Source organism: Mastigoproctus giganteus, chromosome 6 (assembly GCF_048544385.1).
Source record: "Mastigoproctus giganteus isolate SK-2022 chromosome 6, ASM4854438v1, whole genome shotgun sequence".
Lineage (NCBI taxonomy): Eukaryota > Metazoa > Arthropoda > Arachnida > Uropygi > Thelyphonidae > Mastigoproctus > Mastigoproctus giganteus.
In genome coordinates, this window is record NC_143580.1 from 136,018,578 (window position 1) to 136,461,606 (window position 443,029).

The 443,029-nt window shown below is 38.1% G+C and overlaps 2 protein-coding genes across 4 annotated transcripts; both read right to left on the minus strand.

Annotated features, from left to right (window-relative positions):
- Positions 1-178,237: 178,237 nt before the first annotated feature.
- LOC150084598 (neurexin 1-like) lies at positions 178,238-442,702 on the minus strand. 3 transcript variants are annotated; one of them, XM_090376505.1, is made up of 18 exons: positions 442,358-442,702; positions 360,566-361,515; positions 268,062-268,372; positions 263,625-263,651; positions 245,005-245,163; positions 242,929-243,081; positions 232,835-233,132; positions 232,418-232,753; positions 229,763-229,980; positions 221,510-221,618; positions 215,826-216,022; positions 203,855-204,428; positions 201,060-201,179; positions 187,555-187,733; positions 186,263-186,434; positions 182,703-182,947; positions 180,703-180,793; positions 178,238-178,614 (listed from the first exon to the last, which is right to left on the minus strand). In XM_090376505.1, the coding sequence occupies exons 2-18, from the start codon at positions 361,296-361,298 to the stop codon at positions 178,361-178,363; spliced, it is 4,176 nt and encodes a 1,391-aa protein (XP_090232631.1). In that variant the 5' UTR covers positions 361,299-361,515; positions 442,358-442,702; the 3' UTR covers positions 178,238-178,360. The 3 variants fall into 3 exon arrangements, with proteins under 3 accessions (XP_090232631.1, XP_090232633.1, XP_090232632.1); XM_090376506.1 differs by lacking the exons at positions 178,238-178,614; positions 180,703-180,793 and having other exon boundaries at positions 182,798-182,987; XM_090376507.1 differs by lacking the exons at positions 263,625-263,651; positions 268,062-268,372; positions 360,566-361,515; positions 442,358-442,702 and having other exon boundaries at positions 242,929-243,077; positions 245,005-245,136.
- On the minus strand, positions 205,100-205,487 carry LOC150084599 (histone H2A-like). Its single transcript, XM_090376508.1, has one exon. It carries the CDS (start codon positions 205,472-205,474, stop codon positions 205,100-205,102), a length of 375 nt encoding a protein of 124 aa, XP_090232634.1. The 5' UTR covers positions 205,475-205,487.
- Positions 442,703-443,029: the final 327 nt, after the last annotated feature.

Consider the following 443,029-nt stretch of genomic DNA (forward strand, 5'->3'; position numbering starts at 1 on the left):
TCGTCTTTCCCCCCATTACCTATAATTTTCGTCATTTCTACGGATATTTGCTGCTTCAGAGTAAGACAAATTTTTTTTCTTAAGAATTTCTTTTCGATAAATATGGAGATTCCTTTCTTTCACATCTTCCTGTGATGCTGCCTAACTAGGTAGAACTCCGTTGTCAGTTCGAGGATGGATACAATATCCGAAGACGTTGTTAGCCACGATAACTACCGTCGATTCCAGTTGCGCCCTCTAGGATCTAGTGAGGCAAATCTTTCATTTTCTTTTGCTCTGAATAAAACCGGCTGACAGCGAGCCAACTTCGCAACTACCAAAAAGGAAGGGATTTTTATTGGAAAGTGTTTTCCGAGGGTGAAATAGAATCCTTTTTATTCGTTTCTGGATTTTGTTCTTTTTTTCTTCAAATTAGGAACAAGACAAGAGCTTTCAACAAATACTGCCACTTTACTGCCGGGTGAGCCAACACACCTGAGTCACCACTGTTTGGCCAGTTCAACTTAACAAATGTGTAAAGATTTAATAGATTTTTACTGCTTTATTACTTTCTCTCTGCTCTTTCCCTCATGTCAATTTATTCTTTCCATTTTTTGATATTTTCTAATGAAAGGCCGGCCAGACGAAAATCCCCTGCCATACTTCCAAGTTTGCACTTTTGAAAGTTTTAATCCGCGCGTGACTTCAAGATGCAACCTAGTTTTTGTCTGTTTTTCACAAGCGTGTTCCTTCACGTTTACATATGTCTCGAGGGTTATCGCGACCCCCTTCAAATGGCGGGTAAGTTCCACCGGTTGTTAAAACAGAGAAGCAGCACGAGAAACACCAGAAAAGGGAGAAGAAGAAACTCTCTATCAAGACCTAGATGGCAGTACTCGTGCAGAATGTGTACCCCAATATTGTACAGCGACTTTATAGTTTCGTACATACTTCTTAGTAGCCAATGTCTAACATTTTCTGTTCTTCGATCTCCCTCTAAATGCACGTGTCTTTGTTAAATAGAAAGATGGACGATAAAGATTTAAAATTGTCACAAATACTACGAAATGATTGAAACTAACTCTGTCTATGTTTCTTTCAAGCGCTTCAACTTGTTGGGAACGATTCTCGTAGTCTTCAATCATAGTTTTTTGATCAACTTTCAGTTACTATTCAGTAAAGAAACGTATATTTTCTGCATCAAGCAAAAAATTATAAAAAGCAGAATATTCACAACTATTCCAATTTGATATTATCCACACTAACTGCCTCTGCCACATTAGGGAAAAACTTATTGGAGCGTTCGATAATCCACTGTCTGCTTTTATGGAGATCCACTCGTCTATTATTCCCTGGGATTTTATACTAATCTTGTCATTTGTGGTTCGGTAGTTCAGCTAAACCATCATCATAGCAAGCGATTAGAAGAATGACCTCGAAAAGATTTTTCGAAATGGTAAAACGTTTATAGCGAGTTGAGTTATTATTACATCACGATAAACCAACAATTTACTTCATTTTCAACTTTGTGTAGGTTGAGTTCATCATCAGGAGAAATCAGGTCTTCCGACCATAATAAACTCACAGGAAATTGCACGGCCAGAATCCTTATGTCGCTCAATATTACGGCTTAAGTGAGCCTAGGCCGAATAATGACCTTTGGCTGATCAAACAGCTGGCAATGACAAACATTTCTATTGTTGAATGATACAGCCACTGCCTGATAGTCTTAATTTTTCCTATTTTTTCTTCTTTATTACAGAACTTTGAAACTTGACGTTTGACATTAGCGATCACTGTTTTATTTTCTGTTCTGAATGCGTGATTATTTTAAAATACAGGGAGAGTATAAAATAACTTCCTCTGATTAATTTAAATTTGTAGACTGATAACAGCTGATCATCGTACAATAATCCGAAATGAAAAAATTCTACGTAGGAGTGGGTGAGGGGGTTTATAAATCAAGAAATAAATAGAATGAACATTGCGTTCTTTCCCTAATTGAGCTGAAATGTCCAACAATTGAAGGAAGATAAAGAATTCTGGTTTTTGCTGCACTCATTTCCCTCATGAAAAATAAATAAAATAAAATTCTGCGCACAAATTCTAAACTCAAAGAAAAACATTGAAATTATAGATTTTTTTCTGTCTTTCCGTGATATTTTTGCATTCACGGAGGATTAATTTCACTTGTTTGTCTTTCTTTTTTCGGAGATACCTCGTGAACAGTTCTTTCAGAGTTCTAAGAATGTAATTATTATCAAACAACACCTCCAGAAAAAGCCGCAGTTGTTGAAGTGGTGGTTCGTATTTAGTTCGATACAGCAGAGCATCAGGATATTTTTGTATGACGCTTCCCCGCGATACAATTAAGTCAATTGTACTTTTAGACCACCAAGATCGATTATCTCTGTGGATGTGTTGTGAAACGCTCACGCTGACACTTCTCTCTTTGGAACTTTTCTAAACGGAATATCTGATCTCTTTCTTTAAGGTACAGAAAGAAAATTGTCCGTTAAATCTTTGTTAAACCACTTTTCAAGAAGTGATATTGACTGGAATTGTGCTTCCCGATTTCGGCGAGCGTACCAAGTCACGGTGTAAAGCTGTCAGCTGCGCATTTATCCTGCGGTCTACAAATCCCGCAGAAAAATAAATTAGACAACTTTGAAAAGGGTTCCGATTGTGTGCATTTATCGAAGCAGCCCGTTACTGGAGTGTAAAATACACTTCAGACGTGATTGTTGCGTAGCTGTTCAAACAGTCATCTAAAGAAATTCCAGGTATTTGAATAATCATCACGACAATTTCCCTAAACACAACACAGTATATATATTAAAACGTTTATGAGATTTATGTAATAAATTTCAAAGAACACACATTTGCGCTTGTAAAGATTATAAAGTCATATTTATATAGGGTCGTATTGAACTGAATCGATCTATCACAGTTTAAGACATTACCGTTTTAATACACTACTTCTATTCTTTTCCAGTGCAAACATTTGTTTGTTAGAGCTTACTACTATATAATATCTACGTAAAAACCATATATGTTAAATTAACCAGTTTTAAGTTACATTTTGTTCATCAAAATGTGTATTTTTGAAAGTGGGCACTATTTTAATTCTTTGATTTCACATTTACCACATCTGCATTGATGAGCCGAAAGATTATGACCAGCTGGACAGAAGGATTGCCGAAGTTCGGCAACAGAGCGAGGCACTAGCATGGACTGGCAAATGCTGCGTTCCACCGCATCCCACAAATGTTCAATAGAGTTGATGTCGGGGGAAATTTCGCAGCCAGGAAAGAACACGAAGTGCTTGAACGGGATCCCGATCCATTCTTACACAATGCTGACCTTGTGCCATCTGGGCTATTGTTGAAAGCGTCTAGTTCCGTCTCGATACATGGTCACCATATAGGGGAAAAACTTGGTCCGAAAAAAATGCCTAGGTAGGATCTGGCGACACTAGTGGAGACAGGGTTGGCTATAATGTTTTGGCTCATGAGTGTATATACATAAAGTTTCTTAGTATTATATAAGCTATTACTAATTTTGTCTCTAATTAGCAAGTAGTTAAACTATAAACTGACGCGTTATTAACACAGTTTATGAATAAAATCCTGCTTACAGAAAGTTGTCTTCCTAATAAATGGACACACACTGGTTATTAAAATTAAAATCATAATACCGATAACCGTCGTATGCATAAATAATTCAATATCAAGACGTAGGCTTGGAAACCCAGCAAAGCTCTAAATGTATTTCGCTTCTTTAAGCGAACATTCTGTTATTTCAGTGCTGTCCTAAAGGCAGATGAGATAAGTAATTGCAACATTATTATAGTAACTACCACCATTTTGATTAAATAAATATATTATGACAGACTAGCAATGTTTATAATAAATAAAACGTATGTAAGTGCGTAATCCAGGAGTTCTAAAACATTTCAATAAGCAAATGCCCAATGATAAAATAATTTGTGTGATCCCCTCATGAATAAAACTAATGGTTTCATTTGGGAAATAAATAACACCACTAAATTTTAATGTATATATAAAATAAAACAGTTTCATTGGGGGGGAAAAATGCATTCTTTCTTAAGTTGATCGATATCCACAGTTTAAGAACCACTAGCTTAGGCCGTATAATTTATAGTTAAGATGATTCTAATGTATTAGTGAAATATGCCTTTAATTTATTACGATAAGGTAAGGTTACATTACCTTATCCATAATGAAATATCTGTACAGCGTATCACGGTATTATTAGGATAATAATATGATAAGGCAAGAAATTATACGCTAATGAAGTCAGAGCTTGAATACAGAAAGAATAGAGTCTCCATTCACCGCAGTTAAAATCAAACATTTCTAGATGATTACATCCGAGTATCGTTTCATTCACTCAGTTCCTTTGATATTTATTTTCCTTCGGGCTCTGCTAAATCAGTGTACCATAAAAAGAATTTTAGTTCCACAAAAGTTTTGCCGATTCTCTCTATAGGCAGGTGTATATAAATAACGAAGAAGATATACGGTAAAACAGTTAGAGGTAGAATCTTCACCAAGATTTCTTTTATTCAGTTGTGTAGCTTCGTGTTAGATAACTACCAAGTATTCAAAAAGTTGGCGTGTCTTTGAAATGCTTTATTACGGTATACACCGCTACTGTTCTTTTAAGTTTTCTTTTGGCTCTCCTCTCTTGTTAAGGGGACAGAGACTTGTAATAGTGAGTATCTGTTTTCGCTCCATACCTACCACACAATGCAATCAATCATTCCCGTCGGCTGCCGTCCGAGTGTTTCTTGCTGCATTAGATTTGATTCCGTGCGAATCGATAAAATCTTTAGATATTAGATGAAGTGGAGAGTTTGCCCTCAGATGTTGCTATCAGAATGGAGTTTTCGCTTTACGTGCGGTCATCTATCTTTATTCTCTAGAATCATCAGTATTGCTAATCACTAACCTTCCATTGATTCCTTGAAATTAAACCTTTTTCGGAATATTCTTTAGATATGAGGGAGCGTTCCGCTTTCATTTGAAATTCAGATCTTGTCCTTTGTATCCTGGGATTAGTGAGTCGAATAGTAATGAACTCCATCGCTACTGCGAGACGAATGAAAAAGTCCACATCACAATTTTAAACTGATGTAATATATTTTCCAATAAGTACGTCACGTTTATAATGAAACTTACGTGCTGCTAATGTGTAAGCTGTATTTTCACACGATAAGTAGTTTAACAGAAATTGCATACTAAATTAACCCCTTTATTTTATAAAAGATTTCCCACTGTTTTTATGTTTAGCAATTATCACGTATGCATATATAAAGAAAAGGTTTCTGGATTGACGTTCGCTGCTTGATATTTTAAGAATGAAAATCAAAGAGAGTTCGCTGCTTGATCAGCCTCGCACACAACAATTGTTATTATTGGATAATGGTGGAAAAGATTCATTGGCAATAAACCAGAAAAAGATCCAACGTCATTTTTAATAACGCAAACATGAAATTCTTTCCTCTTACTAAAATTAACTGGTTGCAATAATTCTTAAAAGTTCCATTAAGGTACATAAACGAAGTGGACACTTCTTTATGAGTGAATAAAATATCAAAAAGTACGACTATTATCTAAGACATTATTCGTAAGTCTCAGTAGAGTTTCCGGGCAACTGTCTAATAGACTTATGTTAGGAATTTACTTTTACTTAAAAAGGAAACATTTTTCTTGAGTGTCTCAAAAATTAAGGTACATTGGCGTCACGTTATAGAACGCGTTGATGAACGTTCTGGTAGAGGACGGAATTAATGATCAGACCACAAAGGTTTTTACGAGTGAAGAATTAAAATCCAAACAAAAAACATTAAATACACCGCCAAGTTTAACGAACTAGGGTTGTGGAAGATAAAAAGAACAAAGGAAGCCGATATCTGTTGGGTTCTGCCGGCAGAAACTCTTCATTTTACAGTGGGAAACTTTCATCTCCATATGGTTTTAAATTAAAGCAAGGTATGGGAAATCGAAAGAGGGAGCCATGGTCAATTTCAGTTTCTACATTTAGTGGAAGGACAGGGAGACCATTAAAAGCTTCGTGTCTGTCAGCTTCCCGTCGGTTGGCCATCATTAATATTCTCTCTCTCTAAATCGCTAGGAAACTTTCGATAGGAGCCTTCTCTAGGACTGTCAGCCAAAGCTGTTTTTACAAGTGAAGAATTAACATGATAATTCTCGAGCCTTTGTATTAAAGAAAATATATTTTTAAATTTTAGGCCGTCTCGAAGTTGAAACCTTGTGGTATACGTTATTTTTGTAATTGATGAACAACATCTTCCTTATTTCAGAGCCTTTTTCTCAAGAAATGTTGAAGGAAGCCTATTGAAATAACATTTCTTCTGAAAACTTCAGCTTTCTTAAATAGAGAGTCTGTGATCTTTCAGATATGGAAAATAAGTTTACGATTCAGTAAAATAAACATTTTACTGGTGTGTAAAGCCAGCCAGTCCATATCGTGAAGCACTTGCAAAAGCTATCGCTTATGCAAGTACTTTATTTCTGTCTGAAATGAAAGATGAGAACATTGATTGATGCTCTGCGTTAACCGGAACAATCGCCTCCATCAAATCATTTTAATCACCATCTCTGTGGAAACAAATTTCTCTGAGTGCTTTGCAGTTGAGGATTTAAAACTGACATCGTAAGAATAGGTGAATGTTTCGGAAGTATGAAATACCGTCATCTTGTTCATAAGGTGCTTTGCCAATCTCAAAATTAATACCCAACTCTCCTAAGAAGCGCCAACCGAATATTTATCGTCTACTAGATAGATGTTTGTGATGAACATGCTTTTATCAGCTACAATCTTGAATGGATTATCAAATCTAAAATGTTTTTGTTAAGGATAGTTAAAATGGTCAATAATAAAGATCCCAAAGATAGATCAGCATTTATTTTCCTGCGAAGGGTAAATAAAACTGATACGAACACTAATTAATGATGCCGCATCGGTCGCTGGAAGATATATCTCTTAATTAAAACATATCTATTCGTTGTCTAAGTAAGGTGCGCATTGATTCTTTCATTTTCAATTTGCAGAGGAAAGCTTATAATTCCTATTGTAACGTGGTAGAACCCAATTTCTGACAGAGGTAACGGCAAAAGTAAGAAATATGTCTTCTTCTTCTTAAGGCAGAAACTGTCGAAGTGATTTGAATGCAGACACTTAATTTTTCCAGATCTCTACCTTCAACTCACGGTATCACATCACATGAGATTTCTCTCTCATACACAGAACAATAAATAACCCTCGAGTCTGTGTATCTTCAAGCGTGTAATGAGGACCAACATCGTTTAGCCAAAGCAGAAGGTTAAGAGACCAGTACGCCGCATGCAAGGAATCCTAAATTAATTCTATTATTTGGGAAGCTGGAACCTTTGACAAGACACACTGGATATTAAAATTCTTTCCGGATAAGTTTTGCTTGCTACTAAACAGACCGAAAGAGATCATTACATACTTGACAGCCTCCAGTCGTATTGCGCTTACTGTAAAAAGGATTTTGGCGAACATTAAATTTGTTTCAGGCGAGGGTGTATTTCCCATCGTTTCTCTGACACGACGTATAATCTACCTGAACATTTCGGTTATAACAATACCTACGAACCTGGCCTAAATATGATGGTGGGGGATCTGAAAAGAAGAGCCACGCTTTCTCCTTCACTGTTGAGGAGAGTTAAACCAATTAATGATAATTCCTTAACCCTCTAGAGAATTGGCTGCTATTAGACCATACCAAAAGTTCAATATTCACGAATAGTAGGTAGCGCGCATGACCGTTCCCGCTAACAATAATTAGAAGGGACACAGACAATGCAAATAATCACTTTTTATTTTTTGAGTAACGGTTTCCCAGATAGCATAAAATCTTTGCCAACAGCAAAGCAAACATTCCTAAAATAAAAGAAATCAGAGACGCGAAATGTAATCCACTGTCAAGTATTTTTGTAGCCACAGATGTTCAAAATACAAATTTAAATCATTGATTTTTAATTATTCAGTAGGATGGAGGTTGGTTATGCCTCTTGAACGTGACGCAAGTTCCAAGGTTATCGATTATTCCAAGAGACACTTCTCTTGAAAGTTTTATGGTAGTTTTTATTTCTCTCTTGTTTCCAAATGAGAACTTTATATGAATAATTGAGTTCTTCTTCTGTAAGACCGATATTTTGAAAATAATATTTTATGAACGTCAACCAAGAGGATCGTACAGTATTCCTTGAGCTGTGCTTAGAATGCTTGTTTATTAAGTAAGGATGGAGATTGCGGGGAAGAAAGTCTCGCCATGGCATTGAATCTAAAATTTATTTCATTATTACTGTAAACGTCACTTACGAGAGGGAGAGAATATATGTTTGTAGGAAATGCCTCGAGAAAAACCATACACAAAAGCAGTGGGTTAGACAGAAAGAGAGTAGAGTTGCACATTATTTTGACCAGTAATGATCCAATTACGATAATGTACGGTAGTCAAGTCTCAGAAACTAATCTAGATGATTCCTGTAATGCGTTTGATAACAAATTATGCTTGTACGTTGGAAGAATCCTAATCAAAGAAATCCAAAATTATATGCGCAAACCCGTTTAAAAGTCGAGTTAATGAATTATAAATTATTAACGTATTTTGCTAAAAATCATGAAAAATGCCTACTAAAATAGACATTTTACTTGTTAATATTATGCATTACAATATGAATATGATAATCTGTGAAATCTAATAATATCAAACCATTTTTGAATTTTATTAAAAAAACAATAAATTTCAAACCAAACACTTTTTCTGTACTGTAAAACAATTATCATGACAATAACCAGTTATTTGTTCAAATATTACTAAAATAGCAAACTCTGACACTGATGATAAGCCATCAATCCTTCATGTGTGTCAGGATAGCACCTGTGTTTGACAGAGAAGCCAGAATTACAGGGAAACTCCTGCTGGAGGCTTGGGTATTGGAAATGTAATTAGACACCAGAAGGGGAGAGAAATGTTAAGTGCAACTATTCGCTGAAACATGCTAAAATACAGTAATTTAGGATAATGTAAAAGGAACTTAACGGATGATCCGAAAGCATTCATGTATTGATATTTTAGTAACCTCCAGGGATGTAGAAGTTCACTGTACAGAAAGCTTGCTACCCCCACTATTGATATCATAATTTGACTACGAAATTCTTATTTTAACCCTATTAAGTTAATTAAGGGAAACACGACTTCTTATTTTCCCTAGTAGTTGTTATGTACTTTAAATTCTACGTGAAATCACTTATAGGAAATACATCGGTAAAATTATTATAAAATTTCATGCAACACACAGAATAATCCAAAGCATGAAATCCGCATTTAAATAAGATCTTTATGCAAATAGTGTCCTCGATCTACAGTGGAGCCATTTTAGAAGAGGGTAAAACCCGCATTATATATAAACAATTTCTAGTGGCATGATTCAAATTTTGGAAGCCGATTGGAATATTTAACTCGGTTATTTGACCACGAATCCTGTTCAAAGGATGATACATATGAGCATGTTTCCATTTTGCTATTCGGCTTGCCTGCGAAGAAATTCTAGGTCCATTCCGAGGAAATTGGAACATCTATTGACAGTCAGGAATATGATACATGTATTTTGGACGAGTGCCAGACTTTTTCTTGAAAAGATCTTAAAGTTCAGCCATATCGTATGGCGACGAGTCAAAGAATAGCTTTATTATACTGTACAAACACATGTTCCATCTTTTCAACTTACCATCTTCATGTCTATCTTGACATTATTTTCTTCCAAGAGAAGTCGTATATGACTTGCACAGAAAATCCTTGAGCGGAATGTTTCATATAATATCACATGCCACACACAATACGATACGTTGTTAACGAAGTTTGGTTTTTCGAAAGAATTCTTATATACTGTGTTGTCAAATTCCGCAAGACTCATCTTTTATAGTACATTTAGCGAAGCAAAAAATACCGTGGAATGGGCTTTCGGCATAGCTTTATTGTATAAAACCATTCTCATAATTTGATGGCATCCTGTTGTAGAGAAAATGGATTAAATCTTTTTTTTTTAAAAGTAAATTGCTCGTATCTGAACTTAGTGATAACGACACGACAGAGTACAGAAATTTGCCAAGAAGCCATGGATGCCGTCTATCAATAATGCATGTTTTAAGAGTACTGTTTAATAAATACGTTACATTGAATGATAGGGAAAAATATTGCAACAAACGTCTTTATTGTAGCATTCAGATTTCACGTATTTTTTTGTTTTGGTTGCAAAATGGATAAATTATAAGAAAATTAGCTCTATGCCTCTTATTGTAACTTAGACATAAAAATTATACTTCATAATAACGAACACAAAATAGATTAAAAACTAGATAGCATTTATTTAACATTCACATCTTCGAAAACACCAGAATATGTTCATACTGGCATGAAAATGCAGTTAAAGGACCTGGACATCAAACAGTTTCGCAAGGGATGATGTACTATTTAATAGCAGTGGCACGTTTTGGTGGATAATAATTACCAAGACGCCGCAATCAGTTAATACATTTCTCTGGAACAAAGCTTATGGTAACCATCCGTAGATAGATGCAAAAAGAATTAAAAAAACCTTTGAATTGATGGGAATTGAAATGGAGTGCAAATTAAAACAAAAACCTCCTTATCATATGATGACTAATTAATGGAAAATTATCTCCATTTCCACAACACAAATTTATTGTAGTAGAATAATCTCTCAGTATATTATTAGTAAATTCTATCAAAGATTTTGTAATAGATAAATTCATTGCTTCAAACAGCCATGCAGTATTCGAATAGATAGAACAGTAAGTTTTCCATTGAGTCATTAGTCTTCGGTAAATGGTACAGTAGGATTATCTCTAGTCTGGAAAGAATTTAAATACTGTAGAAGATCGAAGAGATTTCTTAAGAGCTTTTCACTCGAAATCCAGCCATAGACGCAGTGTTCTTATTCTGAAAACTGGACTAGAATAATCACATTTACAGACACCATGTGCATCTCATATGTGTTATCCGCCCTGTACTGGCGCAAGATTACTCTACTTGGCAGACAAAGAATTATTTAATAGCATTAGACTCATTTTTATTGACCAACTTAAAAATAACGTAAGTAACTAGACCTTATTCCTCGACTACCTTAAGATATTTTGCTTTTTACTGTGCAACTCTCAAACTTTAGGCTGATTAATCGCTCAATTTGCTTTTTTGCAACGTCGGTGACAACAGTCTTTTGCAATTCCTTGACCCAACTCGTCAGGAAGCTTCATTTGTTTCATAAAGTTCCGCTAAAGTCTCAGAACTTTTTCATGCCATAGGAGAGGAATTAATTTTCTGACGTTTTGTGTTATGGTGTTCATTTCCTCTAATAGACAAAATAAACGAATTAATAATCATAACTATAATGCAAGAAAGAAACAAGCACCATTTCTTCACAGTGGTTGAATTATTTTTAAGACGTTTTTTCAATAAATATCATATGGAGTCTTTAGTATTTAATGACATTTCTGCAATCGCTGTTACTTTAATAATCTAATCAAAAATGAGTTGTTTTCCCAACAGTCAAATAAGTGGTCTGTTTTGTAAGTGTGGAAAATAAATTTGATGCATTGAATCTGATGTCCTTCAACAAACAAATGTGGTTAGAAAGTAGAGTAGAACGTCGGTTATCCGGAATAATTTGAATGGCTGATCTTTCTTCTTTTTTTTATTAACTGGTAGTACAGTGGTGACGGTTACAGTGATCACGTTTACAAATTGAATTTTGATTATGATAAGCGAAAGATCGAGTTTACTACATGTTTATAACTGATTGTACAAACAAAAAACCCAATAAACCGAAAACTGCAAATTGTTTTATGTTTATAACCTCTAGAAATGTGCTTTAGAAAAAAAACACGGAGACTGCTGGTGTTTCTAGGAAACTATGAGTGAATTTCAGATTAGTTTAGCTCCAGATTTGGTAAGAATAATATTGGCCCGAAACTGTGCGATTTATTTATTTTTTCAATTTTTTACAGTAAAATGTGAACGAAAAGAAAATGCTTAGTTTTAACATTGCAACAAAAAACGGAAATTATTAATAGAATTAGAAAGAGGTGAAAATAAAATTTAGCAAATCTCTCCAAGGAGTTCAATGTGGACTTCAACAATTTACCACATCAAGAAAAATTCCAATGATATAACAGAATTTGTGTCAATTATGGGTAGTGAAAGAGGATCTAGCAGGAAAAAGACTATGTCGAAACCTGAAAATGCCGCTTTAGAGGGTGCATTTTATTTGTGGTTTCTTCAGAAGCGAAGTTTAGGTCTTGACCAATAATGTGGGAACAAGAGTAGCCTTGGGCAGGCGAAGTTTTTACTGCTCCTGGAAATAGAAGTTTTTTCTGTTTTATTAGCTTAAATTGGCATATTAACTTATTTTCTAGAGTAGCTCTATATTCCTAGTTACGATACTTAGTTTAACTTAGATAGAGATTTTGTAGGTTATTACTTAGTATCGGTAAGAGTACCCAATCCGCGTGTTTTACAAGTTTTGCAGCTCCGCTGAACGAGAAGTTTTTTAGCCGCTTTATTGACCAATTGTTATATTCACTTATTTTCTATAAGTAGCTTATAGACCTAGTCAAGATCCTTGGTTTATTCTGGATTGAGACAGCGAGATTTTGGAAGTTAATTAATACTTCAAGTGTCCGTAGATTTACCGTTCGTAATGCCGCCATTGTTATACAATACAACGTTATATCCCGAACTAGATAGCGTTAGCTTAGTATAGTATAGTGCAGTGATGGCGAACCTTTTTGAAGAGTGGGTCAATTATTTTTATTTCTTTTTTTAAATACTAGCCCGTGAGTCATAAGTTTGTGGCCTCAATTAGAAAGGGGGGGGGGGGAGTAAAAAGGGTGCCAATTATTTGGAAACATCAAACATTTTGTTAAGAGATAAAGTTGACAGTCGAATCTTTTTGGTTCTCACTTTTGAAATAATCCAAAAAGGGTTTTAGTTTCCTTTTTGATTTATAACTTTAACTTTTGCAAGTGAAGAGCTAAAAAAAAAAAGTAAATATCGAAGCTTGATTTGATACCTTGTACCGCACCAGGTGACATCATGACCAGTATTGCCTCTGCACGAAGTATTTGAATGGGCAAGGCATAAAAGAAAACGCTTTTATTTTGAAATATTCTTCATTAATAATTACTTGTTTGTTTGTTTCGGGATTTATTGGGCGCATCGGCAACTATGGCCATAGTGCGCCAAACATAATTACAGATACAGTATGTGTAATAAAGTTGATAAAAGTATATTTAATGCGAAATTTGTTGTTCCTTACTTTCAGACAGTTTCTTAATATTAGGTACATACTTCGTGTTCATTACTTTAATACATTTTGCAGTCAATTCATTTCCAAGTTTATTCCTGTTGGAAGATGTAACAAAATTCATTGAGGAAAACAATTTTTCACATGAATATGTGGACCCGAACATTGTGAGAAGAGCGTTAGCCAGTTTCCTCATACATGTAAAATTGTCCGGTAAAGAATACCATGCGTTTAATATAATATTTTCAACTTTTAGTGTGGAATCTTCGTTAGGCCTATCTGCATTACTTTCTGAAATTTTTCCTTCTACTTCGAAAATCAAGTTTTCAAATGTATTTTTCCACACTATGCTGCTTTGGAATTCAATTAATTCCATTTCTAAGTTAGTGATACCTAGCCACATTGTATCGTACTCTGCTTTATGTGGGCATAAAATAAAGCGAAATGTATTTTCCAAACTTTTAAATTGATTATATCTCTCATGGAAAGCTTGTTTTATTTCTTGCAAAATGGTTAAATATTTTTTAATTGCATTTTCTTGAATGTCAAGAATATTTTCAAAATCTTTAGTGTTTTGAATATGTTTTTGTAATTGAGGAAAATATTTCATGGTGCTCATTTCCAAATCTTTAGTAAAGATGTCAAGTTTTTTCATAAATATTTTGATATTTTCAAACATCATTAATGCAATTTGTCCATGTCCCTGAAGTTTTTTTATTCAGTTCATTGAAATGCTGAGTGATATCACATAAGAACATTACATCATTTAGCCAATCTATACTTGAAAATTCGTCATAACTATTGTTTTTTTTTTTTCATTCAAAAAGAGCTTCATTTCGTCTAATAAAATGACAAACCGATTAAGAACTTAGCCACAACTGAGCCATAGAACATTGTTGTATGTCAAAATCCCAGAATATCGGCACTCAATTTCCTCTAATAATTGTGCAAATTCTCGCTTATTAAGTTTATAAAGTTGATAACTTTAATTACAACTGGCATTACATTAGACGCGTACGTCAAGTCTGCCTCTTAGTCCAATACTGCGAGAGTACGAGCTGGTAACTTTGTACTAGCCCGATACATCTCCGTTCCTCAATGCAACGACAAATCGCGCGCCAAGTTTATGTCAAAATGTAATGAGTCACCCACACGCGTAGTTTAATACAATAGAGAATTATCTTTTCTCTCTGTTATAATTAAAAAAATTAGGCCAATATTACAATAAACGCGTGCGCGTTGGGTTACTTACAAAGCCTTCGTGGGTCAGTATCTGACCCACGTGTCATAGGTTCGCCACCACGGGTATAGTGTATAATATAATATTATCAATTAATCAGTAAAATTTATTAATCTTGTTAAATGTTGTCAATTAAATTGTACTTTTTAACTAAATACATATAACGACTTAGATTAAAAACGTAATATAATTAATTAATACATAACTTGATATGGAAGTTATATAAAGGGAACTTGTAGATAATACTCGATACTGAAAAATATATATAGCGTTATAACTGTGTTGGATACAAGTTTAGGGTTATAATTTTATTGAAATTAAATCATGACTCAAACCAGAGCAGGAAAGCAAAAGGCTCAAGCTAATGGGAGTGCTATGGCTCAGGGAGGAGAACTGAGGAGGGCAGTTGCCCTCTGAATCACAGCCTTTTAAAATGCACTGCTTGCATGATGTTTGTGGAGCAATCGGGTACGGGACATGATATTGCCATGGGGGATGGTCTTTGTGTTTGCGCGATGTAAGAAGTGTAAGGAAATCAGACTACTCAGCGTTGTTATGGGTCTATATGAGGGCTTGAAGGACAGGATGGATGCCCTCGAAGGATCTAAATTGAGGGTCCCATCAAGCTCTCAGCTGCCCACATCAACGCCAGAGCTTGCACTTGGTCATCGCGCAACACAGCGGCAACCCCCAAGGCACAATGCGCTGGTCCCACAGCAACTAGTAGTTGTTGGTGACTATTGTCAGGGAAACGGGGAACATGGTATGTAAAAAGGATAGGTGGAACAGGACCAGAGTATGTCTGCCAGGGGCAAAGGTTGATGACGTTGTAGAGCGACCGGATATCATCTTTTAAGGGCACAAAAAAAAGGTAATATTGTTGTACACGTTGGCACTAATGATATTAAAAGTAGGAGACCGGCGGAATTACTTAGCAAGTACAGGTCACTGTTGAAAAAAAGCCGTGAATTAGGGTTGAATTTGAAAGTTTGTTTGTTTGTTATTTGGATTTTAGGAGCATAAGCAACTAAGGCCATATTGCTCCGGGGATATGCGGTGGTCATTCCCTGACCTTTCCGCATCCTCCGTATTTGGTGGTCACGGGCTCGAACCCCGGTCTAATCAAGAAGCGTGTGCTACGCACTGCTGCTCCTTCCCACCTGGCTACGGAGGCGCCGAATTTGAAAGTGTCTGCAATTCTGCCCAGACACGATAGAAGGGGGTATATGATGGCAGCATTGTCATCAATTCGGCACTGGAAAGATTGTGCAAGGCTCAAGCGGTAGATTTTTTTTTCAGCCTGGTCTGTACTTGTTAGCAGAAGAGACTGCTTCCACAGGGATAGGATACACTTAAATAGAAAGGATGCAAGAATATTTGCTGATGCTATCGAGGCAGTGTTAGTTGGGTCGGAAAACTGCTAGCTTGGGGGGATATAATGGATTAACAGTAGCCACTGGCAGAGGTGAAAGTGATTCTTGCACTGCTTCTATTGGAATGAGCAGCAGCCTGGAAAACGAGATGCAGGGTATTTCAGAGACTGCTGGGAGTCATTGCGGTACAAGTAAACACATGGGTTGTGTTAGGGTAGCTAAGAATAGGAACAGGTGCATGTATACTTGCGTGTACACCAATGCTAGGAGTTTGATAAATAAATTTGAGGTATTGCTCAAAACATTAAAGGCAGATATTGTTGGGATATCAGAAATGTAGAACTGGAATTTGGGGAGTACAATGTGTACAGAAAGGATAGACAGGACAGGAAGGGGGGAGGGGGTTATGCTATTAGATAAGAAACACAGAAGCCAGTCGACATCGCTGGACAGTGCAGTGTCGAGTCAGTTTGGTGTGACATAAGAATTGGGAGATCAAAATTGAGAGTAGGAATGTGCTATAGGCCTAATGACTCTGATCAGTATAATAAGAAACTGTACAGGGAAATAGAGTGGGCCAGTAAATCAGAGAGTCTTATAATGGGGGATTTTAATTTCCCAGATATTGACTGGAATTTGGGGGCTGGTCACTCACACACTAGCAAGGTTTTTGTGGATTTATTAGATGATTGTTTTCTACATCAGAATGTTTGAGAGACAACTAGAGGGAGTAATACTCTTGATCTGATTACCACTAGTGATTCTTCTTTTTAAGAATCTGCAGATAAAGGAACCACTAGGTGGCAGTGATCACAGTGTGCTGAAGTGGGATTTACTCAAAGAGGTAACGACCATCAGGAGTAAAGGGAAGGGTTTTTGCTTTCGTAAAGGCGACTACGATGGTCTGAGACAGCATTTAAATTCTATACAGTGGGACCAACTGATGATGTTACCAACAGCAAATTCAAATTGGGAAGCATTTAAAGAATTTATCTTGGAAGCTACTACGCTTTACATACCAACTAAGAAATATTTTTCAAGGTTTAGGCCTAAAGGGATGTCAGATCAACTAATGAGACATATGGCAGAGAAGAAAAATGCACGGGATACATATAAATTAATGGGTGACATGGAAGCCTATGATAGATATAAGCTGGTCTGTAACCAAGTCACAAAGGAGATTAGGTCCACTAATCTCCTTTGTGAATCAGATTGGTCCACTGGATATTGATGGTTTAACTGTTGATGATCCTGCTGAGGTGGCTAACAAACTAAACGAGTATTTTGCATCTACATTCACACATTAGGAGTTATTCAGGAAGGGTAACGTTAGAGGTGAAGTAAACTCTGGCAGTGAGCTAGATGATTTTGTAATAACTGAGAGGAAAGTGGAGGAGAAATTGTTGAGGATAAACATAAAAAAAGGTACCAGGGGTGGATGGGATCTATCCAGTTATATTAAATGAGGCAGCAAAGGAAGTAAGCAAACCCTTAGCCATAATTACGAGAGCTTCTTTGGACTCAGGGGAGGTACTGGAGATGTTCAAATGTGATCCCAATTCACAATGGAGGATCAAAGGCTGACACAAGTAATTATAGACCTGTGAGTTTAACTTCTGTTCCAGGAAAATTAATGGGGGCACTGGTTAAAGAAGCACTGCAGGATCATCTAGACAAGAACTCAGTTATAGCTCGGACACAGCATGGTTTTGTTAAGGGAAAGTCTTGCCTGACCAATTGATTGGATACTATGATACAGGGAATAACTTCGATATTATATATTTGGATCTTAGAAAAGCTTTTGATACTGTTGCACATGGAAGACTGCTGCACAAATTGGAGCAGTGTGGCATTGGAGGCAAATTGCTGCTATGGATAAAGGGATGGTTGAGGGGGAGAAGACAGAGTGGTAATCAATGGACATTGCTCATCGTGGACTAATGTTATTAGTGGAGTCCCCAGGGTTCAGTCCATTGTTGTTTTATGTATTTATAAATGATATTGATGATGGTATATCAAGCTTAATGTCCAAGTTTGCAGACGATACAAAGGTTGACAGGGTTGTTAAGGACACTACTGACAGTATGCTGCTGCAACAGGATCTGGAAAGGTTGAGCAGATGGGCTGAGCGGTGGCAAATGTAAAGTACTACATATGGGAAACAGCAACCCCAGAGCAACGTATCAACTCTGTAGTACTACACTGACAGTGGTAGCGAATGAAAAGGACCTGGGGGTAATTGTGCAGGCAGATATGAAGTTTTCTGAGCAGTGCAGACGGGCTGCAAGAGTAGCTCATGGTGTCTTGTCAATTATATACAGGAATTTTTCTAGCATGGATAAGGAGGTGATTATTCCCTTGTATAAGGCAATGGTCAGGCCACACCTTGAGTACTGTATACAGGTCTGGAGGCCTCATTTCAAGAAGAATGTAGAGCTGCTGGAACGAGTACAGAGAAGGCCAACAAGATTAATGAATGGAACAAAGGGTTGCTCTTACGAAGAAAGGCTTAAGTTTTGCAAATTACAGTGTCTGGAGACGAGGTGATTTGATAGAGGTGTTTAAAGCCTTAAATGGTTTGAGCATGCTCAATGCTGATGGGATTCTTCCGCTTGCTCAGAATAATCACCTGAGAGGGCATAAATTCAAATTGAGGAAAGACAGATGTAGGATAGATGTGCGGAAATTTGCCTTTAGCCAGCGGGTAGTTGGTGGGTGGAACCGACTTCCATCCTTTGTTGTGGAAGTTGATAACCTAAATAAATTTAAGGCTCAGCTGGACAGGTATTTGGAATGAACGTAGGGGTGAAATGGGAGTGGTTTTTTTTTTATTTGTCTGATGCTGCATAAGCTTGCTTTCTTGCATCATATGCCTCTACTAATGCTAATAGCATTTGATTTTAATCGAAAATTTAGATTTTAAGGCAAGCACAGGTTCGCTAAAAATTTTTAAACTTAGACACGGTATACGTGAACAAGATATTCAAGACGAGAAACTTTCTGGAGACGAATCGTCAGCGGTGTCCTTTGAAAAGTTAGTTTTCTTCAGTTATAACAAATTATGAGAAATAAAGCGTTTATAATTTTGATGAGACGAACTTATTATGGAAAGCATTGCGGCGAAAAACCCTAGCCACTAAAAGAAAAATGCCTGCACAAAGTTTTAAGATGAGAAAAGAGCGAGTTACAATTGCTATGTGTGCAAATGTCATTGGGACGTAGAGATTGTCCGTGCTCGTTATCGGTAAGTCAAAAACACCGACAGCATTTAAAAATCTTTCTAATTTTCCTGTTTTGTATAAAAATGCCTGGATGGTTGTTTCTGTTTCCGAGATTAGTTTATAATTTTTTTTATTTAATTTATTTTCCGGTAAGATTAAATTTATTTAATCTTACCGGAAAAGGTCTGACATCAATTATTCCAGATAACTGACGATCTACTAATTTTATGCTATGTAACGTTATTGTAAATATGAGTTTTTTTCACATGATTAAGATAATTTAATAATTATTATTTTAAATATACTGTAACAATGATGGCTATACGAAAAGCTTGTACGATGACTGCCTACTTTATTAAGATTCCTTTGATGACAGTTAGGCAAACAACCGCAGTCGTGTTCTGTGCGACATATACACATACAATATTTCGACATCGATAAAGATGAATAAGAACACCACTGCGACGTTCTGTTCGCTTGCAATGAGGAAAGGACTGTCGGTGCACGTCTAGTATGTGCTGCTCTACTAAATACAGTTAGTTTTGCCCGATGTTCCAAGATGGCTGTTATTCAAGTATTCTAAGCTAAGAATGGAGAAATGCAAAGACACTAACAGGCGTGTCCACGTGTTAGAAAGTAAGGACAAAGTGCCCGGCCTTTTAAATGGATTATTTATTGAAACGGAACAATTGCTTAATATCTTTAATACAGCGGTCCATCACCACTTATACCATGAAACAGACTGGCAGTCCAAATCAAATCCACACGCAATTGATGTAGGAAGTGAACCTGTTAAACATGGTAGATTGCGTTTACGTAAACATGACCTGATTTAACAAACTTGCAAAGGAATTTATTTTCGGGTAAAACCGTTTCCATCATCTAGTATTTTTATAGATAAAATATGAATCATATTCTAGGAAATTTCCCGTTTTAATTTCTCATTTTTAGTGCCGTTCTTATATTTTGAATTTTCTCTTTCCGGTTCTTATCATACCTCGGTATAGCCCTTTAAAGCAACCATGGGTTACAGATACCTACTAGTTTCTTCAATTCAACACGCCGTTCTGAATTTTAAAAGAACTTCTACGAAAATAATCTCATTAGACAGAGGGCAGTACCATGTTCCCCTGCATTTATTTAACCATCGAATATATAAATATACCATAAGTCGATTATTTTAGGCCATAAAAGGTCAGGCCTGCTCAATCTAAATAGTGCTAAGCAATGGCAAACTAACGTTTTCACTAGAAAATAATTCTTGGACATTTAGCAGTGTCCGATAATTTAAATTAAATTGTACGAAAGATTTCACTGTGTAGAATTGGTACATGTATAATCGTTGCCAGAGAATAAAATGAAATTTGGAAGAATAAAAAAAACTCCCTTTACCACCACGGCCATTTCACTGAACTTCCACGAAATAGTTGGATTATGTAATAATTTATTTCACGTTATGTTTTGGAGCACTCGGTGCTAAGGAGTTGCTAATACTCAGTGTAACAGAGTATTCGTTTATAGATAATTAACATCACTACTTTGACAAAAGAGGGAGACTTTTGAGAATATGAAGAATCAGTTTTATCCCTCTGTGACAATCCTAAATCCTATCATTATAGTGGGACCGTGCGGTCACTTTTAGTATAACTTAATGGATTTTGACATATGAGTTATGGGACTTACACCCGTTGCCAGAGATGAACATTCTCGTCTTGGTAAGACAGATAAGGCGCCTCCGTAGCCAGGTGGGAAGGAGCAGCAGTGCGTAACACACGCTTCTTGATTAGACCGGGGTTCGATCCCGTCACCACCAAATACGGAGGATGCGGAAAGGTCAGGGAATGACCACCGCATATTCCCGGAGCAATATGGCCTTAGTTGCTAATGCTCCTAAAAACCGAATAACAAACAAGACAGATAACATCAGTAACCTGCTGGACACCATGTTAAATAGACTACAGCCATGCTCCATCTCTCTCTCTCTCTTATCAATGACCAACCTACAAGAGGTGAAAATAGACTTGACCTAATTCTGTCTTCTGGTAAATGTATAATTGATGTACCCTCCGATCATAGCCCAATTGTAATGCTCATAATGCTACCGTATATGGACTTCAGTGCCAAGAAAAAAATTAAGAGCCAGCTTGTCACTTCGCCAGCCTTTCTAGACCCAAATAAATGCTTATTTGCTGCCAGCTGTATCCCGTGGGAATGTCTACTCAAATGTGATGCCTTATTTGCAACAATTCTTAACCAGTTGGATCAACTCTATAACAAAATTTGCGGCTTCCAAAGTAGTAAGGATATCATTAAGATCGAAAACCTGGTGGAATTCCAGCCTAACTGCATTGTTTAAACTAAAGCAAACTCTGCACAGAAAATGGAGACTGTCTAATGATACACAAAATAGAATTAACTACTCGAGGACCAGAGCAATATTTAATAGGGAAAAATCTAGAGAAATCAACCGCTGCATGACAGGGGAAAGCTACCTCGTTGGACACAAAAGTGACACAAATCAGGGACTTGACAAAGAAGCGTGGATGGACCACATCAGCAGATTATTCAGCATATATCATGAGTCTCAAGTCAGGGAGGTTGAGTAGGATCAATTAGTTGACAATGAGATGGAGTCTGTTCTTATCACTAAAGAAGCACTAATACAGAGTATTAACTCCCTCAGGGCAACAAAGACAGCTGGAGTTGATGGAGTCCCCCACTTCATGGTAAAGTGTCTCATTTATAACTCTATCCTTGCTTGCCGAGTTTTCCCTGAGAACTGGAATAAGTACGCTGTAATTCCAATGCCGAAAATTACAAAGCCTAACCTTGTGGTGGACAACTATAGGCCTATATCTACCCTGTTAAAAGCTCTACTGACAAAGTTGTCGAATCAGATACTGGCCGGGCAGCCTCAACAAATTCATTATTCAATAAATATAAGATCAACAATTACTAACCTCACAGTTCAAGCCGCGATACTAAATGCTTTCCAAGCCAGAAAGGAAATTGCAATAATTTATGCTGATATAAAAGTAGCCTTCTATAGTCTGGATGAACACGCCTTCCAAATAAAAGAAAATTTGCTGAAGTTCCACAGGCCCTACTTACTTGTCGGTCAATTTATTACCATATAGACAGTCAGATCCGCCAACTCCACGCAGGAGTTCCACAGGGTGGAGTCCTCTGGACTCCTCTTTACCGCCATGATGATCCTGTTCTGCAAGGGTAGGGATGATGTATGCACTTACGTAGACGATATTAAGATCCTAACACCCATCCATGACTAATAGTGCATTGTGTGACCAGATTAATTATAAGCTTCTGAACTTATTCGTGTACTTAGACAAATTTGGCTTGGTCCTAAATCCGCAGAAGACTATAATCATGGTGTACTCGCTCAAAAAATCGTCTACGCTCGTACACCCGAAACTTAATGGCAAACCTATCCCAGTTGTTGAGACGCATAGAGATTTGCTTGTAACATTCGATACTAAACTTACGTTCAAGTCGCATATTGACCTGATTGTAAAGAAAAATGAACTACTTACGTTGGGCTACAAAACAGCACCTCTTACACGTGAAACAGACTACAACACCACACGATATTTAAGAACCACAGTGTATTTGGCCATTTTGTATGGCGCCGAATTGTGGGCGTAAGCCACCCCTACCCACATTAGGAGAATATATGAGTGAATTCTGGCTGCTGAAGTGGGAAAACCATAAGCACCATCACCCTCAACAGTTAAGGACCACGCAGCTTTCTGAACAGCTTAAACTGCAGCGTTTACCAGACATCATTGCCTGGAAACGATTAATAACCACAATCAAAATGGTGACTGGCACGATATTATCACCATGCTTCTGGCAGGTTTGTAAGTGGCACACCCCGCCATCTGCATTAAGAGGCACAAAATCCTTGAGAATGAAGACCAACAGACTGAAGATGGCCGACAGGTTTATACCCGCCAGTGCATTCGAATCAATTCAGTGCCTAACGCATATCGGAATTGACCTACCAAGGCTCGTAGAAGATCAGAAATATAGGAAACAAACCGCAGTGTGGTTCGCTGAGGCTTCTGTTGCCTAGTAGTTGTGTGAATTTCTGTAAAGAACTGCGTGTACGCAGTTGAATAGTGTATATCTCGTACAAGTTGATTCAGTGGATGTGATGTTAAGATAAACTTTTGTATTACAATTGCCAGGACTCTAGACAGAAATATAGCGATGAGTAATGCAGTTTATATTTCATCTTTTCGTGTATATTTTAGCCATTCTTTTATTTTTCATTTTATGGTAATCCCATGGCATTTGTCACTTACCAATGTATACCTATATTTTATATTTGGTAGGACAAATAAAGATTTATTTAATGTACAAGTTAAATATATTGGAGGGATAACAAGACAAGGAAATAACTCCACCAGCATCAGGTAGTTACCATAGATTTTTCTTGAAAAATCCAGAACGCAAAGAAAACAAAAAAAAAAACAAAACAGCGTACTGAAAATAGTGTGTTCAATGGTCGGTTTGTCTGTATATGAGGGAAACCGGAGTACTCTGCGAAAAATGTTGCTTCCACGGCCTCAGCACTGAGTGGCAAGGAAACACTTCCTAAATGCTTCTGCGTGGAATCGAACGACAGTCCTCCCACTCAGAGAACAACAAGCACATTGCTATTATGGATAGTACCATAATTATCACATTTTGTCCAATCGTTACAAATATTTTTTTGCTTCGATAGCCCTTCATTATAACACTTTATTCTTTTTATTGAAATATTTACTAATATTTTTTGCTACTTACAAGGTTTCTCCGCAAGACTGCTAGTACGGTATTTATTTTTTCCAAGATACATAATTCATTGGCATATCACAACGATTTAACTTAAAAGCTTCTTGAATACATCTAGAAGTCAATATTGTACAGTGTGGTGGAGTAACACGGCAAGCACTGCAATCCGATGAACAATGAAAAATGGTACCAAGGCTACAGCGCACTTTAGAAAATGAAATTACTTTAAAGATAAACATTCCTTAAAACACTCTCCCTCATATTCTATGACTTGATAGTGCTGCTCCACCCAAGAGTAGCGCAAATTATCTTGAACAACTTGAAATAATGATACAGAGGGTGAAATTAAAATTTAAAAAATCCTTAAATCAAATTTCGACTGATATGATAAAAATTTCACGATTTTTGAGGGGTATTAAAGCATGTTAGCTAATTTATAGAAACTGATGTGGTTATTTAGAGAGAAAAATTGCCATTCAAAAAAAAGCCTACATCCTTGCATAATTTGGCCACTCTTTTTGAATTAGATGTGATCGGCAGAAAACCTAGGGATATCCACACTTCAACTAAAATATATTCTATTAGCACGAGTTTTCAATATATTAAAGATTTATTAATCAACAGATCGAAATGTTAAGGTCTACTAGATGTTAATTAATAGCTTTAAGCTCAGTTTACTATATTTAAAAAAAAAAACATGTACATCGTTTAAGAAATCGATATTCACAGTGAAATAATTTATTAAATTCCAAGCATTCACGCCAAAGAGCTCATATATTATCTACGCAAAACGAGAAATATTGGAAAAAAATATTTGTTGGTCTGTTCTGAAAATAATTGTACCATTGGCTTAGGAAAAATGGGAACTTCTTTCTTTTCCAAGTTTATGTTTATTTATTTTGTTGGTGAGGGGAATGAACGTGGTACTACAAGTTGTCAGAAAATTAAATTCTCATTCTGAGAATATCTGAATGTATTCGTCTGAAGCCACATCTTCATGATCCTTAAAATATTTCAAGATATTTATTACTGGATAACTTGGGATGTTTCGCTTTCTTTGTGCCCGCCCTTACACTTAACCTACATTTTTCCTTGAGTCAATCTCTACAAATAAGATAAAAATTGTAGATGGCCTACAGCACCGTTGATTAACAAAATAAGGGAAAAAAAACACAACTATCGAATGTTGCTATTAAAACGGAAAGATGAGAGAAATCTGAAAGTTTAGTGCATGTAAATGGAGCAGTAGCAGTGGAAACCACCTCTAAATACAGTGAGACAAGCCGAACCCATTTCCTGCAGGGAAAGGCACAGTGCTTTCCAATAGTTAATTATAACAGCAGACAATAATTGAACAAAAGGTGTGCTGGTTTGGCAAATCAAGTTTCCTACTGCTCGGTCACTGCGAAAATTTCGTTTAGAGAATATTTAAAGGACTTCCAACTTCGGCTATTTCAATCCCACGGAATATCTGTAGGATGAGGTCGAACAGGTTCTGCGATGTGTGCAAACGCCACGAGCCTGTAATACAGTTGAGATGTTTTTTCAGACAGCAGCATGGATTGCCCATGATTCGTAGTATCGTGACGTCAATTATGTACGCGCTCGGGTTTAGATAACGTAAATATTATCTCAACACGGATCTATTGCCTTTCTTGAGCCTCTAATCCTACTGGACTCCTCAGAAACTTCGTGACCTTCAGCTAACCAAATAGTTCAATTTGCTAATTATATTAATGAAACATCCATGCATTTGACAGATGTTCTGCAAACGAAATAGTCATACATCAAAAACTATTTAAAAGGTGAGAATTTTTAATTTAATTTTTGTTAAGACATGGATCTAGAAGCACGAAAATCCACTGAAAACCAACCACCTTGGCTGACTACCACTGCGTGAAAGAAACTGAAGTATCCCTCAACTTTGGAAAGCAATGAGAATCGAATTCATTGCATTTTACTCGTTGCGGGAGAGCAGCAACATTATCCACTTCGGACTACAATATTTTTATCACAGAGTGGTGGTCACTTGCCCAATTACTCCCAGCGCTATCATTGTATGAAGAACTAATGCGGCCATCAAAACTCAGAGCACTAACGCGCATGCCCACTGCTAATAAAGTCTGTTACTGTGTTTGGATTTGATTAGTGTTAATTGAGCGTAGCAATTTCAATTTACATTGCTTTTTTGTTATTAAATTATTTGTGTAGTTGTCTACTGACATCATGGGCAGAAAGAAGTGTTTATTAACAAATCTGGAGTGCAATTCCACCGATTTCCGAATGAACATTTAAGGTAATTTATCATAATTGATAGAACTGGGAAATATTTAATGAAATGTTAAAAAACACTACTGAATAGCTAATTAATACTAATCGAAGATGACAGCTCCCACTTGTTTCAGTCTAATGAGTCGTCGTCAAGAAAGTTATAAGCATGTTTCAGAGTCTTTATCTGTATCTTTCTTACAACTCCAGTATCAAAATTATCTGAATTTTAATGCTAGAGTTGTAAGAAAGATACTGGTATTTGTATTAGCAAAGCTTATCTCTCAGTAACAGCATGTAATATATGTCATAGTATCTTTACACTTTATGAAATCAAGGATTGTATTAAAGACTGTGATACAGCGCTTTATTATTACTAATTCATTTAGTTTTGTTGCTTGTACTGGGCATATAAGTCTTTAGTCTTGCTTTTAATTTTATGACTTAAATCAACATGCTTTTTTATATATATTACAGGACAGTTCATGTGATGATATTACTATTTCAATTTGCAAATAGACAACCTATAATTCAAATACCTTTCATAAATTAAAAGAATGATGTTTGTGTTTTAATGCAAACTCAAATAAATAGTAATTTAAATGAAAGAATGCTAAATTACTTTTGTTAAAGGAAATAACTAACTCAGAAATAAAGCAGTCAAAATTTAGTCACAGATAATTCCAGATTATTTGTATTATATAAAAAAAAGGTATATTAGTGGCTATGGTTAGCAGCTAAATGATGCGAAGCCTAAAATAATAAATAAACAAAAATTAAAACCGAAGTCAAAAGGAGTTCAATTTATTAAATCGAAACCAAAATGTCAGATTAGTCAAAATGACCAGATATAGATTTATGGAATTAAGGTCAAATAAGTAATATTTTAAAATATAATCGCCAGACATTGGCTAAAATGCAGCCTAGAAGGAGATTAAGATGACAGTCATGTGTACCAGTTTCAATAAATAAAAAATAAACTACTGGGTTCAGGTTGGTAATTATAGCAGGTTTCAGTACAGTGAGACTGGTGATCTGTACTGAAACCTGCTATAATTACCCACCTGAACCCAGTAGTGTGTATTCTTTGTTTATCGAAACTGGCATACATGACTGCCATCTTAATCTCCTTCTAGGCTGCATTTTAGTCATTATATTATGAATTACATTCAAAATATCACTTATTAAATATATGTGGAAAAATGAATTTAAAGTATGAGGGGGAAAGGGGGATTTAAATTGAGGAGGGAGAAAACGACTGCTGGAAACGTTATTATATTCCTCTCGGATTCTCTACTTATGTTTATATTTCGCTATTCTTCCGTCTTTCTTTGTATTGGAATAATACTTTATTGTGAATATCTCATACTAATAATCAGTGAATCAATATATTGTCCATCGAAATTACAAAACTACAGAAAATTCTTCTTTTCTATGCGTTTTAACATGAAAAAGGAATTAACATTATCGCCTATGAGAGGAGTCTACCTTGTGATTTTTACTGTACCGCATGTCGTCTAAGCACTTTGCCAGAGGTTGCCGCAGAAAGTTTCCAAGATTTTTATTGCGGGCCTTAACTCAGCATCATTCCTGCTTTCGTGAAAATACCAAGCCACTTTTTCTAAGCATCGTAGAATTTTTACTTCGGTTCCAACAAGCAATATGGGTCTTATTACTTCGAAATATAAATCCTGTTCATTGTCACTTTAAGGACTTACAATGCTGTAGATGCATTAAGTACCAATTATATATATATCAGAGCTAGGATGGACGTAAAAGAACACATGTTATAATCTTATTATGGCATGTGATTTCTTTGTTTGAGTTGTGCCAAACCCATCATAAGTGTTACTAGGAAACTCAATATCGAGCCCGTGCCCACCAAATACGGATGATGTGGAAAGGTCAAGGAATGACCACCGCATATCCCCGGAGCAATATGGCCTTAGTTGCTAATGCTGCTAAAAACCAAATAACAACAACTCAATATCTGATTACCCACAAACAATTGGTGTATCACAAATATTAACTTAGTAATGGCGTTTTAAAGGCCTCTAAATATTAGTTTTTGTTAAAATAAATTAACTGATTTAAAGAGAGATTATCTAAGGCTCGCATTCATGTGAATATATCTGGTAGTTTATTTGCTAGTGTAGTTATTGATATATAAAGCCACACTGACAATAATCACAGTACCTAAGATTTTTTCCTGGATATTTTATATATTTACTGAACTTTATGCATGAACAAAGGCCCCAGTGGTCAAGTGGTGAGAAATATAGCTCAATTTACTTTGGTGACAGGCGAAAATGATTAAGCTGGTGATCAAATCGATCATGCGTAAAGAATACAACTGGAACAGTAATGCTCATGGGAATTACCTTTAAAGCAGTTTGTGAACAAGTTGACCCCAGTAAAGCCACAAGGATTGTAAGAAACCTGATGAAAATATTTAAATAAAACAAACGAAATACAATACTGACACTTTACTATGTGAAAATGAACTATAATGTTATGGTAAGAAATGACAATTTTTTTTGAAAAATAACTCTTGCAGAAGCTCGTTATTAATTAATGTCTTAACTTGAGGACATCGTCATAAACGTATTATACTCTTATGCCTTTCTGACAATATCTCAATGGTATATTTGCAATAAGATGATTCAAGTTTGTGATTTATGTACAAGAAGTTAATAGTTAGGTTACTGATACGTTAAATGGTGTAATCGTGCAGGCAGCAATGCTATTTGAATTTACACGACATATAATTTTTATTTGAATTAAATTAGATAAACATTTTCATCAAACTTCGTTATGACTTTACTGGAGTCCACTTGCCTTAAATGGTTGCAGGTTCGGAGGTTGGAACAAACTTCCATTTGTTGTTGTGAAAGCGGATAGTTTGAATAAATTCAAGTAAAAATTAGAAAAAACTATTGGAGGGAATGGATAGGTGATGTGAGGTTTTTCTTTGCTGATGCTGTATAAGCTTGCTTTCTAGAATCATTTGCCACTAGTAATACTAAAATGCTATTCTGTTTTCTGACTATTTTTCCATAAATAGTAATTTTATTATTTATAGTTTCTAATTGATTCTTTTATATGACGTGATAATTAGGTGGAATTACCTTGATGACGCAAAGAAAAATGTGGGTGCAAAATGTTTCAAACTGGCCTTAGAACACACCGTTTGCAACTCACTGCTTAAGTTGCTTTGGTGTATTTCTTTACTCTAATTCTGTCGATGGAGGTAACAAAATGCCCAGACTTATAACAAAAAATCAATATTGCAAATTTCGTCGCCTGCACTAACAACGTTTCCTCAATATATGTTGTATACAGATGAAATATAACTTCTCTAATGAATATCTAATTTATTCTAAGGAATAAATCTAACACCAGATTTATTCCTTATTTTTCGTCAGAGGAGACATCCGAGATTAAATCTTAATTGTTCTCATAAGACCCTACGGGTAAACTCCTGAAAATGAACAGGTCCTCTGATTTCTCGTGAGCACTGTCACTACCTTATCTACTAATTTTCCGAAAAGCAGTAAGATTTCGGTTTGATATCTCAATCGCTACTTCAATATGTTAATACTTTTCCCCTTTCATTAATTCTTTCTGTGACTTACCGACCGCCCGAGGAGCAAACACTTAGAAATTGTCTTTGTCATCGTACATTACGACTGAAGTAATGTAGATGATTTAACTTAAAATTTCTGTATGCATTAAGGTTATCCGCGAGGTACGTAATTTTTCTTAACCGACCTGTATTTCTTAAATGAACAAACTTGTTTCTGCTATTTTTGAAGTAATCGTTCTTATGTTAACACGCACTTAACATAAGAAGGAATTCCATAACGTTCAAATTAATCATGCATGCAGGGAGTCAGAAGAAATACCTCTAATTTCCAAATACTAGCGCATGCATTTAGCTGTAGTAGCCATCACATTACTAGAGTGAAAAGTCCTGCAGCCTAAAGATATAACCTGCAACTTTACGAATGGTTGTGCGGCCATGGTGGTACACTTTTAGTGTGCTTGTTCGCCGAGTGGAAGACCTCAATTAGTGTCCGGAAAAATGCATTCGGACGTGAGGTCTCTGCCTCACGTCCGAATACACTACAGTAAACCAAGAATAGTTTCATCTGCCTTGCAAGTATGGTAGAAGCACACGTACAATGATTTTTTTTAAAAAAAGCAAATAAAACACAAATTGGTTTCACTTTTAACGCTTATTAACAATTACTGAGAGCATTTATTTTATGTAACTGCACGTATTTCATCCAGAAATACGCTCAGTAACATATTAAGCCCGGCTAACACCTCACCGGACCAGGCAGAGGAATTATCGAATTCTATCATCCTGAACAAATATCTGTCCTCTTTTCTTTCTGTGAATACGCTACTTATTTTGGGCTTAAAATAAACCTTGAAAAGTCCAAATATATCATCTTCTCTCACCTAGAGCACAAGCAGACCTCAATCCACAGCCTCTCTGCTGCCCTCCATTGCGGGACATATTCTCGTCTCAACTCATTCCGTAAAATTCATAGGAGTTGTAATGGACGAAAACCTAACGTATAAGGAACAAATCTAGCAACTGCGTTCAAGAGCATTACGGGCTTTCTGAGGTATGAAACTTGATCTCTGTAGAGCGCACAACAAGGAAACAGAAAATTTCTCCTCTACTACTTTAGTTCTATCATCAGTTATGGTATTGAAGTTTGGTCGACTGCTCCTATGTCCAGTCTGAAAATACTCTGGGGTCTGGAATTCTGGGTGCTAAAGTGGGCCAACAATTTGGCTCACCTACTCTCCTATACAACATCAAAATCACAGCTCTGCATAAATCTGAGATACACCCCAACCCAGCACCTGGCATATACGAGGAAGCTCACAATGGCGCTTAGTCTGTGCTCCGCCGCTCTCGACTTCGTTAATATCTGGGAAATCGTAGGCTGTAAAATCCCTGGTAGAGCCCTCAGAAACCGTTCAGTGCTCTGTTCTAACCTGCAGAAGCTCTCGACCTTCAAGCGGCACTTTCCGAACAGCATCATCGGCGCGCTGAACTCCGGAAACATTGATTTGGATGTGTGGTCCAGAGAAGAAAAGCATAAATCCATAGTAAAGTGAATTCAGCATTCTTGCAATTGTCAGCGCAACTAGTCAACTCCCAGTGAAAGTTTCCGGACTGTCTCAATGTGTTGCAGCTTGGATATAATAACTATAAAATCCATTGATTGCAATATTAGCTGTGTACCCACGTAGTTTTTTTTTATGTACTGAATGTAATGTGTACAGTTAATTGTAAGATTCCTCTGATTGCCTGTAGCGGGAATCGTGTCCTACATTTCTATGAATAAAGAATTTTATTATTATTATATTAACCAATAATTTTAGACTAGTATGGCTTCAGAAATAACCCTTTTAAGTGTTGGCTGAACAGTCGAAATTTTTCAAAATTATGATTTATTTCCAGTTTTTTGCTATTTTAAGACTACTAATGGTTATATTTGCATCAGATGAGCTATCGATATCAAAGATATAATCAGGAAACTATATCAGACTTCATCATCCAAATGCCATTTGGATTATGAAGTTTACAATACAATTTATTCAATGCTACGCTAATACTAGTATTAGTAATGGCCACATGGTGCAAGGAAGCCTATGGCTTATGCTGCATCAGCCAAAAAATACATAGAAGAAAATTTAAAAAAATAATAAGAGAAAAGGAAATGGATAACCTATGCATTTCCCTCCTCCCTTAGGTAATTATCCAGCTGACCTTTGAATTTCCCCAGACTGTGAGCCTCTACCACCCATGTAGGAAACTTACTCCAGTAATTTATAACCGTGAAATTTCCTCCTTATTCGTTTTGCTTATGCCTTAAACACCTCAATCAAGTCTCCTCTAAGGTGCCTAGTTTCCAAGCTCTGCAACCCACATATTCGAAGTCTTTCCTCATATGGACGCCCTTTTGCCGATCTCACCAGGAGAGTTACCCGTCTTTGGACCCTTTCAAGAACAATGTCTTTCTTTAGGTGCGGTCTCCATACTTGAACACTATTCCAAGTGTGGTCTAACAATAGCCTTATATAATGGTATTATGACGTCCTTATCTCTACTAGCGATTGTTCGATAAATCATCAATAGATTTATGATATTACAAACTGGGGGTATGAGGCTTCTGCTTTCCCCCCTCTACAGTTCCCAGGTTGAATTCAGAACGAAGTTAGAAGTACTTTTGTACTTTAGTACTTTTTCAAGGGAAAAAGTACTAAAGTTGTGAATACAGTGTCAAATTTGGATGGTTTGCAAGGAACAAGTGATGTTGCCCAGCAAAATACTGTTCAGCTAGAAGTAGTTGAAATTACAAGTGTGACAATTGAACAGGGAGTGCAAATAAGTGATGAACTAGATGTTGATATTCAAGGTTTGGCAGAGGTTGGGTTTGATGATTTTACAGATCTTAATGTAGATGGTGATTTTGATAGCTTATATGGAGATATTGCAAGAAGAAGTACAGGAACCAATGTTCGTGAAAGTGACATCATTGTGTCAAATATTCAAGAACAGAGGTTATACTATGACGGGTCAACTGTGTATGAGTTAATCACTAGGTTAAAGAAGCAAGTAGTAAACTACACTACAAGTGAGTCGAGAAAAATAACAAAGACGGCATCAAACTTTATATTAGATAAGTGGGTTGACATTGAAGTTATTGCAACAGCTGTGCTGGTTGATAATGAAAGACTAAAAGCAAAATTAGAAGAGATGGAAGTTAGAGTTGCTCTTTTTGATGAAATTATGAGGGCCAACCATTTCCTCCTGCTCAGGAAGAACAGCAAATTTGCGTTGATAAGGTTAAAACATACAGTAGTGTAGTTAAGGGAAATATAAGTGATGGTAATGAAGACAGTAAAATTGGTAATAGATGTGGGGGGGAAGTAATAAGCAGAAACAGGTGAACACTTTAATATTAAGGGCAGATGTTAATGCACAGCTTAAGAGTAGTCAGGAGGTCAAAGAAGTGGTATTAAATGCCTTAAAGGATGATTTTAAGGAAATTAAAGTGAGAAATCTGCAAACAATACGAAATAAAGGTGTTTTGATAGAAACAGACAATAAAGACGATTTGAACAAAATAATAGGTTCAGAGACTTTAGTAAGGGTATTAATTATGATAAGTTGAAAACAAATAATCCTTCCATACTGGTGTATGATATACCCAAGGATATTACGAGGGATGAAATAGTTGAGGACTTATATCTAAAGAATTTGAAGGACTATGGTTACGATCTCGAAGAGGTAAAGAATGGAGTTGTATTTAGATTTAATAGTGGAAACAAGTTAAATTTGACTAGCTGGGTTATTGGGGTGGCCCTAGAGTTGTTAAAAATGTTTGTTTCTGAGAGACAGAATATTTTTGGGGTTTTCCTCCTATAAGTTTAGAAAATTCACAGTTGTGACCAAATGTTTTAAATGTTTGGGATATGGCCACTCTGCTCAGTACTGTAGTTGTTGTTGTTATTTGGTTTTTAGGAGCATTAGCAACTAAGGCCATATTGCTCCGGGAATATGCGGTGGTCATTCCCTGACCTTTCCGCATCCTCCGTATTTGGTGGTGACGGGCTCGAATCCCGGTCTAATCAAGAAGCGTGTACTATGCACTGCTGCTCCTTCCCACCTGGCTACGGAGGCGCCTCCATTACTGTAGTCATAAAACAATGCCATGTGGTCATTGTGCTGAGGGGGGCCATGTTTATGCTGACTGTCAGCGCAGGGACCAACATCCAAATTGTGTTAACTGTAAGCGTAGAGGTCGTGACTATGAACACTCTGTAAAAGATGTAAGATGTCCAGAATATGTTAAAGCCCTTGAATTAGCAAGTACCCGCATAAATTATGGATAATGATAATAACGATTGTATTAAACAGTTTTGGTTAGTACATAATAGTGATAATAATCAGATATTAAACATAGTTCAATTGAATGGACAAAGGTCTCGCAGGGTAATGAATGAAATTAGAATATATGCAATGGAAAACCGGTGTGACATATTTTGTTTGCAGGAGCCATATGCATTACAGCATGAGCAAAGTTATAGATTGGTAGGTTTCCCTGTAACTGCTAAGTCAGTTTATGTTACTAGAGTGAGGCCAAGAGTAGCAATAGTTATTTTTAATAGGAATTTAAATATAACTGTGGTATCAGGGTTGTGCAATCAAGACATTGTTTGCATTCATGTTGTTATGCCTGACATTTCATTTTATTTATTGTCATTGTATTGTTCTCCAACAGATAATATTGAATATTTCATTTCGTGCATTGGCACAAATAGGTTATGGCAATGTATTTTGGCTTTTGACATAAATGCTAAATGCAGTATGTAGTTCAGTGGTATGATTGATAACAGGGAAATGTGTATGGAGGATTTTATAATATCAAATAATTTAGTTGTACTTAATGAATCACAACAACCGTACACCAGATTTTGTACATGGACAATCGGACACTGGCTTCACCAGATTTTGTAAAGAGGGTGTGTCACTGGGTTCTTGATGAGAATGCAACAAACAGTGACAATCGGGCTATATTATTTCATGTAAATGTGGGGATATATAGTAAGACTTATTATATTAAAATCAATGAGCAGATGAGGTTTGCATATAAAAAGATAAATTGGGAAAAATTTAATGATTCCTTGCAATTGGGTTTTGGTAATGATAAATATCTGGCTCTAAACACTATGAATGCCACAGAATATGCATTTTATATTCAAAGTGTACTTTTTGAAGCTTTGAAGTATGCAGCTAGACGTAGGAAAGCCACAGATAAGCAAGTACCATGGTGGTCTGAACAACTGAAAATGTTAAGGCGAGATGTTTTTTCGGCCAGGAAGCAATTTCAAAGATATAGAAGAGGCTAACTATTATAAGGAAATATGTAGGTGTAAAAGGAGGGAATATCATAGGGCTATTTATCAGCATGGCAGAATTTGGTAAGAACTGCAGGAAACAGTAACCCTTGGGGACTACTGTATAAGTTGACCGTTACTAAAAAGATAGAGCAGGATGTATTTCACACAGTAATAGTAGGGAAACGGTTAGTTGGGAGACAACTATTAAAGTTGTCATAGACAAACTGTTTCCCGAGGATTGTGTAAGTAATGATACTCTTGAACAGTGTGAGATAAGAGCAGATAATAGAGATTATGTCAACGATGAGAATATATCTCTTTTTACAGCAGAGGAGTTACTTGTAGTCAGTAAACAAATGTTGATAAAATTCCGGGGATTGATTTAATTGAGAACAACAGTATCAGTAAGTTATTAGAGATATACCCTCCAGTTCTGCTTAATACAAATGTATGTTTATTGGAAGGCACATTTCCTATTTTCTGGAAATGTGCCCTTCTGAAATTGTTGCAAAAACCAGGCAAAGCCCCAGGCGCTTTCGACCAATATCGCTGTTACCTAACCTAGGCAAGTTGTTTGAAAGATGGATTTTCCAGCGAATAAGTGATTTCATGAATTTACACCACATTGAGTTGCCATTTCAGTATGGTTTTAGAAAATCCAAATCTACTGAGGACGCGATTAATGATTTAGTGCTTTATGTTAAAAATGCAGATAGCAAATATGTTCTTGCTCTGTTCATTGACTTTGCAGGAGCTTTTGATTCAGTTTGGCACGAGAGTATTTTTTACTCGTTAAGACAGCTCCATTGTCCAGGGAAAATATATACCGGGTTGTAATAAGCTATTTAACTTCAAGGCAGATAATTGTAAGGGCACAGCATTTAATTTATAGGAAATTAGTGTCTAAGGGATCTGTGTTGGGTCCCCTATTTTGGAATTTGGTTCTGAACCAATGGCTTAAATTTAGACAAACAGTTTGCCACAAAATAGCATTTGCGGATGATCTGTGTGCCTGGTAACTCAAGAAGGGATATTGAAGAGAAGGCTGCAATGGTTCTTCAGAGTCTAACATCATGGGCTACTGTAAATAAATTAACAGTTTCAGAAGAAAGAACAGTCATGGTGTTAGTTAAAGGTCACCTTGATATCAATCGACCACCTAAAATTTTGTTAAATTGTAAGCAAATTAAATTTGTTACCCAAACTAATTATCTAGGTGTTTTATTAGATGCTAGGTTAACTTTTATTCCACATCTGAATTATTTGATGAATAAAATTAAGCGTTTTAGTGCAGCAGTAATACGGATTTCTAGATCAGAGTGGAGTACGTAGATCAGTTTTAAATCTTTATTATACGGCAGTTTTTCTGCCAACAGTGACTTATTTTTTAGTGCTGGTAACTTGTGTGAATAAGATTAAGCTTAAAGCCAAGTTAAATTCTGTTCAAAGAACAATGATGTTGGCAATTCAGAGGGCTTGCAGAACAGTGTCAACAAATGCCCTGCAGGTATTAGCGGGCCACATGCCGTTAGATCTTTTTATAATAGACAGAGCTTTCTGTTACCATATTAGGAAGCGTAAAAATTTCACGTGACCTTAACATTCACCCTAAGGTTGAAAAGAAAATAATATATGCAAAGTTAATGGAAATCTAGATGGACGGATAGTATTACTGGTGCGGTCACCAGACATTTTATTAAAACATGAAAAAAAAAGTTTATTTTTTGTTAACAGGGCATGGTTCTTTGAATAGTAAATTATATTATTTTGGATTAAAGTCAAACCCTTACTGTGTATGTAGTGTTGAAGAAACTCGGTGCCACGTATTGTATGATTGTTTGTTGTATGAGAATTACAGAGCTCAATTAAAGAATGTAATTAGTGATTTGAGATATGGAAATGAGAATAACTACTTCTCAGATTATAATAAGTTTGTTGCTTTTCAAAGGTTTTCTACTTCTGTATTTCTAAAAAGAAGACAGTTATCAGCCTGGATATTTGTAAACTACAGTAATAGCTGTTTACTGTATAGATTTTTTTTTCTCCCCCCATCCTATTCTTATCTTGTTTTTTTATTTATTTAGTTTATTATTACTTTTTTTTTTGCTGGAACTATGGAAATTAACATAGTGCGGGATAAATTGCTAGGGTGAGATTTGGGTGGGGGGGGTAGAGGTTTTTTTTTTCCTACCACCCTGGTCTTCGTTTTTTTTTTTTTTGTGTTTGCTGGTACTATGTAAGTAACTAAGTGCGGGATTGTGAACCAGGATGGTGTCTTTTTTCCTCTCTGCCCATAGCAGTAGGAAGCTTTGATTCCTGAATATCTGTGCGGGGAGGAGAGATTTATTAGTTTATTTATATTAATATATAAATTTTATTTTATTTATTTATTTTATTTTTTTGCGGGCTCCCAGGCTTGGGGGTGGGATTGTGGCGCCCTCTGGTCTGGCACTTCTACCAGAGGGTGCGAGGGTTCGGGAATTTTGTGCGGTCACCACAGACAGTACAGTAGACCTAGGCCCAGCTCCACGTTCATAAGGACCAGCATCAGGTAGCAGTTATCCTAGGTGATGACTGCTCTCTGGTGGCTGGGTATCCTGTATAAGGCTAATAAAATCAGGGATATTAGGTAGATTTCGACAAATGTCTAGGGGTCACCAAAGATAACAATAATAATGGTCTAATACTGAACCTTGGGGAACCCTACTTCTTACATCAACTCAATCTGACGAATAACCATTTATCACAACCCTCTGTCCATATAAGGATTTTTCCTGTGATTCCAACCTGTTCCAGCTTATGTGGGATTGAGTCAAATGCTTTGCTGAAATCCAAATAAACAACGTCGAAATTATTCCCTAAGTCCAGCCCTTGAGTGTCCGTGTCAAAATAGCTAACCAGATTAGTTAAACATGATTTTCCCTTTACATAACCATGCAAGTATCCTTCAGAATTCCATTTCTATCTAAGTGATCTTGAATTATACCCTTGATCATAGTCTCCATGATTTTCGCTACTGCTGAAGTTAGACTAACCGGCTGGTAATTTCCCACTTCACTCTTAAAACCACCCTTATGTATTGGAGATGCATTGGCACTTTTCCAATCCAACAAAATCGCTCCCGAATCCAGTGATGCTCTCATAATTAGCCTCAATGGTTCAATGCACTCACATGCCGCCTCCTTTAAGATTATAAGGTAAATGCTATTAACCCCAGGATCTTACTGTCCAGTAAGCTCAAAAGTTTTTTCATTAAATAAATGTGTGAAATTTCAACATCATTAATTATATTTTTTAAAACTTCACTCCCAGATGTGAAGATTTTTTTCTTCTGTAAATATCGATGCAAAGTAACTGTTGAGTTCACCTGAAACTTCAGCTGGGGTATCTAATATTATCCCACATCCATTACATAAGGATCCGATCTAGTTTGTCCTTATCTTCTTTGCATTTATATATGTGAAGGATTCCTTAATCCCCCATCTTTTCTTTCTTTGCCAGCCTTTTTCAGTGGCATTATTACAGATCAATCGGTAGCTGTTATAGGCTTCAGTACTTTTTATTGTTCTGTAACTTTTCCATGCCGTATTTTTCTGTTCAAGTAATTTGGCAACTTCGTTATTTATCCAACTTGGACTCCTCCTCGTTGAGTGTTTTTTAATGGCATATAAGCAGTCAAGGCTTCTGTGATTAATGTTTTAAAGGTATATCATAATTCAATTGTATTCGCTCTCTATGAGATATCTACCCAATTAATAGAGGCCATGTATCACCTTACGGCATCGTAATTTCCTTTCCTGAAATTATAACCCATTCCTTTGCCTTGAACTACCGCTACCTCTCTCTTTTCATCGTCTACTGTTGAACTCCCTGATCACTTCCTGCGCTGGTTCATGGGTGATGATGAGGTCTAGAGTATAATTTTCCCTAGTACTTTCCCTGACATGTTGATATAAATAACAATCATCTAGTTGATTTAAAAATTGTCCCCCATTTGCTCCAATCAATTAGAGGCAAATTGAAATCACCCATAATAAGACATTCACGCTTACTTGCCCATTCCATTTGCATGTAGAAGCGCTCATCATAATCTTCACAATCACCTGGCCTGTAGATTACTTCCACTCTCATTATACCTTTGCTTCCAACTATCTCACACCATACAGATTCTATATTAGCATGCGAAACGTCTGAATCCGCGAAAGCTTTCGTCGCGCTCAGGCTATTTTTGATAAGAAGCATGACCCCATCGTACCTTCTATCTTCCCTGTCCTTCCTAAATACATTATACATACCGTGCTGAAATTCATCATCCCCTATCTCCGGGTGGCACCACGTTTCCGTAAGCCCTATTATGTCAGCGTTACTTGTCCTAAACTGTAGTTCGAATTCACTCATTTTCTTGACGACACTTCTGACATTACTGTATAAACAATTAAGACTTAATGTTCTTGTATAGTTAACTACCCTGACACACCCCTTTTGCTTCCCTGGCATTTGCTACGCTTTTGCTCTCAGAACATCTTGTTACTATGTTTTGTTGCGGTAACAAACAAATACTTTTGAGGTATGTGCAAGTGTTAATTTGACCAATACTATCAGATAAACGCGTATTTATATTACCATTGTTCCCCCCTCCCCCAAACTAGCAGTTTCCCTGAACCTTTAAGGTATCCTCAATAATACTGGCAAAAACTTTTGCACTACCTTTGTTTAAATGTATCCCGTCTCTATAAAACCTTCTACCTACAAGTGCGGGTCAAGCTAATAGAAATTTCCCCCCAAAAGCCTTGCAGAGTCCTTCCATTAAGAAGTTCATATAATCCTCCTATCGTGCCTGGGCAGAATTGCAGACACATGGACATTGTGACCTAACTCGCGACATTTCTTCAGCATGGCCCTATATTTGTCTAACAAATCGTCAGATCGTGTATGCTTAATGTTATTAGCCCCCACATGAATAATAATATTTTCTTCCCCCCCTTAAAATCTGCTGATGACATCTTAAAGTCTGTTGGTGACATCATTAATAGTTGCTCCCGGCAGACATACACTGGTTCTAGTCCACCTATTCTTATTACAAAAAATATTTCCCGTTTCCCTGACAATGGAGTCTCCTAATAGAACCAAGTCCCTTTGAACCAGAGTAGTTTGCACCTGGCTATTATTCTCTTCTGGGGCCTGAATCGGGGAGTGCATCACTTGGTATGTTGCTAGATTCTTGAGTCCCTGACGAGCTCGCAGTTACATTATTCTCGAGGGCAGGCACCCGTTTTTTCAGTGACTCAAATTGTAATTTAAGATCGGTCATTACAACGGTGACAAAGAAAAGAATCTCCAATCCTCGCCACATATTCTGCAAAGTATAAAATCATGACTCACCCGGAAATCGCCGTCGTCTATTTCTGTACGAATCATGGCACCCTCTGACGAACTGTTAAATGTGAACTGTTTAGTATGGCTTGTCACGTGAAAAAACTAGCAATTATTAGCCTTCATTACAAACAATATTTCTGCGTATATATTGAAAATAATGACATACTTAACGTGCAACTTACTTTCCTTACCAGAGGTTGTTCAAAGACCCCCGAAAATTTGCAATATTTTCATGAAAGTCATAAGTAAATAAAATTCTTGCCTGCGTTAAAACGGCAAGGCCTCTTTTCCACTAGCATTATGGATCGTATGATTTATCTCTTAAGTCAACAAAATTCTGCTAGCGTTGACCTCTCCAAAAGCTGTGTTTTTCCCTGGCCTCACTTTAAATGCGATCCCACTCCGCATTTTAAGTTGTGGATACGAACTGAGACCGGTTCCTATACTCAACGAGGAATTTTTTATCCCGTTGTGTGCATAGCGAGAGAAAAGGAACGAGACTTCTCTTTATCCTCAAAAAAAAGTACCCTTGGAATTAATATATGAACATTCACAGAGACAAACCGAGGAAAAGCTTTCATATTTTGCTGCCATGATGTTGTCTCAACTTGCCTAACGTGTGAACATTCGATGAGTATCCGGGGACATAATTTCTCTAGGTTGCCATAGCAACAACTACAGTGTGACGAAATTATTCATTCTTTAGAATGACGTTACGCATTTTGGTTCTAGGTATCCTTAATGATGTACCACAACCTGTATTGCATTAAATCCCTCTTTCATAAATATACTTACGGAACCAGATTGCGATAAAGTCATCCAGCACTCTTACGCACAGACTTGAAGAACTGGAACTGTTTCCATAGCAACGAAATTTAATCATAGCGCGGAGTAAAATCTTACATCCACCATTGGCAAGGTCATCCCATCGTGGACACGGTAGTTTGGTGAAAGGGAATATCTCTTCGGATTTCTTAAAAAAAAAAAAAAAAAAATTCTTTACGAGTAGTTTCTAAAATAATTTGGTCTTTCATTTCTCAGATGTTTGTTATCGTGATTATTTTTATAATAATGATAACAAACAACTTGTCTTCATTTATAACATCAGATTTCCATTTCGAAACGCAGCGAATTCCATTCTTCACAATATTAGGTAACATGAGAACAGCACGAGGAGTTTCTTCCTTTCATTTTGTCAAGCATCTCTTATTACCCGGTAAACCATCCTCCTCCCTCTCCGCTCCCCAGGTGCGAGTGCACCACAACATCCATAACCTTTGAAATCTGTTTCCCCAACTCATCAGTGGTTAAGTTTGGAAACTGCTGAGTTCGAGGCTAACTTTGCGAGAGAAAGGTGCCCGATGTATCACAAGAGTCACGAGGTGTGAAATGATTTCTGTGTTGACGTATGCCGACGACAGGTGAGAGATGTAGTATAAGTCACCTGCTAGCGAGCGTTGCGGCAAAGGTCACCGGAACGAGGGCTGTGTATACGAGACACGTACATACTTTTCACCAGATTTCACCGAGAGAAGTGTTCCTTGTTGGATATCAAACTAATAGCGAGCTGCCATCACTGAGTGCGTGCTAAATATATTGTTAATACGCTCGTTGCAAATTAGACTGCTAACTGGGAGTGAAATTTAGCGTCAAAACCGACAATACAATTGCAGAAGGAAAAGTTGCAATGTCCGTCATATACTGTGGAAGTTAATTTTTCTTTCGTGTTTCTTAAAAAATCAACTTGACCTTCGGCCAATGTAAATTTATTTCCCATAGATAGTTCGTGTATCATCTCCATTTTCTGAAGGGGTGGGAGCTGATTCTCAGCTCCCTCCCCTTCAGAAAATATCGATGAAAATACTGATTTCATTCATAATAGCAGTAATTTTAACCGAAGGAAGAGTCACCTACACGATTTAAAGATACAGATTACGCATCAAATATTCTTAATTTTAATGGCTTGAATGTTTGTACTCCTGAAGTGTACCAAGGCTTATGGTTGGCGAAACATAATAGCAAATGACGTTATCTGTTTGCAATGACCTTGAAGAAATTGGATATAATTTTGGATCACATGTACGAACTTTTATCTTTGTTTTAACCAAAAACTAGTTGGTATATCGATGATCCTATAGTTAAACATTATTCAGAACATCTTAAGACTCTTTAGCAGTCTCTTAGAAACATCAAGTCAGTATGGAGGGGATGAAAATACAGGGTCCATTACGAGTGGGTAGTCAGTATGACAAGTCCATGGTTGTATTCTAGGTTATTTGGGACACTGATGATTATGTGCGTGCGTGTTCCCTCATAGTCCTGACTATCTTCCCATGCCTTTGGACTGTTCCTACTTGATGCTGCTGTGGCAGCACTACTGGCACCCACCGTCCGAGTTCTGACTATGAATTACACGTTCAAATTAATTCGCTTTCCAATATTATTAGCGGATATATACTGTAAACGGCTTCATCCTTACAAACATGAGCAATCATTCAATTTGCCTTCTGGGAGTGGTTATGTATATACCTATACAGGGAAAATAAATGTATACATCCCTTTGCCGATACTGAACATCAGTAAACGAGATTTCATAGATGATTATTGAAAATATCTTGACATTAGTTTCTTGATTCACAAAAGGTAGGTGCATTTTAGCGGTACAACTGTATAGAAACCATCAATACATCGATATTATTCTTTTTTTAAGGTACAACTCTCTGTTCGGCTACCGGTATCCGTACAGTGGACTCGAATCAACACTCATGCATAAATAAAGTAGTCTTTTAGCTGCTGCTGAAGGGAAATTAATATTTCCTAAAATAGGAGGCGCACAGAGAGATGGATTCATAATAGATAAAGGTTAATAGATAACGACTCTTTGTTCTCATTCCATTTTGGAGAAACTTCAGCTAAATAGAGGTATCGGCACATTCTGTTTTTCATCAATATTGAAGTAACGATACGTAATGAGTAGGCTATATCAGTGATGCCTGCAGCCTGCTCATTATCTGTACAAAACAGATAATGATACAAACATACAGAAACCGTCTTGCAGAGAAAGGAAATAGTCTCAAGTCACTAATAATAGACAAAAACTTGAATATCAGCCATTATGGAAAGTTTGTCATAATGTTGACTTTTTTTTTTTTTGCTGAATTACAATAAAATCACTTGTAAGCAAGAAACTACAGCACATTATAAAGGTATTTTACCAAAAACATTGAATTCACCAAAGTTTATTGGGTACATAATAACTGACGAAGTAGCGACAGATAATTTTTAAAATTATATTTTGCAAGGCAGCCGATATAAAATCTATTGTTGTTTCACACTTTCTATCGGCTGCTTTGCAAAAATAATTAGAACAATTTTTAAACAATGCCCAATAATATGGATTTCTTTAACCATTGTTGTGCAAAGGACTTGGCACTTTTTTCATTCCCATACGATAATTTTTGCACGTAAAACATTAAAGTGTCTTGAGAAAGAGATAAATCTAACACTGTTAGGATCAGTAAACCAAATAACGATTCACATCGACTAGGGTTTTTACCCACAGTGCCATTGCGTCATTTATTTTCTAATAAACACCCAACTCGCACTGAAGTTTTATGAATTCTCCAACAATTATTTCCCTGTTGCGAACACGCAGTTTAGCGAAAGTTTTTACGAAGCTGGACGTGAAACAAAAGAGAAAACTATGAAGTGTTACTTGGCAGCGATCCATATTAAGCAAAACAAAAACCGCTCTAAGTGATGTCGCATAAATCATTAAAAAGTTATTAACGATTCTCAAAGCGCACCAACTGTAAATATCGTTAGATCTAACCTTCTTTAAAGAAAGTACGCAAAAGAAAAAGATGCAAAATCTAGGGGGAAGTCTCTGACCCCTTTTCTTTAATGCGTTTCGCCGATGAAATTTTTAGAACATATTTGCGTTACTTTTATCACAATCTACGTTTTTTTTTTTCTCTTTTGGGTAGGGCCATTAAAGGTTTTTCAGAAAATGGTAAATTTCGTAATCTATTTAGGAGATGTTGTAAAATATATATTAGGATGGGCAACTGCCTTCAGAATTGAGGATATTTAATCAAGGGAACATCATACAGACGATAAATATCGAATGAGCGAAAACGCGACTCGTTGCATATAGTAGTGCACTGTAGGGGTCGCTCTGAAAACGATAAGAACCGAGGGAGAAAAACAGCAACAACGCGAACTCGAAGAATTTTCATAATGCATTGTTAATGGGCAAATTTGCAATAATAAATTACTCTTTTTTTGGTTAAAAGAAACATACGATGAACACAGATTATCTTTACGACTTCATTGCTAAACTTAAAAATAGTAAATGAGAGAAACTTTGCCACATAGTTTAGAAGAATTCAAAGTTTTATTGACAAGGCTGTAGATGATACTTTTGAAGCTTATTTTAAGACGTAGTCCTTTACAAGAAAAATTGACGCCATTAATGTCTCTCCGAAGATTTATTTACCTCATTGCGTTATTTCAGATTTCGTGGTTTATCTATAGGCAACAAGCGCTGCCATTAAAATGTGTATAAAAGATTAGCTAACAAAGGAAGGATAGGATATCCTATCATTATGAACAGCAGTATTTAGAGGTAGTATCGGTATCTTACAAGATGTAGTCTTCTTGGGGAATAGGTCACTCCCACTTGACTCTAAATATGACAGTTTTTCTTATTTCGATATCTGATTCAAGTTTAAACAGTTTCTCTGGGGGAGGGAGCGATAATAGCTATGTATGGCAAGCGACTGTCACTGTGGGCCCAAACGATGACTTTAATCCTAGCAGCCTTTATGTAAACATTGTTAACTGGGTATTTACTGGGATCATGTCGTGGCCTATTACGGAAAGCTAGTTTGCTGAATGTTATATTTATAAAAAAAATCTGTGTACCCGAGGATTTTATTCTTATGATTTAGAAAATGATCCTATTAAACAATGCAGGATCTAATGTTACAGAAGCGATCTCGGCTAATTAACCACTTGCTTTAGGTGCACTGCGACAAACGTGGGTAGGTTTGCATTCCCACTATGATAATTCCAAGTAAATACATAAATCCAATCAATCATAGGCACCAAAATTTCAGCTCTCTTCACCTAAATACATCACACTAATCATAATTTGAAACTAATCGTTCGTAGATCTCCAATTTAAGAAATTCTCCCTTGATTTTTTAAAAAAATTTATTCGTGGAAGTGTGTTAGCCTTCATGTTCGAAGTTACGCATGGTGCCACTAAAATAAGGACTCCCTTGTTAACCAAGCGTATGGCTGTTCTGGAATATAAATACACTCTTTTTAAGATGCGCAGTGATACGTCATTTCCACACTTGCGAAATATCCGAAAATCTTGTCAGTGGAAACATACAACAGGTCATCAGGGAATGAATTGGACTGATCGGGAAAAAAGGAATTTATTTCGCAGCTGAAGAGAGCTAATGAAATTAGTTGTCAGAATCTATTAAAAAACCAAAATCTCCCCAAAATTTAGATGCTTGCTTAGCGGTGACTCGGACTACATCCAGTGACGATTATGGTTACTGGACGCATTCGTATCGATTCTGTAAGGCGATGGTAATTGTCCAGAGAGATATCTGATCGCCTGACCAGATAACCGTTATGAAACTACATGAAGTGAGTTAGAGTAATGCTAACCTGATGTGTTGCTTTAGGACACATCGTACAAGAACCCATGGGCGCATCAACATATGATAGTGATGGGTAACTGAATCCAGTTCAGTTTCCTGCTCCGTTTATGAGCTTTTTGTTTCAGTGGCTGGCCGGTGGAACGCAGTTACTGCCCGACTAATAATTCCCAGTGCAACTGGCCTACCTACTACGACGTTTATTTCTTAAAAGGGTGCTAACTGAAACTAAATCGGTAAAAGACCAGAAATCTCAAATAAGCTTTTAAGTATTGTAAATTTATATTAGATGGATTTTTAGATAACTTCATACTTGCCATCAATTCTTCTCAGCAAGTAATGAGTGTTAAATTTAAGCTTCTCTGTTCTACCTATACATTAAATTGATGCCTCAAGTAGTTTATTCCAACGTATGCCCCCCCCCCCCATATTTGTCCCTGAAACTCTCTAGGTATCTTTACTAAGCGCCACTACTACTTTTCGGTTAGGCATTCTTGCACCTCCTGAACCAAAGGTTTCTGGTTCTACAGTAGTCAACAAACGAAAACTTTAATCAAAACCGTTCTTGAATGTATTTGTTCACAATATTTTCTTTGAGTTCTGCATCCACAAAGATGTAGTTTATCATTCGAAAAAACCAACCATAAATCGAATTCTGATTAATGAGTTAATTGTTAAATACGAAATTGAGTTAACTGCGTACGCGCATCAATAACTAACATTATAAACTAGGAACATGATTTATAATGTTAGTTAGTTAATATATACTATTTATATGTACGTCAATATTCATGTACATCAGTAGTGCACGGGATAAGAGTTTCATGCGTGCTTTTTTACTTCCGATATACGCGATCAAATCCAGATGTAGATTCCTTCTCCCAGCTATTTCTTGATTATTTTGTCAGAAAAATTAAGGAAAGAATTTACTCATTAAATTAAATAACACATGAACAGTAAAGTGGAACCTTATTTTTGATATTTATGTTACCCCTGTCTTTAATTTGGTTATAAAATAATTTTATCGAAGTATATTTGAGAGTGTGCACTGATAAATGTTAGACTGTAATACTACTGTTCTTGTAATACTAAGTTCAGTATGTTTTAAAAAAAATTAAAGGCAGCACTTAATCTTGCCCATCAGAACGCTAGGTCAAGTCAACGTGTTCTAATACACGTCTGAATGTCAGAAAAATATATTTAATATAATAGATATAATCACTGTAATTTGATTTAACCTAAATTATCTGAGTTGACAGTCCCTAACCATCTTATAGTTATACTATAGAGAATTATACAAGGAGCAGGGGAATGATGCCAGCAGTGGGGAAGATGGATTGCAAAGTAGCAACACATACGACATACCCAATATTCTTCCTGATGAGGTAGAACATGCATTGAAGAAAATGAAGAATCAGAAAGCCCCGGGGGAAGATGAAGTTACTGTAGAGTTGTTAAAATTGGGAGGAAGAGACATAACACAAAAACTGGCAAGGCTCTTCACAAAGTGCATTAGAAAAGGTGTGACGCCTAAGCAGTGGAATAATGCAATCATAGTTTTGCTGCATAAGAAAGGAGATAAATCAGAAATTGGAAATTATAGACCAATTAGCTTGTTATCCCACATCTACAAGTTGTTCACAAGGGTCATTACTAACAGATTAGAAAGAATACTTGATGAGAATCAACCGAAAGAGCAAGCTGGCTTTAGGACAGGATTCTCGACTATGGATCACCTTCATGTAATATCACAGCTAATGGAGAAAACAAATGAATATAAAACACCATTATGCCTGGCATTTGTGGATTATGAAAAGGCATTTGACCCCATACAGCATAAGGCAATGTTTCGGGCACTGGAAAGACAAGGCATTGATACCCCATATATTATGATTTTGAAGAAAATATACGAGAGTGCTACCTCCTTTATTAGACTAGACAAAGATAGTAGGAAATTTAAAATAGAGAAAGAAGTTCGGCAAGGAGACACAATATCTCCGAAGCTGTTTACTGCTGCCCTTGAGGAAGCTTTCAGAAGATTAGACTGGTCGCAGAAAGAAGTCAATGTGAACGGAGAGTACCTAAACCATTTACGATTTGCAGATGACATTGTGGTCATAAGCCATGATCCCAAAGAATTAGAGGAAAATCTTAATCAGTTATGCACAGCTAGTAAGGATTTTGGACTAAAGATGAATATGGCTAAAACAAAAGTAATGATGAACAAGTATGCCACTGAAAGGGAAATAATGATTGAAGGAGCAGTAATTGAAAAGGTGGAGTCATATACTTATCTGGGACAAGTTATTAACTGTAATAATGATAAATGGCTGGAAGTCAAGAGAAGAATAAATTTTGGATGGATAGCATTCAGGAAATATAGTCACATACTGAAGAGCAATATCCCAGTTTGTCTGAAACGTAAAATAATGAACCAATGTATACTCCCCACCATGACTTATGGAAGTGAAACTTGGGCACTCACCAAAAGAATGGAAGAGAAGCTGAGAACTACACAGCGAAGAATGGAACGAATCATACTGGGAATCAGACTGTTAGATAAGAAGAGAAACACATGGATTAGGCAACAAACTCAAGTAAAGGACATTCTTATCAAAACTAAAGAACTAAAATGGTCTTGGGCAGGACACATAGCTCGAAGACATGATGACAGATGGACTAAGAAAATAACAGAATGGTATCCAAGAGGAGCTAGAAGAAAACCTGGAAGACAAAGGCGGAGATGGATAGATGAAATTCATGAGTTTGTGGGGAGTAAATGGATGTCCAGTGCTCAAAACAGAAGGAACTGGAAAGTTGCTGGAGAGGCCTTCATCCTGCAGTGGACTGAAAATGGCTGATGATGATGAACCATCTTATGAATAATTAATAAATGGATCAATTAATTGTAATATACACAAATTAAAACGATCTTTAAATCAAATTTCATGAGTTCATTGGCACCAGTGATTGAAATTCGGCCTCGAAAGCTACATATAAGAAACAAGGCATTTATGCTCCAATATCTGTGTCCAAGAATTGCCACGATAGCTCAAGAAGCCATGCGACATTCATTTAAACAATTTTATATACATTCTCATCATAATTATATGACTTCATATGATGTGTATGTATTCTTTTTTGGTCTCAAGACATAAGTCCAACTCCACCTTGAGAATTCTGTGTTGCAACAGTACTACTGCCTACAGGCCTCATAGTTTCAGGCCATTTCGTTAAGAAACGAGCGCCACATGGACAGTCGCTTCTCGGCGCCTGTCCCTAGGTATGTGAGGCTGGGCCTTGCTCTACTGTCTAGTGCACAGCGCATCAATAAGACGTCCATCGGAGAAAATGCTATATATGAAGGCGGAAACGCCAAAACGAAAAGGACCTTCCATTATCCTCTTCGGTCTGGACAAGAGTACTACTCCTCAAGAGCTAAAGGAAGAAATATACTACAAAAACCTTAGCGCGCATACAGCAGAGGCCGACGTTGATGCTGACATTATACCAAAACATATCACGAAGTCTAAGTCAGCTGCTACAGTAAACTGGGTAGTCGAACTTTCCCCCAGAGCGTGGAAGGTTATTAGCCAACACGAGAGAATCTAAAACAGATTCTTGCTCTACTGTCTAGTGCACAGCGCATCAATAAGACGTCCATCGGAGAAAATGCTATATATGAAGGCGGAAACGCCAAAACGAAAAGGACCTTCCATTATCCTCTTCGGTCTGGACAAGAGTACTACTCTCAAGAGCTAAAGGAAGAAATATACTACAAAAACCTTAGCGCGCATACAGCAGAGGCCGACGTTGATGCTGACATTATACCAAAACATATCACGAAGTCTAAGTCAGCTGCTACAGTAAACTGGGTAGTCGAACTTTCCCCCAGAGCGTGGAAGGTTATTAGCCAACACGAGAGAATCTACATCGGATGGGGGAGCCACCGATTCAAGGAGTACGTTCCAGTTCCCAAATGTTTCAGGTGTCTGCAATTTGGGCACACATCGCACACCTGCAACCAACGGGTCCCAACGTGTGGTCACTGTACCCAGCAGGGACACGAGTTCAAAGACTGCCCTAAAAGGGAGGAACCAGCAGCTTGTGCAAACTGCAAACGGTCTAAAATACCCCACCTGCACTCCGTCAGGGATGCAAACTGCCCTGTATATATAAAATTTAAGGGAATATACCAAGACAGAACCAATTATGGATAGACGGTCCACCCAACCACCAACACAGAAGAAGCTGAATTTCTTGCAGATTAATGCACAGCATGCCAGAGCAGTGGTTGAACAAATTAAATTAAAAACAGAGGAAGAAAATATTGACATAATTATGCTCCAGGAGCCTTATGCCTACAAGGGTAAGGTCACAGGTTATCCAGCTTCATACAAAATCATTCAAGGTACTACAGATGCACCACGGGCCGCAATCCTAGTCAGTAACACTGAAATCTCTGTAACTAAAGTAGCTCCACTTTGTACATCCTTTAGTGCCTGTGCTCAAGTCCTTACTGCCATGGGATCCTTACATCTGCTCTCACTCTATAGCAGACCTGGTGAAGACATCTCAATTGCGATCGCCATAATACAAACAGCACTTGACCTTCTACCAGGGGGTAAGCTACTCATAGCCATGGACGCGAATTGTCGCTCCCCCCTGTGGCATAGTCAAACACCTGATCGTACGGTCACTCGAAATGGGGAGGAACTTGAAAACTTCATCCTTGCCTCCAGACTACAAGTACTCAACCAGCCTGGAAATCTCCCCACATACAGTAGCACCCTCTGGGAAAGTACCATCGACATCACCCTGACCACGCCGACTATTTCTGGAAAGTTCAGCAAGTGGAAGGTTAATGAAGCATGGACCACTTCTGACCACAGAGCAATCACCTATTCTCTTGGCCGCTCCGTGGATCGTATTCCCCCAATACCAAGGGATGTAGTGCGATTCTGCACAAAGAAAGCTGACTGGCCACGCTTTCAAGCCGAACTTGTAAGAAGACTTCATGAAGATTCTTCACAACTGAATCACATCACCTCTGAGGACTGTGCAGTTTCCCTCTCCAAGACCATTAAAGAGGCCTGTGCTATGGCAATCCCCAAGAGAAGGCCCTTCAAAAACGCAGTCCCTTGGTGGAATGCTGAACTACAAGATATGAGGAAGAGAGTCCACCAAGCTCGTAAAACTTTTCAGAGAGCCCGTGCTCACCTCCCACCCTTAGAGGTCGAAGCCGCAAAAGACAGTTACCGATTCTTAAGGAACAGTTACACTACCATGATTAGACGCTGCAAAAAAGCCTCATGGCAGAATTTGGTCTCGATCACTGGAAATGATAACCCCTGGGGAGTTGTCTATCGTATCGTTGTGAACAAACTCCCTAGAGGTGAAGTCCTCAGTACAACTGTAAAGCCTGATGGTTCTTCCACCTTCACGTGGGAGGACTCTGTCCATAACATGCTAAATGCCCTCTTTCCAACAGATGATGCACAGCTAACTGAGGAGCAACTACAGATTGTTACCGCTAACGATTCTTATACAACAGAAAATACAGAAGAACCATTTACAAATGATGATCTAAAAGCTGCACTGGACAAAACTAAAGAAAAAAAAACTCCTGGCAATGACCTCCTCGAGGTGGATGTTATCAAGAAATTTGCAACCTACTTCCCAAACACCATGCTCGCCACTTTCAACAGATGCCTAATGGAAGGCCACTTTCTTGCTATCTGGAAGGAGGCATGCCTTAAACTCATCTTGAAGAACCCAGACAAACCACCTGAAGAGCCAAAATCTTACAGGCCAATTGCTCTCTTGCCAGTCCTAGGCAAACTTCTGGAAAGGCTTCTCCTCAGCAGGTTGTCAAAATGCTACTCTAAAGAAAACCTCATTTCTCCACTTCAGTACGGTTTCAAAGCTGGTTGCAGCACTGAAGATGCTCTTCTGAAATTAATATCTACTGTTTCAAGCACTCAAGGCAAGTATGTGCTAGCCATCACAGTTGACTTTGCTGGAGCGTTTGATCGGCTGTGGTGGCCAAGTATTCTCAGAAGACTCCGACAAGCCAAAGCACCGCTCAACCTTTATAGCTGTGTCAAGGAGTACCTGAGACACCGCACTGTCCATGTTAGTACCAGGTACAAGTCTGTCACTAGCCAGGTCTCCCGAGGCTGTCCCCAGGGCTCGGTCCTGGGGCCTTTCTTTTGGTCCATCGTCCTGGACGAGTTCCTTGGGATGGACTTGGGGATGACTCAACCCCTTGCGTTTGCTGACGATTTGGTTTTGGTGGTGCATGGTGACACAAGAGCTGATTTAGAGGAGAGAGCAAATTGTGCACTAACTAAGCTCCAGGATTGGACAGCCATTCACCGACTAAAGATCTCGGGAGAGAAAACCAAATCTATATTGCTCAAGGGAACGCTCCAACTACGAAGACCACCAGTTATCAAAATTGACAACACCTCCATAAAATTATACCCTGAAATCAAGTATTTAGGAATCGTCTTAGATATGAAGCTAAATTTCCATCCTCACTTGAAATATATGTCACAGAAAATAAAAAAAATACTCGGCCATGATCATCCGTATAAGCCGTGCAGACTGGGGCCTAAAGCGCCGGGCTCTGGCCCTCATCTATAATGCCATATTTGTGCCAATAGCTTGCTATGGAGCCTCAGTATGGTGTACTAGGGCCTCCCTCGACCGAAATCGCCGTAAACTAGACTCCATACAGCGTTCTATGCTCCTTGCCGTAACAAGGGCGTGCCGTACAGTAAGCACCCCAGCCCTGCAGGTGCTAGCTGGATGTATACCCCTACACCTAGAGGTAATAAGAAGAGGATTATATCAACGATTGAAGAAGAGTATTCCCACCGAAACAGCAGGCATCACTCTTAACCTTGATAACAACCCCAAACAGGAAAGGAAGAGAATCTCTGAAATTATGTACAGGACCTGGCAAGAGACATGGGACACCACCAACAAAGGATTGATAACCAAAAAGTTCATCCCCTCTGTGAACCTCATCAGTCCAAAGCCTCCTCCCTGGTACTCACCAGGCCTCCATACTACATTTCTATTTACAGGCCACGGACCCTTTAAAGCGAAGCTAACATCCCTAGGCATAGAAGAAGATCCACTGTGTCACTGCGGGGCTGAAGAAACGTGGGATCACGTGATGTATGATTGCCATGAATATGACGAGTTCCGGCTAAGGTTTGCCACTAAAATGCAAGAAAATCCCCGGAATTGTGAACACCTGATTATGATGGACGAGCAGCGCTACGCCGCCTTTACAGAGTTTGCGCAGTCTGTCTTCACTGCTAGACGGGTTAGGCACCCAAACAGCACCCATTGAAGATCAAAGTAAGAAACTTCCTGGATATGACAGTCCTCTCAGGAGAAGGGAAAAAAAAAAAAAAAAAACTCCTTCCTTCCTTCGTCCCAGGAGTGACAGAACCTACACCAGCACAGCTCAGCTGCTGCCTTTAGGCCTCCCTAGCCACGCTCCCTTGCGTGGTCCTTTGCTTCCACTCCCTGGCGGGAGGGGGAGTTCATCCCTGGTGTCCTTCCCCCTCGCCACCCCTCTTTTTCACTCTGGTGGGGCATGGGCCTGCTCCACTGACTTGGGATCATCTTCCCTATGGACCCCGTAACTCTGTCTTTTCCCCCCAGTCTTCAGTCTCCCTCCCCTTCTCTAACTTTCAACTAGTGTTTGAATCAACTCCAAATTGTTTGAGCCCTACATCCAAAAACTTAACAACATCAAATCGCCCGACTAGTACTCCCTTTGTTTTTTGGCTGACCCCTATCTATAGCGTGTTTTTTTTTTTTTTTTTTTTTTTAGGTCCTTGCCACTGAAATCTCAGGAAATTAGGTGGCAGGACCTGCCAGAGTAAATAACTAAGTAGTGTACCTGGTCTGCCTCCACGGGGCGGAGTGGGGCAACGTTGGGTCCCATTAGGGGCCCAGCGGCTAAATGACCAGAGGAACAACGGTACACGACACTACACATGTACAAAATCCATACACTTTTAAACCTCTGGCATTGACAGTGTTCTGTTTCACACCCACAATGTATAGCACGCGGAGATGGGGGAAACCCCTGGTGCCGTTTGACACTAAACACACTCTACACTCTACTCTACATACCGATGGACGAAAAAGATTCCTCAAGCTGCTCAACCAGGAAAAAAAAGGAACCCATGCGACAAGTCATCTCCGCTTGTAATGTCTCTAGTGAGGCTCCAAACCTCCGACAACCCTTGAGATGAATTGGTAAGCTGCACTAAACCAGCCTCACTCTTAACCTCATTGCCTAATGATTCTAAGAGGTGTGATGCAAAGCGGGATCAGATTGTTGCTTTATTCATGTTAATGAAACTTCTTAAATAATGTTGTCTTTTGTAGTCCAGGATTTTTGATCACAAATGATAGTGAATTTTTTTTTTTTTTTTTAATGAAAACCCCAAACACGAGAGGTATTGGAACCTATAGTACTTAGTACCGTGCTTGGGTTGGAGGTTGAGAAGACGAAAGAAGATATTTTGTTGACATTAGACTTGAACTTCTGTAGACCGTAATTTTCAAGAAAGTCGTATGAAGGCACGTGTTTGGACTGTTTTGAAAGAGAGAGTGGCGGGAATTATAGAAGCCAATTCAGAAGAACAGTGTCCATGGAAGTATCCGTAGAAAGGGCATGCAGCAGAAACAGTACGTCTATGAGACAGCGATTGAAGAGACTCTGTTAGAGATGAGCCATTAATTAACCTAACTGCCCTCTTCTGAATGGAATCTAGAAGCCTGAGAGAAGTTTTGGGGACACCGCCCCAGATGTGGGAATAATATTCCATGGTAGGGCGGATTTGCACAGAGTGAACAGCTGTTTAGAAGAAAAGTAACGCCGAGAGCTAAAGAGAAAAATTAAGTTTTTTTTTAGATTCAGAGGAAGGAATATTTGTAATGTGCTTGTGCCAAGAGAGATTAGAAGTCAGGGTAATCCCCAAAAGAGATATATCATTTTGCCTAGAAATCGGAGTGTCACTAAAGATAAGCATAGGAGCAGAAGAATCCTTTTTGCGAGATATAAGACAAGACTGAGTTTTAGAAGGATTGAAATCAACTAAGTTGTCTTTGCACCACTAGAGAATTAAATTACCTGGAGATGGCATTTAAGGAATTGGTAGCGGATATTAGAGAAGTTGAAGCTGATTGAGCAGGGCAAGGTTTCTCAAAATGGAAAGTGAAATGCAGTGTGCTACCATCAGCAAAACTATGGATAGGATTTCCAGTCAATGGAAAAGGTCTTTAATATACAAGAGGAAAAGAGTGGGGGAAAGAACTGAACCTTGGGGACACCAGCATTAGTGGAGAATTTAGAAGACAGAGCCATCTACAATCACCCTCAGTGAGCGATCAGAGAGAAAACTGGATGACCAATTACAAAACCACAAGATGGAAGTTATGCCAAATACGATCGAAAGCCTTTGATATGTCAAGAGCAACTGCTTGTGTTTCACCAAACTTTTCCATAACGGGGTAATATAAGCCAGAATATCACCAGTGGATAGACACTGACGGAATCTATACTGGCGATCAGACGGAAGGTTTCTAGGTAGTTTAAGAGTTGGCGATAGATTGATTTCTCCATAACTTTAGAAAGAGTAGAAGTAATTGCAATGGGACGATACTTGCATGGGAGGGATTTGTCACCCTTTTTAGGAACTGGTTGGATATGAGCAAATTTCCAGGCAAAAGTTGCCTGGAAATTTGGCCGCAAAAGTTGCGGCCAATAGCTTTGGCAAGAGACCAGAATGCTCGGCTACCATTAGGGCAAGAAGCAAGTTTTCTACTCTTAGCCTATTCAAAATCTAGTTTGGACTGATTAATGACTGCTTTACAATTGTTGCGAACTTTGATATAAATGAAACTGAAGAATTGGAAACAAGCCAATTACGGTATGCAACGTTCTTCTCTTGAACAGCCTTAGCACATTTATTGGAAAACCAAGGTTTAGATAAAGGACGAGATTTTAAAGTGGAGTGTGGGATAAAGGATTCCATTCCTGCAAGAATAATTTCACTGACACGATCTGAGCAAATGTTGACATCAGAAGTTTTGAAACAGTAATCCGACCAAGGAAAAGAAGAAAAGAAATCCCCGCAGGTCATCCCATTTTGTATTCTTGTAATGCCGTGAGATAAAGGCTCCATTGGAGAAGAGACAATCACGAAGTTGTGATCTGAAGTGCTTAAAGGACCACTCACTTCGACCATGTACTTAGAAGGGTTGTTTGTGAGAAAAAGATCAAGCGTGTTGGCTGCATGGTTAGGATTGTCCGGTATTCTTGTAGGTAAATGAACAATCTGTGCAAGGTCATTAGTAATTGCAAAAGCCTCAGCATCTCGACCAGCAGGGTCGGTGTGATTAGAAAACGGAAGCCAGCTGGAGTTATGAAAATTAAAATCACCAAGGAATATTACCTCACTGTTAGGAAAGTTGGACTGGAGAAAGTCAAGTTGCAAAGAGAGGAAATCAAAGAGCTCTAAGTGATTAGTGGAGTTGGGAGAACGGTAGAGACAACAGATGAATTTGACAGAATGAGGTAGAGAGGTTTTAAGCCAAAGAAGATCGAAAAGAGGCGAAAGGAATCATACAGCGAATAATTTGGGGAACTGAGATGAGCAGTGGTTGAATCAACTGATAACTGAAATTCTCTCAGAAAAAGTACATGGGGTTTGGCCGACTGCAAGTGGAAATGGACATCGTTGAGATTAGAACTGAGACCACATATATTTGTGAAATGAATTAGGAAGTGTTTGGGAGGTTTAGATCTTTTAGCAGATAAGCTTGCTCTATTAGTTTGACAATTCATAGTGTAGTTAATAGTAATAGAAAGTGGGGGGGCATGCTGTATGAAGTAATGGAATTTTTTTGACATGGCGTACACATGATAAGAATATACCCAGATCCTTGACATAACGTGGCCTTGACAATGCCCCCGCATACACACTACTCGGACTCCCTCCAGTAACTATCTGGCTACTTTTTCAGGACTGCGTTGTAAAGACTACATATTCTCAAGTTCTCAAGGTAGATTTGGGTTTATGCCTGGGAGCTACCCTGATTAAGAACACACTTACAGTCACTATCTGGCAGAGTAGAGGTAGCAAGATTATACACTAGCTGATCCGGAATCCTCCTAGAGAGTTACCAATAGGTTCGGTCCGGTTTAGAAACTAATACGGCGGAATACGACTGAATTAAGAATAAATGTAACCGTTTAGTTAATTGCTGTGAAAAGGAGTGCAATGTAAAAGGAAATTACATGTTAACGTCTTTATGCTTTTGTTGAAGTAGCTCGCGCTTGGTTAGTATCTCTGAAATGAAAGTCCTCCAACAGTCATTTTAATCTCAGAGAAATTCTCCCTTGTGAGATCTCAGAAGTATGGCAGCTGCTCAAGCATGTTATTTCGTGTTCAATGAGGTAATGTTTGACCAAAATGGAGACCTGTGTGATAATTTTATATAAAAACCAGATGGAATCTAACTTTAAACATGAACTGCCAGCCAACAGTTAATTTCATGTCGGAACATATTGTACTTCCAGATGGAAATATAAGATTTGAGCTCTTGCATCGGTAGAAGTTATTTTGGGGATAGCGTTTTGGTCTGGCGGCACCGGGGGTTTTCCCCCACTCCGCTGATTTTGGGGATACGTTAGCCCAACTACTGCTGTCATAGTACGCCAAATTCATATGACCTTACATGTGATCGAGCCAGTTTTCAGGTTGCGAGTGACGAAAAGCCAAGAATATACGGGAGAATGCTCTACTATTTCCTTTGCTTGAGATAAGCCAAGTAAGATCAGAAATTGCAAAAAAAAAATTCGCAATATCTAACAAAATTTTGCTAGGCGTTGCTATTTTTCTTTCCAGTTAGAAGAATTCCATTAAATCGATTGGTAACGATTTATTAGACGCACCTGAATTATCTTAAGTACATCAACTTACAACGCACTCCCTTCTCGCTCCACACAGTCATTTCTCCTTTGACACCAGTTTAAAATTACGAAACTTGTTCGACAGAATCTCTGCATTCAAGTTGAACCCACGGCTTAGACGAGACAACTTACATAAATTACACAACGCTGGACTACCCAGGCATCTGTACTCGCAATATCAGTTACGTGCACACGTTGACACATACCGAAACGTTAGAATCGGCAGTTCTCTCAAATGCTGACCTTTTGAAGATCCTCGCGAGACATCAGCGATGTTCATGACACAAATGCGAACTGAACTTGCTTTATCGATCAGCGAGCCAGGCGTTCCTGGTTTTCAGTTACACACACGTTCGCTACCTGCGTGTTGGTACAATCCTGATGATGTTAGCGTCCCATTAATTAGCAGTCACGTGACTCGAGACCATCGGATTAGAAGGGATGTACGAAACGCTGAAATAAGGAGCCAGTGTTTACTTGAAGACGAATCACTCATTGGAGCCGAGGGATGCAAAGGCAGTTGCTCTAAAACTTAAACGTAATGACTTGCTTGTTTACTGCGGTCAGCATTTCATTGCAGAATGCGCGGATATTGACACTGCATCGAAGACTCAATCCTACGAGTCTGTTATCCGTAGTAAGATTTCGAGTATAAAAATATTCGATAGCATTATTTTGCGAAATCAGTGGCAGATCTAGGAGACAACAGACTAATGAGGGACAGATTGTTAATCGCACATATCATAATCGTTCCCCAAGAAACAGTTTGGATCCCACCCTGTTACCAAGTCATTACTGTTGAATCAGTGACGAATGGTAGAGATAAAAAAAAAAAAATGACGCAGGCTGAAAGGACACTGGAAACTTCAATTTTGAAGAACAGGGGGCACTAGTGGTTGTGCTTTTGTTCGAGATGGTGGTGGTGGTAAAGGTAAACATGGCAACACACCGAATACTTCTTTAACAAATATATACAATCCCTTTTCCATTCAATCATTTCTTAATTTTTATTTTACTTAAAAGTTTTGCTTCTTTTTCAAATGCATGAAGAGTATTTGAAATTAGTGTACATTCATTTTTGTAATCAGATGTGTTTATAGTAGTACTCAAATTAGGCATTTGCCTAATTTGTTTTCTTCTGTTTCGCGACAAACTTTTGGGCAAAAAAATCGGTTATCCGAGGTTATTTCATTCAAGAGTACTTCGGATAATCGGGACTTCCTGCAAAACTTTTTCCTCATAAATCAATGGTTCCTAAGCAGGGAACTCCCCTCCCAAAATCACCTAATTTCATTTTCAAGTTGTTTCTATGCGCAGTATCTGGCTATAAACATCAAGGTCTATTCAATATTGAATTTTCTGACAACATATTTCAAGTCAATCGATTATTATTAATTCCATACAATAACGATATCGGATAATAATACCGTGTCAATTTAAGAACATCAGTATCCAATCCATAGTCTCCCTCCATGTTTGCAATGATTATCGACACCTGATGGATGATGTCTCCATATTATACAATAATCTCGCAATATTATCTGAGATATTTTCACCCTTGTGTGCAAGTGTGTATTCATCGTCTTATTTTCGTGTTTTGAGGGTTAAAATCTCATCTCGAGATAACTCATGGGTAGGGAACGCTGCTTCTTCCACTTGAGGTCGGCTAATTATAGCAACTTGCATAGATACGCGGAAAATGCCCTTGTTATTCAAAAACTAGCAGGCCAGATCTTGAAGAGTGCACTCGGACAACTTGAGCACCTCTAGAGAATTCAAAACGGGTAGAACCTTTAAACCTCGTGCCAAATGACGTCATAGAAATGGAACACAGCCTCACTGTTACATTTATGCACATGTCATACTACCTGGTAGATTAGCATTAGTTGAGGTATAGGATGCAAGTTTATATAGCATTAGCCAATAAAAAAATCCCTTCCCATTTGACCCATCAGTGCACTCCAAATGGTAGTCTAGTTCAGCCTTAAATTTATTTAAACTATCAACTTCCACAACAACAGATGGAACCTTGGTCTGTTCCAGCAATCCACTACCCGCTGGCTAAAGGCAAACTTCCGCACATCTATTCTACAACTTTCTTGCCGTGCCTCAATTTGAATCTATGTCCCCTCAGGTTCTTAATCTGAGCAAGCGGAAGTATCCCGTCAGCATTGAGCCTGCTCAAACCATTCAAGACTTTATACACCTAGATGAGATCACCTAGCAGGTGCCTAGTCTCCAGATGCTGCAACTTGCAAAACTTATGCCTTTCTTCGTAAGCGCACCCCTTTGTTCCTCTCACCAATCTTGTTGCCCTTCTCTGTACTCGTTCTAGAAACTCTACATCCTTCTTAAAGTGAGGCCGCCAGACCTGTATACAGTACTCAAGGTGTGGCTTGACCATTGCCTTATACAAAGGGATAATCACCTTGTCTCTGATAGCAAAATTACTATATATCATTGACAAAACTATGATTTCTTTGGCAGCCCGTCTGCACTGCTCAGAGAACTTCATATCTGACTGCACAATTACCCCCAGGTCTTTTTCATTTTCCACCTCCCTGAGTGTAGTACTACATAGTTGGTACATTTCTATTGGGTTACTCTGCATCTGTCAAAAGTTAAACTTCAGTTGCCACTTCTCAGGCCCATCTGCCTAACTTTTCTAGATCTTGTTGCAGTAGCATACTGTCTTTACTGTCATTAACAGCCCTGCCAACCTTTGTATCATCTGCAAACTTGGACATTAAGCCTGATATACCTTCATCGATATCATTGATAAATACCCCAAAACAACAATGGGCCCAGCACTGAACCCTGGGGGATTCCGCTAATAACATTAGTCCACATACAGCAGTGTCAATTTATTACCACTCTCTGCCGTCTCCCACTCAACTATCCCTTTATCCATTGCAGTAACTTGCCTAGATGGACGAAGTATGTTTATAGTTATTCCGCTAAAAACCAGACTGGAATGACAGAGTAGTTAAACGTTAGTATAAAAGTAAAATAATTTTGTAATTCGAAGTAATTTATTTTTGCCAAATATTTAATACCAATATCTTGTCAAATTCCTTGTTTGATTTTTGTTAGCGTTTCAGAGAAATACTATGAAACGCTAACAAAAAAATTATGATCATTCTTTACTGAAGAGCGATCCCATGTTCAAGTCTTACGTGACAAAACTGCATTAAAGCTTCATACAATCTATGAATTTATTTTTTCCATTGTATGGAAAAAATAAATGATAATTGCTGGATTTCTATTGGACCGATTTTAATAATATTTCGAACTGGTGGACAAATAATTTTAAAAGGCCCAAATATAATATTTCATGAAAAGTCATCCACTGGGAGTTGAATTGTTACAAGTGGACAGATATGGTAAAGACTATGAGCACTTATGCATATACGCCAAAGGGCCTAATATATTCATTATATGTTATTGTCTGTTTCTCCTGCAGCGCATAATTCTAATTATGATGCGGCCAAACTTCATAGAAGCGTATTCAATTTTGATCAGATGAGATTCTGCAGTTTTCCTAACCTGTACGCAACATTTTCACTGGAGCAAAATCTCCACCATGAAAACCTAAACTGCAAATAATCGTGTGTTTTACTTGAGGAAGATTAACAGAAATCCTCGACGTAGTCTTGGAAGTCAATTTGTGAGGGGGGGCGGTGAAACTAAGAGAGTCACTTGAATGATTTTCGCTCCACTAGAGCGAAAACGCTTAGTCCTCTCGTGAAACGAGACATTTCATTCTAAAAGAGAATTTCTGTGGAAAATAACAGCGCCGACGCCTCGCTCCACGTATAAGAAAGAGCTGCAACACACACACAGGGGTCGTCCAATGGTGGATCAATTCTTTGTTGTCGGGTGTGTGTTTTGATTTAGCACATTTTGAATACATTACAAAAAAGTTTCCCATTACACATCGTAAGGCAGAACGAAGGTGTAATACTACTTATTTGTGCTTCACGGGTCCTTAAGGAATCTGCAGTCATCAAAGGCTTTTATCTGAGTCAAGAAGAGAGCGGAAAAAATGGTGAGTGTTTACATGACCAACTTCGCTTGATAGATGCGTTCCCAAACTTCAGTTATAATGTTGATATGGGGAAAATATATGAAGGTCCCGCCGCTATTTATAAATACACTGATAGCTAAAAATATTAGACGTTTCTGGTAAAATAAAACAATATTCTTTACTGAAGACACGAGGATAAAACAATAATTAAGGTAAATTTTTATTCTTCAAGAACATGAGTGCTCATTATATGCTTATTCTTACATCTCTCTCTTTCTCTTAGCATACACTTGTTGGTAGTTCCAGCAATATAATGTTGGCAGTATTAATGCTGATTAGCACCTACTAAAATGAGAGCCGTCTCCTTTCACGCTACATAATTCTTACACATTATGGTGTCATTCAGCTTTTACTCTACCTGAAGTTGTGGTCATTAAATTTCCACTGAAAATTACTGCTCTGCTTGGAAAGTTAGACTGATGTAGGTTGAGAAGTTCCAAATGAGGAAAAGTGGACTTTGAGCCAAAATGGAGATCCTAGATTAAGAAGTTTTCTGACAAAGGAAATTATATCCGATTTTAGTAGGGCAAGTAATCCTGGTATCTAAAATAAAGAAAAACGACAGATGGTATTCGTAAGGAAAGGCTGTACAGTAAGAACCGGTGAGTTTTGCTGTATCAGCGGATAAAAAATAATGAATAAAATAAAAAAAAGATAACAAAAAAGAAAATTACCTATCCAACTGACCTCTGAATTTCTCCAAGCTGTCAGCCTCACTGTGGTAATATTCCAGTAATTAATAAGTCGCTGGCTAAAAGAAAACTTCCTAAATATAATCTCTTTACCTGTAATTTGAATTTATGGACCCTAATTGTGGAATAATTTATAACAGTGAAAATTTGACTGTCATTCATTTTGGTATCCTCTCTCAGAGCCTTACGACCTCAATGGGACCCCTCTCTAAAGTGCCTGGATGCCAAGCTCTGTAGCCCACATATTCGAACTTACAGGAGCACTTTTGAAGATCTCACCAAGCGGGATACCTATCCTTAAACCATTCCCACAAGCGAAGTTTAGAGTTGCTACTGCCCCACTGTAAGGCTTTGTACTTACACTGCATTAAAAGATAGCTGCCACACTTCTGACCATCGTTGAAGCCTATCCGTTTCTTAAATCAGAAACGAAGGGACAGATGGCGTGATGTCAATTTGCTGATCTTTAGGGAATCGCACTACTTATGTTAGATAAATCTGAGGCAACCACTATTCACAACCCTGTAGCCACCCTGCGATCTCAATACGCACCAGCTTATACAGTTACGATCACGAAGAACTGCTAAAATCCAGTAATCCAAACATGATCTTTTATTTAGATTATTCTTGCGTATAAACATGCATATAATTACATTACTATAACTTAATATATACTATTAAGGTCGTTCACCGGCTATGCCGCCACGCATTTTCACCTTTCTCATAAACTTACAGAAGTAGTCGGTGGCACAAATTATGTGGGTATGACCTTCAATCACTCCTAGAATTTCTCTTCACTATAATTAGTCCTACTTATATTATTTAAAAATTGCGTTTCTCTCTTTTCCAAATCGCCCGCAATATAAGGGCTCCCTTACATTTCCCTGGTCCCCTCGTAACTACTAATCCGCCCTCGAACTTGTTCATTCGTTTTTATTGAAGTAATTAAATTACAGGATTTACATTAATTTATAATTAGCGCTTTGTAAGGACACCGATCTTTCTCAGGCTGTGATATTGTCACCAAGAGTTGCCTTGATTTAGCACTATAAATAAGTAGAACTTTAACAAAAGAGAAGTGTAATTTATTTGTTTGTAATGAGATTCCACAGTTATTAATGGGTAGAACCACCTCCTCCCTTCAAATATATTTAGAGAAAGAGCTAAAAAAGCATTTGGTAAATGAAAAGTACATTCAAATTGTCATACTTTTTCTCTGTCCTATTGTATCCACGATAATCCCCCCAATAGTCCCGTTTTTTAATGACTATTGGGGGGGGGGAGAGGTTATCGCGGGAATCCAGGCATCCCATCACTGAACACCTGGTTTTTACGTATACGCAAGCTGTATAGATAAAGTAACACTTCCGGTTACTGAGTCATTCGAACAAAGAATGAAAATCCTAGAATTTCTGATACCACAAACAATATTAGGGAGGGATAATTTTCTCGAGCTTTTTCTCTCCTTTTTGGTACGTGATCTTTATCACTAATTACCGGCATTTTTTCGCTTAAAGAAATAAATTTTTATTTCCGGCAACTACATATTTTAATATGCTTCATCGATTTTCCATTCGCCACGCTTCTGTGAGCACTGGAACATCCACCGATGAAACAATGAAAGGAAGCCTATAATCCGTTATTATTTTCCGGAAAAGTGTCGTAAGTGAAAGGGTAACAACTTGCGGCAGCCATTTCGTTCGCAATAACACCCCACCCGATACTGTTACAACACAGAATGCACGCAGCTAAAGCTGGTGTTATCTAACTAGTCATGACTTACTTCATTTGATTACCCCACTCCACGGAGAGGACCCACCCCTCCAGTGTAGGGGGAGCGGCATCACCTCTATTAATGATGTCTACTTCCATCCGGAAACATAAATCCCAATAAAGTTTTATTGCACTGACAGAGTAACTGGGAAGGCTAACTACCTTCCCATTTTAGCAACCACATTCGCGCCATAAAAATTCAGCTCTACCCTCGCGTGCCGTATCTCGCATTAATGTGTCTCGGGAGGGGAAAGCGACTTCGGTGCGAACGTATATTTTATATCCAACACTACGCGGGAAGACAAAAGGAGTCGGTTTTATTGGTTTAATTACATCGAACTGTATAAGTTCGGAGTGGTGTGTAATGTCTTGTTCGGTGTACAAGTTCTGATATAAATGCTTTGTGGTTAAGTCGCCTTGTTTTGTTTACAAGGAAGCTATCGTCAGATGGAGTACCTAATTCAGACTTAACAACGAAACCCTTTTTCTTTGAGATGCAACAACGGACGGAAGAATTAATATTGCATCCGCTATAATTGAGATAATATCAGTTTTCATATTTAAGCTATTGAAAAATTCACAATATTGGCACACACACACAGATTACTTATATTTATTTGTGAATGATTTAATTGGAAATTGAGTTGAGTTTCTTTGCTGGTTTACTGGGTACATACACCGGACTTTGATGGCATGAACCAGAGCTGTAATGCTCTTTAACTCAATGTGATATGTAGACACTTCCGTATGATACTCTCCAGCAATTAAAAGAAATTTAACGAAAAAATTTGCAAAATGTTTTCCTTCCAGAAGCTGCCAACGATTTTCGATCGTATGTCGTGATCACAGGAACGAAAATTACCGAATAAGGGCGAGCATGAGACTTAAATAGGGATTATTTGTCTTCGAATTTATGGACCCTAATTGTGGAATAATTTATAACAGTGAAAAATTTGACTGTCATTCATTTTGGTATCCTCTCTCAGAGCCTTACGACCTCAATGGGACCACTCTCTAAAGTGCCTGGATGCCAAAGCCCACGAATCGGAGATTAGAAATGGCAGGCGAACATTAACAGAATTCTGATGTAATTTAATTTTGACCGTTTCTGCTAATATTAATAATGATAATTTATTCTCACTAGATGTTACCTCGTTATATATGAATGTAACGTTGAATACACGTTAGATATTATTTGGGATATGTTAAATAATAATTCTATACCGATTAATTATAAGAAGCTTCCTATTAACGAAATTCACTTAATTAAACTCTTAGTTAAAGCCAACTATATCACCTTTCGAGACAAAGTGTGCAAACAAATTTTTGGTTTGCCGATGGGATTGAGCGGCTTAATATCGGAGATCTATCTCTCACCGATTGAGCAGATACATTTGACGCCTTTTCGACCCCGTATCACATACTATGGGAGTATTTAGTTATAGTTATAGTTATTACTGATAGTAGTACTATCCAAGACATTCTACATTCGTTTAATAATATTCACTCTAGACTCAAATTTACATTGAAAAGGGAGGATACGGATATAAAGTCATTAAATTTTCTAAATTTCACGCTACTCGGGACGCGAATAAAATCCAATTTAACATTATCGTAAAACTACAAACACCGGTATGATTCTACATTATACCAGCCATCACGTGTTCTCCTAAAAAAAGATCTATTGTCTTTAATCAATTTCTAAATGCCTATAAATATTCAACGACGGAATCTGCTTTGGGCTCAGAAATAGAAATATTAACCAGCAGATTCTTAAACAGGGATTATCCCCTTGCTACAATAAACCGAATTAGTGTGCAAGCTAGGGATAGGATACAAAATACTACATCAACCAACAATCGTAATATTAAAAAATACTTTATTTCTGTCGCATACGTTGAACAGTGGTACAAACAGCTTAACAGATTCTTTAAAGATACCGAATTTAAAATTGTGGCCAGGCCACAATTTTAAATTCGCTCAGTCCTTTCCTCGTTTGCAACACAAATAAATGACCCGGTATACATTTCTTGCGGTGATCACAACTCGTCGTATCAAGGTTCTACGCATATCCGCTGAATTTTCGTGTTAATCAACGCGCGGCTTCAGTTCGTGCTTCTTGTTCAGCAGCGTCAGAATTAGCCTTTTCTGCCGTTAAATAGCCTTTCCTGCCGTTAACGAAAAACACTTTTTTATTTAATGAGTCCAAAATAGTTAGTATCAACGTAATTATACCACACTATTAATTGCAGAAACAGTCGAAATTAAATTACATGAGAATTCTGTTAATGTTCGCCAGTTTTTACACGCATGCGCGAAGACAATCCCTATTTAAGTTTCATGCTGACCCCTATTCGGCAATTTTAGTTCCTGTGATCACGACATACGGTCGAAAAGTGTTGTCAGCTTCAGGAAGGAATACCGTTTTGCAAAAGTTTTTTCGTTAAATTTCTTTTAATTGCGTTAGATTGATTTTTAATTATTTTTTTCTGTAATGTAAAATTTTCAATTATTAATTGCTGGAGAGTATCATACGGAGGTGTTCTGCGTATTATATTGAGATAAACTACTCTTATTATTTTACAAATAACACAGGACTTGAACCAAAGCTCTGTGTAGACGGGAGGAATTCAATACAGGCTAACTGTAGTGCAGTTAGCCTGTATGTATTTTCTCCGAGAAACAATTGGGGAAGAGTTATCTCGGTGGAACATGCAAGCTGAGCATAGAATACTTAGAATTTATGGACACGACGTAATGACGCCTTGTGGCCTTACCTTAGTGCCAATCTATAACAACTGGCAAGACTCCACTAAACGACCCTTTTAAAACAGCGAAAAACTTTTCGTCGCTTCTGTATGATTGGTCGATTAAACCCAGTCAGGCACATCTGCATAAACATGATGACGTGTTCCTTAAATTACCCTTACATCAACTTGTGAATCAGGTCTTACTTTCTTCACTAAGAAACCGGTCTTTTGACGTACCCATGGATATGAACCATAAATGAATGTCTTGTTGAGGTACATCCAGTCCGATGTGCCATGGGAAATTTAGCCAATCCAAAGTGGTTTTATCATTGAATTGAACGTAGCTTCACTGCATGGACTCTGTGCTTTACAGTGATGGTCATAAGTGGGAATATCTTCTCTGTATTCAGCAACTGATTCAAAATTTTTCCTGATATCTAGTCGAAAAGAAAAAAAGTTAAATCATGAAAAATAATTTTTTTTGTCCAAACAGAAACTCGAAATGTTAGGGAAGATTTGCACTTTTCAGAAATCCCCATGGATCTGTCAAAATTAAATGATCAACATCTTCGAAATATCAAATAGCGTGCCGTGATGAGAAATCCTACCACACTCTTCTCGCGGAGAATCAACTTCGTTAATATCACATACGTTTTTAACATCTGTAGGATTCCTGCACAAGGTTGGTTGAACACTCCTTCCAAAACCTAGAATTTCAAAGGGATAAAGTGGTAGTTGTAAGATAAAGAATCCAAAGTTCTATTCCATCTCAGTTAGAAGCTAACTGAGACGGTGTTCCATTCGTGAGCTTCCATTTCGCTCTTAGGTCGTCCCCATATTATGTAGTAGTTATTTAACAAGGTCGGGTTACTTAAAATAGCACGACTAGTCGTCCGTTAATAACTAAGCATTAAGCAATGTATTAAATAAGGTTAGGTTAAAAGAAAAACTAGAAAGTTTGATTTGCAATGTCTATCAGTAATGACAACTTCAGTAACATCAGTTGACTGTTATGGTCAGTGGTAACAAATAAAAGACATTATCCTACATTGAGATTGTGAAATTTTGAACAATAACAAAGTATAGAATACTTTGACAAAGTAGTTGACTCTTGTAGTCAAGGATAGTATCATCCCTTCTCTCCTGTGATTACAGACCTGCTTCTAATAATGAGAAGAGCATTGCGGTTTAGTACAGTTAACTTTGAATTAAATATATTTTTTTCTTTTTTGTTCCATTTCCGCTTCCTTGTGGAAATGGAAAACCTTGGATATCGAGAGTAGGCTGTAATTATTCTTAGTTATTGCGTTAATTATCTGTGTCAGATTAAGATTTCGTCGCTCTCTTTCGTCACTGGGGGATTGAGTTCCCTAACTTCCTCTCTACAATTGCATCTTAGAAAACAGACCCTTAAAACGTGCTTAGCAGTGTAATAACGTTGAGTGTTGCTAAGAGGGTGCTGTCCAACCAAAGAGAAGAATACGCATTTTAAGTGATTGTTCAGACCAAAGTTTGTATGCCGAGTGGTTCCCAAATCTCTTATATAAAAGTCGTTAGGCAGGCAGAATTTTAAGGAATGAAAGGGTACAGGTAGTTCAATTTAATCATGTATTAGCTAGCGGTATCACGTGTTTCGGCACTGAAACTTTCGTTAACACAACAAAACGCTAACTGCATGAACTCATTAAACCTATGCAGGTAGGGCAGAACACACACGCGCCCGCTTTCACGATTCAAGAATTCTGCGTATAAAAGGTAGGAGGAGACAATGCATTTAAAAGTAGGAGCACTTTCTTCCCGAGCAGGCGCAATATGTGCCTACTTCTGATTTATTTATGAACAACTTATTTTTAATGAGACGTTAACATTTCATTAAAATTTAAGAGTTTTTTAAAATAGTTATTAAGGAGTTCATTCGGAAATGCTCATAAATAATTATTGTATTTGATTCTATTCCAGATGCGACTGCTACCATGTCTGATCATGCTGTTGCCATGGGGACGAGATGAATAACACAGACCTCACTCTGCGATTGTTGGTCGTTAAACTCCAACACCATAGTTTGCAACGGTGCCAAACGAAGAGGTTGAAGTAACAATAGATTTAAATTAACTTCTACGTCTGCATTCTGGAATGACCGAAACTATCTTTTGGGCACCTCGGTGGAAAGAAGGCGCATTCGCTACTATTTAAATGTCGAATACAGCTAGAGAAGTAAATTTGACGAATACAAGATAACGTTCTGCGATTGTCTGTCCATTTACTATAACCATTTGTTTACGTTTTTAACTATTGAAAACGTATTTTAAGCAGATGTTTTTGAGATTCAATAATGCAGTCCATGTGTAACTATTTCGTGCAGTTCGATATCGTTTGGGAAATGTCAAAGTGAGCTGTACAAAGCAAATGAAGAAACACTACGCTGTAAAATTTGCATGGAAAGTGATGGAGACCGCTGCGAGTCTAATCAAGAGAATTCTAAAGAGCATTTGGCTGAATTTACCGCCGAAGCGGGCTTAATGCTGCTGAAAGAATTCGTTGCTATTGTAGGGAAAGATGAATGTTCATATTTTCATTTCAAGGAACAGCATTAAATACGGCTCATTTAATAATATGTGGATTCCCTGCATACATCTTAAAAGAGTAGATTCTCACAAGAGTAATCGATTTATTAAATTGGAATAATCAAATGGAAAATGCCCGATCTTAAATTATTGAGAAGAAAAAATAACTGAAAAGAAATCTGACATGAAATAGCGCGATCTACTCAAATACACTGATAGAATCTTCCCAAGCCAGTACAGCAGCAATTGTCAATAGGAAACAAACTTATCATATATGGAATGTGATGCATCTCTCGTTGACACAACCTCAACGTCTGTGTGCTGGACCATTTAGAATTCAATAAAATACACACTCTGTAAGATGCAATTTTACAAATTTAGAGATTTAGAGGTTATGGGAAATATTTGTAATTTGGGATTAATCTTTGATATGGAAAGGAAATTTTGACATTTAAGAGAAGCATATAGGAATGAATACTAGATTTAGAAAATAAGCGATTATAGATGAGAAAATTGAATAGCAGTCAAATGGAAGAGAAAGTAATATATAAATGTGGATCCGTGGGAAAAGGGGTGAACGGTGAATAAACAAGAACAGCCGCCCCATACTAGGGAAGGAGTGGTCATTAGTGAACGAGCAGAAAAGAGTTACTGGAAACAGAACAATGGGTCGGTGAAATGCAGGTGATTAAGAAACGTTTGATCTATGCGGCATCTGGACATAAATCACGATGGGCTAGCGTTTGGGTCGAAAAACACCAGGTCACTGTGTCGATTTTTTGGTAAGTCGTCCACATTTTCGCAAATGGGAAAAGACGCAAATGGCTATCCTGGGAGACAATGGCAGACATGAAAGGATTGTGCTACCCTGAGAACTAGACAAGAAAATTACGGAACAAGGCTTGGTTTGCACATGGCGCAAATAGTTATGGTAATTTTTTTAATGAATAGAAAATAGGGGACGTTTAGGTGAATTCCTGGGATTGGTAGAGAGTCCTGGGGAAGGAGGTTCAAACGATGGAGATAAAGTTGGGGTCGTGAGTGTGAGATGAAGGGTGGCAAGAAGAGAGAAGTGGTCAGTGTAAGAGGGAGTGTGGCTAAAGGGGTGATCGTGGAGACGGAGTGAGAAAAGAGTGCAGAAATGTAGGAAGTGCAAAAGGGGACCTACACAGTAAGGGGGAAAATAGTTAAAGAGTAGAAAAATAACGGGAAGGCTAAGGATGATAAGAAAAAAGGTTATGACAGACAGTTAAGTGAACCAGGAAAGGTAACGACCTCTTGAAGAAAGATACACCTGAATGATCCGTAGTAAAGGAGGAGTTGTGTATTCAAGGCAGGAGAAAGGACGCCAAACCCATGCAGCCAAGAGTTCCGGAAAATTATCTGAAGCAGATGAAGGAAAGCCTTATAAGATAGCCTGGAGAGCCTAAGATGAAAGCTTGAAACCTCCCTGGAGAAGAGAAAAGGATTGAAGTAGGTGAGCGATATATTAAGTACACTAAGTTAACAAGAAGGACTGTTAGTGAAATAGTAGGGTAATTAATGAAAAGGGGGGTAGCACTAGAAAGTAAAGTGAAAGCTAAATTAACTCTGAGGTAGATATACAAACTGGATTTATTATGTTAAAAGGGGTTAGTGTATAATGCAAGGGAAACGAAAGAATGAGTAATAGATGAAATTGATATAAACAGGTATAAAGAAGGAGTCTGAATATGTTTTAAAATTATAGATAATTAAGTTATATGAGCAACTCTGAATATAGTGCTTTAATTGATGACGTTTTGTTGGTTTATCTGAATGACTAATAACAAGTATTTAGGTGTGGTGAGAACACAGCTGAACGATGAATGTAGCATATTTGATTATTAATATATGAAACAGAATTGTATCCAGGAGTAAATGAAATAGGTATAGTGAATGTACAAGTGTTAGGAGTTAGTTAGGGCAAGAAGAATGAATCAGGTGTTTTCATATAATGGTCAACTCAGATTAGCTAGTGAAGGGAAACAGAAATAAGAATAATATATGCAAGGTATCTCTGATTTAACTTGGTATGTCATATTACATGCTATCTAGTTCAGTTGTATATATGTATGTAATAAATTTCATGTTTTATTTTCACTTTGAGTCCTGTTATTCTAAATAACACACGCCTTGCTTGTCCAGTTAAGAATTTGCTCTCCCACAATTTGGCGAGAGAATCCTGGAAACTGATTAAGGGGAAACAAAAGAAATTACCCTCAAGATCTTGAGAATCTTCTGCGATATATACTATAGCAGTCAGGTGGCAAAAGGTGATGCCTTGATAGGTGTGAGGGCATCTAAGGAAAATCTAAAGGTAGAAATCTTCTGTGCGATTTAACATAATTAATAAAAATAGAATATAAATAACATTAAAATAACCACACCCCCACAACTCCTTCTTGGGCACTGTTTTTATTTAGATTTATTTATTCTGGCTAATCGGCATTATCAGTGTTTCTTTGCTTCGCTGGTTGACACTCAATTCATTGTATAAGCTCTGCTATTTGTAAGTATATTGTATACCCTCTATCTCTACAATCAATTGTTTCTGTTTTACCTGTGCATTCTCCTAGTCAACTGTACTGTCATATTTTAATAAAAACAAGCAGCACACGCCTTCGAGTTGACCGTAATGCGAGGTCACATGACTACTAAATACTGTAATGGTTGTGTTCTTATAGAAGTGATTACTTGTAAACTCCTGTAACTGTACGTGGTCCTTCTGGAGTATAAACAAAACATATTTTAAACGATATGTTTCCCATACTGCACGATCTGTGGACTAATATGTATGATGGAATATAAGTAAATAAATCCTTACTGTAAAAAAATAAAAAGTACAACAATCCTTCAACCGTGAGACTCTAGTGGTTTTACATGATTTCAAGGAACAGCATTAAATACGACTCATTTAATAATATGCAGATTTCCTGCATACATCCGAGTGAAGAAGGCCAAACCACTATGCTATCACGGATAGTGTCGTACAAGTTTGCAGCTGTTGACAAAGGAGCTGATTTTTGGAGCCACCCACCAGTTAATTTTGTGTTGGAGGGAAATCATTTTCTGGATGGACAGAACTACAATACGAATAATGTGAAACAGTGCAGCTTTCCAAGATCAAATCACTGAAGTGTTGCATTGTACCTTTTTATATATATACACTTCCAGCTGCTTTAGATCTCTGAAGTACAAAAATTGGACCTATAAGGTGTTCAACACCATTTAAATGTAATGCTGTTTCTTGTCATGTTACTCCAAAAATATTTCAGCCTGTGTTCACAGGCCGATTTGCATTTTTGTGCGGGATGAAAAACCCGGAATAGCTGACGAGGGGAAACCATTCTCCTCCGAGTGAATAAGGCCACACCACTATGCTATCACGAAGGATATCTCCATAAAAGAATTTCACTGAAAATCTATACGTCGCATTACAGCTTGGTGTAAGGAAGTTCAAACCATGTCTTCGTCACTGAATGAACTAGAAGAAACATTACTGCTAGTAATGGTTTAAAATTACAGTATATGCCTTTTGGCCACTGGTTGAATTCATACCACGTGAATCAATCTGTAATTCAAGCATGAGGAAATCCCTACAAAGGTTTTTAATATTTTGGCTGTAAGTGTATAAATAGACTTTTCCTTTAACGATTGAAACTTGAGTTTTGTGTCGTCCTGGTCTGCCACGCTCTTTAATAACTTGCTCTACCCAAATAAAATATATATATAGCATTCTCGGTCTTCTCCAACACGCATACATATGAGGATCACTGAACTTAACAAATCAATCTTTTGTGGTGACGAGACACCGCCCTGTCCTGTCCTCTTTAGTTTGTCCAAATTACAATATTTGCACATGACGTCAACTTCCTTACCAGAATCAAAGGTGATATTGATTAATCTCCAAGTGGTCCTGAAACTAAGAGATCGCAATCAATATTATCGAAGCAAATTATATGCCATACCATTTTTCTCACAAGAATCTAGGTCTACCATAATTAGTTATGTCCAAAAGTGTTAACTATATAAGAGACCACGAAGACCACGAGACTTTTACCCCATGAAACCATATTTACAGATAATTGTAGATTCGACAGCTATATCACCGACTCCGTAGGTGATATAGCTGTCGATCTACTGTTTTTATGAAATGAATACTTTCTTTTTGTCTGATTTTAATGAAATTTGAAATGTCCCCACAAATATTTTTGAAAGGTCCAGATATAAAATTTAATGAAAGCCCGTCCACTGAGAGTACCTCTGTTACATGCAGGCAGACAAGAAACTGCACTTCATCAATCCGAAGAAGCAAACATGACAATCGGGAAGCTAGAAGAATATCTACACTACATTGGCCTGAAACATAATGAAAAGGAAACTGCCCAAATGACCTCCACCAACAAAAAGAAGGAAAACGAAATTACGATCTTTGTGAACAATACCAGAGTCCAAAAATCTCCCGCACATGTCTACCTTGGCCTTAAGTGGGATGAAGGATTAAACTTCATCTCACCGGTCTCCGAAGCCCTCATCTTATGATTCAATACATCCTTAAATGCGTTACACCGATTCCGTTGTACGCATCGACTATCTGGTCATCGTACTTCGTGAACAACATCAAGGCCTTCTTAGGAGTAGAATACTGGCTCCTGAGATGGCTAAATGGGATCTCCGGAAAACCGTTTACCATTTCAAGAGCGGTCTTGTATACCAATCTTAACATCACACCCCGGAAATATATCATCATAACTAGAAACATCGCAACTTTGGCAAAGCTACTAACGGAGAGAATAGATGCGCCGAAAGTTGAAATGTGATCACTCGCCCTCGGATGATACGAACAAGAATAAATAGGGACGAATCGAGTCTCAATTGCGAATTGACTCAGTTGGACTCTCTGGGGAGATTCTTCCCAGCAAGTGTGAAGTATTTTAATAATTTAAACATAGATCCAGAGAGACAGACATCTTTGTTAATGTGTACCGGCAGGTACAAATATAATAAGAACACTAATTTAATAATTTATATAATAATATTTAGCTTTTATCAATTATTTAGTAATTAATTTATTAACCACATGCTCTGTTTTGTCATCTCCAAATTTTGTAAATAAGTTCATGTAAATATGCTTGTAAATACTGAAATAATGTAACCACACCCTCTAGCCACGTGCTGTTAATGGGTGTCTCGATAGAGAAATAAACAGATAATAGGTGCATATTCATATACATGGGAACGCGCCTAACAAGTCCCATCAAGGTACTCCGTGAATCTTAAAACTCTATTGGCAAGCTAATAACCTAGGCATGCACGAGCGTCATATCGCGTGGATATAAAGCCATTGCAGTAGCGATGAAAAAGACAAATACTCGCGTAGAAGAGTTCCACCAAAAATCTTATACAAGTTTAATAGACAGCGCTTTGGATGCAGATTTCTGATACTTCTACGAACTCAATCTCGACCACGCTTTTCCTGTAGGACAAGCGCATTTTCGTTTCCATATTTTATCGCTGCGCGCCACACGATAAGGAAAGTGAGTCCGTAGTGAGCCACTTAGGTTGTTCATCAGAGATGACAACGTATCCCTTACGGTTACGTTGTAACCAGAAATTTTTCTTTTGATCTTTGCCACCAGAAGTCACAATGCGTATTGCAAATTTTCGAGAAACTTAGAATAATAAATTCTACCGAGTCTCTCTATATTCTGCAGTAAATAACCCAAAGATAACATCCAGCAAAAAATAACGGGAAGGATGTTAGCATTTTTGAATATACGTTCTACTTTCACGTGTGGTTCCGCATCCTCTCTGCTGCCGCTGTACACTGGGGAAATTGGATAAACGACAAAACAGGATAGGATGGGATAGCGGGTCCTGCGAAACACGGAATATAGATCTTGCCACGCATTACCGCTTCTCGGCATGGTGAGACTTTTACAAGCACGCACTATCCTATTCCACAGCGCGGGCCTGATAGAAGAATTGATTACCTTCCGACGACACAAACACATATAAGGGGGAAACAGCTTCAAAAACATAATAATACGCGCGTTACCGAAATAAATAGACCGATAAGAATGTATTAGATGTTTCAGAATTACAACGGGGAGCGGTTTAGATTTAATAAAGTTCCTATATGCAAATATCGACGACCGCGATATAAATATGTTTTGAAAGTATAAAGAATTAGCATTTATGGCAGGAATTCCGAAGGGAAAGAGTCGAAAATGCACAGAACATCCATGAACTCGATACAGTGATTCAGAAGGTGGAGATTCTAATGCAAAACATTCTAGTTCGCATTCATAACATCTGTTAAACTTAGATACTGCGTAGACTTAACTTTTTATAGTTATATGGTCTCAGTATAGAATAAAATTGTAGTTCCACCATCCTCCATAACTCGAAATTCTTTTATAGTGTAACGCAAAATGGCCTAGAATAAACGCAGTTATAAATGGCTACCTTGGACAACATCGCATTAACTGATGGGGGAAAATTTTTCCAAAACGAGGATTCAGAACTAGCATACTGGAAAAGAGAAAATTAGGGAAACGAAGTTACGGTCACATTTCATAATTAAGATCTCATTTTTGGGCCCTCACGCTTAGAATAGTGGCTATGTTTTTTTTATTACACCATGTGTCGAGCCTGTGTTAGACTTTCCATCAACACGGAACGAATTTTATGGACATTTTAAACATGTTACTGCCAGATATTGTCCTCTTCATATTATTCATTGTTACTTCGGATTAAACAGGATTAATGGCTTCTCGTTAATACTGCAGATATATGAATGGTAGATATAACTATCCTGTAATTTTCATGAAGATGGTCTTTGTGGTTGCTGAGATTTCAGTCTTCAAATGTAAAGCATTTTGAAGTAATATAAATGTCATTATGGGCATTAGTATATATATGGTACTGTACTTTAAGTGCTAAACACTTGAAAATTAACACTTAATACATATAAAAAGCATACCTTCTAGTAGTCCAGGTTTCATTCTATCTGTAATTGGATTTATTTAAACTTTTGTGTGCAGTATTTTCAGCCAAAATTAACGCGATTTAATTTCTTTATTGCTTGACACTATGTTTAATGTTTTTGTACTTGTCTATTATCCTCCCACCAGTAGTTACGACGTCACCACTCTAGCTGGGCAACCTTCGTTGCCATTTAGCATACAATACACATAAATATACACTGGCTGGATGACAACGTACCAATTTTTCCTATTCCGGTGATCTATTCACATCACGAAGGAAGTAAATTCACATATTTCATAAAGGATAGATTGTAATCGCTGTTTAAACCTGTGTACCTCAAACTTCCAACAGTAAGAATGCTCAATCCGTTAAATACTCTGATTCTGATTCTGACACCGTTGTCTTGTCTATTTAAATATTCTGAAACAGTTCCTTTTGTTTAAGAATGAGGCGGTGTTTAAACTTTTAATTTCAAAGTGGTTGGAGGGAGGAAGAATACTGGCTACCGCTTGGTACAAGGCACCGTCCCCCACCATTTAAGCAACTCTCAATTTTCATCCTGGAATTCTCATAAGCGGCACTAATCGCCTCTTTGATTACTGCGATTCTGCTCATCAACAGGGCGGGGCAGCCAGTAATGAAGAGCATTTGGAATTGTTCTCACAATCACCTGATCAGGTCCCGTTACTGATTATGAAAGGCGTTTTCGTGTCGACCACCCGCCCTCGACGGTACGCTATCAGTAGGAGTTCGCTGGCAGTAGAGTGGATCAATATTCCCACAGTCCATTGCACGGAGAAACTTTGTCGCACGTGGACAATCCCGTGACATTTGCAAGAGGCGGATAGAGGTGTTTCATGGCAAAAATCTTTATTTCAGTGCTACATGCTTTAAGTATCGTAGGTCACTTAGTACAGCAAGGAGAAATGCCACACAACCCCCTTTAACAAGTCACTACATTTTCAACATGATTGTCGATTAAACTTATTCCGTTATTTTAAATTTAATAACTTCGAAGCAACTTTTGAAGGAGTTCCAGAACTACCCTCTTAGTTATCCGACTGTTACAGTCGCGTATATGTTCAATCAACTCAAGTACAAAGAACTCCTACGAGATGCATTACATAATATAATCCTAATATAAAACTAGATGTAACCATAATTATTTGTTTATTTAAAAATCAGAGTAGACGGAGAAATACCACTGTTTCTTTAGAGAGCCCTCGCACGTGGCGAATGGACCGCCTCGCTGCGTGCTCACAACTGCATGGAAAAGCCAAAACTTCGGTTCGATTCCCCATGGTTTTTCATCCAGAAAAACAAGCAAAAGGACCATAACATACACGCAACTTATATATATAGTACATAGCAACACCCATGGCGTTCATTCCCTTGGCAAATCTTGGACTCAGCTTTGTTCTATATTATTACATATCCAATTCGATTACCCACTTATGACCGCGGATTCCTGGAGATCCGCGGACATAAGGGAACCTATAACTGAAGATAAAAATTCATTATTAGTATCACGTGGTCGTTTTCCGAGCAGATAACTGACCTGCAGTGCGTGACCATGCAGCTGATGACAGTTTCTGAGCTGTTCAGACGGTATTTGAAGCCGGAACAATAGTGTGCATGTGAACATTGCCAAACAACCACCGGGAGTCACGTTTTTATGCCTCCGCAGTTATTACAATGGAGCACCATTTCTAGTTTTTCTTTGGGCACCTGACGGTCTCACCCAAATAAAAGAAAATTCACCGAACGAGCAGTTAAACGCCCTCAAGTAGATGAAAGGCCTAAAATATTTGTCTTTCCGCTGTTCAAATCGATACTGGCTACACGGGTGACTTTGCGTGCTCTGTGTTTACGTGGGTCGTTAGATTAGTCTAGCAGGTCTTCCTGCACGGGTCGACACACATCACTTATAACTTCCTGACATGTGCGTGTTCAACTCACTTTTTTTTATCTGCTTTAGAACCGTTCCGGACTTATTTGGCATAACGATTTAAATGGTTTCCAAACACACGCAGTGGGGAGTTCGAATTTAATGAATTCCAAGCACCTTCGCGGCTTTCGATACCCCGCGAAATTAGTTTGGATCTAATAAGGAAACTTTGGATTCCCAAGCTGTTTAATATCGGAAAAATCACGTTGGAATGCATGGAATTGTCACCAGGCAATCAGGAAGATGGTAAATGCTGCAGGTTAGTTTATAAACTACCTGCCTAAAGTCTAATTAGATGAAAGATTCGCAAGACATACTTCACTGCTTTCATATGGCTGTTCTGTATGCATCGCACAGGATTTCTTCCTTAGCAACATGCTAAGAAAATCGGGACAAATCCTTCTTAAAATTTCCACTCACGTGATTCTATTCGCAGATGTGGGAGGAACCCGCTTTGCTAAAGCGCAGTATTTCGTGATTGCGCGTGTGGTGCAAGACTGCGCCACTTGCCTTTCTATTGTCGTAAGGTGATTTGCTGAGGAATTGCAGTTATTTAGTTTCCGTGTAATGTTTCTGCCCCGTGTAAAGTGCGGCGGCATACCGACACGCATCGTTTACCGACACTCCGGCTTCAATTACTTGTAATCGCAATCCCAGCAAAGATTTTCCTTAAGGAGATGCGTGCAATTTCAAATCTTGTGTCGTCATTTCAAGGTGCACTCGTACATTGACCCAACCAGTGAACCAACTCCGATTATGGTCTCTTCCACGGTTCCCTCCCGGTTCCGAAGCTCAGCTTATTTTATCCAGCAACGAAGGCAAACCGATCATACATAATTTCACTGACACCTCACCGTCTTAGTTCTCATTATTCTGTTAAGCCTTTCTACATCAGTGCTGCTCTTCCATTAATGGAAACTTCCAAAGATTTCCTTACATACCTACCACACAGGCATGTAAGGAAAGAAGGTTACTAATCTTACAAGATACTTAAGAAAAAAGATGAAATGCCACAGCACGTTTCCTTTTTTTTTTTTTGTGGTAAATGAAATAGTTTTCAGACAAAAGAAAACATGATCTAAAGCACTGTTGAATCACCGGAGGACCTTGACTCAGTTCAATGTAGGCTTACAATAGTCCGATAAATAATTTTATCCCAAATAATTCCCAATCTAATCTCACCATCACAATGAAGTATTTTTATTGCCAGTTACCGAATTAAGTAGAAACGCAAGTTCTGTTTACCGACTTTTCTTTTTCGTTTAGTTCCTCCTGGACACACTCGAAGGTTGTTTTATCTCCTTTACTTTCAATTTAGTAACGCTACTGTCTTAAAAGTCCAGAAATCGATTTAGGAAACGACTATCATTGGACAAACTATGTAAAAGGGAGCCTGCAGTGTTAGCCACTCCGACAGTCTGTCGAGCAGAAAATAACATCAAAGCAAAGAAAAGTAATTGGAATCCCAAAATAGTGTTATGTTCGGCTTTTGATGCATTACATGTTTGGGTTTTTTCCCGTGGTCATTTATCTTGAAAATGAAAGGTCGAAGGAATGACAGAAGAAAAAAGAGAAATCGGAGAGGATTATTTTCCGTGAAAATTCTATCGATGCATTGAAATCCTCTGACTACGCACACTAATCGTATATATCCTAAATCGCGAAACAAAATCGCGCAAATTTTATAAGCTCGTGCGGGACTGTCAGCCGTATTACAATAACGATCGGAACTGCGAGGCCCTAGTGCGTAAAAGCGTTGCATCCCACTCTTACTATCGCTCCCTCTGCGGGACTAAGACGACGCTAAAGGTAAGTTCAATTGTACCTTTAAATTCCGTAGACTTTTGCTCGAGTGAACATCCCTGCTACGTTTCACAAACCGTAAACGTTTTAAGGAAGTTCAACCGTACGAAAATCCAATACAAACTGCTTTAAATCTCGGTACCCGGATCTGTTAGTCAAGCGGATTTCTGACTATTCCTTTGCCTTGGGTTTTTTCTTCGATTCTTAAAATGATTTTGTATTCATTTTAAGCCAACATTACTTTTCTCGAAGAATATGCAACTCATCACCAATGAGAGGATATATTTTGTTTATTAATCACAAGCGAATCGAATTAGGGATACAGTTTTAGTCACTGTGCCCAACTCGCAATAAATCTTCAGCGAAAATTAAGTTAATCATACGTTATTTGTAAGGTGGCTGTTTATATAGTTCTGATTGTTACATGATTTCATGCTGCACGCCATTAATTTAAGTACTAGCTAGTCTCGTGCTAATTGTTCAGGCACACGTTGTTCCAAATGCAACCACAATTATAGCCTTAACAGGATTTACTGGAATATTATCGAATAACTACAGTAGCGATCAAGTTGCACTATAGTTACATTTCAGCAGGGCCAATTGAATTCAACGTGCGACTTCAAATATTTTAACTTCAGCGGTATTTTAACAAAAAAAAAGAAGTTAAATGGATATTTCCACAAGGATATGTTGTAGAGTTTGTAAGTGTTGCCAAGTGTCCGTAAAAATGGCCTAGAAGGGGATATATTCTTAAAACTAGGGATAATCCTTAAATTCAATATGGCTGTAGGGCAGAAGATAGAGGTTGGTGATTCACGGTTATTCTTCAGATTGGACTACCATAAAAAGTGGGGTTTCCCAAGGATCTATACTGGAACCACTCTTGTTTACGACTTTCTGAAATGATATCAACAAAGGGAAAGAGGGCGCGATACCAAAATTTGCGAATGACAAAATTCGGTAGAGCAGTTAATGATCATCTCCAAGCGCAGCTTCTTCAGGATGATTTAGACTTCAGAGATCGTCAGAAAAGTGGCAACTACCTTTTAATACAGTAAGCTGAAAGGTCTTAACGCTTGGGGAACAGTAACTCCAAAAGAACTTACATACTTGGTGGAACTGAACTAAAAATATTAGAGGAAGCAAGATTTGGGAATTATGATACGGTCAGACAGGTGGCAAGAAGGGTCCATGGTGTTATATCGATTATTTATCGTGTTTTTGCTTGTAGAGAATAGGGAGGTTATAACGCAATTGTGAGACCACACTTGGAATACACTGTCCAAGTATGGAGACCGCACCTAAAAAAGACATCGAGCTTCTTTAAAGAGTAAAGGCGGGCAACGCCCCATGTGAGATCGGAAAAAGGGTCTATATGAGGAAAGACTTCAAATGCGTGGGCTGAAGAGCTTGGAACGTAGATACAGTAGAGGAGATTTGATTGAGGTGTACAAGGCAATGTTATGATTCCAGAACTAGGAGACTAGGATTTTTCTTTTCAGTCAGCGAACTTTTAAATTATTGGAATAATTTTCCTCCAGGAGTGGTTGGGATTGATAGATTGGGAAATTCAAAGCTCAGCTGGACAGGCACCCTTCTTGAGGAGGTAGTCAAATAAGGGATTTATTTTTGTTCATTATTTATATATCCCCATATAACTAAATGGAACTTTTATATCAAAGAATAAATTAAACGAAAAAACTCACTGTGGTAAATGTGTATTTTTAAATATTTAAACCTTATTTTCCAAAGTGATACGGCTGTTTGTTTACATCATATAAAAGGAGAAGAATATTAAATGAGAAGGGTCTCTCACGAGTACATGCTAAAATAGTAAACAAAGTCCTCTTTTCATATGAAAATACGAAAAAAGGCTTGCATAAAAACATACTTAAAATCGGTAGCTTTTTATTTATACCAATGAACGTTGAAATATCGTTCGGCACAGAAAAATATCCATTCTTAAAGAATGTTTCCGACAGCTTGTGTAGTTCAAAAAATTCCTGGAAAACCACCCGCTGAAAATGAATTGGTTTGAGGATTTTATTCTTTCGTGACGACCTATAAAGTCTAAGAAAGAATTTCTAAGACATCTAGAGGCGGTAAGATGTTTACCGCAGCGGCGAAATTTAAGGAGGTATGGAGCAGAATCTAAAATATTTTAAATGTTGAAGTCTCGGAGGAGCGATTCTTAGCAACAGCGACAGAAATGCTCGAAGCTGCTTTGCTTTTTTTTTTGATTCAGGATTCCGATTACAATATTGAACGATAATAGTCATTATTTGTTACTTTATAACTTTCATCTCCTCTGAGAATTCTGTCGTGCAATGGCCAATTTGTTTTTCCATTATGAAATTCACTTACGTTTCTGTTCTTACATTTACTTTTGAGATATTGCACCGCGTTCAACTTGAAGTCGCATTACAGGCTTAACCTTAGAAGCCCACTTGAGGGAATTTTGCGGTAAGATGGCTGGGATTTCTGATATTATAACTAAAACGTTTGCAGACATTTTCACTAAGGATTACAAAGCTTGGAATTGAATAGAATCCGTTTAAAACAGGTACTCACAAAGATTTGTGTGTTTAGTGTAAGCACCGAGAGAACTAAGACCGTGAGGCGTCAATAGATAGTATTTATGAATTGCGTGTATTCCAATATCTGTTTTCTGTTTGCTGGATGAATACCTCACCTGGAACTCTGCTACAGTGAAAAAATAGGAGCTCAAAGCCTCCTACTGAGAGTTCCTGTTATTTATGTGGAGTTGAGCTTTTGTTCTCTACTCTCCACGACTTTTTTTGCTCCCCCCCATTTTTAACAAAAATGGGGGGGGAGCAAAAAAAGGGGGCGGGGATGGAATTTACTGGTGTTCAGTGAACCCGTCTCCCTGAATACGGGATTGTTACACCCTATGGGTTAGATTAATCAACCTATGGGTGTAAATTCACTGTCTTCATTTGAAGACAGTGTTTGTTTGCAGAGGCCTCTCCTCCGCTTCTCGGCCCGCCTCCTCGTGGCATTGTCGGGTGCCAGCTTGTGATCCTTGGGATTTCCGCCCCCTTAGCAAAATAGCCAAATGACAACACTACATCCGGCCTTTATAGTGACCTGTATTTATACAGAATGAGTTGGCAGAATTGAACTAATGTTCCAGGATCCACCTATTCCTAGAAAACATACATTCGAAATTTGGGGAAATTTCATAACGGCATTTTCACTTAAGGCCGTGTTAGCTGATTTCAAAAGGAGGGGCTTCATTCCGAAAACACACACTTCTGTAAAAAAAAAAATGTATATACCGAGGGATTTCCATTTAATCCTGTCCTGTAGTTCATACTGTTCTCTTTAGTGATAAAAATAAATGTTTGAATATTTCTTGCTATCGTTGGAGCTGTGATCTGTAAGCTACTGACTTTAAGGCTACCTGCACTCAGAGGACTTTTTGTCATCTCTTTAATGTTGCAAACATCGACTGCAGCGTGACACTTTTGTTGCTGCACCTCCGTACATCGACGATTAATATGTTTTCTAGTTACCCAGGTTCGAGGTGGATTTCGATGGCAATAATACGAATGAGGAAGAAAAAGAAAATGCTGGGTTCATCCACTTTACAGCGAAGAGGCTCATCGAAGGAAAATTCGAAGAGTTAAGATTATCCTCCCAAATTCTATTCCAACTAAAGAATGAGTACGACCAACTTTGATGAATTATTACATATTCTTACACCTACAATTATATACTTTAAAATGGGTAAAAACTTTTTAAAATTAATATATAATAAATGCCGTTGCAAAAAAGAATTAAAGATCAATTATAACTGATTGCGGGGGAACTGAGGGAAAAGATTTTTCCATCAGGTTTGAACCTCCTTGCAGAAACAAAGACAAAAAAAACCAAAAAAAAAAGAAAAAAAAAACATTATTATAAAATTGCTTATATTATTTCAAATGTTGGTCTCATTGTTTATGTATTTATAGCTATTCGGCCACGGGATCCAGCTTTAATTCCATATCTTTTAAATTCTTGATTGGAGCTTTACCAACCCGGCAAATTACATGAGTAACACGTAATGAGATATAGATGGTTCTGCAACTACTCTACATGCTAGAAAAAAATGAAGAACATTGGATTACCATTGCCAATCAAATCTTTGGACTCATGGATTTCTCTAACGTTATCAGCGCAGTCTGCGTGAAACACATAAGGACAATAAAAGCTCATGAAAGCGGTTTTTCCATTGTTTTAATCATAAAAAAATATTTTTCGACAGGCTTGATGGTGGGTGGATGCCGGATATTATGGAGGTTCCAACGATTCAAGTATGGCCCAAATATATGAGCACAATTTAACATTCCCAAATGACAGACAGCTACCTAACGATGACAAATGTATGCCATTTGTTGTAGGTGATGAAGCATTTGGTCTCTCAAAGTACGTTTTACGGCCATTTGCTAAGAAAAATTTGATCTCTCCAAAAAAGAATGTTCTATTCAACAACAGGCACACAAAGAGCTCGCCTGATGGTGGAATGTACATTTGGGATTTTGGCCAGCAAAATGAGAATTTTTCATGAGTTTCTTAACGTAAATGTTGAGTTCTGTGATAGCATTGTTAAGGATGGAATTCGTTTTAGGGATACACTGTAAGAATGCCCACTAAAAGATGTAAAAGATCCGGTATACGAGAAGTGGTTCCGGGATTGATATTAGAAATTATTTCACTTCTTTACTTAACCTCAAGGATGTGTTCCTTGGCAGTATGATAAATTGTGAAAATATGAATATACATTTGTAATGAAATAAATAAATAAATAAATATATATACCTGTTTTAGTTTTTTTTATCCCTCGGGTGTTATTTCGAACCAATTTTTCAATCCCAGTTTCTCAGACTTCTTCCACAACTTCTTTTTAACATTATTGTCCGAATATTCTTGTAACTTTTTTAAAATGCCAGATTCTTCTCCACTTCATCGATTAATGTTTCAATATTTTTCTTAGCACCCATTTAGATTAAAAAAAAAAAAAGTTTTAAACGTAATGCAGACACTGTCTTCAAAGATAACTTTAAATTTTGAGTATTCTTGGAGAGCGAGAGAGCTTCAAGGACATCTTATAATACAGTAGATTTATTTCCCAAAATATCGAAAGCATCTGGACGTTTATAGAAGTTAAAATATTACAACACCCTGATAGAAAATCTCCTTGCACAAGCGGAATATTCCCTTTTTAAAATCTTCGGTGTTACAGCTGAATTTATAACAACCGCGCTATTTCGAACAAAAATAAACTGGCCCATATAAAAACACTTACGAAGAGAACCAGTTTACAGAAAGCAAACCAATTAAAAAAATTCTGGGATCGATAGTTCTAAAATTACGACACACACAAAAAAACATTAGAGAAAAACATTAAGAAATACTGAGAGAAGGCGGATTGCATGTAGAAGTGTACTTCGAGAGGTGTATTGATTTCCGCACAGCCATCATGTGTAGCTCTTAGAAGATTACAAGCTCATTTCAACTGGCCATATCATAAATTACAAAACCCCAGAGGATAAAATGATGAAATTGTTAATAAAACCACCTACAAATTGAAACGGAGAGCTCAAACACAGCAATAATACGATCAAGGACAAGAAAATAAATGATGCTCTACAAATTGGGGAAAAAAAAGCTAATTGATTCGTTCAAATTACTTCCACAGTGATAACTTAAACTGTGGTTTGAAATTACACACCACGTGAAAAAAAGTAAAGGCGGCTAATCCAGTTTGAGAAGCCAAAAAAGGAATTGAGAAAAACTGGTATTACAAAGGGTAATTAAGCTCCACTTTAAAATGCATCTTAAAAATTAGGATTCCGATTGATCTTAGAAGATGTGATACGCAGCTCTACCAACCGAAAGTAACCCCCGATCTCCAAATCCAGGCTTTCGTTGTCTGCTTCCACTAAGGACAATGGCACATTGCCAGAGCTAATTAGAATGTTAAACTGTATGCAATTAGTTCGCGGAGATGCTTTAACTGCGCTTCTACAAAGAGGAGGGTTCATTTCTCGACACGATGTACCTGTGTCACTATGAATACCCTGTACAAGCATCGTAGTGCTATTGTCCGTTACCTGCTGGCTTACGGGATTTAAAGGCCTGTTTGGTTTACGGCGCGACGTTATTGTGGTGGACCTATTGAGTCGGTATGACTCTTTACAAAAGGTATAGTAATTTCGAGTGCACTGACAGCCTTGTTACGCACAACGTGCACTGTCCTGTCAAAATATTAGCGTACCTAAGAGCATGAAGATCCGTCCTTAGCAGCGATAGCAGTGTCAATACTGCGTATCACGAAATTGAATAGGTTTCTACGTGTCGCTGATGACGTTATTCTATTTCGATCTGAAGATTTAACGTATCTTAGGCCTATTCTAGTGATTGTCGAACTTATTCTAGAAATGGGATTCATGTCTAGCGGCTGTGAGGGCCGTGGCAGATTCTCAATACCTCTGTAATTTGCTGCACATAATTTCTATACAGTTAATGCGCTGTGGCATTGTATTTTTGGAAACGTCCGTCTACAAAGTCCACAATTTTGGAAGCATATTCAGACCCATGGAACAGGTGGCAAGACCCTCGAATAACGCCTTATAACTCGCTCCAGAGCCCTCTACATATGGATACTTTAATTTTAACAACCCTCTGTGTGTGTGTGTCTCCTGGATACCCAAATGCAAGCCTGCATTTGGGTATCCAGGAGCGGAAGATCAACTCTCACTATAATCCAGAAATACTCTATGAAGATGACAGTACAGCAAACATTCTGTCTTCAAATGTGCAACACTTCCGTTAATTGGTATCCTGCAATAGAGTTGTTAACTCCTGTCTTCTTTTAAAAACTTTGGTCGAGAATTCCTGAAGCAAAGCAAAGATGTCCCAGCTCTGAACCAAGAGAGGTAAATTATTCTCCGTGAGGTTTGGTAACCTATTTAGTAATTCCTACCTGTCTGAAGCATACAGCCCGCATTCATGTGTCCAAGATTCAACCTCGCCGCACGAACAGTAGGGGTTAGATTCTAATCCTCTTCCAAATAGTTTGGACCTTAAGCCATGTCTAGTGATTAAGTAACTCGTGATCATAGTGGGAGCAAACCAAGAAGACACCCTCTTGTTCATTGCAAAGCTTATACCTGGAATGAAACCCTTTGTAATGATTCCAAACTCACTCTCACATCCCAATGTTGCTGCTAGCAATTCACAAGCTCACCCCAAATTCTACGTTCTTTCTCCTTTATGTTGTTATTTGGATTAGAGGTTATATTCAGTATTTGTAACGCCCTACCCTTCTTTAAGTTATATACAATACCTCGGAATATACAATATCTCAGTCATATAATATCTTTTTCCCATTCCTGGTTAATCCCTCGGTAGCTACTGACCGAATATCCTAGACATTGTATGCGCCGATACATGGGTGAACTCCGATACTATCCGTAGCGATGCACGAGCACCTATGCCTCACGTGAGACCGCTCTCGCCTACTTTTCTCTTTAATAACTCCACAGAGTCTCTGTAGTTCTTATAGAGATGTCGCACCATGTAATCCAGCACGTCTATGGTTTTGTATTTGGCTATAACGGGGGTGGGGGGAGAGAAGGGACGTGTGGATGTCAGAACCCTAGATTCTCTAAGAAAATTTAGAAACGACAGCAATTTAAGTTATATGAATTAATAAAGTATTATTAAAAATCGTTAGATACCCTGAACTTTAAAAATCACGGTTTAATAAAAAAAAAAAAATGAAAAATTAAAGGTCGAATTCATCAAATCTCATTAAACTAGATATGTAACGAATGAATTTAAGATTTTAATAAGAATAATCTTTCCACGTGTTAAATTTAGTTTTTAATGAAGACTTCGTGTAATTTAATTTTAATTAAAATAATACGAAACAAACCAAGGTTTTGCATTTAATTTCGTTACATTTGGTTAGAGCTTTGAGCTTAGCAGGGACGCACAAATAAGGCAAGAGGTATTAGAAAAGAAAGTTAATGTACAATTTAATCAAATAAGATTTACGTAGACTTCACTTGCGATAAGTCATTTAATACGCAATTTATAATTAAAATCTGAATATGAAAACCTAACTATATAATTCATTTTCCTGTCGCTCTAATTAAAATTTTCCGTCAGGAAGTCCAGGATGAAACGAGCTTAAATCCACGCATTTCTCAGAAATACTGACGAAACTTAAATATACCTCACGTTACAAAAAAGCACTCGTGCTAATAATGCCGCTGATACAGGTACACTTTCATGCACGAGACACTTCAAAACGAAAGAGAAGAACAAACTGCATCAACTGGAGTAGAATTGCCGGGCTGGGGGGAAAAACTTATTTTGGCGCGAGCTCGCTGTACACGTGCCAGCAGGCCACGGAACTCGAAAAGCCACGGCAGCTTCCGTTCACTGTGTTGCCATGGTTCACAGAGGAGGAGGGGGGTTTCTTGAGTGTTCTGTACCGAAACAAAACGCCACTATACCGTAGCATATATCAATTTATCAGCTCATAAGGCGGCCCTCGGTACACAAAACCCGGGGCTTCGACTCTTCTGCGGGGAACAGGAAGGGAGTCTTTCTTGCAGATCCTCTGAGGACGGAAATAGCGCGCAGCGGCCATCTTCCACTTACAGGAAGTGACCCACATGTCAGCGTCTTTCATGTCTACTTTCGTACATTAGTGGCGTTTCCAGAAAATAAAGTCACCGTAGATTCTTGTCATCGGATTCGTGCAGTTCTTATAGAGAAAGAGGATACTGGTGTCGAAGAGGAGATAAAGAAAGACAGTATCGAACTTGGGCTTCGTCAGTGCCACATTTTCCATTTAAGAGTATCCACCGTCGCAGCTCGGTTAATTAGAGCGTCATATTCTCGACTGTTTTATTTTTCCGGGGGTGTCCTAACTGCTAATTCGCTTCGGTGAGTCTCAAGTCCGCGTGAAAAATTCCTACTTCCGCATTCATTCGCTGTGCCAAGTTCAGCGACATTCGAGTGACTTCTGCAAATCTCCATTCCGAGCGCGCGTTGACAGCGACACGTTTCCAGCTGCTCTTTACATTTTAGTTACCTCGAGACCCGTGACAGCTGCAAGGGGCTCTTTCTTGTATCTTTCAACCCACGTGATGTAGTCCATAAACGATCCTTTGAACGTGTGCCATCCGAAAGGAATCAAACCACGTGACTGATCTACGTGAATTTTTTTCTTGCGCTTTCAATAAAAAAAAAAAAGAAATGACTGACATTAAATACACGCATTTGAATAAAACTGCACTTTCGTTGTTTTATTAGCGCATTAAATGGCTATAAACTAACCGTACAATAAGAATACTTCAAGTGATAAAAACATTGACGTTTAATGGTTAAAAAGGCCTAGAAGATGTTAAGTCTTCTTTTTTTTTCCGACTACTTATACTCACACTTGCACTCTGCTGAGCTTCTTCTCAGATAAGTCGTCTGATCCCGCTTCCTCTGTTAAAAATCTCTTTCAGATCTAACGAAGACTTCCCAAACATTCTTCTCGGCAAAAGTATTGATTGAAATGCAGTGACAAGTCGATAAATGTTGTTCGCTCACAAGACAGGTACCTGACCCCTTCCCGTTTTCACACACAGCGATATTCGCAGGGATGGACGCACATCCTTCGCAGCGAGCGCTATTGACAATCGCCAACACCAGATATTGTTCATCAAAATGACCCTAAAACGAGAACACAAAAAGGTCTATTTCGACAACTTCCAGTTTTAGAAAAGTGGAAATAATTGTTTCATATCCGTTACTCACTTTACATTGATTCGCCTAATCTGCAGGAATCTTTTAAACCATGGTCTATAGAAAAGCCCTCCGTGGCAGACAATGGCTGCACCACCACCACCACCGCTAATTCTCAGTTTGGTTACAGGAACCAAACTAAGACCTGCTATATGGGATGAAAAATCAAAGTTTTTCATCCTGTATAGCAGAAAAGCCACAAAATAAATGGTACATTGCCACCTCATCAGTTTCTGAACAATTCAACCCATTCAAACCGAAAAATGGAAGTCCTTCATCCGTGCTGTGGGAACTTAAAGAGCAAACTTTCTGGTTTATTATTCGCAACACCAAGACAATCCATGCTCATAGATACTCGAATTTTATTCTGAACACTAACATTGGAGTTTCAGTACGCGCTGCATGAAAATACAAGGCAGCTGCATATATATTCATCGATAATCAGGTTAAGATAATAAGCTATTAATATTAATAAGGAAGCTTACAAGCTTCGGAACACAACCATCGAGCACACCACCCACAGAGATCTTCAACAAGTATTATCGATTTAAATTAACCATAATGGGCCGCTTTTAATTAAATTTTATTTATCTTCCATGAATGAATGACAAAATGATAAAAAGCGTACATAATAAGTAGTTATCGGTATCCAACGTTAATCATATAAACATCCTTATAAATTTTTATCAAAAATGCGGAAAGTTGCGCATATGCCAGAGACGCGTGAAAGAAACAGTTTCTTTTCTTATTAAATAATTTTAAGTAGCAACTTTATTTTCTTCTAGGTACTCGGTTTCTGTTTGCGGAATGACAAACTTTAATTTTTGGGAAACAAAAGCACTTAACGCTTTCGAGGGCAACTAACTCGGCCACGTGTAAAAATGCCCCTCGCGTTCAAATGGAATTGAAATAAACTCTTAGTCTACGATTTTTAGAACGGATTTTACTCGAGGCAGTATTGTAAAAGGGAGGAGTTCGTAATGTGATAAGAAATTCAACCTCCTAACATCGATAAGAGGAGTGTCACTCGCTCAGACAACTAAGCCATAAATCTCAAGATGTTCTATGTGGACAGCTGAAGAAAATAGGCTTCATTCTTGTAACAACGGGAACAAATTATCCACTCTTTCGTCTTATGAAGGAGTTCGTGACATCTAATGAGGAGAACAGGAAGAAATAGGGATATTGAAACGGGGTATGTCACGTCTGAGGAATTTTCATTGAAGACAGGAGAACAAGATCGTAAGGGGATACTCAAAAAGTTACCGCTGAATATATTTAAAGGTGTTCTTTACTGTTTTATATTTATGGGTAGAATTTACAAGTATATTTACTTTTTGTATAATACGCATTAAGTCCTCGCATTCTAATCAACATAACATCCATCGTATATTTAAGTTAAACCTCAGACCAACAATTAATGGTATTATTATCAATAATCTAATTTAAATTTTTAATACAAATATCAGGTATTATAATACACGTGTCACGTTAAAGTTTAAAAATTTCAAGGGTTTCTCTCGCCTTCTCAATCACACTGACATGGCAGATGAATGTGTAGGTTCATTCGAAGATGGTTGCCACTGCAGATGGTGCCATCAAGCAACGCCTAAACTAAGCAACATAAGAGTTATTTATTTAAAGTCAAGATGCAAGGAAAACCCATCTCTTGGGGAGAGTTCTGTGGGCTCTACGATTTATGAAATATTCATCGCTTTGCAAACGTCCAGGTGCCTCCATTTTCCAATCTGTGGCATCTCCTGCTTGCTATGACAGCCTGTTTGCAAATATCCACGCTGGGCCGTAACGCGTCAATCACAAAACCCCTTCCAGTAATTCCTCCTCCTTCGTATTCATTGTCATTCACCGCAGCATTTAAAATTACCAAATATAAGCTTCAAGACGGTGGCTAGTGGTCCAATGAAAACGCTGGCTGTTCGAGTTGAAAGCTTTAAATGCTTCTTTCCAAAGCCAGGCAGTTTTCGGGTGTTCCTCGGCACACCTGAAGACTTCAAGTTTGTTTTCTCAGCGACGGCGAATTATCTTTTCACCTGACTGGGTAATAACCGGTTGTCATCTGCGGTAGTAACATTTCTCCCCTGCTCCGTCATCACCGTTGACACACCCTCCATCACGACGACACATCGGTAGCCCCTCGGCTTCTCATTTCAATCAGCTGAGAAGGGGTTGACGGCTTATCAATTCTTTTCTACTGGCAAATTTCTTTAATATCACAATAACCAGTTTCCTGCCAGCGTTACACAACCCTGTTTGCTGAATACCTTCGCACTTAAAACGAATAAACTTATCGGAAATATCTTAAGTCGTTGTTTGACCCGCTTAGCTGCTTCCTCTGTACGTAAATTGATTCGCTCTTTAACACGTATCAGGCTACCGGTTTTCTTAAAATAACTGAAAAGTGAGTAAAGTAATTTTAATTATCGAAACGTTTAAAATGTGTCCATATTTTGGGGATAAAATTTTATATTCCTAAAATATAATCCGGTAGTGCCATAAATACTGTTACACAAGCGCGGGGTAAAAGAATAAAACGAAACTATTTATAAGCCCTGAGTGTGAGTGCGCGCAGACAGCCAGTTGAGCTTTGTACGTTGAAAATTAAACGCGCAGTTAAACATTAAGAAATCTTTTGATGTTTTATTGATTGCCTGATCACTAACATCAAATTGAGGGTTTTCTGCGTTCCATCATTCATCTAAACCGAATAAAAGTTTCCTTTCCTTGTGGCAAGAACGGGTACAGTTCGGGGATGAAATATGTTGTGGCGATTTCGGTGAATTTTTTTATGCCGCTTAATTCATGCCTTTGTTTGGACAATAAACTTGCTGCGCTAAAGACTAAACGAAACCCAAATAAGAAACCGTATTCATTTGAGCAAGTTATTGCCGCATTCTGCTTTGAATTATCCTGTAAAACCTGATCATTGCATGTGTAAGTCGAGTAGATAATTCTCCTCATCTCCTCAGAGAGACGTTACCGAAATCGAATACCACCGCCATCTACGCGAATGCAGCTTTATTGTTTTTATATGTGATTTGGGAAACATTTCACTTCGGCAACAAAATGGATTAAGCGCTATTAATACGAAAATGCAAGGTTTTGGTAGCGTTTAAGTCTCTACCATTAGACGCGCGATATTTTATCACAGATCGTTGCTGGTGCCACGTGAACGTGGTGACGTCATTTTATTGGAGAGTTGCTCGGATGCGAGTTGGCTTTTATATTTCGGTTTCACGTAGTTTACAGCGCGAGTTTGAAACGAGCTCGCTGGTGTTTTGCTATCAACAACGCTGGCTTGAATTGATCGGATTTATCGCGAGATAAAAGTTGAAGAGTAACCAAATAAAAATGTTACAGATTAAGAAGTTTGTGCCTCTTCTTTTATCCTTTTAAAAATCGTTTAAGAGAGTATTTTTATTCGACTGGAGGTAATTCCTTAGAGAAAGTGATCGATTTCCATCTTTGTTTTTCCTGCTCTTCTTTTTTAGTGGAACTTTTCAAAGTTTTTCGCTGTCGACCTTCGTTATATTAATAGCTACGCATCTACATTAACCCAACTTGCCTAATAATGACCGTGTTTATAAAATTCTCATTTTGCTTCTTTTTTTTTTTAATTTGTTTTTTAAACTTTCTCTTCAACCACGCGCCACTTGTAATGCGCGTTAAACGACTCTTTCTCACCTCCACCTAATGGCTATTAATCTGTTTTCGATGAAACACTTAGGTAAATGACTTGAGAATAAATATCTTTCGGATCATTTCATGGGGGCGTTAAGGGCCATTTTAACTGCACTCCCACTTTTTACAGCCCCCTTTCTTATAGCCATCCCTTTATTACTAAAAACCTCACATTCTGCGAATCGTCTCGAAACACCTTCTATCTTATTTTTTCTATGCTCTCGCTCTCTCTAAACTATTTTCACAAAAAAAGGTGTTTTGAAACTTTGCCTCCACAGAAGTGAACGCTTAAGAAGAATGAACCCCTCTGGGGATGGGGGAGAAGATCGATTCCAGACAAATAGAAATATTAAAATTTGTTAGCGCGGAAAATCGACCTTCTTTATAACTCTCCGAGTTTGTTAAAAACGGCAGTCGGGGTTCACTGTTCCCGCCAGCAGTGTCGCAGATTACTGACGGCCGGAAAGTAAGAAAAACCCATTCCTTCGTTCTTTCCAAGAGGAATATTTTGCTATTGGCAGATTCAAAACAACAAGAAAGAAGTGGGGCTTTTAAGTAATTAATAAACATTTCCGGGTTTTCCTTCGATTTTTCACAACCTCGTAGCTGCAGTATCTTTGGTGGAAATTTCCTCAAGTTTGCCACCAGAGATTCGTCTCGAAGACAGTCGTCATGGTCTGGAAGTCCATCGAATTTACACAAAAATTGCGAATAAAAAAAACCTTGAACGGGTCCTTTGATTTAAAGGATTATATTTAAGCTCAGTTTAAATATAGACTTAAGTTCGTTCTCAACAGAAAACTTCGTCTTCCACACGAGTTTTCTCAGTATTGCACTACTTCAGAACAAATGGCATCATCAAAATGTCCTACAGTTATTTAAATTGGTGCTGAAGGAAGGGGGGAGAAGGGCAGGGTCGTATCTATATTCGACATTTGTCAACCTCTGCAATAGGGGGGGTTAAATCTGTACTACCGTGGCCCATAAATTCAGGGTTGGGACACTAGCATATTTCTGCGCTAATTAGAGCTTTGGATTTAGATTCGCATTGGCGCTTTTAAAAATTTTAAAGTTAGTTACTCTCCTAAAAATAAAAATTGCCCGAAAATTTTTTTCTTCTGTTTCAAACGTGCCGTAGGACAACGACAATGCAGTTAAACGTGAACGCAACTACGGCATTCACGACGCGCAGGAAACTACCGTCCGTTGGATTTCTGGATTAAGCAAACAACTTAACCGTGGAACACGCACTCGCATATGTCAAAGGAGACAATTTCACTGCGACGCAGAATACAAATAAGTGTCCGTTAGATAATGACGGGAGTATTCGGGACCTGCAGGTGATATTAAACAGGCCTCCCGGCCATCCTAGTTAATGAGTTGACAAACTTCGTACAACTTAATTGAGAATCTCCTCGCGGAGGTCGATACTCGGCAAACCTGCCGATTCTGGAGCGTTTTACTATAAGGAACGTACGAAGTATCGCGACTCAGTCCTTCTCCCCCCCCCACACCGATTTTTAACTCCACCTACCAAACCGCAGGGGATTCGCAGTTCAGTAGATTCTCAATGAGTTCACTAAGTCTGTGGATTGTGCATTTTTCAATATGAAAGCTTCTTAAAAAGAAATCGATTGCAAAATACGCATGCGCGTTTGTGTGAGTGTTATCTTACTCGAGAGGAAAATCCACTGTGGTATGGCAGCGCGTTGTTTGGCCACCAGGTGGTGCAGTGTGGGACGTATAACGTACTACGTCCGCATCAGGTAATTTATGAACCTAATATACCGAGATTCGATATGTCAGAGCCTGATAAATTTATTACCTTCTGTTTCTCAGCGGTGTTCTTTATTCACACGTTCTCCTTCTTCGAGTTTCCCATCGCGAAGTTTGGCCTTATTGTACTCGAAGGACTTTAAAAGTCCAACGCTCCAGGGAAGCTTTGCATTCGTTGGGAGTTTACAGTTTCGTCTTTTTACGGACGGGATTGACCGAACTCTTTGGAAAGAGTGATGCATTGGCAGCAAAATCCGAGCACACAATGGAAGAGAGAATTGCGCTCAGCTCCCAGCAGGGTGCTGAGCTCAGCCAATGAACTTCAACTAGCCATTTTGTGCATTAGAGGGTGAGAAGAAGTGTTCTTGCTAGAAACCATATATCATTATACATCCGGGAAATGTGAGGAGAAATATTCTTTCTGTATATATATATATGCTTCTGGGGGTGGGGCCAGTGAAACGAGGCCTTTTATTTCTTAAGAAGGCTTTGAAGTGTAATTCGAGCAGTCCTTTATTAAAATCCATACCTTAATTCGCACTTACTGTTCATAAACGAGACTTAAAAAAAGAAAGAAGCTTATAAAATCGCCTTCATTTAGTACATTGACAAGAATTACAAAACATATAGATTATAAAATGTATAAGAGCTCCAGTGGCTCCCTCTTCCAGTAAGTGAAGGAGGTCGCATTTGGTTTCTCCTTTTCTGGCTATTTGCGCAGGAGGTGGGGGGAATGACCTTAACAGGGGAGAAATGACCTTTCATAAGCCCCTGAGCAGCACGAAAAATACAGGATAGCCCCCCCCCCAAAAAAAAGACTTCTAGAATCTTTAAGAAATAAAAGAATTATGAACTTCGATCTGATAAATTTAAAATTTCCCATCCCGCGGTGGATCAAAGCTCGTTTTGTACTCAGATTTCTGCTTGTTGTGCACGCGCTGAGCGCTTGGAGTAAAACCGTGTGTTCAGATAACGATCCCGTGATTAATTCGAGAAGGTGCCTTTGTGTGCCACCCTGCACCTGACTATAATTAACCGATTGTGACAGTCATCGAAGCAGACCCAATTCATAATTAACTCTCTCGATCCTAATCTCGGAAACACAAAATAACTTCCTATCTTTTCCTTCTTTCCATACAATTAAAGCCCGGCCCTTTTAAAACACGGTCATGAAATCTATTATCGGGGATAATTCCAGACGGGAAAATTAATTAGAACGTGCAGCTTTATCCCACTAGAATTAATACTCTACCGGGTAGTATTATTGCGTGTCTAGCTATGCTTTTGCTATTTATACAGGGCAAATAAGGGTCATCCATTCAGGATCCCCGCATTTGTTATGTTTGTAGGTACACAGTATCGGTGTACTTTGATTTCTATTACAACATTTTTGCAGAATTTCCAAACCTGTCTTTCGTGGCTCTTTTCTGTATGCGCCTACGTGTATGGAACTGTCGCTTGAGTCATACAAAAGCAACTGAATTTCACCGAAGGAACTATTTCGAAGATGGAACTGTTGCGCATTTCTGAGGTTGATAACCTTAATTTCTGCTCGTTGATTCTGGTCCAATCTCACTCTCTTCGAATCGAAAGAAAAAAAAATCTTTCCTTCATTGGCATGCGGTTAAAGCCTATCCACTAACAACGTGGGGTCGTTAAAGCTTACATTTCGGTGGGCTTAATGAGGACAGCACATAATGGTCTGTGACAACTCCTGACAGTGCAGAATAACACAGCAACAAGACTCCAAGCCTTCACTCTGCAAGACCTTTTTTTTTTTCTATTTCTCGGAGGCAGAATCTATTATCGTCTGCCATGGATTCAAGGAGCAAAAGCCACTTAGAGTGGTCCAACGCCTGTTTATGCGTGCCGCCTACCGTAGCCAACTTCTGCCTAACGGGGATATGTCTGACCGCAGAAAACGCGTCATTAGAAAAAAAAAAAATCACGTGATGCTCGCGAAGAACTGAATCACGCCGTTGGGAATGACGAGGCTCATCAAGAAGGTCACTTTCTCCTTAAAGTTAAGACGATACGGGGATGCGCATTTTCTTGGGGAAAGGCGTGAAGACTTGTGAGAATACACTCCGAGTATTTAGAATGCATGATGACAATTCCGCGCACCGCTGAAACCCGCCGTTAGAACAAATGTCAGAGGTCACCATCCGAGTCCAAAGATTAGGCCAAAAGGCGGAGCATACATCAGCATCCCCTACGGCATGCTGAAAAGTTTAAAAGGATACACAAAAAGGGCGAAATTCACGATCACCTCATGAGGTAGTTTGGACTTCATCTGGTACTTTAGAGCCTTGGACCAAAGAACATTTTGGACGCTACTAGCTGGACACATTTCTGTTATTAATCTCTGGAAATATGATTGAGCTATGATAAATTCTGTATTAGTTAAACTCTTAAAGAGAACAAATCTTTAAAATGTTTATTTTCTTTTATATTCATCCTTCAGCGTATGTAACTACGCTTGATTACAGAAGAATGCAGACTGCATTCTTTTGTTACGATTGGGAAACCCTGTAATGGAGGATTTAATAAATACATAGGTATATATTACGTAGAAAAAGCTCACATTAAAACTTCATCCTTTCAGTTCACTTTTAACAGTCGCAGCAAAGAGATCAAATCCTGACCTACTGAAATGTAGGAAACATTACACCCAATTGGCCATGATAGTATCTAGAATGTGTTCAGACATTTTTAAATTATTTAAATTCTTAATTCCTCTTGTCCACTGTTTCAATAAATTTCAGTACTAGTATATCTGTAATGCTCCAACATAGACTAGTCATACCTTTGTGATAGACCCTCGCAAGTAATACAGCGGATAATGTTGCTGCTATTTCAAACCTCCCCACCCCTCCTGTGGCTGTGGTTCTATTTGCTTCACCAGGATCGGCGGACCCCTCCATGACTGATTGGGGACTCCTTGGGTTTACTCCCCACAGAAGCTCGGCTTTTCATTCTCAAAATAATCCATTTCTGTACCAAAGTAACACCTAGGCATTATCCTAGATTCCAACCTGTCCTTTAAACAACACCTCTTATATCTGAAGGAGAAGCTGAGAAAATACGCAGCACTAGTAGTCAGAGTAACACGCAGAGACTGGGGACTAAACAAAAGAACATTATCCCTCTACTATAAAGCAATTTTCGTCCCAGCAATTACTTATGGAGCCCCAATATGGTACGTCAAAGCAAGAACTGCAGTAAATAAAAGAATCCTCGATACAATACAGCGAAAAATACTCCTCACCATCACCAGGGCGTGTAACACGGTGAGTACCTGTGCGCTGCAGGTCCTGGCGGGAACTCTCCCTCTGGACCTGGAGGTGGCGAGATGTGGGTTGATGTACTACCTGGCAAAGGGAACACCGACCACATTTGACACTTTTACACTGGACCCTACAAACAACCACCGAATGGAAAAACAGAAAATCATGGAACAACTGAAAAAAACTTGGCAGAGGAGATGGCAAGAGACGACCAAGGGTGAAGTCACACGGAAATTTATACCCTACGTAGACAAGACCTATCCAAAAGCCCCCAAATGGTTCTACCCAGGACTGAACACCACCTTCCTCCTGACGGGCCATGGGCCCTTTAACGCAAAACTGAATTCATTCGGACTGACCGAGGACCCAACTTGCACCTGTGGCAATATGGAGACGTGGCAACATATCATGCACAAATGTGAATGCTATGAGGAACAAAGATCAGTACTCATCACCAGTATAAAATTTGTACCAAAAGACAATGAGCATCACCTCCTGGATTCGGAAGACGAGTACACCGCGTTCAGCCGCTACGCCCAGGACATCTTTAACAGAAGGAGAACAGAAATCGCTATCCGCAACAATATGGAAACATCTGAATAGAAGAACTCCATTGAAACTAACCAAGGAGGAGACTACAGCATGAACATACCGCATGACTACAACCGATCAGAAGAAATTACCAACAAAGATAACTCTCCATTCATGACCTGGTGCAAATGGCCAGGACTGATGCTCTCAACGAATATGACTACCTGAATTGACATCAAAGCAGTACTACAAACTGACCAGAGTCATCACTCCTCTTCCTGATCCCATAAGATGAACACGAGACAAGTGAGACTGAACCAAGACTGTGACCTACCTGAAGCGACACTGAACTGAATATCCAAAAACCATGACTGTGACTGCAGCTACGCTGTTGCCTCGCCTTTTGGCGATCTGGGTTGGACACCTAGTCTGGCCCACTTTCTCTCCATATCCTAGCGGTGGGAGGGCCCGGGACCGTCCCCTCCCCCGTCTCCCCCGTTTACTTCTCCTGGTGCGGCATGGGCATGCCACACTGATATCTGGGGTCGTCTACCCTATTGGCCTCATACTTCTGTCTTTCCCCTCCAGTCTTCAGTCTTTCCCCCCACTCTCTCTCTCTATACATCACAGTGTACGCCCCACACGACAAAAACTTAAACTTCCAAATTATAACAGCCAAATCGTGCATCAATTCCGAAACTTAACCTCATTAGCGAACCACCCCTTAAAATCGCGTTATTATTATTATTTTTATTTATTTTATTTTATTTATTATTACTATTTTTATTTTATTTTTTTTTTTAGGCCCTAGCCACTGAAATTTCAGGAAATTAGGTGGCAGGGCCTGCCAGAGTAAATAATTATGCTGGGTGTACCTGGTCTGCCTCCACGGGGCTGAGTGTGGGCAACGTTGGGCCCCAGCAGGGGTCTAGCGGCTAAATGGCCAGAGGAACAACGATACACAACACAATACTTCCAAATCCCATACACTTTTAAATCTCTGGCCTTAACAGTGATCTGTTACACCCACAAAGAAAACCACGCGGAGATGGGGGAAACCCCTGGTGCCGTTTGACACGAACACACTTTACACTTTTACCAAAGTAACAGGACTCACTACTTGACCCTGCTCTCCCAGTGGGTACTGTCTACCAGAAGTCTGTTTTCCTAAAGATGGCCCTCGAAAACTTATTCAAGGACCACTCAAATAGAGTATCCACAGGCCTTAGGGCCCAAATAGTTACGATCTTCCATAAAATGGAAACGATACTCCTAGATACTCATGTCGAATGTGAAAGAGCGACCTCGCGACTACAAGCATACATGGAATGTGGGGCAAACCAAATGCCACAGCGTGCCTCCACATACGCTCAAGCGCTGAGGACCAGAACCCAGGAACCACCAGAGACGACACTCCAACCGGCACCCAGACGGAAGACACTACTCCCAAGGCCGAATTTGGTCATCCTCAGACCAACTTCCACAGAGGAGCACACCTCCAGCGAAGCAGTCAAAACCACAGTAATGACAAAACTAGCAGAGGATCTCAAGACCACAAAAATTAAATCAGTACGGAAAACGCGCAACACAGGCATAATAATTGAAACGCATACGCAGGAAGATGCCCAAAAAATAATAGCCAATCCGAGAATACAAACTCTTGGCCTGGAGGCCGCGCCCCCCCAAAAAAGAGGGCCTAGTATAATTATATTCAACACGGACAAAGACCTCATGCCTACAGCTCTTCGAGAAGAACTGTATATGAGAAACCTCCAGCAAGAACACCCGGAGGTAGATCCAGCATCACTTATAAATCCGAGGTATCAAACCAAATCCCGAATAGGTAGCGCCACAAACTGGGTGGTTGAGCTTTCGCCTGCGGCCTGGAATACTATAAACAAACACAACAGAGTGTTCATAAACTGGGGCAGTCATCGCTACAATGAACACGTGGCAGTCCCCAAATGCTTCCGGTGTGGCCGCTTCGGACACACCACCCACACATGCGCCCAAACGCAACCAACATGTGGGCACTGTGCTGAAGTAGGACACGAATTTAAGACATGCCCTAAGAGAGAGGATCCACCAACATGTGCAAACTGCAAGGCGCACAAAATCCAGGCAGACCATTCAATCCGTGACAACAAGTGCCCTGTATACATAAAGGCCAAGGGAGTATACCAAACAAGGCTCGACTATGGAAGCACGCCCTAAACAGTATAACCAACTAAAAGTTCAGTTCACACAGCTCAACGCGCAAAGGTCTAGGGCGGTTGCCGCCCAGTTGGTAAAAAAGGCCAACGAAGAAAATGTCGACATTATGCTCGTGCAAGAGCCGTATACACATAGCAAAAAGGTCAGGGGATACCCCATGCAATACAAGATTGTGCATACTGATGCTGAAACCCCGTGGGCAGCCATCCTAGTTAGAAATCCGGATTACACAGTGACCAAACTATCAAACTGCTGCCTCCCCTGGGCTGCGTGTGCCCACATAGTCACTGCACTAGGGGAATTTTATGCTGTCTCAATATACAGTCGACCGGGGGAAGATATCCTCCCAACAATTAACTACCTACAGACCATGCACACAGAATTTCCGAACGGCAAAATAATTGTAGGCGCAGACGTAAACTGCCGCTCACCGGCATGGTATAGCGAAACCCCAGGACGGAGAGGCGTTTGTGAACGGGCAGCGTCTGGAAGAGTACCTCACAAACAGTTGCTATAATATACTTAACCAGCCAAACAACCTCCCAACATTCTCCAGCACTATGTGGGAGACAACAATTGATGTCACCCTTACAACAAGATCCGTCACTGATCACATCACAGCCTGGACAGTAACGGAAAACTGGACAACATCGGACCATAGAGCAATAACCTTCCAACTAAACCGAACAATAGCCAGAAGCACAACACCCAGACAAATACAGCACAGATACGCCATAGGAAAAGCAGACTGGCCCAAATTCCAACAAACTATACGGGTGGCTGCCCACACATTCAACACAGAAGAGACAACCCCAGACCAACACCAGGCAAAACTGGTGAGACTTATCACAGAAGCGGCGGACAAATCTATCAAAAGAAAGAAACCATCTCCGGGGGCGGTACCCTGGTAGAACCCTGAGCTTCAGCAACTAAGGCAGGTAGCAAACACCTGTCGGAAAAAATTCCAGTGGGCTAGACGTGATTGGCCTATTGCAGAAGTAGAGGCGCTCCGGGAACGATACCGTACTGCAAGGAATCAATACACAGCAAAAATCAGAGAAAGAAAACAGCGTACATGGGAGCACCTAGTTTCCACGACAGGAAATGACAGCCCCTGGGGAGTGGTCTATCGAGTGACTACAAACAGGCTTCCCAGAGGCGAAGTACTCCCAGCAATGAGGAAACCGCAAGCGGGGTTTACAAAGACGTGGCACGAAACGGTCAACAATACTTTGGATGCTATGTTTCTGGAGCACACTAATCCCACTACACCAGAACAAGTACTGCTCTGCCAACAGAACAGCATATACACAACCCAGCAAATTGAGGAACCTTTCACCAAGATTGAGCTGGAGATTGCGGCGGCCAAGCTGAGAAACAAAAAGTCCCCAAGGGAAGATCTCCTAGAGCCAGAGATCATCAAGAAAACAGTGGACACTATCCCGGAGGAAATACTGAAACTATACAATAAATGCCTCAAAGAAGGCTACTTCCCGTGCAGTTGGAGGGTGTCGACGTTCCGGCTAATCTTGAAGAATCCCACGAAGAGGCAGGACCTTCCAGGGTCCTATCGCCCGATAGCGCTCCTGACAGTTCTCAGCAAGCTTCTTGAACATCTCCTGCGAAACAGGATAGAGAAGCACTATAGAAACGCAGGCCTAGAGTCACCCAAACAATTTGGATTTCGAAAAGGATACTCCACCACCGATGCCCTACGCAGCATCATCAACGCTGCAACAGAAACAGACCGCAAATACTTTCTTGCCATCGCGGTTGACTTTGCCGGGGCGTTTGACACCCTCTGGTGGCCAAGCGTCCTTAGCAGGCTCCGTGAGGCCAAACTCCCAAGTAATCTATACAATTGCATCAGCAGTTACCTGTGCGACAGGTCAGTAAAAGTCACTGCTCCTTACTGTACAATAACCAGACGCATCTACAGAAGATGCCCACAGGGCTCCGTCCTGGGCCCACTGCTCTGGAACGTGGTCCTGGACGGATTCCTCAACCTCAATCTCGGAAATGCAACCTCCCAGGCGTATGCGGATGACCTTGTCCTGACACTGGCAGAAAACTCCAGGGCACAGCTGGAAAACACAGCAAACCGGGCGCTCGCCATTCTACAACAATGGGCTGACGAAAATAACCTGAAGATATCATCCACTAAGACAAGCTCCATCCTACTTCGGGGAACCCTGGACACTAGGAGACCCCTCCCAAATAAAAGTACAAGGAACCACCGTCAAGCTGACCACAGAAATGAAATTTCTTGGGGTTGTCCTTGATAGAAACCTATCCTTCACTCCCCACCTTAACTATCTCAGAAATAAAATCAGAAATTACTCGTCACTATTTGCAAGAATCACCCGCAAGGACTGGGGCATAAAGAAGAAAGCCCTTGCTCTTTTTCACAAAACTGTGTTCCTGCCAGTCATCCTCTATGCCTCGGGTGTCTGGTACAAGAAAGCAACCACTGCAACTAATAAAAGAAAACTAGAAACCATACAGAGGTACATCTTGTTGACTATCTCACGAGCTTGCAACACAGTGAGTACACACACGCTTCAGGTGCTCACCGGTGCCCTCCCCTTGGACCTGGAAGTGATACGCAGTGGACTCCTCTACAGCCTTTCCAGAGGCATACCGGATACCTGCCTAAATTTCACATTAAACGTAGCCAGCGAACCGAAAATAGAGAAAAGAAGACTAACTGTACATCTCCAACAAACCTGGCAAACACGGTGGCAAAACTCAACAAAAGGGCAAATAACGCGAAAATTCCTCCCAACTGTCTCGGCCGTATACCCAAAATACCCAAGCTGGCTCTCCCCAGGATTGCTGGCCACGCACCTCCTAACTGGCCACGGCGCTATCAGATTCAAACTAATGACCTTTGCACTGAGCAACACTGCCCTCTGCCATTGTGGCTTAGTGGAAACGTGGGAGCATTTAATGTACCACTGCAAGCTTTATGAAGACCTCCGATGCCGACTAATTACAGAATTACATTATGTACCAGAGAATCAAGAGGAACGCTTATTGGGGGAGGAGCACAGCTACAAAGCACTGGAAAACTTTGCACAAGATCTTTTTGACAGAAGGCGTACTCTTCCGCCCCCACAGCCACAATAGCGATTCTCAGACCCACAATATATGACTTTGCAAACAACAACGATATAAGGTGCATGGACAGTCACCATCAAGACAATCCACAAAGGAATTGCATCCCAGGAAGAAACAGCAAAAAAAAAAAAAAAAAAAAACACCAGGACTCGACAAACTCGGATCCAACAAATGGACGAGGATCCAATAACTAATGACCATGACTCCAGACAGATCAGAGACATAAGTAACCACATAAGGTGCACGGACTAAATACCCACAACTACGGACCTGACTAAGGCACCTGTCCTGCTGCCAAGTGACAACCACAGACAGGAACCTACACACGAATGGGACAACTAGGACCCAACCAAGGACCTGACAAGCAGACATGCAGCCGCCAGGCCATACGGCGACCTGTGCCGGCTCCCTTGCCGGGCACACTTTCCTCCCTTCCCTGGCAGAGGGGGAGGCGACAGCCTTCTTGTTTCCTCCCCCTGCCATCCCACATCTTTCTCTCTGGTGGGGCATGGGCATGCCCCACTGGCACATGCTGGGGTCGTCTACTCTATTGATCCCAGTCTTTCCTAGCTATTCCCCCCCCCTAGCCTTCAGTCTCCTCCCCTCTCTATCTGTATGCCAGCGCAAGACCCACACCAAAATTCTAGCTTCTTTAAATTATTTCGCCCTCTCCTCGGCCATTAAATTTTCAAATGCAACCCCTTCAAACCGGGAAACATGTATGTGATCAACATACAACGTGCAAAATGTTTTTCTTTTTTTTTAAGGTCCTAGCCACTGAAATCTCAGGAAATTAGGTGGCAGGACCTGCCAGAGTAAATTAATCATAATACTGGTGTACCTGGTCTGCCTCCACGGGGCGAAAGTGAGGCAACGTTGGGCCTCAGTAGGGGTCCAGCGGCTAAATGACCAGATGAACAACGGTACACGACACTACATATGAACAATATCCATACACTTTTAAATCTCTGGCATTTCCAGCAAACTGGCACACCCATCACAATGTAAACAACGCGGAGCTGGGGGAAACCCCTGGTGCCGTATGACCCTAAATACACTTTACACTTTTACCAAAGTAACTAAGGAAATGAGGCGTCAGTACAACCAACCAGAGAACATACTCCAAGGCGACGCCTTATGGCTTCAGTTTTCTCGGCACAGATTCTAAACAGCTTAGCCTCTTGGTCAATTCAGATATGAAGTCTGTAATTCGTGGATGGTCTTTATTAAACAGCAAATGGAAGCGCTATAAGATTGATCGACTAACAACTCCTGTTCAGACAACAAAAAAGTCGTCCATTTAATAAGTCTAGGTACAACCAATCTTGTTTTATCGATTAGCAGTTTCAAATTAAGGACGTGAATACCCAAATCTTCAGTCTTCCACTGCCATCTACCGAACTATAAGTACCAGTATATTGCTAAAACTAGATAACCGTCGGCAAATGGAATGCACCATCAGAAATCTTAAGTCTACTTAAAGTCGTCAAACAAGCAGACGTGTTTGAAGTTCTCCGAGAGCCACGCTGAAAGGTGTAAACAGATGTTTAAATTTATTTTCCATTTGAATAGGACTTCTAAACTCTATTTCCTTTCTGTGACACTAAATGGAACTGGCGAACGAAGAATACACATCAGTTCCTAATAGAAGAGCTCGGGAAATATGACCCCGTAGCATTTAAGGATAGCCTTCATTATTTAATTGAACAGCGAATGCGGGAGCACAAGTAGGTATGATTGAAAAGCTCGCGAAGAAGAAGAAAACGCTATAATCCAATTGCGTCAACCGAAGTAAATAATTATAACTATTAGGAACAAGTTTAGAAACCATGCAAAAATATTACGCCGAAGTGTCGAATTCTGTTTGTGTTAAGACATTTCGGCGAACGTACTTTATTGTTTATTCCTAAGGCGGTTGACTACAATCGAAAAGAAGAAAAGGAATCTCCTTGGCTGGTTGCGTACTGAAACCTGAGTAATGAGATACCTTAATTGCTTCGTGGCTCTTCCGAAAATAATGATGTTTGTTAATGTTGTCAACATCGCACGGTCTCAGACAGGAATCTTACAGGAATGGCATTCTTTATTGTAGAGGACTCAAATGGTGTTTTACTAAGATAAAAGAGGACAGATTTGAAATGAGAAAACTGATATTTCTTTCTCCAGGTGTGTATTGGTAATGATGCAAGTCATGTGGGACTGCACGTACGTGGACGTCGCGGTTGTTTGGACTTCTGATTGGAGTCGATGAAAATCCTATTAACAGAAATATACTTTGTGGTCTCTGGGGTGGATCCACTATCCACACTCTTGCTTTGTTATTTTGACGCTATGAAGTTATAAAAATAATAGCCCCAGAGGATTATCGGAACGTAAATGATATAAATCGTGCTATTCCCTCAATGAAACCAGCGCGATCAGTTGTTTGTGGACAATCAGAGACATTCCTATTTTCTATAGAGACTTAACCCACAAAACTCTGCTCTACTGTTAATGCTTGCATCGCTTTGTTTACCTTCACTTTCGGTAACGAATGCAACACCGATTTCTTCAGTGTTATGTTTCTGTCGCCAAGTTCCTTTCCTCGCATGTAATGGATTACTTTGCCTATTTTCAGAATTTTAAAACAGGACGAAACCATTAAAGCGCACGTATTCTGAAAACATGCCAGAAATTTAAAGAGGTTTGTGTTCAGCAATTGTTGAGAAATGCATGATGTTCCTGGAGAACTATAACCAGACTCTTCCCCCCACTGCTGAAGGTATGACGTAATGGTGCCTCTTTATGCTGTTTTCTATGTTTGAATTCGCCATTCCATTTCGAAGAACCACATCTGTGCTTTTACATCCATTTATTTTTAATGCCAACGTTTTCCCACACACCATCTGTCTTTCTGTGGCCTTTTCTCCTCCTGAATATTTCTTTTTTTTTTTTCTTTTAAAAATCTTCAGAAACATACTGGTATCCTCTGAACATTATTTTGGTGGTGCCGTTCCACCAAACAGTTTAACAAAGAGAAGAGTTTAACGAAGCCACCTTTCCCAATAAATATCCAGAGGATTGTGAAGCGGGGCAAGTTCATAACACCGTTAACATCTTCGCTATCCGAAAGCAACAAGTGTCTAATTTATGAGAGGCTCCTTTTTCGGTGACATTGCCAAATTAACAACCTTGTTGGTTGTTAATTTGGTTTCTGAGAAGATACCCCAAAGAGCATCGAGGGCAGTTCTAAGGAATTATGATCTTTCTTATCAACAGCGTCTGTCTTCACACAGGATCCCATATGAGAACTCTATTATTCTTTGCCAAGATGAAATCTTAAGCTCCAAGAGCAACCTTCGCATCACCAAGGAGTAAAAATTTCATATTTAAATCAGAAAATAATTCAAAATTTGATGACCTAAATAGTGGTGGGTGGGGGAGTGCGTAGGCATGCGCTTAATGTGATTAAGAGTAAATGCCCCCCCCTAACTCTCCTGTCTATTCCACCCATCTAAGACGTCCATTTTAATTAGAAAGCAATTTCAAGTAAATCTTCTTCAGCTGCTGATGACGTCACAGTCGCATTTCACGCGTTACTTCAGACGAGACTTTCTAAATAGACAGAAACACTCCTTCCCTTTTTTTCTTGCTTTGTTTACCCCACAAAATGGAAAATTTTCTTCATTCTTTCTTGAGGTGGATCGATTTGTTCTCGTCTTTTTCACAACCGATTCTTATTTTGCCTTTTCTAGTGACTTACTTTATACTAAGGAAGATATCTCTCAGGGTGTAACTGCCCGCAACTTCTCGTCCCCACCCCAGAAATTGAGAAACATTCCACTAGATGTCAGCTCAAGGGCAAAGTTTCATTCCACTGAAACATCAGCATTGCAGAGAAATCGGCCGGAAACAGTTTAAAACAGCTCACGTTTGGGTTTCAAAAATCCTCGCGATGATCCGTAATGTTTTTACTCGTTCACTGACAAGTTTCGTAATACGTATTGCTCCGTATAGCATATTCGCCACTGCACTGCGAACTACCAAGTATGCAGTAACAGAATGAAAACCGTCGATAAATCTTCAGTAGTAACTGCCTTCTATAAATAGACCGCATGCAAGACTCCAGAAGGACCGGATGCTGCTCTTAAATTAGCCAACACCGCATCCAAAAGGCAACGGTGATATGAAAGTTCTGGACCGTAAAAACTGACGAATTATAATAAGACATACAAGTTGAGGCTGTGTGGCTCTAACATTGGGAAATATAAGGACTGATGGAGGTGGGGGAAAGCAAGAGGAATGGGTACAAAAAAGAAAACCAGGAAAGGATCGACGAGGAGGAGAAGAAAAAGTGATACAGAACTTGGCCAACTATATTACCCTCTCAAAATATTAGATTCTAATGTTCGAGTGCGTCCTATTGAATCTAAATTTATTTATTATTAACATAAAGTGTATAACAGAGCAGAAAATACATAGGAAGATACAAAGATTGCACATTAACATATAAATAAATAGGCAGAATAACACACAAAGTACAATAATAGCTCATTTCCAATGGGATAAGTCCAATTCAAGGAAATAAAAATACGGTATACATGACATCCTTGGTTCAGAATCTTGAAGAGAATGACAGAAAGCAGGGAATAGCGGAGACATCATCACACATACACAGAATTGATGAGGACAATTTTCACCTTGAGCTCATCCGTCAACCAGCTCCAGGTAGTTCTATGAAACTCTTTCCTATCCACAGTCAAATCTAGATTATACTTGTTCGTGAGTGCCATAGTTCTTTTAAAGAAGGAGTTCTTGGATGTCTCTAATCTGGAGTTACTGATGTGGAAAGCAGTCTTCTGTCTGGTATCCACAGCGGGAACGCGCAGATCAATGTGGCATAGAAGATCTGGCAGGTAGGTAGAACAAGAGAAGATGTGATACAACTGTTTTAGATCCAGTACAGTTCGCAGAGTTTCCAGAGATTGAAGCCAGAAGTAGGAACAGGGATTCGTGTAGAAAATTCAGTGGTAAAACATGTGATTACGTCTGGAAAGATAGTAGATGAATTTCATTTGTAGCGATTCTATTTGCTATATGAAATGTGCATAATATGGGTTCCATAGGAGCAGAGAACTGCAGTATAGAGGGTGGAATAGCTCGTTTCTTAATGTAAAGAAATCGGTTTATAAGGCAATCAATTCGATCGATTCACCCATCAGTTGCCATTTCTTGCCGCTTATTTAGGGGCGCTACTTTATGGTAATTATTTAGCCTTTGAGGTGCATTACTTGCAAGCACGTAATGTCAAACCTGTTACAAGGTAATGGCCAAGAATATAAAGTCTCAATAAAAACTCTTTCTCTTTTACTTCCATTAGCACCTTTAAACCCTTTCTGGTCACTAATAACTCTGCGATGCGATCTGAATTTCACCACGTGCAGATTGTCTCACAGGTACGGCGGCGATCTCTTCCCAGTCGCCCGCCAGTGGATAAAAGTAAGAAATTTAATTTGATCGGATGCCATTCCCTCCTTTACTATTAGAAGGAGAGTCTGCTTAAGGAGAAGATGGGAGGAAATAAAGGGTCATTTGATAAGAGGAAAGTGATAACGGGGTCGTAAAGGGAACAGAGAGTTGGTGATTAAGTTGGCCATAAAAAACGGAATGATGAGGCCTTGTTTGGCGCAGTTGAGTACAAGAGATTATGAGGTAAGATGCCAAGTTCATAGGGACTGTAATTGGTGGCAAATGACAACACTACAGTGAACGGGGTAGGAGCCTCGGGGATAACTCTTGAAAAACCAGCCTTGTTTTTCTTTCTCTCTCTTTTCCTTACTTATTCCGCTTGTGGAGTCGCAAATAACAAGTCGTTTAAAACGTTACCCAAAAATAATGAAGATAAAACTCCACGGCAGCAGGATGTCGGTAACAAAGAATGAGCTCAATTAAGATTGCCCGGGGCATTAGGACACAAAAACAATTAAGTTCGAAGATGGCGAAAAATCACCTCTGATAACTTTTATACCGCAATGTGTGGTTTTTCTTTGGTTTCATCCGTAAGTTTCAAATATATTTCGTAAGACGCAGAGACAACTTTCTTCATTCGTAATTTCAAGAAATGTAAAGGGGCTGGAGAGAAAAACCACAATCGTTTTTTTCCATTATCCTGTAACAAAACGTTCGAGTAAATTATATGCCATTTCCAGTCTTCCTATGGTAATAATAAACACAGATTGATCCTTTTGTGCTTGTTGATTGTCAGTAAATTTTGCAGAAATAATTTCAGAAACTCTTTAAGAAGAGTAATTTCTTAATTCTTTTACTGAATTTTACGAGTACAGATTGGCTTCCCCACAACGCGCATATTTCTCGAAACTAAGAAATCTTGAACATCGTCAGAGTCACTTTTGGTGAAACGGCTTAGCAAAGTTAAAGATAAAAATACAAGTACTGCAGGGATTTGAGACTAAATTATAACCAGAAACTGCATATGTTTACAATGTTCCCATTGAATTTAATTTTGTCTGTTGGTTTTAGCTTATCAACTCTTTGGCCATAATACAGCAGTATAATGTCAGCTCAAGAGAGTGTTCAGGGACCAAGGAAAAAAACAAGGAATGATGGAGGGATCGTAGGATCCCTCCATCATTCATTCCTCCCACAGCCTGAGATCGTCTAACTACAGCCCTAATTGAGAAGGCTTTTAAAGAATTCCTCTAGGGTCTGGAGGGATTCGAATACAAACCTCTCCATTCATTAAAATTGGAGAAGAGTCCCCAAGTACCAACTGACAGCAAGACAAGATTGCTAAATGATAGCGTTACCAGACTAACACCATTGCGCAGCACCACACCTACAATTTTAATGACAAACTGGGCTACTCATTTCATCAAAAGAGAAGCTTTAATCCAGCCTATATTATCCCATTACCCTCGTTTCTGTATTATTTTGGTCTCATCAGAGAACGGATGTGCAGCAGCTGTCCTCGAATAAATAACTCCAGTAGAGAAGACTATTGTTACTTATTCTCTGTGGACACCACCACCTAGACTATTTGGACTGTATTTCAGGGGTATTTGGCTCCTCGTCGGCATTATCCCGATGGTATAACAGCTGACAACCCATGAATTAATTTCACAATATAAAAGATGCTAAGTGGGGTGTAGTTTAATACATGTCTTTAGGGCTAAAAGCCCTCAGACTGCGGAAAGAGTTTGCTATCATATAAGTTAGTGCATTAGAATCATTTTTACATATTAAACTTTTCTACTGGGGAAGCGTTACTTATTCGAGGGGGGGTAATGACATATGCGACGCGTTGTGAAGGAATTCACAATATGAGATTATTGTAAGAATGCCACTGCATAACTTCTGCTGGTTTACTGCGTATAGAAATGATGCTGTTGCTCTGTGTTTTGCAGAAGGTTCCAAACTGAATGGTCCACTATAACATTCCAATGCGTTGTAACTGTAGTTGATATTTCGAATTATGCAGAACTGATTTCACATTTCGTGACATAGTGCTGCTATAAAATTTCGAGTATACGAGTTCATTCAAGTTCTTAAAACTTCATCTTTTTATACTGAATCTGGCTTATAAAAGGCAATGATTTAGTTTTTTTTTTTGCCCTCGCTGCCACCTACAGCTAATGGGGTAATAGATTTCAAATCTTTCTTTTCAGAGGGATGAAGGAATTCGTTTTTCGCGATTTCATGTTTCTCAACATCAACGTCAGAAGTTCCTCTCATTTAAGACGGGATTCGAACCTGGAATTTTTCAAACTAGTGTTGAGGAACTAAGTCGCTATACTGACATTGGAATCATTCTACTTGATGGGGCCACCATATAGTCAAGACTTGCTCAAGAACTGGTACAACTAATACTGTATACGAAAGTATAAAATGGGAAATACCTTAAAAGTTTTGGAATATATCTTTAAAAGGACAAATGACCAGTAGTCAGAGACGTAGGAACTATTTTCCTGCTACATTGCAGCGCCCTGCACTGCTCTTTAATCATCAACCATACTAAATCATTTACATTTGCTTAGCAATCGGACCAGCCACTCTATTGCCTGTTATCCTTGGGCAAAATGTTATCAATATGCACCATAAATTTTACATTTAAAACAGACGTAATAAAATAACTTCATTAAAATAAATTCTAAAAAAAGTAGGGCCTAACGATGACTCTTGGAAGCCACCGATTTTTAAAAATAAAGGTAATACAAATCACTATCAGTTCATTCAGGTTATGTCAGAATATGTCTAAAATACAAGGGAGTCTTGTAGCCAAGCGCAATTTGTATCAGGAGCTCGTTAATTACCATGTTGAATGCTGACGAGAGAAATCGGTATAAAACGCATTGCTTCTATTACTAAAATTATACGCCATTGAGACAATGTCATAAGGCTATTACATTAAACGTAATCGCCCCTCAAGGACGGCAAGCATATTGTTTTGGTCACAAGATAAAAGAAAAATAAGATCTTAACGTCTGGTTAAGATCTTAGGAATCCACAGAAATAATGGGCCTATTATTATCAATAATCATTCGTCCCCCTTAGCTCTACTATAATGAACGATGACGCAACCCATTTTTAACGATTTGAAAGAGGGCGCCACTTATGCATGCCTTTACCATACTTTCAAAACTCCTTGAAATAGACAAAAGGACGTGCAGAGATGGTGGACCCACTTAAATAAAAACAACAACTGGTTAGAAAAGAAAGTGTACGCTTTGTATATAATCTTGTTTTCGGGAGAGATCAAATGAGTTTAGGGCTCACCTCCCTTCTGGCTACTGCCACATAATTGAGTGCATCAGCCCGCTTATAACACGTCTGCATATGCCATCCGTTTCCATGGTTACATCTAGACACAAGATAGCAAACTCCACGCATTTACCGAACCCAGCTGCTCGCATCGGACTTTTAAGGCAGTGCCCAGTAACAACGAGAATTGCCCTGATGCAAATATTGGCTTTCGCGATATTTCTGAGTAGTCGCGTGTTCTCAGCAACATCAATTCCTTGCGACCATATCTTTGGATAAACAGAGCTACTTGATCCACGCTGATCCACAGCAGCAAGTACAAAACCTCTTGAGGAAGCGATGGCGGTGTCGTAAATTGGGTAGGAACATTTCCTAAGTGATCACGTTCTGAAACCGTGTCGCTGTCTCATTAAGCTAATGGAGCGAGCTAAGAAGTATCCCCGTGTATCGCAACACTAGACAAGAATGAAAGAAAGGAGAAGCTGGGTGAGGGGGGGATATCTGTGAACATCGTTTAGAACTTTGAGGAGCCAAGTGTATTTGCTAAGTAAAAATCTGTATTTCGTCTAGGGAAGTGTTACTGCGAACCCCCCTCGCCACTAATGCTAAATCAAGTTAACAGGTAAGGCGGTCTCGAGAATTAGGAAACTACCCACCTCTTAAGTGGATTTCGTCTAGACGTAACCACTAAGGAAACGCATATTGACAGTTAGAATGACTTCACAGGGATAAGCAGCTTGCGTTATTGGGCCTACGACACGTCTACTCTTGGAATTGAGAGCGAATGTATTCATGACTTACCTTTCTTGGTGCCTTCATTTCCTTATATGTCCTAATACTTCAATCACCTACTGTTAGACTTCCGGTATTTCCTATCACTATTCAGCTATTTCTCAATATACTCTTTGTGCCGATGACAGCGAATCACAATAGTCATTGTGATAATGAAGCATTGAGTTCGTTGACAACAATTGTGTCACTACCTTTATTCTGGAAAAGTTGGTATTCCACTGCGGGCTCAATCTTTGTTTCCCTTGGGACGAAGTAGAGGAGGACTTCAAATCCTTGTTTCGATAAATAAAATTAAGAAATGAATACTTCCAGCATCATTACAACAAGCGGAAAAAAAGTTTCCACTGTTTCGGTGTCATAGCACAAACAACCTACCCTTAGCTTCGGTCTACAAGTCTTACTGTTTCGCATATCGAGACGAGGGCATTAATTTCCTCTCCGCCCATTTCCACTGTCATTAGTCAACTTCGGCAGCAGGCATTTAACACTGCAGAACTCTCAGGGCTCCCTTCTGCTAGCCTTAATATTCAAACTGTGTCGCAGTTACAGCTTAACAATTAATCTGCTTATCGACAAACCTCCCGTGTTTTTTTTTTTTTTTCGTCGCTCGTAGCTAATCTCTGCAACATCTTAAAAGCAAACACGGGAAGAAAAAGAAAGGAAGAAATTAGCGAAATGATCTTCGAGTGAGCAGAGGAACTAATTAAGAACGTAAAAATGGAAAGCAAGTATTGTAAGGTGGCGTTGCTCACAGCGAGAGGATTCAATTACCCTACCCTCCTTAAGTTTATGGCGATGTTCCATTGATTACCTGCGACCTTTAAGTTTTTATTCGCAGTGAAACAACACCGGTCTATCCTTTAGTAACGGAAATTCCTGAATTCAGATGGAAACAACTTTATTGAGCCATGGCAGTGAGGTGAACTGCGTTCCAAAAAATCAACAGAAAGTTGGAGTTTGGCAATGCTGAAGGCATTTTCACTGGGTACTGAACCTGGGCCATCATGAATATATAACTTTTTCCTTTCCCAAAACACAGATCGAATACGATAAACATAGAAACAGATCATGACACATTTAATGTACGCTATAAAAATGTCATTCTTCACTTATATCTATGCATACCCACTTGGGGCAGAACAGGTTGTTTAGAACTTGCACTGAGTGAACTAGGGACTATGAAATGCCAGAAATGGTATCTGTAAATTGCTTAAATGTTATAATTGTCTTTCTTAGTTTTCGGGATAAAAATGTGGAGGTTCTGGAATGGAAAAGCAATGCAACTCTCGGCCGAGACAGAGTAATTCGGTTATGGTATAGTAAAATCACCAAAAAACATTCCTTCCATCTCGATTGGATTCGGACCACTGCTGTCTGCAAAAGCAATGATTTGGAACGCTTTTGTGAAACCGAAGTGATTATTTCATTAAAGAACACCGGAGATTTGCCGTTTTATTATTAAAGCCAATCTTTAAAGTTTGTTGTCTCACGTTTCAGTGGAACCTTTCTGCCATTGCCGTGGTCTTCTTCCCAAATCAATTTCATCGAGAACTGCGCGCCTTTTGAAATTTGATTATTTGCAAACAGCTTTTAACAAAAGAACTCCGCACGCGCAGAGCACAACATTTCAAGCGCGAGAGGCGAGAAAACTTTCTTCGATATTCACGAGTGTTTTTGGCAAATTCTGTTCTATTCAGAGTTCTGACTAGCTCTGAATGCCCGTCGTCAACCCCCCCAAAGAACTACGGAGAGCATAGGTGACATTCGCCGACTCTTCTACGCCGATACAACCGAAGTCCATTTCGTATCGCACCTAAATGTTGCCGTGACGAAAAAAAAGTAGGGTTTTGTTGAAATCAATTTGCATACATTCCACGTTTTCTTATTTCCATTAAGGAGAAAATTGGATTTTTAAATAAAATTTCCTAAAAGTGTGTTGTTTCACCGATAATTATGTTTCGGATGGTTTCTGTTTCCGTGGTTAACGTCAAATATTGGTGTATTCAAATCAGACACCGATTCATTTGAGACTCCAGAACTAGAGCTTCACCGAGTTAATATTTTGGATCTTTTCTGGATGGACTCAATTCTGGATGAACTTAAAACACAATCACCATAACTTTCTGTAAAGTGTAATATTCACATATGGTGACATTTTGTAGTACCAATACTTAGTATTATTGCTGTACAATATTAAGATAACATGGCCAATTACTTGGATCCCAAACTAGAAATAACACAATATCACAGATATAAACGTCTATAACAAAAGAGATGCATTTAATTTCAATGTGGTCAGTCTTATACACTGGGAATCCAATAGCTGACATCGTGATATTTTCTTAAAATATTTATTCAAACACGTTACAGGTATAAAACCCCCGATTACAATGCGCATGGTCCAAGACTTTCCCGGACAATGTTGGATACTGGTCTGTTATAATACGACTGGTGGTAGTTTTAACTGCCAGTGTCATTTTCCTTGGTTGTAATTTGTTTTAATTTATGTATCTCGCTGAACACTGCGCGTGCTAATTTTACGGGGTGTTCAGAGGTGCGCTCGTCAGTATTCGACAGCAGTATTAACCGGAATTTCTAACAGAAATGAAGCCATGTAAGCCCATATTGCATCATTAATTTCAAAGAAGCAAAGTTGCCAGAGACGGATAATTAGCACCCATATGTTACATGAATGGATTATTAATGAAATCTGGTTAAAGGAAGTGTTAGTAAGCCACAGTGGAGATAAGATTAATTAATTTTCATTGCGGAGCAGATCCATCTATTTACAATCAGGATGGTTTGGTTTTATCCTTTGAAAACCCGACATGTGGACTGAAAAATCAATACGTTCAAAGGTCAATCCGCCCGTATATTGCACACTGAACGTTAGGAAAAATGCTGCCTTCCCATGAAAAATTACTTTATTTCCTCGGTGATAATTAACCTAAAAGGGTAATTATTACAACACTTCGGATTGCATTCAATACATGTTGAAAATATTCACAAATATTTTCAGAGTGCCACCTGAAATAACCGAGTAATGTATCGAAACAAACTTCCAAAACAGCAAATCGCAACCGTTGTCATGGAAGCTGATTTTCATTCATTGTCACCTGATTAAATAACAAGTTAGGTGTGTGTGTGTGTTCTCCCCACTTAATCCCCAGTCAGTTCATTGGACGTATCCCGTCAGCATTGAGCCTGCTCAACCCATTTAAGGCCTTATACACCTCAATCAAATCACCTTGCAAGCGCCTAGTCTCCAGACGCTACAATTTGCAGAACTTAAAGCTTTCTTGGCAAGAGGACCCTTTCGTTCCCCTCACCAATCTTGTTGCCAATCTCTGTACTTGCTCAAGCAACTCTACATCCTTCGTAAAATGAGGCCTCCAGACCTTTACGCAGTACTCAAGGCGTGGCTTGACCATTGCCTTATACAGAGGGATAAATACCTTTTCCCTACTAGCAAAATTCCTGTATACCATTGACAATACCCCACGATCTGCTCTGGCAGCCTGTCTGCACTTCACAGAAAACTTCACATCTGACTGCACAATTACTCCCAGGTCTTTTTCATTTTCTATCACCATAAGTGTACCACACAGTCGGTATGTTGGTAAGTATCAGAGGTGCAGCCAGAAATCTTCGATAGCATCGATGCGGCTCGCCCGAAATGAGTGGTCGCAGAGGTTTTCATCCTGGAAAGCCTGATGAGTGGTGCATATCTGTCATGGCAGTTCTTGGCTGTTGATCTCAAAGATTCTTTCAGGTGATGATCATCCTTTCAAGGAACCCGAATATTTATTGGGTTCGGTAGAAGCTTACAGTCAAATTCAGAGTTCAGTATTTTATGGAGGAACATGGAAGCGGAATATTTTCTTCGTGAAGAAAGGGAGAATGAGATCGATGAACTTTCAGAACTCAGTGTAAATGGAAATGTTTTATTATTCCATCTACTCCGATAGAATAGTAAAACTAATGTCTTTTTTTTTACAGGAAAATCAGTTTTGAAGGCGTTGGTATGCCTTTTGGTGAAGCCTATCGCTCTAAATACTGATCTGTTTGTGTTGAACGTGTGACATCTAAAGGAATCAGAAGAGTGAAAAGATGAATGATTGCAAGTAATACTTTAAAATATTGTATTTATGGAGAGGATTATTAGTTTTGTGTCTGTCTGAAGGAAAGGATGAGGAATTTTTGTAGTTATACTTTCCATTTCTTACATCATTCTGCTAAATTTAAGTGATCTCTGAAGGTTAAGAGCAATGTGATCATCATCCACGATGGTAGCGAAGATTTTAAGATCATCTGAGTGGGTTAGGCAATGAATCTTAGAGGTGACAGATTTTTACCCACGTAATTCATGTGGATACTGCACAAGAGTGCTTAATGATGATCTTTCAGGGACGACTGGAACCATGATGCATTGCCTGGACTTTCACCACAACTGTATTCTGCCTTCCAGCAAGGTACTTCTTGATCCAGTTGAGGAGTACGTCTCCAATACCAAAGACAGAGAATTTAACTGACAGAATCAAACGCCTCTCACAAGTCTATATGAGATCCATGGACAGGATTTGCCCAAAGCCATTGTAGCTTCATTTCCGACACACAGAAGATCAACTATAACACACAAATTTGTTATAGTTGATCGTCTGTTGGTGAAGTTTATTAATGATCTTTATGATCTTTATTTGTTAATAGAGGCTTGCAGTGGTCAAAAAGCTTGGAATAGACAGTTTAGAAATTAAGACAATTAAATTTAGATTAAATTTAGAAATTAAGAGTTTTTCATCTTTTTTGTGGCTCACTGGAGTTGTTGTACCAATATTTAAGGTATCAGGAAAGAAGCCCACTGTGAATGGAGGTATTAAAAATAATGTAGCAGCTCAATGAGCTCTTCTTTCAGCTTTGAGAGTACGATAGTGGAACACTATCTCACAGAAAGATGGACGAAAAACATTTTAGAGCATGCACTAAAATACTTTCGTACAAGCTAAAGATAGATGAGATTAGATTTATTTTTTAACTTTATGCACTTTTGTTTGTTATTTTAGAGAAATCCGTTGATTTGTAATCATTTTCCTTCCGGCAGATTGACACACGAAGTGACAAATTATAGGAAAACGCGTTACGACCAATGAACGATCATTACTAGTATAATCAATAGATTGTAAGATACACGAATTCTCGCTCTGGGATGGTGTCGTCCTTTCCAATGCATTCATTTATCGCTTATTACTTTCAAATAGCGGCCCATTTCCATAAAAAAAAAAAAACATTAAGAAAGAATACCCGCTGATAACAGAAAACTTTATTTATTAATTAAATATTATTATTCCTTGACGGTGAAAAGCTGTCAATCCCTTCTAGGTTTCAATTAAATCACGTAACCAATCCTAGCGATTTCCAGTTCTGTCAATATTCACGAGGGATAACCTGACACACTAGATTTAGAGCGAAGTCAAAAACTGACTTCAGTATTAGCCAAGTTAATCAAGTGTCAACAGTCGGACTTATCATTTGGAATTAGCGCTCGAAGTAGCTTCACAACTCGTAAATTTGTGTTCTAACCTATGATAGGAGGCGCGCGAGCAACATTCTCAATAAATATGTCACACGAAGAGGCCGGAATTAATATGGCGTGGCTGTGCCCTCAGTTACTCGGTGATTTGCACTTCTAAGTCTGTGGTGCGCGTTTAATCAGAGCATTTGCGTTAATTTATCTCTTCAGTTATCGTCAAATAGCGCGGTGGAGGTGTCTCGATGATGTCTTATTCCACGCTTAACCGTACGTCAAATAAAGCAAGTTGGGACTGGTTACCTTTCCGTGCACTAACCACCGCAGCTGCACAATAACGGCCTACTTCCTAATCACATGTCTAGACTTCCGAGGAATTTTAAATGTTACACGTGCATTTGGTGCTGTATTTAGCTCGAGCCCGGCGACTGCTGCATCACGTTTGATCAAACTGTTGTTAGCGGTCTCTGATGCTACTCTTCGTATTTAACGTTATCGATGCCAACTTCTTATCTTCAATTTTAAAGATATATTACTTTCGTTACTAACGTTTTCCTGGCAGCATTACCCAACGCTAAACGCTGCTGTTTAAAAGCAAAGTGGATTTATTTGAATGGCTTACTTCTATTGTTTTAAAGACATCCTAATTAATCTATTACTTACCACGGTAACCTTTAAGACATTATTGCTTGACGTGCTATTATGATTTGGTCTATCTAATTGTCTAGTTCCAGTATTGATCCATTACGGCTATTTTCAAGATAAGAACCTGAAGCTGCTGCTGTAGGTATTTTAAAGATATATGGGCCCGGTTTGGCAGTGGCTGTCCAGAATTTTCTAAAGGGATGGGAGGCTAAAGCACTGTTTCGAGGAATAATTTACGTATATAGACATGCAAATGAATCTTTGTAAGTAGTAGCAGTAATGGCAAATGATGCAAGAAAGCAAACTTTTATAGCATGACACAGTTCACCCACCTGTATACTCCAAGATGGTCTAGGTCTCCCTTCAGTTTATTCAACCCATCCATTTCCACCACAACAACAACAGATGAAAGCTTGTTCCAACAATCAACCACCCACTGGCTGAAGGCAAACTTTCGCACATTTGTCTTGCAACCATCCTTCCTCAACTTGAATTTATGCCTCCTAATGACAGTTGGTAGAATTGCCGTCCTCCCCACACCGGGTGGAAAAGTCCCGAGTTCGAGTCCCGTCGATGACGTGACGAATTTTATGGGCCTTTTTTACAGTGTGGCTGAGTTAGTCAGTCTCAGACGAGGGTAGCATGGTTTTTTGTGCAGAAAACAGAAACTCGACCTCAGAACATACGCAATTTACCGCCAACATACACGGAGCAATATGGCCTTCGTCCCTGATGCTCCTAAAAACTCTCTCATGTGTCTACACACATGAGGGAGTTATTAGAAAGTGGAAGAATATCATTAACATTCAGTATATTCAATCCATTCAAATCTTTAAACACCCCCAATCAGATCTCCCCGCAGGTGCCTAGTCTTTAGACGCTGAAATTTACAGAACTGAAGCCTTTCTAGGTAAGAGCACCCTTTTGTTCCATTCGCCAATCTGATTCTCTTTCTCTGCACCCGTTCCATCAGATCTACATCCTTCCTAAAATGAAGCGTCCAGATCTGTATACAGTATTAAAGTTGCGGCCTAACCATGGCTTTATATAAAGGGATAACCATCTCCTTGTTCCTGCTAGAAAAGTTTCTGTATATTATTGACAAAACTCCATGAGCTGTCCTGGCAGCATGTCTGCACTACTCAGAGAATTGTCTGACTGCACACAATTACCCCCGGGTCTTTTTCATTCTCCACTATCCTGAGTAGATTACACACAGTTAATAAGTTACTCTGGGGTTACACTGTTACCCATATGCAGTACCTTGCATTTGTCAATGTTAAACTTCAACTGTCATTTCTCAGCCCACTGACCCAATTTTCCTAGATCTTGTTGCAGTAACTGACCCTGATGACTGTCTTTAAACACCCTTCCAACGCTTGTACCATCTGCAAACTTAGATATTTGCCTGATATATATTCATAAATATCACTGATAAATATTGTAAACAACAATGGACCCTGGGGAACTCCACTAATTCATATGAACAATAACTTTAGTTCACGAAGAGCCCTTAATGCCACATTGCTCCAGTTTGTAAAGGGAAGAAGGGTTCCCGAAAGCCAGTTCAACTCTGCAATAGTACACTGTGATGTGACAGTGTTCTGTACAATGGCCAGAAATGAGTATGTTGTTGTTTCTGGCCACTTTGCTACCAGGAAAGCCTCCCCAGTTGTCGTCTAACGCGACGAGAACAGGGAAAGGGTACAATTAATCACGAATCATCACGGACTTCAATTATTACATAGTGAATGTTCAAAGAGAAGTTGGAAGCATTCGAAGGAGTCAAATTCCTGCACCTGTCGGAGATAGTGCGAAAAGCCAGTGGGCGCCTGCATAATCCCGTGCTGTCGGAGTCCCAAATCGAAGGATTCAGCAAATTTTTCTTGGCCCACCAACACAGTCAGTGGCCCAGCAAAAACTGTCATATTAGAGCTGCACGAGAATTTCTTCATCTATCAATGTGGTTGATGTCTGCAAATTGCGTGCATTGTCTGGTCGGTTTGCCTGTATGCCTGGAAGAAAAGCCCGAGTCTCAGGGTAAGGAGGGGAAGAGAACCTTGCTATTCTCACCTGAGATCGGCTAACAAAACCACGGAATGACAAAAGTCCATAAAAGTTCCTCGCTTCATTGACAGAATTCGAACCCAGACTTTTCTACCCGGTATGGAGAGGACGGTGATTTTAATACCAGTGAAGACTAGGGGGGGGGGAGAAATAAATAGAGAAATTTTTAAAAAAATGGGTAGAGGGATATAGGGCACATAACAGATACAACTGAAGTCCATCCAAAATGAGGTGCACATCCAAAGTCGTCACTGGTCAAATTGCGACCGTTATGCAGAATGCTCACACGGTAATACAAACTATAAAAGGTAAAAGATCAACTGCAGCCATTATCAATCCACTGCAGGATGGAACCTCCTCAACAATTCATGTTGAAGGAAAGGGACCATAATGTACCATGCTGGTCCAGTACGGGTTGGCAGATCGACTGTATTTAGCAGTCAGGGGCTTGAATCCCGGTCTACTCAAAGAGCGTGCGATATTGTACTCCCGCTCCTAACCACGGAAGCCTCTATACAAACTATAACCAATTCAAAATCCAAAGTGAAAGCCCTTGTGAAATAATGCACGAATCATAAGTTCATCAGTTAGATAAACAGTCCAAAATTTGTGTTAGGAACCCCACAAAACCCAAGTTTAAAGAACAACGTCCCACATTAAAACACAGGTCTGATGTAAAGCAAGTGAGATCCAGAAGAAAGGAGGATCCACATTCGTAGTCATCTCAAAACGGCGCTGGTCGGTTTGCCTATTTTCCTGGAAGAAAAACCCTAGTAGTCACCCAGTAATATGGTCGTAGTATATTTAATTTAAGGCCAAGACCCAACTTTAAAGTCCAGGTAAAATTCCTGTGTTACGCAAGAAGTCTTATCTTCTTCAATTAGAAAGAGTCGACAAGCTGGGACACCTCAATTAAATAGTAATGTGAAGCAATAAAGGTGTAATACGTGTGATAACCATAGCCGGCTACAATATTGTTTTGATATAGTAGATATTACACATTTTTCCACTTGTATTTATGCATTACTTAGTTCTGTGTTTTACAGATAACACAGAAAAGTTGGTTGGTTTAAATGGAAGTTTATTGGCACAAGGGCAACTGAGGCCAAACACAGAAAAGTGATACCAAACCAACTATGGTAGAGGCCGATGTACCTTTCATGATTTGGATACTTCATGATGCGGTGCAGACCCCATGAGAATATTGCCGGATTAAAGGCATTCCTAGTATATTACAGATAGTTTTAATGCGTTGTTATGCAGAATGCTCAATTTTTAAGGTAAGAGAATTAATGAATTAAAAACATATAGGGTGTCTATAAATTATTCACTTGATTTTGAAGGTTTATTAAGATTTTATTGCGGTTGGTATCTTAAATTGGTTTCTCAGCAGTTATCAAAGCAACTCAATGATTTTATCATGCAGTTGGCAGCCTTGACCCCAGCAAGCATTGCGCCAGTACAGCATTAAAATGGGGGCGGTGCAGAAGAAAGCAATGTACACGGTGTGGCTGTGAGATACCAAATCTCCAGTGACTGTAATGAGAAGTTTACAACGGTATTTTAGAAAGATCCACCTACGGAACAATCAATGAGGCGATGGTTGAAACCGTTTCAAGAAACCGGTACTGTGTTGCACAAGAAAGGAACAGGTAGGTCTAATGTATCTGTAATAAAGTTTCGGAAAGTCAGGAAGGGTTTATCTGAAGTCTTACAAAATCTAACCGTCGGGCAAGCCTGCGGCTGCAAATACTGCGAGCAACATGGAACAGGGTGGTTCGCAAGAGTCTCACGACAAACCACAACGAGAGGAATTCGCTGTTCACATTCTCAACAGCACAGATATATATGAGCACTTTCTGGAAAATTTCGTTTTCAGTTAAAAATCGGTAAAGTTTACAGACACAATTGTCGCATATGGGGATCTGAAAATCCCACGAGCGTGATAGTCCCAAGGTAAATGTGTGGTGCGTACTGTCCTTCAGCCAGATGACTGGGGCCATTGTTTCTCGAAAACACTGTGAATTACCTAGATATGCTCGAATTGTATACGCTGCACCTCAGTTCGAAGTTATGCAGCCACATGATTTCTATCATCAAGATGAGGGACCACCACGTGCACGATTTCTTCAATAAAAGATTTCCTAACCGATGGATCACAGCCGGGATGGTTCCATTCTATGGCCTCCTCCTTCCCCGGATATCACATCTATGGATTTCTTTTCATAAGAACAACGCGTATGCAATAAAAAGTTTCACACAGTTAAAACAACGGATTGAACAAGTAATGCCTTCCATTTCTCAAGAGGTGTTTCAAAACACTTAGAATGAAATCGGCTACCGTCTTGACATTCTAAGTGCTACCAAAAGTGCCCATGTGGAGGTTTACTCAAGTGCGGTTTTGTGATAAGAAATTCTTTGGGTTTCTCTGTTAAGTGCAGCAAACGATTTTATAATACCCATTATAATAAAAGTTTAATCGAGCTTCATAATCAGGTGAATAATTTATAGACACCGTGTGTAATATGTGCTCTAACTGTTCGATACTTCTTTTGTTTGTTTGAAATTGCAGTTGCCTGGTACACAAAGATTTTCGATTGCTGTTTCTAGAGCAGAACGTACTGATGTTTAACCCAACAGAATTATTCTTCGCACTTTTAAGCGCATTAGTAAAAAAGTAAATTTTCCACTTAATTTAAAAATACCATCGTTTAGAAAGTTCTCGTGATCGAACACGGCGGTGACGTGGCTGCCCATCGAAATCGCTCTCGAGTCTGCCAGAAGCGAGACATCTGTTTTTCCAAATCATACAAATATTTATCTTGCGTGCCACCACTCTTTCGTAACTATGCCAGCTAATCTAAATCGCTGAGATAATATTTCATTTGTGAAGATGTTTTCAAGAATAAAGTGGGTGGGAGAAGTGTCAAGAATAGAAGACCAAAAAAAAAAGGCTAAAAAGGCGTTTGTCTTTAATTACCTGTGTGCTTATAGTTCGCGAGATATTAGGGAAAGCTGATAACGCGAATTAACAAAATTATAACCTTAACTCATTCGCAGTGCGGACTGATTTAATTTCATCAGTTTCTCTTCTGCACGAGCTGTCATGTAGCCCTAGTGAAAGATCCGGCGAGACGAGAACTGTTTAGATACTTAAGTCTAGTTAATTATGAAGCGTTATGAATTTAATTAAAACTCGTATTTCAATTTTCACGCTGTCCTACACGGCCACCTATAATTAACTGGGATTTTATGCAAATTAATTGTGAACGGTCCTTACACTTGTCTCCTCTCGCTGTCACGTGACTGGCAAACTTTCCTCCGAGCTTTTTTCGTGTTTGGACTTGTAAGGGATTTGTAAACTCTCCCTGTACATTCTTTTGCAGGAGTTCAACCACCCTGCCAGTGATCAGTGTGCTTAACTATCCTAGTTGGGCTGGCGAAGTTATTTTCCTTCACTGAGCATCTTAATTAAGTGAATCGCATCGAATATGTTCAACAAATGATGGGTGGATCAAGACAGATGTGTCCGAAGTGGTTCCTAAATGCGCGTGTTCTTCTGCCGACAATTTTATTGTCCTTTCATGAGCAAAATTACAATCGCAGACTTATGTCTAGTTGGATTATTTTGAATTAGTACCAAGCCTTCAGGCGAGCTGCAAGAGGAATTCCGCACCTGGATAGCAATTGAGTAAGCCGGCACCGCAGTTTGACCAAAATTACATTTTGCTAAATACAAGACTAAAACGTATGTTTATAACTATACTAGTACCCTCACGCTCCTAAAATAAAAAGAAATGTTTCAGATATAATATCTCTGCTCCTAGAAGACCACGGAACAAATCCCAACAATTCATGGCTTCATGCCTTGCTGTGTTCTAAGGTTTTAAATATCAATATGGTAGTGGGACGAAAACTTGCGGATTTTCTCCTAGGTTTTACACACTACTTTTCATAATTTCTTATGAATGGTGTTGGGAGGGGAAGGGGCTCATTTCTGCTAATCTTTTCCTTCCAGTAAACAAATTAAACACGTCCATAAAAGAAACTATGGTAACATCGACCATCTGTGGAAACATTTTTCGATATTTCTTGATGACTTTAGATATATTTGGTCAGTCAACCAAACTCGGCGATGTATATCTCTGTTGACCTCTGATACTAACTTGCACAGTACTCTGAAGTTCCACGATTTGTTTTAAAGACAACACCCTTAACCTATATTAGGACCGATCTCGACTCAAAATATTTTACGACAAGCTCAGATTTGATATGAAACTGCTATAGCCTAATTAAAGATGATACAGTGCACAGTACCAAAATTGAAAATTTTGGTGTTTGCCTACAGAAAAAAAAAAGAACAGAACACCATATTTAAATAACATTTCTTAAGCAGCAGCATCAAGGTCTGGTCGCCAATTATAAGCTTCCCGATAAGTTTCTTCAAGGCTTTCTTTCCAAAGAACGCCATGTAAGCTCAAGAGATTCTTCACACTTAAAAAAAAATTCTTACCCACGACACATTCTTTATTTTCTCCTCTAACAACGAAGATTTGATAGATTCCAATTAAAATCGAGGATTTTTTCTAATTAATTAAGCAAATATTATTTTACATCAAGAACAGTCTCTAAGAGATGCTTAAAGTTCCCAAAGGCTTTCTTACTATTTAATTCGAGCCTGGAGGAAAAGGATTTATAAATTTCTTTTAAACGCATTAAGTACAAGGCCAGAATCAGCTTAGGAGGATAACCTTGTAATCCCACGGATTCTCCTGACTCCTTGAGAGTTTCAAACACTGATTAAGAAGCTTTAGACTCTCAAATCAGATGCACTGTTTAAACTAGAATTTCTTTGCAGCTGTTAAATTACTCATAATAAGATCAGCTTTGAAAATCCACTCGGAGTACTCACAGCTGTTCCGAGTAATAGCCCAAAGATGAGCGAGAGTCTGAACAGTTATGTCTACAGAAAAGTTCCACTTCGCTGCCTTAACTGTAATCGCACGCGATATACACTTCAAAGATTCATTTCTGTTCCTTAAAATATCTCAATAAGTACTGCCCTTCGCCAAAGTAAAACTTCTTCACACAAAACGTGACCTTAATAACCGATTTGTCTTTCTCACTAGAGTTGCCGAGAGTTTTTCAATGATAATAATAGACACCAAAAGGTTAACGAACTTAAAATAATCTTAGTAGTGGACGGAGAAATAAGAAAGTCAGATTATTTGTACATTAGTGCCAGAAAAATCCAAACAAAACTAAAAGTAAGCGTGCAGTTGTTGGAAACAAAAAAGATGGCCCTCTGCATCAGTTGAATTATCAGACGGATGCTTAAATTGCCATGATCCGACTAATCTCTATCCACAGTCTCTCTCTCTCAGAGGCTGTATAAGGAAGAATTAATAAAGTAAATGTTAATCATCCCGAAATTATGTAAAATTTATTCATAGTTTTAAAAATTAAATTTGGATTAGTTTTCGAGATTAACTTCATTAGATCAGGACACAGATTGCTGCACGCAATCCACACGTTTTCTAATAACAGCCAATCCGTATTTTTCACTTCTGACAGTAAACAGCAAAATCACTAAAAGCAGAAATAATCTAATGAACAGAGGAGTGAGTTGCAATAAATGTCACGTGCTCACACATCTTGACACACTCCATGCGTTAGTGATTGCAGCGCCGTACACAGTAAAGGACAAATCATTTCTCTATCCACTGAAATAACGTGTTCCCCAGCGAGTTCTCCGTGCTGGTAACGAACCGCTGGGAAGTAGAAAATGTTCCCACTTTACTCTACTACAACCTAAATATATAACTTAATAATGATACATATTTTCGGAAATATGGTGCATGCATCAAATTTAGCTAACCCTGAAGATCACTCTTTCCAATCGTGCTCTTTCTACTATACAGGATGTATTTCGCGATGCCAATTACAAACACTCGTTTGGTACACTTAATTTACAGGAACTGGATGTAACAAACGTTTATTTACAGTTAGAGAATAATTGTGCTAGAATAATCATCTACTCAGAGAGTTCACATCCCAATACGATTGCTCAAATGTCCTTCACTACGAAAAGACTAATGATAGACATTGTGATACCTTAAATGGGTATCCCATTCAGAGTGCGAAATACAAACTAGGTATGGTATGGGATGGGATGACAAACTCACACGCTTTACAGATGAAAAGGGACATTGTGGCATGTTAGATAAGAACCAACTCGGATACGGTGTCCCAAACTCGTAATGCGCTACGTGGCGAGATGTGTGTCCCCAGTTGCCCTTCATGATCCTTTGCTCCTACCGTTAATCTTAAGTTACCGTTAATCTTAAGTCTCCTACTTAAGTTGCCTTCTTCTCTTTGTTAGTAAGTTACTACTTTTCAAAAACTATCTTCGTTCCCAAAAATGAAAGATCTAAGCTGAATAGTACTGTCCCATCGCAATCTTTCCCTTTCCGAAGGGAAAGGGAAAGATTGCGATTTATGACCGTTAAAATTTCTTTTATCACCAGACTAATCCATCAGCACAGATTAACATTAACGATAAAGCCTTAACCTTTAGATATTATTTTGACATGATCAACCGTTAATTTTTATCATTGGTATTTGTTTAGGTGTACTGTTGGTTTTAAACGTATTAGGATTCTATGGAAGATTCAAGTTTGCAACAAACATCGTAACTCTGGCTAAACTCCGCACTACCAGATTAAACTCGCCAGACATTCAGTTGTCGCACCTCCACGCAGCAAAAGAATTGTGGGATCTTCAGCAGGACCCGTAATGCTCATTTTTCATTAGTAAAGTCTGAAGAGAACGCTTCCCATCAACTCCATCGGCTTTTTTAGAGTGTCTTGGAATTGACTGCGAGACTTTCTACAGCGACAAAACTTATAGGATCAAGGTCTTAAAAGAACCTTATCGTATTATCCTATGCTAACCTCAGGAAACTCTCAAAAGGTGTGAATATATTCACCCCGTTGAAGGACTTGTGTTTAGAAATATATGCATACTCCCATTTTGATCTATTGTCTTGAATCTTATTGTTATACAATAAAAACTTTGTAAACCCTGGCACTATGTCGTGACGGGGTAATGCTAGTATCGCGTGGTATTCTTATATTGTAGTAGAGTTTTATAATAATAAAGGAGTCCAGGGCCAAAAAATGTTCGAAAAAAAGCTGTGCCGCATCATTCCCAACCGAGTTGGATCTTTAGTTGGAATATGATGTAACTCAACTCGCTTTAATGCAGTTGAGGTTATTTATTCGTGATAGAAGCAGGCAATTTAGCACATGATCTGGAAAGAGTAAAAAAATAGTTAGGGCGTAACTGATACATTGGTTAAATATAAACGGTTCTGTTCATTTTTACCAAGATTAAAACATTGCCAATTGGTAACCATGGAATCATGGTAACTCAACTGTAAATATCCATTCTTTATACAGTTTATTTTTTTGAAAATTGTCACTATACGCGGTAAACTTCAGGGATGTTTACAAACGGGTAGGCTCCAAGCATGATATAATTCTTCTTACTTTTCCTTCCAGATGAATCATTTATGTGAAGGTTATCGTTCTGCCGCTGATATATAAACACGCGTGACCTAAATCTTTCATATTCCGTACTGGAAACAAGATTATACCAGAAACTGTTTTTTCTTTTGTTTTGTTTTGCAGAATTAAAGGAAAATTTTAAATTTTTATAACTCACTCATTAAAAAAGTACCACAATTAAGCATTATGTTTCATTAACAATTTACCAATGTCTGTTTTTGACGTACATAATCATAGGAAATGTTTTTAAGGCGATTCTACCGCTGAAATATCGGGCTATTTATGCATAATATTAAAAAATACTGGACAATCGCAATACCCATACTGGAAGTAGCATTTGAACACCTTGACCTTTATTTTTCAGCCAAGTACGTTGCCCACTGGACTAATCCAACCGCACGATTAATTCGTGCGGTTGGATTAATGGCTTAATGGAATTTGGAATTAATTGGAATTTGGTTTAATGCTGGTGACAGTCATTCTATGGGGATTACAGGAATTAAGAGACTGTATTATCTAATAAAAATATCGAATTATTCCTGAAGACAGACTAAAGATGATCTTTCAAATATCTGGACGTGCTATGTTCCCGAGGATGCTGGATTTATAATCTTCTGTATTTTATTTATTTATTTTTTCCTACTTATTGGTAGATCGGTCACTTGAATCATATATGCTGAATTGTCCACATAATTATATATTCTTAAATATATAAAAAAACTTTGTGAAAGAGCCCATAAACAATACACAGTATGACAGTCAAAGTATAAAGCCTACAGAGTCGTCATAGATGTTTTCAAAGAATGGACGATCGAATGAGAGAAAGAAACCCCTTTTTCAGATGCAAGGAAAAGAGAACGAAAGGAGGTTTAAATTGTTGTGGCACAAAGAGAATGCTCACAAAGGGCAAAACCATTTTGGAGTCGCACGGAAACTTAGACCAAGTTTGAAGCAATGCGGTTACGCCTTCGGCATCATGCAGATTGTAGGACCGGAGAAGTTTTTTTCTACTCTATCACAAGAAAGCACGTGCATCGATTGGATGGAAGGACAACAAAATGATTTATTAATGGCATAACATCAATAAAAAGGAGTTTAACCCAACAACTTTTCTCGCAAAAAGTCTACGTGTGCCAGGGTCAGATACACAGAAAACAGTAACGTAAAGGAATTTTCCAAGGAGACCTGAAAACAAGAATTGTATTTCGGGTGAGGGTACTTACAAACAAGATGGTCATATCAACCAATCAAATGAATAAAGAAAACACATGGATTTTCTGCATTCATTGGACGGGTCAGAAAAACTTAACTTTTTTTTTTAATTCTCGAAAGTGTACCAGTTCTGGATGCTTCATTATCTGAATACCATCTAACCAATGAATCCAGGTATTTGATAATGCGCATACGTTATGGCCTATCATTTTTTCTCATATTGCTGTCTTGAACTTACCCTTGAACGCAAACCATGATTTTTTGCACGGTGTGTAAATGAATTTTTCGGACTGCGCATGAATCCATGGGAGATTAGGAAAAAATGTACCATTATCTTAAAAAGGATAATTCCTGCTTTAACAGAGCGTGTACTTTTTTTGTTTAATTCAGACGGACTCAGGTGCAATGAACTGTGCAGCTTTTTAACCGATACGGTTCGCAAGAAGCGTAGAATTCCATTACGACACAGTTTAATTATTTACAGACTGCAGTCTCTTCACATTGGATTGTATTACCGGGTTCTAATTGAAAGAACATTGCAGAGCAACAAGGGTATGATTCGGTTTCATTTTAATGACGAACTCCATGGCCGTAATTTAACAAGAAACGCTCTTTTCTAGGCGTTGCTTATGCACGGAGATTTCCTTGAACACCAGCCTTAGTAATTATTCACCAGATGTGAGGCTAATTGCTCTTCCAGCAGTCTCTTGTGCGAAGAACTAAACCTCGGAGGTCACCGGTCCTGAAGTCACAAATAGGGCAAGAAAGAGTTCAATTTAAACGTGGGGAGGGGGTGAATCTGATGTGAACTCTATGTATTAATAATTCATATAAAAATTTCTACGACTTGATCTCTTTCTACAAGAGAGAGTAGCCAGCAAACGCGGACAGCTTTCTTTCCTTCTTTTCTTTAATGATCGCTGCTTGTGAAAGTAATGATAGACAGTCGTAATGGATTCTGTGTTATCTTGTCTGCTCAGGTAATATCGTGCGGTTCCATTGGTTATCGACTAAAAAGATGTTCGGCGTTGAAATACTGTAAATATTTTCAAAAGAAATACGTTTTTAACTTTTATGCATTCTCTCGCTAAGGAACACAGAAGCGAGCAAATGAGACATTGTAAAAGGCAAGTTGTACAAACAAGGAAAAAGAAAACATTTTATTCTAAATATGAGCACGAATGTGGAAACAAGAATAAACCGGAAGAGATGGAAAAATTTAAATGATAACGGAGTTAAGATGAAGACTGAATTTGGAAAGGATAAACTCTTTGAAAGATGTTCCTGTGAGCATAAATAAAGGATGATCAGTTCTTCGGTTCACGAGACGCCCTGACTAGACAACAAGCGAAGAGTAGCGTCAGGAACACTTAGAAAAATCTCTCTCTAAAGGTCATGGCCACGTAAGAGAGTAATGCTGGTCTGATATTCGGTAGATATACATGGCGGAAGCCAAAAACTGGCTAGCAGATGACTTGAGCCTCCTTAAGGATTCTGTTAATACATACGGACTAAAGACCTTTAGTTAGAAAGAATGACTGTTTAAAAGCTAAGTTGATAGCAAATGTTCTAGATGGAGATTATGTGGAGATATCAAATTTAACTTCGCAACCAGAATTTCACTCTGGGCCCTTAAGCACCTCACCATGCGTCCCACCTAAGTTTAAACCCAAGGAACCGCTAGAGGAAGGTGAATGAGAACATGCAGCCGGACTCGAACAATTCGACTTATCTTTGGTAAACAGAAAACAGTCGCTATAGGAATGGTTTCTGTTCATTCGAGGTTGTCGTTCATGTTGGTAAATTTATTTATTACTTACTGGATGTGGTTGGAGGGGTGCGTATTTCCGCTATGTACGGATTGAGACCAAAATGAAAGCTGATTGACACAAAATTCTCGAAAAATAAAACAGTCCTAAGAACGGAAAGAATAGAATTGTTTGATTGTTGATGATAAATTAATATTGGATTAATATTTGTAGAGAGAAACATCTGATTAATCGATGTGGTGTAGACAATGAGTACATTGAATCTCTGATGAAATGAACTGCATATAATCTCATCATTGTGGATATAGATTAAGCTAAGTCTGAGTTTGGAAAGGAAATTCAATTAACTGTAACGTAGTTTCTAAAACTAATTTTCTGATTTGAGACCAAATTAAACATACACTGCTTGATTGTTGTTGGTAAATAACTAAAATTGTAAAGTACAGACTTTCTGTGGTTTAACACGATGTAGTTCGGTTGAGAGCTGAAATGACCGAATATCTGAGACCAGTTAATCGATCCCCTCTTCGTATCAAAATTAAATATAACAGAGTAAATAAAGTATGCGCTTATGATCACAAAATCCGGAGATATGCTTCACTAATTAAAATAATTGAACAGAAAGTTATTTGTCTCATTTCCTTATATTTTGGAATGATTAATTCTGGATTACGAGAAACAGCAACTGAGGTGATGAGAAAGAAGGCGTCTTTGAATAATAGCAGTCTTATTTGTACAGATCAACTGGGAATGTTGTAAATAAGTATTATGTATCTCTCCTATAAATACATTTGCCCAATTATTTCCCCATTATACCCAGAAGCAAAGCTAGCCAATACAGATTTAGTATTTGGATAGTTAAATAATACATGAAAGCGGACTTCTTTCTGCATCCACGAAAACAAAGAGAAAAAAAAAGCATTCACTCATCTTCCCCATCACCAAAATGTGCGCTCCAATTTCGCTTTGAACTTTACTTAACGGTAAGAAATTCATTCCAATGGTCTACAACACGTAACCCGAAAGTAAACTTCATGAGATCCAGCCTTCCTTTTACTTACCAAAAGTTTGTATTTGTACTCCCCTCTCCAGTTCTTTTGTGTTTTTCCGAGTAAAAATATACTTCCCTCTTTTATTTTACTGATGCCCTTCAAGAATTATACAACTCTACCACCCCTCTGTAATTGCAAAAGGCAATTACAGAAAGAACAGAAGTACTCAGAGGGAGGGAGAAAATGATTTTTCCCGATATCACTAATCGGTGCCATTCTACTGACTTCTCTAGCCATCCTCCACCCGAATTAAAAATAAAAGCTTTAAAGCATCCTCAATAACACTGTCTAAAAACCTTTACTTCTCCACTATTCAATTAAATTCTAGTTTTAGAAACAAGTTTCTTCTTTTAACTAGGGCAGTCCACGCTGGGAAAAATTCCCACACCCATAAACCACTCAGAGAGTCCCTCAAGTTTTAGAGTTAATCCAAAATGCTTTCATCATATATTCCCTCCTATCAGGACCGGGCAAAACTGCAGACACAAGAACATTTTTTCCCTAATCGAGACATTTTTCCAGCATGACCTTATATGTCTTGACCAAGTAATCAGTTCATTTATGCTACGAGTCATTAATTGTCATACACCCTTTAGTTCTCTTAAAACGCGGATTGTCATACACCCTTTAGTGCTTTTAAACTGGCAAATGGTAGTCACATTAATTTTCTCTTCTGCCATACATACACTTGTTCTGTAACAGCTGACTTTATTACAGAATACATTTCCTCCGATTTCCCATACAAAAACTAACCCCCCCCCCCCCCCCAATTACGAGTATCTCCTGTGGAATCAGGAGACCCTAAAAACTGATGAATTACATTTTAAAAAAATTTCCTTTAAAAAAATTCAAAAACAAAGCAAAGCAAAGATAAAAAAACAGAATGAAACATCCAATGCATATCCTAAAAGACTAATAACAGAAATACAAAATAAAGTTCTCGTGAAAATTTAGTGATTTTGCCAGTTGGAGAGGTCTGGGTTCCATTCCCGTCGATTGATTCGAGGAATTTAAGTTAGCCCTCGCTTGGGACCGACTAACTCAGCCATGTTATGAAAGAGGCCCATAAAAATTCCTCACATCATCCACGGGATTCGAACTCTGGTCTTTTCCACCCGGTGTGGGGGAAGACGCTAATCTTAGCAACTGTACTACCACGAGGGCTTCTCAGGCGGAGGGAGTAAGTGTCTTCCCGGTGAGTTTATGTGGGTTTTCGGCCAGTGAACACACTTATTCAGACAATACAATATTGTCTAAGCCACTGATGTGCCAAACAAAGTAAAAATCTAAAATCGCTCAATAATGAATGTATGGACTCTATGAGCACAAGTTTAATCCATATATAAAGCACACAGAAATTGAATAAAATCACAGAATCAACTAAATCGAAACTTGTATCACAATATCATAAAAAATTGTAATGAGTTGCAGTGATGGAACTCATTGTGAAAAGCTAGTCCATGATTTCGACATAACACACAAAGAAAAACAACTTGAAAGAGTGAATTAAACCAAATCTGGCTAGATCATAAGCTAAATTGGGTAAAACAAATGTTACTAGCCGGAATACTCGCCAGGGCCTCTACCTGGGTGTCTCCTTTCCTTCTTAGACTAGTATTTCTTTCTTTAATTCAGCCGCACTTCACCTACGTAATTATCTCATGGGGTACCACCAGTCAAGAAAACCTTGCGAGAATCAATTCCATTCTCAATCGATGTATTCGTGCAATTTTGGGCCTTCCCTTCAACTCATCGGTTAGTTTGAGATACAACGAAGTGAGACTCTTCAGCATCTATCTACAGAAAGCCAAGGTAGTCTTTGTTCGCAATGTTTTGAAGACACCAGACTTGCTCTTCTCTTCAGATCCTTTTTCATAACTCCAGAAGAAGAAATATCGTACGATCTAAGAAATGAAGCAAACCTGAAGGTTCCGGTTTTCAGAAAAGCAATAGGTAAAAAAAATATATAAAATACAGAGGCGCTAAAACGTGGAAAAAAACTTCCTGCAAAAATCAAAAATGTCACTTCACTAAACCGATTCAAAAAACTACTAATTGAACACATCACCAGGGATATCTGATTCAAATTACCTTCCACCCAACTCCTGGATTTTAAAAACACAGAGGAATCACTACTAATATAAAAATAATGTAACAAATGTTAAAGGAAGCAGTTGGCAAATAGTTTGAAAATTTCTGTGCATACATCGTCTTTCTTTTCTCTTAACATTTAATTGTAAAAATATTCACAAAATAAGTGGTGATGGTTTACGAAGTCTTCTATAAATAAATGTAAAAAAAAACTCCAATTTATTTGTCTTTTCTGTTGAAAATTACTTGTATAACTTCAGAACTGCATCTTTTTAATGTTATTCACATAGTTTTCTAAAGGAACATCTCCTAAAAAGCCATTGGCTGATGTGTTCTCCCTTCCTTTTTGCTGTCATCTTCCAAAAAAGGTGTAACATAAAACAGGGATAAATAAATTATTATTATATTTATAAAATCCCTGGTTAACACTACAGCTGTACAATAGAAAGACCATTCATTTTGTAGATTACTTCTGTGGCTTGCTTTTATGTATGGCCCAATGTAAATTGGACTCTTTTAGAACCAACCCACAGATTTATCAACTGCGACTAACACAAGAATTCTAATTTATTCGCACTTCCACAAAATATACACAAATTTACTTTTTTCTATCGCCTGCATGTCACAAAAAAGACAGTTGCTCTACGGTATATTCGGGGATGCTGACAACATAAAAGCGTCGTTGGCCAACCAGGAAACTGACCACGGCCAGATGATCCACGATCCTTAAAAGAAGGACTCCGTTTACTTCTATATATTTAACTACTTGCGATACATATAAGGCTAGACATGTCCCACATGAGTACACTTGTCGCTGTGTGGATCATCTCTTTATTCTATTATCGAGGAGTATGCCTCTTACAGATGACCTATTTAAGGAGCCACGGTTCTTTACCAGCGGGTTTATTTTTGTCTAGTTTTATGCCCATTCGAATGATGGGTGTGTCGAAAACTATGCTAGCGCAGCAACCGTAGCGTTTGTTTTTCTTTTCTTACCTCGAAAACAACTGCTGCGAGTTAGCCATCAACCCCACCCTATTTAAAGATTAACCACAAAGACCATAAAATAGGTTTTATAGTTGCCTGCCACCCACGGCATCGGTATTTAATGGATTTTGGCATTCACGTCAGTGCTATTTCCTTGCAAGATTATTACAAATTGGGCATTAGTATCGTCACAGTTAGAGTAATAACAGAAGTATTAAGAGAGGGTGGGGGGGGGGGGGTAGGAAACCACCACCATCTGGTCTGCCAGTAAACACCACAAGAAATACTCTCAAACCCAGTGCGTGTGCTATCAGAAGGAATTAAAGACCAAGAAAACAAGCTGATTGATTCGTAATGTAGTGTAGGCGCAGCCTACCTTAAGAAATTAGTAGAATTTAAATACAGGAGACCGAGATTAAACACGCACGATTAACTTAAGGAATTGGGATATCCTTAATATTGGTAATGAGTTTCATGTTGTTGTAGGGTTTTAGGAGCATCGGCAACTAAGGCCATATTTCTAAATATACTGTATATTGTCTGTAAATTGTGCGTGTTCTGTGATCGATTTTCTGTTTGCTGGACGAAAAACCAGAGTTTCCGGGATAAAAAACCATGCTACCCTCGCCTGAAACAGACTAACTCAGCCACGTTGTGAAAAAGTCCCATAAGAATTCCCCACGCCATCGACGGGACTCGGAACTCAGGTCTTTTCCACCCGGTGTGGGGAGGACGGCGATTCTACCAGCTGTGCTACACACGATGGCAATGAGTTTCATCTGGACAGTGCCGCGCCATCTATTAAATGCCATGTCTTGAGGAAACTTTGAGGGAGACAATGGAAATTAGCTTTCTTAAGCGACCTCACTTGCTAATTAAATGCTGATACCAGCTTAGCCAAGATGTCTAAAGACTTGAAGGAAGCTCGAGAATATTACAGTGGCGTAATATTTTCTAATTTAAAGAACATTTTCCGTCTAGGCGCTTCTTAGTATCAACGGCAACCTCCCCTTCTCTATTAATATTGATTTCATGATGCGCTAGCACGCGCGCACACGTGAAGACTAAGCCTACTTGATAGGCAAACGCTTTCCCCATACTCCCCTCACACTTGAGGGAATATGAGAAGACAACTTATGATTGATGGTTGGAAAAGTGTTATGGGAACGAAGGTAATCTCAAGTATGGATTACGCTAAACGTCAAAAGACTTTGAGGAGAAAACATAAAAGTAGATAGCCGAAATGGGAAAATGAACGCCTCGCCTTCGCAGGAGTGTTCAGATGAATTCTACACCACCCGAATAAGGAGGTGTAAAATCCACAACGGAATTCTATTACCGGCAGTGGCGCACCCAGAAATAAATCGGGGTAGGGAGAAAGAGGTGAAGTGAATAAAACCATTCATAGCTCGGATACATGCATGTCAACATCGAACACATGCACTAATGACACCTACTGGAGCATTAATGCAACGAATTATGCTAATTGATCGATAATCACGCACTACGCAGAATATAATTAAAAAACATCCCTCCAGAATTCTGGTGCCCTTCGCTTTCACTTCTGACACAACCAGTTATAGAAGACTGGTCTCCCGAACTACATCCCCTATACACGATCTGCACATAGCACTGCTCATCTTTAAACCACTCCACAAAAGCAAATAGCTTAACAGGTGTCCATATGCGGATGTTTATAACAAGGCATCTTCCTTAATGTGATACAATTTTTCATAAAAGAGGTAAAACGTAGAATTTTGCAGAACTATTTGTTGAAGCGTATTATTACAGCTCAATCGCGTCTGGATAGCGGTAATCATTAGTCATAGCAATAAACCTTCCACAGATGCCCCTTCAGTTGTGCGAATGGTTTTCCAAAACCCACCTTTAATTTTATTGATTAACTAATTAAAGATCCGCTAAAATCGCTGGACGTTATCAATCACGCTAATGGCAAACCGTTTATCATTAAATGGTCCAGTTATGGTCGTAATTGGATTGTAAACGGTATCCCTATTGTTGTTACTGTCGCCAATCCGACCATCTAAATTACCATTTATACAAATCTATGCCAATTTGATTACACGTGCACTAATTTAGGATTTCAATTTAGATAATAGTGTGCTACGGAAATGTGTAGTTCATTAGTTGGTGTTCGTACCATTAAGGGCATCCAAAGACCTTTCTCTTCGAAGAGAAAGTCTTCATTGATGATTTAATGCAAAAACAATCCTTCTACTGCAGTAATTCTTCAGCAGTTTTTGATATACAATAAACCAATCCTTTTTACCTCAAGATTCATTATTCGGAGAAATTCTCTTCGAGAACTGTCCATTGAAGCACGAATTTCGGGACACTCCAGATAAAAAATCGATTAAACGTTTGGCTACAGATCCATGGTGGTACCCTAGTTCGTCGTGATCAAACAATATCATCGACATAATCATCTAGTTTAGATTTATTCATCTGCCAATCCTATTTATTATTGACGCAGTGTTTCTAGAACACCAAGTACACATCGGTACTAAATAAAGACCCTCCAGAGGTTAATTTAAACTTCCATAATAAAACACGAACATTTGTAAATTTTGTATTCTGCCAGTAATGCAGATATATAATGAGATTGTTGATATAAAGCTGTTTTTCACTGAGAGACTATAGCGTATTGGTTTTTTAATAAAGGTTGACATCAATGTTTTAAGCTCAGAAACGTAAAGTTAAAAGCTTGTGATTTATTCAAAATTCTGGAATAAAATAGTGAACGTGTCTACTGCTATCACATTTACAGGTTAACATAATAAAAAAAGTACTTTTGTTATTTCCAAAATAACTATTTCAATGAAGAGTACATGGTAAATCAAAATTAACTTACAACTTCCATGCACTGCAACATATTCTTGAAATAAAGAACTCGCAGGGTAGACATAATTTAAATTCTTATTCCACGTGAAAGATGTTCGTAGTGTTCAAAATATAATTTCCTGAATAGTTCAACACCTTAAACCAAAGTTCCCACATTAATGGTAAGTACACAAGATTCCCAAGTAACCTCCAAATAAAACAGTTGTGGTTTCATTGAACTAGAAACAACACTGTACACATTCATTCCTCTTGAACTTCGCAATTTGAATTGCGCATACGCGACGTTGCTGCCATCTGTGATAAAAACTTAACGTGTACACTAGAAAGGAATTAAGAATTTCAGATTACTTGTTCTTTATTTTAAAATCATACTTGGCAAGAGAGATGTGGGTCGACCAAGACAACGATGGCGAGATCAAAACCACCTCCAAGAGCTACAACGGAACAGGTCTTAAAGGACCTAAGCCGGACCAAGTTCATGATGAGGACTTGGCAAAGTTCAAAGTGTAGATAGGCTACATGGAAATTGGAAGTTAATTTCGATTTATCTTTCTATTTCCAAATAAGAAAACTACAACAAAATTGCAAGAAAACTGTTTGATGAATACAGCAGCCTTCGACGTGTTAAGATTAAACCCAGTAGTTGGATGCAACTGAATCCGAAAAGTATTCGGGAACAATAAACTGAACGCTCCAGTTTTCATCTCTGGAGATTGCGCAACATAACTATTTTAAGCCACATTATTAACGAATGGTACTAACCTGCAGCAATAAAGGAGTTCGATTCTCTTGTTAACTGCAGTTTGGTGAAGTTGAACTTGCCTTTTCACAAAATGACCTCGCAAATGACCTTACAATGCGCAACTGTCATATTGAGATAATAACTTGCATCGCGTTGTCTCAGCTTCTGCAGAACACGGTTTACGTTTTCATTCTAAACAAAAACTACCAAAAACTCTCTATTAAGGTTACCTAGCAACTGGAGAAGCATCGAGATATAAACAGGATTTTATCTTTAACACGAAACTAATGCCTTTTGTTATGGTGAGACGGAAAGAAGTGAAAAGAGAGAGACATAGTATTAGAAGAAAATACCAGAAAGGTAATGCCGATAATTATTTTTGGCACTCCATTGTCCCTGATGCGAGATGGAGACGACTTCCAGCTTGTTATATTAATTCCTCGTAATCTCTCTACCGTTCGTAGGTTGAGGCCACGATGCTCTGCTTGTTATTAAAGAGATTAAGGGGAACGCGTTATTAGCGAAAACATGGATTAGCCTCGAGAACTTCTGTGCAAGCTAAGATTCTTCTCCCGAAAACATCGATAGTGAATTCAACCCATTTTGTGATCAGCTTTAATTAAGGTAGTTTAGTTAAACACGAGTTATTAGTTGTCCGAATTCGAATTCATCAAAACTATATTCAGTTCTGTTGGACTATACATCCGAGTTTTGAACTCTAGTTATTACAAGCGTCTTTTCGAATAAATCCACGCGAAATAAATCCATTATTTTGTCCCTTGAACCTCCTTCTATATAAAAAAAAAAGAGCTGGTTAAATCGAAGTTTGGATAATTCGAAATAATTTTGATGCCCGTTCAGCTTCGAATTATCCAAGCTCTATTGTATTAGAAACTGCTCTTTTTTTGAGTGAACAAATGAAAATAAGAAATAAATATTCAATTCTATCCACACAGCCCAATTCTCTTAATAAAATTCAAAGTAATTTCATTTAAGTCTTACTGACCCTTTTTCTGAATTCGAAATATTTATGCTTAGAATATAAGAAAACGTACGCAAGACACACGAAGTTTTAAACTCCATCTGGTGATGTTCTGGAAACATAAATAAATCCACCTAACTCAATAAGGCTCTCCATTATGGAGTCACAACAGCCCCTCTCTGTCTTTGTTCTCATACAAACTGCTTGATACCACCATGGTACACTTGAATCAGCATTTATGCGCGCTATTATTTTAAAGTGTCATAAAACAGTTTAGGCCAAGGATTATAAGGATACGAAAGACGAAATAATTTCCCATATGCAAATCGACTTCATCCATTCCTCGTGATAAATGAGATGAAGTAAACGATTTTGCAGAATGGTGTTAGCTGAGGCGTAATTTCCATTTTTCTTCTGTCATTTTAAATTTCCCTTCTCGTTGTTCTACGAAGGAAGCCGTTTTATGAAATATCTTTCCCCGCGTATGCACATTGTCCAGAGGTACTTATTTAGTGCCGGCAGAAGGGCCTTTCAACTTTTCTAATTCTCAAAAGCGAGTTAAGTATTGCGTGTGCGCATGTGCTGTACATAAAATATCAATTTAAGGTGGCGGTCTTCGCTTGAGTAGTAATAACAGGGAGAGAAGAGACCACCTACCTTCTTTTTCTTTTGATTTTTAGCAGATGAATGAAGATGTATGTTGAAGAGCCAACGGAAGACTCCAAATAGGCCAGATAAACACTTGAGAAAAAATAAAAACGTTTGTAGTTGGTATTCGGGTGGTAGCCGAAACTGAAGATGCTCAAAATATAAAATTTGTTTTTATATCTTTAACTCGCAACATAATAAATACAAACATGAAGATATCAATATAGAGAAACTATCTAAAAATTCTTTTTTTCTTTCTTTCAGGAAGCAGATTTATACCGTGTCTGTAAATTGTATCTATTTAGGAGATGAAAACCCTTTTCCTGGAAAGGAGCTTCGCCTCAGAAAGGCTAACGGACCACGATGCGAACCCAGGTCCTCTCCACGTAATGTAAAAGAACAGCAGTTATCACCATCGTCATAACAGCAAGGGGATCCCTTAAATAAAAAACGTTTTGTTGATATTATAGAGATGCTTCAAAAACCTATTCATTAGTAATAAAAAAAATTCATTTTAAAATAAAAGAGCTTGAAGTTTCGGGGGTATAGTATTATTGTGTTGTTAATAGCAAAACTTTTACGCCTTTTTGTCTGAACAAACCCTTTAATTCTACTGCTATTCAGCATCACCATGGGAGATGGCCAAGTTAGCCGGTTTAAGACTTTCCTCTTTGTGGTTAGACTTTTTCATCCCTCGAAACAGCAAACACACAATAGCATCCATGCAATTTATAGACAAGATACACCTCATTACTTTGTCTTGAAGATTTTCCAAAGAGGGTTCATTTTAGGCTGTCCTCTTAGACGATCCCTGGCCGTCTCACATGGAGGCGGCCTAGGATCGTCTGCCAGCATACGGAGGATACCAAAACAGCATCAATCGCCTGCCAGCGAGCTCATAACATAGTATTCAACATCAATATAATACCTCCATTGGAGGGTATGTCACTTCATTAGTTTATATTTCAATGAAACAGCAAACACAGCATCAATATAATACTCCCAATTTGGAGGATAGCTCACTTCATTACTTCATATATCAATGAAACATCTATGTCGCACTAAAGCTGATCATGAGTCTGCTGGTCTCGAGTAGAGGATGTCTTTCTCAGGAGAAAATATCTAAATGCTTCACCTCACCACAGAAAGTCGACTTTGCATTCACTACATAAAATCACAATCGAGATAAGTAAAGAACTTTGTTCCCACAATAGAAAATACAGCTGATGTACCCATCACATAGCAATGGTGAAGCAATAATCGAGAATAGCACTGTTCAGGAATTGGTACCCAATCCATATAGTCCCTGCAGTAATGGAATGAACAGGGGATGCAGCATTCTTTCATTAACTACTAAGGAATAAGCAGCTCAATAACAGACCAGTCCGAACCAACATCTTTAGGAAGCAAAGCAACGATTCGCTATTCAACCGTCACCATCACAAGGTGGCAGGCTCGCGGTGCTGGTGATCTAATCCACCAGAGGAGCCTCTTTTTTTTTTTTTTTTTTTTTTCTGACACGAACCCAGCCACCCGGAGACGAAAGGTGTGCTCCAAGGGTGATGGATCACAAATTGAAACTTAAGTCTGGCCTCCAAATGCTGCTCCTACCACAACATTGAGATTAATTTCATAGTTGGCTCTTCAGTTCATATAGGTCGCATAGAACTGTACAAGATATTCCCCAGTTGCAGACGACTTCCGATCTTCTATGAGAACCACAAGGCAGAGTTTTTGTTATAGGAACATCGGCAACTAAGGTAATATTGCTTTAGTTGCCGTATATACTGTCTGTGAATTGCGTGCTCTGGTCGATTTTCTGTTTGCTGGACGAAAAACCAGAATTTCAGGGAGAAAAAACTATGCTACTCTCGCCTGAGACCGACAAACTCAGCCACGTTGTGAAAAAGGTCCATAAAAATTCCTCACGTCATCGACGGGACTCGAACTCAGATCTTTTTCACCCGGTGTGGGAAGGATAGCAATGCTACCAACTTTGCTACCCAAGAGGGCGTCCACTCGACTGTACTTTGGTTTTACACACACTAACCAAAGAAGGATCACAGCCATTTATGGGTCAGGTAACCCATAGGTGTGTAATCAGGAGCCAGAACTTTTCACTATCATACTAACCGTTGAAACGCCCATGCCAGTCTTCAAAAAGCAATGTTTTTCATTAGGTCAGCCCACAAACATCCGCACAAAGGCATGTAATTCATTTCACAAACTACTCACCGCGGTTTCAACAGGGTAAGCGCCCACCATTCGTAGGAACGGTTACCTGAGATCCTGTGCTTACCCTGTCTCAAGTAATTTCCGTTTCAAAGGCTGCTAAATAGCCAACAGAATCGATCCAACATCAACGAAGCTGTGAAGCTTATCATATCTCTCTATGAGCGCAAAACATCTTAACTGTATCGGAGGGACACATCCTAATGCATCGAAAGAGGCATGGAACAGGGTTTTGTGCAACGAGAAACTATAAATTCTGGACTTCCCCCGTAATCTTTAACAACCATACCAAATCAGCGTCGCTCTCCGACTCCGCAGACGGTATGGTAGTTTCGTTACTTGTAAAAGGGCAGTAGTTGAACAAAATAAAACACGAACAAGAGACTTGCATCCCGAATAGAATGGTAGAATCTTAGTTATATGAAAAAGTTATGCTGATATGGCTCTGCTGCAACATTTGCATAATCGCTTGAAAAAGAAAAAAAGTGGTGGCATATTAATTTTCCAATCGCTGTTGCAATCGACCCTCCAAAGTGTTGTAATTGACCCAAACTTGGGGCTAATTTTAACAATGTGTAAAACGGTTACAAAACACAACTGTAAAACACAACAAAGTATATTCATGATGACCATTGAACGAAGAGTTTTCTTGTTCCTGCATTTCTTCTTATGAGCAGTTTAATTTTAGAAGAAAATGAAAAAAATAAAACTACAGTTTGCCTCAATTTCCGCATTCTGTGACGGTAACAATAAATCCTTATGGAATATTATTAAATTCAATTACAGAAACTCCCATATCCCCACACTGATCAATCATGATATTTCCCTCCCCGGTAATAGATCTCATTTTAAAAGCTAATTTCCCGACTTAACATTTTTTCCTCTGTGTACAACCATTCTTCATCATATACATCCACGGATAATTCAGTGAATAAGTTAGTGTTGTCTGAATACGAGATCTCTCAAGCCTTCCATTAGGGCTAAGGATCGCCTTGGTTTTTCATCCCCATTTTGTTCTTGTACCAGTAGTTTCCGTTTCAGCCAAAGTTTTTTTTTTTAGTTTTTACTACATCCCTTTAGCATAAAGATGAATATTTCGCAACGTTCTCCCGGTCCACGGTTGTGCTCGCAGTGGAAGAAGCTGGGTTCGAATCCCACTAAGAAGCATTTAGGAATTTTTTTCAGCTCTCCTCCATCTGTGTTGAGTTAGTTAGTATCAGGCCATGGGAGTGAGGGGGAAATCACCACACAGACAGACAAACCGACCTAAGAACACACAAGGATATGCACATCAACACTCCTTGAAATTTTAATACACCCTATATTGAATTTCCAAGGAGGAACTTACCCCACCGCAGCGAGTAGTTATTTTCTAAGAAAAATATTCATTTAACTTGCAGGTGATTGAAAATTATTTTATAATTTAAACAAAAGAGATCTATTTTATGAAGCACGCTGAAAATAAAATAAATTTAAGAGCTTACAGCATTTTAAGAAGTGCGATTTAAATTTTAAAGTGAACTTTTGGAAATGCTGTACGCTCTTAAATTTATTTTATTTTCAGTTTGCTTCGTAAAACGAAGTATTAAATATAATTTATACTTTGATTATTTTTAAAACACAATAAAAATCCATTTTAATTGAAAATGAAAGGATAAAACTCAGTTGGCTCAGCAATTCAAATTGCCCATAAAGCCCGTAATTGCACCCAAGGACTGTAGTATAGTCTTTAATATATTGTTGACATTAGACTTGAATTCCTGTATATTGTAATTTTCAGGAAATACGTATGAAGGGAGGTGGTTCCAGAAAACGGAAGTTGAATGAATAAATTAGAAAGATGAAAAATTGGTTCTAAGTTAAGTTGGACAGTGAAAGGATGCTGACTGGCTACATCACGTGTTCGGACTGTTTTGAAAGAGAGCGGGAATTATAGAAGCCAATTCAGAAGAACAGTGCCCATGGAAGTATCTGTAGAAAAGGCATGCAGCAGAAACAGAACGTCTATGAGGCAGAGAGTGAAGAGACTCAGTTAGAGATGAGTCAATTAACCAGATTGCCCTCCTTTGAACACAATCTAGAAGCCTGAGAGAGGTTTTGGGGTCACCACCCCAGATGTGGGAATAATATTCCATGGTAGGGCGGATTTGAGATTTGTACAGAGTGAATAGAAAATTGAAGGTAGATACAAAACCAATTTTTTATGCTAATTAATGCAATGTTAAAATCTACGCAAAAACAAGAATAAAATTTACGCTCTATTCCAGCAATATTCGTTCCTTCGAAACGTGTTTTTTCAAATCTTTGAAAATAATCAGTGAAGGAATAAATCTGTTATCTTTCAAAATCTACTACGTTCTTTTTATGAAGAGCAAGATTTAATTTTGTAATTCTGTATTTTTATGAAAAACAAAGCTAGAAATTTCGCAAAAACTGGAAAACTTTCTCCCATAGTTTAAATCAGTGTGAATCAAGTTAGATAATTTGCATACTGCTAAACATTTCAAGCACATTAGATTATGAAATAACAGAAGATGAGTTTAAAACTTCTGTATTCTACTCAAGAACACGTGACACCATCACGTTGAGCACTTCGAAAGCCTAAAAAACATATTCTGAAAACTAGGTAGCAATCTGACTTTTGCTTATAGAGCAATGCAAGAACATGTGAAAAATACTGAAATTTCTATTTGACCAATTTAATGGAATTTGGGATAAACAAATCTCTCTACAAGACCGAAAAATAAAATTTCATTCAAATCCATCCGTTGGGAGTCCAGTTATTACACGCGGACGGACATACTGAAGACAAATATCAAAAATAGCTTCTGGACGCGAGTTCATCTTCGTTTTTGTGCATCCGGAAATCCACTAAATCCTAGGATTTTCCAGATTCTGAGGCTTCGCATGAATACGTGTACACTTACGATACGGAGTTCACATTTCCGTCAGTATTACCTTTGAGAAACAACCTAACAAAAGAAGACTGGAAATAAAATCGAAAGAAAGAGAGACCCGTTCCAATAATTGGTAATCGTCGCAACTTTCCGAGTGGAGCCCTGCCATCATCCGTGCAGCCCGCCAGTGTAAAAGGTTAATACAAATACCACCATCAAATCGCACGTATAAAATGTCTTTCTAATGCCTTTTTCCGTGCGAATTAATTCTGTCTGGCTTTCTCTTTCATTTTCTTTTCGTTCCGCAATCCCTTCGTACCCGGCGTTTCTCCGAACTCCCCAAACAACCCCACGGTTCGTTTCAGTTCTTTTTCCTCTCATTAAAGCGCCGGTGTTTTGAGAAGTGATTTTTAGGGAAGTCCCCGAGGGAGTGCGCACTAATTAGACGTAAAGAAACAAGATATCAGGGAGTCGTCATATCACACCAGTTCCAGATTACAATCATAGCAGCAGACAGGGAGGAGACGGCTGCGGAACACGAGCCTACACTAACGCCAGTGGCCTGTTTATCTGCGGATGCATATGCAATTCTAATTTACGGAGTCTTTTCTCCTTTTTTTTTTTTTTTTGCTTGTTCAATAGAAAGGATTTTAATTCAGTGCCTGTAACGAGAAATAAGGTGTTTATCTTATTTAACTTTAATGAATTCTTATTTTCTTCCCTTTGAATTTAATCTCATGCGTACTGGGGGCGAATTCTAATTAGCGGGATGAGCTATCCTTCTCCTAAAATATCTTCCATTAAATTCGAAATATGCATTAGCAAGATATCGTTGTAAATACCACAGTTAAATAAATTCTTGTTTCATTGCGCTGTAGGTAAATCTGGTCTCTTTCAGTTGTGTGTTTTTAAAACAAATCTGGGGCATTCCAGCTGTTTGTTATAGCGAAGTACCAGTCCAGGCTCTTTCTTTCGACACTTCTGTTATGACGTTTGGGTGTGTGTGTGTCCCCATGATAATTCGACACTAGCTGATGTTAAGACAACGTTCACTTACGTAGGTTTTAAATTCAAAGTGACAGAAAAAATTAGTCAAATGTGCCCACACGTTATGAATCGCCAGCATCTAAAAGATTGAATAATAAAAAGAACAACCATTTGTCTTTTTAATAGCAGGTGACCAATAAATGTTTGATTAAGTGAGATCCGAAAAGTTGGCTGACCGAAGAAGGGAAGTCATCGAAATGTTTCAGTGGCTAAGCTTGCTCATTCCTGGTGTAACATTACAATTGCAATGACATTAGGAACCAACAAAAGCGTTAACGGACGTCACCAATTTAGCATCTCCTATCCAAAAGTTTCCTATCTAATAGCGTACGTGCCCTGGTGACTATACACTGTTAAATAGCATCTACCACATCCCAAAAGAAAACTTTGTTTTTGATATGGCGTTCAGCTCAGAAAAGATTGGGAATTCTTCCCCACAACCAGGCGCACACAATTACGAGCACAATGGGTTTCTCGCACTTTCATTGAGTACTCTCTGCTTTATAAATCTTGAAATTAAGCTCGCGGGCGTCGGGTTCACTGTGTACTGTGCAGTGTCCAGTTAAACTGACTGTAATTCAATGACCAAAGACTGACCAATTAAATTTTTTGCTGTTGGGGGAAGCCGAGAATCCTGCTCTAGATTATGATACAGTCGCCTTCAGCTTCTCCGCCTCCAGCGTGCCTGAAGGGTCTACCGACTAGCTAGTTTCACAACGCCCTTATCCTATTGTTCTCACTGCGAAGGACAGTGCAATCCATCGGACCAATAAGCCATTTTCTTAATTTCGATGGTTCTTTCCTGATAATATTAGTACGCCAGAGGATTCGATGACCCTTGTGATGTTATGCTGCCTGCTGACTTTGCTTTCTGCCACACCCTTGCTGACTGATGCGTATAAGTCTGTATGATTGCTGATTATAATATCTTGCCATCCGTATTGTCGGGAAGAGTGCAAGCGTGATATGCCCCTATTGAAGTCCATTCAGGGAGTCAAAATCACGACGTTTGTCCATAATTGCGGTACATCTACACCTCGCTGACATATTCATTCCAAATCAGCTTACTCAACACACTCCACAACCCTACTAATTTACAAAATTAAACACTATTATACCGCGCTGTTGGAACCTGCGACAAATAATGACGAAGAGGTGATAACTGCTATCTTCGAGTTAAAATTAAAAATCAAAAACTACCAAATAAAAATACACTAACCCAGGCAACCACAGAGGCGCGATCTTCTGCTTAAAGAATGACGTAACCGCTGCTGAATACAAGGAAAGCCCTCCCCACTTCAACTATGACATCCACTTAAGAAAAACAAAGTTTAATGGTACCAAATGACCACTTCCACAAGGAGACATCGGCTCTGCGGTAATTCCCAGAATACTGGAATTTCTATGAAGGTCTGCTAACAGCAAAAGAACCAGGGATGCCCCTAGGCACACCATCAAGACAGAACAACGGAAAATACTTCTTAAATATGGTTAACTCAATAAATAGAAAGCAAGCATTTAATTCTGTTTGCAACTATTCCATTAACGTGGTAATGTTTATTTTCGTAAATCATTATTTGACTACACCACGTTTAATTTACACATTTTAGCCAGCAGCTTAATGTTGACTTAAGATTTGATAAATACCCACATTATCGGGGAGGCACCCGACCACCTCCACCGAGGCAGAATACAATCAGAAGGAATCATCTCTGATTAAGTCACCCATCGTAACTCCAAAACCCAAGTTCTCAACTCCATAACGAATAACACACCCGTACGATTGGAAATTCGATAAGCGATTCGTGTAAAATTCGTGGGACGTTGCAGGTGGGAAGATCAGAAAGTGGAATGATGGAAGTCTCCGAACACAACTGGGTGCGTTCCTAAATTTCTTAATTTCACGATTATGCTCCTATATATTTGTGTGAGAAAACCTACGGATGTTTTTTTTCTGATCTACAGATTAACGTTTAGGGGCTTGTTTTGATTTAATGATATAAATACACGAATGCAAAATTATATCAAGAAAAACTTTTTCCACTGTTAGTCGATATGGGCATACTGCAACTTTTTATGTACACTGTAATAAACAGAGAGAGATTTAGAATGCTTAGAGAGATATTTAGAACTAAATATCTCTAAATTCAGAGATATTTAGTTCATATTTTCTATATTAAAATGAAAAATCCTTTAAATGTTTCTTAATTTTAATATTATTAGGTCGATTTGTTGCTTCTTAAAAACGCCCCTGTACAGCTTTCATGGAAGAAAGGGAACGTGCAGGAGGGTTACATGATACATTTGACAGTTTTACATAAAGGGATACATTTAACATGTCTTATATCAAGAGAAAGTTAGAATATAATTTTCTTGGGATGATAGGGATACTTCATAGAATGACGTCACAGCTCTCGGTTCCCCTTGTGCTTTTTAGTGATAAGTTGATAAGTATTGGCGGTAATTCTCACAGATTGTCATATACATATCGATTTCATGTTTTTTGGCTTTACTGGAGCATTTTCGCTGAATAAAAACTTTATTAAATAGATTAAAATGTATAATTTCGTGCAGAAAGATGTACACCATAAAAACAACATTCTCAATATGTTGTGGGGGGGGGGGGATTTAGAAAATGTTATTTTATATATTATTTATATTTTATTCCCCTATTAACAACTCCCCTTTATAATAACTCCCCACTTGCGCATCTGACTATTTTACTTCAGAAAATTCCAAGTTCTAGGGAAAATCTCCTTGATGAGTTTAATTCCCTTTGGATAGGTTTTTTCTCAGAATAACAAAGAGACACACAAATGTTGTATAATAAAAATACAGTTTATTGGACACCTTTACATAGATACATCAAACAAAAGAAATTTATTAAACTCATGACCAAATAGATTTAATTTCATCTTCTTATAACAGAATGTAAATGAGCTAAGTAATTTGCCTATTGAGCAAACTCAAGGAGGGCTATTTCCTTTACATAAATCATAAACAACTATCTCTTCTTTTAAACTACAAAATGTTTTTACTTCCTTACTCCTGAGTTCAATTGACTTTCAAAAGAATCTATTAACATTCTCCTTTCATTACAAAACAATTCCTACTCCAAATTGATAAAGCTCCGATACTCTTAATTTCAGTATAAATCATTACTCTGGTTTCTAACAGATTATAGCCTACAACCTTCTCGAATCTAGGTAATCAATACTATCAAATTTCTACAATTAACTACTTGCACATTCGGGGGTGACTGACATCCGTCTATCCCCTTCCAAAATTCATACTTAGTCATTCACTTATTTAACCAAATATTAACAAGTATCAATCACTTCAAAAATTTTATATCTATTCCCTTCCAAAATTTATTTATATATATTGACTTGCCCTGGGTAATGTCCTTCAGTTCATAACATTCACTAACTTATTCATTATAATATAGTACTACTTATACATATGTGTTCAATCAAAAGTTCTGATAAATTGGTTATCAAATGTCTATAATCGATGTGATGTTGAGAGTACTTAAACAAACTAATCACTTACTGACATAACTTGGCAGACTTCACGGTACATCCTTCTCTAAGCGAGTAGGGGATCCTTTCTATCTGGGTCGCATCTCACAATCACTGGGGGCGTTCGACATAAGATGCTGGATTCCTTCCTGGGTACCTTTGTATTTCTTTATGGACGCATTAATTTCATCTGATCAGAATGGCTGTACTCTTTTTGTCCGGCTTCGGATTTCATCAGCTCCAGCGTACTTGCTCTCAGAATATCAGGCAATCTCGTTCCTTCATAATGGAGTTGACTCCTTCTCATCTGCTTTAAGGATCTTGAAAAATTTTCCCTCTTTTCTATGGCACGTGTTCGTCTCTCACTTCGAAACTCAGTCTACTTTGACTGACTGTCTGACCGACTTCGGCGCTCCAACTTCATCTTCCCACTTACTCGACTGCTTCTCTCACTACTTATTAGATCACTGACTTAACTGTTCACATAAAGCTTATCTACCCCTCATACTCACTACACATTAGAACTTAGCCACTTTTCTCCACCGGCTACTCTATCTAAAAAAACTCATTCCTTTCTTTTCTTCTCCAACTCTCATCTTACTGCCCAACTCACTGACACTGACCCACTCTCATCTTCCTGCCCAACTCACTGACACTCACCCACTCTCCTCTTACTGTCCAACTCACTGACACTCACCCACTCTCATCTTGCTGCCCAACTCACTGACACTGACCCACTCTCTTCTTCCTGCCCTCCACACTTCTTCTCCCACTCACCCGACCAAAAACAATCTCTTACTCCTGAATTTTCCACGCCTCCCCACAGTGGGTTTCTTCCAATCACCTCTTTCCTATATTCATTTTTATCCTTTCATTTGTTGGCAGGTCAGCCAGCCTAGTGGCACGTGATTCACAATACCCCTCTCCTTTTTTATTTCCTACCTGTTAACATCCGTTGAGCTCTTTCATGTAGGCCGAATGCATCAAAACACCTCCTCCTGTGTCATCACAGCTTGTCTCTATAGCACTTCAGAAAAACCCCAAATTGTGACACTAGCTACTATAGCATCTATTTTTAGAAACTAGTGTGCGTTTTGCCGTATGCGTTTCCGGTGCGTGACCCCTCATAAAACTTAAGTTGTTTTTGCAGCGCCGGACCCCCTGCTGGGTTTGTCATAGTATTCTCCGTCAGTTTTCTGTTTTGACGGATGCAAAGCTAATTTTCCTGTTTTTCGTTCTTCCTACCTTTTAAGTTTTACAATCCTTACTGGATAATTCTTGTTTATTGAAACTGACGCTATTAACATTTCTCCCAACGGCAAGAATCCAAAAAGGAAAACTAACTTCAGAAGTCAAAAAAAATATTTTATTTTTGTAAGATTTTCAGATCTTACAATGTTGCACATATTACCCGTACAATCCAGCCCACAGGAGTTTCAGCTGTAGGCCATTATAAATACACGAGTCTCAGTTCTGGCCCTCAATGACTCAAAACTATGCTGAAATAAATAATAATGAATCTAAGGCTTGGAGAAACTAAGTCGGATTAATGCTACCTGCAGTAATCTTATCAGACATAAGTCGTCAATCTCAGAACTGTCAATCTTCGTCAACTGTTCTCTCCGTTACAACTGCAATTGACATCTACAACAATTCCTATTGAGACCTGATAAGGAAACATCAATGAAAAGCTCATCTACTTTATTTCGTCTACGAATAGAATTGGAAGTAATCTACCTTCTTTTCTGTTAGATTGCTTCGAAATTATTTAATAGGTACCGTGAAGTTAGTTTACACTTAAAGAACGAATTTTCAAGAAATATAATCTCTTGGAGTAACCTTCTTGGTGCTTTGGTTAAGCACGATGAGATTAAGAAAAACGGGTTAAGAAAATAAAGCAGATCGCTGGTATTCGAGCTACCAAGGAATGTGAAGAATAATATTTGTTTTCCTAATAATGAGATTGACGAAGCAAGGGCCTGATCCCGACAGCATAACCACATGCTGTTGTACGTTTCCTTTGTTTCTCTTTCCTTTCAGCCAAAGAACAATTATCACTTTCGTATGGATGGATGGATGATTTCGTAATGGATGGTATTCTGAACTTAAGATTTTATCGAAACTTGAAAATGGTAGAACCGTTTCACCAAATGTGTGCTTAATGCCGTCAAGGATGTTTCTCTTCTGACGACTAAGTACACACTCTTCGCAATCGAATCCTGCTGATTACTCGGAAATCGCGAAACAGTTTGTTGATTTGAAACTGTGGCTTTTTGGAAATCTTGGTTTTTGTACATGGCATGTAGCTACTTGTTTTTCGTATCAAAGTCTAAAAATTTATTTATTATAATGCAATGTCCGGTTCCAAGGTGTTTCCCCGCTCGTTTCGGTACCCCATCGCACTCAAATGACTGAAAATGAAGATACATCGATGTAAATTCTGCATTGGCCGCTGTAGTGGACCTCCTAAGTGAAACCCCAAATATATGCATATAAGCATGTTCATAAAAGGTATTGCGGCAATTTTTATTAAACTGAACAGGGACTTTATAGAGGGAATTTACCCAAATACCACGCTCATATTTTATCAAGAAAGGATGTGTACTTTATTGCTGGAAGCAAGAACAACAAAAATTAATACGTGAATAATAAAAGTTATGATACAATCCATGAATAAGAACAATGTCTAGTAATACTATGTATCATCATTGAAACCAGAAAATTGCAAACATTCATCACTAACCAAAAGGACAAGATCAAGTCGTGGTAAGGACAAGATGGATTACTCTCTTGTGCAAGACAGGATCAACGAGTTTGATAGAAATTTCCCTGTTCCCTTCTGTATCTCAACAAGATGCTTGTTCTGGGAAGGAAATTTTTGCAAAAATACTGCCGAAAAGGTGAAAGGTACGCATTAATAAATTCACATAAATATGGGATAGAGCGTTGTATTTATATAAATACAATATTTAGTATTAATAGCATTAATACTAAATATTGTGATGAACATACAATATTGCATAGCAATACATTTACATTCGTAATTTTTAATGCACGTAAGCTTTCCGATTCTGAAAGGCTAGGACTTTATCGAGGCGTGTTCCAATCTACTTGGTTTCTGAGAGAGAGATGTAACCTCTTCCCCCACCGAAGAACTAAGTGAGCTAAATCTTTTATTGATAAACATCTCAAACAGATCTCTTTGTAAATGCTTCTTTTTAGACTTTACAATTTGCAGAATTGAGTCTCTTTCTCTCGAAATATCCCTTTCTTTCCCTTCCATAAAGAAAATCTATATCAGTTTTGAAATGTGGTTTACAGACTTGGGTACAGTATTGGAGATGTAGTCTCATCACTGTGCACAACGAGATAATTGCCTTTTCTATCTCTACTAGTAAAATTTTAAATTATATGGACCTGCCAACTTTTAAGAAATAAAACTGATTTCTTATGTGGTGGTTTTCCATGAAATAGATTTCTATAATGACCACTCTTATACCACTTGAATATAAAGATGGTTTGTTTGGCTAATAAGTAAATCGTTACATTAAGGTAACGTTTCGGGAACCTTGCAGGAACCCAGCATCAGAACATACATAGGCTGTTTTCATCCTTCTGCTTTCTGAAAAGCAGCAGTCTATGTATGATCTGAGGATGGGTTCCGGTAAGGTTCCAGAAACGTTACCTTAATGTATAGGAATTTTTTTATTAGCTAAATATCTTAATATTCATGTGATATAAGAGTGGTCATTATAGAAATCTAGATTTCATGACTTTTCTTCTTCTTTTTTTCCCCTTTTCAATATGAATTAATTTTTCAGCAGAAAGAAACCGGAAAAGTTTTTCTAAATTCGCTTTTTCGTGTAGGATTAAACACGTCAGGTTGCATTTTCTATATTTCGTTAATTATCTATTCTTAAATAGATAATTAAATTGCTCCTAACTCGTGGTATTTAAGTTTGACAAAATTAAATCCATGTCAGAAAGCTTACTAATATTATTATGGCTTATCCAAGTAGCAACAGTAGACATAACGTACGAGCGCAGTACCTCTGTTTAATAAAACGAGTTTGAAAAGTGGGACTTAAATGCGAAATTCAGTTTCTGAACTCGAACTTTAAAGAAACTGAAATATACCGAACAAATAACCGATTTCTTCCCGCTAAACATGAACAGAGATATCCAATAGCGGCGCCGATCCACATCTTAAAATAAAACATAACACACAAGAAGCTTAATTGCCATTTTCAGACCATTCATACCATTATTTGTCCAAGTGTTCTTGCAACAACATTCCCAGCTTCCCGTTGTTGTAGAAATAACAAAAGGCCCCGCCAGAGAATCTTGAGGAACTCCACTTAACCCATCTTTCGGAGTATTGCCCATTAATAACCACTCCGTCCTCCAGCATTTAACTGTTCTTTCATTTACCGCAACAACTCCCGACCCAAATTCCACACTTTCCCAACTTGCGAACCAATGTCAAAAGCCATTCTAAAATCTAAGAAATTTACAAAAGATATTCCTTGAATGCTGTTACTGTGGAACTATTCCATAATACTATGCCCAATTGGTAAGGTATTACCAATCTGGTAAGGTATCAATACAGTTAATGCCACGAAGTATAAAGTAACCACTGAATTTTGACCACCCCATCCGTAGTGGACTACGCCGCATAGCTCGCAGCAGGAAAAGCCGAGCAGCTTCGAATGCTAGAGCAGGGATTAATTTGCATCTGGTCATGCAAGTCAAAGTGATAAAGCAGCAATTATGGGAGGTAGTAAAGACATCACGGAGTTTCAAAAAGGCATGATTGTGAGAGCTCGTGCGTCCATATCGAACATGGAACGTCTTGCTGGTTGCTCACGGCTCACTGGTTAAGGTGTACAAAGAATGGTGTCGAACGGATCAAACTATCTCCCGCCGACAGAAATGTAAAGAATTACGCTAGGTCGGTGTTCATGGTAAGCGAAGGGTGCAGCGCATTGAATGGGCTCAACGACAGGTCACTGTGCGACTGGTGACAACGCAATACAATATGGGAAATGCAAGAATAGTATCCTAAATTTCGATGCGCCGCACACTCAGACGTATGGGGGTTCCACAGCAGACGACCCAAGAGACACCCTCTTCTCACCTCTGTTCATCGTCGACGGCGAACGCTGTGGTGTCAAAAACAAGCTGATTGTACACCGGAGCACCGGAATCGAGTGTACTGTTGTAGGATTTTAGGAGCAACGGCGACTAAGGCCGCATTGCTTTGTAAATTGCTTGTATCCTGTGGTCGATTTTTTGTTTTCTGGACGAAAAACCCGAGTTTCTGGAAGGAAAACCATGCTGCCTTCTTCACAGGCTGATTAACTCAACCACATTGTGAAAAAGACCCATAAAACTTTCTCACGTCCTCGACGGGACTCAAATTCAGGTGTTTTCCACCCGATGAGGGGAGGACGGTAATTCTACTAACTGTGCTACTCAGGAGGGCACGAGTGTACTGATCGGAGAGTCCAAGTATCAGGTTCATCACGGCAACAGACGCCTTCTTGTGTGACACAAGCAACACGAATCCAATCCATCGTGCTATCCAGACAGGTGGCAGTGATTGGGTATTCTCGGAATATTGGGCATTCTATACACTCCTTAATGTGTTCATTATTTTGTATTTGTATGCTGCTTTGATGGCACATATTCCTGGCTTATCATGCGATACAGTACATTCACTTATTGCAAATCGTGACTGCTTTAATTCATTACAGCAGCTTTCAGCTACTGTTTTTGCAAGAACTGTTCTTAGAGCCTTTCTTTGAGGGGCCTGGTGACTGGATTGTCTTCATGGAGTTTCTTGTTGGACCCGATTCCTTGTGTCGGTTCTGTGATTTTGGAGAACATTGCTTTCAGCTATTGGATTCTCACTCTGGCTAGTAGCTGAAGTGCTGGACCTGATTCATGGTGTTGGGTCTGGTGCTCTACTGGTTCTATTTTTCCATGGCGGAGTTGGACATTTGCTGGACAGTATCTGTATTGAGTTTTGAGGTTCCAGTACTTGAGGAACAGCAAATGAGGAGATTCAGTTGAACTGTGATTTTTGAAGTTTGTAGTTGTGCCAGCCAGATTACTGATTATTAGTTTTTTTTCCCCTGCTGGCTCTGTGGTATGGGCAACTTGGAAAGCTGGATTCCTGGCACCCACAGGTATTGCACTACCTCCGGTGGGTGCGGGATTTCATGCGCGAATTGCGCTACAGTAAAACCAGACCCAAGTAATTCAACATACTTTTCCAGGCCTGCTTTGTAAAGACTATACATTCACAAGTTCTCAAGGTAGAGTTAGGCTTATGCCTGGGAGCTACCCTGATTAAAGAACACACTTACACACTAGAGTGTTTAATGATATGTACAGAGCATCTAATTATATGTAAATATATCTTGTATATAAATCATGTATATACTTTGATGTACATAATCTTGAGACTGTATATTGCGTGTAATTAATAAATGAAAAAATGCTTTTGTATGCTGAACTTTGTTTTGTATTTGTATGCTATATTTTATAGTCTGTTTGCTCAAGCTACTACATGTGAACCCCTGTTGCTGGTCGCCGTGATGGGATATTGTGTTGTATGTAATTCTGTACTTCACAATAAAGATTTATGTTTTGCTGGCAAGAAACTAGGATCCCTAGTTCGTATGGACCAACGTTTCGCTGATGAGGTTTCCTTACAGGCAGCTGTAAGGAGACCATGTGCACCCTGCCATATTGCATTTTTTCCAAGACAGAAACAGGATCTCCCAACACGATAATGACGCCGAGTTTTCTGGACCGCAGTGCGCACGAGTGGTTCGAGGAACAGAATGGAGCTATCTCCCATCTGAGTGGACTGAAAATTCACTTGACTTCAATTAAATTTTCGGACACTGTGGGCAGCATTGGCTGTAGAGTATAGATCCTTACAAACGTCTTCAGATATCTAGTCAAATCGATGCCTAGGCGAATTAGCGGCTGTTATTCGTGCAAACGCCTTTCGCAAAAAAAAAAAAAAAAAAAAAAAAAAAAAAAAAAAAAAAAACGAAGTTAATTTCTTTTTTCCAGAAGATTTCTGCTGGTTTTTTATCCCTGACATATTAGGGTCATCAGCAGTACTTCCACTGCTCTTCTGTAGAGTACCAGTATGGCTTATCCCCTTTGTTTTAGTGCTTATATATATATATATATATATATATATATATATATATATATATATATATATATATATTTTTTTTTTTTTTTACTATCTTTCTTAAATCCTCCTTTCTATATTCTTCTCATAACCTCATGGGCTCACAGCCGACCGGACTAGCCGGGTAGGTACAGTGCTTGCCTAGCAACCCAAAGGTCGCGGGTTCGATTCCCGCCTCGAGCTGGACATTATGATGGTGCCGAACCAACCGGTTGGTTGGATATCCCGGCCACGATACACGAAGGAAGCAAGAAAAAACTGGTTCCTTCGTGTATTGATCACATCATATGAAATAAATAAATGGGCTCACATTCGATGAGTATGGGCTTGGCACACCTAGGGTCCTGAGCTGGATATCATCATTCTTCTCTCTCAGGGTAACTCGGGAATTTTTTTTTTTTTGGCTAGTGCAGCATAAACCTCAGGCTTCCTTGCACCATATGGCTAATAATACTAATAATAATCCGCCTTAGTTTGTAGTCTAGCTGCTCAAGATACTGATACTAATTTAATTAATTCTCTCGTTATACAATTCAGTTTAAATCGTTAAACTATGTTCACGTGCTTTTATTGTGCTATATACATGGTGATTCAAAACACATAGCATGTTTTTAAATATAATTATAATAGAAATTACAAGAGATGTTGAAATTGTTCTCCACTTCCAAATGTGAACACATTTTTTTCGCCCTGTTTGATGAGACTTGACAGTTTTTATTATCATTACAATTTCCGATTTCATATTCAAGTTTAATTCTTGCCGAAATGTTCCAATTTTAATCTTCCATTTTTAATTCTTCATATTGTGATGTCGAGCGCAATTTGATAATCTGTGCCAGTACCACAGATAATCCGTACAATACGATAATCTGTGCAAGTATTACAGAAGAACACACGCTCTGTAGGACGCTGCCACAGATGGAATACACCAACAGACAACCTCACGGAATTCCACTCTGTTCAGGTCATTGAGAAGAGTGTTTCAGGTTAGAAGCATGACGATGACTTTACTATATCTCGTTGGGCTTCTCAATCACCGCATCGCAATGTCATTGAGTATCTGGGAGATGTATAGACGGACCAACATCCCTATGGAACAATTTCGTCACCACTTGGAATCCATCTCCCGACGACCTCAGGATGTTCTGAGAGCAAAAGGAGGTTTATTCGATATGCCTAATAAAGGGGCGCTCAGTGTCACTTGATAATTGCCATTTGATATTTTATCCCGAAAAAGTAGCTCCTACTACAAAACATGCCCTCGTGGTTAGCACAGTTGGTAGAATCGCGTTCCTCCCCATACCGGGTGGAAAAGACCCGAGTTCGAGTCCAATCAATGACGTGGGGGAACTTTTATGGGCCTTTTTCACAACGTGGCTAAGTTAGTCGGTCTCAGGAGAGGGTAGTATGGTTTTTTTATCTAGAAAAGTTGGGTTTTTCATCCAAAAAACACGTAATTTACAGACTTTATATACAGATCAATATGCTCTTAGTTGCCAATGTTCCTAAAATCCTACTACTACTGCACAACACTTAATAGAAGATGATGTCTAAAGCCAACACAATTTCTCTCTCTCTCACAAAAAAAAAAAAAATTATTAGATTAAATTAACTTCATAATTGTAATTGCTTATCCGACAGCTAAAACTATAATTATTTACATTTGTCAGCATTCTGCCAACAACGAAGTTAGTCTGTCTTTTTAAAGAATAACTAAAGTCTCTAAAAATAAACATGAAAAAGGGATAAATAAATTTTCTCGAGTTTCGTCTAATTAGCTCTGTCTTATTTACACGTTAATGCATTTAAATTAAGAATGCTATCAGGCTAAGGTAAAAATAAAACAATTAAACCGATACACTCTAAACAATATTATATTAAATTAAGAACAGATGCGCATATGGCGTGTGCGTAAAATGTAATGCATCGAAGCATTCTGTAGATATACTATCTGGAGAAAATTGTGTGCAAAGAAAATGGAGGGTGTGACGCCAAAAGTACATGAATATGTTATAAGACCAGTGTGGATATGAGGAAGTTCTGGTGAGTGATATATTTTATCCTGTTGAAATATTTACGAGAAACGTTAAGCCAGACGGCACATGTATTGTGTTACCGTGAAAAACAATAGATGACTTCGTCAGGCACAAAAATGGGAAGGTAAAGAAAGAAGAGGATGTCATCTGGGAACCAATAGAAATTTCAATGATGCGGCATCTATCAGCCCTACAAAGTACTGTCGAATGCAATCTGTGTGTGGACGCAAGAAATATCCCGAATTTAATTTCGAGCTCGCCAATGATCTAAAATATCGCTCGCCATTTGGGGGAGAAGTAGCGACGATACATTACGTTGTCATGGGAACGGAAATGGCCATTCTTTTTAAGAAGAAATCAGCGGAATATTTCTGCGATGAATTTTTCTGGTTATTCCTGTTTCTTTTCATTATTTCCATCGTGCATTTTTATCAGAAATACTTTTAAGAAATTTCCACAAAAAAATGTATCAAAAGGGAACCACAGCCAGCGAACACTGCTAATAGAGAGAACGAGAGAATGTGACAGTTGTGCTCAATAAAATGGGTTCCTTCTGGCAGCTGTAAATCCATCTAACTGCGGTACCGTTATACATATTCGTATCTCATCTGTGAACTAGCGCGGGTATCTTCATTATCTAGCAAATAGAAACTAATTATTCAAGTATAGTTGAGAATTACAACTGTAGTTGAATAATGATGCCTATCAATCATAACGGGCAACTTAATTCCGGGAAAAACTTTTTACCTCGCATCTACCGATAATTTTAATCTTGATGGTGAACTATGGAATCTTATCAATGAAAGAAGTATTTCTAGAGAAAAAGAATTCGGAAAAGGCCCTCCAACATTAACGTCGAATCAAACCCAATTTTGTGGGAAGCAGTGGGGGGTTCTTTTGTGACACTATGGTCCTTTCTAATATAATTAGGAAATTACGTCACGTGGTGATTTTCCATGAATTTTTCTCTAAATAACAGCTCTTATACCACGCAGGCTTTTTTTGAGGTTTAGGTTTGAATCCCGTTGGGGACTTTAGGAATTCATAAAGGCTTCTCAGGCGGGGCTGTAGTTAGCCGCTTTCAGTTGGAGGGAGTAGAGTTCCCCCGTGTGGGGGGCCAAGAAACCCTCTGGGTTTCTTGGCCCCCCCACACTTGCACAACATAAAAAAGTACTACTTTTATTTAATTGAAGCAAACTAACCTGTCTATTTCTTTTAGGGTGAAGCGAATAGATCTTATTCAGCGTTTATTTTGGGAAAAATCGAGTGCCATTGGGAATTTGCGATATTATTATTACTTTATGCGGTAGTGTTTTCCAATTAATTTACAGCGAAAAAGGTATTAAATTCGTTTATTATGTAGTGCCATCTTTAGCGATTTTGAACCACACAACTTCAAAAATCTCAGACACTGTTAAAAATTTCGTCACACATCAACACACCCCCACTTCCACCTCTGAAAACTTCATTAAAAAGAACATAAAAACAAGGTTCGAATTTCACATTGGAAATTCGTTAATGATTTGCTACAATACCTGCATTGGAACTGTAAATTATTCTAATAAATTACATAATCTTACAGGAAAATGCAATTTTATAAGGAAAGAATTATAAAAATTAATTAGCTAAATTTGAAAAAAAAATTTCGGGGTTCAAACCCCTATTAAGAAAATGGAAATTGGGCTTGTAAGATAGATCATATACCAGGCAGACTAAACACTACACAAAAATTTTTTTTTTTTTTTACTAAAAAACAGCATAAACATTTATCACCAACATGAATACTGTGAGCGTTCAGTTCAACAACTAAATCTTCGAAACTATCTCTACTTAGTGTTCTCAAACATGAACAAATAAATTTATACATCAAATTTCAACTGCCCACGACCAGTGGCTCTCTTAAGCAGCTGATTCTACAAACTTTTAGCAGTTAGTCTGTCATTTACTTAATTATCAATACACACAAAATTACATCGAAAGTAATGAAAGTACTATTCGCTTTAGAACAGTACTTTTATTATTTGTAGAGTCAGCACGACCATTCCAAAATGGTCATACTAACTAAACGTCACTCCACTCACGTGGCTTTCTTAGGCACGAATTAAATAATGACACTTTCTCCACGTGATTCAATTTATTGGCAACCATTTGTCCTCTGTGACAGATGTGTGGTTTCGCCGCTTGTCATCCGTTTGCACAGATATTGGTTCGAATCCCGTTGACGACTGAAGGAATTGCTAAAGTCCTCTTTAATCAAAGCTGTAGTGAGCTGATCCCAGACGACGGGAATAATTCACAGTTTCACCTGTGAATTAATTTGGTTCTTTCATCCGCACAATATGCAAATCGGTCAGTGAATAAACAATGGCGTAAGTCCCAGGTGCGCCTAAACCCCAACTGAAAACACACATAAGTTGATGTTTACGTTTATTTGTTTCTACTTTTCATATAGAATTTAAATAACTGCATCAAGTCGTGATCTTTATTTCATTTATGAGTGTTATTTGGTTAACTAGAAGTCTCTAGGCTGTAATTCGATGAGGTGTTGGGAATAAAGCATTTTTCTGGATGAAATTTATTGACTGAGTCTTGAACTGAAGAATTTTGCTGAAAAGGAAATAATTTCTCTGTTTAATGCTTAGGTTGAACTGCAAGTTTGAATTCCGCGAGACCTCACCTAAAAGCAAAAAGACAGACTTTCTTGAAAGGGTCCAAAGAAGAGCAACCTACATGGTGAGATCGGCAAATGGGCAACCGTACGAGGAAAGACTTAAGACTATGTGGACTACAGAGCTTTGCAACCAAACACCTCAGAAGTGACCTGATTGAGGTTATAAAGAATTCCAGAAGTAGGGGCCATAAATTCGAACTACGGGGGAAAGAGGTTTAGATGGATTGCAGGAAGTTATCTTTTTAGCCAACGGGTTGAATATTGGAACAAGTTGCATATCCGTAGGTAGTTGAGGCTGATGTTTTAAAGAAAAAAAATATCGGCCTCAACGTCAAAATATGCATCCCTCCTGAAGTAGGTCAAATGGATAATTACCCAAGTCAGGAGGGAAGCATATAATTAGTTTATTTTCTTATCTACTTTTTATACATCTTTTATTTTTATATCTTCCTTCATTCATTCATATATATCACACTGTTTTAGAGTTTCTTATTATTATTGTATTTTTATGTTGTTATAGTTGATTATTATCATTCTTTTTCATTTTATTATTATTTTTTAGGCAGTGCAGAAAAAGCCTGTGACTTCCTTGCATTATATGGCTACTACTGATCCAGTTTACTTGAATTCAAAACGAACTAGTGTGGGAGCTTAATGTTCAAATATGAGTTAGGCCTACAGAGTCTCGCCAGGTTCAAGTTCGAACATAGCAACATTCACACAACACAAACCTACACTTCCCTACAGCATTTATAAATGTAATCTGTCAATTCTATAATTTCAACAACTGCAACTTCTCTTCTTGTCAGTAATCCTACACTAAAATAGCAGTCAAGATCTATTAATGCTTAGCTCACTGCCTATCAAAAAAGAATTCCTATAGTAAAAGCGATCAACGGATTCTTTTCTTAAACATCTACCAGAGAAGAAACTTTCATTTGTTTTCGAAACAAACTAAGTTTATCCAAGAGTCTTAATATCCGAGAAGAACCCGTGAGTGTGGACAATCACCTCGTTTAGGACCATAGCTTATAAAATATCCGACTGGACCGAAATCTCCAAACTTATAGAAGCATTTCGTAATGTTTTTGAGCGTCTGCAGCCAAAGCATTCAATGTGACCCCTGACCAACCACGTCCCATGTTTATATTTCATACTTTTCCTGCGAATCTAATGAATGTAATAATTACCTTATCAAGAGCCCCGTTTCCCTGATCAGCATACTGCTAGAACTTTCTTTCCAACACATCTATAATTCCAGCTAATCGTTGACTCAACACACACTCATTATTCACTGTCCACCGTCTATAAAATCATAAGTATGTCAAAAATTGCCCTCATCTCCGAACAACGCGATGAAGAATTAATAGCTCATTCATGTCGCTGGATAGTGGGAGTACCCATTATATAAGCGGCTTCAATTATCGATTTCCGCCAAGAAGTACTCCATCATCAGCAGACTTTTCCGCATTTCTGCCTACAAAAATTGCTTTTCCAGGATAAAAATTTGCTTCCATTAAAGTATTTTTTTCCCTTTTGCTGTACCACCCTGTTTTGTAATTTGCATTATATGTATCCAAGCCCTGAACAGGAGCCATCAGAAACAGATATTATGGGCAATTAACTAGGGACCGTAATATTTATAAGGGTAGTAACCATTCTCACATTTCTCAGCAATCATTTAGCAGGCAATGAGATGGAATTAATTTCTTGTTATTAATATTCGAGGGATTTTTGAGGGAGACCTTACGGTCACATTACTAGAAAATTATTAGAAAATTAAATTACAGTAAAGATGGGCTGAAACCAGATTTAAAAACAGATAATCGCACGAATGATTAGCTAAATTTCATGTTTTATTTTTTATCTGGGCGTCAAATTATGGGCGGCAACGCTTCGCTAATATAATCACGACGTATTTAAGAATATGACTAGCAAAGGCAAAATTTATGCCGTACTTAGAATACCAATTAGCGAAGCAATTGTAGTTCAATTAATTAGGGTAATATATATGAATATGCATGTACATATAGGCAATTCGTGTAGTGACATTTGTTTGATTAAGAGTACTTGTAAACCACTCGCAATTAATGCTGCAGAAATATTAATCCCGATTCCCTAGGGAGAATTCTAATATCTACGTGCAACGAGAAGAACGGAACTCTCTCAAAGCACTGCCTCGAAGACATCGGAAACCATTCCAAGATGTGCCTTTGATATTCTTGTCCAAAGATACTTCAGCGCATTCATTAGTGCTCCTAGAGAAGTCTTTCAAACACGGGCCTGGTTTCGAACTATTATCTGATTACCGAAATATGCGTGCTCTTTGACAGTGAAGAGAACAATTTGATTAGTTAAATTTTAGCAGTCGTATTCACTATCGTATCGCAGCTTTCTTTTGTACAAAGCAATACGCAGTCATAACCCCTTTGTGCGCATTCGATCTACTCTCGCAAGTGCATTTCAAAAGGATTGTTGACGTCATCTTAACAAAACTTCCGTGGCCGATTCTTTCCATAAACTTTGTCTGCTCGTTTTTTCCCTCGAGAACTGCTAAACTCCATCGATCCCTTCTTCCTGGATAAGAGACCACGCAACCAAGAGCACTGTAACTTTTCCTTACCTACTGTGCATTTAGGCCTAGTGGGAGACACATTACAGCACACCGAGAGTTATATTGGAACACAGCAGGTGGCATGATTTGTGTATGTCTGCTCTCCTTTCCTTATGTACTAGAAAAACTGCTTTTTTTTGTTAGCTAATTCACGGTGACAAAGTATCCCAGCGTAATTTCATTAACTGAAGAAAAAGCGGATCAACCTGGTATTATGAGAATTTTCTACAGCCTGCAGAATCAATGCGATCCGGATATTGGCTGTGCACATAACACCACCTCGTGTTAACTGCTCGAAACACCGATCTGCGCGAGCAACGGGTTCAAAGCTAATAAACAAGAATATATAAAACTAACTGACTACAATTTACCAACAACTGAATTACACAGACAAATCAATGAATTAATCCCAGAATATGGGCAACTAATTCATACCACGAGATGATGCAATGGGACAAATCTGTGACAAAATTTCAGTTATTGAAATCAGCCAAACCCTCACAGTAGATAGTTCTGAACTATTATGTTGGTTTGGACATTATTGGCGCATTAGCAACTAAGGCTATAATGCGCCTGAACTACTATGTAAGAGTGGATCCATGCAGCGTGTGCGTAACTGTACGTAACGCAAAATCAGATGGCTTTAAAAGAAAAGGCGTAAGGGAATGATGCTGCTCATACAATAGAAAGTTCGTGAGCAGCAGCCTGAAAGAGTTTTAATTGCCGTTCCGAGTTTTCCATATGAAGTACGCCGCTTGTTCCTTGAACTGACGCATTGCCAATTGAACGAATGTCGCATGTATCTCATTCAGCGGCTCGAGAAAACGACTGGTAAGAGCGCCAACTGCACCCTGTATTAGCGCGACTATGATGTTGTTCAAATAGCAGTTGCATAAAAATTAACATAGTACCTACGAAATGAAATTGACTTTATCAATTATTAGATAACTTAATCTAACTGCCTAAGTGGTAGCTCAATGGATAGTGCCATTGCCCTTTCATAGTGTAGTAAGGGCCTAGTTCGATTATATAATTATCATTGCAGAATGACGTTTAGAAATACTTCTTGTCAAGACGGACTTTATATCAGGCCAAATTAGTTGGTCCCCAGCGAGGGTCGTTAATTTTCATCCCACAAAACACACAACCCAATTAGTTGTCTCGGCGCAAATTGTAAACGCCTCAAACTCACCTGGAGTATCGTTTACGCCCAGTTAGGCCGCGTAACCTATTTTGATCATGCTAGTCTCACTCAATGCACGGTTCTCGTCAGGTCTGAAGTAGTGGAGCGGTTAATGCGGAAATACAGTAGTACGGGCGTTTGAGTTCACCTTGGTACGATTCCATGTGACTGCAATATACGGTGTTGTTCTCGTATTTATCTTGTGAATGCCTGTGACCCTATGTGCCCCCCTCCCCCAGAATACGAACAGAAAATTTAAATAATTCCAGGTCGATTATGAGCACTTAATATGCATATACATAAAACTTAATTCGGCGTATGGCCAGAGTAAGATTTAAAGTATTGCCTTCTGGTGATTTGATATGTTTTTGAGAAGTCGACTGTATTCAAAGACATTTACGAATGCGTGTCAAGAGTTATGCTTACACATTTAGTGTAGTTGTACAACACATTCAAAAGGTTATTTTATTTTACCCAAAAGGTATGGTGGATTCGACGATCGACTTGGCTGTGATCCAAGCGGATCGTAGAATGCCCTATAAGTTGGTATTAAAGGTCAGAAGCCAGGTCCCAGTTTAATATTCCATTCAAAGGTTAGTTTATCTAAATTCTCTTCGCGGTGACGTGCTTTATTTCTAACTCTCGTTTGCATCACTTCGTTCATGTTTTTTTTTTTGTCAAAAAATCAAGTAATAGTTAGGAGGGAAAAAATTTATCAAGTCTATCAGAAGTAATAAAAACGCACGCTGTTCCATCACAATAGTGGTTTAACTGTTATCACTCTGTTATAACATCGTGATTTACAATGTCCGTTGGTCATTTGCGCAAACTCAATTATTTAATTTCGTATTTAAAAATTAACTCATTAAATTCTTTTTAATATCACATATTCGTTTCTTGGTTAAGACTTTTCGAATGATATATGATTTATCTTTGTAGATGTAAAGCTCGTGGCCAATAACGTGAATAAGCTATATTCAAGAACGGCTTTGGTAATGTGTAGTGCTTTACTTGTATCAGCCAATATCCTGAGCCAAGCAACGAGATCTATACGGCATTTATTTTCATTCAGAGCATTTCACGCGTGCTGTCAATCGAACGAGTGGCATATTTTTTTACGTGGACGACTTGTTTTCGCCAATTCTTTCATTTGGTTGAGTTATTGTAAAACAAATTTTTTTATAAAGCAAGTGTTACGACTATGGACCAATGATGATGCAGCTGAGACGTTTAGAAGTGTGGCAAAAGGAAGTTGTAAATAAGTGACAAGTTGACTGAATATGAATCACAGTCGTATTGAATCTTCATAGGAGAAGGAGCTAGAGAAAACATCTACTCTCTTCGGAAAATCATTAGACTAGTTGGCCAGCTTAAATATCAACTGCAAAATCTACTTTTAGGCCTACCTGGCCATGCGAAAAGACTGCTGTTGTGGGCGTCCATAGAGCACAAAATATCTCAATGACTGATATTATGTGCAGCACATGATAAATACCACATGATTTAGAGTACTAACTTGACAGCCCACAGAAACATCCCTCTTCTTGCATGGTACGCGGCCTGGGAAATTCTGAGTATTCACTGTGGGCAGGGGTGTACTGGAGGCGGCTTGGGAGGACTCGGCCGAGCCCCTGGGTTTCCAAAAATAAATAAATTAATTAATTAATAACAAAATAAAAAAGTTTGATAAAATATAACAGGTTTTATCTGGAGATAACCTCTAGCTGAAATTCTTCACGAGTAAGTCCCCTTGTTAAAAAATTGGTAGTGTCCCACCTGACTGCCATCCACCTACTTAAAGCTATCCAGAGAAGGCAAGAACACAGTGGGCTCCTCTGGCCGTGTTCCAGTAGCTACAAGCAAGGAGGTTGCTGGTTTAAGTCCGCATATTGCCACAGAAAATGCATAGCGCATTGTGAAATGTAGCGCTGAAAAATCCGACTGCGCCTAATTCAACATGTATGCAGTGACATGAATTACAGCACTATTCATAAATGAAATTTCTGTCTGCAGGCTGAAAATCGATGCACGCTCTTCAGATCACCAGAAATGCACCACCTACTCTAGAACAATGAATCTGCATGTTTTGAAAGGAAGGTGCCGTGTCTCAGGTGCTCCTTTAGGGAACAGTTTATTTTAGTAGGCAACAATCACTGAGCACACTTCACTAGGTGACTTCTTGAAGATAACGGAATCGAGAGAATGGTCTGATCGTAATCGCACCCTACACTAGAACTGCAAGTTGCATTCACGCGCCAGAATAGGTCAACTCCTGAAACAGCACTTCTTATGTTACGGACTACTATAGGCAGAATCAATAAGACACTCTCCCCCAAGTTCTCGAATAAGAGCTGGAAACCTATTCCCTCTGAGTACGCTTGCATCACTCCAGTTACGTTTTACAACATTGTCACATCCGTTTGTGATCTCCATCTGTAATAGCTGTGAGAACGCGTGTTACAGATTTGCATGTTTTAAACCACATCCATAAGATATTACAATGATTTTTTTGACTGTATAAAAAACTATTGGTCTGCATTTTGGACATGACTGTGAATTAATTTCCCACTGTCGTCTTCAACGAAGTAAATTTACATCTGAAATAACTTATTACATAACAGGACATGCATTTGGAATTGAACCATCTAACAAAGCGAAAACAGAAAATACCTTGTGTAAAGTATCTTTAATGCAATGAAATCCTTGCCTACACGATGCAAATCGGGGAGCTTTAAAACCCACAAAGGATGGTCGCTACTCAGACGACTAGAAAAGTCGTGAGGTGTGAGCAGCCTGAATCGCAAATTGTTATTCTCTGACGTCATTTAATTAGGGAAGACTGCACTTATGTCTATCATAGAAGAATAAATTAATTTTGAAGAATCTCTCGCCTTCTACAGCTATTGAGGAGTTTACATTATGCACTAACTACAGAAACGTTACGGAATTTGATGATTTTCATATTAACAATTTTATCGAATATCCATGGGTCGAATAGTATTAAACCTTTTTCTGATAATAAAAGGAAAAAAAATCTTGGTTAAGACCATAAAATTGGGATTTATTTCCTTACATTAATTTATTCATCCGCTAGAATTTCATGTCATATAACAATAGAATAAGGATAACTGTATTCTTATGTTTAGTCCAACTACTTTGTTGTTAGATTCCTTATACGGTCTTATTTGATGTAATCATCAGCATTTCACTAATAAACTTGTAGTATGTATTAGTAAGCAATCGATTATCTTGAACACAAATCCCTAAAGCTTTTAGTGAACTATTTGCATAACATTAGGAGTGTGCCGAATACAGCGAATCAAACCAGAAGTCTAGTACTACATGTGTCTTTCTCACGTGTCTAAAAAAAAAAAAAAAAAAAAAAAGTTACCTCCTGAAAAGGAAAAGCATTTACTATTCCACTGTTTCTTGCGGGCTCGTCAGGCAGGAAGAATCCTCTTCCTTGATATTACCTCTAATTCATTAATAAATAATCCGGCAGCAATGGCGTCGAGAGCAAAACAATCACACTCCAAATGACAAGAGTGTTGTGCTATAGAGGCATGTTTTCAAAATTGATTAAAAAAAAAAAAAAGCCGAAGATTTTCCGTTCGTTTTCAATGGTGTAAATCTTATTATTAGTTCCCGGTGAATGCATCGCTGCACGTGCTGCGAGTCTATTCAGAGATAAAAACGCGCTACTGCGTAACGTCGTGGCTTATCTGTCTTCCCCCTTCTCATGGCTGAATAAAGCCAAAAATTTACTTAGTATGAGTGATTAGTTTTAGTTTATCGAGACACGAATTATTGAACGTTAAAGATGAATGCTAATTATAATATATTACGGATTGAAATTTGTAAATGAAGTCATCTTTAATAAATGTTGGATCAACAGTTGAAATCGCTGATCAAACTATTATTTTGAATTTAGTGTACCCTAAGAACAGAATTCAGCTATGAAAAATAATTTTGGGGTGCCACAAGAGAACAACCGAGATCATAAAGAGTTGTTATGTTGTCAGTAAATTACGTCTTAAGTCGGTTTAGATTTGAGGAATTAAAAAATTGGAAATTAGTAACCGTGTTCCCCCCCCCATTTATCAAATACCCCCTCAAAAATGATCTTCATATAAGAAAAACAATGCTTGTCTTCCTTCATTTGTTTATAAATCCTCTCCACAGATTTACCAATAGTGGTCCTCAATGAGAAACCATTAATTTAATTAACGCTTCACGCAAAGAATATTCCAAACAAACGTTCCATTCTCTCTTTTGTCGATTTCTATATCTTCACAATTTCAACAAACTTATTAGATTCTGCGCAGATGATGGTTAACTCAAGCAGAATTACCAAAAACAGGCAAATCACAATTAAACTATCTTAAATGAACTTCTTTTCGTTTACCTGGATCATTAATACTTATTAGTGTGACAGATGACGTCTGAGAAATTCTATGCTAATCTGGTGATTAATTGTGTTTAATTGACGATGCCATGGTTGCGACCCTACCAAATTAAGCCTAACTGCGAAATAACTTTTGTTCTGAAGGCAGGATCTCATTTGTCATGGCAAATTAAAAGAACAATCAACCTCTAATATCTGGATTAATTTATTCAATATTAAACTATAATCAGATGTTGAAAGTTTGTAAATTACAGGAGAAACTAAATTATGACTAATTAATTTTCGAAAGCTGTCCCACCCTTAAATTAATATATGTGTTATAATTGTTTAGCTGTAATCAATAAGAATGCGTCATTCAAATGACCCCAATAGGAATATTTTTTCCCCTTCTTGCTACAAGCGAAATTCCATTATGGATGGCAGAGCAGAAACAAGATGGCTGCTTTGAACTGTCATTTCAAAATGGATTGTTAAATGGTTAAGTATTGTTTTCGCCTGATATTGTTTTTAAAAGGAAACAAACGTAGGATTTAATTTATTATTAATATTATATAGTAAACACAATAAATATAAACTATATTTTGCTACAAGTACATTATAATTCAAAATGTAACTAAACAAAACGTCTAACATCTAATTTGAGCATGAATCACAGGTCACAGCAAAAATAAGCGGTTTTCGAATGTTAATAGTTAGATTGACGTTTGTGGCAACCACAAATACTGTTATCAGGCTATGTTCATAACAGGGTTGGGCGAGGTTCATAACAGGGTTATTGCGTTTGTAAACTAAACCGTTTGTAGTTTAAGGTTTGTTTGTGGAACGAAATCGTTATACTCATCCGTCTGATACGGGTCAGTTCAGCTGCACCTAAAAGCATCAGTTCCTCGAATAATTGACTAGAGATAATCTTTTTCTGGGTATTTCCGGTTAGAAATTTCGAACTACATTGATAGCATATGAAATTTATAACAGGAAATACCCAAGGAAACAATATCTTATCGAACAAGACGACCATTTCTATTATTGCATGTTTCTTTATAAAACAACAAACTTAAAAAATCATCTGCTACTGCCATGACAGCCATCAGATCCATTCACATATTTAATATTTTCACAATAAAAACAACCTACCATTAAAATACACGGCGCAGTTGGTCCCAATATTTTCTTTCTTCCAAACTGACTTCGTGATTCTTACTCAAGCCGGCTTTCGATACTGTCACAAGGGTTGTTGGATGTTCCGTGGCACCCCCTACTGCATGAAATTGCACAAAATACTGCATACATATCGAATCACATTAATTATCAGTGATTCTTCTAAAACAAGGGCAAACTCAACTGTTTCTTTTGCCTTTACTTCACGGAAGTATGGTATATGAAACTCATCTACCCCCACTAACCACGTTTGCACAAAGAACTTAACTCACGTACTGAGCCGCTATCGATAAGTTCGAAGGTGAAGGTCACGTGAGAGGAGCGCTGCGAAACGTGCGCTATAAAATGCATCCGCAATTTCAATAAATTACGAATACAAGAAATACGATGTTCGTATTTAAGTTGCATTGTACAACACAATAACAAGCAATTACAGTTTTCAACCATGTCTCAATTTTTTGCACAATGGGGATGTTAATAGCTTAACATCCCCATCAACTTAGTTTGGATAAATTAAGATGTTCGATGCATGGTATTCATTTTATTTTTTTCTCTTTTAATTATTTTATTTTCTTGTTTTTGACACGCCACATGTGGCCAAATACGACATATTGGAAAGTGGTGGTTGCAAATAGCGTTTCCTAACCTTTTATGCGGAAATTTCGCCACCTTCCAACTACTGCCATCCCACCATTTCCGTACCCCTTAAATATTGAGACTTTGAAGATGAAGAAGTTTACGAAAATTACTGTTTCATCCCCTTTAAGACATTCTTATTTCAACCATGAAAAGTATACTGCACATTTTTCTACCAGTATTTCTTGATGTTGGCCAACTTATTTTCTTACCCAAAATATGCGCCATTATTCTAATTAGGTTGCTGCAATGAATTTTGTCCCAGCTGGCTGCCTACAACCCCTACAATTTTGTAAAATCGTAGCCTGCTGACTTTTCGTAGTTTCTTAGAAAAAAAAAGGTTGAGGACATTAAAGAAATAATTAAGTTTTATTTATTGTTATGTTTTACTTTGAAAGTAAATCAAATCTTCTGTTGTGTAAAAAAATAACTTCGGGGCAAAAACGTTTTTGTACCGAAGATATTTTGTTTTGTAATCCGCTGAACTCCCCCATCCCTCTTTAAAACCGCTCTTCTAAAGCACATATTTCAAGTGGAGTCAATAAAATAAGATTTTAAGAGTTGGTAAAGAATATGCTTTTGTTTCTCGCACCAAGTGTACTTCACCCTTTGTCAGGACCGTTTGACGCGTCGAAATAGTTTACGTGAACCTGTTTGCAGCGGTGTCGTGTGCTTGTGAGATGGTTAAATAAACAGGACTCCATATTCAGTAAAGATAAAACTTGATTTAATGAGTACATAAAATAATCAATTAACAAAACTTCAAATTCTTGTCGACTGGTTGCACGAAAACTTGGGTTCTTTTTTTTTTTTTTCCCTGAAATCTTAACAAACTAGTAATGACATTAAATTTTGATACAAAATCCACTTTGACGGGTCTTCCTCTAAAATCTCCCTTAACAGGCAATCACCGTAAACACAGAAAAAGTTTATTCTCGTGCTTCTTATTCTCCCTTGTTGGAATAACAACAGCCTCATAGTAACATCTTGTAATAACTCGTAACAAATCCACAACAAAATCCATCCGAATAAACAAAAGCCGAAATAAAATAACCGCTTAATTGTATTACGTTATGATGTTGCTGCTTTGCAACTTTTATCAAGTCGGTGAACTAACTTTTACCTGATCTACATTCATCTTTTTTATGGCGTTAAAAAGGTTATCAAATACAGTTAAACTAACTCAGAAGTGTGCATACAACGTTTCGATCACTGCTTTTTTCCCCCTATTTTCCTTAAGATAATTCAGTGTTTAAACTCGTGCGTAAATCTGTATATTAGTGAAGATCTTGGCTATCACGCAACCTCATGGTTTGTTCTGAAAACAAGATTTCTAGTTTATTCCCGGAAAGGTAGTTCCGACCTCCCAATGCAGTCACTCGTAGTCACTTTAAGGGGTTTACCACCCTCATCGGCTTATTTGTTTACACTTAGGACAGGTCATGTTACGAAGCAACAGTCTTCTTACCTTGATTTATGAAGTCAAAAGTAGTTTAACTCCATCTTAAACTTAAAAGAACAGATGCCAGGAACTTGGATTTTGGGGATAAACTAAAAACTTCAATTTTTAATTACAAAGTTTGCGTAACAGCTAAATTCTTTTAGGTTAAACTACACTGACAACTTAAGATGCTAACCCAGGGATTGAATGGTACATGGATCCATTGAAGACGGAAGTGGGTTTACTCTTCGTATACATCAAGAGGACAATGTGATAATGGTTGAAAATTAGCCAATGCAAGCAACAACTTAAAAATGGCGTACAAAATTGTTGAAAATGTTGATTAAGTAAACGAACATTTCAAATATACATTATGTTTATATATTAAACAATCTTTTAAACTGTAAACCAGTTAACAAGTAATCGATTCATTGAAAGAAGAATAAAAATGTAAACGTTTCGGTGACTATACATTCTTTCTCAAGCACATGAAATTTTATATTCGTATCCTCCATGAACGTAATGCACCACAGAACAGAAGTATTTTAACAAAATTTATATAATTTTATAGCGAAATGGATATAAAGTAACTGCATGGTTTTTGAGAGGAAAATCGCGTGCGAGACATTCCTAAAGAAACTTATTTGAAGATCGATAGTTGAATTAAAGTAAAAGAAATGTTTAAAATATCCGAAGGCATGTTGTAATAAAGCTCAGTGCAAAATGCCTTGTATACATATTTTATTCTGCAACAACGTAAACATCAATCGATTATTAAATAATTAATGCGTAGTGATATTTAATTGTACGCAAGTTTCTGTAACTTGATTACACGTAAAATATTCCGATACTATTTTAAAATTTAATTAGAAACGTTATATTCTGCTATTTCATGCAAATTCGTAAGGTGCTTAAAACATAAAATTATACGCAGTGAAAGAAAAATACTTTCCAGCATTATTACAACTTGCACCGCTGTTAGAAAAACAACAGTGAAAAACATAATCACATTGAGTTGACACATTTTATAAGCAGTGGAAACGTTGTAGCTTACATTTTCTCTGTAAAAAACGAAAGTGGATATGAAATATATGAATAACTTGATGGCTACTTTTACAAAAAAGGGATCTATTCTGCATGAAAGGAATACTCTATGGCAACTCTTGCTTTGGTAGATCGTTAACATAACAAAGAGGTGTGTGCGACATGCTAAAGCACTTAGACTTGGCGAAAAGTCAGATCTTCACAATTCATCGAGATGGAACAAACCTGCGCATCCGAAAAGTCTTTAATACAGAGTTTTTTTTCTTCTTTTCTTATTTTTCAAACGTATTTGAGAATTTGATTCACTCTTTTCCTCTAGGAGAATTTTAATTTCATTCATTTGACAAAATGGAGCATTTCGCATAATTTAAGTAAACGGCCTTCTAAAGTAGACTAGTCTCGATACTCATGGACAGCGGGAGAAATGAAAATCGGATTACCGATCGGGTGAACTGATGCTGGCGTGGTGCTGGTGTACGTGACACTACTTCTGATCGTACCGTGCAGCCTGACGAAAGCACAAAGGTAGTTAGAACATGCGAGGGGAGTCCTTGGTATTGTCAGAACGTGGATGGCTCAGATACAGGTCCTGGAATAAAAACTTCTGCCGCGGTTAGGAAAGCACATAGTGAGCATATAGCTGTGTGTGTGTGTGTCAGTGTGTGTGTATCTGTTGTGCACACTAGCAGCGTGCTTTGTCGCCACGCGGCCACTGGTAGAAACTGCGGTATGTAATTGAATAAGTGTGTTGTTCGCTCTGATCCTACACATACCATTCTTTGAGGTCCTTACTGTCTTTCTTCTTGGACAGTTTCGTGAACTTCTCACCAGTTTTCACACTACCATTCATATGAGATTGTTGTCCATTGAGCAGAGGGGGGCTACCAGACACAGCCGAAAACTGGTAATTTTTACTCTCGTCTATTTTGTACGAACCTTCCGTCCTGTTCCGTAACTTGTAAACGACCAGAGCGATGAGCACGATGGCGATCAACGCCCCTGCAATGATCCCTATCACCAAGGCAGTGTTGTCGGCAGAGCTTTTGGATTTCTGGTTTGGCTTCTGTCTATCCTTACCAGAACCAGTAACTTCAGGTATTGGAACTTCAAATACTACTGGGGTTGGTCGAGTGGCCTTGTCGCTGACGGACGATGAGGTGGTGCTATCTTCTCCTACCTGGTCGAAATCTGAGGTTGATATGGTGAAGTCACCTTCATGGGGACCTCCAACTCCTCCCGGGAACTCGATGACGTCCAGGTCGACGTCGCTCTCTGGTATCAGCTGCTCCGTAGGAAGGGGGCTGATCTCTCCCCGACCCTGATCCGCTGTCCACGCAGTCTTCGTCATCGCACAGTCTGTCCTCTGATCCTACCACGGCTGGACGGCCTCCAGGCAAATCCGACGACGGATCGCTTGTTGTAGACTGAGCGGTAGGCACGATGTACACCGGAGTGATTAAGTCGTCACCTAGGGAAATAGAAAGCACGTTCGAGAATTAGTTTCAGACCGGAAACAGTTTCTTCATTAGCCATACATAAGCTTTCAGTCACTCACTCACTCTTTCTCACTCGGCATTTCCAGTCATGTCAATTGATGCTCCAGCGTTAGCATGACTGAGACGTAACTTGTGTATTGGCAGTGAAAACTTAAACTGTCTCTATGTCAAATGCAAACAAACAAAAAAAGCAGATATAAGCGGCGAGTTTACTCCTCACACATGGTGTTCGCTTGGAAGAAGCAACTAACAACCGACATATGCAATGGGTTTGTAGATTACGAAAATAAGTTACAGATGCTGCATTCCTCGTACATTCTTTTAGAGTAACTTTACTAACCAAAAGTGTTATTTTAAATAACGCTTTTGGTTACTGCTGCGTTACAAGTTCTCTGTGTTGGGGACGCCAATTTATAGGTAGCTTCCTGAATAGTCAAGCCTGCTAATGCAGTAGCGGATAATTCAGTTTTCTGTTTCCAAAAGGACTGTGTAGGTAGACTTTTACTGCAAACAGAATAAATTGCTGTTTAAATTGTTAATTCTTTGTTTCATATCTGACACAAAACGCCTTCTTCCAGTTCTCTCAGGTTTACCACGCACACCAAAATCGTCCATTCCATAGTAATATTTTATGGACAAACTAAGAATCAACAGAAAATAGTATTAAATTTGGCAAGACCAAGAAAAAAATAGCAAAACATGCGGTTATGACTTTAAGTAACAAAGTATTGATAATTACCCAATGCAAGAAACAATCCTTATCATTCTGGAGAAATAAGTGATCAAATATGCCAGCTGTCTGGTCCCCACCAGCGCGATGACGGACCTGGCGATATGACAGTTTCGCCACTGACTGGAATAGCAAGTGAACCAAATACTTTCAGTAGTAATGAATACTTCAGATAGTAGTTGGTTTACTACTATCCGATGTTGTTTAATATTGCATTTATTTGCTACTTTTATAGATTTTAGTATCAAGAAATAGGAAAAAATAACTGCCACCCCAAGTTGTTTGAATCCCTACACGATAAACTAGCTCAAAGATAACGTTCCGTTAATATTTGCGGGTTTTTACCAACCGTTCAAATTCACATCCTCCCAAAAAGCTTTATATTTGTCATAGGGAAAATTTATATTAAGCCGACGTTTCACCCACAAAGCAAAATAAATCGTCCGGTCACTTCAGTTTACTAGTTTTAGATGTTTTTAAATAATGAATAGTTACATATTAAATTAAATTACGTTACATAGGAACATTATATCTGATGCTGAATTCGTGTTTCTGTTTTGGTGTGCTTAGGATTTATTAAAAAAAAAGAAGAAGATAACACTACAGTTTACAACAACAACCCACCTAAATTTAAAAAAAAATTCTCCCTGCCTATCTATAAATCATATCCATATGCAGTATATACACTTGAGAAAAAAAATAATAAAATTATAAACATTGTAAAACATAAAAAGCAATGATGGGTTATTTACCTATACTAAACAAATAAACGTTTAACATATTTCAGTCATAATATTGTGAAAATTTTAAGATCATCTCAAATATTTTACGGTCCACGAATTAAGGAACATTGATCTATATTAATTAAAAATTAATGAAAACAGGGTTAGAGAGAAGAATTGAAACTCTGTGAAATACTCTGAAAGCAAGCAATACAGAGCGAAGAGCCTCTTTGAAGTCCACAGCTTACTTCAATTACAGAATGGAAGCACCCAGATGGAAACTCCTCGGATAAAGAAGATGGAAAGAGATATAATACTATAATTAAGAAGTGATGTTGCATTTTCACTTGTTACAGGGTAATATCCTGTAACGAGTGGAAATGCAACATAAAAATCACTACAGAACCTCTGCTTTTGTAAGATACTGTAAATAACTACCTCTTGTAATATTTTTAATAATTGCATTTTGTAAATGTTTCTTATTCTTGGCTTTTTGTACACCCTTCTAGCCGATCGGATGTGTAAAGGTGGTGAAAGCAAACATTTGCTAGAATAACAAATAATAATAATTATTAATTTAGTAGTCAATAATAATAATTAACACCTACCTGAACCGAGCTCCCCTACACCGCAATCATCTTCATCATCCCAGCATCCTGATCCCGCGCCTGAAGACACCATATCTTCACCTTCGGTCACCTGAACACCAAAAGAACGAGCAATTATGCACTTCAGTCAAATAAAATAAATGCCTATTGAATGTCAATTTTACTAGACGAATTTTTTAAAGAAAATATCAACTCGAAAATTTTCATAGCAAGTTATGAAATTTCGATTAATCGATTATATTCTTATAATCGATTAATCATCTCTCCTGGCCGTGAAGCTACTTTCATAAGTATTGAAAAGGGCAGCCAGTAGATTATATATTTTACTAAAGGTCTACGAAAGTTTCGTAGACTAAGAAATTTCTCTTTAAGCTAAGATGCTTTGCTTATAAAAATGCTCTTTTTAACTTGAGAAATAAGTATTTAATAAACATTTTAATGTCTTAAAGTCAGTTAACCTTCGGCCTCATTATACAACTTCTACTTATAACGTATAGAACTTTTACCGCGTTTTTAAAAGTGGAAAAGTCAATTTTATAACAAGACTAATAAGACTAAGGTGAACATTGATGCTATGGATAAGATTTTCCTAGCCATAGAGTTAGTGAACTTGAACGCTTATATCCTTAATCAATTTGGAATGCAAGATATGCTTATTCAGAGATTGAGTGATGAGTTTTTGTTTTTAACCTGCAAAAGAAACTAACCTTAGTTATTCAAATACGATAATGTGCGTCTTATGGATGTACGTTATCGTCCTTAGATCCAACGAGCGACCTACGTTAAGATGCATTAAATCTTTCCATATCTATTGCAGGAAAGAGATGGGAGGAAGTGGAAATATCTTGCCATAATGCAAAAATTAACAAAACAGAAAATGTTTATTCAACGAGTTGAGGCGCAGAATTAAAGTACCACTCTGAATCAAATCAGAAACAATGTCCCATAATTTCACTTCCAAATGTTTTATTTAATGAAAACTTTAAACACTACAGTTATTAGAACCTATAGTACTTGGTGTTGTTGTAGGGTTTTAGGAGCACCGGCGACTAAGGCCATATTGCTCCGTGTATGTTGTTTGTAAATTGCATGTGTTCTGAGGTCGCTTTTCTGTTTGTTGGACGAAAACCCAGAGTTTCCGGGAGATAAAATTGTGCTACTCTCGCCTGAGACCGATTAACTCGGCCACGTTGTGAAAAGGCCCATAAAATTCATCCTGTGATCGACAGGACTCGAACTCAGATCTTTTCTACCCGGTGTGGGGGAGGACGACGATCTTACCCACGAGGGCACTTAGTACCGTGTATGGATTGTAGGCTAATAGAGAAGGTATTGACATCAGACTTGAATTTAATCATTAAATTAATTAAATCTCTCGTGTTATGCGATTCATCAAGTTTTCTTCTTTGTAAGAAAACAGAATAGAACAATGCAATTGAAGAACAGTTTAAGAATAACTTAATCGCTTGAACTGTTCTTATAGAAATATTTCAAAACGGATTACCTAAGGACTAATTGACGTAAACAAATTTTCACGAAAGGATCCCTGTTAATAGACCCTTTCATGAAAATTTGTCTCAAAAATTTCGTGAATATTTCAAAAATTTTTCGAGAAAGTATCATCCATTAAAATGGGAACCTGTTATGAGGTTATAATGAAGAATAACTTGCATCCTCATTATCACCCTCCTCGCACGAAAACATAATTTAAAAGACATGCATTAACGACAAGTTTGAACTTCTACATTATAAAAATATTTTATTTTCCTTTAAAAAAGTTTCACCGTAATCAATACATTAGCTTAAAAAGCTGGAAAGAAAGTATCATGAACCGGGCTGGGATATAATTGGAAATATCCCACGGTATGATGAGCAGATTATGCCAGTTTTTCACTAGACCAGGAACTTATTCACAACTGGTTTTGATGTTTCACACAGGAAAATCGAAAAAGGCGAAGAATTTTTAAGGTGAAATGTGAAAATCGAGATATTAAAATTACCTGATCAGGTGTAGACGAAATCACATTTTGATTTAGGTGGGATGGAATAGACATAAGAATTTCTACATCACCGTCAACTTCGACACGAGGATCGTCCTCAGCAGCCATGTCAAGAATCCGATGTCCGTTGAAAACTAGGCCTGCTATCACTCCTTGGAAAGGTCGGTCTGTTTTTCCTTTAATCGGATTTTTCTTCCCGCCCACCTGAATTTTAGAGTGGCTGTTGAAGATGGTGAGCTGCCTGCCTGGGAATACACGGATGGTGGAGGATTAAACCTTCGTTACCTAGAGGATATTTTCTTTTGTTGTTGTTGTTTTATTAATATTTACTGAACTGTGAACTTTAATTTTAATTTATCCATACTACAACTAATTGAAATAATACATCAGTATGAAAGAAATAACATTTATTGCCAAGTTTATGCACGATCAACAGCATTTATTAAATATTTATTTAGCGCTATGATGTTTGGAGAAAATGGACATTATTAATGTAGAGTTAATGGTAGCTTGTTTTTTTAAGGATTAAACAATAGTTCTAACTATTCTTTGCTACAGCTAAAAATAGAGTTGTTTATTTTGAACTCTATTATTTTTTAATTAAAGTTAAAGCAGAGAAGTATTTGAATAAAATGATCTGATATCCAACAATAAAATGATCTGATACACACCCAACTAAAAGTTGGGCATTACGTTTACGCTTTCTTCATTTTCAAAGTTTTTATTAAAATAGGACCAACGTGCTACTATTTTTTATAAAAATATTTTCTATTTTGTATAAAAATCAAAAACACTGCAATAATATTCAAGAAATATTTAAGAAATTTATAGAATTTTCCAGAAAGGTGCAGAAGGTTCCAGAATGTAGTAGAACGATTCTAGAATTTTTGCAGAAAGTGGGAATATTGTTTCAATATTATAGATTATAAATGAGTCAATTCAAAAAAGTGTTGTGCAATAATATAAATTGACAAGAAGAGTTGTAACTTATAAAATCCAATACTCGTCATTCAGAAAGAGGGTTGGGTGTAAGTTTTGTGTGTTTCGTGATAAACATGGCAAGAAATAAGGAACTAAGTGTTGAAAAAAAAGTCCTATTACAACTCTGTGTAAAGAAAGTTATTCCATGAGAAGTATTGGCAAAAAACTAGGTGTTTCATTTAAAGGAGTACAAACTACCATTCGACGATTCAAGGAGACTGGCAGTTTAAAGGACAAACCGCAATCGGGACCACCGCACATAACAACGGAAAGCACAAGATAAAACCATAACATTGATTTCTAAACGCAATCGACGACTTACCGCACCTGAAATCCGAACTGAATTCAATAGGAACAAAGAAACTCCCTTGTCTACAACCACTGTAAAAATTCGTCTTAAACAACCGGGACTTCATGGTCACGTAGCTGTACGAAAACGTTTATTAAAACCGGAAAATCGAAAGAAATGGTTGGCTTGGGTTTCAGTTGTTCAATATTGATGGCTCTTAGCCATCAACATTGGACAATTAAATAGTGGAAAAAGGTACTATGGACAGGTGAATTAGATTGTGATATTTTTGGATCCAAGCGTAGAGTTTATTTGAGTTTATCAACTGAATTAAAAATGGTGCCTACAGTCACGCACGGTGGTGGTTCCATCATAATCTCAGGGTTGCTTCTGTCTTTCTGGAGTGGGTGACACCATCAGAATTGAAGGTTAAGAAAAGAAGGTTATAAAAACATTCTTGAACGTAATGCAATATCCACTGGACTTCGACCTTGTGGAAGAAATTTTATATTACAAGACAATGAACCGAAGCACAGATCTAAGCTGTGCAGAGATTTTCTAGCAATTAAACAACAGGAGGAGGTATTGTAAATTACGGTGTGGTCACCATAATCGACTGACTTAAACCCTTTTATGTGATCGTCTAGACTTGTAGACTGTCAACTCCGTGAAGTCTGCCCATCTTTACTACATTTACGGGAAACTTTGTAGTTCGCTTGGAATAATGTTCATGAAGTCACTATTATAAAATTAATCTCCAGAATTCCACGTCTATGTAAGGCAATGATAAAATCTCGTGGAGAATATTTTGATGAAATATCAGTACAGTTGTTAATACAGTATTAACCATTTCAATATTTTTTGCTGTATAGTTTTAAATGCTTAATAAAAAAATCTTAAAATACTTCGTAGTATGTTGTTTTTTTGTATTAAACTACATTGTCATATCTAATTTCAAAAAAGAAAATTAACAAAAACTGTTATCGTACACTTTGATTGCAAACTTTTAGGCAGAAGTGTATATATTTATAAGATATGCATATATCTAATCTAGTGTGTCATATCTGAACAACAATAACGTATTGCCGATTTCGAAAATGGTAAGATAGCAAATCCTCGCTTTAATTGACTTCGAAAATAATGGTCAGTGTCCACCGAACCAAGATTTTCGTTCCAAAGAGACCCAGTGATGTGACTGCCTCGTTCATATGGTACGTATTTACCATAATTTAAAATATTTTCATTTCCAGTGAGCCAGAATTTTACTCGCCCCACAACAGCTTGCGAACCAGTTCAGATATCCGAACCTCCGCAGCTCTTCAGACTCTGAATAACCTTTAGTCAGAGTCTTCACTATGAAACAAGGCAAGTTTTCCAAGTTATCTTCTACTCTACACAACAAGTGCATTTCAAAGAGTATTACAACATTTTACATGTGAAATAAAAAAAATATTTTTTTTTTCACAGTACAACACATTTTCGTAATGTTCTAGCAACTTGGACGGCTATATATTTCTTTAGAGTTGAACAATCGGATTTCGTAGATGGGCCTTACCGCTCTCCCCAAAATATCTTAAATCCTTTAAAGCGAGCTTTGCTGCCTCATTTGCGAATCGAATGCCGTTGCTTACAAAAGGTATACATCAACATTTTGTGTCGCTATTTTATGACCATTACAATCGTATGTACAATGAGAATGAGAGTTAATATTAGAATAACTAAATAACGCAAGGAAGCGGACTTTTTGTGCATTTCCTAAAACAAAAATCCCACTCATACGTTCTCCAACGCTATAAGTTCAAACATACGTAATCCCGTATGTCTGAGACACTACCCAAACTTGCATTTGTTTCAGGAGTGCGGTTCAGTAATGGGTTTGACGGACTGAGTTTTCCAGTCGAATTTCCTTCTTGAAACTAACCACATAAGCTGTAGAAAAAAGTTCAACACGTACACATTACTTTTAACAACCGCTGTAGGTGAGAAAAGAACCCTGACCTACGGCTCCTGAAAACTGAACGCATACAGTAATCAGTATTTCCACCTTTCGTGGTGGTATCCGCTACGCCAGCTATCAGAATTTGTGATAATGAAAATGGAAGAGATGATGATAAACTGTTTGTCACAAATATCGCAAAAATAAGTGCAGAAACGTAACGTATATTTTTTATGTATATAAAATAAACCAGTGAGTATCTGTTTCATTAGAAACATCTCTATGAAAAAGTAATGAAAAATAACAGCAGGAAAGTAAGTTTAAATACACTGTCAATGCTCATTGGTTACTTACCCTTGGGATGTTTTGTTCTAACATTATGGTCGTCGATTTGTATTGTAGAATTTGGTCCGGACCTAGTAAAGCGAATTACGTGGTACTGACCGTCACTTACAGTGACACTAAGCTCTTCAATCGGATGGTCTTCGGTACCCATATTATACACCATAAAGACGTTTCCATCAACCTTTAAAACAAAGAGATCGCTTTGGTCAAGTAACCAAATGGAAGTAAAGCAAACGGCACATAAAACTTAATTTAAAGAATAAATTAACAAATAACTACTCCATTGTATCGGAACTTTTTTATATAATTAGGCCAGCAAAAATTTCATTTTAGATGGACGCCTCTTTCCAGACAATGCATTAATACAGAAACTTCAAATTACGTTAAATCTCAGAAGATTGGCCTTTAGAAGGCTAACCTTAACAATGATTGGCTACTGGAAGATTGGCTGTCTTATTGTCTGTTAGAAGAATGTGTGCGCTCCCAGCAACCTGAATTTAAAGTGTTTTTAGCATTAATACTGTTCCAGACCAGAAGCACAACTAAATTAAGGTTTTTGCTAGCCCAATTAGGAAAATTGCATATAAAATTCTCGCTACCAGACTATTTAAATCACAGCATATTTGTATGGAGACATTCGTTCATTAGGTCTTGCTGAAAGCTTAAGCCATTACTAATGACTAATCTGAGCTCTGATCAAACCTTTCCTTTCATGCAAATTAGCTAAAATCACAGGACAAACAGAGTAATAAATTTAATTCAGATTTCCCAGAAGCAGAAAATAATAAATTATTGGTGAAGCGGTAAGTCATGTTCAGAAACATTAATTTATTGGCAGATTATATTAATTGCAAGCACCAGTCATTTATTGTCAGTAGAAAAAACAACATACTTAAGAGTCAGGGGAAACTGTTCCATCTTATCGAAAAAAGAGAAAGAAAAAGCCTAAGCAACTAGTTACTTTGGCGCTACAATGGGGATGTCAAGGACAGTATGCATGCGATGGTTGGTTTGCTTTCATTATGGAATCAAAGTTTTCGAGAGAAATAAAAATCATGAAACTATGCATATTATAAAGACGCAACTGATTTTATTTTGGTCAATAAGACATTCAACTGAATAATGATGAGAAATCGGCACTCTTAATATTTTCATCCATTCCATCGGAAGCAAGACTGTAAAAACTAAATATTTAAAGTTAACTAAGAAAAATACAGAACTGCACAGATTACAAGCAAGGAAATTTGTTGTAGCTTGTATCACATCACTTTACAGAAGATGAAGCTGTGGGTGGTACTTACGATTTCCAGTTCCATGTAATCGCTGCTACTTCCGCTGTCGATACGAACAAGGACGGCATTTTCGGCCATGGTTATGAATCCAATGGCCAGGAGATCACTTTTGGTATCAGGCCTTTTCTCTTGAGGATATGTAAATGTGATAAGTCCGGTCTTAGGGCCAAAACGATAGGCTATGCTTTCTGCAAATATAATGATTCAGATTACTGTATTTGTTAGCAGCCTAATGGAATACATGCACTATACTACATCTTGGATATATTATTATATTATAATTAAGTTCAATAACAATTAACCTTAATGACCAGAATATTATAATTTGAAACACATACAGCCATTCCTTAATTCCGTGCTAGTGAGTCCAGGGCACCGCTAGCACGGACGGGAAATTACGCTACCGGATAACCCGAGTAAAAACTTTTTAGTTTTCAATCTATGATTGAATACTAAATATTTCAACATTTTGAGTTGTTATAGGTCCTGGGGGCAGGAATGTCCACTGCTATCCTAATTTTGCCTCATATTAGCATTAATATGATTGCTAATAAATTTCCATAAAATGCCTTTGACCACAGCACAAGAACTGGCTTAGACTTACTCCATAAACAAACATACTCTTAACACCAGAAAATATGAAAGACTAATATACTTTAGGTAAAAGATACATATAAATGAATGTGTATTACTATTCGTACATCTATGATTATGAGAGATTATTAACTTTGAACTACTTGCTTGCTTTAATCGACCAAAAAAGCCTGAATCCCTTTACAAGATTTCCGGACTCAACTCAAGGATTTAAAACAGACTAGCTTCGTTCGAGGCAATAAATATGGAAATATGGATATAAATAAGTTATAAGTGACTTATTTTCGATTGAAGTATAACTAGAAATGTGTACCACTAATGTGCCTTTTAAATGCATATGAAGATTTCATTAACCTCGTGTCTTTAAACTTGTATACTAGTATTTATATATATATATGAATAAACAAGAAGATAATGTAATTCCCAGTGATGTTACACTGTAATGTGCTTGAATAAACTGGCAAACAGACAAAAGAATGTACTCAATTTAGAGACAGAATATACTCTTCGCAAATTGTAGGCCTCGAAGATTGCATGGAATTTCTATGTTATCTACAGTACTCTGAAATGACTTTCCACAGTGAGGATACAGCCATCATGAAGAGTCCAAGAAATGACTTTTGGAACATATTTGATATGTATGTAAACTATTTGCATACAAATGGAAGGTCTGGAGCAACGTAACTTTAATTATACAGTAAATACCTCATATAAGGAATAAGGTATCCTACATATTATTTTTCTTGTATAGTAATGATCGGAACCATAACAATGATCTGCGAATATTGACCAACTGAAGGCGTGTTAAATCTGAAATCATTACTCTGAGGGCCAACAAACCGAATTTTTATAATAGTTTTTATTTTCATGTTTCTCGTTCTGGAATGTGAACACTGGAAATCCAAAACATCCACATAGAGAAAAAAAAAAAAAAAAAAGGGGGGGGGGGAGAAAATGTATTCATATGCCAAATGAAGCCTAACGCATCAGCTCCTTAGTAAGGATTTAAATTTCATAAGCATCTCAGTTTACATGGTATTATATCCCAGTATTATATTTACATTCAGAGGTTAAGGCAGGGACATGTTTCCGCGGTTATATGGAGCACATGTATGCTTAACCTGAAGGCTACAGAGCTTACAGTGTTTATTATTTTACATACATGTAGTTACAAGTTGTGGAATACCCGAGTGTCCCAAATTAAAGGATATTATTTTATCAAAAGTGCTGTAAATTACAAAAACATGAGAAATATATAATGGATTGAGGCAGTCCATCACCGGTTGTTTCCCGTCGCATCTCTTCAATCTTGACTGTCTTAGTGCTCACAGCCAGGTATCTTTGGAGTAATAGATGCCAAGAGAAACCAGTGACGGCTTCACTTTATTTTATTTTGTCATGGGAAGCATTGTCGTGGCAGTTTTCCTTCTGGTGGTCTGTCATAATTGTAAGTTTGTATATGTGTCCGTTAGCTTCTGGCGTCTGTATATATGCTTCTGACAGAATTTATCCAAGTCGATGGCTAGGTTGTTGATCAAATCTACCCTGTTTCCTGGGAACATGCGTCTCAAGGCTTTCAGGTTGTTGAAACTGATTCTGAGTGGGAGCCTTGGATCCACTTGATTTCTTCCGGAAATGCGGGGAATTTTTATTAGATCAGTGATGTCAGGGGCGTCGAGTCGTCCTGTGATTAGTCTAGCAAGCGTAAGAAGGTTTCCTGCCACAATCTGTTGTTTCCATGGGGTGACTTCGAGATTTATGTAGAGTTGGGCCCTAGAAATGGTGTACTGGTTGCCAACCCGACAGTTGAGCCATTTCAGGAGCCAGTGTTCCAGGCTGAGAAACTTGTTGAAATGTGTTGTGGAAGCAGAGGACCAAATAGTTGCTGAATAGAGAGGTATGGGATAGAGACATCGGACAACATATTTCTTTACCAGTTCGGCGTCATAAATTCCCGTTATGAATCGCCCACATAGCGGAGTACATTTTGGTTTTTGTGTTCAGGATGTGAGCCTGGAATGTCAGCCCGTCATCCCATATTAATCCGAGATCCTTGTGTGCTTTAACTTTCTGAATGGGTGATCCACTGATGGTAAGATTGATATCATTGCGTGACTTCTTCTAGGTGAAAGAAATATGAGCTGTCTTTGCTTGATTAATCTGTAATCCGTTGCGGGCAGATATTGTTGAAGGTTGTGGATATTTTTACTTGCCTGCAAGTAGTGCTAAGAACATGATTTTGGTCAAAAGATATGATGTACAGTTTCAGGGCATTAGCATATGATTGGAAGTCAGTTTTGGATGCCAGGAAGGGCTCCAGCGCTGCGAAAAATAGGGTTGATTGATATGCCTCCTCCCCCTGTGGAACATCCCTATTAGTAATGCATATTGACCGAAAGTTGCGATGTGAGATGATGAGATGTCTATGCGCCAGGATTTGTTTAATGATGTTGAGAGTTTTTTCTGTAATGTCGAAGTAATGCTGGAGAATGGTGATTAGAGCTGTTATGTCTATTTTGTCATAGGTCGCTTTTATGTCAAAGAAAATAACATTAAGCTGTTGTTGAGGGCTTTCTGGATTCTGGTAAGCGTGTCCAGGAGATTGAAACAGTGGTCTGAAATGGTGGGCTGAATTGCTTTTTCAAATATCTTGAGGAACCCAGGGCCGATGACAATAGGCCTGAAATCTTGAGGCCGCTTGGGGTCTTTGCATTTAGGAACTGGCCGAATAAAGTATGTGTTCCAGATCTTTGAAATCTCCCCACTTTCTAGGATTTTATTGAAAATATGGACTAGGAGGTCTATAATATATGAACTACAGATTTTGATTAGAAACAGAGAAAACCGGTCGGGACCCTGGACCCACTACAGCTTTCAGTGGTAGTTTTTTGATGATCTCCATCAGATGGCGTCAGGTTATGGTTAGGAGTGATATTGGAGGTTTGCAGGGAGGGCCAAAAAGTGTAACAGGGGATTGTGCATGTGACTGGTCAGTCTGTTGAAAAGTGAGCTCAGTGCATTCCTTAGTCTATTCTTAGTCTCAGCCTATTCTTATCTTGAACAGCTTAGCACATTTATGGGAAACCAAGGTTTAGATAAAATACGATATTTTAAGCTGGAGTGTGGATAAAGTATTTCATCCCTACAAGCAGAGCTGGCGCAAGGGTTCCATGCACCCTCGACGAGACCTAAAATTTGGATGGATGGATGGCACCTGCCTACCAATAAACTTACCTATTCCCACCCATTCATCTGTCTATCCATTCATCTATGATATTTATATCCTTGCTGTATATAATATATTTTTTAAATATATTCTTAGTATTTGATAAAATATTTAGATAATGTTATTTCTTCATTTAGAAATAATCATTACCTTATTTTATTTAATTAATTATTTTTTTTAGCCACTAAAAAAAATAAATTTTGTTGGAATGAGCCCCTAGGACTTTTGCGCCCTAGGCAATCGCCGAGGTTCGCCTAATGGACAGGCTGGCTCTGCCTACAAGGATATTTTCACTAACAAGATTTGAACAAACATTGACTTCTGAAGATTTAAAACAGCAATTCAAGGAAAAGAAGAGCAACCCACTTCGACTTAACTTGGAAGAGTTGTTCCTGAGAAAGAGATCAAGAGTGCTGGCGGAGCAATATGGCCTTAGTTGCTAATGCTCCTAAAAACCAAATAAACAAACAAACAAACAAGAGTGCTGGGTGTGTGGTTAGGATTGTCTGATATTCTGGTAAGTAAATGAACAATTTGTGCGAAATCATTAGTAATTGTAAAATCCCAAGCATCTCACAGCAGCTAATCGCACATACCAGTGATGTGCGATTAGCTGAGTCCATATGACTAGAAAACTAAATCCAGCTGGAGTTGTGACCACTGAAATCTCTAAGGAAAATTACCTCCTTGTTCATTGTTAGTAAAGACGGATTGGAGAAAGTCGAGTTTCAAAGAAAGGAAGTCAAAGAGTTCCAAGTGATAGAATCGGGTAAAACTTGATAGAATTGGATAGAAAGATTTTAAGCGAGAAAATTTCGGAAAGAGGAGATTTTGATATACCCTGTCAGATACTAAGTCTCTGACAGGGAATTCAGAGCGGACATATGCACAAGTAGCACCTTTGAATCGAAAGGAATCATTCAGCGAATAATTAGCACAAATGAGATGAGCAGTGGTTAAATCAACCGACAATTGGGATTCTGTCAAAAAAAGTAAGTGGAGACTGGCAGACTAAGTGGAAATGGACATCATTAAGAGTGAAATTATAGTGGTTTTGTAGTATTTAGGAGCATCAGCAACTAAGGCCATATGCTTCGAGTATACTGTGTGCAAATTAAGTGTGTTCTGTGGTCGATTTTCTGTTTGCTGAACGAAAACCCCAGTTTCCGGCAGAAAAAAAACCATGCTACCCTCGCCTAAGACCGACTAACTCAGCCATGTTATGAAAAAGGCCCATAAAAATTCCTGACGTCATCGATGAGACTCGAACTCAGGTCTTTTCCACCCGATGAGGGGAGGATGGTGATTCTACCAACTGTGCTACCCACGAAGGCAAGAGTGGAACTGAGACCACGTATATTTGTAAAAAATAAAGAATTGTTTGGAAAGTTTAGATCTTTTCACAGACAAGTTTGTTCTATCCATGATGTATTCATTAGCAAAGAAAAGGAGAGGCGCATATTACACGAAGTAATGACATTTTGAATATAGCGTACACACATAAGTATATACCCAGCTCCTTGACATAATGTGGTATCCATAATCCTCTCCCCCATACACATTAATTGTACCCTCTGTAGTCACTATCTGGCAGAGTAGAGGCGGTAGAGACAGCGAAATTATACACTAGCTGATTCGGATGACTCCTAGAGAGTTACCAACAGATTCGGTCCAGCGGACAATCTAGCGACCGACCTGCGAATATCGTTTTAGAGCTGTACCCTCGAAATGTAAGGAAGATTGGTTCTCGCCATTATACCCCTCATAATCTTAAAAGAGATTAGTCACACTACATGATGGAAGAGATGGGGAGTAGCTGGAGCTCTGCTGTGGAGACTAAACATGGGTTTCACCACTTCAAGATTCCAATAAGCAAAGTGGTGGTATTGCACCGGTTGATGTTGCTGCCTTAAATTGGTTCATACTTGGATGATCCAGCATACTAGGTGCAGTATTTCAGGACTTGCGCACAGGGGTTATACCCAGAATTCCTACTAAAATTCCTAAGTTCGCAAAGGACGAAACAAAGGATTTGGTTGTCAAAAAATGACAGGACTTCACCAAAATCCGGTCCACGTGACTCAAGTTTAACCCGGATATCAGTTACATTAGCGTTTTAGACTCCCAAGTAGCAAGCCCCAGCTTGTCATACATTAGATAATGTCTGTGACAAGACTGAAGCTGGTAACTGCAGTACGATTCCAGAATAACATACCGATTGGTTAGTACCGCATTCAAGGTAGTGCAGAGCAAAAAAATACATATAGGTATTTTATGTTCAGCATATTGTACAGTCTATCATGAAGCTCTCTAAGAAGTGCAGACAGGTTGCTAGAACACCTCATACAGCTCTGTCAGCAATATACAATAATTTTTTCAGAAGAGACAATGAGGTGTTTATCCTATTGTATAAGGCAATGCTTAGATCGCACCGTTGAGTACTGCATACAAGTCTAATAACCTCACTTTAGGAAGGATGTGAATCTGTTGGAAGGGGTAGAGTGGTATACACAACAGCAACAAGATTAGTCAAGGACACAAAAGGACTATTACCAGGAAACACTTCAGTTCTGCAAATTGCAGCGTCAGGAAACAAGACACTACGAGGAGACCTGATTGAAGTATTTAAGGTTTTAAACTGATTGAGTAAACTAAACGCTGATGGCATTCTTTCGTAGACAACACACTTAAGGGGACAAATTCAAACTGAAGAAGGATTGTTGTAGGAGAGATGTGAAAATTTACTTTCAGCCAGAGAGTAATTGATTTTTGGAACGAATCTCTATCTGATAGCAGTGTGAAAGTGATTTGTCTGACTGAATTTAAAGAGAAACTGGACAAATTATTAGAGGTAATGAACAAATTGTGGATAGATTTTCTCTTTTTCGGTGAATGCTGTATTAAGCTTGCTTTTTTGCATCATTTTGACTACTAATACTAATACCCTAAGAGCAGTTTTATTCTACTTTTTAAGCTGATTATCATTTCTCCTGCTCCTCGTCATTATGAATTAAAGTTTAAATTTGTATATTGGTATTATTTGTTCATGAAAAACCTGGCGTCTTCTGTCGCAAAATAAGGCCTTATTTTGCAACAGAATTTTATTTTTAAATAAAAATAAAATGTTACTTCATTTCCGCTTCAAAAATTCAGTTAAAAATTCTTATCACAGTAGTGGTCATTCAAAGATTGCTGCCCGGTTATTCCGACAAGGAAGCTGTGATTTCTAAAACCGATGTCTTTCTCTCCCACTCAGTTGAGAAATAAAGCTCATACCTCAAAGAATCACGAAATTCCGGCAAATCCCAAACTGTCCAGAAATTGTCGCTAGTGATTCAGGTTAACCGAAGCATTAATACTGAGCCATGAAACTGGTGTATTCACTGATATCTTGCATATCAGTATAGTCAGCAACGCCTTCAGCGAATCTGTTGGCTTAAAATTTGTAGTCTGCTCTCATTTCGCGATGCATGTACAGCGTCCTCTGTATGGAACAAAAAAGGAAATCATTCTCCCAGCTTGATGTTTTGACTCTAGAGAGCTGTAAGCTGCACTGATCTAGTTTAGTTTCGAAGGTAGTCACATAAATGACGTCACATCTAGATATATAGTTTGTTCAATGGGGAGTTGCAACCAAGTGATGCGCGATTAGCAAATAAAAATTGCACAAGACTAAATTCTATGTTTAGTTTAGAGAAGTAAACTTTCTTCGGTAATTTGACGATTCAAACAAAAGCAATAACAAAAATCAGTCCTGCATTTATTTTGCTGAATGCAGATTTCGAATTATACTAACAGTGTTTTGTCTGCGTATTAATACACGCGAGGGTTCACAGCACCATCAATCTGTGCCCGCTTCTGGAAACTAAAATATTTATCAAGACGCAATTAGGCTGGGATGTGCCAGTACACAGCCCATGCGTGACGGTAGGATAAAATAACAGCGCTGCTCCACCCTGTCGGTTCACATTTTAGACACGTACTGCCGGATTTACGCACAGTACGTGTTGGGTCTCAGGTGTGGTAGTGGGGACTGGGGGAGGGAATAAAGCAGTAAGTAGGAAACAGTTGGCGTTCTGATAATGGTAATGCTATCTCTTAGTGCAAACCACTTGCAACAAATTTCGCCAACATCCTCTCGACTACATGGAAAAATTCGCACTTTGGAGTGTGAGGTGGTTAAAACCCACTTTGCACGTTACATCTAACGATCGTCCCTATCCCTTCCATACATCTTGCTTTACAGTTTCTACTTTTCTTCATCCAAGTCGTTATCCTTGTCGTTAGACTTCCAGAATAAAAGGGGGAGAGAGAGGGGGCTCCCGAAAAAGTATGCACTGAATCACTGTCTCACCACTAAGGAAAATGAAGCCGTTTCAGCCGTACAGGAGCCAAATGTTCGGAACAGTAGAAGAAAACCCAAATTTGCTCATATTTTCTAACACACTATATTATAATAACGTCAGTTATTTAATCTCTCTCTCTCTCTCTCTCTCTCTCTCTCTCTCTCTCTCGCACATACAGAGAAAACAATAACAAATCAATGCGCTATTGACGTAATGATTTTAATGTGTCGGTAAGCTATTGTTGTTGTCGTTTTAATTTTAGGAGCATCGACAATTAGGGCCATGTTGCTCCGTGTATATTGTCTGTAAATTACGTGTGTTCCGAGGTCGATTTTCTGTTTTCTGGGTGAAAAACCCGAGTTTCGGGGAGAAAAAACCATGCTACCCTCGCTTGAGACCGATTAACTCAGCCACGTTGTGAAAAACAACCCATAAAAATTCCTCACGTCCCCACACCGGGTCTTTTCCACCCGGTGTGGGGACGATCCTACCTACCCACGAGGGCATCGATACGGAGAAGCCATCAAAACGAAGGTAGAAAAAAAAGTTCACTTTCAAAATTAATTATCCTAAAGATTAAGTATCAACAAAGAATGAAATTAATGCAATTATGTACGCAGCGAAGCCAGCGTACATAATTACATGCTGAAAAGTTTGTTTGTATGTTTTGGTTTTGTGCCAGAGCAACCAAGGCTATGAGGCGTCAGTGTATTGTGTCTATAATCTGCATGTATTCTATTGTCCATTCGTCACTTTTTCATGAAGAAAAATCCGAGTTTTTAGTGAGGGAGCTCGGTGCAATCCTTGCCGGGTCTTATTAACTCGGTCACGACGTGGAAAAAAAAAAAAAAAAAAGAAATAGAATAAATAAATAAAAAATATAAAAAAAGATCCATAAAATTCCTCATGTTGTTGAGGAATTTTTATCATTCAAATCGCATACGGTGTAATTTGAACGGTAAACCGAAGTTAATTAAAAATAAAACTTGTTATGTGGAGCCAGGAAGTAGCTGCACAATTTACAATGTTTAGAATTATTAGAAAATATTATAATAAATATTTAATTAATAATTTCATCATATATCAGCTCCCTTGCCCAGTCAATGTTCAAATTTTGGAATGTAGTAGTGTTATTTATTGATGGAAATGTTTCTATAAAATGTATATATAAGAGGTATAATGACAGATGAATTAGTAGGCTAAAGTCCAACGTCGAGGTAACACAACGAGTCCACAACACAAGTACAAAGAGAGAAAAATTAGATCTAAAATAAAATTTTAAAAATATTTTCACAGCACAACTTAACATTAAGAGCAAAATCAAGCTGACTTAAATGCAATTAGAATTATATGGTCTTGAATCAAATCTGTCCGAGATGTTTCAACTTCATGACCTTCATGAAGATGAAACATTGTGCAAGCCGGGAGAAATATATGACATCGACAGAACTGGTAGCAGCTAGCGATTAAGGACATTGTTCAAGGAAGAAGGAAGAAGTGATCCAGGATGCGTTTTCGATACATTTTGTTCTACACAGGAGGTCGACATCCAGCTCTTGGACAAGTGGAAGCATCTGAGCTGGAAGAAAACAATCGTAAAAGAGTCAAATTGTATGGGAGCATAGCTTAGGATCTTCAATAAGAACTACTGGCGAGACTCTCCAGTATAGTATATATTACAGGAGGGCGGTGTTGAAACTTGGCCGCCAAGGTATTTATTCGATATTTAAACCTAATATAATTTGAAACAAATTTTACGCTGGTTGCTTTGTTCCATTAAGGCTAAACTAAATGAGCAAATCAGTTTTCACTTAACGTTTGGCGTGTAATATGATATAGATTTAGTAATCAATGATATCTATATTTTCATTGACTAATTTAACAGCTGCAAGGATTTGCAGATTTGTACAAAATGACTCCGTTTACATTTAACTTTATTTCTGCCAATAGTGAACAAGATGTTTCGATATGCAATGTCAAAATAAAGAGTTAATTATGTAGAATTGCCCAAGGTACCTATTTAAATAGATGATTTTTCAAATTAGCTATACCCTAAGTAATTATTGCCCAGATGGTGGATTTATTCTATCTTCATTTTAATTAAGAAACAAATTTTAGATTTCTGAAAACTAGTCTTAAAAAGAATCATTAGGAGTTAATTATACGATCTTTCTTGCAGTTACATAATCAGATAATTTTCACTGGTTAAACAGATGTAGCTTATAGGCAATTATTTCTCCTAAGTTATGCATTTTGCAAAATATATTCAACGATATCAACAGAGAATTCTCCACCAGTTAGTTGAACGATGCGTGAAAGAAGAAAATGAGTTTATTCGTTACGTATGTCTCATTTCCTCACGAAAAATTGCCATTTATTATTCATAATTAAGAAGACAGGTGTGACAGTACGCCTATTTCTAAAAACAATGAAAAATTTACGTGCGGAATAATTATTATGGTAAAGCGTTACTGGAAATTACACAGTAGACTGGTATATTAGTCTCTCAAATGTTAAATTAGGCTTTTAAATGTTTACAGTCCTCTTATATATTGAAATATTTCATTAGGTGCATAAACAGTAATTATCTCATTTTGATGATCTCGGCCAGAAATTAATCTATCTACAAATAAATTAAATTACCCTACAAATAGTTGTTGTATATAACTTAGAGCTCAGAAACTTCGATTTAAATTTAAATTAAACATGTATTTTTATACAAAATAAATAAACAAATGTTCCGTTTAACTGCGCTGGTCACGTAGGTCAAAGGAGTTTATAAGATGGAGACGGAATATGATAAAACAAAATATATTAAAACAAGAGCTTACCATATTTTGTGGTATTAGGTGGATTCGAACACGTGAACACGTTTATGATATTTAAACATTACACAATAAAATTCACAACCGATTATTAAAACTCTGAAATGCACTTCCAATTTATTTATTTAGTTTATTTCGAATGTACACAAATGGGAATTATTTTCGCTCCTGAAAACAATCATCTCATTTGTTGGCATAACTGTTAATTATGCAGTCGTGTAGCTGAGCCAATCAGCTAAGGCGAGTGCATGATTGACGATTATTACAATAAATGAGGTGGCTGTCTTCAGGAGCAAGAGCAATTCCATTTTCTTACATTGAGAATAAACTAAAATGAAATGGACTATAGTCGTAGGGTGCCATTTTTGAAAATTAAAGATATCTGAGGAGGTATGTACTTATATAAAATAAAGAAATGAAAATAAATTTATATTTGATTATTCAACATTAAGAACGTCAAATGTTTCCTTAAAGATAATGCAAGGAAAGCGGCAGTTCCACGTCTCCTTAACTTAGACAGACTGACCTCTTCGAGCTTAAAAATAAAATGCACTTTATTTCTTATGCTGACCACTCATGCGAAATGCATGATGGAGGCACATTTATATAACTATAAGTTGTTAATACATCTTGCCTTCAACACTGTGAATTTTAATATAATAGTTTGGTACTCATGTTATAAGTACTTAAACTCGCATTTCATTATTCACCATTACCTTAGAAAAGTTTTTTTTTAAATAAATTACCATCACATAATGGAAGTAGCAGCCATTATTTTATACTCTGTGTTCAAGGACAGAATGTTTTCGTTGTGTCAAGAGGTGTGTAAATTGCAAGGCAAGACATCGCAATAATTCATTACTTTTAAATTCAGGAAGAAATTTTCGTGTACAAATTTACTGTGATATTTCTGAACACCGAGAACATGGAACTCTGTGGGATACTTTCCAAGTGTCTTCAACGAAATTAGATGAATCATTTAACCCCTAATGACAAATCTAGACAAATGGAATAAGTTATTTAGCATACGTAAATACAATTCATGTAAATTGTCACCGCGTGACACGCAATGAACAAATATGTTTTTCTGAATGAAGTTACATTTTTCACGATAAAGAGATGGACCATTTTCGACTTCAAAAATATTTAATGTCGCAAAATTTCTCAGTTGAATGTTTGAAAGCAGCTAAATACAGTTGCTCTTTATTAAATAAAATTTTTCAGATTTCACAAAACACATACAAAAACAGTTTATGCATCTTTTGACAAAGCAGTAAGTTTATGTTGCTGTCAGTAAGTTTAAGCAAACTTACTGACAGCAACATCAATTTAATAAATATAGCAGCTCTGTTATAACTTCCATTTATAAATCTACCCAAATGACATAACTCTCGGAGTTCTCTGGTATTTCCGCAAACACGCAAATTATTACATAGATGAGGGATTTGGGAATCGGTAGCAACGCTTACGGTAATATGCAAATATACAGGAATAATTTATGAAAACTGATAAGGCTAAATCACCGTATTCAACAACTGATGTGTTGTGCAGCCACTGACATTCCCTTTGACAGAAATTTCAGAACGTCGAGAAGCTGGCTATCAATGAACTCCATCTGCATTATATTACTTGCATATCCCCTGTTTTCATTGATTACCATATTGTGTGTGGTTTAACAAGAACATAAGTAGAAGAAATGCCTTTCAGAATGCGACCATTAAGGTAACATATGCACGCTCTAAAGAAATAATTGCAGGTCAGCAGGAGAAACGCTTTTCCCTGCAAAGAAAAGAAAATGCTGAATGTAGATGATTCAAATGGACTCAATGCGGGTAAGATGGTGATGTTCGCCTTCAGTTTAGTGGACTGATTACAAGCAGGGTGACAAATTACCCTTTTTTTCCTGCTCGATGCGATCTTTTCCGATAAAAACCACTTTTCATTTGGCAACGGATGCGAACAGAAGTAACTGCCATAAGGAGGGGGACATAAACATCCCCCACATTGTTTGGGAACACGAAAGAGAAGCAGCTAAAGTGAATGCCTGGAGAGCAGTTAGCATTGATTCTCTTTACCGCTCGCTTTACTCTTGCAAACTGGCACAGTCAACAGTTAGTCTTATCTTGTAATGGAGACATTTTTCTTGCCACTACGCCCCTTATCACCCGACACTACACACTTATTCTCCAACGCAAGATGAATGCGCTCTACCTTCTCGTCCAACAAATCGGGACGTAAACATCAATCCACGCATTAGCTATCATGTCTGCGGCTAAACTTGGTGAGGAAAGAAAGTTTAGTGAGAATTCGAGGGTTTTGGGGGGCGGGGGGAATCTCCTTTTTCTCTTAGAGAAAGCATGAAGTTATCTGGAAATGAACTCGTAGTAATATTTAAGAAAATTCTTTAGTCGTTCAGATTTTGTAAGGTTCCTTAAAGGCCATTCAACCGCTAAAGTGCATATGAATCCATAAGTAGAAGCACAATGCGCTTTATATTACATTAAGCAAATAGAAAGCACTTACCATCGGAACAAGTTGGTCCTGTATAGGAAGTCATATCACAGTCGCAAGTAAAACTGTTCCACATCTGAACGCAAATTCCTCTGTTAGCGCATGCGGTATTGCTGCATTTAGTGACATGTCCTAAAATTAAAATCATCCTTATCGATATGATAATAAAAATATCATAAATGATTGTATTAAAATAACTTTATAATTATGATATTCATTACTTGTATAATTCTGGCTTTCATAAACATTCATTCGTTCAAATGAATATATAAAATTCAGTTTATATTGTTTACACTAAATTACCGTATTATTTAACCGCCCAGACAAAAGCATACTTTTTGAAAAAAAATCCAAGTTTCTTTTCAGTACAATACTAATAATTAGGGTAAAATAACTTAGACTATAAAACTTTGCATTTTTCTTTTCTTTTTACAAGTAACACTTGCAACCAGTTATTGATACAAAGGTGGCTAACTGGATAAACTCTGCACCGCTTATGGGGGAAACTTTTTTCACAGCGTGGCCTACCCTACTTATCAGAAGAAATTCGTTTTTTACTGATGGAATTCATTTGAACAGAGGAGGTGCAAGGGCTTTTTCTCTTGCCATTGAAAAAGCCTCAAGGGTTCAGGAAACTGCTAATTGGGAGAGTTACGCGAATCATTGAAATGAGAGAGGTTAATGAAATGGGCCAAAATCTCACTTTTACAAAATCTCACTTTTGTGAGTACTTGTGTCCGACTTTTAATTGCGATATCCATAAAAACTGTCATTTTAAGGCAACTTGATGATTACTTCATCCACTCATGTGTGTATAACGTCTGTAAATCGCACTTGTCCTTTGGTGGGTTTGTTTGTTTTTCTTGGCCAAAAATTCCATTATGGCAAGTATAGCGTATTCAAAAGGGAACTTGGTTCTCACTAAGGATCCAAAACTGCATCAAAATGTGATAGCGCAAGAACTAATAGCGGGTAGTGACCACAATGTTAAAAAATGTGAAGTATTCAAAGATATTTCTGTGGTGAAAGGAAAAGAGGGAAGGCTTTATTTTAAAGAGAGGGACTATAATGGCTTGAGGTAATTCTTTTGGCGCTCATAACTGGAGAGTCAACTATACGCTGGTGGATGCAAGTTCATTATGGAGAGTATTCAAGGGATTTATCCTGGAAGCTACAAATGCATTTGTTCCAGTGGAGAAGTTCTGCAAAAAGAAAGATGCTCAAAGAAATGACAAAGAGAGGTTAAGGGTTTAATTGAAGAAAAAAAATAAATAAAAATGCATAGGATATCAGACTAAAGCGAGATCATTGAGTTTAACTTCAGTAGCGAGAAAAATCATGGAGTCGGTGGTTAAGCATACGATACAAATTCATCTCGATAGGAATAGCATCCTTAATGGATCGCAGCATAAGTTCGTGAAGACGAAGTCTTGCGTGACCAAACGAGTTAATTTTTCTGACAAAGGCATACAGCAGTTGGCTGCAAAAAGCAACTTTACTATTAGTTACCTTGACTTCAGTAAAGCAATTGATATGGTTCCACGTGACACGTAAGTATACATATTATAGAAAACTGAAATAATTAATAATAGCCTGAGCTGAATCGAGGCTGGCTAACAGATAGGAGATACAGAGCAGTCATAAGTGGATACTCCTCAGGGTGGATGGGCCAGTGTATCAAGTGGAATTTCTCAGAGATCAGTATTGGGGCCGCTTCTGCTTTTTACTTTTCTTAGCGACACTGATGAGTAAGTGCAGGTGAGTAAGTTGTCAAAGTGTGCTGATGATTTAAAGGTGGCGCTGATAATTAACATTCAAAACCAGGCTATTTTATTTCAAATTGAGAACCTGCTTAAACAAATAGTCTCAAAATGGCAACCAAACTTTAATACGTAATTCAAACCTTACTAAATGTAAGGTTTGAATCTAGGAAACAGAAATACAGAAGTTACTTATAATTGAAAGGTTGGTTGGGGGGGGGGGATCGGACGAGAAATACTTAGTGGTTACGATTCAGTCTGAGAAGATATTTTCAATGTACTGGTTTGGGAGGCACACGGTGTCCTGTCTATGGTATATAGAACTTTCGCAAGCACAGAAAATGAAGTAATTTCTCCTTTATATATGACGATGATTACGCAGAATATTGTATTCAGGTGTGGAGGCCACACTTGAAGAAAGATATAGAACTCCTAGAAAGGATTCAAAGAGGTGCGACCAGATTCGTGAGGAGTACTAATCGATGTCCATGAAGAACGGCTTCGTAGATGCCAATTCCAAAACGTGTCATCTTAAGCGGGCCTGATAGAGGTATTATACGTTCCTGAAGGGAATCGGAAAAATTAATGAGGGTGACAAATTTCTTCATTCATCTTTTCACTGGTAAAAGAGAAAAGAACCAGGGGACACAAATGCAGTATTTTTTGGAGATAAACCAGAAAGCTAGCTCTTATGAAGTTTACTTTCAGACAGCGTGTTACAGAATATAGATCACTGGAAGGAATTGCCTGCCGCGGTGGTCGAGGAGGAGAGTTCGTAAAGTTCAAAGCGGAATTGGATAGCCAATTTCTAACGACGGGAAGATATACATGATAGAAATTTCTTTTATTTTTAGCAGTTGCAGAAAGAGTCCGCTTCCTTTCATCATTTAGCCATTATAATACTAAATACTAACTGCGAAAATAACTTTGAAATTTTCTGTCATTTTTACAAATATTCACAGTAATATTAAAAAGGAAGTAGCTATCTCTGCCTGCACTATATCATCTTTAACTACTTCGGTTACAAATAAAACAGGTCTGGCTCACCTGCACATCCATTGGAAACAAGGGTGCTTGGAATTAGTGCATCTTTCGTCGGATCCATGGTTTCTCCATTCAGGTCGAGGGAGGCTAAACAGCCTTCGAATCCATGTCGAGACTGGATCAGCTTGGGCAGTGTTGTGTACATGGAACGTCTAACGCCTCCTAAATAGAGTAGACCATCTAGGTCCAGATGAACATTGAGTCCAGTGCTTGTCACCGTTGCAATCATATCATCAACCATTAAGGTATGTTGTTTGAGGGATGGACGGCCAATTGTAACAGCATGCCAATGGTTGTCATTCAATGTGTTTCTTGTGTTAGAACGAACCTTTGTAGGACCATCACCGAGGTTAAAGATATAGTGTAAATGTCCGTCAACCAGTTCGATTGCAATGAAGTCCTGACCTTTTCCTCCATTATAGAGGATGAGGCCATTGGGTTCTAATGTTTTAAACTGAAAATAGAGATTCATGGACGAGTAAGCCTTCAGCTGGGGGAAACCGATGAACGTAAACTTGGATTTAAATGTCACAGGGTGATGCACGATTTGTTCCTTCTTTCCAAACTTCGCAGTTACCTAGATATCGGGAAAAAAAAAGAAAAATTAAAAACACTAACATTTAGCTAGGAAACCATTTAAAACTACTAAATCCACTAGTGGCTTTAAGCAAGACAAGCTCGGACTTGAGGACTCGAACTGGGAGAACATAAATCGTGCCAAGGTTGACCAACTAATTTTATATCAACAAACTTACATTTTCAAGTAGGAAAAAACTCTACAACTGCAGTGATATATCGCCCTATTGTAAAATGATAACGTTTTCATTCAAGTTTGGTGTACTGTTCAAATTGGCACTGCTTGCTTCGCAGTTCCTTTGACTCGTTCTATCACCTCTAAAAAAAATGCGTAACGGCAACTTGCCAACAAGACTGACTCAACCACTGGGGCCAAAACGTGGAACTGTGTGGCGTGCAGTTCCACCTATAGTCAAATTTCAAAGTTGAAAACGATTTCGTGTTTTTATTCGTTTATTATTGAAATGATTATTGGAAATTGAGGATGAGTATAGTATATGCGGGACCTGCTAATAAAAATATTCATTGCGTTGCACTGTTCTTCACAAAATTTCATATAACTCCGTTAACTGTACATTTAGATTTAAAAGCTGGGGGGTTCTGCAGTTCCGCAGAGCCTACCAACGACCCGCCCCTGTGTTTGTCTACGGAGCAGTTTGTTTTTGGAGCAGTTTAAGACTTCTTCTCAGTCTTCTTGGGCAATAGAACAGCTTGAATATTAGGAAGAACACCACCCTGTGCGATGGTCACTCCAGAAAGCAGTCTGTTCAATTCTTCATCATTACGGATTGCCAGTTGAAGGTGACGAGGAATGATTCTGCTTTTCTTATTGTCACGGGCCGCATTACCTGCCAATTCCAGAACTTCAGCAGCCAAATATTCGAGGACAGCAGCCAGATATACTGGGGCACCGGCACCTACACGCTCAGCATAGTTCCCTTTACATAAAAGACGATGGATACGGCCGACGGGAAACTGAAGTCCGGCACGGCTAGAACGAGTCTTGCTCTTCCCCTTGACCTTGCCTCCTTTACCACGACCAGACATGATGACGATATACACACAAATGAACGAAAACCTCAAAAATGAAAGTAGTGGAAGTACTACTGCTGCTTGTAGAGAATACCGTCGACGGTTTCCTAACCACAGAATACCGGATTCAAGAGCGTTTACAACAAACTGCATGAGACTAGTGCAGTTCCCTGCGCTCATATTTCTTCTGAACGTGCAAATAAACAAAATGTGGATGAAATACAACACATTCTTCAGTCGGTAGAACGTAGTCCTACTATTAGTACACGAAGAATTTCTACACGTATTGGTATTCCGCAGACAAGAGTATGAAGAATATTACGTGAGTACGGCTTGTATCCATTTCACATACAGCGGGTGCAACACCTTCAACCAGGAGACGACGCTCAGCGATTGGAATTTTGTCGTTGGATAAATGCTAATCGCCGATTAATTCAATTAATACTGTTCAGCGATGAAGCTATTTTCACCCGTAACTCTCATAGGTGGTCAGAGGAAAATCCACATGGCACTGTACAAACAAATTTTCAACATCGCTTCTATGTAAACTTGTGGTGGGGTATCATTGACAATCATCATCATCATGGCTCGATGTTGGTGCATAAATCCAACCTCTTCATGATGATGAAGAGGTTGAAGAAATGTACACTGAAATTGAGAGTCTTCTAGATGAGCAGAAAACCCACTACACTATTATTATGGGGGACTTCAATGCTAAGGTTGGAAAAAGGCAAAACAGCGCAGAAAGAGGAACTATAGGAAATTTTGGAATTGGTGAAAGAAATAAAAGAGGTGAAAGACTTGTGGAATTTGCAGAATCTCAAGGAATGTCAGTAATGAACACTTTTTTCAAGAAAAGGGTGAACAGAAAGTGGACATGGAAGAGTCCAAATGGATTAACAACTAATGAAATCGACTTCATCCTGACTAACAGAAGATATATTGTGAATGATGTTACCGTCCTGAATAAGGTAAATGTTGGAAGTGATCACAGAATGGTAAGATGTACACTTGATATAGATGTAGGAAAGGAAAGGAAAAAACTGACTCTAGTAAATAATACAAAGGTCTATGAGATAACAGAAGAGGAGAAAAAGCAGTATGTACTGGAACTTAAGAACAAGTTTGAGCTTCTGCAGACTGCTCAGGACCAAGATATCGACGAGGAATATTACAACTTTCTGAAAGTGATAAAGCCCAAGAAACCTATAGGGAAACAGAAATCCAAAGAAGAAAAAATTAGTCAAGAAACACTTGTCATGATGAACCAAAGACGACAAATGAAGAGCAAGAAAAACACTGACAGGGAGAAAATTGAGTATACTGAGTTATGCAAAGCCATTAGAAAGAGACTCAGAGAGGACATAAGAAGGTTTAACACAAGAAAAGTAGAACAAGCATTAAGGGAAAACAAAGGATTTAAATCAGCAGTCACGAGCAGTAATACAGAAAGACAAATGATACTGAAACTGAAGAATAGCGATGGTGTACTTATAAACAGCAGAGAAGGCATAATTCAAATAGCAGAAGACTACTATAGAGAATTATACAAGGAGCGAGGGAATGATACCAGCAGTAGGGAAGATGGATTGCAAAGTAGCAACACATACGACATACCCGATATTCTTCCTGATGAGGTAGAACATGCAATGAAGAAAATGAAGAATCGGAAAGCCCCGGGGGAAGATGAAATTATTGTAGAGTTGTTAAAATTGGGAGGAAGAGACATAACACAAAAACTGGCAAGGCTCTTCACAAAGTGCATTAGAAAAGGTGTGATGCCTAAACAGTGGAATAATGCAATCATAGTTTTGCTGCATAAGAAAGGAGATAAATCAGAAATTGGAAATTATAGACCAATTAGCTTGTTATCCCACATCTACAAGTTGTTCACAAGGGTCATTACTAACAGATTAGAAAGAATACTTGATGAGAATCAACCGAAAGAGCAAGCTGGCTTTAGGACAGGATTCTCAACTATGGATCACCTTCACGTAATATCACAGCTAATGGAGAAAGCAATTGAATATCAAACACCATTATGCCTGGCATTTGTGGATTATGAAAAGGCATTTGACTCTATACAGCATAAGGCAATGTTTCGGGCACTAGAAAGACAAGGCATAGATACTCCATATATTATGATTTTGAAGAAAATATATGAGAGTGCTACCTCCTTTATTAGACTAGACAAAGACAGTAGCAAATTTAAAATCGAGAAAGGAGTTCGACAAGGAGACACAATATCTCCGAAGCTGTTTACTGCTGCCCTTGAGGAAACTTTCAGAAGATTAGACTGGTCGCAGAAAGGAGTCAATGTGAACGGAGAGTACCTAAACCATTTACGATTTGCAGATGACATTGTGGTCATAAGCCACGATCCCAAAGAATTAGAGGAAAATCTTAATCAGTTATGCACAGTTAGTAAGGATTTTGGACTAAAGATGAATATGGCTAAAACAAAAGTAATGATGAACAAGTATGCCACTGAAAGGGAAATAATGATTGAAGGAGCAGTAATTGAAAAGGTGGAGTCATATACTTATCTGGGACAAGTTATTAGCTGTAATAATGATAAATGGCTGGAAGTCAAGAGAAGAATAAATTTTGGATGGATAGCATTCAGGAAATATAGTCACATACTGAAGAGCAATATCCCAGTTTGTCTGAAACGCAAAATAATGAATCAATGTATACTCCCCACCATGACTTATGGAAGTGAAACTTGGGCACTCACCAAAAGAATGGAAGAGAAGCTAAGAACTACACAGCGAAGAATGGAACGAATTATATTGGGAATCAGACTGTTAGATAAGAAGAGAAACACATGGATTAGGCAGCAAACTCAAGTAAAGGACATTCTTATCAAAACTAAAGAACTAAAATGGTGTTGGGCAGGACACATAGCTCGAAGACATGATGACAGATGGACTAAGAAAATAACAGAATGGTACCCAAGAGGAGCTAGAAGAAAACCTGGAAGACAAAGGCGGAGATGGATAGATGAAATTCATGAGTTTTTGAGTAGTAAATGGATGGCCAGTGCTCAAAACAGAAGGAACTGGAAAGTTGCTGGAGAGGCCTTCATCCTGCAGTGGATTGAAAATGGCTGATGATGATGATGATGATGATCATTGACAATCAGTTGATTGGGCCCATTTACCTAGAATTTCTACAAAACGAACTTCCACTACTATTGGAGGATGTTCCCTTGGCTACAAGGATTGGTATGTTCTATCAGCACGACAGAGCTCCTGCACATTATACCCGTCTAGTGATACACTATCTAAATCGAACTTTCCCTGAACGATGGATCGGCTGCGGTGGTCCCGTTCATTGGCCACCAAGGTCTCCACACCTCACTCAGTTAGATTTTTTTTGTAGGGGTGGACGAAAAGCGCAGTATATAAAGAAAGGCGAATACAAGTGACGAATTGCTCGCTTGAATTTTGGATACTGCTGCTCTCATAAAGGAACACCAAGACGACCTCAGAAGAACAACACGTCATATTATCACAAGAGTTGCAAAGTGCATTGAGGTGGGCATGGGGATGTTCGAACATTTATTGCGAACTGTAAAAAAAAATTGTCAATTATTTGTGTTTTGTATCATTCAAAATCATCCACCTGTAATAATGGCTCTCATAATGGCTTTGCGCGTACCAGTTTCAAACAGCTGTTATCTCTGTATCCATCGAGAATTGGACACATGTTTATGTAATTTTTTTTATTCAGAATAATCGATACCATATAACCTCCCAAAATATTTACTATTCCTCCTGAATCACCCCTGTATATCAGTTAGTTATAATTTCTATGGATGACCCGAAATTGTATGATATCATCTAGACCTGGAATGAGTGCATCCACCTGTAATTATCATTCGTAAGCCACTTTGTTGAGGGACTTATTATCAGGAGCTTCTGGTCAAATGTTAGAATTTTTTTAAATTAATTATATCCTTAGTCGGCATCTATGACTACGTATCATAGATGCTCCTGGAATTTGATCTTCCCGAATAGATACGGGAAGATCGAAGCATCTGAATTAATAGATTCGATGCTTCCCGAATCAATAGATTCTTTAACACAGTGAATTCTGACCTTCTTAGCCACTTTTCGTAAATGTATTTTTAAGGACAGGCAATAGTTTCATAATGAATTTCATCTTTCGTGTCTACACGATGCATATCATGTTTACGTAGATTGTACTTCAGAACTTAGACATCACAGTCCAAGTTTTGTTTTCCCATTCCTGCATAATTAATACAGCGAAGCACAATGTGTATGATACGGAATTACAAGGGAACGTCAAAGTAAGTTTCCCATTGGAAAAAGAAACTTATACAAAAAATACAAGAATGCATGGTAGATCTGTAGCTATGATCCACAGAGCAGACTCTGATAAAAACCAACGTTACGTTCTTGAAACTGCGGCATTTGGTATACGAAACCTATTGTCGTGTAAGTCTTAAACTTACCCTATAGAGCACGTTCAATTTGTTGGAATATCCAATTTTTGGACCTCGAAATGCCTATCTACATTTGCTGTCCTCAACTCTCTGCCTTCTCTAGTCTCTCTCTCACTAACTTTACACTCAAAAAATTCTCTTCGCAGTTCTGTACCCTTTCACTTTAGTGTATTCCGGTATTCCATTGTTTTCAATTTACTTTTACTGCTATGTTAACCGTTGTATCATTCTATGCTACTAAATACACGACACTATTACTTCTTAGGCTGCAGCTTGGCAGTTCTGGTCGCAGTTTGAATCACAATACTATTCGAAATCACAATACTATTCAGTTGAATCACAATACTATTCGAAATGTTGATGCAATTGTAAAATGGCTGGCACTTTTGCCTGCATTCGAATCCAGTTCATTTATTCATGATGCAATAATCGAAAACGAACAAAGCTGCGATAATACGACTTTAATAGTGGGCAATAAAAATTGCATTTTTTCCCTATAAAGTGGGTATGTAGCCATTGTGTAAAGGAGGGGAATACCTAAATATGGTATTTTTATTATTTATTTATAAATATATGATATAATAATTTATTTAAATTTTATATAATTTACTTAAATCTAGTATTTCTAAAATGGCCACAATGCTTTTAATTCTCTTATTCAATTATTTGCAAATAATTAATCGTGTATTTTGTTCCAATTAATCGAACAAAGGAATCATTGCACACCAGTGAATTCTCGCAATTACAGACAAAATATTTTCGGACGCCTCATAGCCTTAATTGCTTTGGTGCTCAATACACATATACAAACAAAAATCTGTTCTTTTCTATATATATACTAGATAATTACAATACATATGCAATTTTCTGATTATACATCCTTATCTCGATGCCTCTCCCATTAAAAGAAGAACCATAACCTTTTGTATAACCCCTTACTCCAAGCAGGTAACAAATTTATTATTACAGAATACTGATTTCTTTGCAATTATAAATAAGACGAAGTTCATTATTAATATCGGTTACTATTATAAATGTTCGTAACGCTTGTCTAAGCATGTTTAGTCGACTATGATGTTATCTTTGCAGGGGACCGGTTTTAAAGTGGTATAAATGAACAATGTAGAGGAGACAGACAAATTGTATCAATCAGTAAAAAAAGTTTAAGACTCGTACATGGTACCGAATATTGTATTAAACGTGTAAAACTTTTCCTGACCAAGCTCAGTCTTCTTTGATCCTATCCGATGAAACAAACGTCCAGTGAAGACAAAAGAACGATACCAGATGATAAATAGCACCTGCATCTACTACTCTTGATTAGATTTAGCACATTGCAATACGCTAGTCCAGTCAGTGTCTTGGCTGTGACCTATTTTAACACCAGAAAATCCCAAAGGACACTTAAGCCAGCCTTTAAGGCAGAGCATTAGCTGTAAAGCAGAGTGTTGGAACATCATCGCACGACCATTTATTGAGAAGAAGAAGAAGATATCAAGATAATTGCAGGGTGTCGCGATGAATTTCTCAAGCGACCACATTGCGGTTGTGGTAACCTAATAAACAATCATCCTGCACTAATCTTCGCAGCACATTCATAGGCCGAAGGAACTTAATCAACAAGAAACAATCAATGGTGTACAGAACATCTGTAAAGGGGGTCTTTATGGTTTCCTAAGTTTGTTCTAGTAGTCTTCAAATAGCTGCAATTAGAAGGCTCACATTTAAAATTACTAAGGAACTTCTTTCTCGTAGATAAATTATTACCATAATATAATAAAGAAATATCCTGAAAAATTCAGATCAAGTTTACCCAAAAGGCAGATTAAATTGCAACTAATACTTAAAAAATCAAAATTAAGGTGAATTAGGTGTTGTTCATAATTAAAACAAGAAACAATCTAAATGAAGCAGATATAAGATATTCCTTGAGCTCCATGACGCGTAGGTAAACTGTGTTGTTTGAAGGGTTCTACTCCATTATGTACACATTTCCAATTCGGAAATAAACATGATAATACCAACGTATGTTTTGAAGCAGATATATTGCATCATACTCTGACATATACGCCCTGATTACGTTATAATAACCGAAAATAAGGAAACTATACACATGAATATTAGAATATGTTTTCATATAATAAAATAAAAAAGCGTAGAGTATACGTACATGAATTTTTTAACCAGGGTGAAAAAATTGTCGATGTTCTCTTCTGAAATATTGTTCAATGTGACGATCACTGATATCAAAAATATACTGTAAATCCAGAAATGCATCTGACTGCGCTGCTCTTAGCAACTTTACCTATGAAATATTCGACATACCTTGCAATTCTAATCTTCAAGTCCACCCGAGTGTGAAAATCCATCTGATTTCCCAGAAGAAAGTTTGTGGACCTCATCGGACCACAGACCGTCCAAAGATATATCATCGTCTACCTCCATTCTCGCCAGAAACTAGAGAACAAAGTCTTTATGTTTCTGTAGATCAAGGGGTTAGGTATTTCGTAGCATTTTATTATTATTATTATTATTATTAAAATCAGTTTATTTCCCAAGAAACCTTGGGTCACCCCGGGACGACTCTGTGACAGAAGGGTGTGAATATTTACAGACTAAGGTGCGAGGAACACAATGTACAATAAACAAGAGTACATGCGTGCTCGACCCGAGACTTTTACAGGATTAAATATACAATAATATACAAAATATATGATTGCATGGAGACAAAAAGTCTTTGTCATATACAAATAGGCAAATTTAAAAAAAAAAACAAAAAAAAAACAAGTCAGTCATGTCCAGGAGCAAGTGAGTATTATAGATTCATTATCTGGTAGCAGTTCTTGAGGATTTCCTTCCTGTAGGGCTTGTCTTCACAGAACCTATCAGGGTGGATCCTAAATTTATTGAAGATCCGAAGACAATTGGCTGGAAACATGTTCCTCAGGGAATCAATGCTTGACAACGTAAGACGCAGAGGGAGACAGGAGTTGGGGTGCTCCCCTCTTGCTCTCCTCGGGCCAGAGATTAATGTGGATACAGATGGGGCATCAATTCGCCTTGTTATAAGCTGTGCAAGCGTGAGGATATTTTTTGTCATGATGATATGTCTCCAGGGAGTGGTGCCCAGATTTGCTTGTAGGATAGATCTGGAGATAGTTAGGGGGTGGCCTACCACCCTGTTCATCCATCTAAGCAACAAGTACTCCAAACTGAGATACTTCTGAAGGTATGAGGCAGGGGCAGACGACCAAATTTCTGAAGCATAGAGAGGAATAGGCGTAATACACCTCAGGATGTGTCGAACAAGCAGCGCTGGCTGATGCACACCGACGAGCTCTTGACGCACTGCCCAAAGAGCAGCGAACGTCTTCTGCTTCATCCTGACAAAGTGAGGCTGAAATGTGAGCCCAGCATCCCAGGTGAGGCCAAGATCAGCATGAGAGGTCACCTTTTGCACCGGTTCCCCACTAACAAAGATTTTGATATCATTTTTGACTTTCTTTTTTTTTTTTTTTTTTTATGAAAACCCCAAACACGAAAGGTATCAAAACCTATAGTACTTAGTACCGTGCATGGGTTGAAGGAGAAGTATGGGGAGAGGGGAATGCCGGAAACTTTGCTCTAGAGACTAAACATGGGTTTCACCACTTCAAGCCTCCAATAAACTTCTTGGTTATCGTCAATTGCGCCGATTTGGAAGGGCTCAGATGCAGTCCAATTGTGGCAAGATAACTTTCCAAGCTCAATATCTGCCTAGAAGCTTGTTGGTTGATATCATGAATCTGATGATTTATGATCTGAGCTCATGTAGAACATCAGATCGTCGGCATAAGAGACGAAGTTTGGATTCTGAGCAAGGAAAGGCTCCAAAACTGCTGCAAACAGGATAGCTGACAGTACGCTTCCTTGCGGGATGCCTCTTGAGACGTCAATAGTTACTTGAAAGTCATTGTGGGTCACAGACAGGTGTCTGGGAAGTAAAATAGACTTCAAAATTTGAAGTAAGGTATCTGCCAGACCGAAGTAGTATTTCAGAATGGTAAAAAGAGCTGGGAGGTGTATTTTGTCATAAGCCGATTTTACTAATGTTCAGTTTTCGTGAAATCACCTGGTATCAGATGACGCATACCAATCGCTTGCTGCTGCCGAACACAACAATGATAAAATTCACCGTTGGTTGCCATCCTTTTCGATGAGTTTTAAGCAAAATGTCTGTCGTCCCAAACATTATCATGTTGAGCAAGCCGGTTTGTGGAAGCGCTCGTCTTTTCAATCGCTTGTTGTTTTTGGGCCAAAGCAGCCAAAAATAAGAGGATACGTCCGTATACTGCATCAGTAAATTGTGAATGTTCTATGATCAATGTGCCATTTTTTTCTGAATAAAAAACTCGATTTTCTAGAGAAGGGGGGGAACTGTGCAATACTCACTTGAATACCCAAGAAACGATGTGAAAAAAAAAAAAAGATAAAAATTTCTGCTCTCTTGACAGAGTTAGAACTTTGCCTTTATCACAGATATATGGAGGGCAGCGATCACAACCACTGTTATATGCGAAGTTTCTCAGTTTCTTTGGACGGATAAATGCCTGAAGCAAAGCCAAGGAGCTGCTGTTGCAGTAACAAAGATTCACTACCCAACAATGCACGATTCTCCGTTCCAAGTACTACGTTGAATTTCTCTGCTGCTCTGTAATCACCAGCTTTTACTAACACATCTACAATATCTTATTTCCATACTTACTGCATAAAATACCAATTTAACCTTAGTATCACTTTTAGGAACTATTTTACACGCTTTCCTTTCTTTATGGTCTATATCAGGGGGTATCACAAAAAGCTGGCATGATATTCAACACGGTCTGCCCGAAGTTTCCAAAATCACATTAAAACATTAAAAAGTATACTAAATAAAAGATATAAAATTTCCGCCAACAAACTTTCTTAGAATACTCTGTATGGTTTCTATTCAGGCTGTTTATTGGCTTGATAAGTAAGGCTCGATAAATAAAAAAATATTGCTATGAGCTAACTTTGGCTTTGAAATAAATGCACAAAACTATTGGTCATTTTGAATTAGTGTCTGCCACTTTTTCATTTGAAAAAGTGGCAGGAAAATCTCATGAAAAGAATGCATCCGACGTTGAACGCCATGTTTATGGCTGGAATGCTACAATACGTGTTCATATTAGTCGTGTGCTTTAAAAGCTTTCATAAAAAATACATTTTAAAGCGAATATGATTAATTTCTCGTACATTTTTGACTATTAAAGATCAGTGAAGTGATAATAGTTTTTCCTAGTCATTTACTATTAAGATCTTATAGTTATTACATATTAAATTCATGGATAAATGGGACAGATTTTATATATATTTCATCGAAATCTTAAATAAATTTGCTAGTAAATTCCACTACTGCTCAGTGATAATTCATTAATTTATTGTAAAGTTCACAAAATATAAATAAAAATCTATAAATTATAAGAATTTTTTATAGATATCGCTAATCAGAACATCGGGATTTGCTGTGCAATAGTTAATACACTAAAATGTTTAATGTGCGTATAATTCAGTAATTTCACCCTACTGTGCTGTAGATGAATTACTGTGAGAGGATTATGAGAACCGGTTGGTGCGGCCCACGAATCTTCCTGATGGGTGTGGCATCCCTGGTTCTTATTATATTACAAACTTTTGAAAAGTCTGGGAGAGAGTTTCAAAGAATCCTTAACTAAGGTGATAAATAAATGCATTATAACCTTCAACAGAACATATTACTCATTGATTTACAAATTTTATTTCTTTAGAAATAATATTAAAACGTAACACATATTTTAAGACCTATTATTTATATCTGTTGTTCATAATGAACTGTGTCAAAAAGAAATTTCTTACCTTGAAGTTCGTCATTTGTCCGCTGCGCACCATATCAAAAAAGTGGTTACCGTTGAATATCAAATGTTGCATATGCCCAATGAAGTTTGCCATGTCTTTGGTTGGATTCAATGCAGAGAAAGTCACGCTTCTATCGGGGGTGACGGCTCCGATGTGCATAGAGTGAAAGTCTAGAGTTATGTGCTGACCACTTAGTTCTGGAAATAAATTAATATGGTGGATATAGCAAAGCAACAATAAGACACTGGCAATGATCTTATTGGTGTGAGCTCTAAACGATGCGCATTTTTCTGAATTCAATATGCAGTTATGCATGGAGGGAATATCTCAAATTCACTCATTTGACTACCTTGCCAACAACACAGATTTTCATGAAGTAAAAGGGGGTCGAACCCCCTATCATTTTGTCGCTTTGAAGCCGAAGTGGGGCTTTGTTTTAAAAATATTTCAGAAAATGTGGGACAAGTTTTATTACAAACAAAATCCTTTTTAAATAATGCATTTATTAATACATATTTAAATAGTTAATATTTGTTATAAATAGTACCGAATTTGAGAGGATAATGTGGCTATAGTTATGATTACTTATTCCACGTCGTTTATTCATAAATTAAAACATCAGGACATTCTAAACCTCAAGGTTACATTAACGTGGATCTTGATTCTCTTAATTTTTTCTTCTTTGTGTTATTCCAACCATTATAAGAATGGGTGGCACTACTTTGACTCTTGTATAATTATTACTATAAAACTTTCATCGGTCATATATATTATACACTTTTCAACATTCCAGTTTTATAAGGATGTGGCGCCATCTATTATTCCAAAGAGTAATTGCTCCTTTGGCATAATGGAAGGCACTCTGAACACATATTTAGTGCAAGTCCCACCAAGAGCAACGCCAGCTTTTCATTAAATTTTCCTTATCGTATTTCATCATCTTCATCTTTTTTCAACGAGGATATAAATGTTACTGAAGGTTGCATTATGTAGAGTACAATGAGTTCTCCTCACTGTGTTTCAGTAAATGATTAATAAAGGGTTGCAGCGATGTTAGAAGAGGGGGTGCCCTTAAAACTTTTATACAGTTAATTTTTTTAAAGCTTTTGTATTGTATCAAAACAAGTGTACTCAGATCGAGTTCGCCCAAGTTATTTTTTATCTATACTACATTTCATTGTGTGTTTTTTTTTTATTTTTAGGTGAGTAGTTCAATTCTGGGTTTCGACAGATCTCTTTTTAAGCAATATTTCATTACAATAACTTCATTTTATTGCCAACAAATGGATGCAAGGCAAGTACCAAAAATGACAGGATTTAGTTTCATGTTCGTTCGATATAATTTATAATATACTCTAACAATACACAGACAATGAAATTACTAAATCTGCATGAAAAAATATAAACTTTTTCTTAATAATGCAATAAATAAGTTAAAACTAAAAAAACAAAAAAAAAGAAGTTTAAAAACTCAATTTCCAAATGTACCAACACGGAATTCTGATTTTCATAATTTTAGAACTTTACGTTACATATGGAATGAATTAATAAAAATAACCAAATATTTATATTTTTCAATGTAATTTTTATTTTTACACTAGAAGTTTTATTTTCAAAATTTATTTTTATTTAATGTGTTAAGTGAAGGACATTCCGTGGTTCTTTATAATGAATTCATTTGAAATGTGAATAACACTACTTAAACCATGTGAACTATTGTTATCAAGTGAAATTCATTGTGCACAATATTATTGGCGACATTTCTGGGTTCCATGTTGAATCTTGTCATCAGGCCTAAACCCACTAAGATACATACAGAAATATACTAAAGCCAAATCTCTTACTTTTACTGATGTTTGCAAGAAAAAATGCGCACTAATGTGGACTACACCCTTCCTTTTTCTTGTCCTTATGCAGTTCTCTGCATACTTCATAATCAAGCTAACTTTTGAGTAATTTTGGTTTCATTAATATCAGTTCTTTTTTTTTTTTTTTTTAGTTTTATTTACAAGTTAAAACGTACACTTATTCCGAAATAGCAGGATGTTCCAGGGGATGAACACCTCAGTAACATAAGTATTTTGAGAAAGCTAGCTCTCTATAACAGTAAGATATTTTACGTGATAATAACATCTAGTAATGACAATAATACTCTGCAATACTCGTAGTGCATAAATAATGATAATTTAATTAATGCAAAATAAAAATGTAATTTATAAATATACGAAGGTAAATCAGCACACCGTGACTTCGTCAATGCAGATGCAGGGACGGGTCCTTAAGCATAACTTGTGTGAAGTTTAAACATGCCTTTTGTACAGGGATGGAAATTAATAGAAACACCCGTGATAAGTGTCATGGGTATGCACCAATTATGGTGGTGGGCTATCCTTTGCTTTTAAAATAGCTTATTTTCTACGTGGAATAGATTCAAATAAATCGAGAATTGTCTTAAGAGGAATATGTAGCATTCTTCATGGAGGAATGCTTCAAGCTCTTTAAGTGATGAAGGCGGAGGAAATCTGCTTCTCACTCTCCTCTCCAAATAAATTCACAGTGGCTCAATAACATTTAGGTCTGGTAATTATGCAGACCACGGGGGATGCTTAGCCTCAGTTTCATTCTCCTCAAACCAAGATTGAAGGCTGTCTGTATTGTCATCTTGAAACATGGCATGTTTAAAGATTATAATGGCATGTTTGTGTGAAACTATGTTTGCACTGTGTGATGTCAAGGTGATTAGTGGAAATAATCCGCCCGTTCTGGGTAATGATAGGATCTAAAGAATAACAATATATTGATGCCGAAACCATCGTTGATCCTCCGCTATGTTTGGCAGTTGGCACCATACAGTCAGGATGGTGCGCTTCCTTTCATATTCGGCAAATGTAAACTCTCCTTGATGTTAAAAAGTGTGAACGATGATTCGTCTGAAAAATTACGTTTCCAATCATCAAGTGTCCAGTTTTTTGCTCCTTGCACCATTGTATTCTTCTTCAAGCATTACCGTCAGTAACGAGTGGCTTGTCAAAGCGGTCCTGCTTTATGAAATTTCAGCTTTATGAAATTCTTGCCGATACTCACGTTAAGTAGTGCAGTTTTTGAGGTAGTAGTTTTATGTTTTCGAGCTACAATGCTTTTCAGTCAGCTTAGACTTTCTGCCACCACAGATCGTCCTATCAGATTTTGTTTTTACGTATTTGGTGAATACAGACATCACTTTCAGTACAGTTCAAAAAATCAGACGCTACACTGTCCTTGTAGCCAGGGTCATCCACAGGGATTGGGGTCTAGGCCGACGCGTTCTCCACCTGTTTTACAAGACCATCTTCATTCCCATAGTTACTTACGCATCTGGCGCGTGATACCACCAAGCCACAACCACCGTTAATAAAAGAATCATCGATTCGATTCAAAAATCGATCCTGCTGACCACTACCTATGCCTGCCTCACGGTAAGCACTCACGCCGTCCAAGTTCTCGCTGATCTCCTACCATTGGGCCTAGAGATTGTAAGTCGTGGCCTCCTGCACCACCTGGATAACGGCACCCCACAGACTTGCCTGGACTTCTATTGACCTCACCAACAACAAGACTACAGAGAAGAAAAGGCTTCATGCTCACCTGCAGCGGGCGTGACAAGATAGATGGGCCGCCTCACATACAAGTGAAATCACAAGGAAATTTATCCATAACGTCAGCCGGGTCTACCCAAATTCACCACCCTGGTTTTCTATGGGGGCTCCAGACAACCTACCTCCTTACTGGACATGGAGCGCTAAACACCACTTGGAATTCAAGAAGACCCCACTTGCATCTGCGGGGGAGGGAGAGCTGGCAGCACCTCATGCACGACTGCCAGCTCTATGACGACCTCCGCGGTGCCCTTATCACAAAAATACAGTATCTACCAAACGACCAGGAACACCATCTCCTGGATACCAGTGAAGAGTACCAGGCCTTCTCTGACTACACGCTGGCCCTGTTCGCGAGGCGGAGGGCTCTCATTGCAGTGGACCGTGGCGGTCCACTAACCAACACCACAACCACGACTATCCAGCGATTATTCCAACACAATGGAAGTGCAGCGAACAGAATCTGGGTCCACAAATCCAGCAGACCGCCCGCAAGGATTGTATTCGCAACCAGACAGGAACTGACATCGAAGATATAACAAGTGACACATTATATCACGGACGGGCACCAGCCCAAGAAGGACTCTACCAAAATTGACTCCACCAAACCAGGTCCATGACAGTGCCTGAACCTGCAGCTTGCTGCCCACACGTCGGCGATGAAACTTGGTACTTTACCAAGTCCGCTTCACACCCCCTATCCCCTGGCAGGGGGAGACGGTTTCTCGCCCCCCCCCTCACAGCAATGCTGCCAAAAGCCATTAGGCGATCAGAGCCGGGAACGCTAATCCGGCTCACTTTCTTCCCTCTCCACCGGGCGAAGGGGCGCATCCTGCCTTCCCCCTTACTTTCTCCTGGTGGGGCTCGTCCCCACTGACCGCTTTCGGAGATGTTTACTCTATTGTCCCCGTATTTCTCTGTTTCCCTAGCCTTCAGTCTCCTCCTCAATCTAATTTTTCACCGACAGAACAAGCCCTAAAAATTTTCTAGATTACAGCCCACTACCAAAATTCGCGCAAAACGTTTTCCTTAAATCTTTCGGCCAAATTAGCAAACGAACAACCCCATTTTTTTAAGGTCCTTGCCACTAAAATCTCAGGAAACTAGGTGGCAGGGCCTACAAGAGTAAATATAAATCTATTGGGTACCAGGTCGGCCTCCCTGGGTAAAGTGTGGAAACGTTCCCACAGGGGCTCAAAATAAAGCTAAATAGCCAGAAGAACAACGGTACACAACACTAAACGTATATTGGCCACATACTTTTAAACCTCTGGCCTTGACAGAGAACTATCTCACACATACAATGAAAGCAATGCGATGGGGGAAACCCCTGGTGCTGTGACACCCTAAACACACTTTACACTTTCAGTACAGTTGCTCTGGATACATTTAACAAATCAGCAGTTTTAGCCATTGCTGCTGCTGAACATGCACCAAAAATTTGACCTCTTTGGAATTCAGGTAGGACGGTCATTTTCTTCGTGAACCTTTTTATATCGTCAATAAATAAATATCGGCTTTTATCGCCTTTCCTTCACAGTACTATTTGCAAGAAACTAAAAAAAAAAAAAAAAAAAAAAAACATCAGAATTTATGCATATTCATGAATACGTAATACGGTTGTTACAAAACTGCTACTTTCATATCAGGTTTTTCCATTATTTTGTCCATTCGCCCTTAGTTCAGAATAGGTATCTGAATTCACATCGTTTTAGCTGAACAAAAGACGTGTTTGATGATGAAGTCGTCTTTCTTAGGTCTAATGGCATAATTCGACATGGGATCCAAAAATGCTGCCAATTATTAATCAATTCCATTGTAAGAAAGTTTAACTTAATGTAATACTTTGTGCAGTCAAATTAGCATGATAACAACAATTCACGTGATATAACTAGTGTTATTCACATTTAAAAATACTTTGTTTATTTATTTTGTCAGAATTTGGTTAATCTTAGTTTTATCCATTACTGAAAGAGCGGAAAGTTCTGGTGTGCGTTTTTTTAGTATATTTATGCAAGGATAAGAACTAAAAATTCCAACGTTTCTTACCTCTACTGGTTGCTTCGGAATCCACCTTCACATCCATACTTTGACCCCTACGTGTGATTTGGATGGCATGCCACTGGTCATCGTTTAGCCCTTGTCCTATGTAGAACACCTGAAGAAAAGTTAGTGTTATTTTCTCCTGCTCATTCCCAAATACAAGTATTACGTCAATAGAATAAAAAAAAAAAAAAAAAAAAACAGCTCGCAAATATCGATCTCTCCACAGAAATGCATACAGATAATTTAAAGCTTCCCTAAGTCGCTGAACACACTAATATTATGCACACTGAACACACTAATACACATAATATTGCCAATATAATGCAGGAATGTATTTAAGCGAGGATAAGAAGAATAAAAAAATTCCAACGCTTTTCTTACCGCTGCTGGTTGCTTTGGAATCCACCTTCAAAAGGATATAGGCAATGGAGTTCACAAAATAGAAAGAATGCAAGAAAATCACCGTATTTAGCAGTGACAGGTTTGAACCCTGGTCACTCAAAGCACGTGTACTTATATACCATCGCGCGTGACCACTCAGCTACGGTGGCATGCGCTTATGGCGTTTCCAAGGTATAGAATTGTTAGGTGCCATTTCAGCAATTTGTCACTGCTTGCAACAGCCACATAGTTCAACCTAAACAAATCAAACCGTAGCTGATGCAGTGAAAAGATGGAAGGACGTTGGTGATGTAGGGCGAACAAATGGTCAGGTAGGCCAAAATGACTGATTTACAAAAATAGCCGATCTCTGTGAAAGAGCTGGGTGATATCCTTGAAAAACGTTACGACAGAGCTCTAGAGGTAACTGTATACACAGTACGTAGAGAGCTGCAGAACATGGGTTTTCATGACGGTGCAGCTGCTCAATGATTCATGATCCACAACACGCCAACGAACTCCAGGAGTCGTTTGCAACAGCGTTCAGACAGGAAACAATGGAAACAGGTTCTACTGAGCAAACAGAACCTGTTTCCATTGTTTCCACAGCCTTCAGATCACACCGTAGACTGTGGAAATGGAGAATGCCTGGAAAAAGATATCTTTCGAAGTTTACTGTCTTATAGTGAAGTTCAGAGAAGATGGAGTCACGGGTCAGTGACTGTTTCTCGTCGTTCGGAATAGTACCATTGGTTACAGTTCGCAAAAAAAAAAAAAGTATTACTGCCGAATCTTGGATAATTAAGTAGTACCCGCACATCTCAGTTCAATGAAATGAATCCTGCATGCTCCAGCACGTAATTCCATCATTCCATAATGCACAAGCTTGGTTTGAGATAAACGAAGTCCAACAACGCGTCTGGTCGGCTCAGTTTCCACAACCGAATCAGAGCAAGCCCAATACGCCCGTCTTCTACAGTTAAACTGGCGATTCCAATGAAGAAAGAATGGCCACAACTTCCTGCTCGAAATTGGTCGAAAGTGTTCCACGACGAATCGATGGTCATAGGGACCAAAGATCGGCCTATATTAAACCACCATCACATTGACTCGTGTTTTAATAAACACGAGTCAATGTGATGGTGTTCAAATATTTTACTAGGGTGTTAGATGTATGTTAAGCGCCAAAGCAACCAGGCTATTATGTTATCAATACTAACACTAATATATCGCCCTCTCAAAAATATTGGGACGCTTCTCTTAACGTACTGAGATGTATTATGGTCCGCAAATTTATTATTTGCACACACACACACACACACACACACACACACACACACACACACACACACACACACACACACACACAGAATTCCGCGGGGGGAAACATGCAACGCTGCCCCAAACTGACTAACTCAGTCATCTTACAAAAATAAAAATTAAAAAAAATCCCCTGATATAAAATGTAAATTTGTTTTGGACTGAATTGAACAAATAAGGGTTATACTTTGCTCGTATATTATCAACATATGAAACTGAGATAACGAACTTGAATGGAAACTAAATCTATTATTATTTATGATTTGAGTAAATATTCGCAAAGTCTATATACAGAATCTATAAATAGTAAGCTATTTCGACAATGCGAGTTCCATTTCACCAGTACATAAACACTGCTAATTAATGCCTCAGTAAAGTTTAAATGCTAATACATAAATATTTTTTTGTTTCTTCAAATAAGTTTTTACGTTGGTGTTTACGATCGACCGTACAGCACTGCATCATCCTCTACTGACACATCCCTTACACTGCTGAGTCACAGCGATGCCATAGACGGCATATTTTCTTGGCCTTCATCCATTTTTAAGGATCTGCAGCTGATTCTTGTGCCTTTGTATATATAGAAGGCATCGATAAAGACATTTGGCTCTCCGCTAGCGATATCTATAAACCACTCAGAAAAACCGATATATGGGTATGGCCCTTTCTCAGCACTGTTGGGTGTTGAGCTTACTCGCCCACATCTTCGTTAGTATTCTTGGCTGCACACACCCAGTATGTGCACAGAATACCAACAAGTAACTACAAGACCATGAAGGTTGTTGTCAAGGGCCTTTCAAAATCCACTGTATATTTAGAATTAATATTTACTAGCGAAAGACAGTAACAGCGTCCATAATAAGTGCATGTGGACTACAGCTATTTAAATAACATCACGCGTACAGAGAGAGAGAGAGAGAGAGAGAGAAAGCAGATACGTAATATAAAAATAGGAGACGAATGTAGGTTACAAAATTCCCAAGTTGCACTAAAATCCTAGACGACCGCCATGTATAAAGCAACACAAACCAAGTTCAGAAATAAAGTTATACGAATATTTGATGAGTGCTTTTATTATCCACCGGAAGAGAAGTTAAAAACATCAAAGAAAGATTCGCTACAACTGGTTTTTTTTTTTTTTTTTTTTGGTTTGGTAGTTGTTGGCGCATCGGCTTCTGTGGCCATAGTGCACCTCCCAAGGTTTTTTGCAGTACTTTGATCCAAGCCCGAGGCGGGAATCGAACCCGCGACCTTTGGGTTGCCAGGCAGGCACTTTACCCACCTGGCTAGCCCGGTCGGCGCTACAACTGGTGGCCTAACTAAATCCACACAAATGTGATAATACAAAAAGAATTTAACGATGTTTATGAAAACTGTTCTAGTAAATGCTCTTTTAGAAAGCGTAAATGCCTTTATAATCTTCAAATTAAGTTCTTAGCTTCGTAATTACGATTCATTCAAAATAAAAATTTTAAAAATATTGTGGTTAGCATCCTAAATTTCTATCAATAAGGAATATGTTTTATTTTTGTTTTTTTTTTAAATATTTTGATTAGCAGGAATTTAGCGAATACGCAGAACAGAGTTAAAAAGTTATGTATAATCTCTTGCTATCATTTGAAAATAAATTATTAAATTTTTGTTATAAATGATAATTTTAATGTTCCTTTAAAATACGAGAATTTATCAAGTTGATTTCTGTTAAATCGAAAAGGGAAGTGCCATTTTATTAAAGGATGCGTGTCGTAGCCGACATTAGAATCAGCATTATGGACTAGTATCACAACTCACAATCTTTTCATCTCTGCATATCACACGAGGCAAAATGATTTTAACGAATTCAAAACATGTAATTACCAAAGAAAGAGTTATCAGTCTCTGCCATAGCAACGGGTTTAGTAAAGGGTTAAGAAATAACGAATGATCTTTCAATTCATCATTTTGAATGTTAGTGATGTTATAAAACAGATTTAAACTAATCACATTATTTCCATAATCAAAAATCGCAGTTTAAGTACTGTAAAATTTAAATAGCATACCCAGAAGTATGGGTAATTATATGCAAAACTTGATATTTTATTCCAGAACTGCTGTCTTCCATTTCAATTGATCTTCCAGATAAGAGTGCTTGTCATCTATGATCGCACGCACATCTTAATTACAGTCACATGTGAAAATGTTGATTCACAACAACAGGATGTGCCCAAGGAAGAGAAGAAATAATGAGTATGTTAACGCAGTTGTAGATATTCGAAAGCATTCTTCCATATTTAAATGGGATCCTTCTTGCTGCCAAACACATCACTTCATAATCTTGTCTTCTGAGAGCTCAGTCAGCTCTGAGAGCTCACTCAGTCATGCAAATCTTCAGGTGCATTTGAGATTTCAACCACATGTGGCTGAAAAGCTAACCTTACTGTTTTTCAAAATCTTTAAATCTGTCATTGAGAACACCTATATATTTCTTTATCATCACTTCACTGAAGCGATGCTAAAAAAATTAAAGTGTAACATGAAAGCTCAGAAATTTAGAACCATCCTACCAAATGAAAGTATGTATTAACTATGTTATCAAAATAATATCACATTTTGGGTATGTACAGGCAAATATGAAAAAAAGGTCGAACCAAATATTACAAAAGGCTCCAGCCTGAAGGCCGCAGGTTCCCACCCCTGGATTAGGGATGGAAACCTGCGTGGGAACAAGCTTTACATTTGCCTCCACTTTCAGCCTATTGTAACAGCAGGGTCGAGTGTAAGAGATATAAACTGATATGCTCTTTTAGAAAGCGTAAATGCCTTTATAATCTTCAAATTAAGTTCTTAGCTTCGTAATTACGATTCATTCAAAATAAAAATTTTAAAAATATTGTGGTTAGCATCCTAAATTTCTATCAATAAGGAATATGTTTTATTTTTGTTTTTTTTTTAAATATTTTGATTAGCAGGAATTTAGCGAATACGCAGAACAGAGTTAAAAAGTTATGTATAATCTCTTGCTATCATTTGAAAATAAATTATTAAATTTTTGTTATAAATGATAATTTTAATGTTCCTTTAACAGCGATTTAATAGCAAAATATACAATTGTTGAAACATTTTCTGTTAGGATTATGCTATTGTTGCAGCAGAATCATGCCAGAGTAATTTTACTAATATTCTACTGATCCAGATGCTCTTACTGCCTCTTCTTTTACAAATGCATTCTCTCTTCTTGTTCTAACGATTTTAGTCTTACTGTTCTACTGATTGTCCTCCTGTTATAACGATTTTGATCATCCTGTTCCATACATACTGTCTTCATATTGATTATTATCTTTTTGCTTTTAAGCATGATTATATAATTCCAGTTTACAATAAAAGGAAGATAGAACTGATCCGACTAGCTGTTCTCCTTCGTCACACTCAGTTCCGTTGTCATAATTTTTGAAAGATTAATTTTCAAGTATCTGAATATCTATCTACATCATTTTATTGGTAGTCCACTCTCTCCAATGCTTATTTTCATTTTTGTCGCCAACGCAACTAATTTTAACAGGCATCAGTATATTGCGCTTGTAAAATGCATGTTTTCTATGGTTGGTTTGCCTATTTTGGTAGATGAAAAGCTCAAATGTACAGAAAGTGGGGGACTGCAACCCTCGCTCGACACCGACTAAGAAAATGATGTGAAACCGCTCACGCCTTTTTCCATGAACCGTGTCCATGTAGAAGGATAGAAAATTTAACCACCGTGCTATCAGTGAGAACCTCTCCCTCTAAGAGTTGCTGAGCTGTACTGTCCACATTAAATGCAAGCAACTAAGCAGCAACTAAGCTCATGTGGCGTTAGCGCATTGTATCTGTATTTCATCCAGTGAGCTGAATGAAATAGATCAAACCAACCGATTTTATGCAACAAATCGGTAGGCTTTCCTGTTTACCGGATGAAAACTCCAAGCCTCTAGTTTTTTTAGTTTTTTTTAATCTAGATTTTATCCAGGCAAAAGACAAACAAATAAATCCTCTCCAGAGACCCACTCGGCCTCAGTATGTGAAAAAGTCCATCCTTTCTCTCCGGTCCCATCCAGACGGCATGGAAGAAAGCTTGGGCTTTCTTACCACGCAGTGGAAAAAAACCCAACAATATGGAGGATTTTTTTTTTTTTTTTTTTTTCAAACCGTGGCTGCTGTAGTCCTCGTGAATTGTTTGTGCGGGGTTCATCCAGAAAACAGGTATACTGACCATATAATAGTTTAAATTTACAGATCTAATGCACTGCCGCCTCATAGCCTTTACTTTTGTGCAAAGACATACAATAAATCTCCAATTTCGCAGTATTTATCCACTTTATACATACTGATTTTGATAAAAGTTAGCCGATTCTTTGATATCTTTCACTCATTTCATTCTCTTAATCCCGATATTTTCCTCTTTAAATGATTTGAAAAGAAATGGACAAACTATGGATGGCTTTTGCAGACAGACTATGCTTTTAATCTGCAAAACTTGCAGACTAGACCTTTCCATGCTATACCAGCAGCTATTATCCAATGCACTATACTCAAAAGGAATAGCAACCTTTTATATTAGTCTCCTTTCTGGGATAATGGGGAGGAGCGGAAGAGGTTTATTTCCTTTAGCTTTAATTTTACACACTGTGTACGGATCGTTTGATTATCTTATAACTATAAAGAGCAAATAGGCTTGAAAAATCTTTTTATGTATATATCACACTGATGCCATTTCAAATGAAACATGTAATTTAATCTTTGTCTAGTGTACACATTTAATCTGAGCACTTTTATGCAATATATCTTCATTCCGATACATATCGATAATGTTACTCCTCTACAGCCAGGACCTCATAGCTTCGTGTGGGCCTTTGCCTATTATTTATTTATATATTTTTAAATTTATGTATCGTTTTTATTTTATTTTTTATAGTCTACTATGGCTCCTACTAGAGACTAGCAGAGCTCACATCTTCATTGCAAACTGTTTATGCAATTTATAAACTAAGGTAAGAGTTAACAATGGTTCGTGCATATTTTATAAATTAGTAATCAAGTACAGCACGGAAGACAACGGTCAATTGAAATTTCAAATTTCTCGCCTATCTTAATTGCTACAGCAGCCAAGAAATGTCTGGGCGTATTGTGAAAAACGGAGAGAAAAAAAAATTGTTTCGAGTTGTGTGTGTCTGTGAATGCGTGTTTTTCACGTTTTAGCATTAGTAATGGCATATCAAGCAATAAAGCAAGCATCAGCCAAAAAAAAAAACACCACTTTCCCTTACAAATATCCATTCCATCCAATAATTTGTTTAGTTCTTTCTTGAATTTATTTAAGATATCAACTTTTACAACAAAGATGGAAGTTTGTTCCAGCAAGTAATCACTCGCTGGCTAAAGGCAAACTACAGCACATCTATTCTGCAAAACCGTCCTTCCTCAATTTGAATTTATGCCCCCTCATGTGCGTAGTCTGAGCAAGAGGAAGAATCCCATCAGCATTGAGCTTGCTCAAACCATTCAAAGCCTTAAACACCAATCAGATCGCCTCGCAGGTGCCTAATCTCCAGACGCTGCAATTATGCAAGTTTTTTTTAGCGTTTTTAGTTTTTTTCCCCAGTTTCAGTGTTTTCAACAATAAATTAAAATTCAGCTTGGCTTTTTTAAATTATTAAACTGAATATAAAGATGTATTATCTTACCATTTTGTTAAAACACGTTGAATTTATTCCCTTTTAATAGTTGGCAATTTATTTATTTTGGTTTTATTTCATGGTTTTAACATGAAATATTTTTCTAGTCTCGCTCCCTTGGGACGTAAAGGTTTTAATGTTTTGTAACACGTTACAAGTGACCCTAGCAAAGGATATTCTTCAAAGGATGTTTTTGTTCAACCAAAAAGAGAGAGACGATTACAGAGGAAGAGGAAGAATTAATAACTTGTAAAGCTTCAGCTCTACTCGAACTGGTCCCACTTGAAGTTGTGGCAGGCTGAAAAAATCATTTAGATATGATATAAACCAAGAGTGGCCAAACCCGCAGCACGCTTGCCACTGGTGGCACACCTCCGATGTAGAGAATAAAAAATAACAATAAAATAACACAAATAATTATACAACCATTTCTGATTTTTTTAAATATCCAGAAATGAAACTGAACACATAATTTGAATTACACTTTTATTGCCAGAAATTATGAGCCGAGTTTTAACGTGACAGGAACCTGATTAATATTTACCACCTTTTAGCATTAATTTAGCACATGTAAGTAGGGGAACCGGTGAGATCCTCGTGACACTAATAACGTCAGAAGAACATTCATTACTTAACCAACATTAAATTTATTTTATGAAAGTGCATAAAATTGTTTATTTTATTATTATTTTTTTATTACAAACACATAGCATAAAATTCGTTAACATAATTAGCAGAAACATTTGTCGATTCCGAGCACGAATCAATGGGGGGGAGGGGAGATATTATTATTAGCATATGGTGTAAGGAAGCCTGAGGCATCAAATTCCTGACTACAGAATTCAGACGAGCCTATCTTGTCACCTACCTTGTTGCCATCTCCTAGATTAAGAACCACTTTAGCTCTCCCAGATTCCAGAGCTAGAACCAGATGGGTAGTAGACTTGTCAGATGTCGTTGCCATAAGCAAACCGCTAGGTCTCGTGGTGCGGAATCGCAACTTTATGTCTTCAGCCTGTGTGTTGGATCCCTCCGGTACTAGAATCTTCATGTACTGACCTCCATCAAAACTCAACGTTGTAGCATCTGCAATAAATTGTATTGAGTTTAACACCGTAACTTCAGTTAAAGACAGAATAGGGGTAGCCTAGTGAAGTACAGTGAAAAATATGCATGAGTAGAGTAATTATATGATTAGGCAACTCTATGTGATTATATTGGGCATCCCTTAGACACGAACGCAGAGAAACAAAGCAGCTGTTACCCAAGAGAGAAAGAGAATCGTTCCTTCTCGTTCTATCTATCTATCAGTAGCAGCATACGTTAGATTTATGCCTCTAATAAGAGTCAGTATGAGACCGTGAGAACTTGACCAGACATGGTATCTAAAGCCACCTAGTAATCAATAACGATGGGGCGTTTACCTGCCAATGTGTTAATAAATGAAGTTTACCAGTGATGTGGTTGAAACGACGAACTAACCTGTTTGTATTTAGAAAATGCGTTGTGTAAAGATTATTCAGATATTACAAAATGATAAGATTATAAATTGCTGTATAGAATGGCAGCGGCAGTATATTGGTGATTGTGGAATTCTTTCTTTCACTTTTCAGAACATCAAGCATAGTTGGCCTTTCAGTAAATTGGACATCCATATACTATGTATTACTTCGGACATTTTTGCAGAAGGCTGAGAAGTATTTAATCAACTATGAAAAAGGCAGGAAAATACACTGTGAAATAACTAAATAATTAACATAACTGATACATAATTGCTAACAGCATGCCGTGTAAGGATGCGAATAGGACACAAAAAGCAATGGAAATTATCGGTTTAAATATATATCATAAGCACCTACTAACTTATAAATTAAAAGAACATTAAGCACCCTTAAAATAGGTGTTTTATAAACTTTGATGTAAAAACTATGACAAAATAATAATTGTCGGTGTAACACTAGATTACGTTTTGAGTGTAACGTTTGGAATAAAGGTTCTATTTTTAAGAATGAAAGTCAGAATAAAAGTCGGTCCTTTCATTCATTTTTATAAATTAACAATTTTCATTTCGCTGCCTTTTCATCCCTTGAATTTCTATTTGAATAAATAATTACCTTTGCATCGCGCCCTGTCTAATAGACAGCTAGTAAGAAAACACTGTATTTCTTCATCGCATAATACTTTAATCTGTTTCTGGAAGATTTCCTTTTGAAATGGTTTCACAATGCTCATTTTTGCCATCATATGCAAACAGTTATGCTATTTTTGACAGAAACGTATGAAAACCATAGCAGGAACGGTCCTGTAACAACCTTATACTTTTGATATTATTATTATATTTAATATATGACTTTATACCTTCAAGTTTGATGCCTTTTCTATCATGCAGTTGTTCAAAATTTTATAAAGGAGGTGATTCCTTATTATCATTATGCAAGAGCTATATATTATTTTCCTGTTTATTTATACGATACGAAAAAGATTTAAACATTAGTTCAAATCCTTGGTATAATTATACAATATAACAGCTCATAATAAATAAATGTACAAAAAAATCTTTTTAAGTAGCAGTCTTCATCACAAAGCTCACATGTTAAAAGCAAATGCTGAATAAATTATGTTATTCTGTAACGGTTATTTTTTATTTAAAAAAAAAAAAAAAAACCATTTTAAATATTTATTTCAATAAAGCGTCTTCTTTATCATTCAATTGAGGCTTCAAAGCAGCTGCATTATTATTTTTTCATTAGCTTCGATGGATATACTTCAGTACAGGCAACCTTTTCCATTACTTCCCAACTACAAAGTATCTAACATTATATGTCTGACTTTCAGAAAAGCTGACCACCCTAATTTAATTATAGCACTGTTCGCAGTTACACAGTATCATCTTAGAAAAAGAAAAATGAGAAGGTGTCTGAGCAAATCTGCCTATCATAACTACTACAATTAAGAAAATAAAATTGCGTGTCATTATGCACAATTAGCCCCAAGAATACAAACTTGTTTTTAATATAAAATCACGACGTAACGGAGGCTTGCAGCAGCAGCCATGCTCTTTATTAGAAACGAACTTTATACTGTATAATACGTGCATAAATGATGAAAGACGAGGCTACCAAGATATCGATAATGAATATAAGGACTTATATTCATTATCGATATCTTATATCAGTACTTAAAACTTTATTTCGCAAAATGAAAATGATTATTTGTTGTATTTACAAGTACAAGTAAAGCAGATTTAGACTGAAATCGTATTCTAGCAAACAAAACATAATGATCTTTTTTTTTTTCTGAAATGTATGAAGTATTGAAACTCACGGAACACTGAACATTTATGATGACTTATTAGTAATTATAAAAATTCCTAAATTACTGCATATATAAGCATTTTGGTCAGTTTATTTATTTTTCTTCTGTTAATTCATGAATTCAAAAATACATTAGAAACTGACAATAAATTGAAATGGAAAAATTGTTCGGATAATTATAACAGAAATTTCATTAGAATTGATCATACCTTTAGCACAAACAGGCCCGGAGAAGCTGGTATGAGAACAATCACAGATGAAATGGTTCCAACCTTCAATACAGAGCCCTCCGTTAAGACATGGTTGACTATCACATTGTGCAGGAGAAGTGTGACAAGCAGGACGAATACTTCCGGAATCTTGCTTCTGAGCATATGTCGCAATATCCACTGCCCTGCCGTTCAAAACAAGATCTCGCATGCAGCCCACATATCCGTAACGGAGACTCCCTGACCATAACTCACTGGGTACCATCACCCCTTGGGCACTCGTCCCCACTCCGCCCACGTACAAGGGTCCTTCGAGGTCCAGCTGATTAGAATTACCTACGAGGAAAATTATAAACTCAGAACCGCTGTGAAGTCATTGTGGCCTAATTTCGAAAAACATTTCTTTATGAAAATTACCTGGAGTTGTAAAATCGACAGCAGACTCATCCACTGTTACTCTGCCAGACTTTCCTGTTCTTCGAAGGGATACCGAGTGCCACTGACCGTCATCCACGCGCCTTGTAGTAGCCTTCACTTTCACCGCTCCCGATCCCAGGTTCAGAAGCAAAAAAACGTGACCATCTAACAGCTCAAAGGCAAAGAAATCTCCCTGGCTTGTAGCCCCCGTGTTGTACATCAGCACTCCATTCGGTTCATTTGTTCTTATCTTAAAAGAAATGCTCCCACTGCGGGCTGTTTCCCATCCAGGTAAAGCCTGCAAAACATAGTACACAAATTCATGTACTTATTATTTTTTTAAATATTACAATAATATTTTGAGTAATATAATGAAAAGAAAATACTAATAAATATACGATTCACAACTTCCATCCTCGCTCCATTAGGTCCATTTTATTTTATTCTTCTCTGAATTCATTTCAGCTTGTGACAACTGAGAAGGGCACTCGTTCAAGAACATCATCTGACTGGAATTCTGGAGTTTTTCGCTTCTGAAATTTCTTGCCTTTTCAATGACATCTTACGAATTATCTCGGTGTTACACTATAAATAAACACTTCTCTTAAGAGAGCTGTAATGCTATTTATATATAATATTGTGCTACTCGTCAAAAAGCCGTTTTGGTGATTTTTTTGACATCTCATCGGTAAGCTAAACATCGATCGAGGAAAACCTGTTAATCCAATGACAATTTAACTGATAGAATGAGAGATGGCGAAAGACATGCAAAGCAAATTTGGACAATTGAGAACTGGTGTCACTGATCAGCATATTAATGAGCGCTCGAATAATAGAAAAGCGACTGAATTCGATATACAATAATAACGTACTCGGTACATTAATAACTCGTTATCATTATATATTAATAACGATACCGCTTATCATAAGCACTTATAAATACTAAATGAAGCTTGTCCGGTAGTGCCATTTATTGAACTGTCAGTTTATTACTACTGAAATGATGGTTTAATAAGTGAACTATCAGTTTAATATGTTAACTACATGCATATAATTATTTTTAAACGATTGGTAGATTTCTTATAGGTACTTGTCATAATACTATTCAGATACTTTGTCTTACTTGTAAGGCTGCGATCGAATTGGTTTTGTGTATTGTTAAAACCGTTGTGTGAGATTAAATTGGAAAAAATATTTTTTGTTGTTCTGTTTTTACTTTCCATGGGTACGACGGCATTGATGGAAAGTTGAATTAACTGAATAGCAAACAAATTTCGTCCATTCAAATACCATTCTCGAGCACAATGCATTAGAAAAGAACAAAAGATTCTGAACTAGTGGAAACTGAAAATGAAATGAGTTCGGAAGATGAAAGAAATGATGCATTGAGGCCTTCGACCATAAAAGCAGTTCATGCTGTGTATCATATCATAAAGAGGGGCGTTTTTAAAAATCTTCCAAAATATCTAAAAAAAAAAATGACTGTACTCCTTTAAATAAATTTAATTAGGTTACCTTTTCAGTAAAGAATTGTGCACTATACTTTCTAAATTCAACTGTAGTTACAACCATAATAAAAAGTAGTTTTATTTAAAAATTACTCTTTTGATTACAACTTGCATTAATTGTCGGAGCAGATTTTATTTCACTTCATTTTTCGTATAAATGGAATTCTACTGATCTTTATAAATGTTCAGTAGAATTCCATTTCATCATAAATTAATACCCTGCTAAAAAAAAGCTCAGTACAAAATTAAAGCTTTTTTTTCTGTTGATGTAATTTGTACATCTAAATAGAAAAAAGCGATTGTTATGCATTTCTGTTAATACGTCTCATCATAAACGAAGAGAATGCAAATATATTCAGCATAGGGTCATGCCAGAGTATAAACAGAAAATTTATTTTTACAGTTCTTTTATGACGACTTGAATATTTTAATTTGCTATTTTGTACAATTTCGTTTTATTTTATAATAGTTCTTTTTATTTTGCAATTAAAGGAAAAATATATTATATTTTTATTAGTTTATCTTCGTGTATTGTAACTGAGACCTTCCCCTTTTGTGCGAAACTAAATAAAAATTTAAAATAATTAAAAATAAAACTAATCCTGTTGATTCAGAGGCCTGACAAACTGATTTTAGGGTCAAAACTGCTTCTTTTCCAGGGGAACTGGAAAAGGGGAACTGGAAAAGAAGGGGAACTGGAAAAGAAGCAGTATGAATAAATCATTCCACCCATCCAGATATGAAACGTATTTTATTTAAATCTTTAAGATTTAATGTATTAGAGTAAAATTCACATTAATTTATAAAACTATGTACACGCAGCTAAATTTTATGTAAAACCTGTTTATTTGCACTTGTTCTGGAAGTGGGCTTTACATTTATTAAATATTTTAAGGGGGGTAAATTTTATAAAATATATTGGGGGCGTAAGATATAAAAGTTTGGTAAGCTCTGTTATATTTGATTTCAGAACTAAGAGCCATAAATCCAAATTGTGGGGGAAGAGGTTTAGCTGAATTGCAGGAAGTTTTCTTTTAGCTCCCGAGTTGTTAATTACTGGAACAGGTTACTTTCTTGGGTGGTTGATGCTGACAACTTGGGGAGATTCAAAAGTCAGCTGGATAGACCTATGTGAGGAGGGAGTCAGATAGTTTATTTTATTTTATTTTTTATTAACTTAATTTTTTTTGGTGTTGGTACAGCAAAAGATTCGAGTTCCTTTGCACCGTGCAACTAATGCTAATAGTGTCCAGGGTGCCCACGTGTTTACCATTGTGGCCTAATGTAACTTTATTAGTCTCTATTCTGATATGAAGTTATTCGCTATGTATAAAAAAACAGCGGAAAAATTTTGAAATATCAGTTGATTGATACTCTCGCTGCGATAAAAAAACTTACCTGGGAGAGGTCCCGTAATCCTGTTGTTCAGTTCAAAGTAAGTTTAAGAGAAAATGACGTTTTACAAATTAATTATATTTATTAAACAGAATAACCAAATGAACTCAGACATATCTCTAGAAATAAACGGAGCAGTTCCTTTCAGTTTAATGATGAGAACGACCAAGATTAACGCACTATTGTGAAAAGAAATATCCTTACAATGGTACATTCAGTTAACAGAATCTGAAGAAATAAAAGGACACCAGATTTTCCCAAATTATAAATAACTATTAGTTCGTTAAACACTGCGGTAAATTTTCAGACCGCGAACTAAATTACTGTGTAACTCCACCTTCTTCTTCTTCATTTTCTTGAGCCATTCTCAGTTAGTCTATTATCAAGAGAGAAAATCTTTGGGGCTGAGAAACGGAACAAATGTTTGAAGAATAATAGAAGTTAAAAATAAAGGAGCTGCAAGATGCAAAGGACAAATTGGAAAGACTGCGAAGCAAGGGATGTTGAGAAAAATTCGATCAGGGAGCAGGTATCTGGGACTGGAGGGAGGCTAAGAATAGAATGTGCTGCTGGATTGTGTGAATTTAATCCAAAGTCTTTGAGAAGTGTTAAAAGTGATGAACCTACAGAGAAACGAGAGACAGGCCTAAAGAGAAAGGAAGTGGAAACACGAAAATGCAGGCTATAGCACGGGGGGATGGGAAACGAGGGGGACAGAGTGTTAATGTAATTGAGATATCAAAAGGTGGCGAGAAGTAGAAAGGCAGAAACTGCTACCAGACTATGGAAACGACATCAGACTCGGGGAAATAAGAAGTGAAACAAAACAAACGAAAAAGCAAAAGAAGAAATAAAGCATGCACAGGATTAGAAAAGTCTCGAGAAGTAATTCTGTGGCGACCGTGACGATGCCTGTGATGTAAGTTTATGGACTGAAAAGAAACAAGACTTGAAATAAAAGGAAAGTCCAATCAACTATTCAATAAATAAATCCTGGAATATCTTGGATGATTGTGTAAATCCAAAGAGCTTACAAGCTGAAGTACTTGCGTCAAAGATTGTTATTAAGTGCTCCATTGTTACCAAATCAACATTGAACATTGCTAACAGTCAAAGTGATGAAAAGATGAGCACAATAATGTAAACAAAAGAATTGCTAACATAAATTGTTACATAACGAATGTGTTTGATATTACTGTCACAACGGAAAACAGGATACTCCAACAGCACTGGGGTATCGTGTTTTGCAAGTCGTGCTAGAAACAGTCACATTCTCTACATCTTACAGTACATCAGTACTGTTGAAGAGACATAAGCTAGAACTGCAATATTACTTGTTGTACCCTTTAGTGGTAGTTTATTGATGCTATAAAGATTGTAAAATGACGATATTCATATTCAGTGGTCATAGTTATTTGTACTGTTTCTTGTTCAATGTTTTCATGTGTTGAAATGTTGCGATGTCTGCAGCTCTTGCATCTTTAGAAATTGTTGTCAGCTATTTTCAGAAAATGAGCACAGAATAGATTAAAACTCAGTTCTTAGTACTGAATATTTTATAGACTGCAAAAAGTCATTACAAGCATCGCAGCTTACATTATATTTAATATCCTGTTAGTGATTTTAGGTACAGGTGGGTCCCGGATAGATTGTTTAATGACTATTACAGTAAGGAAATCCTCAAGAAGGGGATTTACTTACTGTAACGTATATGATATGATAAAAATAATAGGTGACAGCAATTCTGGTGAGCATGAGTATAAGGTTTCAAATATTCTAATAAAAAATATGTACTGCTTGAAGTTCTTTCATCATTGAAAGTACCAAATGTCGTATTAACGATAGATAATAAGCATTTTAAATAAATATATAAGTACATATTGTAATTATATATAAACAATGTCCAGATGCCCAACTCAAATTTATTACTTCACTATAGGTCAAACGCGAGCGTACTTTTATATGTGTATTTGAGTTGACCTTACTTTAAGCTAGCGTCACTGGTAAATATGCTGATGTTCTTATACTCTGTTTGTGAACTCTTGTGTGGTCGTCCCAGAGTGAAAGCAGAAAATTTATTTATTTTATTTTTATACTTTTAAAATTTGAAGACTGGTATACTCCATTTAATCGCTAAATCTTTCTGTTCTTTGAGGCTTTGGCTATTTGAAATTAACACAATACACACTACATTGTATACTAAGTTCTATCCAACAATAAATCCTCCATGACGATACAGTGGTTTCGCCATTTCTCACTCGTATGGAGAGGTCAGGGTTCGATTCCCGAATGACTAAAGGAATTTCTAAAACCCTCTTAACTCGAGGATAGTTAGCCGATTTCAGGCGGAAGGGACAGGAAACCCTTGGTGAGTTATTCCGGTTTTTCATATCATACGACATACAAATCGGCCCATGAACACAATACTCCTACAGACATAATATACAGCGGCGCAATATGGTCTAAGTCACGGATTTGCCTAAAACCCTAAAACAACAACTTACGTGATAAATAAATATCCGTTTATTGCAAGTGAAAGATACATACAGGTGTCTGAACCCTACAGAGCCTGGATGCCACAAAATCAGAAGCGCTCACATTGCGGGTTTTAATAAATATTCAAATTAAAAGATAACAAAATTAAAGGAATACACATTATTATATCAGGTGAAATTAATTTAAGGTATTTATTGAAATATTTCCACCTAAGTACACACTTTAAAGAGTTTGGCGACTTTTTGAAGTTATACTGGTATGGACTGGGTCCACGCTTACTGTTAGAAGATCGTTACCTCCAATGAATATCTTTCTGTCGTTTTGGACCAACTTCACCCTGCAATGCTTCAATTTTACCCGGATTGTGATGGACTCTTTCAAGACAACTGTGCAAAATTTGTATCTGAATGATTCGAGGAACATTCCCAAAATTTGCAACATCTACCATGGCCGCCTAATTCACCAGATCTTAATCCAGAATAGTCAAATCTGGAGTTGTTTTGACATCTAGTAGAATCCATGAATGACATAGAATCCATCCATGAATGGGCTGTAATTCGGGCAAACGGTGGTCTTAATAGATACCGAATAACGGAGTCTAACTTTTTTTTTGTCCAGTCAATGTAGCATTTCTTTATTAGCGTTGTCTATTTCATACTTGAAAGTTTGAACCTTAAACCTTTCACATAAAACGTCCAAGTTACGCTTTGCGTAGGATATGCCTTTTATCCACTATATTTATAATACGGGTGATTTAAAAAGAATTGAATATTTAAAACAAATTTATTACTCAGTAATTAAGTTATATATGAACATGTATAACCTAATAAGTTCAATAATAAGCTCATTTTCAAAGGAAAATGATACAAAAATTTTAAAATAAATAAAAAAGCTGGGCTCAAAAGTTGTAAATTGTGAGGCCTCTGTGGATCTCTGAAAGGGCCTGATTGGTTGGATCAGCTTAATATTAAAACTAGTTGGCGGTAATGAAATATATTTTACTTCATAGGCATATAAAATGGGAAAAAACAATGTGCCTGTATATTTTTTTATTTATTATTATTATTTTTTATAATTGAGGTTTAAGACATATGGGCCAGTTCTCTTTAATGTCACATTTTTAAAAAAACTCCGAGCGTTTGTAGTTGAGGCCCAAACTTAAATTTTGATCAATTAACAACCTAAGATCATTGTAATCAGCTTAACATGGGAATCAGTCTATAATAGGTTGACAAATGAAAGGAGTGATTTTTTTCGTTGTTATATATATATATAGGCGCAGATTTTTCAGCATAAATGCACAGTTCAAATAACGAAAAACGATCTTTTAACTTTTGAAAGAGCAAGATTTAGCACACTATTATTAACTGGTGTCTTTAGGCTCCTAGAAATACAGCAAAATCAGAGAGAATATCAACCCGAGAAATCAGAAATCCCTGGAGAAACTGTTCTAGATAGAATCTCATTACTACAAGAGAGGAAACTGGTGTTTCATTAACGATAAAAGACCGAATAAAATGTAATATATCCTCTTTAATACTATGCAGCCTAATAGTGAGCAACCATATAAGGGTTAACAGGATAAAAATGAGATGCAAGGTCTAGGACAACTAAATCCAACTGCTAGTTTAGGATAAAAGCCTCAGATGTAAGCACAGAGGATTCTAGCAGGTGTTAGTTCCTGTGGAAACACCTTTCTTCCTTAAAGAATATGGAATTTTTGAAGAAGTATTTTGCTTAGAAGAGGAATAAAAGCTTTTGAAGTATTTAATTTGTAATTAAGCTCAGGATTCTTAATTTTTGAAACAGGACAGATATTATATGAGCCAAGAATCAGGAAAAATACCTCTATTTTACATTAATGTTATAATATTAGTAAATTAATAAGAGGAGTTTACCTCAATATAGTACGTCGAACACTTCCGTATGATACCCCCCAGAAATTAAAACGAAAAAATCGACTCAAAAATCATTTTGAATATTTTCGTTAGATTCTTTTAATTGCGTTAATTTGAATTTTAATTGTTTTAAATTGATTTTGAATTGTGTTAAATTGATTATTTAATTATTTATATTTTACTTTAATGTACCGGTAAGTTGTCGATTTTTTCGTTTTAATTTCTGGAGGGTATCATACGGAAGTGTTCGACGTATTATATTGAGGTAAACTCCTCTTATTAATTTACTAATATTATTATCAACGTAGAGCATATTGAGTATTACAGCTCTGTTTCATACTATCTAATTAATGTTATAAATAAAAATAAGTGAATTCAGGATACACATGCTAGAGAATTTATTTACGTACTTATGAATAAAATTAAGACCATCTACATTACATAAAGGAAGACCATTTATTATTATTTTTTTTATTTCATCACAACAAAATAAACCAGAGGAGATGGGAAGTTGAAAAATGATTCAAAGGCTGCTGGTATATACTGGTGTGCAAAACTTAAGGGCTAACACTATTTCTAAAGGTTACAGCCACAAAATCTTTACTTAAGGTACTCTTTACTGATGAGAGTAGATTCAGTCTCAGCAGCGATTCTGGACGTCAGCTAATCTGGCGAGAGGTTGGCACACGGTATCACCCCGCAAACATCACTGAAAGGGATCGATATGGCGGTCGAGGTGTTCTCGTCTGGGGAGGCGTTATCTTGGATGGACGTATACGACTCCAGATACTGGAAGGCGGTACTGTAACTGATGCACGCTACTGTACTGAGGTAATCCTTCCCCATATGCGTCCGTTCCGAAGTGCCATTGGCCCCGAGCTGGTGTTTAGGGATGATAACCCCACACCCCACATCCCATCGCACTGCAGCTGTTGATATGCTTTTGGAAAGTGAGGACATTGTTCGTTTGGATTGATCTACCCGTTCCACCGATCTAAGTCCCATCGAACACATATCGGATGCTCTGGAGAGACGCCTAGCGGCACGTTGACACCCACCAGAAAATGTTCACTAGCTGAAAATGGCGCTGACAGAGGAACGGACGATGTTACCACAAGAACTTATTAACAACATTGTTCTAAGTATAGACAGGCGGTGCTCAGCCTGCATCGACATTAGGAGTGGCCATATCTCCTACTGAGGACCACCTCTTCCCTTTGTTTCATATTTGGTAGTGATGCATTTGTATCATGGCAGCCAGTGCTATGTTGCCATTTTTGAATAAAGTCCCTCTGTACCGTTTTGTTTCCGTTGTTGTTTCCTTCTTCATTTCTGTACCTCATGAGATTCCTTTGGTATGCTTTTCCCATATCCAGGCCACTCCTATGAGAAGCTAAGGGTGAAAACCTAAATGGTCCTTAAATTTTGCACATCTGTGTATTAGACTACTCTCATTCCTACATATTTAATCTAGTCAGGAGCAGAGATCCTCCAAGTAATTAGCAGAAGTCTTAGAAAACATTCTTTCCAATCGAATCCGTTTAGAAATCACTATTAAATGTTGACTTTTTAAGGTGACAAAGGACGTAGTTTTAGTTGTTGTAATAGGGTTTCAGAAGCATCAGCGACTAAAGCAGTATTGCTCTGTATTGCATGTGTTCTGTGGTTAATTTTCTGTTTGCTGGATAAAGAACCAGAATTTCAAGGAGAAAAAAGCCATGCTCCCCTCGCCTGAGACCGATTAACTCGGCCACGTTATCAAAAAAACCATTAAAATTCCTCACGTCATCGACGGGGCTCGAACTCAGGTCTTTGCCATCCGGTATGGGGTGGGATGGTGATTCTACCATCTGTGCTACCCACGAGGGCCTTTCACAGTTACAGTACAAAGGTAATCTACAGCCATTATCAATCCACTGCATGATGGAAGCCTCCTCAACGATTAATGTTGAGGGAAATGGACCCTAGTCTACCACGTTGTTCCAGTGCGGGTTGGCAGATCGCCCGGATTTATTCAGGGGCTTGATCCCCGGTCTACTCAAAGATCGTGTGCTATTGCACTCCCGCTTCTGACCACTCGGCTTTTTTCGTTACAATATACAGTATACATAACTGTAAATATTACTGTAGTATATATAATTGTAAATATTACTGTAGAATATATAATTGTAAATATTACTGTAGTATATATAACTATAAATATTCTGAAGCAAAATACAACTCATTTTTTTTCTAAATAATTTATACTTAAGGCTAAAATAAACACTTAATTCACTGCCCCATAATTTAGATTTACAGATTTTTTAAAATATTCGAAAGGTGAGATGAAGACGTAGCAACAACAGCTAGCTAAGCAGTCAATTGCCCAAGCACGTTCAACAACTTCTCCAAGGAAAAATTAAGCAATTCCATAAACAACAAAGGAATTGTGAATTTAGTGAAGCAAATTGTTTTTATAAAGAAGAAATTCCACAATTACGAGGTGATTCAAATATGATCAAGATTTTCTTTTTATTACTAGCTCATAAATGTAAAGATGTGAATTAGCTATGGCAACATCATTAGGTGAGGGGTAACTATTGGCTATAGCAGGCACGTAAAGACCAGCTTAATCAGTACTCAGCATCATGTCTGAGGGACATGTCAAGTTCCGTTGGGAAGCCCATTGTTATGAAATGTTTAACCTTTGTAAATCTAAATTTCAATACCTGAATCATCTTTGAGTGCACTATAAATAACTAAGACTTTAATAAATGACTGTAATAAATAAGCGATGGTTTAGCGATGAGTAACTTACCAGGAAGGATTCTTTAGTCGTGAAAGTGACTGGGTCAGCTGCTTCCACTTCTTGGCATAGAAACTGAAGGTTCCCATTCTGTCGAATTAACTTACTCCCTGTCCTAGCAAGTTCTATTATGTCCAAAGAAAGGCTGTCCGCTAAAAATTCTACCTAGAACAAGAAAATGCTACCTGGAACAAAGACAGTTCATTGAATTGCATTAAATAAAATGAGTGATAAGAAAAATGCGCAAAAATAACTCGAGGAATACCGAATAACCTTCGTTTCCAAGAAAACACAGAAATTTCATACGGAGGAGCGTGTGTTTTCAGGATATAGAAAAGTTAACCAACCTCTCTCAATTATAGAGTGGTGAGAAGGAAGCGTTCGTTACGGAATATTAGATAACTATTTGTACTACTTATCTATATACTAACTATGCATATTATTCTTTAATATTTATTTAAATATATTTTCTGCACATATCTAATGAGCTAAAATAGCTCTTACACGGATAATTACCATATATTTCTAGAGACCTGCTGGATAAAAATCCATTGTCACTTTTACTAAATTAAACCAATGTTCATACTAAATAGAAATAAAATTTCAGTTCTGCTTCAATTTTTCTGATTATTTTTGCACCACTTCATCTACTCCTCCTTCAAACCCGAATGATTGTATTTACTGGTAATATAATGTCCTATGATGAACTTGCAAGGACCATCATAACAACTTCAAGGATGGTGGAATCATATCAAAGACAGAAAATTTTTACTGTCTTTGATATGATTAAATGGAGAGGTAAGTAGCTGACCTTATATATGAGTGTCAGCTTATTAAAATTTCTGTCTAAATTAACATGCAATTTGTTTTGTCTAATATTGAACAAAGACAGAGGATTTTTAACCCAGCCAATCTTCAAGATATTTGGTATATCCATTCATTATTATCAGTATACTGATATTCACTTAAATCTCTGGCTGTATAGAGAATTTACTCTTTCTTGGCCTAAGACAGTACCATGGGTTCATGCAACTTGTTTAAAAATGGCTGTTTTTTTATTTTATTAATTGAAATTAATATAAATACTGTTATAATGTGATCACCAACATTGTAAAAAACTTCAGTGATGATCATTAAATTTCTGCAAAGCCATTATATTAGGCCAGCTTAATCAAATCCGGTATTAAATTAAAATGAACAAGGTTAAATACCTAACTCTAGCTGAGAAAACCGGATAGTTAATAGCATCTCATTCACGGGGAGTGATTCTCGGACTTTGGAACGATTTTTGATAAGAGAGTAGAGCTGAGTTTCACAGTGAAATGTTTCTCCTGATTTCCACAACAAGTATGCGGTGGAAAGGCATTAGCTTGCCCTCTGTATGTAATTATCCAAATAATACACTTGCACAATAGCTTGTACACAATTTAAGACGAAGACTTCAAGTGAACTTTAAGATTGAAGCCTAAACCGACTCACTCAGAAACTATCGAAGACTCTTCGTTATCAGCAAGTAGGTGCGATACGCAACCAATTCAGCGACATATGAGCAACAGGATTTTTTTGCTAATTAATTTCCAGACTTTCTCAATTCTGCGATAAATAATAATTAAATCATATGAATTAAGCCTTTGTAATTACATGGAGGTCAAGTGGTAAGTAGCAGAGATTAGTCACCGAGAAAAGATGGCACTAGGTCTTCGAAAACATTGGTGGTTTTAATCGGTTTATGGTTAACGTTTTCAGTATCATATTTCAATCCGAATTTATTTATCCTGTGATTTAAGTTTTTGTAGAGCATCAATTAGCAAAATAAAAACGGTACAATTATTTATCAGACGGTATCTGGTTGTTTGTTACATTACTACATGTATTAGGTGAGAGAACAGTAAACTTTCTTTAGAGCCACATACATGTGAGGTGCCCAATGTAACTTAGGCTTAAGGCCTATAAAACTGCTATATAACTACAGCACAAGCCATTAACCTTCACTCTTATATGTACTGATAAAGGAATACAAACATCTTCATGCCTCTCTGGAGAGAGTATTTTAAGCAGACAGTGTAGTGAGTTTTTAAAACATCATACCTTTCGAATACATCCAACGAAGTTATTCCGGGATCGAGATCCAGGGTAGCTCGCAGTGTGTATACTTCCCCCAACAAACATCACGCTGCTGGATAGAAGAGAAAACGTGCCAGCTGTGGATCCCCTCTCGGTATACACTCCGTCGACGGTAATCGAAAACTGCAGTAAAATATATGGGGTGTGTGTTTTAATATGCGCTATTTTTCACTTAGCACACTTAGTGTACACAACGTCACAAAGTGTTCAAAGCTAAAAGGAAGGATAGCTCTACTTGTATTTGAACTAATGCGAAGAAACTCATATGTATACACAACTATGTACAGAAATGGTACTCAGAGCTGAGAACAAAACTTACTAAAATGGGTCAATATAACACATGTACAAAAATAATAATTATGGGTAGATCTTTCACATTAGTTCATTTTTCACATCATACAAGCATACATTTCGATGCTCTGTTGAGCTCATTATAATTATAAATATCCACTCATCATAATTAAAATTTTTCATGATATAAAACTAATGTGAAATTCGCCTTATACTTATTTTGTATTCCATGTATTACTTGGCCAAATTTTGATCCCAGCCCTGGGTACTACCTCAACAGAAATTTCAGGCTTCTGACGACAAAAACTAAAGCCTCAATTAAAATTGAAAACTTTCATAAGTGAGATAAGAAGCAGCCCGATAAGAAAGAACTGACAAAGATATTCATATCACTTCTATTAGCCATGCTTAACCTTTTCTGGAATCCAGAGACAATACAGTGCTTCATTCTTTAAACATGTTTTATTAGCAGCAGGATAACTTTCACATAATTTTCTCATATTAGACCCAGATATGGTTCAATTGTTATTTACTGTACATATATACAGTAAATTCTGTAAAATCCCAAATTTTACAATCAGTAAACGATTGCATTTGTGTTTAAGGATCCAGGCAAAAAAAGAGTAGGATTTCTCTGCAAGCATCTTCATAAGATGCTTGCAGAGCTATCTTGTCCTTTAATCTCTTTTTTTTTTGTTTTGCAGCAAGCAGGATTTAAACAGCATAGATAATTCTATAGTCTTAATTCTCACAGCAGAACTAACTTTCCTTTGCAAATTATCCTAGAATTGCACTACTTGCAAACAGATGGCTTGCAGACGATTAGTTGCCCATATTTAAGAGATGAGACTGCTCTGACAGCCAGTTTCGGCGCTACCTGGTCCCTCATTAGATAGCATGTGGTCTCTAGTGATAATAGGCAGACAAAACAGTTGTAAAGAAGTTGTTCGATGTCAACCACCATGCCGCATACGAAATCAGTTTCAAAGTTGTAATATAGCTAAAGCTATGTTAAATGTAGTGCAATACCAAGGTTAGTTACAAAAGCAAGTTTATTCTTCTATGACACTTATCCATGCAATTTAAACTGCATTATCCATGCAGTTTAAATCCTGCCACACAAAAAAAAGCTGAAAGGACAAGAAAGTAATAATAAATATTTACAGATGTAAATAAATTCAGTAGTTTGTGCTTAAAATTTATTGAAATTGTTATGCTCCATTAGTACGCACTCTAAAATCGGGAAAATTTTAAAACCCGAACAGTTCTCAGTCCCTGGGGAAGCTGAATTTTAAAGAGAGTTTACTAGCATGTACAGTATATATCAGTGAAAACTAGGTTACATGATCTCTTTCGACTGTTTTCCATTACCTCATTTTTTCCCTTTCAGTTGTGATTTATTTTTCAAGCAGGCGTTAATTCTCGATCAATATACACCGTTTATGGTTCTCTTTCTAAGACAATCTAAGATCACGTTTATTCTTAGAAATATTCCTTAGAGGGGGGAATCATTAAATCTGAATTACTGGTATTTTACAAGTTTGTTACTTGAGTGTAATAAAAATAGCATAATACATAAATACATTATATTAATTTCAATATACTCACCTAGATCTTAGTGTTTGAACACTTGTACCAGCGCTAGGAATGCTATTTATATCTCCGTAATATAACATTGTGTCTTGGGATGTAAACCAGTCTTCTGCGGCTGACGGAATTAAGTCATCGTAGTTACACTAAATTAAACAGGATTGCTCACTTGAAATCGTGCAGAAGGGTTATCGTGGTCCAATAATGTGTGTTGTCGCTGTGAAGAATTGCTCCCTTAGACAGCAACTCGCGTTTTTTTTTTCTTTCTCTCCTGCATATATTCTCTAACTTTTCCAGTGATACACAATATCGCATGGAGTTTATTATTATATGGGTTCTATAGCATTTTCGGCATGAACATCTATCAACTAGAGATGAATTTTAACAGGTATTTTAGCCCAAAGAAATGAAACAACATAGCATTTCTTCCCGTAGCCACTCTTAATTGCGCCGAAACATGCAGCCAGATCTTGATGGGTGATGCACATATAATGTACATGTATAATCTATATTTTTCTCAAGTATTTCGCCCTCTTTTCTGTAATGATAGAAACAAAATTCTGATTCCTTAAATCCCTCAATGTATTTATTAATAAAATTAAGGTGGAAGATATCCACAAAAAATGGAAACAAAAACAAATCGTTTAAATGTTTTCGGTTTCAATTATTACAATTTAAAATAAAACAGATCTTTAGCATATAGAGATGAAAAACAAGAAGAAAGTTCTGCAGGAATTTTGAATGCTGCACATACCAATGAAGCATTCGCAATTTACTGAGAATCTTATCTGATCCTGCTGGGTTGGGAATGGACCTATGTCCGATGGAACCAAGACAACTGAGGTGATAAGTTGTTCGTATGTCTATAAATTGAGAGTTCGCTTCTGGGGCGATAAAATTCAGATAAATTAAATAAATTTTAAAAATATGTAATTATAACTATTGTTTCGGGGCCATTTAATTATAACAATTTACTAATAATTTAATATTTGTAGCCTGGAGTATAAAATCATATCATTCATACCACATCGACAATAACAAAATATATGACGGATATACTCATTTAATTATACACAAGAACTAATCATCATTTTTTAAACTTATATGGAAAATTATCATTTAAGAATTCGTGATTGTAAAAGATTTTTCATGTCTCACTATGCAGTGAAAAACAACTGAATCACTATTTGTTAAAACTGCATCAGTCAAGAGATTAACGTTTTTGGGAAATTAAAAAAAAATCTGTTTTTAAGTAATGCAAATTCTTATTCAAAAGTTCTGATATTGGACATCTTTTCTCTTTTCGTATTTATCATTTGACACTAAAAAAACTGATAATCTTAATTTTTAATTGAATCTTGAAAGTTGTGGACTGTGCCCTTTTAACAAACAGCAGGTTTTGGCACTAGGATTTTTTTTTTAAATTTTATTATAATATGCATATATGCATAAAATACATTTTTTTCCTGATAGGTAAGGAGGGAAACAAGCTGAATACATTTAACATATAAAAATTATTTTAAAATATATCTTTGAATACAAAATACTAAATTTTAAATAATAAAAAAGAAAAAATTACTTTTTCATCTCTCTCTCTCTCTCTCTCTCTCTCCCTGGAGCAGATGGCTAATTGAACATCATTTTAACCAAGTCTTTAATATTTCTCTCTCTTTTATGGGCACCGTTCCTAATGGAAGAGAAGTTGTTTCGTAAATCTACAACTTCTCTTTCATTTTCCACGAAGAATGTATGAGTTATGAGTACACTGATGAAACTGGAAGCTGTGATGTACCCTTTTTTTGTCGGTGTGGTATATAAAATGAAACAATGAACTTATTTTTTCTTATGCTTTGATTTTTTGAAACTAATGTCTTTTTACAACGTTTCTTCCATCAATTTTTAAAATCCAAAATATCTTCTGTTTTCACTCCCTGAACAACAAATTTTTCAGGCTCTACAAGACTGTAGTTGTTAAAAGGGAATCAGTCATAAATACTTCCGAAATTTCGTATAGGTTGTATATTCAGTTGTGTTTCCTTAATACTTTTTTATTATTCCAAAATCCCCATCGCACGGTAAGAAGGTGTGTCCTTTAATGGGGAAAAATATTCAATCTTCTCAAAACGACTTATTTCTGTAATAGTTAATAGATACCGTGAAAATGATTTTTGTTTTGGCCGAAAAGTTATCTGAAAAAAGGTGAAGTTCGGTGAAGTTGATGGCAGCTGTTTCAGAGGAACTCGATATGAGGTGTAATTAGCATGTGTCTCTTCTTTGATTTTAGCCCACTTAATTTTATTTCTCTTATATTCATTATAATATCTCCATTTTCTCTTTGGAATGTTTATTGCACTAACTACTAGATAGAATCACTTTCAATCATACTAAATTTAAGTATAAACAGAAATAAATAGTTCATTTACTGGGTGACGAGTAGAAAACATTCAACTAACAATTACATTTTTTTTTTTTTTTTTTTTTTTTGATTTGGTAGTTGTTGGCGCATCGGCTTCTGTGGCCATATTGCACCTCCCAAGGGTTTTTGCAGTACTTTGATCCAAGCCCGAGGCGGGAATCGAACCCGCGACCTTTGAACAATTACATTTAATTTAATGTCTAAACAAAGCAACAAGTTGGGGAGAACAAGATGGCTGCCACGCACGCGTTGTCTTGAATATCTACAAGACTGTAGTTGTTAAAAGGGAATCAGTCATTGATTCATGCCCTTTTAAGAAAACAAGAATTTTACTGTTTAATTTTTCAAAGAAAATAGATTCAATTATCATTTCTCAAGAAATTTTAAGTTTCATTTGGAACAAAATATGATATTCAGGTAAAATAAAAAAGTAGTTTTAATTTCCACTCCGAGTATGAATTTCGAATTGTAATTTAATTAAAATTCTACCCAAAACTAGCACTACTCTCCTCGTTTGCAGAGGATTTCAGAAGTTGTAAAGCCTCTGTTTATTTCAAAAAACATGCCTCCTTGACAAATGTTTCATTCCATAGAACGCAAACAAAAAAGTCAACAAATAATATTGACCATAAATGAAAAGAATAAAATAAAACCAACTATACCTGAATTGTCAGTTTAAAAGTGAAACCCGATTTATCTTCCTTCCACTCCGAAGTGTTTTTAAGTGAAAAATACTAAAATTACCAACCCTACTCATATTGCAATTGGAACAGGGAAGCTAAGTGAGCATAAGATGCTTTGACACATATCCCATTTGTAAGGCAAATATCTCTTAAATCGTAGCAACATCTAAAGGAATTCTCGTGGAGGATACGGTACAGACCACACTGCTATCACAAGCCCATAAGACATCAAGAATAAGGCAATTTATCTGACGTACTGCCCACGAAATTACCAATTCTAAGGCACCGTTGCAATTATTAAACTTATGTGGCTTGATATCAGTCCCATTACAATGGTTAGGGCTGTAAACATCTGCAGCCATCATCAAAGATCTAGTGAGCCTTTTTATGGTCTGGCATCACAGAGTGAACATTTGGATGTTTTTATTACTGTAGAGCAGATTAGAGAAATGATTCTACATGAATGTTCAGAAATCATACCGACCTGTTAATCCCATTGCTGTGAGCCCAGGAACAAATTTCTGGTATTGATAGTTTGTCTCATCTGTTTCTTCTAAATTATACCAATTACTACCGAACGTCTCCTAAAAAATTACATAATTCTTTCTGGTTTAGTCGTTATGTATACCCTATACAATTTTTGCTTTATCGAACCTCATATTCGGGAAATTTATTATCATACACATTTATTTATGCGTACATCTATAGATCTCACTAATGAATAACGATTTTGGATCCTTTTGTGTTGTAAAGAAGGTTACGATCCGCTTGATCGAGAGCCATTAACTTTCTTCATTTCGCATAAATAGAAATCGCTTGAAAGAGACCCTTACTGTATTGCTATAACAATATTCTATTTAAAATACTGTATTTTGCAAAAAAATGAACAACAGGCGTTTTCAAGGTTTGAATTTTTCAGACATCAAAATAAAAATAATTGTTCCTCAGAATAGTTACAGTTTTGTAACACATCTCGATCTTCATTATGCTAACCTGGTTCATTCCAGAAACCGGCTAATAGTTACAAAAACGATTTGCATTTCAATAAGGATATTGCAATTATTACTCATTAATGCTTGTCCCATTATTAATATTTTTCATGAAGTGGCTTCCAAGCTGTAGTGTTAGGTTGTCATGGAAATCATAGTAATCCACATGCGCAGACATCATGGAACTTCACCCACAGTGACTTAGCCTTTCTTCCACATTCTGTCCTATTGTTTGTTTGTTATTTGGTTTTTAGGAGCATTAGCAACTAAGGCCATATTGCTCCGGGATATGCGATGGTCATTCCCTGACCTTTCCGCACCCTCCGTATTTGGTGGTGACGGGCTCGAACCCCCGGTCTAATCAAGAAGCGTGTGCTACGCACTGCATTCTGTCCTATGCTTCCGAAATCTGGTCTGGTGCTCCTCAAGTAACCGTCAAAAAAATTCCTTGCCCTAGAATATTGGGTTCTTAGATGGCTCAATAGTAAGCTTCGTTTTCCCCGTACAATATCCAGGAAACAGCTTTATAAAAACCTAAAAACAAAGCCTCTGCAACAGATGATCAACGAGTCTGGAGTCATGCTTCTTGCAAAGTTAACCACCTCTGCATGCGATTCACCAAACTTAGCCAATATAATAGCTGCCCCCAACAAGGAAAATTCAACCTCTCCAGGCTCAAACAAATGGACAGAATGTTCCCCAATGCATCTCTTCACCTCATAAATCATCACAACATTGATTGCAACAAGTTAATCAATTCTGAAGCCTAGGAGTCAGATCTCCGATAAAATTAATAAAAATAATCCACCCCAGTAATTGCAACTGAAAGCCAAATGTCCTGTTCTGCATTTTTTTAAAAATTCATAACTAAAATTCCTAGCCATTGTTAATATCTATATAAAATCTGCTATGTACATATACTCGATTATTTTATGTCATTCCCTTTGTATTTTACCTGCCCCTAGCCATGTGCTGTGATGGGCTTGCTGTATTTGCAATAAATGAATATTTATTTATTTATTTATTTATTATTGGTCGAGCCAATTGGTTTTGGACGACAGCTGCATAATTTTCCTTCGGACACTCGATATTTTCACACCAGAAAAAAACAATCACGGAATAAATGTAATTTATAAATAAACAGATGACTTTAACTGCTTTTAATCTAAATTGTTTTCGTATCAACTACTTTGGTCATAGTGAGTCGTTTAATAGATTTATGTTGTATTATGACTGTACGAAGCAGGTTCAAAAAAATATTTGTATTCACCCAGTAGTAGTTGTGAGAGAAAAATGATTTTTTTTTTTGCTTGATACCTTGAAATCACTATAGCAACCACATAAATTTTGGTTTCGGTCTGACATTCGTTTTTTTTTTTTTTCTTTGTAGCGCTGAATGGAGGGAAGTGTCACAATGGATAACGTGGAATGCAAATCAGAAATTTGATTCCTCTTTCTGCAAGGGAAAACACCCAAAACAATCCACGAAGAAATGATCACTGTTTATGGAGGTCCAGGTTACAGTGGTGTTGCACATTGGCATATACAGTTCAAATGTGGAAGGCTTTCAGTGCATGATGAAGAAATACCAGGACGCTCAGCAATTGCTGTAACAGGAGAGAGTATTTCAAAAATTCAGGCATTAATCCTGGAATATAGCCGTATTAGCATCAAAGTAGCTGCAGAGCTCCAAATAAGTATTGGGTTTGCGAAGAACATCATCCGTCAAGTTTCATATGAGTAAAGTGTCTGCTAGATGGGTTCCCCAGTTTCTGACTCCTTACCAGGAGAAGAAAAGGGAACAATGTGCACATGAAGTGATGTCGATGTACCAAAAAAAGCAAGAGAAGTTTTTTCGCGGGTAGTCTCTATGGATGAAACTTGGATTCATCACTATGAGTCCGAAACTAAATAAATGACAAAACAATAGAGGCCTTTTGTATGCAATAAAGAGTTCTTCTAAATATGCAGAACCACCACTACCCCCCAAAACGAAAAAGGTGTAACTGAGTGCTGACAAGGTCATGCTGTCAATTTTTTTGGAATCAGCACAGTGTAATACCAACAGATTACCTTCAAAAGGGCTGTACTGTGATGGTGAAGTATTATTCCAACCGCCTTATAGAGTACGTGCTGCAATAAAAGAAAAAAAAACACGGAGAAAGCTGTAAAAATGTGTGCGCCTACCCCACATAACGCCGCTGCGCATTCATCGCATGCTGCTATGAGGTGTACCCAGAATGCAGGGTTGAAATATTGTCGCATCCTGCTTATTCCCCACGACCTTGCACCCTCGGATTTCTTCCTCTTACCTGCCATAAAGTCCTTTCTTCGTGGAAAAAGCTTTGATGGTAAGGTGATTTCTGCTGCGAGTCGTGGTTTGAAGGAAGTATATTGAGAGGTGGCAAAAATGTGTCACTTTGTCTGGTAAGTACGTAATACATGGTGTTTGTTTCAACCATCATAACTACTTCTGAATGAATACAAATATTTTTGAACTCCCACTTCTATAAACGTGAGCTTATTGGCCGATTTACATATTGTGCGTGTTGATATATCAGGAATAAGTCACAGAGAAAAATATTAATACTATTTCCTTCAGAGCAGTTAACTATAATCCTGTTTAAAGTTAATCAGTTATAAATTCATTTTTGGATTACATGAAATTATATTATAAACTCAAAGACTTTAAGTTCCAAATGTCCAAAATTTAATGAAAACCAAATTCATAAAGTCTCCAAATTTCAAAGTCGAAACCTGCAGCGCAAAGTGATTAAGAGACACAAGGAATTCAGGATAACTTTTATACAGAAATAGATATTTTACTGAAGTTAGAAAAATCGTGTACATCGGTTAATTAGTTTTGGACGACTTCGTATAACTATGACTGTCTACGTGATCAAGCGAAATATGTCCAATATTATACTGACAAAAAGGAGATAGTAACGGCCGTTTCGAGCATGCCAATGCAGTTGCTGGCGACATTACACGGAAGAAGTTTGGCTAATATTGTTCACGGACTTCATACATTTAATTTGGACTTCTTTGAAGTCTAAAATGACAAAAAGGTATGAGAGAACCAAGTGAAAAATGAATTCCGTGTCAACATAGTCGTATTTATACGGAAGCTCTGACAGAGGCAGCTTTTTGTCATACTTACTATGAAGAAACAAAGAACATGAGCTCTCAGGGAAATCTGATATCCTGGAGATTGCTCTCCGCCTAAACCCATCTCTGAAGTACTATAGTGGATCGCGGACGGACCTCCGTACAGAGGTCAGCGGTTCGATATTTTTTTTCTCTCCTCCGTCCTAGCAAAGATTGGTATAAAGAAGAGAGAGACGACAGGGGCGTGTGCGAAATGCTGCTATGAATGATCATTGTGATCAATGCCATGACAGCGGCGTGGTGTCAGGCAAGGTTAAATGAAGCCTTGGCAACCATACGATGCGAAATAACAGCCGATACTGGACTGCCAACAGCGTGCACGAACACGCGAACGTTTTGCAACTGCTCTCTGATGATCGCGTGCAACTCTCAACCACAACGGCTGAACTGCCATCACATGATTTTGACTCTTGCTTCTTTGTGTGTGTGTGTTCATGATTCCAATGGAAAAAAATTAAACCGATACACATAATGAAAAATCAAAAACACAAAGCAATACATTTACATTTATGCGTGTCTGAAATATATATTTTTTAATATATAATAAGTTAGACCAATGGTTTCCAACCTTTTTTCCACAGACGGACCACTACAAAAATATTAAACTATGCATGCAAATATATTAATAACTATTTTTTTTTTTAAATACAATGCTATGTACTCATACTTAACTATATAATATCAGTGTAGATACACCATAGTTTACCCATAAATTTGAAGTACGTATATAGTGTAAAAGGCATCGTTTTAATTGTATTTCATATTGTGAGTGCCTTCACAACGAGACAGCTGGTATTGCACTACTTCAAATAAATAACACTTCTCTAGTAGAGAAGACTACTGTTATTTATTTTCAGTGGATACCAACACCCAGACGTACGTTTAGAAGCTAGTTGGTTTCGTCATCAGTGAGTGGGTAGGTACCCTGGTAATGCAATATGACATCACAGTTGCAAAGTTAGTTCCACAATATGAGAGATGCTAAACGGTGTATAAATAATAATGTATTAGAAGACGAAATGCACAAGGCCCACTCACTGATGACGAAGCCAACTAGCTTCGAAACGATCGTCTGGGTGGTGGTATCCACTGAAAATAAATAACAGTAGTCTTCTCTACTAGAGAAGCGTTAATTATTTGAAGTAGTGCAAAATCAACAATCTCGTGAAGGCACCCACAATATGAGATACAATTAAAACGATGCCTTTTACAAATTTATGGGTAAACTATGGTGTATCTACACCGATATTATATAGTTAATTATCTAAACCCATAAGAAATTATGCCTTGTGCATTTCGTCTTCTAACTCATACTTAACGTACTTAACGTATTGTCGCATACTTTAGATTGTTATAGACATACCTGTATTTCCTGTCACTGTTTGGTGCCTACTGCAAAAAAATTCTGTTCTGACAATAATACAAGGCTTGTTTTTTTCTCTTATAGTACTTGTTTTCTCACATCTTGAAAAACATTGAGTTAGACAAATAGCAAGAAAAGCAAAGTGATGATAAATTTTGCTGTGTAAGCATCGTGCGTACAGGATTCTGAGAGGAGATCGACAAGTGCCATAGTTTGCCTGCTTAAAGTATCCCATTGCTAAGCTCGATTGGATTCGTGTCTGGACATAGGGGTGACCACTCTATGCCAAGGATACCTTCACTTTGAAGAGATTGGTCGATCAAGTGAACTGTACGGGGAAGTGCATTATTGTTCATGAATATTAATTCGTGGCTTATGGCACCTTTGAAGAGCTTCACATGTCATAAGGGTCTTATCCTTATACCTGTAAGCAGTCAAGATATCTTCTTCAAAGATTTAGCGATCGATGCAGCTGTTCATCATGTTACATCAGAGAAACAGAACCGTCGCAAATCAGTTTCAAAACTGAAGTTTCATTCATTTGTAAAGACATTTTTCTTAGGAATTCATATCTGGTGCTAAGACCAATGCTCTCGTATAACAACGACTTTTGGTCTCTGAAAAAAATTCCTCCAAAGAGAGAGAAAGTAAAAATTATTTACCTTTCGATGTATTTGTATGTAAGTTAAGGCTTCGCAAATAGTTTTCCCATATGACAGCTACTCTTTTGTTCCTGGTGCAATGGTTGAAATTTTATGCCGAACTCTATAGAAACCATCGCAAGACTCAGATCACCCAAATTTAGGTAGGTGTCACGTGATTGGTAAAATGAAATGCCTGTGAGAGGAGGAGGCTCTCTTTTCTCGATATATCAATAAATAGTATTAATTTTGTTCTGTAATTGTGCAAGTTTCGTAATTCTTAGTCTAGCCACTTTTCCTCTAGAGCAAGAGATGGAAGCACGTCCAGCAATGCGTTGTTCAGTACCGTAAGATCGATGCAACACTCGAAAGGAACCTCAAATATCACTGAAACTCTGTTGACGGAGATAGAAGATAAAACTTTTTTTACCAATTTTAAACTGTGAATAGTATTTAGTGCTGTAGCATGGCATCCTTTTCGTTAGGGATGAATATAATGTTATAACTTTAAATCATTATCAGGCGACTGCTAAAAGTCGTCTGATAATGGAATTTCAAAATAGCAAATAAACAACTGTGTATTTGTAACGATTTTATATTTACAAATAGCGAGTATTTGTTCTCTCTCTCTCTCTCCAATAAAGCCCGCCTCATTCCTCCCAGGAGTATCACGTTCAAAACCTCTTCAGAGAAAACCTTAGTTCAAATTAATGTCTAAGTCTGGAAAAGTTATCTGCCACTTGCCCAACTGATCTAGTTACTTTCAGTCTTGGCATCGGATTAACCTGGAGCTCAAGTCGCAGCCATAGCCGAAACGAGATCATCGCAGGAAAAATAAAAAGCTGAAATGACCTGATGGAAAGGATAAAGATCAAGATTACAAGAAGTTGAAGGGGGAGTGTCGGCAAAATACAATCCGAAATGCAGGATTTCTTAAATCTGTTGAGAAAAGTCTTATTTTGAAAAATCCTTAAAGATTGGTTGAACAACTTTTTTCCATAGAATGCATCACTTTGTTTATGGGTTTTATTTATCTATACGAACAATGAAGTAAATTATTGTAAACGCCTGACTATAAATATGTGCAATGTGCGTTTTATATTTTCGATGTATAAAACAGCAATGGCAAAAGTAGGTACTGAATGACGGTTAAAATGCCTATATAATTATCTTGCTTTAATTTTAATTTAATCTGCCTGTCTCAATTGATGAAGCAATATGCGGTTAACAGATTAATAATAAAAAATATGCTTATTTGACTTGTGGATTTAATTCTAACCTTAGAAAAGAGTAGTTTGACCCTTTTGGTAAGAGCACGCCCTTCTAAAGGGCTTTTATCAGCAATGGACAACTTAGCCCGCTGGCAGAGGCTTTCCCTATCAACGTAGATTTTAATTCTGTGTGACAGCCCAATCACAAAATGTGTGTAATTTACAGACTTAATACACACACACACACTGTATACAAAAGCCTATTGGCTTTAGCTGCTTATACTTCAGCGACCTATCTATAAAGAACTCCGTGCCCTATGCCGCTTGCGACTTCATTATATAAGAAATTAGTAGTAATTTGAAAACCTGCGAAAAACTGGAGAGAATATTGTAGCTTACGTTAAAGATGGTTTTTTTTTTTTTTTGCACATGTTAAAGTAAAGAATGCAAAATAATAATTCCAGAATGCACTACTCCATGTTACAGTAATAATTTAATTGCAAGCGAACATATCTTAATGACCATAGAAGTTTTGTGAAGCAGTTAACTTTTGACTGATCACGCCAGCTTTTAGATTTCAGCGTTTCTGTCAGAATGGTAAACTGAGGTGCAACATCTAGTGGAAGGACGCCCCCAGGAGGAAAAGAGCGGATGGCGTGTGTGTTGTTGCATTTAGGGATTTTTGAACAAGGGCCATATTGTCCCTGTTCATGATTCGCATATAACGGAATCTTCCGTATTATGATTATCAGAGACGATTATACAACTTTATGCATTTCAAATATTGAAACGGTCCTTCAAAATTTGTATCATTGCCAAGAATGTGTAATAAAGTTAACGGTTCCTGAAAGCTATATAGAGAGCTAAAGCTGCATTTCCGGATACTTGACTGTTGAAGTCATTCAATGAGGATATGCTTGATTATTAGCTGGTTGGCAGAGAGAATACTTTTAAGTTTTGCCGCATTGTTATACAGTAAGGATTTTCTCCCTAGGTACGGGGAGAGGGTTCATTTGCCTCAATATATAAGTTTGGACAGAGATATTCTGAAGGCTCCCATAGCTGGCCTAAGGGCACGGAGCTGAATGGTATCCAGACGTAATAGGGAACTGTTCCTTGCGGAATCATAGAGTGGTGATCCATAATCCAAGCAAGACCGAATTAAGGTTCTATTGAGATGTAAGAGGGAGCTTCTATCAGCACCCCAGGATACGGCTCTTAGGATATTCAAGTTTTTTAGACAAGCGAAGGAAATTTGCTACTCATACAGCTTTTGGAAGGAAAGCTTATGAGTAGCAAAATTAATTTTATTACCTAAATATAAGCCCAAAAGAGTAACGTTGTTGGTAAGATGAATCAGATTGTTTTTTAAATATATTTCGGGATCCGGATGTAGTTTGCGTTTCTAACAGAATTTCGATGGATTTCTTTTCTGCAAGGGGAATTGCCATTCCGTATCGCACATGATTCTGTTTTGGCTATGGAAAGTTGAGCTTTCCTTTCAAAGGTGTTCACAGTTCGTGACCGATACGACATAATGAGGTTGTCAGCAAGCACGTAAGATTCAACTGTATTTAGTATGTACTGTGTCATGTTTGTAATTCTTATTGTAAATAATGCTGCACTGAGGATGGAACGTTGCGTACACCCTCCTCTAGTTGAAATGGTTTGGATAAATTATTCATATATCTAACCTGAAACGTTCTGGGGCGTAAGAAGTTTTTACAATTGAGGTAAATGTCCTCTCAAACCAAAAGAATGAAGATGTTGAAGAACACCATATCGCCAAGTGGTATTGAAGGCTTTCTCAATATCAAAAATAACCATGATCAGGTTTGCGTCGTGATGAAAGCATTTCGGACGTTTATTTCCGCTTTGAAACGTCTCGTGTGAATCGATTCCCCTAATAAAAATATGTTTTTTTAGGGTGACCCGAAAACGAAATTGTCCCTAATTATGTGGAAAAGTACGATCCTTTGCTGGCTTCGGGAAGACTAGGAAGACAGAGTATGGCAAGGAGTTTGGGTAAGTATTTTCTAAACAAATATATATACACTGGTGTTCAAAGAATGTGCATCACCTAGGAATTTCACATTTCTAACTCTTTTTCGCGATGGTATGTTACATTAATGACTACCATCACGAATAGAAATATAAACAAAAGATATTTATTTATAGTTAAGGTAAAGCTAAATAATATTTGACAGGTGCTCTCAAAATATTCCAAAATGAGCATTTGCAACCTTTATACAACAGTTTTGGTAAACACGACAATTATGGCTGAAATGTTATCAGAAGCCCTCAATTTGCTTTAGTTTATCATTTTAAATGGAAAACAAAATAAAAAGTTCCCCAGGTGCAAAACTAATATTTAGTGAACCGCCTTCGGCCCTGATGACAGCAGCACACCGTGGAGGCATTGACAAACTCAATTTCTGAACATAATCAACTGATAGTTCGTGGTTCCAACGAATTATGGCTTCCTCAAGTTCACGAAGGGTCTTTGGTTTCTTTCTGGCAACCAGATTCCATACGATGCCAACTCTCTATAGGATTCAGATCCAGGCTGTTTCCTGGCCAGCTAAGAGTTGTAATGGACCGTTCTTCCAATCTTTTCACCTGTAACAAATGTAAACACATTACTGTCGAACCTCTAATGCAGAATGAAGCTAAAGTAACTGCAGCAGTGACTACTTACATTTTTCGCCCGATTACAAGGAGCAGTGTCGTCCTGAAAGATGCAGTTACTTGGCAGGTTGAAATGGTCTCTAATGGTTGGCAGCAATTTGCCTTCCAATATAGCCAGGCATCCATTGGCATTTACGCAACCTTTCATAAACTGCAGGTGACCTACTCCCCAATACGAAATGCACCCCCGAATCATTTGGCTGGTAGGGAATTTTACTGTAGACACCATGCATTCTGTATGGTATCGTTCACCACGTCTACGGCGAATCGTTTGTGTCCCATCAGAGCCCTGCAGGTTGAATTTCTTATCATCCTAGAAAATAACTGACTTACACTACTCGGGGGTTCAATTAACACCATATTAATCGGGCCTTTTTCATTTTTTTTTTTTTTTTTTTGTGTGAGGAGGGGCTTCTTGTTAGGACGACGGGCTACGAGTCCATTTTTGGAGGCGTCGTCCTAAGAAGAAGCCCCTACTCAAGAATACAGAACCAGTATTCTTGAGTTTGGAAAGAAATCTACTCACTGTAGACTGATTACAAGATACTCTATAAGCAATATGACGAGAAAAACATCCTTCCTCACGTAAAGCAACAATAACACTCTTTCTTCATGGCGTCAACTGCACGTAACTCACCATCCTGACATTGATGCAGTATTACGTCATCACCTACGCTTGTCAGTCTTACGTGATGCAATCTGTAAGAAATATTGCCATATACTTACATTATTCGGACGACAATTACAATTTTAAGGGGTGATGCACTTTCTTTGAACACCAGTGTATATATTTTAACATTATATAGTAGATTCCATCTGTACCAGCAGTACTACTGGATATTTTATTAAGAGATTCTAAAAGTTCTGTTGATGTGAATGGCTCGTTTGATGCCTGCGGATGCTTTAATTTGTTGAAAGATTGGGTTGTAAGCGGACACCGCTGATATATTATCAAATGATTCGGCTAAGGGCGTTCGCCATCGCTTGCCCTTTCCAGTTTAGTTTTGAGGCTGGAGACTGCATGTATTTGCCATTAATGGTTATCTGTATCCTTATTTGGTGTGTGTTCGTGTAAAGTGCCAAAGCAGAAGACTGGGGGTAGACAGACAGTATAGTGTCTGTAAACTGCATAGTCGATTCGCCTGTTTGCTTGCAAAACACCCCAGTCTCCACGAGAAAAAAAACAGTGCACGCCTTGGATGAGACCGACTGATTCATCCATGTTGTGAAAAAATGCCCATTAAAATTCCTCGCGTCCTTGATGGAATTCGAACCCGGGTGTTTTCCAACTCGGTATAGGAAGGACGATGAGTATATCCACTGCGCTACTAGAGTGGGCGAGGAGAAGAGAAAAGGGAAAACTAAAAAAAAAAAAAAAGAGCACACAACATGAATAAAAATATGTTTCATTAGGGTTACCCGAAAACGAACTTGTTTGTCCTTTTGTATTATGCCAGTAAATTGCGTGAGTTCTCTGGTCCATTTGTCTGTTTGGCTGAACGAAAAACCCGGAGGGAAATTATGTTCAATTATGTGGCTTAATTAGGAATAGATAGCAAGGTCCTTTGTTATCTACGCCTGAGACGACTAACTCACCCACAGAGTGAAAAAAAAAAGCCCATAAAAGTTCCTTGCGTCATTTGACGGGATTCGAACGGGGGCCATTTCCACCTGGTGTAGGGAGGACGGTGATAACCACTGTGCTACTCGTGCAGATATACAAGATCAATAGATACTTTAATAATTATCTGTGCAATATTTTGTTCAGCAGGAAGAGACCAATTAATTTTCTCCTGGAGCGAATGGCAGCCTGTCGCCACTGTAATTTCGACACTAATATGCTTGATGATCAGTCTAACGTGGCCTTATTCATCGATTTCCGACACAACTAGTGTTGTCTGAATTATCCTCTGGTCTTCTCTTTCAAAATTGAAATCTTATGTAAGAGGAATTTATTTGAAAGAATGTACCCGTAAATGCAAATATTAAGCGATATACGAGACGGTTGGTAACAGAGCATCAATATTAAAATAAACAATTATTCAATGAACTATATGGACTGTTATAACGCTTCTTTCGCTTTTTCAATGGACTTCCTAGTATATAATTTAGCCTTCTGACTTTCAATAAATCCAGTATCACATTTAGGCAACCAGGAACAAAAATAAAAGTGGATTTTTAAATTATTAGACGCTAAATAAGATTATTACAAAATCAGTACTTTCGACTCAGGTGGGAGACCCATCCAAATTCTTCTCTCTTAGTTACATTTCTTCAAGCATGATAACATTACTATATGCTTATGGAGAGAGAGAGAGAGAGAGAGAGAGAGAGACTGTTTTCTGCTTAGAAAGTGAAACTGTAATTTCTAGTATTGAATTCCATCTCCGTCCTGTTAAGGTAAATCAAAAGAAGGCTAAACCAGCTGAAATTACTTTCACTGCCCACAGTTTCCGCTCGGGAGCAACCAATCAATGCTACCATCATTTCGAAATCAATGGCGTCTTAATAGAACATTTATTTGAAGTCGAAACATGCGCTCAGTCATGATTTCCATTTGAATCAGTGAGAGCGATGAACTTAAGTGAGCTCGATGCAAATATTGTCATTCCACCTTAATCCTTTATCCTTCTTCATCAATAGTACTGTCAGATGTTTTCTACAAGGGAACACTGAAAGCAGACTACAGTTAAAAACATTTCATTAATATAATTGCTTGTTTATTTTTAATATTGGTTCAATTTATTTTTCATAGTATTTTATCATTTATTTAAATTTAACTTAACAGTTAAAATAACTTTTAAATGGTGCCAATTAATGAAGAAAAAACTTGGCTCCACGTAATTGAATTGTTCTGATTAAAAGTGCCCTGCATGACATAGAAAATCAAGTTAAACTGTCCAGAAAAGTCGTTTCTGTCCACAACGTCACCAGATGATCAATAGTTCAATCATACTATAAACACAATATGCGTGACATTTATAAATATTCATATTTATAACATTGCATCAGAACAACTACTAGTAGTTGAATAAATTGAAATTAAATAAAGCCAACTGCTTTTTTTCCCTTTAATATTAACTGATATTATCATTGCAGAGTAATGTATTTCTTATAACACATTTTAAGAAAAAATTAAAATAACTTTTCATAAGAATTACTATACTGGACATAATTTCAAAGTTAAGAGAAAAATAACAAGAATGGAGCAAAGCAACTGTCTAAAATATACAAACAGCTTTATTGGAAGGAGCACAGTACTCTCTATCACAAGGAATGATTTTCAGCCCAAAGTCATAAAACTGCTAGCTACTAAAGCAAACTTAATTTTAAGCTCTCGCTAGTGATTAATGTAGAAAATCGCCTCAGTGATTATGAAATGCTACAGTCGCTCTGTCGCCATGTAGTTATTTTTCCCTCTACGTATATCTTCGTAACTACATTTCCTCAGAGTACTTGAGGATTTATTGCTATTAATATCCAGATACGCTTTAATTTTTTTTTATTTAAAACAATTTACAAGGTAGTCATGAATTGTACTTACATGGCAGAAACTAGTAGCTCTTGTGATCTAAATAGCAGTGGTCCAGAGGTGTGCAAAATAAAAAAATATCGAATTACTGAATATTCTTATTAAAAGATAAACCATTATCAGAAAGTAATTGCAAACAAGTTAAAACTAATAAGAAAAATATAGCTTATTGGTCCTTTAAGTAGTGTATCCAGTATAATTAACATGCTTTAAATTATCCTTTTAAGAAATTAGATAAAGGATATCAACAAATTTGAATAGTGGTCGATAACACCACTCTATATGGCTTTCGATGTTTTTAAACTACACTGCTCGACAAAATTAACAGAGCACGTAGAAATAATGGTGTACTTCGTGCAGCTTGCTATGAAACTGAGAAAATTTGGTATTGTAGTGTATTTCATGCGCGTCTCCAGGAGATATTGCCATATACTTACGTTTTTCGGACGACAATTACCATAGAATAACGATGAAATGAGGAGACAGCGGGAACTTCGGACAGGTATAAGGGACATTTACAATTACCAAAAAGGTCACATTACACATGTCGATACATGATGCTCGAAATATGGTCATGTGACATCAGTACGGGTATGGTCCCTTCCAACGGTAAAACAGGCCTGACAGCGGTGAATCACGCTCGATATATGGGTGCCTATAAGATTATGTGGCAACAAATCCCATTCTTCCACCAACACAGACCTTAGCTCACCAAGTGACCGAGGAGTTGACTGTTGGCGTACAATGCGAAGCCCAAGGGCTTCCCACACATTTTCGATCTGGTGATCTTTTAAGTCTGCTGATTGTGCTGGCCGCGGCAATCGTTGGATATCTACAGTTTCAAGATATACCTCCGCCACTTGAGTTTGTATGTGCAGTGGCGTTGTCGCGCATGAAAAGAAAAATCTGGACAAACCGCACCCCTAAAAAGTTTCACATAGGGTTCAAGGATATATTCTCGGTACCTCTGCACAATTACGGTTCCCCTATCAAAACATGGAAAGGGGTGCGGGCGTTAATCATTATTTCGCCCCACACGAGAAAACCGCCTCGACCGTATTGATGTTGGAGGGATTGTACCGTGTTCCTCGTTATCTCCAGATGAAATAACTTCTAGAATCTGCTTGTAAACTAAAACGGGATTTATCAGAGAACAGAACTGTACTCCATTTTTCAGGACTCCAAGTCACATGTTTATGGCACCAGTTTCGATTAGTTCTGTGGTGTTAATATTTGTTAATGGGATACAAACTTGGCTCCTTGCATAGAGTCCACTTGAATTGAGCCTTGTTAACACAGTCCAGCTAGAAATGTTTTTACCTGTGGCTGCAGCAGCCTCAAGAGACAGTTGATGACTGGACGTCGTAGGATTCTGTCTTGCTGTTAGAGTCAGAGAGCGGTCTGTTCTGGTTGACCCAGCTCTTGGATGACCTTGGCCAGCCATTCTTGTAATGTTTCCTGTCTGCTGAAACTGCTTCCACAGTGCCGAGATGACACTGCGTGACACATTAAGCCAACGTGCTATGGAAAATATGGTTGATTGATCTGTGCTAACTTTACAATGGTAGGCATGTTATTTGGATAGCAATCTGGATACACAAAAATGAGTTGTTTTTTTGTGTGAGTGGGACAGTGGGGAAAGGAGTAAACACTGGGATGTCGACTGGCCAAAGAGGGGCCTGGATCAAAGAAACAGTTCATAAACCATTGGTAGATCCCAAACTATCCTCTTCCCACCCTTACACATCAAATTGGGGCTGATGAAAAAGTCTGTTTCATTAAGAAAAGAGTGTAATACTATTTGATAGCTATTTCGATAGCAATTCCTCACCAGCGACCGTGGGAACATCTTTTACTTCAACATTGCAAAAGCTGTTCATAAATTCGCTCTCTACTTTATTACTCTAATATATTTTCTTAATATAGAATTATGTGTGCTCTAGTTAAGTGAAAACAAATTCGTGTCGAATACTGGAAGTACCCAGTTTCTTTTTACTATACCAAGTCGGAGTTTAAAAAAAAATGTTTTCCCGTGTTAGCGTCAAAGTAAGATATTCATCTGCTCTCTGATGAGGAGGCAGTACTACCGAAAGAGTTCTCTGAGCAACAGTGCTTTAAATAAATAGCGGTATGCTCTCTTTCAAGAAGAAGTTATCATTATTTGAAAGTACTTCATTAAATGACAACTCGTTAATTGAAAGATAACTACGTTTGAGGGAACTAAAACCATGTAAAAGAATTCATATTTTACTCAGTTAGGATGGTGGAGTGAGTGAAAAAAAAAGCGACAAAGTTCCGCTAGCTATATGAACTCTTGTATTTCATTCTGTGCTACAGTGTAAGGTCGAATCAGAATAAGATAGACACACATTATTGGACAGAAAGGAAGTACCACATTCAAGAACTCATGGAAAACCAAGGACAAAAAATACTTGATTACAGAGAAGAATAGATCAACTGCAGAAAATGGAAAATGTAGAGTAAAACATATTATTTTCACAAAAGGTGTAGTAGGCCTTATATTTCTGGAATAATGATGGTAAATATTTCGGCATTTTCCATAAAAGATCTAATAAGATTAGGCTTTCTGAGAAGGTAAGAATACCAGGATATTAATCTTTTATTTGAACAGATTAAAGGTAATTGCTTTTAAATCTCAACCACTATATTTACTAGTAATACACAACTTATTCTAGAGCCGTAGATTTTACTGAACATATTTTTAAACAATTTTATGATACTGAAAGAATGATAAAAATCTATCTAATGGTTGTTGTTCTAACTGAGCAAGCATCTCAAGAACGGACACTAGATTGGTGCAGAAAAAATTAAGCTCTTGAAAGTAAATATAAAAAAGTTCTATAAAAAAGGTTTTATTAAATACCTTTTATATAAGTAGATTAAATTTTAACTAATACCGTTATTTTGATTGGTGCCATCACCTTACCTTATCGACTCTACAAAAACGACGCAATTTAGATCTAAGTCCTTTTAAATATCATAATATTATAGGAATGGTGAAACGTAAAAGTTGCTGTCTCTTTTCAACTTTAACTGCCCCATTCGACTATAACAATACTATAAACTATTTATAACTGACTTGACTAAAAGAAATCATCTCTGCTATTATTGCTCTAACGTATTTCGTAAATATAATGATTGCGGTCTTAAAAAACAGATTAAGCAAATGTTTTTAAAACAGCTGATTTTTATTTCTTTACCTTTTTAGCTCTTATCTAAACATCCTAAACATGTTTCGTTTAAAAGAGATAATTGATTATATATATTACTTCAATCATGATATATAGTTCGAAGAAATACTGCTTATTCACCTGTTACAAATCAAATGCAAATTTTATATTACTCGTATTTACCTTTGTACACAAGAGCATGCAATTAAATTAATAATTTTTAAGTAAAATGATTTACTAAATACGTACCTGTTATTAATCCAAACTACCTATTTTTAGCTCTGTGTTACGCTGTCTAGAACTTTATGCTTAACGAATATAATTATTGCAGTATAATATATTAAATCGTTTCAAAAAATATATTTTTAAGTTGGTATACTATATTTCGTTAGTCTTAAACCTTCGTTGTATAGGACGAATTTTAATAGTAATAAGTCTTATACACCGAAAAATACGGTAAGTAAAAATAATATATATATAAAAACCTACTACTACGGTACTTTATACTTCTTCCCTTGTATTATTTCATTTCTGCACTATATTCGTATCGTGACTGTCGTGTACTATTTATAACACTGCATTGAAGCACTAGAAAAATCAGATGCTTAGCTTTAACTTTCAATCTTTATATCAAATTCAATAAAGATATATTTATTTCAAACCTTGATTTATTTATAACTAAGCGACCTGATATCTCTATTCTCATTCTCTCGGGGGGAAAAAACACTAACTGCAATCAGGAAGTCGGTGATAGTTGTTTCAAAATAGATATTTAAAGCAATTTTTCTGTGGACATAAACGTGAAACAATATACTTTGAAAGCATCAAAATTAGCAATAAACAAATATCATTGCCCACATTGTATAAAATCATTACACAGAAATATTCAGAGATATTTATTTATAGTATTATCCACTGGATATCATTTTTGTAGCAATCTTTATCAAGTTTATAAATGCATGGCAACCAATATATCTTTTACATGGGATGCTGCAGATAATAAAAAGGTTGTATGTTGAAGTCATTCCGTTCTTCCAAGAGTGGTAGCTTACAATAAGATCTTTAACATACCATAAGTTGCTTTCTTCCAACAACAGTAAAAAATCTTTTATTGGTGGGGTGAAACGGGCGTATTACAATGAACATTGGGAATAACTATGGCACGCAATTCCAGTTCCAATACTCTTATGTAGATATTATTAAACATCCATACCTAGCATAAATATACGTTTTTCTAAGTAATGGAAACCCGACTTACCTCCCGGACCTTTCTGTGCACTAATACTTTATGCCACTGATTATCATCAAATCGAACACGAGCAGGGCGAACAAGTTTCTCCAAAGAACCGGAGCCTAAGTTAACGGTAAGCACGATTGCTCCATCTCGCACAACAAGAGAGAGGTAGTCATCCCCGTCTCCCGTATAAAATAGCATTCCACTTGGCTGGCGGGTCTTAAAGAACAAGGAGATCTCATCACTGGAACTGATGATGGGTTCCGCCCCGAGAGATTTCAAGTCATAGAAAAGATATTCCGATCCGCGAAACGTCGCCTCGGATTGCTGTTTCTCTAGAGTGGGAGGAGAAAGAAAGGAAAGGGCATAATTGTTTTTATATACAGTGGAAAGGGCTGAGATGCACAAACATTATACCGAGATCATCATATTACACTAGCAATCAGAAAACTAAGTGATTTGAGCATAAAAATGCGAAAAGATTTCCAACTATTCTATTAAGTCATCTTTTTTTAGCGTTGCAATCCCTGCTACATCATTTCATATTTTTGATCAACAGCTGATGCTGATTTATTTATATTTTTATTTATTTATACATAAAGCAACTGTGTCACTCTTTACTTTTGCTGATCTGATACTTCAATCGATAACAAACCACAAAACTGTCAGAGTGCTGTACAAATTTTAACAAGGCAATATGAAATGACTTGCTAAACACCCCAAAACACTAGTTTTATCCCCCCTCTCTCTCTCTCAGTAGGATCACAAGGATATGACATTTTACATTTCCAAAGGGTGAAAGTGACACTCAGAGTAATCCTTCGAGAAACATTAACAATAATTATTTATAAGTACAATACATCATAGCATAATTCTTCTAGGTTCCTTTGTCTGTAAATTTGCGATTCTGAATTTTCAATATTTCACGAAGAGCCATATATTTATTCCCGATTAGCTAGAAAGCATATCTTACTGTAGGCAGTTATAAAATGCACAATTTTTTCTTACTTAAAAACTAAAATTGCTCATAGTAGAGAGAAAAACAACGGGCTGCTCAAATCCACTCACCAGGCCTTCTCTCCTATAGTAAGGAGCAGAAAGTCAAAACAGTGACCTTGTGCCGCTTGTTTTTTCTCCCTACTTTAGTCATAAAAGCGGCTGACAGCATTACGCAGACTTCTTATATTACCCAGAAAGAATATTCTGTTTATACCCTGGTACAACTACACAGATAACAAGAGTTCACAGCTTGGCAATATGATGCAAGGAAGCGAAGTTTACGCAATACCAGCCAAAAAATAAAAATAAATAATAATAATAAAAAAAAAAAACATTCCATTTCCCTATTCCCTCAAATACGAATAATTTGTCCAAATTGTCTTTAAATTCAAAACTGTCCATCTCCACTACATTTGGTGGAAGTTTATTCCAACAATTGTTTACTCTTTGGCTGAGCATGTAACCCTTTTAAAACCTTATACATTTGCTCATGCTGTTTAAGCTTGTTTCCTTGCATCATTTTCCACTACTAATACTACTAATCTTACTGCTCTTCTCTGCATCCTTTCCAACAGATTTATCCTCCTCCTAAATGAGATTCCAAACTTAGATGCCAGTATTCCAGATACAGCCTAACTATTGTCTTATATAATGGAATAATTACCTCTTTGTCCCTGCTATCAAAGTTGTATATTATTGACAGAACCCCATGTGCTGCTCCAGCGGTTAGTTTTCACTGCACAAAAAATTTCTTGTCGGCCTGTACAACTATCCCTAGGTCTTTTTTATTTTCCAGTACCTTCAGCATATTACCACTCAGATGGTATGTTCCTTTTGTTACTTAAGTATGTTGCATTTATCATTGTTAACCCTCAACTGCTACTTTTCCAGCCTATCTACTGAGTTTATATAGATCGTCTTGAAGCCATACCCTCAATTTGACATGAATACAAGCATTAACCATATTTAGCATTCCTTTGGGCTCAAGCTACTGTATACTCAACTCAAACGAGTATGCTAATTAACTCTCTCGTTGATCACACAGCTAAATCAGACAAAATTAGCCTTGAAATTTTAAAAAGGATCGGAGCTGCTGTAATGTTAGTTGAGTTTTAAAACCTCAGTCCAGTGAAGGAAATAAAACAAAACAAAACAGAACTTGTGTGGAACAATCTGCCTTAATGTCACTGCATTGAAGTCAGCTGTATCCAGCTTCTCTGCCAGCAGTTTTGCAAGTGGCAGGATAGTTCTTGTGGCAATAGTAAATGTTCAAGGTATAACTTCGAGTGCTGTGTAATGGATAGTTCTGTAGATAGTGAAGGGATTTCTTTCTTTTTTTTTTTTTTTTTTTTTGGCCAGTGTAGTATCCAATATTCGCGGCTGATGAAATTATTGGAATATGACTACGGTGCTGATGCACATAAATGCATCTTTGAACGTATTGAATGACTAATTTTGTACAGTAGAAACTCCTAATTAATTCTTGCCATATATTCCACAGAAAGAAGCAAAGATTTTCTTCGGAAACTTCTTGAAGTCGTGTTTTAACGTAAGATGTTCATCCCAAATGACTCCGAGATCACGCCCCCCCCCGCGACCTTCTCAATTACTGTTCCGTTTACAGAACTCTGTATTTAATTTTTCTTATATTTGTTGGTGGAAGAGATTTACAAGATTTATTTAGAACTTATCGGCACCAGGAATGGGTTTATGCACAAGCACATGGAGTTCCATTTCCATAGAATCCCCCAGAGTGCAGGTACCAAGGAACTGTGTAAGGTCTGAGTGTTTACAACTTAGCATTGACGGTTTTGATACCACAGCCGATGGTCCGAGTCTGAGCCACGAAAAGCAGTTCATCATCATGAGCTTCCTCCTCTGCAATGAAGTGCAGAGGAGGAAGCTCATGTATATATATATATATATATATATATATATATATATATATAATATTAAAAAAATATATATATTATATGATATTTATTACAATAATATAATTATAAAAATTACATTTCATAATACAAATTATATATATACAGTATATAATTTTATTCTTTATATAGAGATACTAAGTAAACATCAATTATAGATCACCACAAAATTAAAAAGAAACTGTACACCTTTTTATAATGAAATAAACATATAAATTATAAAATAATAAGTTTAAGTATCTTAACCCAAATTACGTGGCACCCCTAGAATGTTGTTGCGGCACCCTAAAGTGCCGCGGCATCCATTTGAAAACCACTGCACTAGACCATCTAATCCAAAGACTGTGTAACGATACTTGTCTCTCCATGTGACCTGCCTCGAGTGTTTTTCCTGTTCCAAGAAAAATTGGTTAGATATCACTGCAAACGACGTCTGGTATTCGTTGGTATGAGAGGGGCCTGGTAGCAGCTCTACCATAGAATTCCATGCCATGGGATTCTACAGCATAGTTCCAGATGTGATTCCACATCTGGAGTTCCAATATGTAGCATTTTCAAGGATACCGCTCGGTTCGCTTTCACCATTTTCTTCAGGACGTTTTTATTTCAGTTATATCTACGTTCTTATATCTTTTCACTGCGACTGAATCAGCGGGGTTCAAATTTGAAAAATTTTGATTTTTATCAAATTGACGTGTTTGACAAATTGTTGACATGTGCCTTGTCAAAAAAATTTCAGACAATATAGGTTTCAAAGGGGTAACGATTAAGCCCCTTTGAAACCCATAAACCCTGCCTTACCGCAATTCATCCTTCTTCTTCATCTTTGCGTATCGTTGCTACTGCTTTCAAACTTGTATCTGATTTCTATACATTTCTTTCGCAATATCGGGAACGGTGTCTGAATACTTTTGGTAGGGCACCATGTATCAATCGGTGTTCTATCAACTAGACTAAATGTAATAACTTATTGCTAATAACGCGATAAATCACAGAGGTGCATTTGCAAAAATTATGAGTCCTCCAGTCACTTCAGTAAATTCCATCTACTTTCTTTCCTCAGTTCTATCTTACATATTCCTATATTAGTTAAAATAAATAAATTAGACTATTATTATTAAACTGGTTATTTAAACTTACTGATATTTCAAAGTCACTTGCAGACGTTTTCATCAGAGTAACTTACTAGGATACATTGAATTCCCGTAAATACAGGGGCCAACTAAAATATGTCACCTCTCCAAATTGCGTGTATACTAAGGTTAGTTTGTCTGTTTTCTTTAAAAACCCTTGTATCTTCATTTAGGACCGCCGAACTCGACCTCATACACCTTTATTAAATGTTCCAACGATTAGGGTATGAATTACTGCTTTGCATACTAATTTATAAAACCTATTTTTATCGAAAAGAAATATGCTCAACAGTAGAACTATAGTGTATAATAACATAGACAGATGCAGCGGTATTACAAAGAATAAAAATTAATATTTGTAAGATACAATGGATAATACAGAGTAATAAAAATAACTAGGACGTGTATCAGGAAAAAAAATAAATAAATTTTAATAATAAAAAATCAAGAATATTAGAGACGAAACCCCTAGATCTTAGAGTTTGTGAGAGAGAGAGTACATGTGAATTTCTGAATTAAAACGAATATATCCTTAATGTTAACAAAAAAGTCAGTCTGAGTATTACTTACGGATCTGAAGAGCTTGTTGAGAGGAAGGTATTCATTAAGTTCATACTTGACTTAGATATATGGAAGGAGCTGAGCTAGGTGTTAGGTTGAGCATGAATGAGAATGCGTTGAAAGATATCAGGGGCATCATATTTACCTAACGGAACATAGACCAGCAGTTCTGTAGGTAATGCAAAGGATCTGTTTAGAATGGGTAACGATTAAGCCCCTTTTATAGGTTTAAAAATAGCATAATTTCTGTTTTGAAACCTATAAAAGGGCTTTTCTCGATGAATCCAGTTTTCAGCGCCTCGATGATAGTTTCAAGAATGTGTAAGTCAAAGCAGCCGTTTTAGGAGAAAGTAACGCCCGGGTTTTTCACATGGTCGCACTTGCAAATGATTTAAGAGCTGATGAAGTAAAAATTACTGATGAGAGGATGTGCCACTCGCCAAAGTGAAGGAGATTTCCCTGTTTTGAAGGAAATTGTATCCATGTGTGACAAATGGTATAACATTCTTTTTATATGAGAGAGAGAGAGAGAGAGAGAGACAGAGAGAGAGAGACAGAGAGAGATATATATACTGGTTAATTGAATAAATTTTGCTGTATTACTGGTTAATTGATTAAATTGCTTCGGTTTGATCGATTTTTCTTTTACTGTTATCTGCTATCTGTATGGGTATTTAGGTGTATCGGGAACAGGAGATCCAGTTATTAAAAAATCGACCAAACCGAAGTTGTTTAAATTACTGGTTAATTTAATCAATTAACCAGTAATACAGCAAAATTTATTCAATTAACCAGTAATATGTCAAGCACGTATAATGTCTAATTGCCATATGACAATAGCATTAACGTAGCAAGTGATAAAGAAGCAATAATCAAATAGGCTTAAACAAAATAATAATTAAAAAACATAATATATATATATATATATATATATATATATATATAGTGTTTAGAGTAAGTTTAGAGACACCTGTGGTTTCCCCACAACGCCGCCATCTGTACTCTTGTGAGGTATACATGACTCTGTAAATTCCAGAAATGTGTGTGGCATGTATGTGTATAGTATTGTGTTGGGTCCTGTTGTTTCTCTGGCTTCTTTGCCGCAGAATCCTTACGTTGGCTGCAGACTGCACCACCACTTGGAGGTGAGCCAGGCTGCCCATCATACTCTGGCTGGCCTAGAAAAGAATTCCAGCGTTCTCTCCACTTCCCTGAAGGTCCGAACAGCCTCGACAGAAAGATGCCGCGGATGTTCGGACCTTCAGGGAAGCTTACAGTACTCTAAGGAAAAACTATAAAAAGGAAATTTTCAACTCAAAAGAAAGTTGTTGGAAAAATTTTGTAACGGATATAGAAAATAAAGAACCGTGGGGTTTGCTTTATCGGATATCAAGGAACAAAATGGCTTGCGGAGATGTTTATAACACAGTTAAAGTAGATGGTCATGAGACTCAAGACTGGATGTCTACAGTGGATTCCATAATTAACAACCTATTCCCCAAAGATATATCAGATCTAGATTCACCTGAACAAATGCAAATACGTCATGATAATGAAAAGTATGAAGGACCATCAGACATTGAACCCTTTTCACTCCTGGATTTGGGCTCTGCCGTGGAAAAGCTCAATGGTAAAAAATGCCCCGGTATTGACCTGATTGAGAACACAGTCATAGTTAAATTTTTTGAATTTTTTCCACACATTCTTTTAAATTTGATGAATAGATGTTTACTAGAAGGAATATTTCCTCGTCAATGGAAAATAGCTCTACTAAAGATACTGCACAAGCCTGAGAAATTAATTTCAGATCCACGGGCCTACAGACCTATTTCGCTTTTAGCAAACCTGGGGAAATTGTTTTAGCGAATGTTAGCCCCAAGAATCCAAAAAATGCTGGAAGATCATCAGTTATGTTCAGAAGCACAATACGGCTTCAAGAAAGGACGGTCGACTGAAGACACTATAAATTTTCTGACCAACTATGTGTCCAACTCACCTGCTAAATACGTACTCACTGTGTTTGTGGACTTTCAGGGTGCGTTTGACACTTTATGGTGGGAAAGTACCCTCAGAAGCTTGAGATCCGCAGTGTGATGCGTATATCTACAGTGTTATGCGATCGTAGTTTAGCGACAGAGTATTCCCAAACTAAGTATCTGGGAATCACCTTAGATGATAAACTCAGTTTTCTGCCTCATGTGTCAAAACTCAGGGACAAAATCCGTTTTTTCACAGCCTCAGTTATCAGAGTCTCAAGAAAAGAGTGGTGATTATCAAAGAAAACCTTGAATCTTTACTACAAAACCATATTTTTGCCTATTATATCATACACAGCAAGTGTTTGGTACTAAAATTATCAAAGGTAAAAGTGAAACAGAAACGTATTTCCTCACAAAGATCAGTTCTTTTGACGATCAATAATATTCCAAGGACTGTTTCAAACAACGTACTCCAAATACTTGGCGGTACGATTCCTGTAGATTTACATATTGCTTTTCGGGGTTTGATTTACTACCTAAAAAAGGACCGTCTAAGACAATGCTTGGAATTACGACTAACCTAGCCAGCGACTTTAAAAGGGAGAAGAAAAGGCTTTGAAAGGAATTTACTGTTGTCTGGCAAAGAAGATGGGATGAGAGCGAATTTGGGTTTGTAACAAGAAAGTATATTGCGCAAGTGGAATTCTCAACAACCCCTGGAGTTATTTCATGGTTTAGACCTTCTATGACAACTTCTTATCTGCTAACAGGGCATGGGTCCCTCCGGGCTAGGTTATTTGAGCGTGGCCTGGAGCCTGAACCATACTGCACATGTGGGGAATATGAAACGTGGATTCATGTACTTCTGAACTGTCCATTGTACTCTCAACCTAGAAGGGATTTAATATCTGCGGTTCCAAATTTATTGGAGAACAATGTAAATATCTCAGTTGAAGACCATAATAACTTTACTGCTTTGCAAACCTTCTCAAGATCAGTTTTCATATTGAGGACTCAGCTAAGAACTTCAGCTTCTTCTGGGAACTGACTTCACAAATGACCAAAAGACAAAAGGTTTAAGTGTAAACAGAAGATTTAAGTTAATTGTTATTGTGTTGATTTGTGTTAATTAATGTTGTATTGATTTTGGCCAATTGTTATTGACAAGATTTATGTCAATTGTTATTGTAAAGATTGGTGTCTGTGAGACACAAGGCTTATGAGACTCTGAGCATATTTAAAAAAAAGTATTGTAGATATCTGTTTAATATAATAAATAGTGAGTATAAGTGAGGATAATTTGTGGAAGTTCTCCACTAGTAATTCATTTGTTGACACCCACTGGTATTACACTACATCCGGTGGGTGCGGGACTTGTGCATTCGGCACAAATACATAACGTAAACCCGGGCAAAGAGAAGGGCACCGGGCAACAGCTGTCAATACCTCCCACATTTTTTCAGGCTAGATTTGTTGAGGTTCTACGCCAAAACAGATGAACTAGGTGGAGATGGGCTTTTGCCTAGGAGCCACCCTTGACTCTGGGATACGCGTACGAAGTGCACCAGGAGGTATAATATAATGTCATATATATGTGTAACGAGAATGTGAATGTATATAAAATTGTATATATATATATATCTTTTTGTAAGTATTGTATATATATATATATGTAATAATTGTGTGTACAAATAAATAAAAAATATGGAAATGTCATAATTATTAATTGATTGTTGTAGGGTTTTAGGTGCATCAGCAACTTAGGTCATATTGGGCCGAATAAATTATGCTCGTAAACGGTGTATGTTCTTTCGTCGATTTGCTGGTTGTTGGGCGAAAAATCCGAGTTTACGGGAGATAAGAGCATGCTACCCTCGCCTCAGATCGACTAACTCAGCCATATTGTGAAAAAAGCACATAAAAATTCCTCGCATCATTGAGGGGACTCAAACCCAAGTCTTTGCCATTCGGTGTGGGAGGATGCCGATTCTACCAACTGTGCTGCCCACGAGGGACTATGTCATAAGAAGAGTATGGCATTGCATTGCAGCCGCCTCATACCTAACGTAGTTCATTTAATCAGTAATCAGCCATGTCGTTTAGAAGCTATACTGACTATACATATTACTCTTTCATAGTTATCATAAAGAAGGAAGAACGTTGATTCATATTAAGCAATCATACACCGGCGGAAATCACAAATGTTTCGAGATAAACTCAATAAAAATTTGAAAAAAATGTACATTAATAACCGATTTTAAAGTAGAGAACACCTTAATAAAATGAAGAGGAGTATTAAATTAAGAGGAGAAAATGATAAAAGTGATTGTCCATGATTCAACGAAATTGATCCTAACTAGCAGCATAAATGAGACCATATGGGGAGGCATCTTTACGAATCAGTACCCCTCCCACTAGTTTACTTTTGCTTATTATATAACGCGAGCTCTCTAGAGCATTATAATTAATTCTATAAGATCAACGGCCAGCGAGAAAAAACATTTTGATTAAATAATCTCATAAAAAATATATGTATGTAATATCTCCACACGAATATTCTGAAATAAGCATACAGTGTATGATAAACCACAAAGTAAATTTATTCTAGAAATCATCACATTATAATGGATAAAGAAATTTTAGAATAAAAAATTTAATCTTTGTTAAAGAAATAAAGTGATTGGATTTGATTAAAGGAGGCCAAATAAGTGAGGGATTGTGGAAGTATTTTAAGAAAAATATTACACTGAGTGACATCATCAGTTTATCTTAATGGAATGCATATGGTAAAAAGCTACAATTTTCTAGTAGAAGAGCCACTCAAATATTAAAGTATGATTAACTACGCTTCTGTATTCGAATATGCAATCCTATATAGATGAAAGTGAAATTCCTATAGGTTATAAATCTAACAAATACATCCGTTGGAATGAGAAGCTCAGAACAAATGCAATATCATAACATGAAAAGTCCGTAAGCTCCTTCTGCTTGTTCATGATATTTTTGCTGTTTTTAACTATCTTTGTTATTGCCATCAGATTTTAAACTTTAAACCTGTTCCAATTTTGCATACATATCGTTCGCACCCTCCTTTACATTGGTAGGGGTAGGTACCAGAATATTTTGGTGGGGTAGTATATATGTGTATTTGCAAGCGTGCGTATGTATCTTAAAAGCAGATGAACAAACATATCATTCTACATTAGACCAGAAATGAAACATATGCAGCATAACTGCCCTAGAATCTTGAAACAGTCAATCGCCCAGCACCACGTCTTGTTTTTTTCAGAAAACAATGGAAATATTCTGATTCAAACCTGGATGCAGGGTGCATCGCGCATACTATGGTATCCTTGTCAGAGTGCATTTTATTGAGCGATGACTGCCTCCTTCCTTGGGATTTTACTAGAGGAAATAACATCATGAAATTGAATCAAGGACCATTAGGTCTGGACACCTGGAGAGCATTTCTTTACCCGATGTGCTAATGCATCTGCCATGCAAATGTCTTGAAGTGGTTCCACAGAACAGCGATTTCACTGCGTTGAAAAATGAAACACACATACACATTCACCCGATTTCGAGTGAGACCGACGTGCTGTGAAAGACATGATGAAGTAGTTTTTAGCCGCACATGACAAGAAATACCAATCACTCTGCATTAGACTAGAAACGTGGTATATGCCGCATAACAGGACCTTCTTGTTTTCAATTTCTGTTCCATTTAGTTATGCCTACGCATACATGAAACACTCGCTAATGTGCCTTGCGGTTACCTGGGTAACTACAGAAACAGTAGCATGTTTTCAGTCCTATGAAATACCTACGTCTCTCTAAAGCTTTGCACTGTTTTGTCACTTGCGCGTCAATGAGCGTTAACACGCAGATAATTAACGCCAGTAGTGGTTGTTGCCCTTGAAACTAGAAGCTCGTTGAACTATAAACACACGAAAGGGCTGAGGGAGAGGGAAGCATTCATAGAAACAACAGATAAAATACTATATCAACACTATCAACACTCTTTGTGAATTCATTCACGAAGATATCTGCTCAACTTTCCTTTTTAAAACGGCAGAAGCAATCAAATAAACCATTTGCATAGTTACTGGAAGAACATAAAGTATGTATAAAGCAGATTTCTTTTATTCCAGAAACTGATCATTCTCAATTCTCACGTTTCAGTTTCATTTCGTTTAAGACAGTATCATTTTTAAAATAATTGTTTTCTCTTACGTTTTTTTTTTTTTTTTTAATATCATCTCATCTTCAGTTTGTTGGAAAGGTATCTTATAAGTCCTTTCAAGATATATTTTAGCCAATACACCAAAGAGAATCCCATTATCTACTCGTGTGTAGGTTGTAAGAAATCATTAAATTGGCCAAGAAAAAGCTTTCCACGATCTGGACACAGCCGGAATAGAAATAAAAAGTAATTTCGAGTACAGTTTTATCTGTAAGTAATGACACTATGGATAAGTAACTATTTTTTATAGTCGATGATATTTTTTGTGTCAGCATGTATGTCCACGCAGACCAGTGAGGGAAGATATCGAAATATATTCTCTTCTGGAAGTATAAGTAAGATTTTGAGATAGCTACTTTCTTCAAGAATCAAAAGCAGTTTACAATTTTTACGACTGTTAATAATGAGATTCTGGACAATAATAAGCAGAGAGAGAGGTTCCCCTCGTACACAGATACTCTATTCTATCTCCTGTAATGACATTCGCATCCATAATCATCTATTTCTTGGGCAGTCTCACTGCCAACCCCGATCATTTCCTGCGTGTTCTGCCACCTCCTGTCTGAGTGCTGAATTAACCAGTTATCTTGTAGCATCAAGATAATCTGGACATTTTCATTTGGATCGTCTCCAACTTGTGTACTGTATCAAGGGTAAAGGTAGAACACCTTCCCCGTACTCTATCTACACTGCTCTTATAGTTCCCATCAGAATTCATCCTGCCAGTTCCTTAAACGCTGTAGGATGGAGAAGATTACACCTGAAAAATGACAGGTTATTCAGCAAGGTGCGTGCCAACTCTAATTTGTCTCTGTCCGCTGTTCCGAGAATAGTTTAAACTATCCCACGTACATTTTCCAATGGAACCGAGTTAGCATAACAGCAGTTCACTCCCTTATCCAATAAGAAAGGCGTGTTGAGGTCGTTAACCCCATCACAAGGCTTTGGTATTGCTTAATCAGGCCCTAATGATATCAGAAAAAAACTCATATATATACTTCTGCTTTCGTTTTGTTGTCAGAACACTAAAATAAATAAATACAGTACGTAGTACCCAAAGATCAGCAAAGACCTTATTTTGATAACCAAATAAATTAAAATTATCTGATTAGAAAAATAGAAGAACAGCTGGCTACCTTTAAGGATGGCAACTGAGTGAAATTAGCATGACCACTCTTAGTATGATGGACAGTCCACATTTTAATTAAAGTTTTGGAACCCCTAATTAAAATTTGCTGCTTCCAAAAACTTAAATACGATTTTTTTTTCTAGTTTTAGGAAGACAATTCGCACAGATTAGACACGACACGAACACTGGTTCAATATATTTGAAACTGATATATGTAATATTTAAACAAAAAATTCCGCATTCTATTCTTTAATTAAGCATGATTCGCTAACTTCAAATGAGTTCAATTATTTTCAAAATCCGGCTTGAAAGAAAGTACATTATTAAAGTTAACATATACATACAATATATGAAAAATAATAAAGTGTACCAAAATATAAGCACATTTTTGGTGAAAACATTCTATCAGAAATATATATATATATATATATTTCTGATAGAATCCCTCCAACAACACAGGAAAGAAAGATCAAATGTATGCTTCTCGTATAAGCATTCGAGGAAATTATTTTAAAAATCTTTTCATGCTTCCTAAATACCCATGAGGGATGCTGAGGCTTCACAGAGATCTCAAATGACCAAAAAACTGTGAACGATATTTCCGTCATATGGCTGGGAATAATAAAACCAAAAAAAAAAAAAAAAGAAAAAAGAAAAACGGAAGAAAATTAGATCATCAATATCACAAAGGCGCCTCCGTAGCCAGGTGGGAAGGAGCAGTAGTGCGTAGCACACGCTTCTTGATTAGACCGGGGTTCGAGCCCGTCACCACCAAATACGGAGGATGCGGAAAGGTCAGGGAATGACCACCGCATATCCCGGAGCAATATGGCCTTAGTTGCTAATGCTCCTAAAAAAAAAAAAAAAACCAAAAAAAACCAATATCACAAGTGAACGGTAAATGCTAAAGGTAGAATAAAAACAGGAATATACAAAGGAAATATAGTTCTTATTGCATTCCAAACTTTTTAATGGTTTGAGGATTAAAATGAAGAGCGAATTCCAGGCCCAAGGTTAAAAATCCTGGGCAAAAACAGTCTTTAGTTTCATGTGATTAAAAACTGTTCCATTGAAACTGCAGTAATAACCTCAAAAGGTTTGCATAACATATTTCAAATTTCCATTAAATATGATTTAAGGTATGGCTATATTTGGAATTTTTATTAACACCACTGCGAAAGTAATTTTCCCGTATCAATTAAGCTGTCGTACCCGTTAATATCCTGTAAGCTTTGTGAGTTAGTTAAAAATCATGAAAGGCATTTAAAGTAATTTTGGAAACAAGCATAAACATCATTTTACTCTTTCAGAAATATTTATTTTCTTACCGCCTTATGAAAATTTTGGAGAATAAAGATATCTCGATATGCGAGCGTATTCTGTGGAAAAACACTCAAATGTCGGGTGGAGAGATTTACAGATGTTTCAAGATATACCTCTCCCCTCATCCTTAGAGATATTTTGAAAAATCTGTAAATCTTCTTGTTCTCATGACTTTTCAAGAACATACTCGTATATCAAAGCACTCGGCATAAGCTTTAAGTAGGAGATATAGTATTTCAGTTCACATGCTTCAGGACAAAACAGAGCCCATTATGTTTAACTGCCCTATAAACTGTTTACTGGGAAATTCAACGTAATTCTACTATAAATATCTTATTTCTGCACTTTTACTTTTAATATTTTTGTAATTCTGTTCTACAAACTGTCTCTGTTTTGTTTTATAGCAATGTATACACTAAGTAGAGGTTCTGAAGTTGCAGGCAGCTTGTTTATTATTTGAGCAGAGAGGCAATTTAAAAACAAGAAGTATCAGTATACTGTATTATGTCTGTCTGCCTCTTTTGAGAAAGAAATTACGGAGTTTCCGAGAGAAAAAATTACACAACCCTCAGCAGAGACTGACTTTCCACTTGGAGCTATTATAATTATACATGTGTATAAATATTAAGTGTAATTATCGTTTGGGGTGATTAATCATCTATTACTTAAATGTGGCTTGTTACCAATAGATGCCTCGCAAAGTGCAAAAGTTTTCCCATTTCTCTACTAAAATAATCCGTCTCTTTAAAATATATATTTTAATATCTGTTACTTAAGGTGTGAACAAAACTCGAGTCCGCTGCATGGAAAACCAGTTTCATAGCTGCCAACTTTTGAATTAGGAAAAGCTCGAGATTGGATAACCGTAATCAGGAGAAAAGCAGAAGATTTTACGAAATAAATTGAATTTCACTGACAACATACACTAAGTGATCACTAAATTATGACCATCTACCTAATACCTTGTTGGGCCACTATTTGTACAGATAACAGCTGTTATTTGCCTAGGCGTTGACTTTACTAAATGTCTGAAGCGTCCGTAGGGATCTATAGCTATGCTGCCTGCAAGGCTTTCCGCAGTGTGGGAATATATTTCGGTGGCATGTCCATGCGCCTCACTTCCCGTTCCAAAACATCCAACAGTTGTTCAATTGGGAAGACCAATCAAGACGAAAACAGAACAGAGTCCATTATGTCGAACAAAACAGAGTGATATCTTCACTGTGTTCCTCGACCTACTCGTGCACAGCACGAGACCGATGACACATCGCATTATCGTCTTGGAAGATCGCGTTCTGTCCGGTGAAAAAAATGCAACATGACAGGTTGCATATAGTCTCCTAAGAGCTGCCGGTAGACCACACCACTGAAACGTTGGTCCATACTCACTAGGGGGTCCTAGTTCTTGCAAGAAAAACATGATCAGTATTAAGCAACCACCGCCACTTGTCTGGATAGTGGGCACCATGCATGGATTCGTGTTGCTTGCGACACGCAAGACGGCGTCCGTCGACGTGTTGCACCAGGTAGCATTCGATCAGCACACCAGGTAGCATTCGATGTCACACTTGTTTCCAGTTGTCCAGTGTCCAATCAGCGTGTTGTTGACATAACAGCATTCGCCGTCGATGAAGATCAGCGGTGAGGAGAAGGGTGTCTCTTGGGTCGTCTGCTGTGGAATCTCATAGGTCTAAGTGTGCGATGAATCGTCATTTGTGATATTGTTCTTGCATTCCATATATTGTATAGCAATGTCAACTGTTGCACACTGACCTACTATTGAGCCCGTACAACGCGACGCACTCTTCGCTCACCACGAACATCCACCTTACATAATCCTTTAGAGTTCTGTCGTCGGGAGGTAGTTTTACACCATTCTTTATACACCTTATGCACAATGGGCATGAGAAACCGACAAGACACTGTTTCCTAATATAGAAGTACCTGACGGAGTTGGGAGAGAGCCCCAGTGCCGCCAGACAAAAAACACAGTCACTATACCCGACGCACGCGTTCCCACAATTATGTCCTTTTTAAACCCCGTGATATCTTTATTACATTCCACAACTACTACATCATCACTTTGACTTGGATGACCACATGCAAATTAGCGCTGCTCTAGCGTAAGAAGCTATTCGGCTGTTTATACTGCGAGTTATACAGCATAGTCCATTACGGATGGGATGGTCATAATTCAGTGATCACCGAGCACACGCATTTTATATGAAAATACAACCGTATTGGAAAACATACTGTACTGGTAAACAGCAGAGTATGTTTTCATATATAATCTTACCTAGGATTTTTCTGTCTATGGATTTCTGCTTGGATTGATTGCTGGATATCAGCTTATTATAAGCTCTCGTGGGTTGCACGGTGACTACAATCATTGTTCTCTCACACCGGGTGGAAAACGCCCTCAGTACAAACCTCATCAAGGACGCGAAGAACTTTTATGAGTATTTTTGATAATGTAGTTGAATTAATCATTCTCGGAATGTATTATGTCCGTAAATTGCGCGTGTTCTTTGGTTGGTTTGTGTGTTTTCTTCGAATAAAATCCCGAGGTAATTACCCTTCTTCTGGTGTGGGGCATTACAATGAGGAATCGCTAACATGCCAAGTATGTATTGGGATCATCTGTTATGTTTCAAGTTCCCTTGTGCGCTTTTCAGTTATCCAAAAAATTACCACTGTACATCGTTTCTCTCTTTTTTTTTTTTTTTTTTTTTTTATATTAGCTTTCAGTAGTTTATGCTTATTATGAAGTAAATCATGCTGTAAAACATCTATTGCTTCATCTGTTTCTTCATCTTAAACAATACTAAGAAGTGCAGAAAACTTCGTAAAAAGTTTCAAATTTCAAAATGATGTACTGCCTATTGCTGAAATTTGTACTTCCTCAGCAATTAAAAGGGCATTATGATTCAATGGGAACTTGTACAATGCAGTCACATGCAACAATAAAGTAAAAAGAACAGAATCTTCACCTCTTGTTTTTGATTCGCCACGTCCTCGGTAGAAGAAATGCCTATGACTAAGTCAGAATCATCCTTCTGATTTAGTTTGCGTAATCATCTTCCAAAATGGAAGTGTAAGACTTAAAAAAATTCATACAATAAATTTCAAATTACTACATTTTTCAACATACAAGAATTTAGGAGTAATGACCTCAGTATATGAATGTGAGGTACGCTGGATTAAAGACTATGTTCAGATTTTCAAATTTTACTCTGGAAAAATACTGAAAAGAAATCAGTAAACAGTTTTATTCAAGCCATAAGAGAGGGACATTAAGAGACTACATGCGGGAGTAAGAATAACATGCCTAGAATTACCAGCGTGCTTAGTCCCTTTAGGCCAAGCAAGCAGTACATCTGTTTTTTCGCTTCTTTCCAAGCAGTTTCCAACCATTTTAAATTGAAAATCACATGTACATACAGAACACAAAAGCAAACATAGTTACCTTTTTAAAATATTGCGATACATGGAAAATCTTTCATTATATGTCTTTTGAAAGTCTACGTCGTATTTCTTTGGCTTCTTACTGAAGGACATAGTTAATTACTTTTGCGCTACACAAGCACAATGAAACACTTCATGTTACAGAGTACAATCTGTTTTCTGCGTTTCAAATTTCGCAGAATTCGTGCAAAGTAGACTAGCACACCTGTCAGCCAATTAATTACAGAAAATAAGCAGAAATTTGTGTTAAAATTTGATTTTTTAAAATTCCTAATTTAGTTTGTGTTTTTCTATTTTTATTAAAAAAAAGGAAAAAAAATAAGTTACGGTGAGACGGAAAAGGAAAGAAAAGAAGTGAAAAAAAAAAGACGAACTCTCGGTCGTAAATCTGGAGGGTTGGCAGCTAGGCAGTCTACTAAAGACTACACCACAGCGTTGTTGATGTTAATGGAACGCAACGTTCGACTAACGAGAAGAACATTGAATGCAAAGTTGTTATGAGTGAAAAGCTTTAAGTGTAGGGACGCGACACCTTTCTTACCCGTCTCTGGACATGCATAAATTTCTAAGGTATGTATGACAATGATGAAATCCGTCTCCTAATGGTCATTAATTAAGTAATTCGGTATAGTTAAGAGTTAGGTTTGTTTGTTTACTATTAGTGCTTGAGCTGAGTTGTCGGTATGTCGCCAGTCTTGTGAAAATGGCTGTCGAGAAAAAAAAGACCATAAAAGTTCCTCGCATCTTTCAGGATAATTCGGAATATTGGTCGGTAACAGCAGGCGAACTTGAGCCTTTTCCACACGGAGTCAGAAAGCACTAAGCTACCGAATATTCGTTGTGTCATAGAGTTTTAGGCATATAATAATAATAAGATTCTTTATTAACATAAATTTTATACAATAATGATTCCGTACACAGAAATCCAGAGGAATCTTACAATTTGTTGTTTATACAAGTGATTTTGTTTTATATAAAAAAAAATATATATACATATATATATATGTATATATAATAATAATAATGATAATAATAATAATAATAATAATTAATAGATCAAAGCAAAGATGATAAACAGAATGTAAAATGAATGAAGTAGTAATTACAGCGAAAACGGACTACAAGTTGAGCAGAACATGAAATGACATCGGCTAGCTAAGATCGGCACTTACATAAATGTCCTTTACAAACAGCAAGATGGGCCAAGATGCCATCGCGATATGCCTTGTCTATAGTAAACAGGTCGATGTCGATGTTGAGAGAGTTGAGAGTGTCCAGAGTCACATTAGGGAAGTGTCTTTTGAAATTCTGTAACCGCTGGAGCCCTGAGCACAGGGAGGGAGTACTACGGAGATGTCTGCCTGGCAAACGCCAACCAACCGTGTTCCAGATGTTGATGTGATCCTGCTTAGCTGAGCACAGATGAAGGAATGACTTTATTTTTAGCACATGGGCTCTGTGGACTATGGGCGTATATTGCAGGTTGCAACAGAGAGTAGATTTAGATGTTGTGTAGTTCTGGTGCGACCACAAGTTGGCCCACTTCAGCACCCAGAATTCGAGGCCCCATAGTTTCCTGAGGCTGGTGGGTGGTGCCGCCGACCAAACTTCCACGGCATAGGAGAGTACACTACAGAAATAAGTTGCGAGGTACTTCTTGATATCAATGATTTAGATCATATTTTGAGGTATATATTATGAATGTAGAGTGTGTTTAGCGTCGAACGGCACCAGGGATTCCCCCCATCTCCGCGTAGTAGACATTGTGGGTGTGAAACAACACTGTCAATGCCAGAGGTTTAAAGGTGTATGGATTTTGAATATATAGTGTCGTGTACAGTTGTTCCTCTGGTCGTTTGGCCGCTGGGCCCCTAATGGGATCCAATGTTGCCCACACTCCGCCTCGTGGAGGCAGACCAGGTACACCAGTATTATAGTTATTCACTCTGGCAGGTCCTGCCACCTAATTTCCTGAGATTTCAGTGGCTAGGACCTAAAAAAAAACGCTATAGTAGGGGTCAGCCAAAAGGAATACTAGTTACGCGATTTGATGTTATTAAGTTTTTGGGTGTAGGGCTCAAGCAATTTAACAATGATTCGAACACTAGTAGTTGTAAGTTATAGGGCGGGAGGGAGACTGAAGGCTTGGCGAAAAAGACAGAGATTCGGGGTCCATAGAGAAGATGACCCCCAAATCAGTGGAGCAGGCTCATGCCCCACCAGAGGGGAAAATGTGGCGGCGATGGGGGGGGGCAAACCAGGGGTAACCTCCCCCTTCCGCCCGGGAAGTGGAGGCAAAGTATCATGCAAGGGAGCGTGGCTAGGAAGGCCTAATGGCAGCAGCTGAGCTGTGCTGGTGGTTGTGTCACACCTGGGACAACATACCACAGCATGCTGGCTAGGAACAGCCAACAGCACGGATGACCGTGGGGTCCATAAGGTTCCCATGGCCATCCGTCCATCTGATGGAGAGGCTGGAATAGAACATGCAATTTATATCATTCGCTCACACAGACCCCCCCCCCTTTTTTTTTTTTTACATTTTATAGTTATTTTTCCCTACATTTCAAGGCAATATTTTATAGTTTTTACATTTTACAATTTTTTTAATACCTTTTTCCCCATTCATCCATCATTCTCATTCACATCAAGAGGGGTGACTAATTAAACAAGCAAAATTGACACCAAGCTGTCAATCCTGCCAGTCCAATTATTGCTTTTAAAACAATTCAATGCTTATCTAACCATTGCTTTAAAGACAAAGCAACAATTTAAACAAGCAAATAATTTAAAGAAAGCTCACACAATTTAAATGCCATACAAATAATCAAATTTAGGAGAATATTTATCTACATAACTAATTGAACAAAAAACACACACACACACACACATTTATATAACAATCATACTAACACTAATTTTTTTTCTTTTTTAAACAAACTTCCTGTCATACTTTTACATTCTGCGTTCGACATTTATATATTCAACACACTATTTCTCGCATTTATTCACTCATCCAGGGACACACTTTTACACCCTTACATTCACACAGCCCATTTCACTCAGACTCCACAGTCATTCGCTAATTTTACTCAATTTCCACATTTACTCTTTCAGCACTCACCCTTTCTTACACATTCATCCCCAGGCATAAATTATTATTCAACTCACCCTTTCTAGCATTTCCTTTCATACTCTCACCTTTATATTCACTCCACTTCTCATTCATTCAATCCTTATTCATACTATCATATTTCAGAAACCTACTTTCAGCTTACTAGTTTTTTCCAGCTGACAGGTGGGACCATGGCTGCATGTCTATACCTGACTCTTTAAAGTCCTTTCCGTGAATGTTGTCATGTTTGGGAACTCAGTCTGTTTTGGTTGGACGTATGCTATGATGAGGGCAATACCAGCCTGCGTTTTTCCCATTAGTCACATTTGGTTATTTTCCTACCTCTATGGTCCTCTGGCAATGAGCCAAAGGAGTCCCCAGAGGCAGGATGTCAAATCTAGTAAAGTCGGTTATGTCTGTAAATTGCGTATATTCTTTAGTCTATTTGCCTGTTCACTTTGTCGTTCTCGAAGCATAAAAAAGGTCTATTCACATTTTAACGCCAGTGAGAGATGGAGTCTGGTTGCGACCACTTCCTAGCTTCCATATTAACAAAGTCCTGAATACAGTGAGGTCATTTTAGGAGAGATTTTTCCAGGATCCGTAATACAGGCATTGGAAGGGAGAAGAGAAAAACAATGCTTATGAGTAAGCATTTCCTTCACAATAGTGTTTAGTAATACTATTTAAACATATCAGGAGTGTGTGTAAGAATGGACAAGATATTCCGACAAAAGCATTAATACAGGATAAGAAAGCACAGTTATATTTCGGGCAGAAGGTTAGATGCCATAAGCAAAAAAGGAATTTTGAGATTTCATGTCAGTCAAATGTGATATGCTTTTTTTTTAAATCGAACGGTAATACACATCTCCTGGGAACCGAAGGAAAAAGGATGAGAACTTAAAATAAAATGCTGAAAAAAGTTTAAATTTCCTTAAGGCTGCTTCCTGTGATAAGTTCGGCGAAAACGAAGGATCATCCTATAATTAAGTTTGCAAACAAATGAGGAAGAGCTCATTGTCATCGTGGTCCTTGAAGCGGAAACTCTCGCAGATGTGTATTTAAAACAATAGCCTAACCAAGAAAAAGGAAACCACAAATTAAATAAATAAATAATTTTTTGTTTATATGCTGGGAGAGTAATATTGCTCAAAGAAGTTTGCAAGATAAATAATACAAGCATACTACCGTATTTCGTGGTATCAAGTACAATTGAACACCCGACATGCAACTCTGTAGCTGCACTTTGGTCGACTACAATCGTGCATCTACGTAGGTCATTCCGTTTGGATTGATTTTAATGCTAGAAAAAAATGTTTCTGGAAATGAAAGTGGCCTCACGGGAGAGGAGATCATCGCTGGCCTAAGCTGCGATTATTTATAAAAAAATTAACTTATCATCATGAAACTTAAAGTTACCAATTGTTAAAAAGAGTTACCTATTTGAAGCGTAATTGGAAGCGCTGGTGTTAAGTGATATAAAGTATTCAGCTAGTGATTGGAATTGGAATTCTAACAAATAATTAAATTTTATATTATTAGGATTGTGAGGTAAGTGAAGTAAATCTAAGTTTAATCAGAGAAACAGCAAAACCATCAAAATCTCTATCTATTCGGTAGGTAGGTCTAATGGGAAAAAGAGCTTGTTAAGATTACGAATATTGCAATCACAAGGAAAGATTACTTCGTCCTGTGAAAATATACAGAAAAATAAGATTAAGGATTTAACTAACCAACGTAGCAACGATATAAGTACTTAATTTAACTCTTTGGCTTTCGATAAGCCTATAATCATTGAAGTTTAATTAATTTCTTTTCATCTAAGAAAAGAAGATTCGCTGTTTTATCCTTAAATTCTTTAAAGTTAACTGGTAATTCAGATTAAACAGCTCAATCTTATTGAAACGAATTTTATTTTACTGGAAGCTTCAGCTCTCTTAGATATACACAGTATACAATCTTAAACTAAGCATAGAAACTAACTTCCTACTGCGGTATATATCGAGTTATTGCTATGGCTGTTGTCATATGTAAAGACAGCTAACTGGCAAACCATTATTGACTTAGCTGCTGGTTAGGAAAAAAAAAAAAAAAAAAAACATAATTAAATTCTGCGTGACCGATAAAGAGTATATAATTTTTCTTAGTTTCCACTCCCTCGTAACTTCTCGTGTTCGTAATTCTTCTCTAATCATGTCAGTTAATGTGCTAGTTGATCCCGTTTCATAATAGGTTATTTGTATCTTTTCATATCAATACCCATTTCCTATAGCCACATGCAAAAGGCTCATTAGTGGTATGTAATCTTGCCTTCACCCCATCAATCAAACATTTCCGTAAGGATAGCAATTGAGAGTTAAATCAGGACTGGCCACTGAGAAAAATATACATTTTCTCGAGACACTAAATTACGAGAATGGTTCAAATATGAAAGGGGGGAAATTATCACCGAATTATTAAAAAAAAAATAAAGATGATAAGGCAGCGATTATGATGAAATCATTGTGGGATGAGTAACTGTTAGCTACTGTCCAGCAAGACTACAGCTACAATAAAACAAGAGTAATCAGTACTGCAAAGTCTGCAAAGTATTTTATGTATGTTACTGGCGGTATCCAGGGTTCCCCCTATTACCGCCGTGTATTAACTAAATTTAATTGCCAGCAGTATTTTCGAGTTCCTCTAAGGCTTATTCTAAGTTAATTTTATTTAGATTTAGTTTAGATTAAGTTTAGTTTCAGTTAACTTAAATTAAGTTAGGTTAAGTTTAGGTTAAGGTAAGTTGAATTACTTTAAGTTTAATTTAAGTTAGTTTATTTAAACTAGATTCAGGTAGAGTGATGAGAAGTAGAGGGAAGATAAGGAAAGAGTACAGTATAAGGCCGTATTCACAATAACGGGGGGGAGGATAATTATGTAAAATTGGGGTTTCCGGTGATCATTAAGTGTGTGTTGTGTCTTGTTATGTTGTGTGTGGCTGGCATCTGGCATTTAGCAGCAGGGGGCCGAGGGCGAATTATTGCCCCGACCCCCCGCTCCCGTCCCTAGCCACGAGGAGGCAGCCAGTTTCTACTTCGAATTTAATGGGGGTTTACAGTTACGCTTGTTAATTAGAGGAGGAAGAGTTTAGATGGCGTAATTAGGAGATACAATTTATTTTACTTAATATTTAGAATACTAATAATCGGAACAAGGTCCCTGGTCCTTTGGTATGGTGGCCCAGTCCACACTCGCAGGGCCTGGTCCTGGCCTAGTGTGGCTTGCCTCGTCCCGTGCAAACTTGGTCCTCAGGTATCTGCTGGAATGGTGGCCCTGACCCACTTGCAGGGCTCAATCCTGTCCAAGTGTGGGGCTGGCAAGATGTCGCTGTGCCTTGAGCTAGGCTACTCCAGAAGGTAGAGTCTCCATTATTCCTCAGCCCGTCACCAACCTGGGTTGGGGGGGGGTGAGGATATGCATTTGTATATTTGTATCAGTTGCTATTTTTCAGTTTACTATAGCTACAGTGGAATTTCACTTGGTATCTAGGCTTGTTCTTGGCTTGGGATACTAATATCCTTTTAACCCTTTATGTCCAGTTTTGTTCGCACTAACAGTCCTGACCTTTAATGGTATTGGGGTCTCTACCATTCTTGGTCCTTTGTGATCTCCTTGTGATGAGGGCCAAGAACTCTTGCCGGCTCAATTTATCCGGTGCAAGTTTACTGATGATGTCATCATGGTTCCTGGGTTTGTAGAACTCCTGTAGTGGTGTATACACCCAACCCGCAGGGCTCCACCTGGCTTGGTGTTGGGAAGGGCTAAGTCCAACCTACCAATTTGTGCTTAGTAATCTACCTATGTATGTCCAACTCTAGGTTTGTAAGTTGTCTTTTGGTCATAGTTGATTGGCAAGTTAGCAATGTCCAGTTCGCCTTTGTATGATTCCGCTGGGGGGGAGCATACAGTTGGATTCTGCTTCCAGTTACTTTGTGCAGTTCCGTGCTAAGTTTCACACTGTTTCATTACTTTCGTTCCACCTGAAGTTCATTCCTCAGTCCGGATTTGGTTGTGAGCTTTCCGCCTTTTGAAAACTCTCTCTGCATATGTGCATATTGCCTTATAATTTGCTTGTGTCAGTAGTAGTGGGAAGTTATTTTGATGGTAAACTCTTGTTTCAAGTTGCAGTTGTAGTCTGTAGTCAGCGTAGTATGGACAGTCCAGTATGATGTGCTCAATAGTTTCCAGGGCCCCGCATTTACAGTTTGGGGATTCCGTTAATCCAAAAGCAAAGAGTCTCGAGTTGATGCTGCCGTGTCCTGTCAGCAGGAAGGAAAGGTATAGACCTGGGGAGAACCAGTTCTTGTTTTGCAGTGTAATTTCCTCCACTGTTGGCATGAATAAGTATGTTGTTCTTCCTTTTGTGTCTGCTTCCCATTCAGCTTGCCAGTCTGTGGTGTATAATTGTCTCAGCCTCTCGTTGTCTTGTTTAGCCGTGAGGTTGTGGTCAGTGTGGTATCTCTCAAAGCAAGACTGGATATTCCTGCTTCTACAGTACTGCAGGTATGTGTGGATTATATCATATTTGATTGGCAGTTTTCCACTCAATGTTTGCAGTGCCATGGTCGATGTTGTTCGGCAAACTCTGGTGGATGCTAGGAGGAAGAATCTTTGGGCTCTGGTGAAGAGAATGTTTACTGTTTGCCTCTTAATGCTGCTGGCCCAAGCCCCTGCTGCATATGTTACAATTGGAAGAAGGATGCAATTATAGTACAGCAGTAGTGTTCGGGGTCTCACTTCCCATGTAGATCTAGTTATTCTTTTTAACTTGCCAGTTATATTCTTAACCTTCTGTAGTATGTATCTTGCATGGTGTATGTAGTTTAGCTTACTGTCTACCATAACCCCAAGATATTTTAATGTCGGTACCAGTTTTAGTGAATTGTTTCCTATCTTTATAATTGGTGGTCTTTCTATGTCCAGTTTGCCCTTGAGTAAAATTTGTTTTGTTTTTTCCGGGGATATTAGTAGCTTGTGGGTTGAGGTCCAGGTGGTCAGATCATCCAGTATGTCCCCAGCTGCTATCTCTAGGGATGCTCTCGAGTTTCCTTGCAGGAGGATAAAAAGATCATCAGCAAAGGCTATCTTTGCCAGCACATTGTGTTGGCGCGTCAGCCACCCGTCAAGGACCACGTTCCAGCAGAGAGGGCCTAGAACTGATCCCTGGGGGCAGCCTCGCGTGACCTGTCTTGTTACCTGACAGTCCCCTGAGTGCACCACAATACTGCGGTCACAGAAATAATCTGTAAGTAGTCGATAGATAGGCATTGACACCTCCGCCTCCCGGAACCTCTCAAGGACACTTTGCCACCAAACGGTGTCAAAGGCCCCCTTGAAGTCAACCGAGAGGCCGAGGACATAGGTGTCTTCAGATGTGGCCACCTTATTTTGCAGGGTAGTGATTGCATCCACTGCTGATCTTCCAGGGGTGAAGCCAAATTGTGTTTCTGATGCAAGTTGCTTTGAGGTGTAGTAGTTCTTGAGTCTAGTAGCTAGGAGTTTTTCGAGTATTTTTCCCAGGACTGGGAGCAGGGCTATTGGCCGGTAGGATGAAGCTAGATTTAGAGGTTTATCTGGATCTTTGAGAAGTATTTTTAGGTTTGCCACCTTCCATGTTGTAGGAAAAGTTCCCTGGTTAAGGCATGAGTTGTATAAGGACAGCATTAGGTCTGGGCATTTTGACCAAATCCTTTTTGCCATTGAAACCTCTATAAGGTCTAAACCAGGGCATTTTCCATCCTTAAAGGTATTTATGACAGTATCAATCTGCTCTGCTGTAAAGTTTTCTTCCTGTGAGGGGGCCATATATGTTAGATGGTCTATTCTCATCCTAGTTTGGGTGTTGCTCTCTGGGCATGTTGTGTCTTGGTGTATCAGCTCATCCAATATTGCATTGATTGAGTCCGCCCAGGTAAGGCTCTCATTCCCGCTTGTGGTTGCAATTGATTGAAATACTTCCCCTGGGTGTACCTTTTCTGTGATGAGTTTATAGGCTATGCCCCATGGATCTGTGTTTGCTGATTTTTGGATCAGTCTACCCCAAGCATTGTGTTTTTCGTGATATATGTTATTAAAGTAGTTCCTGCGGTGATTTTTGTAATTTTCATATAGTGCTTGTATTGTTTCAGGGGATCTGTCCTGTCTTTTTGCCTTTTGGAGGGCCTTCCTAGCTGCTTTCAGAGAGGCCCTTTGGTTGGTTAGGGTGGCTGTCCACCATGGGACATAGTTTGGTTTCCTGATCCTTTTCTTTATATTGTCATTGCTAATTTTGTTAATTTTGTCCATGATTGTTTTTAGGAGTTGGGCAGTGGGGAGATTGGACATTCCTGTTATGTTTTCTGGGGTGAAAGTCTCCAGCACTGCGCGGTCAAACTTGTCCCAGTTGCATGTCTTTGTTTGGAATCGTGGGAAATTGTGCATTGATCGACCCATGTGGCTATTTGGTTCTGGGTTCCAATTAAATGTTATGACCATATGGTCACTGGCTGACCATGATGGGTGCACTGTCCAGTCAGTGATTTTGTTCCTCAGGGAAGATCCTACCAAGGTTATATCAATATAGGATTGTCCTGTGGCTGAAGAGTAGGTTGGGGGATGGCCCGGAGTATTTTTGATTATTAGATTTTTTAGTGTGATCAGCTCTTCTAGTTGTTCACCCCTTTCATCACTACATGGACTGTTCCAAGAAGTGGAGTTGGCGTTTGAGTCTGTCATAATAATGACATCCCTGTTTGGTAGCTTCTCCAAGGCATATTCCAGGTAATTCAGGGCCGGCTCAATATCCTGAGCTCGCCGAGATTTCCTCATGTATTGTGAGATAATGTACACCTTGCCCATAGCTCCTTCTATACAGGCTGCCGCTGCATATTCAGTACATAGGGCGTTTAACCTTGTTGCTGTAATTGATGGGTTGTTAATGGCTATAGCGGCCCAAACTCTGTTTGAGGCATTTCCACCCGTTCCGTCCACTGAGGGGTTTGACTGTATAATGCGGGTTGAAAAAGGTAGCCCCTTTACTTTTCCCCTATATGAATATAGCTCCTGTAGTCCCATTATATCTATTCCATGTTCCTGGATAATTTTAGACACATCTGTCATTACTGACGATGATCTTTGACAGTTTAGTTGAACTAGTTTTATTGTTGCAGCAGTTGGTTTTGGTTGGTTGTTAAGCATAATCAGTTCTTTGTTTTGTAAGTTCTTGTGCCCTCAGGAACTCCGGGCACAATGGGTCTCGGTATGAGTGTTGTGACTCTTTATGTTTGGTTTTACAGTTTGGGCAAGATACAGGGCTCTCAGGGTTTGGGCAGGAGCCGGCCTGGTGTCCTGAAAGGCCGCAGTGGCCACAAGTGTGCTCCTTTTGTCTACAGTTTGCTGAAGTGTGCCCATATGATAGACATTTAAAGCAGCGGGAAGCCACTATAAAATCCTTTATTGTGTGGACTGTCCACGTTGCATATATTTTGCCCCCGGTGTTCAGGATTTGCCTTCTAATCCTAGGGGACATTTCAAGGACCCAGTGTTTGTAACTGTTGTTCTTTGCGTTCAGTACTGAGCATTATGCTCATACCTACTCACTGGGCATGGGGACATTAGAGGAAAGTTAATAACAATGGGATTAACAGACAACCCCCTACCGCTGCGGACTCCCAGAGACCCGGGAGCACCTAATGTATACTTTCCCAATCTACGAAGACCTAAGATGTGTATTAATTACCAAAATATACTTTAATCAAAGGACCAAGAGCATTACCTCTTGGAATCCAACGAGACCTATAATGCCTTTACAAACTTCGCATAGGAACTCTTTTACATACGAAGGACCCTCCCACCGCCATAATCTTGGCTTATATCACCACTGTACATCAGAATTGAGGACAGAGCACAGTCCCAACACAAACGGCTCGCCATACACGACGACTCTAACATGGGACCCCTGATACCATGAACGTCACATCGGAACAGACAAACGTCTACTGGTGTCTGATGTCAAGCATGCAGGGATGGGCTCCCTCTGGTCCCTCCTCCAAGAACTAAAGAATACACCATTTTAAAAATCACAACATGAAACCAAAGATGGGACTGTGTCCTAAAGGAAGGCACAGACAGGACGTCTCTGCTCCTGAAGGAACAAATGGCCCACTCCACCAACGAAAACTCCAGCAATGGACCCAAGTATAGAATCTTGTTTTTCCCACGGAATACTGGACTATCTCCGAACCTAACCTGACTACTACTGACTCTCGGACGGGACTCCCAAGTTCCCTCCCCAAATGGACAAGACCTGAACATGGATCACTATGGTGGCCCTGATATAGAGACGGCCTGCTGGCGACTCTTAATCCGCTCTCTCTTGAGCGGATCTTTCCTTCCAACTCCCTCGGACGGGAGGAGAGGGTTCCCTCTTCTCGCCTCCCAAAATTTTCACTCTGGTGGGGCATAGGCATGCCCCAGTGAAAAAAAACAAAAAAAAAAACGAGGGTCACCTTCAATATCGACCCCCCTCCTTCCTACTTCAGCCTCCCCCCAGGCATCAGTCTCCCCTCCCAATACTTTCTCTTATACAGCGTTCGTCCCACACGTCTAAACTTAAATTACAACAAAATTTTGCCCGACCTTTTAGGCTCAAGGAACTCGTCCTTTCAGCGTACAACCCCACGCAGCGCTCTTTAACGAAATCTTACCTAAATCAACCGCGATCACTTCAACCTTTTTTTTTTATTTAAGATCCTTGCCACTGAAATCCCAGGAAAGTAGGTGACAGGACCTGCCAGAATATCACTTACTGGTAACATCTGGCTAGCCTCCACGTGGCGGGGTATGGGCAACGTCGGTTCCCAATAGGGGCCCGGCGGCCAATAAGCCAGCAATAGGCACAACATCTTACACAACCCACGACCCACACACTTTTAAATCTCTGGCTTGACAGTGTTCTGTTTCCGATACAATGTGCATACGCGGAAATGGGAGAAACCCCAGGTACCGTTTGACCCGAATATACCTTATACCTTATTGAGCATTATGCCTGCAAAAAAAAGTACAAAGTTCTGTCTTATTGCTACAATTAACACCCAGTGGACGAGTTAATCGCCAGGTATTTTCTGAGATGCAAGAACTTCATCTTAATGTATATTACTATTGAAGGTTACTGAAGGAAAAATGAAAGCTAGCAATATTATCAAAATATTGATCCATCGTACAAAAAGTAAAGATCAACAGTTCAAAAGCATCTGTTTCTACTAAGACAATGGCGGGTCGCATAGTAGCAGTGAGCATGAATAGCCTGAGGGTTGGAAATGGGAGTTCTTCCTCTATATTCATGGCTTAGCACCTTCTGATATCGCTTGTTCGGATCATAAAAAAATAATACTGGTAATAAAATTTCAAAAAGGTTTTGTTTATCTGCATTCATTGGTATTTCTTTATAGCTATGAGTATGTTGTTTCCGAGTATGACCTTAACTTTTTGCAGTGTCTTTGGTTTGTGCAGAAATGAACGAAAAGTAAATATGCAATAGTACTAGCATATTTATTAACAATACGTATTTAACTTGTTTACAGAATTGAGTATTAATCATGGCCAAAAGTAAACCACAAGCTTAAAATTCATAAATTAAAAATAGAAACCCTTCGGTTTCTATTTTTAATTTCTCGGATTAATCAAAAATAAAACTTTAAAAATACACAACTGAACGCGTTTGTCTTTTCTAGTCAGTGTGATCATCCCCAACCAAGGACCAGATATAGTGGCCCATCACAGCTTCTTCCCACCTTAATAGAGCCCTCGTGCGTAGTACAATGCTCATAAACACCTTCCTCCTCGCACTGGAAGGAAAAGGCCCGGGTAAGAATTCAGTCAATGATGCGAGGAACTTTTATGGGCTTTTTTTCACAGTGGCTGAGTTAGTCAGTCTCAGAAGAGTTTCATGGTTTTTGACCTGAAAACTCAGGTTTTTCGTCCAGCAAACAGGCAAATCGATCACAGAACACACGCCGTTTATAGATGACATACAGTATACGGCGCAATATGGTCTAATCGCTAATGCGCCTAAAACCCTACAACAACAACTACCTTGGTACCTCTTCTTCATTGACTTCACTAACGTCACTCAGATTTAGGCCGAAAATATTTAGATGGGAGGACAAGTAATGAAGATTGATTAACATCCTGGATCTTCTTTTTCCTTAATTTTCGATAACTTGTCAACTAGTTCTTTGTAATTTTCACTTTTAATATTACTAGGAAAGCTATTCACTACAAGGCGAAAGGACTGCCAGATATTTTCTTCAGCATCAGTTATTTTGTCTCCCAATTCTTGTGAAGCCAGCATCCACTTTACTTGTGGGCGAATAAATATGTTTTCTTTTCACCTTTCAGTTTTGCATCAGACAATTTTGCTAGGTTCGTTAACCTCTCTTCATAGAAGAAAAAAAAAAAAAACAACAGTTCAAAAGTTTAATTTGATCTATTACCGTCAGATTCTCACCTTCCTAAATTTTTTAGCCAGTCCTGTCTACTTTGCCAAAATGTTCTTTCTTTTCTTTTTCGGAAATTAAATGTCTTCGTGTTGTTCTTTATTCCGGAAAACAATCCCTCGATGGGATTGATTTCCGGAACAAACCATCACAACAGCATAACAATCCATTAAAGTATTTAAATTCGTTTGTACTTTGGAAGTACATGTACAGTATTTGTGACTGAAAGATCAAACCCTACCCTCCTTTGTAGATCAACAACGTACCAACTTTTTAAATGGTTCGCTTTCACTCTTGTATTGATGAATTCCATATTTACACCCTTTATTTTATTATATATATATATATATATATATATATATATATACATATATATATATGTGTGTGTGTGTATATATTTTTATTTTTTTATTTTAGAACCTTAATTTTTAAAACGGTAATTTCGAAATAAAGATTACAGCAAAACTTAAAATTCTAGACTTTTGCGAAACTCACAGTTAACCTCGGCAATCCTCTTGTTTTCTTTTTTATTTATTTGGGTGAGTTTTCGTTTCGTCCTTTACTTGTGAGCCTGCATGAGTTTCTCAAGTAGTGTTTACAGTCATATTCGATTACTTCATTCACTCCAGGGCAAAGTAAGCTGCTCTCGGATGGGATTTCAAGGTTTTATATCCCGAAAACTCGAGTTTTCGTCCAGCAAACATACAAACCTATTTAAAAATATCTTTAAATATAGAAGGAATATACTGGCACCTCGCATTTTGGATGCTTTGGCGCTTAACATACACAAAGCAGCTTCAAATCCTAACGTTTTGTACACGTTCCCACAGAAACTCATCCCTGCTCTGACTGTCCACATGTAGCCAGTGCAGCTTACTAAGAGATTTTACTTTATAACACCTTCCACGGCATTTTCTTTTTATATTATCTTTTTCTCCTTTTTCAGATTTTTTTTTTATTACTCTTGTTTCTTTTCTGATTATCTCAGCAGCTTAGTGCTTATTTTTTTCTGATTTATAACCGTATGCTAAAAATAGTGGATTCGCTGTTGGTTAAAAAGAACTACTGAAATTAAACGCGTTTTTCCCTTTTCACATCTCGCATTAACTAATCTCAGTCTTGTATCTAAAAACAGCATTTTCAAAAGCGAGCTTACCGATTTTCACATTTAACTGTTCTATAAAAAAAATACGTAATTCTTATTCTCAAAACAAATTAAAACAGCATGGATAAACGCTAGAAACAGCAAAAACAATGAGACTTTCCGTGATACACAATTAACTTCAGAGTATACATTAAAAATATTTTATCCCTGTAAATTTGCATAGTGGTTATGTCTCCACGACTACTGTGGAAAAAAGAATCCGAAATATAATAATAATTATTATTATTTTAAAGGTCCCCAAGCGTTACCCAAATTCGTATATGTGTACTGTGTCTATCAAAAGATGTTTTCACAGGCCGATTTGCACGTTGTTGGTGTATTAGGAGCATCGACGACCTAGGCCATATTGCTCCATTTATACTGTCTATAAATTGCGTTTGTTCTGTGGTCGATTTTCTTTTTTTTTTGGACAAAAAACCCACGTTTATGGGAGAAAAACCATGCTACCGTCGCCCGACTAACTCGGTCTCAGACGGACTAACCACGTTGTGAAAAAGGCCCATAAAAATTCCTCACGTTATCGACGGCCCTCGAATTCAGGTCTTTTCCATCAGGTGTGGGGAGGACAGTGTAGAGTGTATTTAGTGTCAAACGGCAGCAGGGACAGCGATTCCATTAATTGTGCTTCCGACGAGTGCAATTTCCGAGCTGAAAAATAGGAATAACTAACTGGGGGAACCCTACTCCCTTCGCCCTGAGATCGGCTAACTACAGCTTCGACTGACGAGGAATTTATAAATTCCTCCAGTCTTGAACCCAAAGATCTCTCCAAACGAGTGACAAGTGGTGAAATCACTATACTGTTATGGAGGACGCCCTAAATATACTAGGAAACTGATGAGTCAAATTAATGCCACAAGTTTGGGCTATACTTGGCAAGGTACGATTCTGCTACCTGAGGGCCCGTTTCTGCTACCCACCAAAGTATGAGGGCCGCTTTCACAATAAATGAAATGAAATAAAATGATGACAGAATTTCACGAGATTACTTCTTGAGAAAAACAACATACTTGCGAACTTAAAAAAAAAAAATCGCCACAACTTTGAATTTAGTTTGTTATTTACTTTCACTCTGTATTTTGATAGTATAAGAACATCCGTTGAAATTTTGCTAGACAGAGATCAACGACTGAAACGCGATCCTTTGGTTTTTTTTTTTTTTTTTTTGAGATTTTTCACAAATCCGAGTTTCCTATCTTTATATAATTACATTTATTGTGAAAGTGATACTCATATTTTGATGAATATCCCCTCATCACTGCAAATTGCTTTGTTTCTTTTTATTTTGATTGTTAGGGTATATTGGTATTCATGTATCAAAATCGCATTTGCCAAGTACAACCGTAATTGTAACATTAATTTGCTGAATTTTAATTTTGAGGTATATTTAATGTTCCTTTTTCTACAACAGATTTTCTTTATAATGCTATTACTGACTAACGCATGGTTAACTTTTCTGTGTTTCATATTCAGAGTCAACAAAATAATGTTGACTCTGAATATGAATTTGTTTGTTTATCGAAGAGTTTATTATTAACAATTCGCTTTCATCTCAAAAAAAAAAAAAAAGAAAATCTGTTTTAACTGGCATTAGGTAACGCTAATGAACTTTTTAGTTCCTATTTCCCTCCTCATTATGGCGTTTAATTACTAAGGTTAGCATCAAAATGTAAGATACACGAATTCAGCAGATGCTGTCGAAACTATGAAATGTGAGTAATGAAACCCTTTCACCTCAGAAAAAATAAATAAACGTATCAGAAAACTTTACATAGATATTTATGTAGTGCGAAATGTATTAGTCAGCAACAGAACTAAAGGTCAAAACACAATCTGCGCATGTTATGGTTTAGAGTTTATTTCGCAAATAGAGTTGTTTAAGACAGAGATGCAATATTGGAGGAGTCCAGTATTTGTGCTCAGTAGAACTGCAACCCATGACTTTATCGACCTCTCGCTGTACATCGATTTTATGTACCTCGGTAGAAGCAATTTCCTCTCGGTCAGAAATGCAGCATCATCTACATATATTAAGTTACTTACACATGTTCATTCTCTCTTTAGACGCCCGTTTCGTTCATCACTGGTAACGAGAAACTACGTCCTTAGTCGTACAAATTTACGAATCACAAAACGAACTTTTTGATTAATCAAGTTGCAACTTGTCACTCGTTAATCAGCAAGAAAATAGGATTTAATGGCTGCTATTGCATGGTGACCCCCCACACATAATGATAAGGGAAGTAAGCACATGTTGCACCATAGTCAACCACACAAGGTCAGAATGTCACTTCCATAAACGGATCACGCTATCTCCAAAAGGTATTAGTGGCAATAACAGATGAACTTAAAAAAAGGTTCCTGTTTCATTAATTACGATCCCTTTTAACCTCTCTCTCTCTCTCTCTCTCTCTCTCTCTCTCTCTCTCTCTCTGTCTATGTTTTCAAACCCAAACCTTTACTTGGGATACACCTAAGTATTGAATTCTGAAATAAAGAAATATTTTTAAATCTCCTTTTTCGAAAGACTACTACATATAATAAAGTTACAAGTATTTTTATAATGTTGTAAGCCAAGGAGGGACAAACATTTCCTCTTCGGATTACAATAAATCTGTAATTTATTTTATTTTTATATGCAAACTTTCTATGCTTTTTTCCATAACATATTTTAAAAACACACTATCAATAGTAACCAATTCAACTATCGGATGTACCTAGTACTGTATATTCCACCTAATACATATCATACGTACATTATTATTATCATTGTTGTTACTCTTATATTATTTCTCCCTGATTGCGGGATTCCACTCCGTGACAGGTACTGCTACCAAGTACAGAGGGTGGTTGTAATGTCTGGTGTTACTGTCGGTCGAGGAAATCTCTGACTATCCTACAGGTGTTCAGATTTGCGACTTTCTGGAGTTCCTTGTAGGTGTTCTCTGGAAGACCTATTGCTGCTATGTAGAGTCTTTGGTACCATACCGGTGGCTGACACGATGATTGGGATGGTTTATACTTCTTGCATATGCCACATCTCCTTGATCTCATGTCTCAGGTTCGTGTACTTCCTAATTTTTTCCTCATTGGTTTTCTGGATATTGCTAGTGTTCGGCACCGCTATGTCAATCAGGTAGGTAGCCTTTTCCATCTTGTCCACAAAGGTTATGTCCGGTCTGTTGTGTGGGATGGTCTTATCCATTATTATGGCGCGGTCCCAGTACAGCTTGTGGGTTCGGGTCTCCAGTACTGCCTGGGGTTCGTACTTGTAGCATGGTACACTTTCTTTGTTCAACTGGTATTTCCTCGCTAGCTTCTGATGTATTATCCTGCCTACCTGGATGGTAGGCAGGATAATACATCAGAAGGTCTTGTCTATGAGTGTACTCAGTCTGGGTGATCACCTTGCACCCCGCGGTGATGTGTTGGATCGTTCGTGAGGCCAGGTGGCATCGTCGACATGTGTCATCTGACATTCCGGGCTCCTTTGCGATGTATTTTCTATAGTTTCTGGTGTTGATTACCTGGTCGTGGATGGCCAGCATGAATCCTTCAGTCTCGGGGAAGAGCGTCCCGCTTGTAAGCCATGCATTGGAAGCAATGTTATCGATGTGATCTTGATGGAGGTCACTATAGTGTTTGCCATAGAGTGTCTTCTTTGCCCATCTTTCTAACTTCGTTTCTTGTACTGTCTGGGCGGGAAGGGTTTCCTCGCTTAGGTTGAGTGGGGTATACCACTTATCTATCTTCCTTATGGCCTGGCGGAGTGATGCTGTGTTGTTCTCAAAGTAATCCTTCAGGTTAACTGTTGCTGTTTCCTGTTGTTCTATCAGGTCTATCAGGCCCCTTCCTCCCTCTTTCCCAGGTATTGTTATTCTCTCCACTGCTGACTTCGGGTGGTGTTGGCGACTCTTGGTCATCATTGTCCTTGTCTTTCGCATGATACCTTCTAGCCCGGTGTTAGTCCAATCTATGACCCCGAAGGTGTATGTTAGTACTGGAGCTGCATAGATGTTTATGGCTTTAACTGTGTTCCCTCCGTTCATGCTTTCAGCAGGCTTCTGGGTCTCTGATGATATTTTTCGGCCAGGCACTTCTTGATTTCCTTGTGTTCTAACTGCTCAGCCTGCATCATCCCTAGGTATTTGTAGGTCTCTCCTTCTGTCATAGCTTCGATCTCTTTACCAGTCAACAGCTGGTAGTTTCGGCCAACTAATTTTTCCTGGTGCAGTGTGTGTGTGGTCTTGCATTTTTCTAGACAAAATTCCATCCTGATGTCCTTGCTGAATTCTTTGGAGTTGTTCCGAAAGTGAGATTTCAGTTCAGGCTAGGTTTAAGTAGGTACGTCAATTATTATTAGAAAGGAGAAGACTTTAAACAGATAGGTACGATATTTGGTGTTCTTTTTTGCGAAGATGGTTTAAAGATCTATTATAACTAAAGCATTTTAGGACTAAGGCCTCGTGCTGCGTAGAAGTTTAGGGACATACAGGTCAGTGCATCTGCAACATTTTTGCACTCAGCAAACTACTAAAGTAGCTAAACATCTTACAACATGAGATGTTCAGCTAAACATCTTACAACATGAGATATACTAAAATGATGTCAATTTAGCTACTTTAGTAGTTTGCTGTGTACAAAAATGATGCAGTTGCATTAACCTTTATGTCAGCTCTATTATAATTAATTTCAAGCCCTATAGTTCGAAGATAATTTGTAAGTTGTCTCACTTGGTGAGCAGCTTCCTGATTAACAGCTCGCGTTTGATTATGGTTATTAGGTTTAATGCCAAGTTTTAGGTTGTGATTGTGGTAGTTTGGTTTGCACCATGGCATCTAAGGCCACGTGCTGTCAATTTATCTTCTGTTATAGAATTAAATGCATTCTGTGATCAATTTGTTTGTCTGTTTACTTGATGAAAAAAATTAGTTTTATGGAGAAAAAACCACGCAACCCTCGCACGAAACCGTATAATTCGTCAACTGTTTGAAAAAATTGTCCATTAAAGTTCCTTTCGCGCGGAGACAGGACTCAAACTTAGGATTTTTCTACATGGTGTGGATGGATCACGACCACTGTGATAGCGGTGAGGATTACAGTTTCACATCATGTGCATATGATAATAGGTTGTGATTTAGAAGTAAGAATAGGTCTAAAGCCAACGTAAGAGGATTGCTGAAAGATTCCCACCCCCTTTGTGAAACTCCTCTTATTACCATGCAACCCCTTATGTTGTAGCTCCTATACTGAGATGCTTTCCAGTAAGAATTGTCTTTAGAATAGTTGAAAGGGTATTTGAAAATGATTCTCCATGATATGGAGCAGAGCTGAGGTAAACATTGAGTTGTATGCTGCGTTGTCGTCGAGGAATGTATAGCTCGTACACCAAGAAGATTTTTTTAAAGGTACTCATATGAATCTCACCGTCTTCAATACCCACTCCTGAAATTTAAACATGAATATTGTTTTTTCTGTATCCTCTAATAATCAAACACCCGACACGGAATTATTAATGGTACTTTTCAACGCTTCCAAATATAAAATAAAAAGGCGACTCTTCAATTTGATTTATCAATGTCTGGAACGCTCACATCCAATTATCGCGTAAAATAGAATTCTTCTGCTTAATCTGCTGGAGGCTAGTAAAAACTGCTCTATCCTATTTGCTCCTTCATGGAAAGCATCGCATCAATCATTATCGAAACTAAGTTACTATGCACAGCAAGGTACAAGTGCGAGGAGCACATTCTATTTTAGCTAACATTAGAAAAAAATACAGCCCTCGAGGTAAGTGATACACAGATAATTAAAAATAAAGAGAATAAGTCTATTTTCTTTAAAAATTTAGCTGGAATAAACAAATATGCTTCTTAAGAATCTAGAGTGCAAGTGACAATGAAGAGCTAAGTGTCTGTTGAGTGAAGTGCGGAGCATGGAACACAGTGGTTTTAAAACAATTTTTAAATATTAAAAATAACTCAGTTATTAATTTTTTAAACTAAAACTATTCTGAGAAGAAACTAAATGTTTTATCGAAAAGCGTTTTTTGCATTAATTTACAATTAGATTTTTATTTATGTTTTTTGCACACAATAAAAAAGTAGTTCGAAACTTGCCCGCCACGCGCAAAGTGATTCATTTATAAAACTAGCACAAAGGTAGATTTTTCAAAAATCTTTATTGGTGATCATACCTGGATGTGTCTACCATTTTTTCCAATAAGTAATTGAGATGTGGTATCGTGTTTCTCACAGCTTCCTTCAAAATTTCCGATGGAATGTTCACTACCTTCCGACGGATTGTGTCCTTCAAATCTGAAAGAGTTGTTGCTGCTGCACCTCATCACTTGATTGAGTCACTTCTTGTGATGATGGCGAACGAACACTTCTACGTTTAAGAGTTAGGTAGCCACCTTTTATATAGCTTATAGTATATAAAACGGCTCTTCTCGAACAAGGAGGTCTTGAGACATTATTTTCTGTCTTTGATAAGCTAATTGTTTTTTAGAGTGATTAAATTGAAGCAATATCGTGATAAGAATGTTATTAGTGCCTTGCAATGGTATTTTATTCTGTATTTAATTATTACGTGTAAAAAATTAAATTGCAAATATAAAGTTGATCAATAAACCTAAATTCTATTTTGAAAAGTGCAAAAATTAGTAGTAAGGAACTGCTCTTGCGACCCGTTGCATGCCCACGAGAATTCATGCAGAAGTTCACGACCTTCAGCATTTTATCTGTATTGGCTTCTAGTCAAAAATGGTTGAACACATCCACTCTGTGGTTTTTAGTAAGGATAGAGATCAATGCCATATGGCCGGGAAACCTCTTGTGTCCTTATGATGTCCCCTCAAATATAGTCAACTAAGTGCCACTCCCGTGTTACAGAGAATTCCATAAATGGGCCATTTTTCTTTGAAGTTTGAGCCCATTTCAGAGACGTGTCATAGTCGAGTGTGACTGCAACCTTCTCTGTTATTATATGATTCCTGCTCTTCAGGAGATAGAATGTTTGGAAACAAATTGTTTTTATGCAAGATGAGGCTCCTCCGCACATTGGTAGGCCAGCTTCATAAGACATTCGACGATGACTACGCATTTCCTATCACTTTAGGAACGTTTGGCTACTTCAATCTCGGGACTTCAATCTTGTGGCTTTTTTGGCTATGAAGTTATCTTAAAGACATGGTTTATCAAGAACATACCTAATCTCTCTCTGCGATATGAAGGAAAGGTATATCACTAAAATTCCCGTCACATGCTTCGAGCAACAGTTGACCCCATTGCCGTTGACCTCCATTGCGTTTATGGTGACACAAATGGTTACCATAAACATCCCCATCTTCACCCAAATAGTACCTATAAGTTGCACACAGCACTAATATCGCATGCAGTGGGCAGTCTCCATTCCAAATTTCATTTTTCAACCGTTAACGGTTTTCATCCCTTGAACCGGCTGAAGTGACGCAATTTAATTACAACCACCCTGTGTGTGTGTGTGTGTGTGTGTGTGTGTGTGTGTGTGTGTGTGTGTGTGTGTTTTTCGAAGAAGAAAAAGATTTATTAATAATGGACAAATAGACAACAAATACTATAATGATGAAGAACTGAGTCTGATATAAGATTGTTTGTTTGAGAAGGAGGGAAAAAACTACTTTCTACTGTACAAAAAAGTGAGGCACCAATCGTCTTCTTTCCATTCAACAAGGACGCGTTTTTATTGACTAATCCACAAAGATTGCGTAAACAAAGAAAACTGATCTCTCAAAAATATTTGGTTCCTTTTATCCCGCTTGGAAACGAAACAGAATTTCCTGGTATTCGAAACTTGTACTCGAAGATCTATCGTATGTGGAATTTGCTGCAAGCAAATATGTTCGGTTGACAAGAAATAAAATATCTGATTGTTAGGTTCGCGCAGTTTCTGGCCACTCCTAACGGCACGCACGGATATTCCCGTGCAAGGAGCACTAGTGAGAGCAGTAGTTAAGAATTTTCCCCCTTGCCCAGATAACTACTAGGAAATGGCTTGCTGATATCGAACACTACGTTCATAGGTAGATAAGGAAGGAAGCGATAGATTGAAATGGGATATTTTTGGCCATTAACCGTTACGACCTTTGCTCTTTCGTACACTATACAGCCAGGGTTATCAGTGCACATTTCCCAGTATTCAAAAAATGACATTTGCGGGGGGAACGAGTGTTAAAAGTGAGATAATTCCAGAATTCATTTCTAAATTCTGGAAAAATGTGTACAAAAATCACCGCCCTCCCACGCCGGGTGGAAAAGGCCTCAGTTTGAATCCCGTCAATGAAGCGAAGAATATTTATGGGCTTTGTTATAAAGTAGCTTAGTAAATCAGTCTCAGTCGAGGGTTGCATGGTGTTTGCTACAAGAGAGCCAGACTTCGTAGTACAGTATATGTTTACTTGTATGTCTTTATGTAATAGCAATCTGAACGAAGAATACACGCACTTATAGAAACAATATACTGATGCTCTGCCGCTTAACTGTACACAAAAAAATAAAAGAAAAAATGAGTTACGTTTACCTCTACTTCCATCACGGAAGTGCCTACAGTACTCCCCTATAAACATCTGGATTCAATTCCCTCACCGTCCAGCTATTTATTTATCCAGCTATAAGGTGGATAAATAAATATTCAGAGGATGAGAAAGAAGTTCGAATTTCAAATTCTGAATAATTTTAACGTCATTGCTTCCCTACGACTCACGTATTGCCACGATGCGGAAACCCCCTTTAGAGAGCAATCCTTAGGCGTTTCGTGCGAACAGCAAGATTTAGTTCCTGTCTTTTTCCAGCATAAGGAACAATTCTGAATTTCTTCTTCGTTGCTGATGAAGCGTGTTTCCATTCTTTGCGTAATACAGTTTCCCCCAAACTAATGGAGTGGAATTCGGAGGGTTCCACTCCCTCAGATCATAAAACTCGAATTGCTTAACAATGGTGTAACCGAAAGCAATGACACGTTCGAGCTGTAGCAGAAAGAGGCTCAACTGTACGTATTGCAATCCAGCATTGAATTTAAATTTGTCTCAGTATGCAATACATACGCAGTATTTTATTTAAATTTGTCTCATTATGCAGTACTTTATTTAAATTCATCTCAGTACGCATACTTCATTTTTACAAGAAGAATGTTATCAGTATTTAAAGCAATCGCCTTTACTTTTTGAATTGTCCTCGTATAAATTATAATACAGAATGTACTATTACTGTACATTCTAGATCCACACATGGTACGAAGTTTGCCTCTCTGGCAAAGTGATTGATACAAACCCTTCTGGCCGTCTCGGCGTATAAGATAATACATATGGGAGATTCATTTTAAGTTTCCCATTCGATTTGTAAATCCGTACAGGTTGCAATAATTTTATCTAAAGCACAAATAACTGTTCTTTAACCTTCTGGAACATGTTGTTTTCCATAAATGCTGAAACACCATTTTTGATCTTTGACTTTGAGTGACTGAGCAAAAGAAAAGCACCAAGGGGTTTAGGTATTATTGGAGACATCAGAATCTGGAACGGTGCCAGGTTATTCATGGAAAAAGGAGAATAATTTAAGGCAGCTCATGTGTGTCCAGGACTCAAGCTGAAAATGTTTGCCGTTCCCTCAGTAGAACTCGGAAAAATAAAACTTCTTCAGCTCCCAGTACCAGAAACCTGTAACACAACCGTTACAAAACCCCATAGTGTATGAGTCTGCTGTCCAAAGGGGTATGTGGAAAGCGAGAGCAGAATAATCAATTTAATACTGTTATGGAAGACTCAAACACCACGACTGGGCTTCTGTCGGGAATCCATGTTTTTCAGTGTCACCAATGCTAGATTTTGGTAGTCCTTCAATAGTTTACCGTTGTTATCTCCTCAAAATTTCATTTTTCTATTTCAATATGAACATGAAAGAAACATCCATGTTGATCTTGATGCTTGAGTCAGCCTACAAGAAAGGTCAAAGCTCGGTACTCTAGAGAAAGTGGAAGGTCTTTATTTCCTACACAGCCCCATGGGGTGGGCTAAATATAGAAGAGAGAAAATGCAATGGAATAAAACAAGACTGTCTTTTACAGAATACTTGAATGTAACCTAGTAATAAAAGTCATTCAGTGATGTTCACAATCTTCCGTTCTTCTTCCACTCGGTTAATCTCTGTAGCCCGCTACTCGCTGAATGTATGCCTTTTAACAGCTAACTACCGGCATTCCTTAAAAATCTAATATACTGACATGTTGGTATTCCAACACTCCAGGAAGTAAGATAACTTTATTATTGATCTTTATATCTCGCAATGAAAGAATAAGAAAACAATCCCTTTTTTTTCACATAATCTGATATAAATAAATTGTTATACCCATTCATATGTTCTATTACCGAAAATGTGCAGTGAACAAATCGATCCTAAAATATGTCTGGAAGCTGGTCATAAAGTACAGTCCAATGCATCAAAAAATTGTTGCACAACCTTAGCGGCTCGTTACGGGTAGTCAGATAAAGCAAGTAAATCTAGCACACTGATTTCACTAGCGAATTACCACAACGTGATTTTTCAAAATCATTCTCCCTCCTCATACTAGAAACAATTTCAGGACGGTAATTTACATATTTTTTAGAGTTCTCAGTATACTTGATGCATATGTACAAGAGCTGTTCAATAAAGAATGATCATAATTTTTCATGGAAAACCGTACTGCTTGCTGTTTCTAGCTGAGCTGTGGGATTTAGACCTGGGTATGATCTCTTTTTTTTGATATTCAAGGAATGGTTTACCAGCACGCCGTGCCACGTCATATGACTGTTACGGGACCTTGCTACAGAACTGCACTGTACACTTTGCGGAACACATTCGTCACAAACGATCACAACTGCATGCAGGCGGATGGATGCTGCATCACGACAATGCGAGACCTCACATTTCTAATTATTTTATTTTATTATTATATATATATTTTTTGTTAGTTGTTGGCGCATCGGCTTCTGTGGCCATAATGCACCTCCCAAAGTTTTCTTGCAGTTTACTCTGATCCAAGCCCGAGGCGGGATTCGAACCCGCGACCTTTGAGTTGCCAGGCAAGCACTTTGTCCACCTGTCTAGCCCGGTCGGCACATTGCTAATACTGTGAGCTAGTACTTAGCCAGCATTAACACCATGACCTTGCACCCTGCGATTTTTTTTTTTTTTTTTTTTTAATTTTATTTCCAAAGTTAAAGGGGCTGCGATTTCACATGTTGTGCGAGGAAAACGTTTTAAAGACATCGAAGGCGATTTTCAAATGCACATCAAAAAATGGCTTCCACCAAGGTTTTTGAGGAATGGTAGAAACGTGGGAGTAGAAGTGCATTTCATCAAATGGAGATTACTTTGAAAAGGACTATCAAAATATGGATGATTAATAAAGGTATATAACATGTTGTGCGAGCCGGAAAACCCTGAATACCAACTAAGGGGGTAAATGGTACTCCCTCCGGCTCAGATAGGCTAACAACGGCCTCAATTGAAAATCCTTTAAGAATTCATACACCTTCTGAGGGGATTCGAGTTGTTAAAATGTGATCGATGTGATTGATATTCACGTGTGGTTTTAAAACTAACAGAAAAGAACCGTAATAGAACATTTCTATTAATAAGTAAATTCAGGTATATCTGTTTTTATTAAAAAGTTACGAAATAATTACTTTATTTTTTTTATTTTTCGAATATACAGTGTGAAAGGCACTACGTGGGACAAATACTCAAAAACTTAAACATTTCATTCCTCGTTATTGATACAATTTTAAATGCATATTTCAAACAAAACTAAGAAAACGGAGGAGACATCTAACCTGACTCCTCGTTACTATAATCTATCCAGTTATCATAAAGGTTTACACACCTTTGCTTCTTTCTGTCTTTAACGTGATTATAAAGATTGCTAGAGTATCAGAATTAACCTAATAGTTCTAATTAATTATTCATTTTGTGTTCATAAACTGTGAAGGATTAAACAGCTGTACATCCACCATGTAATCACTCCATCTTATTGACAAGAACTAGTACCACTGACAACAGTGCCAAGTCCGCCACAGCGGCAGATTTGTGTGTGTGGGGGGGGGGGGAGGAATCAGAGGACTCAATGGTATGATTCTATATGGTTTTTAAAGGGCGGAAGGGACCTGTTCAAAAATAGCGCCAGATGGGGGCAGAGTTTGTAGCTACGCTTCGGCCTCGTACTCTGTTGTAAAGCTGTCAGACTAATCAATTAACGAAGCAGAAAGTATCGCATAACTTAATTATTGTGGTGTGCATAAATAACCAAATTAAAAAATATACATTGTGCGTATCAAAATTTATTAATTTCAGTTGTGAATATGTAAATACTGCGCCTAAGAGGCAAACAAAATATATGATTTCCATTTTTTATTAATAAAGAAACACAATTATAAAGCAATGCAACTGTTTTAAAGTGATTTATAAGCAACGTGGGTTGAAATCATTTTTATACATAAAACATTTATTATCTGGTAGCAGACGGTGGCCAAATTAACTGTATTATGTACTTCATCTATTGCATCCCCTTCCTACCACCTTCAAGCGTTGGTGTATGTCGTAAATAATTCAGAGAATGCTGGAACAGTGACACGACGAGGCTATATGAACGAAAATTACCTTAAGTTGAGGTAATGGACTCTCACGTTCATAATAGCAGCAGTGAGAATTAAAAACATGAAAGTTTCCCCTAATGAGCCTCGCGTGCTCTTAATGGCTAAAGAGACGGAACAGAATCACGAGATCTCTTTCAGGCATGTGCGTTTCATACAGGGTCATTCTTAGCTGCCTTAGTGAGATAATTGTGAGGAATTGCATTTATGATGTAATAGCCCAACCACTCCCGATACCCAGCTTCTAATGTCGGTTATTTTCCGGATTATCCGCCCTTCATGTAAACTATCGTCCCTTCTCAGGAATGGGCAACCAAAAAGAGATAAATTAAAGAGAACGTTGCTCAAACATGCCGTTGGAGGTTTCTCTCTTTCTGTGGCTTAACTTGGAAAAACTGAGTATCTCCATGAATAATTGTAGTCCGCCGAACGCCGATAGCCACTTAAATTTTTCATTCTTCTCCGCTGAATGATAAATTCTGTACGGTCTGCATTGTATGTATATTCTCACAGTTTTCTACATGGGAGACTGCATTTTTGAACACTATCTTTTTACAGAAGGATGCACGAAGGATTTATTTTGATGTCACTCCACTTCCAAAAGGACTTTGCCCAGGCCTTGTGGTAAACTGAAGGAACAGAATTCAGTACATCTAAGGTTCGAGTCTACAAAAACGTGCAGTCTGTTGTTTCAGCCGATGGATTTGTTAACTTCATATTCAAAACAACTCTATTTATAATGAAGAGCAGTATTTTGATTTCTCGGACAGCAGGTGCTACTACCTGGCTTCCAGGATTTACAACTTTCCAGTGTGTCCAATGGACACACTGCTTATACTTTCCATAAGATAGCATAAGACACCATTTAGGATCCTAACCAGAATTTGGAAATACTATTTACCTGCAATCTTGAATCTGCCATCTTGGATGATTGGGGAGGACATCCAAAACATAGGAGATTTTTCCGGATACTATGGAATAGCGTGACATTATTCTTAATGTCAAAATAGCTAGACATTACGTGGTAATACTACTAAGTTACACTTCTGCGCATACTAAAAATTAAATTATATTCATTATTAAGTTAGAATTAAATTTTCACAAAATGTTGACCCAATCAGTCCTAATATCTAAATTGAAATGGCGATGTTTCTTAATCTTCTTTAATTGAAATAGCGATCTAAATTAATATTTTCATTTTTTAGAAGTCACTGATAATCACTTTTATTTGGGAATCAATCTTCTTCATAGGGGTATAAATATCTTTTCTGTTTATATGGCTAATATAGTTAATTCATTTCATTTTATTTCAAGATAATGTATAATGTAAGTTCAAAAACATTAAATTTTAACAATACACGTGCTAGATTTGGAATTGCAAACATCAACAACAATAAATAACTAAATAGTAAGCATTTGTTGTTTTCTGCTATTATTGAAAATTTCCCTAAAACAGAATTTTACATCCATTTTTCCACAAAATAAGTTCTGGTCTGGAGGCCTCATTTTAGTAAGGATGTAGATCTGCTGGAAGGGGTGCAGAGAAGGCAACGAGATTGATGAGGAGGGTCAAAGGGCAACTGCGAGGTGATCTGATTGAAATGTTTAAGGCTTTGAATGGATTCAGCAAGCTCAATGCTAATGGCATTCTTTCTCTTGCTCAGGCTACACACGTGAGGGGCCATAAATTTAAATTGAGGAAAGATGGTTACATGATAGATGTGTCGAAGTTTTGCTTCAGCCAGCGGGTGGTTGATTGTTGACAAACTTCCATCCGTTGTTGTGGAAGTGGGTACTTTGAATAAATTCAAGGAAGAACTAGGCAAACTACTGGAGGGGATGGACAAGTGATGTGGGAAGGTCCTTTTTTTGGCTGATGCTTTTATAAGTTTGCTTTTTGCATCATTTGCTACTATTAATATTAAAACAAAAAAAAATCAGCCGTGACCGGTTTTGTTAGTGCATATAGCTCGTTTCTTTATAAAATTTATAGCTATATCCAAATCTTTAACTTTTCTCCGCAGCGCTTAGTCAAAATGAAAGTTGCATCTCTCTCAAAAGCCACCGTAGCCAAGTGGTGCCAAGCGCGAAAGTACGTTCACGCTTGACCACTTTTTCCGTCTGAGTGACCGTGGTTCGAGGCTGCATGACTATTAAATACGGCGATGCCCTTGTTTCTCACTATTTTGTGAGCTCCACTGACTATATGCGATCCTCCTGGAGTACAATGAGAAAATCTGTATTATTTTATTTATTTACAAAAAAGAAACGTTGATTGAATGGCATTAACAGAAACTGTTTCAAAATCGATTTTTATTCGATTCCATTTTCTAATCTTGCTTTTAATTAAATTAAATAAATGTATATAAGTTTCAGCTTTTCAATTTGGAAGGAGGTGCATTAGTTTCATTTTTAGTACCGCCGATGTCTGTGTATATTGTGGACATATTCAAATCGACTACAGCAACTTTTAAATGTTCCATTCATAAATAACGTAGGAATGCAAAAATATTCCAAAGCTTTGATGACAAAAAAAAAAAAAAAAATCTGTTGAACAACATCATCATTGAAAAGGAATAGTTCTTCACTGAACAGAAATTTTCAAGAAATTTAATATTTTTTCTTTTCTGAGGCATTTTATTCAGCACAGCTTTATTTCGTCTTCTGTATGGAACTGAACTGACTCATAAAAAGATGCTCTTTACGAAATTTAATCCTTGATAATTAACTGTTTTTAACACTTCATGCACTATTTTAAAGTGGGTGTAATTTCTTTTCGTGCTCTCTTTTTGTACTTGTCTTGATATCGTCTAACTCCTAAATGATAAACTATAATGAAGCGCACCTCGGGCGCAGAGCTCTATCAAATAACATATCAGGATCAGTGGGGAACTGGAACAAAATAAGACAGACGCTGAACTGATGTACGCTATGAATAAAATAATGTTTTGCCTCTAGAAACTACGAGTATGTCGCGCAAAATTTATCTGCTTAAAATTCCCTTGAGGGTATCACAGTGTCCTCCTGCAGTGTAGGAGGGGTAAACCCTTCAAGAAACTAAAATTGTGATGAAAGAGAATGACTGAGTCATGGCGAATGGGAACGACAGAATTTTGGTGAATGTGACTAGCTGCCAGGATTGTGAAAATGTTTATACTCTTAGTTATATTTACTTCGATATATTCCCATATAAAATGTATGCCATTTCTTAAGTTAAATAGCCCTTAGTTTTATTATTACATAAACACACTCATTGCATACCGCGCCCCCCGTGAGTGAGAAATGATGGATAACAGGGAAAAAAATTTAAATGTATATACACTGGAGTTCAAAGAAAGTGCATCATCTCGGAATTTCACATTTCTAACCCTTTTTCGCGATGGTATGTTACATTAATGACTACCATCACAAAGAGAAATATAAACAAAAGATATTTATTAATAGTTAAGGTAAAGCTAAATAATATTTGACAGGTGCTCTCAAAATATTCGAAAATGAGCATTTGCAACCTTTATACAAATTTGTACAACAGTTTTGGTACACACGACAATTATGGCTGAACTGTTATCAGAAGCCCTCAATTTGCTTCAGTTTATCATTTTAAAGGGAAAACAAAATAAAAAGTTCCCCAGGTGCAAACTAATATTTAGTTGAACCGCCTTTGGCCCTGATGACAGTAGCACACCGTCGAGGCATTGACAAGATCAATTTCCGAACATAATCAACTGATAGTTCGTGGTTCGAAACACGAATTATGGCTTCCTCAAGTTCACGAAGGGTCTCTGGTTTCTTTCTGGCAACTGCAGATTCCATACGATGCCAACTCTCTTTAGGATTCAGGTCCGGGCTGTTTTCTGGTCAGCTAAGAGTTGTAATGGACCGTTCTTCCAACCATTATTTCACCTGTAACAAATGTAAACACATTACTGTCGAACCTCTAATGCAGAAATGAAGCTAAAGTTACTACAGAAGTGTCTATTTACACTTTTCGCCCGATGACAAGGAGCATAGTCGTCCTCAAAGATACAGTTACTTCGCAGGTTGAAATGGTCTCTAGTGGTTGGCAGTAATTTGCCTTCCAATATAGCCAGGTATCCATTGGCATCTTCGCAACCTTTTATAAACTGCAAGTGACCTACTCCACGATACGAAATGCACCCGCGAATCATTTGACTGGTAGGGAATTTCACTGTAGACACCGTACAGTCTGGATGATATTCGTTTGTCTTCCATCAGAGCCATGCAGGTTGAATTTCTTCTAATCCGAGAAAATAACTGACTTCCACTGCTCGTTTGTCCATTTGACATGCTCCGTTTTTGTTTTCTCTGTTTCAGACCACCCCTGTTGAAATTAATTGTGTGCTCTGGCTATACTGATCCTAAATACATGGATATGAAATGATATTAATAACTTCCAATGCATTATGGGTATGATCTGCATTTAATTGTTTACTAGACGTTGATAATCAAAATTCATTAACTTGAACTGCACAACCAGCAGAAATAATAGTTAAAAGCCCCGAGCTAGCTTAAATATATCTAAAATAGTGTACGTGTTAGGGTGACCGAGCGCCCCCCTAGAGAGTAAGATAAGAAGCAAACAGCTTAATGAAATCTTCCACTCCCATAGCTTTACATCTCGAATATTGAAACCATAGTTCTACAGGATGAGTGCGGTCGAGAGTACCAGTAATGCCGGCGAAGACGAACCTGAGGTGAATCACAGCCCCATACCACACAAACCCTTAGACAGATCACCTTATCGACAGTTAAAAAGAAAAAGAAGAAGGGTAGACAGCAATCAAGAGAGAGGGGGGGGGGGAGAAGCAAAACATGCTCAACCGTGCAGTGGCCTTCAGTCTCAAGAAGAGGCTCCTTGGAACTCAGAGACCACTGAATCTGGGCCTGCTGACAATGCTGGAACAGCTGGTCCCCCTTGGGGACCCCAAATCTGCGACTCCATTGCTACCTCCATCGGCCCTAGACCAGATCATTGGTGCGGGCTTAAAATTCTCGGATCGACTTGGCATCCCATCTTGCGTGAGGTCTAATGACCACCAGAGCCCCTTGGGACCCCAGTCATTAAAACAATATGTTTTGAAGCAGCGCAGCAACTTGGTCTCCTTTTTGAACTCTGATGCTAATCAATTTACTAAAATTGCAGGTAACTATGTCCAAGAACTTTGGACCAATCTGGAATCAATTACTACAGAATTAGTTATTGAAAATGAAAAAACTCCGGGCAATTAATGATGAACTAAAGTCCAAAACGAATGTTCTCGAAAAAGTTGTTGACACGTTTTCCAAGCTCTCGTCATCCCAGGATCTTGACCCACGTCCAGGGAGCTGTGCTCCGAAGCCAGTTGCGACTTCGGATGCAGTATGCGGGAGTAGTTAAATCCAGGCTACAGGTGCCCACGGAGGATGGTCGGCTGAAGGCATTATTGCCCCTCACTTCTGATAAGAGGTCGCAGCACATCCTTCTGCTCAGGGCCAGTGAAAATTCGGAACTCAAGACTAGTGGAGAGGTGAAGGACCTGGTTGCCAGCACACTCAAGACGGATTTCAGGAGCATCAAAGTAAAATCTCTCAGACCCATCAGAAACCGGGGTGTTATTCTGGAGACCTCGACAATGGAGGACCTTAATCACATCTCCTCCAGTGGTTCTCTCTCCACTGCCGGTGTTCTGGCTGCCCCACCTAAGAAGTCGAACCCGTCAATACTGATATATGATACCCCACTTGACTGTACCAATAATGAGATTCTTGAGGACCTCTTCTATAAGAACCTGGCTGACTTTGGATACAACATGGAGGAAGTCAAGAGTGAGATCACCTTTAGATTTCAAACCAAAACTAAAACAATCTCTACAGCACACAGAGTCTTCAGCCTCTCCCCTCGTCTATACAAGAGCCTCATTTCCTCTGATAGGATCTTTTTGGGCTGCGGAACCCATAGATTCCGTCACTTAACGGTGGTTACAAAATGCTTTTTGTGCCTGGGATATGGGCATACATCTCAACACTGCGCTCATAGCTCTCCCACCTGCAGCCATTGTGCCCGTAGTGGACACGTCCATGCAGAATGCCCCACCGTGACGAACAGCCCAGCTGCATCAACTGTAAGAGAAGGAAGCAGGTCTACTCCCACTCAGTTCGTGATGTATCCTGTCCAGAGTATCAACGAGCACTTGAACTGGTACGGCTAAGAACTGCTGATGAATAATCCAAATACAGTTACGGATCGACATCTTCCCAGTCGCAACACTGCAGCAGTCAATCCCAATCTTAATCACAACTCTACCAATCTAATCACTCCTGAAGCAAAACTTCGCATAAGGCAAATTAATTTACAAAGGTCACGAGCTGTTTCTGATGAGATTCGTCTTTCAGCAGAAGAACACTCTGTCGATATTGTTGCCATCCAGTAGCCCTGTTTTGCAAAGGTGCAAGTTGGTTCTTCAACTAAAATGGGGTATGCTCTTACTGCTAGGGCAATACAACCAGTCCCCGAAGATCCCAAATCCTGAATTGTTGTACTTAATCGGAAACTTGATATACTGGTAGTACACGGGATCTGTAACAAGTTTGCAACTTGCATCCAAGTCACAGCCTCTACATTATCATTTTATTTGATTTCACTCTATTGCCCACCATCAGCCGATTTCAATGATTCACTAAACTATCTGGAGTTTGCTCTCAACTTTCTGCACAGGAAATCTGTTCTCATTGTCTCCGATGTAAATTCCAAGTCATCATTCTGGCATAGTCCTCTCTCTGATGCTCGAGGCAGCTTGTTGGAGGACCTCGTTGTCTCCCACAACCTTATAGTTCATAATCTACCACAGCAATATTTCACATATAGTAGCTCTATAGGAGAGTCCAATATCGATGTCACAGTAACGACCAATGACCTCAGTACCCGGATCTCTGACTGGAAGACAATCCCAGACTGGACGCTCAGTGATCATAGAGTGATTACCTTCTACATGGCAACACACTCAGCCGCTCCCCCCAGGGTCCCTAGACAGCTCGCCCTTGTGAGGTTCTCAATCAAGGATGTCGATTGGCAGACGTTTGATGACTCGATTACCAGGGATTTTCCCCCACGCAATCCTAACCACCTTAACTGATCTGCTGCTAATGAATTGGTCGACATACTTGAGCAAGCACTATTGAAGGCCTGGTATAAGTTAGCAAGGAAAAAGTCCATCCGTCCCACTGTTTGCTCATGGTGTAATGAGCTAGCAACGATGCGTAAGGAGGCCCACAGAGTGCGACGGTTCTATCAGCGCCATCGCAACTGGTCCCCCTCTGAAGTGGCAAGATTACACAGTAGCTACATTGCCAAAAAGAATGAATACCCAAAAGCCATTTCCGCCAAGAAGAGAGCAACCTGGACTACATTTGTTAATGACTCGGGGAATTCCAATCCATGGGGCCTTCTTTATAAGATAGCGAGGGAGAAAACATACATGTCTGATATCTTTGGCACAGTTACAAAAACTTCAGAGACCTCGAACTGGACTGACAATTAATGAAATACTAGACAAATTGTTTCCAGAGCATGATTCCGCAGGGGATCTACCAGAGCATTCAGCTATACGAATGGCCAACAAAGCCTATGACAATAAGGCAACTACCAACCCCTTTACCATTGATGAACTGTCGGCAGTAATTAATAGGGTCACTCCCAAAAAATGCCCTGGGATGAACCTAATAGAATATGTTTTTATTCTGCGCTTCTTCTAGCTTAGACCGCTATACCTACAATTACTGTACAATAAATGCCTGCAAGATGGAGTATCCCCCAAAATTTGGAAAGTAGCTCTCCTTCTGCTCATCAGGAAACCTGGTAAACCTCCTGACGACCCCGGCTCCGTCAGACCTATTGCCCTCCTGGCAAATCTCGGGAAAATACTGGAAAGACTCATGGCACTAAGAATCATGTAGTTACTCTGTGAACGAAACCTCTTCTCTCCAGCATAGTATGGCTTTATGCCAGGGCGCTCTTCTGAGGAGGCTCTGTTTTACCTGGCCCTCCACACAGAAAATTCTACATCCAAATATGAACTGGCTATCTTTGTTGATTTTAAGGGCGCCTTTGACACTGTCTGGTGGGACAGTGCATTGGCCCGCCTCCACCAGGCTCAGTGCTCCCTCCAGCTATATCAGCTGTTTCGAAATTATTTCACAGAGCGTGAGATAGTAATCAAATCCAACTACCTGCAGGTAACCAGACCGACCTCTCGAGGGTGTCCACAAGGTTCTGTCATAGGGCCCCTTGTCTGGAATATGGTCCTTCACAGCTGGCTCACAAAACCCTTGGATGAATGTAAAACAGTGACTTTCGCAGATGACCTCACTATCGCTGTTCCTGGAAAATCCAGCTTTGACCTAGAGTGTAAAGCAAATCGTATCCTGTCAGATCTCAACTCCCGGACGGTGCTCAACAAACTACGAATCAATCCGGATAAAACAAAAATGATGCACTTCAAATCCAAGCTAGATCTCAGACGCCCACGACAAATTAAGATCTCTGGAAAGCAACTCCCGATCGTAACACAGACGAAAGTCCTGGGGGTGATTATTGATCACAAGCTGAGCTTCCACCAACATCTTATGCACTTAGGGACCAAGGCTAAAAGATTCTCAGCGGCCATCATCAGATTTTCCAGATGTGACTGGGGACTCTCAGATAAAAGAGCTCTTTATTGCATGCAATAAAGAGTTCTTCTTCTTCTTCTTCTAAAGCTGTCCTTATACTACAGAGCGGTCTTTTTGCCCATTGTGACATATGCGGCTGGAGCGTGGTTTCATAGAGTGAAGCTAGTCAAAATGAGAGACAAACTTAACTCCATCCAGCGAAGCATGCTTTTGTCTACTCATAGAATTTGCTGGACAGTGTCCACAGCTGCCATTCAAGTGATCGCCGGAACATTACCACTGGATTTGTACGTCATCTATCGAGGTCTAAACTTCAGGATCAAGAAGAAAATCAACTAAAATCCTTGAAATTGAATTGGATCTAAATAGCAACCCTAAAGCCGAAAGACTCAGGTGCTACAATGAACTAATAAACATTTGGCAGACCAGATGGGATACCTCTGAAACAGGTGCCGTCACTAGAAAATTCCTTCCAGAGGTCTTGTTTACTGCAACGAAAACTGTTAAGTCCTGGCTGTCTCTGACCTTGTAATCCTCCTTCTTGGTTACTGGACATGGCTCCTTCAACGAGAAGCTATTTCAGCTAGGACTGTCTACAACAGATAGCTGTTTCTGCAGAGAAAAAGAGAACTGGAAGCATCTGCTATTTGAATGTCCGCTGTATGAAGACATAAGAAGAATTTTTATACAGGCAGTACCAAACATCACTGAGCATCAACCGGATCTCCTACTCCGAACAACAGAAAACCTCTAAGCGCTGCAGACTTATGTTGCACAAGTCTTCGAACGCAGAAGGCAGACCCATGCTGAAGCAAGACACGCCATTTAACGTGCTCCTTACACCAAATTAATCGGGCCTTTTTCATTTTTTGTGTGAGGACGGGCTTCTTCTTAGGACGACGGGTTACAAGTCCATTTTTGAAGAGGTGTCTTCTGACTGTTACTGCACTTGCTACCACTCCTGTATGTTCTTCCCATTCTCTTTTCAGCTCAGACGAAGAAGCTTTACAGTTTTTAAGGTATAAGCGCTTCAAAACGTGGTCCTGTTTTGGCGTAGGGACTCGTTTGCACCCGGTTCCTTTTTTTCCTATCAGCAGAACCAGTATCTTGAGTTGTTGTTGGTATTGTTTGGTTTTTTTTAGGAGCATTAGCAACTAAGGCCATATTGCTCCGGGATATACGGTGGTCATTCCCTGACCTTTCCGCATCCTCCGTATTTGGTGGTGACGGGCTCGAACCCCGGTCTAATCAAGAAGCGTATGCTACACACTGCTGCTCCTTCCCACCTGGCTACGGAGACGCCTTATTCTTGAGTTTGGAAAGAAATCAACTCACTGTCGACTGATTACAAGTCACTCTATAAACAATATGACGGGAGGAACATCTTTCCTCATGTAAAGCAACAATAGCACTCTTTCTTTGTGGCGCCAACTACACGTAACTCGCCATCCTGACACACAAGCAAGGAATGACTGCAACTCTTGCAGAGCGTGCTTATATAGCTAAAATTAACAGCTGATGCAATATTACATCATCACCCACGCGTGTAAATCTTATCTGATGCAATCTGTAAGAAATATTGCCATATATTTACGTTATTCGGATGATAATTACAATTTTAAGGGGGGTGATGCACTTTCTTTGAACGCCAGTGTATATGTAAAAAAAAATCTTAAAATGGAAAATGTAAGAAAAAAATTATAAAACCTGAAAGAATGTAGAGGAAATGAGCGATAATAATTGCATCTCTCTTCCAGCCACCTCACCGAATTGACTGACGGTCATGTAGGCTAATGGCCTCATGGTCATCTAAGCTGGCACCACGCTGATATCTCAGCCAGCGTGGTGTGGGATGCAGACACTGGCCACTTGGGGTAGACCCCCGACGTGTGGGACAGAGCTCCAAACAGGCGCTCCAACATAGGGAATCCTTTCCCTGTGTTCTTTCAGTCCTATCACTTGGGGTGGTTGTTCTCTTCCCCCAAACCCATGGTGGCTCCCAGTCGCTTGGTGGTTCACCCCACTGCCATCTTTTAACTCCAACCCTCCTGGACCAGGATAGGCATCTTGTACTGGGGTCCCCTTATTGTACCCACTTCTACCAGGCGAGCACCTCTACTATAGCCCCCCCCTCTGTTCCACTACCTCTTTTATCCCATCCTCTTCCTATCTCCCTACTACTCCCTTTCAAATCAGCATCTTCTTGATTCCTCTCACACCATGCGGGAAAGGTCTAGGTTGGAATCTCGTAAATGACATGAGGAACTTCTATGGACATTTTACACACCGTAGCCGAATTAGTTGGTCTCGGTCAAGAGTAGCAGGTTCCTTCCTCCCGAAACTCGAGTCTGAAAAACAGTCAACCTGCCGCAGAACATGCGCAATTTAAAGAAATAAAAAATGATGGGTGTATGATTTACTTGCTTGGGTAATTCGAAATAATATATATATATATATATATATATATATATTTTTTTTTTTTTTTTTTTTTTTTGTCTGTTTAAGATATATTCGTGGCAGCTAATTCGGCACGATACATCGTCGTTTTCCACTTGTTTGGAGAGGACCCCCCCATGTGTTATTTCCGGTTTTTCAGCCCGCATTGCAAGTAGATCGATCGGTGAACACACACCTCTACAGAAAAATACACATAATACTATTTGCAACAAAACAAGTGCCATTTAAATAATTTTAATTTTATATATTAAAAGATAAAAAACACACTTACACGGTGTGCTGAAGAGTGTCTACCATAACTATCAAGCAAATCTCGAGGACCTCTTTCAAGGTTATATAAACTGTACGGTTACATTTTTATGAATTATAAACTCTTCTTCATTGACTAAATTCTCCTCTCTCCACTGATTCAATTATTTATATTCAATGATACATACAACAAAGTTCTCCCCCCTCATCTTCCCTTTCTTTTCAATAAATTCAAAAATGCTTTTCTTCATACCAGCTTTATTTTTAAAAAAATATAGAAAAAATTATGTGCCTTTATTACATTTTTTATCTTAATTAATCCTTACATCAATCATTGCTTTATACAGTAGACAGTTAATTACATTTATAATCCGCTTCAGCCGTTCGATCATTTCTGTAAGACGTGGTTAAAAACTTCGTAATGATAAGAAGATTGAAAATGACTAATCAACCCTTGAATAGTGGATTACTTAGAAAAATAAGCCCTCTCTCGCTCTCTCTGTATATATATATATGAGAGAGAGAGAGAGAGAGAGAGAGAGAGAGAGAGAGAGAGAGTATATTTAATATTTGATTTGATATGTACAAAGTATAAATAACTGCGTCTCATTCCTCCCTCATCCTATAATATAATATGGTAATTCGAGACCATTTCGTCTTGACTCTCTCTCTTGCATATTTCTCTATTATTGCTCATGACAGAACTTTTTGTAATACTTAGCTTGTTTCGAATTTTTGCTACCAAAAAAAAAAAAAAGGAATAAAATATAACATTTTCTGGATAGAACAAGCTGACACTTGCCATAGAACTGCGTACTCAAAGAAAAACAGATTATACTCCAAGACAACCGTATAGGATTACAGGAGTATTACAGTTCAAGAATAATACCGAATTTTGTAATAACACGTGGATATGAACACGTGGCTCGAATAATTTTGTACCTAGACCTGACCACTCGGCTATGGTCGTAGTTGCCAAATGTACGGAACACCAGAAGCACATCAGTTTCCGTATTTAGCTTCAACTCTGCACACCAAACTGTGGTGATCCATTATTAGTCGTACAGAGAAACAAATTGACATGCAGTAACGCGCTACGAACGTGAAAGAAATTATAGAGCATGTAAATGTATGCATTAGTGCTACCTTTCCTGGTTTCGATATTAGCATATGGTAGAGTTTCTGTGTATATAACGGGTAATACATGCGATACTTGTTCTCCATTATTAGGACTTGAAAAGCCACCGGGTAGCACAATTGATATACTACCTTGTCACGCGTGGTGCTCACCTAAGTAAGAGCACGTAAATTTCATTCAGATTTTGGTAATTACTTTTGGGAAAAGCGGCGAATCACGAATGAAAACGTGTGGAAAGGAACGAGTCACATTTCTGGATGTAGCAAAGCGGCACACGTTGACTAGGTAGTTTGTTAACATAGTTACCAACACTCATTCATTGTCCTCTCCAATACTTTCCTTTTGGCGTGGAAAGAAGACTGTCTGGTTTAAGCGTGCGTCACGTACTATTATGTTTCGACGAAACAAGCTTGAATTTGTTTCCACAAATATCATTTTGGATCTTAACGATAATAGCATGGGAACGAAGGGCTGCGTGACACCATGTTAACGTCCTGAATATTTCCAAACAGTATGATATCAGCCAGAGCGGAAAAATATACAATAACATAACCAAACACGGAAACTAAAAGGGTTCAAAGAAAGCCGACCAGATGGGTGAGGAGAAATTGAGCTAATCGACGTATATATGAAGAACGGCTTAGAAGAGTGGATTGCAAAGCCTAGAAATTAATTAAACTAGAGAAGACTTCAATGAAGTGTAAACTTCAAACAAGTTTCCTCCAAAGTGGACGAGGCGGTGAGTTTAGCAAAGTTTAAGACGGAATTGAGAATTTCGGATCCCCATTTTTAACAACCATTTCCATTTATTTTTGCACAATTATTTACAAATTATATACAAAACTTATAAAGAAGATATATATACAATTTTATATACATTAGCATTCTCATTATACATATATAAGATACTATATTATACATATGAACTCGTGTGTGTGTGTTTTACCTGTATCAAGAGTGGCTCCTAGGCCTAAGCCCATCTCCACCTTTCACGTCTGTGTTGGTGCAGAAACTGCAAAGCTTTATGTATTAGTGTATGGTGTGTCGCTTGTGTCAGTCCACCTCGCCACCAAGGAGCAGCCAACACCTAGGCAGCCGCTGCCCGCTCCCAGGCACAAGGAGCCGACCCTGGGTCTACTATCACCTTTAGTGCCTTGTGCACAAATCCCGCACCAACCGGAGATAGTGCAATACCGGTGGGTGCCAGCAATCCCGTCCCCAGGTTGCCCAAACCTGGAAACCAGCAAAAAAAAAAAAAAAAAAACTAGTGGAAAAATATCCAAGCCTCAGCAGATACAAGTCGATTTGAAAAACTCCAATAAACTTAGCGAAGTAAATATTTACATTTGTACAAGATACTAGAATACTAGAATACCCGCTCTTGCCCACTCGGCTACGGAGGGACGGCCTCCGTAGCCGAGTGGGCAAGAGCGGGAGTGCAGTAGCACACGCTCTTTGAGTAGACCGGGGTTCAAGCCCCTGCCTGCTGAATACGGTCGATCTGCCAACCCGCACTGGACCAGCGTGGCAGATTATGGTCCATTTCCCTCAGCATGAATTGTTGAGGAGGCTTCCATCCTGCAGTGGGTTGATAATGGCTGCACTTTACTTTTTACTAGAATTTTAACTCTAAATCCTAGTAATAAAATTAAATTTACATATCTTACAAGTCATTCTATTTATATTTAATGGGATACAAACATATATATTAACTTCTCAGCTGTCAGATTTCTATTCGATTTTGGATTTCAGTTCCTAGTTCAAGTCTTTTCTTAAAGACCGATTCTGCAAAGGTCTGGAAAGTCTCAAAGTTTGTTTTGTTCTCAACTAGTATTTTTACATTCTCCTCAGCTAGACCTGGAACCTGATTAAGTAGCAATACTCGATGGTCTGTATATTGCGGACAAAATAGTAAAACATGGATCTAGTCCTCCATCTGACCACAGGTGCCAAAAGGATCCGATTCTTAACAACCACGGGGGCACGTAAAAAAAAAAAAGAAGTTCAATTAAAGCAGAAGGTTGTTGTTGTTTGGTTTTTAGGAGTATTAGCAACTAAGGCCATACTGCTCCGGGATATGCGGTGGTCATTCCCTGACCTTTCCGCATCCTCCGTATTTGGTGGTGACGGGCTCGAACCCCGATCTAATCAAGAAGCGTGTGCTGCGCACTGCTGCTCCTTCCCACCTGGCTACGAAGGCGATCAAAGCAGAAGGTACATTGATGTTCATACGAAAGAAAAAGAAGGAAAAAAACGTTTCACCAACTATTTTACAGCCAAATTTCAGGGTGGAATAATGGGTGAAATAAAAGGGGAACTCTATGGAAAATTAAGAAGAGTTTGTCTTGTCAAGTATTGATTTATTGACGTAGTGTTTCATACTTCTCCACCATATTCATTTAGCGGTTTTTTGAATTAACTATAAAAAATCATCTTACAAGTCATTCTGCCGCTGGGTCTTCCAATATTTTTATATAAATTTCAGACAAAACACGCTTTCAAACTCACGCTGCAATTCATCAGAAATTTTCCCCTTCACGAGCTGCAAGCGTTCACCGTCACGCCAAAGACGCAATGTTCGCAATGTATCGTACACAGTTTCCTTACTGTTTTTAGTTAAAAGAGGGGTTATTCATCAGAAGGGACCTCATACGGAACATGCATACTCTTAGCGGCCGTTGCCATGTTTGTGCATAAGTTTTGCGAATGTCATGGAGCTGCATGTATATTGGAAGAGGGTTAGCAGGGATGCAATAAGCTAGCTACCCCCATTTGTATAGCAGGCGGCGAAATATTCTCAATGTATGGCGGCACTTAAGTACATTAATACCTGGAAATATGTTTGAAATGTCCATTTTGAAACATGAGAATATTTTTAAGTTCCCTTCATTCCTTCTCGAATATCTCAACACTTTGGCGCGTATAAAAAATTGTCTGCTTTATTGCAGCAATAAACTTCTTTTCGGGTTGCTACAGAGAAACACTTCTTATAAGTATGAGAAATGTTCTGGAGAAACGGAGGCTTAATTAACAGCCAAAAGTAGGCACGCGTAATTATTCGCTTCTAAGAAAGAATTTCTTTTCATAAAAAGAAGTACTGTACACGTACTTCAAAGTAATCAATGACATATACAAGCAAACGTTTCAGTAAAACAAAGCGAACAGGGTGCAGTGGTCGAGTGGGTTTGACCACACATTTTAGAACTCACGAATTTGAATCATATCAGTGATGGAATTCGAACTCTGGCGCTTCATCGTTTGAGTTGCCTTGCAGATAATCCGAAAACAAACGAACTCGCGCAAGAAGAATTTCATAAAAAAAAAGTAATCACACTTCATTTTTTTTGCATTATTCTCGTATTGGGTCGCCATTTGTATGAAGGTCGTTCAGTAAATATCCATATTCATATAAAATTTCTAGTTACAAAAAGTTGAAAGTGGTAAACGCATTTCATCTACTGGCTGATGTTCTTAACCATGGCTCAGTCTCCGAAAATGAATGCGCCACAAACAAGGACTTCAGGTTAGCAGGCTATAGCAAAAAATTTCAATGACGTACTGTGAATTTCATGCAGCGTTAATGTCGTGCAGCAACAGCAAACCCTTGGTCAGCACTTCTCGCTACTTTTCCTTGACAGCTGCATACAGATGGGGCATACGGTTGGACCAATATGTTCCAGTGCGGGTGGTGCAGGTGCCCTTTTAAAGATAATTGGCGAGAATCACATCATGTTGGCCCCATAAAACAGATAGCATTATCTTTCCAGCATATGCGTGCACCCTTGCATTCTTCACTGACAGTGAATGAGAATGTTACCACTGTCTTAGAACATTCTTTGGTCTTGGCAGGACGTTATTCCGACCATTTCACATCCCACAGTGAAATGCTCATCCCAGTTCCAATAAGAACTATTCCTAAACTTTGGTTGGGAGACGAAAATCGAACTCAATACACATCCACTCTTTGTGAGAGAATAGCCACGCGCTATTTACTACTCTCTCCGCGAGGGAATCAAGTTCATTTAGCAGTGATAATTCCAATTAACAAATAACATAAAACTGACCTGTACTTTATGAAATTTGTAGAGCAACTTCAAAAAATGGTTGACTCACACTTCTGTCAAGAAAAGTATATATTGAGAATATTGTCTATCAGAATGTAACACAAGAGTAGCTAAAGGTGTTGCAATAATCAAAACTGAAGTAAAATTCAAGTGTTTTACCAAAGGTGTTCCAATTATTAATGTTTTTATAATTTAAAAATATATTAATGATTTAATTTTAATAATCCATTTTCTCTAATTGGTTAATAATAACTTTCGTGATTTCTTTAATTCAGCAATACAACACGTTTAAAAAATTAAACCATAAGTAAAAGTAAACCAAAGTTATTTTATATATGAGAGACTGTATTTTTTTTTTTTTTTTTTTTTTTGTAAAATGTTCTTTTAAAAGTTAAAATTTTTAGTTAGAAATTTCCAAATAAAAGGAAACCTACTGGAATTCCTTCAATTGCTGCTAATGCGAAAGTGAGTTCACATTCGTTGTGAATAATCTTTCATTCAGTGGCAGATTACTGTGAGTGTATACTACCGGGAGTGTGTTCTTTCCAGGCTCATCTTTACAGCTCTCCTAATTTCTTTTGCTAATTGTGAGACGATGTATCTATGCAGATGATATGAAGCTCCTAACGCAAATGTAGTCATCTGACAATTCAGCAATTGCAGTGAGCAAACCTAATGGCAAATTAAATGGATTAGATGACTACTTAAGACAGCTCAATCTCATTCTTAATCCTCAAAACACTATCATATTGGTCTCGTCCTCTGAAGCAGAATAGTGTCCTACAACCATCCCTAGGAAATGACCTAACTCTATTTGTAACTACCCACAAAGGTCTTGCTGTCATTTGTGATGTGCGACTAACATGTCGTATCCGCCATGCTAAGTCGCACATCCAAAATTTAAGTATCCTTGTATATAACTGAGGTCTCAACGATATCTCTAAACAGTTGCATGCCCATCAATCCTATATGCATCAAGGTATGGGGGATTGGCTACCCCTACCTCGATGCACCAACCTACACAATTAGTCGATAAACTGTATATCCAAAAACTTTATCAGCTGGAGAGAAAGATAGAGAGAGAACCACGAAAATTCTGATTGGTACGATATTTTCTCTTGACTTCAGGGAAATATGTATAGAGTACATAGCCGTCCAGCCAATAGGTCAACCCAGTTACTTTTTGTTGGACTGGCTACTGACAAATGATACAAATTCCAGATACATGTGGCGAACTTACAAGTGGTCCCTACTCTGATAATGAAAGATGTAAACTTATCTTGCAAACGATGTGGTAAGCTGACAAAAATGGTACTTAATATACTGCTCTACAAAATTAACAGAACAAAATGTTTTTCATGAATATTTGATTGTGAACAGTGTCGTCGAAGGCAAATATTTGATGTAATAAGCACAATAAACATCCTGGCATGCAAATTCCGAGTAAGCAATAGAAACGATCTACCACCTTACAGAGCAGCACATTATGCAAATTATTCATGCCTATAAAAACACGGGTTGCGACCATATTATTTATTCCCGCTTCTGGCTTGCTCAGTGGGATAGCCACATCTCCAGTACGCAGGACGACATATCGTCGTTTAGATCAAGGGTGGCCAACAAGTCGTTCGCGGCTTTAATTTCGGTCGGTCAGATTTAAAATTTTAAATATACGACGAATTTTAAATATACAAAAATAGATTAGTCAAAATCTAAATGTTATTATTGTTATAACAACAAAAAAAAAAAAAAAAAACACGTGCGCCCCAGTTCATACGCTTATCACAAATCCGTTGAACCACGTGACTGCTCTTGTTGCCGCGCAGCCACTAGGCTTCTCTTGTGAAAATTCACGCAGTTACGTTGTGGAGAGAATAGTACATGTGTCGAATTCTTACTTAATATTAATACTTACTTTATATTACTTACTTAATATTAATAACTGGACAGTACTTATACGTTAATTTCATAACCTTTAGTTTAAAATGAATACTACGAAAAACAAGTAAAACGTATAATTTTCATCAGAATGGGAACTACTTTTTTGTAATGATAAAAGAAAAATGTTATTGTTTCATTTGCAATGCTTCCGTGACTATCCTCAAAAAAGGAAATTTTGAAAGGCACTTCAACGCACTCCATGGTAAATACCAATCGAATTTTCTGCCAAATAGTGACCTTAGAAAAAATAAAATAACTTAAATCCAGATTATTCGCACAACTAAATTTCTTCATGACACCTAATTTACAATATAAAGCAATACTGTAGCATCATTTAAAGTGGGTCATCTTCTTGCAAAAAAATGCAAATCATTTTCTGATGGTCAATTCATCAAAAACGCATTTTTTGAAATAACAGATTCTCTTTTTGAAAATTTTAAGAACAAAAATGAAATTAAAAGTGCTCTTCAAGATCTGCAATTATCTGGAAATACTGTGATGTGACGCATCAAAAAATGAGTAAAAATGCGAGCGAACAATTGCGTGCTCATTGTGTATCCTTTTCTTTACAACTGGATGAATCTACAGACATCAGTGATATAGCTCAATTGCTCGTTTTTATTCGTATGGTTTTCGATAATTCTGCCACTAGAGAAGAACTGCTGGGTATGGTTTCGTTAAAAGAAAGAACTAGAGGTCTTGATATATTTAACGAATTCAAAAATTTTGTTGAAAACATTAAATTACCACTATTTAAACTCGTATCAATAATAACAGATGGAGCTAAAGCAATAACGGGGCATCTTAACGGATTCATTGCATTGTGCCAAAATGATGACAAATTCCCAGATTTTTTGAGTTACCACCGTATCATTCACCAACAAGTGTTAGCCAACAAAAGATTAAATACTAAAAGTGTTATGGACATAGCTTTCGAAATCGTGAATTCCATCAGAGGAAAATCTCTTCAAAAGAGACTTTTCAAAATGCAAGTCGATGAAAATGAACCAGATATAACATTACACACAGATGTGAGGTGGGTGAGTCGACGTATTCTACAGAGATGTCGAAATCTACTGAATGAAATTTTAAAAAAAATGTTGATCAAAGGGGAGATGATTATCAGCAGCTACAATATACGGAGTGGTTGCGTGATCTGGCTTTTTTGACAGATTTTACCAGTAAATTAAGTGATCTGAATTTGGAATTACAAGGAAAAAAAAAATGTCGGTGACATGATTAGTAGTATTTCTGCATATAAATATCAGTTTTTGGCAATGGCTAAGGATCTCAAAAAAAAAAAAAAAATAAAAAAAAAATTCGATCAGTTTGCAAATATGCAAGATCATCTGCAGAAATATTATTTATCATTATTATTATTAGTAGTAGTCGTATGGTACAAGGAAGCCTGAGGGCTTATGCTGCACCAGCCAAAAAAAAAAAAAAAAAAAAATACCCTAAGAGAGAGAAGTAGAAGTAAATCACCAAGGAAGAGAAGAATGATGATATCCAGCTCAGGACCCTGGGTGTGCCAAGCCCATACTCACCAGATGTGATATCCTGTTTTTGAATTTAATAGTGAGAAATATGTTTCTGAAATTGAGAAAATTGTGGATGATTTTGAAACCAGATTCGGTGATTTTAAAACAATTGAAGAAACATTGTTCCATATATTTCTTATCCATTTAATGTCGACATAGATACGAAACAAACGGCAGAAAAAATCGCTGAGATTTTTCACATGGAGAAAATATTACTTGAAAATGATATTATTACATTTCGAAACGATATCTTCCTAAAAGCCAGACCATCAGAAAAAGACTTTTGGAAATATGTTTGCCAAGAGAAGTATCCAAATGTAAAAAAAATGTTGTCAACTTTTGAAATTCCTGTTTTGGTTCCACATATCTATGCGAATCGGCTTTCTCGTATTTGAAACAAACAAAGAATCTTACGGACTTGCACACAGAAGATTCTTTACTGTTGGCCTTATCACCATATACCCCGATTTTGAAAGCTTGGTAGATGACATGAAGACACAAACTTCACATAAATTAAAAATTTAAATATATGTTAATTTAAAATAAGAATTCTGAATTGTATTTAATTTTAAAATTTATAAACAACAATTTTCAATATGCGTTGATTAACTTTTTTAACCATGTGCAATGAAATGCTTGAAATAGTAGATCGCGGCACATTTTGAAGAAAAAAGTAGATCGCATCACAAATTAAGTTGGCCACCCCTGGTTTAGATGATCCTTTGAGATGGCGGACCGTTGGACGAGTTGAAGCCGGGCTGTCACAGCTGCAGGTGGCACACTGGCTTAATGTGTCACACAGTATCATCTCGGCACTAATGAAAACAGTACACATGTACAAAATCCATACACTTTTAAACCTCTGGCATTGACAGTGTTCTGTTTCACACCCACAATGTATAGCACGCGGAGATGGGGGGAACCCCTGGTGCCGTTTGACACTAAACACGTTCTAATGAAAACAGTTGACCCACACTGCACATGCGGGGAGGCAGAGACCTGGCACCACATTATATTTGACTGTACCCATTATGAGAACCTTCGCTGCCGGTTAATGACAACAATCACTTATTTCCCGAGGAATCTGGAATCACATCTCCTCGACTCACCAGAAGAGTACAAGGCTTTTACTAAATATGCACAGGAGCTTTTTGCTCGACGCAGGATATTAATTGCCATCCACAGAGAGCACTAACATGGACCTTACTAATGCACGCCGTGGAATTGACTATATGACTAAACTGATCAGAAATGGACAACTACCTAAACAAACTGAGCTAACATAATTGACCAACAAAATAAATACTTCTAATGAGAGGCGGCTGAAAATTTACAACACTAGACTTGACAACCATAGACTTGAAACTGCACCTTGAAAATAACAACACCTACTGGACAGCAATACCTTCGGGACCCACTGGGAACTGACATGTACTACCATCAAATTACTTACTTGAAACAATGAGAATGAAATCAAAGTGTTAGCAGACGGACACTAACGTGGACCTTTTAAATGCACGCCATGGAACTGACTATATCGCTATACTCTAAACTGACCAGGAACTGACAAATCATTTGGACGAACTGACTTAGCATAATTGTTCAACAAAATAACATTTGCAATGAGAAACACAGGAAATTGAAATCACTGGACTTGAAAACCCTGGACTTAAAATGGCATCCTGAGAATAACAACACCTACCGAATAGATCAATACCCTCAGGACCAGCTGAGAATTGACATATACTACTACTACTACCAATTACTAACTTGAAACAATGAGAAATCAAACTGTTCACTGACGACCTTTGTTGAACAGGAGCGACCTTACAAGGTTGGATGCTTCGATCAGGAACCAGAGCTGCCACTAGAGATGCACCATAGTTGTCCTTGAGAAATGGAAACTTAGACCATCAACCTCTCGAGACAATGAACACTGATAAGGTAAAGAAGACCCACGAAACACCCAGAGGAGGGAAAATAACACTAAATGCCAGCCTTCTGAATGTACTTCTTGTCTGGGATAATAGATCCATTACCTGACAGTGACTGTTGCCATTGGGGACCTAAACGGGGTGCTCTAGCCCGGTTCATTTCTAATCCCCATCCTTTGGACAGGGGAGGGGGACAGTTTTCTGTTCCCTTCTTTTATCCTGGTGGGATTGTCCCCACTGACCAGTTTGGGGTTGTCTTCCGTATCATCCCCATATTTCTACCTGTCTCCCCCCCTCCTTCAGACACCACCCCCTACTCTAACTTGCGTTTTGTTTTTGTTTTTTTTTTATTAGGCCCTTGCCGCTGAAATCTTCGGAAATTAAGTGACAGGGCCTGCCAGAGTACCTAAGCGATCCCTATACTGCCTGACCTGCTTCCTTGTGGCTAAGTGTGGGAAGGAGGGGTCCCACTAGGGGCCCAACGACTAAATGGTCAGTGGAACAACATAACACGACACTACACAACACTAACACGCACATTACACTTTTTAAATAACAGACCGATAAAGAACACAACGCGGAGATGGGGGAAATCGCTGGGGCCGTTAGACATCGAACACTTTACACTAATGTAAACAGTTTCAGGAGACAAGAACCATTACAAGAAAAGCTGGTTAAGGTAGACTGAGGGCTACTACGTCAACCAGAACAGACCGCTATCTGGCTCTAACATTAAGAAGGAACCCTAACGATGTCCTTTCATTAACTGTCTCTTGAGGTTGCTGTGGCCACAAGTGAAAATATTTACATCCGGACTGTATTAAGAATGCTCAATTCAAGCGGACTCTACGCAAGGAGGCCAGTGGTTTGTATCTCATTAACTCCAAACCACCACAGAGCTCGTCGTAGCTGTTGCCATGAACATGTGATTTGGAGCCCTGACAAATGGGGTACAGTTCTGTTCTCTGATAAGTTTAGTTTTAGCCTACAAACAGATTCTAGACGTTATTTCATCTGGAGGACTACGAGAAATGCGGTACCATCTCTCCAAAATTAGAGAAAGGGACACTTACGGTGGAGGTGATGTTCTTGTGTGGAGCGGAATAATGATCAATGGCTGCATGTCTATTCATGTTTTTGATAGGGATACCGTAACTCCGCACAGGTACCGAGAACATATCCTCGAACCCTAAGTGCGACTTTTTAGGGGTACGGTTGGCCCAGATTTTCTTTTCATGCACCACAACGTCAGTGCTCTTAGAGCTGAAGTTGTGTAGGAATATCATTGAAACTAGATAACCAACGACTGCCATGGCAAGCATGATCACAAATTTAAATCCGATCGAACGTGGGAAGCCCTTGGGAGTGCATTCCACGCTGACAGCCGCTCGGTCACTTTGTAATCTATGGTCTGCGCTGGTGGAAGAATGGGATTTGTTGCCACAGAATCTTATAGACGCCCTTATATCGAGCATGGTTCACACGCTGTCGGGTCTGTTTACCTGTTGGATGGGATCGTACGCCGTGCTTATGTCATGTGACCATATTGTACCAACTTTTCTAATGTTTCCTTTTTGGCAATTCTTATATGACTCGTATAAATGCCCCTTATATGTGTCCGAAGTTTCTCGCTGTCTCCTCATTTCATCGTTATGCTACTGTACTTATCATACCAAATTTTTTCCCGTTTTATCCCAAGATGCACGAGTTGTACTACGTTTTCCATATGTTCTGTTAATTTTGTCGAGCAGTGCATGTTCGTGTTGTGAATGTGTCTCTGAGATGGTGACTTCAGTGCTTAGCAATACATAGTTGAAAATTGTGTATCGTTATTTAAATTTTCGATAATGTAATGTAATTTTATCAATAATGTAATGTTAACTTAAGGTAACCTTGGCAATAAATGCTCTGATAGATATTGTGCATTTATACTGTATGCACTCTATATACTGTATTATACAAGTAAAGAATGTTTATTTTATTTATTTTACTCATACCAAGTAGTACTCCGGATTCTTTGATCAACTTGATTTTTAAATTAAATGATATCATTTGATCAACTGCTTTGTTTAAAATTTAAAAACTTGCAAAAGAAGCAAATAAAAATAGGAAGTAAAATAAGAGACATACTTTGTAAGAAGCTTAGTAACAACGCACTAATTAGGAAGAGCAATAGTCTTAAATTAATAGATAGTGATTTGGCATATCCATTTAATTAATTAAAAAGAAGAAAAGAAACAACAACTTTTATACTTGAAATAAGAGTGCGTTATTCAATCAGTCTAATTCGTATTGACAGGATCCTTGGATGAGATCTCCATTGTATCTTTAATGCTATCAAGTTAATAGACTTAATGCAAGAAGGGGCACTTGAAAAATGTTGAGAAAAACTAGGAAAAAGTTATCATTCTGTAAATCTGATTCGATATTATGGCATAGGCCGAATTCACGAAAACTCAGTAATCAGTAACTTGAAAGTGATGGCGTTTCAAGATTGACTCGCTATACAATTAATTAGCGCTACTAGTACATTTTGCGAATTCTTTAGTTGTATTTAACATGTGATCAAGAGACAGGTTAAGGTTCTGAAATATTATGCAAGGGCAATAAAAGGAAAGAATAAACAAGAAATTAACTTTTATTATACAGAATAGGATAGGTGCCTATTTTTCAGTGATTCTTTTCGGGAGGGGGGGGAGGAAAATATATAAAAGATTACAAAAGATACTATCAATGGATGTGACAAAGAAATTATAGAAAACGGAAATAAGACAAAAATCTCTGGATTGGAACATCAATTGTCTTATGTATCGAAAAGGTTACAAAACTCCCTTCTTCCAGCACTGTCAGTACGTTTCATTTATCCGGAGTGGCGAAAGTATCAAAAAGTACAATCGAAATGTCCGTCAGGAAAAGGAAGAAAAAGAAAAAGAAGATAACCATCTTATCAACAACTGCGAGTGGTTCTTCCTAGGATTTTATTATTTCTTCGATATTTGTGTGTCACGAATGCGTTACGTGTGGAGAAAGCAAAATTCTTTTTCTATTCCGGGGTGGTCACGCGATCTGTGACCATCACGGCGAAGAAACATGTGTGTCTATCAAGAAATAGACGAGAGAAAAATTTAACAACGTACTCCTGACAGTACTCATCGAGCAGCCAGCAATTTTATCTTGTCTGCGACTCCATGATCGACCGCCATGGTCTGCTCACTTTGCTCCGTATGTTGTTTGGACAGTTTGAACAGTACACATGAAGAGGTGCGTGTGACTGGATAGAGGGGAAATATAGAGTTATCCCTCAGGACACACGATCAATGATAAAAACGATGGGGATAAATGGAAATACTATTGGTGTGCTCTTTATTATTGGTGTGCAATATGAAAGAGCACAAGATCGACTGCCTTCATGATGGCAGCAAAAACATCCTACATGCAAATGTCAACAATTATTTAAATTTAATTAATGCCATAAGAATATAATATGAAAAAAAAGTCAGAAGCTGAAACTTCATATCTCACGTGAAATTAAAAGAAAATTCTCCACGGCCAACTAGTATAGAAAGGAATATTCATAATAAGAAAACCATGAAATACGTATATGCAGCCAAGTCCTTGCAGCTCGCAAAATGATTACGATGGCTGTTCTTCCACCTGGATTCGACTGCCATGCTGGCCAATGCTGATCTTTTACGAGTGGTTTTTTTACACCACGGCCGAATAATAGGTCTCTAGTGTATGGATGTTCTGAACGGAACCACAAATTGTTTCACTTTACATAAACAACTAGAGAACATATGCAATGAATTTCTACAGATGCCCTTTAGCGGGTGCTTGTCTATAATCTGTTAGGTGGATTCATAAAGTCATCCTTATCATTAAGACATCTATTATATTGTTTTACTAAGTGCAGGACATCCTCATCGGTCGAATTTCTTCGGCCGCTGCAGAAATAGGAGTTCGAAACGAAATTTTTTGTACAGCAGATACCTTCCCTTCACTTTTACCCTCCCACGTTGCCTCCTTATTCCAGTTTAAAAAAACTGTAATTGAATACATGATCAGAAAATTCAATTTTGAAAAGACCATTCAGTTTTTGTAAAGCCACATTTCTCACATTAATACAATTCAGTATCTTAGCAGCAAGGCTTTAAAACAAGCTGAACAAATGTGTTGGTATTTCATTATTCAAAAAATGCAACGAAAAATAGAATAAATACAGACAAAAGGTGCATTTCTGTAGAGCCTTCTCAATTCCCGTATACCTCTGCCTCACTAATCTTCCCTAGGGAGACAGGCCTCCATGGTTAAGAAACCCTGCTCCAGACATTTCAGAAGCTTTCTATAGCGAGTTTATAAGCACTCAGCTTATGATTTTTTTCTGAAAACGAATGGCCAGTTTCCGCTTTAGTTTCTCTGCATGAGCTTAAGCAGTCCTTTATCTTCCAATGAAACTGTTGGAGTACCTCAAGACTGGGTTTCAGCATACGCTTTTCTTTCTGCATAAATTACCAGCTAAAACGAAATGCACAACCATAGTTTTCCAAATAATACACTTTGTTTCTGTTTCTCGTTTGCTTTCTATCGTAGAAATGTTAGGAGAAGGGGAGTTATTATTAATATATTATTGAGTAACAGAGAAGGTTTATCTTGGAAAGACGCCTTTTCTAGCCTTCGATAATGCCTATTATAATAAAAAATGTTATTGTTTATACTCCGGCACGACCACCACGTCTGAGGAGATTACAACAAATCATGAATACAATCGTTAATTATATTTAGCAGCCACGGGCTTGAACCACAGTCCACTCAAAGAGCGCATCCTATAAAGTGTAAAGTGTGTTAGTTGTCTGACTGCGCGTTGTATTTTTTGTAAGTGACACAATACTCTGTGGAGGCCAGCGATTTAAAAAGTGTGTGGGGAGTGGTTTGTTGTGTAGTGTTATGTTCTATTATTTCTCTGACCATTTAGCCGTTGGTCCCCTATTGGGACCCACCGTTGCCCCCACTTTGCCACGAGGAGGCAGGTCAGGCACCCAGTAGATTATTTATCAGTGGCAAGACTTATATAAAAAAAAAAAAAAAAACGGGGGATACACTAGAATTTCGAAAAGCCTAAAGAGGTTTACAAGAAAGCGGTTGAATTTTTAGACACTGATTACAAATTGGCGGCACTATTAGGAGTGAACTCGGTCGGTTTAGTTATAGTTGGGGGGAGACTATAGGCAGGGGGGAAACAGGTAGAAGGATGGAGATGATAGAGTAGGCATCCCCAAAGATGTCGGTGGGGACGAGCTCCACCAGGCGAAGTATGGGGGAGGCAGGGAGGGGAGGTATGTGTATATGTATGTGTATGTTCCCTGTTTATGGCGGCCCCTAGGCCACCTAATCTCCACCTATCTCCACCTAATGTCTCTGTGAGGAAATAATCCCTGTTCAAATGGGCCTGACATAGTATTAACACACACTACAATAATGTGAGCACTACAATAAAGTGTGCTTGACCCTAAACACACTTTACACTTTACACTACAATAATGTGAGCACTATGAAGATCTACGTGGATACCTGATCACACAGATACAATTCAACCCCAAAAACCAGGAGCATTATCTACTGGAGAATGAAGCAAATTACAAACTATTCTCTAAATTTGCCCAGAGCCTCTACGCCAGACGGCAAACCCTCCAGCCACCAGCAAACCCTGAGCAACCAGAACCAACATAGTCATTGCTTGTACCTGTGGAATAACCAGCACAACAAAAACAGGAGTCTCGAATCCCTATTTCCCCATTGTGACTGAATCCAAACATCCCGACTTTCACTCCGGGGCAGGCACATAGGGCCCACGGAGAAACCACGACTACCAAAGACAAGTCCAACCTATAGCGTGCAAATGACTCTACACACCCAGGTTGGGACCAAAGCACAGAAATGAACATGTAAAGACCGCCACTATGACGAGAACACATCCCACAAACAGTGATCGTAAAGATCTGACTCTTTTAACCCACAGCTGGGGCGTTCCCAATCTATAAAGACTAAGCAGCTGTCGCGCTGCACAGACACCAAATGGACATGATTGAACCTTCAACCCTGATGAAAATCTTTGATCACTTCTTGGAGGTCACCGCCGATCGCTTGCAGTGAGGGCAGCATTTGCTTTGGAAGAAATCTGTCGGCAAGCACTAGCCAGTTATGGTCTGCTAGCAGCTGAGCTGAAGACCGAAAATGAGGGGGAGGTATGCACTAAGAGCAGTAATCCCAGAAATTCGGCTGTGTAATTTTACCGGTGGCCATCTTGATCGTGAATAGCAGCCTTCTTTCTCCGATGTAAGATCGGAGCTTGCGCTGTTGAAGTACATCTGCTACTGTGTTGCTCCGAGAACCGGAGGAAGGTGGAGCTTGGTGTTGGCCCATTTTAACAGCCAGAATTCGGCAGCGAATATCCTTTTAAGGTTGAATTCGGCAGCCGAGGCCCGTATCTCTGAAGAATATAGTACTGTCGGGTAGGGATTTGATAGGATGTACCTTTTTACAAGGTGGTTCACTGCTCCAACACTGTTGCTTGGCAACCCAGTGTAGTGAAGTCAGCCTCCAATGTATGAAGCTAACGTGCTCGGTGAATGACAAATTGGAGTCGAAAACGACTCCCAGATCTTACGTTTGTACACTTGGAACTGACTCAAGGCTATTGAGCGCAGGCTACAACATTGTTGGGCAGCCCTTTAATGAAAAGACGATGTGTGCCGATTTCAGAGGGTTGATTTGGAGGTTGAATGTATTGAGGTAGTCAGCTATGTCCTGTAGTTTCCTGTTGATTTGATGCGTCGCTTCGGCTGTGCATCTGTGCATTGACTGTGCATTGGCTTGAAGCTCAATCTGAAGTTGCAAGGTAAGATTGCATTCTTTTCTATCAGCTGGAAAAAGATTCTCAAACATTCTTATATCCCTTTTTGTGGGATCTTTATAGAAGCTCGGAAGAAAATAATGTTCACATATTCCTCAGGATGCTCCTTGAATGTCAAACATCACTCAGGCCTGATTTAGATATGATGAGCTCCTAAACCAAAACAAGTGAAGATGCAACAAAATAAATAACTAGAGATATTCATTTCACAAAAGGAAACAAATATGCTTCCTAAGATAGCGAAACCCCAAGTCATGGATTATTCCACTCCACTTATGCTTAATTCCGGCACTGGCAACACTGTTCCAATTCCTTAAGAGCACATGTATCAACCAGACAGCATCTATTGGTGGTTCGACTCAAAACTCACCGAGTAAAGTTCTTTCCCTTCATTTATTCCCTTATTCCCATTCTTGGGAACAACCTTCCTTGTGATGCATGTCCTGAAAATTACCCACAAGTACCACAACAGAATTTTAAAAAAATTTTCCTGCTATGCTGTCCAGCCCAAGTGTTTGAATAATTTGAATATTATTTATTTATTTATTTTTCAGTTGATTGTAGGATATAATCACCCCTTGTACGGCGTGCAAGCCAGAGGGATATATTTACAATGCAGAGGATAAATTTAAAAATATATTTACAGTTTAGCAATAAAGGAAATATGTATATTAATTATAAAAATTTTGTTCTTCATTACTGGTTGTCTTCGCAGAGGAGCATTCGCAACGCTAAAATTTATTAACTTCGTACTCGAATGTCGTGATGACAGCATAATTCAGAGTACTAAAAGACTATGGGTTCCAGCTAGTAGTGTTGCAACTCAGTCGTTTGTTGGTAGATAGTCTTTCTGGATGCCTTATTGGAGCACAGTTTTTCACAATTAACCTGAAACCGGTTTAGGGTTTCTATGGTATTTAGTGGGAACATCCTGTTTAAACTTTTCAAGTTTAGATTAAAGCGAAGTGGCTTAATTTGTAAGCTGGACGGTTGCCTCTGACTGACTTCGTGGGTGTGAGATGATGCCTGTAAGTACTGGTGCATCATACTTTCCTGTCAATAGCTTAACCAGTATATGAATATTTGTCCAAATGACAATAAACATCCACGGTGTCCACTCCATATTTGCATATAAAATGCCTCTGGACACAGTGAAGGGGAACTGGAAAATCTTGTTTAGCCACCTGAGTATCCAATATTTTATGCTTAGGAAGGTTTTAAAGTACGTTTCAAGAGCTGAGGACCAGATGACCGAAGCGTATAAGGCCACCGGGGAAATGCATTTAACAATGTATTCCTTCACTAGTTGAGCATTTTGAACCCCAGCTAATTCTTGTCTTGAGCGCTAGATGGCGGGTAGTGTTTTCTTCCTGATGGTAGTGAATTGCTCAGTGAAGGATAATTTGTTGTCCTTGGTAATTCCCAAATCCTTATGATGATCGATTTTTTGGATGGGTTGGCCATTTAAGAGAATGGTGATGTTATGTATTTTATGTTTTCTGGAGAAGGACATTTGGGAAGTTTTAAGAGGGTTAATTTCGAGCCCAGTCGAGGCACAGAAGTTGGCCGGATTAGTTAACTGCTGTGTGGCTTGTAGAGCAACGTAATGCTCACTGTCATTACTGCTGGATGGGTGGGAAGGATATTTTCAGGTCGTCCGCATAGGTTTCAGGTTGAGAGGAAAGGATCGAGTTCTGCGGCAAATAGTCTCGCAGAGAGCACTCCTCCTTGGGGAACTTCTCTAATTACTGTGTAATTGATGCTAAAATATTCATGCTTTTTTATTATGATTTACTTACAGAGAGTAAGTAAATCTCACAATAGTGAGAGTAAGTTTCCTGTAATGGTTGTTTGTTTGTTTGTTTCGGGATTTATTGGGCGCATCGGCAACTATGACCATAGTGCGCCATCTTGTAATGCAACAGTGAGATTCCATGAAGTGGAAGAGGGATTGGATCGCTATCTTGTCATAAGCAGCTTTGATGTTCAGGAACAGGATATCCATCTGGCTTTTACTGTTCAGGGCGGTTGGGATCCTGCAACTTGTCTCTAGGAGGTTAGTAATAGTAGACTTGTTTTCAATTACTTTAGTGAAGATAGAATGGACGATGGTTTATTCGTTAAGCACTTTTGTTTTGTCTACATCCCCTTCCTTGACACTTTAGATTGTCTAATGAAAGTAGTCCTATACGATTTCTGAGTACAGAGAATAGTCAGGAAATCGAACTGTACTGCTAATAACTAATATGGCTTCCCAACCCTCAAATTTACCACAGTAATAGAATAGTATAAGATAAAATAACTTTGCGTTTATAATTAGCAGAAAAATACTTTATTTTTAATTTTTACTATAGTTAACAGTACATAAATTTTTCGTTTTATATAATGCGGCGCGCATTAAAAGAGAGATGCAAAAATCAACCATGAATAATTATCGATTAACTGGGAGTTAGCTGCATTTCTACATTTTTTATTTCGGTAATCAAGGGTACGCACCTTAATACAACAAATCGTTACTCTGTTCCATGGTAACGTAACATATACATAAAGCACAGAACTTCATACCGTTCTACGGCATTCACCTGAAACAAAGCTTTTCATGCTTCTTTCTCTGCATGAAAAGGCATAAAAAATTTTGTGGATAGGTAAACAAGAAATGGACCCCGTCTGTCGTCATGACGCAAATTGGTTTATTGGACAAAAGAGCTAACTGTCGGGGTGGGGGTGGGGGGGGAGACAAGAAAGAGTAACAAGTCCCGTTCTCTCGTTTGTTAGCAACTTCATTCTCAATTCATGTCACTTTTCTCTAACCATTAGATACTTTACGCACTTTATTATTCTTTCCAATTAATGACACGGATACCTAGGCTTATTCGTTAAGCATTTTTTTTTGTCTACATCTCCTTCCTTGGAACTTTAGATTGTCTAAAGTTCCAAAAGTAGTCCTGCACGATTTCTGAGTACAGAGAACAGTTTTGTGGTGTAAGATTTCCTGCTTAACAAGAGAGATGTCGCTCTCTTGTTAAGCAGGAAACCGAACTGTACTGCTAATAGCTAAAAGAACCCTTCACATGTACAGTTGAATTAGAGTTTTGGAGATGGAATTTCAGTTTTACACCATACGTAATCTATCAAAGCGAACTGTGGCGGAGCAATCAGCGGGAACAGAGTATTTTAAGAGAAATCATGGGTGTGGCGACATACAAATGTTAGTCGAATATTATGTGAATTGAACTTTTTCCTCTCAAGAGCCGATCGAATTTTCCATAATTGAAAGTCATTGGAATTATAATTTTTAAAGGAAGCCCGCTATTCCTCTAAAAGTCCATCGAAAAGTGCGGTATAATTTCAATTTTGAATACAAATCAAAGCATAGATGTGTCTTTACACGTTAGAAAAATAACCTAAATATGGCTCCAGTATAGGGCTTCAAAAATAAGATGTCAGACAATAAACTGTAAAAGAGAAGAAAGTTTCGAAATTGAACTTTATCGCTTGGATCCACATGCAAGATTTTTTTCTTTTTTTTTTTTTTCTAACATCATTTCCAACTGTTGTGAGCCTTTCTTTCTCCAGCATATACCCTTCCGTTAGCACAAGTATCTAAATGGAAAGAAAGTCACCTTCTGCTTTTCTCTTTTACCTCTCGAACAACAAAATCAGATCTCCTGGCGGTGGGAGGTGGGGTTACATTTTGCTATGACTGGATCTGAGGCAATAGAAAGATACTCCAAAAAATCTGGAGTCTGTATATGATGGATCCAGGATAGAGAATAGACCGAATCTAAGGAAATCACAATGATATTAATGGGATCAGTCTATAATTGCATACCAGATCCACTGGACGTCCATTATACCTATACCTATATTGTTCTATCAAATGTCATGGAACATTTGCAGCTAGGGAGTAAAATGTAGAGGAAGAGTTGGAGCAAAGTAGATCAAGAAGAAAAGCGGGTAATGTAACTGTCAGCAAATATTACTATAAATATCAGATCAAGTATGCAATTACGTCTTCGTCAATCTATTAGTGATCCGTATTTTTACTCATTTATTCTTACTAGTATTAGTAAGCAGGACAAACCAGATCGGACCTTTACGTAAGGGAAAGGGGATAGTAATAAATACACCAGCTGCTGTTGCAGATGAACTCAACAGTTATTTTGCATCGATATTTACAAATGAAAAGCCTTTTGTGGCAATGGGAAATTGTGGGAGCGAAGTTGAAAAATATGTAATTAATGATATTGAAATTTTGCAAGATTATTTAATGAAAAAAATTTCGAGCCTACAGACCAGTAAGGCTCCTGGAGTTGATGGAATATACCCTATAATCTTAAGAGAGGCGGCAAGCGAGTGCATTGAACCATTGAGGCTAATTATGCGAGCATCACTGGACTCTGGGGAGATTCCCTTGGATTGGAAAAGTGCAAATGTATCTCCCATACATAAGGGTGGGAGATACATTTGCACTTTTGCACATTTGCACTCTAAAAGTGAAGTTGGAAATTATCGACCTGTCAGTCTGACTTCAGTAGTAGGGAAAATCATGGAGGCAATGATCAAGGGTGGAATTCAGGATCATTTGGATCGAATTGAAATTCTCAAGGATACTCAGCATGGTTTTGTAAAGGGAAAATCATGTTTAACAAATCTGGTTCGCTATTTCGAAAGGGTCACTCACGAGCTGGATTTAGGGAATAATTTCGACATTGTTTATTTAGATTTCAGCAAAGCTTTTGACTCAGTCCCACATGAGCGGTTGCTTTATAAGCTGGAACAGGTTGGAATCACTGGGAAAATCCTTAGATGGATAGAAGGATGGCTTCAGGGCAGGAGGCAGAGGGTTGTGATAAATGGCTATTCCTCAGATTGGGTTGATTTAAGAAGTGCGGGTCCCCAAGGATCAGTATTAGGACCACTGTTGTTTTTAATTTTCATAAACGACATTGATGAAAGGATAGAGGGCGTGATGTCTAAATTTGCAGATGATGTTAAAATTGGTAGAGTAGTTAATGATCACTGTCAAGCTGAGCTTCTTCAGAGAGACCTAGATAGACTTCAAGAATGGTCAGAAAAATGGCAGCTGTGCTTTAATCCAACAAAGTGTAAGGTATTACACCTGGGAAACAGTAATCCCCAAAAAACCTATTCACTTGGTGGAGTTCAACTAAAACCCAGTACTGGAGGAAAGGGACTTGGTTGTTACGATACGGTCAGATATGAAATTCTCTGAGCATTGTAAACAGGTTGCAAGGAAGGCCCATGGTGTCCTATCGATGATCTATCGAACTTTTGCAAGTAGAGATAGGGACGTGATAATCCCATTATATAAGGCTTATGTTAGACCACACTTGGAATACTGTGTTCAAGTATGGAGACCGCACCTAAAGAAAGACATCGAGCTTCTTGAAAGGGTGCAAAGAAGGGTAACTCGCCTGGTGAGATCGGCAAAAGGGCGTCCTTATGAAGAAAGACTTCGAATATGTGGGTTGCAGAGTTTGGAAACTAGACACCTCAGAGGAGATTTGATTGAGGTGTTTAAGGCTCTGAGAGGCATCAGTAAAATGAATGAGGACAAAATTTTCAAGATTATAAATGATGCTAGAACTAGGGGACATAAATTCAAGTTACGGGGGGAAATGTTTAGATTGGACTGCAGGAAGTTTTATTTTAGCCAGCGAGTTATAAATTACTGGAATAAGTTGCCTTCATGGGTGGTAGAGGCCGACAGTTTGGCGAAATTCAAAGGTCATCTGGATAGTACTTTCAGGTAAGGGAAGCGCATAGGATGATCGGTTTAATTTCCTTTTTATTTATATTATATTTTATTTTTTTTAATTATTATTATTTAGTTATTTATTTTATTTATTTATTAATTTTCGTTTTTATCATTGTTTTGTTCGGATTTTTTTTTTTTTTTTTTTTTTTTTTTTGGCTGGTGCAGCATAAGCCATAGGCTTTCTTGCACCATGCGGCCGTTACTAATACTAATACTAAGTAGTTGTCAGAAATTTAAATGTTAGAAAAATAACTTCAATATGACTCGAGAACATGGCTTTCTTTTTATATATTTTAGCTAAAATAAGAAGTTATGTAATGTTAAATTAATAATATATATATTTTAAATACACAGTAATGACTTGTAATTTTAAGGTCTCTCCTTTTTTCGATTTGGTTTTTGTCTATTAACCTCCTGCGGTGTAAGTTACAAGTTTAACATAACCTAACCAGTGCATATTTATTTAACATAAATGTATACTGGTTAGGTTATGTTAGACTTGCATGTAACTTACACTGACTGGAGGATAATAGACTACTTTTTTATATCGTATGTATTTTTTGTTTTGCAAGTTCGCATTTCAGTAATTTGCTAATGAATTTGAAAATTTCGCTAGTTAGGACAAAGCGAATAACTGCACGTCATACAAGGGATTCAAAATTTGCGATTTTTGCTTTACAAATAAATCATAAGATATTATATCTTAATAGGAAATTTAAATTCTTGTTTTTTTATATTAATAAATATATTTGCTGATTTAGCATTGCAGTTCGTATTTTATTTACTAAGCAATCTTGGCTAAGAAAGAGATGACTAATATTGTAAAGATATTTAGGTCATATCCTGTTTTCATGAAGTAGGACTAAGTAAAAAAAAAATAAATCTCAATGTACCTCTATTGATTTTGCCCCTAGTGAGGAGAAAAATGAATAATTTTAAATGCACATTATAATCTATAAAAAGAGGTTTGCACTCTCCCTGATCGCTACTGAGCAGACTGTGCGCACACCAGTACTAGTCGCGATAGTGTTGCGTGAAGAGATTGTTTTTATTTATTTATTTTATTTATTTTTTGCCATGTGTCACTGACGATCGTTTTGAAGCAAGTATATTATGTCGGATATACATATTGAACAGCGATAAGTGATTCATTGTTGTGTCAGACGGGGTTTAAATGCATCGAAAACAGTTAAAGCGATGAATGAAGCGTATAGTAATGAGTATCTTGGTAAGATGACTATATTTCGGTGTCATTTGACATTTGAATGAGCCTTCATCCTAGTTGCCGCCCGTATGCTTCTGCCCATATGCAACTAGTTCTCGGCTGTGGTGTATCTCAAACCTTTCTCTAAGGTAAATAAATTATTAACTAAATAATTCAACAAAACGTCAACCTCAAATTTCATATAACAATTTAGATAGAATGACCATTTAGCCTCGCGGCGGGGACGGCGTCTTCGCCCCCATCACGAATTACCGTCCCCACCACGAGAAGGTAGGTCGCCCTATCTAGCGAAGAGGTCTGAAAATACGCTCTTAACATATTTGATAAATCTATCAAGAAGAACAAAATCAGTGTAAAAAAAAAAAGTAAAGTGCAGCCATTATCAACCCACTGCAGGATGGAAGCCTCCTCAACAATTCATGCTGAGGGAAATGGACCATAATCTGCCACGCTGGTCCAGTGCGGGTTGGCAGATCGATCGTATTCAGCAGTCAGGGGCTTGAACCCCGGTCTACTCAAAGAGCGTGTGCTACTGCACTCCCGCTCCTGCCCACTCGGCTACGGAGGCATAGCTCCACAACTGTGAGCGTCCTTCCCTCCAGCCTCGCTCGGAGGTCTGTATACAGTAGGCAAGTCAGTACGGTACGGAGGCCGGTCTCCAGCTCTCCACAAGAGCACAATTCCGAGGTTGCGAGGACCAAATGGTGCAGCCTCGACCACAAGCCATGTCCAGTCAGGGCAGAATAGACAGCCAGTCCAAACCGGAGCCAAGGCCTTCGCGGCTCACGGTATGAACGGAGGGAATAAAGGCATTTAAGTATCTACCCTTCTCAAAATTGGTCCATTGATTTTGCCAACTCATCATTGATTCTCCTCCGCTCGTGTGTTATGTTAAAGGCATCCTCCGTCTGCCCAACTGGACACGACCGGAAGCCGAAGGTCACTCTGGGAATCCCTCTCTTCTAGCAGTACCTCAGAAACAGTTAAAACGATGAATAAAGCGTATGGTAATATGTGCCTTGGTAGAACGGCCATATTCTGGTGTAGAGTGGTTTTTCCTTCAACGCAATGCTGCCCCATACTGCCATAGGTCTGCCACATTCCCCTTATTTATCGGTGATTTGTTCCTGTTTCCATGACTAAAGAAAGTTCTGAAAGGCAAGCGTTTCGCGTACGACACAACGATGCTCCCAGAGCCACAATGGAAGAACTTCACAGTATTTCGAAAAATGGCTTGCTAGAAGCATTTAATGCGCGGGTTCGACGGTGGCAAAGTGTGTAAAGTTCAAGGGAGAGTATTTCATTTCGAGAAGGAGAAATCCACAGAAGATTCGGATGATGACAATTAAAATAAGATCTTGCACCATTCCGCGAATTAAATGATCACCCCTTGTACACGGTTTCTGCAGATGTGTGCCCGTGATCAGCATTTCCTATCCGCTGTATTATTTACTGATGAAGCTGGATTTACTAGGGATGATGTGGTCAGTTTTCACAACACTCACCGATGGAGTGAAGAAAATCCCCATGCCATTGTTCAATCAAGACACCAGCAGCAATTCAGAATGAATGTATGGACAGTAATAATTGGACAATTTAATCAGGTCTGTTGTTCTGTCTGGGAGATTAACAGGAGCATCCTACTGCAATTTTTAAGAGAAAATTTAAATGAGTTGTTGCAAGACGTTACACTTAATGTCATTCATTGCATGTGGTTTATATAGGACGGTGCTCCACCTCATTTTAGCCGTGTCGCTAGAAACGTTTTGGATGAGCGATTCTCTAATAAATAATAGGTCTTTCAGGACCTATTTCCTGGCCTGCACGCTCCTCGGACATGAATCCACTCGATTTACATCTGAAAGCCATTGTTTATTCCACACCAATACATAACCTTTAAATGCTCCGCCAACGTGGGGAACAAGGCTGTCAGCAAATCCGAGAGACACCTGGCTTTTGAGAGGATGAGGAGATCTATGATGATGCGTTTGCATGCTTGTATTCACGTGGACGGCGATAATTTTTAGCATTTCCTCTAAGCAGACAGTTGCTGAAACACAAAAATGGCTGTAACTCGGAAACAAGGCGAAATCAGAACTATGTTTATATGAACTTTTTTATTGTTTTTAAGTTCTAAATACATCCTTGAAGTGTGTCCCACATGTTATGATATACTCTGTATATATACTGGTGTGCAAAACTTTAAGGACCAACACTATTTCTAAAGGTTACAACCACAAAATCTTTATTTAAGGTACTCTTTACTGATGAGAGTAGATTCAATCTCAGCAGTGATTCTGGACGTCAGCTAATCTGGCGAGAGGTTGGCACACGGTATCACCCCGCAAACATCACTGAAAGGGATCGATATGGCTTGTTTGTATGGGTTGGCCCGCCCATTCCCACGATCTAAATTCCATCGAACACATATGAGACGCTCTGGGGAAACGCCTAACGGCACGTCCACACCCACCAGAAAATGTTCACCAGCTGAAAATGGCGCTGACAGAGGAATGGACGATGTTACCGCAAGAACTTATCAACAACATTGTTCTAAATATGGACGGCGGTGCAAAGCCTGCATTGACATTAGGGGTAACCATATCTTCTACTGAGGACCATCTCTTCCCTTTGTTCTATCTTTGGTAGTGATACATCTCTATCATGGCAGCCAGTACTATTTTTGAATAAAGTCCCTCTGTACCGGTTTGTTTCCGTTGTTGTGTCGGTGTTTGCTGTTTGTTGTTTGGTTTTTAGGAGCATTAGGAATTAAGGCCATATTTTTCCGGGAATATGCGGTGGTCATTCCCTGACCTTTCCGTATCCTCCGTATTTGGTGGTGACGGGCTCGAACCCGGGTCTAATCAAGAAGCGTATGCTACGCACTGCTGCTCCTTCCCACCTGGCTACGGAGGCGCCTATTATTTCTGTACCTCACGAGGTTCCTTTGGTATGCTTTGCCCATATCCAGGCCACTCCTATGAGAAGCTACAGGTGAAAACCTGACTGGTTCTTAAATTTTGCCCACCAGTGTATTATACCATTGCTATATGCGTTGATCTTCCCTTTACTCTGAGTGATCACTGAATTATGGCCACCTACCTAATACCGTGTTGGGTCACGATTCGTACGGATAACAGCCGCTATTCGCTTAGATATTGACTCCACCGGATGTCCGAAGGCGTCTGCGGACGTGTGCAGCTGCCTGCAACGCTTTCCACAGTGTCAGATTAGGTGACAGTTGCGTGTCCATACGCTTCACTTCCCGTTCCAAAACATCCCATAGGTGTTCAATTGGACTCAAGTCAGGAGAATTTGGAGGGCAATTAAGATGGTTGATATCTTCACTGTGTTCTTCGAACAACTTGTGCACACTGTGGGTCTGATGACAAGGCGCAATATTGTCTGGAATTTCTATTCTATTTCTATAATCTATTCTATTTCTTCTCTCACTTCGCTTTTTTATCCTCGGCTTACTGCTAACCTTCCATTGGCTTCCCCACCCAAGTTTCTGTCTGGAAAAAAATAAAACATGGCAGAGTACACATGGTTGTTGTTGTTATTTGGTTTTTAAGAGCATTAGCAACTAAGGCCATATTGCTCCGGGGATATGCGGTGGTCATTCCTGACCTTTCCGCATCCTCCGTATTTGGTGGTCACGGGCTCGAACCCCGGTCTAATCAAGAAGCGTGTGCTACGCACTGCAGCTCCTGCCCACCTGGCTACGGAGGCGCCATAATTATGTTACACAAGAGTCTATTAGATAAGTTATTAAAGCTGAAGGAAGGAAAGATCGCAGGGTGGACCGCTCACCTGTTAAACTGAAAAAGTCTGCACTGAGTACTTCAACCGTTTGCAAATATTAATGAGATCATCATTAAATTCCGAGACGAATGTGAAGTGCTAATGTCTCCCCGTTCCACTAAGGAGGTGCAAAAAAAGGTGATGGGTTGCAGACCAGTGAGTTTTGATAACTAGTGGGTAAGAACTATGTGGATACGATACAAGAATTAAGGATACAATACAGGACCATCTCGATAGGAATGGTATTCTCAATGGATCACAGCACAGATTCGTGAAGACCTTGCTCGCTCATTCTGGTTAATCATCATGACGAGGTCATAAAAAAAGTTAGATGAAAGAAACAACTTCGATATTCTTTATCTTGACTTTAATAAAGCTTTTAATACAGTTCCATATGAAAGGCTATTACGTAAACTGAAAAAAAAAAACTGGATTACTAATTAAATCACTTTTTTGTATCGGGGTTGTCTAAAAGATAAGAGACAGAGGGTAGTCATAAATGGATATTCTTAAAGATGGGCCAGTGTTCGGCTCACATCCGTTTCTAATCTTCCTTAATGTGCTGATGAAGAGTGGAGGGGAAGCTATTAAAACACGCTGTAGATTTGAAAGTAGGTAGAAAGGTTAATGCCTAGAACCAGACTGTGTTATTTCAGAATGACTTGGATTGGTTGTATATATGGTCCGAAAAATTGCAAATAAAATTTAATGTTTCAAAATAAGATTTAGCTCCTGGAGAGTAAAAATCAGTGACTTGTAAATTACAGGGAGAGGAGTTAAAAGTGGTCCAGGACGAAAAAGATTTAGAGTTATAAAACAATCAGATATGAAATTTACCATGCAATATAAACAAAGGGCTAGAAAGGCACATATCTTGGCTTTGATTTATAGGACGTTATATTGAGAGAAGATGTCGTTGCTTCTCTTTACAAGACGATGGTCATGCAACATTCGATTACTGCACTGTATTGGATTTGGAAGCCATGCCTAAAAAACATACATGTTTTAGAGAGGATTCAAAAAAGTTGATGATATGGGTGACAAATGCTGATCGCTGTCCATATGATGAAAGACGTTGAAATTGCGGACTAAAGTTTGGCGATTAGACAACTTAGTGGACGCCAAAATGTCTTGAAAGGGATCAGTAAAATTAACGACGGAGGCATATTCTTTGTGGTTGGACAGTCAAGAACGAGAGCACAAATATAAAACCACAGGAAATAACAAAGAGTTGGATCTCATGGAATTTACCTTCAGAGACGGCGTGCTGTAAATCACTGGAATAAATTACTTGGCAAAGTGGCCGAGGCGGTAAAACTTGGTTAAATTTAAAGAGAAATTGGATATTCACTTTTTTGTATGGCGATTAGGCTTGTAGTGATGGTCATATGGGGCAGATGGGAATAGTCCGAGTCACTATTCTCGAATGCTCTCACAACATCACACTAGAAAGGAATCATATTGTGATTAGAAGTTCGCTGTTGGTACTTGAAATATCTCCTCGAGTTGTTTCCACAGTGCTGCCTGCAGGTAAAATGTGTAAAGTGATAGAAACGGAATACAATTCAACAGTAGCTGCAGTCGCACGAAATCGGAGCAATTAGTTCGTTCCGAAGGTTTTGAAAACTTCATTGCAATTAGGGAACTAGAGTCTTATATCCAGATCGCAACGAATATAAATGAGGAAGAGGCAGTCTGAGCCTGGTTACATAAAGACATGAATCAAACAGTGATTCCAAAGGACAGTAACACAGCGAACGAAAACACAAGAATATAAATTAAGCTATTGAATAGCCTGAAGAAAGCTTTATTTCTGTTTCTTTATTAAATATTATGAATTTGACTCAACGGATGCATCGCATAGTATGTACACATTGCACTTCTAATCACACCGTACACTTCGCACTTCTAATCACAGAATAACAATGTTTATGTTTTTATTCAAGGTACATCTAGTAGATTATTAGTAATTTCAGATTATCGTTAACTTAGATATCATTACATCTCCCCTATAAGAACTTGGACACAACATCGAATGGTAGAAATGCTTATGGAGTGTTTGTCTGTTTTGAATTATTTACAGATCGCTGACCCAACGGCAGCCCAATAATGTGCGCAGACATAAATGAATCCTAAAGTTATTCAGGTACCTAAATCAGCGTTTCTTAAGTTGTGGGTCGAAAAAAAATTTGGGTGGGTCACGAAGTTTTCGATAAAGCAGAAGGATTGCATTAATGGATGAGCACATTTTTTACTTTGGACAGGAAAAACCGAGAAGCCAAAAGATGAATTCTTCTGTGTCTATAAATACAACTTATAAAATAATGTCGCATATTATTTTTACAGTTAGATGGGCAGCACATGTTTTATTTTACAATTTATGTTGGTTGCATTAAAAAAAAAAAGGTCAAGAAACACTGCTCTTAGTAACAAGAAGCATAATTTAGTTGCCCGAAGCTTATTCTGGACGAACTAACCGAATTTTCTTTCGAAGACGGACTGAGTCATGCCTTCCCGCATTGTAAATTATGGCTATCCAGCCCATCAGACCACTTCCAATGCATCAGTTCCTATCGCTGACGTTAATGCGTTGGATTCCCCTTATCTTTCTCTTCTCCTAGATACTCCAAGAATATGACTGCAGACTGAATCTGGATTCCGTGAACATCACATTCAGCCACTACTCTTCAATACAATTCACATGTTCACGACACTTGTTGAGATGAGGTGAGATAAATAGAAATTATGGTTTGTTTTACATACAGATATCTCTCTCTCTATCTCACTAGCCTATAAGACAGTTTTATGGGAGTTATTTCGTCCTGAGGGGGCTGCAAACTCTGTTCCCTCATCCCCTACCACATCTGGTGGTTATGATTAGATATTGGCCATATTTTGTGACCCTTGGTGGACCTTGTGGAGCTCTTTAATACTTTTCCTATCTCTTCGAATTATCTATACAATCTTATTTGGTGGATATTATATATGGGTGAATATTCAGGATCCTTGCTATCCCTGAAATAGACCCCTCTGAAGAGAAGAGTCGATTTAAGAAATAGCAAGGATCCTGTAATTGGTCCGCCTCCATTTTCAGAACCGTTCCCCTCTGCAAAGATCACTTACATGATGTTTCTCTGTCATTGAACAATGAAAGGTTGCGTTTATCTGCTTGTTATCTGTGCTCAGTCGAAATGAGCGACATATCAGACCCCTCTATACACACACACGCGCGCGCGAGCGGGCACTGAAAATCCTGTGGCTTAGCACTCCTTTCTTGTTGCGTTTGCTACAAATGGGTCGTTCTCAAATAATACTAAGTGATTTTGCCGCGTACTCGTTTGAAGAGGTTTAGGTTGGAATCTTGGCATAGATCAGAGGAAAGGCTTCCTCCAGTGGGACAAAGTTAGCTAGCTGATTGTGGGCTGAGAGAATAGGGTTTCCATGTCGCGAGATTTTTTCATCTTGCAAAATATTCAAATTGGTCTGTAATCACACATTAGAAAAATAAAATAGATATAAGAATGGATACAGGACTCGAAGGAAATGCAAAACCTCCGAGCCAAGCCTGTATAATCTCCTGATCCAGTCTGAGCACTTTAGATACGGATCGCATCAGAGGAGGATTACAAATGAAATACTCTTGATTTTTAGCATAAAATCAATTCGTTTTCTCAAGTGCATGGAACACTAAGCTGAGCGAAGATCACAAAATACAAAGCACTTCAGAAAATGTTGTGTTTCTGTAATTTAAAATTCATTCCTTAGGAAGATCTTTAATCAATTTTTATCTTAAAATTGAAAATAAATTTCTATCTTAAAATTGAAAATAAATTTCATGGAGAAAAGAAAAACGTTTCCACTAGAAATTTTTAAATCAACTGTTCCAATACTAAGATGGAATTTGATTTGAAATAAACCCTTAGCTAAATGTAATAGAAAAAATAACCGAAACAGTAGAAAAAAAAAACGGTAAAAGAAAGATTTAAATTAACTTCTCCAACACTAAAATAGAATTTGATTTGAAATAAACGCTTAGCTAAATGTAATAGAAAAAATATCCGAAACAGTAATAATAAAAAAAAAAAAAAACAATAAAAGTGAGATACAAAGATAGCCGCTGACAATCCCTTGGCATCTTCTCCTGCATCCGCCAAAACCATTCATATTAGTCAGCCTTTCATTCAATAATGAATTCCATACAGCTGCTTGCTTTGGCGCTGCTGGGAAAAGTTGTCTCACCCTTTTCAGAGCAAAAGCACACACGCAACAGCTGCTGCGATCGCCTATGGTGATCACACCGGCTGTTGATAATCTGCGGACGCCTATCAAGATAAACCAACGAGCGCACACACACAAATCCATTGCTCTCTCTCTCTCTCTCTCTCAAGTAGAAAGCAGAACATTAAACAGTTATTATCTGTCTAAACCTCATCAGTGCTCATATCTGTAGGATTATTTCGAGTAAGCCTCATTATAGAATTGCTTGTAACCCCAACTTAATTTGCATATAATCTATATTCTGATTCAGCAAGATGGCTGTTACATTTAAAAATCGATGATCTGCCTGCAACAAAATTTGTTTCAAAGGTACCGGAATGATTACTTTGGAAAAAATTAACTATTTGTGTGATCTTTGAAAAACACTATATTCTTTCTGTGATTATTTGTCATTTTTTTTCTTTATTTATTCCGTTTAGTTTCACACAAATCCCTTAGGATTCATTCCATTCCAGGAAGATAATTGTAGCTAAGATTGCCGTAACGTCGAAAGCATGGAGTCCATTATTTTTATATGACCGGCGACGTTCTTCAGTATCATCATGGATCTCTTTCTGTAACAGCCTTATCCGTTTTTATTAAGGTTGGCGGAAAAGGGGGGGGGGGGAGGAACTAAACTTATAGATAATCGGCCAGTCTTTAATTTCGTATAGTATTCCGCAGTAAGCCATGCGATCTTGCAATCTATGAACTGGCAAGCTTCTTAAGACCTCAATACCTTTTGGATGCAATCTTTGCAGCCCCTCCAACATCCAATGGGTTTTAACGAATGCCACATTGTATAAGATTTCACAGAGGCACGCTTTCCATTTATTCACTCGAAAATCAAAATTTATTATGTGTTTTGTAAATCCGGAAACAGTTTTATAATCATGTTTCTGACTACATTGTAGTGTAAAAATTGCTTTTCTTACAAAAGTTCTAACATGTGAAATTTCTGTCTCATATATCATTGTCCAGAGCAAGAAACGATATTCACAGATTACTTTCCATGATTGCAAATACTTCTCTTTATCCCCTTAGTGAATAATGTGCTAACCAACAGGAATGTTAATTACAAAGTTTTTTTCTTTTTTACTGCTAAAATTAGACAATGAAATGGATTTTAACGAATACTGCAGAATATCGAGTTTTCACAGAACATTACTACCAAAGGTATTAACTACTGATGCTTGCACGCAACAACAAGGTACCTCTATATTTAACCCTTTAAGAATGTTCAAGAATGCACCCGCTCAAACTTCCGAATCTTCTCGTTATTATTTTAGTTATTTCTTGCCATGAAATAACTAAACCTTTGTAAACCATGTTTTTATGATTAACACAGAGGCATCTGATACTGATAATGGGCCGCATCACACCAGAATTATAAACAAGGAAACTATTAAAAAAAACTAATTTAACTCTGAAAACAGAACACAAGCACAAGAATTGTGTTGTGTTTTTATATTTATCAATTTATGTTAGGAGAACGATTCGACCGAAAACAGAATTCCTCTTAAATTATATAAAATACAAAAAATAATGAAACTCGTGTGCCATGCTATTTCCTTAAAGTTTATTTTCGACACTCAGCACATGCTCTGATCCTTTTTCCAATTCTTAAACAGGCAAGGAGACAGCTATGCTCTAATATCGAGATGTGCGATTTGTAATTCATTATTTGAGACCAATAGGATAAACGTGGTTGAAGTTTATTGTAGAGTATTGCTTCAGTATGGTGAAGCATAGGTGAGTCAACGACAAACAAACCTCGACAGACTTCGATCCTTGTTATCCTGGTATGTGTGGATAACAACCTCTCACCATTCTATTTCTGGGCTGGAAATAACTCAGAAGATTGAGTTTGAAGTTGCCCTACCTTCCACACTTCCAAAAATGGTGAAAATCCTTTCCTGTATTATACTCATTTCTACTTTGAAAAAAATATATATATACCGCAATGAAGAATACACTAAAATGCTGTATTTCCTTTTCTTATTGTGGTTGAAAAAACAGTATTACATAACTTTTGAGTTTTCATATTAATCAAGTTAACCCTTGGAACAATACAGGAATATAAAAATTTTTAGTTTAAATAAAAACTATATTGATTAATGGAAAGGCTTTTGAAGTGGACGAGGCAATAAGCTTAAAGAGAAATTTTTTATCCTATTATTACATTCTTCTTATAGACAAGTCAGAAATTTTACGTTATTTCGCCTTGACTATACCACCACGGATTTTATGAAGTTCAGTCCACTAAACAGAAAAGCAAATCAGCAAATGACTCTCTGATTGACTTTTTTGACAATTTGCAGTCACTGATGAACTCCATTCACAAATATGCCTCTTCTCTTGAACTTCAAAGTGACTAGCTTTCATTTAATTATTCTAGTCTATTATTATTTTTTTCCCTTCTTTAATTAATTTATTTATTATTTGTTTTACCGGTAACTTAATTTAATGCATACTTATCTTGTACATATGATTTTAACGTTTGAATCTATATCTATGGTTTATCTTTCTTGGATTTCTTATTATTGTTATCAGTTCTGTTCACTTCTCTGCTCTCAGATACACTGTTAATGGTTATTATTTGCATATGTCAAATTTCTTAATTACTGAGCATTATCGAGCTCTATTCGAACATTTCTGATCCAAAACGTACATAAAATTTGCGCATGCAGCTCATTCGTATATCTTTTAAACACGCCAAAGAGTCATTTTCTGAGAGTAGAAAAAAGTTTTAAAAAGTCTGCCATATCTATTTGACAATAACTTAACGAAACGTGTGATGTCCAGCGCACTCTTCTTCATAAATACTGCATATACTATTAACTCTGTGATCATCGAACGGTGTGACCAAGTTAAAGACTTGCGAATTGTGTTCTCCAGCAGAGCTAAATTTGATGCCCATGTCCTTAAAATCACCAGCAAAGCATTCAAAACACTGGGATTTATCAAATGGAACACCTACAAGTTCAAGAACTACAGATATCCTGTTATCCTATATAAAACCATTGTTCTACCAATAGTTGAATTCAACTCACCCATTTGGAATCCTCACACAAAGACTAATTAACAAAATTGAAGCGGTCCAAAAATATTTTGTCCGTTACCTTACGTTTCGTAACCCTCTATTTTTTCACTCAGTGTATTATGAATCGCTGTGTGACTACTTCCTCATCTGAGACCTATGTGCACTAGAAGAGTTATTACTGACATCACCCTTCTAGCCAAAGTAATCACCGGAACCTATGAAGAATCTGATATCCTTAGTAAAATCAACTTTCATTCTCCTTGTAGACAAGTCAGAAACCTTACGCTATTTAGCCTTGACTCTGCCACCAAGAACTTTATGAAGTTCAGTCCACTGAACAGAAAAGTAAATCAGCAAATGACTCTCTGATTGACTTTTTTGACAATTTCCAATCACTGATGAACTCCATTCACAAATATGCCTCTTCTCTTGAACTGCAAAGTGACTAGCTCTCATTTAATTATTCTAGTGTATTATTATTATTTTTCCTTCTTTAATTAATTCATTTATTATTTGTTTTACCAGTAACTTAATTTAATGCACACTTCTCTTGTACATATGATTTTAATGTTTGAATCTATATGTATGGTTTATCGTACTGTTGGATTTCTTATTATTGTTATCAACTCTATTCATTGCTCTGCTCTCAGATACACTGTTAATGATTACCTGTTGTGTACCTTGTTATTAATAAATAAATGAATAAATAAATAATATTCAGTATAGCTGAATAAAAAGAGGAGTGCGCACATATTTTATAATTTTCCATTTCCACTTCTACGTAACCCTAAAGCTCTACTTTTATGACACAAGAAAACTGTGCATTTTACTCAGTTTGAGAGAAAACTAAAACGGCTTAACTTTTAGTATATATAGATAGATTTCTGTTTAATTATACCCTTAAGGGATATTATTAAACAGAAATAATATCATGGATTGTACTTTATCAGCAATTAAGAAACATCACATTGAATGATACACTGTGAAACAAAGGGCAAGTGAATGATTATAACTGTTAAAAGTAGTAATAGATTTTTTTTCGAGTTACTAAAATCAATTTAGGACAGTACCTTTATTTATATGAGTCAAAAAAAAAAAAAAAAAAATATATATATATATATATATATATATATATCATTTAGTACCTAATATATGTACCAGCTGGGAATTCCCCCTATGTAGACATAACTGTTGGTGGAGTAGTTTCCAAAATGAAACTCTGGACCGCGAGATATCCGATTATTCATATTACCATTCTTTCCAATGAGAATGAATTAACGAAGACTTACCTTTCTCACAAAAACTACCATCGTAATCTGAGCTCCTGCAATCACACACAGCACCACTGTCTGTACTTATACAAGTCCCGCCATGCTGACAAGGATCGTGGTGAGTACATGCATCCAACTGATTAGAACGAACTCCTTTGAATTCGATCATCTCTTGCCTTCGTGGTGCACCTTCATCGCTGGAATAAACAACTGATCGAATTCCCCCTTTCAACCGAGGTTCGAAAAACACAGAAGGAAGAGCTAAATTTGTTAACTTTAGACTGTACCAGCTGGGAATTCCCCCTATGTAGACATAACTGTTGGTGGAGTAGTTTCCAAAATGAAACTCTGGACCGCGAGATATCCGACTCTGGCTGTCTTCGTCAACTCTCAAGATTGTCTCCTCAACGTTCCGTAAAATTTCTATTCGGTGCCAGTGTCCATCGTGTAGGTTCCTGCCAACCGTCATGATTGATGCGCCTCCGCCCAGGTTAAAGCGAAGCCTCAGAGCACCATCTACCAGTTTTAGTTCAAAGAAATCGAACGTGCCGCCATCATCGGTGTACAATATCAATCCGTTGGATTCCTCCGTCTGAAACTCAAATGAAAGCGATCCATTTAAGCCACAAAACCATTTTTTGAACTGAGCATACGATGTAGGGGATCCTTCTAAAACAAACGCTAATGTACACTGATGTATCAATAGGGATAGAAATAGTCCCCACCCCCATATCCAGCGTTCCTTTTCCATTTCTTACAAAAACCTAACGTCACTACATCTTTACACCCAGTTCTTTTGGTTTATTGATCACCAAGCGGATAACAACGTCCTTAAGAGTAAAAACAGTCTCCACTTCCAACATCAAGTTAAACACCTCTGCGATCGTTTTTCGAATTTAAGTTCACTGGCATCCAGCACATCCTTCTTCGTCACCCACTTCTTTAAAAAAGTGACACGGCACATTTTTCTGTAAATAAAGAAAAACAGTCAGAAAAGTGTATGAAATCCATAAAGAAAGTAATGTTATATATCTAAATGGCAATTTCACATAAAAAATTCTTCTTATTTTAATGTTCTCCACCGATTGCAATAATAATTCGAAGTTTACAAAGAGGGAGGAGATTACTGCAATTTAACACCTTGATTATAAGCAAGCGCAGCAACACTTCAACTTCCCATTACGACATCGCTTTTAACATTGTCTCCTGTTCAGGCAAAGCATCTGAACGGTCAGACATGTATTCAATGTAATAACAAAAAAAATGTTAACCCAATAAATACACTGTTCAGATTTCGAGCTTTCAGCGGACACTGTGCCGAAGTCCTAAAAGCATTCTAGATTAAGTAGCAATATACACTCAGTGATCACTGACTTGTGACCATCTCATCCGTAATGGACTATGCCACATTGTCGCAGTATAAAAACTGAACAGCTTCTTTATGCTAGAGCAGTGCTAATTTGCATCTGGTTGTTGTTGTGGGGTTTTAGGAGCATCGGCAACTAAGACCATGTTACTCCGTGTATATTGTCTGTAAATTTCGTATGTTCTGAGGTCGATTTTCTGTTTGCTGTACGAAAAACCCGAGTTTCTTGGAGAAAAAAATCATGCTACCTTCGCCTAAGACCGACTAACTCAGCCAAGTTGTGAAAAAGATCCATAAAAATTCCTCCTGTCATCGACGGGATTCGAATTCAGGTCTTTTTCCACCCGGTGTGGGGAGGACGGCGATCCTACCAACTGAGCGACTCATGAGGACCATCTGTTGTGCAAGTCAAAGTGATAATGTAGCAGTTAAGGGCCGTAGTAAATATATCACGGAGTTTTCAAAGGGCATGATTGTAAAAGCTCGTGCGGCGGGTGCTTCCATATCGGAAACTGCACATATTGTTGGTTGCTCAAGCCCTACTTTGGTTAAGGTGCACAAAGAATGGTATCGAACGGGTCAACCCACCTCCGCCGACATAACTGTAAAGGATTGCACAAGGTGTACATTCGTGATAAGCAAAGGGTGCAGCGCGATGTATGGGCTCAACGGCAGACCACTATTCCACATCAGACGACACAAAAGACATCCTCTCTTCACCGCTGATCATCATCGATGGCGAATGCTGTGGTGTCAACAACACACCTCTTGGACACTAGAAGACTAGAAACTAGCATGCTCGTCAGTTGACTCCAAATACCTGGTGCAACACGCCGACAAATGCCTTTGTGTGTGTGGCGGGAGCAACACGAGTCCATGGACCCATCGTGGTTGTTTAACATGGGGCATGTTTTGCTGGCAAGCACTAGGACCCCTGGTGCACATGGACCAACGTTTCACTGCTGAGGTTTATTTTATTTTTATTTATTAGAGAAGACGGTCCCAGCCAGCTTTCCTGGCAACCTCACCATCTATTGCAATACTGTGCAGGTAATTTCTATTATAACATATATTACTACTAGTTGGTTATCGGCAGCTCAAGAGATCATGTGCACTCTGCCGTTTTGCATTTTTTTCCTGGACAGCAAAAAATCTTCCAAGATGGTAATGCACAGTATTATCGGGCCCGTGCTGTACACAAAAGCGGTTCGAGAAACAGAGTGAATATATCATTCATCTTGATTGGCTTCCAAATTCACCTGACCTCACTCCAATTGAACGCCTGTGGGATGTTCTGGAACGAAAAGTGAGGCGTATAGACAAGTAAACACATCTATTCTGATACTGTGGAGATACTGTGCTGCAGATCGCTACGGACGCCATCAGACATCTAGTGGAATCAATTCCTAGGCGAATAGCGGCTGTTACCCGTGTGAACGTTGCCTCAACACGGTATTAGGTAAGCGGTCATAATTCAGTGATCACGCAGTTTAAGTCGAACCTTACATTGACACCAACCTGTGTTGTGTGTCAGTACTGTGCGGTGATCACGTATCATAATGCTTATGACTACTCTGTTCGTGCACAGCGTCTGTGGCCAATAATTATTAGGAGTTCGTGAGTTAGAAATAGAGCAGGTGTCCAGGGATGTCCGCGCCAGAAGATAACACTAAAAGGCATCCTGTCATTGTGATTTAAGCATTAGAAGAAAAAAGAAATGTAAGCGGGATGTTATAGGTTTATATCAAATCCTTATAAAATAAAAAAGAAGAAAAGTTTGGCCGGTCGTTGCGAGTTCAAGTAGCTCTAAAACTGGGACACCTCTAACGTGGACCACAAAAACACTCTCAGAGAGAACATAACCGTTCGTCAGTGTGACGCACTTTTTTGTTGTTGTTCCAGTGCGGTACTTTACTGTTCTGTAAAGAAATATTTGTGTTGAGAAATATTTATTGCCAACAGTGCCTAATAATTGGGATTAAACTGAAATTCTAATTTACTAACCGTTTTACTGGACATCGTTAGACTAAACCGTTCGGTCTTTTCGCCATTCTTGTCACGATATGACGTTGAGTAATAGTTTTAGCTAGTTTACGTAAATTATTTAAGTATTAGTTTTCTATACAAAAAATCTTGATAACTGTATTACCATATAAAAATATTTATCAACTATTAATTTCATAATATATATAAAAATGTATTGTTCTTATGCCTGTACTGTCAATGGTTAATCCTGTTATGTGGGCGATGAATAAACAAACAGCCAGCACAAGAGATATTGCATAGCACATTATCCTGCTGAAAAATGGGTATATTAAAGAATTTCGTTGGGGACACGGAATTGTCAAAACGTTAAAGTTAGAATCGGCAGACCCATAGACCCACAACCCCACCTTTTCTGAAATTCATTGTTGGCACAATGCGCTCCGGCAGCAGATATTCTCCAGACATCCTCGACACTCAAAACCTGGCCACCTGATCAGTATAGCGTGATTCGTCACTCTACAGAACCGATTTCCATTTCCCTGTGGACCAGTTAGTGTTCGTAGTACCATGTAAGGCAACACCGCTGATTGTGGAGGGTGACGTTTGTCTTATGTGTCACCGCTCTCTCAAGCAAACAGAAGCTGTGGAGCTCCAGAGCCTCGATTTTCTTGGGAGAACGGTGCTGAAGCCTTAAACTTCTACAAGAATTTCTGACGAGATTGTTGCCACGCCCTTCGAGTACACTTTGATCATGTTGAGTAAGCTTCCGTCGTCTTTCTGCGCGTCTCTAAACGATAGTGGTACAGTCATGCTTCCATTTCATGATAACATCACCGAAGGTCCATTTTGGAAGAATGGAGATATAGAACGAATGGAGAAGCCGGAAATGCGACATACAATAATAACATCTCCTCTGGAAATGAGTCAACTCTGCCATGACGAGAACAACTGATCTTTATGGCTCATACGTCTTCTTTTATACCGGTCTGAGTCAATTATTTATCCGAGAAGGTAGTAGCGAAGTAGGCTAAAAGTAGGTAGACATGAAAAGACTTACTGGACGCAACCGCATGATTTTATATGGTTGTTAAAAAACAGAGTGTTCACCCTTTTTATAGACATGCTGCTTTTAGTAGCAATCATTTTGTTTAGATGTTCGATCCAAATAAAAACATCTCTGTAAGAGTATTTTAGGATGTCTCTCAACACATGTAATGCGAATTCATGATCTCATAAGCCCACTTTCTCAGAATATGCATATAGTTGTGCATACGTTTAATACGACTGCCATCACTGCATTTACGCACTCTACTCATTGGAAACTTGTGTGGAATTATAGCTCAAGGCTAAATATCTCTGACTCATGTTCATGATTTGATCATATATTGCCAGTGCTACTGATCTTGATATTCATTTTTAACCTACTTTCTATAAATGAAGGATGATTTTATCAGATATCATGTCTGTCTGACCAACTTCCGCATATTCAATAACATCTGTGTTCACAATTAAAATTTAAACTAAAATTATATTACATATCAGAATGGAGGCGTGTTCTATAATGACGTAGGATGGGAGTATTTATGTTTTCATTCATAATCTAGAAACAAGAGGGCCACCAATGAAATGAGAAGAGTTGCCCCTTTAGAACCCATCTACGAATATTTACAAACCGATCTATATCAATTTGTATCGAATTTCTAAACGGGTAGTGGGGACTGATAGTTCTGTAGTACGATTCAAATCAAATTTACAGCCGATTAGACCAATGTTACTCTATTTGATATTTTTAATATTGAAACAAAACTGAAAAAAAAAAAGATGCTGCTGTCCGCTATGCTGAAACAAGCGGAAAATAAATTACATTATTACTATTTAGAATTTGTTTAATTAGGATAATTCACTTTCAGAATCGGCCAGAGACAAGAAAATGGAATGCGGCAAACCCTGTAGTTGCATAAACATATTTTTCCGTAAAATCTCGGTGTGGAATGCGTGCAGTTATAAATATATTCAACTTTATAACTGGAAAAATATACGATTAAGGAATTAGAACATACCTTTCACATTAATTATGAATCTAGACCAAACTCACAACTTAAAATTCTTCACCAGATCTCCCAGACGACAGGATGGATGGGTGTACAAGTGTTCAAGCAGTGTGTGCTCTAACGTGCAGAGATTTTATGCTCTGAAGAGAAAGCGGGCAGTAGAGATATTCCACCCACACCGAATTCAACAGAAGTTTATAAATGTGCATTGTTCGACAAAATTAACACGAGAAACTGTTTTTCATGAATATTTTATTGTGAAAAGTGTCGCCGAAGGCGAATATTTGATATAAATGGAATCCTGGCATGCAAATTTCGAGTATCGCATAGAAATCGACCTACCACCTTACAGGGCTGAACAGTATGCGAATTATTTAGAAAATTCTTCGAGATGGTGGATGACTTGAAGTTAGGCAGCCGCAGCAGGAGGTGGCACGTTGGCTTAATGTGTGTCGTCTCAGCACTATGAAAGTAGTTTTAGGAGACAGGAAACATTACAAGAGGAGCTGGCCAAGGTCGTCGATTGCTACGTCAACCAGAGCAAACCGCTATCTGGCTCTAACAGCAAGACGGAACCCTGTGATGTTTTGTCATCAACCGGACTCTGATAAGGAGGCTCAGTTCAAGTGGACTCTATGCATGGAAACAAGTGGTTTGTATCTCATTAACCACAAACCACCGCAGAGCTCGTCGAAACTGGTTGTCATGAACATGTGACTTGGAGCCCTGACAAATGGGGTACAGTTTTGTTCTCTCATGAGTCCTGTTTTAGCCTACAAACAGATTCTAGATGTTATTTCATCTGGGGACAACGACAAATGCGGTTACATCCCTCGAACATTAGAGAAAGGGACACTACCGGTGGAGGCGGTGTTCTCGTGGAGGGGGCCGGATTAATGATGAACGGCCGCACCCCTCTTTATGTTTTTGATAGCGGTACCGTAAATGTGCAGAGGTACCGAGAACACCAAATGTATTCGAGAATAAAAACGAAAAGTCAAAAGATTATCCGCTCAGATAAAATCAAAAGAATAATCCCCGGAGGCCTGTGATGGAAATTCATTACTGACGGTAAAAACAAATGAACTCCACCTTAGATAATTAGCAAGCCTGTCGAAGACAAACTGCAAAGTATATAATTAAATACGTACGAGTGAGAAGCACTTGTAAAAGAAAATCAGTAATATGTATTAGTGGAATACACAATATATGAAGTGGGTCGATTCCAAAGAGATAGATTGATTAGATAAGTAGAATACGTAGACAAAAGAAGATCAATAGTACAGGGAGGCGGTGGGGAGTCTTACGCAGACCTTCTGGAGTCTGCTTTCTTTTGTGAAGATCGGAAAAAAATGGTTCCCAAGTATAATATCACTGTGTGTGTGTGTGTGTGTGTGTGGTATCCCATAGATTTATCCAACAACCATATGAAGAGATGATGTAAAGTTTCATTTTATTTCACTTACTCTACAGTGAAAAATAGAAAAAAGCAACAGAAATAGAAATAAAAATGATTCACACAGTGTACCAGTTCTAATCTTTCTTCCCTTGGCCACAGATTTCTTCAGCAAGGTGTCTTTTGAAAGTTACCTTGGATATAATCTATGCTGATTAGAAAATATATTCTTTTAAATTGTCATAAACAGGTGAGTTATTGCACAATGTACCGAAGTGTACTTGCAAGGAAGCATTTCTACCACGTTCGGTATTCTGCAAAGAACCTATCTCAGAACTTATTCATGACCATTAATTACGCACAGAGTTGCATATCAAATTCTTTTACATGACATAATTAAATTCGCGTCGCTTTTGTTACAGAAACTTACTTTTACTAGACTTCACATTCTCTTTGAAATTAAAATTTAACGATTTTCACTCTGCTTTCATTTACCTTAATACAATGTACTAGTAGTTTAAGAATATGATTACAATTTGGTACTCTCAGTAGATTATGGTCCGACAGCTATCAGATACACAGGCTGATCATTTAATTCGCGGAAGCAGCAACCACCATACAACCACTGAAATTCTGAAGAACTTCAGCAGATGGAAGAAGAGTGTATGTCCGAGAACACACTGACACAGTTACAAGCTCTGCCATCTTATCTGGTAGTATTTCAGTCTTAAGTTACGTGCTGTTAATGTGGACCGCTTTGTGAGCTGCATAAATGAAGATTTCAAGACTGAGCAACGTTTTGCTATTAGCTATTGTGTTCAACTTGGTATGAGGTCTACAAAAACTGTGAGAGAAATGCCAGTAGTTTAGGGCCTTCTTTAATGTGCCTGTGGCGCATTACAGAGGGTCGAGAATTTGTAGCCACAACGATCACTCTCAAAGACTTATCAAGAAATGGCTTAAGGGAGGGCTTCTACGAGTTGGTTCATTGATGGAGCAAGTGTGTACACTTTGAAGGAGATTATTTCGAAAAGGGGAGAACACCGGCAGACCTCAGCCACGAAAATTAAAATAAGTCCATTCTGCGAATTAAATTATTCACATGTATACGAATCAACAGTAAATTTCGCGAATACCTGCTACTCAAATTCATTATTGTGAACTAACTACAGCAATGCGGTAGTTGAATTGCCAGTCATCAAGGAACTGAGGAAATCATTTAAAGTACAGAAAATCCCTGTGAGATAGCCAACTCGTGGAAGTAGGCACACATTAGAAATAAATTATAAAAATGAAAGTTAATTTCACTTGGTTCGCTTTCCTCTTTAGCCTATATACTATAATCATCTTCAAAAGTTAAAGAAATAACATTTTCACCGTTTTCACATTTTATATGTAAAACTGTAGAAACGTATATACATAACATTAGCATGAAGCACTCGCGACATGCATATGTCACGGTCCCTTCTAGAAATAAACTAATGGCAGTTTCACTTTTATTTCTGCTAATTAGATAGAACGTATTGGATAGCTTTTCTTTTACAGAATGTACAATATGGCAAGGATATACCGTCTGGATGATGGCATGATAGCCTAATAGCCAGCGTATAAGTACAGAGTTAGTTACGTTGCGTGGAATTCAAGTAATATCACAAAATATGTTAACATTATTATGCTCCCTATCTTGTAAACTTTGCTGACCCTCGGTGGCCGTTCAGGACTGTTTAAACACAAAATTAAAAATTTGATTGTTAACAACGGAGAGCTGTTGGGAGATGGGTCAGGTCGACCACACGTGGGTATTTGAAAATGTCATCTCATGGCCACGAAAATAATTCCCGGATTCAGGAATGTGTAACCAAAAGACAGATGAAAGCTCGTCTGTGGGAAGAAAAACATCGAAAGGTGACCAATGTCGGACTTAATCGTCAAACACAACAGAAAAATGTCTACACGTTAACTTGAAGATCACATCTGCATGAATCATACAGCATTCGCATTATGCTAAGAGACCTTCAATTTCAGTTCTCACACAATTCCACAAGGCAGTCCATTTATCATGAAGTATAAAGTAACGTAAATGGGACATTTGGCCATGTCGCCGTGATGAGAATTATTGTTTCTAGTACTTGTACCGTACTTAGCAGCAATAAAAGAAGTTTATTATTTAACAATGGAGTCCAGTTCTGTTGTCTGATGCATCAAGATTCAACCTAAAACAGTGATTTTCGACAGTATTATATCTGAATAAAAAATGATGCACAGCATCATCGTTAATGGGCGCATGCTCCTCCTCCCTATGTCTTCGAAGACCGAGATTTGGCTCCTCGACTTCCTTTTTATGGACAAAATGTACTTTTCCATATGGACCAGTTGGATGATGAGTTTCTAGAAAGCGAAGAAAGCCAAACATCTTCGATGTCGGGTTATCCGAGCAAACAGCTTATACATCCATAGTATATGTTTGTCTGTAAACTGTGTGTGTTCTTTGGTCAGTGTATCTGTTTGCTGGACGTGAAAACTTAAAAAACTAATTTCAAACTGTGAAATTTTCAAAAGTCACAGTTTGAAAAATTCCCAAAAAGATTCTTCGTGTCACTGACAGTATTCAAACAGAGGCTTCTTCCACCCGGTATGGGCGGGCAGTAATTATAACCACTGTGCTGACCGAAAGAGCGGCTTGTGGAAAGCGAATACATCCAGATAACAGGCTGGTTTACCAGAATCTCAACACTACAGAATGGGACTAGAATGCGAAATGCAAGTTGCCGTCTCTCCCCCAAAGGTCCGCGAGTTAAAATTTGCCCTCAAAGGGGAATAGAACTTTCGCATACATATCTCCCGAAGAGCCATGTTGGGGGCGTCAGGGTTCGGTGCGAAGAAGAATTGTACACAATTAAATGGTAATAGCACTCGCTAATTCATTTTTATATGACGCTTTTTTCGGTAAATTTGTATGATTTTCATGAATTTATTATTCTTTTATGACATGTATTTTGTTGTATTTTTGGTGGGTTTTATAAGTTATTCATGCCAGATGTTTGCACAAAATATCATTGAAATCTTTACTTCCTTAACGTTTGAACATGAGTATATGCACAATACAAAAGGTACAACAGATAAAGTGAATTATATTGTTATATTATATATTACGCTCAAAAATACCACAAATAATCAGAATGAAGAATTCATTACACTGAATTGTATGAACATAAGGAAGGTAAAAGTAAACTGAAATTAATAACATATGATTTATTTATTTTTTTTATTATTTAATCACCTTCACCATAGGTCACTTAGGCCGCAAGTTCTTGTGGCTTAAGTGACCTTTGGTGACGGTGATATTTCAAAAACAGCTGTCACTGAAGAAGTGGTACGCAAATACCACGAAACGTTTAATCTATAATGTACATATTTCCAAACCGAAAATAAACATAATTAAACCAACATATGTTTGGTGCTTCATTATTTTAAAATAATACAGTTTAATTACTTATCATGCTGCTCAAAGCATATCTAAGAGAGAGATACACTTTTTATTTAAAAAAAAACAGTGTTCATGTCATAAATAAAATGATAACAGAAGAGAAAATGGAATTTATTAAAAAATTGAAGTGGTGATGTAAAAAAAAAAAAAAAAAAAAAGTATAAAAACTGTAAAATAAGATGTAAAATCTAATCATTTGCATTAAATTGTTCCATTATATATTATATATGTACACAGTTTAAAAACACTTCTCGATAAAATTAACAGAATAAAATGTTTTTCATGAATATTTTAATGTGAACAGTGTCGCCGCGAATATTTGATATAATGGGCATCCTGGTATGCAAATTCCGAGTATCCAATAGAAATCGATCTACCACCTTACATTGTCATACATTATGCTAATTATTCATGCTATAAAAACACGGTTGCGACCACATCATTTCATTCCAGTTTTTTTGGCTTGCTCAGTGTGATTAGACATAACTCCAGAATGGCAAGTCATCGTCGTTTAGATCATTCTTTGAAATTGTTGTTGTTATTTGGTTTTTAGGAGCATTAGCAATAAGGCCATATTGCTCGGTGAATATGCGGTGGTCATTCCCTGACCTTTCCGCATCCTCCGTATTTGGTGGTCACGGACTCGAACTCCGGTCTGATCAAGAAGCGTGTGCTACGCACTGCTGCTCCTGCCCACCTGGCTACGGAGGCGCCATTCTTTGAGATAGAAGGGCACTGAACGACTTCAAGCGTAGGCGGAGGTGTCACTTTGGCTTAATGTGTCACGCAGTGTCGTCTCGGCAGTATGGAAGCAGTGTTAGGAGACAGGGACCATTACAAGAAGAGCTGGCGAAGGTCGTCCGAGAGCAACGTCAATCACAACAGACCTCTCCAACAGGAAGAAGGAACCCTACGATGTTCTGTCATCAACTGTCTCTTGAGGTTGCTGCGGCCACAGGTGAAAATATTTCCAACCGGACTGTGTTATGAAAGCCCAATTCAAGTGGACTCTATGCAATAAAGTCAGTGGTTTGTATCCCATTAATCACAAACCACTGCAGAGCTCGTCGAAACCGGCGCCCTGACAAATGGGGTACAGTTCCGTTCTTTGATGAGTCCATTTTAGCCTACAAACAAATTCTAGACGTTATTTCACCTGGAGTCAACAAGGAATGCGGTACACTCCCTCCAACGTCAGAGAAAGGCGGTGAGTCGGTGTTCTCTTGTGGGGCGGAATAATGATCAACAGCCGCACCTCCCACCTTCTTGTTTTACATACGGGTACGGTAACTGTACAGAGGTACCGAGAGCAGATTCTCGAATCCGATGTGAGACTTTTTAGGGGTACGATTAGTCCAGATTTTCTTTTCATGGAAGAGAACTCCACTTCATATATAGCTCACGTGGTGGAGCAATATCTTATCTTGAAACTGAAATTATCCAATGACTGTCGTAGTCAGTACATTTACCAGACTTAAATCTGATCGAACATGTGTGCGACGCCTTTGGATGTCGCATTACACCCCGACTGCCAACTTCTCGGTGGCTTGGTGAGTTAAGATCTGCGAGGTGGAAGAATGGGATTTGTTGCCACAGAATTTTATACACACACTTGAATCGGGCCTGGTTTACCGCTTTCAAGCCTGTTTAGCAGTTACAGGATATCATACGCCGTACTGATGTCATGTGACCATATTTTCGAGCATCTTGTATCGACTTCTGTAATGTGACCGTTTTGGTAATTCTTATACAACCCCTGTAAATGTCCCTTATACCTGTCCGAAGTATCTCAATATGTTCTCCTTTCATCGTTATTCAATGGTACACCACCATTCCAAATTTTGTCCCTTCATTCATTGCAGCTGCACGAGTTACACCGTGTTCTGTGTCCTGTTAATTTTGTCGAGCAGTATAGATTTAGAAATTGTGTGAAAGGCATAAGTGACACAAGAGCCATGTTAATCAGAGAAAAACTGCGAGTTTGTTAATGTTTAATCACATGATTAAATAAATTATATTAAGAATAACAATTAAATGATGTAAGTTTATAACGAGACGCCCAATTACTGAACTTGCTTCCCCACCTCACTTATCACAACGTTTCAATTCCTCATTGGGAACTGTTTTCAAATCTAGAACGTTAGAGTGTGATTGATGGTTTCGGGAACTGAAAATGATTCCCAAAGAGGAATCAAAGTGTTGTCATAAGTGGGACAGAAAGTTAAGCAGTTGAGCGCCTCGTCATGAACTTGAATTATTAAATTATGTTACTCTTAATGAAAATTATGCGACGATAAGATTAAACTCACCACTTTGTTCTAATTCACACTGCGCTTCATATATATTTAGATTAATGACAGGCTATATAAAATTCATGATATTCCACAACATATATCAGAAATATTTTTCGATAACTGTCGTTAAAGGATGAACTACATCACTTGAATAAGACCTCATTTGTATGCCCGATGTTTTTGAACTTTTACTTTGCAGTAGAGAATTAGGTTGGTAAACACAACGATTCTAATAAATCTATAGGACATCAGTGTCCTGTTAATAATTGTTTTCCGATAACAATAGAAGATAATGTGCTCAGACTTCGAAATATATTTCTGCTTATTGATTTTAGATATGCACTCAAACTGTAGAATGTGTAAGGTATTATTGGTGCAACCAGAAACGAATTCTGTGTTCAATATCTAATTTACAAACATAGGCTTAACTCTTTCCTTTTATTTCTCGCATAAAAACAGCAGATCTCGATTTCTCCCACATACATAAATTCATAGTCAATATACCGAAGGTTAAAGGAAGTGTTTTTGATGTGAGAAATTTTTAAAATTATTCAATTATCATTAAAATAAAAACTACCGTTTATTTTATCCTGTTCGATATCTACTAGCAGCGTTCTCAAGAGATACCGAAAAGAGAAGTGAATCGCGTTAAGTATTTAGAAAGGAATTCGTTACAAATGTTAAACTGAAACAGTTTCACAATAAACTCGAGTCACGTGATGGAGACAGAATTCCGTTTACCTTGACTGTTAGTGTTAAATTTATATAATGCCAATTCTCCTTACACTATAATATCGGAAAGTCCGTTAATACTTAATCTCTGTGAAAATTAAACGCCTTTAAATTTCCTTACGTGATTAACTTTTATCTGTATGTTAAGTTAATTAGAAATGATATATTCACTATTACCAGCGCACCAAAGCAACACAGATCGAAAACCACAAGAGATGTTAAATTACAGATTCATACCCCGAGTTACAACATTCCACTGACAACAATCGTGCACGCGTACAAAGCTTCATTGAATTCGCGCTATACTAAGGAAAGCCAGATATGACTGATTGGGACATCATCCATCGTCACGTTCCTTCAACCAATAAGACTGATTTCGCAAAATAATGTTATTGATAACGTCCGTACTAAGAATTCATTGTACTGCACCTTTGTTGAAAGTTCCACTAGTCTTTCTTTCTTTATTAACAAAACAACAAGCGGCCCATAGCCAGAAACCGGCAAATCCGCTATATACATACATACATATTATATACAATGATATACATAGAATCACGTTAATTACAATGTCATAAGTGTAACATATCCATACAGCAAATCACATCACGCAACTAATCAGAAGTATAAATTGTGGCACAAGGAACTACAAGACAGCAGTCTTCTCCTGTCCTAGGAAGGATGAAATCCCACTCACTGGAGGTAGTGCTATAACAGTGGGTGCAAGCTAATCCCGTACCCACAGTTGCCCAAACTGGGATACCAGCTAAGAAAAAAGAGAGATGGCAGATGATATCAGTTTTACGAGACATCGATAGATATTGCAGGTGTTGGATTGCTTCCTTGTTGTTGAGATGATGACAGACTCGAGAACAGTTGCTTTCTTTTAGTGAAAACAGCAGAGGAGAACCGTTGTTGCTGAAATTCTCAATCGCTGAGAACGATTGAGAATTTCAGTCAGTGCCACTTCATTTCCTTCAGAAAAGTTTCTAACAGCAGTTTGCAGTGTAGATCTGTCGTCGTGGTACAGGTTGCAGCGATACAAAATGTGCATCCAGGTTTCCTCAGCACCACACAAGCAAAGATTGGTGTCAGACAAGCCAAATTGAAATAGTTTGGAGTTGATGGAGCCGTGCCCAGTAAGTATATATGATGTTAAGCTGGGAGAAAACCATTGGCGGACGTTCTTGTTGAGAGGGAAGGTAACTGCAGGAACAAAAGAGCGGGTGACTTGACCAATAGTACTGGAATCCTATCGTGATTGCCACACACTGATAAGTTCATTCCAGATTCTCCGTTTCTCGTTTTTGATGTTAGCAGTTAGGTTGCATGAAATGCCGAGAATCTCGCCAGGAACGCTTAAGACGATAGCATAGTCCTTTGAAGATGACATGCAATTCTAGTGGTATTCCAGCAAGGATCTGCAGAGCAGCAGAAAACAGTGTCCTGCAGGCCCCGAGCATGGCAAGCAGCATAATCCGCTGAATGGAGATGAGCTTGGAACGGAGTTTAACAGCTCTATGGAACCAGACTCCCGAAGCATATGTTGTTATTGGTACTAATACTGCTGTATAAAATAGTAAGAGAATCTTCGTATTTAGTCCCCAGTCCGATTTGGAAATGCGAATAATTGCTGCAATGAACTTCTTAATCTTCGAGGCGAGGCGATTAATATGAGAGGAGAAGGTTAACCTGTCATCTAAAATTACACCAAGGGGTTTTAATTCAGGTACAAAAGGGATTTGCTTACCGTCTATCTTTATATTAGGAGGTCTTCTGTAATCTAACTTGCTCTTAAAAACCATCAGTTTTGTTTTTGTGGCAGATATTCGCAGTTTATTTATACTTGACCACTTGATTAGCTCAGAAAGAGTTATATTGGTTGATTGTTCTAGTTGAAGACGCGATCGACCTGGAATTAGAAGAACCAAATCATCGGTGTAGGCGAAGGCAGAGATATTGTCATGTTTTGTGTGAGCTAGCTGTCCAAAACTATGTTCCAGAAGAGGGGTCACAGAACTGATCCCTGGGGGAATCCTCTTGAGATACTCCTTGAGAGAGACCGCTGTTTCGAGATTACTTGGATGAGTCTATTTTGGAAGTAGCTTCTAATAACTTGGAATAGTTGCTGAGAGCACTTGGCTTTAGTAAGCAATTGACAGCGATCTCCCATCAGAGGGAATCGAAAGCTCCCTCGAAGTTAATGAATATGGCCAGTTCATATTTAGCCCTAGAAGCTGATATATGGTTAACTAAAGAGACCAAGGTGTCCTCACAGGATTTTCCTTTCTTGAAGCCAAATTGGGATGGAGACATTAAATTTTGACCTTCAGTTAAATCTGTTATTCTGTGTACTAACAATCTTTCAAATAGTTTGCCAAGGTTTGCCAAAAGAGCGATGGGTCTGTATGCTTTGGGATCAGATTTATTTTTGTCAGGTTTGTGAATAATTTTGATTCTACATTCCAGAGATTAGGAAAAATCCCTTCAGTAAGACATTTGTTGTACCTAGAAGTATTTCTGGAAAGATTTCAGCAAATTTGAGAATTACAGCATTTTACACAAGATCTAACTCGGCTTTAGCTCGGGAAGAGTGAAAGATCGGTTTCACGTGAGGAATGGTAGGTTCTGTTGCTATTCCTAATAGATATTTGTTGTGAAGTTTCTGTGGTGAGATCGTCTAGGGGAAGCAAGCGATACAGGATGGTATTAACTGAATCATTCCAGTTAGTGGTTTCTGTGTTGTACACTTCATGAGAGTTTTTGATAATTTTATATAACAGACCCCAGAGATCAGAATTTCTTGTGGAGTGAACTAAGTATTTCCCAGAGGTAAGTTTTTGTTTCGCAATTGTATTTACATATTCTTTCTGCTGGCCTTTATAGATATTTTTTAGTCTGGTGACTTCTGGTTCAGGCCAGGACCTTCTCCGTTGAAAGTCTCTCCGCGTGCTTTGTGTACTTTTTTTTTCGTAGAGTGGAAAGTTCATTTCTGCTAATTTTCTTCTTAGCGAAACGTTCTGTAGCACCGAGTAAGGCAGCCTGTACATAGAATGCATATTCTGAGGCATTGAACTGGTTAAAAAGAGTGGTGAGTGTCAACGTTTAAATTCTGGTGAATTGAAGATATAAATGGCCTTTATTTATGTCTTCAATTCACCGGGACTGAAACATTTCAGTCACCACAGCGACTGAAATATGTTAAGGGCTTTAGCCTCAGGCTGCGAGAGATTTAGACAACGTACAAGTTAGTGCAAACGCATTATGTTAGTGTACGCAGCTAAACTCTGAATTAGCAAAAATATGCAAAAGCGACATCGTTTAAGTTATATCACATATTGTGAATCTTCACAACGAGTTGCCATGATATTGCACTACTTCGAATAAGTAATGCTTCACCAAAGGAGAAGACTGTTGTTACCAAATAGCCCTGAAACAGTGCCGTCTGGGTATTCTCAATGGTATCCGCTGAGAATAAGTAACAACAGTCTTCTCCTTTGGTGAAGCATTACTTATTCGAAGTAGTGCAATATCATGGCAACTCGTTGTGAAGATTCACAATATGTGATATAACTTAAACGATGTCGCTTTTGCATATTTTTGCTAATTCAGAGTTTAACTGTCTACTAATATGATGCGTTTTCACTAACTTGTACGACCACACTGATTGAAAAACAAAGAACTGGCAGTGCAACCTAACAGCTGTTATACTGACCTGTAAAATATTAGTCGCCAAGTCAGATATCATAGTCATCATGCATATTTGTTGAGCTCTCTGCTAGGTAGAGCAGATCTGCTCCTTCTCTAAGTTCCTTGCGTTTACGACCTGCAAACATTTTCAGCCCTTAATAGTTATAATTTGAGAGTTTCGGAAAATAAAAATATACGTATAGAGTATGCTATAAGTAAATTCTTGAGAGTTAGCATTAGCATTTAGCATTAGTAGAGGCATATGATGCAAGAAAGCAAGCTTATGCAGCATCAGCCAAAAAAAACCCACTTCCACTTCACCCCTCCGTTCGTTCGAAATACCTGTCCAGCTGAGCCTTAAATTCATTTAGGCTATCAACTTCCACGACAAGGGATGGAGGTCTGTTCCACCAACCAGCTACCAGCTGGCTAAAGGCAAATTTCCGCACGTCTATCCAACATCTGTCTTTCCTCAATTTGAATTTATGCCCTCTCAGGTGATTATTCTGAGCAAGAGGAAGGATCCCATCAGCATTGAGCATGCTCAAACCATTCAAGGCTTTATACACCTCTATCAGATCACCTCGCTGGTGCCTAGTCTCCAGACACTGTAATTTGCAAAACTTAAGCTTTTCTTCGTAAGAGTATCCCTTTGTTCCATTCACTAATCTTGTTGCCCCTCTCTGTACTCGTTCCAGCAGCTCTACATCCTTCTTGAAATGAGGCCTCCAGACCTGTATACAGTACTCAAGGTGTGGCCTGATCATTGCCTTATACAAGGGAATAATCACCTCCTTATCCCTGCTAGAAAAATTCCTGTATATTATTGACAAGACACCATGAGCTACTCTTGCAGCCCGTCTGCACTGCTCAGAGAGTTGGCTACATACATCATGGCACTACCGTGCCATGATTGTATGCAGCCAATTAGCCAGCCTCCAGTGATGGTTGCATGTTTAAGTAGAAAAACTTTGAAGGAATATCTGAATGAACAGACATTGAAGGCAAGTCTTAACTTATTTTAAGAATTCTTTTTTAAAAGAAATACAGGAATTATCTTATTAACAGTTTGAAAGTTTCGGAAAATAAAAATAATCAAATAAAGTATACTGTAAGTAAAGTCAGCCTCCGTGAAGATCGCAAGGGTTTTGTACCCAATTACTTTGGTTTTTCATCCCGCCTGTAGAATATCCTGGTATGCCAAAACAGCAGGCTTTAAAAAATAATAATGTATATAAAGAGATCATATAATATTTTTCTCCAAGTAATTTTCTTGTAATAATATAATGAATATTATCCATGGCCACTATCCCATTTGCCAGGGCCAACGATTATTCTTACATTTTAATTTAATATTTTACTTCTTATCAGCCACAAATTAATAAGTACAAAAATATGTAGAAATTGGTGTGTTCAAATTAATACGTTCTTTTATAGACCTTTGTTCGGTGTTTTTTATGACATGAAATTCCTCAATACATACTTGTTCTTTTGAATTCAAATTTAATATTTCAAATCATTTGGATATGAAGTTCTGTTGTTTGAAGTTCTGTCTCCCTGAAAAATAATTCATCCAAAATTGAGTTTTTGAGTCCATCCTACCGGTATTAAGCAAACAAGAGATCTTTCATGCGAGTCTCCAAGCGCATTTTCTAAAAATGTCCCTATAACCAGTGATTCTTCAGTACAGTGCGTATTACTTTATAGTCTTCCCCCCCCCCCCTTGGTTTCTTTTGCCCTTCAAACAGATTGGCTATTCTGTTCGCGGGTAAGAATGCTTCAGATCAAGCTTGGCCTTTACATGCGGGGCGGTGCCATAAGAAAATTAATCATCTTGTGACAGCAGAAAGAACCGACATTTTTATCGTACCCTCACTCAGGTAACGGGTATAGGGAGGAATGCAATAAAAACAGTGGCGTCCGCTGCTTCGTTGTTCACTTCAGTACAAGCAGGCGTGAACGAATAAAATCTCCCATGCTACAAAACGGTAAGAAGAACACTTCCTGTTCAAATTAATGGCTTTTAACGACCCGAAACTGCTGGCCGACTGTTGTAGTAGTCATGGCACCGGCGGCACGAGCGTACAGACAATGACTGGTAGCTGGTGTCCATCACCAGATCTATCGATATGGCGTATTATAAAATATTTATTCTCACTCATGGCGAACATTACAGAAACTTCCAGTCTAAAGAAAGTTATCGACCCACGGTTCCGAACAATATTTGTATGGCGTTGTTCCGAGTATCGCGTGTCGCGAGACCAAGAGACGCTCTTTTCATCATGCAACGACACTCTTGATGTACGCTTGTTCCGTGTTTGTGCTCAAACCCTGATGGTCCTCGTGACGATACAAAAGTGCCGTTTCTGTTGCACATCTTGTTTCTTATAATGATTTCTTGCAAACCAATAGCAATGATAGCGATGCAAAATTGATATCCTATTCATGGCCATGGAACGCTAATAAAATAAACTAGTTTAATAGAAGAAGCTTGCTTCCTTTCGATGGATATAAATAAATAACACTACAGTTCACTAGTTTCTTTGTTACAATGGACCACAACAGTTATACTATTAGATATCATCGTAAGACATCCATTACTTTCAGGATATCCTCTTCAGCGCAATATGAGTTCATTAGTGTTTGGAGAAAATGTCGCAACTATATCGAATCCCAAGCAAAGATATCAAAATACTCCATACCACATGCATTGTAACGTATTGTAGTATATATAAAATGCTTGATATTTCACGAATCAGAGATTTCCTAAAAAAAATTACCTCTAATGGTGTAGTCCTAAGAAAAAGTACCATGACGCTCAATAAAGGAAGGGAAGGAAGGAAAAGGAATAAAAAATGAATTCAATTTTTTAACCCCTTCCCTCGTCCTAAAGAAAATAATACTTAAATTAAATGCAATTAAATGTAAACGAAGCTTAATTTCTGCTTCTTCAATGGATAGTAACTGAAGCTATTTCAATCGTGTTTCAAGAAAGTAGTTCGTAAGAAAAATATCCCTGTGAGAATATTCCGATCACCTCACATGTAGTGTAAATGCAAGAGGGGCGGATCTTTAATCTAAGCAACTAGCAATCTTGTCAATGGTTCGTAATAAGATAAACTTTTCAGAATATCCTAGGACCGTCACATACACATGCTCCGCAGCTAGCACACTGTTACGATAGCTGTGCTTCAATAATGGGTGGAAAAGATTTCGGTTCGAGTCCCTTCTAGACGAGGAGAACTTTTTGGAGATGTGTAGCACCATGCCTCAGTTATTCCGTCTAAAGAGAGGGTAGTATGGTTGCTTCCCCTCCCAAAGGCCAGGTTTTTAATTCAGCAAAAAGACCACAGTATATGGGCAATTTGCGGCACAATATAGTGACGTCTCTGATCTTAGTGGCATTTGTGCAACTATGATCATGAAACCAGAACACACCGCTATCTCGCTCTCACAGCAAGACAGAACCCTACGACGTCTTGTCATCAACTATCTCTTGAGGTCGCTGTGGCCACAGGTGAAAACGCTTCCAACCGGACTGTGTTAAGAAGGCTAAATTCAAGTCGACTCTATGCAAGGAAGCCAGTTGTTTGTATCCCATAAACCCCAAACCACAGTAGCGCTCTTCGAAACTGACCATGTGACTTTGTGCCCTGACAAATGGGATACAGTTCTGTTCTCTGATGAGGCCCCTTTTAACCTCCAAACAGATTCTAGACGTTTTTCATCTGGAGACAACGAGGAATGCGGCACTATCTCTCCAACATCAGAGAAAGGGACATTTACGGTGGAGACGATGTTCTCGTGTGAGCAGAGGCGGATTTAACGGCGGGCGCACCGGGCGCGCGCCCTGGGCCCCGACTTCTGAAGGGCCCACGCAAAACCCCAACAAATTAGTTCAACATATTAGTTCAACTAATAGTTGAACTAATATGTTCAACTATTAGTTCAAAACTTTGTGATTATTATTATGCTATTATTAATTATATTATACATACATTATATTCAAATTTTATTGGAAATAAAACATTAATAGTACATAATATTTTTTATTTATTTAAAAAAATGGTTAACATGTATTTTTATTTTCCCTGTCTCTCTCTCTCTTTTTTTTAAGGGGCCCAATATTTTCTTCTGTGCCCGGGGCCTCAACCGACCTTAATCCGCTCCTGCGTGTGAAGCGGAATAATGATCAACGGCCGCACGTCTATTCATGTTTTTTGATAGGGATACTGTAACTGCGCAGAGGTACCGAGAACATATCCTCGAATCCTATGTGCGACTTTTTAGGGATGCGGTTGGCCTAGAATTTCTTTTCTTGCACGATAACCCCACTGAACATAGAGCTGAAGTGATGGAGGAATATCTTGAATCTGAAGATTTCCAACGACTGCCGTGGTCAGCACGATCACAGACTTAAATCCGATGGAACTTGTGTATGCGTGACATTGCACGGCGACACCCAACTCCTGGGTTACTTGGTGAGCTAAGGTCTGCTGGTGGAATTTGTTGCGCTGGTGTGAAAGAGATTTGTTGCCACTGAATCTTATGTACAGCCTTTTATTATTATTATTATTATTATTATTATTATTATTATCTAGTTATGGAATAACTAGGCAACAAAGGATGGAGGATGATAGAACAGTAAGCTCTTGTTTAGATCACCTTATAACAAATATCAAGTTAAAGTACTCTTAAATCAACTTTCAGATCACAGAACATGTATACTAATAGTAGATATCTATTCAAAACAACACCCATGTGAAGTTAAAAAATTAACAAATACTACGAAGAAAAATTATTTATCAACAGGGAAACTGAAACAGAACATAGATAACTTGTTAATATAAGAGCAAGTATCTCACACAAAAAATGTAAATGTCTTTTCAAATAAGATAATACAAATGATAAACAATTCGAGGTTTAATATCGAGTGAAAAGCAAATCACTCAGCATGCAACATAAACACTAGGAGTAGCAGGATCAAGCTTAAGAAACCTTGGATGACTAAAGAAATAGAAGAATTAATGGTACAAAGGGATAAATATTTCAGGCAGTATAGAAATTGTCCATCAAAGATAGAACATTATCAAAATTATAAAACACTCAGAAATAAATTGACAGGTATGATAAGAAAACAAAAAAACACTTATTACAATCAACTTTTTATGGATAAGCAGATTACACAAAAGGAAAAATGGAACGTTATAAATAACCTGTTAAATACAAGGAAGAAAAAAAAACAAGGGGAAATCAAATTAAAACACTATTAGAAAAGATTGATGATACAAACAAACAATATGAGGCTGCAAATAGGTTTGCCAAAGCTGTAATAGACCTCAACAGATATAATACACATTATTGCCAAGTTTCCTTTACTAAACAAGATAGACTTCCTCAGATAGTAAACTCTTGTGTAGTCTTAACGCCACAATATATTGAGATTCTTTAGATTATAGAACATTTAAAGAACAAGAAATCTTACGGCCTGGGCAGTATTACAGTAACAGAAGTAAAGAGGAACAAAGAACAGTTCTCTGTTCTCCTGGTTGAGCTTATAGTACGGATGTTAGAGTCGGGAAGCTATCCTACAAATTTACTTTCATTTAAGATAATTCCTATATATAAAAAGGGACCACCTGATGACCTTTGCAATTACAGACCAATAACAATACATTCAGTTATAAATAAGATAATAGAATATTATATATTTTCCCATATAAGCAAATACTTACATCAATATGGATTGTTAAACAACTGTCTATTCTCATATCAGAATGGTAAGAGCACACAAACATTATTAGAATTTTCAACTTACACTTAAACAACAATAACTTCATATTGATTTTATTTATAGATTTGACCAAAGCTTATGACTTAATTGATATCCCAATATTGCAACGGAAATTACTGAAATATGGTATTAGGAGAAGAATCAATCAACTTTTAGCAAGTTATTTAACCAAATGGAAAATAACAGTTGAAGTAGAAAATACAAGGGGAAAATCATACAATGTAAACAGAGGAGTAGCTCAGGGCACTCATGCTGGGCCAATCATGTTCAACATCTATATAAATGACATATTCGAAGTAATAAAGAACTAATTTATAAAAATTTATGCAGATGATATAATCTTATATACAATCGGAAACAATCTGACAAAAATGGCAAAAGACTTACAGCAGGATGCAATACATTTGCAAACTTGGTTGCATGATAATAAATTAGCACTCAGCTTTGATAAAACAAAATTTTTGGTAATAAGACCTCCTCATCAAACCTTGGGCATTCATCCCTCTATCAAATTACACAAACACGAATGCCTACATAATCAGAATTTCGAGAACTGCAAATGTCAAACTTGGAAGAAGTCAGAAATCACTGTTACCTTGAGTTATGGATTGACTACAGTCTGAGTTGAGCAAGACAAATAACAAATTTATACAAAAAAATGAGATTTTATGTGTACTATTTTTACTACATTAAGAATAAGTTAAATCTTAGAACAAAAGTTACATTATATTATGCATTAGTGGACACCCATCTCAATTACTTAGTAAATGTATGGGCACGAGCAAATTTAACTGAAATAAGAATAATAAACAACCTAATTAACAGGATTTTGAAACTTTTAATGGGGACAAACTCTTGGAATGACCTGAATAAGAGAAGGCGATTTTTGTTAAAATACAAAATAATGTATCCAGCTCAAAAACTAAAGCTAAATTTATTTCTGAAAAATCTTAACACTATTTATGAAGAGTGAAATCTGCGAAGGAATGTCACATAATTTAAGGAACCCAAAAGCAATTACTTTGCCTCACCCTATGGTACAAAACAGATTTGGAGAAAGGCACACAATGAATATAATAAACAACTTGCTGGCTAGTGTTGATTTCAGGCTCAGGAGAAGTTATCCCATCTCCAAATCAAAATTTCTAATACGAAAATTCTTGATACTCAATGATACAGTGGATTAAAATAGCTATACAGATAAATTAATGTCTCTGTTTACAGCGTGGATTGTACTATGAGTTGTGACTTAATTGTATTTTCTGTTAGAAAACAAATTTGTATACAAACTTGTTGTCAGAGGATTCACTTTTCTTAACAAGTTCATCTATTGTAAACTTATTCTCTTGTTAAATAAATTATATTGTATTGTATTATTATTATTAACAACTACAAAACAGCAATCAAACGTGCCTGAGGGTGCAGCTACAAAGCATTATTACACAGCTACAAAGCATTATTACACAGCTACAAAGAAAAAGCTTGGAGTATACATTTCCCAAAGTAAAGAGAGAAGTAAATGTACATAAGAAGACTAGTGAACTGAAATGTACAGATAAAATAAAACTAAATAAATAAAAGTAGGACTCATCCGTCCTATTTAAGTGAACAGGTAGGAGTAAGGCAGAGCACTGGTATTTCTTCACACACATTACACAATCAGAGTCCTAGAACTTGCAAGAAGAGTCCATTTTAAGTCAGGTAACGGATGAGGTTAGCAATTTCAGTTGCCTCTTGAAATGTTCGGGCGTGTCAAATATCTCCACATTTGCTTTGTTCATTGATCTTGCAGTCCTGTTGTAAAAGTTGTAGTATCCATAATTTGTTCTCGCATAGGATGGTTTCAGCAGTGAATGGTTTCTTAACGCTCTTGTCGGAGCGTTGAAATTTATTTGTGAGACGAGATGAGGGCAATTCAGGGTACCATTTAACAGCTGGTTAAGAAGGAGTAAGTAGGCTTTCTCTCTTCTTTCTTTTTTTCCAGCGTTTCGGGTCCAAAGAACACACACTACTCTTGGTAGGATTTCTCATTATATTCAAGGCCACTTTTAAAGCAAACGTACTGGATTGCTCTTTTTTGAATATTTTCAATTTCTAATTTTTGGTAAGCAACATGTGGGGACCAGACCTGTGAGGCAAATTCTAGGACTGGCCTAACATAGATTTTGTAAAGAAAGATGAAAAGTGCCAACTGATTGAAGTCTCGGTTAATTCTTTTCAGCAAACCTAGTTTTTTGCTAGCTTAGAGACATGGACATCAAAGGAAAATGATTCTTTAATAAAGATACCTAAATTTTTGGCTGTACTAACTTTTTTGATTGCCTTGTTGTTGATACAATAAGAAAAATTAAGTTTGTTTTTCTTGTGTGCATTAGCAAAGCTCATCAGCTCACACTTATTTTCATTGACTGCCATATAGGACATAGTTCTCCGCTGACTGGCCTGTTAAGCCGTTGGAGGGGTCATATGCTGTACTGATGTCATGTGACCACATTTTCGTGCGTCTTGTATCGACTTCTGTAATGTGACCTTTTTGGTAATTCTTAATACTACCCCTATAAATGTCCCTTATATCTGTTCGAAATTTTTCGCTGTCTCCTCACTTCATTGTTATTCTATGGTACACCACCATACCAAATTTTGTCCTCCTTCATTCATAGCAAGCTGCACGAGTTACACCCTTTTTCTACGTGTTCTGTTAATTTTGTCGAGCTGTGTATTAAACACAGCTTCGGTTTTTGATATGTATTAATGTGTGGCTACGTATATAGTATTCCCGACTCTGAAAAAACTTCTGAAAAACTCGAAAATATTTTAATATTTCCTGATTACACTTTGAAAAGTAAGAAATGAATTTTAAAACAATTTTCTAACTTTGAAATTAGATCTCGAAATCTTACAAATCCTTGTCTTTAAAATGAACTGTATGAGATATAAAAGTAATTCGAAATTTGTTATGTAAGACAGTGTAAAATACGTTCTGAAACATACGTCTTACCAACGACTGTAGACAAAAAAAAAAAAAAAAAAGAATAATAATTAATTAATTCTTCTTCTTGAATTAAAAAACACCACATGCAATATTTTTAAATGATGTGTATACAGTACTATGATTGTACAACAATTAAAGGAGAAGCATGAAACTCAGAAGATCTTGTCAATAAACCGTTTTACTGGCAAGATGAAGCTGCTTACCACAGCTTTTGAAGTCTCTGCGGTGAGTGTTACTCAGAAAATCAGAACACTGCTAACAAGGAATATTCAGCTATCTAGTTGACATATTAAAATACAGATTAATAACAAAAATATGACTACCTAAATATTCAAGGAATGGCTTTATTACAAAGGCTATTCGAGATACTGATCTGTTACCACTAACAACACCGCAGTTATGGAGTTTTGCCGGATGGTTAATGATTCTAGAATAAGCGTCAGAACAGCTACAGCCACCAGGCATTATGTGGTTGATTAGTCTTAGGAATGAAAAACCCTAGTTTCCTGGATTTAAAAAAAAGCATTTATTTCTTACCCGAAACAGAGTAACTTGGCGCTCTGTATAAAAGAATTAGGATTCTGAAAAACCAAGGTAGTTTTCCATCAACTCATCTAGTCTATGGTCAAACTCATTATTAGCCGTTCACGTTTCAGTAGCAGAAATCGGGCATCATGCTGAATTTCTCTAAATACAAAGATTTAAAAAAAAGGCGAAAATTCCTATTTCTCGTAAATTGATAAAAATGATACACTGTCTAACAAAACTTCTGTTTCGAAACCTGCTAAGTACATAAAGAGCAAATTCTTTGATTGTAAAAATCCCATTGAAATATGATTAAGCTAATTTGTTGAATTTTTCTGTGTGCCTCAGTAATAATGCTAATATAATATGGCACACTATTGGGTACACCTACCGAATAGCGAGTAGGACCACTTGCCCTCACAAGAACCTAGATTCGTCATGGAATGCACTCAACGAAATGTCGAAAGCATGCAGCGGGGATGCTTGTCTACGTTGGTGGAAAAATTCTCGGATAACCTGTAGCATCCTGTAATAACCATGTTGCTTACTCCATTGAAGTCAAGAAGCCCAATGGTCATCACAAAAATATACCCCACGAGATTACTCCACCACCACCACCACCACCAGACTGCCTGCATTTTTGACATTTGGCAAGATGAATCTTTGGACTCGCTGTATTCGCCAGGATCTGGTCCTCCAATTAGCGTGCAGCAAAAACCGGGATTCTACAACTTCGTTATAAATCCTCCAGCGTTGGCGTTCCTGAGCGCACTATAACCGTACCTTCTTTTTTTTTTTCTTTTTTTTTAAAGTAACATTAGTGGTAACCCTGTACGGTTCTCTATTGCAATACCTCATCCGTAAAAAGGTATGACAGTTGTGCGTTATGAAATGCCTATTTAGTTGCCACTATTGTCCTGGGTTGTTATTTGACTGTCTTGATAGCCTCCATTCCTGTTGGAATCAACGAGCTGTTTCCGACCACAGAATCCCGTTGACTGGATGTTACTTGATTATTTTACCAGTCTTGATACACCCGAGACACAGTCGTGCCTGCGTAATTTTCACTAAGTGATCACTAAATTATGACCACTTACCTAATACCGTGTTGGGCCACCATCAGAACGGATAACGGCTGCTGTTTGCCTAGGCATTAACTCTGCATAGGGAATTGCAGCCGTGCTGCCTGCAAGGTTTACCACAGTGTTGAAATAGATGACGATTGAGTGTCCATACCGCCTCACTTCCCATTTCAAAACATATCACAGTTGTTCAATTGGGTTGAAGTTAGACGAATTAAGAGGCCAACCAAGACGGATAATATCTTCACTGTGGTCCTCGAACCACTCTTGTAAAATGAGGGCCCAAGACACAGCGCATTATCATCTTAGAAGATCCCGTTTCTGTTCGGAAAAAAATTCGACATGAAAGGATGCATATGGTCTCCTCAGAGCTACCGGTAGAACTCACCAATGAAATATTAATCCATACACACCAGGGATCCTAGTTCTTCCCAGCAAAGCATGCCCCATATTAAGCAACCACAGCCACCTGCCCAGATAGTGGGCACCATACACGATGGGTTCATGGACTGGTGTTGCACCTGGTATTTGGATTCATCCAACCAGCACACTAGTTTTCAGTCCTGCAGTGTCCAATAAGCATGTTGTTGACATCACAGCATTCACTGTCGACGATCATTAGCGGCAAGGAGGGGAGTACCTCTTAGGTCGTTTGCTGTGGAGCCCAAACTTCTGAGTGTATCAAGTATCAACTAGACTTGATAGGCAATTAGCCGTATACTGTAACTGTAGCTTGATAGGCAATACCGTATACTGTAGCTGAAGCACTGAATATTACGTTTGTTGCCATGCGCTTGTTGGATGAATGAATGCACAATGTGGCGGATGCGCAGAAACGAAAGGGTCTCGGTTGGCGCATAAATTGTTTATTTATTTATTTTTTTTTGTTGTTATAAATAATAAATTATTACTATTTGCTAATGAGCCTAAAAGGTAGCGTATTCACTTATGAACAGCATTTTCTCGTAGAAAGTTACACTGAAAGGTCAGTGATATATTGAAGGAGCAGTGATTTATTAATAGCTGAGGACACGTTAGTTTATGTTAGAAAATGACTAGGCAGTGCAAAAACAATGCAGTCCAAGAAAATGGCGCACTTTGATATTTTAAAGGTGTCAGTAGTTACTAAACCGAGAGGTAGAGATAACATCCTTCTTCTTAGCGATGAGTAAGCACTTGAAAGTGCAAATTAACCCACTTTTAATGATTTGCAACGAATCTTTTGAGATTAGGTGAGATTCTTGTTGATCAAACATATGCTAAAGTATTCCGATTCACAATAAGGGAGTAATCCTGGGAACTTCACAGAACTGTGGATAAAATGAGACAGAAATTAATTATAAGTAAAACTCTGAATATGCTCACAGAAGAACATTTATTAAGCAACACAACACAAGTTGGTTAAAAGAAGATCGATTTTAACGAACTTGCCGCAATTCTATAAGATCACGAGAGACTTAGCACATTGTAATGGTTTTGATGTAATTTATTTACATTTCCGGGAAAACGTTTGGTGCCATTCCCAAATCAGAAATTTTGATTAAAATAAATCATTTGAACATAGTAACTTTTTAAAAAATCATTAAGAAATTAGTTTCAAGTTTCAAAATTAGTTTCACGTTTCAAGAAGTGTTTCTTGGATGACGAGTGCATACTAGATACGCGTGCGCGAGTTGTGGCATGTGGTGTTCGTTTACGCTCCTGATATTAATTCAGTTTTAGATTAGTTATACTTGACGTTATGAAATGATTCGCCTACTAATGAATTCCTCTTCCTCTGCTCAAGCTTGATGTGGTATCATCTTCGTGATATAATAAACAGGTATTTCTGATTTTTTAAATTATTCTGCTCACGTTTGAAATTCTTCATTACGATGTATGCACAGCGCTTTAGCCCTCAAGAATTTAGCAAACGCCCCACTACCCTTAAGGCTTAAGTGGACAATGAGTCAACCTTGACCAAGTTAGAAAGCATCGCCACTACTGAGTTCCCTAGGGAAATCCTCCCTCTCTTCTGTCTTTTGTGCTTAGCACACCTGTCACAACCATTTATGTTTTCTTGTGTTTTCTCAGTGATCTCTTTGGAAACGCGAATATAAAAGCTGCAAGCTTTATAGTGCCAGAGCAAACAAACTACTCGGAATTAAAACTAACTAATAAAACTGAACATTGTTCACTACTTCCAAGCAATTTAAAGACCCTAAATCAGGCATGTCACAGAAACAGAGTAACTTGCAACAATTCGTCTGCCTAGCCTGCCGCGACGGGAAGGAACCAACCATTCGATGTCATGTATGCAAATTAAACTTTTGTGCCCACTCAGTTAAAACAGACATCGCACATCTTTCTAAACTACGTCGGAGAAGGTTCGCATGTGATAAATGCCTTAGAGAAGACGCTGAAGTATCGGAACTTCCTCTATCCCAGACTGCAACTAGCCGTATCGACCAGATGTTAACTGATCTCATTCAACATTCAAATACTGGTTTGCCTGAACTTATGACCATCGCATGCGACGAAACAGTGGTCAACGGAACACTACCTGACGGGACTGCCAACCACGGTGTATGCAGCGCTAATCAGTCCAAGTCTCCACCGGAAACTAATGATCAAAATTGTGCCTCGGTCGTTAATGTGTCCTCCACCTCAAACCAGACGCTAGTCACAACAGGTACTTTTCAACGTGAAGATGAATCTCCAAGAATTAACGCCGAAGCTACAGTGTCGACCCCTCCTCTACAGTCAGACAGCGTAGACTTCTTGGTCCTCCTAATTCACCAGTTGAGATCCCAAATTGAGGATCTGAAGGATGAAGTTTACTCGCTGAGGAACCAAAATAAACATATCACACATATGCTCTCTGACCTCTGCTCTTTGGTGAGCGAAAATGGAAAGCTGACATCTCAGCCACCAATAATAAATAAACGGACAAAATCTACACAAACTGTCAAACCTCCTAGCCTTATAAAGCCTGGCTCCCATGCTCAAATTCACTCGAGACAATCAGGAGATAGATCTCAAGACACTCCGACTGAGCACATTAACAGGGCCCAATCACGCCCTCAGCAGAAGGCTAGTGACCAACCACAGCTGCAATCTTATGAAGAAGTACCCCAACCAGAGAAACCACCAGAAAATAGTAAACACTCCCTACAAGCCCCAGAACTAAACAGTAATTCAATAAACGCCCATCAAGCTCTGCCCACGTCATATGCTGGTATGCTTACCAACAGCCCTTCTAGCGATACTTACGTCCCATCTGGAGATAAACAAAGTTCCCTCATTACCACAGCCAACCCTGCCTCAAATTCCTCTGGATGCCTTTCTGATATCAATATTGATTGCCTTTCCCATCACGCTAATATTCATAACCAGATCTCCCTGCCCCGCCTAGTAACAGCTTCTAAATCTCGTCTGACACTGGCCGAGAAATATAACATCTCGGTAGTTTCCACCAAAGCCAAGATTTTTGCATCCAGATTTGGACCTAGAACATCTCCTGAATCTATAATGAGAATGTTTAACGAGGAACATAACCTCTCAGTTCAGGTTAAACGGCTTAAAAGTCGGCAAACACGCTATGCCTCTTTCCTTATAATGTGCTCTCCTGCTGTCTATAAAAAAGTTATAGATCCAGCCTCCTGGCCCCAAGGTATATATATCAGACCATTTTCTGAGAAAAGGAGCCCCCATCAACAACCTCAACTAATTCACCCTCCTCGATAGCAATCAACGCTGAAAGGGAACAAGCATGAATGCCCCACATTCCGGGCAATTTCTCAAAATGTGCGCAGCATTATTCAAAATTATACAAGTGGTGACAAACAGCGGCATCAAAAAATTGGTACCATCAGCCTTCAACCACCAATAAAAAGCAGTTCGGGAATGCTCATCCCAACGTGGGTCACGAATCGACAAACTAGAAAGCCTGCCTTGAATAAAAATATTAGAGACACATGCCTTAAAAAGATCCAAAAAACTTGCATAATCAGAATCTTGTACCAGAATGTTAGAAGCCTCCGCAACAAACTGGATATCATTGATCAAATCTTGCTCGCTAGTGATATCGATATTCTCTGTGTTACAGAAACCTGGCTTGATAAAGACCAAGAATTTTTCACATCTTGTACTCCAGCTGGGTATAAATCAGCGTTTACTTCCAGAGTTGACCAAAGAGGAGGCGGCGTTGCCATTTTCTTTAAGAGCTCACAGGCCTCACTAGTTCATCAAGTATCTAGCAAAACAACGGCATATGAAGCTCTCGCTGTTACTCTCAGCTACAATAGCGTTCTTATAGATGTAATTGCCATATATATACCCCCAGCACCTTCATATGACGCCATCCATGAAATATCAAACTGGATCATTAACCAGCTTCATCCTTCAGCTTTGCACTTTGTCTGTGGAGACTTTAATCTTCCTCCCCAACTAGCTAACCTTCAGCAAATGCTCCTGTCAAACCTATCTTGTACTGGGTTACAAATGATTAATGACCTCCCGACCAGAGGTAACAATCAACTAGATCTCATCCTTGCTTCTTTTCCTTGCACACCTGATTACATGCCAGAGACTTATTTTAATTCGGACCACAAGCCAATTATTGTTATTTTACAGATACCTGCTCCAAACTTCAATGTTGTGAATTCAATTAACACCAGAGTAATAGTTAGTCCCAGATTTTTGAGCATTGCTAAATGTGTTGAGGCTGCCTCTGCCATCCCGTGGTCAGTCCTTGAAAACTGTGATCTTGAAATTGCAGTAAATCTGCTTACTAATTGGCTTAAGACGATTGCGACATTTGCAGCATCAAAGAGAATTTCTATTATGCCTCGGTCCAGAGCATGGTGGACTCCCCATCTTAATATGAGCTTCAAATTAAAACAGCAACTCCACAAAATGTGGAAGCAGTCGCAAAGTGTTCAAGACAGGATAGCCTACTCTAGATCCCGTGCAACATTCAACAGGCTGAAATCTCAAGCAATTAAGAATTATATGGACACCACCCTTCGTAGAGGAAAAACCCCCTACTTTGAACGGCCTTCTGATTTCCCACAAAAACTTGAACCTAACCAGTGGCTAGACTTTATATCCAGATTTGCCTCGAACTCGGAACAATGTCCTCATCTTGAGACACCAACAACTGAAATCCCCCCCGACACGCTTTCTGCAGTATCAATTTCCAGGGAACAGCTTATTTCTGCCATAAATTCTACACCGGCTTCTGCTAAGGCAGGTGCAGATGAAATACCCCAATTCATTATTAAATGTCTTAGCTCATACATTTTGGGTCCCCTTCAAACTATTTTTAATGCTATTTTGTCAAGTAATTTCTTTCCCCAGCAATGGAACATCTACCTTGTGAACATCTACCTATATGAACATCTACCTATACCAAAAATTCAATCACCTACTCTTCTTAAGCACTACCGGCCAATCTCCAATGCCTCAAGTCTTCTAAAACTCCTAGAGAAGATACTTCTCCCCATTTTAACTAAACAACTTCTTCCACATCAGCCTCATCAAATCCACTACTCTCTTCCTCATAGATCCACTGTGACTAATCTCTTAGCCACCACCAGCTCTATCCTCTCTGCGTTTGAATCTCATGCAGAGCTTGCAGTCACTTATGTAGACCTCGAAGCAGCATTTGACTCAATAAATGTTCCTGCAATGCTGAAGCTACTTTCAGACCATTATCAAATCAAGGGAGACACCCTACAGTTCCTCACCTCACTCCTTCAAAATAGAATAATCCGGCTTGCTGTCCACGGCCAAACATACGAGCGATGTGTCTCTTCAGGCGTGCCACAGGGTGGTGTCTTATCCGGCCTCTTATTTACAGCGCTCATCTCGCCGCTTGTTGAGTCCAGGCATGATACTCTATGCTATGCTGATGATATGAAGCTCCTCACACTGATTTCTCCACATGATGATCTTCTTGTGATAACAGCATCAATTAACAATATACTTCTGGAATTTGCAAACTACCTCAACCAGTTTGGACTAAAAATAAATCCAGAAAAGTCTGAATTTATGATATTCTCGTTAAAGAAAACGCCTTCCTATATTCAGCCAATACTATGCAATTCCCCTATTCCCGTCGTCAAGAAACATACTGATTTGGGGGTTGTTTTTGATCCTAAGCTCTGCTTTGGTAACCACATGGAAAAGCTGCTCACCCAGGCAGCTCGACTCCGATGGATGGCCAAACAGCATTTGCATTACATTAATGAAGTAACGATCACCAGAAGATATATAAAAAGCACGGTATACTCTCCGCTTCTATATGCTGCAGAAGTATGGGCATCTGCCGCCCCTAGCACAATTCGACCACTCTTTTCTACTGAGTTTTGGCTCTTAAAATGGGTCATAAACAAACATAAACTTCCTCCACAGTTAAGGACAACTGAAATGGCCAGTTTGATAAAAATTCACAGGCTTCCCACGCTGATTAAGGTGAAATGCCTTACCACAACTGTAAAAATGATTACTGGAAAGATCTCGGCACCATCATTCTGGGACCTGTGCTCTTGGAGAGTCCCTCAGCCTTCCCTCAGAGCGACTCCAGCTCTATGCCCACATCTCAGCCGTCTCCACCTATCCGATAGGTTTCTGCCATATCAGCTACTTCCATGTGCCCAGTCTTTGGATGCTGACCTTAATAAGTTTTCTAGTGATAAGGAGTATAGACGCCGCATCCTTAAATTGTACTTCCCCGTCCCTGATTCTGCTCCTTGAAGCTCGCCTTAACGCCGCAATCCAGAAATGCGACATGAAGATGGCTTACCAACGAGCCTTGTAATTTTCCACCTGTATATTATTTGTTCATTGTGATGTTTATAATTGTGTTATACTTTGAGTGTTGAGCTCCATTTACTTTTGATTCGTTCATATATGTATTTTATATTTAATTTATTAATTTCCTTTCTTACATATTGTAATATCACTGTTAACCCCTGGCCTTGTGGCCGTGAAGGGCTTATTGCAATGTATCCATTGTATTACCATTATTATTATTATTGCAATAAAGATTTCTATCTACTTGACAGTTTCAGGGAATTTCAATCAACATTGTTTAGTATAATTGCTAGTGATAACGTGTTTTGGAAATGAAAATAGTTAAGTGTAATAATTAAGTAAATAGTTAAGTTATAATAGTTATTTAAGTAAACAGTTATAAATTATGCAATCTTAACAAAATCATCAAATTGATAGAGGAGCTAAGTACCAGAGGATTCCATTTAATGGAAATTTATACCGTATTTGTCAAGATACTCTCTGCATCGCCTAATTTCGTACCTCCCCATCTTGAGAAGAAAATTCAGAAAAAATTTATCCTTTTGAAGTAACTTCGCTCTTAATTAAACACCTGTACATAGAGTAAGACTCAATAATCTGAACGAATACAGGATCACAATTATATAATATGATGATATGCAAATATTTTCGAGTCGTAGTTCATAAAAAAAAAAATATATATATATTTTTTATTATATATATTAATTTATATTTTATTAGCACGAGCTTCGAAAGGTGGTGGGGAAACAGGCGGACCCGGACGTCATAAGGGGGTAGTCGGATCTGCAGAGGAGAGAGAGAGAAACGGGAAACTCAGTGAGGCTGTTTGTCCTGGGGGGCCTATGCTGACTGCTGACACAAAAGAAAAAGCAAATTTAGAAAATGCAAATCAAAACTGAATATAAAGAGTTCAAATGAAATAGAATTTTTGTAATACGAGTTTTAAATTTTAATGTGTTAAACGTTAACAATTTTGAAGGTATAAAGCGGAAAATTTCTCTTCAGTTTCTGTTGAATTCCTATCGCATTGCCGTTTCATAATATCGTTCTTCGTTTCTTTCAGAGCGAAAAAATATTATTTTATGAATTCCTAATCAGAATTAGCAAATTTAACAAAAAGAATCGAGGCAACTAACTTTTGGCTGACTTTGTGTAATTTAACGCTTCTTCTTCACTTTCTGATTCACCTGCAGGTCTCTCTATATGAACTAGGTGGCGAAACTACCATAGCGTCAGATCCGCCATAGAGAAGGGCGAATATTCGAGGGAAACGACAACCACTATTGCATGGATTTTTAATGAGCACAGGGGGTTTCTTTAACAATTCGGGCTATCTGGGGGGGGGGAGAATCTGTAGTATCACTACTGCGTGAACTGCTCTTGCTCTTTCTTCGCCATATGATATGCAACCTTCATCTAGCCATCTTCTTACATCCGCTAAATTAACATCCTTTTGGCTACTGTTGTTGTGCTGCACATTTTGACACTCTTTCATCTTTGATTCCAACTAAATCAATAAGAGTATCATCATAGTTTAATAGCTTTTATCACGCACTTGCAATTATATTCTGCTTTACTTCATTCAGTTTGCACAGTTATAAATATAATAATAACAGTAATGTAAATAGAATAATAATAATAATTTGATATTATAATTTTTAGTATTGTACAGCTCGTTTTCTTATCTTGTGTTTTCACAATCAGAATCGTCAACCCCCCCCCCCCAATTTTCACTTGTTTCCTTCACAACAAACATTTGCAGTTGATTAAATAAATTCTCTGAACCGCCACCTGCGGATCAAGAAATTTGTGTCCTGTGGCATTACGTTGTAAGAAAAGGCAATTGTCTCTTGATAAGATTTCGACGAAACATGTGCAAGTACATAATGTAATAATAAAAATTAATATTTTGTTTATATTCCCAGAGAGCCAGAAGAGTTCATAAGACATGGAAAATGCAATAACAGCGCCGTACAGAGCAGTCGCGGAGCCTTAAACCATGGTCAACTGAGACGCTTGTATAAATGTACCCACCGTTCGCCTATGTGCGGCCTGTAATTCCTTGAAACTTTAAAGCCTTGTTTTTCACTTGCATTTAATTTTTTCATGAGTTTACTTCTTTTACAAAGTGATAGGAAACCAATCTGAAAAAAGTTTGGAACTGTACATTAAATTCTCTTTAAGGAAAAATTTCGGTTATGCATGAATAACATACATAAAAAAAAATAAATAAATAAGGCAGTCCGAATTATAAGAGGGTCTGAATTAATGAGGCTTTACTACATTATTCAGGAGTCCCTCTTGGGAGCACAGTTAGTATAATCACTGTTCTCTCCATAGCGGGTCGAAAAGACCTGAGTTCGAGTCCCATCAATGACGCGAGGAATTTTTATGGGTCTCTTTTACTATGTGGCTGAGCTAGTTGTCCACAGGAGAGGCAGCGTGGTTTTTATCTCCCAGAAACTCGGGTTTTCTTCTAGCACATAGCAAATCGACCACAGAACCACGCAATTTACAGATATATTAGATGCGGTTCTTCACTCAATATGGCCTAAGTTGCTGATGGCCCGAAAACCCTATAATAACAACAACTATTCAGGATAATGCAGTTTGTGGCTGGTTCCATTATGCCATCATTAATGTTATATTTGGCCATTTGGTGCTGGCATTGCCAGTTGCTTTAAAAGAATATGAAATGGGTTTAACTATTTTGAGTTAGCCCATAACAGGTCAAACCATGTAGTGCCAGTGAATCTTTTCTGTATATCATATATACATATTCTGAGGCCGATATGTCTGCTGGATAAGAAAAGTCTCGAGGAGTATTGTTGTTGTTATTGGATTTTAAAAGCATCGGTAACTAAGGCCATGTTGCTCCGTATATATATTGTCTGTAAATTGTGTGTTCTGAGGTCGATTTTCTCTTTGCTGGACGAAAAACCAGAGTTTACGGGAAAAAAAGCCATACTTCCTCGCCTGAGACCGACTGACTCAGCCACGTTGTGAGAAAGACCCATAAAAATTGATCCCGTCATCGACGGGATTCGAACTCAGATCTTTGCCACCCGGTGTGGGGAGGACAGCGATCCTACCAACTGTGTTACCCACGAGAGCCCTCTAAGAATAATTCCTGGGAAAAACTCCCCGAGAAGTAGTCATTCTCAGGCGCGGCCTCTGAGAATGACTAATCCATTCCAATTGCAAAGATCTCACACGTTTCTTGCGTCGTGGGCGGGATTCCAACTAGTCTTCTTTTCAAACTGAATCATTGAAAACTATGGAAAACTGTTGTAATAATATATTTTTCTGTCCCATACAAAAATTTGCGTTCATTTTTTCCTCCAATGTTTAGAACACAAATGTTGTAAAATAAGAGGGAAAATATTCGAATGAACGTGTGTGTTTTTAGTTTCCGGGAAAATAATCAGAAAGTTTTGGTTTTTTTTTTTTTTTTCTCTTATAAAGCTTGTTTCCAAGCCAACTGGCAGTAGCTCGAAATACTGGTTTCATAAAATTAAAGGTTATAAATCAAACAGAAATTTTCTGTTCGATTTATAGAGGCAACGTGACTATAGACCATAATTTTTATCAATCGGTGAACACATGGCCTGCCTACTACAATTATCATAGGAACTGGAGTATAGTACTAGATTAAAGGCTTTTTGAATCAAGGCTGTAATTAGCTAATCTCGAGAGGAGAAAGTAAAGCGTTCTTCGTGAGTTATTCCTGTTTGAGCTCTCATATCGACCCGTGAACACACATTTGTACTGACGTAATACACAACACAGACCCTATGGACTGGCGTACCACATGGCTGGCCACACTATATGAAATGACACACCGTGACTAGAGTAGACAAAAACAATAACTACTCGTATAAATACGCTTCACAACCATGTAGCAGAATAAACAATCAAACTGCCAATTTCTGATATATATAAGATCAAAGCATAAAATTAAATAACTAAAACATGATTTATCTTAATATTATCCTGATTTAACTGCAAAATGAACTGAAATTCCCTAAAAAAATGCAAAGATATATTTTCACCGAAATGGCTTCTTATGGATGGGCAGGCTTATAATTGGTTTGTGAATATAAAGTCACTCGTTTCCGCGTGTTGGCTGAAAGGAGTGACGTCAAAATAAAATAAATAAATAAAGGAGAAAAGTGACGTCAAAATAAAGTAAATAATATCCATTTGTCTGCGCCAGCCACATAGTGACAATGCTGAGCTCAGATGCCCCACGTTTTCAAACTGCGAAATCAAGGTTCACATGTTTTGATCAATATGTACAACATCCACGATAGAGCCATAAGGTTGTATCGAGATTATTGTGCTAAAACTTATGAAATAAAATAAATTAATATCGATTATTAGTGCTGCGTACTGAATAGCATGGTAATATTTCAATTTCAACTTAAAAGAACGATGAAGTTTCCCAGTGACATCTGTAGATTTATAAAATAGTAAATTGTGCATATTAAGATGCTCGCTGTATGGTAGGGCAGCACCGTACACTGCACTACCATTAATATCCGGACACCCCTCCATAGATGGGGAAACAAGTCCTATGCATGCAACACGTCACAGAACTCGCTATAAATATGCACACCGGGCTTCGAACAGACAATGGCAAAAGTAGGCAACAAGATGACACGTTCAACAGAAATTACCTGAACAGTTCAACAGAATTGATCACCTCAACAAATGCTAGACGTCGATTAACGTGGTGTAAGGAGCGCGGATCCTGGACTGTAGAGCAGTGGAAAACAGTCCTTTGGACAGACGAGTCGAGGTTCGCATTCTACCAGTCTGATGGCCGTTCCTGGGTGTGGCAAATGCCAGGGGAACAGTTCCTTCCTGATTGTATCCTCGCAACAATGAAGCTTGGTGGAGGCAGTGTCATGATATGGGGCTGCTTTTTATGTTTGGCTTGGGGTCATTATTCGTTATCGACAAAACCATGAATGTTGTGCAATACCAGGACATCTTGGACAATTATTCACTTCCAACAGTATGGCAATACTTCGGGGAAGGCCCATACTTGTATCAGCAAGACAACGTGCCATGCCATACTGCTCGAGTCGTAACAAAATGGTTTGAGGACGTGGGTGTGGAACAGTTGGACTGGCCAGCCCAGAGTCCTAATCTGAACCCTATCGAGCATCTTTGGGACGTATTGGATCGTCGGGTACGTGCACGTCGAGATCGCCCAAAGAACAAGGCCGAACTGGTGGCTGCGTTAAAGGCCGAGTGGAGGAACATATCACCTGACATTTATAAAAAGCTGGTTGAGAGTATGCCACGAAAATTGAAAGCCGTCATAAAAGCAAAAGGTTTCGGCATAAAATATTAAATGACACAATAAAAGCTTTTTTTTTCTCTCTCTACAGCAGGTGTCCGGATATTAATGGTAGGGCAGTGTAGCACATAAGTGACTGATTTCTTGACAAAGTTCATCGATACGAATGCCAAGCTCTCTAGTGATTTTACATGCAAGTAAATAGCCATTAACTTATTTAAATGTGGCTAACGATACTAATCGTCGAATTCCTTGGGTTCAATAAATTATCATCTGTGATAAGATCGACATTGATGAATTCTAATGGTTCCAAAGAAAGGGTTTCTTTGGTGTTAAACTAATTTATTCGTAAGTGTCCGGGCATGTACAGCTGCCGTAATGCAATAGTTATGCTAAGAATAAACATAAAATGCTTACTTGGTTGTTCAGATTACCCAGACATCTAAAATGTCAGATGAGCATTTCAACTGGTCAGGATCTGCAGCCAATTCTTTCTACAAAATTACTGCGGAATTAGCACTCGTTGGCTTCTTCACAAGACAGAAGGAACGTATGTCTTCCGCAGCATATTAACAGTTTGCCGACTTTTTACTGGCTTACACCCTGTTGTTGTTGCCCTAAACATATTCAGCGCACCAGTAAAAACAGTGAAAAGTAGAAGAGTAATAGTCCCCAGTGACTGTATACACAGATTCTGCGCTGTTACCAATCCAATAGTTACTACTATTCTTCTCCTCTTTCTACTTTCCCATCCCCACATATGATAAAGATTCTGCGCAACGACGAAACGCCCGTGAACAGATCTGTCTAGCAGTGTGTTTCCATTATGACAGTTCCAAACCGTTAGTGTAATGCAAAGCAAACTAGTGTCACTTTAAGGAATTCGAAACAAAGTGATATTTTTGGTGAAACCAATTCCAGCTAGAGTACTTGAAAGCAGCAAGTAGCAGAATCTTTCTTAAACAATTATCTACAATAATGAATGGATAATTTGTGCCTTTTATGTTGAGTTTCAGAATTTAAAGAATTTAAAGTATATAATAAATAAATAAACATATAAATTTTATTTGTTTGTTTGTTTATTTACTTGTATTTATTAATAAATAAATAAATTCCTTTCCAAAAGTATTGGGACATTGCTCCTGGTGTAGCGAAAAAAGAAGTATGCAAAGCAAGATTGCTTCAGAACGTACAGGCAATAACGAAAATATCAGGAATGAGCCAGAGTAATAGGATTGTGGTGTTTCAAAGAACCTTATTCGTTAGATGCCATAGCAGTAATTTGTACGGTTTGACAATACGCTTGAACCGTAGTTAAAAGGTGGAAGGACAAGGGAGGGGTGGGTATGCGCAGATAGGCCAAAAAAAACTGACGGATGGGAATCACCAATCAGTGAAGAAGGTGGTAAAAGGGAACAGTGCGCCCTTCCCCTTGAAAAACGTTATGTTAGACCTGCGGATGTCTATGGCTGCTCTTATAGATTTGTGAATTGTTTCGTAGCATGAATTTGCCATACATCCGCTGATCAAAAGATGTTCTTTTCTGTACGAAAGCTGGTCATCGTTTTTTGTAGTGTTCAGCCATCGTTCTCGAACCATGGAACAGCGGAAACATGACAATTAGTCACGTAATACATACTTCAGATGGGACGATCGATTGTGAGTGTGGATAATACCTAGGGAACATCATATATCGTAGTGTATTGTACCCACAATGAAGTTCAGAGGAGGTGGAGTCATGGTGCTGGGCTACTTCTTTTACCGTTATCTGTTATGCCAGAAAACCATAGATGCCAAGTCGTACACAGACATATTAGACAATACACAATTCCATAGTGATTACACTGGAAATATCATTCCATAACGTGTCGTCTCACATAGTGAGCAGGGTGAAAACTTGGTTTGAGAAAAGTGACGTCAAAATAAAGTAAATAAATAAAAGACAAGTACAGACAAGCTGTTCTTGCTACCTGGGAGTCTAAAACGCTGATGGAACTGATATTCGGGTGACACTCAAGTTAAAGTGGACCCAATTTCGGCGAAGTCCGGACGGTCTATGACAGCCAAATCCTCTGCTTGCACCTTCACGATGGTGGGACTGTTAGTAATCCTGGGTATAACCTTCATGCACAAGTACATGGTGGGTGACAACCCAGGTGTGAACCAACGTAAGCAGGGGTCGAGGTGTGGCGCCCACACCACATGGAGGAATGCCGCCCCTCTATGTTACCAGGCAGTACTAGGTGGTAGATGACTCTCATCAACCGGTGAAATACCACCACTTTGCTTATTGGAGGCTTGAAGTGGTGGAACCCATGTTTAGTCTCTAGAGCTAAGTTCCGGCCAACCCTTCCCTATCTCTTCCATCATGCAGTATGATTGATCATTTTTGAGGTTATGATGAATGTCGTGGCGAGATCCAATATTCCTTACATTTCGAGGGTACAGCTCTAAAACGGTGTTCGCAGGGCGGCCGCTAGTTAGTACACCGGACTGAACCTATTGGTAACTCTCTAGGAAGCTTCCGGATCAGCTAGTGTATAATCTTGCTACCTCTACTCTGCCAGATAGTGACTGGAGGGAGTCCGAGTAGTGTGTATGCGGGGAGCATTGTCGAGGCCACGTTATGTCAAGGATCTGGGTATATTCTTACCACATGTACGCCATATCCAAAAATTTCATTACTTCATACAGCATGTCCCACCCACTTTTTCTTACTATTGAATACACCATGAATTGTCAAAATAATAGAGCAAGCTTATCTGCGAAAAGATCTAAACCTCCCAAGGACTTCCTAATTCATTTCACAAATATACGTGGTCTCAATTCTAATCTCAACGATGTCCATTTCCACTTGCAGTCTTCCAAACCCCATGTACTTTTTCTGACTGAATCTCAGTTATCAGTTGATTCAACTACTGCTCATCTCAGATGTCCAAATTATTTGCTGTATGATTCCTTTCGCCTCAAAGGAGGTACTTGTGCATATGTCCGTTCTGATATTCCCTGTCAGAGACTTGGCAATTTGGAATCTCCTCTCTTTGATCTTCTCTGGCTTAAAATCTCTCTACCTCATTGTGTCTCTACCGTTCTCCCAACTCCACTAATCACTTGGAGCTCTTTGACTTCCTCTCTTTGCAACTTGACTTTCTCCAGTCCAACTTTCCTAACAGTGAGGTAATTTTCCTTGGTGATTTTAACGTTCACAACTCCAGCTGGCTTCAGTTTTCTAGTCACACCGACCCAGCAGGTCGAGATGCTGAGGCTTTTGCAATTACTAATGACCTAGCACAGATTGTTCATTTACCTACAAGAATACCGGACAATCCTAATCATACAGCCAATACGCTTGATCTTTTTCTCACAAACAACCCTTCTAAGTACAAGGTTGAAGTGAAAGGTCCTTTAGGCACTTCAGATCACAACTTGGTGATTGCCTCTTCTCCAATGGAACCTTTATCTCATGGCTATTCCCAACCTCGTATTGTTTGGCATTACAAGAATGCAAAATGGGATGACCTGCGAGACTTCTTTTCTTCTTTTCCTTGGTCTGATTACTGTTTCAAAACTTCTGATGTCAACGTTTGCTCAGATCGTGTCAGTGAAATTATTCTTGCAGGAATGGAATCCTTTATCCCACACTCCACTTTAAAATCTCGTCCTTTATCTAAACCTTGGTTTTCCAATAAATGTGCTAAGGCTGTCCAAGAGAAGAACGTTGCATATCGTAATTGGCTTGTTTCTAATTCTTCAGTTTCATTTTCTGCCTACACCAAAGCTCGTAACAATTGTAAAGCAGTTATTAATCAGTCCAAACTAGAGTTTGAACAGGCTAAGAGTAGAAAACTTGCTTCTTGCCCTAATGGTAGCCGAGCATTCTGGTCTCTTGCCAAAGCTATTGGCCGCAACTTTTGCCCATCTCTGCTCCCACCTCTGTCCAAACCAGACGGTTCTGTTGTCACTTCAGCCAAGGATAAAGCTGACCTGCTAGCATCCCATTTTTCTTTGAGCTCATGTATTAATGATCTTGGTAAAACACCTCCCACCATTCCTAACACGCTCCATTCAATGCCTCCTGTGGTCTTCCGTCAAAAGGATATCAGAAGGATTTTGATGAATCTTGATGCTAAGAAAGCTCCAGGTCCTGATGGTATTTCTCCACTTGTTCTCAAAACCTGTGCTCCTGAACTTACTCCTATTCTTTGCCGCCTTTTTTCACTTTCTTATTCCAAAGGTGTTTTTCCTTCTGCTTGGAAATTTGCTCATATCCAGCCAGTTCCTAAAAAGGGTGACAAATCCCTCCCATCCAATTATCGTCCCATTGCAATTACTTCTACTCTTTCTAAAGAAAGAGTAGAAGAAATGGAGAAATCAATTAACCGCCAACTCTTAAACTACCTAGAAACCTTCCGTCTGATCAACGATCGCCAGTATGGATTCCGTCAGTGTCGATCCACTGGTGATATTCCGGCTTATGTTACCCATTTATGGACTAATTCAATGGAAAGGTTCGGTGAAACACAAGTAGTTGCTCTTGACATCTCAAAGGCTTTTGATCGTGTTTGGCATAAAGGTCTTCTAAACAAGCTTCCATCTTATGGTTTGCCAACTGTTTTTAGTAATTGGTTATCCAGTTTTCTCTCTGATCGCTCACTGAGGGTGATGGTAGATGGCTTTCTGTCTTCTAACTTCTCCACTAATGCCGGTGTCCCCCAAGGTTCAGTTCTTTCCCCCACTCTTTTCCTCTTGTATATCAATGACCTTCTTCCATTGACTGGAAATCCTATCCATAGTTTTGCCGATGATAGCACATTGCATTCAACTTTCCATTTTGAGAAACCTTGTCCAGCTCAATCAGCTTCAAGTTCTCGAAAATCTGCTGCCAATTCCTTAAATGCCGATCTTCAGGTAATTCTCCAGTGGGGCAAAGACAACTTACTTGATTTCAACCCTTCTAAAACTCAATCTTGTCTTATATCTCGCAAAAAGGATTCTTCTGCTCCTATGCTTATCTTTAGTGACATTCCGATTTCTAGGCAAAATGATATATCTCTTTTGGGGATTACCCTGTCTTCTAATCTCTCTTGGCACAAGCACATTACAAATATTGCTTCCTCTGCATCTAAAAAACTTGGTTTTCTCTTTCGCTCTCGGCGTTACTTTTCTCCCAAACAGCTGCTCACTCTGTATAAATCGCAAATCCGCCCTGCCATGGAATATTGTTCCCACATCTGGGGTGGTGCCCCCAAAACCTCTCTCAGGCTTCTTGATTCCATTCAGAAGAGGGCAGTTAGGTTAATTAATGATTCATCTCTAACAGAGTCTCTCCACTCGCTGTCTCATAGACGCACTGTTTCTGCTGCATGCCTCTTCTACAGATACTTCCATGGGCACTGTTCTTCTGAATTGGCTTCTATAATTCCCGCTCTCTCTTTCAAAACAGTCCGAACACGTGCCGCCACCAGCCAACATCCATTTACTGTCCAACTTCAAACCCACAGAACCAACTTTTCATCTTCCTCATTTATTCATTCAACTGCCGTTTTCTGGAACAACCTTCCTTCATACATATTTCCTGAAAATTACAATCTACAGAAGTTCAAGTCCAATATCAACAAATATCTTCTTTCGTCTTCTCAACCTCCAACCCAAGCACGGTACTAAGTACTATAGGTTATAATACCTCTCGTGTTTGGGGTTCTCATAAAAAAAAAAAAAAAAAAAAATTACACAATCACATTAATGGAAATATAAAAGTCTTTAAATAACATAATCATCGTCCATATTCTCGCTTGAACTGGTATTAGTGCAAGGTCATGGCTTTGCATGATCATAGCGCTGACCACGCAAATCCAGATGGCCTGTCACAGGTAGTAATCCACGGCGACCAATAGAGGCATACCCAACCTGCCAAGCAGGCAAGACGCATTTGTCTTCATCATCTGTAAGGATCAAAGAAATCCCATTTGTCCATGATCTCCTGATATGATACATATATTATTATATTAGGGTTGCCCGTAATTGATTACATAAACCCGTAATTGTGTCTGTAAATTGCGCGTGTTCTCTGGTCGATTTTCCTGTTTTGCTGGACGAAAAAAACCCCAGTTTCTGGGGATGAAAACCTTGCTATCTACGCCTGAGACTGACTAACTCAGCCACGGAGTGAAAACAGCCATTAAAGTTCCTCGCATCATCGATGGGATTCGAACTCAGGCCTTTTCCACCCGGTGTGGGGAGGAAGGTGACGATACCACCGCGCAGTCCTGATATGGTACAGCTTGAGACAAGTACTAAAAGCAGAACCCCCGTCTCAGGACGTGGCTTCTGCCTTTAGTAAAGATTATTCACGATTCAAGGTATGGAGACCTCCCAGGACAACGTAAACCAAAACATTAGAAGAACCTACGGCAACTAGATATCGAGAGGCTTCCTTTCTGATGTGGAATCAAGCTACTTCCGCCTGTGGGGGGAAACAGCTTGATTTTAATACTGATTAAAAATATACTTCAGTATGATTTTAATACTGATTAAAAATATACTTCAGTATGATTTTAATACTGATTAAAAATACAAAAATACGTACACTTTTGTATATTTTTAATACTGATTAATATATACTGAATATCAAAACCATGTAAGTTTTGTACGAAAGGAACCAAGTTTCTGATTTTTTTTTTTTTTTTCGATCCATGTACTCGTACTTTTTAAGCTATGAGGTGTATCAAGCATTAGGCATTTGAATACGAGTAAATTTTCTTGTTTTGAAACTCTGCGACTGTCTTCTCAACAAGTGACCCAGTTTGACAACACATCTGTATTTTCCTCCCTTCATTCATTATCAAAAAAAAAAAAATAAAATGAAAAGACAGGTGAGGAAAAGAAATGAAAGGAGCCTGAACTAGTTTAGGAGTACTTCCCATTTTAGCAACAGCTTTTAGCTTAGGCTGAGTTTGTGAAGTTGACAACACGTTACAGCTCACTTCTGAGTAGGTGAATGAGGAAATAATAGAGATCAGCTAGTGCAAATCGGGATGATAAATTAATTTTCTGTTTATACTCCGAGACGACCACATAAGTGTCACAGGAGTTAAGATATAGCTGCATATTTTCTAAATTATAAAAATATCTAAGTGAAGTTTCTTTCTCATTTCTTTTTCTATAAACGACTTTTATGTTCTTTCTGTAATTATTGAAGCATATATTTCCAGTTTTAATTCAGCGAATTTGTTGTCTTTTGTGATATATAGTTTATCTATATTTATTTCGGCTTTTTCCACTTTGATACGGGGTAATTCTGGCAATGAGCCAATTGCCATCTAGCAAATCTTTATTAGTTTATATATATATAAAAGGTAAAGTGCAGCTATTATCAATCCACTGCAGGATGGAAACCTCCTCAACAATTCATGCTGAGGGAAATGGACCATAATCTGACACGCTGGTCAGCAGACAGACCGTATTCAGGAGCTTGAACCCCGGTCTATTCAAAGAGCGTGTGCTACTGCACTCCCGCCCCTGACCACTCGGCTAGGGAGACCTTAGTATACATCGGTGGAGCAAGTGGCGCTGTCTCCCGTATGACTACTACAACTGAAGGACAATGGGGGGGGAGGAGTTTCTGGCGCAAGGGCCACTTTGGCCATATTGCGATGAACGACAAGACCACCCAACCATCTGGAAGTGCTTCCTACGCAACTGCTGTAGTGACCACGTAGCAAGGAAGAAGCTGACGCATGAAGTGGAGCATCGAAATCAATACATTCATCCTACGAGCATACTACGAAGTAACGAAGTTAGACACAGACAGGACAAACTACACACCAAGTGGTTGAGACGGTTTCAGACTGTTCAGATCACCGAACAGCAATAAATAAAACTTCCGGAAACTCGGTTTTTCGTCGAGTAAAACGGAAAATCGACTACAGAACACACGCAATTTACACAAAGTATGCACGGAGCAATGCATAGTTGCTGGTGCTCCTAAAAACATACAACAACAACAATACTAACCCATAAGAAAGATAGACAAACAACAAAAAACACTTAACTTAAACAAGGAGACCACATTCACACAGACAGAAGAAACAAACACAGAAAAATGGGCGAAGAAGACACTCCATGGCAGACACTCCAACAAGACTACATAGATAAGGTAGCTTCAACGCTTGGCTCACGAAAGGAAAGCACTTCCCTGAAGGATTCATGCTTGCCATCAAAGATCTGTTAATCAACACCAGGAACTATAGGAAACACATCGCCAAGGACCCGGGAGTGACAGATTACTGGGTGATCACCCTGCATCCTAGCTGGATGCAGGATGATCACCCAAAAGGAGTACACTCACTGACACGACCAGGTGGCCAGGATAATGCATCAGAAGATAGCCCAAAATACCCACTGATCAAAGAACGTTTATCGTATTACAAGTACGGACTTCAGGCCAAACTAGAGTCCCCTACTCACAGACTACACTGGGACCGTGCCATAATAACGGACAAAACGATCACGCACAACAGACCAGACATAATCCTCATCGACAAGAAGGAAATCTCTGCCTAACTGATCGATCGACATAATGATGCCCTGATGCCCAACACCAGCAACTTCTAGAAAACATACGAGGAAAAACTCAGGAAGTAAACAGACCTAAGAGAGGAAGTCAAAGAGGTGTGGCATAAGGAACAAGTAGTGACCTCCCAATCACCGTGTCAAACACCGGCATGGGTGACAAAGAGCCTCAATAAGAACTTTCAGCAATAGGCCTCCCAGAGAACACGTACATGGAACTCCAATAAGCCGTGATCCTGAACACCTATAGGATAGTTAGAGTTCCTCCACCAGCAGTAATAATACCAACTACCCCATGCACTTGGTACTGGTACCAAGCGGGGAAAAAACCCATAAAGGAGAAAAAGGTTTTTGTACAGGACTGATATCCATATACTAATATATTATATTAGTATACACTGTATGGATCGTATTCGAAATCACCGTAAGGAAATCAGCACGATTCGTCGCTTGTTACGATTGAATTGATAAGGAGGGTCATCATCATCAACAGCTTGAACAAGTATTTCCCATGCTCTGAATCTGAGCAGCTTTTGTTCACAAGTAAAACAATGCGGAACGAACCTAGCGCATATCTTCTTCTTGCCTAAATCTTCTATTAGAATCACAGGAATTGTTTTTCTATGTGAAGTTGTTCTTCCACCACCACTATTCGAAAAGTCATTCGACGATCAGGTGCAATGAATTTACGAACTTTTTTTCTGCTGTTTCTCTGGTTCAAAGCGTTGTGGAGTAAAGTGTAAAGTGTTTTCTGGTCAAACAGCACAGGGGTTTCCCAATCTCCGCGTAGTATACATTGTTGTGTGATACAGTACACTGTAAAGGCCGGAGATTCAAAAGTGTATGGATATTGTGATGTGTTATGTTTTGTACCGTTGTTCATCTGGCCTTTTAGTCGTTGGGCCCCTAATGGCACCCGCCGTTGCCCACACTTGGCCCCGTGGAGGCAGACCAGGTACACCCAGTATAGTTATATTTACTCAAGCAGGTCCTACCACCTAATCTCCTAAGATTTCAGTGGCTAGGACCTAAAAAAAAAAAAAGTTACTATAATTTACGCTGAAAGGGGTTAGGCCGAATGGTAATAGGGTTGTTGCATGGTTGACTTAAGTTTTTGAGTGTAGGTTTAGAATAATTTTGGTTTCATTAGACGCGGTCGCAAAGTTAGAGAAAGAGTGGGGAGACTGAATACTGGGGGGGGGGGGTAAGACAGAGGTGGGGGCGTTGTGGAGTGTGAAAACACAACAACGGGATAGAGCACCCTTATCATACACTAGTTTTACCTTTGCCTGGCCCACTTTCTTTCCCCATCCTGGCAGAAGAGAGGAAAGGGGATGGCCTTCTCGTCTCCCCCCGCTGTCCCCCATTTTCCTTCTGGTGGGACATGGGCATATCCCACTGACATACTTGGGGTCGCCTTTCTATTGACCCTATATTTCTGTCTTTTCCTCCTAGCCTTCAGTCTCTTCCCCCCACTCCTTCTAAACACCACAGCGTACATCCAACACAATAAAAATTTCAATTCTAAATTTAACTACTTAGCCGTGCATCACTCTTTCGGGCTCCTAACCTCATTAACGTCTTACCCCCCGAAAATTGCAATTTTTTTTTTTTTTTACATAGGTCCTAGCCACTGAAATCTCGGGAAATTAGGTGGCAGGACCTGCCAGAGTACTTATTTAAAGAACTGGTGTACCTGGTCTGCCTCCACGGGGCTAAGTGTGAGCAACGTTGGGCCTCAGCAGGGGTCTAGCGGATAAATGGCCAGCGGAACAACGGTACACAACACTATACCCCACAATATCCATACACTTTTAAACCTCTGGCCTTTATAGCGTACTGGAACACACGACAATGTATACTACGCGGAGATGGGGGAAACCCCTGGTGCCGTTAGACCCTAAACACACTTTACACTAGTTTTACAAATTCATAGGTTACAGTTGCACTTTTATCATCTAGAAACAACATTTAACGTTCGCTCTTTGTTCCATCACTTTAAAATTGGCGCCGCTTTTACAACACAACAGGTCTACAATCTCTTCATAATATCATTTGTTTATCGTTTATTACGTTTATTGATACGCAAATAATCTTGAGGAGTTGCTGAGTCCATATTCTTAGGGAAAATTTATGTCTCGTGATGCTTAAGAAAGTTTTTGGGGACTGTGTAATTCAGTCCAAGTCATCCATCAGAATAATGGCATTGAGAACTTACTTATTAGATGGGTACGCGTTAGATCATTTGTCCTATGGGCATTTTCATCCCAATAATTTTGGGTCTATTTCCAAAGCGGTGAATATCTGGCACTGTTATTCGATAACATGTTCTTTAGGTTGGTTAGGCTGTTCAGCTTAAAATGCCAGTGAAGACGAGGGTCTGTATGGTTACGACCAGATGTTTTTGTATATTTAGATTAATCCATTGCTTTTGTCTGATCAAAAGAGTTTCGAATCGTACCTAGCAGCGGCGTATAATTCTATAGTGCAGGTCATGCAACTGCATCAGGAGGAACTCATTGGGACCAGAAAAGAAAAAAATATAGACTTTTGTGGGCCAATAAAGAACCATTGCACCAGGACCCAAGTTCATGATGACATATCACTAGTATATAGTATAAGTCTAGGAAAAGGAGGAATTATGAAACCCAACAAATGGTGTTAAGTGAATTTTCTCACCTAAAAAGGAATGATAAAGATGGCTTATGATCTAAGGCTAACTTAAAATCGAATTTTATTTATTTAATTATTTAGTGTAAAAAAATGAATGAAAATGAGAAACTTCGGTAAATGAAGAGATACGTGCATCTAGAGTAAATCTGAAACGCGCAATTGGAGAAAAACAACAAACTTCTTGAGGTTACTCGCTAGATCTTTTGTTCCATAGCAATAGTATGGAATGGGAAGCTAAATGGGTAACCTTGAGCCGTAATTTATTTTTCTCCCTGCTTTAACTCAACAGAGAAGCAATATTTTTTTATTGTCATATTATGAAAAATAAATGACAGAAATGGATTTACTTTGGGTTTTACCATTTTACTTGGATTTAATTAATGTAAAATACAATTTCAATTTTTTTCTGATTTTCAAAAACTATTGCATTCTTCCATGCATCCTTATAGAAATTAAAATACGCGGAGGAACAATAAATGGAGTAATAGACTTATCGTGAAAGAATAACAAATTAAAAGAGCCGGTAATCGATTTAAAATTAGTTCCGAAAATGTCGTCACTTCTTCCTCACGGAGGCAAGTAAATAATATGGGATGGATAAAGTGGTGGTTGAGAACACTCATAATTAATAAAAATGATAGATTGTTCTTACGTGATCCTACCTACAGATTAGAATCACGTAATTCGATCAATTTATTTTTATTGCTTTACTAAATGGAATAAAAGTGGGAATTGCATCATTTATGGGTAAATAATCAAGTTAGTAAGGAACACTAATTTGATTAGTGTTCGAGTAGGAAAACTTGTAAAAAGGATTCCACCGTACAGATAGATAAAAAATATATTTTTTTTGTTGTTTACAGAACCTAATCAACTGATTCATTTAGCAAATGACAATCTTCATGAGCTTTAAAAAAGTGTTTACTTCATAAAGTGTCAAAAATGATTAGACATATAATAGCTGATCGGTCAGAAATTCATTACAACAAGCCATATTCTGAGAAACACTTAAATGGCATGAGAAGTGTGATATATTAATTAATTCCTGGAACATGAGCATAAAATATTTATAGGATAGGGAACTTCAAATTAACTTACTAAAATTTTATAGTATTTCTAGTTAAATAGAATTTAACTTTAAAAAATATTATAAAATAAATTTACAGAAGAAAAATAGTCAACACGGTAATAGTAAATTGGATTTTTTAGAGATTAACAGTAAACAAATTAAAAAGAAATCGCAATTCTTTAAACTGCTTATTATTTATGGCTTTCACGTGACAATTAGTAGGCAATTCTAAAAATACGGTGATTGAAAAGTTCAAGAAGAAAGCTTCCATTTTCCCAAAGTTTTGACATGCTTCTTGAGCATGTTCTATAAGCAAGCCTTTCTTTTACGAAATATGCCAAAGATGACTCTCGGTAGAATTTAATAAAAACTGTTCACGTATGCCAAAGGTTTAGGAATGGATCCTATTAGAGCGCACGCTCAAAATATATGGTACACGCAGAAAGGAGGTTTAAAATATCTCTATGGAAAAGAGGTACATAGAAAATTGATCGTTATAGATCGACTTCAAGGCAGCTTCGTGTTGCCAAAGATTTATTTATTTATTTTCTGTTTTTTTTAAAGAAACCAACATTATTTCTCTAAACTTCCATATTAAGTATTACAATATTAAAATAAAATTGTTTTTTATGTTGTAATACAATAAATTCTGTGCGGAAATAGAAGTTCAGACACAGCAGTAGCGGTCATGATGCTACTAAATAGACTACATTAAGCAAACTATTACATCAGGAATCAAATTATGTCCAGCAAACGGTAAATTGGCGAAATTTAATCTATATGATATTAAATTGGACTGCATGAAAGTAAAGGGAAGATTATTTTATTGATACTGTTTGGAATAACGAACAGCAGAGAACAACGCAATTTGTGCTATCATTAGCATTAGCTGTTCCATTTGCTATAAAACAAACTTAGAGAGAGAGGGGGAGAGGGGGGGGCAAGGAACAAAACAACAAAAAAACAGGACAGTTATAATAATCTCCTGCTCGTTTAATAAATTAGGATGCTAGTAGTTTAGTGAATATTTCTCAGTAATGAAACACTAATGTGTGGGATGCTTATGTTACGGACTGTACTTCATGGTAATGACAGACAACATTTGGGACTCGCTATAATCTGGATTGTCTACAGATAGCAGCGAAACAGATTTCATAAATATTCTTGTCTAAAAGAATATGTGTCCAGACACTGAAACTATTTTGGCCAGAAAGGACTGGACGTGAAAGAAATTCTGAAAAGCATGAAGCTGAAGATAAAAACGAACTGGTTATAAGGGATAAATTAGAATTTAACTAGAATTCTGAAGTTGTGCTTACGTACCAACAAAACAAAAAAATTAGTGTTCAATGTCGTACTACCATATTGAACACTCATTTTGAGTTATAGTTTTTGACAATTAATAGTAATAGCCATACAGTGCAAGGAAGCCACAGGCTTTTGCTGCACTGACGGGGAACAACAAAAAAAAAACAGTATAAAAGAAAATACAAATTATATGCTTCCCTCCTCACACAGGTAACTATCCAGTTGACCTTTGAATTTATCCACACTGTCAGCCTCAACTACCTGTGAAGGCAACCTGTTCCAGCAATCAACGACTCGCTGGATAAAAGAAAACTTGCTACAATCCAAACTTCTTCCTCTGTAATTTGAATTTATGCCCTCGATTTGGAATTATCTATAACAGTGAAAATTCCGCCTTCATTCTAACCCCTCTTATGTCACCTCTGAGGTGCCTGGTTGCCAAGCTCTGTAGCCCCCATACACAGAGTCTTTCCTCATATACCTTTTGCCGATCTCGCCATGCGAGTTATTCTTCAACCAAGGCAATACTATTAAATGTATATGGAAAGAAAAACAGAGCGAAGCTAAGCAGCGCATCTGCCTTACTGTGAAATACGACTAAATATGCCTTTTAGCACTAATTAAATGTAAAAATTACATTTTAATTATAGTGTATACTAGTATTTCGAAAAAAAAAAGGACATTAAGCATCTCATGCAAGGGTTATTTTGAAATTTCATACAATTTACTGTTTTGCTTTTTATGCTATGGTCAGTAGATTTGTTATTAGTATATTGCGTAATATGAATAAGTAAGGTAAATGGGATGTGCGTGAACTTCCGAGTTTGTAACCTAGAATATCAGCGGTATATAAGTAATTGGATTTCTATAATTAATTACTTTTAATTATTAAAAGGAAAATAAAAACAGCCATTAAAATGAAACAGATATAAAGGAGAGGTATTTTCGGCCGAAACAAATGACTGAGAACACAACAGCAGGTATTCTAACTTTCGTAGGTGAGAGATTGATATCTGTTGTAAACTGACATAATTTAAGCCATTATAATTTCTACATTTGGTAGAAATTAGTATGGTACTCCTTGTGTACTCCTTAAGTACATATAATCTCAATAAGCAGTAGTTCAGGAATAAAAGAGCGCTGGATGAGCAGTTCAAAAACTAAAGGTTACAGAAGTACCTGGTCGTCTGCGCCAGGGAAAAGGTACCAAAGTGCACTCCCATCACTGAGGACAGCTGGGTGATTGAAGTGCTCAGGACAGGTTCCTCGCAAAATCATGCCTAGGAACATCTGAAATTGTAGTTATGACAACTTGCGCTTTGAAGGTAGGATTTATTATTATTTTTTTAAGTGTAGAAAATAATATGTGGCAGAATAAAATCAAAAATAAACTAACTCTCCCGGAATTAGGCCCTACACTCTTTAAGCAGATGATGTTATTTACTTTCTGGAAGAAGATGGAGCAGACCATAAAATAAAAATACTTGAGACAGTGATCGATTCAGGATTTGAAAATGAAGAAAAAAATTCATATAAACACCATCAAAAAACAGATGTACTGTATCTATTTTCCCGGATTCTGTTTACAAGTTCTTAAGAAGAAATTTTATGAATGTCGCACGATTTCTAAATTTATTCTAAAGAAACACTTTTGGAGGTTTTTCTTTTGTCTTTCGTTTTATTGTGGGCCATTATGCGTCTCTAAATTTTAAAAGGTCGCTTAACAAATTTCTATTTTTATCAGAAAATTCAGTCCAGTTTCTAAACTGGAACTACTACTTTTGGCTTGATATAGTACAACTACGAGATTGTGACTGATTTCGCAGTTATTCCCATTGGGAAATGAAACGAGACCCTTGTATGCAGTATCATTGAGCAATCGTAAATTAAATTAGCAGCTAAGGTGTAAGTCAAATTATTAAATCGCCAAACTAAATTAGTATAAACTTAATCTACTAATATACATTGTCAATGACGTGTCTGCTTTGCCAACAAGTTGAGAAAGTGTGAGCAAAGAAGTGCTCTTGGATACTCGTCTTTCTGTCTGGAAAATGTAACGGTTGTGATCAATTAACACTTTAAAAGTATTAAGGGATCATTACTGATAAACAGAGGATTTTTTTACAAATCGGTTAAAATTCCACCCTATTTCCAAATTTTTACAATGAGAAATCTCAAACAAAAAATGACCACTGCCAGTTGAGCTGGACTCGCACTGTTTTCTTCTCAACTGCGAGGGTCGAGGGTTGCTTTTGTTACCTCTGATCACATTACTAAAAATGCATTATTAAATATAACTCCCAGAAACTCGGGTTTTTCGTCCAGAAAACAGAAAATCGACCACAGAACATGCGCAATTTACAGACCATATATACGGAGTAATATCGCTCAGTCGCTGATACTCTAAAACCCTACTACTACAACTACTATTACATACAACTTGCTTACACGTGTTAGCAAGAGGAAATATCCGCTGTAACATCAGCAGCCATCTTTGACTGTCAAACTAAAACTATATTGTACTTATAAAAATTTAAGTTTATTTTATATTTCAAGAATAATATTATACTTTTATTGATTTTTATAAAAGAAATTGTAAAATATATTTTAGTATGTTTTTTCTTTTGGCTTACCTCCTTTTATATACAATTTTCAAAGATTTAAAAAATTTTTAAATTATCAAAATGACGCAGTTATTTTAGATAACAAAAAAGGTTACACAATCTTTAAAAAAAAAGATTCGTCGTCGCTAGAGACAGTTTGAAAAATGCTCTTGATTAGTTATCAACAAATGTAAAATATGATCATTGAGTGCATCAGCAGCGTTAAAGATCTTTCGTGTTCTCTTTTCTTTTCTTTATTTTTGCTTTCTTTTTGGATATGGCTAGAAGAATTTCCTAGGGCATTACAAGTTAAGTGAAATTTTATTTGTTCTGAATGCCCGTCTCAATTATTGATTACCACCTTAACAATAAGTTATTTTTAAAGTAATATAATTTTTCTTTTTTGAAGGCGAGAAGAAAATTTTTATTTCTCAAGTACTTACTCTGGTTGAGAAGAAAAACATTCGATGCATTTTTCCCAGCACTGTACATACAGTTGTAGAATCTGTATTAAAATGATACTCGTTGCTTACATACTTGAGAGTGAAAATTATCCCCGTGACTATTCCGACACTGTCTCATGTGTCATAGTCATGAAACAGTTATCAAAAAATTGATTTTTTTTTAAATCGAGATCATATAGGCTAGTACACAGTAGCCAATTTATGGGAAGAGTTAGCGTCTTTCTTCTGTTACACAGAGATTAAGAATTCGTTAAAATAGTAGTAGTAGCAGTAATAGTAGTAAGGGCAAATGATTCAAGGAAGCAAGGATCATCAGCCAAAAAAAAAAAAAAAAAACTCTACGCAGTTTACTCATCCGTACCCACCAAGGATTTGTCTAGTTCTCCCTTGAATTTATTCAACCCATCCTCTTCCACAACAACAACAGATGGAAGCCTGTCCCAACAATCAACCACACGCTGGCTGAAGGCAAACTTCCGCACATCTATCCTGCAACCATCCTTCCTCAACTTGAATTTATGTCCCCTCATGTGTGTAAGGGGCATAAATTCATAGCTAGTTTGAATTTGTCATTAAATTCATTTTGTATTTCGACACCCCAACATTACTTCACTACACCAACATTAAAAACTGTTTAACTTCCTTTTAAAATGAATGATGATCTTTTCCACTCCTCCAATTTGGAACACTATGCTGGCCATGCACCATGAAACTCTAAACCAATCAAATCCAATTAAACAATGTCCAAGACATATTTTCTTAGTATTTCAGGGGCCAATATTTAACGTTCTATAATCATCCCCTTTGAAGTCGATCGCCTTATTTAACATGATACAATTCACATTTCAGAGATGAGAATTTTAAATTAAAGAGGGCAAGCATTAAAAAGCAGTAGGAATAGTGAGAAATAGAGAAACGCCTTAAGGAAGCTAATATTTCTTTATAATTTAACAAAATACTAATCTAGCACAAAAGCTGCTATTCATATATAAGTTGAAAGTATTCTTTTACCTTGACACTATAAAGAGCAGAAATATTTAATAACGCGAAAAATGAAAAATAAAAGAAAATAAAAATGATCCTTAACTTTTCTGAAATTTCCTACTTTGATTTTCGCGTCCCATAATTCCATACAAACAAATAACAAAGTTTTAAAAAAGTTATCTAACTTCCATTCTGTCTCAGATAATATATGCTCTGTGTTTTATGCTGAAATTTTTAAAAACTTGGCAGATCATATGTCTTTTTTACGCAAAAATATAAATACATGATGAAATTTTTTCCCTATGTCTGTATGTTAAACCTAAAAGAGCGATTACACGTCAGATTGGACGATATTTTAGGTAAAATAATTCAAATTTTAGTTGCCTTGTTTCTTCCAGGAGTTTTTTGGTCAATCGATTACTTAGCTGATACTGCACCAGTTCTTATTAGATCTTTTTATCGTGTATTGTCTGTTCAAGTATGAGCGCACGGAGAAAACTCGTGGAAACTCAAAAAACTTTACTGATTTTTATGGCGCATTAGCATCTTCGGCCAAGCGTATATTCACATGCAGATCTGCATACCGTGCGGACTGAAAAACCAGGAACAACGAGAAAAACATTTATTCCCTCTGCCTAAGATCAGCTAATTACAGTCCCGATTTGAAGAAGTCTAAGAATTTCTCTGTCTCTGAGTGGATTCGAATCCAAATATCTCCAAAAGTGACGAACTCACTACACTGTCGAGGAAGATCTAAAATTTTGTTTTCTAATATTAAATATTTCACATTTAAATATGGTTTGTTTGTTTTTATACTTTCGCATAAAGTGGGTATTTATGAAAATTATATCCCCAAAATCTCGATTTACCTAAAAAAAAAAAACACCGATTCCTTTTTTATGCATATTTACCAGGAGCAGATATATACAGCACTTCAGTTTATAAATGTGAATAAATACTTGCTCTGACAAATAAATAAATTGCAATTTATCACAACAAAAAGTTGAGAATTATTATTCTTCAGCAATTGGATTTGTGATTAACCCGGATGCTGTGTTTATTTAGATACTTCTTTCTCTAATCCTTGATGATAATTGAAAATAAAGAATTTTGCTAATAAAGACATGTTTATATCTCTAAATTGCAAACAAGTAACCCATGAACTTTGTGATAGTCCCACGGTTGCTTCTAAACGCTTCTCAAAATGGAGAGCTGGACGTGCTATTGTGTGCAGCAAGCAAAAGATAAAGTCAGATTACGCCAAGCAACGTAGTTATTAGGTGAAACTGCTAATTAGCTGTAGAGTGTAGTGGCAACGAATTTGAAAGCACGCAATAGCTACTGGACGAAAACGGAAATAATCCCTGCAGATAGCGGCGGAAAGACACATGCTTATTTTCCTCAGTAGCCTGCATACAATGAATAAAACATAAGCGACAGGCCACTAGAGAAATACGTGTATGTATATATATTAGCTTCTCTTTCAAAATGCAAACGATGTGCTGCCTGATGTTCCACTTCCCATAAGAATTTCGACGTTGGGGATGGAGATTAGAGATTTTGCGTATTACCACGTCAGACTTCACCCCAAAGGAGGACAAACAGGTCAAAAACGCGACAGTAATAATAAGAACGTGTAAATATCCTACTTCTGTGTGATGATGAGGGTTGGTTTTAGAAGCACGCGCCCACCTGTTCAAATGTATTCTACTCTAGAGCATGTCAATCAAGAAGCAGTCATGAAAGACTTACTTCTCACTAAGAAATTGAGAAGCAGCATTGAGAATTTAAATTACTTCGTGTTTGTGCAATTTTTCAATGTTCCTTTTTTTTTGTAAATCTCTGCCTGATTAAGAAAAAATAATCTACTCTAATTTTCACTTACTGACAGTCAAATAATTCTCTCGATGGAAAGCTCGTTAGTGAAGACAAATGCCAGCCAAAACCCAGTACAATTACTGTAAAATGAAGTTCTATCCGATTGAATCTATACTGTTGCTTAACATTATAAGTGCTTCAGGGGATGTTTTAAACATTAGCTAGGTTATCAGCCACAATAAAATAGTCCCCTAATTTCGTATACAATACCGTATTAGCCTATCTGAAATGTATAGTCAACATCAGTATTAGCTAAAAATAAAAAAATAAGGCTTAGAAACTACATGTTTGAAAACTTAAGGTACTATTAACTTTTGGGAATTACATCTGAAAAAAAATCGTTAAATCTAGCGTTCGTGCAGCTTTAAGTGAAACGCATTGTATATCTTTAGTACAGGAAAAATATTTATGACAGATTATACACTTTGGTAGATTGAAACGACAAATCAACAACAATCTTCTAGTCACTGTCAAAGTAATTTAAATGTCGAAAGCAACCACACAATTTAAGAACTAATAATAAAGACAAGAAATTATGATTATATCAATTCCAGAAGTAAATTGACAACATTTCTAATTGTAATGTGCGTGCATGTGGTGAAAAACTGAAATGTAAAAGGTTTAGAGATTTCCTAGCACTTCAAGAAATCCAGTCTTTAGCTCAGAGGGCTATTACTCGAATAGCGAGTAATAGCCCTCTACGCTCATTAAGAGGGCTATTACTCGAACTATAAAATTCAAAGATTTTGAAACAAGTGTGTGTGCAAACGAGGCCCTCGGGCTATGCATGCTTTCCCAAGAAACAGTTCCTTATAACTTGTACGAGCAGTATTCAATCTAAAAAACGTGGCAGAAGAGCATTTATAAATATACACGGGCATCAATTATTACTTGACAGAACGCTTGAAGTTACATTGATTAAACTCGCTGAAAAGCTATGAACGAAAACAGATGTGGACACATTCCTATTGGATATGAGAGGGTGTGCCTCGGGCATTACTGATACTGAAGAACTGGTTGAAAATAGTATGAAAATCAATCATAGTTAGGATAGCTATTGGCAAATTTAAAACTAAATCACAAACTACAACGAAGCAGACGTTTTGTTTTTTCACTACTACTATGGTTGTAGTGAAAAAACAAATAAATAAAAAATGAGCTGAGTGCATATCACCAGCTGCATTAGTTGTTGAGGTGATGTAACAACGCACATAAAGCACGCATTAGAAATGTAATATATGCCATTGCATTAAACACCGGTGACAACTGTGCTACAGCACTGATAGCCGTTAATGAATCATGTAATGAACCCTGTGGTGTTAGTAGTAATTTCATCCGGTCTAGGGCGCTTAACCATTGATGGTTTCAGGATCTCTGAAATGGCACTGATAGACATGAATGAAATTTATTTCTCTCTTACTCTCAGAGGCACCATGGCTAAGCTGAGGAAGAGTGCTCAAAATGGACACTTAAAGGGGAGTACAACTCTTCGTTGAAATAAAGAATGAAATTGATACCAGAATGTGCCACCGAAGACTGAACTTCGGACTTGGCATTACTGGTAGTTATGACAAAACAGGTGAGCTATCTAAAATTGTAACTTCAAAGTATAGACCAGTTGGTAAATATGTTTGCCTTTTGAACTGAAACAATTCATTTGGAATGAGAAGGACAAATGGGAACTCAGTACTCTTTCTTGCTCTGAATAAAGCTTCTAACATCTTAAACTTGAATCTAGAAACGTATGCAACAGAAGTTGGAATTTTAAGAGAGGAGCTCGGAACCGCAATCCATAAATTCAGACACCATGAAGCCTTTCTTCATATATTTGCATCGTAATCTGAAATGGGTGTCGATTCATGACACTAAATAAACGGCATGGACCAGAAGAAAGTATACCAAAGTTTAGCAAACCTGTATCAGCTGTTGTTGGAACCAAAACAATGGACGTGTTGTGTTAGCACCTTGGTCATAGCTGAGAAGAGTTGTGAAGTTTGTATAACGGTGATGGCTTTCAATATTCAAGAAAAGGCTTTTAGTATAAAGCATTACTTCCATTCAAACGGAATAGGCAGAGCAGGTATACCCAAGATGAAAATTGTATGCAAACATTTCCAAGCCGACTTCGATAAAGATCCACCAATCAAGCGGAATTCTTTTGGTGAATACGTTTAAGCAGATAGGTTTAATTTTGTGTTGGCTTAAAACCAGAAGTGGAAGAAAACGGACCTCAACAGATAACATGAAGGGCAATTCCTGACAAAATCGCACATTCACCCAGATAAAACCAGCAGACTGTAGCAAAAGAATTCGGTATGAAAAGAACGTCGGTTCAGAGAATGATTCATCTGTTAGGAGCTTTTTCGCATCGTACGCAGCTGCGAGTACGGAATTTGAAACAAAGACTTTTTTTTTCTGTGCTCGCACTCGCATTTTGAAAATGTTTCGCAATGTTTCGTTTTCTGATGTGTGCCATTTTATGCAAACAAACAAACGACAGTTTCTCGGATTTGAAAGACCGGTTAAACGTGTTATACATTCTCTGCATATCGAGTAACTTTCTGCTGTAGCCATTTCAGGCCATAGTCTCATCGTAATAGTAAAAGTTATAGAGGAATGTGATGCAAGAAAACAAGCGTATGAGCTTATGTAGCATCAGCCAAAAAAAAAAAAAAAAAATTCACACAACCATTCCCTCTAAAAGTTTGTCCAGTTCCTCCTTGAATTTATTTAAGCAATTAACCACCCGCTGGCTAAAGACAAATTTTCGGACATCTATTCTACAACTGTCTTTCCTCAATTTGAATTTGTGCCCCCTTAGGTTCGTAATCTGGGCAAGTGGAAGAATCCCATCAGAATTCAGCGTATATTGAGGAATATAAGGCCCATTTAAGGCTTATATTCCTCAATATACGCTCCTCAATGAGATCATCTCGCAGGTGCCTGGTCTCCAGCCGCTGCAAATTTCAGAAATTAAGCCTCTCTTTTTCCTTCATTCCCCTTTACATTCTTCCTAAAAAGCAAATCTACATTCTTCCTAAAATGAGGCCTCCAGACCTGTATGCAGAATTCAAGGCGTGGCCTGATCATTACCTTATACAAAGGGATAATCACCTTCTTTTCCCTGCTAGCAAAAATACCTTATTTTGTGGAAGAAGAATAGGGAATTATTAATTAATCTTTATTATTAACAAAAACAACAAGCGGCCCTAGCCAGAAACTGGCAAATCCGCTATGTACATACATAGATATACATATACAATGATCATATATATGATACAATATATAATGATACATACAATGATATATACATATAATCGTGTTAATTACAATGTTATAAGTGAAATGAACATGTAACATGTTCACACAGCAAATCACATCACGCAACTAATCAGAAGTATTACTTGTGGCCCAGGAACCACAAGACAGCAGTCTTTTTCTGTCCTAGGAAGAACGAAAACCGCAGCAACTGGAGGTAGTGCTATACCAATGGGTGTTAGATATTTCTCAGTTTTAAGAAATATCGATAGACATTGCAGGTGTTGGGTTGGTTCCTTGTTGTTGATATGTTGATAAACTTGAGAAGAGTTGCTTTCTTTTGGTGAAAACAGCAGAGCAGAATTGTTGTAGAGCTGAGAACGATTGAGAATTTTCAGTCAGCGCCACTTCATTTCCTTCAGAGAAGTTGCTGACAGCAGCTTGTAGTGTAGATCTGTCATCGTGGTACAGGCTGCAGCGATACGGAATGTGCGTCCAGGTTTCCTCAGCACCACACAAGCAGAGATTGGTGTCGGACAAGCCAAATTGAAATAGTTTGGAGTTGATGGAGCCGTGCCCAGTAAGTATATACGATGTTGTTAAGCTGTGAGAAAACCACTGGCGGACGTTCTTGTTGAGAGGGAAGGTAACTGCAGGAACAAAAGAGCGGGTGACTTGACCAGTAGTACTGGAATCCCATCGTGATTGCCACACACTGATAAGTTCATTCCAGATTCTCCGTTTCTCGTCTTTGATGTTAGCAGTTAAGTTGCATGAGATGTCGAGAATCTCGCCGGGAACTCCGTGCTTTAGACGATAGCATAGTCCTTTGAAGATGACATGCAGTTCTAGTGGTAAGACTCCAGCAAGGACCTGCAGAGCAGCAGAGGACACTGTCCTGCAGACCCGAAGCATGGCAAGCAGCATAATCCGTTGAATGGAAATGAGCTTGGAACGGAGTTTAACATTAACGGCTCTATGGAACCAGACTCCCGAAGCATATGTTGTTATTGGTACGAATACTGCTGTATAATATAGTAAGAGAGTCTTCGTATTTAGTCCCCAGTCCGATTTGGAAATGCGAATAATTGCTGCAGTGAACTTTTAATCTTCGAGGCGAGATGATTAATATGAGAGGAGAAGGTTAATCTGTCATCTAAAATTACGCCAAGATGTTTTAATTCAGGAACAAAAGGCAAAAGGGATTTGCTTTCCGTCTATCTTTATATTTGGAGACCTTCTGTAATCTAACTTGCTCTTAAAAACCATCAGTTTTGTTTTTGTGGCAGATATTCGCAGTTTATGAATATTTGACCACTTGATTAGCTCAGAAAGAGTTATATTGGCTGATTGTTCCAGTTGAAGACGCGATCGACCTGGAATTAGAAGAACCAAATCATCGGCGTAGGCGAAGGCAGAGATATTGCAGGTTTTTGCGTGAGCCAGCTGTCCAAAACTATGTTCCAGAAGAGGGGTCCCAGAACTGATCCCTGGGGGCATCCTCTTTAGATGGTCCTTGAGAGAGAGAGACGGCTGTTTCGAGATTACTTGGATGAGTTTATTTTGGAAGTAGCTTCTAATAACTTGGAACAGTTGCTGAGAGCACTTAGCTTTGGTAAGACGATTGAGAGCGCTCTCCCACCAGAGGGAATCGAAAGCTCCCTCGAAGTCAACGAATATGGCCATTTCATATTTAGCCCTCAAAGCTGATATGTGGTTAACTAAAGAGACCAAGGCGTCTTCACAGGATTTTTTTCCCTTCTTGAAGCCAAATTGGGATGGAGACATTAAGTTTTGACCTTCAATTAAATCTGCTACTCTGGGTGCTAACAATCTTTCAAATAGTTTGCCAAGGTTTGCCAAAAGAGAGATGGGTCTATATGCTTTGGGATCAGATTTATTTTTGTCCGGCTTGTGAATAATTTTGATCAAAGTTACCGTCCAGAGATTAGGAAATATCCCCTCAGTAAGACATTTGTTGTACATAGAAGTATTTCTGGAAAGATTTCGGCAAATTTGATAATTACAGCATTTTTCACAAGATCTAAACCCGGACATTTATAGATATTTATTTTGCTTAGGGCCAGCTTTAGCTCGGGAAGAGTGAAGAGATCCGTTTCATATGAGGAGTGGTAGGTTGAGTTGCTATTCCTGATCAGGAATAGAAGAATAGGGAAGGCTCGTTAACGTGAACCAAGGAAGCTACAGTACCGTCAGCTGACTGTCTTTCCCTTTGTTCAAGAAATGCAAAGATTTTTTCGAGCTAGAAATCTGCCTTTCCATGCACAGTGGTTCCTACAAGATGGTGCTATCCTACATACTACTAGGAAAACGCTTCAGCTTCTCGAACAGCATTTTCAGCGGCGAGTAATTTCCAGGTGATCAGACTATCTGTTTCCTCCGAACTCACACTCCATGATGCCTATTTGTTTATTTATGTATATAGATAAATAGTTTTGCTGATTAGTGGGTCTATGCGACGAACCCTAACTAATCACCACAACTATTTTCATATATACAGATATATACAGTTTGTAGCAATGTAATATATGTAAATGAAATACAGCAAGGTGAGGACCAGAATTTTACAATTATAGAGATTAGGCACCTTTGAAACATTAGAATACAGGAAAAATATTAAATTATTAAAAATATGAAATTTAGAATAATATTTAATTATAATTCAATGATAATAACAATATTAACAATATAAAATATTTAGGCATTGATTGTCTTGTAATGAGCATATAGGCTCTTTTTAAGGAAGAGCCAAGTCGAAGAAGTCAAGCTGTATGTAGTTCGTTTCTCACATCATTCGAGTGAAGGAACTGGATGGTCCATAATTAGTTCTGTGTAGTAAAAAAGGCGTACGTGCTCTGGATTCATTACGAAAATTTTTTATTTTGTTTCTCAGAGCAAACTAAACTAGAATTACAATTAATAAGCTTTCGGCTGGGAGGCAGCCTTCTTCAGATTGAATACATGAATGGCAGCTGGAATAGAGATGTGCACTGCCAGGATGGTGCGTGAGGCGCGTGGTTAATTGTTTGTTGATGTTTGTGGCTGTGACATATGGTGGTGACGTGGCCAGCGTTTGTCTATGGATAGAATTACTGCCTCTGTGATGGGGTTAACTTGGAAACCACTGTTCCTGTTCAAAGAGGCAACCGAGCATTTTATATTTAACGATTCCAACCAGGTGCGCTTTAGGTAATGGTGGGACCTGTCCACAACCACGACATCGCGGTGTGGGTCGATGTCGTGGCGGGTTGTCCAGACATGCTCGGCGATAGCTGAGTGTTCTACATCTGCCAAACGGATCGCCCTTTTATGTTCTGAGAGACATTTCTCTAGTCGACGTCCAGTCTCTCCAAAGTAGCAGCTGGTGCAGTCAAGGCAAGAGATGCGATAGACCAAACCGCTCTGTAGAAGAGTGCGGACGGGTGTTTTTACGTTGGAGATAAGAGAACGCAGTTTCTTGCCTGGGAGTTGGATGCATTTTATCCCATATGATTTTAGGATTCTACCGATCTGTTGTGACAGGTTGGGGTAGTATGGAATAAATGCCCTCGTGGATGACTCGTCACTGTTGGCGTTGCTGTTGGTCGTCACGTTGTCGTGTGCCTGTAGATCACACCTGTCAAGGACGTCGATGGGATAGCCACACTTCGTAAGGTCTACTTTGACTCTGGTGATCTCTTTGCGTCTCTCATCTGCGGAGCTGGAGTGTGTCCAGGCGCGAGTTAGCAAGGTTCGGGCAGTGGAGAGGAGGTGGCCCCGCGTGTGTGCTGACCGGAAGTTGGTAAATTGGCCAGCACACATAGGTTTGCGATAAATTGTCGTCTTCAAGCATGTGTCTTCGCGCCGGACAATTGTATCTAAGTATGGTATAGAGTTGTTCGACTCCAGCTCAATCGTAAACTTTATGAAGGGCGATAGTGAGTTGAGGTGGGTTAGGAGTCGTTGACCTGAGTCTCTAGGGATGACAACGAACACATCGTCTACATAGCGACACCAAAAGGCGATGTGATCTGGCGCGTGTGTAAACGCACGTCCCTCTAACTCCTCCATCACGATGTTTGCTGTGACAGAGCTGACAGGGGAACCCATGGCTGTGCCATGTATCTGCTGGTAGATTGAGTCGTTGAACATGATTGCACCCCCTGTTAAGCACAGTCTGAGGGCGGCGGAAATGTCATCAGGCGTCAGCCTAGTTCTGTCGCTAAGGGTTTCATCGTTGTCCAAGAGTTGTTTTGCACAAGTGATGGCAAGTTCCACTGGGATGGAGATAAATAGTGATATTACATCAAACGAAGCCATGACTTGATCCTGTGAGATGGATATAGAGTGGATCCTTTCTATGAACTCAACACTGTTGGAGACGGTGTAGGTGGTCTTGCCAACTAGAGGAGAAAGAAGTCTCGAGACAAACTTGGACAGCTCGTAAGTCGGTGATCCACAGCAGGATACAATTGGTCTTAGTGGTGTGTCTTCTTTGTGCACCTTCGGCAGGCCGTAAAACCGTGTGATCTGACACCCGGAGGCACGGAGGTGATTACGGGTTGACTGTGTGATTTTTTCTTGTTTCAGCCAGCTGTTGATGAGGATATTCACCTCTGACTCCCATCGTTCCAAAGCTCTGTTGGGGTTAACATCTAATGGGATATGGGATAAAATGCATCCAACTCCCAGGCAAGAAACTGCGTTCTCTTATCTCCAACGTAAAAACACCCGTCCCCACTCTTCTACAGAGCGGTTTGGTCTATCGCATCTCTTGCCGTGACTGCACCAGCTGCTACTTTGGAGAGACTGGACGTCGACTCGAGAAACGGCTCTCAGAACATAAAAGGGCGATCCGTTTGGCAGATGTAGAACACTCAGCTATCGCCGAGCATGTCTGGACAACCCGCCACGACATCGACCCACACCGCGATGTCGTGGTTGTGGACAGGTCCCACCATTACCTAAAGCGCACCTGGTTGGAATCGTTAAATATAAAATGCTCGGATGCTTCTTTGAACAGGAACAGTGGTTGCCAACTTAACCCCATCACAGAGGCAGTAATTCTATCCATAGACAAACGCTGGCCACGTCACCACCATATTTCACAGCCACAAACATCAACAAACAATTAATCACGCGCCTCACGCACCATCCTGGCAGTGCACATTTCTATTCCAACTGCCATTCATGTATTCAATCTGAAGAAGGCTGCCTCCCAGCCGAAAGCTTATTAATTGTAATTCTAGTTTAGTTTGCTCTGAGAAACAAAATAAAAAATTTTCGTAGTTCTGTGTATTTGGACGAAACGTCGAGGAATATCGGATACCCAAGTGAGAGGTATTAAAATTGACAGCTTCAAAAAGCGCCGCAAGAAGTGCCTTGGCGTTAAAATTTGTAAATAAAATATACAGTACATCATTATATTTTCTTCTCTTGTAGCAAGAGTGAGTTTCAAGGCATCAGAAATGGCTGCATAATCTTAAATATGGCATGTGATCTTATTTTTGTAACAGAGATACTTGAGGAATCTTCTTTGAGGCTTTTCACCGCCTTCTGCAAGAGTAGAGAGAGAGATATAGATTCCAGACAGCTGAAGCGTAATCTAGTGATGAAAAGAGCACGGCTACTGCTTTGTCTCATGTAAATTTTCATCCGTGCAATTTAATAAAATCTGTCATACAGTATACTGAGTTGGTAATGTTACAGATATATTCACGGAATGACCCATTAGATTCTAAAGTAACTCCAAGGTCCTAGACATTCAGTTCCGAAAGGAAAAAGGCTTCACATTTGTTTTCATACTTGAACACCTGCCTTTTTATGCCTGTCCGTATAGGTGCACCCAACATTTTTGAAGATTTAAGTTAAACAACCACTGGTTCTGCAAGATAATTATTATTGGTTTTGTCAATGACATACACGAATTTTGCTAGCAGTGATAAGGAGATGATTATCCCATTGTATAAGGGCAATAGTCAGACCAAATTTTGAGTATTGCATACAGGTCTGGAGGCCTCATTTTAAGAAGAATATAAAGCTCGTGGAATGTGTATGAAACGGACAACGAGATTGGTGACGAGAAAACGGGCAGTCCTCTTACTAAGAAAGACTTGAGTTCTACAGATGAAAGCGTGTGGAGACTCGGCACCTGCGAGCTGATCTCATTGAAGAGTTTAAGGCTTTAAATGGATTGAGCAAGCTTAATGCTGATAAGATTCTTCCTCTTGCTCAAGCTACACTCATGAGAAGGTATAAATTCAAACTGAGGAAGGATGGTTGCAGAATAGATGTGCAGAAATTTGTTTTTAGTCAGGGGTGGTTGATTGCGGAGCGAACTTTTACCTGTTGTTGTTGTAGAAACGGATAGCTTGATAAATTCAAGGAAGAACTAGACAAACTATTGGAGGGGATGGATAGATGAAATGAGAAAGTTTTTTGGGTTAACGTTGCATAACCTTGCTTTTTTGGATAATTTGCCACAATTAATGCTAATAATAAATAATACTAATTTAGTAATCATTAGTGAATTATTATTACTTTACTAATAAATAATACTAATATTATTACTAGTATTAGTAATATAATGATACTAATTACTGTATTAATATTATTATTACTAATACTAGAAATAATAATAGTAATAATTTGGCATTTTGAAAATTGACATACTATTCATTATTGGCTATAGTTGAGAAAAGTTTTATGTTGTCAGCATAGATCAGACATATTCCCTTTTTATTAATACATACCGATAGGATGTCATTAACATACGAGAAAACTGTGAAGAGTAAAGAAACCAGATTAGATCCCTGAGCGATCCCCGAATGTAACATGCATCGCTATCACAGTTTATTTTTAACTTCCATATATTGTGGTCTATTGTAAAGATAACTTGCAATCCATGATATTAGAGATCCTCCAACACCAGTATGATCCTAATTTATGTACAAGGAGATCGTGATTCCCAGAGTCAAAGGCGTTGGTAAAGTCTTATGGGGCATACTGAAGGAACGTCTGTACAGAGACGCAGTGCCCTGTAACGTTATGCCGTTGAAAGACATCAGGCGTGTGCCCCAAGTCAAGGACTGCATTAAAAAATGTCTGATAATGTCTGTCGATAAGAAGCATGCCTGGACAGTAATGGTGCATATTTACATGCATTTGCTAGAAAATGTGGTGTGTTCTACTTCATATAATTTAGAAATAAATAAGTAATTCTTCTCTATTCATATATCAGTGCATTTTATTTCGGGGCCATACTGTACTAAGTACGGTATGGCCCTGAATAAAATGCACTGATATGTGATATACTGTGCATACTGTATTAGCTGTATTATATGGGCCAAATGGGTCATACTATATTAGCTGGAGCTAGTAGCTCTAGTTAATACAATATGGCTCATTTGAGGTAGTTGAGCTAATTAAAATTTCATAATTTTAGTTGGGGTAATTAAAATTTCATAATTTTAGTTGAGCTAATTAAAATTTCACTTTAGTTGATCTAATTACAATTGCTTAAGGGTATCACTTATGGCATTTTACAAACTCTTCCTCCTCCTCCTCCTCCAACAACAATTTCCTTCAGTTCCTAAGGTATGCTATTCTACTCACACCTCTGTTTGGGAAACACATACCTGTGAGGAATGAAAGATATACGCAAGCAAATATCATCCCATCCTTACTCTGGTCTATTAAGCATACAAAGTTTTACTGATTAAAACTCTGCTGCGCTGCCAAAGGAATACTTGGGTACAGACAAGTTTCACAACGATTTGTGAATGTTTTTTAATTAAAAAAAAACGAACTAACTTAAAAACAAAAATTTTTAAATTAGAGTCAAATTTGGTGAATGGGGGAGGGTTTGAGCTCAGTAACACCTTTTTGCGAAAGAAATCACTGAACAATTAATTAACAAATAATGCGCAGGCGCACTGTAACACTGCCGTATCAGGACTCGCTGAGCCAGCAAGAAAATTTTCACTCGGTTTTGAATCAATAGTTAATGCTAGGCTCTGTAGGATGAACTCGAATGACTAATGGCTAATACGGGAAACATATCTTGCACATATTTTCTGCTCCCTCTCCTGCATAAGAAAAGTTTGTGCTTGAAAGTCCTCGTGACTCTGGCCAGAATTCCTTTCCCTCTGCTATTTCACTTTCCCCAACCCCCCTTTTCTGTCACTGAGATCTGCTCACTCCGCTCTCAGTAACATTTAAACTGTTATTACTCAGCTCCTATTAGGCTTTCTGGGATAGAAAAAAAAAATTCAAAAGATATAGTTAAATCTTAATATTAAAAAACAAAAATATGCAACTCTTTCCTGACCGACTAACTCAGCCACGTTGTGAAAAATTCCCATAAAAATTCTTCACGTCATTGACGAGATCGAACTCAGGCCTTTTCCACCAGGTGTGAGGAGGCAGTGATTATATCCATCGTGCTATTGTGAATGCTATGAGTCATTGCTACATATTTTAATCCTGTTTGAACTTTTGATCAAAAGACGATTACTAAGTATGTTTCGTTCGTAATTTTGGTACCTATTGCTTACATAAGCGCTATTCAAGTGCGTTTAGTACAAAAATTGGACATTTTGTACACAGCCAAAAAGCTGTTTTCCATAAATGCAGCTATATACATTCGTAGTATTACACGAGTAAATTCAATATAATACTACGAATAAACACCAAGGAAAATAGATTTCGGCCATTTATACTGAATTACAAATAAATAATAATATACTTAGTTTTTGGTCACATTATAGTAACGTTCGTCACTTATCACTCGTTCAGAGAGGCCTGCAGGTAAATGCCATTGTAGCCTGAAGTAATTCTTCAAGACCTCTTTAACTTAGTTTACTAACTTCATTTTAGCTGATCTCAGGTGAACTGGAATATTGTATGAACTGCAAATCATGACCAAAGTAGTGGATATGCCCAAATTCCCAAACAAAAGTTTTTTCTTAGGAAGGGTGCTGTTTATTGTTGTCCATCTGTAGGGTAAAACTGCAGTAACCAATCCTAGTTTGCTTAATAATAGATAATGTCTATGCACTTATAACAGACATATACTAAAAGTAATAGTTAGTCCAAATTTATCCGTAATCACTGTTTCAATGCGTCATGAAAGGTTTTCTACTAACTCCTGATAGAAAGTTGGTGGAAATGAACTGTACTCTTCCTAATAATTCATAAGCTACACTAATGAAAACGACCTTCCTGGCAATGCCCTAATTCTGTGACCGAATTCATCCAAAAAGTGTTTCAAATAAATTAAGGTTGGATTTCTATGCTGGCCAGTCAATGTTCCGATATTATTCTCTTTAATTCACGCGTTTTCACTTTTGGAATGGTGCGTTGCCATGTTGGGCAACTTACATGAACCTCCCAACATTAGCCGCACGGAATTTTCCAGACACCAATGTAGAATGCAGCACTTATGGTTCCTTGCACTGCCATTAGTGGAACTGTTCCATACACGTTCGCAGTTGGGAAACCACACATAGGTAGTGTTTTTTAAGAGTGTGTAGTGTGGGTCATCGTTCCACAGGACAGATTTCCATTAATTCGCAGTTCATTTCGGTGTGCCCTCTCTCATGCCAATCAATGGTGTATACAGTACAGCATTTACTTTTTGTTATTAAAGTCGCGTAGACTGCAGCTCTTCCGTGAAATTTTATGGCATGCAGCTCTGTAGTGTCATGGAAACACTTTCAGGTTTGCCTGTGGCCGCTCGCAATTACAAACTCAGATTCACTAGGCTATGATAGCAAGATAAAGTAAGTCGTCTCAAAACATATCAGTTCCTGAGAGAGAACCCAAGAAACGACCAACTTGATATTTTTTGAACTCAGGATCCCTCTCGACGTCCAGTTCTTCAGCTTTATCAAATATCGACTTGGAAAAGTTCAATTCATGAACAATATAGCATGCACGGGCATTTCCCCGCATGACATCCAACTACCATTCCCCTCTGGACTCTGTTGGCGCTTTTCGCTTGCTCACCGTTTAGCGGACACACTTGAAATGAATCGGGCTACCGGTTAATCACCTAGATAAAATTGGTTTTCAGACGACTTACTTTATCTTGCTATTATATCCTATGATAGAAATTTTATCACAATGATAAAATATAAGCATATTTCGTAGTCCCACAAAATTTTCTTATAATTCATGGGAAAATCAGAGAGAGATATTCCATTACTTTTAGTCACTCTTAAAAAAACTACAAAGTAGTTGTTGTGGGCATCATTTGCTCTTTCTCATATTGTGCTCTGCCTTCACGACGAGTTGCCATGATGCTGCACTACCTCGAATAAGTAACGCTTCACTAATAGAGAAGGCTATTGTTACTTATTCTCAGTGAGTACCACCACCCAGACATGTTTCAAGGCTATTGGCTTATCATCAGTGGGTGGGCAGGTACCCTAGTATTGCAGACATGACGACCCAGTTGTGAAGTTAATCGCACAATATGAGAGATGCCAAAAGGTGTATAAGATAATATTTAAAATAAATAAATGCACATGGCATAATACTTTAAGAGTTTAGTATCTATATAATATCGGTGTTTTGATACACCATAGACACTCTTAAAAAAACTACAAAGTAGTTGTTGTGGGCATCATTTGCTCTTTCTCATATTGTGCTCTGCCTTCACGACGAGTTGCCATGATGCTGCACTACCTCGAATAAGTAACGCTTCACTAATAGAGAAGGCTATTGTTACTTATTCTCAGTGAGTACCACCACCCAGACATGTTTCAAGGCTATTGGGTCGACAACTGGGTCGTCATGTCTGCAATACTAGGGTACCTGCCCACCCACTGATGATAGGCCACATGAAACATGTCTGGGTGGTGGTACTCACTGAGAATAAGTAACAATAGCCTTCTCTATTAGTGAAGCGTTACTTATTCGAGGTAGTGCAGCATCATGGCAACTCGTCGTGAAGGCAGAGCACAATATGAGAAAGAGCAAATGATGCCCACAACAACTACTTTGTAGTTTTTTTAAGAGTGTCTATGGTGTATCAAAACACCGATATTATATAGATACTAAACTCTTAAAGTATTATGCCATGTGCATTTATTTATTTTAAAAATTACTTTTAGTAGACCAGTGCACCTTACTTCTTTTTTTTTTTTTTTTTTCACTTTTTGGCTGTCTTCATTTATATATATATATATATATATATATATATATATATATATTTATATATATATATATATATATATATTTATATATATATATAAATTACGCTTTTCGTACCATTTGCAGTATTTGTAAAATAATAGTGTTTGTGCACTATTTGTAAAATTAGTTCTGCTTCTACCGACAATGATACAGTATTATTATTAAATATTGTGTCAATAAAATGTTCTTTGAAACATGCAGGCGTCCTGTTTGGGGAAGGCTGGGGATTAGCACCATTGGCTTTAACTTAAAGAAAATTACCTAGTTTCTTTTTGTTTTTTTTTTTCCTCCTTATGATCGAGTCAATTTTGGGGGGTACAACGTAGCAGCCTTCCTATCCCACTCCGGATGTACCTTGTCCGGTGACTTTTGAAAATATAGTATATTTCTGTAAACTAATTCCTAAAGGAACTCAATGTGTATGGAAGCCAACCTGGTTCCATTTATAGAGTTTACATTTTCCAAGGCACCTAATCAATTTAAACTTACCGGTACTTACACTCCTCACGCACGGATTATTTTTAACATGCTAAATAATTGGCACTGTAGTTAGTAGATCAGGTTGACGAACTAAGGTTCACTGTTAGGTCGGGGAACCCTAGGTTATTTATTCATATATTTAATAATTAAATAAGCAAATAAATAAATAAAAATAAACATGCAAATCAGTCCGTGGACACAGACATCGTACAAACAAAATATGTATAATTCGTATATTAATACCATAAGAACTGTCGCATCATAATTGCAGTCGGTACACCAAGAAGCTCTTAATACAGAGAGAGAGAGAGAGAGAGAGAGAGAGAGAGAGAGACACACACACTGATAGAAGTGAACGCACACCAAAGGTGTACAACTCACAAACGTTTTCCATTTTCAGTTACCCGAGAATGTAGCTCCCACACGCAATGTTTATTATGTCTATAATAAACATTGCGTGTGCGTTCTCCGGCAGGTTTGCCTGCTTGCTCGACAGAAAAATTCGCATTTCGGCTGAGGATGGGGGATAAGCTTGCCGCCACCGCCCGATACTGACTAACTATGGCACGATATGTAAGTCTATAAAAGTTTCTCGTCATAGATGAGATTCGAAACCAGGCCTTTTCCACACGGTGTGGAAAAGGAAAGTAGTTATAACAACTTTGTGCCCCGAGGGCACTCAACACATAACAATTTACAGTTACACCTGTAAGGCAAACTGTTAATTTCCATGCAGGAATGGAGAAAACTTTCGTGAAGTCAGGAGTAAATGAGCAACGCCAAAATCATCGAAGAAATGCAAAAAAAATAAAAATAAATAAATAAATAATAATAATAATAATAATAAATATAACTCTTCTTTATCTTCGCCTTCTTCCCACGTTTATATGGGGTCGGCATTTCCGTCCTTAATTCTTTTCCTCCATTCCTCCCTATCCTGGGCTTCCTCTCTCCTCCATCCTCTCTCTTTTAAATCCTCTGCCACCTTGTCCTTCCATCTCAGCTTAGATCTCCCCCTCTTCCTCTTCCCTATTACCTCCAACTTTTCACACCTCTTCCCCACATACTCCTCACTTCTTCGTTCCACATGTCCAAGCACCTCAACCTAGATTCCTGCATTTTTTTTACTCAGAGGCCCACCTTAACCGTACCTCTGATGTAGTCATTTCTTATCCTGTCCTTCCTCGTCACACCACACATCCATCTTAGCATCCTCATCTCCGCCACTTCCATCTTCTTCTCCTGGGCCCTTGTAATCGCCCATGTCTCAGCACCGTACATCAATGCGGGTCTAACCACAGTTTTATACACTCTTCCCTTCATTCTACAATTTACTTTCTTATCACACAGCACCCCACTCATCTTTCTCCAGTTCAACCATCCACACTGCACTCTATGCTGTATTTCTACACTCAATCCTCCATCCCTCTCAACGTTCGATCCCAGATACTTAAATTTCGAAACAGATGGTAGCTTTTCCTCCTGCAGTTTTATAGAACTCTCATCTTCTCCATTCAATACCATATATTCTGTCTTTGTTCTACTTATCCTCATGCCTCTCTCTCTCTTCCAACGCTTTCCTCCATTCCTCCAATTTCTTCTCTACCTTTCCTTGGGATGGTTCGCACAGGACGATATCATCCGCGAACAGCATACTCTATGGTGCTGTACTCTTCACTTCTCTCACCAACACATCCATTACCAGATCAAACAGATATGGGCTGAGAGCTGATCCCTGGTGCAGTCCAACTTCTACAGAGAACCCCTCAGTCATACCTACACTACTCTTAACCTGAGTCACCGCTCCCTCGTGCATTTCCTTCACAAGCCTTACGTGCTTTTCTGATGCACTCTTCTCCCTCATGCATCTCCATACCTCTTATCTGGGCACTCTATCATATGCTTTTTCCAGGTCTATGAACACCATTTGCAACTCTACTTGCATCTCCCTGTATCTTTCCATCATCTGCCTTAAAGCAAAGACCGCATCTGTTGTTCCTCTTCCCGGCATGAAACCAAACTGTTTCTCTCCTATTTCCGTCTCCTACCTTATCCTTCCTTCCACAATTCTTTCCCAGATCTTCATCGAATGAGACATTAACTTTATTCCCCTTTATTCCACCCACTTTTAGTTCCCACTGCACATCACCCTTTCCTTTATAGATTGGCACAAGTATACTTTCCCTCCACTCATCGGGAATCCTCTCCTGCTGCCACAGTTTTTCCATAAAGTCCCATAGGATATCGATCCCTTCTTCTCCCAGACTTCTCCATACCTCTACTGGTATCTGATGAACACCTTCTGCTTTCCCCCTCTTCATTTTTCTGAGTGCGCTTTCCACTTCTTTCCTGATTATGCCTTCCACTACTCTTTCATTCGTCTCTCCATCCTCGCATAATGCTCTTGGGTTTTCCTCATTTAATAACTTCTTAAAATAGTCTTTCCACCTTTCCTTAACCTTCTCCTGGTCCTGTATAATCACTCCCCTCTCATCTTTTATCTGTTTTATTGATGAGAAGTCCTTTGATGCCTTGTCTCTCGCTTTGGCTATTCTCATCAATTGCCTATCCCATCTATCCTTTCCAATTCCCCATAGGCCTCGTCCACTGCCCTCGCCTTTGCTATTGCCACAGCCCTTTTTGCCTCCTTATTTGCTAATTTATATGCTTCTTTATCTTCCTGGCTACCTGTTAAATCCCATCTTTTCTTCATCTCCTTCTTTTGTTTTATCACCGATTGCACTTCCTCATTCCACCACCAAGCCTCCTTTCCTGATGTTTTCTCTAACAACTCTTCTCCAACTTTCTTTATGATACAACTATTTAACTTCCACCACTCTTGCACTTCTTCCGGTAACTTTATTCCTTTTAGCACCTTTTCCCTAAACTCCTTCCTCAAACCCTCCTCTTTCAATCTCCGCCATTTTATCCTTTTCTCCCTCTGTCTTGAATATTTCCTACTTTTGTCCACTGCAAACTCCCAATCGACCACAAGCAATCTATGTTGTGCAGGCACACTTTCTCCGTTTATCACCTTGCTGTTCCTCATTTCCTTTAGATGCCTCCTACGGCACATGATATAGTCAATCTAGCTTGTCCTTTCCCCACTCTTGTATGTTATCAGCTGGCTTTCTTTCTTTTCGAAGTAGGTGTTAACTATCGCCAAGTCGAATGCCACTGCGTGTTCTACTATCCTCTCCCCTTCTCTATTTCTTTCCCCAATACTCCACTTTCCATACACTCTTCCTTCCTCTCTCTTGCTTCTTCCTAAATGTCCATTTTAATCGACCTCCCTTTCTCAGGTATTGCCGTGACCACTTGATCCATTTCCATCCAAAAAATGTCCTTTCCTTCTTCCCCGAATCCTACTTGCGGGGCATACGCACATACTAAATCATAATAAATATAACTAGAGAACAAAAATTATAAATATAACTTTTCAGCGAGCCGAATTGTTGTATTGCACTACATCTTGAATGAGGTGCAATACAACACACTACTATAATCAGGCAAAGCGTGGAAAAAATATTACTGACTTTTCTGAAATATATAAAAAAAATCTGTTTATACTCCGAGAAGACTACAGGTCAGATGGATCCATAAGATGAATACAAGAAACAGCACCGTATTTAGTAGGCATGCGGACTGACGAGTTGGGCAAACGATTAGGAAATAACTCATTTTAGGCAACTTTCAGTCTGAGATTCGGATCCTGGTGACAAAAATTAGAAGTGTTCTAACCCTTTATCAAGAGGTAGACTCATCACCAGATAACTGCTGAAACTTGAAGGTATTCTGATGAAACTTGGGAGTGGCGCGCAGACCACGACTCCCAAGTGTGCCATGTCGAAATGAACTTATACGTGCGCTATTAGGTGAACAAGTACCCATAGTAATTTACGAGTATGTACTACATCTGGTTCTTTTACTTGCTTGTTCAATATCTCAATTATATATGTTGTTTCTATAATTTGAAATCGATTATTCTTGTTTCCTGTTCATTCGTAATAGTTTTGTTTAGAGTGTTTATTCTTTACTTGTGATGGATTAGTATGGATGAACATCGGGTTCTAACACTTCAGTAGATAATTTTTTTTTCATTTAGGATTCTAAGAAACGATGCACTTTACTTTTATTGCCTGATTACCATTTGAAAGAGGAGAGTTACATATCCACAATTTGATTACCTGGTTAAATATAGATAAGCGATTAACGTATTTGCAAATTGTTACTGTAACTGAATCAACAAAGTTAAAACCCAACAAATACTAGACGTATAGATCTTAATGTTTTATTCAGAGATATATCGATAATTAATCACATTTAAATCGGAGAGCATAAAAAGTCATCTCCCTTCAGTAAAGTTCTATGAGCAGGTTGTTATTAGAGTTACTACCTATGCAGATCATGAGATGGCCTTTCGTTTTCAAAGGCCAATTTTTGTGGTTCCGAAAAGTAAAATTCGAGATAATCCCGGAAAAGCCTTCAACTTCTGCCTGACATCGTTCCACTGGAAAAAGCCAGTACATTCCTGGAATCATCGACATTCCAGTTTAGAAATCGGTAAAAATTGAAGTTGGTATATCGATCCCATGAAGAAATGTATATGAGCAAGTTAAGTATTGCTAGATTTTAACAACGATCATTGTTTTTAATGTCATTCATAAAATTAACATTATTTAATGTTAGAATGACATTATTTACATGATGGCAATTCATAAAATTAATATTTTGTGAATTGCCATCGTGTAAATCTGCAGTGAATTCTGCAAGAAATATTTGTATATCAGTAAGCAATTAGCAGTAAAAAGTTGCGTTCCGCCAAATTGTTTTATATATTTCGAAATACCTTTATTAGTTCCACGTAGGCGCCATTAGTTGGAGAATGGGGGGGAGGGAAGAATAATTGTGTCACTAAAAGTACTGGACACTAAAGAGTGGACTACAGGAAAGCGCAATATTCTCCCGCAGTAATGCATTATTACACTGCATTAGTTACTGAGTAGGTTATAGTTAACTAAATGTACAACTCTCATTAATATCAAAAACGCCTTCTGTGTACTATTAGGCTGCTAAGTAATCATATCTCTGGATTCAAATTGGGAGATCTGTGCAGCTAAAGAATACTACAATACTTAAGGTTTCCTACTGTACTACATCCGCATTTCGGCTGCTTGTATCTCTCTCTCTCTCTCTCTCTCTCTCTCTCTCTGAAATGTTTCTCCTTTCTAATGTCTTTGTCTGCGCGGTCAGCACGGCGATTATAATCACCATCTTTCCGACACCGTGTGGAAAAGGCCCAGGTTTGAATCCCGTCAATGACGCGAGGAACTTTTATGTTTTTTTTCACTCATGGCTGAGTTAGTCGGTCTCGGGCTCTGGACAAGAACCCCTGGAAACTCGGGTTTCTTGTTGAGGAAAACCGACCAGATGATGCACGCAATTTACAGACATAATAACACACTGGTAAATGAGATAATTCTCAGGTGACTCTAACATGTCATTTTTTTTCTCTCCTCTCGAAAAATTCCCTCTTGTTCAGCCCTTGGATTCTGACCCTAAAAATAGCGCAGCATACCTAGTTTCGAACTTCCCCTCTCTCGACAGAAATCAAATTGCTGCTCTTGTGTGAGGCCTACAGAATGAGGTTCGTGTATTGCCACCATCATATTTTGTATATCAGGATACCTCTTAGCTTATACGTGCAAGAACAGTTATTCTGCCATAACTGTTCTTGTCATATATGAACTATACTTGCAGCGTATTTATTAATTTATGATTCGCATAATTACTATTTTTGTAATAACTTTTCTTGTAACAAAGTATCCGTGCGCCTGTTCCCCAGCATGTGACTTACTTACGTTCAAGATGTTGAGTATACTGTCTTACAACTTATTAAGTGCTGAAATTAATTTACTTAATCGCTATTTAATTGTGTACTGACTACTGCATTACTGGTAAATTATTTATTATTATTTTTAAACTAGCATCAGACTTTTCTTCAGGGTAATATTTTAATGTAAGTTCTACTCCAAGATTTCTATTTTTCTGAGGTCCTGGCCAATCACATGTGAAGACACACTGCGTATTATAAGTAAGCAAGAGTTAACCTGTAATTTAGCACATCGATATTATATTATTTGAATTTTTTATGTAATATTGATTTATACTTCAGCACGTCCTCATAGAGACAGTAGAGTTTATAACAACAGTGAGTCAGTTTGTTTAACTACAGTGAGTTATTTTCTTTTCCTCTTCAAGATAGTACCCAAAAACTATTGGTCCCACTCTGTATTACAAAAAGCAGGACCAAACTATCAGACGTCTTCACAACTGGAACGGTACAGCCTCTTTCGTCCATGCGCCATTAAACCTCAATACAAACCAAACCAAAGCCTCTTTCGAAAGGTTTTCAAACTGACGACCCGCGCAAGTTATTCCGTCTGATTAAAACAACATAAATCCGGATAAACCGCTCCAAAAAATTCATTTTTCACAACTCCGAAGACCAGTTCCTCCGAGCATGATATTACACCCGTCACTGCGTACTAACTTTCGTGGTTAGGTGTGTGCGTTAAACCCAAGCATCTAAGGCTATGGGGCGTCAGTATATTATGCCTGTAACTGTGCGTTCTTCAGTCGGTTTGTGGACGAATGTTCATCCGGTAATCCCTGTTGACGCAGTGCCTTACTTAACAAAATGCGCACTGACAACTGCTTTTGTACGTTCCCAGATGCCTTGGCTGATTGGGAGTAGCAGCGGAGATCCCTTGTTTAAAACACGCAATTTCTCCCCGATGTTCAACTTTAGCACAGCCAACTCATTTTCACTTGCGTACGATATCCGAAGACCTCCATATGGAGGTCTTCGGATTGTTGGGAAGCTCCGAACTCCATTTACGCTAAGTTCTGCCATCTATCCAGGTTCAAATTCCGTGATCTAGTTTCAGCGTCGCATGTCAAGTCATAATAAATGTATGCTACCTTACGGCCACTACAATATTTGCATAACTAACAACTGGCATAAATAATTACAATTCATTAATATAATTCGCATATTTGCTTCACATTTAAACGCAGGAATTATTAAAGAAATGCTAGGTGGGCAGATTCGAAAGCTACTCTACATTTACACTACACTATTGCTCGATAAGCAATAAGCATAAAACCTAACGCTGTATCGCAATTTGTTTAAAGAAGTATAGTACTTATCACGGTAACTTCACTAGCTTGCCACCATTCACATGTTTAGCGAGCTCTTTCTAATTTGATAGTACTGCACTTTAATTTGACAAACTATACGAAAAAAAGACACACGAGGTCTTTGTGTACAGGAAGCTGAACCAGGCTGGTTGAATGGATTTTTATTTCATTCTGTCTCTAATGGAACATAAACACAAGTTAATGTTTCCTTTAGATCTTGAAGGAAATAGTGGGAGAAAAAAATGTATTTGTTCAACTAAACATGTTGAAGCACATTAGCAAAATGTTAACGAATTGCTTAGAAACTAGCACAGCGCCATCTGCTTTCAAGGGCAGGTTCTAATTATTAACAAAATTCTTTCTCTATCTTGAAAATATATAACCACAAATAGTGATTATTAATAAACACAGGCGTTTTTCGTTTACGTAAATAAATAATAGTAATTGTGATCCTATTGATTTATCATCTTTATAAAAAATGAATGAAGCACGCTTTAGAGGATATAATAGTGGGTCGAGCAATGTGACTCGGTGAAACAGATTGAAAATTACGTGTAACTTTAGAGGTTTAATGACAGGTCGAACGTAGTGCAAACAGTAAAGAGAGCATGCCAATACCTACTCAATCAAATGTTTCCTGATGTCCTCAAAGATTTCCAGGTAATCTTTTGATCGACAGGACAAGAAAACGAACACCGTGCTTCTACGGCCGTCGGCTCCGAGACTGCTGGAACGAAGGCCTCACAATGCGGAACTGAACAGGTTCCTTCAATGCGGCAAGAGAGGAATTAACCTGAGCTCTGTAAAGCGAAATCATCACACATCCCTTGCATCCATATCAGCTCGAGCACAGGTGAGAAGGAACCGCGTAAGTCCGGCTTGAATTGGCGATTTGCTGCAATGATAATTGTACAAACATCCTCCGTTTTCACACCGATCTGTTATCATACGATCACTCCGGGCAACGTTCTGCGGATGGGGATGTTTTCGCTCGCAGGATCAAGGCGCATGGAAGCTAAATAATCGATATAATCTCGTCCGTGGAGGTTAGTGGTAGCTGTCGCCCTCTTTTACCGTTCCAGATAACACATTGGTGCCATGCGTTCATAATGTTTCGTGTATAGCAGATAGCAAAGTAAAAGTCGAGCAGCGAAGCCGTGCCACGAAAAATTTCAAAGAGGATATTCATCACAGACATCGCTATTTGATACGTCGGTATTTGAACTGATATCCCATCACTTTTAATATAGACATTCCAACGGCCGAAAAGTTTGGTTTTCATTCTTTTTTTTAA

What these genes read in the sequence shown, in the direction of transcription:
- LOC150084598 (XM_090376505.1), bottom strand. Translation starts at nt 361,298, where the DNA reads ATGGAAAAGGAACGCTGGATATGGGGGTGGGGACTATTTCTATCCCTA. An exon ending in TTTCGTCTACACCTGATCAG is followed by an intron (nt 180,794 to 182,702) that starts GTAATTTTAATA and finishes TTTGGTGTTCAG; the next exon opens with GTGACCGAAGGTGAAGATAT. An exon ending in TGTAGGGGAGCTCGGTTCAG is followed by an intron (nt 178,615 to 180,702) that starts GTAGGTGTTAAT and finishes CTATTTCCCTAG; the next exon opens with GTGACGACTTAATCACTCCG.
- LOC150084599 (XM_090376508.1), bottom strand. Translation starts at nt 205,474, where the DNA reads ATGTCTGGTCGTGGTAAAGGAGGCAAGGTCAAGGGGAAGAGCAAGACT.